The sequence below is a fragment of the Lepidochelys olivacea genome, assembly GCF_965140295.1.
Source record: "Lepidochelys olivacea isolate rLepOli2 genome assembly, chromosome: 1".
Taxonomy (NCBI): Eukaryota; Metazoa; Chordata; order Testudines; family Cheloniidae; genus Lepidochelys; species Lepidochelys olivacea.
In genome coordinates, this window is record NC_140411.1 from 89954430 (window position 1) to 90531145 (window position 576716).

The window sequence follows — 576716 nt, forward strand, 5'->3', positions numbered from 1 at the left end:
CTCATTTCCTTTTCCCCACACTAAGTAGAAGCCTCATTGTGTGTGCTTTATGGGAACCAGGTTCTATAGCTACGTAGGAGATGGAGCTAAGGGTTATAGGGAGCAGGGTCAGAGATAAGAGGGAGTTAAAGGACAATGTTTGATGTTTGGAGTACCATATTCCCTCTTCCTAACCCTGTGGGAATATCCCCGTAAGAGCTCACTGAATAGCTAAACATTATTAACTGCTGCACATACCCAAACTCCAATACCTCCAATTCCTCTCTTCAACCTAAGGAGGCAAAATCCCTTCGGGCAGGGTTTGGACTTCCAGGGAGGTGTTCATTTATGGAACAAAGTAAGGGAAATGAGGAGGATGAAAAGTCAAGCCCAAGGAAGACAGAAGTTGGATTTATGTTTAAATGTTCAGTTTGGGAATTTGTTAGGGGATGCTGGGAGGGTTAGGGTTGTTAGGGGCTAGGAGAGCCCTGAATGTAGGATTAATCTAGAGACATTGTGGGGGAGAAGGTCTGAGAGAAGCTATGGTAGAAAGCAGCAAGGAATTGAACTGAGCAGACATTGGCTGCAAGTTCTAGGAACCCCGATCTGGAACCCAGTGTAGTGGGAGGGCCTGGGTTTTCCTACCAGCCACAGGTATAGTGGCATGAGGTAGATCATTGATCCAGGGAGGGGAAAAAAAATAAAAAAGGAAGAGGATGGCACCAAAATACACTGACACCTTCTTTGCTGAAGGATGGTCTTCCCTCCTAAACTGGAATATAGAGGTACAGAAGACTAAGTCACTGGAGTTGCTGCTCTAGGTCCAGGAGGCAGACAAACAGACAAAGCAGATACAGGCAGTCCTGCTACAGATCTAGAAGAACCAGCAGAGGCAGTGGGAGGCACAGATGCATATGCAGGAGCAACTGGGAAGGCTGGGAGAACAGAAACAGTATTTTCTTTGGATCCTGAAAAAAGAAATCATCAGAGGTCACGGGGACGAGGTAAGAAAAAGGTATTCAGGAGCCATGAGGCCAGAGGTGCAGTCAATGGTATGCTATGTCTGTGGGCAAGAGGTGCACTTAAGGAGGGTTTGCCTTTATATGAGCCAAACAAGTTAGCCCAGGAGAGCAGAGCAAAAGAAAAACTGCAGAGGCATGGCCTACTGCCAAGACTGGGTCAAAAGGTGATTTATTTTTGGCTCAGAGAAGCTGGCCATATAAAAAGGCACGGCCCTCTTAGGAGACTTCAGGTCTGCAAAAAGAGGTATCTTCCTAAAGATGCAGAAAGAAAAGAGTGAGTGCCCTGTGGCATGAATACCTATGAAGCAGACAAAGTGGAGGTGGTGGAGATGAAAGAAGGCCTTCCAACCACCCAGATGCTTAGCTGCTTGGCAGAGGGCTGAAAGGAACTAGAGAGAAGGATGAGTCTCACTAAGACAAACAGATTGGTGGAGGGATGAATACTGAGGCTAAACAGGCAATGGTGGGTACTCATCCCTGATGTAAAGTGTGATGAGAAAGGAAGTGGGAGAAGCTAGTAGCTTTGGAACAGGCCTTGCAAGCAGCTTTCCGGACTAACAGTTACTGTGGGAGAAATACTGGGACACCTCAGATGTGAAGGGCCAACTGCTCATTATTGTGAGTGAGCATCAGAAGGAGTGTGACATCCTGTGGCCCCGCTCTAGGAACTCCAAGTCAGTTAGCATCTGTACTCACATGGTCTACAGTCATGAGGGGGAGGGTATGTAATTGGGTATGTACCCCATACAGGTCCTGAATGAGTCAATATGGGCCTGAGAAGCCTGGACAGTGGATCAGGCTTAACTGAAAATGCAGCCCAGATGTGAAGGGGCTGAGTGAGGACTATAAACAGAGGAAGTGAGAGCAGAATGGTGCTGCAGGTAGAAAGTTAGGAGCTCTTGGACTGAAGAGAGAGGAGTAATCCCTGGAATCCTAGCCTGAGTAGAGCTGTCTGACCAGCAGACAGGGAAGGCATAGAGTAGCCTTTGTGGTGGAACAGTCTCTGGTGGTACATCCTGAAAGAAAAGCAGCATTTGGACTTCCAGGAAGAGAAGTTTGGGAGGTGTTTAGTTAAGAAACAAAGTGAAAGAAACTAGAGGGGTATAAGCCCTGAGTATGACAGAAGTTGAGTTTATATTTATATGTTTAGTTTGGGAGTTTGTTAGGGAATCCCAAGGAAGAGCCCTGAGTGTCCCAGCCCTGAGAGACTGGTTAACCTAGAGAATGGAAGCAACCTTTTTGTTGGCAATAATTTATTTTCACAATTAAATACCTACTATTAAGGGGTAGATTGTCTTGCATAACATGCCTCTGGAACAGGAATAAGAAGCAGTAAGAGGTTGTGGGGAAGAAGGCCTGAGAAAGGCTATACTAGGAAGGAGTCCGGGAGGCAGCAGCAAGGAGTTGAACTGAGCAGACATGGCTCCTGGCTACAGTGTAGTGGAATGCAGTGTAGTGGAAGTGCTCAGATTCCCCTACCACCCATAGATATAGTGGTGTAGGGTGGGAGAAGGTGACAAGGATAATGGAGAGTCTTGAGAAGAGGGAGAGATCATTAAGGGACCAAGAGTCAAAGCCAAAGACCTGATACAAGGTCTTGGACTATGGCTTGTTGGATTCTGTTCCCTTGGAAGAGGTGGACTTAAATCATGGCCTGGCCGGAAGGCCGAGTCACATAAAGAGGTAAACCACCAGAGGACCGGGGTGCTAGATGAGGAGGGACCTCCTTCTCCACACCCAGATACAATGAGGCATTTTAGTGGTGAGTTGACCATTTCACAGTTTGCTGGCCCTTATATGGGTGTCTCATATATATATATATATATAGTACAATCTGGAATGCTGAAATTTTCTTTGATTATTTAAAAAAGTCATTATCAAGACTTATTCAACATCTTCCACAAAATTCATATATGTGGTTTCTGTGTGTTTGTAACATATAATAAACAATCCATATATCAGTCAATGAGTAAAACTTCATTTGTGCAAATTAAGAATTCCGTATTTTGTATCTAATTGCTATAAGCACCCATGCTTAAAAAAGAAGAAACCTCTTAACTGGAAATAATTTACTATCAAAATTAAATACCTACTGTTAAGGGCTAGATTGTCTTGCACAATGTGCCTCTGGTCCAGGAATAAGCAGAAGTAAGAACATACCTTATAGTCCTACATGGGATGGAATAATTGGACCATGGGTCCAGGCACATCAAAGTGAGTGCTACTCACTCTCCCTGTGGAGTGAATGGATAGGGAGAGACAGGGAATGGGTTGAGACTTGGCTCCAGGCCCACTCCTTGTTACCAGCTAAGCTAACATTAGGGTGTTGTATAGGCCAGAAGCAAATTACCACCCCATAGAGTGCACAAAAAGCTGGGGAAGGAATTGTGATTCAGAGGATTTTCTCTGAGTCATAATACCACCCAAGCTTCTCCTGGGATAGTGCACTTTATACACCACTGCTTTCTCAGGCCTGTAACTACAGTTACAGTTTAGCCCTAATTACTAACTTAGTCAAGAAAATTTGACAAATCTGAAACATAGGAAAGCACCTTCTTTCAAAATATATTTTTGAGCGTTACTTTACTCTGCATAGTAAATATAACTATTTTTTTTAATTATTTGAAAGAGACAGGGATTACCTCAATACAGTGAGAAATTCAATAAGAAAACGTTCCCCATCTGACGTACATCTGATATCATGATTTCAAGATCCTTGGGTGGTTGAATGTCCCACCCCACCATCAACAATAATGTTCATTCAATAATGATTATAAAGAGGAATTAGTCTATCCATTTAGTGGACCACACCATAAGTCCATTGCATTTAACTGAACAAATCAGCTGCTCCAGTTCAGAAGCACACAGCTGAATTAGCATGAAGTTTGAATTACCTCAACCCAATAGAAGATGATCTCTTAAATCATGGTTAATGACCCTTGGTGACAATGCAAGAAAGAATAGTTTATCTCTCACAGCATTACTTACTTGGTCTGTGGTTAATACAAAGATACAATATGTGCTAATCATTCTTTAACCCTAACAAATATCAACCACTCCATTATTTTGACCAAATAAAACCACAGAAACTTTCTTTATTTGCTAACACAAATGATTCAGTGGAAAGATAGATTTAAAAATAGACAGGAATCGATATGATCAAGAGAATTTGTTTACAGTAGCTGTTCTCATCTCACACTGAAAGCATATAACTTGGATGGGGTAACCTTTCTTGGAGAAATCCAGAAGGGTTACACCAACCATTAGGGAATAAGGTGCCATGAACCAACTGTATCTAGGAGAAGGGAAACTCTTATTTCAAACTGGGGCACACAGGGTTTGCTTTACCTCTATAGGCATCTGTCTGTCTAGGAGAAGGAAAACTCTGATTTCAAATACAAGCAGTCCAAGCTTGTTAGCCATGGAAGGCCAGGACACTAGAGTGGAACTGCAGATACTTGTTCCTAGCAGGCCAACAGGCTATGACATGGTATTCCCATGAGCTGAATAGGGTCGATTGGCCTAACAAGTTATTATATCTTAAACTTATTTGCTATAGAAACAGTACAGTAAGCTACACTTTTTGACCCAGGCCTATCAAGGCTAGCAAATAGAAATTGTCATGGATTTTGGATAATGGCTAAACACACATTGTGAGCTGGAATGTTAGAACTCTATTAGCTCCAGGCCAGACTGAGCTTGTAACAGAGACGTTAAGGAAGTTACAAATTTCCCTTGCTGCCATAAACGAGACACATCGTCTAGGTACAGGAAAGTCACAGTTGGAATTTATATTTTCTTTTATTCTGGACATTCAGGTGAAGAAAAGAAGCATAGGGATAGGGTTACTATAGCAGTCGACAACTGAACAATTATGTCAATAAACAGCTGGAAACCTGTGTCTGAGCAGACTGCCTACAGTAACTACATAACTGCCTACATAACTGTGATCTGCTGTTATGCACCCACAAAAGCAACAAAAAAGAAGGATGGATTTTATCAACAGTAGGATAACGTGGATGAGATTCTTGATCATGATATGATTTTGATCGTGCAAGATATGAATGCAGAGGTTGGTAGAGAATATGGTATGAAAATTAATAGTGTTGGACCACACAACTTTGTGATGGCAGACAATAATGCAGAAAGTTTAAGAATTTGCTGTGAAAGGTGCAATCTGATTGTCTGTATTTGGTTCCTCACAAAGACCTGCACAATGTTATATGGAACTCACCAGATGGTCAAACCAGAAAAACAGATTGACCACTTTATTATAAATTTAAGGCATAGAAGGTCACTGTTAATGTTAGAGTCTACAGTAGTGGAAATTGTGGCAGAATTAATAATGGGAAAGATTAAGCTGAAGTCAAAGAAAAGGATGGGTGCAGCTAGAGCCTGATTTAATCTTGATAAGTTAAAGAAGAGCTCTGTGATGGAGGTGATGCGTGGAGGGCATTTCAGGCCATTAATTTACAATGATGAAGAAATCTCTCTACAGACCATATGGGAGATATTAAAGAAAGCAATATAAAATACAGTGGAGGAAGTTATTGGAAGGTGTAAGAAAACAAGGAAAAATTGGACAAGCAACAAACAAGATCATTAGCGGAAAATAGTAAACAAGCCAAGACTGCTGGGAAAACGGAAGTGTTGTGAAAAGTGTAAAGTGTAAAAGCATTGTGAAAAGTGTTGTAGAAATCACAAAAATTGGACAAGCAAAAGTTCTGGAAAGAAGCAGCTCAACAGCTTGAGGAGGCATCAAGAAAACAATATATGGAAACAATACATAAAAAAAGATTAAGTTGTATGGAAACACAACCAGGCCAACAATGCACGTGTTAAGAAAGGCTTCTGCTGAACTGAAAACAAATGCTGCAAGAGTTGAAAGAGCATTTTGACAAAGTGCTAACCCCTATAGTTCAACCAGATGCAAGCATTCTAGATGTACTAGGTGATCAGGGCAGCTTGCAAGGCAGAATGGATATCAGCATTGAACCACCATCAGAAGAAGAAATTGAGCAATGAAGTAGTTAAAAAATTGAAAAGTTGCAGGAATAGGTATAGATATAATTAGTGAGCTGCTAAAAGCTGGTAGGACAAGTGCTATCAAAACATTAGGAAAAATATATAAGAAGGTATAGGAGCAAGAGGATGTATCAGATGACCGGCTAAAGGAAATAGTTTTACCAGTTTTCAGGAAAGGAGATCCTGCCAGTCTGAATAATTATAGAAAAGTGACGCTGGCAAACCATCTGCCAGCTCTTGCCAAGGCTTTAATCTTCTGACAAATTCATTGCTGGAAACCAGTCTATTTCACTTGTGCTTTAGTATGGTTAAAATGGGTATTGAACTTATAAAAATGTGTTTAGTGTTTGGACTTTATGAAAGGTTTTTAAGTTGATGCATGTATTATACTCACGTATAATATCTTTATCACATGCTATATGATAATATTTAATTTTTTTCTCTATAACTGTAAAAATGTTTACTTGGGAACTGTGAACCTATAAGGAGGAAAGTCTCCTGCCCATCAAGAAGGGCTAGCAAAACTAAATGGGCCATTACGGGTCATTGAAATACAAAGGCTTTGTTAATTGCCCCTTCATACACATGAAAAGGCTACTTGCCAAAGGGCTTATTTTGTCAGCTTGAATCTGGAAGGAAATAAAGATAATTAACTAGACATTTTTTCATCTCTTTTGCTGTTCGGACTCTCACAGGCCAGAGCTACAACACAGAAGGAAAGATCGCCTATATCAAACTAGATTAGTCCTGTCATAAATATAGAGGAAAGAGTAGCATAAAATCCCTCCTTGACAGCTGAAATAAATTGCCTTACCTGTAAGGGGTTAAAAAGTTCAAATAACCTAGTTGGCACCTGACCAGAAGGACCAATGAGGAAAGAAGATACTTTCAAATCTGGGGGGGAAGGTTTTGTTTGTTGTTCTCTTTGTTTGTTCCCTCTCCGGTTGGAGAGAGAAGCCAAACAGGTATAACATCTCCTGAAAATATACCTGGAATAATCCATCTAAAATCACAAAAAAATATAAGTAGGGCAAGGAAATGTTTTAGGTTATCTTTTGTTTTAGCTTGTGAATTTGTCCTATGCTACAGAGGTAGTTTTATTCCTGTTTTTGGAACTGTGAAGATGAGCCTAGAGGGGGATCATCTGTCTTTTAAATCTTTTTATTATTCTGTAAAGATACCTTCCATTCTGATTTTGCAGGTGTGATTCTTTTACTTTTTATTTATAATAATGTTCTTCTTTTAAGAACTTGATTAATTTTCAGTGTCCTTTAGACAAAGGGTCTGGTCTGTGCTCACATTGCTAAGACAATTGGTTGCTATATTATTCTCAAGCCTTCCCAGGAAAGGGGGCGAAGCGGCTTAGGGGGATATTTTGGGTCGATAGGGATTCCAAGTGACCCTTCCCTGAATGTTTGTGTAAATCACTTGGTTGTGGCAGCAATACTGTCCAGGAAAAGGAATGGGATTTGTGCCTTGGGGAAGTTTTAACCTGGGGGGAAGGGATAGCTCAGTGGTTTGAGCACTGGCCTGCTAACTCCAGGCTTGTGAGTTCTATCCTTAAGGGGGCCATTTAGGGATCTGGGGTAAAAATTGGGGATTGGTCCTGCTTTGAGTTGAGGGTTGGACTAGATGACCTCCTGAGGTCCCTTCCAACCCTGATATTTTATGATTCTATGAAACTAAGATGGTAGAATATAAACTTAGGAGGTCTTTCATGCAGGTACCCACAACTGTACCCCAGAGTTTGGGAGGGGTGGAACCCTGACAAGCCCTAAAAGACATTCAGAACTGACAGATTACCACAAGTTTGTCCTTTTTTGGAACCATAAATTATAACTCATTTGTGTATACAATTTGCATGCTTTTACCTCTAAATAACTCTTTCATTTCTTTTTCTTAGTTAATAAATCCTTAGTTATTTTGCTATAGGATTGGATGCAAGTGTCTGGTGTGAGATCTAAGGTACCAATTAGGGTACATGACTGGCCCCTTTGGAGCAGGAGCAACCTAAATTTTAGTGTAATTTTTTATGTAAGTAACCAACTATCATTAAGTGCAGCTTGCCTGGGTGGAAAGTTAGACCAGAATGACCAAGGGGCCTCTCTGTGAATCCATGGTAAGACTATTTTAGTTCTTCAGGAGTTCACACCTGTTATTGGGTTGATGAAATCTAATTATAGACCATATAACCAGTTTGGGTCTCTTACTGCTTCTTGACAGTCCACCCTGAAGATGGCTCTCACAGTCATGAACCATTCCAGTCACTATGGCAAGAGGCATAAGCTGATCAGGAAAATTCATGATGAAACTAAGAGTATGTCTACATTGCAATAAAAAAAAATCCCTACAGTACTGAGTCTCAGAGACTGGGTCAGTTGACTTGGGCTTGTGGGGCTCAGGCTGTAGGGCTCATAACCCAAGCCATGTGACCCCCAATTTGATGACCCAGACCACCAGTGGCCATACTGCAGGTCTTTTATTGCAATGTAGCTATAACCTAATTCTCAACAGATTAAGACCAGTTTTAGAGGAAGTAGTAGGTAAGTGTGGCACTCTGTACCTCAAAGCAGCACTCCGGATCTTCATATTCACCACTGTCATATAATTATGATATGTTTTGTACAAAGTGTGCATTGTGAGGCATCTTTTTAGAAGTTTTGATCTGTTGAACATTAATATCCTGTTGGATTGTAATGTTATCATTGTATGTGAAGTTATAATGTTTTGCTATGTGTGTGTTACTGAAATATGAGGTTTGGAACCCCCACAACCAGCCTTTCAGGTACAACAATGGCATAGCCAGATCTACCGATTGCTCATTAAAGAGAATCCACTTTCCCATCAGCCATGCCAGAAGACTTCTCAGAGAGAGCCATAAATAATGGAAAATGCTTGACCAATGGGGGTGGACCTCCATGTCAGAAGCATACATCTTTCCAGCAAGCTGGAAGAAACTACAAAAGAGGAGACGGGGCCTCACTCCCCCCACAACACAAAACCTGGAAGAAACATCTGGAGGACAAAGACTATGAACTGGGGAGGGTGGTCCAAGGCTGGAAGGCAGCTCCAGCCTGTGTATTAAGGAACTATAACATCTGTCAGAGTACTTGTGGCACATTAGAGACTAACAAATTTATTTGAGCATAAGCTTTCGTGAGCTACAGCTCACTTCATCAGATGCTGTCATAAATATAAAAGGAAGGGTAACCATCTTTCTGTATACAGTGCTATAAAATCCCTCCTGGCCAGAGGTAAAACCCTTTCACCTGTAAAGGGTAAAGAAGCTAAGATAACCTCACTGGCACCTGCCCAAAATTACCAATGAGAAGACAAGGTACTTTCAAATCTGGAGGAGTGGGAAACAAAGGGTTTGTCTGTCTGTGTGATGCTTTTGCTAAGAATAGATCAGGAATGCAGCCTCACAATCCCTATTAGTTCATAAGCAATCCAGCTAGAAATGCATTAGATTTCCTTTTGTTTAATGTCTGGTAAAATAAGCTGTGCTGAATGGAATGTTTTTGAGTCTTTTTGTAACTTAAGGTTTTGCTTAGAGGGATTCTCTACGTTTTCAATCTGATTTCCCTGTAAGGTATTTACCATCCTGATTTTACAGAGGTGAGTCTTTTACCTTTTCTTTAATTAAAATTCTTCTTTTAAGAACCTGATTGATTTTTCATTGTTCTTAAGATCCAAGGGTTTGGGTCTGTGTTCACCTGTACAAATTGGTGAGGATTTTTATCAAGCCTTCCCCAAGAAAGGGGGTGTAGGGCTTGGGGGCATATTTTGGGGGAAGACATCTCCAAGTGGGCTCTTTCCCTGTTCTTTGTTAACACGCTTGGTGGCGGCAGCATAGGGTTCAAGGACAAGGCCAAAGTTTGTACCTTGGGGAAGTTTTTAACCTAAGCTGGTAAGAATAGGCTTAGCGGGTCTTTCATGCAGGTCCCCACATCTGTACCCTAGAGTTCAGAGTGGGGAAGAAACCTTGACAGATGCATGCAGTGGAAAATACAGTGGGGAGATTTTATATACACAGAGAACATGAAACAATGGGTGTTACCATACACAATGTAACAAGAGTGATCAGGTAAGGTGAGCTATTACCAGCAGGAGAGAAAAAAAAAAACCTTTTGCAGTGATCATCAAGGTGGGCCATTTCCAGCAGTTGACAAGAACATGTGAGGAACAGTCGTGGGGTGGGTTTCAACTTCATGAAAAAACTCGTACAGATACAGACGACATCATTTCCTTTCCAAATGCAAACAGATGGACATCATACCAAAATGACTAAAGGTAAAAAATCCATTACGATCTACATACCACACAGAATACGCTGACAGATTGTGCCACACGCTCTCAAAGAAACTGCAGAATCACCTGATCAACATGGTATACAGCAAACAGGGAAAGATTAAGAATGAACTCTCAAAACTGGATACTCTCATAAAAAAAACAACCTTCCACACAAAATTCCTTGTGGCTGGACTTTACAAAAATTAGACAAGCCATTTACAACACACACTTTGCTTCTCTACAAAAGAAAGGACACTAAACTATCTAAGCTACTACATGCCACAAAGGGCCACAACAGTGGTTCCCTTAACGCACCCAGCAATATTGTTAATCTATCCAGCTATACTCCTAGCTCAGCAGAAGAATCTGTCCTATCTCGGGGCCTCTTCTTCTGCCCCTCCACCCCCACGAACATGATACAGTTCTGTGGTGACCTAGAATCCTATTTTTGATGTCTCCGACTCAAGCAATATTTCTAACAAACCTCTGAACAACATACTAACCCACAGAGACCTTCATACCAACTCTACAAAAGGAAGGATTCTGGATAGACTCCTCCTGAAGGTCGAAACAACAGACTGGACTTTGACATAGAGTGCTTCTGCCGACGTGCACGGGCTGAAATTGTGGAAAAGCAACATCACTTGCCCCATAACCTCAGCCATGCAGAACACAATGCCATCCACAACCTCAGAAACGACTCTGACATCATAATCAAAAAGGCTGACAAAGGAGGTGCTGTCGTCATCATGAATAGGTTGGACTATGAACAAGAGGCTGCTCGGCAGCTCTCCAACACCACTTTGTACAAGCCATTACCCTCTGATCCCACTGAGGGTTATCAAAAGAAACTACACCATACGCTCAAGCACAAGAAACAAATCCGCTCAGACACACCCCTGGAACTCCAACCAGGAGTATTCTATCTGCTACCCAAGATCCATAAACCTGGAAATCCTGGACTCCCCATCATCTCAGGCATTGGTACCCTGACAGCAGGATTGTCTGGCTATGTAGACTCCCTCCTCAGGCCCTACACTACCAGCACTCCCAGCTATATTCGAGACACCACTGACTTCCTGAGGAAACTACAATCCATCGGTGGTCTTTCTGAAAACACCATCCTAGCCACTATGGATGTAGAAGCCCTCTATACCAACATTCCACACAAAGATGGACTACAAGCCATCAGGAACAGTATCCTCGATAATGTCACGGCAAACCTGGTGGCTGAACTTTGACTTTGTCCTCACCCATAACTATTTCACATTTGGGACAATGTATACCCTCAAATCAGCGGCACTGCTATGCGTACCCACATGGCCCCACAGTATGCCAACATTTTTATGGCTGATTTAAAACAAAGCTTCCTCAACTCTCATCCCCTAATGCCCCTACTCTACTTGCACTACATTGATGACATCTTCGTCATCTGGACCCATGGAAAAGAAGCCCTTGAGGAATTCCACCAGGATTTCAACAATTTCCATCCCACCATCAACCTCAGCCTGGACCAGTCCACACAAGAGATCCACTTCCTGGACTCTATGGTGCTAATAAGCGATGGTCATATAAACACCACCCTATACCGGAAACCTACTGACCGCTATACTTACCTATGTTCCTCCAGCTTTCATCCAGACCACACCACACTATCCATTGTCTACAGCCAAGCTCTACGATACAACTGCATTTTCTCCAACCCCTCAGACAGAGACAAACACCTACAAGATCTCTATCAAGCATTCTTACAACTACAATACCCACCTGCGGAAGTGAAGAAACAGATTGACAGAGCCAGAAGAGTACCCAGAAGTTACCTACTACAGGACAGGCCCAACAAAGAAAATAATGTCACTAGCCATCACCTTCAGCCCCCAACTAAAACCTCTCCAACGCATCATCAAGGATCTACAACCTATCCTGTGGGATGACCCATCATTCTCACATATTTTGGGAGACAGGCCATTCCCTGCTTACAGACAGCACCCGAACCTGAAACAAATACTCACCAGCAACCACACACCACACAACAAAAACACTAACCCAGGAACCTATCCTTGCAACAAAGCCCATTGGCAACATGGTGTCCACATATCTATTCAGGGGACACCACCATAGGGCCTTATCACATCAGCTACACTATCAGAGGCTCGTTCTCCTGCACATCTACCAATGGGATATATGCCATCATGTGCCAGCAATGCCCCTCTGCCATGTACATTGGTCAAACTGGACAGTCTCTATGTAAAAGAATAAATGGACACAAATCAGACGTCAAGAATTATAACATTCAAAAACCAGTCAGAGAACACTTCAGTCTTTCTGGTCACTTGATTACAGATTTAACAGTCACAATATTACAACAAAAAAACTTCAAAAACAGACTCCAATGAGAGACTGCTGAATTGGAATTAGTTTTCAATTAACTAATTCCAATTGACACCATTAACTTGGGCTTGAATAAAGACTGGGAGTGGATGTGTCATTACACAAAGTAAAACTATTTCCCCATGTTTATTTCCATCCCCCCACACTGTTCCTCAGACATTCTTGTCAACAGCTGGAAATAGCCCATCTTGATTATCACTACAAAAGGTTGTTTTTTTCTCTCCTGCTGGTAATAGCTCACCTTACCTGATCACTCTTGTTACATTGTGTATGGTAACACCCATTGTTTCATTTTCTCTGTGTATATAAAATCTTCCCACTGTATTGTCTGCTGCATGCATCTGATGAAGTGAGCTGTTTCTCACGAAAGCTTATGCTCACATAAATTTGTTAGTCTCTAAGGTGCCACAAGTACTCCTTTTCTTTTTGTGGATACAGACTAACATGCTGCTACTCTGAAATCTGTCAGGGTCAGACACTACTTGATTCAAATTCTGTTTAGTTTATAGGACTCAGACTATGCATTTATTTTTGTTTCTTAGGTAACCAACTTTGATCTCTATTGTTACTTATAATCACTTAAAATCTATCTTTCTGTAGTTAATAAATCTGTTTTATATTTTACCTAAAACAGTTTGTTTTGGTTGAAGTGCTTGGTAAATCTCAACTCAGTTTACAAAGACTAGTGTGTGTCCTCTCTACATTGAGAGTGGGGTGAACTGGGTAATAAATGTACATTGGTCAGGCTTTTGACCAGAGCAAAACAGTACAGTTCTGGGGTGTCTGGCTGGGGTAATTTGGGGGAACGGACTGGAGCCTCTCTATTCATGAGTGGCTGGGAGAAGCTTTAATGTAACTCACTTGTGTGTGTCCCAGCTTGTGAATGTCTGTGTAAGTGCTGTACTGCTAGAGGTTTGTGGCTTAGCAACAGCATCACAGTGTGAGAGGCAACCCAGGTTGGTGGGTAAGGGTTGCTCAGCAGTCCCACAGTCCAGGTTGCACCCCAGGGACCCCATCACAGCAAGGAACTGTGAGGCTAAAGACCAGGCCAAATATACACTCTGACAGTTGATGGGGAAAAAAGTGAGAATGGATACTAAGTTTCTGTTTCAGTTTTCTTCATTAAGGTATTCGTTTGTTTGGAGAGGAAAGTATTATGGAAAGGAATAAAATCATATGCTGTTTCAGATAAGATAACTGCAATTATGAAAGTTATGTATGAAGACTCCTGTAGTGCTGTAACAATTGGAGAAAAATTAAACAAGTGGTTCAAATCAAAGTTTGGTGTAAGATAAAGAGGCATGGAATCACTTTTGATTTTCATCAAGTTCTTAAATTGGGCATTAAAAATGGTAGACAAGTTGGAGGACACAACACTGGATGATCTGGAATTAAGCTCTTTAGCTTATGCAGATGATAACATGCAACTTGACAGAGACATTTGAATTAATTATGATACTCTTCTCTATCTTGGAATATTGGTGTAGTCGACTTTGCCTTACAATAAGTGCCAAGAAGATGTAATAGCATGTCTTGGAAAAGGGACAGTAGATGCTGTTGGAATGCTGCAGTGAAGTCATAGAACAACGTATACCTAGGAAACCTGATCAGTACCAGTGATTCCATCAAGTATGGACGCTTTAGCTGCAAGTGCTGCACAGAAGTTGATGAAATTATGGATGGATAACATTATGGTTAATACCAATTTATCAAACCAGTGTACTAACAATAATACACTATGGTCTAAAAGCAGCTGCATTAAATGAAACAGACATCACAAAGCTTTAGGAAGTAGGGATAAGAATTCTTCAGAAGATGACAGGCATAAAGTGGAATGATTTTAAGGCAGATGAAGAAGTTAGGAGAGTATGATATGGTATTAGGCTATGGGATTAACTGTAATAAAATATTATGATTGTGGGAACACTGTGAGAAGACAAGCAGATGCTAGAATGACAAAGAAAATAATAGCAAAGACAAGAGGGTGGGACACTATATGCAGGGAGAAGATCAGGCTGGGTTTAATAGAAGAACAAGACACGGGTAATGGACGGCAACACTATGGATGCTTTGGCATTAGAAGTAATAATTCTCAAACTGTGGTGCATGGATCACCGTAGTCCTTTGAACCCTTTCTTATGGCCCGCAGAATGAAATGTTTTCTGAGGTGTTGGCTGAGACATTGTAAGTGAGATATCTTCTCTCAGAAGTTTTCTTCAGATATGGAGTATTCATTTTGCTGATTATGTCTTAACCTGAATGTGTGCAATACCATACAACATAATGTTGAATCTTTTCAGAGATGTATACAGTGCAAACAGACATTTGTAAAATTTTGGCAGGAGTGGAAAATATTATTTAATCATCCTGACATCTTCGGGAATGTCATAAATATAAAGGGAAGGGTAAACCCCTTTGAAATCCCTCCTGGCCAGGGGAAAGCTCCTCTCACCTGTAAAGGGTTAAGAAGCTCAAGGTAACCTCGCTGGCACCTGACCAAAATGACCAATAAGGAGACAAGATACTTTCAAAAGCTGGGAGGAGGGAGAGAAACAAAGGTTTTTGTGGGTCTGTCTGTAGTCGTCTTGGCCGGGGACAGAACAGGAATGGAGTCTTAGAACTTTTAGTAAGTAATCTAGCTAGGTATGTGTTAGATTATGATTTCTTTAAATGGCTGAGAAAAGAATTGTGCTGAATAGAATAACTATTTCTGTCTGTGTATCTTTTTTGTAACTTAAGGTTTTGCCTAGAGGGGTTCTCTATGTTTTTGAATCTAATTACCCTGTAAGATATATACCATCCTGATTTTACAGGGGGGATTTCTTTATTTCTATTTACTTCTATTTTTTATTAAAAGTCTTCTTGTAAAACACTGAATGCTTTTTCATTGTTCTCAGATCCAAGGGTTTGGGTTTGTGGTCACCTATGCAAATTGGTGAGGCTTTTTATCCAACATTTCCCAGGAAAGGGGGGGTGCAAGTGTTGGGAGGATTGTTCATTGTTCTTAAGATCCAAGGGTCTGGGTCTGTAGTCACCTAGACAAATTGGTGAGGCTTTTTACCAAACCTTGTCCAGGAAGTGGGGTGCAAGGTTTTGGGAAGTATTTTGGGGGGAAGGACGCGTCCAAACAGCTCTTCCCCAGTAACCAGTATTAGTTTGGTGGTGGTAGCGGCCTGTCCAAGGTGTAATATTTTGTACCTTGGGGAAGTTTTGACCTAAGCTGGTAAAGATAAGCTTAGGAGGTTTTTCATGCAGGTCCCCACATCTGTACCCTAGAGTTCAGAGTGGGGGAGGAACCTTGACATGGTGGCACAGTGGTGGGATTAACCTGAAATCATTTTGAGATCCAGTTGAGATTTTTTGAACTAGAAATACAGATTTTAAAAAGGAATTTTTAGGAAGTCCAGAAGGCAGCTTTGAAACTGAAAGCAGCTTGGTTTCTCTCTGCTTTGTGGCCAAGCAGAGACAAAAGGGGATTATCTTGTGAATTGCAGGTTTTCTTGCCTGGAGGCAGGGTACTTAACTCCTGCAGGGAAATTCACAGTCTTCCAACCCAGAGGTTTTTTTTTTTCTTTTCTTCCTAAAAGTAAATAGGGGGTGTGTGCTCTACCCATTTGCCTGGAGACAAAAGTGGCAGGGTTTTTTTAGGATTTTGATTTTTTTTTTTTTGTTTTACAAGGAGCACAGGTTTGAAAAGAAATTTTTTTTCTTCTTTGGGCTGGGTAAGCAGGTTTCCAAGTAGTTGGAGGGTTTTTGCTTTAATTTGGGCCCAGAGCAGAGACAAGGGAATTGTCTTTTTCTGTAGGCTGACAATCACTATCAGAGAATAGGTATTCTATTCCAGCACAGCAAAATTTTACAGCCAAGTTTTGTTTGTTTATTTCTAAACCTCGGGTGTAAAGTTAGTTAAAAACAGAGAGGTTAGAATGGCCAAATCCTCAGCTCGACTACAGCTGGAATTAGCCAAATTTCAGGCTGAGGAAAAACAAAGGGAACATGAAAGACAGATAGAACTCATGCAGCTGAAGAAGGAACAAGAAAGGGAGGCAGAACAACACCAAGAGGCTGCCCACAAGAGGGAAATGGAGGCAAGGAAGCATGTGGAGGAGGAGAGGGAAAAAGAGAGGAAGCATGTGGAGGAGGAGAAGGAAAAAGAGAGGAAGCATGTGGAGGAGATGGAGAGGATAAAGGCCCAGCAGAATATACCAACAAACCCTAGCAATCCTTCTCCAGGTACCACTTCCCATCCCAGAAAGTTCCCCACCTACAAGGCAGGTGATGATACTGAGGCCTTCTTAGAAAACTTCGAAAGGGCCTGCCTTGGGTACAACATCTCTACTGACCAATACATGGTAGAGCTGAGGCCGCAGCTCAGTGGACCCTTAGCTGAGGTGGCAGCTGAAATGCCTAAAGAACACATGAACAAGTATGAACTGTTTAAATCCAAGGCGAGAGTCAGAATGGGGATAACACCCGAGCAGTCTCGTCGGAGGTTCAGAGCCCTAAGGTGGAAACCAGACATGTCATTTACCCGACATGCCTACCACATTGTAAAACATTGGGATGCCTGGATATCAGGAGCAAGTGTTGAATCTCCAGTAAATTTGCCCTTCCTAATGCAAATGGAACAATTCTTAGAGGGTGTTCCTGAGGAAATAGAAAGATACATCCTAGATGGGAAACCCAAAACTGTAATTGAGGCAGGAGAGATTGGAGCCAGATGGGTGGAGGTGGCAGAGAAGAAGAAAACTGGTCGCAGTTGGAGCGGAGACCAGAAGGGACCACCCCAGACCACACCCTATTACCGGGGGCCGCCCAAAGCCCCACCTACCTCCCAAAGAACCCTCCAGACCCCTTATCGTCCCACCACCCCGTTCTCCAGCAACCCTCCTCGCCCCAGTGACCCGTCAGCTGGACGATGTTTTAAGTGTAACGAGCTGGGGCATGTAAAGGCCAACTGCCCCAAGAACCCCAACAGATTACAGTTCATTGCACCGGAATCACACCAGAGGTCCACAGGCCCAGATACCTCCCAGATACCCTTGGAGCGGAGGGAAACTGTGAGTGTGGGTGGGAAGAAGGTCACCGCGTGGAGGGACACCGGAGCACAAGTGTCAGCTATCCATGCTTCCTTAGTGGACCCCAATTTAATCAACCCAGAGATCCAAGTGACGATTCAACCCTTCAAGTCCAACTCTTTCAATTTGCCTACAGCCAAGTTGCCTGTCCAGTACAAGGGCTGGTCAGGAATGTGGACTTTTGCAGTCTATGATGATTATCCCATCCCCATGCTGTTGGGGGAAGACTTGGCCAATCATGTGAAGCAGGCCAAGAGGGTGGGAATGGTCACCCGCAACCAGGCTAAACAAGCCGTGAGGCCTAGCTCTGTTCCGGAAACTTCTATCAGGACCCAGTCAGAGGTGATGGACCTGGACCCCAGGCCAATGTCTGCAACAGCAGTAGTGGATCCAGTCCCAGAGACCCAGACGGAACCAGTCCCAGAACCGGAACCAGCCAAACAACCAACACCAGACCCCGTGTCAGCACTGAATCCAGTACTTGCAACCTCAACACCAGAGGGCCCCACCGAACCTGAACTGGCAGCAGCCGATAACCCTACACAAGAGGCTCAGCCGGAGCCTGAATCCCAACATAGTACACCAGCGGAGAGCGGTTCACAGTCAACAGAAACAGCTCCATCCCCTATATCGCTTCCAGAGGGACCAAGCCTAGGTCCACAATCCCATGAGGAACTGATGTCTCCAGCATCAAGGGAACAGTTCCAGACCGAACAGGAAGCAGATGAAAGCCTCCAGAGAGCTTGGACGGCGGCACGGAGCAACCCACCGCCTCTCAGCTCTTCTAATCGATCCAGGTTTGTTGTAGAAAGAGGACTTTTATACAAGGAAACTCTTTCTGGGGGACACCAGGAAGACTGGCATCCTCAGAGACAGTTGGTAGTTCCAACTAAATACCGGGCCAAGCTCTTGAGCTTAGCCCATGATCACCCTAGTGGCCATGCTGGGGTGAACAGGACCAAAGACCGTTTGGGGGGGTCATTCCACTGGGAGGGAATGGGCAAGGATGTTTCTACCTATGTCCAGTCTTGTGAGGTGTGCCAAAGAGTGGGAAAACCCCAAGACCAGGTCAAAGCTCCTCTCCAGCCACTCCCCATCATTGAAGTTCCATTTCAGCGAGTAGCTGTGGATATTCTGGGTCCTTTTCCGAAAAAGACACCCAGAGGAAAGCAGTACATACTGACTTTCATGGATTTTGCCACCCGATGGCCGGAAGCAGTAGCTCTAAGCAACACCAGGGCTAAAAGTGTGTGCCAGGCACTAGCAGACATTTTTGCCAGGGTAGGTTGGCCCTCCGACATCCTCACAGATGCAGGGACTAATTTCCTGGCAGGAACTATGAAAAACCTTTGGGAAGCTCATGGGGTAAATCACTTGGTTGCCACTCCTTACCATCATCAAACAAATGGCATGGTGGAGAAGTTTAATGGAACTTTGGGGGCCATGATACGTAAATTCGTAAATGAGCACTCCAATGATTGGGACCTAGTATTGCAGCAGTTGCTCTTTGCCTACAGAGCTGTACCACATCCCAGTTTAGGGTTTTCTCCATTTGAACTTGTATATGGCCGTGAGGTTAAGGGGCCATTGCAGTTGGTGAAGCAGCAATGGGAGGGATTTACACCTTCTCCAGGAACTAACATTCTGGACTTTGTAACCAACCTACAAAACACCCTCCGAACCTCTTTAGCCCTTGCTAGAGAAAACTTACAGGATGCTCAAAAAGAGCAAAAAGCCTGGTATGATAAACATGCCAGAGAGCGTTCCTTCAAAGTAGGAGACCAGGTCATGGTCTTAAAGGCGCTCCAGGCCCATAAAATGGAAGCATCGTGGGAAGGGCCATTCGTGGTCCAGGAGTGCCTGGGAGCTGTTAATTATCTCATAGCATTCCCCACCTCCAACCGAAAGCCTAAGGTGTATCATATTAATTCTCTAAAGCCCTTTTATTCCAGAGAATTAAAGGTTTGTCAGTTTACAGCCCAGGGAGGAGACGACGCTGAGTGGCCTGAAGGTGTCTACTACGAAGGGAAATGTGCTGGTGGTGTGGAAGAGGTGAACCTCTCCATGACCCTTGGGCGTATGCAGCGACAGCAGATCCAGGAGCTGTGCACTAGCTACGCGCCAACGTTCTCAGCCACCCCAGGACTGACTGAACGGGCATACCACTCCATTGACACAGGTAATGCTCACCCAATTAGGGTCCAACCTTACCGGGTGTCTCCTCAAGCTAAAACTGCTATAGAACGGGAGATCCAGGATATGTTACAGATAGGTGTAATCCGCCCCTCTGAAAGTGCATGGGCATCTCCAGTGGTTCTAGTTCCCAAACCACATGGGGAAATACGTTTTTGCGTGGACTACCGTAAGCTAAATGCTGTAACTCGCCCAGACAACTATCCCATGCCACGCACAGATGAACTATTAGAGAAACTGGGAAGGGCCCAGTTCATCTCTACCTTGGACTTAACCAAGGGGTACTGGCAGGTACCGCTAGATGAATCTGCCAAGGAAAGGTCAGCCTTCATCACACATCTCGGGCTATATGAATTTAATGTACTCCCTTTCGGGCTGCGAAATGCACCCGCCACTTTCCAAAGACTTGTAGATGGTCTCCTAGCGGGATTAGGAGAATATGCAGTCGCCTACCTTGACGATGTGGCCATATTTTCGGATTCCTGGGCAGACCACCTGGAACATCTACAAAAAGTCCTTGAGCGCATAAGGGAGGCAGGACTAACTGTTAAGGCTAAGAAGTGTCAAATAGGCCTAAACAGAGTGACTTACCTTGGACACCAGGTGGGTCAAGGAACTATCAGCCCCCTACAGGCCAAAGTGGATGCTATCCAAAAGTGGCCTGTCCCAAAGTCAAAGAAACAGGTTCAATCCTTCTTAGGCTTGGCCGGTTATTACAGACGATTTGTACCGCACTACAGCCAAATCGCTGCCCCACTGACAGACCTAACCAAAAAGAAACAGCCAAATGCTGTTCAGTGGACCGGAAAGTGTCAGAAGGCCTTTAACAAGCTTAAAGCGACACTCATGTCTGACCCTGTACTAAGGGCCCCAGACTTTGACAAACCGTTCCTAGTAACCACAGATGCATCCGAGCGTGGTGTGGGAGCAGTTTTAATGCAGAAAGGACCTGATCAAGAATTCCACCCTGTAGTGTTTCTCAGCAAAAAACTGTCTGAGAGGGAAAGCAACTGGTCAGTCACTGAAAAAGAATGTTATGCCATTGTCTACGCTCTGGAAAAGCTACGCCCATATGTTTGGGGACGGCGTTTCCACCTGCAAACCGACCATGCTGCACTAAAGTGGCTTCACACCGTCAAAGAAACTAACAAAAAACTTCTTCGGTGGAGTTTAGCTCTCCAAGATTTTGATTTCGACATCCAACACATCTCAGGAGCTTCTAACAAAGTGGCTGATGCACTCTCCCGTGAAAGTTTCCCAGAATCAACTGGTTAAAATCGTCCTTGAGATGTGGAAAATATTGTTAGTCTTTATGTACTTGGTAGTATATTTAGAGATGCATGTGTCTTATTAACTCTGTTTTCCTAGAGCTCCAGGAAGAAATCCCAGCCAGTGTTTCACCCTAGCTGAGATTTGGGGGGCGTGTCATAAATATAAAGGGAAGGGTAAACCCCTTTGAAATCCCTCCTGGCCAGGGGAAAGCTCCTCTCACCTGTAAAGGGTTAAGAAGCTCAAGGTAACCTCGCTGGCACCTGACCAAAATGACCAATAAGGAGACAAGATACTTTCAAAAGCTGGGAGGAGGGAGAGAAACAAAGGTTTTTGTGGGTCTGTCTGTAGTCGTCTTGGCCGGGGACAGAACAGGAATGGAGTCTTAGAACTTTTAGTAAGTAATCTAGCTAGGTATGTGTTAGATTATGATTTCTTTAAATGGCTGAGAAAAGAATTGTGCTGAATAGAATAACTATTTCTGTCTGTGTATCTTTTTTGTAACTTAAGGTTTTGCCTAGAGGGGTTCTCTATGTTTTTGAATCTAATTACCCTGTAAGATATATACCATCCTGATTTTACAGGGGGGATTTCTTTATTTCTATTTACTTCTATTTTTTATTAAAAGTCTTCTTGTAAAACACTGAATGCTTTTTCATTGTTCTCAGATCCAAGGGTTTGGGTTTGTGGTCACCTATGCAAATTGGTGAGGCTTTTTATCCAACATTTCCCAGGAAAGGGGGGGTGCAAGTGTTGGGAGGATTGTTCATTGTTCTTAAGATCCAAGGGTCTGGGTCTGTAGTCACCTAGACAAATTGGTGAGGCTTTTTACCAAACCTTGTCCAGGAAGTGGGGTGCAAGGTTTTGGGAAGTATTTTGGGGGGAAGGACGCGTCCAAACAGCTCTTCCCCAGTAACCAGTATTAGTTTGGTGGTGGTAGCGGCCTGTCCAAGGTGTAATATTTTGTACCTTGGGGAAGTTTTGACCTAAGCTGGTAAAGATAAGCTTAGGAGGTTTTTCATGCAGGTCCCCACATCTGTACCCTAGAGTTCAGAGTGGGGGAGGAACCTTGACATGGTGGCACAGTGGTGGGATTAACCTGAAATCATTTTGAGATCCAGTTGAGATTTTTTGAACTAGAAATACAGATTTTAAAAAGGAATTTTTAGGAAGTCCAGAAGGCAGCTTTGAAACTGAAAGCAGCTTGGTTTCTCTCTGCTTTGTGGCCAAGCAGAGACAAAAGGGGATTATCTTGTGAATTGCAGGTTTTCTTGCCTGGAGGCAGGGTACTTAACTCCTGCAGGGAAATTCACAGTCTTCCAACCCAGAGGTTTTTTTTTTTCTTTTCTTCCTAAAAGTAAATAGGGGGTGTGTGCTCTACCCATTTGCCTGGAGACAAAAGTGGCAGGGTTTTTTTAGGATTTTGATTTTTTTTTTTTTGTTTTACAAGGAGCACAGGTTTGAAAAGAAATTTTTTTTCTTCTTTGGGCTGGGTAAGCAGGTTTCCAAGTAGTTGGAGGGTTTTTGCTTTAATTTGGGCCCAGAGCAGAGACAAGGGAATTGTCTTTTTCTGTAGGCTGACAATCACTATCAGAGAATAGGTATTCTATTCCAGCACAGCAAAATTTTACAGCCAAGTTTTGTTTGTTTATTTCTAAACCTCGGGTGTAAAGTTAGTTAAAAACAGAGAGGTTAGAATGGCCAAATCCTCAGCTCGACTACAGCTGGAATTAGCCAAATTTCAGGCTGAGGAAAAACAAAGGGAACATGAAAGACAGATAGAACTCATGCAGCTGAAGAAGGAACAAGAAAGGGAGGCAGAACAACACCAAGAGGCTGCCCACAAGAGGGAAATGGAGGCAAGGAAGCATGTGGAGGAGGAGAGGGAAAAAGAGAGGAAGCATGTGGAGGAGGAGAAGGAAAAAGAGAGGAAGCATGTGGAGGAGATGGAGAGGATAAAGGCCCAGCAGAATATACCAACAAACCCTAGCAATCCTTCTCCAGGTACCACTTCCCATCCCAGAAAGTTCCCCACCTACAAGGCAGGTGATGATACTGAGGCCTTCTTAGAAAACTTCGAAAGGGCCTGCCTTGGGTACAACATCTCTACTGACCAATACATGGTAGAGCTGAGGCCGCAGCTCAGTGGACCCTTAGCTGAGGTGGCAGCTGAAATGCCTAAAGAACACATGAACAAGTATGAACTGTTTAAATCCAAGGCGAGAGTCAGAATGGGGATAACACCCGAGCAGTCTCGTCGGAGGTTCAGAGCCCTAAGGTGGAAACCAGACATGTCATTTACCCGACATGCCTACCACATTGTAAAACATTGGGATGCCTGGATATCAGGAGCAAGTGTTGAATCTCCAGTAAATTTGCCCTTCCTAATGCAAATGGAACAATTCTTAGAGGGTGTTCCTGAGGAAATAGAAAGATACATCCTAGATGGGAAACCCAAAACTGTAATTGAGGCAGGAGAGATTGGAGCCAGATGGGTGGAGGTGGCAGAGAAGAAGAAAACTGGTCGCAGTTGGAGCGGAGACCAGAAGGGACCACCCCAGACCACACCCTATTACCGGGGGCCGCCCAAAGCCCCACCTACCTCCCAAAGAACCCTCCAGACCCCTTATCGTCCCACCACCCCGTTCTCCAGCAACCCTCCTCGCCCCAGTGACCCGTCAGCTGGACGATGTTTTAAGTGTAACGAGCTGGGGCATGTAAAGGCCAACTGCCCCAAGAACCCCAACAGATTACAGTTCATTGCACCGGAATCACACCAGAGGTCCACAGGCCCAGATACCTCCCAGATACCCTTGGAGCGGAGGGAAACTGTGAGTGTGGGTGGGAAGAAGGTCACCGCGTGGAGGGACACCGGAGCACAAGTGTCAGCTATCCATGCTTCCTTAGTGGACCCCAATTTAATCAACCCAGAGATCCAAGTGACGATTCAACCCTTCAAGTCCAACTCTTTCAATTTGCCTACAGCCAAGTTGCCTGTCCAGTACAAGGGCTGGTCAGGAATGTGGACTTTTGCAGTCTATGATGATTATCCCATCCCCATGCTGTTGGGGGAAGACTTGGCCAATCATGTGAAGCAGGCCAAGAGGGTGGGAATGGTCACCCGCAACCAGGCTAAACAAGCCGTGAGGCCTAGCTCTGTTCCGGAAACTTCTATCAGGACCCAGTCAGAGGTGATGGACCTGGACCCCAGGCCAATGTCTGCAACAGCAGTAGTGGATCCAGTCCCAGAGACCCAGACGGAACCAGTCCCAGAACCGGAACCAGCCAAACAACCAACACCAGACCCCGTGTCAGCACTGAATCCAGTACTTGCAACCTCAACACCAGAGGGCCCCACCGAACCTGAACTGGCAGCAGCCGATAACCCTACACAAGAGGCTCAGCCGGAGCCTGAATCCCAACATAGTACACCAGCGGAGAGCGGTTCACAGTCAACAGAAACAGCTCCATCCCCTATATCGCTTCCAGAGGGACCAAGCCTAGGTCCACAATCCCATGAGGAACTGATGTCTCCAGCATCAAGGGAACAGTTCCAGACCGAACAGGAAGCAGATGAAAGCCTCCAGAGAGCTTGGACGGCGGCACGGAGCAACCCACCGCCTCTCAGCTCTTCTAATCGATCCAGGTTTGTTGTAGAAAGAGGACTTTTATACAAGGAAACTCTTTCTGGGGGACACCAGGAAGACTGGCATCCTCAGAGACAGTTGGTAGTTCCAACTAAATACCGGGCCAAGCTCTTGAGCTTAGCCCATGATCACCCTAGTGGCCATGCTGGGGTGAACAGGACCAAAGACCGTTTGGGGGGGTCATTCCACTGGGAGGGAATGGGCAAGGATGTTTCTACCTATGTCCAGTCTTGTGAGGTGTGCCAAAGAGTGGGAAAACCCCAAGACCAGGTCAAAGCTCCTCTCCAGCCACTCCCCATCATTGAAGTTCCATTTCAGCGAGTAGCTGTGGATATTCTGGGTCCTTTTCCGAAAAAGACACCCAGAGGAAAGCAGTACATACTGACTTTCATGGATTTTGCCACCCGATGGCCGGAAGCAGTAGCTCTAAGCAACACCAGGGCTAAAAGTGTGTGCCAGGCACTAGCAGACATTTTTGCCAGGGTAGGTTGGCCCTCCGACATCCTCACAGATGCAGGGACTAATTTCCTGGCAGGAACTATGAAAAACCTTTGGGAAGCTCATGGGGTAAATCACTTGGTTGCCACTCCTTACCATCATCAAACAAATGGCATGGTGGAGAAGTTTAATGGAACTTTGGGGGCCATGATACGTAAATTCGTAAATGAGCACTCCAATGATTGGGACCTAGTATTGCAGCAGTTGCTCTTTGCCTACAGAGCTGTACCACATCCCAGTTTAGGGTTTTCTCCATTTGAACTTGTATATGGCCGTGAGGTTAAGGGGCCATTGCAGTTGGTGAAGCAGCAATGGGAGGGATTTACACCTTCTCCAGGAACTAACATTCTGGACTTTGTAACCAACCTACAAAACACCCTCCGAACCTCTTTAGCCCTTGCTAGAGAAAACTTACAGGATGCTCAAAAAGAGCAAAAAGCCTGGTATGATAAACATGCCAGAGAGCGTTCCTTCAAAGTAGGAGACCAGGTCATGGTCTTAAAGGCGCTCCAGGCCCATAAAATGGAAGCATCGTGGGAAGGGCCATTCGTGGTCCAGGAGTGCCTGGGAGCTGTTAATTATCTCATAGCATTCCCCACCTCCAACCGAAAGCCTAAGGTGTATCATATTAATTCTCTAAAGCCCTTTTATTCCAGAGAATTAAAGGTTTGTCAGTTTACAGCCCAGGGAGGAGACGACGCTGAGTGGCCTGAAGGTGTCTACTACGAAGGGAAATGTGCTGGTGGTGTGGAAGAGGTGAACCTCTCCATGACCCTTGGGCGTATGCAGCGACAGCAGATCCAGGAGCTGTGCACTAGCTACGCGCCAACGTTCTCAGCCACCCCAGGACTGACTGAACGGGCATACCACTCCATTGACACAGGTAATGCTCACCCAATTAGGGTCCAACCTTACCGGGTGTCTCCTCAAGCTAAAACTGCTATAGAACGGGAGATCCAGGATATGTTACAGATAGGTGTAATCCGCCCCTCTGAAAGTGCATGGGCATCTCCAGTGGTTCTAGTTCCCAAACCACATGGGGAAATACGTTTTTGCGTGGACTACCGTAAGCTAAATGCTGTAACTCGCCCAGACAACTATCCCATGCCACGCACAGATGAACTATTAGAGAAACTGGGAAGGGCCCAGTTCATCTCTACCTTGGACTTAACCAAGGGGTACTGGCAGGTACCGCTAGATGAATCTGCCAAGGAAAGGTCAGCCTTCATCACACATCTCGGGCTATATGAATTTAATGTACTCCCTTTCGGGCTGCGAAATGCACCCGCCACTTTCCAAAGACTTGTAGATGGTCTCCTAGCGGGATTAGGAGAATATGCAGTCGCCTACCTTGACGATGTGGCCATATTTTCGGATTCCTGGGCAGACCACCTGGAACATCTACAAAAAGTCCTTGAGCGCATAAGGGAGGCAGGACTAACTGTTAAGGCTAAGAAGTGTCAAATAGGCCTAAACAGAGTGACTTACCTTGGACACCAGGTGGGTCAAGGAACTATCAGCCCCCTACAGGCCAAAGTGGATGCTATCCAAAAGTGGCCTGTCCCAAAGTCAAAGAAACAGGTTCAATCCTTCTTAGGCTTGGCCGGTTATTACAGACGATTTGTACCGCACTACAGCCAAATCGCTGCCCCACTGACAGACCTAACCAAAAAGAAACAGCCAAATGCTGTTCAGTGGACCGGAAAGTGTCAGAAGGCCTTTAACAAGCTTAAAGCGACACTCATGTCTGACCCTGTACTAAGGGCCCCAGACTTTGACAAACCGTTCCTAGTAACCACAGATGCATCCGAGCGTGGTGTGGGAGCAGTTTTAATGCAGAAAGGACCTGATCAAGAATTCCACCCTGTAGTGTTTCTCAGCAAAAAACTGTCTGAGAGGGAAAGCAACTGGTCAGTCACTGAAAAAGAATGTTATGCCATTGTCTACGCTCTGGAAAAGCTACGCCCATATGTTTGGGGACGGCGTTTCCACCTGCAAACCGACCATGCTGCACTAAAGTGGCTTCACACCGTCAAAGAAACTAACAAAAAACTTCTTCGGTGGAGTTTAGCTCTCCAAGATTTTGATTTCGACATCCAACACATCTCAGGAGCTTCTAACAAAGTGGCTGATGCACTCTCCCGTGAAAGTTTCCCAGAATCAACTGGTTAAAATCGTCCTTGAGATGTGGAAAATATTGTTAGTCTTTATGTACTTGGTAGTATATTTAGAGATGCATGTGTCTTATTAACTCTGTTTTCCTAGAGCTCCAGGAAGAAATCCCAGCCAGTGTTTCACCCTAGCTGAGATTTGGGGGGCGTGTCATAAATATAAAGGGAAGGGTAAACCCCTTTGAAATCCCTCCTGGCCAGGGGAAAGCTCCTCTCACCTGTAAAGGGTTAAGAAGCTCAAGGTAACCTCGCTGGCACCTGACCAAAATGACCAATAAGGAGACAAGATACTTTCAAAAGCTGGGAGGAGGGAGAGAAACAAAGGTTTTTGTGGGTCTGTCTGTAGTCGTCTTGGCCGGGGACAGAACAGGAATGGAGTCTTAGAACTTTTAGTAAGTAATCTAGCTAGGTATGTGTTAGATTATGATTTCTTTAAATGGCTGAGAAAAGAATTGTGCTGAATAGAATAACTATTTCTGTCTGTGTATCTTTTTTGTAACTTAAGGTTTTGCCTAGAGGGGTTCTCTATGTTTTTGAATCTAATTACCCTGTAAGATATATACCATCCTGATTTTACAGGGGGGATTTCTTTATTTCTATTTACTTCTATTTTTTATTAAAAGTCTTCTTGTAAAACACTGAATGCTTTTTCATTGTTCTCAGATCCAAGGGTTTGGGTTTGTGGTCACCTATGCAAATTGGTGAGGCTTTTTATCCAACATTTCCCAGGAAAGGGGGGGTGCAAGTGTTGGGAGGATTGTTCATTGTTCTTAAGATCCAAGGGTCTGGGTCTGTAGTCACCTAGGCAAATTGGTGAGGCTTTTTACCAAACCTTGTCCAGGAAGTGGGGTGCAAGGTTTTGGGAAGTATTTTGGGGGGAAGGACGCGTCCAAACAGCTCTTCCCCAGTAACCTGTATTAGTTTGGTGGTGGTAGCGGCCTGTCCAAGGTGTAATATTTTGTACCTTGGGGAAGTTTTGACCTAAGCTGGTAAAGATAAGCTTAGGAGGTTTTTCATGCAGGTCCCCACATCTGTACCCTAGAGTTCAGAGTGGGGGAGGAACCTTGACAGGGAATATCACATCAGTATAGTATAAGCATCTAAGGTTTGATACTAACTAGTCATTGTGGTCTTAGATAGAGGACGGTAGCTCACTCAGTATCATCCATGAACTGTTGGTGTTGATATATTTAGAAAGCATTACATAGTTTGTCAACTCTGTGGGCCCCAGGAGCTCCATTTAATACATTTCTAATCTCTATATCCTGTCCAAGGAAAGTGAGTTATCCTCCAGCTCCACTGCTTCTTTCACCATCCCAGAATAACTGATGTAGTCTGGTTGTGACAGAAATATCAAATATAAAGGGGGGAAACAAGATCTTCTTTTACATGTCATCTGCTCCTACTCTACAAGTCAGACAGCTAGTGTTGGAATTATATTAATTCAGGCTCTCTAAAAGTGGCCAATTGAATTTCTGATATTTATTATCTTTTTTTAAAGCAGGAAATACTTTATTATGCTAGTTCAGTTATCGAAAACTCCCTCACAAAAAGGCTTTGGGGTGTGTGTATATATGTTCATATAATTTATATTTTTCCAATGATCAAAATACTTGTTACCCAATACCTACCATATTTCTCCTTTGAGGTTGCTAGAACTTCTGAATTAAATTAATTGAGCTTTAGCTACTATGCAGCCCAAACTTTCTCCCCTAAAATAATAAAGCAAAAGCCTATTGGTTGATAACGTTTAAAATACAAAAAGAAGTAAATGAGGAAGGCCAAGGGCCTGATCATACTGGCAAAATGACCATTGATTTCAATGGAAATAGAATCACCTCTCTTGAGCATGGACATATACATTCTTTTTATTGTCATTTATCTTCCAGGGTTAAAACAAATATGTTTTTTCTAAAATATATAGCCCATTACACTAGAGCTGCTATTTAATTTTGCACATGGCCAGAATAACCTTGAACTTTGATTGTCTGATGGACATCAAGTATTTATTTTTTTGTTCAGTTAATAACAAACATCATGTATTTTTTCCATCCCTGAGTAGGATGGGCCAGGCGACTACTGCTGTATTACAGTTTGAAAGATATATGTTAACCATTCCGTTTCACATGCTCTTTTCTCCCCCTTTGAAGTTAACAGCCTTATGCCATTTTTTCATTCTAACTGAATGTGACTTTTTTTTTATAGCTTGTGTTTATTGTCACTTTCTTTTTTAATTGTAGGATCAGCAACTGTTCAAATGGTTTTAGATGAATACACTTATATATTATTTAGACAGGTAGTAAATACATTATGGTAAATAAGCATGTATGGTTGAATTTTAGCATTACACAGCAGAGCAAAATAAAGCAATATGGCTTTTTCAAATCTAGACATATATGTAATGTATGTAGATGGCTATGTCTCTGACTCTGTTGGCTTTGTTTTTTTCTATATATTCATCTGTTTGTCATTCATTTGCAGAGTGACACTGATAAAGGTTTATGTGATTCTAAGGGCCAAACTGAGCTGACATTGAAGTCAATAGAAAGACTCCCATTGATTTCAGTGGAAATTGGATCTGTCCCTAAGTAGCGAATAGAATGTATATTCATCATGATTTAAAAAAAAAAAAACAATAAGCATTTCATTAATTAACAAATTATGAACCCACTTCTTTGCTGATAAGAAAAAAATTATTTTACTATCAGTCCAAAATTTTTTTAAATCATGTATATGTTTACTTGATTGGAAAATGTGCCTATAATTACACCTTTCCTTGTATAAAAAGCCCAATCTGCTGCACATGGATGACTTTTAAAATAATCATGTTATTGTTTAAGGCCCTAGTATTGTAAAGACTTATGCAGGTAATGAACTTTAGGCATCATGAGTAGAAGCACAGGAGCCAGCTAACAGCTGAAAACAGAGCAGTTTGAGTGGAGATCTGTTAGAAGAGAAAGGATGCAAGGGGGAGTGAGTGAGTTCTTGGGAGTGTGCTTGTTTGCTTGTTGGTTTGTTTTCAATTTGCAAAGCATGGTAGTGGGAAGTGTGTTGTGAGAGAAGCGGAGCCTTTGATCATAGCTGAACCTTAAGGGGCAGGGCTTCTCAGGCAGCAGGCCTATAAAGTGAGGCAGCCGGGTGATGAGCCAATGACCTTGGAATCAACAAAGAGAACTGAAAACTAGGGAGTTTGAGTGGGAGTTTGTAAGGGGAGTTTGCGGGAGAGTGTGGTTTTTGTTTTGTTTTTTTCTTGATAGGATGTTATGAGGAAAGGCTATGGCAGCTACAGAGGCAGCAGTGGTAGTGACCCAAAGACTGTAAGAGACAATGACAATGAATGGATGTGGAACCTGCAGGATGTAATTCTTCTGAAGGGAGATACTTGAAAGGTGCTTCATTTGTACGAAGTGCCACCTAATGGAAGGAGATTCAAGGTTTGAAGATGGAGCTACAAACTCTAGTTGAGTTTCGAAGGAAATTTGAACAGATGTTGGGGAAAGAAAAGTGACTGAAGGTAAACTCAAAACTTGCAGGTACATGCTGGACAAGAGAACTGTGAGGGTAGACTGGTGGATGAAGAAAGTTACCTGTGGAAGCATGTGACTAAGAGAACAGGGAAGAGGAAAAGACCAGCTAGTGAAGGAGAAACAGATCTGTGGAACAGGTATGCTGAGTGGGAAATAAAGGGGAGAGTCAGGCTGTAACAAGAAATGAGAAGGTAAGAAAAAAGAGAAGAGTGGCTAGTCCCACAAGAAGAGGGGAAGAGGCAACGGAGCTAGCCAGAGTTCAGAGCTCCAGGAGGATAGACGATAATTCAAGAAAATTGCAACTGAGAACAGAAGACAAGAAGACTTGTAGCCAGAAAGAAGACTAGAAAGGTGAAGGCCTGAGAATCTCCCCAATACCAGGAAAAGGCCAGTCTGCATCACTGGGGACTCCATATTAAGAGTAATAGACAACCCTGTCACCAGACCTGACCCAGAGAACAGAAAAGTGTATTGTCTGCCAGGAGCTAAGATATAGGAAGAGGATCTGAGGCTGAAGAGGATCCTAATGGGAATAAGAAATAATCCATTTACTGTCCTTCACATGGTGACAAATAAAACTGCTAGATTCTCACTGAGTTACATGAAGGAAAACTATGCCAGGTTGAGGAAGATGCTTAAACAAATGGGCAGGTGATCTTCAGTGGGATTCTACCTATCCTTAGAGGAGGAGAGTGAAGGTGACACAAGATTACAATTACCAACACATTGTTCAGGCAAAGGTGTTATAAGGAGTGATTTTGGATGTTCATCCAGTGGAATGCATTCATGGACAAATGACTGTTCTCATAGGATGGACTCCATCTGAGTAGGGAGGGTAATTGACTTCTGGGATGGAAGTAGTCACAAGTGATGAAAAGTTTTAAACTAGCAAAATTTTCTTTGCCTTCCTCTGCAGCATGGGACGTGGATCACTTGCTCTTTTGAACTGTCTAAATGCTGGATTCTATGTAATTTGAAGTCTTTAAATCAAGGTTTGAGGACTTAAGTAACTCACTCAGAAGTTATGGCCCTATTGAAGGAGTGGGTGGATGAGGTTCTGTGGTCTTCAGTGTTAAGGAAGTCAGATTATATCATCATAATGTCATTAAAATCTGAGTCTGAGTAATGTTACTACAGAGAATTCTTTCCTGGGTATCTGGCTGGTGATTCTTGCCCATACGCTCAGGGTTCAGCTGATCGCCATATTTGGGGTCGGGAAGGAATTTTCCTCCAGGGCAGATTGGAAGAGGCCCTGGAGGTTTTTCGCCTTCCTCTGTAGCATGGGGCATGGGTCACTTGCTGGAGGATTCTCTGCTCCTTGAAGTCTTTAAACCACGATTTGAGGACTTCAATAGCTCAGACATAAGTGAGAGATTTATCGCAGGAGTGGGTAGGTGAGATTCTGTAGCCTGCATTGTGCAGGAGGTCAGACTAGATGATCATAATGGTCTCTTCTGATCTTAATATTTATGAATCTATGAATCTATGTTAAATGGTTTCTCACCATGTATAAAATCAAGCATGTGCTTAATACTTTCTAGGATGAGGGTGTATGAGTCTGGTACCCTGTACTGTATGGAAGTTTGGAGTATGCAGGAAGAGGTCCAAACTTTGCTTTCCTTTTAGATCTATAGTTTATACCATCTTATATCAATAGCACATTAAAATCCAAAACTCACTGTCAATCATATGTAGGTCTGATTCAATTCCCACTGAAATCAAAGGGAGTCCTTCCACAGCCTTTAATGGGTCCTAGATCCAGTTGTATTGCACTTAAAAATAATAAAGCCACCTTGCCCCCCTTATCCCCAAAAATAAAACAAATCAAATGCTTACATTAATGAGCACAGTCACGAGTAATCCTGTTTATTTTGCTATTATAAGTAAGAGTTCACCATTGTGAGTAAGGTCATATAATCTAAACCTATATTAGATAAGAGTCCCAATCCTGCATACACCATGATAGCAAAATTTTCTTTAATTGAATGTGAGTTACATGTGACTATCTGATGAAGTGGGTATTCACCCACAAAAGCTTATGCTCCAATATGCCTGTTAGTCTATAAGGTGCCACAGGACTCTTTGCCGCTTTTACAGATCCAGATTAACACAGCTACCCCTCTGATAAAGACTGTAAAGTCATTTAAATGCTCAAGTTTTCCCCTTGATACTAATTTACATTAATCTAAAACTGAATTAGACTTGCACCTCAAGGGAATAATAGGGTTTAATATGTTGGTACATAATGTTCTTAAGGATGTTAAGCAATATGCAACATACAAAATTTTCTTTCTGCATCTTATGTAATATAATGGGAGGAGAGACCTCTTACGGATATCCCAGGAAGGAATACACCTTATTATAGATCAGTGAGATAACATGTACCAATGGTGTGATGGCTTATTTACACCCCCAGCACCCACCACCAAAAAACCAACCAAACAAAAAAACCTGATTTTCTTTGTGTGCTTGTTACACAAGCATCATAGTAAAAATCTTCTCATGACCTTCACAGACTCCACTGCACCTATAGCTGAGTTTTATTTTCTCAGGGTAGATAGCACCCAAAACATAAGTGGTCATACCAAGAAATGAGATACATTTTGAGACTGAAAATATCCAATTGCACTCTAAAATATTTATTTATTTGGTTGGATATTTTCTAAAGTCTGGTAAAGCTTTTTCTCCCTGAAAACATTTTGAAAGTGTATGTGGACACCTCACACAGACTTTATGCCCTTTAAAAGATCTATTTATTTTTTTAAAAAAAGCTTTTTAAAACTTGCATGAATTTAAAAATGTGCATGTATTGTTTTGTGTGAAGATGAAACTACAGTGCATGCAGAAAATGACAGCTCTACATTCATAGTTCAACATCACCCTCTGCTGGTAGAATGTCTGAACTGAAGAGTCAGCAAAATATATGTATTTATTGAAATTACACACTGGGTTCTGACATTAAAATGTCCGCAAGTCATTTTGTATTAGTTGATGGCTGTATTTTACAAATTTTTTTTTTACTTTGTCATACACCAATGTGTTACATTCTTCTCTTACTGGCAGGTAGAGAAATAATAGTTTTGAACATTATTTTTCTGCTGTCAAACTAAAATTTCCTGTCATATAAACTCATCTTATTTCTAAGCGACCTTTTTATTGCAAGATTTAGTACAGAGATAACTATACTTTGGAGAGTCAGAAGATAATGATGTGCTGATGTGTCGTTAATGATGTGCTGTAATATATTAATAGATATCTCAGAAATTATTTAGTTTTTTACCTTTGTACGGATAAATCCTTTATAGGAAGAGGGTATTAGGAGAAATGTTCTGTCCGAGAAAAAGAGAGGCAATTAGGAATTTACTGTTCACCTTTAAAGAAAAAAAGAAGGGAAAGAAATATTTTTTGGTGCTCTTGGGTATTTAAAAACACTTATTCTAGAACAGGGATCGGCAACCTTTGGCATGCAGATTGTCAGGGAAATCCTCTGGTGGGTCGGGATGGTTTGTTTACCTGCAGCGTCTGCAGATTCAGCCGATCACAGCTTCCCATTGGCCTGGAAAGGCGAACCATGGCCAGTGGGAGCTGCGATCGGCCAAACCTGTGGACGCTGCAGGTAAACAAACTGTCCTGGCCCTCCAGCTGATTTCCCTCGTAGTCTGCGTGCCAAAGGTTACTGATCCTTGCTTTAGAATCATAAAATATTAGGGTTGGAAGAGACCTCAGGAGGTCATCTAGTCCAATCTGCTGTTCAAAGCAGGACCAAAACCATCTAAATCATCCCAGCCAGGGCTTTGTCAAGCCGGACCTTAAAAACCTCTAAGGATGAAGATTCCACCATCTTCCTAGGTAACCCATTCCAGTCCTTCACCACCCTCCTAGTGAAATAGTGTTTCCTAATATCCAACCTAGGCCTCTCCCACCGCAACTTGAGACCATTACTCCTTGTTCTGTCATCTACCACCTCTGAGAACAGCCTAGCTCCATTCTCTTTGGAATCCCCCTTCAGGTAGTTGAAGGCTGCTATCAAATCCCGCTTCACTCTTCTCTTCTGCAGACTAAATAACCCCAGTTCCCTCAGCCTCTCCTCATAAGTCATGTGCCTAAGCCCCCTAATCACTTTAGTTGCCCTCCGCTGAACTCTCTCCAATTTGTCCACATCCCTTCTGTCCTGGGGGGACCAAAACTAGACGCAAAACTCCAGGTGTGGCCTCACCAGTGCCAAATAGAGGGGAATAATCACTCCCCTCGATCTGCTGGCAATGCTCCTACTAATATAGCCCAATATGCCATTGGCCTTCTTGGCAACAAGGGCACAATGATGACTCCTAACCAGCTTCTCATCCACTGTAATCCCCAGGTCCTTTTCTGCAGAACTGCTCCTTGGTTGGTCAGTCAGTCCCCAGCCTGTAGTGGTGCATGGGATTCTTCTGTCCTAAATGCAGGACTCTGCACTTGTCCTTGTTGAGCCTCATTAGATTTCTTTTGGCCCAATCCTCCAATTTGCCTAGGTCACTCTGGACCTATCCCTGCCCTCCAGCATATCTACCTCTCCCCACAGCTTAGTGTCATCTGCAAACTTGCTGAGGGTCAAATTCATCCCATCATCCAGATCATTAATAAAGATGTTGAACAAAACCGGCCCCAGGACCCACCCCTGGGGCATTCTGCTTGATACCGGCTGCCAACTAGACATTGAGCCATTGATCACTACCCATTGAGTACGGCAATCTAGCCAGCTTTCTGTCCACCTTATAGTCCATTCATCCAATCCATACTTTTTTAACTTGCAGGCAAGAATACTGTGGGAAACCATACCACAAGCTTTGCTAAAGTCAAAATATATCATGTCCACTGCTTTCCCCCTATCTACAGAGCCAGTTATCTCATCATAGAAGGCAATCAGGTTGGTCTGGCATCACTTGCCCTTGGTGAATCAAAGTTGACTGTTCCTGATCACCTTCCTCTTCTCCAAGTGCTTCAAAATGGATTCCTTGAGGACCTGCTCCATGATTTTGCTGGGGACTGAAGTGAGACTGACCGGTCTATAGTTCCCGGGTTCTCTTTCTTCCCTTTTTAAAATATGGGCACTATATTTGTCTTTTTCCAATCATCCGGGACCTCCCCAGATCGCCATGACTTTTCAAAGATTATGGCCAATGGCTTTGCAATCAGATTAGCCAAATCCCTCAGCACCCTTGGATGCATTAGATCTGAACCTATGGACTTGTGCATGTACCGCTTTTCTAAATAGTCCTTAACCTGTTCTTTCACCACTGAGGGTTCCTCCCCATACTGTGTTGCCCAGTGTAGCAGTCTGGGAGCTGTCCTTGTCCTTGAAGACTGAGGCAAAAAAAGCATTGAGTACTTCTGCTTTTTCCACATCATCTGTCACTATGTTTCCTCCCTCCATTCAGTAAGGGTCCCTCCCTTTCCCTGACATTCTTCTTGTTGCTAACATACCTGTAGAAACCCTTCTTGTTACCCTTCACATCCCTTGCTAGCTGCAACTCCAACTGTGCTTTGGCCTTCCTGATTACAACCCTGCATGCTCTAGCAATATTTTTATACTCCTCCCTAGTCATATCTCCAAATTTCCACTTCTTGTAAGCTTCCTTTTTGAGTTTAAACTCACCAAAGATTTCACTGTTAAGCCAAGCTGGTTGCCTGCCATATTTGCCATTCTTTCTGCACATCGGGATGTTTTGTTCCTGCGCCCTCAATAAGGCTTCTTTAAAATACAGTCAGCTCTCCTGGACTCCTTGCCCCCTCATATTAGCCTCCCAGGGGATCCTGCTCACCATTTCCCTAAGGGAGTCTAAGTTGCTTTTCTGAAGTCCAGGGTTTGTATTTTGCTACTCTTCTTTCTTCCCTTTGTCAGGATCCTGATAAAAGGCATAAAGTCTGTGTAAAGTGTTCTCATACGCTTCTGTGCATTTATACCAGGCCTAGAACCATGGGACCCTAAAATTGACTGTGGCTTTTGACAATATTGCAACATAAATCACAGTAATAATAAAAATTAATTACTTCAGTTATAATAACGTGAGTGACATCAGAGTAAGAGAGTGAAAACTCTGATGCCACTGAAGACCATAACAAAAGAGGTTCAGTAAGGATTATTTGAAATTTGTTTCTGTTAGCATCCTTACTTCAATGATTCCAAAAAAATAATAATTGTGGGAAAGAGAAAATTAAAAATAGATGACCTTTGGTGTGAAAACAAGGCTGACTGTATTTTCATGCCTCTGCAGCTTTTGACATCAGCTAACTGACAAGTCCTCAGCTGAATTGTAGCTTTATATTCACTCCAGGGACAGGTGTTATCCTCTCTGTGCCTCTCAATAAAAAAATCTTATTTCAGAAAATGAATAACAGATTATATTCAGTATCCTCTACAAGTGAATGTCTAATATAGTGTGGAATTGCTGATATATTGGCTCCATTGAAACCAATGTGAGTTTTTCATTCACTTCAGTTGGACCAGGATTTCACCCATGATGTACATATTGATAGTGTGTTTTAATCTCTGTGTCATATCTGAGTTTTGGGATTCTAATTCTGAGTCATAAATATTTAGATTTTTCTCAGAATGACAGTAATCTGATTAAGTAACAGGGTGTCAATGTTTGCCTACCACAGTGTTTCCCAAACTTGGGATGCCACTTATTCAGGGAAAGCCCCTGGCGGGCCAGGCCAGTTTGTTTACCTGCCACGTCCGCAGGTTCAGCCGATTGCGGCTCCCACTGGCCGCAGTTCGCCGCTCCAGGCCAATGGGGGCTGTGGGAAGTGGCAGCCAGTACATCCCTTGGCCTGCTCCGCTTCCCACAGCCCCCATTGGCCTGGAGCGGGGAACCATGGCCAGTGGGAGCCGCGATCGGCCAAATCTCTGGATGTGGCAGGTAAACAAACCGGCGTGGCCCGCCAGGGGCTTTCCCTGAACAAGCAGCGTCCCAGGTTTGGGAAACACTGGCCTACCAGATCCCACCCTGTTGCCAGGTGGCTTTTTTTTTTCTTTTAGATATGTTTAGATTTAAATGAGAATTTTAAAAGCCATCTTTTATGCAAAGGTGACCTAAGAATTAATTGCATGTACAACCCAGCAGCAGAAAACACTATATATGATAATGATCCATCCAGCCAAACATATCATAGCAATAAAACAGCCCCTTCAGTCCCTCGCTCCCCATCTCACTACCCACTAGGACATACTCTTAATCTTCTCCACAAATCCTGTCAAAAGAATGACTTTTGCAGTTAACCCTGAGAGGAAATCAAATTTGGTCTATTTTAGACTGAGTAGTTGTCTACACTGATGTTGTAAATCGATCTAAGTTAACGCTAGTTCCATTATATAAATTACGTAACTGAAATTGATGTAACTTAGGTCGACTTACAATAGTGTCTACACTGCACTATGCCGATGGGAGATGCTCTCCTGTTGACATAGCTTCTGCCTCTCAGGGAGGTGGAGCACACTCCCATTGCCTTAGCTTGCCCTCACAGGACCTGCTAAATCATCGCCGCTGCATTGATTGCAGCACTGCCGATTTAGCCTGTAGTGTATACATGGCCTGAGAGACCAAGTTCCAGGGTCCTGGGTGTCTCACAGAAACAAGGTCCTTCCCTTAAGCCTGCAGGGAAAGTGTTTTGCTGAGTCACTCCAGAAGCAGAGTATTGGGAAGATAGCCATAGCCTCAAGCAGAGTGTGCTTTGGTTTGGACAGCCAGGTGCCAAAGGAAGGAATCCTAGGAGCTGTCATTGATATTTAAAATGTAATGTCACATGATTACGTTTTAAGTCAATGATCCTTGCACATCTCATTGTGAAGTACCAGCATTAAAATCTACTTTTTTTTGTTTGAGGGGAAGGTTTGTACTTTTGGGTTTCCCATTATTCCTTGTTATACCGCTATATAAATCCCTATGTTATTCCTTCTTGTGAAGAGCACATCCAGGGTGATTCTGTAGCTCCTGTGCACTCTAGAGAAGTTCTCCAGGTCTGGGGATGTGACCATATGAGGTGTGTAGTCAGGAGGTTAACATATTGTGATTCCATAAGGACTTATTCAACATAGGAGGGAAAGATAGGCTTAAAATATATTCCTTCACACCTCCCCACAGTGCATACACAGATAACCAGCAGTGGCTTTCTGTGGGGGTGACATGCTGATGAAGCTCTTGTTGGGGTTAAGGATTCCATCTTCCATCTTCTCTATGCTTCACTAAAGCTCTTTTATTCAAATTTGCTCATTTTGCAGGATCAGCCTGTTGAGCTAATGTAGAGTTTGAATTCTTGGTGGTTGATATAACCTAAACCTTGGTTAAGACCCCACACAAATTATTTATAGATTTCATTATGTTCTTAATAGAAAAATGTGAAATAAATTGTGTTAGTGAAATATATACATTAAATAATGTTAGATTAATAAATATTTATTATAAGAACATTGAAAGGAATATTTGCTTTTGTATGTGTGTGCTGGTACAGTATTTTAGATGGTAGCTGAAACAGCTTCAGTGTTGTGCAAACCATGAAACCTGGTTTGTGTGTCTTATTTGTAAAAACCTTGGTCTGTGTAAATAGTGGGGTGAAGCAGAGTCTCATAAGGGAATTGTTAACTTCTGGTGCTCTCCCCCTTCTAAGACAAGCTAACAAGGTAAAAAACCCAGGCCACAAAAACAGACAGTCAGATTAAAACAAATGGATGAAGCCAGGGGGGCTGGCAACAAATAATAGATGACAGAAGTAAGTTTTAGCAGGATAAGCAGAAATGTATTAGTTTAGTGTTTGTTGTATAAGTTAGGTTAGTTAGTTTAGGTTAGATTTATGCAAGAAAATGTTTTAATTAGATAGGTACGTAGATGAAATAACTGGGTAAACTAAGTTTCCACAAAGTTATGGAACCGGGGAAAAAAAGAGTTGATTGACAATAAGAAAGTGGAAAAGACAGGGGAAGAACATAGCAGAGATCTGAGAAGAGTTGTCCTGTCCCCAGGAGAGGTAACTTCATCAATTATCTTTCTTGCCTTATCTGTTTTTATATGTTTCTGTAATTCATCGGTGATAATACCATATTCTTAAAACATGAAAATAAAGACTAAAAGAAACGGTTTATGCCTAAATTGAAGTGGATCTTGTTTTTCACCCAACATTCTTCTAAGGAGACAATAATGAATGGAAGCTCAGAAAGATAGTATTTACCAAAGAGACCTCAACACCAGATACAATATCATCATTTACTTCTGAGTGGCTGTGAACTCTTACATGTAAGTTTTGACATGATGTGGAATGTTGGCAGGTGACATAATATAATATGTCAGAGCATACATGATGAAATATGACATTGGATATACAGCTAAGATTTATAGCCCTTCAAATGTGTTTATCCTTCAGAGAAGTGTTCCCATTCCAGTAACATTGTCACTGAAAGATACATATTTCCTGTTATGCTTGTGAATCATCAGTAATTGTACCATTTCCAAATCTGCTCCTGTTCCTTAGGTTTTAAGTGGGTTGTTGTTGGTTTGGTTTTTTTGTTTTTGTTTTGTTTTTGTTTTTTGTTTTTGTTTTTGGGTTTTTTTTGTTTTTTTGGGGTTTTTTTTGGTTAAATTGTCATTCTCTGATGCTAGTTTTCCAATTTCCCTTAATAAACAAATGTAGTATACTACAGTAAAAAGCTGAATAGAGTTGCAATAGAACTATCTTAAATTCCAGCACTTTATGATAGGATTTTTTAAGGGTCTTTCCACATTCTCTATGTTGGGTTGATTATATTCATGCTAATACACTAATTATACTCTTTCACCTCTAAACCGTACATACACTGTACTGTTTATGTGCTTCTTACCTTTGGTGCATGTTAACCAAGTTAACCAGACATTTGGAATTATCTTGCTGTGTTTTACATATCCCACATTATTTATAATAGTCTAAACTTTGCTTATTTTAGCTAGAATTCTATGGCAGTTGTTCTCAACCAGGGGTTTGCGCACTCCTGGCGGTATGCAGAGGTCATCCAGAGGGTATATCAACTCATCTAGAAGTTTGCCTATTTTTACAATGGGCTACATTAGAAGCACTAGCAAAGTCGGTACAAACTAAAATTTCAGACAGACAATTTGTATATACTGCTCTATAAACTATACACTGAAATGTAAGTACAATATTTATATTCCAATTGATTTATTTGATAATTGTATGGTAAAAATGAGAAAGTAAGCAATTTCTCAGAAATAGTGTGCTGTGACACTTTTGTATTTTTATATCTGATTTTGTAAGCAAATAGTTTTTAAATGAGTTATAACTTGGGGGTACGCAAGACAAATCAGACTCCTGAAAGGGGTACAATAGTCTGGAAAGGTTGAGAGCCAGTGTTCTATGGTATTCTACAGTATCATGCTATTCTGAATTGAGGATATTTTCCTACATCCTACTGAATACATGCTCCTCCACCAAGCTAGAGTGTGTAAGAATGAGAATCCTTTCTGCAGTCTTGGCTACATTATTGAATAACTTTGAGCCATCAGATCAAGTTAATTGGAAGAGGCATAACCAGATGCTGTCCACCCTGGTAAATCCATTTTCCTTCTGAGCTTTTTTCCACACTTCTTTAGGGATTTGGTCTTCCCTAAACAAACTCTCAAGGACTTAGTGAAAACACATATACAAAGTCTCAATACGGGAACATCCTAATTTTGCTGCATTCTAAAAGTCAACAAATCTGGAATACACAACCAGTTGACTTTTTATGGGGAAGTTTTTGAGAGCATATTAGTTGTATTACTATAGTAAGGTATTGAGCCTCACCCAACAATTCATCCACTTTGTGCATTGTTTATGCATCAGACTTGGAAATGGCATTGATTTTTCTAAAATAAATACAAAGCTGGGTGGTGTGATCCAGCTTGAATACCAAGATATTAGGATTCCTGTGATCACTATGCAATTCCTCTATATATCCCAAGCATCCCGAGATTTGGAGTTCCTGCTGTACCATTTGATGCATTTTCCTTGGCATAGGACAAGGCATTTCTCTAACTAGGTGCCCCAGCTCTGGATATGATGGTAAGCTGAGTAAATTTTGTTTTGGCAAAACTGAAAACACTATTGAGAAAAGAGGCCACCAGGTGCTGCACCTGGGCTTTTTGCTCTGAAGAGAGATTCTCCTCAATCTATATGGAGCATGGGGATTTCTCACAGAGTTCCTCGAGCCTTTTGCAGAATTTAAGGACACATTGTACCACAGTTTCTGTTCTGGGACCCGGTTCCCCCTATGTCTCTTGCATTAGGTATAAAATTCCTCAGGGGTTCCCCCACCTCATGCAAGATGGGTAAATAACTGGGGAACCTCACACACCAAAAGTAGGTGGGAGCAGCTGGTCCCAATAGCAAGGGCCTGTGGCAACACATTTTTGTATTACTTGGTTTCAAAGATTAATGAAACTCTCCACCAGACAATCTGTCTGGAGAGGATATGCAATGGCGCAAATAGTCCGGATACCTAGCAGTCTTCACAGATCTTTCATCACCTATGATGTTAAGCTGGTCACCTGGTTTGTTCAGATCTACTGTGGAATCCCTTCCTCGTTAAAAACCTTAATCAATTCTGTAGCAGTGACTTCAGAATTTATTGATCTTAGAAAAGACTCTGGGTACTTTATGGCATAATCTATAACTAGAACAGGGAATGGGAGTAAGGAAGATGGAATCATGTTTGGCTAAGGGTAGGAATGGGATCAGGGACACAGGTGTAAGGCTCTGTGGTGTCAGAGCTGGGAAGGAGGATACTAAGGAAGGAAACTGGAATCATGCTTGCTGGAAGTTCACCCCAATAAACATCGAATTGTTTGCACCTTTGGACTTCGGGTATTGTTGCTCTCTGTTCATGCGAGAAGGACCAGGGAAGTAAGTGGGTGAAGGAATAAGCCCCTAACATCTTGGTGCCGTGACTCAGATGCATCACATTGGATAGGTGAGTGGCAGCCTGTAAGTCCCCCTCCCCAACAGTCCGCGCAGCTGCTTGTAGGGGGTATCGCGAACTCTCATGATGGTAGTTGCGGGTTCTGGCAAGCCAGGGTAAAGGATTTTTTGGATAAATGGATAAGGGAGGACCAGGGCCCATACCAGGTACAGGGGTCAACCTGGGATAAGATTAAAAAGGAAATGGAGGAAGTGTTAGGGGACCCAGAGGTATGGGGGGTGGCTGAGGAGCCCACCCTCCTTGGTATATGGGTAGGGGAAGAAGGTCCCTGCCCATGGGGACTGAATGCCTCCCAGGGAAAAGAGGCACTTCAGTCTGCTTGAGAGGTTTGAAGTAAGGGCAGCATTATGGGAAGCTGCCAGTAATCTTTCAAGTTTGGTGTTGCTTCAGCAAGGGCTGCTGAAGGGTTGTAAATTAGTTAGGGGTAGTGAAAGATGATTTGGCACAAAAGGGTTTAAGGTCAAAAGCAGAATTAACAGACCACCTTTAGAGACTGGATCTGAGACTTGGTCCTGGGGGAGTAGAGGAAAAAAAAAAGTTTCAAAGTGCAACCTGCCTTTCCACACTCTTTTGTTTTTCTGAAGTTTTAATGGAGGGTACTTTGGATACTTATGTGAGATGTCAAGAAGGAAGTTTTTGTTTAATGATAAAACCCAGTTATATAAATGTAACTGTATGTGCAACTCTGTGCAGTCACATTGGATGGAAGCTTGGTCATTAAATTTTCCAAGGGGGTCAGGTAGAGTGGCTACTATCACCACTACGCTTCTGTCCCCAGAAGCCTTTATAGCTATTCTGAGGGAAAATGGGCCCTTTTCCCACAGAAATGGTCTGTAAGGGACTGCTGCAGGCAGCAGGTAGAGAGAGAATCTGAGCAAAATTATTTGACTATTGGGTAATGTAATCAAAATCACTAAAGGATGGAAGAGGTTTCTTTTGGAACTTAACTTGGCTGCCCCTAGTTGTGTCTAGTTGTACAAGATGGAAGTGTAATCGGGGTACAGTTGTGTACAAAAGAGTAATCACAGTGCAAGGGATGTTAGGCAAAACAGAATTTTGTGTGTGTGTGCACAGGTAAAAGAAAAGGAAAAGGGGAGGAATGATGGGAACACTGAGCCTTGGGATGGCTCTGGGGGATTAGATTGTTGCTTTGGTGGGTGTGCATGAAAACTCTGTAGGCATGGGGGAGGCAGTTATACCTTGTGTAAAATTAATTTGCCTAATATGATGTTATGGAGGTTAAACTATATGGAAGGAATTTGCATTTTCCCAGGACATGTGCAGTGTATATTGGAAAAGGAGTAAAAGAAATGCAAATAAAACATGGTACTTCATTAAAATCCTAATAGGGCTCCAAAAGGAGCCACAATAGGTTGTGCTTTCTTTTTCAGATCGCTGTGTTTTGGAGCAGGAGATGAAAGTGGAAAGTAATCAGAACTCTGGTGGAAGTAAAATGCTTCCCTTTTAAGACAGTGTCTGAGCTGCTAACAGCTTTGGATCCAGAAGCAAGCTAGTAATCCTCTGTGTAAATGCAAATTACCTAGCTGATGGGCACAAAGGAGCTGCAAATAACAAATACATCTGGTCAGCAAACAAGCTACTAGAAGACTCAGATTATGGCCCTTCAGGAAAGGGAGGTGAAAAAAACAAGTCAAGCCTGAAAATAAGGGGGACAGGTTAACCTTAAGGGGTGTGGGTGTGGGTGGGGGTGGGCATGTGGGTGTGTGAGATGGGAACAGGGAATGGGGGTAAGAAAATTGGAATCATGTTTTGCTAAAGGGGGAGATGGGAACAGGGAATGGGGGTAAGAAAATTGGAATAATGTTTTGCTAAAGGGGGAAATGGGAACAGGGAATGGGAGTAAGGAAGATGGAATCATGTTTGGCTAAGGGTAGGAATGGGATCAGGGACACAGGTGTAAGGCTCTGTGGTGTCAGAGCTGGGAAGGAGGATACTAAGGAAGGAAACTGGAATCATGCTTGCTGGAAGTTCACCCCAATAAACATCGAATTGTTTGCACCTTTGGACTTCGGGTATTGTTGCTCTCTGTTCATGCGAGAAGGACCAGGGAAGTAAGTGGGTGAAGGAATAAGCCCCTAACACCAAGTCCATCCCTATCTACTCAAAGGTGGTGCCCATCAATGTGAGATGGACTAAAGGAGCCTTTGAAAATTCCTTGGAAGGAACTAGCTGGCATTCTGGGCATGAGGCACAGAAGTACAATCTTTATACACTCCTGGTCAGTAGAAACAGGCCAGGATTTAGGCATGGGTCTTCTCTTTGTGCACATGTCCCACAAACTGAATTAGTCAACCACACAACTTCATGATGATTTGGCCACCGAATTAGGAACTGCATCCAGACCTCTCCCATCTGTTTTTTTCTAGGCAGTAAAGCCACTACATATGGAATTCAAATTTTGTATATTGACTGGCCTGTTGAGGGTCCCCTACTTCCCCATTCACTACAGCCACTAATCATATTCTCGCCTCAGGATTTTGTCTCCCTGTTGTTTCTTTGATAAAGCTGGAGAACCTCATCAAAATACCCACATCTTGTAGAGGGGCTGCTGCTGACTCCTTGTTGAGATAGAAGACTGAGGGGGAATCCCATTGTCTGGAATCTCCTTCTCCTCGGTCCATTTCCTCTCCTACACATACAAGACCCTTTGGGTTCAACACCCCCCTTGCCCAGGATATCTTGGATCTGAATACAAGGAATTCTGCAGGTCCTTAATACTTTTCAATATGTCCCCAAAATGCCCTTACCTGAGGGTGTGCAAGGGTGAAGGCTAGTCCCACTACTGGGATGCAGTGTGCTCTCCAACTGTCAGCTGGAGCTGCCTATGGCTTAATGTCCTCATGCATGCACTCCAAATGAATTGGGAGGGGTGTGACATCTACTAAATTGTCTCTGACTAGGTTTGGCCACACCCTTCTACCTCAGTCCCATTTATTGTGATGAGGACAGTCAGCTTGAGGATGGTGGGAGGCTCTTCCTGCTTGCTTGGTTTTCTGCCAGACAGGCCTACCCATAGCGGACTCCTGCAAAGAAAGCCAGATATACCAAATCTTCTGTAGTAGCTGTTGTTGAGTGGCTAGCTCCAGAACCAGCTGCTGCCTGCTCCACCAGTCCATTTAACATGTATTTGAGGTCTATGATGGTGGGAGACTGCTAACTCCCCACTTCTCTGCCTGAGGTTGACTGGTGTCCTGATTTGTCTCCTTCTTCAAGGACTAGATCAATTTCCTGCATTCTCCACCATGTGTAAACCATGTCTAGCCATGGCATAGCAAGCTCTACTCCTTTAGCACCTCCTGCTGAAAGTCGCTCCAGCCCTGTGATGGTTTGCTTCTTTTTGCTACTCAGCCCCCCAGCCACGTCACTTTTAGTCCTCCCCCTTAAGATAAACCTGAGTCTAACATGTCACTCGTCTGGCACTGTCACATTGGTCATTCAGCCCCACTTTCGGCTTTCGGGACTGCCAGACTTTGGCTCCACAGTCATCGTGCCCCCTCCTTATGTGGGCTGGTAGGGGAACACAGCCCAGGACTCTGTATGGAATGTCTATGAGGTCTGTTTGTTCAGGCTCTTTGCTGTATCCCCACACAGCTTTCTACCATGGTGTGCAGATAAGCCTTTCTCACAGTCTTTTCCCTGGCTGACTCTTCTGTGGGACCCAAAACAAAAGAAGTTCAAACTTGTAGAGGAACAAAAGAAACAGAAAAAGATTCTGCACCAGGCCTATCTGACCCAAGGATGCTCTGACACTTAGGCATCTCTAGTTAAGCTCTAGTCCCAGCTGATCCTTCCTTCCTAGAAACTTCAAGGCAGACGCTAATTAGGCTCTAGTCCCACCTGGTCAGACCTTCCCTCCTTTGCAACTTCCAGGCAGCCTCTGGCCCCCATTCAGGACCTCCTTTCTAAGGCTAGCTCGAGAGTTCTAGTCCTTCTCCCAGTTAGCCCCTACTGATCTGGGCTTTTCCTCTTTTATTTCCTCCCTTTTCCTGCTGCAGCTGTACTGGGGTGAGCCTGATTGCATCCACAGGCTCTCCTTAACCCCAGGAGGCCTTGTGTGATACACACCATCGCAATCAACATGTTGTTCTCTCTCTGCAAATGGCATGGTCCACTGCCCTTAATCCACCAATACAACAATTGTCAAAAATACAGTCACCGATCACTTGTCAAATGTACTCTTTTTTTCATGTAGAAATTAAAGGGCAAGGATGGTTGCTCTATAGAAATGTGTTAAAGTTTTTAAAAAATAGAAAGCCATCTGAAGGAATATGGGTGATCATGAGGTACTGGAACTACTTTCTGAGGCATTTCAAATGCCTATTTTGCCATTGCCTAGAAGGAACTACCTCTTTACAGGGCAATATTGAAGAAGTGCCCTTTCCTTTGCTAATTCATGGCTTCTACAGTTGACATGGATTGGTTTCACTGTGTATCACAAAAGACACACATTTCTTGAAGAATTTTCCTCTGAGGTGTGGTGGTGTTGAGCCAGTAGTGCATGTGTGTAAGCAATTTTCTGCATCAAACCCAGTGATTCGGTCATTCCCTGTGGTAGCTGTTAGGATATAGATATTCAGGCCTGTCTGTAAAGGCCTGTACTCTAAGAATTTAGGTGTATTCTTATCACTTGGCTAGTTATAGAGGTGTAAAAGAAATAATCAAAATCACTGTCTGCCAGTGTAAGGTCCTTCTCTTACTGTGACAGTCTGAGGCCCTATGCTTAGGCTAAAATCTTTGGCTAAGCAGCAGAGGCAGCCATAAGCTGCGAAGCGACCCGTCACCTCTTCACATTCCAAAGCAGTCACATTGAAAGAAGGTGCTATGGGGCTGTTAGGAATACGATCCTGTCCTGATAGTGCCTATCACCTCCAGAGAAAGGGAAGTGCCTAGAAAATGTAAAAGGAAACTTAGTTTGATAGCATCCTGTCTGGCAAGAACTCACTTATCAATAGTTGGGATGTGAAATCCTCATTTCTGTGTTTGTTCTCTCACTGTAGTCCCCATTTCCCTATTGTTTGTCTGTATAATCGCTGTCTGGTTCTGTGATTGTTCCTGTCTGCTGAAAAATTAATTTTGCTGGGTGTAAACTAATTAAGGTGGTGGGATATAATTGGTTAAATAATCATGTTACAATATGTTAAGATTGGTTAGTTAAATTTCAGTAAAATGATTGGTTAAGGTATAGCTAAGCAGAACTCAAGTTTTACTATATAGTTTGCAGTCAATCAGGAAGTGTGTGTGTGGGGGTGGGAAATGGGGACAGGGAATGGGGGTGGGGAAATTTGAATCATGTTTTGCTAAAGGGGGAAATGGGAACAGGGAATGGGGGTGGGGGTGGGGAAATTGGAATCATGTTTGGCTAAGGGTAGGAATGGAAACAGGGACACAGGTGTAAGGCTCTGTGGTGTCAGAGCTGGGAAGGGGGGCACTAAGGAAGGAAACTGGAATCATGCTTGCTGGAAGTTCACCCCAATAAACATTGAATTGTTTGCACCTTTGGACTTTGGGTATTGTTGCTCTCTGTTCATGCGAGAAGGACCAGGGAAGTAAGTGGGTGAAGGAATAAGCCCCTAACAGTAGCCATGCAAAAAACATTCTCAAAGACAAGAACTATCCCTCCCATAAAGAGACATGCCTCACTCTTTTCCAGAACCCTTCTTGTAAATGAACTGAAGCAACACATTGGCTTTAGCAATATTTCCAAGAAAACCCAAGCGTTCTTCCATGGCATATGATCAGAAGCAATAGATCTAGAAGATAATTCATGTTAAAAAGAGAGGAAATGTTATTTGGCATGAAAACATAAGGTCAGATCACCACCCTTAACTAAAGAGGTAACTAGTTACTGATGGAGAGTGGGGTGCGGTGGGGTGGGGAAAGTGGCAGAGCTTTGGGGGCAGCCATCCTTTATTTCTGAATGAGTTAGGAAACAACTGTGTACAAATGGTCCATTCTACATTGGAATGCCCAGTTTATTTCAGTTTGTTTGAAATGAAATACTATATTTCATTACTGAACTTTGAAATTCTGAATGGAGTTTAGTTCTGATATGAGACTCTTTATTTCAAAATGTTAAACATGTGTAGCACGCTTTATTTAGTTTTATCTTTGAAAAGCCTTGGGGATTCTGTTTTGTTTCTACTTATTCAGTTATTCCACTTAAATAGAACATAGAAACAAGCAGCAAACACAGCACTTTGGGTTTTACAGTCAATGAAAAATTTATCAATATATAAGATATTTAGATTAAATATATCTTAGCTCAGATTTTGTTTAGCCAAACACTTTTATGCTTTAACACCTCAAGAAACTAACCAAATTCACCATAAACAAAATCTGTGTACTTTTCCATTTTATACCTTCTTTCTCTAAGACTAAATATTTAAGAACCAAAGCCATGATTAATTTGATGTCCTAGGTACCTGCATCAAAGAGATGTAAAGCCTTACAAAGTTGTCATGAAAATTTACCAGCCCAGGTGCAGAATTTACTCACACAGCCTGTTGCATAGTGATGAGGATAATGCAAAAAACCCCAACCTGATGATATTTTACTCATCCGTCAATAAAAAAATTAAAAATGACATGCAAGTAGAATTTTGCAGAATCTTCATTGCCCACTCACACACCACAGAAAAAGCAAAACTAAGAATATGTTCACCGTGGCTTTCTTTTTTATGGCATATTTAATATAAATTGTATCCTAAATGTTTTGGAGAATTATAACTAGTGAAGAGATAAAGAAGTTTAGTGCCATAAAACAGGAATTTAAAGGAAGACTGTGTTAGATGGAGAGGAGATGCTACAGAGAAGCCTTTTATATCAAGAATGAGGCGATTGAGTGGAGGAATATAGAATAGAGCTGAGAGTATTCCTCAGGAGGGCCCTTTCCATCCTCTTTAAGGTACCGTTAAGCAAACAGAGTTGCATAAAGAGACCTGAGTACAACACTAAGAGATGCAGGAGCTAGATCCTCAACTTTGCATTGCATCATAGAAGTCAATGTAGCAAAACCAAATTGCACCAGCCGATAATCTGGCTCCTAAAATGTACTGCTAATAGCCTATTTTGTTAAAAAAAAAAACCATCATTGGCTTCAGCAAATAACCTCCCTCAGCTAGGAGGGTCTACAGAGGTTTTTCATCCTTACTGCATAATGATAGGCATATTCCAGATACAAGGGTTGGAATAGGGTGACCATATGTCTTGTTTTGGCCGGAACAGTCCCTTTTTAAAGCCCTGTGCTGGCCGGCCTGACTTTTTTTTTACAAAAGTGGGCATTTGTCCCGTTTGCTCTTTCCAACTTTGGGTGCGGTGAGGAGGAACATGCAGGGGAGGCAAGCAGAGATGACAGCCCCACACAGTGGGGGAGACAGGGTTCTGGTGACCAGCAATAGCCTCACACGGGGGGGGGAGGGGGGGGCGCACGCTTGGGTGAGCAGCTTGGGCCAGCCCCATGGGTTTTGGGGAGGAAGTGGGCTCAGGCGAGCAGCTGGGGATGTCCCATTTTGCCTTTGGGAAATATAGTCACTCTAGTTTGGGATCAATGTATCATTTTTATACCTTTGCTGTTTTCCTTACAATAATCTGTGACTCCATATAGGCTTGCTTATATACCTTTTCTTCTTGTTCATGAATGGACTGCACCTGTGTGTTGGACATGGAGCTGTTCTGTAATAATTTATTAATACTGTATGTTGACCTGGTTACTGGGATGCTTAATGTATAGATTTAATATATTAATGGTCTGTAAGGAAAAAGCAGGAAAGAAACAAGGTCTCCAGAAAAGCCACCACATTGAAAACACTCCAAGGAGTCTGGCTTGACCACCTTCTGAGTCCACAAAACTGTTTTTTGATAACAGGGCCAAAAGATCAGGAACTGACAGGAACAAATGAACTATGGTCGGGTAAAACAAGACTCTCTTTCCAGAAGGCAAGCAGTCATTGGGGAGTGGTTTGATGAAAGCAGACTAACAGCCACCTGTTGGGTTGTGTGAAAAAGCCAGACCTCATGTTATGACTTTAGGTAACATAGACATATGTGTTGATTGTGTGTTGTTTTAAAACCTATTTTGTCTAATGCTTTGTTCTACTGCAAAAAATTAAACAACTTTTTTTTTAAGGAAGCTGTCTGGTCACTATATTCACAGGAAAAACCACAGGCGCTGAACCTAGTCAGATATATTGGATAAGCACAGTTGATACACAAGGTATTGTAGCCCAGGACCCAGTCTGAGAATGGGAGAATCACCAGATTCCACCCTATGACAGGTAATGGCATATAAGGTAAAAGCCTGATACCTGATGGAGTGCACTCAGAGACGTGAAGCTGTGACAGCTACTATTAAGGACAACTAATTGAAGATAAGCCGGTCTTCAATGTCTAACTTGTTGAAGTATTGCAATTCATATTAAGATAGAGGAGGGCAATATTACCACTTGCCTAAAAGTGGCAGCTCATCTAGATTTATGGTTTGTTTTATTTTTGTTTCTTCTTTTCTTTTCTTTATTACCTTTTAGTGAGTTTGCATGGCAAACAGCTTTGCAATTTCTCCACTCTCTATTTATTGACCCAAAGAGGAAAAAAGTGAGAGATATTATTGGGATGATAAATTGTCTGTAAATTATGGAAACTTTGTATAAGTGGAGAGTCATGAATTTAGTATAAGATATGGATTGTCACAACATTTTTCATTGTACTCCATTCCTAACCATACTTTAAATAGAAAGCATTGATTTCTGTAAGGTTGCAAGGAATGCTTCTGATGCCTTTATAATATTTTCCTATTGAAATAATGTGAATTACCAATACACACAGTTTTTTTCAACCAGATAAAGATGCATATAATTTTGATGGTTCGCTTTCCAGCTGAAATTGCCAGCTAAATTTCACTCAGAAGTCAAATCTTAGCCGTGCCTTTGGGAGGGCCCTATGGTAGCTGAACAAATGGAGTAAAGTGGAATGTTATGAATGGGGCGCATGTATGCTGAATGGTGCAAAACTTGGTTTGATGGAGACTCCTAGGCAGTGATGGGAGAAGATCTGTGATAAGTCAGAGAACAGTATAGAAGTAGAGGTTTTGCTGCTTCATGGATCTCTGGGCCTTCATACCCAGCGACAATGAGTGAACATGCTAGGACCACAGAGGATACACTAGCCAAAATTAGGGAACATTGTTAACAATTTTGTCCCTAAACATATATTTTTGTATATATCCCTATAGATGCGGCTTCTGTTTTAAAGCCCACAGCATTAATTCCTTGATGAAATTTGTGTATGTTTTACATTCAACATTTAAGAAGGAACAATTCCTTTAAATAGGATCTTTCTTGAGAAGTTTGCTTCTCACTCAGCACTAGTGTTTGAAAAAACACATTAGAACACATTGTTTCAAATTTTCTGGTTGATGTCCTGTGGCACTATGTGTCATTTCATGTCAGGCTGCCAAGCTTAAAAAAAAAAAAATAGCTGGTAGTTTTGAGTTCATTGTCCCATCACAACAAATATATGTTGACTATATTTGGGATGAGTGAAGCTGTGCATTAAACAGATGATGTGGGGATGTCATTCAATTAGTCAAAGAAATGCTGATATAAGGTTTGAACAACTAACCTCAAAAACATTAGCTTGAAACAGCCTCAGAAATTATTTATTTGTTGTTGTTGTTTCACTTAATTAAGAATAAATGATACAGCCATCTGGTACTATATTGAAACTGGCCTCTAAATATATGCCACCATTAAAGGCAAAGAGGTGCTCAGGTGCAGGGTTGTGCCCATGCAGAGCTCATTTCACGGCCACAGATGTGAGGTGCTGCTCAGGAGCAGTGGGGTATGCATGCCAAAAAAATAATTGAGTGCATTTTCTTTTGGTGCTATTGGGGAGTTTGAAAATGGGGCCCAGATAAATGATTCATACAGGCATAGGTGCGGAAATGTATATCTAGCTCAAGAACTGAATTTATCATATGAACTGTGATATCTCAGCTAAATATGTGAGACTTAAAGGTTGCTGGTATTTTTTAACATTAAGATTAAAAACTTGTGCAAAACTTCTGGGGCTTATCTGCAAAAATCTAATGGCTATGAAAATCGGCATGGAACTATGCATAAATAGTTGCATGCTAGTGTGATGAAGTGGGACTGCTCTTAATGTTTTCTCTGAATAGTGTGGATGTGCCTCAGTTTCCCCTATGCAGTTCTTAAGTATCTAGGTGGTGGGATAAGGGTGTATGATCATTGCAGAGCCCTAGAGGGCAGGTGTGTGCAGGGGTCTGAACACAGAGAATGGCCAACACCCTATTTCCTGGCAACTGATGGCGGGGCCCTTCCCCCCCTGCAAGGTGAGAGCTAAAGGGGTTGGGGAACAAAGGAATCAGATGACCTCCTGGCCCAGGAAAGGGACAAAGCCCAGAGGAGGAGGGGCTGGGGAGAGTTTCAGTTTCGGGCTGGGTGGTCGAACGCAGGGAACCCCAAGGCTGGGGTCTAAGCTCCCTACCTCACAGAAGGACTTGCCTGAGGTGTCCTGGTTGTACCCATAAGCTCTGTTTTAGATTGTGTTGCTATTGGCCAATAAACCTTCCATTTTACTGGCTGGCTGAGAGTCACGGTGAATCCCAGGAAGAGGGGTGCAGGGTCTGGACTCCCCCACACTTCGTGACAGCTAGCACTGCAAATATCACAAATTTACTATTGTACTGTAAAGTTTACAGCCCTTCTTTTAAATTATTGTCCTGTAGACATTTTAAAGAAATCACTGACTACAAAAAGGAATGATCAAAATACACTCTTTTTCTTAAGCAGAAGAGCACCACCCTAACAGTCCATCATACAAGAAGCTTCAACAATTACAACAACAAGAAAAATGTTACCAGTGGTTTGTCTTTGGAGGTAGTCCAGTCTAATACTTCCTGCACATAACTAGAAGCCAGGAAACCTGGATTTTAGCACTGATGTTGCGGACCATATGGCCTTGGAAAAGTTATTTAAACATATTGTGCTTCAGTTTCCACGTCTTAAACTTACTCCAAGTGTCTATAGATCCATGGAGGTCCTTGGCTGCTTTCACAGTTCCACCCTCTTCACCCCCACCCCCAATCTTTCAGTAAAGAACAAATTGTTGTTACTAATAGTAATTCACATTAAGAGATCTTAAATCTTGCTCAGTATTATCCCTCCATCTTCTCTCTGATCAGCCAGAAGGTTGGGCACCATAAGGATGTCCTTCCAATAAATGTTTAGCTGGTCTGTCTTGTTAACTACGTGCCCTGCCCTCTGAAGTCACTGGGATTTCACTACATTTACATCAAAAAAATTGGTATAATAATATTTACACACCTTTGCAAAGTACTCTAATATATTTGTATAAAAAAGAATGTGTAAGTGCATATATAAATATCAAGTCTCAGTATGGATAAGTTCTGTTATTAGGTTCTGTAATGAGTTCTAAGGGGAAAAAAGACTACTCTTGAATCCATTGTATTATGTTCACAAAATATAATAATCTGAAGAGATGAAAACATAAAATTCATAGATTTGCTGAACACCAGAAAATGCTACCAGATCATTTATGATATTATAGCTAATAATTTCTTCTTCTTCTTCCCCCATCTTTTAAAATTACTGTTTAGTGCTAGTTTTTTTTTCTTTTCTCCATCTTTTCCATAGGTAAATTGTACATGTCAGCAGCCATTTGTAATTTTTATAAAATAAAGTCATTGAGAATAACTCCAATACACACTCCTTGATTAATGTTACATTAACAGAAACCTATCTACATTAGAATCTGAATCTGTGTTTCTTCTTGTTTGGATTTTATCTAACTCGGGGTCTTGTTACTTGTCATCAGTCCAGCATCATTAACTTGTAACAAACAAACAGTTTTTTTTAAAGAATTAGGCAATAGTATATTTTAAAAGACGTCACCTTCTGCCCTCTAGTGGTATGAATTTAACATATATCCACTTTCAGTCACTCCTTTAAAAAAAAACTTCTTGGTTCTAATTCATTGTATTACAGGCATTTTAGAAAAGTGAACTGTATAGAATCAGTTCAGAAATTAGTTCTTCACCAGGATCTGTTTGGTTTCCAGCCTGCAAAACCAAAATGGAGAAGTACTTTGACAATGGCCTGACTTAAGTGTTTTTCTTTTATTATGTCAGGGGTAGGCAACCTTCGGCATTCTGTCCATCAGGGTAATCTGCTGGAGGGCCACGAGATATTTTTGTTTACACTGACCATGTGCAGACTGGCCCCCCGCACAGATCCCAGTGGCCATGGTTTGCTGTTCCCGGCCAATGGGAGTTGCGAGAAGCAGTGGCCAGCATGTCCCTGTGTAAAATTCCAAGCACATGACAGAAGATATAAACGACCCCTGAAAAATCTCCATGTTGCCTCTTTCCTGCTCTGATTCTTTGGACTGTGGATTTACAGCTAAAAGGAGCATAGTGGACTATGGACTGAGAACCTTCCAATCTTTTGGAAGTTAAGACAGTTTTTACAAGCCAGCAGCCATAACATCATTGCTACAAACCTGATATAGGAACATAGGCATTATTGTACATATATGATCCATTAATCATTTTAACTCTCTTCTGCTTTTCTTTATTAAAACTTTAGATTTTAGTTACTAAAGGACTGGCAACAGCATGATTATGATGAGTGGTTATTGAAAACCAATTTAATCAAACAAAGGGTTCTTCTGATCTCAAGCATTCGGCCACACAGCCAGGTCTATATATAACACAGATCTTACCTAATAAAGTCTAGTGTCTGGGTGGTGAAATAAGGCTGGAAGTCTAAGGAGACTGCATTTCTGACTTCTTGTTAACCAGTGTGGTGAGACAGAAGTTTATTTTTGTTACTGACTTGGTATATCTCATGAGAGAATAACCAACAATGTGGGGTGAGTCTGCCTTATTTCTCAGCAGGTTATCCTGAATTTGAAATTCTTAACTGTGACCTACTGAGGCACGGTGACATGAGGTAGAGGTGTGGTTTCCTTGCTCATGTACACATACTCATGCTAGCTCTAGCATGCTAGCATTGAGCTAGTATTAGTATAAATAGCAGTGTAACCAAGGTAGCAACTGTGGAGGCATGGTTATATCATGCTGAGTGCAAACCTGCCTGAAATCAGTGGGTATGTACTCCGCAAGGCTCAGATGCGCTTTGATTGCCCCTACCTGGGATACCACAGCTACACTATTTATACTTGTGCTAGGTCCATGAGAACTAGCCACCAATATAGCCACACAAGCAGGGGAATCACATGCCTAGTTCACAATGTAGATGTAGTGTTAGAGGTCCTACAGCTGCTGGATCTGAATCTGACTTTCCTCAGAGAATGAGCCCATAGATACAGCACTAGTGGACGTAACAAATGGCCATGAGAAATAGAGGGACATCTGACCAAGGAACAGAAATAGGAAGATGTGGTAACAGACACCCACTACGTATGTAATTATCTGGTTGAGACAATTAAAGAAATAAATGTTAGGAAATTACAATCTACTAATCAGTATTGCGGAACTGGTAAAATTCAGTGTGGGGGATTTGTTTATTTGTTTGCCTTCCTCTAAAGAATCTGGCAAGTATAATACTTCATAAATGTTATTGAAAATGTGATCCAAGATAATTTGGTCTAACCCCACCAGATGGCATTGTTGAGGGGCTTAATTAAATTCTGGAATCATAAGATCTTGTTAAATTATGGTAACAATTAAAAAGGGAGAGAGGGAGAGACAGAGAGAAGATTCATTGCTGTTGTGAAATACTAAAGCCAATCAATAATCTTATTACAATATAGAAGACATTAAAAATGACTTTTTAGTTTATTTGAAAGCTACATTATAGCTTCTTAAACTTCACACACTGTCCACAAAATATTTCCACCCATACTTTGATACCTAATATTTATTGCAACACAAAATAAAACAAAGAACCATTTATAAACAATTTGCATTACAATATGCAGATTTTGGACATTTAGATGGCAGCTGTTCTAAACATGGAAGAAGGATGTCCAGAAGAAATTTGGCACCATACAGTTTAGAAGCTTGGAGATGTAGGAAAGTGTGAAGGTTAAAAGAGACTACTTAATTTTCTCAATCTACTTCAAAATATGCGGGACTGATTATAATATTTTATATTATAATTTTTGTTGTGGTAGCAAATTTTATTGTTAAATATGAATTCCAACTTCCATTTGAACCACTCTTTACCATAAATTACTCAAATTATTTTCAGGCTGACATTTTCCATATTGGGTTGTCATGAATCTGTCCTTGGCAGAGTGCCCCCTTCAGGAGCTACATGAGGAGTGCAAGCATGCAGGGCTAATTGCCCTGCCCCACCCCACCAGCATGTCAGTCTAGCGGCGCTGGCATGCAATCCTTTGGCTGAGGTCTTCTGGCTGTTTCTTCCCCGCTCAGGGTCTCAAAGCACTCCCTAATCAGCAAACAAGGTTAAATAAAAGTAAGAAGGAATAGAAAGAAAACCCAGTAGGCATCTTCAGGGAAGATATTGGCCCCCCCCTTACTTCAGAGGGCCTTGGAAGTATCACATTCCACCTCAGAGTCCGCTGGATCTCCAGTATACGTCTCAGACTCTTTTCCCGTCTTAGCCCAGGGGATCTATGTTGTCCTCCTTTCTGCAAGGGCAGAAACCTGTCAGACCTCTCTTCAGGTGCTGGAGAGTTCAATAGCCTGTTCCCTTCCCATGGTTGAGCCCATCTGAGTGGTGTTCCCTCCTTTTATCTCCTCATCTAGTCCTGGAATGATTTGCAGGTGCAGAGAGCCAAAGCATCTCTTTAACCCTCTTCCAGGCTGGTGTGAGGTTAGTAGACCCCATCAAATGGGTCTCAGCCCAAAGTACATTTTTCTGGAAAGCCTGAGCAAAAATGACCAACTTGTTTGTAATTAGTTGAGCATGAATTGTTCCCATATATTCTGTGTAGAAATTTTCTGTTTAAGTAATTCAGATGCAGATCAGGATAGAAACTTCAAAATTAATTGGGCCAAATGTTAAAAAAAAATTCATATTCAGTTTTGATTTGGGCTTCTTTGAAAATTCTCCTTGAAAACTGGAGGGAAGGAGGGGTAGTAAAGGGATACAGAATGCCAATATCATAGTATTGTATAAACACAAAGGAGATCATAGTGATTGCAACAGATGCAGAGGAATTTCTCTCCTTAGTGTTGCTGACAAGGCATTCACATGGATCTTTCTCAAAAGACTTCAAGTTGTTGCTAAACATGTATATTTAGAGAGTTTGTGTGACTTCCATGCCAATTGATCTGCTATCTACATTTTCGTTGAAGTAGGCAACTGGTGAAGAAGCTGGGAGTGGATGAAGGGATGGATCACTTAATGACTGCCTGGTCTGTTCATTCCCTCTGAAGCATGTGACACTGGCCACTGTCAGACAGGATACTGGGCTAGATGGACCATTGGTCTGACCCAGTATTAGCATTCTTATGTTCTTAACTGCAAGAAGAGCATGAAAAAACAAGTAAAACCTCTTGACATTTCAGGGCTGCCATTTGGTAGGGATGGCAACTTTAACCAGGATTCCCAGGGCTATTTTCTACTGCGTCAGTAGTCCACAGTCACTTAAAAACTAGTCCAAAAGTAGCCCAATCTATTTCATTTTTTTAAAATTAACAGTATGGTCTATACATTTAAAAAGAATCACTGTCTAGAGCAGGGATTGGCAACCTTTGGCACACCAGGTTGCCGATCCCTGCCAAGGTAAGCACCTGGCAGGCCGGGCCAATTTGTTTACCTGCCAAGTCCGCAGGTTCGACCGATCGCAGCTCCCTAGAAAGGTGCATCCCCACTCTGTGGAGATTTGATAAAATCCAGGCATTCACAGAGGAATTTGTGTGTCTGTGTCACATCCTCTGGACCTGACCCAAAGCCCATTGTTGGCAAAGAAAAGACTCCCACAGACAAGTGGAACTAAATGGTAGAATAAATGGCCACAATGCCATTCCTTACAGAATTAGAGAGTTGGAAAAACATGGAAAGTTTTAAGTGTACTTTAAAAAATATTTGTGATGGTGGCAGCTCATGCTTGTTTCTTCACAGCAGGAAAAGATTACAGGTTTTTTGTTGTGCAACACTGCCTTTGCAGCCTGGCTGTGCTTTACTAAGTGTACACAATGAAAAAAAAAACAATTCTACAACTTTTAATTCATTTCACTTTCAATATCCTAGTGCTCCAATGTTTGGGTTTCAAACAGTGACAAGAATCTTGGGCTAAGAACAATTTTTAGTCAGATACGTAACCTTTTTTGAAGTCTATGATTTTATAACTTAGTTTTTTAAAAAAAAATAAATTATAGATGATGGAATTAGGGGTGCTGGGGGTGCAGCACCCTCTGGCTTGAAGTGGTTTCCATCAGATACAGGGCCAGCACAGTGGCTGCATGATCTCTAGATTATTCTTGGGCATGATGTTTTTTGAGATCTTTCTAAATCATCATGAAATCAATTTTCAAATTATGTGTTTAACTTGATCTTTCACCATTAACATAAATGAGCTAATGCTAAGATACAGGCATTAAGATGATCATTTAAAAGTTTGTCAAGGGGAAGTAGTATTAGAGACAAAGTATGTGCATTAATTAACAAATGAAGGTGGGATGTTAATAAATGATGGGTGTTAGCAGCGTGGATCTATAATAAATGCTGGGTTACAAATTGTTCAGATTGGTTTCGGTTTATGTGACCTGAAGGGTTTATACAAATAGTTAGGGTAAATATGAAGGATTATGTTGGAAGGATTTGAGAGAGTCAACATCACTTCAATGAAATTCACTGATGGTACTCAATTTTGTGAGACTCTGCCACCCTCAGAAATATTAAAGAGTAAGTAAACAGGAGCCAAGATTACTTACCAGCTGGAAGAGGAGATACAGCAGAATTAAATGAAATAAATATCTTAAATGAATCTACATGTTCCATAGAATCTCTATGGATAGTAATTCCATGCTCTAATATGAATACAACAGTAGGGATCTATTATTGACCACCCTGACTAGGACAGTGATAGTGATGATGAAATGCTAAGGGAGATTAGCGAGGCTATCAAAATAAAAAACGCAATAACAGTGGGGGATTTCAATTATCCCCATACTGACTGGGTGCATGTCACCTCAGGACAAAATGCGGAGATAAAATTTCTCAATACTTTAAATGACACCTTCTTGGAGCAGCTGGTAGAGGAACCCTCAAGGGGAGAGGCAACTCTTGAGCTAGTCCTGAGTGGAGCGCAGGATCTGGTCCAAGAGGTAACTATAACAGGACCGCTTGGAAATAGTGACCATAATATAATAACAGTTAACATTCCTGTGGTGGGAAGAACACCTCAACAGCCCAACACTGTGGCATTTAATTTCAGAAAGGGGAACTATGCAATGAGGAGGTTAGTTAAACAGAAATTAAAAGGTACAGTGGCTAGAGTGAAATCCCTACAAGCTGCATGGGCACTTTTCAAAGACACCATAATAGAGGCTCAACTTAAATGTATACCGCAAATTAAAAAACACAGTAAAAGAACTAAAAAAGAGCCACTGTGGCTTAACAACCATGTAAAAGAAGCAGTGAGAGATAAAAAAGGCATCTTTTAAAAAGTGGAAGTCAAATCCTAGTGAGGTGAATAGAAAGGAGCCTAAACACTGCCAAATTAAATGTAAAAATGTAATAAGAAAAGCCAAAAAGGAGTTTGAAGAACAGCTAGCCAAAAACTCAAAAGGTAATAATAAAATGTGTTTTAAGTACATCAGATGAAGGAAGCCTGCTAAACAACCAGTGGGGCCCCTGGAAGCTCAAGATACAAAAGGAGCACTTAAAGACGATAAAGTCATTGCAGAGAAACTAAATTAATTAATTTGCTTCAGTCTTTACAGCTGAGGATGTTAGGGAGATTTCCAAACCTGAGCCCAAATCTGAGGAATTGTCACAGACTGAAGGGTCACTAGAGGAGGTTTTGAAATTAATTGAGAGACTTAACCGTAACAAGTCACTGGGACCAGATGGCATTCACCCAAGAGTTCTGAAAGAACTCAAATGTGAAACTGCGGAACTATTAACTACAGTTTGTATCCTCTCCTTTAAATCAGCTACTATACCCAATGACTGGAAGATAGCTAATGTAATGCCAATATTTAAGAAGGGCACTAGATGTGATCCCGGCAATTACAGACAGGTTAGTCTAAGGTCAGTACTGGGCAAATTAGTTGAAACAATAGTAAAAAATAAAATGGTCAGACACATAGAAGAACATAAATTGTTACGCAAAAGTCAACATGGTTTCTGTGAAGGGATATAATGTCTTACTAATCTATTAGAGTTCTTTAAGGGGGTCAACAAACATGTGGACAAGGGGGATCCAGTGGACATGGAACTAGTGTGTGTCATAAATATAAAGGGAAGGGTAAACCCCTTTGAAATCCCTCGTGGCCAGGGGAAAGCTCCTCTCACCTGTAAAGGGTTAAGAAGCTAAAGGTAGCTCCTCTCACCTGTAAAGGGTTAAGAAGCTAAAGGTAACCTCGCTGGCACTTGACCAAAATGACCAATGAGGAGACAAGTTACTTTCAAAAGCTGGGAGGAGGGAGAGAAACAAAGGGTCTGTGTGTCTGTCTATAGTCTGTCTTGGCCGGGGATAGACCAGGAATGGAGTCTTAGAACTTTTAGTAAGTAATCTAGCTAGGTACGTGTTAGATTATGATTTCTTTAAATGGCTGAGAAAAGAACTGTGCTGAATAGAATAAGTATTTCTGTCTGTGTATCTTTTTTGTAACTTAAGGTTTTGCCTAGAGGGGTTCTCTATGTTTTGAATCTAATTACCCTGTAAGGTATCTACCATCCTGATTTTACAGGGGGGATTTCTTTATTTCTATTTACTTCTATTTTTATTAAAAGTCTTCTTGTAAGAAAACTGAATGCTTTTTCATTGTTCTCAGATCCAAGGGTTTGGGTCTGTGGTCACCTATGCAAATTAGTGAGGCTTTTTATCCAACATTTCCCAGGAAAGGGGGGGTACAAGTGTTGGGAGGATTGTTCATTGTTCTTAAGATCCAAGGGTCTGGGTCTGTAGTCACCTAGGCAAATTGGTGAGGCTTTTTACCAAACCTTGTCCAGGAAGTGGGGTGCAAGGTTTTGGGAAGTATTGTGGGGGGAAAGACGTGTCCAAACAGCTCTTCCCCAGTAACCAGTATTAGTTTTGTGGTGGTAGCGGCCAATCCAAGGACAAAGGGTGGAATATTTTGTACCTTGGGGAAGTTTTGACCTAAGCTGGTAAAGATAAGCTTAGGAGGTTTTTCATGCAGGTCCCCACATCTGTACCCTAGAGTTCAGAGTGGGGGAGGAACCTTGACAGTGTGCGTGATGTTTTTCCCACCAGGTCAATCGGAATTTTGAGAGGAACCATGGGTCACCCCCAGAATGTGGGGCCAACGTATCACATGGGTCATGGATTGGAAGGGTGTAAGCAATTGGAAACAGAGAAGGGGGGCTTCTGATTGTTTCGTATAGGATCTTGCACCTTGACATATGAGGGACCTGTTGAGTTTAGGGTGGTAAATCCATTGACCAGTGATCATATTAAACCATGGCATTCTCTCGCTAGGTGGTGGGTACAGCCGGAGGTCCCACCCTGCCGTGGTCAGTCCCGGAAGGCCTCCTACGAGTGACCTATGGATGGGAAACAGAAAAGCAATATTTTAATGCTCCCCACTTCCTTACCGGAGTCCATTGATGGAGGCTGGTGTTCCTATAGCTTTAAGCTGGCTCCTGCGGACACACTTGTCATGGGGGCCCTACCCACGACAGGACTCCCTGCCAACTTTCCACTTTCACGCAGGATCCTTTGAATCCCACCAAGGTGGTTGTCCCTGCTCGCCGTCCCGCAATGGAGGGAGGCAGCATCAAGGATACTGCTGCTCCTGTGTTAATTAAAATTGAGAGGATGGGGGTTTCCGCACTCTACAAGGGTCAACACAATTATGGGGACCCACCCCACCTCTGAGAGGATCCCAGGGCCTCCCTAGGATCGGTCCCCAAGGGCAGATCAGCATGCTGGGTGCTGTCCTGTTCCTTGTGTCACCTCGGTTCAGTCTCTGGAAAGGTGATTCCCAATTCCATGCACCTGAGGGCCAGGGCTTCCATGCTTTTCTTATCCCATCTGTTTATGTCCTCACCAAATTTCAACAGTGCTCTCCACAGGGAGGCTCTGAGCTGGGAAGGGCTGCCCCTTTGGTGGGCCCATTTTGTGAGTCTTCACCTACCACTGACATATTTGCCACAGAAGCCATGCTTCTGTGGCAGTCTGCCCCCTTTTGTCGAGTTTATATAATGCTAAATACTTCTCATAATTATTCTCTAGGGCCAGGATCATGTCCCCTCCCGAGATCACCCTGGGACTCCAGGGATCTGTGCCTAAATTCTGGAGCCATGCCAAAAAGGGTGAAGGGCAGCTGACCGTGCTACACTCACGTTTTTCTGTTTTTTCCTTCTCACTCTTGCCCTTTCCGAACATCGGCATGGTGCCCCCTTTTCCCCTAGTGCCGAGGGTGTGTCCTACCCAGGGTGTGTTGAACTACCTACTGTGGTACTCAAGGGGACAAGAGGGGAAATGCCCGACACTATCTGGGACTCCTAGCCTACCTGGAGGATAGTTGGGTCCCGAGAACACGAAGCCTGTTCATCAGATGCTGCGCAAGTTGAATTTAACCCTTTGTTGCCCACATTCTCCACCATTTAATGTTACCTGTCCTTGGGACTAGCCAAGGAATGAGCCCAGACAAAGGGTGAACTTGAGCAGCACTGAGGTTTTCTTGGCGTGAGTTGAGTTTGTCTAATAGGGCTATACTCACACAAACATCACATTCATGCTGGGCGGCTGTAGGTGCGGGCATACATTGATTTCAATTTTTCAGGTTGCTGAGGCTGCCCAGAGATCATCCGCGAGGTGATGAGAGTCCCCAAAGTCCCTGCGGATCTGCGGGAGGGCTCTATTGCTGCCGGTCCGGTCTCGAGTTTAGCATGCTGTTGCATTTCCTTGTTGGTACCCCTGACCTGGCCGCCCATCTTGAGATTTATACTTTCACCAAGATAATAGCATGGTTCCATAAAAGGCAATATTTGCCTCTTAGTGTGCATAAAGGCCAATGGGAAAAAATCTCACTCTTTCCTTACATTAATTGTTTACATATTGATAAGCATGAATACAATTGATTATATAGAGCAATGCAGATTTAAGCAAGCATCTAACATCACTGAGGATTTTCTGCTGCTTCTGGCTTTGTAATGGTGTAACAGGAAACTGTGCAGACTGCACTCAAAAGAGCAAATGGAGGGGGCCACGTCTGGCTAAATGGCCTAGTATGTGTTAAGCACAAGTGGAGTTAAATCTAGGATGTTAATTCCAAGATAATATAATGTTGGGACACTTGCTTTCAATTTCCCCTATAGATTGGCATAGAATTTGCTTATTTAATTATTTATTGTGTCTTACTCATAGTGAATTCTTAAGTCGGGAAAGACAGAGCACAATGTATTACTATGCCATGAAACATGAATTATTGAGTTATGCTCCTGTCTTCCCAGCCTCTCCATGTAAGTAGACCAATAAAGAAGAAAGAGAGAAGATGTAAACTCACAGGTAATGCATTCAAACAGCAATATAAATTTAGTCTGAACTTCTTAAACACTTACAGCAAGAGTGATCTCTCAGATTATATTAATCAGCTCGTCAAGTAGCATCCAATTTTTTTTATTTTCATTGTAGTCATGAACCACACAAAATACTTTCTAGAGCTGTCAGGAGGAAAACAATTATCTTTTTTTTCCTCCTAACTTGACTGGTTACATTCAATGCCCAGTCTTTTTAAAGTCAAAGCCTGCCTCTTTACTCTCCCATTTCACACCTCTTGAGGGGCTCCATAAGTGTAGAGGAAGGTGGTGCACAAGAAGATTTAAGTGATTTGCAAAACAACGTGTAATATCTATTCATATGGGAGAATAAGAGCCCAAGCCAGAATGGAGGTGGGATACTGCAGTGTCAGATCTGTCAGTGTGAAGGGACAGCTGCCATTTTCAGAGACCTGCTCTTGCAGACCAGGATTGGTGCTAATGGACGTCAAAAAGGTCACTACTGTCTTCTCAAGGTCCATTTTATCTACAAGGAATAAGCCAAAGTATTATGCCTAAGTTATGTCTCAACTGGTGATAGCTTATTTTGCTTACTTTGGGTGTTACCATGATAAAGTGAAGGATTCATACAGGATTCATGCACTTGGCAACATTCAGGGCACACCCTGAGTGTTGTGTAGGAGCAGTGCACACACGGCTCCTCTCAAGGGCATGAACCTTGGAAACTCGCCCAGAGGACATGAACTGTGGGAAGCCTCCCAGGACTGGGCTCAAGGCCCGAGAGCAAGGAATGCGGTAGATAGAAATTGGTAAATAAGAATATTAAACAAAGCCAGTGTATTCCTTTTATCTGTTGGAGTATGTAATGCGCAGGAGGAGGGGGAGAATAAAAGAGAGGGTGGAAAGCTGACAAGGCAGACCAGCCTGACTGCATGCTTAAAGCCTTGTTCTGTCTTGTATTTGGACCGCAACAACTGGCGCCCAAACGTGGGGACCTCAGCACTCACCTCGGCCGGCAAGGGTTTCAGACGCGTCACTCAACCGCTTCGCGGATAACGGTGAGTATTTTTCGTTGTGGTAAGTATGGGAAGCTCCTTCTCTGCTTTGCAAGTGCAACATCGCAATGAGCTGCAGTATTTGCTGCGTAAGGCTCAGCATGACTGCCCCGCTCGAGAACTCACTCTCCTGCTACAGGAGGTGAATGCCCAATGCCCTTGGTACCCTGATGCCGGGACCCTTAAGCTAGCGGACTGGGAGAGGTTGGGCCAGACATTGCACAAAGAGCCTCGGGCGCCCGTGCAGGCTTCACATGCCTGGCACCTCTGCCGCGACGTGATACAGTGTGTCGCCTCGGAAAGGCCCTCCCTCGCGCCAATAGAGATGCTGGTGATCTCGCCACTCCCGTCCGCTCCTGCAGCCATCCCCCCTCCTGGCGATGTGACACAGCGTGTCGCCTTGGAAAGACCCTCTCCTGCGCCAATAGAGGGGCTGCCGATCTCGCCACCCCCGTCCGCTCCTGCAGCCATCCCTCCCCCTGCTTCGCCCCCAGTGCCTCAATTACTGCCGCCTCCTTTGTCTTCCCCTCTGGAGCCGATGAGTGGTCACCGTCCTCCCGTGGGACCCCATGCTCCGGGATCCCCCGGGGGGTCATCCGCGTCTGCTCAGGGGCTTTCGCTGGTGCAACAAATGGTTCACGCAGCGAAGACTCGCCCAGATCTTACAGCAGAGGAATTAGCTGATCTGGTCTCAGTTTGCCCAGTGACCTGGCAGGATGATGGCCAGGGCAACCAGCTTGCAAACTGGGTCAGTTTGCCTTACTCGGTGATCAGAGAGGTAAAGAAAGCGATTTGCGAGTTCGGCCTCACTAGCACATATGTACGTGGTCTCCTTGAAGGGCTAGGTACTGTGTACACCCTGGTCCCTGAAGATTGGAAGGCGCTGTTGCGCATGATGCTGACACCCAGTCAGTATGTTATTTGGCTTAGTGAGTATCGGCAGATGGCGGAACGCCAAGCCCAGGTATATATAGCGCAAGGTGTCACTTATGAGCAGTTAGCAGGGGAGGGCCCATTTGCTACCATTCAGATGCAGTCTCAACTCCAGCAGGCTGTCTTCCCCATTATTTCTGCCTGCGCCCAGCATGCTTTCCAGAAGGTCCTGGATTCAGGCAAGCCTACCAAAAGCTTTGCCAGTATCCATCAGGGTGCATCAGAGTCCTTTATGGATTCTACCAACAGATTGCAGGAGTCTATCCTCCGAGAGGTGGATAACCCTGCGGCAGCTCAGGAGATTCTGTTAAAAATGGCGGTTGAAAATGCGAACGAGGATTGCTGCCGTGCTCTCCAGGCGGCACAAGCCGCTGGCCTTCTAGAGCTGTTGGACATGCTGCAGGCATGCCAAAACATCGGCACACAAGCACATAAAGCTGGGGTTTTGGCCGCCGCCCTGCGGAAAAGCGGAAAGGAGGGGAAGCGTTGTTATCGCTGTGGTAAGGAGGGTCACTTTCAGCGGGAGTGCCGCTCACCGACGGTGCCCGCCCGCCCCTCAAATAAGTGCCCCAAATGTCGGAAGGGCTATCACTGGGTTAATCAGTGTCGTAGCGGATCAGGAAACCGCACGACGGGTCCCCCCTGAACCCAGGGCCAAATGGGGGTGTTCCCCACTCAGAAAACTGTTCCTCTGCCTTAAAATCCATCGACTCCATGAGGGCGGTGACTGCTGGAAGTGCAGGGCTTGATTTGATTATGCAGGAAGACGCTGATTTTCAGTTGCCGGGGGAGGTTTGCGCCATACCTACACAGGTGATGGGACCTCTCCCTGCTGGATTTGTGGGTCTGGTTCTCCCTCGCTCACACGCTGGGAAACAGGTTTTTTTTTGTCATCCCAGGGGTCATTGACGCCGATTACACCGGTGTTATTAAGGTTCAGGTGTAGACACATCTTCCGCAGTCGCTCCCGTGTGGACGGTCAATTGCACAATTGATTTTAGTCCCCTATCAGGTACCAGCTGCAGAGGATTGAGCACGGGGCGGAGGCGGCTTTGATCGACGCTGTCTCAGTCGCCGCCTCACGACACATCCTCTCAATTTGTTGCTCTAACAATGTCGCTCCGCCCCTCGAAACCTCAGTTAACACTTCTTTTAAATAATTTTCCTTTTACAGGGCTGGTGGACACTGGAGCTGATGTTACAGTGATTCGTGATCAGGACTGGCCGGTCAGTTGGCCAACAGTTCCTTTTAAATAGTTGTGGGGGATCGGGGGTAGCAAACCCGGGCGCCAAAGTTTGTCTTGGGTCACGGTCTCTAAACCAGGAGGCCGTGCCCTTGCTACGATCCGCCCTTTTGTGTTCCCTGTCCACCTCAATATTTGGGGCCGTGACTTACTTGTAAAGCTGGACACCATCCTTGATACTAATATATAATGGCCCAAAACCCTCCCCCACCCACCTTGCCCTCTGCATTACCATTGGTATGGCAATCCTTCGAGCCCGTATGGATTGACCAGTGGTCCCTCCCCCTAGAAAAGATGAAAGCACTTCATTCACTTGTACAACAACATTTGCATGCACAGCGCTTGGAGAGCTTCACTAGTCCTTGGAACTAGCTGCTGTTATTTTGGCCTTTCAATTTTTTGCTGATTGTTCCTTTAATTTGATTGTGGACACGCATTATGTTTATCAGGTAATCGATCATTTAGCCCTGGCCCTCATTACCCCTCAGATTGATGCGGACCTCCTCCGCCTGTTTTTGTCCTTACAGTATCTCCTTGCCACTCTTAATTTCCCTTATTTTGTTGCTTATATTCGCAGTCATACCCCTCTGCCTGGGCTACTCACTGAGGGCAATGCGCGCGCTGATCGTGCGTTACGTGGTCAGATAAATTCCCTTTTTTCTGACCTCATCGAAAGCCTTTCCTTTTTTCACCAGTCTGCCTCTGTTTTGGCCCGACAGTTTCACATTCCTGCTGATCATGCATGTTCTATTGTTCGTTCCTGCCCCCACTGTGCCGCTGCTGCCCCTACCTTTTCTTATGCCGTTAACCCCAGAGGTACCGCAGCAAATCAGCTGTGGCAAATGGATGTCACTCACATGCCACAATTCCGCCCCTATTTGTTTTTACATGTTTTCATTGATACCTTTTTGGGATTCCTCTGGGCGACCCCACAGCATGGGGAAGCCACTCCCAAAGTTGTTCACCATTTGCTAGCCTGTTTTGATGTTATGGGTCGCCCGAGCCAGATAAAAACGGATAATGCCCCAGCCTATTGCTCCACAGCCCTCTCCACCTTTTGTGCCCAATGGGACGTCCGTCTCAAACACGGGATCCCTTATAATTCCACAGGCCAAGCTATTGTTGAACATGCAAATCACACGCTAAAAACCTTGCTTGACAAACAATTAAAACAAGGGGAGCTGCGTCTCCAAACCTTAGGAGACATTCAGCAACAATTGCATGTCCTTTTGTTTACTTTAAATAATTTAACACTGAATACAGATCAGCAGACCCCCACGGATTGGCATTTTCATAAGTCCGAGTTATTGGAAAGACCGCGTGTCTATTACCGTCAGCTGCCCGATCCGCAACGGTTGGGCCCAGTACCTTTAATTACTTGGGGTCGGGGATATGCTGCTGTGTCTCTCCCTGCAGGACAGTTGTGGGTTCTGGCCCGGTGTGTGCGACCGGCACTGAAACAGCATGGTGTGGCACCAGGGGCTGTCGAACCCCATACTGGAGTTTCAGCTGACCTTGCCTCCCGGGTCGACAATGGCGGGATGGAGACGGAGGAGACGTAGCATCCCAAGCCAGCCCGTGACATGGGGAGCAGTGAAAGCATTGGTCGCTGCGGCTCAACGAAGACTGGCAGCAAACCAACAGCCAGAGACTCCTGAGACTCTGTTTGTGGCCATTCTCGCCCAAATCACTGCTAATTCTGTATTGATTGTGTGCCCTATGTGCCTGCTATTTCCTGTAGGGGTTGACTCGGGAGCGCCTCCTCCGTTATGGGCCCGAATGACATATAACCTATGGGAAAGATTGGCTTCAATAGCAAATGTTACCCACTTTTCTTTATCTGATTTTGTAGCAGCTGAAGAATTGTTAGGTACGTGCCTTATTCCAGTATGTCATCACCCTGAGGAAATAGGGAATGAGACGATGCTCGCTGCTTACGCGAACCTCTCTTCCCAGTACGCTAGCATGGCTAATTGGGGCCCGGCCAACTACACTTTACCTTCTTGGGCTTATTTTTTGCTGTTGCTGTGTGCAATGTATTTCCTTTTTGTTAAGGCTTTGTCAAGACCCGCCCTGGCAGGCTCCACGAGTTATGACCTTGTCTGTCCTGGAGTTAATGGCTTGCAAAAGCAAATTGATGGCTACTATGAGATGGCCGAGCACAAATAAACAAAAAAGGAGGGGATGAAGGATTCATGCAGGGTTCATGCACTTGGCAACATTCAGGGCACACCCTGAGTGTTGTGTAGGAGCAGTGCACACACGGCTCCTCTCAAGGGCATGGACCTTGGAAACTCGCCCAGAGGACATGAACCTTGGGAAGCCTCCCAGGACTGGGCTCAAGGCCCGAGAGGAAGGAATGTGGTAGACAGAAATTGGTAAATAAGAATATTAAACAAAGCCAGTGTATTCCTTTTATCTGTTGGAGTATGTAATGCGCAGGAGGAGGGGGAGAATAAAAGAGAGGGTGGAAAGCTGACAAGGCAGACCAGCCTGCTTGCTTGCTTAAAGCCTTGTTCTGTCTTGTATTTGGACCGCAAGAATAAAGAATGATAATAATAATGTTAAGGAAGCAGTTTCCAATTTGGGCTACTATTCTAGTGGAATATTTCAAGAGGACATAAACACATTCATAAAACGTATTGATTTGCTAATGGCAAACTTTTTTAGCTTATTCATAAATATTTTGAACAATTCTAAATTATTTAAAATGATGACAATTCAGTAAATCAAGATTTGTCATGCTGTACATTACTGGATAATAATTGTATGACTTGGATACTGGTGTTAGGATATGCAATATAATTATTTTGAAAAGAACTGCATGGCATCCTGTAGTTCTTGCAAATAGAGTTTGTAAATACAAATGTAAGTAGTGCACAGGAGAATTACAAAAAAATGTGCAAATATTACTTCATACTGGAAATCTGTGTTTTCTATACAATAAGATAAAATACTCCTCCCAGTGATACTGTTGTCAAAATCATTCACTTGAAAGGACAAAGATAGTGGATTTTGTTGGTTTTTTGTCTTAGAAAAAAGGTTATGTTGTGAAAATGAATGTCTGAACTTTCACTATATTCACATTAGATGCAATAGACAGAATTATTCTTTCCAATATGCATCACAGATCTATTTATCCAAAGGGTGGAGCTATCCTACTAAGTCACTGTGGATTGCAGTCTTGATTGCAAAGAATTTTGAACTGGTAAACTATGTGTTATGGCAGTGGTTCCCAAACTTGTTCCGCCACTTGTGCAGGGAAAGTCCCTGGCAGGTCGGCCCAGTTTGTTTACCTGCTGCCTCCTCAGGATCGGCTGATCGTGGCTCCCACCGGCCGTAGTTCGCTGCTCCAGGCCAATGGGAGCCGCTGGAAGTGGCAGCCAGTACGTCCCTCGGACCGCGCCACTTCCAGCAGCTCCCATTGGCCTGGAGCAACGAACCGCGGCCAGTGGGAGCCGCGATTGGCTGAACCTGTGGACGCGGCAGGTAAACAAACCAGCCCGGCCCACAAGGGGCTTTCTCTGCTCAAGCGGCGGAACGAGTTTGGGAACCACTGTGCTATGGAATCAATCCAGCTCCCATTGAAATCAATGGGAAGACTTTCACTAATTTTACTGGGAGCTGTATCAGGCCACATATCCCCAAAACAGTAAGGCTTTTCACTTAGAGGATGTTTTTAGACACCAAGTTTCTTGTCTGTCAGTCACCACCCGGACTGCTGTATTTTTATCATATTTTGGTTGTGAATTTAATGGCAGCTGTAATAGCTTGTTATATCACAGTTAGGGTAATGGCAACTGGCCCATGTGAGCCTTCTGTCACAACTTGGACCAAACCAAATACAAAACTGAGCTTTGAAAACACAGTTCATTTTATTTTGCTTCTGTGAATTTTTTGTGTTACTAGATTTCCGGGCTTTGTCCAAAACTGGACAACAGGAGGGACGTTTTCATAGTATATCTAAACACAGTGACATCAGTAAACTTACAGTATAAAAGAAATGTCTCCTGTGAGACCTACACCCTAAGGCTCCTATTCAGAACAGTGTTTAAACTCATTCTTACTTCTCAGTGACGTCTATGAGACTTAAACACATGCTAAAGGTAGCCATACATGTTGATGCTTTCTTGAATAGGGATGGATTTAAGCAGATGATTAAATGCTTTTCTGAATCAGGGCCTAATTTCCTTTCAAAAATTCCTTTCAAAAAGATTCTAATAAATTCAGTAAAAAATTGGATTATTTAAAGTAAAACATCTGGAGGTTTGTCTGTCAGTAGGTTAAAAGGGCACCCTACACTAAGCAGAAATAGAGAATAGAGATATTTATGCGGTATGTCAATGTCATTTCTTTCAGTAGCAAAGTTCGTTTTTTGCTCTCAACAATTCCCATTCAAGTAGCATACTGAATTCTATATAGAGTGTTTATTATGAAAATGATTAATTTGTTGCATGCTAACAATGTGCTCATGAACACAAAGACAGAAATCTAGATAACTATTTGACCAGCCTACTTAAACAAAAGGCCAGCAAGATTAATGAATAAGTGCATTAAGAATCACTTTCCGGTTGTCTGACCTATCAATTCAGTTACACTTTTAAAGACAAATATACTTTTATTGTGTTTTCTTCATAGGAGGTAGCATGTGTATTTCTGTAACTTCCAATACCAGATGCTTCATATTATACTTGACTCTCTTTAGATAGTTTATTTTAATTTAAATAGTGAATCTGAGTTTATATAGCTTGTGTCCCTCCCCTTCCCACATACACAGACACTCCATATAAGATTTTTGTTGTGTCGGGTATATATAATAAAAATACCCTTGTGATTCTTATAAGTATCCACTTCCCCACATGGAAAGTTTGGTCAGATACCTCCACGGCAGCATTATTCAGTTACCCTGGACACTGATCTCCTTGGATCAAGGAATCTGTGTGTGGAGAAAGCCTTATGATTGATCCTTCTGTAGGAAGATTGGGGGCATGGCCAACGTCACGGGGGACGTACTCAATGTGGTGACACATATGGCTGCATCAATAACAATAGGATCATGCTGGCAATGTTGGAGGAATATAGGTACAAAGGTCTGACATCAGGATGGGTTCCACCCAAATATTCAGCTGGTGGGCTCCCCATAGAGTTTCAGCACCAAGTGGATGGCTATTGGTGGGCTTCCTTAATAAAAAACCTGGCTAGAGGTTACCAGTTAACCACACTAAAGGGGATTCTATTATGACTTAGAGGTAAGGGCACTACCATTAACTCTCCTTGGAGAGGAACTTGCTGTAGAGCTGACCAGAGGAGGAAAGCTCGGTTTCACAAATAATTTTGAGATTTTGCAGTGTGGCTCAGTTTCAAATTGGATAAAAAACTTAAAATTGCAACATTCTCCACAAAATTAAATTCAGAGTTTTTAGGGAGGTCATTAAAAACATTTTATTTCAACAATTTATTTTTAATTTTGTATTATATTATACAATTTGTTTTACATGATACAAGATTCAAAATGAAAAGTAATTTTAAAACAAAGTTGAAATGTTTCATTCTGAAAATGTGTACCTGAGGATGTTTTGATGTTGTTGGAACTTTTTTCCATTTTAAAAAATGAAATTCTAGAAAAATTGACTGGATTCCTTGCAGCATTTCAATTTCAAATGAATTGCACATTCCAGTGGAATATGGTTCCATCAAAGATTATCTGACAGCTAGCTTGCTGCCCGGATAAGGGAGCACTAAATAAATGAAACTGAAGAAACCTTCTCCAGCTTTGCTTGCTGCATTCATGTATCTGCTTCAGGGATTTATAGTGTGCTCCTCACTATGGTGCTCGTATCTTGCTTGCTTTAAATGATAAATGTTCTGATTCCTTTCTTCCCTCTCACCACGTTGACTGGACTTTTAAAAAGTAATGATTATGGTAGGAAATTTTCAAAGAAACAAGCTTTGCATTTTGCTCTGAGAATAGTTAGGGTAAGTGGCCATTGTTGTGTGAATGAGTTCTGCAGCCTTGGGTCAGTGGCTGAGAAAGTTCTGCTCCTGCACTGACAAGTCTCATTCATTGTGGTTGACCTATCCATTGTTCCTGCAGGTCATGGCCACAGACAGAAAGGCAAGTTATAAAAATACATAATGCATTTGTGTTATTCACATTAACTTAATGGTATGTGTTATAAGTGTTGCCAGGCTTCTATCTGAATAAGCAGAAGACCCATTATGGGACCTTACAAATGCTCTCTTTACAATAAGAAACTCACTGTCACACCATATATATTTTCAAAAGAGCAGCTTTATGCAGGGAGTGATATTTGCTCTTTAAATGAGGGACTGATTGTGTTCCTTAGATCTGCACAATGACAACTTTCTTTGCACATATTTTCCCCTTTTGTGCAGGAGGAGGGCTCAAGAAAGAAATTTCCAAACCTCTGAGGATCCACAAGGGAAAATGCTAAGGACCAAGCTTTATCTTTACTGCCATTCTACCTACAAGTTGTCTATCTTGTCCACAATTTAGGTGTACTCTTTGATTCCTTGCTTTCTACCATCTGCAGGTGGCTAGGAGACTCTGTCCCATCCTAGTGGATGATGACCTGGGCTCAGTTATTCACTCATTTGTCATCTCTTGTCTGAACTACAGCAATGCAATATTGCTGGACATGAAGCCTTCAGCTTGGAGGAAACTCCAGCCTGTACAGGACAGTGCAGCACACCTCCTCCACAACACAGGCAAGCACATCACAACTGTCTTCCACCCTCTTCCCATAGACCACACCTCTTCCCACAGACCACACCTCACAATCCATTTTCTACACCCAAGCTCTACGATACAACCACATTTGCTCCAACCCCTCAGACAGAGACAAACATCTACAAAATCTCTATCAAACGTTCAAGAACATCCAAGTGTTCTTACAACTACAATACCCACCTGCTGAAGTGAAGAAACAGATTGACAGAGCCAGAAGAGTACCCAGAAGTCACCTACTACAGGACAGGCCCAACAAAGAAAGCAACAGAATGCCACTAGCCATCACCTTCAGCCCCCAACTAAAACCTCTCCAGCGCATCATTAAGGATCTACAACCTATCCTGAAGGACAACCCATCACTCTCACAGATCTTGGGAGACAGGCCAGTCCTTGCCTACAGACAGCCCCCCCAGTCTAAAGCAAATATTCGCCAGCAACCACACACCACACAAGAAAAACACTAACCCAGGAACCTATCCTTGTAACAAAGCCCGTTGCCAACTATGTCCACATATTTATGCAGGGGACACCATCATAGGGCCTAATCACATCAGCCACATGATCAGAGGCTCATTCACCTACACATCTACCAATGTGATATATGCCATCATGTGCCAGCAATGCGCCTTTGCCATGTACATTGGCCAAACTGGACAGTCTCTACGTAAAAGAATAAATGGACACAAATCAGACGTCAAGAATTATAACATTCAAAAACCAGTCGGAGAACACTTCAATCTCTCTGGTCACTTGATTACATACCTAAAAGTCACAATATTACAACAAAAAAAAACTTCAAAACCAGACTCCAATGAGAGACTGCTGAATTGGAATTAATTTGCAAACTGGATACAATTAACTTAGGCTTGAATAAAGACTGGGAGTTGATGGGTTATGACACAAAGTAAAACTATTTCCCCATGTTTATTTCCTCCCCCTTCTGTTCCTCCAACATTCTTGACAACTACTGGAAATGGCCCATCTTGATTATCACTACAAAAGGTTTTTTTTTCTCTCCTGCTGGTAATAGCTCACTGTAACTGATCATTCTCATTATAGTATGTATGGTAACACCCTTTGTTTCATGTTCTCTGTGTATATAAAATTGTCCTACTGTATTTTCCACTTCATGCATCTGATGAAGTGGGCTGTAGCCCACAAAAGCTTATGCTCAAATAAATTTGTTAGTGTCTAAGGTGCCACAAGTACTTCTGTTCTTTTTGTGGATACAGACTAACATGGCTGCTACTCTGAAACCTGTCTTTATGAAGTAAGGCATTCACAATCATTTTAATATCCTCTGCTGTTTTCTATTCTCTCTTTATGCTTGTCATTTGTGTCTAACACTGTGACACCTAACTTTTGCCTTAGCTTTCCTGAGCCAAATCAATAGTGTAGTTCTGACCAAAGGAGTCTTTGACACTATCAAGGGATGTGTAAGTGTCTGAACATCACCACGGAGGTGATGGATCTGAATCTGAATTGCTTTCCTTTTACATGCCTTGTCTATGAAGTTCAGAGGAGTGAGCAGTTTCCTCATTTAGAAATCAGAATTTCAAGCACATATAAATCTAAAGAGTGGCTTGAAAAAAATTATATCAATGGTAGACATTAAAATCATAGGCTTTGTAACAATTCCTGTGTGTTTTTTGGGCTGTAATCTAGCCTCTTTTCAAGGGCATATGCATGGGGGGTGGGTAATCTGACTATGGGCTGCAAGACATTTTGTTGACATCGACCGTCTGCAGGCATGGCCCACCGCAACTCCCAGTGGCTACGGTTTGGGTCTTGTACTGCCTCTTCTGCCTACAGCCCCACCCACACTCCACCCTTGCTCCATCCCAGGCCCTGCTCCCACCCATCGCTGACTCACCACTAACCTCTTCACACCCCCAACCCCGAGATTCCCCCCTCTGCTCACCTCCTCCCCTGCCCGCCTGCTGCTCGCCCACCTGCTGCTCACCTCCTCACCCCCGCAGCCACCAGACCCTTTCCCTGCCCACCACAAGACCCCCCACAACCACTTGCTATGCAGCTGGCTCACCACTTCCCTCCTCACCCTGCTGCTGCCCTCCCACCATGACACCCTCTCCCCTTTTCACCTTAAAGCACTAACAGCACCACTGCTCTAGGTGCACTAGGACATTTGTTTAGTCCCTTTCAAAGAAAGTTGTATACTCTAGCCCCATCTCATATGGTGAGGTAGTTGGCATTTTTTTTTTCTGAGACCAAAATTAAAATATAAAACTGCTGCACCAGCCAAGGCACCAGTGAGAGAGATTGTTTATTTTCACTTTCCATACTTCTTAGGCTACCTTTATCTTGCAGCAAGTGGTGACTGCTTCAACAGTGCTTGTAGGAATGTTGGATTTAGTATAAGAGAGCTTTGTAATTGACTAGCTCTTTTTAAATATAGGAATATGCCTCCTCTTACACAGGATAGCTTGTGGGGAGGAGTATAACACTCCATGATATAGGACTTATAGTGCCTACTACATTCTTCCCTCCAGAGGGGACATTAGTGACCCCAAATGTGATGTGATGATGTCATAAATATAAAGGGAAGGGTAAACCCCTTTAAAATCCCTCCTGGCCAGAGGAAAAATCCTCTCACCTGTAAAGGGTTAAGAAGCTAAAGGTAACCTCGCTGGCACCTGACCAAAATGACCAATGAGGAGACAAGATACTTTCAAAAGCTGGGAGGAGGGAGAGAAACAAAGGGTCTGCGTCTGTCTGTATGCTGCTTTAGCTGGAGATAGACCAGGAATGGAGTCTTAGAACTTTAGTAAGTAATCTAGCTAGGTATGTGTTAGATTATGATTTCTTTAAATGGCTGAGAAAAGAATTGTGCTGAATAGAATGACTATTCCTGTCTGTGTGTCTTTTTTTGTAACTTAAGGTTTTGCCTAGAGGGATTCTCTATGATTTGAATCTAACTACCCTGTAAGGTATCTACCATCCTGATTTTACAGAGGGGATTTCTTTACTTCTATTAAAAGTCTTCTTGTAAGAAAACTGAATGCTTTTTCATTGTTCTCAGATCCAGGGGTTTGGGGCTGTGGTCACCTATGCAAATTGGTGAGGATTTTTACCAAACCTTTGCCAGGAAGTGGGGTGCAAGGGTTGGGAGGATTTTGGGGGGAAAGACGTGTCCAAACTACATTTCCCAGTAAACCCAGTTAGAGTTTGGTGGTGGCAGTGGAGATCCAGGGACAAAGGATAAAATTAATTTGTACCTTGGGGAAGTTTTAACCTAAGCTGGTGAAAGTAAGCTTAGGAGGTTTTCATGCAGGTCCCCACATCTATACCCTAGAGTTCAGAGTCGGGGAGGAATCTTGACAGATGAGCCTACCAACCCTATTGTCTTTAATGAAATCATAGAACCATCCTTCAGATCAGGCCCATCCCTAGGGAAGATGAGCTCCTCCATGTTACTTGCTACTATGGCTGTCAATTAATTGCTGTTAACTCAAGCGATTAACTCAAAACAAATTAACTGAATTAAAAAAATAAATCATGATTAATCACAGTTTTAATCGCACTATTATACAATAATAGTATGCCAATTTAAATTTATTATAAATATTACTGGATTTTTTTCTACATTTTCAAACACCGATTTTAATTACAACACAATACAAAGTGACAGTCCCCACTTTATATTATTATTTTTATAATATTTTTACAGTGCAAAGATTTGTAATCAAAAGAAATAGTACTTTTAAATTCATCTCATAGAAGTACTGTCGTGTAATCTCTTTATCATGAAAGTGCATCTTACAAATGTAGATTTTTTTTGTTACATAACTGTACTCAAAAACAAAACAATGTAAAACTTTAGAGCCTGCAAGTCTACTCAGTCCTACTTCTTGTTCAGCCAATCACTAAGACAAACAAGTTTGTTTACATTTATGGGAGATAATGCTGCCCACTTCTTATTTACAATGTCACCTGAAAGTGAGCACAGGCGTTCGCATGGCACTTTTGTAGCCGGCGTTGCAACGTATTTACATGCCAGATATATTAAACATTCATGTAATCATTTGACAGCTGTACTTGCTACACATCTTCTCCTCATTCCAGAGCAGTACCCATAGAAGCTGTGCTATCGCTGGTTGCCCCTACTGCGTCTTAGACCTCATTCAAATCCAGAGGGAAGCTTGAGCCATACAGTAACTATAGCTGCCTGATCCCTCCTTCTGTAGATTTCAGCAGCACTCCTTGCCCCCAGCCCAATGGAGCCCCAACAACACAATTTTGTCATTTGTTGTCTGCAGGCTCTGAGAAGTAAAGGGTTATGCTGTGTTGGCTCTGCTCATTTTCACTCTGATTCTTGCTTTGCAACTTACCACAGAGAGCATCATAAGGCCCATAGATATAAATTCTCTATTCCATGCTACATTGATCTGTGCAAGATCCAACAAGAAAACAAAGGGAACATTGACTCATATCAGACTGGAAGTGGCATTTACATATTTTTGAGTGCTCAGACTGAAAAAAAAACTTTATAGAATGCTTATAGGATGCTTCATGTATTAAACCTACCTATATATCTGTATCCCATGTTATAAGGTAATATTTAAATGTTTGCTCTGCAACTATACAAATGTTTGCTAAGACTGTTAACCCCCGACCTAGTTAGGGAAGAAGAGTGTGAAATGTTAGTTTACCACAAGAGGTGTTATCTCCTTCCCAACAAAAGAGGGTCTACAGACATCAAACATCCCATTGTGGGAAAAAAGACTTTGTTGATTGCTTCCCCCACATTCCTCAAGATGGTACTTGCACAAGTCTTTGTTCCCTCACAGCTTGAACACTGGGAGAAGGGAATAAAAATACCTGTTAAAGAGAAATAGTTATCTTTATGCAGTCTAGGCTCTCAGGAACAAAGAGTTCTAACCATAAGCAAGAGATCCACAAGCTGCTTGGCTTGGGTTAGCTCTAAAGGGCATAAATGCTTATTTATTATAGAAGCTTCTGTTACCTTTTGAATTTAAGTTTATACCTCATTTGTGTATATGTATGTTTACCTGCTTAAACGCTGTGAATAACTCTCTCCTTTCTTTTTCCTAGTTCCTTTAATTAGTTTTGTTGTCTTTGGTTTGAGATCTGAGTGAAACTGACCTGGTGTAAGTGACTGGTCCTTTGGGACTTTCAGTAACCTGAATATTGTTGGGATTTTAAGGGACCATCTATCATAGAGGCAGGCTTGCGGGGATGGCAAGATAGATCAGCGTACAGAAGAAGACTGTCTGTGGCTCTTATTAAGGCTGTTATAGTGCCTGAGGAGTTCACACTTGTTATTTGGTGGGTGAAATCTACATATAGAACAGAAAACCAGTTTGGAATTTCATGCCCTGTTTCTTGACAGTCTGCCGTGAGTTTGGCACTCACAGTTGTGGGCCACTCTGGACAGCATGACAACCTAGTTCCCATTTTCAAAAATGCCTTGGGCCATCATCCTGCAAACACATACACACTTGCTTAACTTTGCTATTCTGAGTTATCACTTTGATGTCAATGGACTACTCACAGAAATAAAGTCAAGCATGTGCATAAGTATTTGCAGGTTCAGGACCTTATGCACCTTAGATCCTAAATCCCCAAAATTGGTCCACTGTCTGTATAACTATAATTCAGAATGAAATAACACATTAAATACATATGAATTGATAACATTGCAAGGCACAGATGTCGTCTTTTTTGCACAACTAGAGAAAAATAAAGGAAGTCTAAGCATTAAAGGAAGATTTGGGTTTATTTAGTGGAAAGAGGGTCAGCTGATCCATTCATCTCTAAATCCACTTTGTTTCTCAAGATATATGTGGGCTTCATTGCTCGTAAGTAACGAATGAAAATTTTAGTAGTCACATCAGCTGACACATTTATTGTACCCTGTAGTCTTTTATACATTGCATCTTGCAGACACACCACAAATGATCAATTTTTAATGTGAACAAGATAGCTTGCATACAGGTATTAATATGGGGCTATAAAAAAGGCAAGTTGCAATTAGATGTGATTACAAATAAGCAAGGCACCAGGGAGACATTTACAATGTTATGGTGCTGCTTTTCCATTTAAGAAGCTGTGAAGAAGCACCAAAAATAGCCTGAAAGCCAGAAAAAGTGAAAATAGCATGTGTAATTTTAAAACTTATAAAAGGAGTTTAGAGTTGTGGTTCTCAACCAGGGGTACATGTATCCCTGGGGCCTGGGAATATTCAGAGGTCTTCCAGGGGCTACATCAACTCATCTAGATATTTGCCTAGTTTTACAACAGTCTACGTGAAAAGCACTAGTGAAGTCAGTACAAACTAAAATTTCATACAGACAATGACTTGTTTATACTGCTCTATATACTATACACCAGTGGTTCTCAAAGCTGGTCCGCCGTTTGTTCAGGAAAAGCCCCTGGCGCGCTGGACCAGTTTGTTTACCTGCTACATCTGCAGGTTCGGCTGATCGCGGATCCCACTGGCCGCTGTTTGCCGCTCCAGGCCAATGGGGGCTGTGGGAAGGGTGGCCAGCACATCCCTTGGCCCACGCTGCTTCCTGCAGCCCCCATTGGTCTGGAGAGGCGAACCGCTGCCAGTGAGAGCCATGATCGGCTGAACTTGCGGACATGGCAGGTAAACAAACTGGTCCGGCGTGCTAGGGGCTTTCCTTGAACAAGCGGCGGACGGGCTTTGAGAACCACCGCTATACACTGTATGTAAGTACAATATTTGTATTCCAATTGGTTTATTTTATAATTATATGGTAAAATGAGAACACAAGCAATTTTTCAGTAATAGTGTGCTGTGACATTTGTATTTTTTATGTCTGATTTTGTAAGCAAGTAGTTTTTAAGTGAGGTGAAACTTGGGGGTATGCAAGACAAATTAGAATCCTGCAAGGGGTACAATAGTCTGGAAAGGATAAGAACCACTGGTTTATAGGATGCAAGTCAGAGATTCATTGAAATGCTTTAACCAGCTACTTCAAGATATGCATAAAATTCCATTTGTGGCTCTTGTGGAAAAAGAGTATTTTCTAGTGAAATTTGTGAAAGTGTAAGAGCTTCATAGTCCCAGAAGTGGGACTAAATGTGACTTAGCTGGAGAGCTGTGTCACCAAAGTAACCTGGAAAGCATTGGAGGATGGGCATAGCTGTGGAAGACAAGTGGGAATTGAGTGAAAGAGGCTGCAGTGTGTCATTGTGTTTTGAGGGGGCACTCCGGGGCATTGAGTTGTATAACAATGTTATAAGAATAAGAGCCCAAAGATTTGAAACTGATGAATAAATACAAATGTGAACAAAATACTTGAAAATTAGTTTCTTTAACTTACCTTCTAGTATGTAAGTTCAGGGTATTGGGTCAAATTCAGACCCGGCCGGGGTCACCATCTCTTCGAGAAGTATCTGTGAGAGGTGTTGTACTGGGCAGAAGTTTCTATGAGAATTTCCTCTTGCAGTTGTCCAGGGGTTTTCCCCATAACTTCATCGACTCTATGGGGTGTGCGGTAAGACAAGACTATCCAGCGACTCATGGTCCACCTTCTATCCACAGCTGCCAACACTGTGGCTTCACAGGAACCATGTTATTAGGGCTTCCAATAGCTGTTGCCCTGTTAATTACCCTTTACTGAGGAATGGGTTTGTCTTCCTCAGGCTGCTTTAACATTCTGTCATCCATTTTTTGTGAGGCTTGGGAAGGAACAATATTCATCCCCCAACCTTCCTTTCCCTAGCATACCACTACCCCGGCAATGGTTTCTGATCCCATGGATGATCTGACCCTTGTTGCACTACTCCACTGAACTCATTACAGTTCTAGTCATGTTCTTCCAGTCCTCAGTAGCTTTAACAGTACATGAACTTTGCCCTGTTTTATCAGCTACACCTATGTTGTACACAGTTCTAGGCTTATTGCTATTTTGTCTGGGCCCTGTCCATGAGAGGAGGGGGCTTGCAGCAAGACTGTGGCAGCAAACATGAGGTATAAGAGATTCTATAAACAAAATAAATAGCTACTTGAGAAATGACAGAAAACACCCCACATTCCTACAATTAATAGACATGGCAAAAGACCCGCATGGAATATTCTCAGGGGCAATTTGTCAAACTACAATTATAGGCAAATAGACATGTCAGGACTGGGGTCACTATCTCCTTAAAAATCTCTAAGGGTATGTCTACACTACAAAATTAGGTTGAATTTATAGAAGTCGTTTTTTTAGAAATAGTTTTTATATAGTTGATTGTGTGTGTCCCCACACAAAATACTCCAAGCACATTAAGTGCATTAAGTCGGCGGAGTGCTTCCACAGTACTGAAGCTAGCGTCAACTTCCAGAGCATTGCACTGCGGGTAGCTATCTCTCAGTTCCCGCAGTCTCTGCCACCAATTGGAATTCTAGATTGAGATCCCAATGCCTAATGGGGCAAAAACATTGTTGAGGGTGGTTTTGGGTACATGTCGTCAGGCCCTCCCTTTCTCCCTCTGTGAAAGCAACAGCTGACAATCATTTTGGTGAGGTCTATCAGGGGCACATTGAAAAGTTTAATGGAGAGTCAGTGCTGCCTAGAATACCAGGGGGAGGGATAGCTCAGTGGGTTGAGCATTGGCCTGCTAAACCCAGGGTTTTGAGTTCAATCCTTGAGGGGGCCATTCTGTATAACAGATGTTTTTGTTTCTCCTTGATGTAAAGCCACCCCCTTTGTTGATTTTAATTCCCTGTGAGCCAACTCTGTAAGCCATGTCGTCAGTCACCCCTCCCTCCATCAGAGCAATGGCAGATAATTGTTCCACACCTTTATTCCGTGCAGATGCCATACCACGGCAAGCATGGAGCCCGCTCAGATCACTTTGGCAATTAGGAGCACATTAAACACCACACGCATTATCCAGCACCGGAACCTGCCAAAGCGAAACCGGGAGAGTAGGCGATGTCAGCACGGTGACGAGAGTGATGAGGACATGGACAAAGACTTCTCTCAAAGCACGTGCCCTGGCAATGTGGGCATCATGATGCTAATGGGGCAGGTTCATGCCATGGAATGCCGATTCTGGGCCTGGGAAACCAGCACAGACTGGTGGGACCGCATAGTGTTGCAGGTCTGGGATGATTCCCAGTGGCTGCAAAACTTTCACATGCGTAAGGGCACTTGCATGGAACTTTGTGACTTGCTTTCCCCTGCCCTGAAGCACCAGAATACCAAGATGAGAGCAGCCCTCACGGTTGAGAAGCGAGTGGCAATAGCCCTGTGGAAACTTGCCACTCCAGACAGCTACCTGTCAGTCGGGAATCAATTTGGAGTGGGAAAATCTACTTTGGAGCTGCTGTGATCCAAGTAGCCAACACGATCACTGACCTGCTGCTATCAAGGGTAGTAACTGTGGGAAATGTGCAGGTCACAGTGGATGGCTTTGCTGCAATGGGTTTCCCTAACTGTGGTGGGGTGACAGATGGAATGCATTTCCCTATCTTGGGATCGGACCACCAAGGCAGCCAGTACATAAACTGAAAGGGGTACTTTTCAATGGTGCTGCAAGCACTGGTGGATCACAAGGGACGTGGAGGAGGGAAGCACTGGGTGGGGTGGTGGAGAAGTGAAGGACAAGGCCACAGAGCACTTTAAAACTTTAAAACTTATTGAATGCCAGCCTTCTGTTGCTTGGACAATCCTCTGGTGTGGAGTGGCTGGGTGGCCGGAGGCCCTCCCACCGCATTCTTGGGCATCTGGGTGAGGAGGCTATGGAACTTGGGGAGGAAGGTGGTTGATTACACAGAGGCTGTAGCGGCGGTCTGTGTTCCAGCTGCCTTTCCTGCAGCTCAACCATATGCTGGAGCATATTAGTTTGATCCTCCAGCAGCCTCATCATTAAATCCTGCCTCCTCTCATCACGCTGCCGCCACCTATCATCTTCGGCCTGCCACTTACTCTCTTCAGCCCGCCACCTCTCCTCGCGTTCATTTTGTGCTTTCCTGCACTCTGACATTGTCTGCCTCCACGCATTCGTCTGTGCTCTGTCAGCGTGGGAGGACAGCATGAGGTCAGAGAACATTTCATTGTGAGTGCGTTTTTTTCACCTTCTAATCTTTGCTAGCCTCTGGGAAGGAGAATATCCTATAATCCTTGAAACACATGCAGCTGGTGGAGGAAAAAAAAAAGGACAGTGGTCTTTAAAAAGACACATTTTATAGAACAATGGGTATACTCTTTCACGGTAAACCTTGCTGTTAACATTATATACATAGCTCATGGGCTTTCGTTACAAGGTTGCATTTTGCCTCCCCCCACCGCGTGGCTAACCCCTCCCCCCTTCCCCCCACCATGTGGCTAACAGCGGGGAACATTTCTGTTCAGCCACAGGCAAACAGCCCAGCAGGAATGGCCACCTCTGAATGTCCGCTTACTAAAACCACCCTATTTCAACCAGGCGACCATGAATGATATCACTTTCCTGAGGATAATACAGAGAGATAAAGAATGGATGTTGTTTGAACACCAGCAAACATATGCTGCAATGCTTTGTTCTGCAACGATTCCAGACTACGTGCTACTGGCCTGGCATGGTAAAGTGTCCTACCATGGTGGACGGAATAAGACTGCCCTCCCCAGAAACCTTTTGCAAAGGCTTTGGGAATACATCCAGGAGAGCTTTATGGAGATGTCCCTGGAGGATTTCGGCTCCATCCCCAGACACGTTAACAGACTTTTCCAGTAGCTGTACTGGCCCCGAATGCCAGGGCAAATGAATCATTAAACACACTTGCTTTTAAACCATGGATATTATTTACAAAGGTACACTCACTGGAGGTCCCTTTTCTGCCTGGCGGGTCTGGGAGGCAGCCTTGGGTGGATCTGGGGGGCACTGGGTCAGGTCCAGGGTGATAAACAGTTCCTGGCTGTCGGGAAAACCGGTTTCTCCGCTTGCTTGCTGTGAGCTATCTACAACCTACTCCTCATCATCTTCCTCATCCCCAAAACCTGCTTCCATGTTGCCTCCATCTCCATTGATGGAGTCAAAGCACATGGTTGGAGTAGTGGTAGCTGAACCCCCTAGAATGGCATGCAGTTCATCATAGAAGCGGCATGTTTGGGGCTCTGACCCGGAGCAGCCGTTTGCCTCTCTGGTTTTCTGGTAGGCTTGCCTCAGCTCCTTAAGTTTCACGCATCACTGCTTCAGGTCCCTGTTATGGCCTCTGTCCTTCATGCCCTGGGAGATTTTGACAAATGTTCTGGCATTTTGAAAACTGGAACAGAGTTCTGATAGCATGGATTCCTCTCCCCATACAGCAATCAGATCCCGTACCTGCCGTTCGGTCCATGCTGGAGCACTTTTGCGATTCTGGGACTCCATCATGATCACCTCTGCTGATGAGCTCTGCATGGTCACCTCTGCTGATGAGCTCTGCACTCCCCTGCAGCTTGCCACGCTTACCAAACAGGAAATGAGATTCAAAAGTTTGCGGGTCTTTTCCTGTCTATCTGGCCAGTACATCTGAGTTGAGAGTGCTCTCCAGAGCGGTCACAATGGAGCACTCTGGGATAGCTCCTGGAGGCCAACATCATCGATTTGCATCCACACTACTGCAAATTCAACCCGGCAAGGCCAATTTCAGCACTAATCCCCTTGTCGGGGGTGGAGTAAAGAAATCGATTTTAAGAGCCCTTTAAGTCCAAAAAAAGGGCTTTGTCATGTGGACGGGTGCAGAGTTAAATGTATTTAATTATGCTAAATTTGACCTCAACTCCCAGTGTAGACCAGGGCTAAGTGCATCAAACTTTAGTATCTAGGATTTTGAAAGAATCGCAGTTTGTCTTAAAAAAGGAATTCAAGGGATCATTCTGGCTGAGCTCTAAAGGCATACCTTTCTAAAAACCTCTAAGGGCATTAGGATAAATATTATCAACATGTCTCAATACCGAAAAGTGTCTTAAGGGGCACCAATCTAGTTCAGGTCCAAGGATGTCTCATTGTAGGATTTCCCTATGACATCAGAGGAAAGGGTATCTCTGCACATCACAGCAATTTTTTCTTAATTACTGCAGAGATATTACCAGGTGAATTGCCTCAGGGTACAAAAGGCCTTTAGGTCACACATCTTTGTTGTTTTATTCCCTTGACTACATCAAGCAGGTGATTTGTAGAAAATCAGTGAAATGTCAGGAAAGTGAGAGTTCAGTAGATGCAGAGCTTGATCTTCAAACATGTGCATTAAATTTGGTTCTTAAGTTTTGTATTTGGGAGCATATATGTGAACTTGAGATGTGATACCCAGTGTAGGCATCTAGGCTGAAAAATTAGGTCTCCTCTGGCCCCAATTTGTCACTGTCTTCAGCAGCTTTATGTGAGTTACATTAGCTAAAAGGGGCAGTACAGCAGGCATTAGTTCCTTGTGGTGAATACTTTTGGCAAAAGTGGGGTTCTTTGCTAACTCTGTGCACTCCCCATACCAGCCTGTGGTACAAGGGGAGTGTTGAGGGCATTCCAAGGTGGAGCAGAGCCGGCCAGGGGAGGCATGACCCTGTCAAACCTGGTATGAGGGAGTCACAAGCCACCTCCCCTCAGTCCTTGCCATGGTGCTGGTGCAGGGATGATTTTCTTTGTCAAATTTGTGGAGATGTACTGATTTCTAATTGTTCCTGCATTGCAGACCAGGTTTTAATTCAGTTGAGGTCAGAGAACAGCAGAGTAATGCATGATGAGCTCTTTTAATTTTTCAAATTTAAATGTTTCATTTCATGTTCAACAGCAATGAAAAAGAGGAAAGGAGAAGCCAGTATAAATGATATATAAACCTGCCATTGGTTTGAAGACATTGGTTTGAAGCTTGGAACTTCACACATCAGTAAGTATAATACCATACCTAAACTTAGAGATAAATAAACCATATTGATCTTACAAGTCAAGGAAAAAAGATAAGATCCTTAGTGACTGTTTGGAGGGGGTGTGGGCTTTTATTTATTTCGTTTATTTCAATTAATGTCAGCATGCACCTAAAATGAGCCTATAATCTTAGGCTCTGGAGTTCTGATCCAGAACCTGTGGAAGTCCATAGGAGACTTCCCTTTGACTTCAATGAGCCTTGCATAAGTTCCTACTGCCAACATTTAAAAATTCAATGAACAAAAATCAGGTCAGAATTTAGCCTAAAAATAAACAACCACACTAAAGATCAAGCTGACAACACTCCTCCCTAATCACAAGCAACCCCCTCTATCATGACCCTCGCTCTCAGCCTTGTAGTATACATTGAAAGTGCGTGTTTCAGAACAGGCAGGGGAGGAGATCTCAATGTTGAAGGCCTCTCGGGGTATGTCTACACGGCTATTAGATACCCATGGCTGGCCAGTGCTAACTGACTTCATCTTGCAGAGCTTGGGTTAAGTAACTGTTTAATAGTCATTTAGATGTTCTGGCTTGGGCTACAGACCAAGATTCGGGACCCTCCCGCCTTGCAATGTACTAGAGCCCAAGCTCCAGCCTGAGCCTGAATGTCTACATCACAATTAAACAGTCCTGCAGCCCAAGTCCCCTGAGTCAGAGTCAGGTGGCATGGGCCTTCCTCAGGTTTTTAATGCAGTGTAGACATACCTGTTAGGAGTGTTAGTTATGATAATAAGTATCAAGGGGTAGCCATGCTAGTCTGTACCCACAAAAACAATGAGTCCAGTGGAACCTTAAAGACTAACAGATTTATTTGAGCATAAGCTTTTCAGAGGCATCTGAAGAAGTGGGTTTTTTACCCACAAAAGCTTATGCTCAGATAAATCTGTTAGTTATGATAATGTAGTATTCAGGCCTGTATATTTGCCTGAGATAGAATTTTGGGTCTTGTTTGCCCATTTGACTTTTGATATTTTTATACTCTTACTAATATGTGTGAACAAAGGACAAAGACACTGTGTGTTACATCTGCTCACAAGCAGATGGGGTGAAAAGAGATAAGAGATAGAGCTAAAGTGTTGCTGGGTAGAGTGGGAATTTAATATATGAGTGTAAACTTGAAGGACAGTCCTTCCTCAACTCCTCTCCTGAGTTAGATAACAACCAGTTGGGAGGGGCAAAGGGGATGGGGAAGGTATAAGAAACATTAAAAGCCAAAGAAATGCCTGTCCCTGACCAAAGCACAACCTCACTCCTTACCCCTTCTATGGGACACAAAAGAGGTGGCACTGAAGCCCCCAGACCCAGCACCCTACAAAATGGAACATGACCATAAATTGTAACGGGTGGGACCAAGGGCGTGCACTGCAGGTATAATTATGTCTGCTAAGAAGGAGGAAGGAAAACAGGGACACAGGAAAGCTCTGCGGCATACAGAGCAATGGAGAGGCTTGCTTGATTAACCCCAATAAACATTGCATTGTCTGCACTTTGGACTATGGTCTGCTTTCTGTCTGCATGACACGAACCAAGGGAGGGGTGAAGGGAAAAGCCCTAACAATACTCTGACACATAACTTTCTGATGGTAGTTAAATAGCCAGGGGCTTCCTACCTGAATGACTGCCTCTCCTGCTATGCCTTACAGTTAAGATGTGAAGAGGTTCTCAGGCTGGATTCCCCCAGATATAAATGCAACAGGGATGCTGGCAAGGCATTTTCTTAGAGGGCCCCTTTCATTTGCAATGGACTCCAGGATCCAAAATAGCTCAAATCTGCTGGCTTTCTGGGCACATTTATTTAGGAGGCAAAGTGAGAAGCTTGGTTTGTTCATTGGTTATTTAGTGTTATTGTATTATGTCAAGCTACAGGATCACTGTGTCTTTTTGGAGTCACTGTATTTTTAAAGGTTTCAGAGTAGCAGCTGTGTTAGTCTGTATTCGCAAAAAGAAAAGGAGTACTTGTGGCACCTTAGAGACTAACAAATTTATTTGAGCATAAGCTTTTGTGAGCTACAGCTCACTTCATCGGATGCATTCAGTATTTTTAAATGTTTTGGGGAGTTATCTAAAATGCTCATATAGTCCTTTGGTTATTCTATAAATGTAAATAAACAGCTTGCTCTCTTGAAAGGGCTCTGGCTTCACTATGCCCACTGATATTAGTAGGAGCAGTAGGCCATGAGATGTGGTCCGTCAGGTAGGTAGGTCCGAAGCCATTTAGACGTGTATAGGGAAAAAAAACAATGCATTAAATTACAACTGGAAACAAACAAGTGAGTAATGCAGACCCCAGATTCATTGCTTAATAGGGAAGTTGGCAGGAGAGGGTAAGGACCAGTTGAAGCCTTGACTCCATGTCTCACTGACAGCTGAGCTGGAATGGAAGGGGAGGTAATCTACACCACTTCCGGGCTACTCCCTCTAAAGGAAACCCTGGCATCATGTTTTCAGTCACAATATAGTTCTTGGTTTGCTCTTGGGGTATATTGCAAAGCCACAGTCTAGCCACTGGCTGGCTGCTAGAAACATGATTTTATCCTACTTGAATAAAAGGCCTGATTTTGATCTAATGAACACTAGTTTTATATGGTGGGTAACTCAATTGATTTCCAAGGAGCTACTCCTGATTGATAATGATGTGAAGTCATAATGAAGTCTAAGATGTGTTCTTCAACAAAGCAGCACCTTGAGCTTAAATCTTCTGATGTCTTAAAAGCTAAGTTATCCACAAGTAAAAATTATGTTTTGTTCTTTCTTTGTGTTTGCACTGAACAGGTTCGATCAGAGGGTGGCAATTCCAGCTGCCAGATTTATCTGTAAGAGAAGTGTGTGATTCCATATAATGCAACTTGCATCCGATAATAAAATAATAATGTTGTTGTTTCAAGACAGAATATGAATTTGGATGCATAACATAAATTTTTAGCCTTTATTTTCATTTTTGGTGAAGAGAGGTAATTTTTTTTTTGTGGCTGAATGTTGCTTCTGTTGCGTTTCTCTTCTCACAAAGGACCTCCATCTTATCATCATGTTACATGCAGTAAAGTATGTTTTAATAACCTAATAATTTTACAGGTATTCACAAACTATACACTTACCTAGGTTTTTACAGGGCCACCCATCCCTGTGGAATCTGAGTGCTCGTGTGTGTGACATATGTGACAGACATTGTCTTCGTGTACTACATGTTTGCTTTTCTGCTCTGTGTGATGCTGAGGTTACATAGAGCAGTGGTTCACAACTGGGGTACGCATACCTCTGGGGGTACGCAGTGATCTTCTGGGGGTACATCAGCTCATCTAGATGTTTGCCTAGTTTTAAAACAGGCTACATAAAAACACTAACAAAGTCAGTACAAACTAACATGTAGTACAGACAATGACTTGTTTATACTGCTCTATACTATACATTGAAATATAAGTACAATATTTGTATTCCATTTGATTTATTTTATAATTATCTGGGGGAAATGAGCAAGTAAGTTATTTTGGATTATTATTGTGCTGTGACACTTTTGTATTTTTATGCCTGATTTTGTAAGCAAGTAGTTTTTAAGCGAGGTGTAACTGGGGGGTATGCAAGACAAATCAGATTCCTGAAAGGGGTAAAATAGTCTAGAAAGACTGAAAGCCACTGACATAGAGAAATGGTATGTATCCGTTACTGATCTAGATGTTGGCTAGAATAATTTCAGTGAACAGAACCTCTCCAGGAAGCTTACTTTACAGTTTTTCTTTTAAAGGTCCCAATACTGCTGATACACAAGCTACTTTTTATTTAGTGCCTGTAAAACCAAAGGAGACACAAGGGAGTGCTTGCATTGGATCAAAACCATGAATATTTCAATACTACAAAGAATCTTCCTCAGCATATTGCACTCTATAAAGCAAGCAGCTATTTAAACAGCATTAAGCAAAATTCCTCAACAGAAAAAAAAAAAGCAGCACATGGGGAAGGGTTGCTGGTGAGCCAAGTCATTAGGATTTCTTTCTTCAAGCATTGGCACACTGGCACTGCATTATATGAGGACTGGAATAAAACTGAGTTACATCTGGATACTCTGGGTACAAAAGGATTTAACAATAATATAAGATGCCCTGTGGTAAATTCTTTTTGACTATGACTCTTATGCACATGCACATACATGGCAAGGATTATTGGCAGAGCATAACAGAATAGCAAACACCAGAGAAGCAGCAGGCTGCCTAGTGCAATGGAATAACATTTTCAGAGAGGGAAGACAGAAAAAGCAAGCCTCTAGCCAAACTGGCTTGCAATAGAATTTTGTTGGGCTCTCATAAATTAACTAAGTTCAGGCTTACTATCAGTATTGTGTGATGTTCTTTTAGGGCATCCGTTACTGTGGCATGTGAGGCCTGATCAGTACCTGAAAAACAGACTTCCAAGGAAAATCCAGATACTGCAGGAAGTAGTAGTGCTGACTCTGTATTTGCATTCTTCCCTCTGAGGTAACATTAAGCCAGAGTCCCAGAATGGTGTAAGGGAGCATTTTGGTGCAAGTACCATAATTCAGAGGAGACATTTTAGCAAGATTTTAACAACCTGTTATCAATAAAGATTATTGATGTGGCATTTCTTTGCAAGCCACATGTTATGTCCTTGTTATAATAATATTTTCCAACTGTAGTACTTGCATTATGTCTACCTAAATTCCCCTTGTGCTATACATTTTCTTGGAGACACAGTTCTTCACCTTCCCTCTTTTCAAAAACAACACAGTATTGTGTAATATTGGACTGATAGTACCGGATAGATCAGAGATTATAGGTTAATATCCAAGCCTCCTACCTTTGCCAGAGATTAATATTTGATCACCTTTGACAATGGATAACTCAGTCAGTTTCTGATCTTTAGACATTTCCTTTATCAAATGACTGTTTCTCTTCAGGAAAGTTTGACAATATATAGGAAAGACACTTACCAAATATAGCTCCGTAGTGGCTTCACATGGAGTTTTGACTTAGTAGGAACCGAACATAGTATTTAGCCCACAGTTGTTAATTGAATGAGACCTTTTTTCTCTTATTGATCCAACATAAAATCATAACCTAAATCTAAGTCGTGTTTTTTTTTTGATGGGGTGGGTGAACCCTATAATAACCAGGGAGGGTTAGTCATAGAATCATAGAATTATAGAACAATAGGGTTAGAAGGTCATCTACTCTAATCTGCTGCCAAGGTACAGGATTTGTTCTATCTAAATCATCCAAGACAGATGGCTATCCAGCCTCCCTCGGAAATCCTCGAGTGAAGGAATGTCCACAGCATCCCTAGGCAGTCTATGCAATTGTCCTACTGTTAATACAGTTAGGAAGTTTTTCCTGAGATGTCATCTAAATCTTCTGTGCTGTAGTTTGAACCCATTACCTCTTGCCCTGCCTCTGTGGCAAGAGAGCAACTTTTCTCCATCTTTTTTATGGCAGCCTTTCAAGTATTTGAAGACTGCTATTATATCCTCCCCCCTCCCTTAATCTCCTCTTTTCAAAAAAAACCCCAAAACCCAACAGTTCCTTTAGCTTTTGATCGTACGGCTTGTATTCAATCCCTTTGACCTCTTTGTTACTTGTCTCTGGATTCTTTCCAGAGTCTCATCCTACTTTCTATACAGTGGTGACAAAAATTGGACACAATCCAGCTGAGGTCTAACCAGCTCTGAGTAAAGCAGTTCTATCACCTCCTGTGATTTTCATTCTATGCCTCTGTTAATGCAACTAAATTTACATTTGCTTTGTTTGTAATAGCATTGCATTGCTGACTCATGTTGAGATTGTGATCCACCACAATTCCCAGATCATTCTCAGCACTGCTGTTGCCAAGCCAGTTATCCCCCATTCTGTATTTATGCATTTGGTTTTTCTTCCCAAAGTGTAGCACTTTACATTTGTCTTTGTTGAATTTCATTTTGTTGGCTATAGCCCAGTTCTCCAATTTATCAAGATCCCTTTGAATCTTAGCTCTATCCTCAAAGTGTTGGCAATCCTCCCTAGTTTTGTGGCATCTGCAAATCTGAACAGTCTGATCTCTATTCCTATATCCAAGTCATTAATAAAGATCTTAAACAACACTGGGCACAGAACAGATCCCCATGGAACTCCACTTGAGACCTCCCTCCAATCTGACTGTAGCAAGGTCTCAGTTCATCCGCAGAGCCACTGGGGGGCAGTGAGGAGCTACTGCCTCACCGAAAGGCCTTGGTCACACCTCTCCATTGATGGGGAATTAGCAGAGGGAGATATGCCATCATAATTGATGCAACCCAGGAGTACCAGCCAGAGTTTGTGACACACCCCTCAAACCCGGGAGCGCCAGCAAGAGGCTGTGGCATGCCCCTCAGGCAGGGGAGTGCCAGCAAGGCTCAGAGCTCTTTATCGGGGTTCTGACACCTAAGGTGGGGTGACAGGGGTAGGGGAATGCAGGTCCATCTGACTGCACTGCATTCCAGCCCAAGGCCCTGACAGTGGTGAGAGGAGAGGGTCCTGCCACTGGGTCAGTGGGGAATCTGTCCGCAACACTATGACCAAATACTGACTTACGGCACTGTCCAGTTCTGCCCCTGGGCTACTTCCTACCCGGTCTCTCGATGGGTCCCTCTGGTTCCTCCAACTCGTCGGGATATTCAGCCACCAGCTCACTCTGGCTTGGGGCACTGCCTGGCTCCTTCAGTCCCTTGGGGTACTCTGCGGTTGGCAGTCCTGGTAGCCTGAGTCCTTTCTCAAGGTCAGATGGCTATCCAGCATCCCCTGGTTCAGCAGCAGGGTCTGCAGGGAACAGCCAGCAGTCTGTGTTTGTCTCCCTCCCTGGTGCTGCCCTGACTGGGCTAAGGGCCCTGCCTTTTGTACTTCCTGTTTCACCCCTCCCCTTCCAGGGGTTGGAGTAAGCTTGGCCTGGCTCCGCCCTCTCAGGCTGAGAGAGTGGCTTTTTACCCTCTGGTTTGGAGGGAGACCACCCTGTCTCCCTCTACTGACATCCTTCCATTAATCATTACTTTTTTTTGAGCTTGTTTAACCAATTATGTGTCCACTTAAAAGGTAGTTCTGCTGAGCAAGCATTTTTCCAGCTTACTTAACAGTATGTCATGTGGGATTGTGTCAAAAGCCTTGCTGAAGTCCATGCATATTATGTTCACCGCATTCCCATATCCACTGAACTAGTTACCCTGTCAAAGAGGAAAATCAAGCTGGTTTGTCATGATTTGTTCTTAGTAAATCCATACTGGCTGCTAGGGATTATCTCTTAATCCTCCAAGTATTTGCAAATTGAATGTTTTATACATTTCTCTAGTAGCTTCCCAGGTATCGAGTTCAGGGTATCTGGTCTATAGTTCCCTGGCTCTTCCTTTTATCCCTTTTTAAAGATGGCAACTATATTAGTCCTTCTCCAGTCTTCTGGGACATCTCCTGTCACCCATGAGTTTGCAAATATTATTGCCAGTGGCTCTGAGATTTTGTCAGTTAATTCCCTCAGCATCCAAGGATGAATAGCATCAGGCCCCACTGATGGTCAAATTGGTGAGAAGATCTCTGACGTGTTCTTTACTTATCCTGATCTGCCTCCCTTCCCCTTTATTGTCTATGGAAACTATGCTGGTCATCCAGTCACGTTATTTTTTGTGAGAAGAATGAAGCAAAGTAGAACTTGAACAGCTCTGCTTTCCTATCATCTTCCATTACCATGCCACCTTCTCCATTGAGCAGTGGACCCACACTGTCCCTGATATTTCTTTTTTGCCTGACATATTTGAAGAACCCCTTCTTGTGGTCTCTAACATTCCTTTGCAGCTGTAACTCATTCTTGGCCTTGGCTTTCCTAATTTTGTCTCCTGCTATTCCCACGTATACTTCCTCGGTGATGAGCCCTTCCTCCCATTTCCTGTATGAAAACCCTTTGGTTTTTAGATAGCTGAAGAGCTCCTTGTGCAAGCACAATATTTGTGGAGTAAGAACACACAACAAACACATACCCCAATCTCTGTACAGAACCTTCATGGCTCTTTAGTTCAGGTGCACAGGGGTAAGCAGATACTGAGCATCCACTACTTCTTTCCTTCTGAGTAGATAGGTTAGGAATGGTCAAAGCCTTTGTGTGTGGATAGTAGTTGTTTGTGGTGGATGTGGACCAGCCTTAAATTAGTAACAACTGAAAGCAACAAAGGAAGTGATGTGGAAATAGTATGTCTCCAAGTCAAGCTTCTTTCTCTGTGCTGCTCCTTGAACAAGGTAACTAGGTTCCATCCCTTTACACCAGGCTAAAATAAAAGCTAAAATGTAAGTAATATAATTTTTAAAAAATTAGATAAATAGTTAGGCCTAAGTTGAGAGTTTACTTTGACCCTGAAAGGTGATGGTGCATACCTGTGCCACATCAGGATGAGTAACGTGGTGAAGTTTACTTTTCCCCACCATCCTGGCCCATCTCCATTGTGTTGGTGGTTGGAGGTTGTGTAGTTACAATTCTGTAACTGTGTTGGAGGTTGTGTAGTTACAATTCTGTTCTTTTCCTGCCATTCTCCTTCCTCTCTCTATCCATTGCTTAGTGTTGTGTAGTATCAGGCATGCTCAACTGTCTCTCCCCCATGCCCATATTCAAGATCCAGAACTTCCCTACATGGCAATGTAGGATAATGGTGGAGAGAACTTCATGCATTTCCCTGCATAACCATGTAAGATCAGGAGTAAAATTTTCAAAAGTGCCTATGTGGCTTAGGAGCCTACATTCCACTGATTTTCAGTTAGACTTCGGCTCCTGAGATTTTAAAAGTTTTTAAAGCACTCAGCGTTGCAACACTTAACTGATCTCCTTTTCAAAAGTACCTAAATCTCTTTGTAAGATGAGCTTTAGGATTCTAAACCTGTTAGGCATTGCAATGCTGAGCACAGTAACACCAAAATGCTTAAATCACTTTTGAAAGGGTTGTTCTAAGTCGAAATCTGTACCTTGAAGTTCAGGAAGCTGACATACATATTGGAAAATAGTGTCTGGGTTCAGTAGTAACCAACCAACGAAATCAATAATTAACAGCACGGAGCTGATTTTCTGTAATGCAGATTTGTTTAAAGATCAGTGTTTGTAGCATTGGCCTGGATATCAAGTTTATAATAAAGACAGTAGGGGATTTTTGGCAGTATCTTGAATTTCATACGCTAGGAATGCTTTGCATCATTATCATATATATTATATTCTGTGATGATATGTTGAAACAAAGAACCAGTTTAGAGGGTTGATCAGCACAATTATGAATACTGATTGACAAAAATACAAGCAAGTAAAGGGCACCTGGGAAGATACTGCTAGGATAAAATGTTTAAAGCATCTTTATTTTCTCAAGATCAGTTATTTTAAAAGGCAAACTGTTCCAGAGAGAGTGGGAAGCTTTGAAAAGGAAACAGAGTTCCACACTTGAATTACAACTAAAAGTGTTACTCAAAGACCTACAGCAACAGAAAAAGAGAATGCAACTGACCCACCTCTCTGTCACTCTATTATTACACTGGTGTAGATATGCTCCAGGTTTTCATCCCCACATTTTGACTCCACATTTTGAGAGGGTGCCAGGGGAAGGATGATTAATCTCTAAATCATAAACCTTTCCTGAGGCTGTTCCTAGAGCTGAGCAGTTACATGCCAGGGACAACCCTCCTGTGCCTCTGTCAAAGCTTCTCTCCAGCCCAGAATTTGATTTAGATACTGTAGTACTAAGATCTGAGTTATTTTTTTTTCTGCTGAGGTATTTATCCTCAACTAATGTTAATACCTATTCTAACATGTATAAAATGAAATGTTTACAATAATCTACACATAGACAGAACCATAGTATTGAATAAGGGGATCTAAATCTGGTCTCACTTGCAACCATCCAATCTCATACCTGTCAGGGTAGATTTTCGCTCAAGTAATGTAGTATAATATACACAAGGATTCTCTGCGGTAAGATGCTCACATTGTTGAAAAATGAATTTAAATACTTAAAGTGGGCTCCTTTAAAAAGTTCCTCCACTCTGAGATGTTCTATATTCCCCATTTTAAAGAAAGGGAATAACTTTTGAACTACTCAGATCTTTTTAACTTGTGGAACTATTTAAGTTTGCCCAAAGTAGTAGCTTTCTTTTGAATACTGGTGTTCACAGAAGCAGTACGGTTCAGTAGTTAAAGAATAGGGGTAGGAATCAGGAGACCTGGATTCTAGACCTAGCTTTACAACTGACTGAGTCTTATTCGGCAAGTTATTTGAACCCTCTATGCCTCAGTTTCCTGATCTGTAAAACAGGAATAATAATACCCATCTCTTTGACTTGGCGGTCTTTGAATGAAAAGAGCTGTAGAAATATGAAGTATTATTAAATGTCTATCTTTATCCCCACCTAGTCCCTTGTTACCCAGTGTTTCTCAGAACCCATAGCAGGGGTAACTTAACTGTTTGTTTCTCTCTGGGTGGTATTAGGAATAAATCAATGGGAACACAGTGCTTCCATCTGATAAATGATTGATACAAGGAAGCCTGTTCTTATCTAAATCTACTATTTATTAGATATTAAGCAGGCACACACATACTCAATAGGTTTAGGACATACCATATATAGTTACCCACACTATGAGATGGTTTTGAGTGATCACCAGCTGGGCTTCAAGGGTCCCTCTTTCTGTCCAGCTGATGGGGAGTTTAGATGTCAGCTCCTTGCTTGAAGAAATGCTCCCTCGGACTGCTCCGAAGTATTTACTTTTATCTAATCTTTAATAGCTATCTAGCAAAGCACAGAACCTACAGTAACTCCTAGTGAGTCAGCATAACAACCTCTACTAGGTCATCAATTCTCCTAATTTCAGCAAACTACTCATTATCTCAAAACATATCTAGTATTTTTAGCTATAACAACAATATGTCGGGGCACCTAAAACCAAGGTTGCTGTTCACTCACTCTGTTCCAAACTTTCTGTTCCATCCTCCCATTCTAATTAACAAACTTCAAGAATGGAGTTGTCTGAACTTGCCTCACAAAGGCCTAAGATTTTCCTATCTATGTGATGTTTGATTTTCAACTGGCAGTGGCTGAACATACAAAATGGCTGACTGCAGTACTGTCAAGTTCTGGGTACATGAAGGAATGTAAAATTCTGGGGTAACACCTTAAATCCATTGCATACCATGGTGTCACAGTCTTGCCAGTCAAAAAACAGCTGTTCATATGGCAGCTGGAGAGGGCGAAGAAAGGAGTGAAGAATGAGAGGAGAGCAGCACTGATCATGCCAATAATTTTATTTCTCTGGAAGCAGCTCCCTATAACAAATAATAGATACAGTATTTATTTAGTTTATACTCAGCACACAAAGTAACAATAACTGATACATTATTTGCATTGAGCTAGGATTTTTATTCATGATTCTGATTCCTAACAAAGATGTTGTGTTGTTGGTATGAATAAAAAGATCACTGTTACTGGTTTATAATCTAATTTGTATGTTCACTCATCAGTATGTCAGAAAAAATGTATTTATAAATTAATGTTGATTTCAGAGTTATTTTCTGTTCTTCTTTTGCTCAGAATACCCACAGCACAGGGACTAAATCAATCCTGGATTTGTTTGGTTGTGTGATTGTGTGTGTTTTGTTTTGTTTTTGTTTTTTGCTTGCTGCCTATATTGGTTTAGAACCAATTTATTATGGGATGTCTCAAGTTCTTTTCTGAATCTCATCTGTAATGCTTTTATACAGTAGCTATTTAATCTTCTCCATGGAGAGGACAGAATAACCTTATTCTTTATTTTTCCTAATAAAACTTCCTATGGTGAAGAATTTCAATTAGGTAAAAGACAGAATCCACATCCTTGAAATACAAAGAAATAGAAAATGCCCACAGTATCCAGCATATAACTTCTTATGTTTTTAATTAGAAATATAAAATCAGTTTCCCCTTAGATTACAAATACCCATGCTTGCCACATTATTTGATTAAAATGATTATATAATATATTGCACAGGAGAGCATTTACTTTTACCGAATAATAAATGCAGAGGTAACACTAAAAAGAGACATATTTATAATAATGCGGCTAAACAAAAAAAAATGTCCCAAGGTCCATTCTTGCTATAGAATGAACTTTATTCTCAGAAGCTAACTGGTTACAATTGTGTATGATTTTGCTGTTAAAGTGATAAATAATGTTGGTGGTTGCATTAGACTCCTTTCTGAGGGAGGGAAAGAGTCTGATTTTGGGGGAACCCAAACCCACACATGACAGAAGAACACAAAATGACTTTTAAGAGGGTGACTACACTAGTATTTTTTTTTAAATAACAAACACCCAGCCATTTGTTATCGATTCACAGTGAGCATTGGTACAGTGGTAGCATTAGACAGGCAGTGCTCCAAGGAATTCCGGCATTTTAAGCATTGTGTCATTCTCCCTTACTCACAGCAGGTTTAGGATGGAAATACTTATGTATCCTTAGCTATCACTGTCATTCTGTACTCCAGATTGTCTGGGTTAAATCTCCAGCTGGTTTAAATTAGCATGACTCTGTTGATGTTATTAGAACTATGATGGGTTACGCCAGCTGAAATATGCCTCGGAGAGAAAGTGTAACCATGCAATCTGCCCTCCGTAAAAGGGAGTGCATAGCTGTACTGCCCAAGAAGCAGAGGAAGGCTGGCACAGTGGGAAGAACAGAGTCAAAGCTCCACCCTCTCTTTACCCCTGTCTGCCTTTTCCTTGGCCAATTGGAGGGGTAGAAGACAGTGGCACCAATTCAGATATTTGTGCCATTTGTGTATGGGGGATTCTGGTTCTCCCCTGCCCTCAGCAAAGACCATGTTCCAGTCCTTACTCGCACCTAGATCTTCCTTGGCCAGGGAGTCTTCCTTCTCTCTTACCGACACAGTGCATGAGTTGGTGCTGCCAGGATTCCTCAGTGCCCTTCCATGCACAAACAAACTCCTTGTGTGCCTTGATTGCAACATCATTAGGCCCGGTCACCCCTCCATTCAGACAGAGAGGCAGTTGGGTCAAGGTTCAGTGGTGTTGCAATCTTGTGTGCCTGGTCACAACACTACTCAATAAAATTTGGTCCAGCTACCATCCTCCTATCTGTACAAAGGAGCATCCGGTTCAGATTTCAGTGGTATTGTGACCATGCAGCCAGATCAATGCTCTGGATCTCTCTGGCAGCAGCTGTACTGATTTAATACAGGACCACTGCTTAAAAGTAGTCAGGCCATGCCCACCTCTGCACCCCACCCCACCTCCGGCTCTGCCATCTACGGAAGCTGGAGCAAGTGCAAAAACTTTGGAGAGGGTGTTCTCCCCCCACAACTGGCACACTGGTAGCAATGCCCACAAAGGTTGCTTTCCTTCCCATCCTATAACATACAATAGAGAGAGCCCATAGATAGGAATGTAGGCCATGCACCCCTTCACTCCACTCTACAGGCACATTGGTCAAATGACAATGATGCCTTTACAAATCTGACCTAATAGAAAACTTCCTGTGTAATTTTTCATTAAAATAATTGCAATTGTATGTCTATACTGAAAAACGTGTTCCGTTGCCCCTTCTTAGGTCTATATAGCTAATAGGTCACAGGACAATCTCAATCCAAGTAATATCCCTAAACTCATTTTCTATATTTCCTTTCCATTGCACCACCAGCATCCACCTACTTATAACTTTTTAATTTCAAGCATCACTTTCAGGAACAACATTTGGCAGAGTCCCACCATGCAACAACCCTTGTTTTCCTGAGCTGTCTCTCAGGATGTAATTGTAGTCTCTCCTTAGCCTGTCTCTCCTCTGACATCATTCTTACCATAAGCTTGCCAGTAGCAAGCATGGGGATTTATAAATTGCATATGGGCAATATGCAGCTACAAGTCCCTGCCTAGCCAGCCAATACATCTACTAAACATGAACCAGTGACTCAATCATACCTCCAAATCTTCCTGCCATTCCAGCTCATTTTGATACTGCCACTTCCCTACCCAACCTTCCTGCCATTTTAGGAGTGTTTCCAAAATGGTGATCCCCGAATTGGTGCAATTTTTTATGTGTCAACTAAATGAATTGAAACAAAAATACAGGTTTTGTTTCAAATTGAAGATTTTCCATTTCATAAGGTTCAAATTGTAAATGTTCATTTAGTTTACATTCAAATGACTGATAATGTTCTACCTTGGGGTGTTCCTTCCTTTTCCCCTTCCTGCCCCCAGTTTTTGATTAAAAAAAAAACCTGACATATTATTTTGTACATTCTAATTCAGTCTTTGCCCGTTCTTTGATTTTTGTAAGATATTTTCCTAACTGAATGTACTCCAGTTATGGCAGTTCTTGTAATGTGGTTATCTGTCCAGCATAAGAACTGACCTAAAATTGTCAACTCACTTTACCTAGCATAAACCACTATTACAAACTATCAGATGGTAATAACACTTGTGAGCCAATCAATTTTGGGAGCTGTCCCACTGACTTTTGCAGGGATCACCTGCATTAGAAAGTTGAGTAGAATTTGATCCTTGATCATTTCTTCCCTGGTTACTATTTCAAATGTCAATGTGCGAACAAAAGTCTCCATCTCTGTTAATATCTTGACTCATCCAGTGTCCCTTCATAGGTGTCTCAAAAAGTTTTTTTAAGCGGGGTGGGGGGAAGAGGGAAGATAAAGGTTGCCTAAATGGTCAGACCTATCATCTTCTGCACATATTTCCTCTATCTTTTGTGACAGAGGGGTTTGTACGCTCCTCTGTCCATAATTCATAGTTCATGACAAACAAGCAAACAACAACAACAACCCACAAACAAAATCCCACTGCCTACTTCGGGGATTTTAACAAGAAGCCTGACTAAACCTAGATACAACCAAATAGCCTGGCCTTTGTGAGTAAGGTCATTGACCCTTTAGACATCAGCTATCAATCATTCCTAAAGAGTCATACGCTCCTCCCCGTCATATCTATTTTAGCTTTTGAAAAGTGTAAATGTAGGTATGTTAAGCAAACAGTTTTGTTTGTTTTAGCTCCATATTCTTTTTGCTTTAATAGGTCTTGTTGATGATTAGATTACCATTGTACAGATAACTTCATTCAGACATCCCACAAGGAAAGGAAAACCTTATAACTTGTAAGGAGAAGGGTAAAGAGTTTCTGGAATCCACACCCCTACTCTATCTTAGTCATGAATCTAGATGAAGATTTCCTATCCCAGTGAATTATGTATCCATTAGGTTACAGCAGGTGAACACAAGGGGAGAAATCAAATGACCAATGAGAAAAGAAGTTATGGAGGTGATATGGGTCTCACCTTCCTATACTGCTTACATTTTATTACTACAGATACTTGTTAAAATATGTTGGTAGCTCTAAGCAACAGGGCATAGACTATATTGTATTCTATTTGTTTCATTTAGGTCTTCATAGCACACTGATAGTGTATGCATTAAACTTATGGGGATCTAAAATAGAACTACAGACTGGTTAGGTACTTTGAATTGGATTGCCAGGTTTACAACAAGTGAGGTAGACATGGAAGAAATCAAAAGGGTGGTATTTCATAAAACCTCCAGAAGATTCTGAAAAACTCTAGTATCAATTTTGCAAAACATTTTAGTTGCATACAAGCAGAAACCTCATTGACTTCTGCCCAGGTGCAGGGATCATGCATCTCATCGTAGGATTTTGGCTTAAGAAGCTGAACCAAAGCCTACTGAAGACACTGGAAATATCCACATTGAGTGAGACTGTATGCTGCACCTCTTAGAGGCACTGGTCAGAACTCCAACCCCCAGAAAATGGGACTAGGACGGCTTTCAGCCATGCTTGCGTCCTCTCATTTCTGGGTTGCTCCAGTAACTGGAGCTTCCTCCAGCATGATTTCAGCATCCAGAAGTGCTGCCTACATTCCAGAAGCACAACCGCAAATATTCACAGCACAGTATGCTGCAGCTCTGACACATCCCTCGTACCCCCAGCATACGCTCCAGCAGTGTTTTCCAGTTCCTGCAGTGAAGGCTGCTACAGCCTTTTACCTGAGATATAGGAACCAAAGTGGGACTGAAAATCCACCGAATTCAGTGGATTTTGGATCAGGCCATAAGTGAAATGCAATCCTTTATTGCTTCCTCCCACCCCAATGATTTCACTGAGAACATGTATCTATGAAATGCAAGCTCTGGAATCTCGTTTGAACCAAAATGGAATTAATGTAATTTGGCAAAACATTAAAAAAAATAACAAAAATGCGCAACGCACATATATATATATATATATATAGGAAAGAACAAATGAATTATGGAAGTTTCTCAATTTCAGATAATTTAGTATAAATATTTATGCTGTGGTACACTAATGATCTTTAGATAAATAGTCTTTATGTTCTTCATAATGATAAAGGAGCTGGTCTCTTGCCTTTGTTATTTATCTCTCTACATGTGTGGACTCTTAGTACTTTTCGCCATTTGAAATTTTTCAAAATCAATTAAGTATACCAAAGCACACTGATAATTAGATTTATGAAACAGTTAAAAGGATGTACTAAGATTCAATCAGGAGATATTTATCCCTGGACACAAATTGAGGAAATGTGGAACAGAGTAGCAAGTGGAAAGCGTTATTTCCTTAGTTGTTGTAAAGAAACAATGACATTTAACATTACAAGAAACTGACCTGGTGGAAAAGACAATTAATTAGAGTTACACTGTTAATGTGCTTTTTAAACCAGAATAGCAACATGTTTGTTCATGTATTTCAGAGGGATCATATGAATGTGCCCTTCTTCATTAAAATATTCTTTATCCCTAAATTAAGGGGTAATAGCCGTCAACATAACTAAATCCAGATTTTCCCAAGCTCAAGTATTCTGGGAACTCTAAGAGTCCCTTCTTACCCCACTACTAAACTACTTGATTGTTTCCAGCTGTTCATTTCAATAGAAGGTCTTCCCCTTCCAGATCCTATTTAATAAGTTTGCACCAATCTGCATATTTTTTTCCTTTTAATACTAATTAGGTAAAATAAAACTTATGACACAACCAGCAAGGGGGAAATTTTCAAAGTCAAAAAGGGAAGTTGGTTGCCCACCACCCCTTGACTTTTAATAGGCATCAGACTCCTCACCCCCTTTTTGCCTTTGAAGATCTGCCCCTTGGTCTCCAAATCACCTCAAAGAAGACCTAGGCCTTACTCTATTCTACAGGGAAAAGTCGATCTAAGCTACACAATTTGAGTTATGTGAATAGTGTAACTCAAGTCAATGTAGCTTAGATCTACTTACTGCGGGGTCCACACTATGCAATGTTGACAGGAGATGCTCTCCTGTTGACTCCCCCTACTCTTCTCAAGCAGGTGGAGTACAGGAATCAATGGAAGAGCAATCTGCAGTCTATTTAGTGGGTCTTAGACCCGCTAAATTGACCACTGATGCATTAATCACTGAGCATCAATCCTCCAGTAAGTGCAGACAAGCCCCTAGTAAAGTCAATATGAGTTGTTCCATATAGTGTCAATGGGGTTTGGATCAGGCCCAACAAAGTAAAAAGAAAATAGGAGTTTAAGAATTGTCAACTGACATAAAATAAATGCAAAACATACCCAGAAAGATTTAGTGAACTTGAAAATTCCTCAGATTTTTTAACTAAGAATACCACTGCCTCATGAGTATGAAATGGATAACATTGAGCCCAGGGAGACAGAGAGGTGAACGACGGGGAAAATCACCCAAAGCCAAAATGAGAATGGAAATAAGGAGCCACTCCAGAGTTAAAAGGAGCCCATTTCTGGATGTCAGATGATGAAGAATCACTACTGACATTGGAGTGGGATCTAGGACAGTGGTTCCCAAACTTGTTCCACCGCTCATGCAGGGGAAGCCCCTGGTGGGCCAGGCCAGTTTGTTTACCTGCCGCGTCCACAGGTTCGGCTGATTGTGGGTCCCAGTGGCCGCAGTTCGCTGCTCCAGGCCAATGGGAGTGCTGGAAGTAGCGCGGGCCAAGGGACATACTGGCTACGGCTTCCAGCAGCTCCCATTGGCCTGGAGCAGTAAACCACAGCCACTGGGAGCTGCGATCGGCCGATCCTGTGGACCCGGCAGGTAAACAAACTGGCCAGGCCTGCCAGGGGCTTTCCCTGCACAAGCTGTGGAACAAGTCTGGGAACCACTGATCTAGGAGAATTATATTGTTAAAATAATAATGAAGCAATTTATGGCAGACAATTCGATGCTGCACAAAGAAAATCATTGGCTGCACCTAAGGTTGTCAATTTTGTTTGGATGTATTCCCGGAGGTTTAATCACATGACATAATAGTTAATTAAATAGTAATCTTTAATTCCTGTAGAGGCCAGGACAATTCTGGGGGCTTGGCAACCCTTGCTGCACCAGCCTTTGTGTGTATGCTGGTTATGAAACAGGCTAGAGAAAAATATTCATTCTATAAGGTATTTAGATCCAGATTCTGCCATCCTTAGTCATAGTCAGTAATCCCATTTATTTATATCAGACTACTCGTAGAGTAAGGGTGGCAGAATTGGGCATATCAACATCTTTCTTAATAAGGAAAATATTCTGAGACATGTCTCAGATAAGGACTTTCATGCATATCAAAAACAGTTACACTATTTAATTTATTGTTACAGTAATAAGCAAACTTAAAATGTTTGACAATTCTGTTTGAATATTTATCTGAATTTCTCCAAACAGTTTTGGATAAACATTAGTCTGCAAATCTCATAGGACTAAGTTATTTTATAAGATTTCCAATATTTTCATATTTAGTCTAGAAATATCATGTGAAGAACCTTAGAGGGCAGCATGTCTCCAGGAAAAAAGTGTTTAAAATAAGAATTCTCAATAAAAATAAGTTTATCCCTGTGAGTTTCTCTCTGTATATACGCATATCTATTTTGCTATACATTTATTGAATTATGTTCTGCAATGGAATTAAACTTTATTCATTCTGTGTTGATTACTTCAATATCTGAAAGTGTTTTAAAACAGTGAATTAAGAATGTTACATTTCTTCATTAATAACCTATGATTGTTAATTTGAAGTAATAGGTCTTCTGAAACATCCACTCACCAGCTGATAAATACAAATTTAAACCTATCATGCTGCTGTACTAAATTCAGTCTAGTTTTGTGATGAGTAGGGGTATTTCATAAAAAGCAATCAAACTATCAGCAAAAGAAAATTAAAGTTTTTTTTCATGCATCATATAATTACTATTAATTGCTTTTTATTGTTTAAAAATAATTTGGTTTGGTTACAACATTTAAGCAAAAGAATGGGAACTGAGTCTAAAGATAGACAATTTTTTAATCCTTCTACAGGCCAACTTCCTTTTGAAGTAAGCAGGAATTTTGCACAAATAAGGATTTAGGACCACAGAATGTGGTTTTGTGTACCTGACAAGAGGTACCATTATTGCACCTGAATCCAAAAGCTTCATTGATATAACAAGATCTGATGTTTGTGGCAGCACTAATGCAATATTCATGTTTGGAATCAAATTAGCTTTTAAATCTAAATGTGGAACAATGGAGAGGAATATACACACTGTATTTCAAGCTAAGATGAAAAAAGAAAGAAATCATATAAACTATGTGACTCAATTGTAATTATATTATATTCACCTATTTTCATTTTTAAACCTTCTCTCCAGATTTAGAAAACTTTTCAGTTTTTCCTCTTCTTGAAGTTGCCATGGAAAATAAAGGAGAAGCTGAATTCTGCGTTGTGGGTCTTGAAAATGTCCTCTTACTAATTTTATTGAGAAATACTTTATTTCAGAAATATACCAGTGAACATAGAAATCTGTATTTATATAATATAGAATTTAGACAGTTAAATAGTTTCTTTCCAGACAAATTGTCCTAAATGTTTAAGCCAATATTGTTTAAATGATTATACACCTTGAGTAACAAGTCTCTATGGAAATTTAGCAGCCTGAATCTAATCTTATGGGTATTAAATGGTGTTGGATATTTTATCCTTTGTTAATATCTGAGCTTTAACTTTCAAGGAAAATAACCATTTTTGTTTGTTTACAGATCTTGTGAAGTCTCTACAATGTGCACACTTTTTCTTTCTTTCTCCCAGAGGAATAAGGACAATAACCTAAAATTTGGAGGCTTCTTTATTGTGTGGGTACATCCTCATCTCTAGGGGACCGCCTTATGCGCAGACATGATGCTGAAGGGGGCTTTGCCTTTTGCACTGCCATCCCTAGAAGTGCCCACTTCTAGCTGGCATCTTTTGTCAACTCCCTCCCTGGGTCTTCTGTGACTTGGCACTCTGGCTAAGTCCCATAACAGTTCACCCTCCTTCTCTGGTAACTAAAGGTCCAACTTAAAATTCACAGACAATGTCCAAACGTATAGTTCTTCTGCCCCTCTCAAACTCAACTGAAACCATCTGCTGCCTGACCCCTGCAGAAGCTGTCTTGCATTGCTTCTTCACTAGCAGGATTCCCATACTGCTTCCCTTTGCCAGGAATTTCAGAAGTTTCCCTCTGGGGATCTCCCTGCTCCTAGTAGGCTCCATATCAAGGCTCCCCCATAGGAGCCTTCTCTGCTCCCTGTGGGTATTTTTCTCATATTTCAGGGCTAACTCAGAGCTTTCCCACTCCCAAGCCTACTCTGCTCTTCTCCCTGTGGGTGACTCAGCCTGACTTCCTCAGGCTCTTCCCTGACAGACACACCTCTTGTTCTTCTCTCCAGGGCCTTCCCTCCTATATTGAATTCTCAGATCCATTCTCCCTGCTTCACCACCACAGCTAGGGTCACTAATTAGCATTTATGTTGCCAGCTCATCTGTGATGCTGAGGGATTGCTGCTAAATCATGGTCAAGACTGAGTCCAGCTTGCCTTAAAGGGCAGCCAGCCTGTGACAGAGGCATTGTAATGTGTTGTGGGTAGTAGGGAGTTTATATGCATTCTGATTGCATAGTCAAAGAGAAGCCCTTGTTCTTTAACCATTCATTCCACAGTATAACCATCCAGATCTCTAAGAAATTTCCAAAATCTCTGAGCACTGGCAAATTTTTGAAGTCAATCAGACTGTTCAATGAACAAGAGGGTATAATGGTGAAGAAGACAGAATATGATACATTGCAGTTTTTAAAAAAAACAAAGATATATGGGGGGAGGTTACAAAATCTGATCTCGTGGATTATATTGTCATTGCATTTCTTCCTCTCGCTATATATATTTCCTTGACAGTCACAGTAGTCTTTCATTTACTCCTTCTAGCAAAAGCACTAAAATAAGGATATGGGTGTCTGGGACATACTGGAACTTGTGCAACTGCATCTTGTTCCAATCTTTAACTTGTTAGAATTGTCATATCTTTGGAGAGCTCCAAAGCTGAGTTTCTCCCACTGTGCATCTATCATTTCTTCCCTGTGTTATCCTCTGTTCTCTGAGGCACAGAAGTAGATTCATCTGCCAGCAATTAGCAACAAAGTATTACAAGTATAAGTCATACATGTGAGTTGCTGACACAGTTCTTTCCAACTTTGCATTCAGCTACACAAAAAGGTGTATAATAAACTAGTTAGATGAAATATAATGTTACAAACCTCTTATCTCTTTGAAAGCTACAGTATCCTTGGCCTTGGCTGCTTCCCCAATTTTTATTGAAACATTACAACAAAGTAGATAAAGAGTTTAGGCTATCAACACATCATTTTCAGTGATTTATAGGTGTGTGTGTGTGTGCGGGGGTGGCTTGGCTGAAAAGTTTACATTTGTGTTATTGAAACTGCCATCATAATACTTAGATACAACAGAGGTAACCTTCAGGTATATCTGAGTAAGATCTTTTATAACTATAGAAAGAAAACCATTTCTAATACGGTTGGATGAGTTCCATTGCTTGCAATATAATCTCCGTTGGGAAAGAGAAAGGTACATAAAAAGGACCTCTTATTTATGCCCTTTATTCTTGTCTGCACAAACAATTTATAGCCTGTCCTGTTGCTACTAAATTGTGTTCCTTATCTTCAATTGCTTATCTTGTCATTAACTTTGGAGGAGACTAATGTGTTGGATGATCAACATTCCTATGCTTATTTCTGCAAAACTGCTACAGTTTGATTGGATCCTAATAACCATCTAACCCAAAAGAGTTAAAATCAGTGAACAATGCACCAACATTAATCTTTCTTGTTAGCAATATGTTTAATATTTGGTAACATTTTCCCCATCATGATGGTGGAAATCTAAAACAGAGTTTTCTTGTTGGAAATCTATCTTGTTATATCTGTCTGTGTTTTGTCTACACCCCACAGGTCAACATAGAAAACTTTTCATGTGTCAAGTTTTTAGGGGTTTTCCCCCACTTTTGGACCATCAGTGATATTCCTATATTCTGTAGGTTTAATCTTTTTTTTTCTTTTATAAACAAGAGATTTCCCACATATTTTGTAAAATCAGCTGCAACCAATCTGTACCCAAGAATTACACAATGTTTTTCTTAAGCATTGCAATCTCTTTAACTCTGAAACTAGCATACGGCAGTAATTGTATATATAAAATACTATGTTACTTGACTCTATTCCAGGGCAAAAGCACCCACACTCCCAGTAAGATACACTGAAAAGAATAATTTCAAATAAACAAATTAGTTTAGCATAAGCATTGTGTACACATGAGGCTACATTTTCCCTTAAGGTATGGGTATGTAATTCTTGTTAAAGTCAGTGGGAGTTCTCTATTAATAGCCAAAGGCAGAAACTGGCCTGTACTAAATTAGTGCTGCCAAGAAAACGGATGCACGAGTAAATTGATAATGTCCTTTCTCAGTTAAAAAAATGAAGTTTTAAGATCTCCCTTTCCATTTAATTTTTCACAGGATTACTGAACACTTTTTTTTAGCAGAAAAAGAAGAAATGGGATATGAGCCTTCATGCTACACAGCAACTTGTAGTGTTAATGGGGAGCGAGGGGGAATAACGTATTTCTCTCAGCAGAGAAATATTTTCCCATGTCACAAGATGTTCATTTCACAACTTTTCTTCTTTTCCTTTATTTTTTCTATCTAAAATACCTAGTCAGTGATCTCTCCTTGACTGTTTCCTTCCTATCTGTGATAGTCTGTACCCTTATGATCATCATTTTACAATACTATGATAGATTTTGCACAAAGTATGCCTTGTAAGGTATCATTTAAAAACTCATATTTTGCTGAGCATTATTGTCCTACAAAAATGTGTGTGACCACATTGTATGTAAAGTTATAAGATTCTACTGTTTGACATCGCTGATACATGACCCAGGTTTAGAAACCAGTTCCTTAGAAATAAAAGGCAAACTAACACCTCAGACAGGTGTCAATGTAAATGGACTATCTCCTGTTTAAGTGAATAAACTAGTCTAAAACCTTTATAGTAGTCTAATCTAAAGTAGAAAATTACTTAAATGTGTCAAATAGCAGGCATGTTTTCACACAAAAACCACCAAGTTTATGTTTAACTATTTCCATGCCCAGATGCATATGAAAGGAGTTAGTCAGAATTCTGTCAGTATTAAAACTAGCAATAGGGGGCAGCATTTTTCATCACCAGATGCAAAGGTGGAGTATTAATGGGCTCTCCTATTTCCGGAATCTCCTCTGTCATCTCAACACATCTCCCTAATGCTGAGGACAAGACAGCCTCCTCTGGGGCCACACTGACAGCTTGGGAAACACAGTAGCTTTCAGCTATAGATGTGACAGTGGCAGACCAGTGCCAGCTCATATCAAGGCCCCCTAGGCCTCACTGAACACTGACAAGTGTATAACTGGAAGCCAGTCTGGCTCACCTGTGTGTTACTTTAGTTAAAATAGATGTTAAGTTTATAAGAATATATTTACGTGGCTCTGGGAAGAAGGATAAAGAATGCAAGTAGTGTTCTCATCCATCCTCCCCATGGAAGGAAAAGGCCTGGGTAGAGACCGTCTAATCGTGGAAGTCAACGATTGGCTTTGCATGTGGTATCGGAGAGAAGGCTTTGGATTCTTTGACCATGGGATGGTGTTCCAAGAAGGAGGTGTGCTAGGCAGAGACGGGCTCCACCTAACGAGGAGAGGGAAGAGCATTTTCTCAAGCAGGCTGGCTAACCTAGTGAGGAGGGCTTTAAATTAAGTTCACTGGGGGAAGGAGACCAAAGCCCTGAGGTAAGTGGGGAAGTGGGATACTGGGAGGAAGCACAAGCAGGAGCGTGCAAGAGGGCAGAGGTCCTGCCTCCTACTGAGAAAGAGGGACGATCAGCGAGTTATCTCAAGTGCCTGTACACAAATGCAAGAAGCCTGGGAAACAAACAGGGAGAACTGGAAGTCCTGGCACAGTCAAGGAATTATGATGTGATTGGAATAACAGAGACTTGGTGGGATAACTCACATGACTGGCGTACTGTTACGGATGGATATAAACTGTTCAGGAAGGACAGGCAGGGCAGAAAAGGTGGGGGAGTTGCACTGTATGTAAGGGAGCAGTATGACTGCTCAGAGCTCAAGTATGAAACTGCAGAAAAACCTGAGAGTCTCTGGATTAAGTTTAGAAGTGTGAGCAACAAGGGTGATGTCATGGAGGGAGTCTGCTATAGACCACAGGACCAGGGGGTTGAGGTGGATGAGGCTTTCTTCAGGCAATTCACGGAAGTTACTAGATCGCAGACCCTGGTTCTCATGGGAGACTTCAATCACCCTGATATCTGCTGGGAGAGCAATACAGCGGTGCATAGACAAACCAGGAAGTTTTTGGAAAGTGTAGGGGACATTTTCCTGGTGCAAGTGCTGGAGGAACCAACTAGGGGCAGAGCTCTTCTTGACCTGCTGCTCACAAACCAGGAAGAATTAGTAGGGGAAACTAAAGTGGATGGGAACCTGGGAGGCAGTGACCATGAGATGGTCGAGTTCAGGATCCTGACACAGGGAAGAAAGGAGAGCAGCAGAATACGGACCCTGGACTTCAGAAAAGCAGACTTTGACTCCCTCAGGGAACTGATGGGAAGGATCCTCTGGGAGAATAACATGAGGGGGAAAGGAGTCCAGGAGAGCTGGCTGTATTTTAAAGAATCCTTATTGAGGTTACAGGGACAAACAATCCTGATGTGTAGAAAGAATAGTAAAAATGGCAGGCGACCAGCTTGGCTTAACAGTGAAATCCTTGCTGATCTTGAACACAAAAAAGAAGCTTCTAAGAAGTGGAAGATTGGAAAAATGACCAGGGAAGAGTATAAAAATATTGCTCGGGCATGCAGGAGTGAAATCAGGAAGGCCAAATCACACCTGGAGTTGCAGCTAGCAAGAGATGTTAAGAGTAAGAAGAAGGGTTTCTTCAAGTATGTTAGGAACAAGAAGAAAGTCAAGGAAAGTGTGGGCCCCTTACTGAATGAGAAAGGCAACCTAGTGACAGAGGATGTGGAAAAAGCTAATGTACTCAATGCTTTTTTTGCCTCTGTCTTCACAAACAAGGTCAGCTCCCAGACTACTGCACTGGGCAGCACAGCATGGGGAGGAGGTGACCAGTCTTCTGTGGAGAAAGAAGTGGTTTGGGACTATTTAGAAAAGCTGGACAAGCACAAGTCCACGGGGCTGGATGTGCTGCATCCGAGAGTGCTAAAGGAGTTGGCGGATGTGATTGCAGAGCCATTGGCCATTATCTTTGAAAACTCATGGTGATCCGGGGAAGTCCTGGACGACTGGAAAAAGGCTAATGTAGTGCCCATCTTTAAAAAAGGGAAGAAGGAGGATCCTGGGAACTACAGGCCAGTCAGCCTCACCTCAGTCCCTGGAAAAATCATGGAGCAGGTCCTCAAGGAATCAATTCTGAAGCACTTAGAGGAGAGGAAAGTGATCAGGAACAGTCAGCATGGATTCACTAAGGGCAAGTCATGCCTGACTAATCTGATTGCCTTCTATGACGAGATAACTGGCTCTGTGGATGAGAGGAAAGCGGTGGACGTGTTGTTCCTTGACTTTAGCAAAGCTTTTGACACGGTCTCCCACAGTATTCTTCCCAGCAAGTTAAAGAAGTATGGGCTGGATGAATGGACTATAAGGTGGATAGAAAGTTGACTAGATTGTCGGGCTCAACGGGTAGTGATCAATGTCTCCATGTCTAGTTGGCAGCCGGTATCAAGTGGAGTGCCCCAAGGGTCAGTCCTCGGGCCGGTTTTGTTCAATATCTTCATTAATGATCTGGAGGATGGTGTGGATTGCACCCTCAGCAAGTTTGCAGATGACACTAAACTGGGAGGAGAGGTAGATACTCTGGAGGGTAGGGATAGGATACAGAGGGCCCTAGACAAATTAGAGGATTGGGCCAAAAGAATCATAGAATCATAGAATCATAGAATATCAGGGTTGGAAGGGACCCCAGAAGGTCATCTAGTCCAACCCCCTGCTTGAAGCAGGACCAATTCCCAGTTAAATCATCCCAGCCAGGGCTTTGTCAAGCCTGACCTTAAAAACCTCTAAGGAAGGAGATTCTACCACCTCCCTAGGTAACGCATTCCAGTGTTTCACCACCCTCTTAGTGAAAAAGTTTTTCCTAATATCCAATCTAAACCTCCCCCACTGCAACTTGAAACCATTACTCCTCGTTCTGTCATCTGCTACCATTGAGAACAGTCTAGAGCCATCCTCTTTGGAACCCCCTTTCAGGTAGTTGAAAGCAGCTATCAAATCCCCCCTCATTCTTCTCTTCTGCAGGCTAAACAATCCCAGCTCCCTCAGCCTCTCCTCATAACTCATGTGTTCCAGACCCCGAATCATTTTTGTTGCCCTTCGCTGGACTCTCTCCAATTTATCCACATCCTTCTTGAAGTGTGGGGCCCAAAACTGGACACAGTACTCCAGATGAGGCCTCACCAATGTCGAATAGAGGGGAACGATCACGTCCCTCGATCTGCTCGCTATGCCCCTACTTATACATCCCAAAATGCCATTGGCCTTCTTGGCAACAAGAGCACACTGCTGACTCGGAAAAGAAATCTGATGAGGTTCAACAAGGACAAGTGCAGAGTCCTGCACTTAGGACGGAAGAACCCCATGCACCGCTACAGACTAGGGACCAAATGGCTTGGCAGCAGTTCTGGAGAAAAGGACCTAGGGGTTACAGTGGACGAGAAGCCATTCCCCTGTACACTCCCCGCACACAGGAAGAATTGATGGGCACAAACACTAGTCCCATCAGTTTGAATTCTGGGACAGGAATAAAAATCCCTGATCAGAAAGAACTGTATCACTATGCTGTTTGGAATTTAGAGAGGCCAATATTTCTAAGCATAAGAAAGAAATCCCCAAGCTTCTTGGCTTGGCTTATATCTAGAGGACATAGAAAGTTTGCATAAAGCAGAAGTTTCTGTTACCTTTTGGAATCTAAGACTGCAACTCATTTGTGTGTGTATCTTTACATGCTTTAACATGCTTCCTGCAGCTCCCATTGGCCAGGAAAGTCAAACCGCGGCCACTGGGAGGTGCGGGCAGCTCTGCCAGCAGACAGTCAATTTAAAAACTGTCTCATGGCCCGCCAGTAGATTACCCTGACTGGCCGCAAGTTGTCCCCCACTGGTTTAGATTGATCTTCAGCTTACCACTGAGACATCATGAGAAGGTGTGTGTATAACACAAAGATGAGGAAACACTGGCTGGTTTTTTTACACCAAAATTGACTGGAATGATAGATTAGCCTCTAGCAATGCCTTTGGCCTTTGCTGTTCATTTAATTGTTGCCCTTTTAGAAGATGCTGACATGTCAGAAAATTTACCTAAATTAGCCTTCTTTGTTATTAGAACTCCTAGCAATCTAGTATAAATGCTAATACCTGGCTTTCCAAAATCCTTCCTAATGCCTTCCAGAAAAAGAGCTGATATATATACTGAGAAAATATTTAATCAAGACAGCCCCTTAGCACTCAGGGTTAGATAGATTTTTCCAAAGTACAATTCATTCATTGTCTGTACCACTACCTTTTTTCTCTGCTCCAGCATGTAGTATTTGGAACTCCAAGACATCTACTTCCTGCAAGTGCAGAAACAGAAAATATCTAACTTCTGTATGGAGTCTTTTCCCCATCTCTCTCTGAGCATCGGACAAATTAGATATCACCCAGACAGCTTCACTCTCCTGGATCAATATCTTGTGAATTACATTCCTTTTAAATGGAATAATCTATGGCTCAGCTTCTTTTTATTAGTATGCCTCTGTTCTTTGGAATTCCCAGAATTCTGATCTGTTGGCCAAATTTAAGTCAGTCCACGCTTTTACCAAGTTTTTTGTTTTAAATGAAATTTTATATAGAAGTATATCAAATAGTGCAATATTAAGAGAAGCACAGATGTCAAATAACAACATAAATTTAGCATAATAATAAGGAAGTTACCGGTTATGTTTTGTGACACAAGGAAACAGAGTTATAATTCACATTTTATTATCATCTGCAGCACCAATGCACCATTACAAAGTATAAACTAGCTAGTAGCTAACCCTTATTCAGCCATGCATGGATTAGGGAATAAGAAAATTCCCCTGTCTTGTTCAAATATTTTTCCCTGGGAGCAACATGGTGGAAAGGGGGCATGGAGAAGAAGAGAGTAGGCAGAGCCTCTTTATTTCTATATACCAGTCAACAGAAGTGACTATCCTTGCCAGGCTGGGGGGAAGGGAAGGTGTCATAAATATAAAGGGAAGGGTAAACCCCTTTGAAATCCCTCCTGGCCAGGGGAAAGCTCCTCTCACCTGTAAAGGGTTAAGAAGCTAAAGGGAACCTCGCTGGCACCTGACCAAAATGACCAATGAGGAGACAAGATACTTTCAAAAGCTGGGAGGAGAGAGAGAAATAAAGGGTCTGTGTCTGTATGCTGGTTTCTGCCAGGGATAGACCAGGAATGGAGCCTTAGAACTTTTAGTAAGTAATCTAGCTAGGTATGTGTTAGATTATGATTTCTTTAAATGGCTGAGAAAAGAATTGTGCTGAATAGAATAACTATTTCTGTCTGTGTATCTTTTTTGTAACTTAAGGTTTTGCCTAGAGGGGTTCTCTATGTTTTTTAATCTAATTACCCTGTAAGATATCTACCATCCTGATTTTACAGGGGGATTTCTTTATTTCTATTTACTTCTATTTTTTATTAAAAGTCTTCTTGTAAAACACTGAATGCTTTTTCATTGTTCTCAGATCCAAGGGTTTGGGTCTGTGGTCACCTATGCAAATTGGTGAGGCTTTTTATCCAACATTTCCCAGGAAAGGGGGGGTGCAAGTGTTGGGAGGATTGTTCATTGTTCTTAAGATCCAAGGGTTTGGGTCTGTGGTCACCTATGCAAATTGGTGAGGATTTTTACCAAACCTTGTCCAGGAAGTGGGGTGCAAGGTTTTGGGAAGTATTTTGGGGGGAAGGACGCGTCCAAACAGCTCTTCCCCAGTAACCAGTATTAGTTTGGTGGTAGTAGCGGCCAGTCCAAGGATAACGGGTGTAATGTTTTGTACCTTGGGGAAGTTTTGACCTAAGCTGGTAAAGATAAGCTTAGGAGGTTTTTCATGCAGGTCCCCACATCTGTACCCTAGAGTTCAGAGTGGGGGAGGAACCTTGACAGAAGGGAAGTACACAACACCCTTCAAAGGGCTCTAGTAAGTCACTATCCTTTCACAAGAATGTGGGGGCATTGCATAAGTACAGACTTTATCATAACACGTATACAAAGGGAGCACAGAGTTGCCTGAACTCTGCCCCATCCATATTTTAATGGAAGCATACATACATGTAGTTATTGATGCTTATCTGTTTTTTTAATCTCTTTAGCATATTGTTTGTCTACACAGCTAAACACCCAAAAACATTGGCTTTGTGCAGTACTATCTATGGGTGTGTGGCTTGCAGGAAGGGAACAGCATTTCTCAAGATCAATCCTGGCACTTGCAAAGAGCTGTACGCAACCCTCCTGTAACTTCTCTTTCTGCCCAGTAAACTGAATAACAGTTGATTGAAGCTTCACATCCTATTACACAGTGGTTTCGAGTCACTAGATCTGTGTAATCATGGATCCAGTAGCTCTTTGCTTGCTCTTCTCTCCAAACCCACACTTATCTTGTCTACTGGGGACCAGCCTGCATACCACTCTCAGAAATCCCCTATGTGCCTTCCACTCTGCTCACACACCTAGCACAGTCCCACTGTGTAGTGGGCCATGTATACCAGAGTCACATTTTATACTGTCTTTTCATTGTAGACAGTCAGGGTTTAAACAGTCCTGAGCCATATATAAGATTGGGATCCTTGCATATCTTCCATTGTAGTGTGGTATGTTTGCTCATTTTTAATTATTATGAACCTTAGCTTTTAAGCCACTGTTTCAACCCTTCCCACGATTTTCCCATTACACTCCTTGCAGTCTTTTTCCCGTGCTCCTCTCAAAGATGGGATGCAGAACGCTGCCTCCAGTTGTCACATGGGGGTCACTTGCTGCAGGGACAACCACAGCCCACAGCCTCTTTGGCTTTGAGGCTGTGAAATGCTTTTCAGCACAGTCCCACAGCCAGCTGTAGCTACATTTATTCTGGCTACTTTCCCTGATAAATTTGGTACCATGTCAGTAGCTGGCAGATGATGTTGTGAGCTAAAAAGTCTGCAAATACTGTTGACAGCCTGGGCAAACTCTAATCTCTCTCTTCTTTTTTTTATTCAACTTTTAGTTGCATTGCAGCCATAGGCCAAGGTTCTGCTAAGTAATCCACACTAGTGGACCTGGATGCCTACTCATTGCCACATTAAAGTCAATGGTACTCTGTACAGGTGCAGGGGTCTCCATATAGTCATGTCTTGGCAGGACTTGGACCTTAGTTTTCAGTTTCATGGTAATTAAAGTTGAAAAAGAGAATTAATATAACCCTTTGACTTCACTCTTCACACCCCCATGCAGTGCTTTACTAAACCAGCCACCTTAGGGGTAGTAACTTTTCCATGGGGGTCTCTGGCCAATAGTGATTTTTTTGTCAACTTTGTGCAAAATTCCTTGAAGGTATAGGACATGGGTGTTCCATTTTGTAAAGAAAAAAAATTCTAAGGACACATTTCCATATTCTTACAGCAAAAATGACTGATATTGGAATCTGGAAAGGTGGTAAAGTGAGATTTTTAAAGGCATGTAGGCACTTTACGGCAGATAAGCACCTAGGGGTGGGCTTCAAAAGGTCCTGGGCACGTATATCCCACTGGTTTCATGAGTATCAGAATAGTAATGCTGCACACTTGATAGTTAGTAGAAAGTGAACATGAAGTAGTCACAAACATGTTCATTCCATTTTTTTTTCAAGCTTGAATCAATATTCACTGATATTTTCCCCACTATTCTCTCAGCTCTACTCATACATGCTCTGAAAGTCCAGCTGTATGTAACTCCAGCCATCTAAACACATTTGCAATTTTCCCACAAATTCTAACTTACATACACTTCAAAGTGTTGCAGATGAAATCTGATGAGGTTCAACAAGGACAAGTGCAGAGTCCTGCACTTAGGACGGAAGAATCCAATGCACCGCTACAGACTAGGGACTGAACAGCTCAGCAGCAGTTCTGCAGAAAAGGACCTTGGGGTTATAGTGGACGAAAAGCTGGATATGAGTCAACAGTGTGCCTTGTTGCCAAGAAGGCCAATGGCATTTTGGAATGTTTATGTATGGGCATTGCCAGCAGATCGAGGGATGTGATCGTTCCCCTCTATTCGACATTGGTGAGGCCTCATCTGGAGTACTGTGTCCAGTTTTTGGCCCCACACTACAAGAGGGATGTGGAAAAATTGGAAAGAGTCCAGCGGAGGGCAACAAAAATGATTAGGGGACTGGAACACATGACTTATGAGGAGAGGCTGAGGGAACTGGGATTGTTTAGTCTGCGGAAGAGAAGAATGAGGGGGGATTTGATAGCTGCTTTCAACTACCTGAAAGGGGGTTCCAAAGAGGATGGATCTAGACTGTTCTCAGTGGGAGCTGATAACAGAACAAGGAGTAATGGTCTCAAGTTGCAGTGGGGGAGGTTTAGGTTGGATATTAGGAAAAATATTAGTTGGGGTTTGGTCCTGCTTTGAGCAGGGGGTTGGACTAGATGACCTCCTGAGGTCCCTTCCAACCCTGATATTCTATGATTCTATGATTCCATGAGCTGGACTGACACTTGCAATCCATCCAAGTTAGAGGGGAGCATATAGCTGTGATGCACCTGGACTGGGACAGGGGTTAAATCATGATTCTCACATGATTCCTGCTTCTCCATTTTTCCATGAAGGAATCAAGCTGCACCAGCCATTTTCATGGCATATCTTATTTCTTCCTCTGTGCTAGCTCAGCTCTGCTGTTCAGTGTTGGGAGAGGCAGATACTTGTCACCAACTTGTTCAGGGTGTTGCTGTCCACTCACATAGGCTATGGCAATATGGGTAGCCTGTACAGGGGAATAACTCAGCTCCTTATGTCCCTTTATTTCCTCGAGAGCGTATGAAGTTAAGGTCATGACTGAGCACTCTGTTATTCACACTGTTTGGGGTACTGTATAAATGATAGTGAGCTCAACTGGCAGTGATAGTCAAATGTCTGGACAAACACTTATGTTCAAAAACTGCATGATTGTGCTTGTGAACTTGTTGAAAAATGCTTTCACACAATACATATTGACATTTTAATGCCCCCAAAATGCCAAATTTGAGGACATAAATTATTCAGAACTATGAGAAATTCCAGATTCCCGCCCTCCCCATAGATTTTCAGCAAAAAATGGGGAAAGCTGTGTTAATTTTGTGAAAACTTGCCCTTTAGTTGTTTCCTATCTCTTACTCAGAAAAAAAAAAAAGAGCTTTCCCCCCTTCCCCCAAAAAATCATTTTGCTTTGTGGTGACCTCAGGTCCAATCTTAGCCTCTGATGGTGTAACAATTACCATATTTAGCAAGGTTTCAGAGTAACAGCCATGTTAGTCTGTATTCACAAAAAAGAAAAGGAGTACTTGTGGCACCTTAGAGACTAACCAATTTATTTGAGCATGAGCTTGAATGCTCACTTCAAGCTCATGCTCAAATAAATTGGTTAGTCTCTAAGGTGCCACAAGTACTCCTTTTCTTTTTGCATATTTAGCAAGATATCAACAGTGAAGAATAAATCTCTCTGAATCTAATGAAGTTTGGTTCATCCAGGTTTGCTTGAAAAGTCTGTAAATCTCTTCAGACCTTTCTGTGAACCAAGAGCATATTAAATTTAAAAACAAAAGTTACACACATTAGTACTAGTTGTGCCTGCAAGCCTGAGCTTAAGTTTCTTGTTATTGTCATTGTGTTGTCATTATTTTGCATTGGATAAATACCACAGCAAGTGTTTCTTGTCTATTATGCTTTTATCCTTCAGGTGTAGTCAGATTTTCAAAAGAAACACCAAAATTCTTCTCCATTTTCAATGCATAATCTCTTTCTTTATGCTTTGCCTTCAGTTCATGTGATGTTGTTCTTTTCTACCAAAAGGGTTTTCACGTGTAGCTAATTTAATCTAGGCGGAAAACAGCATGATCTGTTTCTTGGTGGGCATTTTATTCAGCTGTATAATGGCATCTAATAGGTGTAAAGTAAATCCATTCATGATGTATGAAATTTTAGAATTATTCAAACAGTGAATTTTAATCCTTATTATGTATTCTCAGGTGCTGTGTTGTTATTTCTGAATATTCAGAAAAAAAAGTTGTGCTTTTATTATAAATTATTTTTATACTTCAATACTTGTTATTAGTTACGGCATTTATAGTGCAGCCTACGGCATTTCTGTTGTCTTCTGTGATATAGTGTCAACTGGCACTCACAGAAAGAAACATCCAGAGTGCATTAAAGGTTAGTGCTACTGAATACTACTTTCACAGTAGCAGCCGTGTTAGTCTGTATACGCAAAAAGAAAAGGAGGACTTGTAGCACTTTAGAGACTAACAAATTTATTTGAGCATAAGCTTTCGTGACCTACAGCTCACTTCATCGGATGCATTCAGTGGAAAATACAGTGGAGAGATTTTATATACGCAGAGAACGTGAAACAATGGGTGTTACCATACAGACCGTGTAAGCAAAGTCAGGATGAGCTCCACCCTGACATCTGGTGGTGAGGTGTGGCAAGTTGTGGAAAAGAACTTCAGGGGCCGATCTCATTTGCATAGGCACACCCACCCCGCCTAGAATGAGGCCATAGCTGCCCAAATGGTCACTTTGGCTGCTGTGGGATCCCCAGTGTCCCTGTTATTGGGGCAGGAAGAATAAATTGTTATTACCCTGATTATGGGAATCAAGGACAGTGGAACTGTACTTGGCCTTTTGTTATGATGGAGGGACTCGCCATCAACTAAGTAGCACTTGCTAGGCAAGGGACATGGGTTCCAAAACTCTGTGAATTGAGAGAGGCTGGGGACAGGTATTAATACTTGGTGGTATGGGCCCCCCTGGTGAGGGCCTTACATGCTAATTGCACTTCCTCCTCTCTCCACTGTGGAATATCAGAGCTAATTTTGATTCCATTAGGAGTCTAGTTACAGGCTGTTGAGCTGCATTCACTTTGGGCTAATGGTGCACCAGCACTGAGGCTCCAATACTACAAGCTGAAATCACAAAAGAGCTAAACTTACTAAGAGCTGAAATCACTGAGTGTTGTGTTAAGTAGTGGGGGAGCCTGAAGATATATGGTGGAGCAGTTTGCGGGATGCGGAGTGGCTGGGGGAGCAGAGCAGTTTGTTGGATGCCTAGAGCAGTCCATGGGGTGGCTGGCAGAGTGGAGCCCCATGGAGAGGTGGGGCCATCAGCTTTGGACAGATTCTTCTGCTGGGCTAAGAGTATAGCTGGATAGATTAAAAATATTGCTGGGTGGGTTAAGGGAACCACTGTTGTGGCCCCTTGTGGCATGTAGTAGTACAGATAGTTTAGTGTCCTTTTTCTTTTGTAGAGAAGCAAAGTGTGTGTTGTACATGCCTCCACCTTTCATCCAGACCACACCACACGATCCATTGTCTACAGCCAAGCTCTACGATACAGGATAATCCGCTGGCAGGTTGTGAGACACTTTGTTTACAAACAGCCACTAGGAGCTGCAGACAGCTATGCCTGCAGATGGTCAGTGTAAACAAACTGTCTCATGGCCTGTCAGTGGATTACCCTAACAGGCTGCAGATTTCCCACCTCTGCTCTAAATACTAGAACACCAAAATACCACCTACAGCTGGGTAATAGCCATATACATATATTATATGCATCTGTATCCTGTTTCTCACTGCACTGATAGCAAGGCACAGTAATTTAATTCCAAATTAGCAAAAACTGGAAGGAAAATGATTTTGTTTGACCATCCTGTAGAGAAGCACATTTGTGGTTAGGTGTTTATTTTCATTACATCAAACTACTTTATGTGTGCTAAAAGTTTGAAATGTCAGTGTTGAATTTGTGTCTGTTTTACTTCCACTACTCACTGCCGTCAGACAAGACTGACACCTCCAAAATACAAAATGTAATGAAGATGTTGAAAAATCCAGAAAGAAATCTTTGAGTGCCTAGGCCAACCTCTGTAAAACATGCAGCTTGCACAATACTCAGATACCACTATGATGGGTGACATAAGGGAAAAAAACAAACAGGTAGATCTTATTTTAAAACCTAGATTCACATTCAATAACTTGTTTCAAATGGTATTGAGTGGTCTTTCCTAATTTGAAAACAAACTATCTGCCAGACAACTCTGATGTTAGCTGTATTCTCATATACATGCTCTTTAAAAATATAGTAGTATACATAAATGAGTTCTGAACTCGCCTATCTCAATGTAGCTTTCATTCATCAAATTATATAGCAGTCTGGAACTTACAAGCTTTTTATAGGGGTTTTTGGGTGTGTTTTAAAATCTAGGTTTATTCCAAAAGTTAACTAGAACACACTTGTACGGATACCAATATATTTCTTAATCAGAAAGAATATAACTATGTTTTTGATGTTATGTAGATGAAGAAAAAGACCATCACAAGCTGCAGTTGTAAAAGAATTTCACCTATTGATATATTAAAAAAAACAAAAAAAAACTGAATTCTTTGTGGATTCAGTGGTGTCACCCTATCTCAAATCCACTGTAAGCTTTCAAAATAGGGTTTATATGGTGGTGGTGGGTGGTGGTGGATGTAGGTGGGTCACTGGCCCAATGTATAGGGGGAAATTTCTCTCAACCTGAATAAGGGTGGCAGAATCTTGATGTGTATTTGCAGGAAATTCAAATAATTTTTACTTTGTTAATTTATTTTTTTAAAAAAACCCCGATTCTACTCATAAATATGTCTCTGAGATTCCCTGGGAAATAGTGTTGTGGAGGAATGTTCCTTATTCATGCTAGGATTTCATCCTAATATCTTATTATTAATTGTGGACATGAGTACATCCATAAAGTGTTATGATTACATCTGGTCAAAAATCGGAATTTGCATCTCATATTTTGTTTCAACCTTTTAGTTCAAAACAAAAGGTTTCAAAAATAATCATTTTACATAGAACAGCTGTGGGGCCTCATGGGAGTTGTAGTTTGGGTGCCTCGTGCCCCCATTCTTCTCTATAATCCAAGCCCCAAAACTAGACTACATCCTCCATGATGCACCACAGCTATTTGACTCTGATGATGCATAGCAATGATTCAACCAGAGGTGAAACTATGGTGCACCATAGGATGTGTAGTTTACCCAAGGAGTTCAGCTGTTAAAGGAAAATGGGGGCATGAGGCACCACAGCAGCACAGGAAGACAGATTAATGTTGAACTGAATCAACACATTTCAATGTAGGTCTAGAAATCAAAATATTTTGATTCAGTACAACCTGACCCACAATAAAGTGTTCTCTTTAGATTTTTGCAGTGGGAAACTAAAATAAATAAAATCATTAAAACTGAACTTTCCCCACAGAAAAAATAGATTTTCTGGAAACTGCATTTTCCATTGAAAAAACAAGTTGATGGAAAATTCCCAGCCAGCTCAATGGTATGCCTACACTGGAGCTATCCAGTTTGGGTAGACATACTGTGATGGTCTGTACCCTATATGCACCCCTTTTTCAAGACTGTTATAAATTTTGTAAAACTATGTCTTGTAAAGTATCATTTGAAAACTCATGATTTACTGATCATTATTGTCCAGGTTAAATATGTCTGGCAACACGGTATGTAAAGTTAGAAGATTCTACTCTACAATGTTACTAAGACATCGTCTAAATCTGGGGAAACAGCCCCAAACCAGTTCGTCAGAGACAAAAGGCAAACTGATGCCTCAACCAAGTGATAAAATCAGATGGACTATCACCTGGTTAAGAGGCCATTCTTTGGCAGGAAAAAGAGTGTGAGTGAGAAATGTACATCTTGGCAAAGAAGTAGCTGGAGTTTCCCACATCCCTAGACATTCTGTCTCCTGAACCCCAGTTGGAGATGATTCTCAGAGAAGAGAAAAACAACAAAAAATGAGGAACAGAGGCCTCAAATCATCTCTCCCTTCATTTCTACTCACAGCATCAACCACACCTGAAGGACAAGGAAATTAATACTGAACTGGAGGAGGGATACTGGCTGAAAGGATTTCAGGCAGCAAGACAGCTAAAGCATGTTGTGCCAAAAACATTTGCTTTGAATTCACTTATCTTGTTAAGGCAGATTTTAGATGTGTTCTACCTTTTATTTACTTTGAAACCAATTCTGCCTTTTATCCCTCATTACCTGTAATCACTTAAAATCTATAGTTAATAAACTTGTTTTATTGTTATATCTAAACCAGTGTGTATTTGAGAAACTCCATTGGAGATAAAAAGGTTTGTGCATATCATTTTCTACTAATGAAATGACAGACTTTATATGAGTTTGTGTTCTCCAGAAGTGTGCTGGGCATTAGAAGATGCACATTTCTGGAGGGAAGTCTGGAACGGGGAATTTGCTGGTGTTGCTCTGTAATGTAATACATGGGTGGGTGCTGGCTGGTTATATGACTCATATAGTATAGCTGGGGGTAATTTACATGCTGGAGGCTGTGAGAGCAGATCAGGTGCAGTAGCTCTCACAGTGAAGCTATGTAAAAGGCACCCCAGGTTGGAGAATTGAGGGGAGACCATTATCCATCAGTCCAGATTGTACCCTGGCGAATGTCACACATACCTATGCTAGCTATGATTGATCTAGTGTGCTAAAAACAGCAACTAGCTGTGTCTGTAAAGGCGGCAGGACAGCTAGCCCAGAATACAATGCCATCTGAAACCCTGGGTACATACTCAGGGTAGCTAGCCCATCCCAATCCCTGTGCAGCAATGGCTACACTGCTATTTTTACTTCACTAGCTCAGTCAGAGCTGGTGTGGGTATATCTACTGGAGCTGAAAATTGCCACCTTCAGCTCCAATGTAGACATACTGTTAAGAGTTAGATACTGTACAGAAATAATCATAGCTATATGGATAGTAGTCTGTCTGTGCACCACTTTTTGCCTAGCTAATATAACAGTGGGTTCTCCATATATTTGCATCCTTACACCATTAGACAACCTCATTGTTTAAAAAAAAAATAAAAAAAAATGAGACAGCATTTAAACAGTGCAACTATGTCTCTGTTACTTTGGTCAATTACTGTAGAACACAGTGCTCGCCGTAACAGGAAAAAAAATGGTCATGTTGCTCTGACGGATAAGAGGTGTATTAATAAAACATGACTACTCCAAAGGCTACACTACAAAGCTGGGTTATGTATTCAGGCTATCGCCTATCATCTATTTTATCTCCAGACCATATATAATTGTTTCTGCTGATTTTTAGGGCCCTTATTTGGGCCAGATTTTCTGTTCTGGTCCATCTCCTTTCCATTGTTCTGTCCCTGTTTATGTGGAGTTCCCAGCAGGTATAGAACTATCAGACTTTACTCTGTGCCTTCCTCTCCTGCAGTTTCCAACCCAGAGGGAATATCTTGTACTGGGGAGATATTACATCCTAAGAAATCCAAATGTATGATTGGGCCCTAAATGTATTTCTTTTTCTTGGAAGTGACTATACAGCAAAGACTTCATTTTATCAACCCCTATAATTACTATTCATATGGTCTACTATTTCTTTGATGCAGGGAATCAGAAAGGAAATGTGGGGCTGGGGGGAATACTATCTATATTTAAATATATACACAAAGTAAGAGTCAAAATTCACAGCATTTTATTTAGCTACCTTCCCCTCTCCTCCCACACCATGCTGCTTACTTCTCACCCTTCCAACCCATCCCTAAACATCATACCATCAGGTATGCAATATTTTTTTGCTGTCGCTGCTAGGTGAAAGGTAGTATATTTAATAAAATTATAAGCAATGAGAAGTTTGACTGAGATTAGGTCCTCAAGTCGTACACACAAAATACCATGCACTTGGCAGATTTTTGTTAATAAGTGTTTTGGGGCTAAATTGCGTTTTCTGTTGTAGGATGCCCTCCATTTTTCCCCTGCAAAATCTACAAAATAATGCTAATATATTCATCTTTCATGGTATTGAATATTTGTTTGCTCTGTTCTTATCTAATTTCATAAATATCATAAATATTAAGTATAATGAAGGTAAGAATGTGTATGTTTTGTTAATAGCAAAATTAAAAAAAATAATTTTCTGCAGATCATGAAAACAAGCAAAATGAAATAGTGTTATCTGAATGTTAATATGAGGAACATAATGGCTTTCTCACTACGGGAGAGACTGCAAAGCCTAGTCACTATGACAAGAAGCTCATTTACAAATACGACAAACCTCGTAATGATACTATGATGAAGACAGGATGTCCTTAAATCAACAAATTGATATTTAATAACAGTATGTATATTCTCACAAAAGAACCACATGCAAACAATAAAAACATGATAGTAAACATAAAAATAGGAAGTTAACAGGCATGGAAAAGAAATGGCAAATTAAAATATTTATGACTCATAAATCATCAGCACTTTTACATAGTGCAAAACATTTTAATAAAAATAAGAAGTGTGTCAGGGATATCAAAGAAATGCCCCATTAAATCAATACTAATCCAACAAGATGGGTTATTCAAAGTAAAAACCTATTTAATGCAACATTAATTTAACCACTCAGAAACTAAGAAATTAAAAATGTTAGAGTCCCTACAGAAAAGTTAGTGTACCTACACTGCACATATTGAAGCATACATTCAAAAACATATGTATAACAGCACATGTAATACAATATGCCATACCAAACAAGACAGTCTACAGTATGCATGCACAAGGATGCTGAATTACTTGGAATATTAGAATATACTTCACTTGTTTGAAAAATCACCAGTGCAAAGTCTGTTAAAGCTGAGATTTTACATGTACTGTGACAAGATGTCCATGTGGTGGGTCCTGCACTTTTCTTGCCAGCGGGGCAGAGGCAGGGGCACTAAGACACCTCCCCTTGCTCCTGCTCTTGGGCACCAAGGGCCCCGCTAGTGGCCAAGGAAGGTGATAGAGGAGGGAAGCAGGGGATGGGTCTGGGCTTGCTCCTCACTCTGAGTCCCAGCCCCTCTCAATCCCTGCAGGATTTATACCCTCGTCCCCCTTAGGTGGGGTTACCCTCAGTCCTTAGACACTAGGGAGAGAAAGTGTCTCTATCCTGCTGGGGCAGGGTCTCCCTTACTTCAGTTTGCTGGTCTTCCTGCTCTCACAAAACCCCTCCAAGATCCAGTCCTCTCTCCTTCCTCCTCCCTCTCTGACTGCCTGAAGTAGTGGTTTTATTAGGTTCCTGACAAGGCCTTAATTGACAACAGGTGATCCAATTAACCTGTAGCAATCCTCCCTAGTCTACAGGGAACCATACCTTAATTAGCCAAGGGCTTATATATTTCCCCTCTACCACTCCTCCCTGGCCCCCGTTTTGGCCTCTGTAATGCCCCGGGATCTGACCATCTGCCTGACTGCGACTGGTAATCCAGCTGATGCCGCTGTGCCCAGTGAGGAGATGGCTGATGCCGAACAGTCAGGCTCTGAGCCCACGGGAGCCCTACCCTATGTGAGGCTCATCCTCTGCCTCTTGGCGGAGGATGGCACCCCCCCTCACGGAGCCAGTGGAGATGTGCGAGAGGGCCAGGGCCTTCTCTGGCCTTTTCTCCTCGAATCTGACCAACGCTGAAGCCTGCTGAGTGCTTTGGGATGGACTCCTGATGGTCAGCATGGGCGACCAGGACTGGCTGAAGCTGCCTCTCACTCTGGCTGAGTTCTCGGAAGCCCTCCATCTCATGCCCACCAACAAATCTCCGGGAATGGATGGGCTGACCGTGGAGCTCTACCGTGCGTTCTGGGACATCCTTGGACCAAACCTAGTCACGCCTGGGCCGAGTCCTTGCAGAGCATGGTCCTCCCTGTTTCGTGCAGGCGAGCCGTGCTCGCCTTATTGCCGAAGAAGGGGGACATCTGTGACTTATGAAATTGGCGTCACGTCTTGCTCCTCAGCATGGACTACAAAGTTGTAGCAAAAGCCATCTCGTTGCGTCTAGAGTCCGTGCTGGCGGATGTGGTCCACCCAGACCATATCTACACCATCCCAGGCCTCAACATCTTTGACAACCTGTATCTGGTCCGGGACCTCTTGGAGCTCGGGTGTAGGGATGGTCTGTCATTCGCCCTGGATCAGGAGAAGGCGTTAGACAGGGGGGACCACAGGTGTCTCCTGAGCACTCTGCGAGCATTTGGCTTTGGACCCCAGTTTGTGGGTTTTCTCCAGGTGCTGTACGCCTCCGCAGAGTGTCTAGTCAGATTCAACTGGACCCTGACTGAACAGGTCAGCTTCAGGCAAGGAGTATGGCAGAGGTGCCCCCTCTCAGGCCAGCTGTATGCCTCTGGCAATTGAGCCCTTCCTCTGTCTCCTCCGTCGGAGGATGATGGGGTTGGTGCTTCGTGATCTGGAGGTGCGGATGGTCCTGGCAGCATACGCCGACGATGTGCTCCTCATGGTCCGGGATCTGGATGATCTGGTGCAGGTGGAGGCCTGTCAAGCTGTTTATTCAGCAGCCTTCTCTGCCCAGGTCAATTGGGTCAAGAGCTCTGGCCTGATGGGCAAGGCCAGGGGGCGGGTGAGCTCCCTCCCACCCGTGCTTCAGGCCATGTGGTGGAGCACAGGTCCGCTGCTCTATCTTGGCATTTATATTTCTGCCACTCATCTGTCCCTACTGGAGAACTTGCATGGTTTAGAGGGCAGGGTGAGTGGGTAGTTGCGGGGCTGGAAGGGACTGCTCTGGTGCCTCTCCCTCCCGGGGAGAGCACTAGTGCTTAACCAACTGGTCCTGTCCATGCTCTGGCACCGACTCAACACCCTGTGCCCGCCCACAGTGTTCCTGGCCAATCTCCAGAGGCTGGTCCTGGAGTTTTTTTGGCCAGGACTGTACTGGGTCTCTGCAGGGGTTCTCCATCTCCCCCTGGAGGAGGGAGGACAGGGCCTGACGGGTATGCACACGCAGGTCCATGTCTTCTGCCTCCAGGCCCTGCAGAGTCTCCTTTATAGTGCGGGTGGCTCGGCATGAAGCATATTGTTGCACGCCTTCCTCCGCTGCGTGCGAGTGCTCCAAAATGACCGGCAGCTCTTTTTTCTCCATCCGAGAGGTCTTCCACAAGGCCTCTCTGACCTGCTGGTCTTCTACCAGGACCTCCTCCAGGCCTGGAGGCTGGTTTCAGCAACCAGGTCTTTTGTGGCCACTGAGGGGGTAGATCTGCTCATGGAGCCCCTGCTACACAATCCCCATCTTCGTGTGCACGTGGTGGAGTTCCTCTTGGTGTGCCGGAGGCTGGTGCCCTGGCGGGAGTCACTAAGATTGGAGACTTCCTGGACTACAACCTGAGGAGTTGGGTGGATCCCCAGGCACTGGGTCAGCACATGGGGCTCTCCAACCTTAAACCCCACCCCCCTGTGTACTCCAGGAGGTGGAGGCAGCCCTGCCTCCTGCGGCTCGTTTTTGTCTTGAGCAGGTCTTGCAAGAGGGTGCCCCCCGCCCGCCCCTCACTCCAGGCCCTCTGGATCTTTCCATCAGCCCCCTACCCTGTGAGTCTACTCCCCCCCCCCCAGCTTCGTGTACCTCGAGCAGGCTGCGTACAATGCAGCCGGTTCATTTCCAAACCGTGCCAAGGGACCACCTATATGCACTCATGCTGTACACGCTTCACTACCGCACCCTCATGTCCCACCCTGATACCAAGTGGCAGGACATTTTACCAGCAGTGGAGGGTGGGGAACCCCAGTGGGCCAGTTTATATTCCATCTTAGTCCCGTGACCTGCTGGGGATATCAGCTGGTGGCTCCTTCATGGAGCCGTGAGCGCGGGTGTGTACTTGGCGTGGTTTACCTCTGTCCCCGAAGCCTATCCCTTTTGTGGCGTGAAGGAGACCCTGGCACATGCGTATCTTCAGTGCGCCAGGCTGCAGCCCCTTTTCTGGCTCCTCCGGAACCTCTTATTGAGGTTCTGGCTTCACTTTTCCCTGCACTTGTTTATTTATGCACACCCGATTCGAGGCCCCACAAAGTCGTGGGACCACCTTGTCAACCTCCTCCTAGCCATGGGCAAGGTGGCCATTTGTAACACCAAGGAAAGGAAGTTGGCAGAGACAGGGCCTGCGACTGTGGGGCTGTTTTTTGTTCCTTTATCTGTTCACGCAGAGTTCCTCTAGGCTGCCTCCGCTGGATGTCTTTGAGGAGCAGTGGGTGCTGTCAGGGGTTGTCTGCTCTGTGTCCCCTTCTGGTTCCCTAGTTTTGGCCCTTTGACCCCCCACACCTGTCCATGTTTTTACATTTGTTGTCCCCCGAATTCGGTTGAGTTCTGGGTTTAGTAGCCCCTCCCTAGGCTGGGGGTGGGGCTTTCAGCAGTGGGCAAGCTAGTGATCGCCCACTTCCTGGTGCCCAAAAGGACCACTCCTCCATGGCCATCCTGTATCAGAGTACAAATTTACAATATTTTTTCTTTATGGTAAATAAACAGTGACATATGTCAGGTCATTAGCTTCAAATGACGAACAGCTATGGCCACATTTTCAAAGTTAGGCACATGCAACTTTGTGCATACATTTTTCTGTGTCTAACACATACACAGATATATCTGATAGGATTATGAACATACAGCTATTTGTGCGCACACCTGTCCATTTTGCATGCATATGGCACATTAGATAGCTAAACCTGATTAACATGTACACACAGAGATGCATAAGTGTATATGTGCAATTCTGTTAATTTACCTTTGAACATCTGGCCCTTAGTGTAGCCTATGGTATAACTTGACCTGATAAAGATATTAAATTATATTTACATTGATGTTGGGGGTGGGGGGTTAATGAGTTAAAGTAGTTTGTTTGAGCACCTTTTCTCCTACTCCAGTCAAAGCCTAAACACACAGGCTACCATATCTGAAGGCATGTCCCTCTTAGCCTAGACTGCCCCTTAAACTACACAACCAGCTAACACCCTGAAATGTTTTAGCATGCATCAATGAGAATTAAGAGGTCTTTTCATTCATATTAAACTAACTGGATTAAACCAACACACTTGAAAAACACACCCTTATTGCCCATCAAGACACCCTCCTCCTAGAGCCCAGGAGATTGTCACTGAAATTAGTTCTGGCAGAACGTGAATAGCCAGATCACTAGTGTAGGGTAGCGTCTACTACCGATGAATTCAGTTATTATCAGTATATTGGTCTCTTAAAGGTATGTACCAGTTATCCCTGAGTTGACAGGGGAAAAAAAAATCACTGTTCCTTAGGATGGACCACAGCTATCTGCTTTTTCTGCAGAGATAATCAGGAGTGGAGTAGAGACAGATGTAAAGAAGAACCAATTCCGCTTTATATAAGTGTTTAAAAGGGTGCAGGAAGGGAGGATGGTTAATTGGGAAATGGTGTTTCTAGGAATACTTAGTGTGGTTGGTGAGTAGTTGCCCAGAAGTTTCTTTTTTTCAATCTCAGTCTTAAGAAAGAACATTGCTTAGAAGGAACACTTTAAAAAAAGTTATGGGATTGTGTGGAATGTTGCAGGGGGTTGAGACTAAGAAGCAGCCTAGAGCTTTGTGACTGTTTTTTTTTGTTTTTTTGTTTTTTTTCCTTCTGGGTGTTGTGTGGTAGTCTGAAAAGACTGAGTAGCCTGGAAGATGAAGCCTTTTTTCTTCCTTGTGGATTTGATTGAGGTAAGCTACATTCTATTTCACTGTGGGGGCAGTTGGGGTGGGGGGGAAGGTTTGCTTTTTTTTCTGCTTTTCTTTAAAGGGGAAATGCCTGTATTTTAAGCTACTTGTATTGTATTGCAGTGACAATTCAAATGATCTACTGAGTGTTAGCTAGCTTTCTCCTGTGTGTTGACTGGTGTTAGCTACTGCCATATTCCATAAACCTCCCAGGTGCAGAAGGTGTTCTGAGGCTCAGATACAAGATTAGGAAACAGTGGGTATAAACACTTTCAACAAGGCCACTTATTACAGGCAACCGCCTAGAAAAGGTGTATTAGTGATGTTTTCTGTCCTCCAAACAGAACATAATCCCATCTGAATGCAGAAGGTAAGTCAGCTGATTCAGTTTCTATGTTTTAAGGATAGGTTGGTACAGTGATCTGGTCCACTGGGTCATGATTAGGAGGTCACAGCCTACTGAGGAAAACTTTTGTGGAACTTTCTAGCTTTAGAACCCCAATCAAGTCATCTTGAATCAAGCTCAACACCGTAATCCTGGCCCCGGGTTTCCTGGCCAACCTCCGGACATCAATTCTGGAGTTCTTTTGGTCAGGACTGCACTGGGTCTCTGCGGGGGTTCTCCATCTACCCTTGGAGGATGGAGGGCAGGGCCTGAAGTGTCTGCACATTCAGGTCCATGTCTTCCACCTCCAGGCCCTGCAGAGGCTTCTTTATGGTGCAGGTAGTCCAGGGTGGAGCATACTGGCACACGCCTTCCTGTGCCGCTTCCAAGGGCTCCGATACGACCTTTATCTCCTGAGGTCCCTTCCAACCCTGATATTCTATGATCCAAGAGGTCTTCCGCGAGACCTCTCAGGGCTGCCAGTCTTCTACCAGGACCTCCTCCAGACCTGGAAACTGCTTTCAACTACCAGGTCCATGGCGGCCACCGAGGGGGCAGATCTCCTCACGGAGCCCCTGCTACACAACCCCCAGTTCCACGTGCAGGTGGTGGAGTCCCCCTCAGTGCACCAGAGGTTGGTCCTGGCAGAAGTCACAAGAGTTGGAGACCTCCTGGACTACAACTGGGGAGACTGGCTGGATCCCCTGATGCTCACTCAGTGCATGGGGCTCTCCAGACCTTGTACTTCCCGGCATGTACTTCAGGAGATGAGGGCCACTTTGCCGTCCGCTGCTCAGGTTTACCTCGACCGGGTCCTGCACAAGGGCGCACCCCGCCCACCCTCCACCCCAGGCCTGCTGGACCTTTTCATCGGGCCCCTACCCTGTGGGCCCAACAGACCCCCTGCCTCTTCACCGTGAGCCGCCTGCACAAGCTGCAGCTGGTCTGCTTCCAGACCGCGCCAAGGAAACATCTATACACACTTGTGCTTCACATCCTCACCCTCGCGCCCCACCCGATACAAAATGGCAGGACCTCCTGCCACCTCTGGAGGGTGAGGAGCCCCGGTGGGACAGCCTATACTCCACCTTGGTCCCGAGGCCCACCAGGGATATCAGTTGGCAGCTTCTTCATGGAGCTGTGAGCACGGGCGTGTACTTGGCGTGGTTCACCCCTATCCCAGACACCTGCCTCTTTTGCGGCGTGAGGGAAACCCTGACACACATATACTTGGAGTGTGCCAGGCTACAGCCCCTATTCAGACTCCTCACAAATATTTTGTTACACTTTTGGTTGCACTTTTCCCCTCACCTTCTTATTTATGCACTCCCTATCCATGGCCTCACAAAGTCATGGGACCTCCTGATCAGCCTCCTCCTGGCCCAAGCTAAAGTGGCCATCTATAAAACCGGAGTGAGGAGGTTGGCCAATGGAGTCTCCTATGACTGTGGGGGCTACTTCCGATCCTCCGTTCACCGTATCCAGGCAGAGTTCCTCTGGGCGGCATCCACTGACTCCCTTGATGCCTTTGAGGAGCAATGGGCACTGTCCAGGCTTCTCTGCTCAGTGTCCCCATCCGGTTCCCTTCATTTGACCCTTTGACCACACTCCTGTCCCTGTTATTTCATTAGTTGTCCCCCCATATTTATTTGGTGTCCAGGTCCTCTGAATCCCTCTCTTAGGCTGAGGGGGGAATCCCATTAGGAATAACAAGGCTGTGTGAAGAGGCAGTGTGAGGACTGCAGCATCCCCTTCACAATATGTGTAGGTTCATTTTAAAACTGTTAGGTTTATGTCCTTTACATTCCACAGTTGTTAATTCTGAGCTCCTCCACAAAGCTGCTTTAAACAACAACTGTCTTTCTTGTCCTATTTTAGGACCCTCAACCTACACTGCCTGCTGGTCTTCAGGAACTCCATCGTGGCCCAATGTGCCTTCCAGAACCATTCCAAAAGGACAGGTTCCTGTTAAGAACTCATGGACGATGCTCTTAAGAGGAAAGGAGGACTTGTGGCACCTTAGAGACTAACCCATTTATTTGAGATGCAGTGAGCTGTAGCTCACGAAAGCTCATGCTCAAATAAATGGGTGAGTCTCTAAGGTGCCACAAGTCCTCCTGTTCTTTTTGCGGATACAGGCTAACACGGCTGCTACTCTGAAAACAGCTCTTAAGAGGGCAGACCAGCAAGTGCAGTACTAGGAGAAGAGGGAGAAGAAGACAAGAAAAACAGAATGCTGACAGGCAGTATGCGGGAGGAGTGGGTTTCAGCGAGGGAGCAGGCACTTGGACCATGAACAGCAGCTAAGGGGGAAGGACAGAGCCCACCAGAGAACTGTTCCATTAACTCCTATTAATAATGTCTGCAGGACTACCAGTCCTTGCTGCCTCTCCCACACCTCAGCATGATGTCCCTGCAACATACCCTAGCTCAGGAGCAGATTACACAACTCCATGTTGGGGTAAGGCCATGCATTCAGGACCATGCATTCATGAGGAGATGGGCAGGGCAACTAAACCCTGTGCAGCCTTCCTTCTTCTTGCCCTTTCTGGTGGAAACCTCCCTCCTTCCCAACCAAGTGAGGGCTAAACATGTAAAGAAAGGAAAGGAAGACTTGAGTCCAGGGGACATGCAGTGAGAGGGGGATTGTGTTGGGTATGAATTATTTCCTGCCCTGTATTTTTGGTTTTGTAATGGCAGCTGGCCTGCACAACAGTGAGTTGTTTAGTGTTTTCAGACCTGCTTACAAATAAAGCACTTTGTTTTCAATAAAGTATATGATGGGATGCACTGATAGCAATAAAATTAGGATTTCAGTTAATAAAGGTAAAAACATGCTAAGGAGTATTTAAGCATTACAAAGTGAACAGTATTCCTCTATTCCTCCCCACCCCCCAACACAAATTTATTTTTAATCATATCATTGATTTACAGTACATTGCAATCAAGAACACACCACTCCCAAGCACTGTCTTCTTGCCATAAATGCCACTTCCCACCAAGTACCATTCCCTCTTCCATTGGTCCCATACAAAGCATCCCTTACTTGTGCTGCATGGGTGCAACTGTCTCCAGCAGTGGCTGTTTCACTTTCTGGCTGAGGGAACCAATCTAGCATTCCCCATGCTGTCATTCGGGCGGTCACCTGTGGCTTTAGAAAGGTTGCAAAAAGCACAGCAAGCCACAGTAATGCAGATAGCATTAATTACGCTGGCATCCAAACTGCTTTTTAAACACCTCCAAGGGGATTTTAATCTGCTCAAAGCACATTCAATGATCATTCTACACCTGCTTAGAGTGTAATTAAACTTTTTTCGGCCAGGGCCCCTGAAATCATGGTACGACTTCATAAGTCAAGGCAAAAAATGGTATGTGGGGTCCCCTAGAATAACACTGGGGACAATAACACCCTTTATGTCAATACTATTGATGGGAATTGAGTCCATGAATGTAGACTCCAGAGCGGTGAAAAACTGTGGTATTGTGGACTCTTCCTGTGCCGTCCACATTGCCATTCATAAATCTGCCTCCGTGGTCCATTAGTACCTACATGTGCTCCTTAAGGAGGGAAAACTATGGGCACATGAGTTCCATCAATAGCACCAGAGTTAGGAAACTCCATTCTTTCAAAGTCAGCAATTAGCTCTGGAATATATTTAATGGCTGCCACATTGGGTTAAAATACACAACTAATTGCCTCAGTTATCTCTGCCACCACTTTATCCACAGTAAACTTTTCAACCCCAAACTAGTTGGCAATGGACTTGTAGCAGTCTGGTATAGCCAGCTTCCAGACCATTGTAGCAACATACTTCAGGACTAGCAAAGATGACCTCATGTGTCTCTTTATGCTAGAGAGTGTGGGACAGCTGCTTATGAAACTCCAGAAAAGTTACTTTCTTCATGTGAAAGTTCTAGACCCACGGCTGGTCATCTCAGGTCTTCATGAAAATGTGGTCCCACCAGTCTGTGTATGTGGCCATGTGCCAGAAACAGCAGTCTATATCAGGGGGCATCAGCAATTATGCTAATTATACATACTGAGCAGCATCTTTCAGTGGGAGTGAGCAATACCAGGGAACTCCTCTCCTTCCTCCTGCAGCTCCATCTGGAAATCAGTCAGGTACCTTCATTGGGACAGAAAAACATCCACCCATTCCTAGAAATATTGTGTCTCACCAAAGGGTTCAGCACTGGGAAATTTTCTATTATTATATTGGAAACAAAGAGCAAGATGGAGTCAGCGTGGTCTCTGGGGTGTACTTGGGTACTGAAGTCATCTTTGCCAAAACTGGGGATGTAGATGGTGCCAGGGATGAGGGGTATTGGTGCCCTGAGAGGCCTCTGAAACAAGGAAAGCACCTACCTCTTCACCAGTACTGAGGTAATTGTTGATCGTGGTCCCAGCCCTAAAGCTACAGAAATAGAGGGGCCTGGAACAATCAATGGTGACAATAGTATGCCTGCCTCCTGGGTTAGTGGGGAGCCAGGCATGGACCGGAAGAATAAGTCTGTTGCCACCACATAAGCTTGTGGGGTCATCTGTATGAAAAATGGCAGAAATACGGGCACTGGTTTTGATGGATGATGAGTCAATGGTATAGTACTGGGATTCTCACACCTCAGTACCAGGGAGAAAGGGTTGACAGCCCAGATCTGCCCTGGGTACCCATGTCTTATGGACATCAGAAGACTGTCCTTGATGGACAGGACAACAAACTTCTTGTCTGAAAGTCCCTGATGCATTTTATGGGTCCTCTTTCAAGGTACCCCAGGAGACATGGATAACCTCTTCCACTTCTCGAAGAAGAATCAGAGTCCAGGGGTTTATCTACTACCACTATTGAGGAGGAATATGTCTGAGGTGAGCCAGTGTCCCTGGCTGAAAAGAGACCCAGTGCTGCTGCAGGCCTTATAGCCTGTTCTAACTGGTGCTGCTTCAGATAAATGCATGCCAAAAATGCACATGCTTCTACATAAGGATATAAAGATTTAAGGAAATATGACTTAAACATTAACAGAATGCCATATAGTGGCCACCCTGAATAGTGGTTCTAAACATTCACAGCTAACACCACATGCCTAACTTTAGTCTTTGCATGAATCTCAAAAGGACAGTAGTGGTGGTGTATGCGACAGCTAGTTTTAACAAGAAATGTTAATCTTAAAATAGATTTATAAGATTCTAAATAGGAAACAATTAAATAGATGAGATTTACTTAAGATTGTATTACCTATTTTATATACAAGGATGGTAGCATTACAATTAAATAGAAACTCTTTAAAAAGGGTGGGGGCAGGGGAACGCTTTGACAAGATGAGCAAGATGGTGTCAAATTTACAGCACTCTGAACTGTGTAGAAATAAATCATGCTGTGTGGACACATACCAATCACATTTTATAGATTTATCACATACTATCTTACAATTTTGGCAAACTAATTCAATTTCTCAGTACTATGCACCTTATTTACAAAAGCAGATAACACAAAATCAATGCATAAAAGAAGTCTGACGCTGCATAAAATGTTTTTCCTTGATATAATTAATAAACTATGCTGCTCCCATCCAGCGGAAAGGGTTTCAGTCAGGGATCTTCCTTAATTTTATCTATGGTATTTCACAGCATGCATTAATTATTATATACAAAATTTTATATGTGTTCCTCTATATTGATATTTAGAGTTTCTTCCAAGTTTTGGACAAAGTCCTGAGATTGACATGGGAAGCATGACTCATTTTGTTCCTTAAAAATATATAAATAGACCATGAGAAACAGAGAGATTTCTAGAAGTACTCCAGATAAAGAATAGGGAAAGCAATTGGAATTGGAGCTTTGGCTTAGACCCAACTCCAGTTGTGGATTAAAGCTTCTTGGATGTGGCTTTCCTTTAACAATTTACACCACTGGAAAACAGATGTGAGAGAAAAATCTGGCCCCATATCTCTGTAATGGGCAGAATCAAAGTCCAAGATTCACACATTCCTTTGGAGAATGAGTCTGAGCTATGTTAATTTTTGGGGACATTCAGACTTCATTTTTTCTAAAGCTGTGAATATAGAGCTAAAACTGGATATAGAATTTAAATCCAAAGTTTGGTTTGTATATAACTCACTCCATGGGGAACATAGAAAGCCAGGGAACAGTAAGAATATGAGAGGCTAGAATGCCTGTGGATGAGTCAAAAGTCCACACCCATGAAAAAAACATTGTTTTCTCAATAACTGGGCTCAAACTAAATGATGAATTAGCTTGTTGCTACACGTTGAGATCTGGCATAGGTCTAAGAGTACTTCATGGAAGTTGGCAATTACAGGAGATAATAGTATGTTGTAATACTTTCGTACTTCCATGTAAGCAATTTTAAGTGCAAATGGATCCTGGCTCTGTACAAGATACAGAAGACCTGGTCCCTGTCCTAAGTGGATTATTAACTAATTGTTGCTATGTGATACCCTTACACACTGAGTAGTACTTTTATAACATAAACTGTCCCATTGACTTCATTGGGGTTATTTGTGATTAAAGGTACTATTCAGGGTGAGTAAGGGAATCATAATCTGCTCCTAGCAGAGGAAAAACAATAAAACACACCAGAATAAAATTCCATATTGGAACACCTCCTCCTCCTTTTAATACCATGGGTGAATGTCATGTTCACACCCTTACCAAACACTACAAATGTTTCAGGGTTATTTATATTTCCTCTTTAAAAATCTTATAGGTAAGATGTTTAGTGCATTATTTACTCAGTGAATTGCCTCTCAGTTTGAGAATTGTCCATGAACAGATCCTGTTCTTGTTCATTTTTCAAAATGATTTGCCGAGTACTTTTTTTTCAAATAGTTTGCAGTTTTCATGCATTTAATATATGAAATCTGAGCTGTTTTGATTGAAAGCATCAGTTACAATAGGTTTATGCCCTGGCTAAATCAGTGCAACTCTTTGAGTCATTTTTGGATGCAAATACTTGCAGTTTCCAATCTGAATTCTTATTTCTGTCAAAATCTTGTGATAGTCTTTCTGGGAGACTTACTGCCCGTAAACTAATGCACTGAGATTAGCAGAAAGCAAGCATAAACTGCCCAAAAATCTAAAGAAATTTACTTTAAAATTAGAGTCAATATGTGCCTTTCTTTGGCAGTATTTGTCCTTTCTGTATTCGTTATTTCTAGGAAGCTCAACACTCTATCACACAACCACAACACTAGATCCATTGATAACTGATGCCTTCCGGTTGGAAAGCAAGGTGTTGGCTTCCCTTAACAAGCAGTCATTATTTCATTACTCCAGAAGCTAGCACTGGATGCTAATAATCTCAGAAATTATCACTTTCTTTAGTCTATCCTTTTAATGGGATTGAGAATTTTGGGTGAGACATTTAGATGTTTTATAGAGGCACTGGATTTTATTGATCCAATTTAATGTGGCCTCAGTCCTGGAGTTACCCTTGAGATTGCACTGGTCCCTGGGGTGGTTGCTCCGTGCCCATAATTAACTATGAGGATTCTTTAATTTACCAGTAGTATCTAACTGGGGTAAGGTAGATGGCAAAACTTCAGTATGGTTCTTTTCTCAGTGAGGTCCCAGAAGGTAGGCTAGATCAACTTTTATTCTGCTGCAAAGAAACTATTTGTGTGGAGAACCACAAAGATTTACTCTGTCACTGCATGCGTTTTAGATGATCAGCAGAAATCTCTCGTTTCAGAGATCTAAACCCATCAGGATGCATACTGGCTGGTTGCTGCTGGAAGTTTGAGAAAGCCATATGGGATTACACCTTAACGAGCTCTCATAACATATTGTGAGCTTTAGGAAGCTCAGATATTTCTGGCTTTATTTGAATCCTGAACAATGTAAGCCTTCACTTCCTTCTGAGGACTGAATTGAATTGTGATGGCTCCTTTTCGTCCCTTGCCCATCATACCAACCTTGCAAGACAGTAACAATGAAAATAAGGTCCTGACTTGCTTACGGCTGTAAAAATATGGACTAGGATTTCAAAATGTATTAGCCACCACTGTATTCACTTGTGCAACAAAGTCATACATTTGAAGAAAATGTGTTTGGTCTTCTATGATGCCACTCATTACTTGAACTGTCCTTAAACGCTCATTTTATACACTGCCAACTGCTTCTGACAAAGATCGCAAGTAGGTTTACTCTCAACATGGCCGTAAGATTCATTTCCTTCAATTATATTAACTTTGTAACATTCATGCTAGTTTGAATATGACAGTTGCTCACAGATTGTCCATGATAGTGTCGGGGAAGCAAGCACAACTTTCAGGCTGTCGTACCTTTCCCAATTGTGTGCTCATCATGCTAAGAAAAACTCTTGCTGGGGAATGGGACATTACATTCTCTCTCTTAGGCCACTATTTTGCTATGCAGAGCATTAGTCTGTATCATACTTACAGTGCATCTCAATGTGAGCATCAATATTGGCTTGGAAAGAGATACATTTTTGAAAAAGCTATTGTAGATAGTCTATTTAAAAACAAACCTGAGGAAACACATTTGTTTTGCCTGAAGCAAAACCAAGCAATATAATACAGTAAATCAGCTAGGTAATATAGCAAATCTGGATTCACAGTAGCAGAGTTACAGTCTCTTACAAACCCAAATTTCACTTTTTTGTACTAATTATACTTTATCCAAAGGTTTCAAAAACTTTTATGAACACTTAGGCTCACACTTCCACTGAAAGTTGAGTAATTTATTACATCTGTATCTTACTAACTAAGGCAGAGCAGTTAAATGACTTCACCAAGTAGATATAATGATTCAGTTCCAGCATTCATAAGATCCCCATTAGCATAAGTTAGCCATTTAGGGCCTTATCCAAAAGTTATTGGGTAATAGTTCATAGACAATGTAACAGATTTTAAGGCCTATCCTGGAGGGTAGGTGTGATGCAGAGCCACTGAGGGTTAAACAACCAGAAGGCTGAGTACCCAACATCAACCTTTAAGGTTGACATATTAGAAATGTATTGAAATGGTAAACATGGCCATTCTTTGTAGATTGTTAGCAAAGACATGTTGAATAGACTAGAGTTCTTGAAATATAAGCCTATATTGTTAGAGAAGCAGAAGTAGATACTAATTGTATTTGTCTGTTAAACTTCTAACAAGATATAGGTAAACACAATGTGATCTAATTCGTTTGTAGATCATAAACTTCTGTTTGTGTCTACAAGGGATATTAACTTCTGATTAAACTGGAGGTGTAGTAATATTATTATCTTCATTTCTATTTCCAATTTGTGACTCCACATTGTAAAACTACCTGTGAACTGCTTGAATGGTTAATAGCCTTATGCAGACAAAGGCAACTAGTTACTGGTGGGTGCTTAGGACATAGGGATTTACTTCAAAGCAAACATATGCATTACCTATTCTTCATCCAAGAAATGGCTGCCAAGAGGATCATCAGATGAACTTCTGCTCTAAAGGGACCTTGGGGCATGACCGTTACAATCTCAGATCTGCTTAAACTTTATCAGGGGAAGTTCAAGTCAAAAGACTGAAGTCTCCAGGTCTATTCTGGATCAGCCCTGCAATTATTATGGAAGAATTTGAACAAACTCTGCTCATGGCCTGACTATTGGACTAGGACTTTTTAAATGAATTCCAAAAGGATTTCTACAGATCAACAGCTCCACCATCTCTGCTATGAAACTGACTTGAGAACTTTACTCATATATGTTTGCATAATGATCTTTAATCATAGCAACTGTTTTTTTAAAAAAATAAATCTTAGATAAATTAATAAGAATTGGTGTAAACATGTATTTGAGTAAGATCTGACATGTTCACTGGCTTGGTGGGTAAAGTGTATGATTTCTTGGGATTGATAGAACTTGATATGTAGTGAATGAGGTTTTAAATAACACTCAGTATACAGAATTGGCTGTCTGGGTGGGAGCCAAAGGCTGGATTGCTTAAAGGGAACTGTATTCTTGCTTCTTGATAACCAGTAAGGTATTGCAAAAACTGTTTTTTACTAGATTTACCAAGCCAATTATAGAATAAACCACCAATCTGGGGGATTGTATGACCTATTGTTTGAAGTTTGCCTTGATTAAACATTCTCAGTGTAGCCTCTCCAGTGACAATGGTCACATTAGGTCATGCTGTTTAGTCCATAAATGTGGGCAGCCAACAGGAATGTGTGTGATCTCTTGAGTACAGTGATTTGTCTCTGCTAGCATCCCTAGATTACAAGTTATCCCAAAATGGGTAGTGTGTATGGGATCATGGCCCTGCTACAGAACAAGGAACAGGAGGAATTATTATGCCACCTGACAAGTGCTCCTGTTGTTGCTGTGCATTGTCCTTTATGCTTTACCATTGTAACCCACTGCCAGGTAGAGCCAACAGCAACAAGGGCCGGATTCAGTATCTAGGGGTTTCTTTCAAAAATAAAACACAAAACCAGTTTGAGCACCCCACTCAGTGACCTGGGACAATTACACACCACCCCCGGGGTGCCTCTAAGGGTATGTCTACATTACCCGCTGGATCAGCGGGCAGTGATTGATCCAGTGGGGATTGATTTATCGCGTCTAGTCTAGATGCAATAAATCAATCCCCAAGCGCTCTCCTGTTGAATCCTGTACTCCCACTGCATGAGAGGCACAGGTGGAGTCGATGGGAGAGTGGCAGCAGTCAACTCACTGCGGTGAAAACACTAAAGTAGGTTGATCTAAGTACGTCAACTTCAGCTACGTTATTCACGTAGCTGAAGTTGAGTAACTTAGATTGATCCCCCCCCCAGTGTAGACCGGGGCCAAGAGGCAATACTTCCCCTCTCACAAGCACAGAGTCTGAGTGTAGCAAAAATTTTAATAAGGAGGGAACTAACTCAACATTAATTTGGGAAAACAAAAACTAGGGTTCATAAACATAAACCATGAGCAAAAGACCCACCCCTTAGTAATTTGGGCAGTGTCCTTTTCCCTTCAGGGTCTTAAGTCCAGCAACCCCAAAGTCCCTTCTCTGTACCTGACTCACAGTTGGTGTCCTTGGCCAGGGCAGCCAGAGAGTTCAGAGGTTCATCCACAGAGTTCACCTTCTACCCTGTGTGGAAGGCAGAGGCGGGGTAAGGAGGCACCTTACACACTGCACTGCTCAGGCACTCGCTCATCGCCCCAACAGCCAATTGCCACGCCTCTGCGGAGCTCTGCTCTGGCCCTCTCCACCAGCTTCTCTGCCAGCCACCTTGCTTGCCACACCTCTCCACCAGCTGCCCACTCACCACAATGTCTTCAAAGTCCCACACACACACACACTTAACACAACTTTCAGTGATTTCAGCTTTTAGTGTTGGAACCTCACCGCTGGTGCACACTAGACAGTCTCTTGCAATAGAGACATCCCAAAGTAGGTCTAATACTTAAACCTAGTTATCAGTGATTTCAGCTCTGGAACATGTAACAAAACTTTCATTTGAGTCTAAATTAGCTCTTTTTTATACTATTGAGAGAGGAAGGATCAAATGGTGGACAAGGGATCAGTACCCCCTCTCTCCACTCATTGAGCTTTGGAGCCCATATCCCCTGCCTAACAAGTGCTGTTCAGTTGAGGGTGAGTCCCTCCATTAGGGTATGCCAGGTACAGTTCTGCTGCCCTCGGGTCACACAACAAGGGTAACAATGCTTTATTACTCCTGCCCCAATAACAAGGAGACTGGGGATCCAACATCAGACACAAGTGATCATTTGGGCAAGCAATCCCATCATGCTGAGCACCTAAGCATGGTGGGTGTATCCATGCAAAGCAGATCAGCTTCTGAAGTCTTTTTTTCCACAGCTCACCACTAGGTGTCAGGGGAGACATTTAGACTCTGCTTACACCATGGAAAAAGCTACAATAGAGTCCTAGGTTACCCTATTTTTCAATCAGCCCCAAGGAATTATGCTCTCCTGAGTCTTCAAGGTTCATTTTATAACCCAAAGCTTCTAGGAAATGTCTGAGGATCTAACACAAGTGTTTTGCAGGCCTTTCTACTGTAAACTACATAACTCTCTTCAGTCATGGACAAGATTTAGATAGCTTCTCAAGACCAGATATTCAGAATATGTTCTCCAGGTTTGTATCTGAAAAATGATGGGAGCAAATACTTGCAGATGTAATCTTGCACTCATAATGCCCTATGGACACAGTTTAGCACATACTGCTTATGCCTTACTACACTGGAAAGTGCCTTGCTACACTGGAAAATCAGGTATTTACTGTCAAAGTGAACTGAATCCCATGCATAGAAGCAAATAAGAAAGGCTTGGTTAAATTGAATATTGTTCTTCAACCTTGTCAAGGTTCCTTCCCCACTCTGAACGCTAGGGTACAGATGTGGGGACCTGCATAAAAAACCTCTTAAGCTTATCTTTACCAGCTTAGGTCAAAACTTCCCCAAGGTACAAAATATTCCACCCTTTGTCCTTCGATTGGCCGCTACCACCACCAAACTAATACTGGTTACTGGGGAAGAGCTGTTTGGGCACGTCTTTCCCCCCAAAATACTTCCCAAAACCTTGCACCCCACTTCCTGGACAAGGTTTGGTAAAAAGCCTCACCAATTTGTCTAGGTGACTACAGACCCAGACCCTTGGATCTTAAGAACAATGAACAATCCTCCCAACACTTTCACCCCCCCTTTCCTGGGAAATGTTGGATAAAAAGCCTCACCAATTTGCATAGGTGACCACAGACCCAAACCCTTGGATCTGAGAACAATGAAAAAGCATTCAGTTTTCTTACAAGAAGACTTTTTTAATAGAAATAGAAGTAAATAGAAGTAAAAAAATCACCTCTGTAAAATCAGGATGGTAGATACCTTACAGGGTAATTAGATTCAAAACATAGAGAATCCCTCTAGGCAAAAACTTAAGTTACAAAAAAGATACACAGACAGAAATAGTTATTCTATTCAGCACAATTCTTTTCTCAACCATTTAAAGAAATCATAATCTAACACGTACCTAGCTAGGTTACTTACTAAAAGTTCTAAGACTCCATTCCTGGTCTATCCCTGTGTAGCCAGACAGCCAGCCCCCGCCCCCCCCCCCTCAGACCAGCATTGCTGGAAACACAGGAGGAAGCAGGAACAGGGCACTTAACATATATTCCAGCACAGCCTTTGAAGCTGTGAAAGCACAGGTGTGCTGCTACAATGTGCCTCTGGGAACAGATACAAGGATTAAGTTCACAGCAGGCAGAGGCCCTGTGACAGACATGGCTCTTAGCCCCTACTAAATAGCGTGATGCACACACACCAACATCCTAGGTGGGAAAATATTTACCCTGATAAAAGAAATGTCCAGTAGTCGAAACTTATTGTTTCTCTCCCTTGCAAGTGTAAACTACTCTTGCAAAAGCTGGCGTCACCCCGACAGACCAGCCTCAATTTGGCATAAGAAAGGAGAAAGAGAATAAAGGAGTACAGAGGTATAAGTAGGGGACCTACAGCACCATGATTTTTGAGTGCTTTCACTATCTATCTGCTGGTCAGATAAGTGACAGCCTCCCAAGGCTTCTGCAGCTAAGAGGGTCCCTACGCCTTGTCCCTTATTCATCTTTCCGCGGAATTGAGTGACCGATCCTGGCTTGGCACCGCTGGAATCGAGAGATGCAAGGAGGGTAAGAAGCACCCACACCTGATCTCCTATCTTTAGTGTACACATATTTTGAAATAGAGCTCTATACTTTGTTTTCTTTCTTTGGGATTGTGGCTTCAGTTTTGTAACTTGTTTGTGTGTGTAACATCTCTACATTTAAATAAGTAGGCACTAGCAATTTTGTAACCACATGATTAGAATCTAGCTTAATAAATTTTTGGTAACCATTTATGCATAAGCCTGACTTGTTTTCTCTGGTTTACTGTAAAGCAGCCAACACAATTAAAGAACCTCAGCCGTTTTGGCTCTAAAGCCTGGCCATTAGGTGAGAGTACTAAGAGCCTAGCGTTGAGTTGTGCCGCCTCCACGGGGCAAACTCTTGGGGCACCTGTCAGTCAATCCTGGCTGCCCGCTGCGAAGGAGCTCTGAGCTCTAGCAGTTAAAGTCACGGGTGTGGAGAGGCTCTTAGTGCTGCCATTGGGGCACCTGTCAGTCAGTATTGACTGCCCGCTGCGAAGGAGCTCTGAGCTCTAGCAGTTAAAGTCACGGGTGGTTAGGACCTTGGGGCATCCGTCAGCCTAGCCCGGGCTGCCCGCCGCGAAGGGACAGTGCGTCCTAGCGGTTAAAGTCACGGATGGTATAAACGGGCATAGCTGGCACCTCACCAAACATCCTTGGCCGTCGGCTAACACCCTGGCAGAAACCAGCATACAGACACAGACCCTTTGTTTCTCTCCCTCCTCCCAGCTTTTGAAAGTATCTTGTCTCCTCATTAGTCATTTTGGTCAGGTGCCAGCAAGGTTACCTTTAGCTTCTTAACCCTTTCCAGGTGAGAGGAGCTTTCCCCTGGCCAGGAGGGATTTCAAAGGGGTTTACCCTTCCCTTTATATTTATGACAAACCTCTAGGATATATCAAGCTGTCTTCTAAACAGCACCACCTGACTGAATCATAACTTAAAGAAAATAAAGAATATAAGTAAAGGCAACCAAGGAACACATGTTGGAACAAACTTCAGTAAATAAGCTTATTCTTCATCAGTAATGGAAGAGTCTGGCTATGAGTTTCATCAGCACCGCCAAAGAATCATGAAACAAGCTGCAGATTTCTGATACCTTCCAAAATGTCCTTGGTTAGTCTCAATGATATAGGATCCTAGAAATGTTAAATCTATCTTTGACTGACAGCTCACTCTACTGGTTCTTCCTATCTAAATTTAAACTCGAGACAGATCTCCAAGATCAAAGACTGGTAGGGAGCTAATAAAATTTCTTTTGTAACGTAACATCTGATTTTAATCTTTCACTATTTTATCTGTTTAACCTTTCCAACATGTGGAAAGTGAGGCTCTATTTTTCTTTGTAGAGAAGGTATAGTCATGTGAATCTATCATTCCATTAACAACTGTGCTGCACAGCTTCCCAGAGCTTGAGCAGGTCGTATTCTGTCGCTCAATAGAATTAAGAATTAATCATTTTACTTCAGGATTCTTTGGTGGTCTGGAGTGTTCTCTTTGTTTCTTTGTTTGGTTGGGGATAATATGGAGGAGTCCTATGCTGGAGACTGTCAACATTAAATAGCTCAACAGGCTTTAGTTTCCATCTGAAGTGCTTATAAGCAATTGACTGATATGAAATTTCAGGCAATCAATTTAGTTTATTAACCACTATTTTGCAAAATGGAAAGTGAAAGTATACCACACGAAATCACACAGAGCAGTAGCTAACTACGAGCAAATATGTCTGTAAATTATGTTCATATAAATCTGCAGCTATCTCATTTTCTCAGGTCCCTTCCTTGGCTGGGCAATAGATAACAGGTTCTTTGTTCTGAGCAGGTTTAAGAAATGATAATCATGCTTGTAAGCTGTCACTTAAAAAAAATGCCTAGACAGCAAATGGCTTTTCCCTTGGACAGTAGGGGTGGGATATGACTTCCCTGATATTTGGCCAGAGCCTAAATACTACTTTGAGGGGCACCTTAGACATGATCTTGGGTGGTGTCAGAAATGTCCAATTTCTGAAGAGAATGATTAACTACAAGCTTCCAGAAGCCTTCGGTATTTCTAGTCTTGAAGGGTATGTCTACACTGAAGCTCCAGGTGTACTTTTGAGCTCAGGTAGACATACCCACGCTAGCTCTGACTGAACTTGCATGCTAAAAAATGAAGAGTAGCGAAGGTTGCATGAGCAGTGGGAGGGGCTAGCCATCAGAGTACATACCTAGGGTCTCAGATGAGATTGTATTCGGGAAGCTAACTCCTTCACTGCTCGTGCCAGTGCAGCTATGCTTCTATTTTTAGTGTGCTACCTCCATCAGAGCTAGTGTGGGTATGTCTATCCAAGCTGGAAATTACAACTCTGCTTCCAGCATACACATGCTGAAAGAGTGGCCATGTAAAGCAATAGGCAATAGATCAGCCTCAGGGAATAAAAATCCCTTTCCTCAAGGCTGGCTTTATTAACTCAAAAAAGATTCCAAAATGGGATCAAAGTAACAGAACAGTTGATCACAGCCAACAGATGCCTTTCCAATTTTCAGGAAGCGGGGATGGGTAAAGGACATACCCTTTGCTTAAGGAGCCTCCCTTGCAACATCTTCCCCTTTCTTTTATAGCCCCACCTGACTCCAGGTGACAGGTTTCCATTCATGAATTGCATGCACAGATAGGTACTTTCCTGCAGCCTGGACTTATGTCTCTAGAGAGGGGTGGGGTTTAGGGCACACCTCAGGATCTCCTCTTGGCTAGCTTTGGTGGATCCTCACCTAACATGCAGGCTTTTGTGGATTTCATTCCTGACCCTATTTGTTATATGGGGAGTCTAGGTATCTGGCTCAGCTTTATGGATTGTAGTGTTGTTCCTGTGATTCTTTAGGTGCCTTTCATGCTATGATGCTCAGGGTTGCAACCTCTAAGTCCCTTTGTGGATCCCACCCAAAGTTACTTTACCCCTTTACACAAAACCATTAACTGTGCATCCAGCAAGCCATTCTAGTCAATGAGCAGGAGGATGGAGTCAGGGTTCTTCTCACTCCCTGCCCCCTTCCTTCTACTTACTCATATCTGGAAGCATTGGGACACTACCCTCTTCTGTCCCCACTATGGCCAGAATTGTAATCTATTATTACCTCTGCTATCCAGTCTAATCCTGAACCTTTGGTCATCTAGGTATCTCACTGGTTTTATATTAAGCATGTAGAATATTATTATTTTCCTAGTGTGTGCACCATTATCATTACAGATATTTAGTGATTAATTTTAATTAATTAATTGAGCTTAATTTTATTTCTTGAGGGATTGAGTTAGATGCCTAGATGTGAGCCTTGCTCCACACAAGATGTAGGGTAGAGGAGGCACGACCTCCCACCTTATAGGCCAGTGGCAAGAGCACTTACCTGAGAGATGAGAAACCCAAATTTGATTTCTCTGCCCCCACCCTCACCAGAGGGAGAGGAAGGATTTCAACAGGGGTTGCCTACCTCCCAGAATTCCTCTGAGTCTCAATGGGTTCTCTGCTTTGCTCCTGGGGCACTGCTCCATGTACCATGCAGATTGTAAAATTGTGAGTGTAGTTGTTACAGGTTATATGAAGAAATGACTACAGTCCACTTGTAATGGCTTTCCCCCTGTAGCCAAAAGACCCATACATTCAAAAGATTTGTCACTCTTGAGTCTAGCCAATCTGCTTTTCACAAAGACCACTTGTTTTGTGTGTCAGATCAAAAAGAGTGCTACTTCAGAACTGGCATCTGGAGCTCTACCAATTATTTTGCAGACAGCATTGAAAGGTGAGGAATGCCAGGATGATACTGCCACTACAGTGCAACCCTGTTTATCTTTAGTTAAGCACCAGTAATCACAGCTGCTTTATTTCCTTTCTGACTCCTTTTCCTTTTCAAGTACCTCCTTATAAGTTATCAGCCGACAAAGTTGTTTTTTTTAAATTAACATTTTCTTCTTTGCATATTTCTCCACTACTCTAAGTACCACATAGTTCAAAAGAGTCTAAATCAAACCCAGATCTATAATGCATGCAAATCAAAGATTATTGCCCCATATTTTAAAAACAAAACACGAAGTCTAGAAAAGAATGTTTCAGTAGTACAACTGAGTTAAACATTTCTCTTTAAATACAAGAGTTATTCTAACGTCATAAAAAAGAGTATTTTAATTAAGACTATTGTGTGCAAATATAAATGGCCAGTTACTAAACTGGTGTTAATAGATGTACTTCCACTGAAGTCAATGAAGCTATGCTTACGTACTCCCATTGGGTGTCTGGCCCAATAAGTATAAAGTTTGATTGTTCTGTATTGTCATGGCAATATCTGATCAAGCTCGGTGTTAAACTGATAATAGGAGAACTCTTTTTCTAACTGGGTTTCAAGTCACTACCCTGACATTTACTCTTGATTTTGGATAGGTATTTCACAGGGAACTTACTTGCTACCCACCTCAATGCTTGCCAAAATAAGTAGCTTTCTTGCAAAACAAAATACTCTCTTACCAAAATCTTACTAATTGAATGCTAGCAAATATAAATGGCTGTACACAGATTCTTTTCTTTTGACTGGAGAGAGCCTTGAGAATTAGAATTCATTGCTTGTCCCATGTCTCAGATGAATATTCAGGAAAAAGGTAAATCACAAGATTTCACTAAAAGTGTTCAGAACTTTACTTCTATTAATAATACTGCTATTGCCATTCACATTCTAGGAGCTGTAACATAGGGAATTTTAAAAACTGACATCCTTAATAGACAAGTATTATTAGCAATACCTGGAAAAAATAAAAATCTAAATGTACCTTTCAGCTTAGTATGAGCTGACAGTTCAACAGTTTGAAATATTAGCTAAGTGTCATACAGAGAGCTATCTAGTGTATTCTCATTAAAATAAGAAGCAGAACAACCAGCACTTGATCTGAAAAATTGAAATGTCAGGGAAATCATAATCTCTGGTAACAAAACCTTATCATATCCAAAGTAATAGAATTAGAAATGTGTGATTAATATATCTTCTACCTAAGGCTATGTGCATATCCCCTCCTTTTACCCATTGACCTGCTGTCCAATATCACATACAAAACCAATACTTTTGGACTGAGTTTTAGGCACCATTATTTAACATTAAACTCCTTCAAAATTTAATGGCATTAACCTTGAGAGTAAGCAGGGAGGCAGAGAATTAAAACAGTGACAGACTGATCTCTTCCAGTACAAGATTTTGTGTGACAAGCACACTGGATATAACTGCAATATTAATGAACCATGAACAACTATTATTACATTGCAGTCGTGCCTGGAGGCTCCATTTAGGAGACGGGTAATCATTGGGGTAGGTCCTCAACGTACAGACAAAAATATGGTCCCTTGCCTTAAATAGCTTCCAGCAGATTTATTTATTAGTTATTTGTGAGGCATTACTGCACACCTTTTGTTGCCTCAGACTATTTATTTGGTTATATTTTTTTAAATTGTGGCTATACAATGTTCGGGATGCAGGATGCATATCAACTTATTGCAATAAAACATGGCTACAATGTAAGATTGATGTTTAATGGTTTGAAGCCTTGCCAGTTATCTTCAAATCCTTCCACAATTAAAACTACCCCACTGTGATACTCTGTACCTTGGAGGAACACCCTACACTGCTATGTTCATCCTTATAATATGATTGCATGGTATCCAATGCAAAGTTTCTCATGTAGGGTGTCTTTAGAAGGCTAATGATGCACTAAGCATTGTTATAGTAATATTATAATAATTGTTGTTATAGTAATGTTATAGGTTGTAATTTCATGTATATAGTTATGAGGCTGAAAATGTGTCCTCATGGTTTAAAACAAGCCCAGGCAAAAACTCTCCAAGAGGCAGTTCACACCTCATCAGGGCATGTGTCATAAATATAAAGGGAAGGGTAAACCCCTTTGAAATCCCTCCTGGCCAGGGGAAAGCTCCTCTCACCTGTAAAGGGTTAAGAAGCTAAAGGTAACCTTGCTGGCACCTGACCAAAATGACCAATGAGGAGACAAGATACTTTCAAAAGCTGGGAGGAGGGAGAGAAACAAAGGGTCTGTGTCTGTCTGTAGTTTTCTTTGCCGGGGACAGACCAGGAATGGAGTCTTAGAACTTTTAGTAAGTAATCTAGCTAGGTATGTGTTAGATTATGATTTCTTTAAATGGCTGAGAAAAGAATTGTGCTGAATAGAATAACTATTTCTGTCTGTGTATCTTTTTTGTAACTTAAGGTTTTGCCTAGAGGGGTTCTCTATGTTTTTGAATCTAATTACCCTGTAAGATATCTACCATCCTGATTTTACAGGGGGATTTCTTTATTTCTATTTACTTCTATTTTTTATTAAAAGTCTTCTTGTAAAACACTGAATGCTTTTTCATTGTTCTCAGATCCAAGGGTTTGGGTCTGTGGTCACCTATGCAAATTGGTGAGGAGAGGATTTTTACCAAACCTTGTCCAGGAAGTGGGGTGCAAGGTTTTGGGAAGTATTTTGGGGGAAGGACGCGTCCAAACAGCTCTTCCCCAGTAACCAGTATTAGTTTGGTGGTGGTAGTGGCCAGTCCAAGGAGAACAGATGGAATATTTTGTACCTTGGGGAAGTTTTGACCTAAGCTGGTAAAGATAAGCTTAGGAGGTTTTTCATGCAGGTCCCCACATCTGTACCCTAGAGTTCAGAGTGGGGGAGGAACCTTGACAGCATGTATGGGACAAACCCAGCCCAGCCTCATAGGAACAAAGGACACTGACCTAGGCACCAAAAAAAGGATCTGTTGGACTCTCGAGTGAGTCACCCCCGTTCCTCTGGTCATTTTGGGACTACAATGAGGTAATGCTCATATCATACATATAAAGGGAAGGGTAACAACCTTCACGTATGCAGTAACATAAAATCCCTCCTGGTGAGAGGTACACAATCACTTACCTGTAAGGGGATAATCAGTTCAATTAACCTAGTAGGCACCTGACCAGAAGAACCAATGGGGAAAGAAGATACTTTCAAATCTGGGCAGAGGAAGATTTTGTTTGTGCTCTCTTTGTTTGTTCCCTCTCAGGACAGAGAGAGAGAGACAAAGCAGGTAAACCAGCTCCTGAAAAGATATCTGAAATGAAACATGTAAAGTTACAGAAAGTGTAAGTAAAGGCAAGGAAATGCATTAGATTATCTTTTGTTTTAGCTTGTGAATTTTCCCTATGCTAAGAGGTAGTTTTATTCCTGTTTTTTTGTAACTGTGAAGTTAAGTACAGAGGGGAGTCCTCTGTGTTTTACATCTTTTATTACCCTGTAAAGTTACCTTTCATCCTGATTTTGCGGGTGTGGTTCTTTTTCTTTTTTTCTTTATAATAAAGTTCTTCTTTTAAGAGCCTGATTGATTTTTCGTGTCCTAAAAAAATTAAAAGGTTTGGTCTGTGCTCACTTTGTTAACCTATTGGTTAGTATATTATTCTCAAGCCTACCCAGGAAAGGGGGTAAAGGGGCTTGTGAAGCAGAAGGGAGGGGGGAGTGTTGAACTGGGAATGTGGCAGGGGAGTTTCACTGGGGATGGGATATCTGAAAGCCTGTAACCTGAGTCAGGAGGGGGATGGGGAGGTAACACCTCTGCCCAGGAACCTGGACAAAGGCTGCAGGAGAGAGCCTGCTGCGGGGGGGAGGGTTGGTTTCAGTTGGCTGCTGGGTGGTGGAATGCAGGGAACCCCAGTGCTGGGGTATAACTCCCTGCCCCCCAGAAGGACTTGACTGAGGGGTCCTGGTTGTACCCACAAGCTCTGTTTTAGACTGTGTTCCTATTGTCCAATAAACCTTCCATTTTATTGGCTGGCTGAGAGTCACAGTGAATCCCAGGAAGAGGGGTGCAGGCCCCAGACTCCCCCACACTCTGTGACAGGGCTTTGGGGGATATTTTGGGTAAATAGGAACTCCAAGTCGTCCTTTTCCTGAATCTTTGTCTAAATCACTTGGTGGTTGCAGCAATACCATCCAAGGACAAGAAAAGGATTTGTGTCTTGGGGAAGTTTTTAACCTAAGCTGGTAAAAATAAGCTGAAGGGGTCTTTCATGCGGGTCCCCACATCTGTACCACAGAGTTCAGAGTGGGGAAGGAATCCTGATAGTTCACCTGACTCTGGGGGGGCGGGTGGGTGGACAAAGCCAAGAGGGAAGAAAGAACATGATAAAAGGGAGAGATGTTTGCCATGTTCGCTCTCTCTCTTCCACCTCCATCTCCAGACATCACCACCAAGTGACTGAGGAGCTGATCAAAGGGGAGAGCCTGGCTGAAGATCAAACCGCCAGCCTGTGGTGAGAAGCATTTAAGTTTGTAAGGGCATTGAAAGTGTTAAGATCAACTTAGAATGCCTTTTGCTTTTATTTCATTTGACCAAATCTAACTTGTTGTGATTTGACTTATAATCACTTAAAATCAACCTGTTGTAATTAATAAATTTGTTTGTTTATTCTACCTGAAGCAATGTGTTTGGTTTGAAGTGTATCAGAGACTCCACTTGGGATAACAAGCCTGGTGCATATCAATTTCTTTATTAAACTGACAAGCTCATATAAGCTTGCAGCAACTAGTGAGCATAACTGGACACTGCAAGACAGAGGTTCCTGGGGTTGTGTCTGGGACCAGAGATATTGGTTAGTGTCATTTGGTTACACAATACAAGACAGATGTTGTGTGTAAACAGCCCAGGAGTGGGACGGGGGGCGGGGGGGGGTCTCACAGCAGAGCAGGGTAAGGCTGGCTCCCAGAGCCAGACCTAGCAGATCACCGGTCCAGATAACACCAGGGGAAAGTCACACCCACAACCCACTGTCTGGTGTGATCATCATGGAGCCTTATTCGATCCCCACTGAGGTCAGTAGGATGCTCATTTACTTCAGTAAGAGTTCTGCCCAGAGCAATCTGCCATCTGACAGTGGCTAGGAAGGTGGTGAGCTGGGCTGCTATTGACTGAGATACAGCTACTAACCAGAGTCAGTACTCAAAGTACTTGATATTATTATTTCATCCTCTGTTCCCTCTGCCCACTTGTTAATCAGGCATATCTGTTTTTCCTTTCTTCTCCCACTGGTAAAACCGGAGATTAGAATTGAAGGAATCTGGTGGCTTGCAAATGGTACATATATAACTCATACACCTTCTGGGTGTGGTGTTCTGTCCCATCTCGTGGCTCTGAGACCACTGAGAAAGAGAGAGAGAAAGAGAGAGTGTTAAATGAGTCTGCACTACAGCCTTAGCTAACAGGCAGTTGGCTTTTAGCTCATGTGGTAGAGGCTCATGCACTAAGCTCCAGAGGTACCAGGTTCAATTCTGACAATGACGATGACCGCGGTCTGTTGGTGTCACACATACAGTAGTCACATTAGATTATTTCAAAATAAATACTAAAAAGGCCTATTCTAAGCCTACTATAGCTAAACAATATATTTAGGGGATGCATGGAGATTAGGGTTGACATTGTTAAAGCAAAGTTCTACTATAATACAAATGTAGAGAATGAATATTAATAAACTCTAAAGAGAATTATATTATGCTTTCATACATATATTGCTAAATATTAGAATGCATGAATGGAACCAAAACCAGCCCCATGTCTGTGAAACATTTCAATAACCTGCTCAGAGTTTTAATGATAAGAAATGCACACACACAAACTTGAGTTTTGGAAAGGGCAATGTGTAGGGTTTAGGTAGAAGCCACCTATTATTTATTTTGGTCTGACTTCTTTCCTCTGGAGAGAAATTCTGTCCAGTGGGAAATTCTGATATTTAAATATTTGTTTTAGTCTAAGTCAGGATGAAAAGCAGAACTAACACATCATTAAGGTTTTGAATCACTGACTAATCATTACTGACAGCTCTCAGTTTAATATGTTCTAAAGGGGGCATTTATTTCCACTGCTGCATCATGCTCACTTACAATTACTGCTCTCTTGCACTGTCTTTTAGCTTTCAAATACTTCATCTGTGATGTGGTAATAAATGCAACCCTCTAAAAGCATTATAAGCCAGCAGTGACACTGGGGAATGGGTCTGAAATGAAAATTCACGTAGATAAATAAATGAACAATATAATTGAAATTGGTGGGAGGTTAATGTACTTCACATGAAGCAGGCACATGCTATATGCTTCAGAAAACATTGGTGGGCGCAAAAGGGAGCAGCTGCTGGGTGATAGTTGTAATGAGAAGTGTTGCAATGGCAAGAAGATTTAATTGCTCTCCTAGGGTTTGAGACTGCCAGATCCAGGAGCTGTTCAGCATCTTGAAAGATAGATCCTTTAGTTGGGTTTGATTAGTGGCACTTCAGGAGCCTCTCTAGATAAATGCAAAGTATTCTGTTAGTGGAGGGAGAAGTTGCTGTTTGTAATATACTTGCTGCTATTGCTTGATTGCTGTGGGGCTATTGCTGCAAGAATTTCAACCCCTCTTTGTGCTTTATATGACCCCTCTATCTAAGTAAAATTAAAGGTAATTTCTTGGAGATCATCTTGGTCCTGTTCCGTTTTAATTTGTCATCATTAGCCATTTCATCTTTGATTGTAGACCGCTACAAAGAGTGCCCAATCAAGACTATAATGGGTCTCTTAAGAGTCACACTATTATTAGTAACCTGTAGTTACTACTGTCATCTTAAGGGGGAAAGAAACCTTGAACTTATGCGCACTCTGGAATGCTTATATAACCCTGACAGCAAAACATATTTTCTCTAAAAGTATATTAGTGTTATCAAGAAATACATCTAGCTTCCTAGCAATACAAAATCATTACAACATATTTCAGAATTACAAAATGTTTCATCGGTACTTTGGAATAATGAGTGGGGAAGAGGGTAAATAGAACTCATTGGTAAGGTTTAGATATTTTTGGGGGGTAAGCTTTTCTGTTCTGCAAGAATCTCCAGTCATCTTGGTTTTGGAGGGAAGAGGGCTGAGTGATGATTCTGGAATGAGGAGGGAGGGACAATGTTTTGCAATGCCTCTCTTCTGTGGTGTTTGAGTCCACAATCAAGTTATCTAGTGGGGTGACATTTGTCTGCCTCAGAAAACTGAATTCTCATAGGGAACAATGTTTCCCCCAACTCACATCCCTCTCTTGCACCACCTCACATCAAACACAGACTAGACGCATTTAAAAATAGAAACATGTAATATATCATAACAGTTCAACACTTCTACCCTATAAAAATGACAGATTTCCAGTAGTAATATACACTCCCTTTCATAAAGCTAGGGACAATCTAACATGCACTGCTGTGGCTCCCCTCTCCTGCTCTGCATAACTGCCTATTTTGAGCATGGTGTGGTGGAACAGGAGCTTCGCACTACGCTTCTTTCTTCCCTGTTTCTGCCCCCTCTCTCCCAACAGGGCAGGGAGTGCATAGAGAAGAGAAGGAAATGGGAGAAAAAATAGCTCCACCCCAGCTGACCAGGGAGAGATATTTTCCAGATTTAAAAATAAAATTTCCCCCCCGCCCCATTTGGTAAAGTGAACATAGGGGAACTTCTGAGAGGAAAACTTTAGTCATAAGTTTCCCACTGAAGATGTGACTATTTTATTTCACAGGACAAAACTAAAGGATTTATTCCTTGTGGATACACAGTAGTCCATGCCTGCTATAGTGGATCTTGTCAGTCTGATGTACAATTTCAGGATTTCCATCCCAGTATTTTGAGTTGTTGGACAGGGATAGTCTTTAAGGAAGCTAAAACTCAGTATAAGAGGTAGAATTCCTCATGTCTTTAGACCTTATTGGTGAATAGTAGAGTCTGTGTTTTACACATTACTGCATTAGTTCTTTGTTAAAATATATAAAAGGTTCATTTGTTTCAAAGTGATTAGGAGTAAGCTGTTAACCCCCCCCCCAAAAAAAAAACAAAACAAAACAGAGGAAGCATTTGGAACTTCTAACAGAATCCAACTATGCATGTATTGATGGGCTTCTCACAGGCCTATTCTGAGCAAGATATAGATTTAACAATAGTCCTGAATTGGCCAGCACCATACATTTTGCCTTTTATCTGAAAAACTTCTTTGCATTTCTTCAAATGACTTTTTTTTCCTATAGGAATCCCACCACTACCACTTCCAACCCCTGCTTCAGCTCTTTAGGCTGCCCATTCTGAGGATTTGTCACAAATAAAAAAATCTACCAATTTTAGTAACTTCACATAAGGAAAGTTCACAATATGGGAAAAGGAAATATATCCACCAGAGACACCACATCACACCTAGGAGCACAAGCTGCTCCTCGTTCCATTTGGACAAACATGTGAAATGGAATCGTGCCTGCCTTTTGTAATGCTTACTATTAAAGGGAGATATGGCCTTTTGCCAAAGCCCACTCAAGCCAATGGAAATCTCTTCATTGCCTTAGATGAACATTGGAACAGATACCTAGGATGACTTGTAGGTAAGGTAAGAGCAAGCAAGATCAGATTTCATAATGAATTCAGGGGAGGTAGTTTGAATAGTGAGCCCTAAAGGCGACAACATAGGGAATGTTTTAGAATTTTTCTCTCAAGCCTTCAACTAGGAACAAAGCTATATTTTGTTTTAACCCTAAATGTAGTTCTAACCTGACTATGGACCCTTTCCTATTCTAGTGGGATCAACAAGTTTCACTATTGACATCAATAGGAGCAGGCCCATTATCTGAATTGGATCCAATCCCTACATTGGATCTTCACACAATGAAAACAATGTGCATAGACTCAAGTGAAACCTACCTGACAAACTTGCCACAGGATGTTCCCTCTGTTCTATTGTATGGAAAGCCAGGGATAACTCTATGTTAAGATTAGATTCACTTTTCAAAATAGAGCTAAATAAAAATTGATTTCCATGTTCATATTTTCTCAGTGTTTCCAGATCAAATAGTCTTGGTTCACAAGTAATAAGTAGAGATGGTCAAAAGTTTCCCTACTGAGCAGCTTTTCATTGAAGAATACTGATTTGAAAATAGTAGAAGTTTTTGTGGCACTATCAATTTAGTCAAAATTTGATGAAAAATTATAGAAACAGAAAATGTCAAAACATTTAACTTAAACTTTTCTGTATAATATACATTTAAAATAAAATATTTTGACCTTGTCAAAATGAAGCACTTCTGTAAAGTTGTTTTGATGTATCTTTTTTTAAAATTTTCATTCCATGGGAAATTTTAATTTTTTAACTTTTTTTTCCGATTTGGGATGAAAGGAAATTTCTAAAAGAAAGAATTTCCCATGGAACAGAAATTCCAAGTTTTTACCAGCTCTAATAAGAATTTTCTTCTAATTGTTAGTCCTGAAAACTCTACCTGGAACTTGAGAGTTAAGCTTTCCACTGCCACTAGAATTGTTATTGAATAAAAACTAGCAATGATACCAGGGTGTTCAGCTCCCTTAAATTCTATTTTCTTGAATTCAAGTAAATAGACCTTGAAGTCCCTCCGTATGTCCCATGGTTAGCCCATCTATGTTGGTATTGGAGGTGAAGGGGTATGAATCATTGAAAAAGAAGGGGAAGTGGTAACATTTCTCTTCCACAAAATTGCAATCCAGTGTTGGAATTTTAGACTCATTTTGAAAATATAATGAAGACTATACCATAAAATGTATATGATAATGGGTCTACTCTTTATGTGATGTGTATACTTCACCATTATGGATAATGAAAGTCACTTATGTGCATGCTAGGTAGAACAGACGGAGAGTTTTAGCTGTAACACTATGTGTTCCACAGAAATCACAAGAACAAAGACAAAAGTATGTGGAATACATAATATCAATAGACAATATGAAGAATTATTAATTTCCTATTTGAAAATATATGTAAATGTAAACAAATACTAAAAAAGATGCCTATCCATATACTACCCTTGACATAAATTTATGCATTTCAAATTTAAGATATTTTTAAACTCACCACAAAAATTCCTTCCCCCTGAAAATAGTTCCCTGCCCCTTCAATTTTCCTGCATTTTGATCACCTGGGGGAAGAAAGATGAGCAATGACTCAAATGGAGGCATGCCCATTTATACCAGACAAGGATGCATAGTCATACTGAGGCCTGGTCTAAACTGGGTTGCGGGGGTGTGTGTGTAGGGGACGATCTAATTTATGCAACTTCAGCTACATGAATAAAGTAGCTGAAGTTGATGTAATTAGATCTACTCACTGCGGTGTCTTCACTGTGGTGAGTCGACCGCTGATGCTCCCACATCGACTCCGCCTGCACCTCTCGTTCCAGTGGAGTACCAGAGTCGACGAGAGAGCGCTCGGCAGTCAATTTATCGCATCTAGCCAGATGAAATAAATCGACCCTCGCTGGACTAATTGCTGCCAATCAATTCTGCTGGTAATGTAGACAAGATATTAGACTCCAATTTACAGAAGTCGGAATTCTGTCACTTCACTCCAAGAGATTATCATTGGAATAAGGTCCTCTCAAGGTGAATAAATTTGACAGAATCTGGCCCAAGAACATAAAGTTTAGGAGATCAGTGTAGTGATACAGGTATTAAAATGTTTGTATCTGTCTCATTCAAATTAATAATATTGACATAACATTAATTTTAAATCAGATTGAATGTGAATTATCTGTTAAGCCATAGAATCATAGAATATGAGGGTTGGCAGGGACCTCAGGAGGTCATCTAGTCCAGCCCCCTGCTCAAAGCAGGACCAAAGTCATGTTCTAAAAGAAGAGAAAGTGGTTGAAGCATCTAGCATTTCTCCTGTACTAGTAACTTTAGATTCAGGCAGTAGCTCATTTTTTATTATTCCTTTTGACAACTTGAATAATAAAATGTTACTTTTGACCTTTTCCATAAACAATGACAAAGAGAGAGGAGTATGGGCTATTTAGCTTTTCTTTTCAGTTGGTCCATCTCAGTGATTTTAGTTGGTCAAAAATGTAAAACAATTCATGTTCTTAGATTTTGTAGTAATATATAAAAGAATAGCAATCACTTTGGGGAAAGTAAGAACAAGTTAGTCATGTTTAATGAATGTTATGAAGAAATAAATCTTGTGGATGGTGACATTTCTTTGCTTTCTCTGGCCATTTTTATATTTTACAGAGTTTAATACCCATAGAAAACTATCCGTTTCAGCTATTCAGTAGTAATTTTCAAACTAACAACTTCTGCTGCACAGTATCAAATTGCAGTGGGAGAATATTACGTCTGAATAGACTAAAGTGCTATAGAGAATTTCATTATTCTCTACCTACAAGCAATGCCTTTGCTTTAGATACAGAACATAATTTCCCATGCTATTTACACAGCATGGGATGAAAACATTTCTGGGATGAATAGAGATTGTTAGAATATTTATTTAGTAACATAACAAAGTGTGTAGCATATATTATCCATTAAAAACAACTTCCTGTCCACTATGGACAGAAAACTTATAATTTAAACCTTGAATGTTGTTTTCTCTTAGACAAATCCACTATGACCAATTTCATGTTTGCTGCAAAACTGGATGGTCAGTTCAGGTTGGTCCAGTTTGCAGACTCCTGTATGTCAAAATTAAGGGCAGCAAACATTCCAAGAAATAACTCCAGTAGCACAGATTACTCCCCCACTATGCACAGTGCAGAAAACAGTGAGTCATCATTGCTTTTCCACCAAATCTAGAAGGTTAGTCTTAGCTTCTTTGACGGTAAGAGTCAAGCCCAACCTTTGACATCTGTTTTCCTTACATCTGGGCTACTTGTGGCTATAGTTAAGTGCTTCCAATGCTCTTAATTTTATTGTAAATCTCACAATCTTTGATGTTTAATTTAAAGCCCCAGCGCCCGGGCTCAAGTAGTTAAGTGCAAATCACAGGGTTATTTTTGTTTGTTTTTAAAATTCCTAGCTCATGGTTGTGGGAGAAAGTTTGAGAACTCAAACCCAGTGAGGCTTGAAGCTCCAATCCAAAACAAAAAATGAAAACCACAGATGGCAACTAATACACTTTTAAAAAATACATTTATTTTATTTGGGTTTTTTATTTTGTTGGGGTTTTTAATTTTTGTTTTATTTTATTTAGGCCTGACTCATAGTTTCTAAGTGCTTGAGCCTGGCAATGCTGCTACATGTCCCCTTGTAGGCTTTACTTGAGCACTGGAGTAGGAGCAAAGGAATACGTTTGTGTAGCATCTGCATACTCCTTCCCCACCTCTTCTGTACACAATAGCAACTTCTAGCAATGGGACAGGGAGTCGAGGGGGGAAGGAGCGTGTATGGGGGGGGGGGTGTAGGACCAGTAGCAGATGCTCTTTTCTGTATGCACACAGAAAGAAGGAAGCAGGAAGAGGGTGAAATACCTCAAAGGTATATCTAAGGGTATCTTACACTGCAGCTTGGAGCATTCTTCCCAGTGCAGGTAGACAGACATGCACTAATTCCACTCAAGCAAATATGCTAAAAATAGCAGCATCTTTGGGTAGCACAGTCAAAGGCTTGAACTAGCCACCTGAGTACATACCTGGGGGTCCAGGCGGGTTTGTCCTTAGCTGGCTAGATAGCCTGAGCTGCTGCCTACAATACCCCACCCACATTGCTACTCATAGGGCTTGTCTACACTGGTAATTTACAGCGCTGCAACTTCTCGCTCAGGGGTATGAAAAACACACACCCCTGAGTGCAACAAGTTTCAGTGCTGTAAAGCGCTAGCGTAAACAGTGCGCCAGGGCTGGGAGCCATGCTCCCAGAGCTAGTAGCTACACCTCTCGCGGAGGTGGGTTTTTTAGAGCATTGTGGGAGAGCTCTCTCCCAGCCTCTGCCGTGGCTACACAAGCCACATTAAAGCACTGCCGCGGCAGTGCTACATTGGCAATGCTAAAGACTAGCCCTTAGTGTACTCAGACAGAGCTAGTATGTTTCTGCCTACTTGAGGTGGGAAACACACTCCAGGCTGCAGTGGAACTGTACCAGCGTAAATGTACTCACAATGTTTCTTCACCTCGACGGCACAGTTTATGTACCACACCTCTTGCTCAAGGCTATGCCTAAAAGGTATAATCTAGCATTCTCTGTCAAGGGATGTGATTTAATTAGGTTGCAATTTTATTAATTTAAATTAACCTGGGAATTAACCAGCAATAACTGACAGTGCAGGTCAAAATTCCTTCCTTAATCATTTCCACCCGGTGGAGGGCTACCATCAGCCACCATCCTTTCAGCAATGGTTCCCAGCATTTTGCTGGGACCCAACTGCTCTCTCCTTTGAACAAGGGTTAAGGACCTGTGTAATGGTGGTTGTCTTCTCACTGAACCAGACATTAGGCATCCCAATCCCATTCCCCACTTTCTTTGGGTGATGCCTTCCGCTGAATCCACTTCCAATTCAAGTTCATCTGGGAATGAGTATCTGTAGTGGACATCTGCCACCAGCAGTTAGGTTGGTTGCCTCCCACGCTTCAAGCCAGGCTCCCAGGTGGGTGACAATTTCTTCCTTAACACCCAAAAATATATCTGTGCCCCACTTGGAGAGATGTACCATATAGTCCATGAATAACTAAGTTATCATACATGATTTTTGTGGTGGGCAGTTACTGATCCTTCCCATTCCCGATGATTCACACATCTTCTGGCCTAGTTCACCTATAGAGGTCTGGCAGCTCCCTACCAAATGCTCCATTGAAACATTTCAGACCAATTTACCTTGGAAAAAGGTCCTAAGCCTGCTCTAACTGTATGGTTTCATGATTGTCAATCCCCTAACAAATTGACATTTATTTTTCAGCCAGGTGTAAAATAAGTAGTCCAGAGGGATGCTTCCTGGCTGCCAAAGAGTATAAGGTAGTCCCTGAACATAGTTCTCTTTTCATGCCAACTCTATTGTCCCTTTAGTAAAATTCAGAGTAACTTCGCCACCGAGGCACATCTGTGGACCTCCAGAGAAACTGGCAATCCATCTGTGGCCCTGATGCCCAGAGAGCGAAACTTCGGCTCTCATGACCTGTTCCCTTGATCCCCATGATGGTCCTTTCCATGCCAACTCAACGTTGCCTCTCCACTGAGGCCCACCACTAAGCTGCCAGTGGAAGTTGGCCACCTGCCTATCAGCCAGAAGCACAATATTATGTCTGCACTTATAGTTCTCCATTTTATAGGGACAGTCCTGATATTCAGGGGTTTGTCTTATAGGCAGCTATTACCCCTCACCCCTTTTTCACACTTGCTGTCTGGTCACCCTACATTATGACACAGTGACAAGATCTTGAAGGAAGAGTTAATTACCCTCACCAACAGGGACATCCATGCCCTTGTATGCACTTGGATGATACCAAAGAATACATGATCCATTAGACTCACATCCCCAGCATAGCTTAAAACAGAACAACTCCAGTCACCCCCCACCCCCCAAAATGGGATCCCAGTTCAGCAGAGGAACCCCAATGGTACACATATTTGACATTGCCAAAGTACTTTCTATATCTTCCTTTGCTGAATCCCTTATTAGCCCTGATGGAGCTCATTTATCCAATGGCCATGACATCACCCCTGTCTTCCAGTAGATTTGAGTAAATTCCTCCACACCCCTAATGTACACCTGAATGTGCAAGGTGCCAATTACTCTGCACTTAAACAAAACTGGTCCTAGAATCAAGGCTGAAGAAGTTGAGCTCATTCAGGTGCAGCTAGTCTTTGGCTCCCAGCACCAACTCTCACATTCTGCCTACCTCATACTTTGGGTGACCCAAAGAGTTGTCAGTTACCAACATTCTGTATATTCAGTAATCCTCTTTCTATTAAAAAGCCACACCAAAAAGATCCTCCTAAACACTGTGAATAAGCCTAACGTAACAAGCTTGTAGACTCATGAAATGAAAGAAATCCAAAATTATTTACGATAAATATTTACATGCTCAGAGATTTTAGGGCTGGGAAAGGACTACTTAATCCATCCCATGTTTCACTGCAGGATCATGTTCCTAATCCTACTGAATCCCAGTTAATTCTGTTTAGTTTTGCTTTGAGTACTTCAAAAATCTGCTTCTGCAGTCTTCCTAAATGCAAAGGTCCCACTGAAGTCAGGCATTGTCTAAAGACAACAATCTGTCTTCCTAGTGAGCACAAATATTTGTAATAAAAAATAAATATAAAGTGAGCCCTGTACACTTTGTATTGTGTTGTAATTGAAATCAATATATTTGAAAATGTAGAAAAGCGTCCAAAAATATTCAATAAATTTCAGTTGGTATTCTATTGTTTAACAGTGCAATTAAAACTGTGATTAATCTTGATTTTTTTTTTAGTTAATTATGTGAGTTAACTGCGATTAATCAACAGCCCTAATATATGTTACACATACAACCACACACACTAAAATGGCAAGGATATTGGTAATACCTCTTTGTGCAAAGATAAGTTATAACCTTCACCATCCTATGCATAGTAACTGCTTAAACATTCCATTATGTCAGTTGTGATTCTTTAAACCAAAACAATTTCATATTCATGTGCAATTTATTTTCTGCTATGGAGCCTTATTCCCTACTGACCTGCACTTTTGTCAGTCATTTAAACCTGTGAAAAATTGGGTGTAATGCTACTTTTTATGATTTGGTAGCATTTTACAGCCATTTTGCATAGGTGTTAAATGATTACACAAAATGCCGGGCAGTGGAGAATCCATCTTCTACTTTCTGCTGGCATTATGAAGCATTCAACTACAGACTTATAACAGGTATCTTATAACTAAGATAGATATAGAATTGCATAAGTACTCTTCCTAACTTGAGATTTGACATTAATTATGGAGCTGACTTTCCCCTAAAATATCATGTCATTTTTCAAAGATGTTAAAAACTGCATTTAGAACTAATTTATTCAGTAAAATTCAGAGTAAATTTATTGATTTCAATGAAACTACTAGTCTAACTCATAGTGAAATTAGGTCTTTTCCTGGACAATTTTAAGAATTTTCAAGTCTGGGAGCCTTATCTTAATTTTATAGTGTGCCCATTCTGGATCCCTACAAATCTAGTGTCATTGGATGACCCAGTAAGATGTCTGTTATGCTTTCCTAAGCCTGGAATAACATTTACATACAAGATGTACAGCTCTTGTAGTTTTAAAGTTTTAATTTTTTTCAAACACTAACATCCACTGCCCTAGAAAGATTAGCCAGGTAATTCATTATAGTTGAAGCTAAAACACTTTGAAAAGTATGTTTTCCTCTGACAAGTTGCCAGAACTTCTCAAGGGTTGGCCAGCAATTACATTTCTCAAGTGTGCTTGAATGTTTAAAATAGTCCATAAATTTATACATTGGATCCATTAGTACAAAAGTCTGACATATATATGTGTTAAAATGTTCTATTACAAGTGGACAGAAATGGTGTTTCTGAAACTGGTTTTCCTTTACACACACCAAAACAGACATGAGGCAAATAAGCTGTAAAGCAAGCTATGCTATGTCCTTGGAAATTGCAGAAACAAATATCTCTGAAGTCTAGATGTAATATCTATGGGATGATGATGCATGTCTACGGAATGTGATACAACTGCTTCTTTTAACAAGAACTGCAAAGAACATTTGCAGTGTAGTGGCTTTAGTGGCTCCTCTCTGTCAGCCTCAGAGGGAGCCCACTCCACCTCACTATGCCACCTAGTGGCTGATAGCAGGGAATGTGCCAATGAGGAGTCTAGGGCCATGGCCCATTGGGGCAGGGCAGGGCAATTAGCAGTCCTCAGGCTAGCTCTCAGGATGGGGTAGACAGAGTCAGGTTCAAGCCCCCTGGGTGGGACAGAACACCACCAGTCTATGGCCCAGCTCTCTGTCTGGGTCAGACAGCAGACAAGCACATGCCATTCAGCCTGAAGTAGGTAGGCTGCCACCCCAGGAGTGGGGCTGACAGCAGGGGGTATGCGGACGTGAGTCCACTGTACTCCACCAGGTCACTTCCCAGGGCCCTAACCAGCTGGGATCCTGCTGAAACACACTCACCAGGTTTCAGCAACACAACCAGACTAATATTTTGTTTTCTTGGATTACTTCCTACCCCAACCTATCCATAGGGCTCCATTGTTCACAGCTCCTCAGCCTCCTCAGGGTACTCAGCAGCTGGGAGTACTAGCAGTTCCCCTCCTTTGGGGTCCTCCTCCAGGGGCAGAGGTTGGCACAGGTTGACCCCTCGTTCAGGACCAGCAGCAAGTTGGGGGCATCCAGCTTCTTCCCTGGCTCTCACTCAACTGAGCTGGAGGCCCCACCTCTTATGTTTCCTGTTACGTCCCTCTGCTTCCTGCGTGAGGGGCAGGCCTGTCCTAGCTCCACCCACCAGCAGGCAGGGAGTGCTTCCTTCCCGTCAGTCTTGGAGGGAGGCCACTCCACCATGCTACATGAAGTATTAACATAGGATAATTGAACTTAATTCCTGAATAATTTTTTTTTCCAGTCCCTCATAAAAATTTCAAGCTTCAATTCATGGGAGAAAATTTGTCCAAAAAGTGAAAGTAGTAGTGAACATATTACATTGATATTTCCTCACTGTGCAACTCAGACAGTTTCCAAAGGTTCATTTGATTTAGTGCAGTATAGTGTTCTCTGAAAACAAAAATCAGAAATACGCTTTAGGTGTTCTGGAGATCACTTGAGGCCAAATTCGGATACCCTTTTTTTCAAGTTGAATACTACCTTACTACAAACATAGTTCCACTGAAATAGATGGTATTACCTGAGATGTAAGGTACTCAGTGATGGTAAAAGATGGCAGAATGGGCACTTTAAGAACTGCAAGAAGGATTAATATTTTGATCATTTCTTGTTAATTGGTAAGTGCTGTTCAAGTCTCCTGTTTAACTATTATTTTAATTTTGGATAGTGAAATTTCTTAACTTTACACATTTCCATCACAGATGGTAACACAAAAGAAATAAGCTTTTAAGATGTTTAAGTTTATAAGTAAAATTGAAATAAAAACACTGTTTCTCTCAACAGATAATTTCAACTAACAACCACTTTAGATATCTATTTTCCCCATTTTTTGATAGACTAAGCCTCTTTTGATTATAGAGCCTTAACAAACATACATAAGGATTAGCAAGTCAGCAGGAAAACAAGTGTGCTCATGTCAAGGTTTCCTTCCCCACTCTGAACTCTGGGGTACAGATGTGGGAACCTGCATGAAAGACCCCCTAAGCTTATTTCTACCAGCTTAGGTTAAAGCTTCCCCAAATACACAAAATTCCTCGTATCTGGGCTTCAGTGTGCTGCCACCACAGACTAAAACCCACTTCATTGATGACATCGTCATCACCTGGACCCATGGGAAGGAGGCCCTTGATGAATTCCACCAGTATTTCTACAATTTCCACCCCACCATCAACCTCAGCCTGGACCACTCCACACAAGAGATTCACTTCCTGGACACTACAGTGCAAATAAGCAATGGTCACAAACACCACCCTATACTGGAAACCTACTGACTGCTATGCTTACTTACATGCCTCCAGCTTTCATCCAGATACAATCACACAATCCATTGTCTACAGCCAAGCTCTAAGGTACAACTGCATTTGCTCTAATCCCTCAGACAGAGACAAACACCTACAAGATCTCTATCAAGCATTCTTAAAACTACAATACCCACCTGGAGAAGTGAAGAAACAGATTGACAGAGCCAGAAGGGTACCCAGAAGTCACCTACTACAGGACAGACCCAACAAATAAAGTAACAAAAACCACTAGCCATCACCTACTGCCCCCATCTAAAACCTCTCCAGCACATTGTCAAGGAACTACAAGCTATACTGAAGGATGATCCCACACTCTCACAGACCTTGCCAGTCCTCGCTTACAGGCAGCCCCCAAACCTGAAGCAAATACTCACCAGCAACCACACACGACACAACAAAAACACTAACCCAGGAACCAATCCCTGGAACAAACCACACTGCCAACTCTGTCTGCATATCTGTTCAAGGGACACCATCACAGGACCTAACCACATCAGACACACCATCAGGGGCTTGTTTACCTGCACATCTATGAATGTGATATATGTTATCATGTGCTAGCAATGCTCCTCTGCCATATACATTGGCCAAACCGGACAGTCTCTACGCAAAAGAATAAATGGACACAAATCAGACATCAAGAATTGTAAAACTCAAAAAACAGTAGGAGAGCGCTTCAATCCCCCTGGACACTCAGTAGCAGACTTAAAAGTAGCGATTCTTAAAAAAAAAAAAAAAACACCTTGAAAAACAGACTTCAATGAGAAACTGCAGAACTGGAATTAATTTGCAAACTGGACACCATCAAATTAGGCCTGAATAAAGACTGGGAGTGGATGGGTCACTTCAAAAAGTAATTTTCCCTCTGTTGATACTCACACCTTGTCAACTGTTCAGAATGGGCGATGTCCACCTTGATTATGTTTTGATTATATTGGCCTTGTTAGCACTGACCTCCCACTTGGTAAGGCAACTCCCATCTTTTCATGTGTTGTAATATATATACACTGCTTTGTATTTTTCACTCCATGCATCTGATGAAGTGTGTTTTAGCCCATGAAAGCTTATGTCCAAATAAATTTGTTAGTCTATAAGGTTCCACAAGGACTCACCGTTGTTTTTGCTGAAACAGACTAACACGGCTACCGCTCTGAAACCTGTCAATTCCTATTTTTCAGTTCACATGGAGCCACACACATTTCAGATCCAAAAGAAAGCAAAAACTTAAAATGCCAAGTTTTACCTGGTTTACATTACTCTAAATTACACATTTGGACCACTGAAGTTACCTGCATAGAGGATACTTAGGGCCTATTTCTTTGCTTTCTCCCATTTTTGTTTTTGAAAGTTATTTATTTTTAATGTATAAAAAGAATCAGATACACTGGTTAGGGAACAGAGCTAGGAATCAGGAGCAGAAGGTTCTTTTCCCATCTGCCACCGTCTTAGAACATAAGAACAGCCATACTGGGTTAGACCAAAAGTCCATCTAGCCCAGTATCCTGTCTTCCGACTGAGGCCAATGCCAGAGGGAATGAACAGAACAGGTCATCATTAAGACAGGTTTCAGAGTAACAGCCGTGTTAGTCTGTATTCGCAAAAAGAAAAGGAGTACTTGTGGCACCTTAGAGACCAACCAATTTATTTGAGCATGAGCTTTCGTGAGCTTATAAGCTATTACCAGCAGGACAGTGGGGTGGGAGGAGGTATTGTTTCATATTCTCTGTGTATATATAAAGTCTGCTGCAGTTTCCACGGTATGCATCCGATGAAGTGAGCTGTAGCTCACGAAAGCTCATGCTCAAATAAATTGGTTAGTCTCTAAGGTGCCATAGGTCATCATTAAGTGATCCATTCCCATTTCCAAATTCTGGCAAACAGAAGCTAGGAACACCATCCATGCCCATCCTGGCTAATAGTCATTGAAGGACTTTGGGTGAGTTACAGATGTTTTTACTGGGTAAAATAAAAGTTACTTAAATCAGTGCATGAAAGCTAGGAGTAGTATGGTAAGACTAAGTAGATCTGATCATACTGATGACTCTCTGCATAATTGGTATCAAGGACAAAGTTTTGCTTTTGTCTACAAGACTAGAAATACAACATAAAACTCAGAAGTTCCCTTGTGTATGGGTTTTTGTTTTTTTAAAGAACTAGTATCCAGGTTGGCAAAAGGATTCTTTACATCCAGCATTAGTAAGTTAATAAAGACAATTTACTGTCCATTTGAATACCATATTAAAATGAAGTTTGAATTATATGGGTAGAAAGTTTAAAAGGTGTAGGGAAACCACCTCCAATAAGGAATATTTCTAATTTTTGTCACAAACAGTTCAGTGAAAAGTTACAGAAAGCTGTAGTTTCTTATCTTAATCATTCTGAATCAACTAATGGTGACTAATAGTGAGCCATATATTGACTCTTAGCCTTTCCAAGCTAATAATGCACTCTAGATATTAACACAGCCTGTCATATATATAAAGGGAAGGGTAACCACCTTTCTGTATACAGAACTATAAAATCCCTCCTGGCCAGAGGCAAAACCCTTTCACCTGTAAAGGGTTAAGAAGCTGAAATAACCTTGCTGGCACCTGATCAAAATGACCAATAAGGATCAAGATACTTTCAGAGCTGGAGGGGGGGAGAAACAAAGGTTCTGTGTGATGTTTTTGCAGGGAACAGAAAAGGATTGGAGTCTTAGAACTTAGTAAGTAATCTAGCTAGATATGTGTTAGATTCTGTTTTGTTTAAATGGCTGATAAAATAAGCTGTGCTGAATGGAATGTATATTCCTGTTTTTGTGTCTTTTTGTAATTTAAGGTTTTGCCTAGAGGGATTCTCTGTTTTTAATCTGATTACCCATCCTGATTTTACAGAGGTGATTCTTTTACTTTTTCTTTCACTAAAATTCTTCTTTTAAGATCCTGATTGCTTTTTCATTGTTCTTAAGATCCAAGGGTTTGGGTCTGTGTTCACCTATGCAAATTGGTGAAGATTTTTATCAAAATCCAGGAAAGGGGGTGTAAGGCTTGGGGGGATGACGTCTCCAAGTGGTCTCTTTCCCTGTTCTTTGTTTAACACGCTTGGTGGTGGCAGCATAGGGTTCAAGGACAAAGCAAAGTTTGTTCCATGGGGAAGTTTTTAACCTAAGCTGGTAAGAATAAGCTTAGCGGGTCTTTCATGCAGGTCCCCACATCTGTACCCTAGAGTTCAGAGTGGGGAAGGAACCTTGACACAGCCTGCAATAACTTTCATACTTTTAATATTCTGCATTATGTGATCTCATTCTCTTGGTAGAGTCCAAGGGATTACATATCATTCAGGTTAACACCTTTTTAGCGGGTAATAAAATTCTATTGATCTATTGTACTTTATGGAATTTATTATTTCTGAAGGTTGCAAGAGCACACATAACTGCATTTATTTTTAAAGAGGCTATACCAGATGACCTCCCTTCATTCAAATCTGACCAAAAATTAAATCAAAATCACAGTTACTTACAGTAACTAGAGGTTCTTCAAGATGTGTGATCACTATCTATATTCCATAAGTGTATATGCATGTACGTCATGCACCCAAGGCTGGAAATTTTCCACAGCAGTTTCCATTTACCCACACTTCTGCGGTAGCTCCCCTCAGGCTCCTGACCAATGGCATAAAGGCAGTATAGGTCAATGCCTCTCCAGTTCCTTCCCTTACCACAATCCAACTGGATTCAAAACAGAGGGGATGTAGGGCAGGTAATAGAATACAGATAGGGACCACACATCTTGAAGAACCTCTATTTATGGTAAGTAACCTCCATTTCTTCTTTGAGTGATGGTCCCTATGTGTATTCCACACGTACATGACTGGCAAGCAGTGTTCAGATTGGAGGAAGGTGTCAGCAGAGACGCTTGTAGTACTGCAATTCTTACAGCTGCTTCTGCAGTTGCTGTTTGGACGAGAGCATAGTGCAGGGGTTGGCAACCTTCAGGACCTGGCCTATTAGAGTAATCCGCAGGCATGGCCCCCTGCAGTTCCTAGTGGCCGTGGTTCTCTGTTCCCGGATAATGGGAGCTGCGGGAGGCGGCAGCCAGCATGTCCCTGGGAACTGCCGGGGGCCATGTCTGCAGATGGTCAACATCAGCAAAACGTCTCCAGCCCACCAGCGGCTTACCCTGATGGGCCGCGTGCCAAAGGTTGCCAACCCCTGGTGTAGTGTGTCACAAATGTATGAAAAGAGCTCCAAGTTGCTGCTGTGTAAATGTCCTTCAGCAGAATGTCCAATAGGGGTCATGTGAGGCAGCTTATGCTTACATGGTGTGAGCTGTAGTACCCCAGGAAAGGGATTTTTTGCTATTTTGTAGCATTCTAAGTTGCATCCCGAAACCCACTTAGAAATCCTCTGGGCTTGCCTTCAAGATCTTTCTGCTATTGCAATAAAGAGTCTCAGATTTTCTAATGGGTTTGGTTCTTTGCAGGTAGAATGCCAGAGTGTGCCTAATGTCAAGGGAGTGGTGTCTTGTCTTTGGAAGAAGCATGGGGTTTCAGGAAAAATACAGGTAAGGAACTCCATCTTGGGGATAAATTTAAGGTGTAATCTAAGGGAAATCTTCTCTTCATGAATCACTGTAAAGGGATGGTTAGCCATAATGGCTCCTCCTTCTGGTCAAAATGATGGACATTAAGAACACCACCTTCATGGACAGGTTGGTTGTGGCACAAATTGTCATAGATTTGGAGGGCAGACTTCTGAGTATTGAGAGGACAAGGTTAGGGTCTCATTGAGTCATAGGTTTAAAGACTGGTGGGGAGGTCCTGATCAAGCCCCTCATTAATCATACAGTCTCTGGGTGAGTAAAGACAGAACATCCTTCTACTGGGGTAAATAAGGCACTAATCACTGCTAGGCATATCCACAGCAAACGAAGTGCTAGACCTGTAGGTTGAAGAAAAGGAGATAGTTTAGATACTGTGAGCACTCCAGCTAGCTAGCAAATGTGGGTGGAGGCTGTAATGATGCTGGCTTTGGTGGAACACTTCTGATAGTGTCAATTAAGGAAAAATTGCTCAGCGCAGGGCAGTTACAGCCCAAGGCTGGGGTTCCTTTGCACACCAAGGCAAACCAAACCAGCCAAACAGAGAAGATTTTGTTTTTTCCCCACTGGCTAACCATAAGCCACACAAGCAATTCCCTTAGATGCTCCAGTTTCCCAGTATCACCACCAGTGTTATGAGGATGAATTGGTTATGAAAACCAATACCCCAGTAAAAGAAAAAAGGTTCTCCCAATCCCAAAGGATCAAGCCCCAGACCCAGGTCAATATGCACATCAGATCTTACCCACAAATCACGCTGTTGCCAAACCTTTAGAATCTAAAATCTAAAGATTTATTCATAAAAAGGAAAAAAATATAGATGAGAGCTAGAATTGGTTAAACGGAATCAATTACATACAGTAATGGCAAAGTTCTTGGTTCAGGCTTGTAGCAATGATGGAATAAACTGCAGGTTCAAATCAAGTCTCTGGTGTACATCCACAGCTGGGATGGGTCATGCAGTCCTTTGTTCAGACCTTCAGTTTGTATTGAAGTCCCTCCAGAGGCAAGAAGCAGGACTGAAGACAAGATGGAGGAGATGCAGAAGCCTTTTACTGTGGAAAATCCCAGCAGGAAGATCGAGTCTGGAGTCATATGGGCAACTCATATGTCTATGCATGACTCAGTTCTTTACAGGTGTCAGCCATTGCTCACATGCTATCTTGAACATTCCCAGGAAGACTTCTCATGTGGATTGGAGTCTTCCAAGGTCCATTGTCAGTTAAGTGTTTCTTGATTGGGAACTTAATTTGCACATTCCTTTCTCAAGAAGCTGACCAAATGCTTTACTGATGTTATTTAGAATTAAACACATTAGCTACAAGTACATAACCGATATTCATAACTTCAACTACACAAATGAGTCACACATACAGATAGCATAATCATAATCAGCAAATCATAACCTTTTCATAGACACCTCACATGACAACATTTGTACAATGTTTGCTGCAAATATATAACTGGTTGCAGTTTATGTCAATAACTTCACAGACGCATACCCAGGTTTAAAGGCATCTCCCCTTAGCTAGGTAGCAGGATCTACTTTGGTTAAACATTTCCTAAATGGGGGCAGAGCATGAGCATTCTATTTACAATGCACATCCAAACCACCAGGCCTTGAGGTGGAGAGCACCCAGATTTCCTCCCCATCCTAGGTCAGGAGATCCATGGGTGGCTCCTGATAGGTGGGTGTATACACACCTGTTAGAAGCTTCATAAATCAGAATGGTCCGGGACAGCAGGGTGCTAAGGAGAAGGATGGTGGCTCTGTTGGAATAGATCTTCCCTACAACGTGTGATGGCTCATGCTTACTTTGTCTGCCAAGGAGCTGTGAATATCCTGAAGATACATGGCCTGTATCTTGATGTGGTTTCTGGTGTATCAGTTCCAAAGTCTGTCTGCTTCCAGGCAGAGGAAAATGAGATCTCGCTTCTCCCTTTTGTTCATATACACCACTATGATGATATTATGTGTACATGGTGTGAGAGTACAAGGGGAAGGAAGGCCTTGTACCTGACATGAACTGCGCTCAGTCCCAGTAAATTTATATGGAGCCTGCCCTCCTGTGGGTTCCAGAGCAATGTGGTAGTCCAGATGGGCATCCCAGCTCATAAAGGGAGGTGTCTGTCAAAAAGTAGATCTTGGTATGGTATGAAAGAAGTCACCACCATGACTTTGTTTGTGTTCAGCCACGAAGTGAGGGATGTGAGAATTCTGGAGGGAGTAGTTACTTTGGAGTCAATGTGGTCTCTGTTTGGCTAGTAAGGCAAGTGGAGCCAGGCTTGCAGATGGTGCAAGAGGAGTCTGGTGAAACGATGCCACATAGAAACATGCATCCATGTGGCCCAACAGTGACCATGATTCATTGTTTGTGGGAAATCAGGTTACCCATCACATGAAATCTGTCTGTGGAGAGAAATGCTGTCACAGAGGCTGAGTCCAATCATGTGCTAATAACATTTATTGTCCTTGTGGGTGACAAAATGGACTTTTTTTGTTTATAAAAATGCCTAGAGTAGCAAGAAGTTGCTAGAAACATCAAGTCACTGGAATGACTTCCTGACAAGATTGGCCTACTAGGAGCCAGTCTTCCAGGATGGGAAACCTTATGACCTTGGCTTACTCATCAGGGCTTTCATGAATACCCTGGATGCTGTAGAAAGTCCAAAGGAGAGGACCCAAAACTGGTAGTGTTCCTCTCTCACCATGAAATGCAAGAACTTCTTGGGGGATGGGTAAATGTCCAAGTGGAAATATCCTTCATATCAAGAGCTGTGACCAACATCCCTTCCTGAGGGACGTGGGTTATAGATGCCAACATAGTCATCTTGAATTTCAGCTTTTGTATAAAGATGTAGAGTTGCTGAAGGGCCAGGACGGGTCTCCACCTTAAGTCTTTTTTTGAGGATTAGATGTTATGGAGAGTAGAACCCTCTCATTTGGTATTGAGGCAGGCTGCACTCTATCATACCACTGCATAAAAGGGATTCTGCCTCCTGATGAAGAATTAGTTGGTGTGTGGTCCCCAAAAGGGGATCAGGAAGCAGGTTTGTGAGAAGGGAAGAAGAGTCCTTTATTGAGTGCAGGGACTTGTCCTTTTTATTAACAAGGTTGGACTCATTGAAGGGGAAGTCCTGGATGGAGCTTTAGACCTCTCTACAAAACACTGTTGATTGTAGACACAAGTCCAACCACATGACAAGTCCCACAGCCAAAGTCCTGGGCACTGTATCTGCAGCATCTGGGACAACCTGGAGGGCCACCTTTGCTACTAACTTCCTTTCATCTAGAAGGGACTGGAACTGGGTTCTGTCCTCTATGGGAAGTTCACCTTTAAAGTCTGCAAGATTGGTATAATTGTTAAAATCATATTTCACTAGTAACACTGAGAAGTTAGCTACACAAAATTGCAGACCTGCAGAGGAAACCTCTCTGTTAAAGTGACCAAGCTCTTTCTGTGGCCACCTATACCACCAATGAGTTGGAGGCAGGAAAAGAAAACAAAAAGTCAGCTTCTTTGGCTCTCTTCACCTTTTTTGGTGTAGGGACATAAGTTGCTGGTGTGGGCCATAGTGCTCTGATTGGCTGTAATATAGCCAAGTTAGTTGTATGGGCTTCCTTCCTAAGTCCATATACTTGCAAAACAGTCCAGGAGCCAGTACTGAGAATCCTGAACCTCCTTTAATGGGATCCGTAGATCATTTGCGAACTCTTGTAACAGCTCCTGGTATTGATGGTGGCCATCCAGTGGAGAAGGCAAAAAGAATGACATCTTCCACTCATCATCCGGGCTGATGAAGGAGCAGTCTCTATCAGAACAATTGGTACCAGCGGAAACAGTTTTGTCTCTTTCTCCTCGTACACCGAGAGAACCAGGTGGCAAGAAGGTAAAGAGCAGGAGAACTCATGAGAGGGGTCTGGATGCGTGCCTAATAAGGCCAGAAGGAGGGATCCATCAGTCACAGTGGTCCCCAAGGGAAAGGATACCAGCAGTTCTGGAGCAGCGGGGAGGGGGTCACACCTGGAGGGATACCTGTCTGTCGAGGCTCCTGTACCTTCACGGAGATACTGTGTGACTATCTCTACAGACTCAGGTCGGTTGGTAGCAGGGGTGTAATCATTACTGGAGGGTTCCTGCGTGGTAGTTGGAGAGGAAATTGATCTTGAGAAATTGGCAAAGATTCCTTCTCTGGAAGAAGGACATCCCTCAGGAGGGCAGGGCTGGAACGGAGTGGAGACTGTGGGTAAGGGACAACTAAGTCACTATATGGCCCAGGATCCAGGTTGTTCCATCAGACATGCCTGAAGGGTCCTGCTCATCTATTGCAGCTGAGCAGTCTTTAGATGAACAAGATTGTACCAACAGTGAGTCTGGACCCACACTCGAAGATGGAACCAATGAGCATCTGTCCTTCCATTTTGTTATGCAGCTGCCTTTGGAACCAGAGATCCCTCTTTTCACGTGTCTTGCCCTCCATCCTGGTGGTCTTCAGCAGAGACAATTCAATGGATTCTGGACATAATGTCTCACCTGACGTGGTCTGGCTTGGTGAAGGAATGCATTTCTTGTGGACATCTGGGAATCTGTCCTTGAACCCATGGCCTCTATTACTCTCATGAGGAGCCTTGGGAGAAAGAGTCCTTTGGCTTAGGGGTTAATGGTTCCACTCTAAAAATATGTGCTTGGAGGGCACTGCTGGTCAGTGGAGACCAACATATGGGAAGTCTCCCAGGCCCAGATAAAAGTGGGGCCTCATAATCTTCTTTATCAGAAACTTTCTAAGTTGGAGCTCCCGGGCCCCTTGAGTCCTGGGTGGAGAGGATCAACAGATATGGCACTTTGCAGAGATATGCTTCACCAGACAGTACAGTCATTCTTTCCAAAGTGAATTTATTGGTTATGGACCAGTAGTATTCAGGGATGGCCAGCTTCCAGAGGGCGAAAGCAACTGGCTTCTCCATGGATATGGGGCACTATACGCTGGTTTGCTGCTGCTGCAGCTCTGGGGCTAGTTCGGCATATATCCTCATAAACATTTCCATCCTGAAATTCTCTTGCCACTGCTGGTCACCCACAGTATTCAGAACGATCCTATGCCACCAATCCATACTGATTTTCTGAGGCCAGAAATGGCACTGCATGGTAAGATGCTGCTCCAGCAACAGCTCTGTAGTAGCAATTGCTTGGTGTCCTCCTCCTCTTCCTCATCCCAGTCCCACTTATGATGCCACTGAAGCACTTGCTGCTGGAGGAGCTGCTGCTACCACATCATCAGCTTCGCAATGCAGCAGGCAAAGTCCAAAACCAAACCAGCAGCTTCGATAGCTGAAATACAACCCAGGCATCTTCTACGTGTTTGTGGTTTCCAGCATAGCTGTGTGGAGCATTGTTGGGTCCATGCTGACTAACAGAAATTCAGAAATGGTGCTAGCCTGTCCAGAAAGGAAGAATGGGATAGAGACAGGAGAAAAATATATTAGATAAATAAATATATTCAAACCTGTCTGTCTTCCATTTTGCATACCAGACTGAATGGCAAGAAAAATCCCAGAATGCACTTTTTTCAGCATTAAAGCAAAGACCATAGGATACCTTCCAAGAATACACATGCTTAGTACCTGGCAAGCTATAGCTGTGTGGGGTGGGAATCATGTGACTTGAAAGAGGATATGGTTGTCCTATGTGCATACTCTCAGTGAGGCCTTGCTATTACAGGAAACCTCATCATGTAATCCCATTAATTTACTTAAAGGGGTTGAAATCATGTTAATGTATGAGAATTACAGATGTGGAGCCTTTGTTGTTTAAGTTTTTGTCCATCCTGTTTATGGAGAAACCCTGCATACTTGAACCTTAGAGGTTTAGACATGAGATGGCAAATAAAAACATGCAGTTAACTATTTTTAAAACCTCATTATTGTGTGTGACATAACTCATGATTTTTGAATAGTTGGAGATGGCAAAATTGATACCAAAAGTTGCTGGTAACACATTTTGCCCATGACTTTGCAGTCATTGTGCTTTCTGTTCTTACTTGTATTCTAGATAAAACAAAAACATCCTTTTTGATTTTTTTAAAGACACTTTGCCTTCACTGATGATAAATGTAACAAAACACTATTGTAATAAACTGATTTTGCTTGGAGTACCAGCATGCTATTTCAGGAGATTATTGGCTCAGGGGAGGAGACATGAAACAAGATTTATTTGGGGCAGGAGGTGAGGGGAGGAAACATGCACATGGGTCATAAACAAGAAACAACAGTCTATAAATAGGGACTTCTGTAGATAGGAATCAAAACTAACCCATGAGTTGACTCCCTGGCTTCTATCTTGCTTGTAATGTGTTGTAGGTGGGGCTGGTAGCACCTACAAATAAGGTTGATTGATACTTCCACTTATAAGACCATGTTTTCAGTTACTTATAACTTTGAAAAGTTTTAATTGTTTGGGCCAAAATTTTCCATGTTAGTGGTTTGCTTCAGTCTGAATTTGTTCTGAAAAATATTAGCCAAAATGGGTCAGCTATTTCTGAGAATTAGCTAGGGAAAAAAATGTTTTGCCCATGTTTAGAGCTGTTCTTTGAAATGCTCTAGCAGTCCTATGCCTTCCAAAAGTGACTTAAAATTTGCAGAGGAAGGGATGGATTTTGGGTCATGGATATGCTTTTTTGCCATCACTACGCAAATCAGCCCAAGTTTGGCCAATTTATAAAGCTTTGAAGAAAAATTGCAGTTTGTGCATGCTCAGTAGAGACTTGCTAGAGTTTAACACACAAAATCTCTAAATATTCCACCCTCATTGAGCATGCTTGAGCTTCTCACAGTTCCTGGTGCTGCTCAGATTGCACATGCGCCAACTCCACAGAGCAAATGAGTATATGAGAGCCCTAGACTACAAGTTTTTACTGCTACAGGGCAGAGTGGAGCAGTCCACTGACACTCCTCCTGTGCTCTCAGTGGACCTCAAACTGGCACCCAAGCAGCGTGGAAGAGGAAGCCAACTAATCTGAATACAGTGGGGACAAGCCAGACTAGGATGGTGGGGAACAAAAGTAGTAGATTGAGACAGAGCCTGGTAAGCCTGGGACTGGAGGAGGGAGAAAAACTGGAAGTTGGAGGACAGGGAAAGAGTGGGAGCTGATGAGTAAACTACCCCTAGGATATTGGCATATAACAGGAGCAAAATGTGTTCACTTATCAGCTGAGAAATTAATAGCTGAAGATATCACAAACCTTATATTATCCACATAAAAACCTTTATGGCAGATAAATTCATATTCCACCACCACAACATTAATTCTGGAGGTAAGGGCACTATATATATATAATTTACAGTATTCAAATGATTTCTTAAGGGGTATGATTGAAATGAGAAATGCCATCTGTATACATGTAAACAGTTGAATTTAATAACTGACAGTAAGGTACTTAAACTTTCTGTTTGAGAATATTAACTTTATCGGTGATTTTTAAAAGTTTGTCTTCATTCTATGTTAGAATAATATACATGTGGGCTTGCATCCTCAACTTGTTTATACATACATCTTATTTTGTAGAAGGATTGTGTTTATGAATGATAATATTTGGGATCAGAGTTAAGGTTTGATAACTACAAAATATATATATATCATATATAGTCAGTATAACACTTATGTCTTTAATTATTCACTTTGTTATTTTGATCTTCTTGAGTTTTATAAATGAGGTGATGGACAAGTACTTTGTAGCCAGTTATTCGCATTTATGAAGGGGGTGTTTCTTGTTTGTTTGTTTTGAATTTCCTGTGTGTGGAGGAAGGGAGGGAGAATCTTGTGTGGATAAATAGAAAGTGATTTTTAAAAAAATCTTAAGTAGTGTGAATAGATCACTAGTTCATGACATTTAAAGGTCTAGGTGGTGCTGACCAAATGTATACGACTCCTGTGGAGCTCTGCTTCATTCAGAGTGTACCAGATAAGACACACATTCCCCATGTAGATACATTAAATAACACATAGTAGTTGCACTCCCAGTGTTGCAAATAAATACCAATTCATAGCAAAAGAGACAAGAACTAAAAACCAGGTTACCCTTCTTGGCACTACACTAATCCCGAAAAACTCAGTACCACCCCATGTAAGTAACAACCCCTCTATGTCTTTGTTACCCATTGATGAGTGTGGCTAATATTGCCTTCCACTTGCAAAGTATTGACAAAAGTATAGTTAACCTAATATTATATTTGGCCTTACTAAGTACAAACATTTGAAGAAATATGTAAGAAAAGCATTTCATAGCTAATGAAAGTGTCTCCCATCTCAGCCAAAAACCTATCTTTGATAACTCTGCAAGTCTGTTCACAATCTGGAAAATTGAGCTGTGCACATTGGGCTTGATCCAATGGCTTCTGAAGTTAGGGTTCTGAAGTTAGACCTAGTGTAAAAAATGGCATTCAATATTATAGTGTCATGTGATTTCATTTGGTATAGAGGGACTCAAACACTGGACTCTTTGCAAATACTTAATGTAATCAAGATTTATAGCATGTGTCCCAAGGATCTGATCCAACACTTGACTTTAGTGGGGTTTAGATGAGGCCCCAGCTGTCAGTGCAATAACCCCAAAAAGAGAAACTATGGAAGTCTGAGGATTTCACTTCTCACCTCACTTTGGAATTACAATGGGGATCAAAATCAGCTTTATAGTAAATATAAATACAACCTTACTATAGAAGGACTACCACCTCCCTCTCTGTAATAAGTATAATTTAATTTATAATTCATAAGAATATAAATCCAATAATAAACTGCACACTCCACCAGAGCCAGGACTACAACCCCCTGATCTTACCGCTCCAAAACTGCAGACATCTCCCACTAAAGTTAAAACAAGGCCTCTGTTAATGGTGAAATACAGAAGGACCTTTATGTTCTGTCTAAGATGCAACCAGCCAATAAAGAAACATGTTGATTTTCAGGTAGTGGCCAGTCTTATTTCCACAGAAGTGAATGGAAAAAAACCCTAACAAACCTCCAGTTGACATCAGTGGGAGTATAATTGGGCCCACAAGTCCCCCTGCAGCAGTGGCAATAGGATGAGATGCCAGATTATGAAAAAAAAAAAAAAGATTGTAATGGAGGAGTTATTTAAAAGTACCTTTACATAATCTTCCAGGAGATTTAATTCAATGGAAGAACTAAAGGGTCCTAACCGGTCATTTTTTCCTGCCACAAGGAAACATTAGATGAAAGGCAATTTCCAATCAGGAATCCTTAAAGACCTATCATTCAGAACCAACTTGATGGATTTTTTTTCATACTTTGACTCAGCCTGGAAACTGCCATTTACCATGAAGAAGAGCATTTCTTCAATTTCCCAATCCAAATTGATAGGGAGCTAAATTGGAGCTCTATAACGGAAGTTGGTTGCAACCCTACCTAAAGAAAAGTGGCTGGTTCTTTTAAGTCATAAATATGAGCCTGCTGGAATAGAATGTTGTTCCTTCATCTGTCTTTCTCACAAATTGCAGAACTCAACCTGCAGCTGAAATAAGAGTGCAACTAACACATATGTCTTAACTATCACTTTAAATACAAGATTCTGGAAATCAGTGAGGTGGTCCAGATTTAGCTGAGGTTCACAATCTACTTCTTGGATTATTAAGGATGTGAAACTGTCTCTTAATTATAGATTTACAAATTATTCAGACAAAATATGACCTTTTTGGTAATTGCTAAGTAAGACTAGTTGGCTGAGGTGTTTTCCTCCTTTACTCATTAGATAGATTTTAAAAGTTGGTTGACTTCTGGTTAATAATTCAAGTGAAAAACCACTATTACGGTACCTGATGTATTATGTTTTGTTGAACCAAGACATAAGACCAATGCAATTCTTAGAGGACTTTTTTAAATGTGTGCCCGCACACACACCTTCACATCCCAGGGCTAGAATTAACAAAAAACATATTTCCAAGTGCTGTTGATCTATCCCATGATCTATCCCACAAACAGTGATTACCACTCTCCAGGAATGACAAAACAAGAAAAAAAGAAATTTGACCCTCGGATGCAAAATCCTGGATCTTAAAAATAGTGCTCTGATTTTATTTTAGAGGAGAGAGATTATTACTCAAATGCATTATGTATTTGCATCTTGCTGGGTGGCAGGCATTATGTCAAGAACAGAGAATGAGATTGGCAGCAACTAGTGCCTGGGCCCTAGAATATCAGGTTTGCATCAAACAAATAGGAAAATTAAATTCCCAGCAAGAGAGGTCTTACAGGGAAGGAAAGGAAGCTAGCCTGGTTCCTGAAAGTTTGTGTTTTACATTTCATTTAGACCACATGACCGAGGAAATGAGAAGAATTTGTTTAGTTAGTTTGTAAAGCATTTTTCCTGCTTAAAACACAAAGAAAAACCTTCACCATCTGCCCAAATGAAGGTTTCTCTGAACAGAGAATATAAAGCAACACAGGAGAGTCCCCACTGGTGGCAGTTGTTCATGGATATACTGGAAATATTTAAACCACTTAACCAGAGAATCAAAGTCCATGTAATTCCGCCCTGAGTTCTCTGATGTGCCACATGTGTGCACTCACTGCTATACCGTCTGCTCATACCAGCCCCTGCAGACCCAGCCAGCTCTGGTGACCAGTACATAGGATATCAGGACCATGCATACACCTCCTCACCACCTTCAGAGTTTCTTGGATTCTAGGGAGTGCATGAAGGGAAAAAAATCATTTCTCTAGGGAGTTCAAGGACTGTCTTTGACCTCTGCTTCTGCACAGAGGTACAAGAGGAAAAGGCCCCTTGTAATCTCACCACCCTCAATTCTGTTCACCTGTGGAAGAACTTGGCGGAATGAGGCCCTAGGTAAATATAATCACCATCATTGTAATAGTGACATAATGAAAGCCAAACACAAGGAATGGATTAGGAATGTCCTCTTAAAGAATTCTTTGTGGGCTATACAATAATGAGTCTAGGTTTCAGGACTTTTGAGATCTACTTCAAGCATATATCAATTATTTGTAGGCGTCCGACTGGCAGAGTTACTGTCTCAACCATTGTTTTTTCCCATATTGCTGGGGTTATGCAGTAACACTCCTTTTGTTAGCACACTTACAGCCTAATACAAGTGTCTTTTTTTTCCTTTATGTAATAATAGTTGAAAGGATGAAAGCTTTCTATGATAAGAAGGGAGGCAAGCATGCCATTCAAACAAATTATTTTAGATGAGAAGCACCAGGGCTCCTGACCCTATTGTGAGGAGCACAAATGTTGAGGTAGAGACTCAGCAGACCTAAGATGCACGAACACCAAAAGCTGAATCCTCCACTACCAGAGCTAAAGCAGTAGTTGATCCAGCTATGATTAAGTAGCAAATTTTTATCTTCTATGTAGGCCAGCCATTCAAAGGAGACAGGACCACAGATTTAGCCAGTATCATCATAGAATTTACATGCACTAGAAGGATTTATCTGCAAACGGAGAAGTACATGTTAGCTAAGCTCTTGTCTCAGTTCCATGCCTATCTTACAGAATGTGAAATAGTGAAGTGTTCTCCTCACGATGTCCTAAGATCTTCATGAGTTACAATAGAGAAGCTCCTCTCTTATCTAAATAGGTCCTCAGCCTGGGAGCTGCAATAATTCACCTAAATTTGGAGGGGAAAAGTATATTATTTTGCATCAACTGAGGAGCAGTACGTGATCAAGTAATAAGAGACTTTCATAATTCTCATTTACAAGGGGTAGAATTAAGGTTGCATGCTCAGTCTTAACCCACACACTTCAGCACACCATGCAGGTGCCTACATTTTCAAAGTCGCTGCTCAGCTGCCAATTAATCTTAAAGGAAACTAAGTTCCCTCAGCACTTAATTTCATGCCAGTCATTACAAAACTGCTACCTAAGTGCTTATGCTGCCCCACAGCTAATGGGCAGCTCAGAGCCCTAGCTCATGCCAAGCCCAGGAGGCCCTGAAGTGGGATTCTCAAACTATGCTGGAGAAAACTTCTCACCCACAGAATCTAATACCATAAGTGTACTCAGAGGCCCTGTGGAGAACTAGGAAACTTCTGATTAATTTTTCTAGAGAAAAAAAAGTGAGACTCAATTCCCCCCACTCAACTTTTATTGCTACCCAGCAAGAGTGAAGGGGTTAACTTTTCTTGAAAGCAGACAAGCACTGCAGTTACACAGAAGGAGTCCTTAACCATGAATCAACTACCAGAAATGAACACCACTGGTGTAATTATTGCAAAATACTCAACAGGCAAACAAGTCTAGGGGTTCAAGATGGCCAGCAGACAGAGAAGCATGAATCATATAAAGCGTGCAGCCTATTATGGGATCTTAATGTGTTAGCACCCCTTACAGAAGGGCCAGGAGCTAGACTAGCTTTAGTCACCACGTTCAAGTCTGTCTTTTAGAAGTCTTTGATATGTGGGTAAGCCCAGTCCTGTGGCTAAGCCCTCAATACTCAGTCTGATTCAGGGTGTTTGGGAATCAAAAGTTCCTTAGATGTAATAGAGTTAGACAGCCCTAAGTCTTCTCAGTTTAGACCCTTCTTCTCTAAAGTCTTTGGCTAGAGTAGGTAAGGGAACCCAAGTCTACCCTCCCTCCACTGGATTCTAGCTTAAGGCCCTTGTTTGGAATTGAGAAGGATGGGTTCTAGATATTCCTATCTGCTCCCTGAAGTCTCTCTTCTCTTCTCTTCTGAGGTTTCCCCACTCTCCTAGCCTTCTTCCCCCTCTTTAAAATGTCTGCTAGCATGATCATTGCCATAATTCCTTTGACAGTTACTTTTCTCCTCAGCAGATCCTTCTCTCCGGGCATTAGCCTTTTATCAAGCCCAGGTGCATCCCTGCCTAATTAATTGCATCCTGGTTCATCAGTGAGTTAACTACTTCCAGGTGGACCTGACTTGCCTCATTCCCCCCTTGTGGAGACTATCAGGGGTATTTTGGGCCCCTGATCCCTTCAGAGAGCTAGCTATCCTCAGACAGGCAGCCTGATACAGATGGAATTTCACACTCAGTCCAAAACCTGACGTGAGACTTTATCTGAAAGGGACAGACCCTTCTGGAAGTGTATGAAAGAATTTGAAAATTACCAGAGTCTCCATGCAGAGGATGGGTAATCCCTGATAAAACATGCATGATAAAAAGTTGTTTATTGCTTTCAGTAGATATTTTCTCCATAATGCTTTTGTTCTAAATAAATACTTTGCTTATGGCCACTGGTTAACCCTGTCATTGTCCCTGAGAGAGAATAGAACTGCAGATGCTGACCTAAAGTCAGGTTTTCTGAGATAAGCACAGTGAATTCCAAGGAGACTGCAGCCCTAAAACTGGTCTGGAGAGAGAGAGAGAGGAACATGGGAACCTACCCTGAGAGAGGTGATAACTAAACGTCTGTGACTGAAGAGGGTTCCCTTGAGGAGGTCTCAAATGAGGAACAGGTGCAGTTAACCCTAGAACTGTTACCAACATATCAGAAGAGCCAAAGGTAGGTGTCCAATAGGAGGAGGGGCAGCACAGCATCTAAACAAGAGTCATGGGGGCATAGTTAAATGTAGGATGAGCATGATAGACGTATTAAGCCTGAGCAAGACACAGACTGTTTTAGCTGCTAGGCATGGGCTACTTCAGCACCTGACCTGACTTAAATGCCAAATTCCAGGATAGGGTTTCTAGCTGAGGATCATGAGCAGAGGCAGGAGCCTATTTCTGGCTCATCAGCTATTTAGATGCCTAAACAGTTGTTCTCTACCCTACCTCCTCTCTGCTCTTTAGCATTTTACACATGGCTAGCTTAAGGCTCCCCACTCTGATAGCTCGCTTCTGAAAATGCTTCTCTTAGGTACTTAAGGCACCTACCTCAGGGCTGAGAATTGCACAGAGCAACACCTAAATACCTTTAAGGGTCTGGGCTTCCTTACTATATACCGGGTTGGGCACCCTTGAAACTCTCTTCAGACAGGGCCAAACTTATTTGCATTGGGTAGTGCCTTACTCTGTGAGTCATCTATTTGGTTTCAATGGATTTACTCAGAGATTAAAATACTACTTGATTAAGGATAGCAGAATCTTACTGTAGATTTGTGTATAGCATTCTATGTTCCATTCTGAACAGTCTAAATCAAGAAATACATTATTTTAAAAATAATCTGCATCATCTTTTGTTGAGTACCTTTAAATATCAGTGCAGCAGTTCATATGTACTCATCAGACTGCATGCAGACTATGTTCCTGCTGCTTTATTTAGGTTTGGACAAGATTCCTGGACTAGAAACAAATATCAGTGCTAAAACCCTCAGTGTGTGTAAATCATTACATTATTTAAGGTATAAAGCAAAAACGTACTACCAAATACAAGTTCAGCATAATTAACCCTTGTGTCAGTAGAATATGAAAAGAATATGAAGAGTAAATGTGCTTTAAAAATAAAACAATGCTTTGAATACAACCAGGTCAACAGTATTTGAAGTTCATTACTGTCTAACAGTTCTTGAGTTGTCTAAGTGATCTGAGATACTGCCTCAATTTAGTTCCTAATGACAAATGTCAATATCATAGAAACCAGCATGGCAACTCATGCTGATATCCTTTGTGTTAATATTGGTAGCGAGCCCCTTGGCTGAGTAGGTATTAAGACAAAACCATATATTCCAGTGGTAGTTAGTGTAAGTTATGGAGTGAGGGGGAATCTTGAAGATTCATTTCAGGGTATGTATTATACCTGTTCTGTGGCTATACAGCATGTTTTTGTCTTCCATGCTGTCCCCTGGCACCTTCCATAAGTGCAAACAGATTAATTCTTATTTAAGATATGCAAATACACACATCTCTGAATTCACAGAGAGCTGTATCTGATGAATTTGTCCCTATTTTTAAAAGAAATTTGTGTGAATTCTTCCTACTTAGACCCCTACATCAAGTTCTACAAGCTGAAAAACAATAACGTTTCAAGGTACAGATATTTACATCAAACCTCCTATATTTATTTGAATTTTATTTGACCAAACTATTGCAATTTAAATATTTGTATAAAATTTCAGTCCTTGGTGTCACATCAAAGAAGTTCTGTTAAACATCTCTTAGTGATCTAATGGTATGTAACTTTTCATAAGAACAATAGTTAAAGAGGGATGATCCTGTGTCCTGGGGGGGTGGGCAGGGGAAGTCAAGTGCTGCCTCCAGATGGGGTGGGAGGTGGGAAGGACTTTGCAGACTAAGCCCTCCCTGTACTTGTCTCACCCTCATCCTACACCACTGGTTCCTGTCTCACAGGGCTGGCTGGCCTCAACTCCAATGTTCTGAGTTTACACTGGGCTGGGAGCAAGGAGAAGCGGGGGGAGAAGCAGGTTGCAATGCTGGAAGGGTTGGGGAGTCAAGCCCAGCCCAGGCAGCCCCATGGGAAAGGAGCTGCTTCAACCACGACCGGCTTATTTTAGGACAAAACAGGACATTCCTGCAAAACACAGGACTGTTGGGAGGTCTGACTTCTGCTTTTTCACCCATAAAAATCATAGAAATGTAGGACTGGAAGGGACCTTGATTGGTCATCTAATCCAGTCCCCTGCACAGAGGCAGGACTAATTATTATCTAAACCATCCCTGACAGGTATTTCTCTAATCTGATCTTCACAACCTCCCTAGGTAACTTGTTGCAATGATTAACTACTCTTACAGTTAGGAAGTTTTTTCCAAATGTCTAACATAAATCTCCCTGCCTGCAATTTAAACCCACTGCTTCTTGTCCCGTCCTCAGTGGTTAAGGAGAGCAATTGTCACCCTCCTCTTTGTAACAACCTTTTATGTACTTGAGGACTAATCAGGTCCCGTCCCCTCCTCTCCCTTCCCTGCCCCAACCCCCACCCCAGTCTTCTCTTATCTAGACTAAACAAACCCATTTTTTTCAATCTTTCTTCATAGGCCATGTTTTCTAGACTTTTTAATCATTTTGTTCTCCAATTTGTCCACATCTTTCCTGAAGTGTGGTGCCCAGAACTGGACATTGAGGCCTTATCAATGCTGACTAGAGCGGAAGAATTACTTATCTTGTCTTGCTTACACCACTCCTGTTCATACATCCCAGAATAATGTTTCTTTTTTTGTAACAGTTTTACATTGTTCACACATTTAGTTTGTGATCCACTATAACCTCCCAGATCCTTTTCTTCAGTACTCCTTTCTAGGCAGTCATTTCCCATTTTGTATTTCTGATTATTACTTCCTTAGCGTAGTACTTTGCATTTTTCCTTATTGAATTTCATCCTATTTATTTCAGACCATTTCTCCAATTTGTCAAGATCATTTTGAATTCTAATCTATCCTCCAAAGCGCTTGCAACCCCTCCCAGCCTGGTATTATCCACACACTTTATAATTGTACTCTTTATGCTATTATACAAATAATTTATGAAGATATTGAATAAAACTGGATCCAGGACAGATCCTGGTGGAACCCCACTCAATATGCCCTTTCAGCTTGATTGTGAACCATTAATAACTACTGAGTATAATTTTCCAACCAGTTGTGAATACACATTATAGGAGGTTCAACTAGTTCATTTGAGACATTCATTGGAGACAGAATCAGAAGCATTGCTAAAGTTGAGATATATCACATTATTTGCTCCATTATCTTTCTGGGTATCAAAGTTAAGCTGAGATCTAATGGTATCATATTGATCTGGGTGATAAATTTGTTACCCAATTGCCCACATCTCAATGGAACACTGACAAATGCATAGCTGGAATATTTTTTGTGTTTAATATTGCTAAAATAGGTATTAGATTTATAAGAATGTGTTTAGACTTTATTGAATGCTGGTGAGTGGCTGAACACATTAACCTCACTTATAACATCTTTACCCCATATTGTAACATAATATTTGTGCTGCATTGTGAACCTTTGACTGTGGAACTCACTAGACATAAGAAAGATATTAACTAGTGTGAAGTACTGATTTTCCACAAAAGGTGTTTCATCCTGTCCCACAAAATAAGTCCATCAACACCAGATAGACTATTGTTGGATGTTAAATGGGGCAGAGGACTTTGTAGTTCTACCCTCCTCCTTCTGCCTAAAAGATGAGTCATGCAAGTGGATTCCTTCCATCAGGTGAGTTTGTAGCTCGGAGCACATGATAGGAGGGGGATCAAAACTCCCCCCAGAAGGAAATGATTATCTCTGAGCTGCTTGGACTCTGGGGTGCAAGGTTTTCTAGGCATAAGAAAGATTCCCAGTTGCTTAGCCTGAGTTAGTCCTAAAGGACATATAGATCTTTCTTATTATTGAAGCTTCTATTACCTTTTGAAACTTAAGATTGTATCTTATTTGTACATATGTTTACTTCCTTTAACCTTGTAAATAACTCTGTGGTTTCCTTTTCCTATTTACTAAATCTTTATATAATTTATTTTAGGACTGCTAAAAGTGCTGTGAGATCTAAGATGCAATTGACATAGCATAAGTGCCTGGTCCTTTGGGACTGGGAGTAACCTGAATATTGCTGTGATTCTTGGTGTAAGGGACTATCAGTCACAAAGTTATGCACACCTGGGTGGCAAGTGAGACCGGAGTACCTAAGGGGACTGTCTGTAACTCCATGTTTAGGCTGTTATATTGCCAGAGAATTTTATATTTGGTAACTGGTTGATGAAATCTTAGCATAGAATAGGGTTACCATGAGGGTTCCCTCTAATTTTTCCCATCCATGTGTGGAATGAATTTTGTTATGTGCACCAATATGGAGGTGATGTGTGACACATCACGTTCATATCAGTGCACATAACAAAATGTATGTGGTGGGGGTGGGGCTGAGGGGTTCAGAGTGTGGGAGGGGGCTCAGGGCTGGGGCAGAGGGTTGGGGTGGGGAGGGAGTGCTCTGGTTGGGGGTGCGGGCTCTGGAGTGGTGCTGGAGATGAGGAATTTGGGGTGAAGGAGGGTGCTCTGGGGCTATGGTGGAGAGATAGGACTCCCCCAGCTCTCTCTCTCCCTGCAGCAGCCACGGGGCTGCAGCTGCAGGATAGGTGCCCTTCCCTTGGGCCCCGCAGGTCCGGACTGAGACTAGGTTCAGGGAGCAGGGGCCCCAGCCATGTCAGGTCCAGGCCGGGCCACCCTCACCATGGCTCGGGCAGGGCCACTGTGACTGGGGCCAGGCTGCCCGGGTTCAGGTCCAGGCATGGGCCCGGGCTGGGCTGTGCCATAGCGCCCCGGCTGAGCAGGCCGGGGTAAGGGCATCCTGGCTGCGACACGTCTGGGCTGTAACATAGTTGGGGCTAGGAAGCCACCCTGGCCGTGGCAGTTTGAGGACCGGGCTAGGTTGGGGCCGGGGGAGGGGCGCCCCTCCCCCAGCCATGATCCCTGTACAGCTTACAGGGAACTTAGGTTGCCACCTATCAGGGTTTTACCCTAACAACCTGTTTTTTGGCTTTTGTGTCTGGGTGCCTTGCCAGGTGCACAGTTTTCAACTGGAACATCCAATTGCTAGTGTCCAATCAGACGTGTTGACTGGACACCAAAAGTTCAGTTACTGCGAGGCGGAGGGGGTTGAGGGTGCTGGGTCATTAACGCACACCAGCCCCTTCTTAGCCAGAGCTGCCTCCCACCTGCAGGCATCCTCCTCATCAGGCTGAAGCAGCTTCTGTCCCAGCCCCAGAGCAGAGGGAGCCCAGCTGGGGAAGGAGGGAGATGGAGACGATACGGCAAGCAACGGGGGGAGGGAGAAAAGTGAGTGATGGGATGGGGCCCTGGGATGAGAGATGGAGCAGGGTGGGGACTTGGGGGGAAGAGGCGGGGCAGGGGTTGGTCCTCACAGGTCAAGTTACCAACAATTAGAAAGGTGGCAACCCAAGTATAGAACTCCCACCAATTTGGGTTTTGTGCCTTGGCTCTTAACAATCTGCTCTGATGTGAGTACTCATGGGCTTGAGTCACTGCAGGAAGCATTACAATGGCAATAGGTCAGAAAACAGAAGTGCACTAAATCTACTAAAGCTCTTTTCCTCTGCTCAGGAGGGATTCAGGTTGCCAGAATGGGGGTGGTGACATGGCAGGTGGAAGTCAGTTGAGGAATAGCGGGTCACAGATTCAGGGTGTTTGGGTGGCCCTGAAAGAAGCACGGTGGTTGAAGGCAGATGGAGTGCTGGGTGATACATCTTAGTAATTGACAATGTTCACAGTGCTTGCCTAAGACTAGTACACCTGGTGTCCAGCCAGGCATTGGTGTCACACTAGATGCCCCACAAGGGGTTGGCGATTGCACCAGCTTGCTTGGAATACTTCCTGCCTCTTCCCTTCCTATGGCATTCCACCAGTTATATCAACTCATTATCTAGCTATAGTCAATTGCAGACTCCTTAGGGGCAAATATCTTACCTTATTTTCTACTTGTAATGTGTCACACCTATAATACAACAAATCAGACAAATTATGGTTTATAGGATACAAACCTAACAATGAGGTCCAAGTCATGTAAGTGTAGTCCATCTATGAATGAACACACTGACAAAAGTAGCACATCATGTCCCCATGAGTATATTCAAGAGCTTGAATTGATCAATTGAGGCCTTTATGTTGTCATTAATTTAACCATGCTGGGCTGCAATTTTCCAGCTTTCTAATTTCAAATTGTTATGTAATTTCCTCTACAGTCATTGCAAGGCTATCCTAATGACACTTGTGCTATTTATGGCTGTGATCTTTTAAAAGGATGGTTGTTTAATTTGCAGTATCAGGACCCAAATCAATAACACAGAGACATAAGTATAGATAAGTATATACCAAAGTCAATATTTCACCAGCTGATCTATCACGTTGGCTTAGTGGCACACATTTCAAATACTTATTGCCTTGTCATGAATAACAATTGATCAATGTATAATATATTAAACTATAAAGAAGAAATACTTAAATGAAAATTGAAGCATGAAGTCCCACTTACTGCATCTCTATTATTTTCTTTGTTTTGCTTTGCTCTTTGGAACAGCCTGGTGAAGTCAGAGCTGGAAACTCAAAAGACCTGTGTTAGAGCCAACTTTAGTCACTGGGAATCTTTCCATTGACTTCAGTGAGCTTTGGATCTGTCCCTATATTCCCTGAATCCATAACATCTCTATCATGGGGATAATAATTATCCATTTTTTGATCTACTTTCTTCCCTTAGAATAAAGTCACTATATCAGTGGTGGGCAGCCTACCGCTTTCCGCAGCTCCCATTGGCAGGGAACAGCAAACCATGGCCACTGGGAGCTGCATGGGGCCATGCCTGCGGATGGTCAATGTTAGCAAAATGTCTTGTGGCCTACAATCAGATTACCCTGATGGGCTGCAGGTTGCCCACCACTGCACTATATAGTGTAAATTGGTGGTATTGTATGTTTTTCTTTGTCCTCCAGCTACTGTTTTCCTGTTTCTCAGCTGGAACAGCTATTTTTTTAACTCTTATTTTCATTACTGCTCTCACTATGACATATATTTCTCATATACTCTTCCTCTCTTGCCAATGCCTGACATTCTGTCAGCATTACATAAAATTTTCTGCTCTCCAATTTCAGTAATGGTCCTGTAATATATAGTCCATCTGTGAACACTAATCTGGAATGGCAGATAGTTCTATTGAAAATGCCTGTAGTTTACTACTTGCTGGAACTGCTTCTGTTCTATTTATGAGTTCAGTACTTTCTGTACTTGTATGAATTTGCTAAAAATAGGTAATTGTTCTTTTATTTTATAATTATTTTGGTTTGCAATGCCCCCTATTCACTTCTATCTGCTTGTCAATATATTGAACAATGGGCTCTTTGTTTTCAGAAGTTAACCAAAAAACCTAAAAACGCTCCATTTAGAATGAAGTAAACTGCCTGTATCCCCCAATAGTCATATTCAGTGTCTGGTTTATTTTCTAGTGAAATCTCCTGTTTTCCAAGTATAAAATTGATTACAGTTTTCCCATATTGTGATATGTAAGTTGGCATAATATGAGGTATTCTTTTCAATTCACTGAAATTATATACGATTAAAACTTAATGTATTATTTCATATTACCTACTGCACCTCTAATCGAGGTAAATAGACAATTCTGAAAATTAAAAAGTGAGATCTTAATGGAGAGGATCCTAAATCTTGACAATATAGGTCTCTTTGCAAACTACGTTGTGCTTTATTTGCTTGTGTTTTTAGCACAATTTATTGTAGGGGTTTGTGACATCGTATGGCCCTTCACTTCTGTCTTCCTCCACAAATGGCTCTGACACCTCTGGTTTGTAACTACTGCTATGTACTTCATGTCAGCCACCATACTTACACTTCTGTACAGCAATTCTATTTGCAGTGTCCCTTTTGCCAGAGAGATGAGATATCTCCACAGAGAGGCTGAGGCCCTAACCCTGTTCAAGCTTCCTTCCTGTGCTCTATTTCTACTCCTGCATTTAAGGTTCTAATTAGCTCCTTAGCTCTCCCCAACCCAGGCTGATCTAGTTATTAACCACTATTTCCCTCAATCAGGCCCTCTCTGCAGGCAATAATTGGATTTACAGTGACCAGAGTGCTGGTTCACCTGTTGATTCTCAGCACTCTGTCACAGAGTTCTAAGATGTATTGTAAGAATTTAAGATATATTTTTATAGAAGAACTAAGTCATATCACTTCCTATACAATATTTTATCTACTGTGGAACTTGTGTGTGCTATAAAAAGAAAAGCACACATCACTTCCCATTGAGTAAAACATTATGAAGAAAAGTATGTTTGTGTGTGTGTGTGTGTGTGTGGTATTTACATATCAGTATTATAAGCATACCACTATGAAAAGCACACATAAAAAATCACAATGAGATTCTCACTCTCTGGAGTGGTTTGACCATGAGTGCCAAACTCAGGGCAGACTATCAAAAAGCAGGATAGAGAACCCCAAACGGGTTTCATGTTCTATATTTAGAACAAATGTGAACTTCTGAAGCACTATAACTATCTTATAATGGAGCCACAGACAGTCCGATAGACTAGAATGCCCAATCTTTTCATCCAGGCAAGCTGGATGTAGTAACAGTTGTTGCTGTACACCAAAGATCACAAACGATTCAGGTTCCCTCCCGGCCCAAGAGACCAGTCACTTACCCCAGTTCAATGTGTTCCTCAGATCTCACATCAAAGACAATACTTGTAGCCAATGCCTATAGTAAGCTAAGGATTTATTAACTAGGAACACAATGAGTTATTTACAGGCTAAAGAAGGCAAACAAATACACAAATGAGTAGCCTATAGTTCCAAAAGGTAACAGAGTTATAGCACTCCATCAGCAATGTATGCCTTTCAGGGCTAACCCAGGTTGACCCTGGGGATCTCTGCTTCTGTTTCATAGCTCCAGCTCTGTCAGAGCCCAAAGAGCAAAAGAGACACGAACAATTTTCTTGTCAGCTTTCTTTATTTCCTCCTTACAGAATTCAAGCTGATGGGATCTGTCTTTTTGCACATAGCCTCTGCATGGATGTGCAGGGGCAATTAAAGTCTTTTCACTATTACAATAATCCATTTAGTTTTGAAAGGCCTTCTTGATGGGCAGGAGACAATCCCTCCTGATGGGTTCACTCTTCCAGAACAAACATTTTTTATAGTTATAAAGCAAAACTTAAATATTACCTAATAGCAGGTGAAAAAGAAATTGTTAGATTAATGCATGCAGCAATTTAAAAACATTTAATAAAGGCTAAATACTAAAAACATTGTTATGGGTCCAATACCGCTTAGTTGGTGTGCCCATGCCACAGAGACTTTCACCAACATGTTGTTAGTAGGAATTAAAAAAAAAATCCCTACAAGTTTGGAAGGGATGGAAATCTGCATGTTTCAGGTCATAAACTAGTCTGAGCCTGAGGGAAACAGGAAGAAACTTAACCTGTAAGTAGGTTATAACATAATTGACTATTGCAGTGTTTAAATGTTCCTCTGAAGCATCTGCTACTAACAGCTGCTGGAGACAGAACTTTACTGCATAGGGATTGTCGTACCATGTTAGACGAGTGGTCTGCCTCCCTCTGTTATTAGGGAATTTGATGCTGAAGTGTATTATAAGTTTCTGTCTCCCACTCCCCCATTCCTTTGAATAGTTACATCCTGCACAAGTTCAAAGCCACACGTCATGTAATTGCTGTAAACAAATGCCAGGAAAATGTTTATACCACTTCCCATCCTCTCATGTTTTGTATATGCAACATGAACTATAGAAAGTATTTTAGGGATGCTTTAGAAAGTTGTTAAATAATTTATTGGGACTGGCTTTCTCCATTCCTCTCACAATAAACACAGCTGCCATAGTTACCACGGCCCTGATCTTGCTACCATTGAAGTCAATAGCAAAACTCCAAGTATTTTTAGTGATGCAGGATTGGGGTCTTTTGTGCCCAGCTAAAGAGGGAGCCGTAAAAACCTGCAAAGATAGGCTGGAATAAATTTCCTAGACCTAAAAATGTCAACTTTAAAGTTAGTTATCTTACAGCATTGCACAGTGTGTGGTTTCTGTCCTGTTGGGAAAGGCCCTCTTTTGGATGGTATAAAGCTTCTGTTCATAGATGCTAGGCTTCAAAGTTGACATTTTTACATATGGACAAACTATCAGTGACTCAGGACTTGTAAGTTAGTAACAAACAGAACAGTGAGTTACCAAGAGCCTCCTGCACAAGGCTGAACGCATTCAGTTCCCCTGGGTTGAGTGAGAATTCTGATGTTCAGCACCTGGGTGGCCATAACATGCTTCTTGCGTAAGAAATAAAAATGCTAAATATAGTTTTAAGTAAACAGTGCAGGAATGAACTCATACTTCATTCCATACTTTGTTCTACTTATATCTGGCAATTTAAATTCTGTAAATCTAGTCCTCTTTTGACATTTTTTGAACTGGACAGTCACTGAAACAGAGATCCTCACCCCCAGGATTGTGTCAAATATTTCCTTTTGCTGTGCCCATCCAGAATTTAACATTTCTGTAGTTTACACTGGATTAATATAAGTTAATGGCAAAATAATTGCAAAATTGCTTCAATGCTAATTAAGGGTTCCTTTTTGTCTGTGAGGCACTGGTCCACACTGAAGTTGGTGTGGTGCTCTACTTCACATCATGGAGAGCGCTGGGAGGCATTCTACTTCACGAAACTTCCTACCCCCACAGAACAAGTGTGCCTGCTGCTATTTCCATCCATTACTCACTCCTGCACATGAGACCTGCTCTGAGGGCCAGTGCAAAAGAAGCCAGGGCCAGGGCCTTTTGGAGTAATTGTACCTAATGGAGGGATCAGTCCTTGTGATCCCAAGAGTACAGGGAGGACAGGTCTGGTGGTCCCTATAGCAGGACATGCAAAGAAAGGAGGTTCCTTGAGAACACTTCTGCCCTGTTTGCACACCTACAAAAGGACTTGTCAGATTCTGACTCCAAAACTTAACTACAGTTTAAGAAGGTAAGAAATTAAGCTGTCACCTTGTGTCAATTTGGGGGAACTATGTACAACTCATGAATTCTGTTTGATATTGTGAACTCTATGTATCTACAACAAATTATAAACTCCATAATGATTTCAAGACTTGTCTGTGCCTCCCCTGCTGTCTTTTACCCCCTCTTGGACTGAAATTCCAAGCGGTGGTGCCAAAAGACTAGCAATGGACAGCTGGTAAACCTTGACAGTCTTCTATTCAAATTGAAGCACTCTTTGATAAAGAGCTGGCTCCTAGATCTAGTTGAATAACTGATTTTTTTTTTGTTCAGTGGTAGTTAAAAAAAAACCAGTTCAATTTGAACTGAATCTGTATTATTACCAAATTTTCAGGGAATTGAAAAAGTCCATTTGGGTTTCTACTAGCATGGGAATTCGATCCTGGATCTCCCACATCCCCGGGGAAGCACCCTAGACAATGTGCTAAAGTGACAGCACCAGCAGCCCCCCCACACACACACACACTACTGTTAGGGGGCTTATTCCTTCACCCGCTTACTTCCCTGGACTTCTCGTATGAACCGAGAGCAACAATACCCAAAGTCCAAAGGTTCAAAAAATTCAGTGTTTATTGGGGTGAACTTCCAGCATGCATGATTCCAGTTTCCTTCGTTAGTGTCCCCCTTCCCAGCTCTGACACCACAGAGCCTTACCTGTGTCCCTGTTCCCATTTCACCCACCCTTAGCAAAACATGATTCCAATTTCCCCACCCCCATTCCCTGTTCCCATTCCCCCCCCCACACTTCCTGATTGACTGCAGACTATACAGTAAAACTTGAGTTCTACTTAGCTATACCTAATGCAGCCTGGTGAATATCCAACACAGGAAGCTTGACCAGAGTTGTGACACTCATTCTTGATTATCACTATTTAATACTTATATTGTGATGGTATCCACAGTCCTCAACCAGATTGAGGAAATAGATCTGGACTGTAGTCTCTGTTCCAATGGGCAGAATGAAAAGTGCGCGTCTTTTGCATCAAAGAGAAAGTATGTGTCTTCATTTGATGACCATTCTGCAAATGCTTCACATGCAATATCTTTGCTATTATAGCCCATATTGTGTGGTGGCTATTGAAACCACTGAAATATCACCAGGTGATAGGGGAGAAGGCCAATCTGTATTCAGTGGTTTATACTTAACTACAGTTAATTTGCCAATTCTTATTGAGATGGTAAGGTTCTGAAGTTATTCCTGGCATCTATCACCTCACAATCCTTAATTCCCTACTTGATGTATGTGGAGAGGCCATATTTCAGATAATGGAGAGAAGAAACGAGACTGTAGCTAGCAATACAGCAGTGTGGTTCTTATGTCATCTTTGATAGAAGTTTCCTATAGGGCAATGACATCAACCATATTACCTCTCATAAAGTGATCTAGGTAGGCACTTTTAGATCAGGACATACCTTCAACATTCAATTGGCAAATCTGTAGAACTAGGCCTATGCTTCTCAAAGTGGTTCTGGAAGGAGTCATTTTATTCAGGTTAATTATTTCCATTGTTTTTCATTCTAGCACTTCATTGAGCAATGTTTGGATGCCGATTTGATGACCGGGAAGACCGCAAGAAGGTTATCACATGCCCCTCAACCTGGTTGAGGACTGTAATCACTATCACAACATAAGTATTAAATAGTGATAATGAAGAGTAAGCGTCACAGCCCTGGTCAAGATTCCAGTGCTGGATATTCACCAGGCTGATGCGGTAAGATCTACAAGCTGGAAACATGTGTCCAAAGACAAGTTTGGAATCCCTCAGGATCCCTCCAGAACCACTCTCAGCAATTTCCCACAGTCAACATCTGCCAGTGATAATTCACATTGGGACTGAACTCCCAGTAATCATGTCATCTTCCAAACCATGATGGAACTTTTGAAAAGCAAACTGGCCAGGATTCACTATGACAATATTAGCCATCATTGATGTGATCCCACCAAAGCCCAATTTTTTTGATTATTCAGGTGGAACAACTTAAAGAAAAAAAGTAAAAAAGGATACATCCCTTGATGGAAACCAGACACAGAAAAGCTATTAAAAGTATACCAAACTTTTGGTGACCCAAAGAGCACAAAGTCCCTAATAGAGTCACTGAATGTAATGCTCTGTCAAAAATGTATCAAGACAATTGAAGCTTTGGACTTTACTCGGTCTATCTGTAAAGCTTAGCTATTTTTGCATCAGCTAGGGGCTGCAAATCCAGTGAAACATCAAAACCATGATGCCTCAGCTGATGCAATTTCAAGAATGCTTCTTATGAATCAAAAGTTCCAGAGGACAAGTCTATTAAGTGCAATCAGGTCACTACCTGTCTCGTCTCCCCCATCATTGCCTTTCACTGTTGAAGAGGTAAACAAGGCTGCCTCACTTACAAAAGCTGGGAAAGCAACAGCACCTGAAGGCATCTTTCCAGAATTTTTTAAAAAAACAACACCACCACCACACTTGGAATCCAAGGACAGACATGGCTGAAAGCACTGTTCTCCAATAGACATGCCAGAGCTTACTCCAAATATCTGGCATGGGACACTGGTCATTCTCCTTGCCGAGCCCAGGTAGCCAGCCATCACACTAGTCCATATTACTCCTCTGTATGATATACAAACTCAGAGAGAATTTGCTGACTAGGATCATGCCATTTGTAGAAACAATGTTACCAAATGAACAAATGGGTTTCTGACCAGACCACAGCTACAATGAACAAGTATTAGCTTTACCAACACACATTAAGGTGGGATTCCAATAAAAACTCAAAAATGGGGCTCCTTTCATAGACTTATCTGCCTCTTATTACACTGTATGTGGAATAGCATTCTTCTGAAAGCCATGGACTGCTGTGATAAAATTCTCTGGAGAAGTTCTGGCCTGTCATAGGTGTCATGGTTTTCCTTGGTGAAAAGGTCAGTAGGACACATATTAACAATAGCCTACCACAGAGACCAGTCCTAGCACTCATCCTATTTACTATTTACGCCAGTGATCGTCCTCAAACATCACAAAAGAAATTTGCCTACGCTGAAGACATTGCGCTGAAAGTACAGATATAGAATTTATTTACCTACTAGCTGTTCTGGCACCAGTGCTGTTCAGCACATTCATAAGTGATCGGGGGAGGGGTGGAGGGGGAAAAGTATTAAAAGTGAGTAGCAAAGTTTGCAAATTATACAAAATTATTCAAGATAGTTAAGTCCAAAGCCAACTGCAAAAAGTTACAAAGGGATCTCACAAAACTGGACGACTGTGCAACAAAACGGCAGATGGAATTCTTATGTAATTTAGACCCCAACGTTTTGTATGGATAGTTGGGATTATGTTTTCCAATGTGCTTTACTTTGCATTTATCAACATTGAATTTCATCTGCCATTTTGTTGCCCAGTCACTCAGTTTTGAGAGATCCTTTTGTAGCTCTTCACAGTCTGCCTGGGTCTTAACTTCTTGAGCAATTTTGTATCATCTGCAAATTTTGCCACCTCACTGTTTACCCCCTTTTCCAGGTAATTTATGAATATATTGAATAGGACTGGGCCTGTTTCTCTTCAATGTCCTTTTCATTCCCTAAGTGATGTCTGTCTGAACCACATGCTCCGCTGCACCTGTTGGCTTTCCCCCACCCCTTAGTTTAAAATCTGCTCTATGATCTTTTTAATTTTAAGTGCCAGCAATTTGGTTCCATTTTGATTTAGGTGAAGCCCATCCTTCCTGTATAGGCTCCCCCTTTCCTAAAAGTTTCCCCAGTTCCTAATAAATCTAAACCCCTCCTCCCTACACCATCTCATCCACTTATTGAGACCCTGCAGTTCTGCCTGTCTAACTGGCCATGTGCGTGAAACTAGAAGCATGTAAGAAAATGCTACCATGGAGGTACCATGACGACTGGCTCCTCCCCATTACTACATATAAGTCTGTCTAGATGTCTTGAGAGATCCACAACCTTTGCACCAGTCCGCCAAGTCACCATGTATTTCTCCCTATCTTCACAAATCCAACTATCTATGTTTCTGATGATCAAATAGCCCATTACTAATACCTGTTTCTTCCTAATAACCAGAATCCCCTCCCCTGGAGAGGTATCCTTAGTGTGAGAGGACATGACAACATCATCTGGAAGGAGGGTCCCAACTACGGGATTGTTTCCATCTGCTGCAGTTGGATGTTTTCCTTCCCTGAGGCGTTCAACCTACTCAACAGCACAGAGGCTGTCAGACCAGGGGTGGGACCATTCTACTTTGTCCCAGAAAGTCTCATTATGTACCTCTCTGTCTCCCTTAGTTCCTCCAGTTCAGTCACTCTGGTCTCCAAAGCCCGTACATGGTCTCTGAGGGCCAGAAGCTTCTTGCACCAAATGCACACACCTGCCCATAGGGAAGTTCATCGTACATGCTGCATTGGGTGCAATAAACTGTGTAGCTCCTACTCTGTTGCTTCTGCTTGCATTCTTTTTTTTACTTCAGCAGCTCGTTCCTTTGTTGTTGTTTTGTTTTTATCAGGGGATGGTTTTGACTTTAAATTTAAAGAATGTTAAGTATGCCTAGCCCCCCTTCATACTCCCCTTTTAAACTCCCTCGCAAAACTCCCCTGTTAGCTGCTGCTGTTCACTAGCTCCTCTGGTCACTTAGAAGCAGGATTTTTAAATCCCTGGTTTCCTGAGTAGCCCCACCCCCTGGTTAAGGGTTGATGGGTGCTAAAGGCTTAGGGATCAAAGCCTCATTAAGAAGCTCTCAGTCTTGCCTAGCAGGCCGCTAGGCTCAGCACATGGTCCCCCAAACAAATAGACCACACAGTATATTTCAGTCAAGCAGCAAGCACACTACAAACACAAACACACACACAACAGACAACAAACTTAGCCAAGGGTCATGTAATTGCTCCTCCTTCACCTGAAGAACTCCCTCGCAAAACTCCTCTGTTAGCTGCTCCTGTTTGCTAGCTCCAATTAACTTACCACTCAAGAAAGTTCTTGGAGTCATTGTGGATAACTCTCTGAAAACTTCTGCTCCTGGTACAGTGGCAAGAAAGCTTACAGAATGTTAGGGACTGTTATAAAAGGGATCAATAAACAGACAGAAAATATTATCTTGCTAATATGTAAATAGATGGTACCCGCATAAATTGAATATGCTTGCAGTTCTGGTTGCCCCATCTCAAAAAAGGGTATATTAGAACTGTAAAAAAATGTAAAAAGAAGCCAATAAAAAAAAAAATTAGAGGTATGGAACAGCTTCATACTGTTCATACTCATAAGAGTGGAGATTAAAAAAAACTTAGACTGTTCAGCTTAGAAAAGTGGACTGGGGGAGGGGGAATGGTGTGGAGAAAGTAAATAAAGAAGTGTGATTTACCCGTTCACATAACACAAGAATCAGGGGTCACAACAAATAAATTAATACGCAGTAGGTTTAAAAGAAGCATAAGGATGTCATCTTCATACAATGCACAGTCAACCTGTGGAACTCATTGTCAGATGATGTTGTGAAGGCCAAAAGTATAACTGGGTTCAGAACTGGGTTCACACAGGGTCCATCAATTGGTATTAGTAAGATTAAGATTTTTTCATAATTATTTTTAGTAAAAGTCAAAGACTATTAGCCAATATGGTCAGGGATGCAACCCCATCATCTGAGTGTTCCAAAGCATCTGACTGCCAGAAGCTGGGACTGGATGATAAGGGATGGAGCTCTCAAGAATTGTCCTGTTCTGTTCATTCTCTTTCAAGCATCTGCACTAGCCACTGTTCGAAGACAGGATACTGGGCTAGATGGACCATTGATCTGACCCAGCATGGCTATTCTTATGTTCTTATTATAGAACAAATCCTAACCAAAGACCTAAAAACCATGGAAGAATATTTCTCACACTGGTAACAAAAAGCAAAGCCTACCAAGACTGTTGTGTTGGCATATCATTTAAATAATTGAAAAGTTAGGGTAAAACTGTGTGTGGATTTCTGAAGCCAACAGATAAGGCACAGGCCCTACCCAAAAAATCTTGGTGTGACTTTAGATCAAAGCCTCAAGAACATTCCTCCCCCCACCCCTACCCAGAGGTTGATGGTGAGCAAGGTGGAAGGATGCCAAAATCCTGAACAAATATCTCATCAAGGATCCAACTGTAGAACGCAGTGTCTTTTTCCTCCTGTGGCAAATGGTCCATTTTGATTTACATCACATGGCAGATGCACCTACCTCCTTCATAAATGGGGACTGACAGTCCTATTTGTGACTGTGGAAATGAACTTGAAGCTATGGAATATCTTGTCAACCAATGTTCCAAATGATCATATCCTGGTGGTATCTCTGCAATCCACTCTGCAACACTGAAATAAATTAATTGTATTGCTAGCTTATACTTGAATATATATGGTTGCTGTTTTAATGACACACAAAAGAAAAAAAAAAGAACCAGGTTGAGGTCCCATTGTCTCAGGCACAGTGCAAATACCTAGATCCCAATTCAACAAGGTACCTAAGTATGTGCCTGATGCTAAGTAGTTCCATTGAGAGGTAAGAATATTTTTTTAAGGATGTTTTACCACAGACTAGCTGTGGGTACAATTTTTGTACTAGCCAGTAGCTGTAATCCCCATTTTCCACCTGCTTAGATATTATCAGATGATTTTTTTTTCTTTCCCTACTGGGGAGGTGAGTTTAAGGGATGATCATGAAGGAAAGGAAAGTGTACATTTTATAGATTTCTGACTGAAATATTTTCCCAGGAGCAGAATGGGAGAGGGCAAATGTGCTTGTGGAAGAGGCAGACAAGTGGGCAATGTATGCATACATTACTTGCAAAATGAAGGGACGTGCTGACCTTACGATAAGCTGATAGGACAAATTGGGCAGGTTGAGTTAAATGGGCTTTTGAAGATTAGTACAGGAAGGTTTGGTTTGACGTAATGTGATGAAAGAGGTGACTCCAGTTAGGGGACTTATGAGGAGGATGATGTGGTCATTGTATTCAGCCAGGATTTTAGCAAGAGAATTTTAAATGGAGAGAGGTAAAGTTTCAGGCATGAAGGCTAGTGAGAAGGAGATTGCAGGCATGAGATAACCAGAGCTTAGATGAGTTTTTTGGCTGTGTGGGCATCCAAGAAATGTTGCATCTTTGAGATCTTATGCAGGAAGAAGGAGCAATACTTAGATACTATATGGATCTGTGGGTCAAAAGAGGGCTGTTCAGATGATGCTGACAGTAGAGTTTCAACTGTCAGGAAGGGTGATCTTTGGGGGACGAGATCTTTGGGGGAAACGGGTCAGCTTTATATGTGTCAGCCAGAATCTGATCGTGTCTTAATCAGCCATTTGGGAATCTCCTTTCATAAAGTTTCGATCAAGTTTAGTAATTCTACTCTGTGCCATTATTTAATTCTGAAGACACTTTTTACTATTGTGATGGGTTACCCCCCCTCCAAGCTCCGGGGTGCCACCTGATGTACTGGGGTCCCACTGAGCCTGCCCATTCCACCAGCCTGGACTCCCTCACTCCGTCCTGCAGTACCAGGCCCTCAAGCCTCCTCTAGCACACACTCAGGTAGGGCCACATCCAGCAGCAAAAGGACACAGACACTGAGATCAGCTCTGTGTAGGAAGACTCAGCTCAGAGATTGCCCACTACTCAAGTGCACACACCCTCTGGAGTGTAAACCCAAAATTATCTTGTTTTACACTGCACAGAAATCTATATAGCCTAAACTCATGAAATCCACCACCTCCCTCAATGTGGAGGAAGATATGCACAGTTTCCCTCCTCCCCAGTTATGAATTACATATACTTGTTTTAGAATAAATAAAAAACATGTTTATTAACTACAAAAGGTAAATTTTAAGTGATTACAAGGGATAGCAAACATATTAAAGCAGATTACTGAGCAAATAAAACAAACACACAAACTAGGCTTGATATGCTAAAGAAATTGGCTATGAATAGTAATTTCTCACCTTAAATGTTGTTTTTAGGCAGGTTGCAGAATTTCTTGAGGTCAAACTGCTTTGCTTAGATGTTTCTAGCTGTCATCCTGGGTGGGGATTCAGTGACGATTGAACCAAGATTAACTCACTCCCCAGCCTTAAATAGGATTTCCATATGGTGGGAATCCTTTGTTTCCCAGTTTGACCCCCACCCCCTCTAAGTAGAAAAACACTAGAAGTCCAAGATGGTGTCCAGTACCAGGTGACATGATCACCTGGCCCTGCAGAGTCAAAACAGCATCCCAGGAAACTTCTCAGGAAAGAGGGAGATTAGCATCTTCAAAGTCCTATTATTCTCTGTAATGGCCCACCCAGGCTGATTGCATTCTCTCTGATGGGTGTTCTGTCTGATAGGTGCAAACACAGTTGGAATTGTTACATAGTTCATAGCCCTAATTTTAGATACAAAAATGATACATGCATACAAATAGGATAATCATATTCAGAAGATCATAACCTTTCCATTGATATCTAATATGACGCATCTTGCATAAAATACGCCTTAATTATGCAATATTCATATTATAACAATATTTCTAAGAAGAATATGGGGTGTAGCATCACAGCTATAAATTAGAGATTTGGTTTCAAACAAAAGGAATTGGCCTTCTCTAAATTAAGGCATTTAATGTAGAAGGAGACACTTCAGACTTATTAAATTCTATAACAAGACTAACACAAATACCTTAACATCTCATGGATTTGAAGGAAACCTTTTGTATGTGAGTCTTTTTCACCATGTATAAAATGTACTTTCATGCTCCCTTTGATTATAATGCTGGTTTTTTACATAGTCCTGGCTCTCTAAAACTGGTCTTGTCTGGCAGGGGTTTTCCTCTCTTGCAGGCTGAATTCCGCTGGATAATATGTATCTCCCATAAAAAAGACTCTTCCTTCCTGAAGGCCTGGAGGAGCTTTTAAAAAAACAAGACCAGATTACTTTTTTTCTTATTGTGAGGCTGCTGACCTGTCTCCCCCAGTTCAGAAAGGATTAACACCACACTAAGTGTATTTTCAGACCCTTCCTTCAGAACACAGTTCATTCTTAGAACACAAAGAAACATTCCAATATAAATTGCAAATACAAATCCGGTCTTATTCTCCTGACACCAGTCTTTCACAGGGGCCCAGATCCTTTCCCCTTCCATCTCTCTCCCTCTGCAACTAACAAAATCATCTAAAGCACAGGAATCAGTGGTGATGGGGGACTTCAACTACTCAGTCAGCTATTGGGAAAATAGCACAGAAGGGCACAGATTATCCAACAAATTCTTGGAATGTATTGGAGACACTATCTTATTTCAGAAGGTGGAGAAGGCTACCAGGAGGGAGGCTGTTCTAGATTTGATTTTGACAAATAAGGGGTAACTGGTTTAGAATTTGAAAGTGGGATGGGTCTTAGGTGAAAGTGATCATGAAATGGTAGAGTTCATGATTCTAAGTAATGGTAAGAGGGAAACCTGCACAATAAAGATAATGGATTTCAAGAAGGCAGACTTTAGCCAACTGAGGGAGTTGGTAGGTACATTCCCATGGGAAGCAAGTCAAAAGGGAAAAACAATTCCAGAGAGCTGGCAGTTTTTCAGAGAAACATTGTTAATGGCACAAGAGTAAACTATCTCAGTGCATAGGAAAGATAGGAAGTATGGCAAGAGATCACCCTGGCTTAACCAGCAGATCTCAATGATCTGAAACTCAGAAAAGAGTCTTACAAAAACTGGAAAATAGGTCAAATTACAAAAGATGAATATAAACAAATAACACAAATATGTAGGGGAAAGGCCAAGACACAAAATGAGATTAAACTAGCAAGAGACATAAAGAGTAACAAGAAAACATTCTAGAAATACATTAGAAGCAAGAGGTAGACCAAGGGCAGGGTAGACCCATTATCAATGAGGTGGGAAAAAAACATAACATAAAATGTGGAACTGGTAGAAGGGCAAAATGACTTTTTTATTTTGGTTTTCACCAAAAAAGGTTAGTAGCAATTGGACATCTAACATCGTGAATGCCAGTGAAAATGAGGTAGGTTCAGAGGCTAAAATAGGCAAAGAACAAGTTAAAAATGTCTTAGACAAGTTAGATGTCTTCAAGTCACCAGGACCTGATGAAATACATCCTAGAACACTCAAGGAGCTCACTGAAGAGATATATGAGACATTAGCAATTATCTTTGGAATCTCTCACATCTTCCATATTTTCAAAGGACAGGAAAAGGACAAATATAGTGCTCATCTATAAAAAAGGGAAATAAGGACAACCTGGAGAATTACAGACCAGTCAGCTTAACTCCAGTACTCAGAAAGATAATGGAACAAATAATTAAACAATTAGCAAATACCTAAAAGATAATAAGGTGATAAGTGACAGCATGGGTTTCTCAAGAACAAATCATGTCAAACCAACCTAATGGCTTGTTACCCTGTCAAAGAAAGCTATCAGCTTGGCTTGACATGATTTGTTCTTGACAAAGCCATGCTGACTTTTACTAATCACTTTATTATCTTCTAGGTATTTGCAAATTGATTGCTTAATTATTTACTCCATTATCTTTCTGGTACGGAAGTTAAGCTGACTGGTCTGTAATTCTCCGGGTTGTTCTTATTTCCTTTTTTATAGATGGGCACTATATTTGCCTTTTTCCAGTCTTCTGGAATGTCTCCCATCTTCCATGACTTTTCAAAGATAATTGCTAATGGCTCAGATATCTCCTCAGTCACCTCCTTGAGTATTCTAAGATGCATTTCATCAGGCCCTGGTGATTTAAAGATATCTAACTTATGTAAAAAGAAAAGGAGTACTTGTGGCACCTTAGAGACTCACCAATTTATTTGAGCATGAGCTTTCGTGAGCTCACGAAAGCTCATGCTCAAATAAATTGGTGAGTCTCTAAGGTGCCACACGTTTTCTTTTTGCGAATACAGACTAACACGGCTGTTACTCTGAAACCTAACTTATGTAAGTATTTTTGACTTGTTCTTTCCCTATTTTAGACTCTGATCCTACCACATTTTCACTGACATTCACTATGTCAGCCATCCAATTGCCACCAACCTTCTTGGTGAAAACTGAAAGTAGTAGTGGCTCTACAATAAACCCCTCCAGGCATCCAGCATATGGGGAAACTGCAGGAGAAAGAGAGCTTGGCCATACTGCCTTCATGCTCCAGACCCTGGAGCTTGTCAGGGTCGGCAGCTGCCCTGGACCCTGGAGCTTGTAGAGGCGGGCAGCTGCCCCAGACCCGGACAAGCTCAAGGTGCTGTCCAGCTGCCCCGAACCCGGACAATTGCCGCATGGCTGCTATGGACCCCAGAGCTTATGGGACGGGTAACTGCCTGCTCTTGACCCCGCGGAGCCTGCAGAAGTCCCAACCCCAGACTCCCACAACACATGGCAGGCCAACAGCCCTGATGCTGACCCCGACACGCTGGGCAGCCTGGACACCTCCGCGCCAGGTAACCAGGAACCTGGCGGACCACAGCATGTGGGCCGGCCTTTAGCACACAGCTGAGCTCAGCCATAGCTGTGTGCTAATTCGGATGCATGTGGTCCGCAGGCCATAGGTTGAGAACTGCTGGTCTCGAGCAAAGGACCAGGAGGAACAAATCACACTCTTTAAATACTTTCAAGGTAATATAAATTATTCATTGTTTCTGAACAATGGAATAAGAACTAAAGAACTAAAGCTCAGAAACAAAAAGTTTATGCCAGACATTGGCTTTTATTGTTAAGATCTTCCACATTAGGCTGTAGAACAAACTTGCCAGTGAGATACATGGCTGCAGCCGATCAGAGCAGATAGTAACTCTGCAGCACATCCTTGATTATTCAAAGCTCTTGGGACCTAGGAAAAACACTGGGGACTGGGGATATACTCCTCATACATAGTGCGTCCCATTGCTTATAATGTACCCCATCTGTCCTATATGGCCATTGGTTGGGGTGGATTAGCTGACTTTTCCCCTAACAGAAGGAAATGAGATATGGTCAGATTTTTAAAGGTATTTAGGTGTCTATAGATGCAGATAGACAGGATTTCAAGACATTCATCTACATCTTCAGGTGCCTAAATACCGTTAAAACTTCAATGTTTTTTTTTTTAATGATTAAAAATACTTTCAGGGACAGATATAGGTTTAATAGATAAAAGTAATGTAAAAGTAATGTATCAATTTGCAAACTTAGTTACTAAACTAAGTATTTCATGGTAATGAAAGCTCAACTGATTATAAAATCAGAATTTTCATTTACCTCCCTCATATACATATATTCATACGCTACTGAAAAAAACATCTCCTTTCCGACTGAAATTTCTTATATTTGGTTTCACTCCAGAATAATATTATTATTATTTATTTTAGAAGGAACAAACAAATTCTTCTCTGATGGGTCTGAGTTATGGAACTGTATGAAAAACAGTTTTCAGTTTTCCCACACCAGAGGAATATATTATCTCTACAAAAGCAAACCGAGTGGGCTCTTACAAACTCTGTTATTTAAGCCAGGTAAGCAGTTAAACTAGGAGAATCCTATAATTACTGTGCCCAGTAGTTCAGGATCGTTCCAATGGTTCTCATGATTTTCCACAGGAAAATTAAAAATACAAAAATGCATGTTACTGTAGCTTTAAAGTTACAGATTTAGGCCTTGATTCAGCATAATGTGCATGTAAGCGGACTTCTTGCCCTCATGTACAGAGCCTGATGATTTCAATGAGGCTCTACATGAGTGCAGGGGACTGCTTGCTCCATCTTGTTATAAGACTAGGTTCTTAACTCTCAAATGTCAGGGGAAATGAAAAAGTTAAACTTTTCATAGTAACTTCAGTTTGGCACATTTTAAATCCTACATGTTCTTTTATCTATTCCTTTACTTCTTTTAAAATATGTTTATTAATGCTTCTATAGCTAAACATATGTACTGTTACCCTTTTTTACAGAAGCAGTTAACCAAAAAATATGGGGTGTTGCAGGTTGAACTAGTTAGGAGGAGTCTTTGAGGATGGAGTCAAGTATCTTTGATGCCATCTTATTTACAAAGAATGTACAAAGACCTGTTTCCCTGAACACTGCAGGAATCAGACAATGGGAGGTAGTTTTTTGCTCAAAGTTCCAAGTTTCTTTCAGCCAGCACTCTACACACAAGTGCTTTCTCAGACTTTCTCAGAGCCATGTTCCCAGTGCTTTTCCAGGCTTGGTCCTTGGCTTTCTGCTTCTTCTCCGTATCCTGCTGTCCTCTTTTTCCCCCCACTCCTTTTTTCACTACCTCCTCCCCCACTCAAAACAATAATCAGCCAAGCCCCCTCTGCTTCAAATTCCTGAGTGGCATCACATATGCTTTTGCTCTGAGTGGTGACATGTGCCTGTGTTTTGGGTTGAGGCACCCATTGTTTTAGCTACATGGTTCCATTCAGGAGCTTAATGGCATCTTACAACTATCGTAAATGAAACACAGTGGTTCAATCCCCTCCTCCCCACTCAGTTTTAATTATACTTAGCACAACCTATTAAAATATTCCTAATGAGCAACAATGGTGCATAACCATTACTATAAAATCCTGAACATTCTAATTTCTTGACTTCACAGTGTTTGGTAACAATGTTACCTAAAAGTACATATTTGCATTTTAGTTCCTCATTAAAGTAGATCAATCGCTTTGGTTTGTTTCAGAATATAGTGACATCACAACATATGGCTGAACTTGTCCAGTAAAAACAAACAAATACTCCTTCCCAAAGTGAATCTTCAGTATGAACCATATGTGTTTTATTTTTAGAATGGTTACTTACAATATATTTTAGTGGACATATTGTATAACAGCTTTACTGAGAGATTAATTTAAATCATTATTATACTATGACAGCAGTTGAAGAAATGAAAAGCTTTGTATAGTTATAGCTCTTTATATTTCTGTCCTACATTCATTCTGCCTTGAGATGAGTCAATTAAACAAGCTTTTTGCTTGTTTTTTTCTTTCAAGAAAGGCCCACACCTACATTAAAATATTCTGTCTTTAGCAACTATATAATACACACATCTAACATTACATTAAGTTGATTATTTTCACAAATATTTTCTGGGTACTTCTCTTGGATTCAGCAGCAAATTGATTAAGGAAAATGAGGCTTTCAGTCTCTGATGACAGAAATGCAAAACTTTGTGAGTTTCATCCATAAAAGTGGCCAGATGATATAGTTTCACCTGATTCTGCAAATTCTTACCAATTTCAGTAACTTTGCTCATGTGAACAGTGCTGCTGAACTCATTGATAGTACTCATGTGAGTAAAGCTACTTACATGCATAAGTGGTTGCAGGATTGGGACCTAAAAGTATCCATATGGCATAGATAACTTGATTTCATAGTAAGTTTACATTCATACCATTTCTGCTTATAAATGGTCATAAATGTAATTCTTTATAGTTGGTCCAATAAAATTTATTACCTCACTCACTTTGTCTCTCTAGTCTTTATAGACTACCATTTCAGCTACAAAAAAAGTATGGAAATGTAGATTAAATTTAAAAGTGCATCATGGAATGTGGACCTTTCTAATGGAGATGGGGAAAATATTGTCATATTATGGACTCACAAGTTGCCACTAAAAAGTCAGCAGTTGCTATGAGTCACAACATAATGGTAATTAAGAATACAAGATCTGCAGTAACCACTGACTAATGTCTTTTTAATGGCATCTCCTGTAAATCAATGAATTATTGATCTGGTGTTTTAATAAATCAATACAGTTGGCATTTCAGCTCTCCGTATTATACAGTGGGAATATGAAGAGTGGAGGCATAGTTTATTGGCCTGAGCACAAGATTGAGAGTTAGGAGCTAATTCTAATCCCACTCATAAAAGATTCTCTCTGTGACATTAGGAAATTCACTTAACATATCTGCATAATTTTTCCTTTTTATTAAATGCTGGCGATAAATACCCTATTACTTACCTCCTAGTGATGTGTTCCGTGAATTATTTGGAGCCCAAATGAGGAACTATTGCTAAGAAACATTGATAAGCACTTACTGAAGTAAGTAGTCCTATCAACTTCAATGGGACTATTTTTGTCAGTAAGTGTTCCATACTGGCATTGTGAAGGCCTCATCCTGCACTCATGGAAGTCAATAACAAAGCTCCTTTGCTTTGAGTGTGTGCAGGATCTAGCCTTTGTTTAATATCTGTGAAGTACTTTTAAGATGACTTGTCAAGTATTGTTGCTAAAACTCTTCCTAAAAAGGTGCAGCTAATAATTGCTTGGGATGTTTCAATACGATATAAAGGAGAATAAAAGAATCCACTCGATACTAGCTGAACTGGAAAATTGCTCCATGGGTAATGCATGCACATGTCTTTTGATTTAAAGGGAATGACATCTGAATTAAAGTGGAACAAAGCAATTACAGGCATGCAATTCCGAATTGAATTACCCTTATATTTAACCTATTCCCAGATCATTCTACAGTTCCATTATCGGCAGTGAATCAATCCGGAAAACCATGCAAAAGCATCGTTATCTTGAGATACGGAATATCTGGTTAAAGACAAATTCTTCTTTGTGCTAATCTAATGCCTCAATACTGATAAGGATGGTTTTAAAACCTAGATAGATTGGACTAGATAAAATATAGATTTTTTATTAATATCTCAGTGTTAAAAATTCAGCTCACAATATCACCTAAAAAGTACAGTGATTAATGGAACTACCAAATATGTAGGAGGCAGAAAAGTAACTATGCAAACACCCCCCTACAAACAAATTGTGAGTAGCTCTTAACTTGTTAATAATACATATATCCCTAGGTAGTGTGAGTACCTCTGAGATTAGGGACTATAACATCGTGATCTGCTGATTTAGCAGCAAATAATAAATAACTTTAAAAAATAAAAGAATCCACTCGTAAAATTTCCTCAGAGTCTCAGTCTTGGGGAGGTTTGAGGGCAAAGCATGTTGTAAAGCAGCTTGCATAACAAAATGGTTTAATATAATCTCTCTTGCTTGACACACATTTTTACATTGGGTTATGCAACTAATTTTCTAGTCAGTAATATTGGCAATTAGGTATTTTGGATTCTTTCTCTGGGAGAGGAGCATGGTTCATAGTGGTCAGAAATAGGAGAAGCCAAACTGGATTAATTACTTTAAGAAGCAGTATGATGCAATGGTTAAGACAGGAGTCTGAAATGTTAGCAACTTGGTTTCAGGGTCTGGTGTGACCTTGAGTAAGTTCTCTGGTAATTTATTTTTAAAAATGGGGGAGAGTATACAGTAGTGCTGCCCTAACTGTCTTCCAGGCTGGGGTTCATGGCAAAAGTCTATAATAAAAGTAGTAAATTGAATTTAAACAGCATTTGCAAGAGATGAGATGTGAACTCTCAGCTACCACTTTTCCAGCTTAGGGACCATTCCCCTAGGCTACTGAGGCTAGGCTAGGCTAGGCTACCATTCCCCTAGGCTATGATAAAGGTATCTGTCTTGATGTTACCCTACCTCAGATGTAAGTGATAGTGTTCACACTGTGATAGGGTTCTTATCAAATTATGGGGTAGGGAGGTTTTCAGCTTTTCCCTTACAGCTACAAAGTTATGAAATACTCTACAGACATACACTTGCAATATATAATATATAATTTATTGTCTAAGAATTGTCACATGAGGAGCAACACTGTTCAAAGAACAAGTCCCAGAGCATGTTAGATTTCTTGCTTTACAGCTCCTCTTAAAACTGACAGGTTTCAGAGTAACAGCTGTGTTAGTCTGTATTCGCAAAAAGAAAAGGAGTACTTGTGGCACCTTAGAGACTAACCAATTTATTTGAGCATGAGCTGGAGCTCACGAAAGCTCATGTTCAAATAAATTGGTTAGTCTCTAAGGTGCCACAAGTACTCCTTTTCTTTTTTCTTAAAACTGAATTCACTAACACAACCTAAACTATGGTTTAACAGTAGTTCCCTGCTCTCTGGCCTGCCTGACATCCACATGGCCCTAGCTCCAGTTTATATAAAGATAACCTTCCTGTCAACCTGACCATGTTGTAACTCCTCCTCCATTGCAACAAGCTCAAGCTTCCTCTTTGTCTTCGAGATCCTGCCTATCTCTGCCCTGCCCTAGGCATGCCTCCTTTATTTCTGCATTTTCCTCATTCCTGCTGCTCTGTTAAGAATGCCTTATTGCCCTGTCTACCTGCTCCTCCTGTTAATGTGTTTGAATTGTCTTACATGCTGCTTCCTAGTTGTGCAACACCCTGCCACTCCTGATCTGTTAGATCCTTCCTAAAGACTCACTTCCAAAATGATGCCTAAAAGTAGCAGACTGGCTAATTCTGGCTAGATTGTGGCTTTTTGGAGATAATACGGACACCCATCCATTTGTTTGTTATTCATATATGACCTACCTTGTTCTCTTCATTTACATGCTATGCCCCTTCACCATTTGGCTGCCTCTTTTTTTATTATTATTAGACTGAGCTCTTTGGGGCAGGGACATCTATGTTTGACAAACCAATTCCATACTGTACGCTCTACCAAATAAACTTGTAATTATTATAATACAGATATTACATGGGGAATAATCTCCGCTTCTGATTTTTTTCATGTTGCTAGATTCTACAGTACTGGCTTCTGAGGGAGGTTGAAAAGATTATATACATTGTGTGTATAGGCAGATTTACTATACTACTATTATATAAATAAATATGTGTATAAAAAGTAAATGTATAATAGTGTCTGTCTCATATACATGTGTATGATTAAGAAAAAAATATTAACATAATATCATCTGTGTTAGTGGCTTTTGGGGATCAATGGGATTTTTCAGCTGCCACTGAACTGAATATTAAAGCAAATAGCAAAGCACAACAGTGGTTACACAGCATTGTCCGTATTCCCTGTGAACACTAAGCAGGGATATTTCATTTTTATACATTATTCACAACTAGCAGCAGCGATCCCACAAAGTCAGTGCTCATCTTTAATGCAAAGAAAAGAAGAGAAACTTTTTTTCCTGTTAAATTTAAGCAGAGTAGACACAGATTATACTGCACAACATCACAAGCTGTACTGATAGCAAGAAGTCCAATATCCTTAACTCAAAGTACAAAATAAAATATAAAACTGTTGTCTGAAAGATGTGTCCAAGAGTACATCAGTCATGGCTACATTAAATGTTACAAGCAAAACACAAGCTGCAGTGACACACAGAGAAGGGAAAAATATGTAATTTGCTATTTAGGAATGTTGGTTAATAAAGGGGAGTACAGGTGGACTGCTTTCAGGTGATTCTTGTAAAAGTAGGTATTTCACAAATGGTGACTCTTACCTTACCTGACAAAATACAATATAATCTATTCTTACATATCACATTTCCTTCAAACAAACAAACCACCTCTCTGAATGGTGGGTAGTTGATTACACTTCTCATATCATTCATACCAGAAGTGAATGTAAATACAGTGGGTGGCATCCACAGTCACAGTTTATTATAATTCATTTGTAATCTGTCATTGGAGGTGTCAAGGTTCCTCCCCCACTCTGAACTCTAGGGTACAGATGTGGGGACCTGCATGAAAAACCTCCTAAGCTTATCTTTACCAGCTTAGGTCAAAACTTCCCCAAGGTACAAAATATTACCCCAGTTATCCTTAGACTGGCCGCTACCACCACCAAACTAATACTGGTTACTGGGGAAGAGCTGTTTGGACGCGTCCTTCCCCCCAAAATACTTCCCAAAACCTTGCACCCCACTTCCTGGACAAGGTTTGGTAAAAAGCCTCACCAATTTGCCTAGGTGACTACAGACCCAGACCCTTGGATCTTAAGAACAATGAACAATCCTCCCAACACTTGCACCCCCCCTTTCCTGGGAAATGTTGGATAAAAAGCCTCACCTATTTGCATAGGTGACCACAAACCCAAACCCTTGGATCTGAGAACAATGAAAAAGCATTCAGTGTTTTACAAGAAGACTTTTAATAAAATATAGAAGTAAATAGAAATAAAGAAATCCCCCCTGAAAAATCAGGATGGTATATATCTTACAGGGTAATTAGATTCAAAAACATAGAGAACCCCTCTAGGCAAAACCTTAAGTTACAAAAAAGATACACAGACAGAAATAGTTATTCTATTCAGCACAATTCTTTTCTCAGCCATTTAAAGAAATCATAATCTAACACATACCTAGCTAGATTACTTACTAAAAGTTCTAAGACCCCATTCCTGTTCTGTCCCTGGCAAGCGCAGCATACAGACAGACACAGACCCTTTGTTTCTCTCCCTCCTCCCAGCTTTTGAAAGTATCTTGTCTCCTCATTGGTCATTTTGGTCAGGTGCCAGCGAGGTTCCCTTTAGCTTCTTAACCCTTTACAGGTGAGAGGAGCTTTCCCCTGGCCAGGAGGGATTTCAAAGGGGTTTACCCTTCCCTTTATATTTATGACACGCCCCCCAAATCTCAGCTAGGGTGAAACACTGGCTGGGATTTCTTCCTGGAGCTCTAGGAAAACAGAGTTAATAAGACACATGCATCTCTAAATATACTACCAAGTACATAAAGACTAACAATATTTTCCACATCTCAAGGACGATTTTAACCAGTTGATTCTGGGAAACTTTCACGGGAGAGTGCATCAGCCACTTTGTTAGAAGCTCCTGAGATGTGTTGGATGTCGAAATCAAAATCTTGGAGAGCTAAACTCCACCGAAGAAGTTTTTTGTTAGTTTCTTTGACAGTGTGAAGCCACTTTAGTGCAGCATGGTCGGTTTGCAGGTGGAAACGCCGTCCCCAAACATATGGGCATAGCTTTTCCAGAGCGTAGACAATGGCATAACATTCTTTTTCAGTGACTGACCAGTTGCTTTCCCTCTCAGACAGTTTTTTGCTGAGAAACACTACAGGGTGGAATTCTTGATCAGGTCCTTTCTGCATTAAAACTGCTCCCACACCACGCTCGGATGCATCTGTGGTTACTAGGAACGGTTTGTCAAAGTCTGGGGCCCTTAGTACAGGGTCAGACATGAGTGTCGCTTTAAGCTTGTTAAAGGCCTTCTGACGCTTTCCGGTCCACTGAACAGCATTTGGCTGTTTCTTTTTGGTTAGGTCTGTCAGTGGGGCAGCGATTTGGCTGTAGTGCGGTACAAATCGTCTGTAATAACCGGCCAAGCCTAAGAAGGATTGAACCTGTTTCTTTGACTTTGGGACAGGCCACTTTTGGATAGCATCCACTTTGGCCTGTAGGGGGCTGATAGTTCCTTGACCCACCTGGTGTCCAAGGTAAGTCACTCTGTTTAGGCCTATTTGACACTTCTTAGCCTTAACAGTTAGTCCTGCCTCCCTTATGCGCTCAAGGACTTTTTGTAGATGTTCCAGGTGGTCTGCCCAGGAATCCGAAAATATGGCCACATCGTCAAGGTAGGCGACTGCATATTCTCCTAATCCCGCTAGGAGACCATCTACAAGTCTTTGGAAAGTGGCGGGTGCATTTCGCAGCCCGAAAGGGAGTACATTAAATTCATATAGCCCGAGATGTGTGATGAAGGCTGACCTTTCCTTGGCAGATTCATCTAGCGGTACCTGCCAGTACCCCTTGGTTAAGTCCAAGGTAGAGATGAACTGGGCCCGTCCCAGTTTCTCTAATACTTCATCTGTGCGTGGCATGGGATAGTTGTCTGGGCGAGTTACAGCATTTAGCTTACGGTAGTCCACGCAAAAACGTATTTCCCCATCTGGTTTGGGAACTAGAACCACTGGAGATGCCCATGCACTTTCAGAGGGGCGGATTACACCCATCTGTAACATATCCTGGATCTCCCGTTCTATAGCAGTTTTAGCTTGAGGAGACACCCGGTAAGGTTGGACCCTAATTGGGTGAGCATTACCTGTGTCAATGGAGTGGTATGCCCGTTCAGTCAGTCCTGGGGTGGCTGAGAACGTTGGCGCGTAGCTAGTGCACAGCTCCTGGATCTGCTGTCGCTGCATACTCCCAAGGGTCATGGAGAGGTTCACCTCTTCCACACCACCAGCACATTTCCCTTCGTAGTAGACACCTTCAGGCCACTCAGCGTCGTCTCCTCCCTGGGCTGTAAACTGACAAACCTTTAATTCTCTGGAATAAAAGGGCTTTAGAGAATTAATATGATACACCTTAGGCTTTCGGTTGGAGGTGGGGAATGCTATGAGATAATTAACAGCTCCCAGACGCTCCTGGACCACGAATGGCCCTTCCCACGATGCTTCCATTTTATGGGCCTGGAGCGCCTTTAAGACCATGACCTGGTCTCCTACTTTGAAGGAACGCTCTCTGGCATGTTTATCATACCAGGCTTTTTGCTCTTTTTGAGCATCCTGTAAGTTTTCTCTAGCAAGGGCTAAAGAGGTTCGGAGGGTGTTTTGTAGGTTGGTTACAAAGTCCAGAATGTTAGTTCCTGGAGAAGGTGTAACTCCCTCCCATTGCTGCTTCACCAACTGCAATGGCCCCTTAACCTCACAGCCATATACAAGTTCAAATGGGGAAAACCCTAAACTGGGATGTGGTACAGCTCTGTAGGCAAAGAGCAACTGCTGCAATACTAGGTCCCAATCATTGGAGTGCTCATTTACGAATTTACGTATCATGGCCCCCAAAGTTCCATTAAACTTCTCCACCATGCCATTTGTTTGATGATGGTAAGGAGTGGCAACCAAGTGATTTACCCCATGAGCTTCCCAAAGGTTTTTCATAGTTCCTGCCAGGAAATTAGTCCCTGCATCTGTGAGGATGTCGGAGGGCCAACCTACCCTGGCAAAAATGTCTGCTAGTGCCTGGCACACACTTTTAGCCCTGGTGTTGCTTAGAGCTACTGCTTCCGGCCATCGGGTGGCAAAATCCATGAAAGTCAGTATGTACTGCTTTCCTCTGGGTGTCTTTTTCGGAAAAGGACCCAGAATATCCACAGCTACTCGCTGAAATGGAACTTCAATGATGGGGAGTGGCTGGAGAGGAGCTTTGACCTGGTCTTGGGGTTTTCCCACTCTTTGGCACACCTCACAAGACTGGACATAGGTAGAAACATCCTTGCCCATTCCCTCCCAGTGGAATGACCCCCCCAAACGGTCTTCGGTCCTGTTCACCCCAGCATGGCCACTAGGGTGATCATGGGCTAAGCTCAAGAGCTTGGCCCGGTATTTAGTTGGAACTACCAACTGTCTCTGAGGATGCCAGTCTTCCTGGTGTCCCCCAGAAAGAGTTTCCTTGTATAAAAGTCCTCTTTCTACAACAAACCTGGATCGATTAGAAGAGCTGAGAGGCGGTGGGTTGCTCCGTGCCGCCGTCCACGCTCTCTGGAGGCTTTCATCTGCTTCCTGTTCGGTCTGGAACTGTTCCCTTGATGCTGGAGACATCAGTTCCTCATTGGATTGGGGACATAGGCTTGGTCCCTCTGGAAGCGATATAGGGGATGGAGCTGTTTCTGTTGACTGTGAACCGCTCTCCGCTGGTGCACTATGTTGGGATTCAGGCTCCGGCTGAGCCTCTTGTGTAGGGTTATCGGCTGCTGCCAGTTCAGGTTCAGTGGGGCCCTCTGGTGTTGAGGTTGCAAGTACTGGATTCAGTGCTGGCACGGGGTCTGGTGTTGGTTGTTTGGCTGGTTCCGGTTCTGGGACTGGTTCCGTCTGGGTCTCCGGGACTGGATCCACTACTACTGTTGCAGACATTGGCCTGGGGTCCAGGTCCATCACCTCTGACTGGGTCCTGATAGAAGTTTCCGGAACAGAGCTAGGCCTCACGGCTTGTTTAGCCTGGTTGCGGGTGACCATTCCCACCCTCTTGGCCTGCTTCACATGATTGGCCAAGTCTTCCCCCAACAGCATGGGGATGGGATAATCATCATAGACTGCAAAAGTCCACATTCCTGACCAGCCCTTGTACTGGACAGGCAACTTGGCTGTAGGCAAATTGAAAGAGTTGGACTTGAAGGGTTGAATCGTCACTTGGATCTCTGGGTTGATTAAATTGGGGTCCACTAAGGAAGCATGGATAGCTGACACTTGTGCTCCGGTGTCCCTCCACGCGGTGACCTTCTTCCCACCCACACTCACAGTTTCCCTCCGCTCCAAGGGTATCTGGGAGGTATCTGGGCCTGTGGACCTCTGGTGTGATTCCGGTGCAATGAACTGTAATCTGTTGGGGTTCTTGGGGCAGTTGGCCTTTACATGCCCCAGCTCGTTACACTTAAAACATCGTCCAGCTGACGGGTCACTGGGGCGAGGAGGGTTGCTGGAGAACGGGGTGGTGGGACGATAAGGGGTCTGGAGGGTTCTTTGGGAGGTAGGTGGGGCTTTGGGCGGCCCCCGGTAATAGGGTGTGGTCTGGGGTGGTCCCTTCTGGTCTCCGCTCCAACTGCGACCAGTTTTCTTCTTCTCTGCCACCTCCACCCATCTGGCTCCAATCTCTCCTGCCTCAATTACAGTTTTGGGTTTCCCATCTAGGATGTATCTTTCTATTTCCTCAGGAACACCCTCTAAGAATTGTTCCATTTGCATTAGGAAGGGCAAATTTACTGGAGATTCAACACTTGCTCCTGATATCCAGGCATCCCAATGTTTTACAATGTGGTAGGCATGTCGGGTAAATGACATGTCTGGTTTCCACCTTAGGGCTCTGAACCTCCGACGAGACTGCTCGGGTGTTATCCCCATTCTGACTCTCGCCTTGGATTTAAACAGTTCATACTTGTTCATGTGTTCTTTAGGCATTTCAGCTGCCACCTCAGCTAAGGGTCCACTGAGCTGCGGCCTCAGCTCTACCATGTATTGGTCAGTAGAGATGTTGTACCCAAGGCAGGCCCTTTCGAAGTTTTCTAAGAAGGCCTCAGTATCATCACCTGCCTTGTAGGTGGGGAACTTTCTGGGATGGGAAGTGGTACCTGGAGAAGGATTGCTAGGGTTTGTTGGTATATTCTGCTGGGCCTTTATCCTCTCCATCTCCTCCACATGCTTCCTCTCTTTTTCCTTCTCCTCCTCCACATGCTTCCTCTCTTCTTCCTTCTCCTCCTTCTTCAGCCGCATGAGTTCTATCTGTCTTTCATGTTCCCTTTGTTTTTCCTCAGCCTGAAATTTGGCTAATTCCAGCTGTAGTCGAGCTGAGGATTTGGCCATTCTAACCTCTCTGTTTTTAACTAACTTTACACCCGAGGTTTAGAAATAAACAAACAAAACTTGGCTGTAAAATTTTGCTGTGCTGGAATAGAATACCTATTCTCTGATAGTGATTGTCAGCCTACAGAAAAAGACAATTCCCTTGTCTCTGCTCTGGGCCCAAATTAAAGCAAAAAACCTCCAACTACTTGGAAACCTGCTTACCCAGCCCAAAGAAGAAAAAAAATTTCTTTTCAAACCTGTGCTCCTTGTAAAACAAAAAAAAAAAAATCAAAATCCTAAAAAAAACCCTGCCACTTTTGTCTCCAGGCAAATGGGTAGAGCACACACCCCCTATTTACTTTTAGGAAGAAAAGAAAAAAAAAAAAAACCTCTGGGTTGGAAGACTGTGAATTTCCCTGCAGGAGTTAAGTACCCTGCCTCCAGGCAAAAAAAACCTGCAATTCACAAGATAATCCCCTTTTGTCTCTGCTTGGCCACAAAGCAGAGAGAAACCAAGCTGCTTTCAGTTTCAAAGCTGCCTTCTGGACTTCCTAAAAATTCCTTTTTAAAATCTGTATTTCTAGTTCAAAAAATCTCAACTGGATCTCAAAATGATTTCAGGTTAATCCCACCACTGTGCCACCATGTCAAGGTTCCTCCCCCACTCTGAACTCTAGGGTACAGATGTGGGGACCTGCATGAAAAACCTCCTAAGCTTATCTTTACCAGCTTAGGTCAAAACTTCCCCAAGGTACAAAATATTACCCCCGTTATCCTTAGACTGGCCGCTACCACCACCAAACTAATACTGGTTACTGGGGAAGAGCTGTTTGGACGCGTCCTTCCCCCCAAAATACTTCCCAAAACCTTGTACCCCACTTCCTGGACAAGGTTTGGTAAAAAGCCTCACCAATTTGCCTAGGTGACTACAGACCCAGACCCTTGGATCTTAAGAACAATGAACAATCCTCCCAACACTTGCAACCCCCCTTTCCTGGGAAATGTTGGATAAAAAGCCTCACCTATTTGCATAGGTGACCACAAACCCAAACCCTTGGATCTGAGAACAATGAAAAAGCATTCAGTGTTTTACAAGAAGACTTTTAATAAAATATAGAAGTAAATAGAAATAAAGAAATCCACCCTGAAAAATCAGGATGGTATATATCTTACAGGGTAATTAGATTCAAAAACATAGAGAACCCCTCTAGGCAAAACCTTAAGTTACAAAAAAGATACACAGACAGAAATAGTTATTCTATTCAGCACAATTCTTTTCTCAGCCATTTAAAGAAATCATAATCTAACACATACCTAGCTAGATTACTTACTAAAAGTTCTAAGACTCCATTCCTGTTCTGTCCCTGGCAAGCGCAGCATACAAACAGATACAGACCCTTTGTTTCTCTCCCTCCTCCCAGCTTTTGAAAGTATCTTGTCTCATCATTGGTCATTTTGGTCAGGTGCCAGCGAGGTTACCTTTAGCTTCTTAACCCTTTACAGGTGAGAGGAGCTTTCCCCTGGCCAGGAGGGATTTCAAAGGGGTTTACCCTTCCCTTTATATTTATGACAGGAGGTTTTTAAGAACAGATTAGATAAACACTTGTCAGAGGTAATCAAGATACTACTTAGTCCTGTTTCACTACAGGGGACTGGACAAGATGGCCTATTGATGTCCTTTCCAGTCCTATATTTATATGAGTCTTGGATTTCTATATGGTATAGTATTATATGGAAGTGGGATTTTCTCATCCAATCAGAGTGCATGGTAAAACCCCATATGGGGCAATGGGGGAAAGGACTAGACAGGGGTTGATATCTGACCCCAGGAGGAATATTCGTTAGGTTTGAGTCCACTTTCCACAAATTGTCATAGTTAAGAGATTGTGAGATTAAGGCTGGACCTTACTAAAGCCCCAGTCCTACAAGATTTAGGCCTGATGTACACTGGGTTGTTTCTCAATGGTGTAGCTACACTGAAGTAGCTGCACCACTCCAAGACTGTAGTGCAGATATGCTGCAGCACTGTAAACCAATTTGAGGCACATGCCCTTCTATTTAAAACTTTCAAATTGGAGTAAGCTATGTCACTGCAATTAAATGTTGATACTATGCATCTTCAATAGAATATTCTACTGGTAGCGTTACACCCATGCAAAAAAATCCCAGTGTAGACTAATCCCAATATAGCTTTGGGAATTCTCATGTGCGTAACGTTAAGCAGATATTTAAGCCTTTGCAGGATCAGAGCCTAAAAGTGCTGCACAATACATAACCCTTACCTAAGAGTGTTGTTTAGTGAAGGGCAGGAGTCAGGGCTCTTGAGTTCTATTTCCAGCCATGCTTCTGTATTACCCTGCAAGTCATTTGTGTTTTTCAGCTCACTTATATGTAATATTTTCCACATCAGCATATTATGGTGGTGAATGTTTCAGAAACACATTCTGAGATTTTCCAATGAAAAGTGCTGTATAGATCCTAAATATTAAATAGAAAGCATTTAAAATATGGCTGTCAATCAATCACAGTTAACTCAGGAGATTAACTCAAAAAATTAATCACAATTAAAAAAATTAATCATGATTAATTGGAGTTTTAATCACACTGTTAAAAATGGAATATCAATTGCAATTTATTAAATAATTTTGGATGTTTTTCTACATTTTCAAATATATTGATTTAAATTACAACACAGAATACAAAGTGTACAGTGCTCACTTTATATTATTATTTTTATTACAAATGTTTGCACTGTAAAAATGAAAAAAATATTTTTTTCAATTTTACAATACAAGTACTGTAGTGCAATCTCTTTATCATGAAAATTGAACTTACAGATGTAGATTTTGTTTGTTACATAACTGCACTCAAAAACAAAACAATGTAAAACTTTAGAGCCTACAAGTCCATACAGTCCGACTTCTTGTTCAGCCTATTGCTAAGACAAACAAGTTCTGCCATATATTTCATGTTATAGTAGTCTTAGATAATGACCCAGCACATGTTGTTCATTTTAAGAACACTTTCACTGCAGATCTGACAAAATTCAAAGAAGGTACCAATGTGAAATTTCTAAAGATAGCTACAGCACTTGGACCCAAGGTTTAAGAATCTGAAGTGTCTTCCAAGATTTGAAAGGGACAAGGTGTGGAGCATGTTTTCAAAAGTCTTAAAAAAACAACACTCTGATGTGGAAACTACAGAACCCGAACCACCAAAAAAGAAAATCAACCTTCTGCTGGTACCATGTGACTGAGATGATGAAAATGAACATGTCAGTCCACACTGCTTTGGATCATTATCAAGCAGAACCTGTCATCAGCATGCACGCATGGTGGAATGGTGGTCGAAGCATGATGGGACATATGTATCTTTAGCGCATCTAGTATGTAAATATCTTGCGATGCCAGCTACAAAAGTTCCATGCAAATGCCTGTTCTCACTTTCAGGTGACATTGTAGACAAGAAGGATACAGCATTATCTCCTGCAAATGTAAACAAACTTGTTTGTCTGAAGGTTTCAGAGTAGTAGCCGAGTTAGTCTGTATTCACAAAAAGAAAAGGAGTACTTGTGGCACCTTAGAGACTAACCAATTTATTTGAGCATAAGCTTTTGTGAGATACAGTTCACTTCATCGGATGCATTCAGTGGAGTCCACTGAATGCATCCGATGAAGTGAGCTGTAGCTCACGAAAGCTTGTTTGTCCGAGCGATTGGATGAATAAGAGGTAGGACTGAATGGACTTGAGGCTCTAAAGTTTTACATTGGTTTATTTTTGAGTGCAGCTATTTTTGTACATAATTCTACATTTGTAAGTTCAATTTTTGTGATAAAGAGATTGCATTACAGTACTTGTAGTAGGTGAATTGAAAAATATTTCTTTTGTTTTTTACAGTGCAAATATTTGTTAAAAACATATAAAGTAACCATTGTACACTGTGTATTCTGTGTTGTAACTGAAACCAATATTTGAAAATGTAAAAAACATCCAAAACATTTAAATAAATGGTATTCTATTATTGTTTAACACCACGATTAATTGTGATTAATTTTAATCATGCAATTAATCACAATTGTTTACATCTCTTGACAGCCCTAATTTTAAATACTCATAACTCTCCTCCCTTCCACAAAATATATAATTTAAATTTTACACTGAGTTCCCAACGAATACATCATTTTCTTGCTTCCCTGCATTATATAAAACATATATAATTGTTTTGTAGAAACTATTTTGGTTTCAAGAGCTACACATATCCTTCAAAGCACCCAAAAGAGTCATTCCGAACATTCATAAGATCTTGACAGGCATTTCCATAATTAAATCTTTATTTACTAATGGCTAATTGAATCACCACCATGCAACCACCTCAACAAGTTCAGCTGAGTTTGAGGGGAGGAAATATCACTACTATCCTGTAATCAAATTAGAATGTACAAAATACTTAAAGAGCTCACATATTGGATTGCTTTTGTTAGCTAGAGTGTTGTATTGATAGTTGGAAGGGGATCTGGTGTAATAAAAATTAAAAAAAAATATCCTGACTAGAGCAATGTTTGTTTATGTGAGGCAGTTTTCCAGGGACAATTTAGTATATGCAATTACAGCCTCTGAGAAGTATTTGGCTGGTAAAGAAGTATAGGGTCTCCAAAGTCAAGATTTTTCTCCTCTTGCATTTAGAATAAATACTTCCTTGCAAATGTGGACATTCCCTTTGGCAGTGTAAGCTATTCTTATTAGATAGTCAAAACACACACTGCATTTTGAAATGTTAAGAAACTTGAGACACTGCCTTCTGCAACTGGTTGAAATACTGATTTAGCAGTCTGGTTCATCTGTACAGATTATTAAAAGACAGTTGTGAGACCAATGATATATTCTACAGTTTAAGCCCCTATAAATTATGTCACTTAGTGGTGGGAATAAGCTACTCCCCCTGAGCGATGTTTAGTTACACCAACCTAAGTGCCAGTGGATAGTGCTATATTGGCAGGAGAACTTCTCCCACCAACATAGCTATCGCCACGCATGGGGATTGGAGTAATTAAGTCCACGGGAGAACTCTCTCCCATCAGCTTAGAGCATCTGTATTAGCAGTGCTGCAGAGGCGCAGTTGCATCAGTGTAAGCTCTGTATTATAGCCATAGCCTAAGATTCTGTTCCAACACAAATTCACTTCTGTATTTGTCTTAGCTGTGAAAGGATCTCTTATATTATTTGTTTGTTTCCGGTGGTGTCTCCAGCTGAGTTCAGAGCTCCATTGTGCTAAGTACTGTACAAAGTAAGAGACACTCCTTGCCTGAAAGAGCTTACCGTCTAAATAGACAAGACAGAGTAGACAAGACAGAGGGGAGGGGAAATGGATTTAACCTACCAGTGGATTAAACAAGGTTAGGGGCTGCAAAAGCCAGGCTAGTTCCATAATATTTTGTTGGTTTGTTTCTTTGTGGGTGTGTTTTATTTGGAACTGATTCACTAAACAGAGAAGAAAAAGGACCGGAAAGTGGACACTGGAGTGAGAGGGTGAGGGGACAGGGAAAGAATGAGAGCAGGGGAAAAGAGGAACATAGAGGCAAGACAGAGTGAGGCTGAAGTGAAGAGATTGTGAGGGAAATGGTGGGAAGAAGTTGAAGCAAACAACCACTAGAGTAAAAATCAGTTAAAAAAGCCAAAACAAAAAAACCAAAAACAAAAATAGTCAATCAATCTCAAATCGTTTCACTAGTGTCTAAAGGTTCCTGCTGCAGCTGCTTGTCTCTGCTCCTGCTGGCTGTGTGTGTGTGTATGTTTTATATCTACATGAAATATATTTGTGCTTATAGTCTATACATCCTAGTATTTTAAATGGCCAGTCTCCAGAGACTGATTATTAAATAAAATAAAATAAAAATACATAAATTAAATAGAATGGGTGACACTATAGCAGGGGTTCCCAAACTTGGTTCACGGCTTGTTCAGGGTAAGCCCCTGGCAGGCCACAAGATGCTTTGTTTACCTGACCACCACTTCCCGCAGTTCCCATTGGCTAGGAACAGTGAACTGCAGCCACTGGGAGCTGCGAGCGGCCAGACATACGGACACTCAGGTAAACAAAGCATCTCGCGGCCCTCCAGGGGCTTACCCTGAACAAGCCACAAATCAAGTTTGGGAACCCCTGCACTATAGGGTTTCTTGCAAATTCCTCTTGCAAATTCTTGCAAATACTTGCAAATTCCTAGTCCTGGACACTGTTGTGCTGGAATGGATCAGGGCATAAAGTCCAGTAACTCCTACATTCATGTAAGGGTTATCCACATCTGTTCTGTATTGTCTGCAATTTGGGGCTGAACATCTGAGAATCACCTTTGTTATACTAATGGGAATTCTGATGCATCCTGCTTCTGTGTGGACCAGAAATTGTGAAAACAGTCTCTTTACACTCTCTGTTTCTTTCTTGCAAACACATACACTGGCTAAACAAATCAATTGCCTTTTCTACTTTGGGCACAATGAGAAACTAGAAGTTCACCAGTAAGTGTGACATTAAACAATAATAATTCCAGGAGCTAGTTAACTGAACTTTGCTCAAACTCAAACGTTTGGCTTACATTTTAGGCAGAATTTCAGTTCCTTAATACTTTGTCTGAGCAAGTTCACCCAGCTTATATTACTGTCAAAGTCATCACACCTGACAAAGGAGACACACCTATGTTTTGATGAAGTATTGTGGACCATATAACTAACATCAAGGTTGAATATTACTGCCCCTTTTTTTACCTGAGAAGCTAGTCAAAGTTCTGGGTTCTGGGTATGTTCCAGTTGGAAATGGAAATTGGTGATGGTATCTGATTTTTTTTCATTCAATCTTGTCTGCTTACAAGAATGTACAAAACCTTGCATCTCTGAACACAGGAGGTACAAAAACCAGGAAGATAGCTTCTTTGCTTACGACCCAGGCTGCTTTCACCCAGCATCCCTAGGACCCAAACCTTCCTCTAGCCTCCTTACAGGCTCCTCTTGGCCTTTTTTTCTCTTTCTCCATCTATCTCTGGTTTCATGTTCTGCCCGTGCACAAATGTGCAGAGACACACAAACTTAGCAAAATCACCTCCACCCATATACTCTAAAGCTCTTGCGTGGGTTCACATACCCATTTGTCTTATGTAGGGACTTGTGATTAACTTATCCTTAATGTCATGTTAATTGAAGAATGTGTTCATACCCATCAATCCCAATGAGGTTTTAACTCAAAGAAATAACTGTAAAATGTGACTGCAGACAATATAACCAGTGATCATATGTCATTGTGCCTCAGTGGGTCACAGCTGAGGATGCCAAATTCAGGACAGATTGCTGAGAAATAGGGCAGATCATCCCAAACTGGTGGTTATTCTATCATTAGAGTTTAACAAACCACTAACATAAATGAGCTTCTGTATCAACATATTGGTTAACAAGAAGCCAGAAACACAGTGCCCTTAGACATTCCAGCTATAGGCTCACCACCCAGACACTTGACTTTTTGATGAGTGGTTACTGAAAACTAATTTAACCAGGGCCCTTCTAATCCCAAGGGATCAGCCACTTAGCCAGGTCAATATGCAACTCAGATTTTACCCAATAATCACTCTGATGCCAATCCTATAGTAATTAAAAACTAAAGGTTTAATAAAAGAAGAGTTATCAATGGTTAACAGATCATATACATACATGTGATTTTTCAGTGTTCATAGATCAGGATCATCACAGTGATGAAATAACATGCTAACTTGCAAAAGCCTCTCTGGAGTCACCCAAACAGCCTGGAGGTCATCAGTCCTTGTTTAGAGCTTCCTTGTTACAAATCCAGTCCAGAGAAATGAAGCAGGAAATGAAGACAAAATGGAACAATCTCTGCAATGTGCATGGAAATTTACTATCCCAAACAAAGCCCGCAGATCCTGTTTGTGAAAAGTTACTGGCCCAAGATCGAGTCCAGGGTCACATGAACATATCACATGTCCTTACATGGCTTCCTGACTCATGGGGGTGGCCATTGGCCTCTTGGCATCTGAGGCATTCACAGGAAGAACTACTGGGAGGGATGAAGTTTCTTCTATGGACCGTTGTTAGAGTGAAGTATCCTTAATGTGCCATCAACACATAGCTGTCTAGACTTGATGTATGTGTAAGATACCAGTACATCGCCAATATTTATAACTTCAGATACAAAGATGATGCATGCATATAAACAGAATAATCATACTTCACAATTCATAACTTTTCCATTGACACCATACAGACATACTTTGTACAAGATTTGCTGCAATTGTATAACAGTAGTAACTTCAATTATATACATGGTCATATTCAATCATACTGCATCACATCATAGAACATATATGCCATAACAGTTGCAGTCCAGAATATAATAATATGATAATGTGACTAGCACCAAGTCTGATATAATTATTAGACACTTGGTGAAATATGATTCACTTATGAAGAAATCATTTAGTATGTCTATTTATTTGGTTTATCTAAACAGGATCCCAAAGTGAGGCCCGGAATAGTGTGGTATTCTAGATCAGTTCCTTTAATGGGAATCGGTTTGGTAATCAACCTTTTTCATAATTGGTGCACTGCAGCATCATATACACCATTATTACTCAATGACATCCAATTCTCCAGTTCAAGTTAAAGTGTATTTTCATTATCACCAGACAGCAAAAGCTTTTATTTCAGTTATTAGCCTCCATTTAATACAGACTTACATTTTCTTTATACACATAGGATATCTAAGTAAATTATTGCACTTCTAACCCCTGACACATTTGATAGGTGTGTCTTCAACTTAGGTCAATGCAACTTAGGCCGAGTCTATAATTAAAATATAGGTCAACGTAGCTACTGCACTCAGGGGTGTGAAAAATTCACTTTCCTTGAGTGCCATAGCTAGTTCAACTTAACCCCTGTTGTAGACATAGCTGGATCAATAGAAGAATGATTTCCTAGTTAGCTACCATAGCATGGGAGGGTAGAGTTACTTCAGCAGTGTAAAATACCCTTCCATTGCTGTAGTCTTCATCTACACTTTGGGGTTATAGCAGAATAGCTATGGTGCCATAGTTATGCTGCTAAAGAGCCTGTAGCATAGACATGGCCTCACACTGGATCATATGTAACTTGCGAATCACTGCCTAGAGAATGAAAGACTTCTGTTTAATCTAGGCATGATGCTGTCCAGTTAAAATAAAAAAATGATTGAATAGGGGGACTGAGTGGCTCAGGTGATAAGTTAAACTCAGGTGATAAGTTTTAAGATGGCCTAGCTGAGTGACCAAAAGTTACCCATCATTAGTAAAGGATATTTAGTGTAACGCATTAATAAGTTCAGTACAGTTCCTAGTGGCCATTAAACCTCACCCATTGTTAATAACCTATTAGCATTCTTATTGGTAGTCTCAATAGAGAGGACATAGGTTATATTAGGGAAGAATTAACTATACCTTATGTCATAAACATACAGCTAAGAGTAGCCTAGAATTCCTCCTTACCTGTAAGGGGTTAAAAAGGTCAAATAGCCTCGTTGGCACCTGACCAACAGGACCAATGGGGAAAGAAGATACTTTCAAATCTTGGGAGGGGGAAAGGTTTTGTTTGTGCTCTTTGTTTTGTGTGGGGGTTCTCTCTTGGGACTGAGAGGGGCCAGACAGAAATCCATTTTCTCCAACCCATCCCAATCCAAGTCTCCATTATTGCAACCAGTATAGGTAAGCCAGGCAAGGCGGATTAGTCTATCTTTTGTTTTATGTGAATTTTCCCTGTGTTAAGAGGGAGGTTTATTCCTGTTTTCTGTAACTTTAAGGTTTTGCCCAGAGGCGGATCCTCTGTGTTTTGAATCTGAATACCCTGTAAAGTATTTTCCATCTTGATTTTAGAGAGATGATTTTTACCTTTTTTTTTAAATAAAATACTTCTTTTAAGAATCTGAGTGATTTTTCCATTGTTCCAAGACCCAGGGGTTTGGGTCTTTGATCCTAGGGAGGTGGTAGAATCTCCTTCCTTAGAGGTTTTTAAGGTCAGGCTTGATAAAGCCCTGGCTGGGATGATTTAACTGGGAATTGGTCCTGCTTCGAGCAGGGGGTTGGACTAGATGACCTTCTGGGGTCCCTTCCAACCCTGATATTCTATGATTCTATGATCATTTTGTAACCAATTGGTTAGGATATTATTCTCAAGCCTCCACAGGAAAGGGGGTGTAAGGGCTTGGGGGGATTGCTGGGAGAAGAAGAACTCCAAGTGGTCCTTTTCCCTGGTTCTTTGTTCAATCACTTGGTGGTGGCAGCGTTACTTAAACCCAAGGTACCCAAGGGTGAATTTGTGCCTGGGGAGTTTTTAACCAAAGCCGGTAGAAATAAGCTTAGGGGGTATTTCATGCGGGTCCCCACATCTGTACCCTAGAGTTCATAGTGGGGAGGGAACCCTGACACCTTATTCCTAGAAGAGGAGGCTACAGTATGGGAAAGCCTGCACTGTCTTTCCCTGGTCTTCTGTGATATAATGAAGGCTTTGTTCTCCAGGGTTGTCAGACTGGCACTTTTTATGAGGGCTAAAAACAAATCAGTTATAAATAAATAAATAAAAGTAGGGGAAATTAGTTGCATTTGGTTTTCTCAAAGATTCATGTTTAGTTTCTAATTAAAATATATACTTGCAAATCTGATAATTCATAACATGTAACAGCCAATGATACCTACCATTTTACTGCTATATTTCATGACTTAATGATACTCTGCACTTCTATAGCACTTTCATTCCATGCATCTCTGAGTCCATAGTCAAGAAGAACAAGAAGGTGTGTGTGTTAAAAACTCTGTGTTTGTCAGAGAGATAGAGAGAAGAGACCATAACATGAAAGGCTGCAACAGTGGAATATGCATGAAGAGGTTGGGGAGGAGATGGATGGAATCCCACATGTGTTGCTCTGAATGGGGACCTGTAAAATTAGGGTTAGTCCTAGCAACATGTCACTCCTTGAGAGGTTAGTTCTTCCATATGATAAAATTCTATTTCCTATACTTTCATGGTACAGAAAAAATATCCCTTGGTATAAGTTTTGATGTCAGCATCCAACAACTTCTATTGAAATTAGACGAAGGTTTCTAACCATCAGAGGAGTGAAGTTCTGGAATACCCTTCCAAGGGAAACAGTGGGGGGCAAAAGAGATATTTTGCTTCAAGACTAAGCTTGATAAGATTATGGAAGTGATGATATGATGGGATAGCCTAATTTTGGCAATTAATTGATCTTCACCTATTAGCAGTAGATATGCCCAATGGCCTGTGACGGGATGTTAGATGCAGTGGGATCTGAGTTACTACAGAGAATTCTTTCCTGGGTGTCTGGCTGGTGAGTCTTGCCCACATGCTCAGGGTTCAGCTGATAGCCATATTTGGGGTCAGAAAGGAATTTTCCTCCAGGGCAGATTGGCAGAGGCCCTGGGGGGGTTTTGCCTTTCTCTGCAGCGTGGGACACGGGTCATTTGCTGGAGGATTCTCTGCACCTTGAAGTCTTTAAACCACGATTTGAGGACTTCAGTAGCTCAGACACAGGTTAGGCGTTTGCTACAGGAGTGGGTGGGTGAGATTCTGTGGCCTGCATTGTGCAGGAGATCAGACTACACAATTATAATGGTCCCTTATGACCTTAAAGTCTATGATTCTATGATTCTATTACCTATGACCAAACTGTGCTACTGAAAATTAAATTTGCTGGAATCCCCAGCAATCTATGATAGTGACAGTAAATGTCTGGAAGCAGAACAGAAGCCTGCAAATCATAACATTAGACCAAATCATCCAGCACGTCACAGCTGTCTACAATACATGCAGAATACAAGGCTGGAAAACGTAAAATTGTTAACCTTAACAAGTGCTCTAAATCTACCACTATATCTGGAATCAGGGCTTTTTGCTGAAAATGTCATCCCAGCCTACAAATGGTAAATTAGTGATCACAGATATAAAAATTAGTTTTCGTAATTGAAGAGGAGAATCAAAAAATAATTTTTCCATAATGAAACATATTGACAATTAGAACCAGTTCTCTGCCACTTGTACATTTTGGGCCAGATTATGTCTAGAACTGTGAAGATTTCCAAAGTGGTGCAAAGGATACAAAAACACCCCCCCACACACACACACACACTCATCCCTCTGAATCCCTGCCAAAATCAGTGTCAAATCTTGTGTTTCCAAAACATAACACACAGGGTGCTCAAGTCCTGACATTGGAGCTTTGAACAGTATTGAAGGAAAGTGAAGCTGGGCCAGCAGGGAGAAGTAAATATGGTTAATTATGAAGTGGTTAAAGATTCTCAGTCAAAAGACTGTCCTGAGGAGCTCCTACTGTCTACAAGCCATAATAGGATCATATTGTTCCTTTAAGTCTCTAGGGGTGCAACTCACAAGAGATATTCAGTCTATTGTTAGGGCTGTCCCCGGGGAGGTGGGGGTCCCTGCTTCAATGAATATATAATTATTTATGCAAAGTGGATCAGCTTCAACAGGACAGACTGAGTTCCACTCCCCAAATATCCCAATGTTTAGGGCACTGAGATGGGTGATGTAAATTCAAGTCTCTGTTCTGCATGGATCTGAGAAAGAAATTGAATCTGGATCTCTTACATGCTGAGTGAGTGCTCTAAGTCCCCAACTAAAGGGTAAGAAGCTTCTTCTTCTCTAGCAATTGTATGTAGTTTTAGATGCACATTGAGAATGACTACTGGATTGGATCCTGCAGCAAGATAGGCATAGGAAGGCCTAGTTTCTGAATTCTTCTGAGGCTTATGACAGGTTTCAGACTCACAGCCCTGTTAGTCTGTATTCGCAAAAAGAAAAGGAGTACTTGTGGCACCTTAGAGACTAACCAATTTATCTGAGCATAAGCTTTCGTGAGCTACAGCTCACTTCATCGGATGCATACTATGAAGCGAGCTGTAGCTCACGAAAGCTTATGCTCAAATAAATTGGTTAGTCTCTAAGGTGCCACAAGTACTCCTTTTCTTTTGCTGAGGCTTATGTGTGACATAGGCTGTCAAGGTTCCTCCTCCACTCTGAACTCTAGGGTACAGATGTGGGGACCTGCATGAAAAACCTCCTAAGCTTATCTTTACCAGCTTAGGTCAAAACTTCCCCAAGGTACAAAATATTCCACCTGTTGTCCTTGAATTGGCAGCTACCACCACCAAACTAATACTGGTTACTGGGGAAGAGCTGTTTGGACGCGTCTTTCCCCCCAAAATACTTCCCAAAACCTTGCACCCCACTTCCTGGACAAGGTTTGGTAAAAAACCTCACCAATTTGCCTAGGTGACTACAGACCCAGACCCTTGGATCTTAAGAACAATGAACAATCCTCCCAACACTTGCACCCCCCCTTTCCTGGGAAATGTTGGATAAAAAGCCTCACCAATTTGCATAGGTGACCACAGACCCAAACCCTTGGATCTGAGAACAGTGAACAAGCATTCAGTTTCTTACAAGAAGACTTTTAATAAAAATAGAAGTAAATAGAAATAAAGAAATCCCCCCTGTAAAATCAGGATGGTAGATATCTTACAGGGTAATTAGATTCAAAAACATAGAGAACCCCTCTAGGCAAAACCTTAAGTTACAAAAAAGATACACAGACAGAAATAGTTATTCTATTCAGCACAATTCTTTTCTCAGCCATTTAAAGAAATCATAATCTAACACATACCTAGCTAGATTACTTACTAAAAGTTCTAAGACTCCATTCCTGGTCTATCCCCGGCAGAAAACCAGCATATAGACAGACACACAGACCCTTTGTTTCTCTCCCTCCTCCCAGCTTTTGAAAGTATCTTGTCTCCTCATTGGTCATTTTGGTCAGGTGCCAGCGAGGTTACCTTTAGTTTCTTAACCCTTTACAGGTGAGAGGAGCTTTCCCCTGGCCAGGAGGGATTTCAAAGGGGTTTACCCTTCCCTTTATATTTATGACATAGGCATTGAGCTGCTGGGCAGCGTGAGCATTTGGCTGTCTGTGTACATGCCCAGCTGCTCATTTCTAGATATCTCAGGGACTTTAACAGTGGAAAGTTAGGCACCTGGAAACTAAAGGGTTAGGCAACAGTTGAAGGGAGGTTATGTGAATGAAGGTGGCACCTAAATGTTGGACTTAAGCACCTAAAGTGGCCATTAGCCACTGAAGTCCCCTTCAAAATTCTACCCTAGCTTCATTTCCAAGGGAGTGGAGAGTTAACGGAAATATGCTGGAGAGTGGGTACAACATGGGTGTCCTGTTGATGTGCTGAGTTGGCGCATCCCCACTGGCACTCTGCCATCAGGGTTCCCAAGAAGCTGCTTTCTTTTCTCTCTCTTTTCCCAACCTATTCTTTAGTGGAATCTGTGCTACTTGGAGACTACAGCATATTAATTGGTTAATAATTTGTAGAAGTCTTATCTAAATGCCAAGCCATGTAATGTTACAGTGCTTTACTTAATGTGAGGTCAAAGTAAAAATAATCTATCTTTGTAATTATTAGGTCACTATTTTTCTCTCCTGTAGCAGTAAAGGTATGTCAGTGTTAATTGGAGAGCACTTTTCAATTAATAAGACACAGTAGCCAATGAGTCGATAATACATACTTTACCTATTGTGGGTCAGGAGGTCAAAGGATAAATACCATTCAATACACTACCAATGAATTATTATCTATAATTCATATCCTGCCATATCATATTGCAATTACATTTTTTCATTAAAATGCACTGATTCTATAAGTATAGTTGTTTCTATCTTGTATGAGAAATAGTTGAAGGCAGACACAAACAGCTTAATATCAAGATATAAAATTATAAAGACTTTTTTTTCCTGAAATTCCTTTTTTTTGGGGGGGGGGCAGGGAGAGTATATAATGCTAACACACTTTTTGTTTGTTTGTTAAATAAATTCAACTTTAAGGAGTGCCTGAATGTCTCTCTCTCTAGCTTCTCCATCCCATCCAAGGTGAAAATGAAGACATGATTCCCTTATGTGGGAGTAAATCAAATACTTAGAAGCACAAGGATTTAGATTTGTGCCCACTCTTCATTCTGCTGGAGCAGAACTGCAGGCAGAAATCTTTGAGGTACAACTTACACTCACAGAAAGGAAGAACAAGACTTGGTCCTTCTGCAAATTCATGCTAACATAGTCTGGGGTGTCCTAGAGCAAATAACTGCAGTCATGTGATTCCTATAGTGCATCATATAACTCAATCACAGGGAAGACTATGTTGCATCATAGTAGGTGCAGTCTGGCTAAATAATCCTGCTCTTAAGAAAGAATGGGGGCAAATGGTGAGTTGCACTCACCTCTTTGAGCATCTCCATGTGTCCAGGCATGGTGCTACCATGGTCTTCAGCTCCTAGCACCACTTGTAGGCTATTTTCCTGCCTCTGCAGGTATTCTGTGGCTCAGTCAGACAGTCTAAAACCCTTTCCAGGGTACAACAAACTCAAAATGGAAGAAATTCCTTGTTCTTCAGGGCCAAATATAAGCAAAATAATTTATCATCCTTCCAGGCTAAGTTCCCTCTTCAGGACTGCATGATCAGGGTTTCCTCTGACTCCTTCAATTCATTCTGGTCAGCAATGGGCACTGGCCTAGCATTTTTCCTTTGTCTCAAGATTAGAGAGTGTCTTTCCTCAGTCCTCTTTTTTCATATAGGAACTGCTAACAGCAGACAGCTCATTTTATTTTGCCCTTCAGGGCCTTGATTGGCTGTTGCTAGTCCCCAGACTTCACTGGTTTCCAAAATGACTGCTCCCAGGATGCCTGTGTCGGCAATCTGAGAGATTAATATTCACTGCACTTTTCTTCTCAGAGAACTGTTTTCTGAGGCAGGGTTCAGCGGGGCCTTGGGTAGAGGCCATGAAGGCCTGGTACCCCTTGTTACAGGGATGAGGCTCTTGAGTTACCATTCCCATGAGGCAATGCAGTAACAGAGGGAGCAGTCTAATGCTGAGCTTACTTGAAATAAAACATTTAAAGTCAGTTCAACAAATCAACATATTATTTCCATTTTTCCAATGGAAAGTCAAAACATTTTGGTCAAATTTACAGAAATCATATTGTCAATCAAAATAATTTTGACTGAAAATTCCCTTGCCAGCTCTACTTCTGAGTTTGGTTTGTCTTCGAGCAGCTGGCCCAATATTAATGACAGTTAACAGAGGTTCTCCTTTATGTTAAATGGCACAGATCTGCGCTATCAGAATAAGAAGTTGTGCCCTGCTTCTTATGCTGCATGTGTGCAAATTAGCTAACACAGGAGTATGTTTCAGAGTAGCAGCCATGTTAGTCTGTATCTGCAAAAAGACAAGGAGTACTTGTGGCACTGTAGAGAGTAACAAATTTATTTGAGCATAAGCTTTCGTGAGCTACAGCTCACTTCATCGGATGCATGCATGTGGAAAATACAGTGGGGAGATTTTATATAGACAGAGAACATGAAACAATGGGTGTTACCATACACTCTGTAATGAGAGAGATCAGGTAAGGTGAGCTATTATCAGCAGGAGGGGAGGGAACAAAACACAAACTTTTGTAGTGATAATCAAGGTGGGCCATTTCCAGCAGTTGACAAGAACATGTGAGGAACGGGGGCCGGGGGGGACGACGGACAAACAACATGGGGAAATAGTTTTACTTTGTGCAATAACACATCCACTTCCAGTCTTTATTCAAGCCTAAGTTAATTGTATCCAATTTGCAAATTAATTCCAATTCAGCAGTCTCTCCTTGGAGTCTGTTTTTGAAGTTTTTTTTCTTGAAGAATTGCCACTCCAACGAGAGACTGCTGAATTGCAATTAACTTGCAAACTGGACACCATTAACTTAGGCTTGAATAAAGACTAGGAGTGGATGTGGCATTACACAAAGTAAAATTATTTCCCCGTGTTGTCCCTGCACCCCTCCACCCCTTCTGATCCTCACACGTTCTTGTCAACTGCTGGAAATGGCCCACCTTGATTATCACTACAAAAGGTTCCTCCCCCGCCCCCGCTGGTAATAGCTCACCTTACCTCATCACTCTCATTACAGTGTGTATGGTAATACTCATTGTTTCATGTTCTCTATGTATATAAAATCTCCCCACTGTATTTTCCACTGCATGCATCTCATGAAGTGAGCTGTAGCTCACGAAAGCTTATGCTCAAATAAATGTGTTACTCTCTAAGGTGCCACAAGTACTCCTTTGCTTTTTACTGGAGCATGTGTGTGTATGTATGTAAAAAATTGAATACTACCTTTGTTAGAGATAACAACTGGAAGAACAACAGCTAGTAAGAGTTTACCCCTAACCATCTGCAAAGCCTTATTTTACTCCAGGAAGATCTAACTAATACTAAAGAGTTAAGGGATAATGTGACCCTTTGTCATGTTTAATACATTAGAGTGGGTATGGGCCCGGTCCAAACACAATGAATTCAATAGGCATCTTGTTATTAACTTAAATGGGGGATTGAATCAGGCTATATTTAAAATATTTCATTTTGGTGACAGATACCACCACACTTTATTGTGTCCGAGTCTAATATGGGTAATGAATCCCAAAAAGATAAGTGGCCCTATCCAATACCAACTGAAGTGAATAGAAAGATTGTCTTTGACATTAATGGGTGATGGATTAGGCGTATGGTGAATTAATGTTGCTGTTTTGAATTCTTAGCCTATTTGTTATTACAGTAATCCTCAATTTTTGCATGAAAAGCTATACAGTGAGATTCAAAGTTGTGTTCACTTGTTTTTTTGTTTTTGTTTTTAACAAAACTAACAGTACATCTTGCTATATTATATATTGAATCTTTTTTCATCAATTGGATGGGGCTGGTCCTAGCACATTGCTCAGATACCCCTGGAAATATCTACTAATGAAGCCCATGACTGGAATAGCAATATTGTTTCAGTTCAAGATTGAAGTGCAGTGGAAGAGGGTTTATGGAGTCATCTGATTTGTCCAAGCTTGTACTAACTGAACTTGGTTCTATTATACACGGTTAGTCTTTGCTTCCTTTTAACATTGCTTGCCCAGAATCAATTTTAAATGAAAAGAGTTAAAACCAACCAAACAAAAAATTCTCCAGATATATAAGAAAACAGATATCTTAAAAACATGAGGATGATTTTAATGCTGTCATTTCTGGTTCCCCAAAACTTGCTATTTTCCTCTGCTGTTGATACCACTACAGATTCTCAGATGGTGTAACAAAGGGCATGTTTTGGGGACAGCATGTCCAGTTCTGGAGTGAGGACTTCATATTGTTTAATAGGAATACGCTAATCAATTTAAAAGCATCATTATCTAGCTCTTTATGGATATCTTTGGAACAATACTGGCTCTGAGATGGGGATTTGTGAGTAGCAGAAGTGAAGAGGGAGGAATAGAGAAATGATCATGGCTCTGCTTGGTGTGTGAGGGCTTCTGTCCTCTACTTAGGGACTTAAACAAAAAAGCAGAAGACAAACAAATGTTAGAAACTTATGTGATTGTGTGAGCATGGGGATTTTTGGCATGACACCAGTGTACTGAAATCTGTTTATCTCGGCAATGCACAGAGATGAACTGGGAAGTACTCTCTCTTTGCGTTTTCTCAAGACATAAGTTGATGTACAGGAAAAGATACATGGAAAGTAAGTGATCATGACAGTATTTGCCACACCAAAGACAGAGGAGATGTATCAATTTCCAGTATAACTCCATTCAAATAAGTAAAGTTACACCAGGGATAGACTTCACCCAACATCAGGAGGGACTAGGTCACACAGGGTATCTTGCTCCAGGAAATAAATGTTTTCTACTTCTATGGTTTATTGTAAAAACTTCTAAGTGAAATATGCATAACATGAATATTTATGTAGTATCTATGGGCACTCTTTTATATGTAACTTAGCTATTGAGTGGATATTTCCAATTTAAAAGAAAAATGTTCCTGAAAATTCTCACAGTTCAATTTAAAAGCAGATATGAAAGAAGCAGAAACTCAGGAGTTTGACTTGGAATTTTTGAAGTAAGAAAAACTAGTAGTAGCTAGAAAGCAAGAAGAGAATCTCAGAGAGACCCTGGAACCAAAATTAAAAAATAAATCCTCCCAAGGCCATGATCATGCTGCCTGACCCAAATTCTGCTTTTACTGATTGTGGGCTCCATTCAACTGCACTTGAAAACAATTGGAATATTACCATTGAACTCCGTGGGAGTTGGATCAAACCCTGTATGTACTTCTAGTTACTCTAGTTCACAGGCTGAGAATACTGGTCGCTATACAAATACATCTCAAACTTTGTGATAAGTTGTTTCTGAATTTCACACTGAAAGTTAAAAGAAGAGGAAAAAAAGAAAAGAGACGCAAAGCACAGATGTACACACAGAGATCAGAAAGGAGGCTCAGATGACTTACCTTAAACTAGTTCTTTACTAACACAGCAATAACACATGAAAATAAAGTTGTTCCATTTTAAAAAAAATACAATAAGAGAGTTAAATTTTCTCAGTTCAGCACTCAATGTCAGAATTAAGCTTGCATGTGTAGGTAGTATGATGCACTCTTCAGTTACACAATCACATACTATTTCTCTAATACTATAAAATACAACATCTGTAATCTTTAATGCAGATGTAGCCCCTCCCTCATGTGTGGCTCAAGACTCCTCCTGGGTCCTCTTTACTGTTTGGAGTGGCTTCTACCCTCTTCTCAAATGGGTTGGGTCCTGGGTTCCCTTTTTTTTTTTTTTTTTGTGATGGTGCCTGCATCCATGTTGATTCCTCACTGTGCCTGAAAAGGGACCAGTATGTATGTACTTCTGATTACTCTAGGTCACAGGCTGAGACTACTGGGAAAATGAATGAGACCCATGGAAAGGGTCTGCTGGCAAGGACAATGAAGAGGCCAGTACACACAAGAAATAAAACACATCAACATAAACCCCAGCAAAGAACTGACATACCCAAAATTAACAACAGCACAAAGGGGACTTTACTGGGTGCAGGAACATAGGATCTGGGGAAGGAAAGTATTAGGGTTAACTACTAAATGCTAACAAACAAACATCTCACCTCCCAACACTCACAACCCCCATCTCCCTCCCTGACATCTTCCCAGTTATATGGTACCCTGAGAATGTGTCCTGCAATGTGTGCTGCTGCTCTTTGAAGGTTAGCAAGCTTGACCAGAAATTGGTCCTCTTACTGTGTCTTTGCTCCTGAGCAGGGCAGGGTCCTTTGCTGGCTTCTTGGTCTGAAGTACTCTAGAAGTCTTGGCTCGCTCTCAGCAGCCAGCACTGGGGGTCTTTGCAGGGCTGGAACTGTCTTACTCATGCATAATATCCCACAGAAGTTGAAAGACTCACTTCGTGGTGAGGAGAAGCTAAGTAGAGACCCCCTGAGCTGTTCTGCTTCTCTCTCAAGCCCCAGTGTCTAGACTCAAACTTGAAACCAAAACTAAACCTAGTCTCAAACTTTGTCTGAGTCAGGCTGTCTTCTCCCAGTGGGGGCTAAGCAGACCTGGCTCAGCAAACTTCTTGTCCATATCACCCAATGCAAACACCTCCATACTGGTCTCAGCAGGAGTTTTAGTCCATTCTGTCTATACCCCTGACTGTAAGCATTCTAGGCAATGTTATTCGATAGCCATTATTGTTGTAATCCATGTAGGACCCCCTACCACTTGATGCTCATTCCAGAGTTGCAGGAGCTCCAGGTAGGGGGTTGCATGTATTGCACAATACAATAGTGTTAAAATGCTGCTACCATTGTTCAAAAGAAACTAGTGCTCCTGCTGAAAATTATTTTCAATCAAAAGAAAACTGCTCTTCCCAGAACATTCAACATTTTCCTGAATAGGATTAATGTTCCTATTTAACTTTCTACCCTTAGTTGCTTTGGCAATCACTGTTTCTGAAATGAATTAAATTGTAATAATTTTATAAGAGAAGTGTATTCTTTTATCATTCCTCATACTTGAAAGTGGCTCAAACATTTTTTTCAAACTTTACCAGAGAAATAATCTGCAGGACCAGACCAGGAAAACTTCAGCCTAATGAATGAGTGTTTCAGAAACTTTTATGTATCTCTTGACTAATTATCAGCTAAGGCTGAATTCTGCCACGTTTATGGCAGGTCTACACTTAAAATGCTGTAGTTGGCGCTGCTGTAACACTTCAGTGAAGATGCTACTACACTGATGGCAAAGCTTCTCCCAGTAAATCTGCCTCCATAAGAGGCAATAGCTATGTTGACAGGAAAAGCCCTCCTGTTGACATAGTGCTGTCTACACTGGGGGTTAGATCAGTATAACTGTGTCACTCAGGGAGGTGGTATTTTCACACACCTGAGTGATGCAGTTATATACCAATGTAAGTTTATAGTGTAGATCTGGCCATAGTTGTATTGAGTTGTGCCTTATTCTGCAAGGAGCCCCACTGACGTGAGTGGGTATATCGTCCTTTTACCTCTGACTCTAGATAAAGGATGGTTGCTGGACTAGAGAAACCCATGGACGGAAATGTGACTGAGAATTATTACTGTTAACTGTTTGATCTCAGCCAACAAACAGGGTATGTCTACCCTGCTACTGAAAGTGTGTTTCCCATCATGGGTAGACAGACACCTGCTTCTTCTGCATAAGCTAGCATATTAAAAATAGAGTGTAAGTGGGATAGCACACGTGAAGCCAGAGTACAAACTCTCCCAGGCCCTGGGTGTCCTGCCCCAGTGCTACTCTTAGCTACACTGCTATTTTTAGTGTGCTATCTCAAGCAGAGCTAGCATGTGTCTATACATGCTGGGAAGCGCATTCACTTGCAGGTTATGCATACCCTGGGAGAGCAGAACCTAGGTTCCACCCATTTCTCATCGCTATTCATCCATTCCATGTCGACTATCACAGAGAGTGGGGAAAGAGTGGGAAATTCGCAAGTGCACATCCTCTGCTCTCCTACCTCGCTTGCAACTGAGATGCAGGCATACTGAACAGAGGAATGCTGGGATACCTTACTCTCCCTTAAAACTTCTATGTGGCTGCATTGGGTTGGCTACATTGTGACACTATGGGACTACATACAAAATCAGGTTCTATTCTGCGTAAGGGTGGCAGAATTGGGCTTTCAGGAAGTACTCCAAGGGAGGTAACAAAGTCATTAGACAGTGAAAATCCTTCCAAAAGGTTGCCATGTGTTAAGAACAGTAAAACCCTTGAATGTAAGCTGTTCTGATAATATTTTTTTTCTGAAGACCCCAGTTTTCTGTAGAGCTGGTTGGGAATTATTCAGCTAAATATATTTTTCATAAGAAAATGCCAATTCATTGAAACCTAAACTTTTCAGAAGAATGGATCAGTTTAGACATTGTCAAAATGAAACACTCTGGTTTTCCAGTTAAAAACTGTTTTGAAATTTAAGCTACCTATAGTTTAAAAAAATAAACTGTTAAAATCTTTTGATTGAGCAGAACTGAGTTTTTGTCTGGTAGTGGTGGTGGGGGTTCAGCTTGTGAAAATTTTCAAGATTTTGAGTCATCACAATTCATGACTGGACATTTTTTCTGATAACTCAAATTTCAAAGGGATAGGCAAACTGTTTGTTGTCCAACTCTAGTATTCATTTACAGTGAATGTTGATAACTGAACCATAAGAAGGACTGTGACTAGAAAACTGCCTCTATCTATTGAAACCAGGCTGAATAGATAACTTGTACTGCTTTTTATGTAAGTCAGCTTTTTATGTAAGTCTCCTGTCCTATTTAGCATTTAACAGATTAGTTACAGCAGGGGATACGATTATCCTTTAATAAGAGCAACAGAGAACTTCAGGAAGTATGGTTATCATGAGATAGTCACTGTGGATTTACATGGTACTAGTTATAGCTGGATGTTTCCAATCCTCGAAGGTATTATGATTTCAAAATTACCACACTCCCTGATGTTATCTTATCAGTAAGAAGTATGTTTAGATTTGCATCTACAAATGAATGAATAGCAGCTGTGACAGGCGGACTCCTCAGAAAGAGACATGTGCAGTACAAATTACACAGCTACATTAGTTAAGCAATGTGTGTAGTCTCGTGTTGTGATCCCCTCAGACATCATTGAACATATACAGTTGGGTTAGGTCAGCATTTCAGATTGCTAATCTTCAAAAAGCCATCCATTTTCTGTCAAAAATAGTTATCCAATCAGCCCTGTAAATAGTTATTTTCCCTGAGTCTGTATTGACTCAGTTCTGTATCACAGTGCTAACGGAGGTGATTTCTTAAGGATGATAGGTTCTGAATGATTGTGGTCATTAAAGATCCCATGACAGTCTTAAGAAAAGCAGGTGGTATTCTGGTCAAAATCCAGTTTAAGTAATTGGATTGACTCTGCAGATTTAAAATCCTCTTGCAATTTCAACTGGAAAAGGTACTGTGCACTAGATTATGTTCCAGGGGTCAAAGGAATTCTCAGTGCATCTATCAACAGTTCCCATATAGAAGCGGCTCCTTCCTCTGTTCTTCATTCCTTCCAGATTCTATACAAAGAAATCAGGTAGCATCAAAAGAAGGTGGAATCATGCTGCTCACAACTTTTACATTTCCAAAAACTGCTAAGTCAGCATCTGAAGGAGCCACATCCATCTCCACTTTTTAATATCTTGAAAAGAAAAAAAAAAGTACCCCGCTGATTTATGTGGGATTCTCCTCCACCCCCCTCATTTTGCAAACAGTGACTTTCCTCCCCTGTGCCTTAGATGGAGCAGAAAACATGACTGTGTATGTACAACAGTTTCAAAATACAGCACTGCACTTTGCCACATAATACGGGTGACCGGGGGTTCAGGGTGGCCATGCTGAGATTGCTCAAGTAGGGCAAACTGCAAAGAATGGGGCAGACAATCCACAATTATTCTAATACTTGGATTCACCAAGCTAGCAACAAAACAGCTTATATAATATCTTATTGGTTACCCAGAAGCCAGAAATACAGTTCCCTTAAAGCAACCCAGCCTTTCGGCTTCCACCCAGATAGCCAAGTCAAATATAATGAGGATTACTGAAAATCTTGTTCATCATATAAGAAGTTCTACCAATCCCAAAGGATTGGACACATTACCCGCCAGGTCAATGAATATTTCAGATCTTACCCAAATACATCCTCATAGCCAATTCTTATTAACTAAACTAAAATGTATTAAAAAGAAAAGAAGGAGAGTATTGGTTTAAAGTTCCTTATACATAAAGACATGAATAGAGTTCTTAGGTCAGTTTCATAGATGGTGAGCTTTAGAGTTGCAAAAAGTTCTTTCAGAATTAGTCCATAGGTTCAGTCCAATTTCCAATATCATGGTGATCCAGATTTGAAATGAAAGGTGTTGTCAGACTCCACCGGTGTGGTGCTCTGCTCTATCCAATGTTGACAACAGTCGGCTGCAAGCATGTATTCCCTCTGTGTGCTGCCCGGGTCTGTGCAGGTAGCTGATGCAGCAGACCCCAAGAGAATCCCCACTGACCACAGACTCTGATAAGGTAGGAAGGCACCCGGCCAGGTTTTATTGCCAAACAAAGAACAGTCTCTAGCTCCCTGGAATAGATGTCTACAGTTCTGCTGGTACATATGTGCTCCCTGAAAATGGACCGGCTTAGTCAGTGGTGGGATTTAACACTGCCCCCTAGGCCAGAGAAAGACATCCCCTCAGGGATACATTCTTATACACAGGTACTTATCGAGTTACAACACCTCTGCGTGTTGGAGTGCTGCTTCTCTCCTGGTACATGTTGGTTTGAACCAACAAGTCTATCCATCATATTATCCTTTTGACCCTGTCTTTTAGGATGGAGGGACCCTGTTCCTCATTATTTCTGTGGAATGTGTTTGTACCGGACTGTTCTGGTGCCATCCTGGTCCATGTTTATCGTATTAGTGCTTGATGCCTTTTAGATATGTGTATACATCCAATTAACAGCCTTCTTCTTGCCAACTTTTGTGAGCAGGGTCTGCCTCTGGCTCACAGCTTAACTTTGCTTTATGTTAGCAAAGTCTTGACCATTCCTTTGGTTCAGGCCTCAGGCCTCAAACCAGGCCTCTGATACCAAGGGTTTATGTTTCAGGGCCTCATCTTACTACAAAAGGATCAGGTCCCAAGAGATTTTTATAAAGATTACTGTCAGGCTATGATAGCCTCTTGACAGCATGCAGTCATTTGGTGAACAGTAGTGTCTTTGAAGTAACCTCAAATTTCTTAAACATCACTGGTAATTAGCTACATGGATTAACATAAAGCAATTGCCTATCTCCCACCATTTGCAAGTGATTTACCACAAACTTCGAAGAGAAATTAAGACAGTGATATCACTACATTTTCAGTTCATTTAAATATTAACATCTCTTGATCTCTGAGTTAGCAGAATACAGAGATAGATGGGAACAGTTTGGTTACATTGTTAACCTCAAAAACAAACATTATCTACTAATATGTCTCTAAAGGTTGAATCTGGGTTGTGCAGCCTTTTTTGGCACTGTGTCACAACATGTGTCCACAAGCATCACAGAGTAGTTAGCTGCGGAGCATAAGTGCTTTCCATTTTCTAGAAAAACAATGTCGTCTTTTTTCATTTTTACTTTGCACACTAGTTCACCCAGTTCTACACAGCCACCATGTGCAACTTACTGGGGCTTGTGCTTGCCCTGGGACACCATATACAGCTGTCCTAATACTGTACTAAACTGTAATACAGTAACTCTTCAGACTTGGCTATATATCCATGGCGATTCCTTGTACGCGCAGTTTGTAACATGTTTTGTGATCCTTTGGAATGTAATCTGCCATCTAATAGTAAAATGCTATTATTGTTTGTTATTCATTAATAGTATAATCTTAAGTAAAAAGGCTAGATTGTAGTATTTAATCATAGCTCAAAGAGCTCCACTGCCCAAACAGAGCACTGGGAAGTGTTTTTCTACAGAGAGGCAGAATATTCCCTGATACCTCATGGTGCATAGGTTGGTGGTTGGAAAAGAGTAATCTCTGATATCCCTTTCCGAGATGGAGTATACTATCTTTCTTTGATACACCCACACTCATGTGACTGGGCAACTTCATTGGCCAGCGCACAGATGGAGGAAATGCATGTCTACTTATTCCCTCCCTCCAAGATCTGACCCTCTAATAGTACTAAAAAATGAAAATAAAATAAACAGAAGAGAAAACTATTTTCCCTACTATTTTCTTACACATGCAAAATAAAACATGTTAGGAGTGAAAATAACACTGTATTTGCAGTAATCACCAAAATAAACAATACAGAAGTAGAGAAAAAGAACTGAGTATTTATAAGGAAATATGCACCTTGGCATTACATTTCTCGTGTAGAAAATATTTCCATATTTCCTTACTACAAACAAATTTAAATGATAAGCTCTTGTTTCCCTTTGGAATTCTAAATGTAATCTGCCTCAGGGGACATGGACTTGTTGCCTGTGCATTGTGCTGGTTGGAAAACAAATGGAGACTTTGAGAACTGTAATTTTTACTTTTACACAACATGTGTAAAGAAACAGACAGTAATGCATAGGTTGAGAATCAGGATGTGGCAACTGCTGGGAATGATATTATTGTTCCTAAAAACTGACTATAACTATAGTTTCCAGAAGTCTCCAGGTAGCGGTCTTCAAATGGTCTCCACTTCTTGTTCTCCTCATAAGAAAGCTATGGTCTGAAAAAAAAATTCAGGCCTTGCCACTTTAATTATTTCTTAACAAATGTAATTATGTATTCAGGTGCATATAATTACACCAAAAATTGAAGCATCTATCTGCAGATTCCATGTAACTACATGCAAGTACTGACAGGCAGTTAGAAAACTCCATTCCCAATTGCAGAAATAAATAGTGTAATAAAATCCAATTCAAGATGTAAGTACATAGATCAATTAGGAATTACACTGAAATAAGAGCTCTCTTTAAAATAGAATGTAGACATGTTGAACTTTGTAGGATTTTGTAGTAAATACATGCATTAAAATAATTTAATATCAGAATAATTTCAATCTGACTGCCATTTAGTTAATTTAGTAAATCAGGCAGTGTGTTAAGCTTTTGGGCATATGAATTAGTGACCCTTGCTAGTATCCCATTCAAACTGTACTGGAACTATAATGCAATTATATTCTAAACTGTATCCAACTGTAAATAACTATATTCGAGGGTGCATATAAAACATTGTCATTCAGGACCAATGTAACGTCATAAAACTCTGGGTAGGAGGGATAAAAGGGAAAAAAATAAACTTTTTAAAAAGAACAAAAGAACAATGGGAGATATTTTCTAAGGCACAAATATTAGTCAGGCATTTAACTTCAAATGTCATTGAAAGTCAGTGGGAGTTAGACACCTAAATGCATTTGTGCCTTGGAAATCTCCCCCAGTGTTGTGTTTCTAAAAGAAAACACACTATTCTACCCCCTCACCAAAATCACTCTCTTTTATTGATTTTTTGTTTTATTTTTCCCCACAAAACTTGCAATTTCAACCTTGGATTAAGAAAAATCAAGCTTGGTCCTACAGATAAAGGTATTTTGCTGTGTTAGAAAAGGTTAGAGTCTGTAATAAATGTCAGAATCATAACCACTGTAATAAATGTCCTTGCACTTCCCAACACACATACCAAACAAGTGTGAGGAAGTAGGAAAGTCAAATTTCAGTTTGGTGTTCTGTTATTTAGTGTACTGCTATCTTATAAGTTACTGCACAATGTTTGGGGGGGAGGGAAAGGAAACACTAATTAAGTACTACAAGATAATGTAAAAATATATGAAGCTGTAGACCTAATTTATCATATCAGCCATCCAGATTACTTACAAGATAAACAGAGCAAATGGTAACCATCTAACATTACAAAACAGCTCAGGTCTCAGCTATGCAGATGAGAAGATTTCATGAATCTTATTTTAAAGGCAGCACAATTAATAGGAAAGTCTTGCTTTGTTAAGGCAGAGCAGTTGAAAACTCATTGGTCTAAAAAGCTACAGGATTTTCTGTAACTGGGTAATGTTGCATTTAGCTAATGTTACACAATACGTAGAGGTTAACCACTGTGTAATGTTTGAGTATTCACTTTGTACTATTTATCCTTTCACATCACCTCAGGATAAAACTCCAGCAAAGCAAGGAATCTCAAACAATCACCAAAGAGCAATATGCTACCGTATCAAAGAAATTAGGTCAGTGATCTCTGGTGAGTAAAAATGTGTTTCAGCTTCATAAATGCAGGATCTGATGTATTTTATATTTCCATTAACTATGTCTGGTTATATGTCTGCCTGTATCACAAAAGAATGGAACAAACTTGATGTATGTGTTTGTTTAATGTAAATGTTCTGTTGAAGTGTATTTTAAATCCATTAACTTTCAGTAGTGCCCTCCTCGTCACCCCTTGCTGTACCCACCATTGGCTGCTTACCAGCCAGGATTTGTGGGCAGAAAGCTCCAAGGACACCTGCTTCCCTTGAAGCCAGCAGCACTAGTGACTGACTTCTGCCTGAGGGATTTCACTCCCTTCACTCTTTCAACTCAGCATCATACCCACAGCAGCCAATGACAGATACTGCCTTATGCTCTAGGATACAATGTGGCCGGCTGGACTGAACTAACAAGATTGAAAAAAATCCCAGTTTTTTGCCTCCCCCCCCTCCAGATTTCTTCAGAATGGGTTTAATTCCCCATCAAAGGTTCCTTTGGGTATGTCTACACTATGGAATAAGGTCGAATTTATAGAAGTTGTTTTTTTAGAAATCAGTTTTATATATTCGAGTGTGTGTGTCCCCACAGAAAATGCTCTAAGTGCATTAAGTGCATTAACTCGGCGGAGCGCTTCCACAGTACCGAGGCTAGCGTTGATTTCCGGAGCGTTGCACTGTGGGTAGCTATCCCACAGTTCCCGCAGTCTCCGCTGCCCATTGGAATTCTGGGTTGAGATCCCAATGCCTGATGGGGCTAAAACATTGTCGCGGGTGGTTCTGGGTATGTATCGTCAGGCCCCCGTTCCCTCCCTCCCTCCGTGAAAGCAAGGGCAGACAATCATTTCGCGCCTTTTTTCCTGAGTTACCTGTGCAGACGCCATACCACGGCAAGCATGGAGCCCGCTCAGGTAACCGTCACCCTATGTCTCCTGGGTGCTGGCAGACGCGGTACGGCTTTGCTGCACAGTAGCAGCAACCCATTGCCTTCTGGCAGCAGACGGTGCAATACGACTGGTAGTCGTCCTCGTCGTGTCCGAGGTGCTCCTGGCCACGTCGGCTGGGAGCGCCTGGGCAGACATGGGTGCAGGGACTAAATTTGGAGTGACTTGACCAGGTCATTCTCTTTAGTCCTGCAGTCAGTCCTATTGAACCGTCTTATGGTGAGCGTGCAGGCGATACGAACTGCTAGCAGTCGTATTGTACCATCTTCTGCCAGGCAGGCAAGAGATGAGGATTGCTAGCAGTTGTATTGTACCATCTTCTGCCAGGCAGGCAAGAGATGAGGATGGCTAGCAGTCATACTGTACCATCTTCTGCCGAGCAGCCATGAGATGTGGATGGCATGCAGTCCTTCTGCACCGTCTGCTGCCAGCCAAAGATGTAAAAGATAGATGGAGTGGGTCAAAACAAGAAATAGACCAGATTTGTTTTGTACTCATTTGCCTCTTCCCCTGTCTAGGGGACTCATTCCTCTAGGTCACACTGCAGTCACTCACAAAGAAGGTGCAGCGAGGTAAATCTAGCCATGTATCAATCAGAGGCCAGGCTAACCTCCTTGTTCCAATAAGAACGATAACTTAGGTGCACCATTTCTTATTGGAACCCTCCGTGAAGTCCTGCCTGAAATACTCCTTGATGTACAGGCACCCCCTTTGTTGATTTTAGCTCCCTGAAGCCAACCCTGTAAGCCGTGTCGTCAGTCGCCCCTCCCTCCGTCAGAGCAATGGCAGACAATCGTTCCGCGCCTTTTTTCTGTGCGGACGCCATACCAAGGCAAGCATGGAGGCCGCTCAGCTCACTTTGGCAATTAGGAGCACATTAAACACCACACACATTATCCAGCAGTATATGCAGCACCAGAACCTGGCAAAGCGATACCGGGCGAGGAGGCGACGTCAGCGCGGTCACGTGAGTGATCAGGACATGGACACAGATTTCTCTGAAAGCATGGGCCCTGCCAATGCATGCATCATGGTGCTAATGGGGCAGGTTCATGCTGTGGAACGCCGATTCTGGGCTCGGGAAACAAGCACAGACTGGTGGGACCACACAGTGTTGCAGGTCTGGGACGATTCCCAGTGGCTGCGAAACTTTCGCATGCATAAGGGCACTTTCATGGAACTTTGTGACTTGCTTTCCCCTGCCCTGAGGCGCATGAATACCAAGATGAGAGCAGCCCTCACAGTTGAGAAGTGAGTGGCGATAGCCCTGTGGAAGCTTGCAACGCCAGACAGCTACTGGTCAGTTGGGAATCAATTTGGAGTGGGCAAATCTACTGTGGGGGCTGCTGTGATGCAAGTAGCCCACGCAATCAAAGATCTGCTGATATCAAGGGTAGTGACCCTGGGAAATGTGCAGGCCATAGTGGATGGCTTTGCTGCAATGGGATTCCCTAACTGTGGTGGGGCTATAGACGGAACCCATATCCCTATCGTGGCACCGGAGCACCAAGCCGCCGAGTACATAAACCGCAAGGGGTACTTTTCGATAGTGCTGCAAGCTCTGGTGGATCACAAGGGACATTTCACCAACATCAACGTGGGATGGCCGGGAAAGGTGCATGATGCTCGCATCTTCAGGAACTCTGGTCTGTTTCAAAAGCTGCAGGAAGGGACTTTATTCCCAGACCAAAAAATAACTGTTGGGGATGTTGAAATGCCTATATGTATCCTTGGGGACCCAGCCTACCCCTTAATGCCATGGCTCATGAAGCCGTACACAGGCAGCCTGGACAGTAGTCAGGAGCTGTTCAACTACAGGCTGAGCAAGTGCAGAATGGTGGTAGAATGTGCATTTGGACATTTAAAGGCGCGCTGGCGCAGTTTACTGACTCGCTTAGACCTCAGCGAAACCAGTATTCCCACTGTTATTACTGCTTGCTGTGTGCTCCACAATATCTGTGAGAGTAAGGGGGAGACGTTTATGGCGGGGTGGGAGGTTGAGGCAAATCGCCTGGCTGCTGGTTACGCGCAGCCAGACACCAGGGCGGTTAGAAGAGCACAGGAGGGCGCGGTACGCATCAGAGAAGCTTTGAAAACCAGTTTCATGACTGGCCAGGCTACGGTGTGAAAGTTCTGTTTGTTTCTCCTTGATGAAACCCCCCGCCCTTTGGTTCACTCTACTTCCCTGTAAGCTAACCACCCGCCCCTCCTCCCTTCAATCACCGCTTGCAGAGGCAATAAAGTCATTGTTGCTTCACATTCATGCATTCTTTATTCATTCATCACACAAATAGGGGGATGACTACCAAGGTAGCCCAGGAGGGGTGGTGGAGGAGGGAAGGAAAATGCCACACAGCACTTTAAGCACAGCACTTTAAAAGTTTACAACTTTAACATTTATTGAATGACAGCCTTCTTTTTTTTGGGCAATCCTCTGTGGTGGAGTGGCTGGTTGGCCGGAGGCCCCCCCCCCCCCACGTTCTTGGGCGTCTGGGTGTGGAGGCTATGGAACTTGGGGAGGAGGGAGGTTGGTTACAGAGGGGCTGCAGTGGCAGTCTGTGCTCCAGCTGCCTTTGCTGCAGCTCAACCATACACTGGAGCATACTGGTTTGGTCCGCCAGCAGCCTCAGCATTGAATCCTGCCTCCTCTCATCACGCTGCCGCCACATTTGAGCTTCAGCCCTGTCTTCAGCCCGCCACTTACTCTCTTCAGCCCGCCACTTACTCTCTTCAGCCCACCACCTCTCCTCCCGGTCATTTTGTGCTTTCCTGCACTCTGACATTATTTGCCTCCATGCATTTGTCTGTGCTCTGTCAGTGTGGGAGGACAGCATGAGCTCGGAGAACATTTCATCGCGAGTGCATTTTTTTTCTTTCTAAGCTTCACTAGCCTCTGGGAAGGAGAAGATCCTGTGATCATTGAAACACATGCAACTGGTGGAGAAAAAAAAAGGGACAGCGGTATTTAAAAAGACACATTTTATAAAACAGTGGCTACACTCTTTCAGGGTAAACCTTGCTGTTAACATTACATACATAGCACATGTGCTTTCGTTACAAGGTCGCATTTTGCCTCCTCCCACCGCGTGACTACTCCCTCAACCTTCCCCCCACCCTGTGGCTAACAGCGGGGAACATTTCTGTTTAGCCACAGGTAAACAGCCCAGCAGGAATGGGCTCCTCTGAGTGTCCCCTGAAGAAAAGCACTCTATTTCAACCAGGTGACCATGAATTAGATCTCACTCTCCTGAGGATAACACAGAGAGATAAAGAACGGATGTTGTTTGAATGCCAGCAAACATACACTGCAATGCTTTGTTCTACAATGATTCCCGAGTACGTGTTACTGGCCTGGAGTGGTAAAGTGTCCTACCATGAAGGACGCAATAAGGCTGCCCTCCCCAGAAACCTTTTGCAAAGGCTTTAGGACTACATCTAGGAGAACCGCAAATGCCAGGGCAAAGTAATCCTTTCACATGCTTGCTTTTAAACCATGTATAGTATTTTAAAAGGTACACTCACCAGAGGTCCCTTCTCCGCCTGCTGGGTCCAGGAGGCAGCCTTGGGTGGGTTTGGGGGGTACTGGCTCCAAGTCTAGGGTGAGAAACAGTTCCTGGCTGTCGGGAAAACCGGTTTCTCCGCTTGCTTGCTGTGAGCTATCTACAACCTCCTCCTCATCATCATCTTCTTCGTCCCCAAAACCTGCTTCCGTATTGCCTCCATCTCCATTGAAGGAGTCAAACAACACGGCTGGGGTAGTGGTGGCTGAACCCCCTAAAATGGCATGCAGCTCATCATAGAAGCGGCATGTTTGGGGCTCTGACCCAGAGCGGCTGTTCGCCTCTCTGGTTTTCTGGTAGGCTTCCCTCAGCTCCTTCAGTTTCACGTGGCACTGCTTCGGGTCCCTGTTATGGCCTCTGTCCTTCATGCCCTGGGAGATTTTCACAAAGGTTTTGGCATTTCGAAAACTGGAACGGAGTTCTGATAGCACGGATTCCTCTCCCCATACAGCAATCAGATCCCGTACCTCCCGTTTGGTCCATGCTGGAGCTCTTTTGCAATTCTGGGACTCCATCATGGTCACCTGTGCTGATGAGCTCTGCATGGTCACCTGCAGCTTGCCACGCTGGCCAAACAGGAAATGAGATTCAAAAGTTTGCGGTTCTTTTCCTGTCTACCTGGCCAGTGCATCTGAGTTGAGAGTGCTGTCCAGAGCGGTCATAATGGAGCACTCTGGGATAGCTCCCGGAGGCCAATACCATCAAATTGTGTCCACAGTACCCCAAATTTGAGCCGGCAACGTCGATTTAAGCGCTAATCCACTTGTCAGGGGTGGAGTAAGGAAATCGATTTAAAGAGCCCTTTAAGTCGAAATAAAGGGCTTCATTGTGTGGACGGGTGCAGGTTTACATCGATTTAACGCTGCTAAATTCGACCTAAAGTCCTAGTGTAGACCAGGGCTTTGTGTTCCAAAGCAGCTGCAGAAAAGCAGGGTGACACCCTGGCTCAACTTTGTAGGCCAGTGGTTCTCATTTTTTTTTTTCGCAGACCACTTGAAAATTGCTGAGGGTCTCAGCAGAACACTTAATGATCTTTCCAAATGTTATTTGTACTGTTAGCTAAACTATTGTAAAGCGCTTTGGATAAAAGTGCTATATTTTAAAAAAATTAATAATAATTAACTTTTTTTGTTCTACAAATAAAAGCACACAACTCATTTCAATATCAGTAGTCTTACATTTCTAATGCGATCGATGAGCCCCCTCTCCCGCACTGCAGCAGCTCCCGAGCTGGGGCTGGGAAGAAGGTGTGTGTGGGGGTCTCTGGACTTTCCCCAGCTCTGGAGCTGGGGAAAGTCACCTCTTTCTCTGGCCACTGCAGCCCTGCACGTCCCAAGTTCTCCCCACCGCCTCTAACATCCCACTGCCCACTCCCACCTACCCCCTATTCCCGCTAAGGCCACCACTTCACCTTATATGTGCGTTTTCTCCAGGGTCCATGCACCTAATTAGCAGAGCCATGCCTGTGTAGCTCTTTTAATTAGGTGGGTGGCCCTTCATTCTCTCATGTGCAGCCGCCCAGGCACTCACCTTAGAGGGAACTATCCACAGACCACCTGAATGGAGCTTGTGGACCACAGACCACAGTTTGAGAACCTCTGTTGTAGTAGGTGATATAGTTCTAGGTAAGCTGCTTTGATCTGGGGGTTTCCTAGGTAAAAAGCAAAGGGGGGGGGGGTTGAACCAGGATTAGGGAACAGCATCTTTAAGCTGTAAAATTCCAGGAGAGACAGAGGCCCAAGACAGCTGCTTCTTGGTAAATTGGACCTTTAGCTGAGATTTCTGCCGCAGGAAATTTCCCATGTGCAGTTTAACCACTTCCAAAGAGAGAGGACTTGCATACATTTTGTAAATAAGCAGAATCAGTAGGAGAATACACAGGTTCCATGTTACTGTATTCTCCTCCAATGGGAAACTGACCTGCAAAACCATCAGATCTACTACCACTCAGGAAAAGGACCCCAATATTATAGCTATTCCATATTCTCTATGTAGTTCCATTACATAGGGTTACCATACATCCCTGTTTTCCCAGACATGACCCCCCCCCTTTTTTTTTTTGGTCCTCTGATCGCTGTCTGGATGGATTTCTGAAATCTGAACATGTCTGATATTGAGCTGAGCAGCTATAGTGTGGCCACTGCTGTATCCTCCTTCCCCCTGAGATCCCTGTCCCTACCGCAGTGTCCTCTGTTTGGGAACTTCAAATAGGGTAACACTACCATTATATCCACTTCTCCATATTACACATAATGATCTGACAATTTTAAAAATAATTTGTTACATTGTACAAACACTCCTCCCCCAGGTGAAAAACAACAATAACAACAACCCCATGACCACTACCTCTTTATATAAAGAAAGAATAAAAAGTATTAGAAGTACACTGTGGGCCAGATTTTCAATTAATTAATTAAAAAAGCAAACACAACAGCTCCCATTGCTCTCAATTTGAAAATGATTTACAAAAGAATTCAGCTCCCATTTAGGCATCTAAATGAAGTGGCCAGAAATTTAAAAGTGCTCAACTGTCCTTTTTCCCAGTGAGAAGAGCTGGGTGCCATCACTTTTTAAAATTTGGGTCTCATTTGTGGGAAAGGAAAATTTTTGAAAGTCTACCCTTCTATAAATGCCCAAGATACCTTACAAAATTAGTCCATTTAAATCTTTTACATGCTGTAAGCAACTGAACAAAAAAGAAAAAAAAAAGCTCAGAGCCATATTATGGCCCTAGCCCTGTCTGATTGCATAGGTTCAGAAAGAAGTAAATCCCCTTCCCATTCTCCTGTGTGGCTTCTTGGCTATAGGTGTGCATTGTGGGGACAATAGGGTCTGCACACCTTGTATGTCCCAACCCACACAGAGCTGTGTTGGAGCAGTGTAGGAATGGGTGGAGCTGTTTCTTTGCTGGACCACCCCACACTCTCCATGTGCCTGTACTGAGGTAGAAGCAGAGAGGGAACTATACTTCTGTCACAAATATTTTCCTTGGCTCTTCCTGGAGAAAAAAAAATATTTATGTAATGCCATTTCTGTAGGATCAGATAGGGGCACAATCTAGCCCTAAGTTTACATTTTTATCTCTACTAGATCTAAGCTAACATCACAGAACCAATGACAACCTAAAATATCTATTATCAATTTTAGCTACCTACTGCTAGTTGCAGCATTGAAATCTTAGGAATAAAAAGACTGAATCAACTCTATTGTTCATACACTTCAATTAGGCAAGGGTTTGACATAGAATAATTTTGAGCCAGATCTCAAGTGTGGGAGTTGTGGGTGGAGAAGGGGAAGACTCCGCAAAACACCTTTTGCGGAGTTTCTTGAAGCTTGTTCCTATAATAGAAGGAAGGTTTGGACCCTAAGGAATAAGCAGAGGATGTTCAGCCCTCACAGCATGCAGATCTCAGGGAATCTGCTGAAGGCCAGGGTCATTCATGTTTTCATTTTACCCTGGCTGCCTGAAACAGGGCTCCACTGTCAAGAACTACCCCCATCCAACACTGCTGTGGGACTTTCCCACTCAAGGCAGGTTCCAGAGCAGAGGTGCAGCTCTGCAGCAAAGTTAGTGTAGTCTCTAAATCTTCCATGAATTTCCAGGGGGGTTGCTGCAGAGATAATGCACATTCTTCCACTTACCATCCCCCACCTCTCCTCATTCATGTTTCCCTGGCTTCATGGAAGTTTTTCTAGGGGACACAGTGCCAGTAAGGAGAAGACCAGCATAGGGAGTTGAGTCTCCTCCAGTTGCTGATCACTAGGGCATGACCATAGGGTTTACCAATTTTGGTTGTATGTATTCCTGGAGATTTCATCACATGACTTAATCTTTAATTAAAGATTAATCTTTAATTCCTGGTCAATTTAATTCCTGGTCAAGACTCCAGGTCAATCCTGGATGGTTGGTAACCCCAACCCTTATTATTGCTAAAGCAGCCACACACATAAACCCAGTAGGAAGGTTCTTTCTTATATTAAATAGTAACAAATAGGTGAAACCTTGACTAAAATATTTTAAAATGTACAGCTTTGATTAAGGTGACATGTTTAGGAGTGTTGATATTTTGCATCTATCATCTTGTCTTCTCGGTGGGGTATGATTTCTAAAGCATGTTGTGCACTAAATGGTCTGTGTAGATCTGCTGGTGCACACTAAAGATTCCCTACTGCATTTTAATGTAGTTAAACAGCACTATGTTAAAGTGCACCAACAGATTCTACATGAAACAATTAATGCACAACACATTAGTGCATTTTAGAAATCACACCCCCATAGAGCACATCACCCCACAATGTAGACAAGCCCTATAGCTGTGCTTTAGATCCCTTGCCAAATTTCTGTAGTCAGTCTAATTCCTAGTCCTCTCTTCTAACCTCTGTGGAATCAGAAATGGTCAACCATCTGAAAAGTGGCTGGTTGACTTGGCAGTCCAAGGGAAGACAGTGATCTCCACCTCCTACAGGCCTACACCGCAAAGGTTTGATCACTTGCTGCCCTACAGTGCACTCGTGGGAGCCCCTGTGAGAAAGGCAGTAACAGAGTAGAAATGCTTTCTAGCACAGGCTCAATGAGGAGTGTTGAATATTATGATATACCGTACATACATAGCACCATGGTGGTATGGCAAACCTATTGGTTTAGTTTATTTCATCACCTTGTGACATGTCACAACCACCTATAAAGGACATTGAGGATACTCAAACCTTTTTATTGCAAGAGGAGTTAATTGGAAAATCTTCATCAAAATTAATTTCTTTCCTATTTGCAAACAGCTCTTGTTATAAGTAGAAAAGGTTGAGGATTGATAGGATTATCAAAGACACCTAAGAAACTCAGGCAAACAAGTTGCATTGTGCAATGGGACATGTGCTCCTATGTCACATATGCCCTGATCCTCAAAAGGTATTTAGAAGCCCAACTCCCTTTGAAATCAGTGGAGTTATGTCCCTTATTCTGTGGAGGAGCTGGGCCTTAGTGCTTTCAAAAATCCCACCTGAATCAATATGTAACCTTCAGTTCGGGATTTTTTTTTTAAATAGTGCTAAAAAATTGTTACATGCTGCACTTACGTTAGCAGATTGAAGTTAGACAATTATTTCAATCAGGAGGAAATCGAGCCTTCTTTAAATGCAGGTGAAATTAGCACATACAACATTAGCACATGAAGTTTTGCACCCACAAAATTTTGCTCACAATTATGCACTTTTAATTCTAATGTAATTCTATTGATTTCAATAATGTCCACCATCTTTACACACGTGTAACTGGGAAGAATTTGTCCAAGGTATGATATATGTATCTAATATATAGTGACAATAATGGTTATTGCTTTTCTGCACACCACTTTTCCAGTAAGGCAACTGTTCCCATGGGTATATTCCTGGCTGAAAGCTATTTGTCAGGAGAAATTAGATGGGTTTCTCAACCTGATTGTTTCCAGCAATCAATTACTAATTATTAATTTGTATTAATGACAATAATTGTTTCGTTTTATGAGCTAAAATGATTCTTTAACTAGAAGACTCTCCACGAGGGGCTGTGTACTAAGACTACCTAAATTCTCCCGTTATCTAACAGTAAGTTAGAATCAAACCTATATCTGAACATAGAAAGCCAATGCTTTGATACATTGTGTGGAATACATAAATACAACTTTCAGTGAAGAGATGCTTTTGAGTTTTTGCATTATGAATATTTATAACATATTTTCTCACTTTACTGCTGGTTTTAGTTGTGTTAATTTGACCCAGTTTGGGGAAAATAAGCCTTCTGCTTTATGTACCATTATCAATCACACTCAGCATTGTTTAAAGAACAGAATTTGCATTCTTATATTAGGATGAACCATGCTAACCAGGGGCCTGTTGATGATGCTTCAACTGAAGTCAGTGGAGGTTTCCCCCCACACCCCACCATCACATTGGGATCATTACAAAGCTTCTGATTTTTGACATTGACCCAAATCTTGATGTTCGTATTCTGAAGACTAGGCAAAGCTGTCAATATTTCTATATACAGTGTAGTTGTAGCAATATTGGTCCCAGGATATTACAGAGACAAGGTGGGTGGGGTGATATCTTTTATTGGACCAACTTCTGTTGGTGAAAGAGGAACAAGTTTTCAAGCCACAATGAGCTCTAGTACCTTTCCCAGACCTGAAGAAGAGTTCTGTATGGCTCAAAAGCTTCTCTCTCTCCACTGGTGCAAGCAAAATCCATGTCTAACCGGTGGGGGGGGGCACAAGCTAAGGGGGGGCACTGACATTGTCACATGACCCTCATGTGACTCCTCACCGCGCCGCCCCCAGCTCGGGGCCCCCACGCTCTTCCCATCCCCGCCCCATATCCATCTCATATTACCTGGGGTGGGGAGTGGGGCTCTGTCCTCCTCCTGCTGCGCCAGAGACAGGGCTGTGAGGGTGAGGCTGGGGCCCAGCAGTACAGCTTCCCAATGGGGAAAGGAGCAGAACTCATAGCCACACCCCCTGCCCTTCCAGACATGGAGCTGTGTCTCCATCCTTCCTCGTGCTACAGCAGCAGCCCCGCTGGAGACAGCTGGAGGAGCTGCCGGTGTTCTGCTCCTTTCCCCGCTGCCCCTCCTCAGTGGAGCTGCTGCTGCGTCTTTCCAGTATGCCGTACCGGCTATAAATAGTTTGCTGGTACCATGTACTGGACCGTACCGACCTACTTGCGCTGCTGTCTCTCTCACCAACAGACGCTGGTCCTCTAAAAGACATTAATATTGGTGGGAATTTTGCCTGAGGAGGTACTAAGGACTGTTGGAGGGGGGCCATTATTTCTAAACAAACACACAATGCCTAGCGCACTCATACACAAACAAAACGGGTGCCCCTGAGAAAATGACAAAAATATCTTCCTGGGACATTATACACTCAACTCCCAGTGAGGAGCTCTTTGGGACACAGATAAGTGGAAAGCTGTGGGAGATGGAATTATTCAGCACCTCTGTAAATCAAGTAATTTCTATTTAGGTGTGGCACGGGGTTTGCTCACTGCAGGTGGCACCTCCTTCAGGCCATCCTGGGGATTAGCTCTACCAGGCATTGAACCCTCCTCTGGTATTGTCTGCACTCATTCTGTCTTGCCCTGTAGCCCTTCTCACTCCAGGAACTGCAGCCTCCTCTTCATGACTTGGTCAGGTCACCATACATGTTCTCCTTCTGGGGGTAATGTAACAAGTCTTTCCCAGACAAACCATCCCAAGCAGTCTACTCTGTCCTCTGCCTGGCCTGGCCACATCCCCAGTGGCTGGTAGGGGAACCCAGGCTCACCATCCACTACAGGTTCCAATTTACAGGCCCTCGTGTCAGCAGCCAAGGCCTGCACTGTCCTATATTGTTGCTTTCCCCTGAGCCTTCTCCGACCTTCCTGGCTCCACCCCGGGTTCACCAGCCTCCCAACTCTCTCCTCTCAGAAAGTGACTGCAGCCTACTTCCCTGTAGCCCCAGATACCCCTCCTTTCTCCCTAGGAGTAACATAAAACTCCTTCCCTTCAGTCCCTTCTGTTGCCAGCTGCCTTGCCTTTTCCTGCCCAGCTGAGCCTCTTCTAATTAAATCCTTGCTCCCTGTCTGATGCTCCAGATACAGCCTAAGCAGTTTATTGGCCCTCTTAAACCTTCCAGCCTTGTGTGGGGTAGATACATCATTACAAGGTATCTAAAGATGGATTTAGTAGCCCACTTTTAGACAATCAGTTTTGAAAAACGTTGGAAATAAAATAATGTAAAACCAATACAAATGCCTTTTAAAAATTAGAATGTGTATGTGGTCTGTTAAATATTCTATACCCTAACATAATATAGGGCCTATGGCACATACAATAAACAATAGCCTATTTTGTAGTATGTCATGTATTTAAATAAAGTGATTAAATTGGTATACATACAATCTGTGTGTATATAAAATGTGTATTATATGTGTATATATAACATTATATATGTGTGTATCTATATATTTGTGTATTTATATTTAATATCTTAAAATATTGTCATGATACACAATGCTCATATAGATAATGGGCCCTATATGAACGTTATGTTTTAGAGTACTTTATAGCAATATATAAAATATTCTAAAAAGTGAGCACACTTGGTAACTCTTCTGTGGTTATTTTTCTTTTTTCCCCCAACAATGGTCAAAGGTTCATTGCTAGAGAATATCACTTCCAACAAGAAACTGAGAGTGCCAATACTAACATTTCAGATGTAATCCGTTTGGGACCCCAGTCATTTTAGTAGAGCTTGATATTAACATAGAAATAAGTGGTTTTCTAGTATATGAAACCATTACACCTGAAATCATTCAGCTAGCAGTAGCATCGTATTATTGCCTGGGGAAGCCACTGATAAATTTAAGGAGTTCTGTAGCAGAGATAAGGAGGACTTGTGGCATCTTAGAGACTAGGTGCCACAAGTCCTCCTTTTCTTTTTGCGAATACAGACTAACACGGCTGCTCCTCTGAAACCTGTAGCAGAGATGTGCACCCAAGGTAGAAAAATGTGCTTTCTCTCAGTTCTAGTTTTGGAATACTTGCTTCGGAGTGGGGGAGAGACTAGAAAGCCAGATTGCAGTTTTTAATTTGTTAGCCATTAATGAACTTTCTTCTACTCAATTTACTGTGTTTATTAATAATTCACAAAATTGGTCAAGTCTTTAAAACTTTACATACAGCTTTCTGATAGGCTTACCCTGGGTCTTTGAGTACTTAATACTGTAAATAGCATAAGAAATTGCAGTACTCTAGTAATATAACAGTAAAATCTGACGAATCCTAAAAATGCATGTTCATTTTGCACTGTTTTTGCTGTTTGTGACTGACACTGTGACAATGAAAATGAATTCCTTGGGGGTTAATGTCAAGGGAAAAAAAGTGGAAAAACATATGATTTTATACTTCCTCAAGCTAATGGCACACCAGATTTAAAGAACTAATAATCAGATCTCTAAGATGATACACTTACAGAAAACTAAACAGCATTTCTTGTATTGTGTCCAGAATCTCAACTGTCATGAATTTCAAAAGAAGTCCAGCAGAGGGAGATGTTGACTCTCAAATAAAGATAGTATTTTCCTCTCCAGTTAAATGCATTATTTTCAAATGAGCAGAATAAGGCTAAAAACTCCCCTTTGGTTGTTAAATATGCAAAAAATTGGGATATTAAGTCAATTATTTTTTTAAAAAAAAAACCCACAATGGGATGCTATATTTCAGCTTCTGTTTCTTTTTTCATATGCTTCCACTTACCAGAAATTGTGTTGTGTTTATATGGATTTGTAGAATATTCCTAATGATATATCCATCTATAAATTGAAAGACTTGTTCTCAACAATCACTTTTTTATTTTAAAGAAACATTACATTATATTGAATTGTCATAAATAATTCAGAAAAAGAAGAAATGTTCATTAAATATTTGTATTCTGTATTTGGGGAAAAGCCAGATGATGTAATCACATCATATGATGATGATTAAATACTTTCCATGCCAACAGTAATCAGGAGAATGTTAAACAGCAGCTACGAAAGTAGGATATTTTTAAGTGAGCAGGTGCAGATAACTTGCTTTAAAAGAATGGATGAAGAGCTCTCTGGACTCCTAATGTTGATTATCAATAAGCCCTGGAACACCGGGGAAGTTCCAGGGGACTGGAAGAAAGCGAACGTAGCACCGATATTTTAAAAAGCATAAAAACATAAACACTCAACCTGGGGAAAATAGCAAGTGAAGAGGGGCTTAAAATTAATTATGCTAAATCAAATATCCTTGAAATGCAGACATAGGGTGACCAGATAGCAAGTGTGAAACATTGGGAGAGGGGGTGGGGGGCAATAGTGTTGTATCAACTAGGCAAGGTACTAACAAGCTTCAACATGACTTTATTTTCAAAGTGGAAACCTCTTTACCAAGCTCCTTCTGCACTCTCTGTAGCTCTCTCCCCGCCTCTCAACTCCTCCCCACTCCTTCCTGTTTCCTGTCCTTTCAGACTCCCAACAGCCAGTGCTCCCAATTCTGATAATTACAAGCAACATCTAAATACCACAAATGGGTGCCTATATAAGAAAAATCTCCAAATATTGTGACTGTCCCTATAAAATCAGGACATCTGGTCACCCTAAGTTGACATCAAGCATTCAGATCACATTACAAGGCAAAACTATCAAGAAATTAGAGAGCTCATCTACCTGGACAACTCAGTATTAGCCAACAGAGACTTCAAGAAGGAAATGACATCAGGGACAGGAAATTTACTAAACTCAACAACATATGGAAATCAAAGATATACAGAACCAGAACGAAACTGAGAATTTTCAGCTCAAAGGTAATATCAGTGCTAACATACAGCTGTGAGACCTGGAGATCTACTAAGATATTCAAGATAAAACTAGACGCCTTCAGAAATAAGTGTCTTTGAAACATACTGGGCATTGGTTGGAAAGACTTCATCACCAACAAAGATTTGAGAAATCATCAACCAGCAGCTCATTTTCACCAGAATCGGAAGGAAGCCCTGAATTTATTTGGGGCATGTACTCTGGATGCCAACATACAGACTACCACATGAAACCGTCAAGTGGAAATAACTGGTATGAGGAAATGAGGAAGCCCAAGAGAAACCATAAGAAGAACCCTTAAAAGGAAGGGCGGAATAGTTGATCTCAATACCATAGAGCAAATGGTAGCAGCAGCAAAATGACAGAAAGGAATGTGGAAGATACACATTTCCACCCTGCATACCATTATTTGTGTGGGAAGTATGTTAAAAAAAAAAAAAAACATGGGATAACCACAGGTAATTATACAGTTGTCAGCTTGATACCAATCTTGGGGAAAATAACTGATATATGAATTAATTAAGAATTTAATCAATGGCAATATATTTAATGTCAATCCACATGGATTTAGGGAAAACAGATCTTGTCAAATTAACTTGATATCCTTTTTTGATGAGAGTACAAGTTTGGTTGTAAAAGGTATTTATGAAATATATTTAGACTACCGTAGGGCATTTGACTCAGGAACATAAGATATAGGAATGGCTGCCCTTGCCACTCCTCCAGGGACCTCCCCCAAAGCTCCCACTGGATGCGGTTCCCCCACTCCCAGCTAATGGGAGCTGTGGGGGGAAGTGCCTGGAGCCAAGGGCAACGCACAAAGCCCTCTGCACACACACCCCCAGAGCCCCAGGGACATGGTACCGGTAGCTTCTGAGAGCAGAGCGGGGCCTGCGGCAGCATGGGGGGCAATCCCGCGGGCCGGATCCAAAGCCCTGAGGGGCTGGATCTGGCCCACAGGCTGCAGTTTGCCCACCCCTGAATTAACCATTGGAACAATTTACTAAGGGCTGTGGCGAATTCTCCATCAGTGGACATTTTTTAATCAAGATTGGATGATTTTCCAAAAGAGGTGATGTAGTTCAAACAGGAATTAATTTAGGGAAGTTCTGTAGTCTTTGTTATGTAAGAGGTTAGACTTGATAACCACAATGTTCCATTTCAGCCTTGTAATATACAAATCTATTAAAATATTTAAAAAATAAGCAAATAAACACCCACACACAATCTTTATTAACTACCCTTTGAAATATTGGCGCTATAGTAGTCTGGGATATTTTATGAATATTGAATAAACACAGAACATATATTTGACTTTATAATTATGAGAATCTTTCTTGCCTTTTGGTTTCATTATATTTTCACAATAAAGAATTTGCGGGATAAAATTCTCCCCAGATCAAAGGGCCAGCCAAAAAGCTATCACTTTGACCCCACTTATGTCCTAATTTGAGAATGAAATTGTGAGTCAAGTAGTGCTCATATCTTGGATTGGCCCTTTACATGGAGGGAGAGTGCAGGATGGGGGAGCAGTGGTGGTGGTTTCAACCTAGATAATAAAATATGCTTAATCATGCTTTTAAGTGTATTGTGACCTTCCAGCCATTAAGAATAGTAAAACTCAATGAGATGATGTTTCTTATTGCCATACGCTGCATAATACTTTGGAGGGCAATAAAAATATGTGAAACCGTAGTACTGATTACCTAAGTACCAACAGATGATTAATTTTTCTGAATATCGGAACTGTCCTTAAAAAATCAGGCCGTCTGGTCTTCCTAGTTTGAACTCATTGCCTCTTCTCCTGCCCTCTGTGGCAAGAAAGAACAACTTTTCCCCATCTTTTTATGGCAGTGTAGAGGAGTTTGGCTGGGGCTCGTCACTCTCTGGGATGGTGGGGAACCACACTGCCTCACTACTTCTTTTCAGTTGTGACTGGGAATTAGCCTGGCCGCAGGGGTTTTGCGCTGCAGCAGCAGTAGACGCAAAACATAACAGTTATTCACACCCAGTCGGCAGGCAGCAGTGAGTCACAGGCTTAGGTCCTCAGACAGGAGCTGAGCAACTGTTATATAATGAGCAGGCCCTGGCCCTGGGTCAGGGCGGGGAAGCAAAGACTCAATGGCTCAGGCCCTCAGGCAGGGGCTGAGCAAACAGGTAAACAGCAAGTCCAGCCTCCTGGCTCCGAAGGGCCTGGGAGAGGGGGAGACTGCCACCAACATATTGGGTGGCGGGGGGTGGGATGGGGGGGAAGCAGGCCCACGCACTCCACTGCATCCCAGCCCAGGGCCCTAGCAGCGGCAGAAGGCCTGCTTCTGTGTCAGTGGGGATCCTGGCCGCAACACACTGACATAGTCTCTGGGAGCTCTGCAGCCGGACTAGGGTCGGCTGCCCCTGGGCTACTTCCTAACTCCCCCTCTAGAGGTACCTGGGTCTGGACAGTGTCCTCCAAGGGGTCAAGCACCATGGGCTCCTCAGGGTAACTTGCGAGGGGCAGGCTTGACAGCTCCTCTGAGCTCTGGGTGGCATCAGGCATCAGCCAGTTCGGCCATTCTTCGGGTCAGCCACTGCTTGCCAGGGCCTCTCAACCGGGAGCTAGGCCACAGGGGTCTGCCTCTCTGGCAGCTGTTCTTCTAGTGAGCCCTGGGGTGGGGCGTTTACACTTCCTGTCCTGTGCCTTGACCTCTGGGGGGCGGGTGCAGGATTAATTGTCTCCACCCCTTTGGTGTCTGGAGAGGCTTGTCCCCCTCTGGGAGCGGCAGGGAACCACACCACCTCACTACAGGCAGCCTTTCAATAATTTGAAGACTGCTATCCCACCTTATTCTCCTCTTTTCTAAACTAAACATACCCCCCAAAAAAGAAAAGGAGTACTCATGGCACCTTAAAGACTAACACATTTATTTGAGCATAAGCTTTCGTGAGCTACAGCTCACTTCATCGGATGTATGCAGTGGAAAATACAGTAGTGGGATTTTATATACACAGAGAACATGAAACAATGGGTGTTACCATACACACTGTAACGAGAGTGATTTCCTTGAAGGTCAGGGTAACTGGTTTGGTGGATAGGGGGAATGAGGTGGACATCATATACTTGGAGTTCAGCAAGGCTTTTGACACAGTACCACATGACGTTCTGATAAGTAAGTTGGAGAAATGAAGGCTTGCGGGAACTACCATTAAGTGGATACAGAACTGGTCAAACAACTGCAATGTGTGTATGGTAACACCCATTGTTTCATGTTCTCTGTGTATATAAAATCCCCCTACTGTATTTTCCACTGCATGCATCTGATGCAGTGAGCTGTAGCTCACGAAAGCTTATGCTCAAACAAATTTGTTAGTCTCTAAGGTGCCACAAGTACTCCTTTTCTTTTTATGGATACAGACTAACACGGCTGCTACTCTGAAAACAAAACATACCCAGTTTCTTCAGCCTTTGATCATCTTTGTCACTTGCCTTGGATCCTTTCCAGTTTCTCCACATCTGGTGTTAAACAACAGAGGACACAGAACAGTCCCAAAGGAACTCCACTTGATACCTCCCTCCCATCTGACATCACTCCATTAAGAGTTACTCTTTGTTTGCAGTTGTTTGACCAGTTCTGTATCCACTTAATGGTAGTTCCCCCAAGCCTGCATTTCTCCAACTTACTTATCAGAACGTCATGTGGTACTGTGTCAAAAGCCTTGCTGAAGTCCAAGTATATGATGTCCACCTCATTCCCCCTATCCACCAAAAGAGTTACCCTGACCTTCAAGGAAATCAATCTGGCTTGGCATGATTTGTTCTTAGTAAATCCATGCTGCTAGTGAGTAGGCATTGCAGATGACACTAAACTGGGAGGAGTGGTAGATGCATTCAAAGGTAGGCATAGGATACAGAGGGACCTAGACAAATTAGAGGATTGGGCCAAAAGAAATCTGATGAGTTTCAAAAAGGAAAAGTGCAGAGTCCTGAACTTAGAATGGAAGAATCCCATGCACTGCTACAGACTAGAGACCAAGTGGCTAGGCAGCACTTCTGCAGAAAAGGACCTAGGGGTTACAGTGGATGAGAAGCTGGATATGAATCAACAGTGTGCCCTTGTTGCCAAGAAGGCTAACAGCATATTGATCTGTATAAGTAGGAGCATTGCCAGCAGATCAAAGGATGTGATTCAGCATTGGTGACGCCTCATCTGGAGTACTGTGTCCAATTTTGGGCCCCACACTACAAGAAGGATGTGGCAAAATTGGAAAGAGTCCAGAAGAGGGCAACAAAATTATTAGGGGGCTGGAGCAATGACTTAGAGAGGCTGAGGGAACTGTGATTATTTAGTCTGCAGAAGAGAAGAATGAGAGGGATTTGATAGCTGCTTTCAACTACCTGAAAGGGGGTTCCAAAGAGGATGGATCTAGACTCTTCTCAATGGTACCAGATGACAGAACTAGGAGTAATGGTCTCAAGTTGCAGTGGAGGAGGTTTAGGTTGGATATTAGGAAAAACTTTTTTCACGAGGAGGGTGGTGAAGCACTGGAATGGGTTACCTAGGGAGGTGGCGGATTCTCATTCCTTAGAGGTTTTTATGGTCAGGCTTGACAAAGCCCTGGCTGGGATGATTTAGTTGGGGATTGGTCCTGCTTTGAACAGGGGGTTGGACTAGATGACCTCCTGAGGTCCCTTCCAACCTTGATATTCTATGATTCTATGATTCAAAAATTGAATTTTTTATAAGGAGATGTAGGCCAGCCAAGGTGCTCAGTCCACAGGGAGGCATGAGGCATGTGAACTACATTCCCATGAGGTACTGCAATGAATCAAAACATTTAGATTTGAGTCAGGAATGTTGAAACATTTTGTTTGGATTGAAAATTTTGAAACAAAGCATTTAGATATTTCTTAATTGAATCTTTGGACCCTTTTAGTCTCCAGATATGTTGATATTCCAACTGTTCATCCCGATTCAGAATATTGGAATTCCACATGGGATATAAATTCCAACTTTTGCTGAGCTCCAGAGGAGCTACATTGCCAGGCTGTGATAGCAGGGAGGGGTCTTGAAAAATAAAAAGTTTTCTCCTTCTAGAAGGCAACAAACATTTTATGCTGCATAGAGTCCTCAGAAAAAATTCTAAACAGTACAAACAGATAATTAGAAATTAATCTAACCCTACTAATCTGCTTGTATGATGCACCTAGACCATTGTTCCCACATGTAGCACATATTGGCTGTTCAACAAATTGTGCAGGTTGAAAGTACCTTCCTGGCTGGTGGAACCACTCTGGCATTCATCCAGAAAGATGAGAGCAGCCCAGCTGGCAGAAAGTTTTTTTTCTCTGATATCCCCACAGTTACCAAACAGTAATCATAAGGAGCTTCCTAATTCCATTGTCAGGAGACTCCTTCTAGAACAGCTCCTCTTCCATTGAAGTTAAATAAGTAGAGGAATTCGTCTCCCTCAGATGGTTCCTAGTATCCTGGGATCTGTCCTTCCCCTTTGTAGGTGTGCACAGGAGTTATTCCTGCGCTAGAGGCGCTAAGAACTCCTACAGTAGGTCTACACACCCTGTGGCAGCCCGTAACAGTGAGCATCCCAGCCCAGGCTGACAGACTAAGGCTTGTGGGACTCATGATAAACATAGCTATGTAGATAGTGCTTTTAAGTTGTGGCTCAGGCTGGAGCTCAAGCTGCAGGTAAACAAACCGTCCCGGCCCGCCAGTAGATTTTCCTAGCAGGCTGCATGCCAAAGGTTGCCGATCCCTGCACTCCAGGCTATGTAGCTCCTACTGGGTGAGAGAAAATCCAGGGAGTGGAGTAGTAAAAGGCAGGAAGCATATTGTCATGAGATAGATACTGACAGGTGTTCTAAAACTTAACAGTATGACAAGTTGATGGGGAGAAGGAATTTTAGTGTTATGTCACAGCAGGTCTCCTTTTCTCCATATCTGGTTATCATGCTGTGGAACCAGTACCCTTAATCTTTCAGTTTTCGTCCTGCTTGGATATTTTCTGCTGGTTCAAGTCAGCTGTTTGTGTATTTACAGAAAAGAAACTGGTAATGACAACCTCAACTGACATTATAATCACTTGTTATTTTGGTTCTTCATTCTGTCCCACCACATCTTCTCTTCATTAGTCAACCACAACAAAGTATTACTTTCCTTGCAGTGTGTATGATAACACCGATTTTTTCATGTTCTGTGTGTATATAAATCTCATCACTGTATTTTCCACTGAATGCATCCGATGAAGTGAGCTGTAGCTCACGAAAGCTTATGCTCAAATAAATTGGTTAGTCTCTAAGGTGCCACAAGTACTCCTTTTCTTTTTGTGAATACAGACTAACACGACTGCTACTCTGAAACAAAGTATTACTAAGAGCAGTTTATGAGTACACAGAAATGAGCCTTCTCTGAGTTTTCTTCAACATCCCTGAATTATTACATTCATTCCTAATCTTGCAAAAAAGTAAGATTTTATTTACAGGCATTCATATCATTTGATCCCTGTAATTTAACTTATCCTGCAATGTTTTAACAGAAAAATTAAATACTAAATCTAACTATTTTTTTCCTCTTCTTCAATTTGCGCTAGAGTCAAAAGGATGTAGGCACCTAACTGCCACGTTAGGTGCCTAAATCACAAAATTAGACCTTATTAGATTTCACAAAGCTACCGCTCAGCTGCTCCCAAATCCTGTAGGTAACTAAACTCATTCAGGGCCTAAACTTCTGCAGTAAAGTTGCCTAGACACCTATGTTTCTGCCTGTGCACACAGCAGCCCCGCAGAAGGCATCCGGACACATAAGCCCCAGAGTGATGTACAAATTAGGGGAAGATAGGGGTTCTTCTTCCTAAACTGCCCACTGGACCTGATCTGCTAAAGTGCATTCAAACTGGGCCCCACAAGATATCAGATAGAAAACCAGGGAAAGAGGAGGGGATGAGGACCACCCTCATAACTTCTAGCCCATTGGTAATGGTACTCACCTAGGATGTATTCCCTCTTTGTCTGAAGGGAAGAAAGGATTTGATCATGGATTGCCACCTCTCAGCACAGTGTCCTAACCACTGATCTAGAGATATGGTGCACCCTCTGTCTCTCTTGTTGAAGCTGTTCCACTGTGGATAAATATCTAAAGTCACTGGGCCAGAAAGAGAAAGCAAGAGAGAGATCAAGTATGAGTATGACTTTGTAGCCTAGTGGTTAGAGCACTCATGTGGGAGACCCAGGGTCCAGTCCCCCTGCTCCAGTGACTTTTCAAAATATTCATTTATGGGTGACAGCTTCAACAGAGGAGGCTCAGGGAGCCCCCACATGAGAATGTCCTATAGCCCAGTGACTACAGCACTCACCTGACAAGTGTTAGATCCCTATTCAAATCTCTTTGCCACTTCAGGTGGAGTGGGGACTTGAACCAAGGGTCTCCTACATCCCAGGTGAATACCCTAACCACTGGGCTAAAAGTTATAAGAGAACTTGCCCCTATCCCTGGCTTCTTACAAAAACAGTGTAGTTGCATAGCACCAGGAGAGGGTTTGTAGCTGAGAATCCCAAGCAGAAAGAAGTGCCCTCCTGCAGCCCAAACTTAGGAGCTGAACTCCCCGAGAGGAGCAAGGCTGAGAATACATCCCTCCCCTTGGCATTTCCAATCGGCTAGCTTAGGTGAGGAGCCACCCAGTGTGCTGTCTTCTGTGAATTCCATTCTAAGGTGGCCTTCTCTCACCATTCATTGTGTAGGAGCCTAGGTGCAGAACCCAAGCTTTGTGAATCCCAGTGACTTACTAGGCACTCAAAAGTTAGCCATGGCAACACTCAGCATCACCATGCTAAATTACTTTGTGAATCTGCCTTTTTGTGTCGTGCTCTTTTCTTTCCACCCTGGGTGCTTTCATCTACTGCTTCCTGGCAATATGTGCTTCCATTCACCAGCAGTGGCTGTGCCCCAGGGCCACTACGAGCTTCCTCACAATGGTACGTTGTCAACACTAGCAGAGCCATTGCCACTAGAAGTCAAGAAAACAGGACTGTAGTGATAGGCTCCTTCCTTGCTGGAGTAACTCTCAGCATACAGAGTTTTGAAGGTTGTCTTAGGAAGTTTGACTCCTGAACCAGTGTCAATTTTCTTACAGACAGTCATTCAAAAACCAAAGCAGCATTAGTATTCCTATTTCAGATCATGATTTCTCTATGTATAACACTGCAGAAGGAAGCTTAATCTCCTGCTGAAGCCAGTATAAAACAGGAAAAAGTGCCCTTGTCTAACAAGTTGTCTCTGAATCTGAAACTTTTTCTAATATGCTGATTTGTTTCCCCGAAGTCTTGGAACCATCCCCTCCCCCTCGTGTATCTTTCTTTTCCTGAGTTATTTGCATCCCAAAGCAATGCCACTGCCTTGCATAGTGAAACCTGGGCATATTTGAAGTGTTGTAATTTCCAAGCTTGACCTGATTTCTGCAACTTGGGTGTGCAAAGTAATTGCAGTAAAAAGAACACAGCAACTCACCAATGTACGTTGACATACTTTTGTACTTTTAATAGCCAGGACATCTGCTCAGCTGTATCCTGTACTTAGCTTTTCTTGACCATGTGCAGATATATACCATTCACTCAAAAATTAGTCAGCTGTTCATTAATACTCAAGAGTCTCACAGCAAGCTGTTCATTAATTTGCTAACCAACTATTATATTTCTTAGTTGCTCAACCCAGTTGTTGATACAGATTAGAATGTCATAGAACTCAGTGGGAAAAGAAAGAACCATACATTCTTATACAGTATGGAATTACCTGGATTGTGACTACCATCTTCATCTTTCCCGCTACTTCCTTGTTTACTTTTACCTTTTTAAAAATTAAAGCATCTTCTAAACATCTTCACTAATGGATTTTTCAGTTTAATTCAGGGATGATTATCAAAATCAGAAGGGCCATCAAGAAACATTGTAATACAAAGGATTGGTTAATGGCCCTATCACACCCTGGAAGTGCTATATACAAGGAAGGTCATCCTATAGATTTGGAAGTTGACTGAAAGAAAAGAAACAAAGTCACAGGAAAATTTTGCATCTCTGTCTTAGCTGTTTGAACTCTGACAGGGCCAGAGACTCTGAACTGAGAGAGATCCGCGTGGTTTTCCCCCTGGGTCCACCCTAAAAGATACTTTGAATTGACAGACCATTACAACTCTATCATTCTTAGAATTTAGATGATAACTCATTTGTGTGTGTGCATCTATATTTGGTTTCTTTAACAGTACATAACTCTCTCATTTCTCTTTCCTAGTTAATAAAGCTTTAAATAGTTTCTTAAAGGATTGGTTTCAGGTGTTGTCTTTGGTGCAAGATCTCCGGTACCAACTGATGTGAGGTAAAGTATCAGGGGGTAGCTGTGTTAGTCTGTATCCACAAAAACAAGGAGTCCAGTAGCACCTTAAAGAATAACAGATTTATTTGGGCATAAGCTTTCATGGGGGGAAAAAAAAAACACTTCTTCAGATGCATGGAGTGAAAATTACATTTCCTCAAGCTAGTAAAAAATGTGAACTCCTGGATCACTATATCAGTCTTACCATGGAGTTACAGACAGTCCCCTTAGACTCTCCAGCCTATCCTGCCACCCAGACAAACTGAACTTCATGATAAACAGGTACTGAAACACCACATCAGGTTGCTCTGAGTCCCAAGGACCAACCACTACCCCAGATCAATTAGTACTCCAGATCTTACACCAACAACAATTTGGCAGCCAGTTCTATAGTAAACTAACTAAAGATTTATTAGCTAAGAAAAAAAAAGAATGAGAGTTATTAAGAGGTTAAAGCAGGTAAAATATAATAACAGATAAAACACAGTTTGTAATTCCAAATGGTGGCAGTGACGTAATAAACTGCCAGTTTCCCAAAAGTGTTTCAGGGTTATCTAGAATAACTCTGGAGATCTTGATCTTCTCATTCAGTTATTCTGCCCTGTTAGAATCCAAACAGTCCAGTGATAATGGATCTTTCTTTGAATTCATATTTATAGTATCTTCACACAGAAAGCAAGCTGATGGTTTTGTGGGCTTTTCCTTTGATGATGGTGTGTGAGGAATGCACTTAGGCTTTTCACCTCCCATCATATAATGGCCACTTGCTTGAAATTAGCATTTTCCCTTAAACTCTTCAAGTCCTTCATTAGCATTTGCCAAGATTTCTTTGATGGGTAATTTAGTTACAAGTGTATTTACTATGTAAATGTTTGCTCTTACATTATGACAGGTACAGATAAGCAAAAGAAATACAAGTAACATTCCACTAGTTTCATGAAGTTTAAACATTTGAAGGCACACTTATACATCTAACAATTACTTTGATCCATATAAGTGAATAGACCTAACTACATTCTAACACAACCTACTCAGCCAGCATCACAGTCCCCTTCCCAGGATCTCTCATGAGATCTAGGGGTCCCCTCACTTTTCAGACAAATAGGAGATCAAATGGGGAGAACCCAGTGGTTCTTGATGTACTTCCCTAAAAGCAAACATCAAATATAGTAATAATTCATCCCAATCTTGAACTGTCTTATCTGCATACATTCCCAGCATAGATTTTAGGGTCCCATTGAATCTTTCCACCAAAATTTGTTTCTGGGTTATATGAGATAGCTTTTAGTTGTTTCACCCCACATAACTTTCATAGCTCCCCAAGTAGCTGAGACATGAAATTTGACCCACGGTCAGATAAAATCTCTTTAGGGAAACCTACTCTTCTAAAGACAGTGAGAAGTGCTCTTGCTACAGCTTCTGCCTCAATGTTAGACAGAGCTACTGCTTCAGGGTGTTTAGTGGCAAAATCCACCACCACTAAGATATATTTTTCCCTCTACAAGTAGGACATGGCATAGGGCCCACGGTGTCCATTGCTACCCTCAGACATTGTATTACAGGCCAGTGGAGTAGAGGAACTTTCCAGGGTCCTGTGGGTCTTTTTTCTTTTTTGACATAATTCACAAGGACTGCAATAATTCCTCACATCATTCTATGTTCCTGGCCTGCAGAAAATTTTCTTTATCCTGTCATAGGTTTGTTGTGCTCCCAAGTGACCAGCAGAAAGACAATCATGCACTAACAACATTAATTCCCCACAGTGCTGGGTGGGCACAACTAATTGCTTATAGTGTTGCCCATTACTCCCCTGCACAGAAACCTCACATCTTCTTCAAAACTTCCCCCCATTTTTCCTTCCCACCACCATCCCCCTGGAAATACTTTCTTATGCTGTCTAGAGTGGGGTCAATCCTTTGTTCAACAGCAAACTGGCAGTTGACATTTGAGATAGCGTCTTCAGTCCCAGAGGTCATCCCTTCCTCTGGCTCCAAAGGCATACTGCTTTTCTCTGCCATGCAGGAGCCAGCCTCAGCCCCTGCCACACCTGGAAACACACATTTTCCTTCTACTGCAGAGGAGTTAGACAGACTTTCATTTTCTCTCTCATCCGTTTCTTGGACTTTACCACTTCCCTCTGGGATGCCAGCACAATATTCTCTTTTGCTATGGGTTACCATATTAATAGCCTTAGCCATATGCAAAATATCATTCCCAACAAGCATTTCAACTGGGATACTACCCAGCACCCCTTCTGTCACGACACCTTCTAAACCTTCCCATTCTACATGCACCTTAGCTTAAGATTACAGGAATTTATGTCCCCCATTGCCAGAAGCTCACCTTTTGGTCAGGTAGCATGTCAGTCTTTTAGACCATGCTTCCCTTGACCACAGAAATCTGGGTTCTGGTGTCTCTCCACACTATGTTTTCCTTGTTATTTACTCTGGCAACCTTAATAAATTCCATATCTATCCCCTCAGGGTCAGTCCTCACAAAATTCATTGTATAACCTGGGGGTGTCTCTGGAGCTCCTGTGTTAAGGACAGCTGTATTAATATGGGTTGGATGGGGCTTAGTTTCTTTTAGCTTAGGGCATTTATTTCTTAGGTGATCAGTGGAGTTACACTGGAAACACCTTTTTAGACCCTCCTCCTTCACAGGAAGTTTGTGATGGGGATTCTCAGGAGGGGAATGATTCTGAGGGGGTGAGTGCTTGGGCTCTCAACCACTCTCCTTCTTCCTGGGGGTAAAACGAGATCCCCCATTTACACTGGGTTTGTGACCCTCCTTTTGTGACTTGCAATCAATGGATATCTGCACTTGCGTAAAGTCATCTTCCAGAGTGGCCATTTCTAAAACAGATGTTGAAGACTTATGCCACAGGCTATTCCTTACATCTTTAGTGCATATGCTTAAGAAATGTTCTTGAGCAATGAGATCAAACAACAGGTCACACTTCTCAGCCCCCATCCCTTTTACCCACTTCCTCATTAGGTCCTACATCTTATAGGCATATTCACTATGACTCATGCAAGCACATTTCTTGATATTTCTAAATTTTAACATATACACGTCAGGAGTCATTTAAAATCTTCGTAAAACAGCTTTCTTAAATTCTGAATAAATCAAAGCTTCCTGAATTGGCATTTAATTAAATAAATTCAAAGCTTCACCAGACAGTTTTGCAATCAGTGTGTGGACTTTCATGACCTCAGGAATCTTATGAACCTCACATAGCTTTTCAAAAGTGGTAAGGTATTCTTCAGTGCAGTCTGATTCCTTGTATGCAGGGCACAACTTGTCTAAGCTGAGGGTTCCTTGAGTGGAGAGAGAGGTTGGCGACTCTGGCATCTGTCTATGTTTTTCTCTCATGTCCCAGTTATGTTTCCTCTCCTTCTCCTTTTCTTGGGCTTTTTTCTCTCGCAGCTCCATGACTCATGTATACATAGCTGTTTCTCTCTCTTATTTCTGCTTCTCAGCTTCTGCAGCTTGTTGGAGGTTGGCTGATTCTTTCTCCTTCCAGTCCATGGCTCACTTGTAGGCAGCTATTTCTCTCTCCTCTTTTAGCTTCTCATCTTCAGGGCTCTCTAATGGGCATCTTCCTGCTCCTTAATCCTTATCTCCATTTGCCACTTTTGGTGCTTTGTTCTCTATCAATGTCTTCTTTCTCCAGTCTGGGCAATTGTAGCTTTGCAGTTGTCTCACTATTGCTCATTTTTATGTGTTACTGTTTTTTTTTTCACTTTACCCAAAATAAGCAAACAAAAAAACAACAAACTGTAACCTTTCTCTGACTGTTTGCAGCCACCACACCTGAGACTCACTTAAAAATTGCTATACCAGTGCTTAAAGTGTAAACCTCATTTAAAATAAGCTGCCACTGTGACATACCCAGGGTAAAGTCTAGACTAATGAGTAGCTGTGTCAACACTGCCCTCTTACCTGGGGTGTACTTTACACTGCTTTGCTGCTGAAGCCTTCAGTCACAATGTCTCACAAACAGCCTTTAGAATGCAAGTCACTCCCAGCTTAGTGTGTGTGTGTGTGCTGCAGCCAGCCAGCCACACTTTGTTTACATTACAGAATGACTCCCCCACACACACACTCCTAGATTTCCCCCCAGAAATGTATGTCCTGTATTCCCAGATCTCTCCTAGACAAAACAAGCTGATATAAAGTATTTTATTTTATTAATAGCAATGACATGCAAACATCTTTATTATCTCGAATGGAGTTTCCCATACATACAATTCAAACACACTGGATTAGATAAAACAATGAAATGTGTATTAGCTGTAAAGACATAGGTTTTAAGTGACTACAGGTAATGAGTTGTAAAAGTTGGAAATGGTTCAAGAAAAATAGAGATAAAACACAACTAATGCATAACTTAACAAACTGTGTCAAATTCAAAGCAAAGTTTTCCCCACCACCTCTTGTCCCCGACAGACTCTCCTGGTTTGTGGCCCAGTACAATTATTAACAAAGAAAGAGAGGGAGAAAGAGGGGTACTTTGGGCCCCTTTTTATAGTGCCAGTAGCCCGCTTGGAAAAAATCTCCAGATGAGATTCAGGAGACAAAGAGTCTACAGCAAGGGATCTTCCCTGCTGCTCCTCCTCACCTGGTGGAGCTTCTTTTGTTTCCCTTTGTGCCAGATGGCCAGAAAGAATTAAGCATCCTGCAGGGTAAATGGCCCAAATTCAGCCTTTAGTGACAAATTGGTAGATAATGTTTGTGGTTTTGTATGTTTACATATATATTGTTAGAGGTTAACAATGTAATCAAAGGTTTCAGAGTAACAGCCGTGTTAGTCTGTATTCGCAAAAATAAAAGGAGTACTTGTGGCACCTTAGAGACTAACCAATTTATTTGAGCATGAGCTTTCGTGAGGTGCCACAAGTACTCCTTTTCTTTTTAATGTAATCAAACAGTTCCTGTCTTTGCTGTATTCAGCTAAATCAGAGATCAAAAGGACATCTTAACATTTAAATAAACTGAAAATATAGTGATATCACTGTGTTGCTCTCTCTTTGAATGTATAGGAAATCACCTGCAAATGGTGGAAAACAGGCAATTGCCTTATGTTAATCTATGTAGCTAATTACTGGTGATGCTTAGGAAATAGGTCTACTTCAAAGTCTCGATGATTGCCTATTGTTCGCCTAACAACTCTGAGCTGTCAAGAGAAGGCCTGGAACAGTATATATATATATATTTAAAAAAGCCTGTTGGGTCCTGATCCTTTTTATCTCAGATCTGCTTGATGCTTTATGAAGGGGAAGCTTGAGTCATAAGACTGAGATCTCCAGTCCCACCTGGATCACCCTGGATATGAACACTGGACTATAACCTATGGACTAATCCTGAAAGAAGTCTTTGCAACTACAAAGAACACCATCTCTACTATGAAACGGATCTGTCAAAACTATACTCATGTCTGTATGTATACTGATACTGTATGTATAACAATACTCTCTTTCTTTTCTTTTTGAATAACTTTTAGTTTAGTTAATAAGAATTGACTGTAAGCTTGTATTTGGGTAAGAGCTGAAATATTCATTAACTTGGGAGGTAATGTGTCCAATCCTTTGGGATGGGTAGAACGTTCTTATATTATTAATAAGATTTTCAGTAACCTTCATCATATTTGACTTGAGTGTCTGGATGGAAGCCCAAGGCTGAGTTGCTAAAGAGAACTGTGTTTTGGCTAAATCTGGGTAACCAGTAAGGTATTGTAGAAGCTGTTTATGCTGGCTTGCTAAATCTAAGAATTGGAATACCCACCAACTTTGGGGATTGCCTGCCCCATTCTTTGCAGTTTGCCCTAATTGAGTAATCTCACTGTGGCTCTTGTGGGACTTATGTCACAACCTTCCTGCTTGATTACTCTATGTATTGCTTAAATGCAAATTAAGCAGAGCACACAATCCTTTCTTTGAGACAGCTCTGTTTGCCAACCTCAGTTTGGAATATGTTTCAAGATCATCATATTGTGGTATCTTATAAAATGTTGCCACACATATTTTATAAGGACAGTATTAATCAGCAAAATATGAGTTTTCAGATGATACCTTACACAACATATTTTGTACAAAGATTATTACAACAGAGTGTAGGGAGTAGACACAGGGGTACATTATGTCAAGAGCTGGTCTGGTTTGCCAGCGCCACAGTAAGAAGCAAACTGACAGCCATTGGCATACCTACCCTGCCCCTTAGCCACTGGGCTTTGACATTCACTAGCACCAATCTCTCTGCTACTGATATTAGAGGTATAGTAAATTAATGGTTTGTAATAACATACAATATTAATTAAATAATCCAGTTTGTCATATGGAAGATGGTATAGACTAGAGACATCCTGATCTTCTTTGAGAAAGTGTTACAGAACTTTAGGCCTACCCCTGGCTCTTTTGAGCGTACAGCTGGGCTCCACTAGTTGCAATTGTCATGCTCTCTAACATGGTCAGAGTATCCAAGAGTATCTTCTTGTAGAATGAAGCCTCTATACTTCAGGGACTCAAATTGAGACCCCAGATATGAAGTTTATATCACAACTTTCTTTATTAGTTACATAGCAAGATGGAAGACATCGAAGACTCTAAGCATGAGATCCTGACTATGCCTGCATCATGTGAGAGTTCCCTGATGATAAATGACCTTTGGTGATTACAGATGACTAATTTTAAAGAGCCAGTACCATAATATACTACAAGTATCAGAGGGATAGCCGTGTCAATTATTGGGAATGGACCACATCCATCCTGATTGAATTGGCCCTGTCAACACTGGTTCTCCACTTGTGAGATAACTCCCTTCTCTTTATGTGTCAGTAGATTTATGCCTGCATCTGTAATTTTCACTCCATGCATCTGAAGAAGTGGGTGTTTTACCCACAAAAGCTTATGCCCAAATAAATCTATTAGTCTTTACTGTGCCACTGGACTCCTCGTTGTTTTTTTTTACTATATACTACAGTAATGTACTGTGTGACTGACTGTAGCTGCTTTGTGTGTCCTCTGTACCTCAAGTAGCAGTCTGTAACCTCCATATTCACCACTGCAATATGATTATGATATGTTTTGTACAAAGCATGCCTTATGCGGTATCATTTGAAGAGTCTTGATCCATTGAACATTAATATCCAGTTGGATTGTGTGAACTATCATTGTATGTGAAGTTACAAAGTATCACTATATGTGTTACTGAAATATCACAGTATGAGAGACAATCCAGGTTGGTGGGTTTGGAGAGCTGAGTAGCCCTACAATCCAGGTTGCACCCCAGGGACCCTGTCACACTATGACAAATTCTGAAAGAAGTAAAAGAATTCCCAGAGATAGCATGAGGCTATCCCATTAAGAGCTTTGTAAGCATCGCAGGATCTGCAACAGGATCTAGAATGGAATAGAGATCCACTGCACTGATATCAAATGCTCTTGTAGGTTTCTCCAGCTGAGGAGATGAGTAAGCACATTATGCATCAACTTGTTTCCTCCACAAAAGCCCAGCTTACTAGCCACAGAAGAAAGAAAAGTTATTTTGATGAGCTGCTAGTAAAGTGTCCAGGAACAATAACATCCCACCATATCTCCTGGCTTCACACTAGCTTAACTGCTGATAGATAAATGATCTTGACTGATGGGGAGGTGCTGTAGCTCACAAATTCCTCTAAGTGTTTCTTCTGATTAGCATCATTTCCGTTTTTTCATAAATTCAGCTTTATGGCAGTTTTTCATTCAGGCTCTAATTTCCTCTGCACAGTGAGATGCTGTCTGTTCTGGATGCAAAGAAGGTTATGTGTCATCAGAGTACTGCTGACATTGTAGCCTGTGTCATAGCATGATCTTCCCTGAAGGTCAATACATATTTTTTTAATAAAAATGGTGATGGGTTTGTGACCTGTAGGGTTCCACTTATCACAGCTCTTGCGAGAGGAGGAGGAGCTGCTTATCATGACCCTTTGGGACCTGTTGGAAAGTAATGAACACAGTCAGTCTAGCTCACTTTCATTAACTGCTGCCAGCACATATATATGGGTCAGCAATACCACCTAAACAGCAGGTTAACAGCAGCTGGTTGTGTAGCATCAGCATCCTGTCGCTTCACCTGTGGCCATTGTTCTGAGTTCATCCATCAGTGTTACAAGTGACACGATCTGGCCTAAGGCCTGACTGCGTGGGAGTCCAGGACATTGACAGACATCAGGTGATGCTGGAGACAGTTCCCTACCATCTTCTTAATAATTTTGTGCAGAAAGCAGGGGCATGAGACCAGACAGTAATTGGTGTGGCTGTTGGTATCTAGTTTTTTTTTTTTTTTGGTAAGAGTTTTCAAGCTGGTTGTTAACCAAAGCATTCCCTGCAGGCTTTGATTAGCTAGCAGAAGCATATGTCTAGATTCCAAATGATAGCACAGACTTCTTTCAGCAGCTTTAGTACATCTATTCTGAAGGACAGAACCCATTTTGTCAAAGAGGATAGTTGGTACACTGCTGTGTGCTTCAGCACATTTTTCTTGGCACTCCAGTCTTCTGCCTTCATGTTTCAGTTGCTGAGGTCATCGGAGAACTATGGTGATCTGTGCAGGTGATGTGATGATAAAGGACTTTGGGCCAGAGTGTCAATTGCTGTAGACAGTTGGTGATCATCATATTTTAACAAGTGTTGGATCTCTTGATGCTAGGGGAAGATATGCCCTGATAGGGAGTTTTGGAAACTTAGAGCCCAAAAGCTTCTGGTTTGTGGTTGCTCTGTATTTGGCTGTGTTTCTACTCAGGAAGGACTGAAGGCTCTGAAGGATGTGCTGGTCAGACAAGATAAGGGGCATGAAAGTTGTACCCAGTGTCCACCCTTCCATTCGGGTTCACTTCTAATGTGTAACTTGCTGAATGAGTGAGACCTGGTGAGTCTTAAAGTTGCTTTTATGGAGATGTAGATCTTCACAGCTGCCTACTAATCCATACAATCATGGGGGGCAGGTGAAGCTTCGCTTGGGTGAAGCTAGCCTCTGCCTCATCTCTTTTGACCAAGGCCCTGCCTCTGATGGTCAATGCCCTGCCCACTTACTGTTGTCACCCCGCCATGGCCCTGGCCAGGACTGTGGCACCACCTCATGGCCCCACCCCATTAATCCCCTTCCCCTGTGGCCCCACCCCCATTCTGCCCACAGACAGGCCCCATTCTGCCACTTTCCCTGAGGCCTCACCCCTGCTCGCTCCTTTCCATGCCCTTTCCCGCACTGTGCCCCTGAGACCAGAAAAGCTCTGTGACCCCACCGCGGAGAGCTTCTCCAGCCCCAGGGCTGTGGCAGTGGAAGATTTTTCCAGGAGGCCCAAAATGGCCAGGACCCCTAGGCATGGGACCTGTGGACCCATGCAGTAATCCAACACTGTTCCCACCCATGCCACCCATGCATATAATCACCATCTCCAGTTCCATCAGGTACTAATTCTACTTCATGCTGCAGAGTCAGGCACAGTTCACTTGTGAATTCTATTAATGCATCCGATGAAGTGAGCTGTAGCTCACGAAAGCTTATGTTCAAATAAATTGGTTAGTCTCTAAGGTGCCACAAGTACTCCTTTTCTTTTTGTGAATACAGACTAACACGGCTGTTACTCTGAAACCTATTAAGACATTGCCTTCCATACTAGGATTTTTACATCCAAACACTTCAGCTATGAGTGCCATAGAGATGTTGTCATAAATATAAAGGGAAGGGTAAACCCCTTTGAAATCCCTCCTGGCCAGGGGAAAGCTCCTCTCACCTGGAAAGGGTTAAGAAGCTAAAGGTAACCTCGCTGGCACCTGACCAAAATGACCAATGAGGAGACAAGATACTTTCAAAAGCTGGGAGGAGGGAGAGAAACAAAGGGTCTGTGTGTCTGTCTGTATGTTGTTTCTGCCGGGGATAGACCAGGAATGGAGTCTTAGAACTTTTAGTAAGTAATCTATCTAGGTATGTGTTAGATTATGATTTCTTTAAATGGCTGAGAAAAGAATTGTGCGGAATAGAATAACTATTTTTGTCTGTGTATCTTTTTTGTAACTTAAGGTTTTGCCTAGAGGGGTTCTCTATGTTTTGAATCTAATTACCCTGTAAGGTATCTACCATCCTGATTTTACAGGGGGGATTTCTTTATTTCTATTTACTTCTATTTTTTATTAAAAGTCTTCTTGTAAGAAAACTGAATGCTTTTTCATTGTTCTCAGATCCAAGGGTTTGGGTCTGTGGTCACCTATGCAAATTGGTGAGGCTTTTTATCCAACATTTCCCAGGAAAGGGGGGGTGCAAGTGTTGGGAGGATTGTTCATTGTTCTTAAGATCCAAGGGTCTGGGTCTGTAGTCACCTAGGCAAATTGGTGAGGCTTTTTACCAAACCTTGTCCAGGAAGTGGGGTGCAAGGTTTTGGGAAGTATTTTGGCGGGAAAGACGCGTCCAAACAGCTCTTCCCCAGTAACCAGTATTAGTTTGGTGGTGGTAGCGGCCAATCCAAGGACAACGGGTGGAATATTTTGTACCTTGGGGAAGTTTTGACCTAAGCTGGTAAAGATAAGCTTAGGAGGTTTTTCATGCAGGTCCCCACATCTGTACCCTAGAGTTCAGAGTGGGGGAGGAACCTTGAGAGATGTGTAGCGGGGAAGTTACCCCACTCCTGAGAGAAAAGACTAGGATGATTGGGGAAGCAGCCACAGTTGGGGCCATGCCCCAATCAGGCCACACCTGGCCCTATAAAAGGGTTGTGAGTCAGGAGCTGAAAAGTCTCTCTCTAGCAGTGGAGAGAGAAGGCCCTAGCTGCCTGGGAGCAGGGTACTAGAGGTAGAGTAGTGCTGGGGAAAGGCAAGAGGAGCTGAGGAGCTGCAGCCTGGCAGCTCCCCAGGCTGCAGGCCTTGTGCAAGGCCCAAAGAGAGGTACTGGGCTGCAGGGAAAGGCAGCAGGTCCAAACCCCGCTTGCCAGTGATGAGTGGTTTACAGACTGCAGTCTTTCCTAGTGAGCAGGGGCTAGATGATGACTGGCGGTAGCCACTGAGGCAAGGTGGGAATAGAGGGTTGGGGGTTCCCCTGGGAGGGGAGACCCAGATTGTGGGTTAATGCTGGGTGCAGAACCCCGAGGTAAAGGGGCACCGGGGTCCGGGAGGGACACGGGGCCAGCGGCAGGCAAGGCATCGGCCAGGAGGATGCGCTCCATATGCTGGAGAGCTAATTCCCAAGACGACCAGTAGGAGGCGCCACACCAGTGAGTCATCACTTCGCTACAAGATGCTTATAGTTAGGCATACCTTTGTTTATTTATCTGTTCCTGGCAAAGAACAAAACTTCTCACACATAACAAAAGTTAACACTGTTTTCATTGTGTCTTGCCTTTGGTTCGGCACAGTTTTTTTGTTTTTTTGCACGCTCCATATCATACAATATGTAGAAGAATCCAAGATTAAAATATTTCTTGATTCACAGTGAAAATGGATTATAATCAGTCACATCTGGCCCAGCCATATTTTCAGAATGTGGCTGAACTATCTACCAACTGCCTAGAAAAATGTAAATGTATAAGTGCACCTTGTTTTTTACAGAATGTGACAATATGATTTCTTTCAAATGACAGTTGCTACCACTGAGTTATCGTTACCATATTCAGTTGCCCCATTAGTGTTCCTTCTCAGCCGCAAGCCAGTCATACTGCATCGACCTGTGCAGTTTAGTAGTCTTCTGAAGACGTTGTCCAAACAATGAAATTTTAGTTGTTTTCTGAGTTGTTTCCTTTGATATCTGCGAACATGATCGTTCCTTATAATTCTGCTCAGAGCAGTACCTTTCACATGCAAATTAAACTGTCATTTTGTAACAGTTAGTCTTTTTCAAAATTATTATTCCCTCAGTGGGCAGAGGCAGCATGACGGTGACATATGTGTTCTCTAGGGGAAGGGATGGAACATTTGAATGCATGACAAATCTCTGCTTCAGGAAAATAAATGCATCCTTATGACTAAAGTGAAACTAAGTGAATTTCATTTTTATCTCAGTTTCTAGGGGTGCCTTGAAGTGCATTCATGAACACACTATAAAGAGACAGTGTTAATCCTTTGGCAATAGAAGCCATATTTCTAACTAACTCCCTTTCACTCTGAGTAGCCCACTCTAGGAAATTCTACCCCTAGCTCCAAGTGAGAAAGACAGACAGCGTAGAATGTGTGCATACAGTCTAGGCTGTAGTCCGTCTGAGTTGTGTGGTTGTGAGTGTTTGGGGTCACTTTTAAAGTGTAACTTAAGAACACCTGAGCCTTGCCCTGAGAAGCTAATCAAATGCCATTAAAATTGGATAAAAGCTGGACAATGTGTTTGTCTGTAATAGACAGGTTTTGAGCTGCAAGGGACAGCAGCTTTTGTAAGGTGCTGAAACAGAACTCCTGAATTTTGAACTTTAACATTTTTCTTAGAAGCTTCATTCTTTGTTTAATAACATGTAAGTATTTGGGGTTCAGACCTTTATATCTTGTACAGCCAAAACTCTGAGAGTACTGGTTGCTCAGAAAAGTAGGATTGAGCCCTTTCAGTTGCTGGTCCAAAGCATATCACTGTCGTGAATAGGCTGGATCCCCCCTCATGAACGTAATGATATAATTCTTGTGGACTGTTTGTAGGGCCCCTGTTCACTTCTACCATTCACCCTTTTGCACACAAAAGTAATAAGTGAAACTCATTAGCCACACAGAAGTTAATCTGACACAGAGCATTGTCAAATGTGAAAACAAAGCAATGTGTGGGGAAAACAATATTTTGCCGCTACTCTTCATTTTTAATCCTTTGATGTTTACTTTTTAAAATTGAAAGTCTATTTTGTTTGGACCAAAATGTGATTTTTTTTTTTTACCTTTTTTAGCTGACTTTCTCCCTGTAAGAAATCCATGCTCAGTGATTCTCAGTACACAACACCTACACAGTCACACTGTCTCCTTGTTATATTAGTTGGCAAAGATGCTGCCAGTTTCACTGACATGCAAATATAGAGAGCCAGAGGTCTGGAATTATGTGGGTTTTTTTAGTTAAAAATTCAGACACTTAGGCAGTGCCAGAATACTAAGGAGGTTTAAAATGGATACAACTGAAGTGACTAGTAACATCTTTCAGAGTAGCAGCCATGTTAGTCTGTATCTGCAAAAAGAAAGAGGAGTACTTGTGGCACCTTAGAGACTAACCAATTTATTTGAGCATAAGCTTTCATGAGAAAAAAAATCTCCCCACTGTATTTTCCACTGCATGCATCCGATGAAGGGAGCTGTAACTCACGAAAGCTTATTCTCAAATAGATTTGTTAATCTCTAAGGTCCCACAAGTACTCCTTTTCTAGTAACATCTTGTAAAACAGCCATCCAGCAGGAGGCTATATTTGTGAATCCTCCGTTAATACTAACCCTCATGAGAACAGTTGCTTCAAATGCCTGCAGTGCAATCACCAAAGGGAAATATTGTAAATCCATGGATTATTTGGGTTCAGTACATTCCATATCTTTCAAATACATTCTGAGCAAAGACATAGTGCGGAGGTCACATTTCAGATTGAAACACTATGTGAAGCCAAAGTCCCATAATTCCCATTAATAGGAGTTGTGTGACGGGATCTCCACAGACTGCAATAAAAATGTTCAACTGCTGAATGAGTCGAGATATACTTTGACTGGTGCTAAGGCTCAGTTGTTAAGCTCACTGCTTCTTACAGACTGCTTTGTGACTAAAAGGAGGTGAAGATTGCCACAGCCTCTTTTTTTAAAGGCAGTGGAAGCAGGAATGGCTTGTAGCAGAACTAGAGAAAGAAAATGACCTTTTGGATGTATATTAAGCATCACATCTACTATATCTGGTCCATACTGCTTTTCTCTGATCATTCCAGAACATCTAATAGTTTATGTCAAATTGTATGTAAAGGCCTTGATTCACTCCTGTACCTGAGGTCCACTCAGTGCAGAAAAGGTGGGCTGTGAGGGAACTCGCTACATCTCCCCGATTCTGTGTACTAGTCTGAGCAGGCCTGTTCTTGCTGTAACTCATGCTGCCAGGGCAACCCTGGCTTTGCTATAATGACAGAGGTGTATGCTGGCTGAGAATCAGTAAAGAGGAACTCTGTCCCACCCACTACCCTTTTTAACATACCCATAACATGTTTCCTCTCTCATCACCTCTGATATGTTCCCTACACTAGCGTAATGGGATTGGCTGGAACAGGAGCCAGCTCTGGTGCCTTTACATGAGTTGAGAGTTCCCCACATTGGGAGAACTTTCTGCTAATGAATTATGGACAGAAGCTGACTGCTTCACACAGCCTGAGCTGAACTAAGGAGTAGGCTCAGGATGAAAAATCTGGCCACTATTCCCCATAATTCATTATGATGCTAATTGTATATCTGCATGCTAGTTAAAATTAAGATTGTAAGCTCTTTGAGGCAGACAGTCTTTTATTGCATATATGTGCAGGTCCTAGTACAATGGGTCCTTAACTGGTAGCTTGAGTGGGACCCCAATCCACCAGAATATAAACATGATTATAGATAATATTTGTTCTTTGTAGTTTTGTAAAAGTAAGTTAGTGTCATTTGCTCATTTTTATATGGTCCCTTAGTGAATAGCATTTTTTTATTTTCATGCTCAAGCTTGACAATCTGACAATCAAATGATATTGTGTGCAGTTTCCTCTGATTCTAAGGCTATTCCTGCATCTATCAGACTCTACCTTCTAGGCTTCCTCTACTCTTTTGTAAAGTGTTTATTAATATTATCATGTAATGTAGGTGCCTGTCGCTTCAAGTGAATCTTAGAACTGCTCTGGTGTTTTTCAAAAGGCTGAATGTAATAGCTGTCAGACAAGCATTCCTCCTGTCACCCTCCACCCCTCTTAATATTTCTTCCTTATGCTTATCATTTTTGAGTTTCTGCTACTGTACCTTGAAAGGCTCTTAAGATGTATGGATAACATTATGAGCAGGAGGAGGCTATGATGGAAGAAATAATGACTTTCTGAAAACATTACCTTTCCCCTTCTCCCTGATTTATTCTCACTATTTTCAGTTTAGCAAATTGTAAGCTTCAGTGAGTCCTTTCCTTATCTCCAGTCTATTAGCATCTCCAGGTTTTTTTAGTTCAACCCCCATATGCTTGCATTAGCTGAATGGATGAAGAATTGTTTTGTAGTCAAGTGCATGCATCTGTAACTGGAGCTGCAGCCACTGATAAAGGCTGAAGTTAGTAATGTAGCTACCCTCTTTATTACAGTAAAATGAATGGGCCTAATCAAAGTGAAAACAATTAAACATACCTTCAACAAGAAAAGCTCTGTACAGGAGCAACAGACAGTGACAGAAAGCTAGTGAAGAACAAAGACAAGTTGTTAAACGAAAGTTTCACTAAATTGTATTTCTTGATGATACAAAGCTGTGTTTGCGTATTTATAAAAAGACAGTGAACAAAATACTTCTCTAATAAAAAAAGGAGGTACATCTCAGACATTATGGGACAGATCCCCAAGTACTAACTCAGTGTGCTTGGATAAGGCATATCCTCTGTGGCTCAGTCAGAGGGGAAAATGCATCATCCGCACTGATGATTGGGTTATGCATGAACTTTTCATTTCAGCTTCCCCAAAAGTGCAGTTTTCCTCAGGAGCACTTTGGACAATAGTGCATTCTTTCTAATTTCCTGATGTGAATAACCGTTGCCATCATTCTGTCAAACCAATTACATATACTCAAACAATAGCAATCTGGTATGTTCTTTTCCACCCATCTGTCTTGTCCTGTCATTCATCAACTTCTTTTCCTCCTTTAATGTGCTTGAGAAGGGATTCTCCAAGTAGCCCTAAAAAAATTAGGTAATTTTACTAAATTGACTAGATTTATTCCCAATTACTTTGTATCAGTAAGAGCTGCCTCAAAGGCATTTGAAGAAACAAATAAGCAAACAAACAACACAAACAAAAAAAAACAACAACAACCACTTACCTAAGCTTAATATGACTTTTTCCAAAATGTGAAGAATAAAAGATTCATTTCCTTCTGCTCCTGCAGGGATCTACAGATTACATCTGCCACTCAGCAAAAGTAATATAGAAAACAGCTGGACTATCCCTGCAGGAACTACATAAAGTAAATTAAATAAATAAATGAGGTTCTATTACTTCTGTTTCTACTATGGTATCATCTAGAGCACTCAGCTTAACTCAGAACTTCCTTATACTAAGCACTCTACAAACCCAGATTGCCTCTGCTCTAAAGAGCTTACAATGCACAGGCAAGTCTACACACAAGTTTTACCACTTTAATTACACAAAGACAGCACTTCCCCTTTCCATATTCAGATTCAATGGGTTTTCATCTGCTCTGTCTGTGGAGACGGATGAGATGATCTGAATTAAAACTATTGTAATCCTTAGGGAAAAGTAATACAACTAAGTCTGTCAATTAATCACAGCTAACTCACGCTATTAACTCAAAACAATTAACTGAATAATCACACTGTTAAACAATAGAATACCAATTGAAATTTATTAAATATTTTGGATGTTTTTCCACATTTTCAAATACATTGATTTCTATTACAATACAAAGTGTACAGTGCTCACTTTATATTATTATTTTTATTACAAATATTTGCACTGTAAAAATGATAAAAGAAATAGTATTTTTCAATTCACCTCATACAGGTACTGGAGTGCAATCTCTTTATCGTGAAAGTGCAATTTACAAATGTAGATTTTTTTTTTTGTTACATAACTGTAGTCAGAAACAAAATAATGTAAAACTTTAGAGCCTACAAGTCTCCTAAGAACTCCTTCTTGTCCAGCCAATTGCTAAGGCTATGTCTACACTATGAAATTAGGTCGAATTTATAGAAGTCAATTTTTTAGAAATCCATTTTATACAGTCGATTGTGTGTGTCCCCACTTAAGACCATTAAGTCAGCAGAATGCATCCACAGTACCAAGGCTAGCATCGACTTCCAGAGCATTGCACTCTGGGTAGCTATCCCACAATTCCCACAGTCTCCACCGCCCATTGGAATTCTGGGTTGAGATCCCAGTGCCTGATGGGGCAAAAAACATTGTTGTGTTTTTGGGTTCTGGGTACATGTCGTCAGCCCCCCTCCCCATGAAAGCAACGGCAGACAATCATTTCATGCCTTTTTTTCCTGGATTACCCGTGCAGATGCCATATCATGGCAAGCATGGAGCCCGCTCAGCTCACCATCACCGTACGTCTCCTGGGTGCTGGCAGACACGGGACTGCATTGCTACACAGCAGCAGCTCATTGCCTTGTGGCAGCAGATGGTGCATTATGATTGGTAGCCATCCTCGTTGTTTCCTGGGTGCTCTTGGCCTGCCTCGGTGAGGTCGGTCAGGGCACCTTGGACATGGGTGCTCCTGGCAGACCTTGGTGAGGTCTGTCAGGGGCGCCTGGACATAAATGGGAGCGACTCAGGTCATTCTCTTCTTTAAGTTTTGTCTAATGGAGATTCAGTCCTGTCTGGAATATTGGCAGAGGGATAGCTCAGTGGTTTGAGCATTGGCCTGCTAAACCCAGGGCTGTGAGCTCAATCCTTGAGGGGGCCATTCTGCCTCAGGCTGCTCTCCCAGCAGCACCGCACGCACCCAGGAGATGATGACAGCTAGGAGTCATACTGCACTGTCTGTTGGCGAGCTCCCTGACAATGGCGAGCAGTCATACTGCACTGTCTGCTGCTAGCCTACCCCTTGCTCTCTCCTCTGTGAAAGCAATGGCCAACAATCGTTTCATGCCTTTTTCCGTGCGGGCGCCACATTGCTGTCAGCATCGTCATCCACCCACCACTTCCGCTGCCACTCTGCTCTCCTGCTCATGCCATACCACGGCAAGCATGGAGCCTGCTCAGATCACCACAGCAGTTGTGACCATTCTAAACACCATGTGCATTATCCAGCAGTATATGCAGAACCAGAACCTGCAAAACAGGTTAGTAGGTGACGGCAGTGCGGAGAGGAGAGTGATGAGGACATGGACAAAGACTTCTCTCAATTTGGCCATCCTGATGGCAATGGGGAAGGCTCATACAGTGGAATGCCAATTCGGGCCCAGGAAACAAGCACAGACTGGTGGGACCACATAGTGTTCCAGGTCTGGGACAATTCCCAATGGCTGTAAAACTTTCGCATGCATAAGGGCACTTTCTTGGAACTTTGTGACTTGCTTTCCCCTGCCCTGAAGTGCAAGAATACCAATATGAGAGCAACCCTCACAGTTCACAAGCGAGTGGTGATAGACCTCTGGAAGTTTGCAACCCCAGACAGCTATCGGTCAGTCGGGAATCAATTTGGAGTGGGCAAATCTACTGTGGGGCTGCTGTGATCCAAGTAGCCAACACGATCACTGACCTGCTGCTATCAAGGGTAGTAACTCTGGGAAATGTGCAGGTCACAGTGGATGGCTTTGCTGCAATGGTTTCCCTAACTGTGGTGGGGTGATAGATGGAACGCATTTCCCTATCTTGGGACCGGACCACCAAGGCAGCCAGTACATAAACTGAACGGGGTACTTTTCAATGGTGCTGCAAGCACTGGTGGATCACAAGGGACGTTTCACCAACATCAACGTGGGATGGCTGGGAAAGGTACATGACGCTCGCATCTTTAGGAACTCTGTTCTGTGGGAACGGCTGCAGCAAGGGACTTTCTTCCCAGACCAGAAAATAACTGTTGGGGATGTTGAAATGCCTATAGTTATCCTTGGGGACCCAGCCTGCCCCTTAATGCCCTGCCTCATGAAGCCGTACACAGGCAGCCTGGACAGTAGTAAGGATCAGTTCAACTATAGGCTGAGCAAGTGCAGAAATGTGGTAGAATGTGCATTTGGACGTTTAAAAGCATGCTGGCACAGTTTACTGACTCGGTTAGACCTCAGTGAAACCAATATTCCCACTTTTATTACTGCTTGCTGTGTACTCCACAATATCTGTGAGAGTAAGGGGGAGACGTTCATGGTGCGGTGGGAGGTTGAGACAAATCTTCTGGCCGCTGATTATGTGCAGCCAGGGCAGTTAGAAAAGCACAGCAGCATGCATTGCACATCAAAGAAGCTTTGAAAACCAGTTTTATGACTGGCCAGGCTATAGTGTGAAAGTTCTGTTTGTTTCTCCTTGATGAAAACCCACCCCCTTGGTTCATTCTACTTCCATGTAAGCCAACTGTCCTCCCCTCCCCCCTTCAATCACCGCTTGCAGAGGCAATAAAGTCATTGTTTCAAATTCATGCATTCTTTATTAATTCATCACACAACTCGGGGGATAACTGCCAACATAGTCCGGGAGGGGTCAGGGAGGAGGAAAGCACCGGGTGGGGTGGTAGAGGAGGGGAGAACGGAAGGACAAGGCCACACTGCACTTCATAACTTATTAAATGTCAGCTTTCTGTTGCTTGGGCAGTCCTTTGGGGTGGAGTGGTTTGGTGCCCGGAGGCCCACCCCACCATGTTCTTAGGCATCTGGGAGAGGACGCTATGGAACTTGGGGAGGAGGGCGGTTGGTTACACAGGGGCTGCAGCGGCAGTCTGTGCTCCTGCGGCCTTTCCTGCAGCTCAAACTTACACCGGAGCACATCAGTTTGATCTTCCAGTAGCCTCAGCATTGTATCCTGCCTCCTCTCATCACTATGATGCCACCTGTCCTCTCGCTCATCCCTCTTGTCCTCTCACTCGTCCCTCCTGTCCTCTCGCTCATTTTATGTTTTCCTGGACTCTGACATTGTCTCCCTCCACGAATTGTGCTGGGCTCTTTCAGCGTGGGAGGCCTGCATGAGCTCAGAAAACATTTAATCACAAGTGCATTTTTTTCAGCTTCTAATCTTTTATAGCCTCTGGGATGGAGATGATTATTATCTAAGGGAGATTAGTCTTTAAAAGACACATTTTAGAGAACAATGGGTAGACTCTTTCACGGTGAACCTAGCTGTTAACATTGCATAGCACGTGTGCTTTCTTTACAAGCTAGCATTTTGCCTCTTATATCGAGGACCTGCCGGAATGGTGTGAGAGATCACACAGGCAGGGCAGGCGGGCAACAGAGTTCGGCTTGCAGGCAGATATGGTAAGCCACGGTCTTTTGGCTTCTTTAACCTTCATAACATGTGGGAATGGTTTCAAACAGCAGCGCCTCATTTCACATACCAAGCACCCGTTGGGTTGGCCCTTTAAAATGGGTTGGCCATTTAAAAGTAGGGGCTGCGGTTTTCAGGTTAACGTGCAACACAAACCCAATTTACCCCCCCCCCACCTGCCACACACACACACAATTCTCTGGGATGATTGCTTCATCCCTTCCCCCAACCACGTGGCTAACAGCGGGGATGATTTCTGTTCAGCCACAGGCAAACAGCCCAGCAGGAATGGCCACCTCTGAATGTCCCCTTAATAAAATTCCCCTATTTCAACCAGGTGACCATGAATGATATCACTCTCCTGAGGATAACACAGAGAGATAAAGAATGGATGTTGCTTGAATGCCACAAACACCAGGACTATACACTGCCATGCTTTGTTATGCAATGATTCCAGATTATGTGCTGTTGGCCTGCAGTGGTAAAGTGTCCTACCATGGAGGACGGAATAAGGCTGCCCTCCCCAGAAACCTTTGCAAAGGCTTTGGGAGTACCTCCAGGAGAGCTTCATTAAGATGTCCCTGGAGGATATCCGCTCCATCCCCATACATTTTAACAGACTTTTCCAATAGCTGCACTGGCCGTGAATGTATCACAAGTCTTCAGGGCAAATTAATCATTAAACACACTTTCTTTTAAACCATGTATTATATTTACAAAGGTACACTCACCAGAGGTCCCTTCTCTGCCTTCTAGGTCCGGGAGCCCACCTTTGGTGGGTTGGGAGGGTATTACATCCAGGGTGAAAAACGCTTCCTGTCTGTCGGGGAAAATGGTTTCTCCTCTTGCTTGCTGTGCTTCAACCTCATCATCATCTTCCTCATCCCCAAAATCTGCATCCCTGTTGCTTGAGAGTCCACTGATGGGGCACCCCCTAGAATGGCATGCAGCTTATCATAGAAGTGGTATGTCTGGGGCTCTGACCCGGAGCGGCCATTTGTCTCTCCGCTTCTTTGGTAGGCTTGCCTGAGCTCCTTAATTTTCACATGGCACTGCTGCAGGTCCTTGTTATAGCCTCTGTCCTTCATGCCCTTGGAGATTTTTTCAAATATTTTGGCATTTCATCTTTTCGAACAGAATTCTGATAGCATGAATTCGACTCCCCATACAGCGATCAGATCCTGTACCTCCCGTTCAGGCCATGCTGGAGCTCTTTTGCGATTCTGGGACTGCATGGTCACCTGTGCTGATCAGCTCGCCATGCTGGCCAAACAGGAAATGCAATTCAGAAGTTTGCGGGGCTTTTCCTGTCTACCTGGCCAGTGCATCTGTTAAGAGTGCTGTCCAGAGCGGTCACAATGGAGCACTCTGGGATAGCTCCCAGAGGCCAATACCATCAAATTGGGTCCACACTACCCCAAATTGGACCCAGCAAGGTCGATTTCAGTGCTAATCCACTCATCGGGGATCAGTACAGAAACCGGTTTTAAGAGCCCTTGGAGTCAGAAAAAATGGCTTCGTAATGTGGACGGGTGCAGGGCTAAACCAATCTAACACTGCTAAATCCGACCTAAACTCGTAGTGTAGACCAGGGCTAAGACAAACAAGTTTGTTTACATTTACGGGAGATACTGCTGCCTGCTTCTTATTTACAATGCCAGCTGAAAGTGAGAACAGGTGTTTGCATGTCACTTTTGTAGCCGGCGTTATAAGGTATTTACGTGCCAGATATGTTAAACATCCACCATTCCAGAGGACATGCTTCCATGCTGATGATGCTCATTAAAAAAATAATGCATTAAATTTGTGACTGAACTCCTTGGGGGAGAACTGTATGTCTCCTGTTCTGTTTTACTCACATTCTGCAATATATTTCATGTTATAGCTGTCTCAGATGATGACCCAGAACACGTTCATTTTAAGAACACTTTCACAGCAGATTTGACAAAACGCAAAGAAGATACCAATTTAAGATTTCTAAGGCTAGATACAGCACTTGGCCCAAGGTTTAAGAATCTGAAGTGCCTTCCAAAATCTGAGAGGGACGAGGTGTGGAGAATGCTTTCCGATGTCTTAAAAGAGCAGCGCTCCGATGCAGAAACTACAGAACCCGAATCACCAAAAAAGAAAATCAACCTTCCGCTGGTGACATCTGACTCAGATGATGAAAATGAATGTGAGTCAGTCTGCTCTGCTTTCGATCATTATCTAGCAGAACCCATCATCAGTATGGACGCATGTCCTCTGGAATGGTGGCTGAAGCATGAAGGGGCATATGAATCTTTAGCGCATCTAGCACATAAATATCTTGCGATGCCGGTTACATCAGTTCCATGCGAACACCTATTCTCACTTTCAGCTGACACTGTAAACAAGACGTGGGCAGCATTATCTCCTGCAAATTGTTATCAAACTTGTTTGCCTGACTGATTGGCTTAAGTAGGACTGAGTGGACTTGTAGTTTGTAAAGTTTTACATTGTTTTGTTTTTTGAATGCAGTTACTTTTTGTACATAATTCTACATTTGTAAGTTCAATTTTCACTATAAAGAGATTGCACTACAGTACTTGTATTAGATGAATTGAAATATGCTATTTCTTTTTTTTTTTATAGTGCAAATATTTGTAATAAAAATAAATATAAGGTGAGCACTGTACGCTGTTTAAATAAATAGTATTCTATTATTGTTTAACAGTGCAATTAATCACCATTAATTTTTTTTAATCACATGACAGCCCTAAATACAACCCTTTCAATATTGTACATATTCTACAATTTCCACTTCAGATTGTATTTTTAAATAAGTAGGGCCCTGCTGTCATTTAAAAATTAGGATTTACCAATTCCCTTTCTATTTAAAAATTGTTCAGTTTTTCCTCTCATCCAGGTCAATAGCTGTCAATTATCTCAAATTGACATTTAAAACAAAAATCTCTGTGACCATTCACTGTAATTTTTTTTATAATAGGATAAGTTATAAGAGCTGTAATTTCCCCATTTTACCAATAATTTGCCACCTCTACTGGTTCTGACATGTAAGAATTCTGGTAATTAATTGTTAAGTATCAGAAAAGCAAATAATTAATCCATTATGATGCGTAACTACACGAATCATACCCCCATAAACTGCAAGACTTCATGGTAGAAGTATTTTAGCACTTGCCAACACTTAATTGAGACTTACTTTTGTCCCATCCTAGTCTGTTTTAAATAAAATAGTCTTTCTTTTAATATTAGCTTAGTCATATCTTTCTTTTTCTTCAAAATTGTTCTTACTTTAGGAAATTGGATACTTTTGTCTTCCTGAAAACACAGATGGATATACACTCACACAGGAGTCTGAGAGAGAGAGAAAGGGAAAGAGACATGGCATTGCTCTATAAGCTAATGTGCAGAACTAAGCTCCATGTTTTTGGATGAGGCTGCATTTCTGGACTATAAATTAACATTTGTGTCTAATGATACTATGTGGAAAGCCAATACAACTTTTAATTAATTATGCTACTATCATGCCAAAACATTACTTTATTCTAAGGAGAACATTACATTTGAAGAATAGTGATTGCCCATACATTGCATCCATTACATTTCCTTCTGCTTGGGCTTAATTCATTAACATTTGCAGCAATTCTTATAAAGTATTTTTCATAATCCTTATTAATAAGCAGTCACAGTACACACTGATGTTTCTCTCCTTGTGATGGATCTGAAGATGTACTTTATACTGTCACATAGTTGGCTTAAGATGAAATTCATAAAAGAAAGTTTCCTGAAAGTTAAGACAAGAGGGCTTTTAAAGATAATTTAATACTTTCACAACCTGATTGGCAGAAACAAATACTTACAGTCTCTGAGTGTTACCTATTACCATGGCCATGTAATCACTTCAATTCTGTGGCAACAGAATCAACTTCAGAATGTACCATTTATCACAGAGGCTTCAGAAGTCGTGCTACAGTCACAAAGGTTGGAACTGATCTACACTATGTGTTAGCTAAATCAGGTTTCAGGAGACCGTGAAAACTGCTTCAGATCACAACTCATTCTATACGGTAGTCTGAGTCAAAGTGGTCAGTGTCCTTGTCTGTCCTAATCTTTATGGCTGCTGCAGCAATACAAAAGGATGGCAGTGCCATAAGGTTCCCTCTCCAGAGCTAGCATCTTAAAAGAGCTGCTTCTTTTTGTTTTTGATTTCTTTATTATACATGTAGCTCTTCTCTTGTTGTTATTATTGTTGCTGCTTTTTGACTCAAAAAAAAAAAAATCCAGGACTCTGGGATGATCCACTTAGGAGGAGAAATTGACAATAGTCAGGTATTTCTTTGGTACAATCTTGTCTATTTACAAAGAATGTAAAAGTCCTGAATCTCTGAACACAGAAGGAATCAAATAACAGGAAACAGGCAGCTTCTTTTTGCTCACAGCACCATTCAGACACAGGCACAACACATAACAAGAACTGATGTCAAAGTGGAAAGAAAGTTTGTGTGTGTAGGGGTGGATTAATTCTAATTGTTTCAGATTGAATTTCTGCCTGTGTTTCTATTTGATACCTTCTTTTTTTTTTAACAAATATGAATTTAAACATTTAATTCTTCTACCTAGTAGTCTATATTATTTTCCCAAGTACTTTCCTGGTTTTCAAGAATCTTCACTTTTCCAAGTAGATGATCCCTACTTTCCTTCCATGATCTTTTGTGTGTTTTGCCTGTGTATGTTTATACCATTTCCCCATTGGGTTTTTTTCCATATATGCAGGAGTTTTCTTCCTAATGCAGTTCAGACTGTCTTTTCTTTCTTTCCCCTGACTGACTTTGCTCACAACCAGCATATGAGCTGCAAATTGCTGCCATTGTCATTTCTCATTCCAGGAATGAGCAGACAAAGGAGCACATTTTGCAGCTCATGTGCTTGAAATGGGAGGTGACAATGGTAGTTTTTTTTTTTTTTTTTGCATAAACACTGGTAATGTTTTTTTTTTTTTTTTTTTTTTTTTGCTGCACGGCAAATCAAGTAAATTTGTGTTTCATATCTTCACAGACCAGGTATTTGAAAGGAGAAAATGTGATATCTGTTGATTGTGTGGTGCATTTGGACAGCAGATTTATATTATTAAAATCATATATTCTGGCATGATTTTGCAGTCACTTAACATTGCTGAAGAATTTTGACATGGCTGCAGAATCAAGGGTTATTGTACCTCCAAATATGTGGGACCCAAATTACCCCTAGTGATCTAAAAGATTCTCAGCATGTGTTTGAGCTAACTTGAGAAAATTTCATTAGAGCTCTTCTCATAAAAATGTTATTCATATAGCAGCTCATTTCCTTTTTTCGTAATCACTAGTTGAAGAATTTGTACAGAGCCATGACTCTTTGCAGAAGTCTCAACTGTTGCTCTTCAGAATTTGGAATATTGTTCTGTAGCATTGCAGGGGCTGTCAGCTTCCTCTGTACTTAATTGCTGAACCACTTGCATGCTTTCATTATCCAAACAGCACAGATTCCCAGACTCATGCTTTCTGTCCTACAAAAGCAGTATGGCTTAGCTAAAAGTAAGTTGTTTTAGCAAAATGCATAGATTATTCCAGTGGTTCCCAAACTTGTTCCGCCGCTTGTGCAGGGACAGCCCCTGGCGGCTGGGCCAGTTTGTTTACCTGTCGCTTCCGCAGGTTTGGCCAATCGCGGCTCCCAGTGGCCGTGGTTCGCTGCTCCAAGCCAATGGGAGCTGCTGGAAGCGGTGCAGCCGAGGGACATACTGGCCGCCACTTCTAGCTGCTCCCATTGGCCTGGAGCAGTGAACTGCGGCCCCTGGGAGCTGCGATTGGCCTAACCTTCGGACACAGCAGGTAAACAAACTGGCCCAGCCGCCAAGGGCTGTCCCTGCACAAGCGGCGGAACAAGTTTGGAAAACAAAGGATTATTCTATACCATCTCATACAGGAAGAGAAAACACTATTTCATTATTAAATACTTATTTATTTTTAACATTTTATAGTGGCCACAAGTGTGCTATGGACTTCCTAGAAAACATACAGAAGATAGTACTCTGACCCAATGAATAGTGTTGATGTAATGTACAATAGATTATGCTTAATAGCAACCTGGATATTAACAAGTTCCTGTTAATACAAATATTTTGGCAGGAACCAGTCCCATTCCATTGACTTTAATGTTAATGGGATTTGGATTCTGGCAATGACATGACACTTATTAAGAATTTTTTTTGGAAGAAAAGCCCCAGCTATAGGCAGGTTTGCAAGGCTGCAGACAGGAAAGGAAGTGCTGGGGTGTTTTTTCCTTGGAAGCAGCCCTGAAAACTTGCGTGAGGTTGGTGTTCAGTGTGTTTCTAGCACTTCTTTCTGGGGCTGCAGCCCCACAAATCTACCTGTGCACAGGGACCACATAGGACCGGAGGCTGCGGGCAGGGCAGCAGTGGGGAAAGGGCAGCAACATGAATGCTGGAACTGTGTGGTAACAGTGTTGCCATTTCTCATGATATTTTCATGAGTATCATGATAATTATTGGTTTCCTTAAACCACCAGCTCCTGGAGTCAAATGGATATGTGATTATTTCAGTCTTCATTCTTAAAGAAAAAGTAAGTTTCTAACTTTTGTAGCTGTGGAGAAAGCTTCAAAATGTGACCCCAGTGAACCCTAAAGACTCAAAAAGCAGAAGGCAAATGAAAAGAACACCAAATCTTTTATTGTTATATAATTTCTTGATTTTAAGTTTTGGGGTTGGCAGTACTGGGTGCCTTTCCTTGCACAATCTGGGCTGTGCCCTGCTGGGGAAGGGAAGCACAGCCACATGCTGAGGTCTGAAGTGAGCGCAGAGAGAGGTATTATGCAGATCTGTGAGCCCCCAGCAGCCCCACTTCCCATAGCAAGCCCCAGCATTTTGGCTGCATCCCACCTCCCTGCTGCTCCCCTGTTTACAGGCAGGTTTGTAAGGCTGCAACCAGGGAAGAAACATTCCAGATCTTCCTTCCCTTGCTCACAACCCTGCCCTCCATTTATTGGCAACTGCCAGATAATGGCAGCTTTTTGCTGGCAATCGAGGGGTGGTCACAGGCAGAATCTGCTGTACTTAGACTTGTATAAAGCATTTGACTTGGTGCTGCATGACATTTTGATTAAAAACCAGGAAGGTATAAAATTGACATGGCACACATTACATGGACTAAAAGCTGGATAATGTATAACTCTCAAAATATGATTGTAAATGGAGTAACCATCAAATAGGTATCAGAGTAATGTTTTCAGTGGGATCAGATGAGAGGAGTTCTGCCATGCCTGTAGTTAATCCACCTCCCTGAGAGGCAGATGTTAGGTTGATGGAAGAATTCTTCCATCCACCTAGTGCTGTCCATAGCTATGACAATGTAACTTTTCAGTGTAGATCAGCCCCAGTCTGAAACTGTGGCCAAAAGGACTAATGCAATCCTTGGATGTATAAACAGGGTCATCTAGAGGTTATTTTACTTCTGTATTTGCAGTTGGTGTTACCTCTTGTCATAAATATAAAGGGAAGGGTAAACCCCTTTGAAATCCCTCCTGGCCAGGGGAAAGCTCCTCTCACCTGTAAAGGGTTAAGAATCTAAAGGTAACCTCGCTGGCACCTGACCAAAATGACCAATGAGGAGACAAGATACTTTCAAAAGCTGGGAGGAGGGAGAGAAACAAAGGGTTTGTGTGTCTGTCTGTAGTCGTCTTGGCCGGGGACAGAACAGGAATGGAGTCTTAGAACTTTTAGTAAGTAATCTAGCTAGGTATGTGTTAGATTATGATTTCTTTAAATGGCTGAGAAAAGAATTGTGCTGAATAGAATAACTATTTCTGTCTGTGTATCTTTTTTGTAACTTAAGGTTTTGCCTAGAGGGGTTCTCTATGTTTTTGAATCTAATTACCCTGTAAGATATATACCATCCTGATTTTACAGGGGGGATTTCTTTATTTCTATTTACTTCTATTTTTTATTAAAAGTCTTCTTGTAAAACACTGAATGCTTTTTTCATTGTTCTCAGATCCAAGGGTTTGGGTCTGTGGTCACCTATGCAAATTGGTGAGGCTTTTTATCCAACATTTCCCAGGAAAGGGGGAGTGCAAGTGTTGGGAGGATTGTTCATTGTTCTTAAGATCCAAGGGTCTGGGTCTGTAGTCACCTAGGCAAATTGGTGAGGCTTTTTACCAAACCTTGTCCAGGAAGTGGGGTGCAAGGTTTTGGGAAGTATTTTGGGGGGAAGGACGCGTCCAAACAGCTCTTCCCCAGTAACCAGTATTAGTTTGGTGGTGGTAGCGGCCATTCCAAGGATAACGGGGGTAATATTTTGTACCTTGGGGAAGTTTTAACCTAAGCTGGTAAGGATAAGCTTAGGAGGTTTTTCATGCAGGTCCCCACATCTGTACCCTAGAGTTCAGAGTGGGGGAGGAACCTTGACACCTCTTCTGGAATATTGTGTCCTAATTCTGATGTCTACAATTCAAAAGCATGCTCATAAATGGGAGAGGGTTCAGAGAGGAGGCATGAAAATTATTATAGGATTAGACAACATGCCTTAGTGACAGATCCAAGGAGTTCAATCTATTAACCTTATCTTTGTTTAAAATAAAGTGGTGATTTCAGTATAATCTATAAGTACCTACTGTAACTGTGCCTCAGTGGGTCACAACTGAGGATGCCAAATTCAGGACAAACTGCTGAGAAATAGGGAAGATACACCCCAAGACTGGTGGCTAAGACCCATAGGATATACCAAATCAGCAACAAAAGTAAACCTCTATTTCACCACACTGGCTAACAAGAAGTCATAAAAGCAGTTTCCTTGGGCATCCCAGTCCTTGTATTACCACCGAAAACACTGGATTTAAAGGTGAGTGGTTCTTTATAACCAGTCTCATGAAATAAAAGGTTCTTCTTATCCCAAAGGTCCAGCCACACACCCAGGTCAATATATAACTTAGATCTGACCCAAAAAACCACTGATGCCAATCCTTTAGTATCTAAATATTTATTCATAAAAAGAAAGAGAGGTGAGAGTTAAAACTGGTTTAAGGAATCAGATACATATAGTAATTGCAAAGTTCTTGGTTTAGGCTTGTAGCAGTGATGGAATAAACTGCTGGCTTAAGTCAAGTCTTTGTCTGCTTCCAAATCATTGGAAGGTCCTCAGTCCATTGGTTAGGATCCTCCCATTAGTATAGTCCAGAGGCTGGAGCAGGATAGAGGCAAAATGGAGGTGTTTCCAGGGCCTTTTATATCTTCTGCCATGTGGAGGGAATCCCGTTGTTCTTACTGTGGAAAAGGACAGTAATATGATGGTGGTTGGAATCACATGGACAAGTCACATATCCATGCATTTCACCTAGTCACAGCAGGAAATTCCATTAAATGTAGATAGGGTCTCCCATGGTCCATTGTCAGTCAAATGTTCTTTTGAGGGGGCACTCAGTTTGAATAGTCCCTCCAAGATGTGCTAGCTATCTACCTTGTGGGCATTACTCCAGGAGCAAGTATTTGAAATCCAGGTATACAGCCAATACTCATAACTTCAAATGCAAAAATGGTACATGCATGCAAATAGCAGAATTATATTCAGCGAGTCATAACCTTTTCACAGACATCTCCCCTGACAACCTTTGCACAAGATTTGTTGCAAATATGTAACAGTGGTTGCAACAATGATCAAGATGGTTATATTTTAATCAGATAACGTCACAACTACATTGGGAAAAATATATTATAGTGGACTCTTCAATGTGGCAGAGAAATGGCACAATTCAATGGCTGGAAGTTATGCTAGACAAATTCAGACTGGAAATAAGTTATACACTTTGAACAGTGAGAATAATTAACCCTTGGAACAATTTATCAAGGATCATGGTGGATTGTCCAACACAGACAATTTTTAAATTGAGATTAGATTTTTTTTTTCTAAAAGATATTCTCTGGGAATTATTTTGGGGAAATTCTATGGACTGTTTTAAGGAGGAGGTCAGACTAGATTATCACAATGGTCCCTTCTGGCCTTGGAAATCTATGAAAGGTATAGGCTGACATACCCTTACTCACATTGGCCCTAATTAGGCTCTAATTTAAGGCACGCTTAAAAACATTAGCTAATGACTTTTAACTAGCAATTTTTCATAAAATAGTGTACACAGGGTTTAACACCTTTAAAAACATGTTAGCTGGTCAAAGTCAACCCCAAACAGGGGGGTCTAGGAAGGTCCATCAGTCAACATAGCAAAGATGAAGGAGTTAGCGGGTGGCTCACATCAAAGGCAGAGAGACAGCATGGCAGGTGGGAGATGGTGAGGATAAGGATGGGGTGGTGGAAGCACATGTTGGATTGTATTCATTTTGTCTTTGATGAAATTGTCAAGGTACTGGGAGCTCCTGGAGCATGGAAACCAGAGCGGTAGGTTTGTCATCATTGTAGAAAATACAGTGTGTTCCCCACTTCACCTGACCAATGAGGAGGGGAGGCAGGATCATGGCTATGTCTTCATACCACCCTTCCAGGCCACCTTTCACAAAGCTAGCACCCATAAGGTGCTTCTGATGCTTTCCTTAATGGTACTCTGGATAGCCTCTGTGTAAGGTCTCCAAGAAGGAAACCCACATGCATCCTTCCTTCTTTGAATTAGGATCTGGCTAGAATCTGGCCTTGCATGACTTGTTTTGCCTCACAGAACAATATATCAAATTTGCTAACGAAGCTGACATCCTTTGTCAACTGCTTTCAGATCTATTGATGAAAAGTGCTATATAAGAGCTAGGTATCACCAGTATTACCTTTTTCACACTATTTTCCCCCTTTCTTATGGCTTCCTGAATGTTCCAGGCCTATTTTATTTGTGGCACACTTCTGTCCTAACACAGGGTTCAGATTCTCTCTCTCTCTCTCTCAATTCATCAGTTTGGTATCTGAGCACTTATTTATATAACACATTGTTGCATCTGTAACTTCTGTCTGTACCACAAAGCTTCTATATGTTTATTTTTTTTTGGAAAAAGAATTGTCAATTGTCTGGGATCTGCCCAATAGTTTCAGTGTATTTGTAGTGGGAACAATCATTCCTACCTCACTCTCTTATGTTTTGTTAAAGTGAGCTAAGATTCTGACAGCAACCTTTTTCAGTTATATCCATTCCATAAGCCACAAACAAATCTATCTCACAAAAAGAGTCCTATAAAGTATCTATTAAATCACAGTATTCTGTGAACTTCCGTATCTCTGCTATGTAAGTGCTGCTGCTCTCTCCTTTCTAGGAAATCTAGGAGATGCTTATGAAATCTGAGTCTGCCATTTCCAAAGGCTTCAAACCTAAGTGGTTTTACAAAGTGTCTTCAAATTTAAATGTCTTATCAGTAGGTTTCTCTGGTTCTATTATTTCTTGGAGTAATTGTCTATTTCCACCCACTATTAAGCTAAGCAGGGTGAGCACTTTCTTCTATTCAGGTGCTTCGTTAGCAATAAACTGTAGATCTAGTCCTTCAATTTAGGTAATGCAAGTTTTTCAGCATGCATTGAAATGTTCTGTGCATTCTGTAAGAGACTTCTCTCACTGTAGTGACTTATTTACTTTGTAGGGTTTTTCTTCCTTCCTTTTATTTCACCAAATGCTAGCTATTTTTATCTGTGTAGCTAGTAAAGATTCATTGTCCTCATCACTAGAACAAATCAAAAACTTTTGAATGTTTCTTTTTCAAAGAAACTGTTGGAAAAAATGAATGTTAACAGAATAAAAATGAAAAAAAAATCTAAAACTCTCCCCCACAATTTTAATCAACTCCATTAATCTGTTTTTAGTGAAATACGCTGGAGAGTCATCAAAGATTTCTCCAACCTTCTCATTTAATATTGCATCATAGATATGCTAGTAAGACAATCTAGCATATCTATTAATTCATTAACTTTTGAAGTGGTATACATAGAGTTGGTAGAAAAATTATGGGAGAGAATGTGAAAGGTCAACCAGCAATTGCAGAGAATGAGCAAAAGAGACCACTGCAAAACCAAGACAGATTCAGTATTTTAATACCTATGTAGCTCCACTGGACAACTATTAAAGAACTGTGATGCATAACGAAAAGTTAACTGGAGAAAGTGCAGTTAGCGCACCTGGGGAGTGGGCCAGGCCCAGCTGTGGGAAGAAGCCCAGATGAGAAGAAGATTGCAAGAAGAGATGGAAAGAACCCCACGGTCTCTCTCTAGTTGCTGGAGAGTAGAGGAAAGGCCTGGAGAGAGGCAAAAGTAGAGTAAGCACAGAAATAGGCTGTGGAAAGGTGCCTGAAGGAAGGCCAAGGCAGGAAGAAGTCCAGGGATGCAGAGAGGAACCCAGAAAATAAAGGGGGCCTGTGTTGCCCTACAAGCCATTGAGAAAGGTGTTTTAGAAACTCCCTGACACAAAAGAGAGAAGGACTTTGAGTTTGGAACCAGGTCTCCAGGGAGAAAACCCTGCAAGGCATCTCTCTACACAAGAGAAGGAAAAATCTGCAAAGCCCACAAAGAAGTGAAGAGTCTGTAGAGGCTGGGTAGGGATGAAGAGTTATGTTCGAATTTAGTTTATTGGACTCTTTGTTTACCTCAGAAGTGACCTGGCTGGAGGGTGAGTCACAAAACAAGGCAGATCACTGAAGGACTGGAGCTTCTGTTGGCAGGAGGCACAAGAAGAGTTGAACTTGCTACACCAGTGACTCTCCTCTTCTATGAACATTCTGCCCAGTTTCTATCTCAACTCATAAAAGAGTTAGAAACACTAACTTTTAGACCAGTCAAACCTCAACCTAGTTGTTGGATGCTATTGTGTAGAGATGTATGCAGTGTTGTTGGAGCCCTGTCAGTTTCAGGATATTAGAGAGACAAGTGGCTGAGGTAATATCTTTTACTGGACCAATTTCTGTTGGTGAGAGAGATGAGCTTTCAAACTCTTCTTCAGGACTGGGAAACTTACCCAGAGTGTCACAGCTAAATACAAAATGAAACAGATTGTTTAGCATTAAGTCATTAACACATATTCAAGAGACCATTCAAAGTGACATGGTATGAATCAGTGGTTCTCAAACTAGGGCCGCCGCTTGTTCAGGGAAAGCCCCTTGCGGTCCGGGCTGGTTTATTTACCTGCTGCGTCTGCAGGTTCAGCTGATTGTGGCTCCCACTGGCCGCAGTTCGCTGCTCCGGGCCAACGGGGATTGCAGGAAGGGTGGCCAGCACATCCCTCGGCCTGTGCCGCTTCCCGCAGCCCCCATTGGCCTGGAGCGGCGAACCGTGAGACGTGGCCAATGAGAGCCTATATCGGCCAAACCTGGGGACGTGGCAGGTAAATAAACTGGCCCGGCCCACCAGGGGCTTTCCCTGAACAAGCAGCGGCCCTAGTTTGAGAACCACATCAGTCACCAGTGATTTCAGACAGCTAAATGGAAACAGATTTTTTTTTTTAACAATGTTGGACCTTGTCCTCTGGGGGTTCAGGTTCTGATCTAATTTACATTGTGTAAATCTAAAAGATCTCAATTGAAGTCAGTGGCATTCTTTCAGATTTACATCAGCATAACTGAATTCAGAATCTGGCATTGAGCCTAAGCAAAAGTATGGAACGGGGACAGTCTTTTTTTTTTTTTTTTTCTGTGTTTGCTTCTAGGTCCTACAATAGTACAAATAATATATAATGATTACAAAAAAAGTTTATTATATAGAGCAAGATTAATCATATCTATTATTTTGTCAATTTATTACCTGATCCAACACCCAATAAAGCTAGGAGGAAAAGTCCTATTAATTTCTATGGCAGCTGAATCAAGCCCTGGTCCTCGACTTTACTCAAGCAAAGTTTCCAATGAAGTAAATAGGAGTTTTGCCAGAGAACTGACTGCAAGACTGAAACATTATTTACACAGAATGTCTTTAGCAGAACTGTATATACTTGTCACTTGCACCAAACTGTTTTTAAGACCTGTACAAACTGACACAATGTCAATACTTTTCCAATGTAGATTAGAAAGACAGACCAACAGCCAGGACTACATACGAGAATGCAATACTGACTACAAAAATACAGGTGTTTCTATCAGCAAATCATTACCAAATGGTGGTATGTTCCTGTTTAGTTACAAATGCCGTGAGAATGGCAATGCTTAAAATTCTCAGAGGCTGCATTTGCTGCATTCTGAAGCATGAAATGTTTGTATCTTGGGAATATGATTTGTTTGGGTTTAATTCTCTATTTAGCCTTTTTAAAATAGGAAATGGTTCCCTTTAGTTCAATCTTAATTAGTACTGTTTGTTAGAAAGGGAATATTTATGGGTATTTGAGCATGATGATTGTATTCCATCTTTTTGCATCATATAATGGCTACATGCTTTTTTAGAAAGCTGTTAACATGCGTATTTTAGAAGATATTATAGCCTCCTACAGATCCTATCTCAACAAAATCTAGCTTAGTGACAGACTGAAAGGAAAACCAATAGCTGACACAAGACTGGATTAAGAAAGAAAAGCTCCTAGGGTTGGAAGTCCTCAGAATGAGGACTGTTCTAATAAAAATGGGAAGAACCATTTGCAAGATCTGTGCAAATCTACTAACAAAGACAAAAAGAGAAAACACTTATGCCATTCTGTTTCTTCTATTGCTATCTGAAAGTGTATTTAGCATGAAATAAAGCAAAAAAACTTTAAGCTAATTTTCTTTAAAAGCATCTTAAGATGTTTTATTTTCTGCTGAAAGAGAAGAGAACCTTGAGGTGACTTTTCCTAAATGCAATGAGTTTCTGAGGTCTAGAACATGCTATAAAAGGCTAATTCCTTTCTCAGTTCAGTTTTGTTCCCTCATTTTCCAGAAGATAAAGCAGTGTATAACGATTGTTCCTTTCTGGGTCAGGAAAAGTTAAATTTGTCTTTACACAAACTGGCTGATGATAGCAATACATGATGTGCAACAATCCGGCTCATTAATTTCTTAGGAACAATCTTTTTCATCCATAATCTTATTTATCAGTCTGTAACTACTGTATTTTAGAGTGCTGATTACTGTAATGTCTAGGTCCTGATTTATATTTATCTTAAAAGGGAGAGGAATACAACAATCAACAATGGACACTGTTTGCACCTCTGAAGGTGGTCAGATTAAAAATGCCCTGTCTCAACTCCCAGTGTACTCCCTCTGGACTTTTTTAGTTTCCAACACATGTGCTGACTTTGTCATTTCCCTGGTGTTCTCAAGGGAAATGTCCCACCCCATCCCGCCTCTTCCTGCCCCTGCCCCACCTCTTCCTGACCTGTTATGCCCCCTCCCCACAGCACATCCTGCCCTCGCTCTGCCCCCTCCTCCAGCGCTTCCTGCATACTGCTGAACAGCTGATTGTGGGAGGGTGGGGGAGGAGCTGATCGGTGGGGCCACCAGTGGGAGCTGAGCACCCGGTATTTACCCATAGAGTTGGCACCTATAGTTTCCAAGCCCTGGATAAGCAGATGGTGAAGCATAAGCTGAGCTAATTTGGTCCACAGTTATCAAGGGCTTTATCTCTTAAGTTGCAACCCTCTGGGGTATGGACCATATATTGTTATATCTGCATAGAATGCCTTGCTCAGTGAGGCCCAAATCCCTGACTGGGGTCTCTAAGAGCTTCCCCAATACAAAAAACATTACGACTGTCGTTGTTCCTTCCCCACTCTGAACTCTAGGGTACAGATGTGGGGACGTGCATGAAAGATCCCCTAAGCTTATTCTTAACAGCTTAGGTTAAAAACTTCCCCAAGGTACAAACTTTGCCTTGTCCTTGAACAGCATGCTGCCACCACCAAGCAATTTAAACAAAGAACAGGGAAAGAGACCACTTGGAGATGTCTTCCCCAAAAATATCCCCCCAAGCCCTACACCCCCTTTCCTGGGGAAGGCTTGATATAATATCCTCACCAATTGGTACAGGTGAACATAGACCCAAACCCTTGGATCTTAAGAACAATAAAAATCAATCAGGTTCTTAAAAGAAAAATTTTATTTAAAGAAAAGGTAAAAGAATCACCTCTGTAAAATCAGGATGGTAAATACTTTACAGGGTAATCAGATTCAAAACATAGAAAATCCCTTTATACAAAACCTCAAGTTACAAAAAGACACAAAAACAGGAATACACATTCCGTCCAGCACAGCGAATTTTACAAGCCATTAAACAAAAGAAAATCTAACGCATTTTCTAGCTAGATTACTTACTAACTTTACAGAAGTTAGAAGGCTTGCATCCTTGATCTGTTCCTAGCAAAGGTATCACATAGACAGACAAACCCCACCACCCAGATTTGAAAGAATCTTGTTCCTTCATTGGTCATTTTGGGTCAGGTGCCAGCGAGGTTACCTTAGCTTCTTAACCCTTTACAGGTGAAAGGATTTTGCCTCTGGCCAGGAGGGATTTTATAGCACTGTATACAGAAAGGTGGTTCCCTTCCCTTTATATTTATGACAACCACTAATATTGTAAGAGGGGGCCCTTTTAAGGTTTCAAAGAGGGGAGTGGGAGAATGATACTTCTAACTGCATTTTGGCTGGGCTGAAGGAGATCAGCAGGAGTTTTAGGGAGGGCAGAGAGGAGGAGATTGCAGCATGTGAAGTGGGAAATGACCAGAGCAGGCATGTGTGAGAAACTGGGAGTTATCCTATCTGTATTATTTTTATGAAAAATAAGGGTGACTTGGCTTCCCCATTTAGTTTTATATTGCTGTCTGCCTGAATGCACAGAATTGAATCAGAGGACTCTGCAAGGGGGTCATTAAAGAAGTGAGCAAGAAAGGACTACATATCTGCAAAGGAGTTAAAATAACAACAGCTGGCTGCTCTACCCTAAGACGTTTTACCCTTATAGAGGCTAGCCTGAAGAAAAGAGAGATTGTTTGTATGTTTTTGGTGAGCTGCCAGAGGCAGCATAGGGTGTATACGTGATAAAGCTGACAGGTTGGGAAGACTCAGAGACAGCATGCTGCAAGCAGTGCAGGATGTTTCTCTGAACTCAGAGATGGGGAACAAGCCAGGCCTGCTATAGCTAGAGAGGTTAAGCTTAGGTAATGAAATGTGTGTGGGGGACTCTTTTGTTCTATATCTTGGCCCAGTCTGCTTTGTATATTTGGGTGAAAAAAAATGTTTCATAGAATCATAGGGTTAAAAGGGAATGCAAGAGTCATCTAATATAACTCCCTGCCCAGATGCAGGATTTGTTGTGTCTAAACCATCCAGCACAGATCATGTTGAAGTTATTTTTGAGTCACTTTAATCAGTTACTGTTGCAGGTTCCTGAAAGGAAACTCCTGCAGTGTCCAAACCCCAGTTGGACCTGCTGAAATAATCATGATTGTTACCCAGGGAGCTGTAACCCAGCTGCTGATCTAAGAGTGAGCATTCCTCCCCAGGAGAGAAGGCCTGAAACCTGACACCTGTAATGGTTAGGTCCTTGAGGCTCTGAGAAGGGACAGAGGTGCAGTTAGCCTGGGAACAGTGATACATGGACAAATGTTTTAGCTATCAGGGCAAAAATAAAAGGTTGTATTTTTTTTAAATTTTGTCAAGACAGGGACAAGGACAAGGACTTGGTGTTCACCTGAGTGTGTGAGCAGAAGAAAAGAACAAATACATATACTTCTGAAATATTGTAAATACATATCTTTTTAAACTCTCCTTTTGTCTGGTATTAGGGCATGGGCTCTGGGTCCTCTGTCTTGTGACTATTTCTCACCCTAATGAAGTATTGGCTATAGACCTACCCTGGGCCACATAAAGTAACTGGGCTAGCTAGAAAGAGATCACTTTCTCCATTATTGCACAACATAGTGCTCACTGATGTTGCACTTGAAGAACCTCTGCAAGTGAATGAAGCTTGCACCCCCACATCTGTGGCAAGAGTTGCACTTGAGCAATGAGTCACTCCAGGGAAGAGAGAGATGGCAGCAGCACATTTTGTTCTGTGCCAGGGGAGGGAAGCTTTAAATGCTAATTGGGGCTTTATCTGCTAAGATCCCTACACATGTAGGCTTCCCAAGACTTGTCACTAGCTAATGATGCAAAATAAAAGGTGCCTAGTTTAGAGTTAAAATAATCCTCTTTAAACAGGACTACATTAATATGATCTAGATACCTTTTAGTTCATCCCCATGGCATTTACATAGGGAGTTAAATCACAGCATTCTAGAGCGATGCTGCAGGTCACACCTCAATAATCTGAACTGCAGGGCTGTGTAAACCCTGTAAAATGCCTTTTTGTGCATTAGCTATACTTTGGAAGAATACTAAGCTAAATCACCTGAAGACACTTAGGGCTTGTCTACACTACTGCTTAAGTCAATGTAACTTACATAGCTTACAAAATCACCCCCTCTGACCAACATAGGTTACATTGACTTAAACCGTTATCTATACCATTCTACGATGGCAGGAGACACTCTCCTGCCAACATAGCTTCCACCTCTTGTTGAGATGGAGTAATTACATCCGTGGGAGAGAGCTCTTCAGTCAACATAGCACATCTTCCAGATGCTGCAGTAGTGAGGACAAGCCCTTAATGTGCACTAAGAGGGTCCACTCAGGAAGTTAGTATGGAGTAGCTAGTGTGCTTTAAAACTCACACCTACATTAGTACACATGTAGAGAAGCCCTTATTTCTCATAACAGTATTTATTTGCTTAGGAAATTGTTGCTAAATATGGCTCACTTGTACACCGCTATCACAACATGGGGTAGAAAAAAAGACAAGAGAAACAATTATCTCAAAACAGGCAGAGAAACATAGAGGACTTAGTGTGGTGGAACCTGTCCCTTCTTCTTTAGTGCAAAGTCTCACAATGTCTGCATGCCTTGCTGAGTCATATGATGTATCCCTGACTCTTTCAATGGGTTCATTGTACAGCTGATGTCCCTTGATGGGTCACCAAGCAGGCCAGACAGTGCTGATGCCAATCTGTCAGAGGATGTCATCCAGATGCACAACAGAAGTTTGAAATACAGATATATCCTATATCTATAACTCATAATACAAGGTGATACAAACATATAAACAAATTATAAAACTTTTGCAGATACTTCACACAGCATATATGGTAGAACTCACTCCCATTTTACAATATTGGTATTCATAATATCCCCAGATTCCATACAGTGTCACACCACCACAGTACAGTAAATGTGAACATGAGTGGCGAGTGGAGCCCCCCTTTGGGGACACTAGCCCCCAGCTCTGCCCCTTTCACCGGTGCCCCCCCTGCCCCCGTGGCCAGACCCCCGAGACCGCCCCCCCAGCCAGAGCCCTGAGACCCCCTGCCCTCCCTCGGCTGGAGGAACCCCAAGATCCCACTTCCCCTGCAGCCAGAGGAGCCCCGGGCCAGCTGGAGCCGCACAGCAGAAAAGCTCTTGTTTCTTCTCATCTGGGAGAAGAACCTGAGCATTTGATATTCTGGGGTCCAGGGAGATTACTGATGAACCCAGGAAGCTGAATAGCCAGTACTGCCTCCTCAGCCACCCCAGAACCTGCATGGAGCATAATAATAAACACAAACTTCCCCCATCAAACCCAAGACCAGCATCTGGCTTAGCCTATCCTGACATATTATACCCGCCACCCTTGAGTGTGAAGTATAAATGTAAGGAAGGGACTGGAACTGTAGAATACTTTCACCTTTCACACCTCACTGCAGTATTATCAATCTCAAGAGATCAAAAATCACGAGTTCAACCACCAAAAAATCATGACTTGGCCCCCCAAATAAGCCTAGCCAATTATGCTTTTTAGTCTATCTTTTGGCTTTTTGACTTCCCTCTACTTCTCTGCCTGTGTGTGTGTGCGTGTGCGTGTGCGTGTGTTAGAGAAAGAGAGAATTTGAGGTTAAAAACTCAACCTTTAAATGCATGCAAAAATACACACCTCTCCCTGGCTCCTCAGATAGTCAATCAATTTACCCTCTCCTTATCCCTAATATAGAAAATGAATGGCAGTTCCACTATTACTGTCTTGACTCTTTTCTCCTAGTTTTATAGTTTCTTTCCTTTGATAAAAAAAAGGGTTGGATGATAAGTAGTTTGAGGAACAGTGACCTAATTAATACATCATGATTCACAATCACACATGTAACATATTACTTTTTAGGGTTGGGGAATTACATATATAATATTAAAGAACTTCGTATTAACTTCTGCTTTGTGACATTAGTTGAATAGGGTACAAAGGAACTGGCTTAAATGGCAGAACCTCAGAACACAGCATTAGAGCTAGAAGCAGAGGCAGCAGCAAAACGAAAGGGGGGCAGAGGTAATGGTGAGCAGCAGCAAAGGTGGCACAAATGGCAAGCAGAGACAAAGATAACAGTGACAGCAGTGATGGCAACAGAAGGGGCAGCATTGATTGACCCACTCCCCCCAGGGTGCAAATTGGACCCACTTGAACACACTATAAATGATGACTTCAGACAGCAAACTGAGTGGAGTGTAGCAAAGGGAAAGGGGTGTGGTGTGTTAAAGCAACATTTGTCTGTCATACTTTCATGCTTCAAGATGGGAAAGTGAGACAAAGGACACTGGCCTGCATACTATGGGACTTATGTTATGGCTTCCAGGCTTCTGAATCTTTGTTGCAGATTTACCAAATTAATGCGGAGCTCCCTTTCCTTTTAATAAAGAATGTTCTTTTGTTATACACAGATTCAATGCATGCAAATGGGGAAGTATTGTCTCTTACAGATGTCCAGGGGGTCGCTTTTCGTTCACTCAGAAATCTGGGTGGGGGCTCAAACCAGCTCTATTTTGTAACATTAAGAGGAATGTCTAGATATTGAGCTCAACCTTTGTTACTGCAAACATCATCTGACAGAGGGGTTTTATATATAAAGATAAGATAACAAATATAGGAGTTGTCATACTACAGCAGATCAATGGCCCATTTAGTCTTATACCTTATCTCTGACATTGGTCAATGTTGGATGCTTCAGAAGAAGGCATAAAAACTCATAATCTACCTAGCTGTGTAATATAACACCATGGAAGGAAATTGCTTGTGGATCACAGCTGGTGATCAGCTTAGGCCCTAAAGCATGAAGATTGATAGGCCTTGTAATTTTATCCTAGTCGGTATAACTGCAGATGTTATTTGTTATTTGTAACCACAGTTATTTATACTTTCAGCAGCAAGGCTAGAGAATTTGAGTGAGAATCTTAAACACTTTGTCCTATACACTCTATTTAGAGCTATTATTAAAATCTTGTCCATATTTTAATCACTTCTTTGTTTTACAAATTATAAATCAAAATGGGGGCAGGGGGTAGCATAGCAACAGCATTTGTCTGAGTGAGGTATTCAACATATTTTCTGACAGATTATTTTGCCAGGGTATTGACCTGCTATACCACAAGGCATGCAAAATAATTTCTGTGCCTATCTAGCTCTTTCCTCTTCCATCAGCTTTTCAGTTTCTTAAATATTGCACTGCAAATTTAAGATCATACATTGATATGATAGGGAACAATAAATAGCAATAGCCTGAATTTTTTGCATTAGGAATACGGGTAACAAAATGATATCCCCATCTTTCTTCTGCGCGATTGTTGCAAATGCTAAAATATGCCCAGTTACTAAGGATATGTCTACATTGGAAACACTGCAGCAACACAGCTGTGCTGCTGTACTGTATACACTTAATACAGTGACAGAAGGGATTCTTCCATCGCTACAGTACATTCACTTCTCCAAGAGGCAGCAGCTAGGTCAACGGAATAATTCTTCCATTGACTTAGTGGTGTCTAAATCAAGGTTTAGGTCAAATTATTTACAATCACACAGGCTGTGACATTTTTCACAACTGTGAAGGATGTAATTAAACTGACCTAACTTTGCAGTTTACATCCAAGGTTCCTGTTGGGGTACAGCCCAGCTCAGTCACTTGCATCCCATTGTTCTTTTGCCAATTCTTGGGAGCTCCCACTACAGGGGGAGCCAGTTGCCACACTAGGAGGGTCTCTGGGCCTTTTCACTCACTCGCTAGCATACCTCCCCCTTTTGGGGGTAAGGGAAGAGGGGACCTTGACTCTTAGCCACCACTACCACCAAGTACATTGGTGGGCAGCCCCCCTAGGCTAGTGCTCCAGCATTTACACCATGGGGTTAAATATGACAATCCCATCTAGTAAGGAGATATCCACAAGATGCTCACTGTTACTTTTTTGGATTTGCAGTCTAAATCAGCAAATTCCTGCACTAGGTACCTGGCACAAGGAGGTGCAAACATCAGGTTGGTTGCCTCCACCCCACCCTTCATGAGCTATCTAGAAGTTAAGCAAGCCTGATACCAAGATAATCCAGGAACAAATTGACACCTATATCAGAGAGGTGTACTCTGTCCTCCCGATAAAATCAGCCCAGAGTGTAGCTGAACAACAGAGCCACCTCAGGACTACAGACCTGCCAATACTTGCCATTTGGCCTTTCTCCAGGTCCTATCCACCTTTTTTGTGGGTTTATTGCAGTCTGCGAAAGGCTGCAGGCTAGTATCTCCAACCATACCATCTCCCCACTGGGAAAAATGTCCATCAGCAGTCCAATATCCCACTTGGCCTTTCATATCCGTTGGACCTGGTGTCATGTTTCTTGGTTGTTCACCCAGAGGTGGATAACAATGATGTCTAGAGTGTTCCATGGGGCACTAGCCCATGCAAAACAGGCATGAGCTAGTCCCAGCACATGCCCTGTCTGCTGTGCCAAGAAAAAAGTTACATCCAGCCAGAGGCCAACTGCAAACACCTTGTTGAATTACATGCTCTTGTAAGCCTACTGTACAAAGAACAGGAGTACTTGTGGCACCTTAGAGACTAACAACTTTATTACAGCATAAGCTTTCATGGGCTACAGCCCATTTCATCGGATGCATAGAATGGTACACAAAGTTGTGCCAACAAATCCATATCCCCAGCCATAGGCTTGCTCCAATACATTCTATATGATAGACATGGACAAGGAAGCACACATGGTTAAAACCTGTGGTGCTTATGGCCCACCACCTGCATCTGCCTCTCTTCAAACAGCCACACGTAGGACTTATAGGCCTTGCATCACCCAAGCCCTAAAGCCTAGACTTCTGATTTTCCCCCCACACTCCGCCCCCGAGCCCAACTGTGTAGCTACTGTTATGGTCCGTATACAGAACAAATGGGAGCCATACTTTCATGGTGGAAAGCCCAAGAATGGTAGCCTCATCGTATACACTCCCACAAACTAGCATTTGATTTGCAGGAACAGGGGATCCTCCCAGGGAGGCCCGCAGTGCCCATACAGGACACAAGTCTCTCTCACCAGAGCAGCAACAATTTCACCCACCTCAATTTGTTCATTTTTTGATCTGTGGTCCTTCACCTGTAGAGAGTCACCTTTCAATTGCATGTCCTGTTGTTCGAAAGCCTGCCCTGAAAAGTCTTCCTTGGCTAAAGGAAATAACTCACTGACCCAGAAGGCCCCCCAAAAGCCAATGGAAATGATGCCTTGAAGAGTACAGTCTCACACCCGAATGTTAGACATGAGGAAGAACCTCAACTAATTGTCTAGGGGCCTGCAAGGTCACTGTATTCCTGACGTTGCTCCATGTTCCAGCAGCCTAGGTCCAATCCTCTGACATCTGGCAGATCATGGATCCCTGATAGAGACCAGATGACCCCCATATCTGCAATAAAAGGCCACCCCAGATAACTTGTTAGCTATAGCAAGACCGTGAATCACCAAATTTGGAGTTCTAGTATAGGTCAGACCCTACGTAGACCTTCAGCCTCCCTGAAACTTCTCAAACATTGTTGTGTGAGTGCTCCACTGGCCGCAGATACTCTTTTTAAGCAACCAAGATGGCATAGCACTGCCAGCATCTGTTCTGGCACTTCCTTGGCTTCTGGTGCTAATGCTCTGAATCTGTTGACCTTCAACTGAGAGAACATCAACTATATTAAGCCCATACACATGTTGGCAGTAAAATAAATATTGCATGCACATTTCTATTTGGAAGTGTTAATTGTTAAACATCTCTAGATAAAAGAGAGTGCTCTGAGAGCCTTATTTGCATTAAGAATTCTATGCAGGTGGAATCACTCCTTCCCCTCCTTGTGAAGAGCTGCTGTGCCCTGTGCTAGGAAGGGACATCTCTCTTCCACATGGCAGGGGGAGAGACATGAGTTAGAATAAGCCCTGATGTCCTGCTCTTAACTCAACTCTTGATGGAATTATTTAAGTGCATTCCAGTTCCTGTCAGGGTGGGCAGAGGAGACAGAAAAACCTCTGTTCATAGCACAATGTGCACTTATCACAGAGTGTGGACCATGTGGGGCAAGTAGGATTCCATCTCAGAGGTATCTCTGCTCATCTCAGCACCTGATCTGCTCTCTGCATGCACGCTTTAGGGCACACAAGGAGAGATATGGAAGAAATTCCAAAGATGAGCCATTTCTTCTTTTCAGGAATCTGGTAATGAATGTTCAGTTCATCCAGTGAGAGACTGGTGCACTTACACTGTAGCCAGTCTGTGGGTCCATGAAAGACCCAGCTGACTGTAAAAATTCTTCACTGGCATTGGCTGGTGTGCTTGAGCAGGACTGATATGAAGGACAGAGGTGTACCCACTGAAAGACATTTGAAGGATAGTCTGATAATCCAGACAATGGCTAGAGAGAGGGGTTAAACTCCCACCTACACCAATGCCTTTCCGCCCCAGTCAGGACATGGATCTCAGGGGAGCTGCCTTCGGATTCTCCCATTTAACAGACCAGACTGCAACCCTGCAAAGCTGAAGACTGCATTAAGTTTGGGGACATGGTTCAGTCTCATGAGGTCTGAGAGACAGAGGTACATCAGGGGTTGCCACATTTATCCATATCCCCAGCATTGCAGAGATTCTAAGCGAGGGTTCATTCGCGGGGAATATTTCTGTTGAGACATTACATAGCCAAAATAAACTAGCAGCCAGATCAGTTCTGCACAGTCTCACGTACAAACCCCTTCCTGCATCTCCTACCACTGTTTGCCCAACTTATGGTGTGACAGACCCAGATCAGTGGGGTACAGGAGGCTGGTCGAAGGCAAATATACTGGCCACTGGATAAACAGTTTTCTGTTCCCTGAGTGACCAGAGCAGGGGCTGCCCTAAAGCAATCAGGAACTTGCTAGAACCATTAAGACAGACAAGCTAATCATAGAATATCAGGGTTGGAAGGGACCTCAGGAGGTCACCTAGTCCAACCCCCTGCTCAAAGCAGGACCAATCCCCAATTTTTGCCCCAGATCCCTAAATGGCCCCTTCAAGGACTGAACTCACAACCCTGGGTTTAGCAGGCCAATGCTCAAACCACTGAGCTATCCCTCCCAACAAGACACCTGGAACCAATTACGAACTTTTTAGAATCAATTATGGCAGGCAGGCTAATCTGGATACCTGGTTTAAAAAGGACTTCCCAGTGGTTAGTAGGGGAGTGCGCAAGGAGAAGGGAGTGAGAAGGTGTGCTGCTGGAGGACTGAAGAGTTCAAGTGTGATCAGGCTTCAGGAGGAAGATCCTGCAGTAAGGATAAAGAAGGTGCTCGGGGAAGGCCATGGGGAAGTAGCCCAGGGAGTTGTAGCTGTCATGCAGCTGATACCGGGAACATTGTAGACAGCTGCTATCCACAGGGCCTGTTGGATAACTTATTCCTTCACTCTCCCACTTCCCTGGTCCTTCTCACATCAACAGAGAGCAACAATACCCAAAGTCTGAAGGTACAAACAATTCAATGTTTATTGGGGTGAACTTCCAGCAAGTTAAATCTAAGTTCCTTTTTCCTTATTTTCAAATCCCATCTTACTTCCTGTTTGCCCCTCATTTATATAGTAATATTCTTAGCTATACCTTAACCAATCATTCTACTAAAATTTACCTAACCAATCCTAACATACTGTAACATGATTAGCTAACCAATTATATCCCACTGCCTTAATTAGTTTACACCCTCCAAAATTAATTATACAGCAGACAGAAACAATCACAGAACCAGACAGAGACCATGCAAATAAACAACAGCAGAGGGGGAACTATGATGACAAAAAAATACAGAAGTGAGGATTTCACAACTACATCTATAAAGACATGAGTGTTTCCCAGCTGTGTCTATTGATAAGTGAGTTCTTACCAGACAGAAAACTATCAAACTAAATTTCCTTTTACATCTTCTAGGCTCTTCCCTTTCTCTGGAGGTGATAGATCAGATCACCTTCCTAACAGCCCCAGATTGCCTTGTTTGGAATGTGAGGATGTGACCGTTTGCTTCCGAGTTTATGGCTGCCCCTCCTATTCAGCCAAAGGCATTGGCCTAAGGACAGGGCCTCAGACTGTCACAGTGAGAGAAGGCCCTTACACAGATTCTTTCTTTTATACCTGTATAACTAGCTAAATGATAAACATATACCTACATTCTTAAAGTATGGTCCTTTACAGGCAGGCCTGAATATCTATATCCTAACAAGGCCCTGGGCTGGAACCTGGTATAGAGGGTGGGCCTGGGTTCCCCTCATCTCCCCAACTCCTGATTGGACACAGGAGGAGTTGACCTGGTCTGTGAAAAACACCAGAAGGGAAGGACTAAATTTGAAAGGGATCTGATCTGTCCCCGACCCACTAGGTGGGACACAGAGACTGCGGGGATTGATCTCTGTTTCCTCCATGCTGGCCAGTGATGAGGTTAACAGAGTGGACAGCAGGTTTGAGCCACTAAGAAAAGTGGCCAAACTGAAGGCTGCCATGAATCTCTGAGGCAAGCAAATCCGCCAATAAGCGTAGGACCCACCAAGGCAGAGGGGGAACTTTGTCACAATGGATAGCACAGGTTTTTACTGTTGTTGCCCTGGATTTGAGGGGTGTGTGTAACTCAGAATATCATTAAGCTAACTGCAATCATATTATTTGCACTCAGCCACTATTTATTTATTAATTAAATAGAACACCACATAGTTAAGGGTTATTTTGAAGACAGGTTTTCAGAAGCAAGATCAAAACTAGCTACAGTTTCTGCTAATCAGAATGGGAGGAGGGGAAAGACAAGTCAACAACTGAGACTGAAAGAAGATAAGTGGATGGAAGACCTTGAAACTGAGCACCTCTGTTATTAGACATTTATTGAAAGTTAGGAAAAATGATGATTTTGTAGGGGTCATTATGACCTATGTGTTTTGCAGAAGTTAGTTATAAAAGATTAGATAATATAGAGTAATTTGGAGCAGTCCTCTAAATCCATTTGAAAGACATTTTTCCTGACACCTTTTCTCCCTGGCAGTAGAAACTGGCCACTGCGAACTGGCTCTTAATTACTCGATATAATTCCTGATGTTTGGTAAATATTTGGGATGTTCTAAAACTATTCCTTATGTTTGTGTGTGCCTAAATCTAAAACTGCAGTGTTAGACAAGAACACTCTTATTTGCATTTAATCCTTGATCAAACAGAATTGCTGTTTTCCTATTGATTTATTCCTGACACTGCCTGGAGTGAAATAGTTAAGTTAACCCTGTTGGGGGTTCTAAAAAACCCAGTTAACACAAGCACCTTTCTCTAATTTTCTATTCACTCCCCCATTGTTTTGGCTTCCCTTGGGAGGTGCAGGGCTCAGCAAGGTGTGGAAGTACTAATTTGCCTTCCATTTTCAGTATTGTAATATGCAATATAAGCTACCTCCCCCATCTTGTACTGTAAATTAAAAGGCTGAATTCTATAGGTGCTGACTTTGATTTTCCCCAGGGGGAGCTTCAACCCCAAGGCCCCACTCTGCCCCATCTCCTGAGGCCCCACCCTCCCTCCACCTCTTCCTGCCCCTGCTCCACCCTCTCCCTGAGGACCCTGCTCGCCACTGGCTGCTCTCCACTCTCCCCCAAGTCCCATCCCCCAGCTGCCAAACAGCTGATTGGTGCCCCCCCCGCCCCCGGATCAGCTGATAGGGCAGGGCCCTGCAGAATACTTGATTGGTGGGGCCCCACTGAACAGCTGTGGCTGGTTGATGCTGAGTACCCACTATTTTTTTTCCATGGGTGCTCAAGCCCCAGAGCACCCATGGAGTCAGCACCTATGGTGCATTCTCATGGACAAAGACTCCAAGGAGAGGAGCAGAGATAAAGAGGAGACATGTCCATTACTGTTTTGGGTGTGGGTGGTCTAAAAAGTTTTTATAATCTCTACCCTATAAAAGTGTGGTAGGGACAGTGAGATTTATGGGCACTGACAGCTAAATTCACCAGAAGTCAGTGGAAAGTTATGAACACAGAATACTTAGCAATGGAACTAGGACTCTTTGGGATGGGACAGAAATGATACAGTCTCTGCAGTCTAAGGTTGTAACTATATTAAATGAATTTGCCCTAAGGCAACTATATAAACATGCAAACCCCTAACCCCCGGCACACTGAGCCCCACAGAGGAGGGGAGACATCCCTTACCTAGGCCCATGACTGGCCCCTGAGCATCTCTGCATGTGGCACAACAAAGGAGAATAACTTTCTGGTAAAGATAGTCAGTCATAGTCACATTGGCTTGCACAGCTGCTGGCCTACCTGCAGCAGGAGAAAGAGCCCAGGGAGGCTTCCCAGCTGCAGCCCCATCTGTGTGGGCAGAGGATAGGGTTTCCAATACTCCAGGATGGTCCTGAAGTCTCCAGGAATTAAAGGCTAATCTTTATTTAAAGATTATGTCCTATCATGAAACCTTCAGGAATATGTCCAACCAAAATTGACAAAATTAGCAGAGGAGGATGGTGGGTTGACTGCTGGAAACCAGCAAACAGGAAATGGCTCTGAGCACATGGCTCTTATCATGGCTCCAAACCTTGTGCTGAATCCTATGAGACCTTATGGCTACAAATTACAGGCCAAATCTTGCAAGACCTAAGCGTACTGTGACAGTCTATTCCTCAGGGGAGCACCATGTAAACCCCATATTCTTCATTTATATATAATTATGATATTTCATATGTGAGGTATAAGGGGAAAGGTTATGATCTGCTTAAAGCTATGGTTCTATCTAAATATGTCTGGTTTCAGAGTAACAGCCGTGTTAGTCTGTATTCGCAAAAAGAAAAGGAGTACATGTGGCACCTTAGAGACTAACCAATTTATTTGAGCATGAGCTTTCATGAACTACAGCTCACTTGCATCCGATGAAGTGAGCTGTAGCTCACGAAAGCTCATGCTCAAATAAATTGGTTAGTCTCTAAGGTGCCACAAGTACTCCTTTTCTTTTTGCTAAATATGTATATCATTAGTGCATATGAAATTATGAGATCGTTGTATAGTTTTCATTAAAATATGCTGTTAGTTGGGGAATCACCCAAATATTAGATCCCCAGAAACAAGAACAAGGGTGGATGTTGAACAATAATTAACAGCCATTGTCCAGCAAGGGAGTTACATTTCCATGGCTCACTTGCACAAGGCTACACCAGGGGAATTGCTCAGCCTTGCCTAGTGACTCAGCAATGCCCACCAGACATTCTCCAAGCACATGGAATAAGGGTATATAACACAGGGGCTCCATCTTGGCCTTTTCTCCTCCCCCGACCTACACTGCAAGCAACAAGAACACTCAGAAGACTGACGACTCCAACAGAGGACACTGGCTCAGGTTTCAAGGGTGAAACCTGTGTATTATGAACTGTAATATCCAGTGGGGTGAGAAAACTGCTTGATCTAAATACTGCCTAGAGTCTTACGGTTTTAAGATTTAGATTGTGTGCTTGTTTTGTGTGTTTGTTTGATAACTACTCTGACTTTTTGCCTATCACTTATAATCACTTAAAATCTATCTTTCGTAATCAAGAGGGCTTATTCCTTCACCCACTTACTTCCCTGGTCCTTCTCACATGAACAGAGAGCAACAATACCCAAAGTCCAAAGGTGCAAACAATTCGATGTTTATTGGGGTGAACTTCCAGCAAGCATGATTCCAGTTTCCTTCCTTAGTATCCTCCTTCCCAGCTCTGACACCACAGAGCCTTACACCTGTGACCCTGTTCCCATTCCTACCCTTAGCCAAACATGATTCCAACTTCCTTACCCCCATTCCCTGTTCCCATCTCCCCCTTTAGAAAAACATGATTCCAATTTTCTTACCCCCATTCCCTGTTCCCATCTCACACACCCACATGCCCACCCCCACCCACACCCAGTCACTTCCTCATTGACTACAGATTATATAGTAAAACTTGAGTTCTGCTTAGCTATACCTTAACCAATCATTTTCCTGAAATTTCACTAACCAATCCTAACATATTGTAACATGATTATGTAACCAATTATATCCCACCACCTTAATTAGTTTACACCCAGCAAAATTAATTATACAGCAGACAGGAACAATCACAGAACCAGACAGAGATTATACAGACAAACAATAGCAAAGTGGGAACTATAATGACAAGACAATACAGAAGTGAGGATTTCACATCCCAGCTATTGATAAGTGAGTTCTTGCCAGACAGGATGCTATCAAACTAAGTTTCCCTTTACATTTTCTAGGCACTTCCCTTTCTCTGGAGGTGATAGGAACTATCAGGACAGGATTGTATTCCTAACAGCCGAATAGCACCTTATTTCAGTGTGACTAGTTTGGAATGTGAGGATGTGGTTGTTTGCTTCCCAGCTTATGGCTGCCTCTGCTGCTTAGCCAAAGGCCTTAGCCTAAGAACAGGGCCTCAATCTGTCACAGTAAGAGAAGGCCCTTACACCGGCAGACAGTGATTTCTTTCTTTTATACCTCTAGAACTAGCCAAGCGATAAGAATACACCTAAATTCTTAAAGTACAGGCCTTTGCAGACAGGCCTGAATATCTATATCCTAACATTCTTTACCGGTGAATTTACCTGTAGTGCTTATAAAATGTGCTCAAGTCAAAAAACACTGGTTCATATCCACTTTCCATTGATGAAGTGGTGAAGCAATTAATAAACTCACATTGCCCAGGAAAGGGTCTTGAGCAGTGTAATATGGTATATTCCTAGGGTGCAAGACTGGGAGCTGGGGGGATTGGGCTGGTGCCTTTCTCTGCATGATTCATGAGTGGCTCTGGGAGCATTCATGCAATCTAGCTGGGTATTGCCCCCCTCATACTGTTATGCTGAGTGGTAACAGCACCTGGAGGGGTTTGCTGCTTGTCATCAGTAAGGCATTGTGAGAGACAACCCAGAACAGTGAGTAAAGGGGGCACAGCAGTCCCACAGTCCCAGGTTGCACCTCAGGAATCCTGTCACACCTACCCAGAAGTCCTGTGGGGGCTGGAAATCTCCTGGGACCCAGTCCATCCTGTACTTTTGCCATCTCTCATTGTGGGAGCCACCAAAACATACCTCTTGTTAGGCTCAGGGCCCTCTTACATCTGGTTTTCTTCAGTTTTCAATCACAACCCTAAGTTGTTTAGCAAAATGTATTTGTTTATGTTTTTCCAGAGTCAATATTTCATATTGATATGTAACCCTTCTGCAAGGTGGAGTCAGCAGCAACAAGGGCTGGGTGCAGTATCTAGGGGTTCTTTTTCAACAATACAACACAAAACTGGTTCAAGTGACCTGGGACAATTACACACCACCTGCTGGGTGCCTCTAAGAGACAATACCTCCTCTCTCACAAGCACAGAGTCTGAGTGTAACAAAAACTTTTAATAAAAGGAGTGAATTAATTTAGCATTAATTTGGGAAAACACTGCAACTAGGATTCATAAACACAAACCATGAGCAAAAGACCCACCTGCAAGTAATTTGGGCAGTGTCCTTTTTCTCTCAGGATCTTAAGTCCAGCAACCCAAAAGTCCCTTTAACGTGCCTGTCCCTTCTCTGTACCCAACTCACAGTTGCTGTCCTCAGCCAGTGCAGCCCCAGAGTTCAGAGGTTCATCTTCAGAGTTCACCTCTCACCCTGTGTGGAAGGCTGGACGGCGGGGTAAGGAGGCACCTTAGATGCTGCACTACTCAGGCAGTTGATCGTTGCTCCAACGGCCGATTGCCACGACTCTGCGGAGCTCTGCTCTGGCCCTCTCCACCAGCTTCTCTGCTGGCCATACCTCTCCACCAGCCATCCTGCTGGCCACACCTCTCCTCCAGCATCTCTGCTAGCTGCTTGCCATGCCTCTCCACCAGCCACCCTGGTAGCCACTTGCCAAGATGTCTTCAGCCCCTCCCCCACACACTTAACACAGCTGTCAGTGATTTCAGCTGTTTGTGGGGCAGCCTTTTGCAATAGAAACACTGTCCCAAAGTAGGTCTAATACTTAGACCTAGGCATCAGTGATTTCAGCTCTGCAGCAGGTAACAAGACTCTCAATTTGGTCAAATGAGCTCATTTATTATATCATGAAGAGAGGAAGGGTTAAACAGTGTCTAGGACCTACAACACCAGGTACAAGTCCCTGTCTCCACCCTCTCTACACACATTGAGCTTTGGAACCCATGTCCCCTGCCTAACAAGTGTGGTTCAGTTGAGGGTGAGTCCCTCCACTGGGGTATGCCAGGTACAGTTGTGCTGCCCTCGGTTCACACAACAAGGATAAAAACACTTTATTACTCTTGCCCCAATAACAAGGAGACTGGGGATCCAACACCAGCCACAAGTGATCATTTGGGAAAACAATCCCATCATGCTGAGCACCTAGGCAGGGTGGGTGTATCCATGAAAACAAGATCAGCTTCTGAGGTCTTTTTCCACAGCTCATCCAGACTCTATTTACATCATTTGCGACTATCTGCTCATTTTATTAGTTTCACCTGGATTCTGGAGTAGTGTCAGTGATTGTTTCATATCAGTTCTCTGAAAATAAGGTCAGAGCAGAGCTGGCAAGGAATTTTTCCATGAAACATTTTTTTTCTTCATCAAATGCTGATTTGTCAAAAACAAAGCTATTGACAGGAATGGGCCCGTTTTGACAATTTTTCTATTTTGAATTGTAAAGAGTTTCAAAATTGTCAGCTTCCCATTTCAACATTTTCTCAATGATGAGTTCAATTTTTTGGTTCAGAACAACTTTTTTTTTCCAAAATTTAGGTTAATTTATGTTTTTTGGGTAAATAAAAATGGTCAAAACTAAAAAGAAACACTTTGATATTATCCAAATGAACGGTTTGATTTTATATTTATATAGAAGGATGGGGAAGTTATTTTCTGAGCAGCTCTAGTCAGGAGTCTGGTGGTCAAAATTGCATGTCAATTACCCACATTTTTGGACAAGAGCTGACCAGTCAATACCGGTATGGAAAGGAAATATATACAAAACTCCACTTTGAGTCCTTACCCATTTGATTGCACATATTCAGTGAATACCCTGATTTTATATGCTGTTCCTGGTTATCTACAGAGAGCAAAAGGGACATTAGATCATGATGAAATGTGTTTTCACAGAATACTAACCACTTTGAGTACTACTGACCTTGAAAGAAATCAACTGAAAGCTCATCGTTTTCTCATATAAAGGGCAAAGCTGTTGCTAAGATTATCTATTTATGGCAGGACACCATTTGTATACTCCCTGCAGCCATGCAGGAACCTATTCATTATTTTTTAATCATAAACTTAATGGATAAAGTAAATAAGAGTAAGAGGGAAGCTCAGGAATTCTAGGTGATGTTGACATGATATGGTGAAGTGCCGTAGCATCATCTTTCAGGAGGAGATATGGCAGGAGAAACAGAACAGGGATAAAGAATAAATGTATCTGAAAGGATTCCATGCCTTCAAGCAGGCCCATAGCCAGCCAAAGAAAAGCATTAGGCTGAAATCCTGGCCCCACTGAAGTCAATGGCAAAACTCCTATTGACTTCCATGGGACCTGGTTTATACCTTGTGTGCACACGTCTGTATCTATATAGAGTGTGGAGTTGTTTAGGGGAACATATCTTGTGCTCATAACCATCTTTTCCATTATGGAGAGTCAGGATGGTAGAAGAAACTGGCAAAGCCATTCTGTTTTTCTTGATAATTACATATATTTGAATGTACTTTAACCTGAGATTAAAAATCATGTTTTAATTAAATGAAATAACTTAAATATAGAGTAGACCCCAGTGTGAATCATATCCATGTTCCCTCGACTCATGGATGCCTCACAATTTCCATGTGCTTTTTGTAGTTGTTGACTCTGCTGCTTTGGGTACCCAGTTGCCATTTAGAAGGTTATGGCAGGGATTTATTTCCTGAAACTTATGAGAACACAAATTCAGAAATCTCTTTTGCTGAGATTTACTTGTCCTAGTAGATAGCCTGCAGTGCTTTGTTTTTTTTTTTCATAAATTTACTTTTAAAGACCCTGCAATCTTTCTACTCTATCAAAATAATTATTTCAATTTTGCTTTCAATCTCACAATCCAACTCTCACATTCTTTGCTATCAAATGTTTCATTTAGTGTAGAGTTTGCATTTATTACTACTGTTCCTTTAAAACAAAAAAGGCAGGCTGTCATTTCCTCAAGCGGAAGGATAAGATTACTGATCAGTACATAGCCCGTAAAATATCCCACCAGTTTCTGATTTGTCCCCTGGCCCAGCATTTCTTCTTTAACAATCTGGATAATTGTGTATGTGCAAGGAGACTGGCTCATAGGTGGTCAGGCCTAGTGGTCAGAGTCCAAATTCCAAAGCCTAAGATCAAGACAAAGTCAGAGCCAGGGGTCAGAGCTGAAGGTCAAAACCAAAGTCAGAGTCTGAATGCCAGAGCCACAGATCAAGACAGAGTTGGAGCCAGGAATCAGAGTCTAGTGTCAGAGCTGAGTAATCTGGAGCCAGAGATGGGGTTGCCAATTTTGCATTGGACATATTCCTGGAGGGTTGGACATATTTCTGGAGTTTCATCACATGATATAATCTTTAATTAAAGATTAATCTTAATTTCTGGAGAATCCAGGACAATCCTGGCGGGTTGGAAACCCTAGATCAGATTAGACAAGAGCAGGGATGGTTCCAAGGCAGGAGCAGGGCTGGAATGAGGCAGAAGCAGGGATAGAATGAGGCTGGACACAGGGCAGGAACAGGACTTGGAGTGATGCAGGCATAAGGATGCTGATAACACAGAGACATGTGCATTGAACAACCACTGATACTCTGCAGTTGCTAGGCTTAATAGCAAGCCACCTGTCAGCCTTATCCAATCAGTTGATTCTTCTGTGTCCCAGCTGTATTCCTTGGCTGTCTGATGACTGAGCAGGCACAACTGCAGGCCCTCATTCCAACAATATGAGAAGAAACTGGCATATACCCATAACTTTCCATTATTTCAAATAGGTGGAAGCGAGGAATGTAGGATAATAAGTGCCTTCCATAGGTTGGAAGGTATAGCACTTACACTCTTAAATGAGGACTGAATTATCTTGGCACTGTTTGGCAAATGTCTACTATGAGAGTGAAATTATATGTCAAAGAGCTTTTGCTACCTCTGGTTACGTTTATAAGAAAACCAAAGACTAAGACTGACTATGAACATTTAAAAACTAGGTTTCAGAGTAACAGCCGTGTTAGTTTGTATTCGCAAAAAGAAAAGGAGTACTTGTGGCACCTTAGAGACTAACCAATTTATTTGAGCATAAGCTTTCGTAAGCTACAGCTCACTTCATCGGATGCATACTGTGGAAAGTGTAGAATATCTTTTTATACACACAAAGCATGAAAAAATACCTCCCCCACCCCACTCTCCTGCTGGTAATAGCTTATCTAAAGTGATCACTCTCCTTACAATGTGTATGATAATCAAGGTGGGCCTTTTCCAGCACAAATCCAGGGTTTAACAAGAACATCTGAGGAGGCGGAGGGAGGGTGTTAGGAAAAAACAAGGGGAAATATGTCACCTTGCATAATGACTTAGCCACTCCCAGTCTCTATTCAAACCTAAGTTAATTGTATTCAATTTGCAAATGAATTCCAATTTCTCTCCAGCAAGAAACTGTTGAATTGGAATTCATTAGAAAAGAGACTGCCACCCATTCCCTTTTCTTTGGGCTGTTTAAAGAAAGTGCAAGTAGGAGACTCAAGAAATCTTACTCATTCTGTGCCTGAGGCTCAGACGGCTTCTCTACCAATTTTGCCCATTGGAATGTGTGTTGCGCATATTGCAGAACAGTATACTTAATCATATTATGGAAACAAATGAATTAATAAACAATGTAAAACAAAAGTCTGACTTGGCATTAGAAATGTTCACAGCCTACCATCATCCAGACATTTCACAGCTAGACATTAAAACCAAAACATCTTACTCAGTGTGAGTGGCAATTAGTGGAGCAATATATTTGTTTTTTATTTATTACTAAATGACTTGTGCAATGTAAACTTTCTTTTAAAAAGACAAAAAGAAAGCAAAAAAAAGTACTATACAGTGTTATGCAGGGTTTCAGAATCAAAAGCAGTAGTAACTTTACTTTTTCTCTCCAGGCGGTATCAGGAATAAATCAATGGGTACACAGCTTCTCCATCTGATATATGATTGATACAAATCAGGGTGTTTTTACCTAAAACTACTTTTTATTACTCTCAAGTGCACACACACACACATCTATATTATTGGAATAGGGTCAGAGCATTTCAAGACATAATTAGCATAGTCTGAAATATTTTCAAATAAGTGACAGCAGATCGTCGATGGTCAATTGCCTTCCCACTAGGGAGTTTGGGGTGTCAGCTCCTTGCCCAAAGAAAAGCTTTTTCGGACTGCTCCAAAGTGTATCCTTTTGCCTAATCTTTTATAGCTACCTTAAACAAAGCACATAACTCATAGTGACTCCTAGTGGGTCACCAATACTCCTAATATCAGCACACTACTCGTTATCTCTTATTATTCTAGTATATCTACTCATTATCTCTTATTATTCTAGTATTTCTAGTCATAACAACAATAAAACTTGTATATCAGGGCATTTAACCAAGGTTGATTTGTCCAAACATTCCTTCCATTCCCATGGAACATTAAATCCCTGTCTAATCCTCCCATTCTGATTAGCAAACTGCAAACAGGCAGTTGCATGGCCTTGCCTCTGAGGGCCTAAGATTATTCCTAGCTATGTGGTATTTGGTTTTTAGTCAGCCGTGGACAGTATTGCAGTACTGTCAAGTCCTGAGGTTACATGCTGGAAAGGTAAATTTGGAGGTTACACAAGCACACGCTGCTTTGAAGAATGTTTGTGTTTTCAAACTGTGAGGTCTTTGGAGGTGAGACTGTCATTTATTATGTGTTTGTACATTGCCCAGTACTATGGGGACCAAAATGGTTGAATAATAATAAAAGACACATGGAAATAAAGTGGAGTCCATCTCCTTGAATGACATATTGCATTTCTTCCAAAACTAGCTCTAAACCTGAACAGAAAAGATTTTGGCTCTGCAAACACTTATACACTTGCTTAACTTTGATTTTAATGGAACTATTCATACAGGTAATGGAAGTAGTTACATGCATAAAACTGACCCTGTGCAGAAGTACCCTGCAAGGGCCTGCACAGGTTGTGACTTCTGTCTGACAAGTAAGCTCCATCACTTGGTAATCCTACCCTATATGTAAGTATGTAGGGAGGAAGTGAAAAAGGTGTGTAGTTGGAGAAGTCTTGGATTTGCCCTCTAGTCACTAGCAAGAGTAGTAGTTTGGCAAACAGGAGTAGGGGGCAATAAGCTGGTTCATGAAAAGAGATTAAATTACTTATTCCACCCACAAAGCAAGGTAGAAGCAGAGGAGGAATTGTGACTCTAAATCACAAATAATTTCCTGGTCTGCTCTGCAGAGAAGAGCTATGCACTGCTCCTTACTCAGGGTAGATCATAAAGTCAAGCCTATGGGGGAATAGCTCTGACTTTTTCATTCATTAATATGTTTCATTCATTATAGTGTTCCAGCACTATAACTAAATAGACTTCAATGGAGTTATTCCTGAGTTAAACGAATGAAGTGATAAGGAGAGCAGAACCAGGCCCAATAGCTCCAGAGCTGAAGTAACAACCCCAATTATAAATTAGTTCATATATGTTTTCTAACACTTTTAGGTCTCTGATGTACCTCTGTAGTCTCATTATAGTGACCAGTGTGACCTTTCCAGTTTTAAAAATTCAAATTATTGCTGCTCTGCTATGGCAGTTTTTCTGCATTTAAAAACAAAAACTTCTTTGCCAGAAGTTGTACTGCTACTGTGCACACATGCACACACACACACATAAAGAAACATATTTAGATTGTTTCTTAAGAGTGTTTGCATACATGCTTCTTTATTTTCAGTTTAAAATTTATTGCACCATGCAAGTGGTGTGCAAAACTCCTTCAAGAAGCATTAGCAGACATCAAATGTTTTAATGAGCAATTGGAAAACCTTTACAGGTTATTTACCAGGAAAATAGAAAAGAAATGTTGTTTAATTAGTGCATCAAGCCTTCCTAAATTGGTTGAATGAATACTATGAGAACATTTTCTCTTCAAAGTTGAAAAACTTCATTTGGTCACAAAATAACTTACAGGCTTGATCATTTAAAGGAGAAAGGCTTTTGGTGAGCTGATGATGTAACAACAATAAACAAAGAATTTAATCACTAAACAGAGTTCTGAGGTTTTGTTCTTGGGCCAGTTGCCCTGTTGATTGGCTTTATTATTATGGAGTCTAAAGTGTCACTGAAAAAGCTCAAATACTCTTCAGATATGTTTTATGGCACACAGAATCTCAGAAATCTCCCAAAATATTACACAGAATCATGCTGCCCATCTATATCTGTATTATAACAGGAGCTGTAATGAGGGCCAGTGTTTAAGGTTACATAATAGCTTCCATTCTAATCCATTATTCTCAGTTACAAATAATCTGAAACTTTGACCATCTGTGCTAAAATTTTCTAAACTTGGTCTCTGACAAAAATATGTTCTTTTCTGTTTTAGACAATAATAATCCATGTTGTGAGTCTGAGGAGATTTAAAAAAAACCTCTTTGTTCACTATACAAAAATCTTGTGGCTGTTTGTGACTAGCTCTAGTGTAAAATGTTTGTGACTAGCTCTAGTGCAGTCAGTATAGTGAAATTTGGCAGTGTAAGGGAGTTCATTAGGGAGATGTGTATTTGAATGTTCTGGTGGAATCTGATTTTGATTTGACTTAATTATGAATATGGGATTCCGAAAATGAGCAGTATTTTTTAAATGATAGCTGTGGATGTTACAAGTTTAAGCAAACATTGACAGCACTACTTTCTGCGTGGCTAGCTTACCTACATTTGGAAAATTGTGCAAGGTGTGCAGTGAATGAGAAAAGGGCTTATCTGGATTTTAGTGAAACAAAGTGTTAAATTGTAGTCTCTCGGATATCCCTTGCATTTGGGAGTATTTACTAAATTATACCAAATTGTCCAACAACCTGTTTTATTGTTATGCCCAACATGAAACTGAATTACATGCATTCAAATAAATCAATATGGGTCATATACAGCACCTCTGGAAGAGTGCATTCTGCAGTCTCCTAAATTAATGTGTTGTTGCACCAGTTGACCTAAATGGTCAGTCAGATTTCAAGGTCCTGGGAATGTTCCTGTTGGAAGTAGAAATTGATGGAATCTGATATTTTTCTATGATTCATTTTTGTTTATTTGCAAAGAATGTACAAAGTCTATGCCTCTGCATACAGACAGAACCAAGAATAAAAGGAAAAGTTTCTAAGCTGGTAGCTGCAAGTCTCTGGAGAAGACGGATCCAAAAGTTTGCTCTTTAGCTTTTTCCAGAGTCAAACTGTCCTCAGAGGCTTTCTTGCTTTTTTCCCCTTTGCCCTTCTCTGTTCTTGTCCATGTCCTCAGTTTTTGTGTGTTCTCTCACACATCCACATTCACCTATCCAAAATAATACCCAACCCCAAAGCTCCTTGATGGGTTCACACACACACGTTTTTTCTTAAGTGATGTTCATGTTTACAGTTATGTTAATCAAAGAGTGAGTTCACGCATACCAACTTCAATGGGATTTTAATCCAACCTATAACAATGTTTCACCCAGCTCATAATAGTATTTTAGTTTTAACTTGCTCCCTTCCTTCCAGGGACATGCTCTCACACAATTCAGTTGCAGTCACTCACTGAATTCCATTTTGATGTACTGTGCAGTCTTATTAGGTTTCACATGCACCAGCTGAAATGCAACCTTTTTGGCAACCACAATTGCCTGCAAATACTTTGCCTTCCTCCTTATTCGCTGCACATTTTTTGGAATATAAATGTCAAAATTATTATTCAGTAAAAAGATATGTACCACTGATATGGCAGCATTGCCACTGCAGTGAGATTTGTATTCAGAAAATAAAGGGTAGTTCTTCAGGTGTTATGTAGATTACCTATCTAAAGTCATCATTCCTCAGCACCTTTATTGAGATGTCATGGACAGATCAACTTATAAGTAGGCACACTTGCTTAAATTAACATGAATGTATATGACTGAGACACCAACTTACATTTGTACACTGAAGTCCATAGGTGCTGACTTTTGGTTTTGCCAGAGGGTGCCCTATTCTGGCTCCACCCCCTCCCCTGAGGTACTGCCCCTCTTTCTCCTAAGCCCCACCCCCATTCCACCTCTTTCTGCCCGCACTTCACCGCCTCCCCCTAGGTCCCTTCCCCTGAGCTGAGAAGCTGCCTGCTCGCCCACCTCTCCCCTGCCCCAGCCCCAGTCCCAGCCCCATGCTGCCAGCCAATCTTGGAGAGCTATACTTTGTCTTGTTTGTATCTTCATGAGGGCCAAAATACAAAGTGTGATCCTACAACATGTTATTAATGGACATTTGTATTTTTTATTGGTATATAATTTAATTACTTAGTATGGTATGAAATATTCTGAACAGTACTAAATAAATACTAAAAAGCAGTGTTTTAAAGAAGCTCAAAGATCATGCACTGTGACAGTTTGGGGAACATGTCTGTGTCCAAATATGAATTCCTCTGTTTTATAGCATTTACTTGTAACCTTCAGCGTGGATTTAACTTCCATTTTTGTCGCAGAAAACAGGCTATGTCTGGAAACTGAATCATGGCCATCAACAAGTCATCAAAATTGATTAGCTCTACCCTTAAGTTAGAGGCAGATATCTTTACTTCTAACAACATCATTGCCAGCAATCCCATACAGGGTTGCAGAATGGAAATCCCAGCAGAAGGACAGGACCAGGGCCAATCAGACAGGGGCAGGGGAGACGAGGTCCATTTGGCCTGGGCCTCAAGCTCAAAGGGAGCCTCAAATTTAGACAGTTGTTAATTTTTTGGCATTTGATAAATTTTGCAACTTGTTTTTAAGCGCAACACTATCGGACCAAAATGTGACACACTTTCTCAGCTTAGAGCTGAAAATTTAAGCAAATAAGAGATGTGATTTGGTAAAGGAGATTTAGTCTTTTTTTTTTTGTTAACCGATATAGATTTTGTCATATTAAAAAATTTAAAAAAAGTTCATAAATATTAATAAAAATATATCAGTTCTGATGGCACAAGATTAGACCGTGATGAACATGTCCTCTCAGATCAGCTGATTATATAAACAAACCACTACTAGTGGCTGGTGCTGGTGCATGTTGAAAAGTACAGAATTGTTACATTTTAGTGTTTTTATAGTTTTATATCCAGTGGACTAAGGAATTATTTATGTGTGAGAATTCCTCATTATTATCTTCATATGGTAGCTAAAAGAGGTGACTGGTTAGTTGGTTGGTTGGGCCCTAACTTGGTAGCTTGTGTGACAGGTTCAGTCACAGAGACCTGTTGGGACTGTCACCTGATGTGCTGAAAGTATCTCTGAGCCCGTTTTCCCTGTCAGCGTGGGACTCCAGAACACTTGTTGAGCCAGACACGCTAGTCTGCTGCAACACAGACCCATGTCTGGTCCATACCCCCCAAAACTGCAGACTTTAACCAAAAACTGATCAGCAAGTCACCTATTTCCAGCACCCAGACACCCAATTCTCAATGGGATCCAAACCCCAAATAAATCTGTTTTACTCTGTATAAAGCTTATACAGGGTAAACTCATAAATTGTCTGCCCTCTATAACACTGTTAGAGAGATATGCACAGCTGTTTGCTCCCCCAGGTATTACACTAACTCTCGGTTAATAAAATCGAATAAAAGGAATAAATAAAAGGAAACTATTTTTAAAATGTTTTAGAGAGGGGTATTTTTTTTTAATTACATGGAGCTTAAAGAAGCATCTTTCTCATAGTCACTACACTTCTTTAATGTCAATTGCAGTAACAACTGTATTCAAATTCTTGGCTGTACTGTAATGTTCATTTGTATTATGAAGGCATTTTATAATATTCAACTGAATGCAAATAGCTATAATGACTTTGTTGTTTGTTGCTTTACGTACATTTTAATGTGCTTTTTAAACTTTATTCCATACTTGCTTACTAATATGTGGTATATCTATAAACAGAAAGTCCACTCTTAAGTTTAGGGTAAAGTGTAAATGTAAGGAAAATACATTTTATAATCTAATAATGTTATGCTTCAAGAAGAATTTATACAGCAAATGCATAATCTGGAAAATGAATTTTGCCCAAAGGCTCTTTTAAAGCAGTTACAATTTCCTTCTATTTTATTGCTTGAACAGCTGGAAATGAGTTGGTTATTAGAAGAGCATGACCCCACTGGCTATTCTTTGTGCCATTCTTTCATTTTGCTGAATTAGGATCTCTTAACTAATAATCAATTAGACATTAGGTAATATAAAGGCATAGCTATAGTACGCACAAGTGCTGAGTAAGGGAAGAAATGTTGCTGATAATTAGTACATAACTCTTTCTCAAGAAATATAAAGTCAAAACATTCACTCAAAACATTAAGTTACATACTTTATCAGATTTTAAAGTGATAAAATGGGATTTATTATTTGAAAAGTAAAATTCAACTCCAGATTAATAGCACATTAAAAATGTGTGTGTAATTAGAATGATAGGTTGCTTTTGTTGTTTTTTGATGTTTGTTTGTTTTGTTTCCGCAAAATGAGAAAATGCATAAAACAGTGGACACTGGAGCTGTCTGGAAACTGGAATTTCTATTTCATGGAAAATTCCACAATTTTACAAATTGTTTTCATTCAGAATAACATCGAATTTTAAATATTCCTGCAAAACAAATTTTCAATTTTGTTTTGTTTAGGGTCAATCAGGATGTTTCATTTGGGGGGAAAAACTGAGCCATTTTGTTTTGCTGTACCTTTTTTTAATAATATGAAATAAACATTTTGAAAGTAATTTTGAAACAAAAAATCAAAATGCGCTATTTAAAACTGTCAAACAGAATTGTTAACATTAACAGAATGCTTCCTTTTGATTTTTCATTTCAAAATGAAATTTTGTTGAAATCAACACTTTCCTGCAGAAAGTTTGGATTTCAGTAAAACGGCATTGTCCAATGGAAAAACATTTTGTTAGAAAAATATTGACTGTCTGTAGCAGATAAAAAGGGCTTGGCTACACTTACATTTTATAGTGCTCTAACTTGCTGGCTCAGGGGCGTGAAAAATCACCCTTCTGAGCGCAGCAAGTGAGAGCGGTTTAAACGCTAGTGTGGACAGACTCCCAGCATTGGGAGGCTCCCATGACAGTGCTTTGAAGTTTCCAGTATAGCCATGCCCTAAGAAAGTAGAGATTCCATCTGTAACCTTTCCACCTTGTGTTGTTGGAGGCAAGAAAGGAATGATTCACTATCTAGGGGTTCCTCTTTACATTGTAAAACAAAATATCTTGAGCCCACCCAAAAGATGGGAAATTTAAATACCTCTCATGGGAACCTTTAACAGGCAACATTTTCCCTTCATGGATACTGAGTTTACATATAACTCATGGATATTGAGTTAACATATAACATAAGAAAAGTGTTATTAAGGGAAAAGGAGACATGGCACCAATTTGGGAAAACACTGCAGCAATAACACAACAGCCTTCAAAAAATAAGTAAAACACCCACCCACACAGTATCTTTTGGCAGTATCCTGCACCTCATTTTCCCCACCTGCTGGGGTGAGCATCCAATCAATAAGTGTGTCTTTAACATGAAAGCCCCTTTTCTCTGCTGCACCTCACTCACAGGTTGTTGCGACAGAGTAGCAAAATGCCAAAGTTTCGGGATGCAATCAGTCACATTCACCTCCAGCCCCACATCTTCCGTGAGGATGCCTTGCTGCCTCTCCGCCGCCATCTCTCTCTCTCTCTCTTTTTTTTTTTGTCTGCTGCTACCACTTTTCCTCATCTAATGACCTTCACCAAGGGAAGGTCATGCCTGACTAATCTAATCGCCTTTTATGATGAGATTACTGGTTCTGTGGATGAAGGGAAAGCAGTGGATGTATTGTTTCTTGACTTTAGCAAAGCTTTTGACACGGTCTCCCATAGTATTCTTGTCAGCAAGTTAAGGAAGTATGGGCTGGATGAATGCACTATAAGGTGGGTAGAAAGATGGCTAAATTGTCGGGCTCAACGGGTAGTGATCAATGGCTCCATGTCTAGTTGGCAGCCGGTATCAAGTGGAGTGCCCCAAGGGTCGGTCCTGGGGCCGGTTTTATTCAATATCTTCATAAATGATCTGGAGGATGGTGTGGATTGCACTCTCAGCAAATTTGCGGATGATACTAAACTGGGAGGAGTGGTAGATACGCTGGAGGGGAGGGATAGGATACAGAAGGACCTAGACCAATTGGAAGATTGGGCCAAAAGGAATCTGATGAGGTTCAATAAGGATAAGTGCAGGGTACTGCACTTAGGACGGAAGAACCCAATGCACAGCTACAGACTAGGGACCGAATGGCTAGGCAGCAGTTCTGCGGAAAAGGACCTAGGGATGATAGTGGACGAGAAGCTGGATATGAGTCAACAGTGTGCCCTTGTTGCCAAGAAGGCCAATGGCATTTTGGGATGTATAAGTAGGGGCATAGCGAGCAGATCGAGGGACGTGATCGTTCCCCTCTATTCGACATTGGTGAGGCCTCATCTGGAGTACTGTGTCCAGTTTTGGGCCCCACACTTCAGGAAGGATGTGGATAAATTGGAGAGAGTCCAGCGAAGGGCAACAAAAATGATTAGGGGACTGGAACACATGAGTTATGAGGAGAGGCTGAGGGAGCTGGGATTGTTTAGCCTGCAGAAGAGAAGAATGAGGGGGGATTTGATAGCTGCTTTCAACTACCTGAAAGGGGGTTCCAAAGAGGATGGCTCTAGACTGTTCTCAATGGTAGCAGATGACAGAACGAGGAGTAATGGTCTCAAGTTGCAGTGGGGGAGGTTTAGATTGGATATTAGGAAAAACTTTTTCACTAAGAGGGTGGTGAAACACTGGAATGCGTTACCTAGGGAGGTGGTAGAATCTCCTTCCTTAGAGGTTTTTAAGGTCAGGCTTGACAAAGCCCTGGCTGGGATGATTTAACTGGGAATTGGTCCTGCTTTGAGCAGGGGGTTGGACTAGATGACCTTCTGGGGTCCCTTCCAACCCTGATATTCTATGATTCTATGATTCTATGATTCTAATCCAGTCACAAGAAGCCACAACCACCTAGCCCAGCTATGAGTGATTACAGCTCTTAGGTTTCTGTGTCTGGAGTGCCTTGTTGTTGCTGAATCTCCTGTATTGTCTCTCACTGCCATGCTGTTATCAGTCACAATGCCAAGCCTGGGTCCTGGGGCTCTGATGTCTAGCCCAGTGGTTTCAGGTCTATTGGTTACTGGGTAAGAGGAGAAGGGTGCTCAGTTGAGTCTATTCACATCTGCTATTACACTCTGAGGCCCCAGCAACGAATGGTATGGAAGAGGATTCAAATGGCATTTAGGATCCTTAATCAGATTCCTCACCATTTCACCTCACAATTCAGTGATTCAAGACTGAGGTCTTGGTTTGGGGGACCCCTCGCTCAGGGCACGTTCAGTACAGTTCTTATGCCCTTTAGTCATACAATAAGGATAATAACAATTGATTACTACTACATCATAATTTTAACCAAAATGGCCAAAAATGTTAATACCAGCATGGGAAGTGTCACTTACACAAATGAGGTCTGCTCATTTTGTGTCTTCCTCTGATTCACTAATAAATGGAGCAGAAAGCTCCTTCTTTCTACAGCCCTAGCTACAAGCTTAAACATCCATATTTTTATCCAGATAAAAGGCATGTGCCTGATTCTGATCTCACTCACATTAGGGTTAATCAGGACTAATTAGACTCAAATCCATGGAGTTACTAGTGGGCAAACCAGTATAAGGAAAAATCAGAGTCTGGTCTTAAATTAATATTAGCAGAGAAATGTTTAAACTTGGACTGCTGCAGGGAACTTGAGCACTCAGTTTTGGACGCTTTGGAAATTGGAGAAAAGTTCAAAGGTGAGCATGAGTGGTGCTGGAATTTTGAACTGTGTTTTATATTGTATCTCAACAAGCTTCTTCTGAGTGTATGCACAACGTGCCTCAGTTGGCACGAGACCAGGATTAATCACCAAATTTGGTCTGCTGGTTGAATCATTAGCTTCCCTGGCCTAGCCCGAGTACTGATAGGGAGTGTGATGCGAACACTGATCTACCCCCCTCGCCCCTCCCAGCATGCTGAATGATGACACACACCACTTTCTCTTGAGTGATGGACTCTACTGCATGAATCTTTGGCTATGGCCAAGGAGCACAGAGCAGAGTTTGTGGGGGGGGTGTGTGTGTAAATATGGATGTAGGATTGTAGGACCCTATCTTTTAGGCATCTAAGATTGTGAATTGTGGCACTGGTGAGCAGAGAAGTGAGAAGGTCCCCTGCAGGCACTCCTGGACTCTGAAAAAGACTTTAGAAGAAGATGTTTGTTGTCCATGTGCTGCTTGGAGGATGGTGGAGATATGGCTTTCTTCCACTGCCATGCCCATGGGTCATATGATGGACCTCTGAGCTGCCTCATCCTCCCAGCAATAGTCCGATTTCAACAAGTTCACCGAAGAGGCAATAGAGAATAGACACCACTAAACATTTCTTTTAGTAGACTCTTCACATTTTTTCTGTAGGTGAACACGTGGTGACTGAATCTTTATTGGCTATATGGCAACAGAATATATTAAATAAATATAGATGTATTATTGATATTAAATAGACACAGATTATGCTGTCAGTATTCCACCCTCTGACTGGGACAATTTTTGAAATGCTGGATTACTTCTAAAAGAAAAATCACAGAAACCAAGGGGAAAAAAACCTGGAAAATTAAAGGTGCAATAGGTTCTGGTGAGCACAGTAACAAATGCACTTTTCTATTGATTATACAAAAATTTGGGGCTTTGGGATCTAGGATGCTGCTCCATGTACTGCTCATACCATTAAATGTCTGAATATCATCAGTAACATAGCACCAACATTTAACTGAGCTCCAAATTCCTTTATTTGAGAAAAGCACAATCATTGGACCCTTTGGCCTTTGCGCCAGGTCTAGCCTGTCAAGTGTAAACTTCTCATTCTTCCTTTTGCCTTTCTAGGGCATATATAAAGTCTTTGGAGTTGCATGGGTTGCAAGTCAGTACAGCCTTCCAACCCCTGGGCTAGACCTACTCTGACATGTATAAACTTACATAAAGTAACTGTATCTTAGATTTTAAAACAGGGTACAAATTAACCTCTTTGAACCATTTTCTACTTAGTGCACACACACATTTCCTAAAAGGAACATTTCTGCAGGTAATCCAAGGTAAGGGGAATGTAAATTTGCTACTCACTTTCAGAAGATCCATTGTATAAATATGTGATGTGACTGATTTCTTGCATCTTCAGGGATCCCAGGTAAGGGCTAGCCAAAAGCTTACTTGGTACTGTAGTGTAAATGGAAATGAGAAGAAATAGAACTGTTAATATAGATTTCAGCCCTCTTAAAGGTATTGTCTGCTTCTAGGCAAGATCATTTTGCTAATTATCTGTGTTCCTTTGTTGTCAGTGGTCTCATTGTGAACTCTATGTGGATCTTCTCCAGTCCCCAAACTCAATATCTGTTATCACAATGCCTAATATCCCTGTGCAGGAAAGCACAGTCTTAAGGATAAGTGGAGAGGGAGGGAAATCAGGAACCCCCTGTTCTATTCCTGCCATGCCACAGTTTCCATGGGGGGTGTCATAAATATAAAGGGAAGGGTAAACCCCTTAGAAATCCCTCCTGGCCAGGGGAAAGCTCCTCTCACCTGTAAAGGGTTAAGAAGCTAAAGGTAACCTCGCTGGCACCTGACCAAAATGACCAATGAGGAGACAAGATACTTTCAAAAGCTGGGAGGAGGGAGAGAAACAAAGGGTCTGTGTCTGTCTGTATGCTGGTTTCTGCCAGGGATAGACCAGGAATGGAGCCTTAGAACTTTTAGTAAGTAATCTAGCTAGGTATGTGTTAGATTATGATTTCTTTAAATGGCTGAGAAAAGAATTGTGCTGAATAGAATAACTATTTCTGTCTGTGTATCTTTTTTGTAACTTAAGGTTTTGCCTAGAGGGGTTCTCTATGTTTTTGAGTCTAATTACCCTGTAAGATATCTACCATCCTGATTTTACAGGGGGGATTTCTTTATTTCTATTTACTTCTATTTTTTATTAAAAGTCTTCTTGTAAAAAACTGAATGCTTTTTCATTGTTCTCAGATCCAAGGGTTTGGGTCTGTGGTCACCTATGCAAATTGGTGAGGCTTTTTACCAAACCTTGTCCAGGAAGTGTGGTGCAAGGTTTTGGGAAGTATTTTGGGGGGAAGGACGTGTCCAAACAGCTCTTCCCCAGTAACCAGTATTAGTTTGGTGGTGGTAGCGGCCAGTCCAAGGATAACGGGTGTAATATTTTGTACCTTGGGGAAGTTTTGACCTAAGCTGGTAAAGATAAGCTTAGGAGGTTTTTCATGCAGGTCCCCACATCTGTACCCTAGAGTTCAGAGTGGGGGAGGAACCTTGACAGGGGGCTTTAGGAAAGTCACCCAGTTTCCCAATTTGTAAAACGAGAGTGCTAATATTTACTTCATAGGAAGATTTTTTCTATACTTCCCCTCCCCAATGTTTTGTTTCAGTCCCTGACAAAACTAGCAGCTTGAGTTACTTGCTACACTCCAGTACAAAAATGTAGTTAGATGAGAATAAGATCCCAGTGTTTTCCAATCTGCTGTTTAGCATGCTTGTAAAAGTATCAAGTATCCCTCTCATTGGCATGATTAATGCTCCCTCATCATCTCAGTACTGTGGGATGCTTTGAGGCTGTTGATGATATAGAGTGAGCACAACAGAAAAAATGACAGCAAGTTTGTGAGTTGGAGGGGTTTGTTCACTCATATATGCCAGAGGCATGAAGTGTAGCTCCAATTTAATTGTTCCTGTGATGCACAGAATATAATCATTTTATTGTAATTTTCTCAATTGGCAATTATTGTATTATTGCACAATAATAAAATAAAAATCTTCAACAGACAATGATAAATATAGCATTACACATATAAGTAAAACACCTACACATAAATATAATATGGCTATGGGTTGTTCAATTTGTAATCTGTATTTCTCTAGATGCCCTTAAGCCACTAGAGCCAAATGGAACCTTCCCTGCAGATAGCATCTGGGCAGTGTTCCTAAATGGCATGTTGTCACACATGACATGCTCTCCTGTGACTTGAGTCTCCCTCTGGCTCAGCAGCAGTTATCACTCCTATTGCTGTTGACATAATAATCATTTAGCCAAGCACTGTGTTATTTCTTCACTGCAACCCATTTTTAGTTATTACTTTACTGAGATTCTATGCAGATTGTCTCTTTAATCATAATAAAAATATCTTCTTATGTGAAAATATTTATTTTCAGATGTCTTTGCTAGCAATGCCAGGACTGAGTACTTTCAGGAAAGGCTGATGATAGAATAAGTTCCCTACATTTTTTTTTTATTTATAGGGACATAACTTGCATCATATCAGTGTTTGTCATTAACTGAAATAGTTCTTCCCCAGCACTGAGGTGGGTCACAGCTGAGATTGCCAAAAGCAGGACAGACTGTCAGAAAAAGGGCAGACACATAAACCCATGATATATATTCTATAATTAGATTTAACCAAACCTGCAACAACTGTGTACTCCTGTATTGCTAACACTAGCTTAATATGGAGCCACAAAAAGTCTCCCTCAGGTACTCCAGCCGCTATTACCACCCAGACAAACTGGACTTCTGTGTTAAATAATAATTAGAACCAGAAATCACATTTACTAGGTTCTTCCAGTTCCAAAGAACCAGCCACTCACCCAGGTCAGAATATACTTCAGATCTTACCCAAAAATCACATTGAAGCCAATCCTTAGTAAACTAACTATAGATTTATTAATAAAAAGAGAAGGGGAGAATTATTAAAATACAGCTGATTTCAGAGTCTGTAGATCAGGGTAATAACAGTGATGTTAAATCTGGTAGCTTTCAGTAAGCCTCTCTGGGCCAACCAAAACACTGGGGTCCTCAGTCCACTGTCCAAAGCTCCCCTGGTTAGAAATCACAGTCCACAGATGGGGGTCAGGAATGAGGAAGCAAGATAATGTCACCATCTCCAATTTATAGCTTCAGTCCGCGAGCCTGGAAAAGTACTGGCTGAAATATGGAGCCATGCATTACATATTCTTCGTGCCTTGCTGAGTCATGAATCCATTGTCCACATCCTCTCTGAGGCATCCTCAAGAGGGGCCCACTAGAAGAGATGATTCTCCTTAATGGCCCATCAACACATGGCTGATTAGTCTTGATGTAAATCTGTCTTGTGTGTGTTATTCAAGAACCCCACATGTTTAGTAAGAAGCATATAGTAAAAATTCATACATTCATACCCACATTCATACCTTCATACACACATTTCATTGAGATAGCATTGTTCCGTAGATTACAAGTTTTCTAATGATACCTTACAAGGCATACTTTGTACATGATTTATTGCAATTGTGTAACAGTGTGACAATATTAGTGTAGGTGGTCACCTTCCCTTTTATACAGTATCACACTGTACACTCATCTCATTCTCTAAAATCTGCAAACCCACATCATAGCAGGATATCAGGATTATCAGGGTTATTAACACCTAATGTTGTAATGTGGTACTGCTATCGGTCATTTACCAGCTTGTACATGTTTGGTCTCTTCTCCATCCTGATATATTTGAAGTCTGTGAGAATATAAGTTTCCTAAGGGAAACTTTTGTTGGCAGCTCTTGGAGATAGCTGGGAAACACTCTAAAATTATTATAGTTCTGAATTTAACATGAATGGAATTTAAAAACAGGGCAGTGACATATTTGCATAGTATACATAAGAGCAAAGAGAGCCTGTGCATCAAACAAGAGTAAGACATTATTACAAAGGGACAGAGTCTGATCTGACCATCTTTAATTTTAATGAAATCTGCTAACTCTAAAACCTGCCTGAAATTATATTTAACGCACAATGAAACTGGTCAACAATGTGGCTCTTTTAATGGCTATCATAAAGATGGACAAATGCTGACATTAATTTTTCCTCAGTGCACGATTAGAATCATTCAATTACTAACATGCAATGAGACTGTATCAGAGAATGCTGACTGTATGTGAGTAGGAGAGGAAAATGAGACAAAAATCTGTCAACAGTAGTGGGGTGAAATAAATGATGCTACTTTATGATTTAGAAAGATGTAATCTGATTAAAACTGTACTTGAGTTTACCAGCTCTGACTGGTCACAAATGAAAGAAAAAAGGTTTGGATCTCAGGTGAGTAATTAAATGGCTCTTCTTCATTCCAAAAATGTGCTATAGCTGTTAAAAAAAAAAAAATCCATGCAAGTAGCACATCCAATTGCCCCGAAAGGCAAAGAGAGAGACATTTTGAACCTGACATAGTAAAATAAGTCCCCCTAGGTTAACATGAAAATTAGAATAAATGAAAAGGTCATTGTAAAAACTGCAGAAACCCTACAGAGGAGTGGAAAAAAGAGATAGTGACAAATACTTCATTTAGCTGCAATTGTGATTTAAGTACTGGGTATATGCTGCAATTCCTTAGCAGAAATTATTTGGACAGTTCAGTAGCTGACTATTTCAACCATAGTACACAATCAATTTATCTTGTCTAGGTCCTCTGCTACTTAGCAAGATATAAAGTTGAAATGTGAAGGGGAACACACATTCTGTATGATTTTTGTCCACTGTTATTGTGTCAATGGACATCCTAATTCTGGTATAATTAGTTTCATTCACCAAATTTAATACTGTGTGCCGGTGTGTGTGTATACCAGATTACTCTTGAAATGTGTTTATACCTGAAAATATAGGACTGTAATTATGAGTCTACCTAACTCTAGTTTATCTACCTGAAGATTCTAGTTACAAACCCCTAATAAAATCCTATTTGGGTAACAGGTAAAAAAATAATAATGCAATACCGTAATTGAATTTTAAAACTGTCTGCACAATTTTATGACTAATAATGATACATGTAGTTATACTGAATATGCTAAAGTAGAAGTAAACAAATGTCCTGTTTCAGGTTGTTAGCTGATCACCACAGGGATCAACAGCGTATGCCTGGCCCTTCCACTATATGCACAAAACAGCTCAATTTTCAAAGTGTCTTATGGGAAGCTGTCACCTTCTGTACGTAAGAGTGACATGCTTGATGGAGAGTTAGTCTTAACTGGTACTGTAGGGAAAATTCTATGTTTGTAACAATTCTGGTTAACATAATTATAAGGGTCTGACTTAACCTTAAAAAAAGCAAGGAAGTAGGCCAATCTGTTTCTACAGTGTTCCATTGCACTTAAGAATACTGGGTGACTTTATACCAGGGCAGCATATGTGCTACAATAGCAGGTTATAATGCAGTAAATTAGGTCCCAATTTCACAAACACTGAACCTGCTTACCTTTAAGCACATGAGTAATTTCATTGACTAATGTGAAAAGAGAAGGAGTACTTGTGGCACCTTAAAGACAAACAAATTTATTTGAGCATAAGCTTTCGTGAGCTACAGCTTACTTCATCGGATGCATCGGATGCTGTAGCTCACAAAAGCTTACGCTCAAATAAATTTGTTTGTCTCTAAGGTGCCACAAGTCCTCCTTTTCTTTTTGTGGATACAGACTAACGGCTGCTATGCTGAAAATTGACTAAGGTGTAAGTGTTTGCAGCGTTAGAGCCTGAGGCCCTGATTCATTACTGTGATTATTATTTGTAATACCAAAGCACCTAGGAGCCCCAGTCACGGACCAGGACCCCAAAGTATAAACACAGAATAAAAAGACAGTCTCTGTATCTATCTGTTGTCTCTTGTCTTATATTTATGTTGTAAGCTCTTTGGGGTAAACAGATGGGAGAGCACAAGGAAACAATGAGACAATACTCAGCATGGCAGGCAGTGGTCTGAGCCCACCAGCACTCTAACCATTGTAGAAGGGTTTCCATGGACGTCAGTGGGCTTGGGATGCGTCTTTTTGTCAGAAAACACTGATTTATCAAAACTAAAACTTTTCATTAAAACCTACCAGTTTTGAAGGTTTCTCAAGCACCACATGAAATCCCTGTGGACAGAGACCCACATCCCTCTGCAAGTAGAGAACTTCTTAGCATATGTGCAACATGCCGCAAGTGGTACATGACCAGGATTCATCATCGAATTTGGTCCACTGGTTGTATCATTAGCTTCCACTGGTCGGGCCGGATACTGATGGAGAGTGTGACATGAATGCTGATCCATGCCCCCGCAGTAGGGCACTCACCTGGGATGTAGAAGCAGGGAGTCTGAAACAGGCAGAGGAGGGACTTACAGCTCAGTAAGCGCCTCAGTCACTGGGCTATCCTAAGTTCTGTTGCTTATGTGTCTGGGGTTTTACTGTGAAAATTTTTAAAAGGTCTCAGCTTTGATGTGGAACAAAACCAAATTTAAAAACCTTAACATATGTTTTGTGAAAATAATACTTGTTTCGGGTCAGACCTAGCTATGAAATATGGAAAAATATCATTTTTTTGTAAATTATAAAAAGGTAACTCATTTGAATATAACTGTGAATAAAGCAGCCATATTTTTTAAGATATATTTAGTGAGTATAAAGTTTCAGTCTGAAGCATTATGTGATTTGAAATAAGCAAATTATAAATGCCTATAAAGATAAAAGGTAACAATTGTAAAATAACGGACAGTCCTTTATCCATAGCAGCATTACTTGACATTTCTAAATAAACTATCTTCAAACAATCTTTTCTTTTTTAGAATGACACTATTGATGAAAAATTGTCTTAGCTCTGAAAATAATGCACCCAGGTCACTGTTTATTTACTCCAGCTATCTCCTCTATTCCAACAACAAGCACCTAACATGAAAGTATATATTGTCTTCTTTTGTTTCCACTTGTTTTATCCTACACTGGGGAATTTTTCTCTAAAATGAATACTTCCTCTTTTATATTACTTTATTTATAATGTGGTCAGTATACACTAACCAACAACTCAATGCTGTTCAGGGGAAGTATTGTACACCTTTGGTGTGTAATGGTGTGCAAATTGTCTTCATTAGACCAGAAAGTGTAATATCCTACATAAATATGCTTCTTGGAGGGAACTTATTATAACTATGGTTATTAAATAGAAATGATCACGCCATAATTACACATTTCAGCCAATATTTTCCAAAGTGTCCACTAAATTTGGGTGCTTCCATTTTTGGATGCCTAACTCCAGAAACTTGTAAATGCCTCAAGTTGTGCCTTGAAAGATCAGTGGACTTTTTAGGAAATGTGGACGTTATGATTACTGACAAACTCTCCCTTTGCAGCAGAGTTTCAATGGTATTTTATTGTTAGCATTCATTACAGCATTCATTTATATTGACTGTGTTCCACTTACACTCACTGATCATAATGTATTTTAACTTATTAAATATGTTGCAAAAACAATATCCAATAAAACTAAGAAATTGTGATATTTACTTTGACTACTGAACAAACATTAAAGTAATTTTGAACTTCATATACAAATATTTCAGTACCAGATTTGAGCCTGATTTTGTCCCCATTGAAGTCTGTGGCAAACTTTCCATTGGGGTTAAGATGAGGTCCATTTTCTTTTTTAAAAATGACAATTTAAATATGTCTACATATTAGATTATTCTTAAAGGACTCAAATAACTAATGAAACATGTTGTGAGTCATATTCATTCGTAGGGCAAAGTGCAGTCCTCATTCAGAACTTTCTCTAATATTTATATATTACACTTTTCACCCATTGGTCTCAAAATGCTTTAAAAAGGCAGGCACAAATTATTATCCTCATTTTAATTGCTGGGGAAACTGAGGCACAGAGAGACCTAAGAAATCTGTGAAAGGTAACACAGGAAGTCAGTGGCAGAGCTAGCAGCAAAATCAAAGTCTCTTGATTCCTACTCCAGTGCCCAGTCTACTGGTTCCTGCTGCCTGTCATATTTTACATGCAAAATAGTACCAAATAACATTTCTGTTATGAAAACTCCTGCAGGCAGTCAGGGAGTGTGGTCAATCTGCCAGTTTCTGTCAGGTTTCCAGGAGACTGCCTCAGCTGCAGGCTGTCCTCTGACACTTTGCAACCTTAACAACAGCCTTTTAACATTTTTTGTTGTTTGTTTGTGTGTGATTAATATATAGGGGTCCTGTCTTGCAATCCCTTATTCACACAAATATCCTTCACTCATGTAAGTTGCTCCACAGACTTCAGTGGAATATGTTGTATGACTAATGTCTGTCAGGATCAGTCTAGGCTGAACTGAGCACTTTGAAAGTGCAAAAATGAATTAGGCATTCAATTGTCTTTGAAAGTCACTGGAAATTGAGTACCTAACTCTCTTAGTCCTCTTTGAAGAGCAACCCAGACTACTTAAACAGCTCAGTTCTGTAGCCTTTTCTCAGGCAAGTAATTCCACTGAAGTCAATGTACTTAATCCAGTGAGGAGTAATGAGTGACATAGGTCAACATTATAGAAATTAGCCCTAAGTGAACTATTAAATTACTCTTGGTGTTTAAAATCTACAAAGAACTGTAGAAACATTAATGAATTCATCCTCACAACACCCAAGTGAAAAAATTACAGTAGAATGATATTATTAAAAAAGCCCGGAACACCTCAGTTCCCAAAGAAGCTGATGGCAATGGAAGGTTCTCAGAATCTTGCAGGATTAGGTGAAAAGCTCTTCTCATGTGTATTGGATACTAGTTTTTTATATGTCATCTTGTGAGAGAATATAGTCCTTTGGTAGTAGCTATGTAAAATATTCTCAGGTCAGCTTTCAGCAAAGGGAAAATAAAAACAGGCATAACTCTCAACAGTAACAGACCTTATGCATCTACTGTAATTTATCAACACAAGATTTGTAATGTAGTCCATTTTCAAAAAAAAGTTATCAATAAAAGAGTATACTTGTTATACTTCTGTTAAAATAGTTTACAATACACCATGTTCCTTTCAGAATGATTCCTCCCTGAAAAGCTGTACCAAAAAAAGCACTAAATTTTACTACATTTTTCCAGGAATTATTAATACAACCTCTTTCTGCCCAGAGAAATTTGAAACAAAGAAATATGATAGCTTGGGATAAGCATCAACCTTTATATGAAAAAAAAAATCTCTGTAATATATAAAAAAGGTACATCCACAATAATATTTCTTTAACATTTGCCCAATAAGACATGATGATACAGTCCAGTAAGAGACTCTGTAAGCCCTTTCAAAACACTAAAGAGGTAACCATTCCTGGTTATAAGGTAATTTAAGTTATGCACTTCCCATATATCTCTAGGAATACTCTGTATGAATTACTATTAGGGTAAATCTGGAGATTTATAAAGAAGCAGTGCAATTGAATTAATGACAGCATGAGGGCAACACAAGATCATGGATATATAGTCAGCTCATCACATGAACTGCTATCTGAAAGCAGCTTGTAAACTTATGTTCATATATTCATATAAAACAGCTTTTAGTGTTCATCTCTCTATTACATAATGGCTGCCATAGAGACCATTAGAACACCTATTCTGGAAAAAGAAAACTATTGCTGATACATTGCTCATACAGTAATGTATTTGCACTCTAATTTATTAACACATAAATGGAAGCCTGCACACAGCTTTATTCATTGCAACCACCCCAATTCTTTGTAGCATATTTAGGATCATTTTGTATGTATGCCAGTTACTTCAAACTACAAGTTTCTTTTCAAAAGGACTTTAATTCCTTAAGTAGTGTACATTTACCATTACCCAAAAGCTCTTAGTTAAAGCATTGTTCTCATCAAATATCAATAACCGACCCACTGGCAACTTGAACATAATGTATAGCTCTGTCATGAAAAAGGAATAGAAATGCAATTGGTTTGCTTTGCTTTGAAAACAGTTGGCTTCAGTTTCTTTCCAAAAAATATCCCAACACTTCCTGCACATTTTGAGGTTATGAATGGGGAAAGACTGATGATAAAGAAGTAGCAAGGTTAAAAGGTTTAAACTTTTAACTCCCAACTCCCATTATCTTGTCACCTGACTGGACCTGATATGGTGACACAGGGGCACCATCTTCCTTGAGAACAACCTAGGTTCAACCCTACTGTAACAATGTTAGATGGTGCCCTCATGTTTACCTCAAAAGTTAAAAGGTTGTGGCAACCCTCTTGTGAAGGTCAAGCTATTGCTTCATTGCCACTGACAGTAATGGGAGATGGCTGTCATTTTGGATAAGGGCAAAATGTCACAAGACTGAAGACAAAAAAAATCAGAAATTAATGAGAACCCTTTAAAAAAGTTGTGAGACTCATGATAAAATAGTGGCAGTTGGCCACTCTTCTGCTCCCTCACATATTATACAATCATAGGGTTAAAAGGGGATGCAAGCGTCATCTAGTCTAACCCCCTGTCATGATTCGGGATTTGTTCTAGCTAAACTATCCAAGACAGAGTGCTATCCAGCCTCCTTTTGAAAACTTCCAGTGAAGGAACTTCCACAACCTTCATAGGCAGTCTATTCCATTGTCCTACAGTTCTAAGAGTTAGGAAGTTTTTCCTGAGATTTAATCTAATTCTGCTATGCTGTAGTTTGAATCCATTGTCTCTTGTCCTGCCTTCTGTAGCAAGAGAGAACAACTTTCTCCATCTTTTTTATGGCAGCCTTTCAAGAATTTGAAAACTGCTATCATGTCCCCCATTAACTTCTTATTTTCCAAACTAAACATACCCAGTTTCTTCAGCCTTTGCTCGTATGGCTTGCTTTCTATCCCTTTGACCATCTTTGTTGCTTGCCTCTGGATCCTTTCCAGTTTCTCTACATCCTTTCTATGCATTGGTGATCAAAATTGGACACAGTATTCCAGCTGAAGCCTAGCCAGCGCTGAGTAGAGCAGTACTATCACTTACCATGACTTGCATGCTATGCCTCTCTTAATGCAACCCAAAATTGCATTTGCTTTTTTTGAAATAGGATCACATTGTTGACTCATGCTGAGGTTGTGATCCATCACAAACCCCAGCTCCTTCTTAGCAGCACTGCTGCCAAGCCAGTTATTCTCCATTCTGAATTTGTTTTTTCTTCCCTAAGCATAGCACCTACCATTTGTCTTTGTTGAGTTTCATTTTGTTGTCTATAGCCCAGTTCTCCAATTTATCAAAATCCCTCTGAATCTTAGCTCTATCCTCCAAAGTGTCTGCAACCCTCTCTAACTTTGTGTCATCATCAAATTTGACCAATATGCTTTCTATACCTACATCCAGGTCATTAATAAAGATGTTAAATAACACGGAACCCAAAACTGATCCCTGTGGAGCTCCACTTGAGACCTCCTTCCAATTTGATATCATTCCATTAATAGTTACTCTTTGTTTGTTATTGTTTAACCAATTATGAATCTACTTAATGGTAGTTCTGCCAACCCAGCATTTCTCCAGCTTACTTATCAGAATGTCATGTGCGACTGTGTCAAAAAACAGGTATATTATGTCTACCACACTCCTCCTATCCACCAAAGCAGCTGTCAAAGAAAAGCCTTATATCCCCATCACATACTATCAGTTTCTTTTTCCCTTATATGCTACCCACATCTCCAAACAAGCTGACATTGTTTCATTTTTTACCCCAACTTTAATTAATGGCATTGCTGTGGTCTGATCCTTAGGTCACTTGCTCCCAGTCTGTTCAACCCTTCAGATCTGCAATAGACAACAGGACTCCATGAAAAATCTTTGGCCCGCTTCCTGTACACTTCACAAATAAAGACAAATGCAGGGTATGTCTAAATTGCATCTAGGACCATACTTCCCAACATGGGCAGACATGCACTAACTGTGCTTGAGCTAGCAAGCTAGAAATAGTAGGGTGGCCACAGCAGCATAGCAGAGCCTCCCAAGTACAAGCTACCCCACCCCCTGGATCCATACTGAGGTGGCTAGCCCATGCCATTGCTCTTGGTGCTGCAGACACACTGCTATTTTAGCATGCTAGCTGGAGATGAGCTAGGGCATGTCTATTTACCCTTGGGAGGAAGCATGTTCCCAGCTGAATTGGAGACATACCCACTAGGTGCTTTAGCACTATTAGGGGCATCCCTAAAAATATAGGACTTCACTAGGAGTTAGGGTGAACAGCATCAATCAGTAAGTCCTCAGGAACTCATGAGTTTGATACCTATACATAGGAGTCACTTGGTCCACCACTGAAGTGGAGCTTCCTCTGGGAAGAAACATAGAAGCTATTTAATAAAGCACTCCAAGCTATGCCCTTCTCAGAGATCTGAGGATCACCTAATTTTTCCTTATCTCCATACTCTGGATTTCACATTATAGCTATCATCTTTTGCAGCAAGGACTATATATCTAGATAACTTTTATAGACCCCATTACCCATAGTACCTGTGTGCTTCAGAATCTTTGAAGTATTTATCTTCACAACACCCCTATAAAGTAGGGAAGTACCGTTCTTCTCATTTTTACAGATAAGGAATGGAGGCACAGACAGATTAAGTGATTTGCATTTCAAAACACAAGAAATATATAGTGGAGCAGGGAATGGAACCCAGGTCTCTGAAATCACAGGTTAGTTCCCTAACCGTTGGCCCTGCTTTCCTCTAACTACTCTGCATTAAACAGTCTGCTAATTAAGTGATGTTGTAAAAGAATATTCTGTTCCTGAGTGATACAAGACACTCTCCTTCCTACTATGGGTTGAATAGCTACTTCTTTATTGCTTCTAGCCTCAAAGGAACCAGGGAGAATAGAAGGGAGTTGGGAAATAAATATGTGGTTCTATTTTTATAACACAGAATCAGCTTTCACATAAGACTTAGTAGAATTTTCTAATGACATATATTTTGCAGATACTCACAAAATCAAGAGAAAGACTTTTTCTACCTGACACTATCAGCATAGTTAAGAAACCCAACACATTCATGAAAATGTAGCAGCATGATTCTAGCACAGAACACAGCCAGGAAGATTGCATTTCAAACATTTATCCCCACTGAGACTGCAAAATTAGACAGTGCACCATTTAGCTGGAACACTTTGCTCTGTTATTGTGGAGCACCGGCAGGGATAGTAGATTGCACAACGACCCAGGAAAAGAACTGTTTCTTCTATGGGGGACACATGCATGCAGATACATTCAATATTTTGTGACTTTGTCTAGCCTGTCAGTAGCTTTCATATAATTGAACTAAAATAGAGATTTGTATTTTGTAGCTTATGGATATATTAATATATTTTTGACTTATATTTAATTTAAAACTCAAAAGAAGAAGCTATCACTACTTCAGGACCCCCAAGATATACTTTCCTTGAACAATGATAAGTCCTGAAAAAGGGTTAATAGATACTGTAGATATATGATCAACTGCCATCATGAGTGAAACAGGGAATTTTCCTTTCTTTAAGGAAAGCACATTTTTTACACTTTGCTTCTCTCCACCTCATCAATTATTCATTTTCAAATCTCTTTTGAAAACATGTATTTTCTTTGTTGTCTATAACATTTAATTACTCTCTCTTCTTTTGCTGTTATGGTTTTATTTTTATTTTAGTTTTTATTTTTAACTTTGGACTGTGAGTCAAAGCTAAGGTCCTGATATTACCTTGTTACAGATGAATCCATAGCCATAAACAGCCGGTGTACTGAAAGGGAAATAACCCCAGACCTTGAAGTGACTGTGGAATGCGTAAATGGGTGCTTGAATATCGGATAAGAGAGAGGAAAGTAGAACGACTGAGTGAAAATGGAGTGAATGAAGGGAGACAGAAAGATATTAGATATAAGATCTTTGGGGCATTTTAAGCACTAGATCATCTAATCCTTCTCAGAACAGGCATACACAACATGATACTTGAAATATTGCAGTCATCAACCTTGTTTACATGGACACTTTCACCATTGCTACATTACCTGTGCTCTAGAGGATAAGAGAGACTTGAATAGCAATTTATGTATATTCCATTAGCATCTAGACACCTTCACCAAGATTGAAGCCCTATCATGCTTCATTGCAGAAACACTTAGTAAAAGACAGTACTTGCTCTAAAGAGCTGAAAATCTAAATAGAGAAGATACATAAAGGGTGAATTAGAGGTAGAGATTCTTGCCCAAAGTCACACAACAGGTTAGGGGCATAGTCAGGAACAGAACTCAGATCGCCTGACTCACTTTCAATTAAACCAAACTGCTCTCTTATTTTTAATATAATATTTTAATATAATAAATATGAGGTAGCTGTATTTGAAAAAGGTAGTGATGATATCTCATGTTTTACATGAAAAAATAATTCATGTTAAGTTGCATATGAACACTGTCATGTGAACTGAAAATGATGGGGAGATCATAAGTAAAAGGAAGTAAAAAATGACAAAGTCATTAAATTGATAGGGTATGTTTAGGGAGTACCAAACATGAGGTTTAGTCCAGGTGAGGTCTACCCGTTTCAGATTTTCATTAGTCCTTGGCAGGCTGAAGTAAACAACACATTAACGAATGCACAGATAATATTAATTAGGAACAGTTTGAACACCAGTAAGGACAGAAAAGAAAGTAGAAAAGGGACAAGAGACATTAGAAATTTGGGCAGGGAATAAAAAAAATATATTCAGCTTTGGAAAATGAAAGCTAGTATGCACTGTGGAGCAAAGTGCAGTATGAAATACAGATATGTAATGTGATTGACACTTCTGGAAAGGATTAATATCCATAGGTTGTAGGGGTGAAATTGTACAGCAAATTAGACATGGCAATGACAGACGTGACAGAGACCACTGCCTATCATGTTGATCAATATTGTTTCATTATTTATTTATTCTCCATCATCTGTCTATATCAATTTGTTGCTTCTTAAACTTAGTTTGTAAGCTCCCTGTGGCAGGGACTGTCTTTTTGTTCTGTGTTTGTACAATGTACAATGCCTAGCACAAGGGGTCCATGACTAGGCATTATAGTAATGCAAATAATAAATAATAACTGTGGGATGTGATATAGAACATAGGAACATACCAGATCTGTGGTCTACATAATCTAGTATACTATCTCTGGCAGTGGCTTGTTCAAGATGCTTCAAACTAAGGTGCAAGGAAACCTGTAATGGACAGATATGTAAACAGCGTGCTGATAGGGGAAGTTTATTCTAACCCCAGGGACTTCACAATTGTGTTCTGATCTGAAGCAGATGGTTTATATCACCTATACATTTTTATGGTATGTAATAGCAGTCAAAAAAATCCAATGACATTTTGGGCGGAATTTATAAAGTCTCTATATTTGATTTTGATCTGACTTAGATTGTTTTTAAACCTGTGCTACTCTACTGAGCCTGTCCTGAATTTACTGGGGTGTGAGTGAGATCAGAATCACGTCCTTCATGACATGAGACAGAGATGGAATAGTTCCTCTCTTTTTGCTTCATTTTGACTGAAAATGGAATATTTTGTTCATTTCCTGGGCTCCGCATGACCAGAAAGTTATTGATAGAGGAAAGGAAGTTTAGAGAAGAACAAGAGAAATTATTAGGGGTCTTAAAAGACCCCTAATAAAGACCTGATCTACAATGAAAAATTAAAAAAGGTCTAAATCTGAATGGCTTTGCTAAGGTAGGACATAGTTTGGCTTAATTTATTTATAGTAATTTCTATACAACGCATCACTGTAGTATCTGAGCGCCAAAGAGGGAGAATTATTTAACATAATAAAAGGGATAATTGGAGTAATGGGATGAAATCAAGAAAGAAAAAATGCATATCAGGGACAACTTTATGTCATTTAGCTCTATTAGGTTGTGGAAAAATTACCTAAAGGAAGTACAGGAGACCCTAGTGCTTTGTAATTTTTTTAATATAGGATGGATTAAAACATGAATAAATGTACAACACTGAATAATCTTGCATTTGCTGGGTGATGGATTAGAGCCATAAAAGGATTTTTCAATCTGCAGATTCTGTGGGTCAGGCTCTGCTACTCTTACTCAAATAGGACATTTTATGCAGCAACATAGTACTCAACTGGAATGTGAATGACAGAATTAAGTCATAATAAAGAGTGGGACTTGTTACTTAGAAAAAGGAACAGGACAGACACTGCAATACAGAGCAGTGAACTCTTTTTCCCCAAGGATAATCACACACACACACACATATCTCAAAATATCTTTCATGTGGTAAAAGGAATAATGAAGAGTGGTATCTGGTGGATCCAGACCTTTGCTACTATTGAACTTTGGCAGTTTTTTGTGAAAATGTTGGCTGTTAAGTATCCTAGGAGTAGTTGTTAAAGAAGCTTTTTCATGCTATGGAATGCTTGAACTGGATTTTTCAGAAGTGTACTCCTTAAGGACTATTACAGATAATTTATGGTGTGTAGCAATTTTTCTCAAGACAGAGCTGGAGTTAAAAGCAGGAAGCTTTTTTAAGTTTAGGAGGATATTTCAAATCCAATCACCAAATGCTATTTCTCTGGTTAATTGGAAGAGAATGGGTCAGCTTTGGAAGCACCAGGAATTCTGAGGAATCTTTAAATACCTTTTAAGCTACAAAAGCCAAAATATTTTATACTGGTAATAAATAAAATGAAAAAAAAATCTATGCTGTAAGTGAGTCATCTTTCTCCAAATGATACACAGATGTGGAAGCCTAAACAGGTTGACAGTATTTCTTACATACATGTGCAATATAATAATTTTCGCCTTTTTATATTCATGGTGTCAATGTGAGGGCTTTGGCTTCTTTGATCATGGGATGTTGTTCTGGGGAGACAGACTGCTGATAATCATAAAATCATACAAATGTAGGACTCAAAGAGACCTTGAGAGGTCTTCAAGTTCAGCCCCCTGAGCTGAGGAAGGACCAAGTAAACCTAGACCATTCCTGACAGGTGTTTGTCCAACTTGTTAAAAACCTGCAATGATGGGGATGCCACAACCTCCCATGGAAACCTACTCCAGAGCTTAACTACCCTTATAGTTAGAATGTTTTTATTAGTATCTAACCTAAATCTCCCTTAAGCACCTTACTTATTGTCCTACCTTCACTGGACATAAAGAACAATTGATCACTGTCTTCTTGATAACAACCCTTAACATATTTGAAGGCTAACATCAGGTCCCTACTCAGTCTTCTTTTCTGAAGCCTAAACGTGTCCAATTTTTGTATTTTTTTCCAAATAGATCAGGTTTTCTAAATCAGTGGTTCTCAAAATTTTGTACTAGTGACCCCTTTCACATAGCAAGCCTCTGAGTGTAACCCCCCCATATAAATTAAAACCACTTTAAAATATATTTAACACTGTTATAAATGCTGGAGGCATAGCGGGGTTTGCGGTGGAGGCTGACAGCTTGCGACCCCCCATGTAATAGCATTGTGACCCCCTGAGGGGTCCCGGCCCCCAGTTTGAGAACCCCTGTTCTAAACCTTTTATCATTTTTGTTGCTCTCGTCTGGACTTCCTCCAGTTTATCCACATCTTTCTTAAAGAGTGGTGCACAGAACTGGACACAGTACTCCAGCTGACATCTCACCAGTGCAGAGTACAGTGGGACCTCCTGTGTCTTATATATGACACTTCTATTAATACACCCCCAAATGATATTAGACTTTGTTTGCATCTTCATCATGTTGTTGACTCATATTCAATTTGAGATCCACTGTAACGCCCAGATCCTTTTCAGCAGTACTACCGCCTAGCCACTTATTCCCCATTTTGTAGTTGTGCATTTTATTTTTCCTTCCTAAGTGTAATACTTTGCACTTGGCTAAGTGGTAATACCACAGAAAAGTCTTAAGAAAAGAAGACTGAAAGGAGACCTGATAACAGTATTCAGATATGTTAAGGGCTGTTGTAAAGAAAACTGTGATCCACTGAAGAAGCAATTGGTTTAATCTGTGGCAAGAAAGATTTAGGTTAGATATTGGGTAAAAACTTTCTAATGAAAAGGGTAGTTCACCTGTCAGGGATAATGTAGTTTGACTTGGTCCTGCCTCAGTTGACTGGGCTGAATTTGACAACCTTTTTATGATTCTATAAATTGATCAAAGTTCTAAAATAGTCTTTCATCATTAAATTATGTACAATGGCTACAAAAAAAATCTGTTATCTTAGTGGAGCAAATGGCTGTTTTAAGGACTATATATGTGAACACATACATAGAAGATATAACTTAGATTCTTTACTATTACTTTATTATATATTACACCAATACTTAAAGTATTTAATGGTGTGGGCATAAATAATAATGAGAGTTCTTTTTATTAACTGATATAAAAGACATTCTCGTTGCAGTCCTTTTTTCAAACATACTACTCTTAATAGGGAGTCACTTCAACAGTTGAAGGAAATGACTGACAGATGGCATTGTTTCATTCTTTTATAAACACAGTTGGAATGAAGCTTGAAGGTGAAAAGGAGTTTTTGTCTGTAAAAGAATGAGGAGTGTGAAAAGGAGTCTGCACAGCCTCTAACCATTCGGAAGAGTGTTAACTCAAGCTCCACAAGTTTTGTCCTTTTCTTAAAAACGTGACTGTTTACAGACAAGAAAATAAATAGATTACCAACACTGCCACATTTCAAATGAGAATGACAGTACATTGTGCATGTCAAGAAAGGTCAGTTCAAGATTCCATAAAGACTTGCTGTGATTAACGGAGCAAGAGGCTCATACTACACAATTTTAAAAAAGTTCATTTTGGGAAAAAAAAATCCCACAATATCTCAAAACATAAAGCCATAAAATAACATCTAGTTAAGTATATTAAAGTATAATTTTGAAGCTGAGCACAGCTGAAGCAATGAGACTGTTTATCAGTGTTTCAGTAATAAATATTTAGCACAATTGGCTGCCGTTGATGTACATGTGGATGTGGATGCCCTTGGAGGTTAATAGGACCTAAAAGTTTCCAGAAAACTCCAAGGGAGAATGCTGTTCTGCTGGCAGACCATTCTACTGATGGGACTGTTGAAGTTCAGAATATTTTTTCCCATAACCATTAATTCAGTAATCCTCAAATGGGCTTTCAATCTACCATGCTGTTATGAGCCCCAAGAATTTACCATATGACCTGTGATGGATGAAGTGAGAAGAGTGTCAGGATTTTGTAGAATATTGTTGGCCAAAGAAGTCTTGTCTGAGTCTGACTAAATTCAGCAAATAGTATTTTAAGTTGTATTTCTTATTACGGTACAGAAGATGAAGAAATATTTCTTTGCCTCCACCCTAGACTCAGCGTGGTCTTGCACACTGAACTGGTAAAGGTGGAGAACCAGGTTACTGAAAGCTACCTCATCTCACCTACAGAGTGGAGATTTTCCTTAAAGTGAATATTTTGTGTCATTTTGTGGATAAAATTCCAGAGATCCAGATTGTGCTGTGTGCTTATTTGACGCCAGAGAAATATCTTGAGCAGACAACTGCTAAATCTTCTCCACTTTGGTTTTAGCTGGTGTCATTCCATGAGATTATGGAGGAGCTCTAAGCTGGTTGTAGCCTGTGTGTTGGACCCATGTCCCTCCCAATCGCTGAAAACCAGCAGAAAAGTATTGAGCACATTATTGGTTGAGTCCTGAGAGTTCAGGTGCCTGATTGCATTATGGAAGTTGTTGCAAAGGATCTGCTCCAGAAACCTTGAAAATCTTGCTAACTACTGATCTCTGTCCAAGTTTCCCTTTTTGGGGAGGTGGGGTGGGGTGGGGAATAGAAAGGATTATGGCCATATAGTTTCTGGAATCCTCAGATTTCCTTGACATTAGTTAGAAAGGTTTCAGGCTTGCATAATCCCATGCAAAACAACAGATAGGGACAGAATGTCAAGCACATCCAGTGTCCCATGAAGATACAGTTATGTGGGGACACTCCTTGTGTCACTAATTCCCCCATTGTCCTATTATTAAAACTGTGTGTTTCATTTATGAAATTGAAAAGTAGGCAGTGGTCAGTGTATGTTCCACACATGTCCCCTCTCACCCACTTCCTGGGGTCCAGGCTCTTCCCAGCCAGTAGGTATTAAGCCAGGGTGGAAGAGAGGAGCTGTGTGGGTGGATAGATGGAAGAGAGGGAATTCAGGTGCCCCATGTGATTATTATTTGGAATTCCTAGCAAAAAAAAAAAAAAAAAACAGATGAAATTCCTTATGCAGCATTCCCAAGTGGGGATAATGCATTTAAAAACATAAGAACATGAGAACAGCTGTACTGGGTCAGACCAAAGGTCCATCTATCCCAGCATCTTGTCTTCAGACAGTGGCCAATGTCAGGTGCCCCAGAGGGAATGAACAGAACAGTTAATCATCAAGTGATCCATTCCTTGCCACCCATTCCCAGCTTCTGGCAAACAGAAGCTATAGACACCATCACTGCTCATCCTGGTTAATAGCCATTGATGGACCTATCCTCCATGAATTGATATAGTTATTTTTAACCCTGTTATAGTCTTGGCCGTCACAACATCCTCTGGCAAGGAGTTCCACGGGTTGACCATGCGTTGTGTGAAAAAAATACTTCCTCTTGTTTGTTTTAAACCTACTGCATATTAACAGCTAACAGCTAATTTAGATCCTATCATTTTATATGTATAGTTGGGATTATATTTTCCAATGTACATTACTTTGCATTTATCAACATTGAATTTCATCTGCCATTTTGTTGCCCAGTCACCTAGTTTTGAGAGATCCTTTTTTAGCTCTTCTGCCTGGGATTTAACTATCTTGAGCAGCATTGTATCATCTGCAAATTTTACCACCGCACTGTTTACTTCTTTTGCCAGATCATTTATGAATATGTTGAATAGGACTGGGCCCCATACAGACCCCTGGGGAACACTACTATTTACCTCTCTCCATTCTGAAAACTGTCCATTTATTCCTATACTTTGTTTTACGTTTAAACTTAAGTCTGAATCTCCTGAGTTTCTAGTGCTTGTTTTTTGTTTTCTTTTTAATTTGGTTGTTTGTTTTTATCTAAAGTTTTTAATTAATTATTAATTATTATTATTATGTATTATTTATTTTGTGTTACCATAGTACCTAACAGCTCCAGTCAAGAACTTGGACCACTTTGTTCTAGGTTCTGTACAAACAAAGAACAAAAAGGCAGCCCCTGCCCCCAAATTTCTTACACCTCTAAAGCCCCCCACCCCACTGCAGTATCTGAGTGTCTGGCTGTCTCCTCACAACATTCCTGTGAGGTAAGGAGGTCCGTGATTTACAGTTTGGTAACTGAATCACAGAGAGACTAAGGGACAGATTTTAAAGGTGTTTAGGTGCCTAAAGATGCAGATAATGATCTAGTGGATTTTTCAGAAAGTTTGGACACCTAAATGCCTTTAAAAATCTGGCCCAAAATAACTAGTCCAAGATCACAGAGGAAGACTGTTTCAGAGGAGAGAATTTAACCTGGATTTTCCAAGGCCTAGGCTAGTATCCTAACTACTACCCTATCCTTCCAGCCAATCTCTGCTTTCGTTAACTCCATCCCTCTACCTTATATTCAGATAATGACAAGGTCCCTGTAATGTTTTTTTTACACTAAATTACTCATGTACTCTCAACCTTAACTTCCTCGTAATGCAAGTTTGTCATGGAATTTTATTTTTTTTAAATGTCATAGATGGACACTAAACTCAAAGAGAATGTTAGTATACAATATTAGTTACAATTTGAAGATATGCAGTGTCAACCTTAAATTGTTTTCTAAATTTTAGCTTTTTAGGCCAGATCCACCAGGATGCTCTTGATGCCTGACACTGCTCTAGAGAAGTGTTTCTCAACTTTTCCAGACTACTCTACCTCTGAAGCCCAAGCCACGGCACCCAGGCTGAAGCATGTAACTTAGCTTTGTGCGGCCTCCTGTTGCATGGGGCCCCGGGCAATTGCCCTGGTTCCCACCTCTTAACACTGGCCATGCACCTGTGACTCCCTTTAGTCTATCCTGCAACCCCCCCTGGGAATCACGACTTCCTAGTTGAGAAACACTGATCTAGATGAGTTGACATACACCCTGGAAGACCTGTGCATACCCCCAAGGGTACGTGTACCCCTGGTTGGGAACCACTGCTCTAGAGCATTGCAAAGCAGCCGGAGTATGTTGACCATTCAAATTGGGTTAACAGCAGTTTTGCATTGCCAAAGCGGAACAAAGCAATTGAATCTATGCCCTAGTTTCCTCCTACCTCTTGCAATCCAAATTACTGTATACACAGCTCCCCCAAGTTTCCTTCTACCTCATGATCCCTACATTTCCCTGCTCACATGCACCCCAGTTTTCCTCTCCTGCTTGCCCTCCAAAATCCCTTTCACACAAATCCCCAAGTTTGCTTCCTTTATACACACTTCAGTTTTCCCCTCTCTGCCTCCCCACAATTAAATGGATCTGGTGCGATGGGTAGATTTGGAAAAGACATATTTAGAATTAAGGGTAAACTTTTGCCATTTTAAAAAACTGAATTTATCTCTCAGCAGAGACTGAAGAATAAAAAAACTTCCCAGGAGAATTGCCCTATTTTGAAATAAACACTGCCTCCCACTCTTTCCAGTGGGAGTAAAGCCAAGAATGAAGAAGCCATCAGGGAAGATGTTCTTTTAAGTTGTTACATTCTTCAGATGTATCCTATGTACAAGATTTTAGTGAGATTTAAAGTTTGAACAGTCTGCATTATTCCATTATTAAGTTCATTTGGGACAAAAATCGTAATAGAAAAGGTCTGTCACTGTGTGTTAAAGCGTATGCTGTATTTTTCATACATAACAAAGAGGTTGAATCTCTGCTTTCAACCCAACTCAGCCTGGAGCCACAACTGGTACATCCATAATATCCATTTATTTTGTCTTCTCATTTACACATATATATAATACATTAGAAATATTTTTTTCTTTTTTTCTTTGTAAAAATGCTGTACAAATGCAATATTTCCTCCCTTTTGTTCATACTTAATCTTTTAGCATAATGTAGATGTTTCAGCTCTTTATATTTGTCTCACAGGTCTGTGTTGATATTAAACAGTTGGTGTGGTTCTCTATAAATTTAATGCTATCTCAGCAAAGGAGCATGGACCAGAAGTCTATCTTGAGGTCCCTTGCAGTCTAATAATTCTATAATTTACAGTTTCTTAACTCCCTCAATGTCAGTGGAATCTGGCCTGATTTTTACACTGATGTTAGGTCATTCAGAATCAGGGCCTGTATATTTTCCACATAAGATTATATCTTATTTTGAAAGGAAATTAAATAGAAATGTGATGGTATTAAAACCTTTTATTTCATAATTAAGGTAGGTATTTAAAATAAAATGAAATATCAGCAACAATAGTGTTTTATTAATTTGTGACACTGAATTAGACCTCTTCATGCTAAGAATTCCTCTACATACTCATACTAAATCATGTTTGCACATTTAGCCCAGATTTTGGTAAGGAAAGCAGAAAGTCTTTAATACAAAATAATTGGTTTCAAACTGCTGCCAGTGTCACTTTGATAGCACAATTTGTTATTGCCTCAGTTTTAAAGGAATAAAATAAAACAATCTTGTAATGGCAAATATCTAAGATCTTCTGTAAGCAGATATTTAAATAATGAATCTTACTGCATCTCCAGCAACAAAAATGAATCCTTTGATTGTTGCAAAGATAGTGTTAGTGGAACCCTCTGATTTTTCACTGAAATATGTCTCACAATGGTAATATCAGAATCAAAATACAATTGCAAAGAAAGTTTACAGCTGAAATGTTCACAACCCATATCTAATAGTCTGTCTTGGGAATAATTACTAGTAATGGGTATCCAAGGGAAATAATTGTCTGCTGCTGTGAATTAGGAGTGCCACAGGTGGTGTTAATCACTTGGAATGTATTGGAGTAGAACAGCAGCCAGAGCAGAAGCCTGCTTAAGTTTGATTTGTGTGACTATTGTTTCTGGACGCTTCAGACATAAATTGACTTCATGGTAGTGATAATGTGCATTCAAGTTGTTATAATGAAAAATAGAAATCTAACTTTAGCTCTTCAATGCACAAGAGGAGTTGCGGGGGAGGAACTTGTTCTGTAATGCATTTTATAGTCAACAGAAACCAATCAGAAGGTCAATAGCATGTTTATAGGTTGTGTGTGTTGATTGGTGTATTTCGGAAAAAAAAATCACCTATTAGATATTCTAGAACTTTGAATCTGTAAATATTTCTATGTGTAACATTTCAGCTGTAAACTTTCTTTGCAATTGTATATATATATATATCTCCAGAGTAGCAATTAAGCTTTCCCCAAATACCATTCTGAGTTATCACATTAATACCATGAATTTGACAGCACATCAGCAGCAGTTTACATCAATATGATGCATGCCTCAGAAACTGAGATGTCTAGAATTTACTTTAAAATAAAATTAAAAAATTAAACATAGTGATACTTGGATTTCATTGTAACAAATTTAAACCCACAGAAATAAACTCAGGAGAGCAAACTAGCTTGTGAATGGGATCAAATCCTTTTGAAGATGTAGATTAATTCAAATCTTCCCTAAATTGAATTATTCTACTCTTTGCAAGAGTATGTACATTCTAGACAGACTCAAACTCTAAACCAGCTACTCTTTAAAGAAAAAAAAATGTTAAAACACCTTAGCGTTCTTTTCTAGCAGATAGGAAACCAAAGTCTGATTTAGGAGCCTTCTGTCTGTTATTACTTCTGATATCTTCCAAAGTAATTTTGCAAGCCCTCTGTGCATAGAACTCCCATTTACTTCATTGTGAATTTTCCATGGGGATGCTTGGAAGGATAAGACTGAGAAACTCTGTGGTAAATTAGTTCAAAACTCCAGTAGAGAGATTTGTAGCTTTAAAAGAAAGATAAAGAGGGCTAAAGGTCAAAAATCAAGTCTCAAGTGAAGTAAGATTTAAGGGGTTTTTGTATTTGCCATCTTGTGACTTGCTAAAATATATCTTCAAATTATAGGCTACACAATCCAACCCAAAGGAGTTTTTATATTTATTATTACTATTATTTACTAAATGCTTTGCACTGAATTAATTAAAGCGGCACAGGAAACCTGTGAAGAGGGAAGGTATTACAATTTCCATTTTACAGATAAGTTAGTTGAAGAAGCACAGATTTTAAAGGTCTTGGCCAAGGTCAGACAGACATCTGATGGACAGCAGGGAAAAGAACCCATGTCTCCTGATTTTGCAGTCCTGCGCATTAGCCATTAGAATCTGGGCCATCCCTTATTAAACTTCTTTCTGATTTCTAGATGTAGGATAACCAGGTAGAACAAAAAATGAAGAAAAATGCAAAACTGTTCTGACAGGATAAAGAAAACTATGGAAGTAGTGAGCAATAGCACAGGGCCTATAGCAGAGAAAACTGAGAAGACCTTTGTCTGAGGGGTGTGAGGGTATATCTACCTGGCAGCTGAGAGGTGTAAATCCCAGTTTAGGTAGACATATGTGTGTTAGTTCTGCTCGATCTAGTGTCTAAAATAACAGTGTGGGCAGGGCAACAAAGATGTGGCGCAGGCCAGCCACCTAAGTACATACATAGGGGGTTGGGTGGGATTGTACTCTGGGGGCTAGCTCAAGTCGTCACCTATGCAGCCATACCCATACTGCTGTTTTTAGAGTTAGTGTGTGTACATCTATCCAATCTGGGAATCATACCTCCTAGCTGCTGTGTAAGTGTTCCCTGAGTGGCTGGGAAGCAAGCACTGGATCCTAAAATAGCATCAGTCCTCATCCTTATCGGTGGACAAACTCAATATTATAAATGAGTTTTCTCTGAGGATGGACACATTATAAAGGAGCATATCAGATCTATTTTTATATTGTCTCCAATGTGATTGGATCCATGCACAAGATGGAAAAAAAAACAATCAAGTTTCTGAGGATGCAGAAAGTCAAAACTGAAGAGAAACTCTGTATCATCTACATTACTGAGGTAATGGAATGATTGAAGCACTATAGAATTCTTTGTGTAATGGCTCTCAATACTCGCACAACTGGAATGTAAAACAAATGAATAAAGGCCTCACAAAAACACCATAATACGCCTATACATTTTCAGATAATGTTCCAGTTGTGGCTAGAAACAATCATAGAATCATAGAATATCAGGGTTGGAAGGGACCTCAGGAGGTCATCTAGTCCAACCCCCTGCTCAAAGCAGGACTGATCCCTGACTAAATCATCCCAGCCAGGGCTTTGTCAAGCCTAACCTTAAAAACTTCTAGGGAAGGAGATTCCACCACCTCCCTAGGTAACGCATTCCAGTGTTTCACCACCCTCGTCGTGAAAAAGTTTTTCCTAATATCCAACCTAAATCTCCCCCACTGCAACTTGAGACCATTACTCCTTGTTCTGTCAAGAAAATCAGTACTAAGATTCTCACTTTTATAATGTCCAAGATTTCTTGATACATCTACAAAAATAGAATGAAAAGCATTCATGATGGTAAATAATCAACAGGCATACAGGTGTGGTGGGTACAGTGCTATTGCTGACAACCACATCTCAACAAGACAAAAACTTAGCAGTGTCACATGAAATCTTACTGTGGAATGATGCCTTCATTGCTCAGCGGTGTCTGTCTATATCATGATCCTCTGTGTAAGGGTGAAAAGAGCCCAGAGAAGCTTGCTTTTAAGTATCTTCATTTGTCTTCTTTTCTTTTCTAAGTTGTGATAAGGATATAGCCTGGAAGAAAGCAAATGTGCTGTCTTGTAAATCTAGCATCCCTTCTTCAAAGCCACCAGGCAACATTTTTGAAAGAGCCGAAGTGACTTAGGGGCCTATGACTATTTTCAAAAGTTGTAGGCACTTAGCTTGAGATTCTTAGAGATACTTAGACACATTAGGCACTTAGGATTTTAGGTGCTTAAATCCACCATTTAGAAGCCACTGAAACTTTCAAAGCTGATGCTCTGCTGCCACTTAACCGCATAGATGCCTAAATTTCTACCTGGTAACATTTGCAAAACAGCCTTCATGTTGACACTGTCCCACAGCTAATGAGCTGCTTGAAGCCCTAGCTGAAACCAAAGACCTGGAGGCCCCAAATTGGGATTCTTAAACTAGACAGGGCAACTCCTATCTCACCAGAAGGGCCCAATCCTCTAGGTATCCTCAAAGCAGGCTTAAAAACTGATAATTGCAAGATCGCACAGCAGGAAAGCTTAACTCAAGGGTTCATGGCTGAGGATCCTGATAGAGGGAGGCCTATCTCTGGCCTGTCACTTAGGCACGCTAGGTCAGCCACTTCAATGCCTGAGCTCCTTTCCTGCTCCTCTCCTCAGCATTTCACTCTTAGCTAGCTTAGATGTCTCCCTGATAAGATGGCTAGTGTCTGAAGATCCCTTCCTTAGGTGTCTACGGATACATTTACACATATGGTGACATGCAGAGTACAGACACTGTAGGCCAGCTAGCATGGATAAATATCAGTGTGGACACTGAAACATGGGTTGAGCAAATAGAGTGCCCTGCACACGTGAATACCCTGTGTATATACCCTATATGGCTCTCTGCTTGCCCAAGCATTCCCTCCCATGTTTACCTTGCTATTTTTAGCAGTGCAGTTTATTGCTACTCCCCTCTTGCCAAAGCCTCTCCCCGCTGCAGTGAACATCTCCAGTAGTGGGAAAAGGCTGCAGTAAGCAGAGGCAGAGGGAAAAGGTTCCGTCAGCTTTCTGCTGCTTACCTCATGCTAGAGCCTTTCCCTGCTGCCTTGCTGCTGCTGGAGCCTTTCACTGCAGCATGTAGCTACCCACTTTAGTGACAAGTAGGGACTCAGACTGCCTTTCACTATGTTGTATACCTACGCTTGTAGTGCCTATACTTTACACACTGCCATATGTGTGGACATGCATAACTCTCCCCATGAATTGCATGGGGAGCTGGGTGACTAGGTTGAGGCTGAAAATTCCACTAGGAAGGTGAGAGATACTGTTGTTTTATTTGTTTCTTCTTTGGAGATGTCATGTAGACTCTGAGGGAATGCAAGGTGGTTCATGAGTCCTTTAGCATGTGGAAGGTCTGGTTAGTCTTTGAGCTGAACAATTTGGCTCCTTCGAAAGGCAAGTCCTCCATCAATATTTGGGCTTCTCTGGGGAATCTCATTCCCTGAAGCCATGATGTCCTACACATTACAACTATTTCCACTGATCTGGCATTGACAGCCATACCCGACACATCAAGAAATGCTTGGAGACTTGTCCTGGCTACATGCTGGTTCTCATTAGCTAATTGTGTAAAGTCCTCAGGAGTGTTGTTGGGCAGGTTGTCCACAAAGGCAAGCAGTCTTTCATGCATGTGGAAGTCAAATCTGTCTAACTTGGCCTGGTAATTGGCCACATGGAACTGTAGGCTCATTAAGGAGTAGGCTTCCCAGCCAAATACATATAGTCTTTTTGGCTCTTTCCTTTGATGTAGACCTGAAGTGTTTTCCGTTTTCATTTACAGCAATCACAAAGGAGGATGGGAAATGATGTGTGTAAAAGAATTCTGCACCCTTAGGAAGCACATGATATTTTTTGTCTCTCTTGTGGCATGCAGATTGTCCTGATGCAGGCATCTACCACAAAGTTTTGACCAACACCAGATAGCTTTGTTAATAGGCAAGACTATCTTCCCTACTGAGGAGGCTTGAAGTACGTTCAAGTAGTTCCATGACATTTATGCAACCCCTAAGTTTGTTAGAAAACAGTGTTACAAGTCCATGCCCATGTACCAACACATACATTATGGCCATCAGGTGTGTGGGAACTGGGGTTTCTTAGGGCAGTATAGCAATCTCTGCTACAGTGACAGTGCCTTGCCCTGATTGGCTTGGTTCAAGTGCCAAGAGAGTTAGTGCCAGAGTCTTTCCTGAGTTTCCAGATTTCAGTGCCAGGTGCTTTGGTGCTAAATCCTTGGAAATGGCCAGGGGCTGACCTTCAGCAAGAACTATTCTGGGCCACGAAGCCTCAGACAATGTTCAGTGCAGTAGAGATCTTTTCCTTTTACAGGAAGCTCTGGCAGATGATCTACCCCAGGACTGGGACTGGGAGAAAGCCAACAGGTGCGGAGAAGCAAGTAGTTCGGACAGAGATATCCCTTAGGGGAGGATTTATTAATGGAGATTCTCTATGTCCTCATAAGGAGGAGAGGATGGATGATGATAAAATAGAGGTAGGATCTGATGAGAAGCAGTCAAATGAAAAAAAAGTCCCATTCAGTTACATCATGTAATGGCAGACAGCTAAACATTGACAAGTTTTTAAAGTACTTATATACCAATGCTAGAAGTCTAAATAATAAGGTGGTTGAACTAGAGCGCCTCCTATTAAATGAGGATATTGACATAATACGTATCACAGAAACTTGGTGGAATGAGCATAATCAATAGGACACAGTAATACCATGGTATAAAATATATCAGGAGGACAGAACAGGTCGTGCTGGTGTGGGAGTGGCACTATATGTGAAAGAAATTGTATAATCAAATGAAGTAATAATCTTAAATGAACCAAACAGTACCATAAAATCTCTAGGGATAGTAATTCCATGCTCTAATAAGAAGAATATAGCAGCAGGGATATATTACTGACCACCTGACCAGGATGGTGATAGTGACTGTGAAATGCTCAGAGAGATTAGAGAGGTTATTAAAATAAAAAATACTCAATAATAATGGGGGATTTCAACTATCCCCATATTGACTGAGTACATGTAACCTCAGGACAGGATGCAGGGATAATGTTTCTTGACAACTTCAATGACTGCTTCTTGGAGCAGCTAGTCCTGGAACCCACAAGAGGAGAGGAAATTCTTGATTTAGTCCTAAGTGGAGCACAGGATCTGGTCCAAGAGGTGAATATAGCTGGAGCGCTTGGCAATAGTGATCATAGTATAATTAAATTTAACATCCCTGTGGTGGGAAAAACACCACAGCAGCCAAACACTGTAGCATTTAATTTCAGAAAGGGGGACAACACAAAAATGAGGAAGTTAGTGAAACAGAAATTAAAAGGTACAACGCAAAAAGTGAAATCCCTGCAAACTGCATGGAAACGTTTTAAAGATACCATAATAGAGGCTCAACTTAAATGTATACCCCAAATTTTCAAAAATCCAAGAGTTCATGCAAAAGTGCATGTGTAACTGTGTGTCTATTTTGTACATGTAATTATGGCAACTGTGCATGGGTTTCTATGCACAAATGGCCAATAAGGTGTCTGACTATTTGCGTAGTTAAATCTCCAACTTGTGCATGCCATTGTATTAATGATGCAGACAAAATAAGCACAAACTTGTCCAGGTGGCCAAGATATTAAGATGGGTGTGATTAAACAATATCAAAAGCCAAGGAAGATAAGGATGGATAGAGCCGGGGCCCTGAGATTTGGCTAGGAAAAGTTATTAGAGATCTTGATGGATTGAGTGAAGAAACCGTTATTGGAGGGGATCCAGATGGTGTTGGAGGAGAGTAACTGGAAGCAACAATTGTAAACTTGACATTCACTATGGCTAAGGTATGAAGGAGGTGAAGGGAGGTGAGGGTATTGGAGAAGCAAGTGGCATCAAGGGACCTTTTCTGAGAATCAGGTTAGGGGACTAAAGCACAAATATATTTAGAAGGGAAGAAGCCAAAGGACAGGCAGATGGAATGCCTAATGAGTGTTAGGAGAAGCTGGGAGAGAATAGGGGTCACTGAGGCAAGTGGAGGGTTCAGAACAGAAGAGTGGGGAGGAAACTTAATAGAAGATCCAGTGGAGAGGGATTTTGAAGGAGAAGGGGGACAATCATGAATTGTGGGGGAAATCATAGCACATCTTATTGATTTTCTCTGAAAACAATACATTTCCAATATTTAGGTTGTCTGGGTAACATCTTGATTGTCAGGGTAACACTACATTCTCATCATGCAGTCATATCCCATATAGATTGTATTGCTAATTCTTTTTCTAACATAGCTCAAGTCACTACCATGACACTAAATTTTCCATATAATACTTAGAAAGAAATGTCCTTCAGTTCAATACTATAGTCAGTTGTATGTTTCCACTGATGATATACCGAGATAATGCATATTAGCATTTTTCCATTGTAAATTCAATCAAATGCAACAAGTCGTGGTAGATTAGCATATCAATCCATTTATATTGACTTTGGTGGTGATCTGGTCTACTGCTTCCATTATGATTAAAATGCAACAGGTGATGGAAGCAAATGCATCTCTCTACAGTTGAGTGTGTGTCCCTCTGACTCCAGTTAGTTTGGTAAGAGGGGAAAGGTATGTATTTATAATAAAGAGACCAGTTTTGAAACTTTGCCATACAATTTATAAATCTCTTGTAATGGGGTGTTGTATCATTTTGTCTTGAATCCACAAAGTATAACTACAGAGCAGAGATATTGTCTGAAAGTTACTTTATTTTCCATATTTTATTACAGCCCAGCATATCCCACCACTTTTAAAAAAGTTTAAATAATTTATTCTACCAGATTATCTTTCCATTATTAATCTTTCAGTTATATAGTACTCAAAATGTGCTAGATTCCTCACCAAAGGAGTCAGAGTCCCTATCTTGAGAAATTTAAAATACAAAACAAAATAGACAAATAATGAGGAATGGAAGGGCACAAAGCATGTGACTAAATGAGCAGTGATGTTCAGCATATATCTAGTAGATCCATAGTTTTTGTTTGATCAGTCTATCTCCCCATCACTTATGTCTGAACTGTTGTGTTGTCTGAAACAAGGTTAGACCCCAAGGACAAGTCAGATGACAACTGGTGCATTTTCAGATCAAAGGAAGCTTTGGATAAGTGACGTTGGGGTAACTGTGGTTGTACCATAAATGTCAAAAACATAAAAGACTGTGAAATGCTATTAAATAAGAAGACCACGATGAAAGAGCGATAGCACCAATTTTCCTCACTCTTTATCCGTGTGCTTAGTTTTTACTTCTCTGCATAACTGTTCTTTCCCAAGCTACTTGGTGAAATTAGCTATTAAAATGTAAGACATGATTATTAATAAACAAAAGGCAGGCCCAGGTTTGATTTAGGCGTGTCCCAACACACCTTTTGATTGATGGCAGTGCCACATTTTTTCTTTAGCACTTTTGTGTTGGTGGTAAACTACTTGCAGTGTGGGGCCTTTCATTTTAATTATTCATGCAGTGGCTACACAGAGCTAACGTTCTTAGGACTGATAGCAACTGAAAAACAAAATAATGCCACAGAGGCTACACCCTAACTAAACAAGGTATTGTAGCAACTAAAAATGTATGCACTCACCTATCAAAACTTGTCAACCTGACCATTAAAGTATTTAGTTGTTTGTCATTGAAAACAGAAAATATTCCCTAGCCTATCTCTAACACAAACAAACATAAAGCACAATTAAGAAACACCTTTATCATTTGTTGTTTCTAAATAACTTTATAGTCAAGGGGGGGGTGTGGGGTTGTGAGAGAGAGAGGGAATATCCACTGGTATAAAAAATCAGAACACAAGATCCCCAGCTCGCAGAAATAATTGTATCTCTAATTGACTTCAACAGAGCTGCATGAGTTGATATGAGCTCAGGATCTGGCTCTGCATCTTTAAGCATTCAGTAAAATTCATATCTCATTTGTTATTGTTTGAAAAGGAAAACTAACAGTGCATTTTTGTGTGCACATATTTTACAGCAAAAAATAACACAATTTCTCTGCCAAAATGGTTGGTTAATTTCTGATTTAAGAATGATTAATATTTTCTGGCTCGGTCTTTTCCTGTGACTATGTATATAGGTATGTATGTCAAACATTAGGAGTCCAGGATAGGTACTTTTTTGTGCATTTATAAATCTAAATAAATCAAATAGTTTGAGGAAGATCCTTTAGCAACTTACTACAAAACATGAATGGTCCTCTTGACCGCCAGTAAAATGCAGTTAGCATTATAAGTGACTGACATTTGAGGAAACAAAAACTATCCCTACATCTCCTATATTTACCCTAGAAGCAGTTAAAGCTGAGAAGAGCCAAGAGAAGCATGAGTCATTTGTGTGGCTTGAGGTGGGGAGTATAGGAGAGTCATGGAGCAAGGGTTTGGGCAAACAGAAATCCAAAGTTCTATGAGGTTGTTCTCTGTGTAGCCCAACCCCCAGAACTTTTGCAGGCCACTCACCTTCCCAGATTCAGAAGGGGTAATGCAGCAGAGAGGCTTGTGACTGTCCTTCCCTTGTATGCCTTTTAAAGGGGAAAAAGGAGGATTTGATAATTAATTGTGGGAATCAAGGATGAAAGATGCTATGAAAATTAAATTATTGCTCATAGCTTTGTTCTGAAACTCAAAAATACCTGTCTGTGAAAACAAAAAGAAGAAGTCATGAGACAATTGGTCTGAGAAATGCATTCAGTATTTTTTAAATCTTTGTATGAATTTGTGTCATCTGGAAAACTTTAAGCCTGAATGGTGAGTATGGCTAATATTCAGGGCTTTACAAAGATTCTTGTATTTTCAAGCAAGCTTCTTTGTGCTTTTTCCCATGATGCCCCTCACACATGGGGAAACTCCCTGGATACATTCATAAAACATCCCCTGTTCATAAAGCCTATCATGTTTACTAGTATTGTCTCATTATTCTCTTGTTTTCCCCTTTCTGTTTATCTACCTATTGTCTTCTGTCCTAAACTTAGGTGGTAAGTTCTTTGGGGCAGGAATCATCTTTTTGTTCTGTGTTTGTACAGCACCTAGCACAATGGAGGCCTGGTCAATGACTGGGGTTCCTAGATGCTATCACAATACAAATAATTATGTTATTAAAATATGGCAATAGGGTGCTGGGCCTTGAAGCTGCCATACTCTTGGGTAGATTCAAGGGCACATTCAGGCAGATACTTTTGCCGCATTAGGGATAATCTTTGTGAACTGAAACCATTAGCAACTTACTACAAAACGTGCCCCAAAATTCTGTGCTTAACCAAAAACCTGCTATGTGGTATACTTCCATAGCAGCCACAAAAAATGGTCCCTCTGGTGGGATATACGTCATCATCAGTGATCCCCACCCTAGAGAGTAAGGTTGTTCAAGGACAGCTCTGTGTCCAGGTGTCCCCACCACATCGGCAAAGCCTTCACAAGCTAGATGCACAGCTTAAAAAGGGAAACAGACAGGTCAGAGAGAGGCAGGCAGTGGAAGGAAGCAGATGGCTGTTCTGGCCAAGAGCTCATTGCCTAAGACCTGAAAATGCAGACTTGTGCACAATGGTGAGGCAGGTGCCTGAATTTGCAGATCAAAGACTAGACTGAAGATTCTGTGATTTACTCTGTGAAGTTAAAGGACACTGGGGTAGGAAGTGGTTGGGGTGTGTGTGTCTGCTTATTGTGCCAAGATGCAGCCATTGGGGCCTGGCCTAGAGCCTGGTGGAGAAGGTGGGCCCACTCTCCACTGCTTACTCTGAGAGGACATTACTACACAGGAGCCTTCACCTTGGGTGAGAATCCTGCTGGAAAAGACCTCGACTGTTCCAGGGCCAAGACCATAAAGCCCCTGTGCTAAAGGGGAGGACTAGAAACAGCTGGAGAGGAAGTGCTGACAGATAGGACTATGTTTCCAATGGGGAGATGACCTGACAACCCCTGCCGGACACTGTTGGCAGTTGTTCACCTTCTACAGTCCCAGACAAAAGATCTCCAAAAGATCTGTAAACTCCAAAATTGGGGATGTGTTAATTATTTAAACATTACAGGACTTAGGGCAAGACCAAAATACCATGCTACATATGTTACCCCAGGAAAACAGCATAATTTTATGACAGAAAATGGATAAATTTCTCCTGATCTCAATAACATCAGTCTGCTGTCCACACAAACATGCATTCCAATGTCACAAAATATAAATGATTCACTGGATGTCCAGGACAGGGCTGGATGCAAACAGTGTTTGGGGACAAGACAGGTAGCTTTCTCCTCAGACTGTAAAATGTTCAAAAAGGGGGTTGCACATTTCCAGAAATGATAGCTTCCTATTCCAAATTCTGCTATGTATGTGGCAGTGCTCCCATCTTCCCAAGAACAGTGCCTTATTCTCCACTTCTTCCCTCTTTTGCTGTCCTTTCATAGTGCACTCAAATCAAAATAGTAACATTTTGCATGGGCATTAATGATGTCTGAAGGGTCAATGTAATAGAGAATCAGACCTATTGTATCTACAGAATCTCCAATTACTACTAACATTTTCTTTGCACACCATGTATGAACTTATATTGCTCATTCTTGCAATAGCTGTTTGCAGCTTTTAATACTTTTAGCCCTTTTTTACAAGAACAGTGGAGGCAGTACATATTGCCCATAGTGCTTAAATGGCACTAGTTGATGGAATTCTATTCCTCTGAATTTTTTTCTTCTGATTTTAATAAGGGTTACAGCATGATGGTTCTCATTTGCTTCATAAAATAATCTTTCCCTGTCTTTTCTTTCCTTGCGGATAGGATACAGTGCAGAATGTTGAAATGAATCTAGCTGGCATTTGTTGCCTGTGCAGGGGTAGCAGATTGTTTTCTCTGAAGAAATGTGGCTGGCATGAGACAAGTTTTAGAGAAGCAACAACTGGAAACTATTTTCTAGGCAATTTATACCATGAGGCCATATCACACCATCTATTTTAAAGCAATAGCACCTATTGATTTCTCTAAGAAGCTTAGCTTAAAAATCAATGGCATGATATGGCCTGTGGATTCCATAGGCATGTGAATCACGAAGAAGTCATACATAGAGGTGTAAGTGGTCATAAACTACAGGGCAAAAAGATTGTTTGAAGGGGAGTTTATCAGAGAATTGACTCACTATTTAGCTCAGAGGAAGAAGGGTATGTGAAGAATTCGTAACATATGCAGCAACCTATGTGAAATAGCAACATAATTGTGGAAAATCAAGAAAAGAGAAGGCCAAGGGCTTGTGCTCAATCTTGTGTGGGTCGCTTTTCCTTTTCCCAAGCAAAATCCCAAGCAACATCACAATCTTTTCACTCACTTCAACTTTCTTGAGTGCAAGGTAGAGTGCCATCTCATTGCCTATAAAACTGATGATACTTAAACTGTGGACTAGAGTCGGATGTGCTGTTGAGCTGTACCCAGCTGTCTGCCATCTTCCTGTCTCTGACTCAATGTTCCAAGTGTAACTGGTCAGTTACATGCATTTATGGCAGCTTTGTGCGACCACAGTGAATTGGAAACTCTGACACTCAGTTGGTAAGTTGTTGTAAAAATGTCTTTTTTTTTTTTTTTTTTTTTTTTTGCTATTCCTCAATTCTACACATAACTAAGTATCCTACCCACCACCCCTTTGGATTTTCATCAAAAGTCAAAATGAGTGAGGCAATGGCTTTTTAAAAAAACAAACAACTAATGGATGTAATAAATGCAAATGAAAGCAGTTCTAGCCAACCATAAACATTGTACAGATATATGAAGCCAATCAAAAGCAAGTAATATAAGTTAATTTATTTAGGCCCCATGACACTTTTGGAAAGGAGCATTTTCTATTCTGTAAGTAAATGCTTTAAGAACCTGATGCAGAGGAACAGCAGAGTATCAATTGTTTTGCTTCCGCATCTCCAGAATATTTTGCAATTAGTACTTTAAAATTAAAAAGTGAGAAGATGCTTTGGTATTATCTCCTTTATTTATAATTCATTTCATTTTCTGCTTGCCTGAAGCATAATTAATTTGATAGGCATCTTTTAATTCTCAAGTAGCTTTTAGGAAAACCAGTTTTCTGCTGCTCTAAACAATGTACTATTTATTAACTTACGTGTGTTCCCATTTTACACAGTGTTAATACACTATGGGCCAGATTTGGTTCTTGGATGAGATACTGGAGAAAATGAGATCAGAATTTTGCTTTATGACCCATATTGACACTTTTTCACATTCAAAGACATAGAACAAGAGGAGCGACTATAAGTGATGCGTGGCCTGTGGGCTAGAATTCCATTACATGATGGTCTGTTGGGGTAGGAGCTGTTGGCAGAGCAGAAAGCAACATCTTATTGAAAGCACAGGAATATTAATCCCAAATCCTGTGGATATCAACTGTGTCCCACAATCTGCCGGCAGCAAAGGAAACATGGCTACCGTTACATCCCCTGCCGTCCTTGTAGTTGCCAACCCAATGCAATCTACTCACCCATGCATGCTCAATAAAATGGGGTGGAAGAGTGCTTCCTGCATGACCCCAGGGCTTGTAACAACTGACCCCTACAGACACCAGAGGTGGAGAAGGCTGCAGTCTTGGCCCACCGGAGCAGAGACCCCCAGCCAGGACGGTGAGGAGTAGGATAAGCCCCTGTCTTCAGGGGAGGACACCGCATTGCTGAATGGCTCAGTCCCTGGGCAGGAGTCATTCAGCAGCAGAATGGTCTCCTGCATGGCTAGGAACAGAGTCCTCTTCCTTGCAACCTGGGCCAATGGTCTCTGCTCTTCCCTGACAGGACTGCAGCCTTCTCCACACCTTGTGTCTGCAAAGTTCAGGTGTTACTGGCCTCACAACCATGCAGGGAGCCCTGTACAGTTCCACAATCATGGCCCCATTCATTCACTCACCATCAAGAAATGTGGGAGGCATCCCTGGGCAGGAACTGTTTAGCAGCACCACAAGACCAGGGACTCGTACTCCTCCTTGCACTCTTGGCTAGGGAGGCTTTGCTCTGCAGTGCAAGGACTGCAGTCTTCCCTGCAGCTAGTGCCCTGGTGTCTTGGTCCCCTCAGCCATGCAGGGAGCCCAGTGTATCCCCACTGTGAGTTCTGGGAAAACCCTGCAGCCCTGCTGTCAGCATTGACTTATCCCTTATCACAATTCTACTACCCTTCCTCCCCCTTAATTTCCAGAAACAGTAACAATAAAAATGGTTAAAAATTGAGAAAAAAACCCTTAAAATAAACATCAATATTAAAGTTGCAATTAAAAAGAAAATGAAAATCAAATTCAGCCAAGCTTGAATATAGACAAGGGGGCTGGGGCTAGGGGTAGGGGAAAGGGTTACAAATACAAGGGGAGTGAAAAATGTGATGGCAGCAAACAACATGGTATGCCATGATTCTTCTTCTTCCCCCCTCCCCCCACTTTTTTTTCATAAGGAAGGGATTGGCTAAATAGAAAAACAAAGGGACATTGGATGTTGGAAGGAGAGGACAGAAGGGAAAATGAGAGAAAGGGCGACAGGTGGAATGAGACTGAGTTGAAAAGGCTATGAGGGTGTTGGAGCAAATCGCCAATCAGCGGGGTGAGAATATCCAGCAGTGTCAAAACTGCAGACACTCTCTCCCATCCCCAGTTGAGTTAACACATACCACTTATATGCAATATGTGAGAATACTACCCCATAGAGACCTATTCCTTCCTTAATTGGCTTTATGTAGGTTTCCTGCAATTTTAGTTCCCTTGTCATGATGCAGCACACTAGAGTAGATACCCTTATGTTTCTGCAGCTGTTATTTATAATTTTAGTCAAGCAGAAAAAAAAGATCACTCCTAAAATCATAAATTATGTTCTGTAATTTCCATGCCATTGTGAGATATATTTTTATTTATTTGTCTTTTTCGCTGTGTCCTGCTTCTGGACATTTTTGGTTCCTTATCTTGCGTCTTCAGCCGGTTTCCTTAATTTAATGGTTATTAATTTGGTTCCTTAATCCGGCTTGGTCTGGTTGAAGGACCTTCTATTTATGAGTCTTCAACTGCATGTTTTAACTCCAAATAGCTTTTTTCTTAAAAGCACTATTTTAGTGTTTGCAGTCAAAGTTCCTCAAGCTGTCATCTCATCAGATTTCATAAATTAGGCAAGAGCAAGCCAGGTCACTATTTGGAAGGGATTTTTACGGATGTATCAAGGAGGGGTATTTGATTTGGTCCTCTCTGAATCAGTATTGAACTGCTTATTACATAATAAAGGATTAGGTGTTCTGGAAATGCTTGCTTTCAGATGAGACAAAAGAGGTCATGAAAGAAGCTGTGTGAAATCTTTGCAACAACACATGAAGTCACGAGATTTCTTCTCAAACTTGTAGTGTGGCCCAAAAGTCACCTGAAGTATTATAAAGCAGCCCTAAATTCTGAGCTTCCACCACTTTTAAATGACTGCTCCTGAGAAGCTGCAAAACTCTATAAATGTTTTGTAATTTAGAAAAACATTTCAAATCAAACCTGAAACCGTAGTGCTCATTTGTGAATTAAGCCAAATTCCAGTCTGCCAGTGCATTAAAACTTCGTCATTTAAAATTCTATTTCATTCACACTATTCATTTTCCCAGTGTACCTTAAAAGGATACTATGAAGACTAAAAGACCCAAAATATATATTATAGGCATTACATTTTCGTGACACAATTTTACAAGACCTTGGAGAATCATCTAATTCTCATCAAACAAAGTCAAAAAATATAAAAATGTAGGATATTCTGATTCCAGACTCCCAAGTAGCAACTAGGGACTTAGTTGGTTTTAGGGCACTGGTTCTCAACTGGAGGTCCATGGCCCCTGAGGGCTGCAAATAGGTTTCATGGGGTCTTCCAAAATAAACCAGGCATCAGCCCTGCGTGGTGAGGCTTAGGCTCAGACGTCAGCCCTGGGCACTGTGTCTCAGGCTTCAGCCCCGGTGGCAGGGCTTAGGCTGCAGCTCTGGGCAGTAGGGATCAGGGAGTGAGCACCACCTCCACCCCCGACTCACCTCAGTGGACCACCCAACCTGTGGTCAGTGTTAATGTCTTTGTGCCCGCGCTGGCTCCACCCACAAAGATCGTCACACAAACCGGCAGCCACACCTTAGTTTCTGCCCTGGGCCCTAACTAGTCTAATGCCAGCCCTCATGTTGCATAGCATGTTCTCCATTTATGTAAGGTGTAAAGGAGCTATTTCAGCAAGAGGAACACAAGTTTCATGGCACAGGGAAAATAATTGTAAACACAAACAATAGATATCAGATATGGATACATTTTTAATTTGATGATGAGCTTCAAAACAACAAAACCCACAGAGTAATGATATTAAACTTCCTTCAACAAGCTGAAGAACACTGAGGAGGTGGTATGAGTAAGATACATAAAGCCATTATTAACCTCGCAAAATTTAGGAAATACAAAGACAGTTACTTGAATTTCTGTTTTATTTGTTCTGGAAGAGGAGATAGACCTCAACCACTGTGTATAATTTGTGCACAAGTACTGTCCAATGACTGTTTGAAAGCCTCCAAATTACAGAGACATTTAATTACAAAACATGAAATCCATAAGGACAAGCAATGTTCATTTTTTGAGAGAAAGGACAAGGAACTGCTTGGTACTAAAGTAGTCGTGAAATCCACAACTACTGAGGAGAAAAAGCTGGTAAGGTCATCCTACGTAGTGCCAGAGAAAACTGCTAAAGCCAAAAAAAATGCATACAGTTGCTGAGACTTTAATAATGCCATATGCTATTGAAATTGCAAAGGAAATGTTTGGAGAGGAGAAGGCCAAGGTACGGGAAAAATACCATTGTCAAATGATGGGTCACTTCTATGTCAGAAGATATAGTTTCACAGGATATTGATTGGCTGTGTGACAATGATTTTGCTATGCAACTAGATGAATCCAGAGACATTTTGAAAATATCCCATGTACTTGCCTATGTGAGGTATGTGGAATAAGGAAATAAAGGAAGACTTTGCTTTGCAAAGACCTCAAGACAACATCAAAGTCAGATGATGTTTTAAAACTGTTAGATCAGAGATTCTCAAACTTGGGCGGGTGGGGGGGACGGGACCCTAATATGCATATTCAGACCTGTGCGACTGGAAAGAGGTGGCTGCTGGCTGGCCACCCAGCTCTGAAGGCAGCGCTGCTGCCAGCAACAGAGGAGAAGTAAGGGTGGCAATACCAAGCCATGGCACCCTTACTTCTCCAGACTCCACTGCTGCTGGTGGTGGCACACTGTCTTCTGAGCTGAGCAGCCATCCAGCAGTCCCCACTCTCTGCTCTGCTTCGGAGCTGGGTGGCCGGAGATCAGTGGCTATTTGGCTGGGTGCCCAAGGTGGGGGCGTAAACTACTAAAGACACAAAGAAGGGGGGTGCGAACAAATAAGTCTGAGAACCACTGTTAGATGATTTTATGATTTCAGCAGAAATCACCTGGACTAATTGCATCAGGGTCTGCACTGTTGGAGCCGCAGTATTCTGGTGTTGTGCAAAAAGTAAAAGTTATTGCACCTTGAGTTATTTGGACACACTGCTTTTTACACCGAGAGGTGCTTGCTGTGAAATATATTGAACACAGTGGTAACAGTCGTTAATTTTATTAAATGCAGAGCAGCACTCTCTAGGTATTTTGCTGCACTTTGTGAGGAAGTGGGTAAAGAGCATCATTCCTTGCTCATGCTTACCCGTATATTTAATCTCAAGGAATAGTTATATACATACTTAGCCAATAAGAAACCCACACTTGAAGTGCTTAAAGATGATGTGTGACTGGCAAAACTGGGTTACCTCACAGACATAATCAGTGAAATGAATAAGCTGAATAAAACTATGCAGGGTGGGAGCACTAATTTTGTTACCCAGCATGAAAGAGTTGCAGCATTAAAAAGAAAACTACAATACCAGAAAGTTGTTGTCTGTGGGGGCACTACTGATATGTTTGAGCTCTTACATTCTTTCATTCAGGAACGAAACATTGACTTTGACATAATTAAACCTCAGCTAGCAGCACATCTGTCTGGTCTGCTTAAGTGAGAACACTGAAGCTAAACTTCCATCCGCTGTCCCATTGAAACTGTTAGAAGCACTCATTGACATTTCATCAGACAGCTCCCTTAGAACCAGGTTTAATGAAATGCCACTGGAGACATTTTGGTGTGAGTGTTCTGATGAATACATCACTGCTTCTTCTGCAATGCTGTATCCCCTACTTATGTGAAGCCAAATTTTCAGCCATGACATCCATGAAAACAAAGTACCAAACCAGGATGAACATTGACCCTGATACGGGTGTGTGCTTGCCAACGATACCCCAATGTCTTGACCGAATTGTTGATCAGCACTGGCAACACGTTTCCCACTGTTGTTAAACAAAATAATATTCAGATATTTTTGTACCTATACCATTCTTTTCTTTTTTATAATATATATGCATGTGTGCTTAACTGTACGACTATCACTTTAAAACAGCTTTTAGTCTACTGGATATGCAGAAAAACAGTTGTGGCACAGGTGAGCTGTGGAGTTTTTATAGCATGTTGGAAGGGGAGGGGAGCGCAAAACGTTGAAAACCCCCTGCTTTAGGGCATGATGCAACTCCCATTAAATTCAATGGTAAGACTTCCATAGACCAGAGGTGGGCAAACTACGGCCCATGGGTCTCAACCGGCCCGCAGGACCGTTTTGCCCAGCCCCTGAGCTCCTGGCCCCTGGAGGCTAGCCCCCAACCTCTCCCCCACTGTTCCCCTTCCTGTGTAGCCTCAGCTCATTGCACCACCAGCGCAATGCTCTGGGCAGGGGGGCTGTGAGCTCCTGGGGCAGTGCAGCTGCAGAGCCTGGCCTGACCCAATGCTCTGAGGGGCACAGCAGGGCGGCTATAGCACCGCCAGCCACTGGTGCTCCAGGCAGTGTGGTAAGGGGCAGGGAGCGGGGGGAAGGGCGTGGTTTGAATAGAGGGCAGGGGAGTTTGGGGTGGTGGTCAGGGGCCTGGGGTGTGGATAGGGGTCAGGGCGGTCAGAGGGCGGGAAAGAGGGGGTTGAATGGGGGCAGGGGTCCCGGGGGGGAGTCAGAAAGGAGAGGAGGGGTTGGATGGGGCAGCAGGGGGCAGTTAGGTGCAGGGGTTCCGAGGGCAGTCAGGGGACAGGGAGAAGGGGTGGTTGGATGGGGCAGGGGTCCCCAGGGGGCAGTCAGGAATAAGAGGAGGGGTTGGATGGGGTGGTGGGGGGCAGTCGGGATGGGGGGTCTGGGGGCGTTCAGGGGACAGGGAGCAGGGGGTGCTGGATGGGGCAGGAGTCCTGGGGGCTGTCAGGGGGTGAGAAGTAGGGGGGGTCGGATAGGGGTTGGGGGCCGGGCCATGCCTGGCTGTTTGGGGAGGCACAGCCTCCCATAACTGGCCCTCCATACAATTTTGGAAATCCAATGTGGCCCTCAGGCCAAAACGTTTGCCCGCCCCTGCCATAGACCCTTTATGAACATGCACTCTGTTATTCTATGATGTGCTCTGCAGTACTTCTCAGTTCCATACTTGTGAGCAAGCAGGGTATTGACAGCTAGAAGACTTGATCTTGGAGAGCAAGCGACTCCTAAATTTCAGTATCCTGCCTGTCATCATTTATAGAGCAGTCAGGAAGAGCTTCTGCCCATAAGCCATAGCACAACAGTATCTCTTTAAGTGGCTCTCTATTTTTAATGCTACTTCTTACACTTTGTGTGTGTGTGTGTTATGGTGGGCCAATTGTATTATTTCCAATTCAATTTCTGATTTCTTTTTAGAAATCTGTTTCTATTCTAGGAAAACTGTTTAGTGTTGTATCATAAAGTTTGGTATAGAAGCCAGAAAGTCCTGCATCTTCTAATTTAGATTCAGCCTTGAAAATGTCATTTAACTTCTCTGAACCTCAGTTTTCCAATCTTTAAATATGGAAGAAAATACCCATACTAAACAGGGGTGGGGTAAGAATTAATTAGCGAATGTTTGCACTGTACTTTGAAAATGAAAAGCATAGGCAAATATCATTATATTGTGTCAGATCATTTCTTTTAATATAATTTGTTTCAGTTAATGACAGTTTAATATTCCTGTTTCCATTTTCATTAGTAATATCTGCAAAGGCTGATAGAAATTTGTATTGTAATAAAATGGTAAGCTTTTTCAGACAGATACATTGTCTATTGCACCTAGAATGCCACTGAAGCTATGTATATATAAATATAATTTTCAATTTTTCTGTGGACACTGGTTATGAAGTTCAGGACTTATTAAATCCTGCTTTCCAATGTAATGGGTTAATTGACATAACCATAATTTGAGTTAAAATCATTTAAAAACATCAGAAGACTTGTGATAGGGAAAAACTCAAATTGCTACTGGTCTTTATGAAGAAATAGAAATCTTGGACTGTGTGATTCTGGTTAATGGTTCTGGATTTAATGAACAGATTGAATAAACCATCAGACAATTAATAGAGTAATCAATAGCACAGTTCAGCCTTGAAAGAAAAATAGATTTGTTAGCCTTTGCAGTACAGCATATATTCAGTCAATGTTATAGCCAACTCACACTTCCAAGAAAACTATAAAGATGTACAGCTTCCTAAATATGAATGAATATAAATTGCAGCTACATAGTATAATATGTAAATTGATACTTAACGATATTTTACTATCTAGATATCAAGTTATAGCATGGAGATCTTTAAGAATTCAGGAGAGAATTTAGTTGTCTCAAAAATACTGTAGCTGTAAGATACGATATAAACAGCAAGATAAACGTCTATCGGTAAATAATACTAAGTAGGAATCTCTGATGATCGATAAGTAAATTTGGACTCAAAGATTTAAGCAATCATTTCTAATGATTATCTCCCTGCAAGTCCCTCTCCCAAACAGCCATTGACACTGCTACAATGTTTTGGGAGACTTCAGCCAAGGGCTTGGTCTTCCATTCTTTTTTCAAAGGATTACTGGGGACACTGTCAATTTGCAGCTGCTTTTATCTTGTTTCTGGTGATAAGTATCTGAATATTAAGCTTAGGTTAGTGACAGATGGTTAACAATTGACAAGATATGGTAGAGGATAGATGATTAGTGGATTCCTTGCACTCTTTCCTCAGGTCAGGTTTCATCATTATTCACTGTGGTATGCAGAACAGCATCTGCACTCCTCCAGGCTGTTTTGGGACGTCTACCTTCCCTCTCTGGTTACCAATGTATATACAGTATTGAGTTCTAGCTTCTTCGGGAATCAGCCAACAAACTCCTTCTCTATTATTTATAACTTCCCTTTAACTCAGGAGCTCCTCTCCAATAAGTTTGCTATATCCCTCTGTCACTGAAATAGTAGAATATCAGTTTCTAGGGTTCCCTAGACGGAAACTATAGAAAATCCTTAATGATCTCTATAAATCACAGGTGTAAACTCATTAGTTGCAACTGCAGGAATCTTAGCACTAGCTGAGCCTTTATGGTGCAGAGACAGGACTTAAGGGTCATGTTTTCCGAGCAACCTCCCCCTTTCATTATCATCATCATCACCAGCCCTGATGATGGCTGAAGTTCTGGATAGTATGAGCTGTTTATGTGGATTGGAGACTGACTGTTGCATGAAAAAGGAGGCAATTGAGTAGGGACACCTTCTCAGCTCTGGACAGTACTGACATCAGATGTGTTGAACATCTGGATTCAGTCCCACTGATACCTACAGTATTGGTAAGAATAGGCAACCATGCAACTTTACATGATATCTTCTTCAATAGCCTCTGTGATACTCACATCAGCTCCTTTCCTATGAAGTGCAGCTGCTAAGAACATCTGCTTTTCCTATCATTCTCTCAGTTATCCCCTTCTTTTAATCCTTCCACTAGCTTTTCTGCTGAACCACATCAAATTGATTCTTTTCTTCACCTTTAAGACCTTCAACTGTTCTGCCCATCCCTGCTTATCAGCTAGGTTTACCGGATGTCCCAATTTTATAAGCACAATCCCAATATTAGGGGCTTTGTCTTATATAGGTGCCTATTAGCCCTCTACCCCTTGTCCTGATTTTTCATACTTACTATCTGGTCACCCTATTACCAGCTTATGGGTTACTGTGTCACCCTCACATTCTGTTAACAGTACTAGCCTTGGTCAACTACTTAATCCGTTTCTCCTGCAAGAATCTTCACACTTCCTTCCACACTGCCACTTGAATAGAAAATGTGCTGTCTAAACTATTCCTCTATGGTCACTGCCATCTCTTCCTTCAAATCCTTTCTTGAGACTCATTTCAACTGTGATGTCTGCAGGAAATTTATTAATGGCAATGTAGAGGGCTAATAGAGATTAGATAAATCTCAGCAATTACTATATACATATGCATTGTTGTTATTATTACCTTTGTCCTCTTTCTCTCTGTTGTTTGATATACTTTCTTGTTACATGTTGTCTTAAATTAGATAGCAACTGCTACAGGTCATGGACCATGTTGTCTTTTCCATTTAGTCACTGCTAGCACAATGGCTTCTCACTGGTTTCCTAGGCACAAAGACTGCATAAACAAAAACTATAAGTATCCAATGAATTTCTTTCTAAGAGTGTATGATTCACCATTGATTGTATTTTGGAGTCATAAGCACTCATTTTTATTCAGAGTCTTTTAGCTCTTGACTTTTAATTTTACCTTTCCACTTTATCCTCTAGGAAGTCTAGGGTCACAATATCACAAATGCCAAAGCATATAGGCTATTTTGATTTCTTCTCTGCATAACTGTGACAATTAGAACTTATCCAAAATCCATTGACATTGATAAGAGACTTTTCATTGTTTTTTTCAATAGGCCTTGGTTCTGGACCTAAAATCTGGCTAAAATTCTTCATGAAATTGCTGTGAGGAAAAATATATATGTAGCACTGTGACATTCATGAATGTTTTTGAAGTATGAGGTACATTTCAACAAACTGAAACCTATTCTACAAACTAGTAATTGTTTTTTGTATTTTACCATCTCTTTTTTTATCTGCTGTGAAATTTCTATTAATTTTTGCAGTTATCTGTGTTTAAATGTAATTCTGTTGCAAGGCAAACCACACTGTTTAGGAATTTAAACTAAGGCCTTAAAGACAAAGGGAAAGCTGTTACAGAAGACAGAACTGAAACAAAAGTGAATGCGCGTGCCGTACTTACAGAACAGCAGACACTATGATAAATGACCATTTATTATATCTTCAAACACTTTGCTACACCAGCACGTACTAATCATCACTGTACTATTTTCATCATCATAGAAGTGAGCCAAATAAAACTGCAGAAGGACATTCTGACCTTAAGCATGTTTATGTAAACTAATTTTTTTGACCCACATGGCAAGTCAACGTTTGGGGCCCTAGGGATTTTCCAGTTGGGAGTAGAAACTGATGGAGTCTGGTGTTGATACAGTCTTGTTTATTTACAAGGAATATAGAAAATCCTGCTTTCTGAATGCATGAGGAACCAAGAACAAATGGAGCAGTTTCTCAGTTTACAGACCCAAGCCTCTTAAATAGCTTAAATATCCAACAGACCTAAAACTCTCTAGCTTTTCCCAGGGTCAAACTGTGTTCACCAGCTACTGGTTTTCTTTCTTTTTCCCTCTGCCTCTCTCTCTGTTTTTGTCTTTCCTCAGTTTCTGTGTGTACTCTACACACTCCCACTCCCACTCCTCAGCAAAAAAGCCCCCTCTGCCCACAAAGTCCAAACTCCATGAAAATTCACAAACTCCTTTTCTCTTGGGAGCGGGCTTCTGAATAACTCATCCTCTGAGATATGTTAATTGAAAGGTGCATTCACAATCCATCTCAAAGACGTTTGTGATTCATGCAGTGACCGATACCACTCATCATAACAATACAGTAATGAGGAGACTGGCATACTTTCCAAAGTGATTGAGTTCATGTGGTCATGCTCACCTCAATCACTTTGGCAAGTATGCCTCAAATGAGGTTGCTGTATTATACAAAAGCTCAGATCTGTGTAATCTGAAGACAATATTATGACTAGAAAAGGGGCAAGAGAGTGCCAGATTTTGTGTGTCCCCTGTATCAGCTAGTGCTTGTCAAGAATAAGAAAGCTAAGCAGCCCATAAGGAATTCTGTTCCAATGATTGCTTCAGAGAAGGGCCCAATAAATCAACCTATCGAGGGTACACTTTTAAACTGGCCTAGTCTACAGTTCAAATGACCATTAGCCCAATTGTCTCCAAGGGAGCCTATGATGTAATTCCAATTCACTGCAGAGAGGCCACAGGCACCGACTTTCCAAAGTGGTACACACACACACCCACTCCACCCCTTCCCCCATGGCTCCACCTTCGCCCCCACCTCTTCCTGCCCCTACTTCACCCCCACCCCGCCTCTTCCCCCTAGTTCTGCCACCTCCCCCGGGTGTGCCACATCCTTGCTTCTTCCTCCCTCCTGCCCCAGCATCCTGCATGCTGTGAAACAGCTGATTGTGGTGGGTTGGGAGGGAAGGGGTGGCACTGATAGGTGGAGCCCAATGTCGGGGAGGGAGAGGTACTGATGGGGGGCTGCCAGTGGGTGCTCAGCACCCACCATTTTTTCCCTGTGGGTGCTCCAGCCCCGGAGCATCCATGGAGTCGGTGACTATGAGTGAGGCCACATCCTACACTACACAATAAGAGATGGGCAATATGCAGAGAATCTAGAAATCCAGAGACTGAGGGGGACCTGCAAAATAGGATGGACAGCAGGCAAGCCTGCAAAATCTGGCACTGCCTTGCCCCTCCTGCTTGTCCTCATATAGTCATAAAACTGTCTATGGATTACACAGATCTGAGCATTTGTATAATAGATCAACCTCACTTCCGGTCACAGTTGTAATCTGGTAGCCTAAGGATTCTCACTTAGGGGATGTCTACACTGTAATTAAACACCCATGGCTCGCCTGTGTCAACTGACTCAGGATCATGGGGCTCAGGTTATGGGTCTGTTTAATTGTGATGTAGACATTGAGGCTCAGGTTGGAGTCCAGGCTCTGGGAGGGGAGGGTCTAATCCTTGGGCAACATGGTGGCAGAGTGAGCATTATGGGACCTTTGTGCTTTACAGAGAAAGATTAAAGAAGCTCTGTCTAAAAAGTATAAAAGGAGAAGATTAAAATAAGATTTGGTCAGTTTATAAGTATCTCCAAAGAAGGAGGATTTCTGATAGCAAAGGGCTTTTTAGTCTAGTAGAGAAAGACATAATGAGTTCCATTGGGTAGAAGCTAAAATACAATATCAGACTAGAAATAAGGCACACTTTTTTTTTAAACACACAGGGAGGGCAATTAACTATTGGAACAAATTAGACTAGAGATGGTGTGATTTGCCATCAGCTGAAGCCTGTCAACTAAATCTACCAGCTTCTAAAATATATATACTATCTTAACTAGATGTTATGATCTTAATGTCAAAATCACTTGGTAAAACGCAGAACTGTTCAATAAATATTACTGTTCTGTATCTGGGAGAAAAACAGATGATGTAGTCATATCCTATGATGATAACACTCCATTCCACTAGTATCAGGGGAAGATGTTAAACAATAGCTACTACATTTTTAAATCAGCAAGTCCAGATAGTTTTAAAAGTCATGGTTGTGTAGCTCACTGGACCATTAATGTCGATTTTCAGTAACTCTTGGGACACTTCGGAAGTTCCACCTGATGGAGGAAAACTAATGTGCCAATAATTAGAAAGGATAAATGGGATGGCTCAGGTAATTGTAGGCCTGTCAGCCTGACATTGATGCCAGGCAAGATACTGGGGTTGCTGATATAGGACTTGATTAATAAACAATCAGAGGAATATTGCCAATCAATATGGGTTTATGGAACACAGACCCAGTCAGACTAACATTTTTTATGAGATGACAAGTTTGGTTGATAGAGGTAATGATGTTAAAGTAATATACTTAGACTTCTGAAAGGTACCTACCTTGACTAGGTACCGCACAGCATCTTGATTAAAAAGGTAGAATGATATCAAATTAACATGGCACACATTAAATAGATTAGAAGCTAGCCGCTAACTGATAGGTCTCAACATTTCACTGTAAACAGGAAATCATCACCCAAATGATTTGTTTCTAGTGGGGTCCTTCAGGCATCTGTTTTTGGCCATATGCCATTTAACACTTATCAATGAGGTGGAAGAAAATATAAAATCATTATCGATAAAGTTTGCAGATGACACATACATTGGAGGAGTGATAAATAATAAAGAGGAAAGATTACTAATACGGAGTAGGTTTATTGGATAAGCTGACTGCAAGCAAATAATATGCATTTTAATATGGCTAAATGTATACATTTAGAAACAAAAAAATGTAGCCATGCTTACAGGATGGGGGGCTCTATACTGGGAAGCAGTGACTCTGAAAAAGATTTGGGGTCATGGTACATAATCAGCTGAACATGAGCTCACAGCGTGACACTGTGGCTACAAAGGCTAATACAATTGTTGGCTACATAAACAGGGTCATCTCAAGCAAGAATAGAGATGTGATAGATTCTCCATGGCTGGCAATTTTTAAATCAGAATTGTATGTTTTTTTTCCCTAAAAGACATGCTTTAGGAATTATTTTGGGGAAGTTCTATAACCTGTGTTATTGCCACAGTTGCCACTGGGATCTTATTCAGTTACCCGTGGGAGGGCAGTTGGTCCATGATATAATCTCTCTATAATCTCAGAACACATGCTAGCAATTTATGCAGTTTGCTAGAAGCTGAATCGCATGTGACCCTTTGCTTTTCTTTAATCATAACTGATCAATAGCGTTCTCAATGTATTTTACTATTTGCTACTTTATTATTAATATTAATAGTGGCAATTGCTTATGTACCATTCAGGTTATTATAATGTACTAACACAACTGATTACACTGCAGTAGCTCTTGGTTCATAGCCAAAGCTATCAAATAAAGTTCCCCATTCTATCCCTTATATTCCAGGGGCTACAACCCACAACAGTCTGTTTTGGGAAACGCTTATTTTTTTCATACCAATTAAATGTAACCATTGCAGTTGCAAAAGCACATTAATGTTAATGGGAACAAAGCATCCAGAAATATTCCATTATTTATCATATATATGTGAAACATGCAATCTTGCTTTGGGAATATCAAGGAATTACTTATACAGACTGCTGAAACTACAGTAATACCTTCGTATTGACGTATATGCTTTAGTTTCTCAGAAGACTGCAGTAATGTCTGAAGTGAAGTGTTTAATTGGATACAACATTCATCAAGCTATAAGCCCATTTATTAAATTTTAAAGGGTTTCTTTTAGAGAATCTGCTAACTGTAGTACACATACCGTTTCCAGTACAACTCCTCCACATCAATTCTTTTGCATGAAAAATATGTTTCATTTCCTGGTGCATTAAAAAAACCCTCCAAAACATAGCCTGCAGGACATGGCTGCTAACCAAGCAAAAGATTTAACAGCAAGCACACAATTCATTTAAAGTCTCTCTAGTTTTAAAGTAAATCCATAAATGCACCCTAATGTTTGTCTCTCTCTATGGGACATTTGTCAACATCTCCAATACACCACAGAATTTGGCACTCATAATTGCTATTTCTACTCAACAGTCTCAAGACTGGACTAGCTGATGTTAATAATCCCACCTTTATTTAATAACTGAATTTAAACACATTTAAAAAAAAACCCACCCTATAACAGCTCGTGTTTGCACAAAAGAGATTCTTGACAAATTAAAAAGAATTTTTTTTCCTGGCTCCAATAAAAGGTATATTTCATGGGACTACAATTCAGGCTAGTTGAGGGAGGAAGATTAATTAGTTTGTGTGATTACTAGACAAAAATCAAAGGGTGAGGTCCTGGATTGCAGACTAACTGCACATAGTGCAAGTCAAGGAAATACAAAGTGGGTGCAAAGGAGGTGTAAAGCTTACCTTTGCATTTCTCTCATCCTGGGGCTGTTGTATGACCATTTCCCTGAACTTGCAGGCTCTTCTAATTTTAGCTGACTTCAAACGGTTCCAAAGGGCATAACTGCCACAGATAATTGGCAGAGTGGCATACTGGGTATCAACTTTGCTCTAGCCACATCCCCTTTCCTTTTATGTCGGCAGCATTCTGAATGGGGGATGTTAGGACCCCTGTGAAAACTCATTGGCACTGGAGGATCACACTCATAGTGAGGTTATCCTCCTTAAACCAGGTCAGTGGCCAGATTGAGCCAACAGTGCAGGATCCAATGAGACATAATATATGTCCACACTGGAGCTGGAGGTGTCATTTCTCAAGTAGACATACCCATGCTAACTGTCATAATAGAATGATAGAATAATAGAAGGTTAGGTTTGGAAGAGACCTCCGGAGGTCATCTAGTGAAGTCCAACCCCTGCTCAAAGCAGGACCAACACCAACTAAATCATCCTAGCCAGGGTTTTGTTGAAGCTCATTCGATTTCTTCTGGCCCAATCCTCCCGTTTGTCTAGCTAGCATGCTAAAAACAGCAGTTTAACCACAGCTGCATGGGCAGTAGGACCCACTACTGCCCCAGCTCTGTACCAGTGGCTTCAGAGGGTATATTGTACTCAGGGCAGCTGGCCTCGCCGGCCGCCCCTGCAGTTGCAACTAACTCAATCAGAGTTAACACAGATATGTCTACCCCAGCTGGAATGACACCTCCAGTTCCAGCGTAGACATACCCTTAACTCGCCTGTGAAGAGAAGAGAGTTAGAAGGGCGTAATAGGCACAAGCCATTTCTGAAGAACAGCAGAAGCACATGCAAAGTCATTCCAGGATAGTCCTTATTCTCCCCTACATTCTTGAATGTTTTGGACTATTGCAATAGAATTTTGTATTGTGGGGTTTTTTTTTGTTTGTTTGTTTTTTGAGGGTGAGTGGGGGCAGGTAAGAGAGGATAAAGGGGTTTCCCATAGGGTTGAAGGAATTAAATGCAATCAATGAAACACAATTTTAGTAGCAAATCCTATATAATTCCCTAGGGTCCTGATGTCATCTCTCACTGAAGTTAGGGCTAGTGCTTTTGTACATAGGCTAATCCCACCACTGGCCAAGGAAACTCTTAGATTTGGAATTGTTGATTTTGAAGGAATTCTTTTGTTGGGAATCTATTCTTTTTCATCCTGTGCCCCTCCCCCCTTCCCTGGCTAACATTGCAGAGGATTCAGCCCACAGGCGACAGTAATCCTGAGTGGTTCTAGAGGTTCTGCAACCAGTATGTGCCGTTCTCCCCACCCCTACAGTCACCCTTTTGGGCTTATCTGTGGTGAGAGAGCATGCACAAGTTACCACACTGTCAGTACTAACTCTCACTGGGATTTTCTGAGCGGGAGTTTAGGAGGGAACAGTAATAATTATATTTTGCACCTAGAGCTATACATGTACAAAATGATTTACAAGAATTAACGAATTCTCTCAGCATCATTGTGGATAGATTTGCAGGTAAACATAATGTGTTTTATTCCATTGTATAGACAGGGACACTGAGGGAAAGAGAAGTTAAATGACTTGCCACAGACTACTCAGCATGTCAGTGGCATATCAGGGACTGTATGCCAAGGGACTGATTTTCATAGGCATGTATAGGCATGCTTTCTTAAATCCAGGTCATGCAGGGTGGTCTGCAACTGAGTCTGAGTGAGGGTTTGTACCCCATTCTGGTAGTGTACATGATGTAGAGAATCAATGGAGCTATTGATTTACACCAGTGGAGGATCTAGCCCAATAAGTATATTTGAATATCTACTTCCTTCCTTTCTCTAATCACGTCCATATTTGTAAATATTTTTGATGTTTTCATGTATACGTACATACAGTGGCAGCTTCAGTGAAAGTCCTGTCTCCCAGTGTAGCTGAAAGCACATCTTCCTCCCCACCACCCATCCCCACCACTACTGTATCTTCCAACTATCATCTTCCCCCTCCAAAGTGTGGAGAAGGACCTCACAGAACATTCAAAAAGGGATCATGTCACATAGCTGTTACTCACCACTTTTGCAGTCCCCCATTCATCCCCTAGGTTCTGCTACTCACTGATTGTGGAAGCGGAGGGTAGCTTTGGAGAGGAGAAGAAAAAAAAAAGTTAGTGACATAGCTCTGGTCAAAAGGCAAGTATTTCCTCTGTGTATGGCAGCACAGTAGAAACTGCCATCATTTGAGTGATGTGGACATGACCACATCTGATGCCAAAGTCAGGCATCTTAAAAGAACCCTTATCTGTCAGCAACATCAGGGCTAGCAGTAATGGCACAGCTAACAGTGTAGAAAAGCTATGGATAAAATTGAAAAATTAATTTTGAGAGATGATGTGTCATATGCAGAGCTTCCCAGTAAGTGTTTATTTGAACAAATTCCAATTCCAATGGGAATACCTCAGAGAAGGTTATTTAGCTCCTCAGGCATCCTTACAACCTCCATCCAGATCTTCCTTACTGCAATTTCAAGCACCGTATACTACATTAACCTTATACTCCCCTGATTCTTTTTATTAGATTAAAAAAGATAATTTCTTGCTCTTTCTAACCTTTTAAACTGTCATATTCTCTTCTCATATGTTTGGATCAGCAATTATTCTCATATATGCCTTGGATAACTCACTGAATCTTTTCTTCACTTCTTCCTCCCCAAGCACATTCTGTCTTTCTTTTTTTCAGTGGCACATGATACTTTTAATCGCCCCAGGATAAAATGGCAGTTTTTTACTTTTGCTTTCTTGAAAACTATGCATATGAGAGCTCACATTCACCAGCTGCCTCTGTGTTTATGCTTTTAAAATAATTGTTCCAGATAATCTTTAAGACCACACCAAATATGTTTTTAACAAATTGATTTGCTCAAAGTCCCACACAGATTTCTGCTTGTATCTAGCAGATGACAAATAACGTCATCATCACCATCGATATACAAATTGGAATATATTTTCCAAATGTTATAAATGCTTTATTTTGAAAATTACATATTCCACATATTGAGCACAATTCAGGAAAGCACTTACACATGTGATTGACTTGAAATCCCATTAACTTCAATAGCACTTAAACCCTTGCTTAAAGATAAGCACATGCTTAAGTGCCCTTCATGTATAGGCATGCTTTCTTAAATCCAGGCCATGCAGGGTGGTCTGCAACCAAGTCTGAGTGAGGGTTTGTACCCCATTCTGGTAGTGTACATGATGTAGAGAATCAATGGAGCTATTGATTTACACCAGTGGAGGATCTAGCCCAATAAGTATATTTGAATATCTACTTCCTTCCTTTCTCTAATCACGTCCATATTTGTAAATATTTTTGATGTTTTCATGTATACGTACATACAGTGGCAGCAATCTTTACTTTAAAGTAACTTATAATTATGTTCCAAATCAGCCCCATTGTTCTAGAGTTTGAATGAGCCCATAGTAAGATATAGTTCCTGCCCTGAGAAGCTCATAGTCCAAGAAAAAAAAAAGTGCAATGACAATGTTACAGTTAAATATATCTTATTTAAAATATATTTAACTGGATTTTAATATCTCTATATGTGATCTTATTGACATGAACTGTGACTTTATAGATCATTGTTGCAATGAAGGTAGGTCCTATAGTTGCACCAAGTCTTGTACAAAGGAGGTCAGGTAAGTAGCCTATGGAAAGGTTGTAATTTGCTATTTATGATTATGCTGTCTGTATGTGTGTATCATTTTTGTATTTGAAGTTATGAATATTGGCCATGTACTTGTATCTCAGTGTGTTTGATTCTAAGTAGCATCAGTGAAGCATTTGGAAACCTGAGAGAGGACTATTCTGACTAAGTGCCCAATCAAGAAACACTTAGTTGACAATGGACTTTGGGAGATGTTCAAACTAACAAGTAAACAATAGCATGGGCCTGTGAAAAGCTGAATCATTCATGGATGTGTGACTTGCCCCGGTGGTTACAAACTCCATCTTGTTGCTGTGATTTTGCACAGAAGAACAAAGGGGTTTCTGCCCACAAGAGAGAGAATATAAAAGACCCTGGAAGCCTCTCCATTTTGTCTTCATCTTGCTCAAGAGATGGCCTCCCCACCCCAAAGAGATGCCTGAAAGAAACTGGAACAAAGGACTGTAACTACGAGGTGTAAGTGATTGCTGGACTCAGGCCATAAACCACAATGTTGGTCTGAAAAGGATTGGGCCCAGACTAGAAAGGAGTATAGTCTGTGAAAGAAGCTTATTGGAACATCTCTGAGGGTGAGATTTACCTTTATTCAATTTCCGACTGTATTAGTCTTCGACTTGTGTGATTTGTTTTATTTTGCTTGATAACTTACTTTGTTCTGTCTGTTACTACTTGGAACCACTTAAATCCTACCTTTATACTTAATAAAATCACTTTTGCTTATTAATTAACCCAGAGTAAGTAACTAATACCAGGGGGAGCAAAGAGCTGTGCATATCTCGCTATTGGTGTTATAGAGGGAAGATAATTTATGAGTTTACCCTGTATAAGCTTTATACAGAGTAAAACAGATTCATTTGGGGTTTAGGCTCCCAAAAAGACTGAATACTGGGTGCTGGGAAAGTCCCTGTTAAGTGAGAAGCCCCTGGGTTAAGTGAATCTTAGTTTCTGTGAACTGCAGGGGTGCGTGGCCCAACCTCTTGGTCTGTGCTGTAGCCGACTGGCGCGTCTAGCTTAGCAAGATGGGAGTGTAGGGAAGCCATCTATGGCAGGGGGGTTGTTCTCAGTGGTATCCCAGCACACTCCCAGTCTTGAGGGAGTTTTGGTGACCAAACCTGTCACAATATAAATTAATATCAATTATCCCTGACTGTCCCTCAACCCAAATATTTTCTTTGTTAATATCTATAAGGATCTTCAAGCAAACCAGTCCTGGGACTCAAACAGTTACATCACAGAACTTCTATAAAATTGTTTCATTAATATTAACCCCCTATTGGCTCATTTGTATAGTAAGTTCTTGATGGTGAAGGACTAGATACACAAGGGGATTTTAGGCACCTACCTGCTATTTTAGGCACCTAAATCCAACATTTAGGAGTAATTCAGATCCTCAAAACCTCTGCTCACCTCCCATCTAACTCTGTAGGCCCCTAGATTCCCTCTCCTTAAAAGTTTCTGCCAGCAAAGAACCTGTGTTGATAGGTGTGTGCACAGCTAAGTTCTGACACTTGTGCCAATCTCCTCAGCACCTGAGTCCCAAGAGGATCTTGAAAAAAGGCATCCCCCTGCCTATCTCACCTATATGACCAGATCCAGTAGCTGTTTTCAGTCTACCCAATGGATCAGGCCCACACAAACAGAAAGAAGAAGAGATGATGCCTTTCCCCCATCTCAATAGTTAGAGCAGTGACTGGCAATGATTCAGGTTCAAATCCCCACTGGGCTGTAGGGTTAATCTCTCTCTGCCCCAATGAATATTTAATTATTTATAGTATAGAAAATGCAACAGCTTAAACAGGAGAGATAATACCATCCCATAATACCACAAGCCTGGTGGTTAGGGCACTCACCTGGAATGTGGGGGGTTTGAGGTCAACTCCTTCCTCCAATCTAGGCATAGCGGGAACTTGAAAGCAGGTCTCCCACATCCATGGTGGATGCCCTAACAATTGGGCTACTGTCTATAGCGTGTGTGTGGGGAGGATTCTCTGTTCTATCCCAGGAAAGAGATGTCCTGGCTCAGGTGCCTCATTCCAGGAGGTTTATAATGGTTAATCCTGAGTGGAGAGAGGCACCTACATCTGGCCTGGAGTTAAGGGGTGGAGAGGGGCCCTCTCTCTGCACTTCCTACTTTCAAGTTTACGTGGCTCCCCACTCAACTTGCTATCTTCTTTGAATCCCTTTCTTAGGTGCCTAATTCTCCCCATTCAATGCATGGGTAGCCTGGGCACCTAACTTGGGGCTGTGAATTCCTCTGGGCAGTAGGGTATGTAGGAGTTAGATATTGCAATGTTGAGCCTTGCAATGTCTAAATCCCCTCCATGGATCTTGTGCAACATTACTTCTCCTTTTTATGACAGAGACATGCATAACTGTGCTTGATGAAACAGAGTTACAGAACATGCTATAGACCAATATCTTTGTTCTTTAAATAAGGACATTAAAAAGAATTAGCTAATGTTCTTCCAAGGAGTATTGAAAACACACCACAGAAGAATCCTGAATGTGCCTGGATAAATAACATACAGGAAATTAGTACTATGAACCTCCCCCTTCTCTTTTAGTATTTTGACGGGATATCTTTCACTGCATCCCTTTAATGAGTATCCTGATTTGGTATCAGTCACTGTCCACATGTCTACATCAAGGTAAAGCAGTGGAAAAATCAGGCCCATTATGTTTTGTTAAGCATGTTATGGAAAATAATTTGATATTATTCTTTTAAAGATTTTTTTTTAAACTCCATGACATTATTAGTACTCTGAACTTCTTTCTACAAGAAATGAAGTGTACAGAGAACGTTAAATCCCCACTGTCTTGTTTTTTAAAGAGTGGTCTTGATTTTTTTTATGCTGTATGATTTCTTCTATAATTAGAACTTTAGAAAAGCTATTTAATATGTAGTTTTCTCTTCGGATGTCATGAAAACCAAACTGTTCTAATGTGTAAACAAGAGACTGAAATAAACTGTATGTCTATGCAGCTATATCTGACAAGGTTTCATTGCAGTAAGACTCTAAATGTTATCTTCTGCTGAATATATTATTTTAAGAAAAATTTCTTCTGGATAGAACTGACAATGTTATTAACTCATTAAAGGCTTTTTATTAATATATAACTTTATGAATAGTACTTCCTTTTAAAATGGTAATATTTTCAGATAAGTTTTTAAAATACATTTAATAACTAGTAATTAATAAAATTTGCTTCATTTCCTAGTTATAAAATGCTATACAATTACATTTAAAAAGTACTTTAGTACTTCACATAAATTTAATCTTGAAAATGAATAATTCCATCAAAAACAATATTAGGGAACATTAAGGTTTTTCATTTAAGCTCTTACAACATAGGAAATGCTGACATTAAGACTACTCTTGCAAGCTTAAGTCTGACTCCTTGTACACATGATTCCCAAAAGTCTTTACTTGCATGATGATCACATACTATTTCTCAGTTTAAACAGTATACCATCATATTACATACAATGCCCTCCCCCCAAAATACAATAAAATAAAAATGTCTGTAAAGTCAAGCACTCAACAATTAGGAAATGTCATAATTAGGGTTTCCTGGACAATCGTAACATAGCCCCCTAGTGCATATATATTATGGTAATTGATATTAATTACATGATCACATACTATTTGTTACCACAGGATCCCTGCCTCATTCAGTTCACTAGATAGATGGTGCCCAGAGGATGAATTATGGTTTGTACTGAATTAACACATTAATGTGGTCAGTAGTACGGTTGTCTCATTTGGGTCCTGATCCATCAAAACACTTATGCGCATGTTTAACTTAAAGCACCGAGTAGTCCCAGGAAGTCATTGGGAATGCTCATATGCTAAAAATTTAGCACATGCATGAGTGCTTTGCTGGATCAGTTGTTGCAGAATTTGGAAGTATACTGAATAAGGCAGGTCTAACTCTGCTCTCCCAGTGATGTCAATGGTAAAGGTCCCACTGACTTCACTAGAACCAGAGTTAGGCTAAGGTTGAGTGTTATTGAAAATCCCACTCTTTAATAGACATGAAACTATCTAGCTGTATGCACAGCTATTCTGTGTAATTATGTTTCCTTCACTGTATCTTTCCTCCTCTCTTTTTCATCCTCATTGTTTGTTACACCCACTTGTTGCATTTCATCTTAAATTAGATTGTATGTTCATCAGGGCAGGGACTGCTGTTTACTGCTTTTTCATACAGTAGATAGTACTATGGGGCCCCAATCCTTATGATCTGGATCCTCTGAGCACAAGTGTAATACAAATAATGAGATGTCTTAATAATAACTTGTCCCCTAATTTCCAACAACCCCCCACAAACAAAAGCAAATCTTCTGGTTTTGTTATATGTGTTAATGTAGTCTGATAAAGTTCGTAAATGTTTTCATGAAGTTTTTGAGCTAAATTTTATTTGTGTCAAAATCATGTAACATTTTATCCCCTACCACTTCTGTGCTTTTCCAAGCACTCAGTTCAGCTGCCTCAGCCAAGTGTTAGACAGAGAATTTGCTCCTAAATGGATACATTCTGAAAATTTGTACATTTCTGATTTGTGATAATATTAATGTTAGTGGCACCGTATATTAATCAAGCGCATAAAGCCTATTAGTATTAATTGGCATAATGTGGCTAATGTTCCACAAATCAGCCTTTGGATATTCATATGCAGTTACTAGGAATCAACAGCAATTAACTGTACCATTAAATCAGAAAGAAATAACACTGGACCTCAAATGTTGCTGTAAATCATCCGGCAAAGAAGAATTGTGGTGTTGTTGGTTTTTTTAATGTTTTTTTCCCTCTTCCTTGGCCTGCTGTTTCACTCTTTTGCACCATGTGCTATCATTTATACCAAGAAAGGAAGTGAAAAGTGGGTGTAAAAATGGTACTAAAGCAGAAAATACTTAGTGTGCACAGGAGGAAATGAGTATGCAAAGTGCAAGGAAGTGTGGAATCAAGCCCTCTGTATTTAATTGAGCTTTTAGAAATAAGTAAGAAGTCATTCATTACATACACATTAAGAAGTTAAACCTTTCCTTGTAACTAAAAATGACTAATATAATTTTAAAGCACTGTGTTTCTCTCTTAAACCAACAGTCATTAAAATGCCTCATTATTCTGAAAGAGCAAATTATGTGTTCGGGGGTGGGGAGGGGTTAGTAAAAAAAAATAGAAATATGGTAAATACCAAAAAACTCATTCCTTACTTGATAAATTAAGTAACAAACTGTGCTTTTATAGATACAATGAAATTTGGATGCAAGGTAAAGATTTAGTGTGTGTATTCTGGGTGATGTTCATGGCTTGTGATAGACAGGAGGTCAGACTAGGGTCATGTCTACACTACAAAATTATGTCAATGTAATTTACATCAGCATACAGCCATCACAGTTATTAAATCACTTGGGTGGGTGCACACGTGGCTCCTTATGTTGGTGGTATGTATCCTCACTGGGAACACTTGTATCAGTTGTATTGTCAGTATGGGGCATTGTGGGATGGCTCCTAAAGGCCAGTAACAGTCAATGTAAGCAACACGGTGTCTACACTGACACTGCGTTGACCTTATGACATTGACCACGACTCTATGCTGCGCAGGGAAGTGGTATTACTAAATCAGCATAAAGAGGCAATTACATCGGCAGGAGCCAAATTTAAGTGAAGACACTTTCACAGCTCGGTTGAAACAAGGCAGGCTATGTTGACCTAACCATCTAGTGTAGATCAGGCCTAGATGATCTGGTGGTCCCTTCTGCTTTTAAACTCTGACTCTAAGACAACTTAGAAATATGAGCCCATGGTGCTGTATGTATAGGAAGAAGTGGCCATAGTTACAAAATTTATTATGGACATGAGAAACATCTTTTTTTTTTTCCCTTAATTTAAGGGACTGATCATATATGGGCCTCAGTCTTTCAAGGGAGGGATGGAGGGATAGCTCAGTGGTTTGAGCATTGGCTTGCTAAACCCAGGGTTGTGAGTTCAGTCCTTGAGGGGGCCATTTAGGGATCTGGGGTAAAAATTGGGGACTGGTCCTCCTTTAAGCAGGGGGGTTGGACTTGATGACCTCCTGAGGTCCCTTCTAATCCTGACATTTAATGATTCTATGACTCTTAATCACACTGATTAAACCACATAGAGATAACAGCAATTTTCGAGAAACTATTGTGCTGCATGTGGCTCTGGAGCCACAGGTTCACTTCACTTAATCCACTCAGAAGTTTTCTGTTTAGGCAAATGCACGGCTTGGAAAACCCATAATCTATGTGTGTCCAGCAAGTGATTTGAATTGTAAACTATTTCATGGAGTCCCAAAAATATTTACCTGTGTTCTTATATAACTCCCATCCTTACACTATGTGGGCATATGCATACAGACAAGGACTTAATTATTTTAATTGAGCTTCTTGCATATATGGTAGTATTTGTTATGAGTAAGGGTAGCAGAATCTGGCCTACCATCTTTAGTTTTCCCATCTGAGACCTGTAATCAAATGCTTTAGCTAAAAATAAAAGAAACAAAATTCCCTTTAAACGAGAAAGGCTAAAAAGAAAATAGGACTCATTGGAGTTTGACAGCAGTGACCAATAATCAATAGCTTAAGTAAAGGCGATTTTCAATTTTGGGACCATATCACCATTCTTATCCTAGCATTGGTCCAGCTGGTTGCTCATAAATTCCCAAAGCGGAAATTAATCTGAGTTAATCTTCAGTTGTAAGGTGATATTTAGATTGTTTTTTAGAGCAACTGACTAAGAAACATTGGTTCTGTAAACACTTCTGTGAAGCTCAGGAAATAAGTTTCTATATACTGGCCTCCCCTATATCAATACATTCTATTCATCAAAATAACATGTATTGTCTCATGGTACATCTCTTTCCATTGCTACATAGCTTGGAACACCATACTTTGGCTTCCCTGATCTCCCACAGTTCCTCATTGTTCCCATGTTTTTGTCTGGAAGGGTTCTGCCTGAAGGAGAGTAGTTGTGGTGGTAGAGTTCAGTCTGATACATCTCAGTGATATGTGCTCCACATCAAACTTCATTAGATTTGGCATACCTCCTTAGAAAGGTATCTAATCCCCATTCTACAAGAGTTGCAAGGGGAAGAGTGGATCACGCTGAGTATGAACGAGTACATTGTTTTTCACTGCTTTTATAATACTCAGGTTGCACTGGGCACTCACATAGTCCTCTGATAGAAGCACATACAGTCCAAATTAGTATCTACAAAGTGCTTCATAGTCATTGATTGGTTCTCACTGCATTCCTCTGTGATCGTAAGCATTATCCATATTTCAGATATGGAGAAAATGAACCCCAGGACAAATTCAGTCATAGCATTTGTAGGCACGACTTCCATTGACTTATGGGGGATTGTTCCTGCTTATGTCACTGCTGAAGTTGTTCCACAAAAAGACTAAGTGATTTTCCCTTGGTGAATCAACAAGACAAAAAGAAAAGGAGTACTCGTGGCATCTTAGAGACTAACAAGTTTATTTGAACTCAAATAAATTTTAGTCTCTAAGGTGCCACAAGTACTCCTTTTCTTTTTGCGAATACAGACTAACACGGCTGTTAGTCTGAAAGCTGTCATTCAACAAGACAAAGGTTATTTAGGAACCAAAGTATCATTTCTTTTCACTGTAACATACGATCTATCTCGTGATTTAGACACCCAGAGCCAGATTTACAAAACGTATTTAAGCACCTAAAGGGGGATTTTCAAAAGTGTATGCATACACAACTCCAATGGGAGTTAAAGTTGAGGTGCCTAAATACCTTTAAAAATCTGACTTTTAGGCACTTTTGAAAACTTTACACAGCATCAATGATTAGAACTCTTTGGAACTCAGTTCTCGATCCCATTCTTAATCTACTTGACAGCATTGTCTCTTATGTGCATTGATTTTTCCAGAAAATACAGGAACATATTCTAATATGGTCGATGTTATAATTTCAAATATGGTTATGTAAATAAGTGCCATACAAGGCTAAATTTTAAACAAAGCCATATGTATCCTTTTCTTTTGACCTTCAAGCCAAGATTCCTTAGATGTCTGCATGTGTCCTGATGTGTCTATTGGAGTGAAAGGGGGAGAAAGAACATTATCCCACATTGTGCTATGGTTTTGGTCGTATGCTCATGTTAATCACTTTATACCGAACATAGGTAGAGTTTTTGATGTAAAGCATGTGTATACCTCACATTAGAACTGAGTCATCAAGATAATAACCAGCTAGCTCACAGCTATCTCTGAACAGACAGTGTTGGTATTGGCAAAAGTTTTGCGAAGTCCCACTGACAGTGTGATATGTTTGGGCATGCTGGAGAGATTTTAAAGGAATAGCCCTAAGAGAAAGGAAAGACTGACATATTAGAACAGTAATAAAATAAAACTTTATTTCAGAATAAATATAAAAGATCCAAGATGTGGATTTATGTGATGCTTGTCCTTGGAACTTATTAAAAAGGAACTTATTGTTAATGATGTCAACAGTGATTCAAAACAGCCACAAGGAAGCTAAAACATTCTAAAAAACTTCTAACATCTCAGTACTGTGCCTACAGTAACAGTCACTAATGTAGAGCCTGTTCCTGCAAGATTGAGGTTCTCCTGCAAAGTGCAGTTGAGAGCTCTCAATTCCCACTGAAGTTACAGGACTAAGCCCACAATTCCTTGGATCTCGCTAATTATATATGGTCTTTTGCATACATGTGGTACCTGCATTGGAAATAAAGTCATTCATAAAATTACTTGCTCGTAAGGGAATTAAGAAAAAAGAAAAGTTAAGTTGACCAGAAACAGCAGGAGCATCATGACACCAGGCAAAGACGATTTAGCGATGCAGAGCTTGGTTTTTCAGCAAAATGATCTGTATCTTTTAAATATGTATGAAGTTTTAAGCAGACAATTTTCTATAATTTATCTGCCTACTGCATGCTATCATTACATCTTCCTGGATAAAGAGATCAGCATGAATTATGGAGATTCTTGATTATGTTATCAAGCACTCTTGTACCTGATAATACTGCTTGATTCTTTGCTCTTTGGAAGTAATGCCATGCAGAATTTTCCCAACCAAACTTGTAATTTGTTAAAGGAATAAATACAAATGCTGCTTTATAAAATAAAAATGCTTATTCTAATTAAAAAACTATGGTTGCCATATGTTGAAAATCAAGAATATTTCATTGCACTTACTACAAATCACTTTCATAAAGTTAAAGTTACTAGTATGTAACACTTCGGACCATAATCAAGATACTTATAATGGTCTAAACATTCAAAAGCCATTAGTCATTTTTACTGCTATCAACAAACACTATTGTACACCATTTCAATTGCATATAGAACATTTAACCTGTACCTCTGTAATAGCTTGCAGAAGCAAACTTTGTTTCTGAAGCTATGCTGTTTGGAACAAAATTGCTTCAAACACACTTGTCTACGCACACAGTGAAAAGACAGCACAAAGGATTGGAATGACTGTTAAATTACAGTATTTGCATGTCTAATGGTTATCAGATTTTGTCTTGAGGAGAAATAAACCAAATAACAAAAAAACTCTAGCTGTTTCTACCAAATCTCTTGCAATGGTGCTAAAATTATAAAGGCATTTGCTGCCCATTTCCACATTTCCTTCAACTGTTGGTTGTCAAAGCCAATTCTTTAGTATACTGGGTTACAATCATGTTGCTAACTGATAGTTCACTGAAAATGCATATATATTGTAAAATGGTCTTTTCTTTTTATTTTTATGTTGGCATAGTGTGCTGTTCAGAATGATAATATATTTGCCTCGGTTGTATTCTAAAGCAATTAATTCCTTATTTTTTTGCAGCTGACATTGTCTTTGAAGTAGCGATATATCTTAGCAGCACATAAGAGTGTCCTGCTGGGGGAAAAAGTAAGTTTTTTGACATTTTAGACCACCCTAGAACGTCTTCAGACTTCTTTCTAAAAGACACTTTGATTTCAGAGTCCTACAAAAGCTTTATTGACCAAAGAAAGGTTTGTGGGTCTCAGATCCCAGTTTTTCCAATTCCTTCCTTCAGACACATTTATTTTCTGACTTCCACAATACATGAGATAATAATAGCCAATAATATATATGAATAATAAAAATCTTGTAATTGAACCACATTAAACTGACATGCCAGACTGAGTATCCATCATCTCTTATTGCTGTAACCTTCATACTCCATCTCCCAACTATCTTCCCACTGTAAGTTATTCCCCTTTTTACAGTATTTTGTTTAGCATTAGACTAAGCTGTCTGAGATGGGACCATGCCTTTATGTTTTGCAAAGCATCAAATATTTTTTGTTATTTTGGGGGACATCGTGGCTGAGTATATTTAATTCTATATTCTTCATTTTATAATTGTTTAGAGAAGAGAAACAGACTACACAGATCTGTATTTTATATTTGTTTCCATATAGAGGAGATATGAAGAGGAATTCTATACTAATTTGTTGTTTATCATTATGAGCTCACTGTAGCCAACAAGTGGAAACAGCCCAACAAAAACAGCTGAAGTAGTATTAAATAATCATCATCTTAATTTCTAGTGATGAACAGGTAAGCTTCTTTAAAGTGTTATGGTCAGGAAAGTGTCTGTGATGGGTTAATATCAGGGCTGTACAAAAACTCTACATTTCATGTCAAAATGTGAATCTAAAACTACAGGCTGTATTCACATAGTGGCTTAACCATTGCAAGTTCACTTCAACCTCTGTCCCTTCACTTTCCCTTCCCCTTACTTTCCACTAACCTCCTATCCCTCTCAACAGCTGCCACTTTATCTCACTTTAGGCTCTAGAATGACCCTCATCCTTGGAATCTTCAGGACTGTACAGGGGCCTTGGCGGCCAACAGCCTCTACTTCTCTCCAGTTCCTGGTATGTCAGGGCCAAGTAACCCCTTCTCACAGGAAGTTAGGGGGTCTTGCCAGGTAGCTGATCCTCCCGTTATGTATTGATGGATTACAAGAACTATACTGGATATAGCTGACAGTCCTGGCTGATGCTAACCAACTCTTTCTTGTCACAGTTGTTACTCATTTCACATGACAAAAAGCTGTGGATCTCAGACTGCCTGGGGGTTTGAACAAATAACTCAATTTCTTTAGTTTTATAAGGGTTGTCAAGGTTCCTTCCCCACTTTGAAGTCTAGGGTACAGATGTGGGGACCTGCATGAAAGACCCTCTAAGCTTATTCTTACCAGTTTAGATTAAAAACTTCCCCAGGGTACAGACTTTGCCTTGTCCTTGAACCCTATGCTGCCACCACCAAGAGTGTTAAACAAAGAACAGGGAAAGAGACCACTTGGAGACGTCTTACCCCCTCAAAATATCCCCCCAAGCCTTACACCCCCTTTCCTGGGGAAGGCTTAATAAAAATCCTCAATCTGCATAGGTGAACACAGACCAAACCCTTGGATCTTAAGAACAATGAAAAAGCAGTCAGGACCTTAAAAGGAGAATTTTAATCAAAGAAAAAGTAAAAGAATCACCTCTGTAAAATCAGGATGGTAAATACCTTACAGGGTAATCAGATTCAAAACAGAGAATCCCTCTAGGCAAAACCTTAAGTTACAAAAAGACACAAAAACAGGAATATACATTTCATTCAGCACAACCTACTTTACCAGGCATTTAACAAACAGAAATCTAATGCATTTCTAGCTAGATTTACTAACTTTTTACAGGAGTTCTGAAGAGCATTCCTGATCTGTTCCTGGCAAAAGCATCACTCAGACAGAGCCTTTGTTCCCCCCCAGCTTGGAAAGTAACTTGTCTCCTCATTGGTCATTTTGGTTAGGTGCCAGCAAGGTCATCTTAGCTTCTTAACCCTTTACAGGTGAAAGGGTTTTGCCTCTGGCCAGGAGGGGTTTTATAGTTCTGTATATAGAAAGGTGGTTACCCTTCCCTTTATATTTATGACAAGGACCACACTGAATTCCCATTGAAATCAATTAGTCTTTCTATTGACTTCAATTCAGAGTTGGTTCAAGTGCTATATATAGTGGTATAGTTGGTATTTACTTCTTTATTTTGATAGTAGATTTGTAAAAATACCCATCTATGTTAGGTTGTAAGTACTTTTGCCCTGCCATCAAAATAAAATCATGAACAAAAAATTTAAACCAGCAATAATTCTGCTCCTGAAAACCAGAAAATAACCAGAAAGAGAATACAAATCCAATAAACCAAATGATGTATAAGTTTCACTTGGTATTTGACATTTAATGCTTCTCTTCATAAGTGTATGTATTGTGAATAAGAGTAGAATAGAGTAGCCTAAGTCCAAGTCAACTAATTTCTCTATCAAGAAGGAAATAACACATTCCTAGTGCTTCGGACTTATTAATTATCCTTTATTTCTATTGAGGCAGTGTCTCAGGAACCTAATGAGGGATCAGGGACTCATTGTGGCAGACTCTGTACAAACAATATAAAGATAATGTCTGCTCCAGAGGCCTCATACTCTAAAATAAAGCTTTCAGAAGCTATGAACATACTCCCAACCAAAATAATCATTTAAGCTGTTTATAAGGCATATACCTTCATTTCCAGTATTCATGTTATGTATATATTGCCTTTAGTTTATCTACATCCTGAAAAATGAGTATGAACAGTCTAAGCATCTTTGGTGAGTCTGATGGCATTTTAATAGACAGGAACCTTTTTATTCATACTGTTATTTATCTAACTGCTTTTGCACTGAAAGCTTACATGAGACATAGTCGGCATAAACATATCTGGTGGTTTCAGTATTAAGCAGGGCTTAAAGATGCCCAACAGGCATTAATTGCAAAATCTATTTGAAATAAATTGCCCAGATAGTGTTTGTACTTTGATTATAGGTGTGTGTATATATCTGAATTTTAATAAATTAGAAATGGTTGCTAAAAGATGCATAATGAAAAATCATCAATCTGGGAAGTGTACAATGAAAAAAGGTCAATAAAATTAATGCCCTTTCATAAAGGAAACCATTTAAGAACTTTGAGGGTACAAACAGTCTGTTCATGTAAACAGAATTAATCCAGTGAAAGACTAAATAAAGTTGTGATGGGGTTGGGATTCACCACCGCTGTGCCTCCCACTGGCACATCTGGGAATTAGCTCTGTCCATTGCAGAGCACCCTCTCCCAGTAGTGTCCCATCCGTCTCTTGCCATCTGTCGGCAAAGTGGGGGACCCAGACCTGCTGTCTACTCTGGGTCCCAACCCAGGGACCCTTTGGCAGCAGCCTTCCTGCCTGCCCTTCTTCTCTCCCCTTCTCTGTTTCTCTCCCTGAGCTGTTTCCCCTTCGGCCCCTTTGCACCGGCTAGGCACTTTTTTCAGGGCCCGCAGCCTGGCAGGTACCAGGCTGAAGTTCCCTTCTGCTCCCGCTGCCTGCCCAGTACTGCACTGTCCCTGGTGCTAGTCTCCTCATGCAGGAGACAGACCTTCATGCTCTGAAGGCCTAGAAAAGACTGCCTGCCTCTAGCCTGGGTAGCCTTTATTTAGGGCCTAGCCTGGCCCTGATTGGCTGCCTCTTGCTCAGCCCTGATTGATTCCCTGCAGTTCCTCTCTGATTGGCTGCCTGTCTGTGCAGCCACTCTGGCCTGCTGTAGCCCAATCTGGCCTGGGGGTGGGGCACCATCCCTCCACAAAAGTGTTTGGAAACTAATGGTAGAAAGTTTCATTAGTATAAATTTGGATACTTCTAAAAGCTTCTAAGTAAAGAGATTAGACAGCTTCAGGAACTACAGCAAGCTATAAAAATGAATTCCAATTAAATGTTTTCAAAATAGGGATAAAGGACAAGACCCTCAGCTACCATAAATCAATATATCCGTTTATGCCAACAGAGTTACACTGCTTTATATCAGCTGAGAATGTCACCTACCAGGTGTTGAGATTGTGCCAAATTGGTTTGGCCATACTGAATGAATGGTGAGAACATGGCTTGATATGACTGACCTGGGAGCAGAATCCTTCTCTTAGCATCAGGCAGATGCCAGAGGTGAAACTGACTGCCTCCATGCTGCGTGTATGATCAATACCGATCTTTGAGTCAGCAAATATGTCCACTTGAAAGCAAACAACATATATAGAACATTCTGAGTGGAGTATGGGGTGACCAGGCATCTCGTCACTGCTGAAGGACATCACAGAGGGGGCTGAAGTGAATGATTGATAAGGGAGTGAATGTGGGATAATGTTCAGTTGGTACCACTCTGCAGTCTCCTCCTAAAGTATTAAATAGGTAAAAATTAGTAGCCACATGCCCATTGGGCATGCTTTTAAGACATGTGACTCCTTTGAGGAAAAAGAGTATAAAAATCAAGCAAATTAAATTACTGTTGGGGAATTCCTTAATTGACACTTGAAGACATGGCTAGACAGAGCAGCCAAAACTCTACTCCATGGGTTCGAGTAGGACTGTGAGCCAGAGGGGTTTCCAAGCAGCCAAGGCCTTGCCTCAATGGAATCCGAGGCAGACCAGAGGGCTGAGGAGACCAGACCTGGAGAGAAGAAGTCGTTCATAGAATTTGGTAACCACCTTCTCTATTTGCCAAACAGGAACTGTGTGAGGCTAGCACAGGGCCTCTTTGTCTTGTTTGTGAAAGAGAGGCTCACTAAGAGGAATGTATAGCTTTTAATGTATCATAGAATCATAGAATATCAAGGTTGGAAGGGACCTCAGGAGGTCATCTAGTCCAACCCCCTGCTCAAAGCAGGACCAATCCCCAATTAAATTGTATCATTCTTTAATGTCTAACATAGGAGTTATGTGCTTAATGTAACCCTTTACTGTTTGTGTAATTCCTTCTCAAATAAACTGCAGTGTATGCAAGTTAATTACTGTGGACCTTTTTCACTGGTGTGACTAATCTGCTCCACTGGGAGCCATTAAATATCCTGCCAACACCAGGTGCAAATAGTGAGGTAATATCTGCCCTGTGGTTTTCCCTCTCCCTTTGAATGCATCACTCAGAAAATTCTGACTCAGACAGAACTCAGAAGGGGATCTAAAATTCTAAAGGAATTAAAAGAAGGCATAATGAAATCTAGGTCAGAGGAGAGGGACATTTAGGGCTCTGTGATCATTATATATAATGATCATTATATATAATGATCACAGAGCCCTAATTGTCCCTCTCCTCTGACCTAGATTTATATTATATATATATATGAAAACCTAGGCATGTAGACTGAGTGAGGGTATGTCAACACTAGCAACTACATGTGTCCAGGAGGCATGGTGGAAAGGTCCCAGTTGGAGATGGGAACACAGCTCTAGAAAACTTACAGTTGGTTACCTAAGGAACAGTTACTGAGAGCATTCTTTTCTCCCTTGGAAGTTTACATACTTTCAATGCTTCTCCCAACCCCCTAATCTTCCCTTTCCCATACAAATCAGAGCCATGTGGAAGAGAGATGAAGGGGAGGGAGGGTGCCTCTTGGGATAGGTAACTGAATGCAGTTGTAGAATACTTACAGTTGGTTGTCTAAGGAAAAGTTAGTTCCTGTGGTCTTGTCTCCCTTGGAAGATTACAAAGTCTGTACAGTCACTGTTACTGGTGTGTGCCCTCTCCCTGCACCAAGTCACGCTGCACAAGACAAGGGGAACAGGGGTGGGAGAAGGTTCCAGTCTCCCATTCAGAAGAAAACAGTGCACTGGCCCTTTCTAGTTGTCTGAGGCAGAGGGTTGCAGTGTTAAGATCAATCTTCAAGAAAGCTAATAAAGCTTTGCTGTGTCTCTTTCTTTGCCTGTCCATTTCACCATTGTTATTCAGTTACCATTTTTGGTAAAGCCTTTGGAGTGAGTGGGTGGGTGGGGAAGAGATCTCCTTTTGCATAAAATCTCTATATCCTAGCTCATAATATTATCATAATACTTGGCCTCTTTATCATGTAAGCATATTTCAGCACATTTCTGTTTCAGCAGGCACTCCAGCTGATTCTTCAGATTCACGAGCAGTGAAAATAGGCTTACGGCTGACCAAACCCCTACATTCAGCAATATGTGGATGGGTGATCATTAGATAAATATCTCTCTCTGGCATAGATTGCTGGATGTCCTGCACAGGATGGAAAAGCCTCTTCTCTTTTTCCATTCTGATACTTTGAAAACCTCTGTATTCTCCAAATGTTGGCCAGCCTTAAAGGAAAAAAAAAACAAAACTAGTAAATTGTCCTTGAAGGAATTACCCCCTGTCAAGGTTCCTCCCCCACTCTGAACTCTAGGGTACAGATGTGGGGACCTGCATGAAAAACCTCCTAAGCTTATCCTTACCAGCTTAGGTTAAAACTTCCCCAAGGTACAAAATATTACCCCCGTTATCCTTGGAATGGCCGCTACCACCACCAAACTAATACTGGTTACTGGGGAAGAGCTGTTTGGACGCGTCCTTCCCCCCAAAATACTTCCCAAAACCTTGCACCCCACTTCCTGGACAAGGTTTGGTAAAAAGCCTCACCAATTTGCCTAGGTGACTACAGACCCAGACCCTTGGATCTTAAGAACAATGAACAATCCTCCCAACACTTGCACTCCCCCTTTCCTGGGAATGTTGGATAAAAAGCCTCACCAATTTGCATAGGTGACCACAGACCCAAACCCTTGGATCTGAGAACAATGAAAAAGCATTCAGTGTTTTACAAGAAGACTTTTAATAAAAAATAGAAGTAAATAGAAATAAAGAAATCCCCCCTGTAAAATCAGGATGGTATATCTCTTACAGGGTAATTAGATTCAAAAACATAGAGAACCCCTCTAGGCAAAACCTTAAGTTACAAAAAAGATACACAGACAGAAATAGTTATTCTATTCAGCACAATTCTTTTCTCAGCCATTTAAAGAAATCATAATCTAACACATACCTAGCTAGATTACGTACTAAAAGTTCTAAGACTCCATTCCTGTTCTGTCCCCGGCCAAGACGACAAGACAGACACACAAACCCCTTGTTTCTCTCCCTCCTCCCAGCTTTTGAAAGTATCTTGTCTCCTCATTGGTCATTTTGGTCAGGTGCCAGCGAGGTTACCTTTAGCTTCTTAACCCTTTACAGGTGAGAGGAGCTTTCCCCTGGCCAGGAGGGATTTCAAAGGGGTTTACCCTTCCCTTTATATTTATGACACGCCCCCCAAATCTCAGCTAGGGTGAAACACTGGCTGGGATTTCTTCCTGGAGCTCTAGGAAAACAGAGTTAATAAGACACATGCATCTCTAAATATTCTACCAAGTACATAAAGACTAACAATATTTTCCACATCTCAAGGACGATTTTAACCAGTTGATTCTGGGAAACTTTCACGGGAGAGTGCATCAGCCACTTTGTTAGAAGCTCCTGAGATGTGTTGGATGTCGAAATCAAAATCTTGGAGAGCTAAACTCCACCGAAGAAGTTTTTTGTTAGTTTCTTTGACGGTGTGAAGCCACTTTAGTGCAGCATGGTCGGTTTGCAGGTGGAAACGCCGTCCCCAAACATATGGGCGTAGCTTTTCCAGAGCGTAGACAATGGCATAACATTCTTTTTCAGTGACTGACCAGTTGCTTTCCCTCTCAGACAGTTTTTTGCTGAGAAACACTACAGGGTGGAATTCTTGATCAGGTCCTTTCTGCATTAAAACTGCTCCCACACCACGCTCGGATGCATCTGTGGTTACTAGGAACGGTTTGTCAAAGTCTGGGGCCCTTAGTACAGGGTCAGACATGAGTGTCGCTTTAAGCTTGTTAAAGGCCTTCTGACACTTTCCGGTCCACTGAACAGCATTTGGCTGTTTCTTTTTGGTTAGGTCTGTCAGTGGGGCAGTGATTTGGCTGTAGTGCGGTACAAATCGTCTGTAATAACCGGCCAAGCCTAAGAAGGATTGAACCTGTTTCTTTGACTTTGGGACAGGCCACTTTTGGATAGCATCCACTTTGGCCTGTAGGGGGCTGATAGTTCCTTGACCCACCTGGTGTCCAAGGTAAGTCACTCTGTTTAGGCCTATTTGACACTTCTTAGCCTTAACAGTTAGTCCTGCCTCCCTTATGCGCTCAAGGACTTTTTGTAGATGTTCCAGGTGGTCTGCCCAGGAATCCGAAAATATGGCCACATCGTCAAGGTAGGCGACTGCATATTCTCCTAATCCCGCTAGGAGACCATCTACAAGTCTTTGGAAAGTGGCGGGTGCATTTCGCAGCCCGAAAGGGAGTACATTAAATTCATACAGCCCGAGATGTGTGATGAAGGCTGACCTTTCCTTGGCAGATTCATCTAGCGGTACCTGCCAGTACCCCTTGGTTAAGTCCAAGGTAGAGATGAACTGGGCCCGTCCCAGTTTCTCTAATAGTTCATCTGTGCGTGGCATGGGATAGTTGTCTGGGCGAGTTACAGCATTTAGCTTACGGTAGTCCACGCAAAAACGTATTTCCCCATCTGGTTTGGGAACTAGAACCACTGGAGATGCCCATGCACTTTCAGAGGGGCGGATTACACCCATCTGTAACATATCCTGGATCTCCCGTTCTATAGCAGTTTTAGCTTGAGGAGACACCCGGTAAGGTTGGACCCTAATTGGGTGAGCATTACCTGTGTCAATGGAGTGGTATGCCCGTTCAGTCAGTCCTGGGGTGGCTGAGAACGTTGGCGCGTAGCTAGTGCACAGCTCCTGGATCTGCTGTCGCTGCATACGCCCAAGGGTCATGGAGAGGTTCACCTCTTCCACACCACCAGCACATTTCCCTTCGTAGTAGACACCTTCAGGCCACTCAGCGTCGTCTCCTCCCTGGGCTGTAAACTGACAAACCTTTAATTCTCTGGAATAAAAGGGCTTTAGAGAATTAATATGATACACCTTAGGCTTTCGGTTGGAGGTGGGGAATGCTATGAGATAATTAACAGCTCCCAGGCGCTCCTGGACCACGAATGGCCCTTCCCACGATGCTTCCATTTTATGGGCCTGGAGCGCCTTTAAGACCATGACCTGGTCTCCTACTTTGAAGGAACGCTCTCTGGCATGTTTATCATACCAGGCTTTTTGCTCCTTTTGAGCATCCTGTAAGTTTTCTCTAGCAAGGGCTAAAGAGGTTCGGAGGGTGTTTTGTAGGTTGGTTACAAAGTCCAGAATGTTAGTTCCTGGAGAAGGTGTAAATCCCTCCCATTGCTGCTTCACCAACTGCAATGGCCCCTTAACCTCACGGCCATATACAAGTTCAAATGGGGAAAACCCTAAACTGGGATGTGGTACAGCTCTGTAGGCAAAGAGCAACTGCTGCAATACTAGGTCCCAATCATTGGAGTGCTCATTTACGAATTTACGTATCATGGCCCCCAAAGTTCCATTAAACTTCTCCACCATGCCATTTGTTTGATGATGGTAAGGAGTGGCAACCAAGTGATTTACCCCATGAGCTTCCCAAAGGTTTTTCATAGTTCCTGCCAGGAAATTAGTCCCTGCATCTGTGAGGATGTCGGAGGGCCAACCTACCCTGGCAAAAATGTCTGCTAGTGCCTGGCACACACTTTTAGCCCTGGTGTTGCTTAGAGCTACTGCTTCCGGCCATCGGGTGGCAAAATCCATGAAAGTCAGTATGTACTGCTTTCCTCTGGGTGTCTTTTTCGGAAAAGGACCCAGAATATCCACAGCTACTCGCTGAAATGGAACTTCAATGATGGGGAGTGGCTGGAGAGGAGCTTTGACCTGGTCTTGGGGTTTTCCCACTCTTTGGCACACCTCACAAGACTGGACATAGGTAGAAACATCCTTGCCCATTCCCTCCCAGTGGAATGACCCCCCCAAACGGTCTTTGGTCCTGTTCACCCCAGCATGGCCACTAGGGTGATCATGGGCTAAGCTCAAGAGCTTGGCCCGGTATTTAGTTGGAACTACCAACTGTCTCTGAGGATGCCAGTCTTCCTGGTGTCCCCCAGAAAGAGTTTCCTTGTATAAAAGTCCTCTTTCTACAACAAACCTGGATCGATTAGAAGAGCTGAGAGGCGGTGGGTTGCTCCGTGCCGCCGTCCAAGCTCTCTGGAGGCTTTCATCTGCTTCCTGTTCGGTCTGGAACTGTTCCCTTGATGCTGGAGACATCAGTTCCTCATTGGATTGGGGACATAGGCTTGGTCCCTCTGGAAGCGATATAGGGGATGGAGCTGTTTCTGTTGACTGTGAACCGCTCTCCGCTGGTGCACTATGTTGGGATTCAGGCTCCGGCTGAGCCTCTTGTGTAGGGTTATCGGCTGCTGCCAGTTCAGGTTCGGTGGGGCTCTCTGGTGTTGAGGTTGCAAGTACTGGATTCAGTGCTGACACGGGGTCTGGTGTTGGTTGTTCGGCTGGTTCTGGTTCTGGGACTGGTTCCATCTGGGTCTCTGGGACTGGATCCACTACTGCTGTTGCAGACATTGGCCTGGGGTCCAGGTCCATCACCTCTGACTGGGTCCTGATAGAAGTTTCCGGAACAGAGCTAGGCCTCACGGCTTGTTTAGCCTGGCTGCGGGTGACCGTTCCCACCCTCTTGGCCTGCTTCACGTGATTGGCCAAGTCTTCCCCCAACAGCATGGGGATGGGATAATCATCATAGACTGCAAAAGTCCACATTCCTGACCAGCCCTTGTACTGGACAGGCAACTTGGCTGTAGGCAAATTGAAAGAGTTGGACTTGAAGGGTTGAATCGTCACTTGGATCTCTGGGTTGATTAAATTGGGGTCCACTAAGGAAGCATGGATAGCTGACACTTGTGCTCCGGTGTCCCTCCACGCGGTGACCTTCTTCCCGCCCACACTCACAGTTTCCCTCCGCTCCAAGGGTATCTGGGAGGTATCTGGGCCTGTGGACCTCTGGTGTGATTCCGGTGCAATGAACTGTAATCTGTTGGGGTTCTTGGGGCAGTTGGCCTTTACATGTCCCAGCTCGTTACATTTAAAACATCGTCCAGCTGACGGGTCACCGGGGCGAGGTGGGTTGCTGGAGAACGGGGTGGTGGGACGATAAGGGGTCTGGAGGGTTCTTTGGGAGGTAGGTGGGGCTTTGGGCGGCCCCCGGTAATAGGGTGTGGTCTGGGGTGGTCCCTTCTGGTCTCCGCTCCAACTGCGACCAGTTTTCTTCTTCTCTGCCACCCCCACCCATCTGGCTCCAATCTCTCCTGCCTCGATTACAGTTTTGGGTTTCCCATCTAGGATGTATCTTTCTATTTCCTCAGGAACACCCTCTAAGAATTGTTCCATTTGCATTAGGAAGGGCAAATTTACTGGAGATTCAACACTTGCTCCTGATATCCAGGCATCCCAATGTTTCACAATGTGGTAGGCATGTCGGGTAAATGACATGTCTGGTTTCCACCTTAGGGCTCGGAACCTCCGACGAGACCGCTCGGGTGTTATCCCCATTCTGACTCTCGCCTTGGATTTAAACAGTTCATACTTGTTCATATGTTCTTTAGGCATTTCAGCTGCCACCTCAGCTAAGGGTCCACTGAGCTGCGGCCTCAGCTCTACCATGTATTGGTCAGTAGAGATGTTGTACCCAAGGCAGGCCCTTTCGAAGTTTTCTAAGAAGGCCTCAGTATCATCACCTGCCTTGTAGGTGGGGAACTTTCTGGGATGGGAAGTGGTACCTGGAGAAGGATTGCTAGGGTTTGTTGGTATATTCTGCTGGTCCTTTATCCTCTCCATCTCCTCCACATGCTTCCTTGCCTCCATTTCCCTCTTGTGGGCAGCCTCCTGTACCTCCTTCTCCAGCCGCATGAGTTCTATCTGTCTTTCATGTTCCCTTTGTTTTTCCTCAGCCTGAAATTTGGCTAATTCCAGCTGTAGTCGAGCTGAGGATTTGGCCATTCTAACCTCTCTGTTTTTAACTAACTTTACACCCGAGGTTTAGAAATAAACAAACAAAACTTGGCTGTAAACTTTTGCTGTGCTGGAATAGAGTACCTATTCTCTGATAGTGATTGTCAGCCTACAGAAAAAGACAATTCCCTTGTCTCTGCTCTGGGCCCAAATTAAAGCAAAAAACCTCCAACTACTTGGAAAACTGCTTACCCAGCCCAAAGAAAAAAAAAATTTCTTTTCAAACCTGTGCTCCTTGTAAAACAAAAAAAAAAAAAAAAATCAAAATCCTAAAAAAAAAACCCTGCCACTTTTGTCTCCAGGCAAATGGGTAGAGCACACACCCCCTATTTACTTTTAGGAAGAAAAGAAAAAAAAAAAAACCTCTGGGTTGGAAGACTGTGAATTTCCCTGCAGGAGTTAAGTACCCTGCCTCCAGGCAAGAAAACCTGCAATTCACAAGATAATCCCCTTTTGTCTCTGCTTGGCCACAAAGCAGAGAGAAACCAAGCTGCTTTCAGTTTCAAAGCTGCCTTCTGGACTTCCTAAAAATTCCTTTTTAAAATCTGTATTTCTAGTTCAAAAAATCTCAACTGGATCTCAAAATGATTTCAGGTTAATCCCACCACTGTGCCACCATGTCAAGGTTCCTCCCCCACTCTGAACTCTAGGGTACAGATGTGGGGACCTGCATGAAAAACCTCCTAAGCTTATCCTTACCAGCTTAGGTTAAAACTTCCCCAAGGTACAAAATATTACCCCCGTTATCCTTGGAATGGCCGCTACCACCACCAAACTAATACTGGTTACTGGGGAAGAGCTGTTTGGACGCGTCCTTCCCCCCAAAATACTTCCCAAAACCTTGCACCCCACTTCCTGGACAAGGTTTGGTAAAAAGCCTCACCAATTTGCCTAGGTGACTACAGACCCAGACCCTTGGATCTTAAGAACAATGAACAATCCTCCCAACACTTGCACTCCCCCTTTCCTGGGAATGTTGGATAAAAAGCCTCACCAATTTGCATAGGTGACCACAGACCCAAACCCTTGGATCTGAGAACAATGAAAAAGCATTCAGTGTTTTACAAGAAGACTTTTAATAAAAAATAGAAGTAAATAGAAATAAAGAAATCCCCCCTGTAAAATCAGGATGGTATATCTCTTACAGGGTAATTAGATTCAAAAACATAGAGAACCCCTCTAGGCAAAACCTTAAGTTACAAAAAAGATACACAGACAGAAATAGTTATTCTATTCAGCACAATTCTTTTCTCAGCCATTTAAAGAAATCATAATCTAACACATACCTAGCTAGATTACGTACTAAAAGTTCTAAGACTCCATTCCTGTTCTGTCCCCGGCCAAGACGACAAGACAGACACACAAACCCCTTGTTTCTCTCCCTCCTCCCAGCTTTTGAAAGTATCTTGTCTCCTCATTGGTCATTTTGGTCAGGTGCCAGCGAGGTTACCTTTAGCTTCTTAACCCTTTACAGGTGAGAGGAGCTTTCCCCTGGCCAGGAGGGATTTCAAAGGGGTTTACCCTTCCCTTTATATTTATGACACCCCCACTCCAATGAGACAGTATGAACATTTTAAATTGTTAAAAACACTAGTATTGTTTTCTTACTTATCCTTCTTCATGGGCTGCAATTTTTTTCTAAGAACCAAGAATAGTGAGGTAGTTACATTCCTGGAATGCTGAAAAGTAACTAAATTGTGGTCTTCTATTGTTATATGTGGGAGGATTTCTCAGCTTTTTTCAAAGACCAAAATTATACTTCTATCCTTCTCTTTTTGTTGGCAGGATCTTCATCTCCCAAGACAGAAACCATGTTACTAGGATGGCAGGAGCAGCATCCAGAGAAGTCAAGGGAGGTGGAGGAGGACCTGTTCAGAGGGGTGGACAGGATAAACCTGTCCATCCCTGTCCAGGAGAAGTGGAATTCCTCAGTGCACGGGAGAAGCAACACTTATGAACCCATTGCTAAAGGTGGTGACTATGCACAGGGAACGGGAGCATTCCATAATGGAGGGTGCCAAGGCTGATTCAAAGAATCATAAAATATCAGGGTTGGAAGGGACCTCCAGGAGGTCATCTAGTCTAACCCCCTGCTCAAAGTAGGACCAATCCCCAATTTTTGCCCCAGATCCCTAAATGCCCCCCTAAAAGATTGAACTCACAACCCTGGATTTAGCAGGCCAATGCTCAAACCACTGAGCTATCCCTCCCTCCCCGGGCACTTTGAGTGCAGAAGGTGGGGGCCCACAAGGATTCTAAAAATTAATAGTGGCCACTCCAGGCTTGTATTAAATGTCCAAGGATACGGTTTTCACTGACCTTGGATGGGTAGATGTTGTCACCACCCAAGTGCAAAATATCCCCCTTTGAGAACCCAGGAAGTACCCTCCAGCCCCTTCACCACCCCCACCCCATCCCCCAAGGACAAGCTGAGAAAGAAAACAAAGAAAATCAGTAGTTGCCACCAGCTAATTAAACAACATGTGTACAATACTTTTAGGACACAAAAATCCAATCCTGTTCTTAAAAACGGTAAATTTTATTAAAAACAAAAAGAAAGAAAATACATCTAAAAACCCACACTATTGCTAGATTTTAAAAAGAACCACTTATAAGGATTAAGCATCAAAATAACTGTCTTGAGGTCCAGCTTAAAGGTTACAAGCAAAACAAAAGCACCTGGGGTTAGCACAGAGGAGTCCAAAAGCCTTACAGAAATAAAAGAGATAAACCTAAATGCATCTTCCTAGACATTTCCTGAACTACTTACATGTCTGGGGTTTCAAATGAGTAGTTTTGAAGTATGATTTGATGACTTTTCATACCTGGCACAAGCTTCTTACAGCATTGCTGCTTTGTGTCTCCTCTCTGGAGAGAACAACCACAGACAGACAGAAAAGGGAGGTCTTCTTTCAATTTTCTAAAGTTATAGCCTTCCCATTGACTCTTTTGGCTGGGTGCCCACTCACTTCCTTTTTCCTAAGCATTCAGTCAGACTTTTTAACCCTTTCAGGTAAATCATGTAGAGAACAGCTACTAAAAGGGATTTTGTAGCTAACTGGCTGGCTGAGTGTCTATAAAAGGGAGCTACTCATAAGAACATAAGAATGGCCATACCAGGTCAGACCAAAGGTCCATCCTCCCCATTATCCTGTCTACCGATAGGATCCAATGCCAGGTGCCCCAGAGAGAGTGAACCTAAAAGGTAATGATCAAGTGATCTCTTTCCTGCCATCCATCTCCACCCTCTGACAAACAAAGGCTAGGGACATCATTCCTTACCCATCTGGCTAATAGCCATTAATGGACTTAACCTCCATGAATTTATCTAGTTCTCTTTAAAAACCTGTTAAAGTCCTAGCCTTCACAACCTCCTCAGGCAAGGAGTTCCACAGGTTGACTGTGCACTGTGTGAAGAACTTCCTTTTATTTGTTTTAAACCTGCTGCCCACTAATTTCTTTTGGTGGCCCCTAGTTCTTATATTATGGGAACAAGTAAATAACTTTTCCTTATTCACTTTCTCCACACCACTCATGATTTTATATACCTCTATCATATCCCCCCCTTAGTCTCCTCTTTTCCAAGCTGAAAAATCCTAGCCTCTTTAATCTCTCCTCATGTGGGACCCGTTCCAAACCCCTACTCATTTTAGTTGCCCTTCTCTGAACCTTTTCTAATGCCAGTACATCTTTTTTGAGATGAAGAGACCACATCTATATGCAATATTCAGGATGTGGGCATACCATGGATTTATATAACAGCAATAAGATATTATCCATCTTATTCTCTATACCTTTTTTAATAATTCCTAACATCCTGTTTGCTTTTTTGACTGCCGCTGAACACATCTTCAGAGAACTATCTACGTTGACTCCAAGATCTCTTTCCTGATTAGTTGTAGCTAAATTAGCCCCCATCGTATTGTATGTATAGTTGGGGTTATTTTTTCCAATGTGCATTACTTTACATTTATCCACATTAAATTTAATTTGCCATTTTGTTGCCCAATCACTTAGTTTTGTCAGATCTTTTTGAAGTTCTTCACAGTCTGCTTTTGTCTTAACTATCTTGAGCAGTTTAGTATCCTCTGCAAACTTTGCCACCTCACTGTTTACCCCTTTCTCCAGATCATTTATGAAAAAGTTGAATAGGATTGGTCCTAGGACTGTCCCTTGGGGAACACCACTAGTTACCCCTCCCCATTCTGAAAATTACCATTTTACCATAATAACTTACCATTTATTCCTACCCTTTGTTCCCTGTCTTTTAACCAGTTCTCAATACATGAAAAGATCTTCCCTCTTATCCCGTGACAACTTAATTTATGTAAGAGCCTTTGACGACCTTGTCAAAGACTTTCTGGAAATTTAAGTACATTATGTCCACTTGATTTCCCCTTGTCCACATGTTTGTTGACCCCTTCAAAAAACTCTAATAGATTAGTAACACATGATTTCCTTTACAGAAACCATGTTCACTTTTGTGCAACAATTTATGTTCTTTTATGTGTCTGACAATTTTATTCTTAAATATTGTTTCAACTAATTTACCCGGCACTGACATTAGACTTACCGTTCTCTAATTGCTGGGATCACCTCTAGAGCCCTTTTTAAATATTGGCGTTACATTAGCTATCTTACAGTCATTAGGTACAGAAGCTGATTTAAAGGACAGTTTACAACCATAGTTAATAGTTCTGCAAGTTCACATTTGAGTTCTTTCAGAACTCTTGGGTGAATGCCATCTGGTCTCGGTGACTTGTTATTGTTAAGTTTATCAATTAATTCCAAAACCTCCTCTAGTGACACTTCAGTTTCTGACAATTCCTCAGATTTGTCACCTACAAATGATGGCTCAGGTTTGGGAATCTCCCTAACATCCTCTTTCATTTATCACAGAGGGACTAATCGAACTGGTGGCTGAAAGAGCGCAGCATCTGCGTGCTGCCAAGGTCCACAGCCAGGGCTTTTGCTGCCTCTGCCTCCTCCAGCTGCGCCCCAGGTGCTGTTCAGTCTGTGGATCCTTTTGCAATTACTCTACCCTTGACTACCCATGAGAAGAACACCGAGCCTGCAGGAGTCCTGGAATAGCACCATGTACTAGGCCCTGAAACCTCTCACTGGAGACGGTCCAAGTTTTCACTGAGTCTACGTCTACACTTGCAAGTGTACACAGTTACTTGCCCATGTACTGCTAGAGTGTGTATCCTGTATCCTCGCCAAGTGTCCACGTATTTTGTAGTGGACACAGGTATATGCTGGGCACAGGCTTATACCCTCATCCATACTGCTCTTTTTTGGTAAACAGTGGTAGCACAACCATTTCAGGGGTGGCATCCCAGAGACCTCTGCATCTCAGGAGACACTCTACAAATCACCTTGCTTCATGTTTCCAGAACTGTATGTCGCCTTCATGCATGTGACAATAGCAGTTTCCCATAATCTTTCCCTTCAGTCAAATTGCATTGGAGACATTGAGCAAGTCTATAATGATATAGTTCTGCTCCAGCTACTACTCACAAAATACAGTACCAGCTACTGGATGGCATCAGTCCAGAGAGATTTCAAACAGTGAAGATGGCTGACCCAAAGGGGGAATGAAAGTATACCTGGGTCCCATGGAACAGGTGTTGAATGCCAGGATTGCAACAGTATGCCCATGACTGGAAGTCCACTTCAGGTCATAGACCAGCACAGTGTGGTGGGACCACATCGTCTTGGAAATCTGGGATGATGACCAGTGGCTGTAGAACTTTAGAATGAGGAAGCAGAACTCCAGTAAGTTGTGAGAGGAGTTTATGTCAAGGTTCCTCCCCCACTCTGAACGCTAGGGTACAGATGTGGGGACCTGCATGAAAACCTCCTAAGCTTATCTTTACCAGCTTAGGTCAAAACTTCCCCAAGGTACAAAATATTCCACCCTTTGTCCTTGGATTGGTCGCTACCACCACCAAACAAATACTGGTTACTGGGGAAAAGCTGTTTGGAAACATCTTTTCCCCCTAAATACTTCCCAAAACCTTGCACCCCACTTCCTGGACAAGGTTTGGTAAAAAGCCTCACCAATTTGCCTAGGTGACTACAGACCCAGACCCTTGGATCTTAAGAACAATGAACAATCCTCCCAACACTTGCACCCCCCTTTCCTGGGAAATGTTGGATAAAAAGCCTCACCAATTTGCATAGGTGACCACAGACCCAAACCCTTGGATCTGAGAACAATGAAAAAGCATTCAGTTTTCTTACAAGAAGACTTTTTTAATAGAAATAGAAGTAAATAGAAGTAAAAAAATCACCTCTGTAAAATCAGGATGGTAGATACCTTACAGGGTAATTAGATTCAAAACATAGAGAATCCCTCAAGGCAAAAACTTAAGTTACAAAAAAGATACACAGACAGAAATAGTTATTCTATTCAGCACAATTCTTTTGTCAGCCATTTAAAGAAATCATAATCTATCACGTACCTAGCTAGATTACTTAGTAAAAGTTCTAAGACTCCATTCCTGGTCTATCCCCGGCAAAGGCAGCATAAAGACAGACCCACAGACCCTTTGTTTCTCTCCTTCCTCCCAGCTTTTGAAAGTATCTTGTCTCCTCATTGGTCATTTTGGTCAGGTGCCAGCGAGGTTACCTTTAGCTTCTTAACCCTTTACAGGTAAGAGGAGTTTTCCTCTGGCCAGGAGGGATTTTAAAGGGGTTTACCCTTCCCTTTATATTTATGACAGCTTGCATCAACCATCCAGCACCAGACCACTCAATTTCGGAAACCCATACCAGTGCAGAAGCGATCACACTTTGCAAGCTCGCAACATCTGACAGCTATTGATGGGTTGGGACTGTTGGTTGTACACGTCTACCAGGCTATCAATACTGTGATCTACCCACAGGTAGTTGTCATTATCCAATTTCCTGCAATTATAGTGGGATTTCAGAGGATGGGTTTTCCAAAGTGTGGTGGGGCTGCAGATGGAACACGCATCCCTATATTTTGCCCAACAAAAGCGGCCAGTGAATATGTGAATGGAAAAAAAAATCACTCATTCTACAAGGCTTAGTGGACCACAGATGTAGGTTCATGAACATGAATGTTGGAAACATGGGAAAGGTCCATGACACCAGAGTGTTCAAGAGATCGAGGTTGTACCACAGGGGGCAGGAATAGATCTTATTTCCCAGAAACTATGTGGTTATGTAAAGTGGTTTTATGACAACATTTATTTTGGGGGACCCTGCATACCTGCCTCTTAATTGGCTTATTAAGCCATACCTTAACATACCACAACTCGAGAAAAAGGGAATGAGTAGCAGCAGAATTATGGTGGAGTGTCCCTTTGGGTGGCTGAAAGCCCACTGACAATTCCTGTCTGGACACCAATGTGGCCATCATGGTTCAGATTATCATGACTTGCTGTGCCTTGTACAGTGTATGTGAGGCTAAAGAAGTATACTTCCACAGTGAATGAGCACAGGATAGCTCTGTTTTTCAAAGCCATACAGATCCCACCCATGTGCACACAGCTCCTGGTTCTTGACTGGAGAGGGAAATTCGTGATGCTGAATGTTCATACATTGAAGAACAGCCGGAGGACAGAAGGTGACTTGGGACTGCGCTATAGGATACTATTGTGATGCAACTGTGCTGCTGGAAAAGCTCAATAAAGCATTGACACATAGTTCTGTTGTGAGATACCCAGTGGATTTCAGTCCCCTGCAGCCAACATTAATATGCTAACTGAAAGCAGAAAATAGGGATGGGCCCTCAAGGTTAACACCCTTGGCTGAGGTTTATTTCTAGGGCAAGTGATAATGCATTGTGAATGCCACCATTGACCAATGTTTTGTCATGTTAACTGAATTGGTTTGGGTTGATTTATGGGGAGCACTTAAGTTCATTAAAGTACTTTTTAAAAGTTCTATAAGGTTTTGGAAGGGACTTAACACATTCTTTCTTCATGATGTTTTCTAATACTGGTGCTCATAGTGCTTATCAGGTTCTATGCATGAGTACTCCCATCATTGCCAGTGGTAGCAGTTGGGCCATGGCGGAGGACAAGTGGTAGTAAAACCACCGTTTCATGTCAGATACCTTTATTGTAAGTTTAGTGGTTTTATTTGCCTGTATTGTCACTTACATTATTAACAGAGGAATTCTAGTACAATGTTCTTGTTTTTCATTGTGGTCTTTTAGTTAGCAACTGTTATTTCACAGATTTGTTCATGTCAGCAACCCCACTTTATTTAAAAAAAAATAGCAAATTCATGGCTGGGGCAAGGGTTTGGGGAGGCATAGCATTGTTTGCATTTCCATGGCATGAGACTTTTAAAGAAATTACAGTCATGTGCTGTGGATCCTGGTTCCTCATCCTAAACCTCTGGGAATTATCACATTGATCATAGTCAGAAAACAATGTGCACACCCAAGTGAAGGGTAAAGGGTACACTAGCTTTTATTTACAAGCATACATTGAAAATAATTAAACAGTTTGTTACAAGGTGGGGGAGGGAACGGCTACAGAATATTTTGGGGTGGGAGGAACAAATGTGGATGTGTCCTGCATGAGGTCTGGAGACAAAACACCTGCTAGGCAGGGAGTGGATCAGGCTTAGCATTACCCTCCTGAAAGCTCTGGTGGATTCCCGGACAGGGGTTTCGGATGACTAAGGAGGATGTGGTGCAAGGTGGTTAGCATGCTTCTCCCCATCAGGTAGGAGCTGGGATTCACTGCCTCAGCAGCAGCCTGGGAGGTCAGGTAAAGGAAAAGGAGGTGTTGCCTATTCCTGAACAAAAGTAGAGGACATGGCAGCAGGCAGACCCCCAAACTGTTCTGTCACTTGTTGGGCTAGGTATTGCATGAGTGTGTGATCCCATTCCTTCTGTGCATGCTCCCATTTCCTGTGGGCATGCCCCCATTCCCTGTGTTGCCTCTCCATTAGCAGGAATTTCTCATCCTGCCCAAGAATCCAATCCTCCCTTGCCTTAAGAAAGTCCATCTGCTCCTGACTCCTTCTACCTACGCCAACAGTCAGTCCTCCTGAGTCCTTCAGTGTCTTCCTTTGCTACCTCTGCAGTGCTGCACCTGCCTTCCTGTCAGAACAAGTTCCCTGTTGGCACTGGAATGTCCTAGCAAGTCAAATACAAGGCTAACATTATGTTTCATTTCTCCTTTGAAGGATCCTAAGAAATCTCTCCATGTAATCAGAAAGAATGACGAGTACTTGTGGCACCTTAGAGACTAACAAATTTATTTGAGCATAAGCTTTCATGGGCTAAAGCCTACTTCATCAGATGCATGTAGTGGAAAATACAGTAGGAAGATAGATATAGATATATATACACAGAGAACATGAAAAAATGGGAGTTGCCATACCAGCTCTAACAAGACCAATTGATTAAGGTGGGCTATTATCAGCAGGAGGGAAAACAAACAAACAAAACAACTTTTGTAGTGATAATCAGGATGGCCCATTTCAAACAGGTGACAAGAAGGTGTGAGTAACAGTAGGGGGAACATTAGCATGGGAAAATAGTTTTTAGTTAGTGTAATGAGTCATTCACTCCCAGTCTTTATTCAAGCCCAAATTAATGGTGTCCAGTTTGCAGATTAATTCCAGTTCTGCTGTTTCTCGTTGGAGTCTGTTTTTGAAGTTTTTTTGTTGAATAATTGCTACTTTTAGGTGTGTAACTGAGTGTCTAGGGAGGATGAAGTGTTCTCCAACTGGTTTATGAATGTTATAATTCTTGACGTCTGATTTGTGTCCATTTATTCTTTTGCATAGAGACTGTCTGGTTTGGCCAATATACATGCCAGAGAGGCATTGCTGGCACATGATGGCATATATCGCATTGATGGATGTGCAGGTGAACGAGCCTTTGATAGTGTGGCTGATGTGATAAGGTCCTATGATGGTGTCTCTTGAATAGTTAGGAGGACAGAGTTGGCAATTGGCTTTGTTGCAAGGATAGGTTCCTGGATTAGTGTTTTTGTTGTGTGGTTGCTGGTCAGTATTTGCTCCAGGTTGGGAGGCTGCCTGTGAGGACTGGCCTGTCTCCCAAGATCTGTGAGAGTGAGGGATCGTCCTTCAGGATAGGTTGTAGATCCTTGATGATGCGCTGGAGAGGTTTTAGTTGGGGGCTGAAGGTGACGGCTAGTGGCATTCTGTTACTTTCTTTGTTGGGCCTGTCCTGTAGTAGGTGACTTCTGGGTACTCTTCTGGCTCTGTCAATCTGTTTCTTCACTTTCGCAGGTGAGTATTGTAGTTGTAAGAATGCTTGATAGAGATCTTGTAGGTGTTTGTCTCTGAGGGGTTGGAGCAAGTATGGCTGTATCTTAGAGCTTGGCTGTAGACAATGGATTGTGTGGTGTGGTCTGGATGAAAGGTGGAGGCATGTAGATAAGTATAGCGGTCAGTAGGTTTCCAGTATAGGGTGGTGTTTATGTGGCCATCGTTTATTAGCACTGTAGTGTCCAGGAAGTGGATCTCTTGCGTGGACTAGTCCAGGCTGAGGTTGATGGTGGGATGGAAATTGTTGAAATCATGGTGGAATTCCTCAAGGGCTTCTTTTCCATGGGTCCAGATGATGAAGATGTCATCAATGTAGAGCAAGTAGAGTAGGGGCATTAGGGGACGAGAGCTGAGGAAGCATTGTTCTAAGTCAGCCATAAAAATGTTGGCATACTGTGGGGCCATGCGGGTACCCATAGCAGTGCTGCTGACTTGATGGTATACATTGTCCCCAAAAGTGAAATAGTTGTGGGTGAGGACAAAGTCACAAAGTTCAGCCACCAGGTTTACTGTGACATTATCGCGGTACTATTTTTTCCAACATGCATTACTTTGCATTTGTCAACACTGAATTTTGTTGCCCAGTCATCCAGTTTTTTGAGATCCCATTATAACTCTTCACTTTCAGTTTTGCACTTAACTATCTTGAATGATTGTGTATCATCTGCAAACTTTGCCACTTCACTGATTGCTCCCTTTTCCAGATCATTAATGCATATGTTGAGCACTTTAGTATCTGATAGAACCCGATAGAACACCAGTACATATCCTTGGAGGATGCCACTGTTTACCTCTCCATTGTGAAAACTGATCATTTACTCTACCCTTTGTTTTATATCTTTCAGCCGGTAACTGAACCAGGGGAGAACCTTCCCTATTATCCCAGCACTACTTAGTCCTTCATCCAAGAGCCTTGGATGAATGATCTTGTTAAAGAATTTTTGAAAATCCAAGTACACCATATTGACTGGATCATCCTTATCCACATGCTTGTTAAAACCTGGAAAGAATTCTAACAGATTGGTGAGGCATGACTTCCTTTTACAATAGCCGTGTTGATTCTTCCCATATGTCTGACAATTCTATTCTTTATTAGTTTCTACCAATTTCCCTGATATTGAAGTTAGGCTCATGAGACTGTAATTGCCAATATCACCTCTGGAGCCATTTTTAAAAAAATCAGTGTTACATTCTCTACCTTCCAGTCACCTGATACAGAGGCTTGTTTCAGTGAGAAGTTACATACTACAGTTAGTTCTGCAACTTCATATATGAGTTCCTTCAGAACTCTTGGGTGAATACCATCTAATTCTAGTGACTTATTGTTTAATTTATCAATTTGTTCTAAAACTTGTTCTATTAACACATCTGTGTGGGATAATACTTCAGGTTTGTTGTCCAAAATGGATAGTTATGATGTGGGTATCTCCCCTACATCCTTTGCTGTGAAGACCAATGCAAAAAAATCATTTAGCTTTTCTGCAAGGTCCTGGCCTTTCTTGAGTGCTCCTTTAACACCTTGGTTGCTTAGCAGCTCTACTGACTGTTTGGCAGGCTTCCTTCTTCTAATGCACTTTAAAATATATATATATATATATATATGAGAGAAAATATATTTATATGAGAGAAAAGTTACTCAAGACATAAAACCTTTCTTGGCCTGCCTTATTATATTTATCCTTCAAGAGTTTGGGCCCCTTTATACTATCCTTCCTAGGATTTGCCTTCCAAATTTGGAGGAAGTGTTTTTTCCTGTGTCTCTTCTGTTTAGCCAGGGTGGCATTCTTTAGGTCCTCTTATTGTCTTCTCTGATTTGGGGTACACATTTAGTTTGAGGCTCTATCATGGAGTTTTAAATAGTCCCCTTGCTGTTTTCAGGCATTTAATCTTTATGATAGCTCCTTTTAATTACCATGTAATAGGCATTCTCATTCTTGTGTATTTCCCCTTTTTAAAGTAAAATGTTACTGTGATGGATTTTATTATTATTTTTTTTGTATGTTTCCTCCTAAAAGAATGTGAAATTTACTTACATTCTTATCAATATTATCCAGTGGTTCAGCAATAGTTATCTCTTGGATCCAAATCTGTGCTCAATTTAGGACTAAATCAAGATTTTCCCTTCCCCTTATGGGTTCCAGGACTAGCTACTTCAAGAGGCACTTACTTATGGTGTTTAGAAATTTTATGTCTGCATCATGCCCTGAGAATAGTTGAACTCACCCACTATTATTTGCTTTCTGCTTTTGAAGCCTCTCTAAACTCCTTTAGGAATACTCAATCACTGTCACCATGCTGGTCAGTATATACTCTTTTTATTCAAGCATGGATTTTCTATTCATAGATTTTGCATGGTACAGTTTGTCTCTTGAAAGATTTTACCTTGTTAGACTCTATTCTTTGTTTAACATATAATGCCACTCCCCCACCAGTGCAACCAACTCTGTCAGTCCTATATATTTTATACCCTGGTTTTATGGTGTCCCATTGATTATCTTTATTCCACCAAGTTTCTGTGATACCTATTATATCAATATTCTCTGTAATGCCAGGCACTCTAATTCACCCATCTTAATATTTTGGACTTCTTCAATTTGTATATAAGCACTTGTACATTTTGTCAATATGCAGTTGCTTACCTCCATGTGTTATGGTTAAATTGACTATTTCATTTGACTATTTATCACCTGTACTTTGCCAACTTCATTCCTATCCTCTTTACTAAGATATAGTTTCCCACTTAGCAATTTCATACCTAAGGTTTGTCTCTGCTCAAACTGTGTGCTCTTTCACACCTGTTGGCTTTTCCCCAGCCCTTAATTTAAAAAAATCTTCTACAACCTTTTTAATTTTATGTGTCAGAAGTCTGGTTCCACTTTAGTGCAGATGGAAGCCATCTCTCCTGTATAGGCCACTCCTTTCCCAAAAGCAACCCCAGTTCCTAGTAAACATAAAACTCTGCTCTCTATTTCATCACCTCATCCACATATTGACACCTTGTAGTTCTGCCAGTCTTAGTGGCTCTGCCAGAAGAACTGGAGGATTTCAGAGAATTGTACCATTCCTGGACTTTATTCTCTTATCTAAGAGCCTAAACCTCTGTCCTACCTTTCTCTATGTCACTGGTACCTACTTGTACCATGACCACCAGCTCTTCCTCAGCACTTCCCATAAGTTTGTTTGGATGTCTCGTGAGATTAACAACCTTTGCACCCAGCAGGCAATTCATCATGTGGTTCTCCAGGTAATGACACACACAGCAATCTGTATTTCTAATAATTGAATACCCCATGACTATTGCCTGTCTCTTCCTATTAACTGGGGTTCCCTCCCCAACAGGTGAGTGCAAGAGGATATCATGACATCAGCTGGAAGATGGGTCCCAACTATGGGATCTTTCCTCTCTGCTCCAGCTTGATGATCTCCTGTTTTTAGACTTTCAGCCACCTTAACATCACAGATGCTGCCAAACAGAAATGGGACTGCTCTGCTATGTCCCTGAAAGTCTCATCTATGTACCTCTGTCTCTCTTTGCTCTTCCAGTTCAGTCATCCTGGCCTCAAGAGCCTATACTTTGTCTGACGACAGCAAGTTGCTTGCACCAAATCCACACATATGCCACCTGCCCGTGAGGCAGGTCATTATATATGTTGCTGTCAGGACAATAAACTGAGCAACCCCCCTCCTCATGCTGCTAGTCTGCAGCTTGCCCTTTTACTCCTTTTCCCCCCATAACCTCAGTTTAGAGTATTTTGTTAGGTGTATTGGGATTTGGTTATTCTGTAAATTACTTTTCTTGGGGAATTGATACTTTTCTACTTGTTATATCCCTCAGACACCGCTACCTGCAACTCTCATTGCAGCCAAACTCTCATTACCTTGGCAACTGCGGTCAGCTGTGCTCTCTCACTCTGTAATGGGTTCTCTCTGCTTGAGACAATACCATGGCTATACCAACATTCACAATAATCTGTCCAGTGTGACATGAATGAGTTGTCAGTGACCCTCAAGGCCAGACATCTTTGATGTGTCAGAAAATGCTGTCCAAATTCCTTCCAGCACCAAACTCAGATACACAGGTCCCACAATAGGGAGCAAGAGCTAAACCAATTAATCAACTCGTTTCTCCATTTCTTCAACCCAGTTTTTCAGAGAATAAAAGTGAGAGGAGACATAATCCAGAACTACCATCAGCAAATGTGTGAATATGTGGGACAGTACCAGCAACACAAACCAAAGTGATTCCTAGAGTGTCTCTCTGTGATGCACAAACCCATGGAATACTACACCTGAAAGGTAGCACTAATGTCACAATACAAATGTGGCAGTGTGGATGAGGGCATACATGTGTACACAGCATCATACCTGTGTCCAGCTCAGCATAGGTGCACTCTAGAGTGTGGGCATGGGGAACATGCATGAGCATGAACATGATCCAGTATTTGGGTATGTGCACCACTGTAGATATAGGTTTCAGAGTAACAGCCGTGTTAGTCTGTATTCACAAAAAGAAAAGGAGTACTTGTGGAACCTTAGAGACTAACAAATTTAGTTTAGCGTAAGCTTTCGTGAGCTACAGCTCACTTCATCGGATGCATACTGTGGAAACTGCAGAAGACATTATATACACAGAGACCATGAAACAATACCTCCTCCCACCCCACTCTCCTGCTGGTAATAGATTATCTAAAGTGATCACTCTCCTTACAATGTGTATGATAATCAAGTTGGGCCATTTCCAGCACAAATCCAGGTTTTCTCACCCTCCACCCCCCGCCCCCCCGGCACAAACTCACTCTCCTGCTGGTAATAGCCCATCCAAAGTGACCACTTTCCCTACAATGTGTATTATAATCAAGGTGGGCCATTTCCAGCACAAATCCAGGTTTTCTCACCCCCCAACCCCCCGCCTTTTTTCCAAAAAACACACACACAAACTCACTCTCCTGCTGGTAACAGCTTATCCAAAGTGACCACTGTCCTTACAATGTGTATGAAAATCAAGGTTGGTCATTTCCAGCACAAATCCAGGTTTTCTCACCCCACCCCACAAACTCACTCTCTTGCTGGCAATAGCTCATCCAAACTGACCACTCTCCTGACAATGTGTATGATAATCAAGGTGGGCCATTTCCAGCATAAATACAAGTTTAACCAGAATGTCGGGGGGCGAGGGGGAAACAAGGGGAAATAGGCTACCTTGCATAATGACTTAGCCACTCCCAGTCTCTATTTAAGCCTAAATAATAGTATCCAATTTGCAAATGAATTCCAATTCAGCAGTTTCTCACTGGAGTCTGGATTTGAAGTTTTTTTGTTTTAAGATAGCGACCTTCATGTCTGTAATTGCGTGACCAGAGAGATGGAAGTGTTCTCCGACTGGTTTATGAATGTTATAATTCTTGACATCGGATTTGTGTCCATTTATTCTTTTACGTATGTGTTGGTGTAGAGGGCTTCTACATCCATAGTGGCCAGGATGGTGTTATCAGGAAGATCACCGATGGATTGTAGTTTCCTCAGGAAGTCAGTGGTGTCTCGAAGGAGGGAGTCTACATAGCCAGACAATCCTGCTGTCAGGGTGCCAATGCCTGAGATGATGGGGCGCCCAGGATTTCCAGGTTTATGGATCTCAGTTAGTAGATAGAATATCCCAGGTCGGGATTCCAGGGGTGTGTCTGTGCGGATTTGATCTTGTGCTTTTTCAGGAAGTTTCTTGAGCAAATGCCGTAGTTGCTTTTGGTAACTCTCAGTGGAATCATAGGGTAATGGCTTGTAGAAAGTGGTGTTGGAGAGCTGCTGAGCAGCCTCTTGTTCATATTCCGACCTATACACCAACATTCCACACAAAGATGGACTACAAACCGTCAAGAACACTATCCCTGATAATGTCACGGCTAACCTGGTGGCTGAACTTTGTGACTTTGTCCTTACCCATAACTATTTTACATTTGGGGACAATGTATACCTTCAGATCAGCGGCACTGCTATGGGTACGCTCATGGCCCCACAGTATGCCAACATTTTTATGGCTGATTTAGAACGATGCTTCTTCAGCTCTCATCCCCTAACGCCCCTACTCTACTTGCACTATATTGATGACATCTTCATCATCTGGACCCATGGAAAAGAAGCACTTGAGGAATTCCACCATGATTTCAACAATTTCCATCCCACCATCAACCTCAGCCTGGTCCAGTCCACACAAGAGATCCACTTCCTGGACACTACAGTGCTAATAAACAATGGTCACATAAACACCACCCTATACCAGAAACCTACTGACCGCTATTCCTACCTACATGCCTCCAGCTTTCACCCTGACCACACCACACGATCCATCGTCTACAGCCAAGCTCTGCAATACAACCGCATTTGCTCCAACCCCTCAGACAGAGACAAACACCTACAAGATCTCCATCAAGCATTCTTACAACTACAATACCCACCTGCGGAAGTGAAGAAACAGATTGATAGAGCCAGAAGAGTTCCCAGAAGTCACCTACTACATGACAGGCCTAACAAAGAAAATAACAGAACGCCACTAGCCGTCACCTTCAGCCCCCAACTAAAACCCCTCCAACGCATTATTAAGGATCTACAGCCTATCCTGAAGGATGACCCAACACTCTCACAAATCTTGGGAGACAGGCCAGTACTTGCCTACAGACAGCCCCCCAACCTGAAGCAAATACTCACCAACAACCACATACCACACAACAGAACCACTAACTCAGGAACCGATCCTTGCAACAAAGCTCGTTGCCAACTGTGCCCACATATCTATTCAGGGGACACCATCACAGGGCCTAATAACATCAGCCACACTATCAGAGGCTCGTTCACCTGCACAGCCACCAATGTGATATATGCCATCATGTGCCAGCAATGCCCATCTGCCATGTACATTGGTCAGACTGGACAGTCTCTACGTAAAAGAATAAATGGACACAAATCAGATGTCAAGAATTATAACATTCATAAACCAGTCGGAGAACACTTCAATCGCTCTGGTCACGCAATTACAGACATGAAGGTTGCTATCTTAAAACAAAAAAACTACAAATCCAGACTCCAGTGAGAAACTGCTGAATTGGAATTCATTTGCAAATTGGATACTATTAATTTAGGCTTAAACAGAGACTGGGAGTGGCTAAGTCATTATGCAAGGTAGCCTATTTCCCCTTGTTTCCCCCCCCCCCCCCGACGTTCTGGTTAAACTTGTATTTATGCTGGAAATGGCCAACCTTGATTATCATGCACATTGTAGGGAGAGTGGTCACTTTGGATAAGCTATTACCAGCAGGAGAGTGAGTTTGTGTGTGTGGTTTTTGGAAAAAAGGCGGGGGGTTGGGGGGTGAGAAAACCTGGATTTGTGCTGGAAATGGCCCACCTTGATTATCATACACATTGTAGGGAAAGTGGTCACTTTGGATGAACTATTACCAGCAGGAGAGTGAGTTTGTGTGTGTATGGGGGTGGAGGGTGAGAAAACCTGGATTTGTGCTGGAAATGGCCCATTTTGATTATCATGCACATTGTAAGGAGAGTGATCACTTTAGGTAATCTATTACCAGCAGGAGAGCGGGGTGTGAGGAGGTATTGTTTCATGGTCTCTGTGTATATAATGTCTTCTGAAGTTTCCACAGTAGGCATCCGATGAAGTGAGCTGTAGCTCACAAAAGCTTATGCTCAAATAAATTTGTTAGTCTCTAAGGTGCCACAAGTACTCCTTTTCTTTTTACTGTAGATATAGCCTAAGAGGAAAGCCATTTTCACTGACTCATAGGGTGAAATCCTGGACCCAATCAAAATAATGGCAAAACTCCCAGATTTTACCGATGGATGTTAACACCTGAAGGGACCATGATCTTCTGTTCCTATCTCCTATATGACACATTCCACTGAAGTTTACACAGTTATTCCTGCATGCAGCCCAACAACTTTTATTGCACTAGAGCACATTTTTAGAGAGATATATAATCTTCACATAAAACCACCAAGCGTTGGAGAATTTTTCACTTCCTTTGGTTATCTGTTCCAATGGTTAATGCTTTCATCCCTAAGAAAAATTCGACACAAATTTCAGTTTGAACTTTGCTGACTTCTACTTCTAGCTATTGGATCTTGTTACACCTTTGTCTTCTAGATTAAAGACTTCTCTAATCTCTGATGGTCTTCTTTCTGGATAGGTAATCACAGACTGTGATTAAGTTGCCTGCTAAACTTCTCTTTGCTAATTAAATAGGTTGGACTGCTTTATTCTCCCATGGTAAGGCATGTTTTCCAGACCGCAAATCATTCACCTATGTCTTCTCTGAGCCATCTCCAATTTTTCAACATTCTGTTCAAAGTGTGAACTCTGAACTAACACAGTATTTCTGTAGGAGTCTCATCAATGTTCTTTACAGAAATAATGTCAACTATTGCACATTGGGAGTTTGTTTCATTATCCACAATGAAACATGCCACTAAGTCCTCTTCAGAGCCATGCTTTCCAGTGTCACTTTATTTTACCCTGTAAATAGAGCCTACATTGTTTGTTGCTAATGTGTGACCTTGCCTTGTGTATTAATGTGCATGTGTTTGACTCCACCCAGTTTGCCAACCATTCCAGTACACTCAATATAACTGACCTGTTCTACTTTTTATTTAATAAAGCTGGTCAGAAAAAAGGTTCTACCTTCCCCATGGAAGATTTCAGGTCTTTCATTATAAATGGGATCCATAGTGGGAGTGCTTTGCCAGCAGTATAGCAGTATCGATATACTGGCAGTCATGAAGTCTTTTTTCTTTTTTGGCCCCACTGCTCTCTTTGGAAGGCTGTTCCAGAACTATACTCGTTTGATGGTTAGAAACCTCCATCTATATTGAAGCCTAAACTGGTTGATGGCCAGTTTATATCCATTTTTTCTTGTGTCCAGGTATTTATCCCTCTGATGTATTTATAAAGAGCAATCATATCTCCCCTCAGCCTTCTTTTGCGTAGGCTAAACAAGCCAAGCTCTTTGAGTCTCCTCTCACAAGCTAGGTTTTCCATTCCTCTAATCATCCTCGTAGCCCTTCTCTGGTACCTGTTTCAGTTCAAATTAATCTTTCTTAAACATGGGAGACCAGAACTGCATACAGTATTCCAGATGAGGTCTCACCAGTGCTTTGTAGAACGGTACTAACACTTACCTAACTCTACTGGAAATACCTCGCCTGACGCATCCTTGAATTGCATTAGCCTTTTTCATGGCCACATCACATTGACAGTTCACTGTCATTCTGTGATCAACCAATACACCAAAGTCTTTCTCCTCCTCTATCTCCTCCAACTGATAAGTCTCCACATTATAGCAAACATTTTTGTTGTTAGTCCCTAAGTGCATGACCTTGCACTTTGCACTATTAAGTTTCATCCTATTTCTATTACTTCAGTTTTCAAGGTCATCCAGATCTTCTTGTATGATATTCTGGTCCTCCTCTGTATTCGCAATACCTCCCAAATTTGTGTCATCCACAAATTTTATTAGTACACTCCCACTTTATATGCCAAGGTTATGAATGAAAATGGTAAATAAGATTGGTCCCAAGACCAATCCCTGAGGGACTCCACGAGTAACCTTCCTCTAGCCTTACAGATCACCTTTCAATATGACCCACTGTAGTCTCCTCTTTAACCAACTCCTTATCCACATTTCAATTTTCATAGGAATCGCCAGATTCTCCAATTTCCCATGTGGAACTATATCAAATGCCTTACTGAAATCCAGCAGGATTAGGCTGACTCCATTTCTTTTCTCTAAAAAATCAGTTACCTTCTCAAAGAAGGAGATCAGGTTGGTCTGGTATGATTTACCTTTTGTGTAACCATGTTGTATTTGTTTCCAATTATCACGTTCCTCTATGTCCTTAATTACTTTCTCTTTCAAAATTTGTTCCAAGACCTTGAATACAATTGAGTACAAAGTAACAGGCCTGTAGTTTCCTAGATCGCTTTTTTTTTTTGCTTCCTTAAAAATAGGTGTAACCCCTTAGGGTTTGGAGAGCATGGCCACTTTAAATCTTTTTCCTAGTGGGGAGGGGGAGCAGTGAGAGAAAGGAAAGAAACTTGGGGGTGTGGCTCTGGAGCCCCGGGGAGAGAAGGGCTGCAGTCAGGAGGCACTGGACAAAAAATGAAGGAGAGAGAACCTGCCTGAAGCCTGGAAAGGACAGGGCAGCTGATCGGGGACACCCCAGGACAGGAGCCAGGAGGAGCACTTTGCCAGGAAGGAATCGCCAGAGAAGAACAGGCTGGAGCTGGACCCAGTATTACTGCTGCCCAGAGCTGCATGGGGTTGTGAGTACTGGGGCTTGTGACTCTGCATTGGGATTAAGGAGGGAGGCTGTAGCTAGTTAAGTGGGGAGGTGGTCACTCTGTGTGGCTTTGAAGAGAGTGGCAGAAGAGGTCACCGGAGGAGTTTGTTGGGGAAAGTTCACTGGTGCCGAAGATGACCAGGAGTACCCAAGACTCACCATTGAACTGGAACTCTGCTCAGGACTCCTGAACTCTGTGTGCAGACACACTGCTCAGTGTCTGCCCTTTCAGACTGTGGTACCACTGGGCCTGTGGGGCCTTGGTTTGGATGCAACCCCGTTCTACTGCTTCCCCTATACTTCCCCTTGTTGTTTTTCTCCTCTTGTCCCTCTGTAAATAAATATCTCCCTTTGTTATATCCATTGTACTTGTCCTGTGGGTGTGTGTGTTCACTCTGAGGGGTTTGGAACAGGTGCCCGTGGGATGGAGGGAAATTTTCCTGCTGCATTCCTGCGCGCACCGTCTCTTGGCCAGAGCTGTCTGCAGAGCAGACTCCATCTTGGCCACGAGGGCACTAAACTTACATAGGTACAATATTAGCAATTCTCCAGTCAGAGGGTATATCCCCTGAGTTTATAGATTCATTAAAGATCCATGCTACTGGGCTTGCAATTTCATGTGCCAGTTCCTTGAATATTGATAACACCTCATCATACTCCCAACCAACAAAGCTATGATGGAAAAAGTTTGTGATATAGTCCTGTCCTAAGCAATCAGCAATGCCATTAGAGAATAAATTCACAACACATTCACATTTAACAATTTATCAGAACTCCATCAGCAGTAAAGATTTTTGCTTGAGTATCATAACGAATCATTGGTGAGAAATTTTTCCTTGATTTGGCACTGAAGTCCCAATTAAATGTTGCTGGATCTGCCCCCGCTTCTAAATGGAAATTATAGAATCTGAATCACTTATTTGCCATTTTCATAATATATGTATTTATTCAATTAGAAAAAAATATCATTTTCATTAATCAGTAATGAATTCAGTTTCTCTTTGCATTGCTTATTTCCCTAATCATTTGACCTCTAATACCCAAGCACTCTCCATTATTTTGATTTCTTCCTTTATCTGCTATTTGTCTCATTTTTAGTCCAAGGAGTGAAAATGGACAGGAAATCCTAATCTGTGATAAATCCAGATAAACTGCATCTCTTTTTTTTAGTTTTAGAAGACTAGTTCAATGTGCAGCTACCAGAATGCAGCAAAATATGCATATAGACAGGTTTTCAGAGGGAATACAGTGTAGGAAAAATAAACTCTAAAAGATTATGACAATATAATAGAAAAAAACCCACTAGAATAACCCACTTACTCCAACTTGTTTTCATTTATTATAATATAATAACATAGGAAAGAAGGTTTCAAAATTGTATCAAAATGTAAACTTTTTTCATATAGGATTTTTTTTTCCATTTCTTTCTTCTTTGAAAATTTCTTCAATTACTGATTTAGGCCAACAACTTTCAGAAGTGACCCGTGATTTGGGTGATCAAATTTTTGGGGTCCAACTTGAGACACCTTAGAGGAGCCCTGTTTTCAGTAAGTTTTGAAAACCCACAGTATGAGATCCAGGCCCCCTGTAAGTTGTCTCAGCTTGGATGCCCAAAAATGAGGCACCTGAAATCACTGACTGCATTTGAAATTCTTGTTCCTAAGCTTTGAAGTTTTGAATATGTATCTCTATTTAAAAGAAAACAAATAAACAATAAAAAAAAGCCAACAACTTTTTTTATCTAGCTAACAAAAGAGAGAGAATAATGAAAAAGTGGCTAGAGCACAGCTAGGAATTTGTCAATTTCTAACCTGCCCACATATCTGACACTATATGTGGCCTTGAGCAAAGTATTTAGGGTGAAATGTCTAATCTACAGTCTGGCCCTCATTTGACATAGCAGAGTCATATCACCCCAGAGATCTGAAATGGACTGAAGTTAGTGGGACAATTTAATCAGTAAAAGTACTTACTGTAAAGATACTTGCAGATACATACTGTAAAAATATTGTCAAGTGACTATGCAGGATCATGTCCTTACTGTGACCTTTAATGATTGGCAACTGGGACCCATTCGATTGCTGTGAAGAGCAGAAAAGGAATTAAGAAATATGGTTTAATAAACTCAACATTATAAATTGGTCTTCTCAGCCAACATGGCTCTCTCCACCCCCAAATTATCACTTGGGGAAAAGACATCAGACATTAGAAGATATCCAAAATACAGGTCAGAGTTTAGTAACAGTTCACTAGTTCAGTCAATCCAGTAAAGAGTCAAACTGGTAGACTAGATTGAGGAAAATGAGAGGTTTCAAAAATGTATCCAAAATCCGGACAAAATACTCAGATCCTCAAGAGCAAGTTTAGCATAACTTCCAGCAGCACCACAGGAAACACATTTTCTGTAACTATGAGCCTTTTCCACAGCCTTATCTCATCACACAGCTTCTTTTCCATCATCCAAACTAGTTTGTGATCTCTGTGTATACTCAAGGCTGTCAGCTCTTAAACTCAACCAAACTTAGACTTACAGTCTCATAGGAATACAACAATCAGATTACAAGTCGTGCAAACAGTCATTGCCCTGAAGCTTAAAAGATCCAGACTAAAAGACAACCATATAGATGCAGCATTACTGGGAAATACAGAGGTGACACTAATGACTAGGTTTATTATTGTTCATTTATTCCTTATTGTCTCACTTCTTGTGGCGACAGACTGACAGTCAGTGAAGCTCAAAATTTATTGTTTTTTGTCTTTTCTTGTAAGTGCTAGCTCAGTCCTGTAAGCCTTTTGTGGTCTAACTTCCATTTGCGTTAATGTAATTTGTATCCAGTTATATAGTTAGTTTGCATAAACTTGTCATAGGGATTTGGGAATGATGGATATGGAAACAACATGAACTTTTTAAATATACGGTGTGATCCTGATTGGTTCTGAGCAGCTGCATCTTCAGTCTCATTTAAGGGATCTCCACCCTTCTCAAAAATCACAGTTTAGGGCATGAGCCAAAATCTATTGAAGTAAAGAGGAGTCGTTCCATCAACTTCAGTGGGTTTTGTGTCAAGGCATTAAAGAAAACCCTCAAAATCCCAAATGTACTCAAAATCCTGAATTCTGTTTCAGGCATTCAAGGTACAATATATAATTTGTGTTACAGGATAGCTTGTTAAGCTCTAATATGTATGGGCAGATAATGCAGTATGTTGAGATGGTGCATAGCTAATTTTTAGAGACACACTCATTGTAAGATGAACCAGTATCCATCCACCGTATGTGAAATAGGCAGAGGAAAATGTCCCCAGAGGGGGAAAAGAAAAACAAACTTTCATCTCACTTGATATGAAAAATTAGCTGTGGCACTTTCTTTTTAACTAACAGACTCTTTCCAAGTGAAATCTTGTACCTCAAGAGTGACAGTTCATAAAGAAGCCTACAAGGCCATTTTTATATCATCCAAACTAAAAATACAGTAGCCTGTACTTCAGCAAGTTTCTGAAATAAAAGTTTAATGGCAAATGAACAAAGTTATGACACAGCACCTCCACAATATAATCTCTAGTTTTGCAGGTATGAAAATACTTATCACCCATTTCTTCTGTTAAAGACTAGTGAAATACACTTCCAGCTTAAAAATCATCTGTGTTTCCTCTGATTTCTAGAAGCAGCACAGAGCTCACTGGCGAAAAGCATTTCAAGTTTCTCAAGACTCAGAGTTTTCAAGTTTACTTAAGTGAGAAAAAAGCAAAAAAGGTTTGCAGAAGCAGCAAATGCAAATCATATTTTTAATCCAGTGTCATTTTATTTTCCATAAACTGATGGCACACAGATCTTTTTTTTTAGTTCTTGGACCATTAAGCTCTGACTGCTGCACTATATATTAGGAAGCAGGTATTGTATATGTCGAAATCTGGATGCTCAGGATCTTTCTGAGAGGAGCACTGCAGCAACAGGAAATGTGCAATGACTGATGACTGGACCAAGATCATATAAAATTATAGATTGCTTTTAGCAGGTGCTGAATCTTGAAATGAATCTGTTTTATTGCTTGGTATTAAATGTCATATTATGTGACAAGTAACTTTTATTGTCCGTTTCTCAACATATAAAGTTGTTTTGTACAGTACTTTCATGAGAAATCACATCAGAAAACATGATTTCTTTTAAGCTAATAAGGCAAAATCAGAGATATTCAGCCACTTATGTGTCTTTTTATAAAATAATGCAAGCAATTTAAATCAACATGATCCATATTGTGTATGTATATCTAATTAAATCTATCTATCTATCTGTCTTTGTGGTACTGCTGTCTTGCATTCCTGGTATAGGAACTACAGATTCATTAAAGTCAGAGTGGGGTTCAACACAAGGAAAAAGCTCCAGCCATGTGTAGACAATTGTAGCACTGAGAACTTATTCATTGCTACTTACATTACACTTGGTCCTTTGCCTATTTCACTGTGCACATAACTGGTATACAGTCATTCATTTTGCCTCAACAATGACTTCCCAATAATTTTGGTAACATTCCTCCAATTTGGAGAAATTTTCTTCTTTCCCAATTTAAAGTTACCACAAGCCTGGTAACTAATATCAGATAAGAAAATAAATTCTTTATTTCTCAGAGTGAGGCTATTTCCACTAGGAAGCCCCCAAAAGTTTACCAACAGATCATTTGGTGATCAAGGTCCAAAAGTGGGGAAAACTGGGACATGAACTGCACCCTAATACTCATTAATAATTGGAAATGTCAACCATATATGCATCCTCTTTCCCCACAATTTCTCCGACATCTATATCTACCAAATGTGTCCATATAGTTTAAAAATGTGTTGGCATGAAATAGCGTTGAGATCACAATCTTTAAGAAATTTCTCTTATCGTACTACAAATTAAGTCTGTCATCTTTTTTTTAAAAAAAATCAAATGCAATTCCTCCAGTATAATTACTCTTCCTAGATCCTTTTCTCATTGTATCCTCAGTGCAGGTTAAAGGCGCAGCGACTAATTGTAAATTGTTTGTTTTTTTACCTCTTTGGTAGTATGTTGCGGGACAGGGTTAACTCTCCGGGGCACAAGAAATCTATCACAGCTGTTTGCCCTAATTATGGGCTAATTTTGCCTTAGCAGCTAGCTCTGTCTATGGGCAGCCCTGTTTTATAATGTTAATATGAACCCCAAACTATCGGTCATTTCTTGTTCATCTGATTTCTTGCAAGCATATTTGAAGTGGTTGTGGAGACAAGAGAGAGTTTTACTGTTTTGTATTTGAATTCCCATATTTCCTACAGCATATGAGACTACAGAGGCCCAAATCCATAAAAGTAGTTAGGCACCTAAACCACAGAGTTAGGCCCAGATTCCTAAATCCCTCCTAAGTCCCAGGGCAATCTGTGAACCAGGAGAAGATAGCAGTTCCTCAGCCTATCTCATCTGTAGGGCCTAATCAGATAGGTGCATTGAGATACTGTCTAGTGGATCAAAATTTGGTACCAGCAACACCTGCCTTGTAGTCTATGGTTAGCACGCTAACCTGGGAGGTGGCAGAGCTGGGTTCAATTCTCCTGTTTAAATCCCAACTCTCAAGGAAGTTCTCTAACCTATCAGATGTTCTAATTTGGGGCTCCGTCAAGCTCTCTTCAGGAAGCTGGTCCACAGTGTATAAATAACTAAAGACTCTTTGGAGCATGGAGAGTATATGCTGGGTCTCCAGACTCCAATGTGGGTGTCCTAAACAGCAGGCTATCAAGTCATTTCCATGCTCTGTTTGTGGATCTGGGTCACAGTCTCTTTCCAAGGCTTTTTTTCTCCCTGCGTTCCCTCTTGTAGATCTCTAGTTTTCTCTAAAACAGTGGTTCCCAAACTTGTTCTGCCGCTTGGGCAGGGAAAGCCTCTGGCGGGCTGGGCGATTTGTTTCCTTGCCATGTCCGCAAGTTCAGCCAGTCGCGGCTCCCAGTGGCCGCGGTTCGCTGCTACAGGCCAATGGGAGTGGCAGGGGCTTTCCCTGCACAAGCCGCGGAAGAAGTTTGGGAAGCACTGCTCTGAAAACATAGTTATGTATTTTTGGCTTATTTCCTTGTTCAGAAGATCAAAATAAGTATTATTTATTTTGACAAGTCATAATAAACCCTAGACCCCATTTCCCAAGAAGGACCCCCTGTCACTGTCAACAGAGGATGTGAAGGAAACAGCTTTCAGGGAAACTTTAATAGTCAGCATAAGCAGATACTGGTAAGGCATCATGCCATGTAAATTATATGTTCCTGTTCAGTGAGCACTAACAGAAGCTAAGTCTTTGTTGTTGGATAAAATGTAGTATAAACAAATAAAAGGAAGACATGTCAAAGCATTTAAAGAGGACATTCCCATTTCAATGTTTTTGTTTCTTTAAAGCCTATTTTCCCTGCACTTTTCATTTGAATTCTTATTTCTGGTATTCATGAACCGATGATGATATTCCCTTGTCACTTTTGTAATCATTACCTATATTTGCTGGATAATCAAGCATTTCCTCTTTCATAACCTACCTGCTCTTTCTGCTTGATCTTACAGAATACTGAAAAGGCTACATCTGCTCTAACTTACACAGGTGGAACTCTCACATATCCTTAGGAATTTTACCTGCATAAATGAAGGCAGAATTTAGTCCACTGTCAGCATTCAGCCATTTTCCAATTGTTTTGATTGTAACAGTTGTGAAGTTGTAAACCCCAAACTATGGGCCCTACTGTCCTTGAAACAGGAAACTCCCAGGGAATGGAAACTCCACAAATTACAGTTTCTTTATCATTTTTGCCATTGGATAGAGGGGAGGTTTGCCCCGTTACAAAAGAAATAATGGGTTAATTCTCCAAACCCAAGGGAGCCCCTGAAATTCACACTGTCTTTCATGTGGGCTCTTGGTCCCTGTGGTTCCAGCAGGAATCATGCTGTCCATGAATTGTCCTCTAACTCCCAGGCTGCTGGCTCCAAAATCTCCCTCATAGGGAGAGTCCACTCTGTGGTGGAGTCTATGGCAAAGGAGTCTCATTTGTTTGGGGGGGAGTGGGATGATGCAAAAGAGATAAAGAACAAGCCATATCTCCAATCTTTTGCTGGCCCAACCCTTCTGTACATATGGAAGCCAAAATCCCACAGGACACCCATAGAGGAGCTTCTTTGGAGTTGGTGGAATTGAGTGAAAAGAATGCCACTTCACCCTTCCTGATCTTCCCACTGACATCTGACTGGATTTCATCCACTTTGGCTCTTCAGAAGAAGAGGATAATAGGGCCCGTATCTGATATGCAGGCTAAAAAAGCTGGCTGTAGTGGGAAAAACCAAATTTTCAAACACGTATACAGACCTGAAGTCTTAGTATTTTTCCTGTCCCAAAGCGGCACTCCTGCCCTGCAAGCTGAGCTCCACTGAATAACATTTGTTTGCATGGGAAAGTCACTAACTTCCTGTGAGAAAGAAGAAATTTTAGGACTGAGCCAGATCCTCAACTGGTGTAAATCACACAGTCAACAGACTAAAGTCACCAGAGTTATGTCAATTTACAACAGCCAAGGATCTGGCCGTTCATGACTGTATCTGCAGTAATAGAAAAAAAATATACAACAACAATTGGCAAGACAATTTGTAACAGAACAGCCTTCTGGGATTAACATTTTAATGGAACTATCTCACTTTACCTTTGGCATAGAAATAATATTGCAACAATAGATGTGAATCTAGCAGAATATTGTTGACATAATCTCAACCATTAACACATAGCATAACATTTTTTTAAAAAACAGAGGCTAAAGTTTAATGGTTCTGTCTAGGTGCCTTCATATTTTAAAAAAATGATACATAACTACAGAGTAAGAGAATAGAGCAACTGGTCCAAAATGTTCATAACTAACAACAATACTTAGCTCATCTTACTCTGAGATGTTACTGTTAATTTACCCCTTACAAGCACATACAAACCCTTTTCTGACCTTTTCTCAAACCAATTTTCACTTAGAGAAGTTTATGAAATATTGTACAGTTTAAAATAATCATATCACTCGCAATGGAAAAGTCCTACTAAATCAGCTAGTTTATCTCCTTGGTAATGCAGAGTTGCTGACTACTGATTATGTACTACTGTTTTGTCCAGTCTAATTTTAAATTCTAAAGGTGATGGCGCTTCTGTCAGTTTCCATTGGAAGACCATGCCACAGACTTATCTATCCCCCGTCATGAAGCTGTCCTGCTACTCCTCCTAAAGAAGTTACTATTCAGTTTCAGCCTATTACACCTAGTTATATCTCTCATTACTTTGCTAATAGATCACTCGCTTTCCTTGGTGTTCACACTCTTCAAATATTTGATGATGTCCTTTATTAGTTGTCACTCATCCAAAATGAACATATTTGGTTCTTTTAATATTTCCTAATAAAGCATTTTCTCTAGCCTCCAAATTATCTGGTCTTCTATTCTTTTCAAATATTCATTCAAATCTGAACTTTTATCTTCCTGATAACATGGTGCCCAGAACTGAACACAATATTGCAAGTATGTCTATACTGCAATCAGAAATGTGATTAACAGCCCAGTCTGGCGTGCCTGCACTAGATTTACTCTAGCTATGAAGACTAAAAATAGCAGCAAAAACATGGTGACATGGGCTATATGAGCATGCTGGGGACCCTGGATATATACTCACATTGTGAGCCCAAGCCAAAGCCCATTCCACTGCATCTTCACTGCTATTTTTATCCATGCAAGTTAGATTAAAGCTAGCATGGGAATGCCAACCTGTGGTGCAATCACACCCCAAGCTGCAGTGTAGACAAGCCATAAAGAGACACTGTTCCTTCCTCGTCCCATAGCATAATAATTCCAGATACATAGCCCCAAACTGTAATGGCTTCTTCTTTGCTACAGTTTCACAGAGCAAACTCATGTATGATTTGCTCCCCACTTCCCCCAGTCTCTTTGATAGATAGATAGATAGATAGATAGATAGATAGATAGATAGATAGATGCTGTAATCTGGAGGTAAATATAAAAGCACTGCTGATAAAAGATACAGATGTCACAAAGATTGGAGGAATAGTAAATAATGATGAAGACAGGGCAATCAGTCATACAGAGCAATTGGGATTACCTGGAAATCTGGGCCTAATCAAATTAAACTCATTTTAATTCAAAGTTATATATCTAGGAACAAGGAATGTAGGCCATACCTTTAGAATGGGAGGCTATATCCAGGAAAGTAATGATTCCAAAAAGGGCTGAGGGTTCACAGTGGACAGACAACTGAACCGGAGCTCTGAGTGTGATGCTGAGGTGGAAAAGAGCTAATGAGTTCCTTAGATGTATAAAACAGGGGAGTAGAATAGGAATGGGTGGATTAGCTCTGTGCATGACATTGATGTGACCAGCGTTGGAATACTGCATCTAGTTTGTCCACATTTTAAAAAAGGATGCTGACAAATTGGAGAGGGTGCAGAAAGAGCTAGAAAAGTGATTCAAGGGCTGGAGAAAATGCCCCACAGTGGGAGAATTAAATAACTCTATTTGTTTAGCATATCAAAAAGAAGATTGAGAGGCAACTGGATTATTGTATATAAGTACCTTCATGAAGGGCTAGCCTTAGGGGGTGATGGGCTAGGTGACTGGTGTGGACAAAGTCAATAAGAAAGTGGTCAAGAAAGAATTAGATTAGATCATGGAGGATAGGTTCATCAATGGCTATTAGTCAAGATGGTCAGGGATATAACCCTTGCTCTGGGTGTCCCTAGACCTCTGAATGCCAGAAGTTAGGAATGGATGACAGGGGATGGATTACTCAATAATTGTCCCATTCTGTTAATTCCCTCTGAAGCATCTGGCACCAGCCAGTATCAAAAGACAGGAAATACTGGGCTAGATGGACCATTGGTCTGACAGAGTATGGTCATTCTTATGCCTCAGGAAGGATTATGTCACCCAGGAACCAGGTCTTTCACAGTGTGTGAGCTAGTGGGTGGTCACCACGTGGTGCCCAGCTGGATGTATGACAACTTCCAAGACAGTACTCTCAACCTTTCCACTGTACCCCTTTCAGGAGTCTGATTTGTCTTGCGTACCCCAATTTTTACCTCATTCAAGAAGTACTTGCTTTCAAAATCAGACATAAAAATACAAAAGTATGACAGCACACTATTACTGAAAAATTACGTACTTTCTCATTTTACCATATAATTATAAAATAAATCAATTGGAATATAAATATTGTACTTACATTTCAGTGTATAGTATATAGTGCAGTATAAACAAGTCATTGTCTGTATGAAATTTTAGTTTGTACAGACTTTGCTAATGTTTTTTTCTGTAGCCTGTTGTAAAACTAGGCAAATTCCTCGACATATCCCTCTGGAAGATTTCTGCATACCCTCAGAGGTATATGAAAGACCATTTCTATTACACTGTAGTGTCAATACAGGATAGAAACTCAGAGCTTGGTGTCATATTTTAATGCATGATCTCTTGACCCAGCTGAAGAGGACCAGCAACGTGAGCGAGGCTGACACTTTGCCTTATTTATTAATGTATCCCATGATAGTTATTTAATATGTAAAAATCTAGTTTTGTGATTGTGTACAGTGTTAAAAAAGTCCATACAAACCTAAACACTGTGCCTTCTCTATGTCAGTAGCACACTTGGTAGCATAAAGATTGTAGAAGTATTTTAGGCAGCAGTCTTACTTGAAGATGTCTGATGATCCAGACGTAGCTAGCAGCTTTTTTAGAATAAGAAAACATGACTCTTTAGGTAATGTCTCAGGTGAGAATTTACATTTATTATTGAGATGGTTTCAAAATAATGCTCCAGGTGCTGGCATAAAACAGGGTTCTCCTTACTGCAGCTGTAGTAAACCATTCTCCCCCTGCTGAGTGTAGGGGAACAGTCAATCAAAGTTGAGTTTTCTGACATTTGCACAGCAAATTGGAATCTCACTCTGATTGTAAATATGCATTCTGGGGGTTCATCTTCCAGAACAAACCTGAGGGATTCACCATGATTAGAGTGTTCATACTGTTAGTAATTGCATAACTTTGCATGTGCTAGACCCAACATTCTTATGTAATGTAGAGTCAGTTTCTGAACGAAATCATTGAATAATAACAACAGTCATTGCGTATGTGATTTTTTGTTGTTCTTTGAGAGCGACCAGGCAAGTTCAAAGCTAGACTACATACTTGCTGCGGAGGTTCTCATAAGAAGAAAGAAAAAATGAGAAGCATGAGTGAATGACCTTTTTGTCCATGACACTTTTGAATCAGAATTCTCCAAACTGTAGGTTTTTAACATCAAGAATTAAATTTTACTAAAATTGCATTTTTGAAAGTAATAATTACATCTAGCTCTGATATAATGCTTTTCATCAGTAGATCTCAAACAGACCCCGATCCGCGGTGGGGAGGATTGAACCCCGGACCTCAGTGCAGGAGCCTCTACCCCATAAGCTAAAAGCCAGCTTCTTTTTAGCTCAGGTTGTAAGCAGATTCATTTTTATCTTTCTTTCTCTCTCTCTCTTTCATATCTCAGTGCTACTAGATGGGACAGAATACCACACCCAGGAGGTATGTGGGTTATATACTTCCCCTAGCTGAGGAAGCACAACTGGAGCTTCCGAGACTTCCCAGTTGAAATCCTGGACGAGCCCCCGCTTGTAAGTTTGACAGATACCGCTTGCTGGCAGGCGGGATCAAACCAGGGGTCCTCTGGAGTTTAGTGCATGAGCCCCTACCACATGAGCTAAAAACCAACTACCTGGTAGCTAAGGCTTTAGAGCAGACTCATTAATTGCTCTCTAAGTGGCCTCGGTGCTACTAGATGGGACAGAACACCACACCCAGGAGGTGTGTGGATTACACAAGCTTGTTTGGTGGCCTGGTTTTCCAATATCCCCAGCTACTGAGAATTGTTTTAAGGGTTGTTTCTGATTCTCATATGCTGACTGGCTGACATTTGGCCTAGCCTTTTTTTATTTTTGGTCTGGCTGGTGGTGTGTTTTTAAGTTGCTAGGTGGAATAAGGGTAATGTTTTGACCATGGGACCAGCTTAAATTCAACAAAATGTACCGGCAAGAGAAAAAAAATTGAAAAATCCGCTCTGCAGAGAAACAGGTCAAGGTGACTGGACCAAACATGCACAGTTGAAGAGTAATGAGTGGGACCAGAAAAGGAATGTAACATGAATATAGCTTAGACATCAAAAATATTCCAAATTAAAGTTCATGCATGCATATTATATGAATTACATAGGATAGTTAATATTCATGATACTCAATGGGATTGGAAGATAACTAATGGCTATGTAATGTGGATGTTTAGTAAAAAGTGGTAGTCAGAGTATCATAGGAGAAATCCATTGTTCAAGACCTGTCCATTTACCTCAATCTTTTTTCTGTATGTCTGTCATTTCTTAATTTAATAGTAATTCTAACCACAATGAACTATTTTTATTAAAATAAAAGTTTCAGTTAATAAACTTGAGTGTCTCAGACTTGTGTGTCTGGCATTCTCATCCAAGTTATTCTTACAAACACTGAAGTTTTTTATATCATTGTTGTACTGTATCAAACTTTTGCAAAGATAAGCTAATCCCATTTTTCTCTTGCTTTCCATCTCATTCACATACACAGTGCCAAATAGCTGACCATATATCAAAGTGTAGTATGGACAGTAGACAAGGAGATATAATTGACTTTCCCTTTTTGTTGTTTAATTTATTAGCAATTGTCACCCTAAATTACTGAATTTATGAAAAATGTAAATCTATTTATTTTAATTGGGTTACTCTTGTACCTTACTGCTCTGTAAGGGAGAGCAGACTCAGACCCCAAAGTATAGTAGAAATTAAAGATGTGGGAAATAGCTATTTAATCAAATTCACATAGAAAACAGAGAAAATACAAGCTTTGAATCTTTGTAGTGTTTGTTTAGAAAAGAAAAAAAATATTTAATAAAGCTTTTGGCCAAAAGTTTGAACAGTGTGAAGTGATTTTGGGTGCCTCAACTTCCAGGTGTCCAATTTCAAACATCTTAATGGAACTTGTTAAATGTGTACACACACACACACACACACACACACTTATTCAATTTTAAGTGGAAATTTACCTTTACCTTTTTAAATGATGGCTTGATATCTTTTTTTTAATCTTACAGAGCAATTACCACAAACTGTCTGGGATTAAAGTTATATTTCAACTTAATGTGTGGGGATTGATATGAATAATTAGCATCTGCATATACATAGAACTCCTCCTGCCATTCCAAAGAGGAGTATGATAGAGCCCTACACATCTCAGTTACCTTTATCTGTCATTTCCATCTACCATTCAGCAAGCATTTATAATTTATTTTTCCCTTTTCATAAATCAGAACAGCATACCTGGAGTAGTTAATAGGACTTGATTGTCATCCTGAATCCTTAAATGTGACCAGTCTCCTTACTTAGCTGCTGTCTGTACAGGTTTGACTGCACCAGCACCATATTTAAAATAGCTGCATCTTCATTCACTTGGAACAGATGGAAAAAACCTTTTCGATGAACAGATTTCACTATGTTGGAGTTTTGCAAGGTTATAGACCTTGGTTCCTATTATTTTAATGAGGCACAAGAAAGAATTTACAAATGAGAAGTGTACAACAGCTGTCAGACAGGTTTGGACAGGATGACTTTCTGATTCTGACAGCTGCTGTGCAACTCTCATATATAAATTCTCCCCAATGCTTTATCAGAGTGATAGGAACCAAGGTCTATAACCTTGTAAGTTTCCAACGTAGTAAAATCCATTAATCAAAAAGGTTTTTCCATCTGCTCCAAGTAAAAGAAGACATTTTAAATATGTCTATAGTGTAAGAAAATCTGCACTGACAGTAGGCAGGACAGGAGATGGTTCATTTATACAATTTGTGAACATATTTACAGAGCCTGGATGAAACTTTGATGTTCAGTGTTTACTTCAAGTTCTCAATGTCATTCTATGAAACATCATATCTTTATGGCCGATGATATAAGGAAATTATATGGTTATTTGATCTGTGTCAGGCTCTCTAAGCCAAAGACTTCTAATAGTGCTGTTTTTTTCATCCATATTGTGAAATTTCCTCCTTTTCCTGTCCCTTTTCTTAGCTGATGTCAGGTGGACTCTAGAAATCCTGAGTCTGGCTCCCCAAAATTCATTTTTAGTGGCCTTACAGGCGGTTAGTTAAGATATTTTAAGTGATGATTCAGCAATTGCAGCAAGTATTGAACATGAGTATTTTCAAATCTAGGTTATCTTATCAGTCAAAAACTTCATAACAATTGTGTGCACTGTGAAAAAAAAAACTATGGAGATTTCAAGGTAGGACAATGGAGGAACCTAGAGTTAGATCCAGTAAGGTGTGGTGGAATCCTTGGCAGATGTAAATTTGGTGATGCCATTCCACTCCTTCCTGACCCTCAGCATAGATGGCATGTTAAGAGTGTGTTGGGGGAGAAAGGAGAGGCTGGAGCATGCTGTACTTTGGTTATCTCCAACCAGCTAAACGGATCCTAGACTTAGTTTAGAGCAGTCCTGAGGCTGCTACAGATTAGGCTGATAACAAAACAGGCTTTGTCTGCCCCATATACTTCTCTAACACATCCCACAGCCAAATTAAGCACAAACTGGCTTTTTTTTTAAATCCAGTACATGTTGTGGGGTATGGTTAGGATTTACCATTAATTGCCTCTCCAATTTTAATCAGTATGAGAAGGACTAGGCCCTGCAGCTGTAAACCCTAAGCATCTGAGCTGGGATTTGGCTCACTGAGATTAAAGAGAAAGGGGCAGATCCTCAGATGGAATAAATTGGCATACCTCTATTGACTTAACTGGAGCTATGACAATTTGCTCCAGCTGAGAAGCTTTGTCATATTTTTTTGATGGCATAAGTAGTGGGACTGTAGGGGTCTTTAAATCTGGCAGAAATTCAGTGACAGTTCTGCTTTGTACTTACTATAAGCATATTCAGGTGTATCTTAGCACATTGTATTTTCTAGGCTGTAAAGATTAAAGATAATGTTTCAGTTTTGAGTCTAAATTTATTTTCCTTCGTTGATTCAAATTCTGAATATTGTTTTAATATATTTTTTCTGTGGTGTAATAATTCAAAAGTAGCACAGACAGTTGACACTATCCAATAGTTTTCAAGCTATTCTTCAGGCTTGGCTTTAAAATACAGAGCTATTTTTCATGGTTTCCAACAGTTATTGCAAGAGAGGTGACAAAAGGAAAAAAAGAGATAATAGCCTTTAGCAGTGCATGCAGCAATATTATCAATCTTGGTTTGTTTATAGAGAGACTTTATAGTTCACGGCTACAAATTCTATAAATGAAATTTGTCACGCTCCACATTTCACTGGTGTTACATGGGGCATTGCTAGCTGACTAACTCTTTAGTAGTGTGATACTGTCCTAACTTCAACCTCTCAAACAAGTATCACTGTTTGGATGAAATGAATTTAAAAGTCTCTGTTCAATACATAAACAACAGTCATACATGTGACACAATTTCAGTGCCTTTTCACTGACAAAATTACAACTCGGGATTCTGGCCGAACGACCTGTGCAATTCAATTCTATTTGGGTCAGACATGGTGTAAGACAGCATTGAATTGGGCCCCTCAGGGTAAAAAGAAATTTCATGAGAAAACAAAAATTAAAAATAAAAAGGTCACTATCTAAGGTCCCAATCCTACAATGAGCACCAAGAAGTCCCAGGGATCCACCTTGGTGGAGCTCATTGTAGGACCACAGTCAAAAATCTTAGTACAGACAAATATGTATTGGACAACAATGGGACTTCATAAATATTGTTTACTTGACTATTTCCTGAACAACCACTGCATACCACAAGTAGCAATGTTGCACCTCCTTCAGCTATTAAATATAAATACCTTTTAAATACAACATTTTAAAGTTAGACAATATCAAAAGAGAAAAGAATTAAAATTTTCAAGATCCTGTAAGTGACATAGGAGTCTAAGTCCCATTTTCCAAAGTGACGTAGGCTAGCTCCATAAAGATATTTAAGTGTCTAAGAGCCTCATTAGGCACCTAAGTCCATCATTTAGGCACCACAGATGTTTTCAAAATCATCACTCAGTGCTGCCTAACCCCATAGGTGCTTAAGTCACCTAGCCACATGTGTTTCTATATGTAGACTTGTGAAAAGGTGCCTAATCATTGATGTGATCGCTAATGAGCTACTCGGCTCCCTTGCTGAAGTTGAAACCCTAGTGACTCTGAAGCAGGATTCTCAAATTGAGCACAATCCCAGCCTATCTGCCAGCTGAGTCTGATCCCATCAGCATGCTCACAGCATGCCTGTGAGCTTGGGCCCCACACAAAAGGTAGCTGGAGGCAGGTAAGTCAAGAACTTTTTCAGTGTCCATGTGGTCCCAGTCATGTTCAAATCCCTATTCTGCCTGACTGAGAGCAAGGCCTGAACCCAGTTCTCCTACATCCCAGGTGAGTACTATGACCTCCAGGCTGGTGGTTATAATGGAGTTGTTCTCTCTGTTTTATTTTTCTATAGGAAAGGTCTGGCTTTCACCTGCTAGGGCATAGGCTGACCTGGCTTAGGCACCTAACTCCAGGAGAAGGTTCAAGACTGAGAATCTAGAATGTGGATAGGTGCCTCTCTCCAGCCTGCCAATCAGGTGTCTAGAGGACCAGATCAATGGGAGGTAGGAGCCTAAATACATTTGAGGCATCCCTTTCCTCTTTATTTCACTCCTGGCTAGCTTAGGCAGCTCTCTGCTCAGCTTCCTAGCTTCTGAGGCTCCCTTTTATTATATGGGGAACCTGGGCACCTAATTGGTTGGCAGAGTGCCTAGGGTTTAGGAGCTGGTTAGGCAAGCACATCTCAGGGATTGTCTAGATAATACTTAGACCTGCCATGAGTGCAGGGGACTGCACTAGATGACCTCTTGAGGTCCCTTCCAGTCGTATGATTCTATGATCATAAGATTAAGTGCCTTTGTAGATTTAGTCCTTAGCTGCTTAAGAGTGTAATAAGACTTTTCCAAAAGTGACTTATTCACTTTAGAGCATAAGCCTCAATGAGTTCCCAAGTGACCAAGGGCCAGATTTTTAATGGTATTTAGGCACCTAAAAATGTAGACAGGTGCTTTTTTCAGAGACTGGAGCATGAGATATTCATACCTAGGAGTTAGAGCAGGGACCAGAGCCAAGGGTCAAAGCCAAAGTCAGAAATCTGAGTTTAGGGTCAGAGAGAGGTTACCAGAGCGGACAAGGAAGGAACAAGACTGGGAACAAGCAGGCGTAAGAGCTACAGTAGCCACAGACAAATGCTTTGAGCAGCTACAACTTTGCTGCTGCTGTGCTTAAAAGTCAGTCTACTGCTTCTTCCCACCAGTCAGGCAGTCTAGCCAGTCAGGAAGCTTACTACAGGCCAGCTGTCCTCATTACATTAACTGGAGACTAGCTATGCTGCAGGTCCTGATTGCTAACGATTTTGAAAATCTCACTAGACACCTATTTTGCATCTTCAGGTGCCTAAATATCTTTGAAAATTCCTTAGTCACTTTTGAAAATGTTACTCAAGAAATAGAAAATGTTAGCATAGGGCAAATCAATTCAATAAAAGTATTTTTAAATTTGGTAAAGAAATCATCTAACAAATCTATCTGGCTAATTGCTATGCTAAAACACGCAGCTAATGGCACATGTTGACATTATACACTGTTCTGAGGTTTTGCCCAACAATACACTTAGAACCTTACAACTCCTATTAGTACTTCATATAGGCCCTGAATCAGAAAACCACTTATGAATATTCTTAGCTTTAAGCAAATGCTTAACTTGCAGTGGCATCAATTAAAGTTAAGCACATGCCTGAGTGCTTTGCTTAATTAGGGCCACAGAGCTTGATTTTGTACATTTCTAAACACTCTTATGAGATGTGGAGTGCTCACCTACAAGACCCTTTGAAATCAACAGGACGTAACAGCATTCAGCATGTTGAAGAACTGAGCCTGAAGAGTTGTAGTTTGGCTGTCTAAAGGTATATTGTACTGACTTCCTGATAAATGAGTCCTTAGTCAATGTTTTAAAAAAAATAGAAGTAGAAAGAAATATACTTGAACAACCATGTTCTTTCTTAACATACACATCTTAGATGCTTTTATAACTGAAGTGAGAAAACTGCATTACATGGCTGTCATTTAAATTATGTGAAAGAGTTTTCTTAAGCTCATGAAACTGTGCATTTTGAAGACATTTATAGCTGTTTGAGTGGATGCACATTTTTAGGAGTGTGAAATGTATTAAAAATAATTTTAACCTGGTCTCAAATCCAAGTTTCCCTTTCTAAGTGGAAAACAATGAGCCCATGTTAAACTTAATAGCAGATATGAACAAGAAACTATCCAGATGAAAACTTCCACTGTATTTGGCTAATCATGGGACAGAAACAAGCCCTTACATCATCCTGCCATTTATATAGACTCTCCTCTGAAATGTGGGTCCCATATACAATTAAATGATCATAGAGTTATATATAATAAAAAAGTTAAAATATCCTCATAAATCCTTTCCACAAAGCTATTCCAGGCAAGAACATTTTCTTCAAGGATGTTCATTAAAAGAAATCTAATTCAGACAAATAGACCCATAACAAAGAAATCTTTAGGGACACAAGTGTGTAAATACCGTATTACTTTTCATTATCTTTCAGGATTATAGGACTAGTACTAATGTATATCTATTGTGAGATGGAACTACAAAACATTACACATAGTACCAGCAAAAATCGACACCAGGGACAGCCGTTTCCCAAACTTTCATTTATGTGTGTGGAAAAATGAATTTCAGGCTTCTAGCCAAGGTTTGTTTAATTAAGAAATATATACATTTGGACCCCAAGCCTATAACTAGCTCTGTTCAGGCAGACCTCTGCCACTGTGCAATGCCAGTTCCTGGATTGGGGCCTTACAGACAAAATTCATTTTGGGTGGAAGCAGAAATAGTTTATCAGGTTTAAATCATCCCGCGAGAGAACAAAATCATGTGACCAGAACTTGAATAGCAAATTCTAATAATCTAATGAATTATCACTTCAAAAATCTATACATCTCTGAGATCTAATATCTATATTTCATATATGTACTCTTTGCAAAGTCTGTAGCTCAAATATGTTTATAAAGCTAATCCACATAATTTTGAATATTGAACACATTTGTAAAAATTACCATTTTTGGATAACTTGCATAGTTTAGAAAGGATGCATTTGTTGAATGTATTATTTACATCAGGTAGTTTGAGCAACTCTTACAGTCAACATGGCTGTTTGTGCTGTATTATACCATTGTATCTAGTAATAGAAACCAGGACAAACAGAACAGAACCATATGAAGAACAGGATGAAGGCTTTCATAACCAGAAAGGCTGGACACTTTTATTTTGACAAAATTAATGCTTAGATTCTGCAGAACAGGACAAAATTTTTGGAATTTCATACCCTGGATTTCTACATCACCCTACACAGCATAAATAAACAGAAGATTCAGGAAAAAAATGAAAATCAGCAATAGAACATAATACCATTTGTTCACCCTATGAGCTGTCAACAATCATGTATAATTTAACTTTGCAACTGATAACAATTTAACCTTGTTTTCCTTTGTATGGGGAGTTGAGTTGTTGAAGTTTCCCTAATGAGATTACAGTTAGCCCTAACAGTAACTTGCAAGCTTTCCATTTTTCCCCAGCACACAATGAAAATTTTAAGAGCACACAAAAGGTTTGTTTAAATTATGAACAATGATTTGCATCATTGTCATATGGAGCAAGGTAGTTACTCCTGGAAATTATTGTAAAAATATGTATAATTAACAAATTCCTTTCATCATGCTGCTGCATGACAAACCATTTTATATATCGGAAGACAAGAATATTAAGACAAAATATTTTATACAACTCTCAAAACATAGGAGTCAATAGAGTCCTTTGGCCAATAACTATGCTTTTAGAGAGAGCCCCCATTTTCATAATACTTGCACTCAGTTGTACAATGCTGTCCTGGGAAATTCCTGGGTGGAATTCTTCTTGATGTCAAGTGATCTTAAGCCATGAAAGCATTAAATGTATGTGAGTGTGTGCATGTTTCCAAAAATCAGTGTCATTTCTGTAATGCACAAATAAAAAGAAACAAACTCCACTGGAAATATAAACACTGAAGTTCTGTGTGCTGAATTCTGAAGACATTGTGTTATAAAATAGACAACTGCTTTGGAAGCATTTTTTGCATCCCATCTCAAATTTTACAATAATAAGTAAATTCATGGATTTTTCTAATATTTCACAGTTCAACCTGATAGTCACAAGAATGGACAGCTTTCTATCTGCTTTGCAATCTTTTCTTCATGAGAAAGTATTTGTGCACTGATGTGTGTTCCATTTGCAAACTTTGGAATGTGGGATTTGTAAAAAAATATTCAAAATATTAGATTAAGAGACAGCAACATTCTGTGAAGTGTGTTCTTTTGACACTAAGGCGGATACAGATACATAGAAGAACAATGTGACAATATTTAGCATGACAAATGGAACAGAAATGGTAAAATAATATTCATTAAGTCAAAAAACACCATGAACCGATGTTCACAAAGGCATCAAAATTAATTCTGAAACTTCATTTTTGATTGGCCTTGTGGTGGCAGGGCCCAATACTAACAAAGATCAGTATTGTGAAAGGTATTTGAACATACGGGCAGTGCCGATTCCTAAATGCTTAGGTCTGTTCTTTACTTATTTTTTAAAATGCAGACTATTCTTCTCATGACCTTTGAAGCTTTTGTGGTTTACAGGCAAAATCTATTTAGCAAGATACTATGGCACATTGAAGCAAATGTAATTTTCAATATTCCAGACACCACTATGTTCTACTGAGATAGAGACACTGTTTTAAACTCTGCTTGCCTCTCTCTGTAAGTGAATTTTGGGATAGCAAGTCATTCAGTGGCTCTCTTTTTTTTCTTTAGCTTAATGTAATACCACAGCGGAAAGAGCGGGGTTGAAAAGAAGTCTGTTGCCTTCATTAGGTTTCTGTGTAGGCTTGACTTAGATTTTTGTAATCATTGCTCAGACAGATGGGAGTTCCCATTCTGCTCTGGAGACTGGAAAGAGCTTGCTTCAGTATTACAAAACTTTTTGCTGCAAGGTACAGTGCACATTATCAGTAGAACGGACCTACTAGAGATTAATATGACTAATGGAAATTTAACAAGTTTGTGTTAAGCAGGTCAAAAAGTGAAGAGACATCATCAGAGCAAATTATGGCCCACTGCTTCTCTGACCAGTATAATTTAGCAGCTGGAAACCAAGGAGAAGAGCCAGACTATGTGACTAATTAGTTCTCTGCAGATGGCCAGCAAGTGCTTAACATGCCACTGGTGGTCTATGAACCACAGTGCTGGACTGACTGACCTTGTAGACGTAGTCCTCTGTTAATCAGCAGAATGGTAAAAAAGTAGAATCTGGATCCTGGACTCCAAACAGAAATTCCACAGACAGACACCAGACAGAAGTAAAAGGGAATTTCAAAATCCCAGGATCACTCAGCTTTACCCCCAACTATGCTGGCACACACAATTTAGCTAGCCTACCTACTTAATTCTTATCCAGTTAATCTATTCTGATTGAACCAATTTACAATTAAGATAACAAGAAATGATTAGTTTACAATTAGCTGAGTTTAAGATCTCCTAATCAGCGTGACAAATATGGTTCTATTCCAGGAAGTTTTTCTTTTTAATAATCCTGGTCAAAAATGTTCAAAGTATAACATTTTATTTAAATAAATAAATAAACATAACTTTTTGAGGTTGTCATGTGCTTCCATGAAAAACACCACAGTCCCCCAAAAATTCACAAGAAAGTCAAATGCCATGACATGACAATCAGTCAAAAATCACATTACTATTTATACATTTTCCACCAGTTCTGTCCAATCTTCAACAGATGTTTTATATCTGAATTAATTAATCTACTTACCTAGTCTCTATTAAATTTATTTTTTTATGTATATAGTTTGGTAGCAAAGCCTGGATTACAGACGAGACTCTTATAACAGAAGTTTATTTTTTATGTGAAGAATCTCATGTTTTTTCTTTTGCTTTTACAGAAGATTAGATCTTATATCACTTTGGTATTCAATCATTTTAGCATCCTTTATTCCTCTTTTCTTTCCTCATTCCAGTATTTCAAAGGTGGTACAATCTGTTCTGTTGAGGTGCACGCTGCAAATATTCCTACTGAATTAAAATACTGTAAAAATAGAGACAAGTACTGCTGAAGTTGTGAAATCAATTTAACTAAGAATCTGGTTAATGTGTATAGATGTTTATTGCATATCCTGACAGACCTTTCTGAAATTACCTGATTTCTAGCTTAATTACTTTGCTCCCAAAACTGTATCATTCTTTTTCATAACTTTCTTCCCTTTTTTAATTACTGTAAATGGGCAACAAACTGAAACATTTCTTCTCACTTCCAGTTCTAAATGGTACAACCCCGGGGGGAAAAAATCTCTTTCTAGTCAGGTAACTAGACTTAATTATTAGTTATGTTTTCAAAATTATGGCATGATCAATGATTTCCCTTTTTTGAGCTAGTGTGATTTCCTAGTGTTTAAATATGGAAATAATAATTTCCAAGTCTTAGGCAGCAGCAGGCTTTACTTTTTTCATCTTCAATTTTCCCTAAAATAAATAAATAATGACATTCTCAAGTAGTTATATATGCAGTGACATGCAACTTCCGTACACAAATTCTAAGCCAGGTAAGAATTGTTGCCTTGCAGACATAAGATGTAAAGTGACAGGATTTAATATTTATTTTATGAAGACATGTCCATTCAGTGACTGCAAAAGATTTTTTCTAGTACCAAGATATATATAGATAGATAGATATACATACACACATGCGAGAAATTGTTATAGTCAACATGCATTATTTATTCAATCATAAAATGTAGAAAAACCTTAAAACTCCATACCTTTATCACTTTATTTGTATCTTATTCATTCAAAGAAGCACAACTCAGCCCCTCATTTATTATACTTTGCTATGTTCCGGTGAATATTTTTAGAAAGTAACCTATAAGTAATTTCCTAGTATAGTATTAAGTGATTAAGGAGCCTGAGTTGAACAATGCAGAAATGAAAGTATAATTGAAACACAAAATACACAACTGTTGTAAATCCAGCCTAACGCTGGAGGTCTCAACATTTCAGCGTAAGTCAGGAGAAGGTAGAATCTGGACTTTTGTCCTCTTCTTTCCTGTCTCCAGCAAATGTTTGCTCTCTTCAGTTAAGAACAAAACCATCCCCAAGCTGCTTGCTTAAGAACGTTGGGGGATTTAAATTCAAGTCAACGGAGTAAATCAGGGATTCCCAACTGAAGGCCACAGCGTTCGGCAATAAATGCACAGCTCCTCTCTTCTTTAGTACAGATATGTGGCTCCGAAACAAAATCAGATCTCAGCATACCATATTCCATCTTGATTGAAGCAGCCAAGCTAGGACCGTAAACTGTATGAGCTACATCTCCATACTACTAAAAGTTAGAGGCAGCTGTAAATGGCTCAGAGGAAGTAAAGGAAGGCCCCCAATCGTGCAATTAAATGTACATCTATAGCATGCTGCACTTGCACATATCCCCTTAAAGTCAATGGAGTTCTGCAATGGCACGGCAATCCACCCAGACATTATCGATTGCAGGATTGATGCCTTAGTATTTAGAAGGTTGAGCTAAGTCTGAGAAGTATTCTAATTTCCTTCTTTGTCAGTGTTACTGGCCTAGTGGATAGGAGAAAGCAGTAGATGTGATATAGCTTGATTTTAGTAAATCTTTTGTCCCACATGACATTCTCAGAAGCAAAGTAGGGAAATGTGGTCTACATTAAATTACGCTGAGGTGGATGCACAACTGGTTGGAAAAATGTACTCAAAGAGTAGTAATTAATGGTTCACTGTCAAACCGGGAGAACATATCAAGTGGGGTCCCACAGGGGTCTGTCTTGAGTCTGGTATTATTACATTTTTACTAATAAGTTGGATAAAGGAGTGGAGCCTGCTGCTGCCTAAGTCTCAGAAATTATTATTTCCATATGTAAACACTAGGAAATCACACTAGCTCAAAAAAGGGAAATCATTGGTCATGCCATAATTTTGAAAACTTATAAAATTTGCAGATGACATTCAGTAGCAATGGGTTGAAACCCCTTTGGAAAACAGGATTCAAATTTAAAATGATCTCAAATTGATTAATTGGACTGAAATCAACAGTGGGCATTTAATGAAGACAAGTATAACACTTAGGAAGAAAAAACTCAAATGTAAGTTGGGGAATAACTAGGTAGGCAATGGTACCACAGAAAAGGATCTGGGGATTATAGTGGATCACAAATTGAAGGTGAGTTAACAGTGTGATGATGCTGCAAAAAAGGCAAGTGTCAGTCTGGGATAAATTAACAGTAGTGGGACATGAGAGGTAATTGTTCAGTGCTCCTTAGCACAGATGAAACCTTTGCTGGAGTAGTATGTCCAGTTTTGGCTGCCACACTTTAAGAAATTGGACAAATTGGAGAGAGTACGGAGTAGAGCAACAAAAATTATGAAAGGTTTGGAAAACAATGAGGAAAGATTGAAAAAAAGTGGGCATGTGCAGTGTAGAGAAGAGAAGGTTGAGAGATTTAACAACAGTCTTCAAATATGGAAAATGCTATTGTAAAGAGAATAGTGATTAATTGCGTACCTTATCCACCAAGGATAGGAGGAGAAGTCATTGACTTAACTTGCAGAGTGGGAGATTTAAGGTTGATATTAGGAAAAACTCTGTAACTATAAAGATAAGTTAAGCACTGGAACAGGTTACCTAGGGAGGCTGTGGAATTCCTGTTACTGCAGGGTATTAAAAACAGGTTATACAAACACCTATTAGGGTATATTTAATCCTGCTTGAGCACAGGGGAATGGACTAAATGACCTATCAAGGTCACTTCTAGCCCTAATTTCTATGATTATAAGTAGGAATGATATTTAGTAACTGTTACTAAAGCAGATAACAGGCACTTTATTTCCCAAGTATCTCTCTAATAGAAAAAAAATCAATGGCTGGTCTAAATAAATAGAGCATGAATTCCCTCTGGTAAAACAATAAACATACTTTTTGAATGACAAGAATAAACATTTAAAAAGCCTCAAACAGAAATAACAGAACACAAACTGTACAGTTCTTACCTCTCTGATTTTCACATTTTATGTTCAGTGCCAAAGGGAAGTCAAGGCAAGGTTTCCTGAGTAACTTAAAATCAAATCTTTGGAAGTTTGTGTCTCCAATTTATAGCTGAGTAAACACTGCAAAAAGCGTTCACAAATGTTTGTTCAAGTAAAACCCGTGAATTCTCTTTAAGAGTTTTGTAAATATTTTAATTAGCTTTAATTGAACATGCATTTAACTGAAATTTTCCCCACAAGAACATTTATAGAAAGGGTAAGCATCACAAATGATCTTCTGAATAAGCATTTGTGTTCCAATGCTCCTTCCAATATGTGGGGAATAATTCACAAAAGTTTGTGCGCCCATCTCAAACTTTTTGCCATTGTGGGAGTAAGCCAGTCAGAGTATAACCAGCAACATGTACATAAAGAGATCAATCATGTAGCATGAATAATAAATTACAAATAGTAAATACTCAAAACAAATAATCATTCGTTCAATAATTAATTTTGAATACATTCTTACAACTCTAAGTCCAGTAATTGATAAAACAATTGATAAAATGTAGAAAAACATTCAAAATATTTAATACATTTCAATTGTTTAACAGCATGATTAAAACTGCAAATATCACAATTTTTTTAAAATCAGGATTCATTTTTTGAGTTAATGGCATAAATTAACTGTGATTAATCGACAGCCCTAGTTAAAATGTTAACATCCCAAAATATTCCAATATAAAAGTTTGCACATTTGTTAAAGTGCACTTGACACACAAATGTACCTTCGAATGGTTTAAAAAAAAAATTGAAATAATGACCGGTAATAAAAAGAAAGTAAAACACTATGGAAATGGCAACAAATGCCACACTTGATGATGGTACATACCCCCAAAATAAATTAATTTGAAAAAAAAGAAAAGAACAATGAACGAGCACAGACAAAAGGGAAAAAAGTAGGAAAGAAAGAACAAAGTTCTGAAGACGGAACACACAAATAAATTGAAGAGAGGTACAATGGTGGGTGAAGACTGAATGAATGTGAAGGTGTGGATAAAAATTGAAAAAACAAATAAAAATGGTTCTTTTTCATTAAAGTCCCTGTTGAAAAATTCAAATAATGGAAAATTTTGAAAAAAAAAATCCTTTTCAGTTTTGTAAAACAAACAAGAACAGTTTTTTCAAACAATATTTTGTGGCAATGTTTTAGACGTCTGCTTTTCAGATAAAAACAAAAATGTAAGCTTCAGCTGGAGCCAGTCATTCAGTGCAGATAATGCACTACTAGTCAAGGTGCTCATGGACCATCACATTCTTCACTATATTGAGTTTCTAAATGGATTTTTAAAGGACAAATCTCTGAGGCTTAAATTAATACCAAACACGAAAGAATCCATTACAATAAGATCTTCCAATGAAAAAAGGTTGTTGTCAGATATATCTGTCAGTCAGAAGACTGCAGAGAAAAAGGCAAATTAACTTAGTATGTGAGCACCCCATACAATATGATCGAAACGATTAGAGTTATTTCACTCTGATAAACAAAACCACTTGACTGATCTATACTATTCTAAAAATACAAATTTCCACAATACCAGGAGGCTGGCTATATGAGATGAATATGCAGAAAAAAATATCACAAAAATAAGTGTACAGTAAATAGTTTATTAAAAATAATTAGAGGTAGCATCTAGGGGTCAGATCTTCAAACACTAAATAATAGTCCTCTAGTGCTATCTGAAATCAGCCCCTTTAGTTCTGAAAATATTCACAAATCATTTTTATGATTCAGCCAGCACGTCTAGCTGAAAAATCTAGAAATGGTCACTATAAACACACAATTAAGTTTATATTGCTATAAGACATTAGCATATGGTGTAGTTTCATCACTGGTTGTTTTCCAGTCAACAGTGGATACGATTAGACAAGTTCTTCCAGTGTTATGCTACCTGGATGATTTAATAATGACTAGAAAACATATAAATAGCATTTACAAACACAAAAAAACAAGCAAACAAAACCCAGGAACCTGTCTTCAAATGTTTTCCTGAGTATGGGATCAAAATTAAAAAGTGAAAGTATTTTCTTATTTCTTATTTTAAAAAATGAACTCTATTAAATATCTTGATCCCTGTAAATTCTGTAAAATTTCACCTACTACCAACCTGGGAAATGGTTGACAAAATATTAAACCAATATTAGTACCCATTGATATCTTGATATTATGGGCTTGATTCAAGCAGGAGCCTACCTGACTCTGGTGTTAAGGATTTAGAGTCCAGATTTTTAAAGATATTTAGGCATTGCAGCACTCAACTTTGCAACACCTCACTGATTTAGGAGTCTAAATTTCATTTTCAAAAGGGACTTAGGCTCTTGAGTGACTGTCAATGGGATTCAGGCTCCTAAGTGTCTAAATATCTTATGAAAATGAGCTTTAGGCTCCTAAATCAGTCAGTTGTTGCAATAATGAGCTTGGCAATGCCTACATACCTTTACAAATTTGGATCTAGGGCTTCTTTAGTTTACATTTTACTTTCTGTGGCCCCCTCTGTCTACCCCCTCAACATGTACCTTATTTGTTCCCTACACTAATGGGTGGGGAGGCAGGGCTGGCATAGAGCCTAAAGGTATGCTCTGTGCCCTCCAGGAAAGCTACCTACACTGAGGGCCATTTCCATCCTCCTAATGACCTCTCTATGATGTCAATGCAGCATAAAATGACCTTAGCATAGCTTCATCTCTCTGGTAAGTCCACTGCAGTTAATATAATTAGCCACATGAGTGAGGCTTACAGGATTTGGTCCCTAACACAGACTACTGTTGGGATTGATGATCTTTTGTCCAAAGCAATGAACTGAATACCAGAAGAATTGACTTCTAATCCAGATTTTTCCATGGATTTTCTGTAGGACTTTGGGTAAATCACTTACCCAAAGTCCCAGCCTTCAGTTTCCTGATCTGTAAAATAGAAATGATCATACTTAACCACTCAGACAAAGATTTTGATATTCAGTTTATGAATGTTTATGAAGTGCTTTTCAGTTCTATGGTTGAAAAGCACTGTGTACAGCATGTGCAAAGTATCAGTATCTTGAATTTGTATCTCAGAACAGTAAATCTTTGCAGGTTAATAGTATTCAACATCTTTTATCTGCCCCCTACCATCTAGTTTCCAATGAGGAAGTGGAACTCTGTGTAACACTTTGAAAAGTGGTATGTTTCAGAGTAACAGCCGTGTTACTCTGTATTCGCAAAAAGAAAAGGAGTACTTGTGGCACCTTAGAGACTAACCAATTTATTTGAGCATGAGCTTTCGTGAGCTACAGCTCACTTCATCGGATGCATACCGTGGAAACTGCGGCAGACTTTATATATACACAGAGAATATGAAACAATACCTCCTCCCACCCCACTGGCCTGTTGGTAATAGCTTATCTAAAGTGATCATCAGGTTGGGCCATTTCCAGCACAAATCCAGGTTTTCTCACCCTCCACCCCCCCACACAAATTCACTCTCCTGCTGGTATGAAAATTGCCAAAGGAGATAAAACAGCTTTAAATCAGAAAATAGTTTTTTTCTTGCTATCTTATCAAACATCATCACACAGTTCTACAAAATGAATGCTTGCAGCTGCACTTTTAGTGAGAAGGCATTTACGTTCCAGTCTGGAAGCTCTAACAATTGAGGTGGGTGACTATTTTGAAATTGTAAGTGTCTTGAGAAGACAGCAATGTATATAGAAATTAGAGACCTAGTACTAGTTTGTGACTAAAGGGATGAAAAAGAAACCTGGATTCAAGTTATAATCCTAAAAAATTGAGACCAGTGACATTCAGATAATGGGATTGTCTTCGGCATAAGTCCCATTAGCCAGACAAAAGATGTATCATGTCTTCATAGGTATAATCAGAACGTAACAGAGAAAGGAGGATGTGCAGAACTCAAATTGCTTAATGAATCGGTTTTCTTCTGACCACCACCCACTAGCTGAGAATATTTTGGCAATGAGTCCTGAAACAGATTCTGGATCCCAGCCAGTGAATCAGTAGCTCTCCCCTAAACCATAGCTGAAGACCAGAAGCCTGAAGCAATAGGAGCAGGTCAGAAGACCAGGAACGCGAGCCAGTGAGCCAGGATTGGAAGGGAAGGAGCAGATCAACACCTGCATTCAGTCTGTTGGGCTCCACAAAGGAGAGACAGACACACCAGGAGCAGGAATTAAAAGGGAGCCTGACCCTTGTACTCTGGTGGGAGAGGGAGAGGCATAGGCAGTAATAAGCACCACCCCTGCATAGAAAGAAGTGTAAGGCTGACAAGCAAGAGATTGGCAGCATAAATATACAAAACAATTATACATAAGGCCTTTTGAATTTGACTAAGAAAAGTTAGGTCAGGAAAGGCTTTTCACTGGAAAACTGGGCATGGCCCCAAAGATTGTCTTTGGGAGGGTGGTCTGCCATTATTGCTTCCCCTGGAGGAATAGCTCAACACAGGACTGTTTAATTTCCCCTGGACTGGCTTAATTTGCAATACTTGTGTTTAACCCTATTCTTTGCTGTGCAACTGAACATCCAACAGTGACATACTTACCATCAGCCAGATAAATGTTCTCCCATTAATTTTTTTTTTTACAGAAGTAATTTCTCAGAGATGAAGCTATTGTGTTGCCTTCACTTACACTGAATAGTACCTTAATCTAGAAGCAGCCCATTGAAATCAATGGAACTGCTCTTGGATTAAGGTACTAGTCAACATCAGCAATGACAGTTAAATCTGCTTCAAAATATCATGCAGGTTCTGGGTTGATGTATTTTTAAAAATCTCTTCCTATTTTTAATGGTAGAATTTGTTTAACTTATTACAATAAACATAGCAAAATACCCAATGGTATTTATTTGTAAATTCTGAAGGATTTAGAGTCATTGCATGTGTGTGTGTTTCCTGTGACAGTCTCCAAAATGTTTGACACTCAGGACAATTTTTTGCTAGTGTACAACCTAGAAGTTTTGTCCAGCATAAAGTGAACTATGCAACTGCCATGTGCTATAGAGATAAAATACCAATATTGTTAAAGATCTTCCTCCTGTTTCTCAACATAGACCAAAGGAATTAATTTCTACTGACACAGGAAACAAGTACAGAATAAAAGCACTGGGATTCCAGCTACAGCCCTGGATCATTTTCTGTGGCTAACTACAATATACGGTTTACTCTTTTTAAGACAGTGCAACTCCCATTTTAGGCACCTCAGTGAACTTTCCGTATTTTCAAAAGTGTGGCATACCCAACAGCTCCCATTGAGCTGGGAGCTCTTGTGAAAATCTGACCATCAATGATTTAGGCCCCAGAGTCCAGGAAACTTCTTCATGTGCATTCAAACCTGCTTGCAGGATTGGGCTCTTATTCTATATTTCATAGATGGGGTCTGGTTATGGGGTAGTTTTCAGGGTGTCTACAAGTTACCCTTGTTAACATTTCATGTTAGTTTCTACAAGCACAGTTGTTCCGTTGTTTTTTTACCTCTTGGCACTTAGTAGTCTGAGGTTGCTCCTGATTCACATGCTGCCTGCCTGCGCCACTGTGCTCCACAGTATGAAATTGTCAAGGAGTGATGCAAGCCTGACAGTAACAGCAAGTAAATAGCGCAGCACAAACATTGTTAAGAATCTTTCTTCTGTTTTCAAAGAATATATTTGCTGAAAAGTCTGCTTAATTTTGAAAACTTTTAGAGAGTTAAGTATTAGTTGAATGAGCAGCCTGAGTCCCATAAACAGACACAGGCTTCTAGAGTTTTTAAACTTGCTTCTGTTGAAATTAATGGGAATTTTGTGACTGATTTTAGTGGGGACTGGGTTGGTCCCTTATTTAGGAATTTGTTTGTGATGAATTCTCATATGCAACATATGAATCCATCACAGAGCTGGCACAGATCTTCTACTAGAGTTAAATGGTATTTCCAATCATAAAACCTGTCAGACCTCTCCAAAGAATTCAATAATACCCTAAAGGATACTGGCTTGGAGTTTAATGTAGTTGAAGTGAGACACTGTGACAATTTGAGAAATCTGTCTGAAAAACCTATGAATTCTGGTTGATAGCATGAAGTTGTTATGAAATTTCTGTATCTTTGAATGCCCCTATGTCTCTATTTGTCCACTATTGCTGGTAAGGCTGTAGCACATACATACCCGACTAGGGACAATGGCTGTTCTTAGATTGGTCAACAGATATGCTAATGAGCTTGGTAAGAGCTTGGATAAGCAAATTCTTCCAGCTTGTCTATAAGGGGACTGGGTTTTAGAGAGTAGTAATTCCCCTAGCAGGACAAAGACAGCGGTGACATAACAGGAGATGTGGAGTAGGGAATTCTTGGTGCCAACTGCTAGAAGGCACATGGGGTGCATAGGATTTTACAGGAATCCCTAGGGTCAGATATATGCACAATAATTCACCAAACGGTGGTATGTGAAGTCTCTGCAGAGAATGCAGAGCCCACTGGTCATCGTAATCATTGCAAAATGCATGTGTATATATAATATTTAAGGAACTATGTATCTATACTAAAATTATGTTCTTAAGGTCTTAAAGTTAAGGCCTATCACCAGAGCTACTGCAACTGCTCTGCTGTTTGTACTCACGCTAGCTTGATGAGATCTAGCACTAGTATGTGTGCACAAGCAAGGGTATTACAACCCCAGCTCATAGTGTAGATGTATCTTAGTTAGATATGCCGTGCCTCTGCACACATTCAGAGGACAGGGAGGGGCAATTCAGCTAGAAGGTCCCAGAAATGTCCAGAAATAGCATGTGGCAGTTAACCTGACATGCTTAGTATGGTGATGTTCTGAAGAGGTATATATGATGTTGTCATTGGGGCAACCCACCAGGCAGACCATATCCTAGTTGCCCTCCGAGAGCTGAGCCAGTCAAACAAGTGAGGCAGGAAAAGGTAATAAATACGGGAGTTAAAGACGGTCCTGCAGACCCAGCAGCTGACTGATATAGGACCATGATACATGTCTGCAGTGAGAGGTAGGTCCCAACCCCTGTACCAATTTGGATACAGGTGAATACTATTCCAGCTTTACTTAGGAGGGAAGCCCTCCATTAGGATATTGTATGGTGGTGTGTTCTATGGACCTAGAAGGATTGCTGGGAGGGAAGCATTGTCCCTCTTAGAGACTTCAGAGTCTATGGAACTTACATTTAGCTGTCACCTAACTCCTCTAAATGAGGATCCTGTATCATTTAAAGAGAGCAAATGTGGCAGCCATTTTGGAGGTGAGGGTTTGTGAATTTTTCCCTTTCTTAGTTGGGCTTATGGGAAGAAGATGGTGGCCTACAGTGTGAAAGCTTTATAGACATCCAAGAAATGGATATTTTATATGCTGATGCCAATATCTTTAACACTTTGAAAACAGGCTACAGACTTCTGTCCACCAGCTACTGAGAGGAACAGCTGGAAAGCTACTAGCTGTACAGACCCCCAGACTGTTTTGTTTGCTGACAGGGCTCAAAAGTGTTTGAAAGGACTGAGATGCTGCCATTTCTCAAGTTCTGAAGAGTCCAGATGACACACATGGCACACTAAGGTCATACAATAAAGACTGAGAAATCACCTCTGAGAGAAGATTGGAGGGCAATATGGTTTGATGTGTGCTACAGTATAGAAAATGTTATGTTGAAAGCTTGCATTTGAATATTTGTAACAGAAGCTGAAAGATTGTATAAGGAGTACAAGTAGCTTTAATATCTAATAACGTTTGTTTGAAAGTTGTACACTGCATTTGTAATATTATTTACAATGCTTTCTACTATTTGCAATGTGTTTTGTGCGCATAAGATGTTTGTCTTACTCAGAAAGTGCCTGGTACACTCTCTTTGAGAATTGATGGGAAATTATTAACATCCATTTACCAGGGTTTTATGTACTATAGCCCAGAGGTTTAACTCTGTGTAATGCTTTCTGAAAAGACTGAACTCTGACCTGTGCTTTTGCAAAGAGTTAAGATGATGTGCAGGAAGAAGGGGAGAGTAATAATTATACAGAATATTGCATGAGTATTCCCAGTCCCTGTTCCAATCACGTGCACAGGCATCTAAGAGGAAAGGTATCTTACTAGAGAGAGAACTATTATTATGCTAGGTACAGAGGACTTCAACTAAGTTAGATATGTACACAGTTTCTAAGCCCTAGAGGTGGAGAAGGGGAGTTCATAAAGCAAATACAAAGATTATCATACCGCTCAAGACTCCTGTTCTCTGTTACCAAGGTAGCATAAAAATATAAGAATGGCCATACTGGGTCAGACCAGTGGTCCATCTAACCCAGTATTCTGTCTTCCAGCTGTGGCCAGAGCCAAGCGCTTCAGAGGGAATGAACAGAACAGGTTAAATATGAAGCGATCCATCCTCTGTTGTCCAGTCTTAGCTTCTGTCAGTCAGAGGCTTAGGGACACCAAGAATATGGGGCTGCATCCCTGTCCATTTTGGGCAATAGCCATTGATGGACCTATCCTCAATTATCTTTATCTAATTCTTTTTTGAATGCAGTTATACTTTTGGACTTCACAACATCCCTTGACAATGTGGTTCACAGGTTGACTGTATGGTGTGTGAAGTAGTATTTCCCTATATATGTTTTGAACCCACTGCTGATTAATTTCATTGGGAGTCGTCTTGTTCATGTGTTATATGAAGGGGTAAATAACATTTCTTTATTCACCTTCTTCACAATACTCATGATTTTATTTACCTCTATCATATCCCTCCTTAGTTATCTCTTTTCTAAAATGAACTACTGCACGTTGAGCAGATGTTTTCAGAGAACTATGCACAATGACTTCAAGATCTCTTTTTTGAGTGGTAACAGCGAATTTAGACCCCCACCATTTTCCATGTATAGTTGGGATTCCGTTTTCCAGTGTACATTACTTTGCATTTTGTCAACACTGAATTTCATCTTCCATTTTGTTGCCTCGTCACCCAGTTTAATGAGATCCCTTTGTAACTCTTTGCAGTCAGCTTTGGATTTAACTATGTTGAGTAATTTAGTATTATCTACTGACTTTTCTACTTCTGTATTTGCAACTTTTTCCAGATCATTTATGAATGTGTTCAACAGTACAATTCAAGGTACAGATCGTAGGGGGACCCCACTATTTACCTCTCTCCACTGTGAAAACTGTTGATTTATTCCTACTCTGTTTTCTATCTTGTAACCAGTTACTTATCCAGAAGAATATCTTCCCTCTTACCCCAAGATTGCTTACTTTGCTTAAGAGCTTTTGGCGAGGGACCTTGTCAAAGGCTTTCTGAAAGTCCAAATATACTATATGCGCTGGATCGCCTTGTCTGCATGCTTGTTGACACGCTCAAAGAATTCTAATAGATTAGTGAGACGTGATTTACCTTTACCCTTTACAAAAGCCATGCTGACTCTTCTCCAACGTAGCTTCTCATGTCAATCGCTCTTTTGGCAAAACAAGCTTTATTCCTCACTTATCACAGGCCAAGGCTGACTCAGGTCCTACTTTCTTCACTGGGTTTGTTGGGGACCTCATTGTCATGGTCCACATTCCAGCCATGTCAGCGGCCCCTTTATGTCTGCAATAAAACAGCCATGGTACTGAATCTCAGAGCCCAAGATAATTTACTCTGCAATTATTAGCTCTGCACCCTGAGCCACAGTTGACATTTCAGCTTGGGCTCTCAGACTTCATGTCCTCATCTCCCCCCTGCCCCTCCACCAACAACTGTGCTTTCAGAGACTGGGCTTCAGCCCAAGTCCAAACATCAACACTGAAATTTTTAGCCCCATAACCAAAGCCTGGCTTACCCAAGTCAGCTGACCTAAACTCTGAGACTATGGCGTGGGTCTTTTATTGCAGTGTAGATGTGCAAACGTTAGTTTGCAATAACTTTTGTTTTGACTTTATGGATTAAAGGAGAATTAAAGTGGCCATGCTACATTCAGAAAAGGAAAGAATCAGAGAGAACTAGGTGTAGGAGGGAAGCAGTCCTAGATTCTATGGTGCAAAGTCATGAGAATATATGGGAGGAAAATGTATAGTAAGTTTTATTCTCTAATGTCCCCCACCTTTTTTTTTTTTATTCCACATCTAATAAAAGCATGTGGGAAACCCTGTTGGGCAAGTTTCAGTTTTGTGGGATTAAAAAATGGGTATTTTGGATCCCAGTTGTAAATACGCCCAGAGTTCAGGGGCATAAGCTAAATGGTTCTGGTTTGGATTCATATCACATTAAAAGGTATGGGAGTGGTTTTGATTGTGCAAAATCTTAGCATGTCAAGTTTTTCTTTTAGAAAACAGGGATGATTGAGATCACAATATCATTTAACCAACCTCCACCAAATTTGGTGGGGGAGGGGGAAGGGATGGTTCCTTAATGGACAGTGCTAGTGTTCTCATAGGCTGTAATATTTTGACCCCCTAGAGAGAGTGTTGGAATATAGTTTAAAGCAAACACTATGTAAAAAAGCTTCATTTAATTATTATGAAAAGTGAACTGAGCAATATGTCTACATGTTTTATATGAGCCTGCAGGGACTTGTTCATCAGAGTTCAAACTGTGGGTAACCCGCTTTGTTGAGCTTTATTGTACAAACACACACACACAGTTTATTGGAAAAACCATTTATGCAGGTTTTGTCTCAGGAACAGAATAGCTCTAATTACAAGACAGAACAACATGGCTATTAATTGAACTCTTATAAATAGCTGATCTCAAATAACTGATTGATATAAATTGTTAAAGTCCATAAAAAAAGAAATAATCTGCCTCTCGTTTCATTAATCTCAGACATGTTAATTTGCTTATTTTATGGAACTCATGTACATGGGAGTAGTACTCTTTGACATCACTTTTCATGAAGGCCACATATTCATTATTTCATTCACTATGATAAACTCACTCCAATTACTAATTGGAAGAACAGGGCTGGTTTTAAGGACTTGAAAAGTCCTCAGAAAACCTTTAGTTTATGATGACTCACTTACATCATAGCTCACAGCACCTCCTGACCAAAAAAAGCCTGTTCTGGTAGGACAAGCTCCATGTTGCCTCTGTTGCTCTGCCAGGAATTCCTGTTCCACCACCACCCCTTCATGGTCTCCTTACCCCTTCTGAAGAGAGAATAAAATGAAAAATGTACTAAATCCCCATTGACACTCAGCCCTGCTTGCAAAAGCCCATATATGTCAGCATTCCTTTGAAGTTTCCAGGTCCTGAATCACAGCACTCCCATCCAACCCCTTCTTCCCCTTCCCCTGCACACATGCAGGGAGTCCATCCTCAGGAGCACATAGCTAGAGAAGTGGGCAAGAGAACCAACCCTGAAAAAAAAAGTGTGTTCCCCTATATTCTGTCCATAAGGCAGTAGAAGAAAACAATAATAAATGACATGGATCTAGAGAGACCTAGGGGAAGAAGGAATGGTAGGGGAAAGAGATAGGGAGAGTAAGAGGAGGGAAACAAATTTTATGGGTGGATCAGAACAGAAATACATGGAGATAGTGATGAGTCTAGAGGAATAGAGGTAATCTGAGGATGTGGGGACAATACTTGTTAGAAGGCAATGAGATGAGGGAGAGAATGAGGAGGAACACAAAGGAAAAGGACATAGAAATGAGAGAGAAAAAAACAATAGACATAAAGGAGAAAAATAGAATGGAAATAAGGGGGAAAATGGAAACAAAAGGAGAATAATAAAGGGAAAGGAAAACAAAGACTCTTAGTTTGAACATTGGTATATTTTATTTATTTTTTTTATTTATTCAGTTTGCCTTTCTCGGTAATCAATATGAAAATGATCACATCATTGTGATAAAGCTGAATTACATTCTGATGATTCCCACTATGAAGATATAAAACTAGGGCTGTCAATTAATCACAGTTAACTCACGTGATTAACTCAAAAAAAATTAATCGCAATTAATCACAGTTTTAATCACACTGTTAAACAACAGAATACCAATTGAAATTTATTAAAGATTCTTGGATGTTTTTCTACATTTTCAAATATATTGATTTCTATTACAACAGAGAATACAAAGCGTGCATGGCTCACTTTATATTGTTGGGTTTTATTACAAATATTTACAAATATTTGCACTGTAAAAATGATAAACAAAAGAAATTGTATTTTTCAATTCACCTCATACAAGGACTGTAGCACAGTCTGTTTATCATGAAAGTGAAACTTACAATTGTCACTTTGTTACATAACTGCACTCAAAAACAAAACAATGCAAAACTTCAGACCCTACAGTCCACTCAGTCCTACTTCTTATTCAGCCAATCGCTAAGACAAACACGTTTTTTTTTACATTTATGGAAGATAATGCCCCCACTTCTTATTTGCAATGTCACCAGAAAGTGAGAACAGGTGTTTGCATGGGACTTTTGTAGCCGGGATTGAAAGGTATTTAATGTGCCAGATATGCTAAACACTTCATGCTTCAGCCACCATTTCAGAGTATATGCTTCCATGCTGATGAGGCTCTTTAAAAAAATTGTGTTAATTAGATTTGTGACTGAACTCCTTGGGTGAGAATTGTATGTCTCCAATGCTTTTTTACCTGCATTCTGCCATATATTTCATGTTACAGCAGTCTTGGATGATGACTCAGCACACGTTGTTCATTTTAGGAACACTTTCGCTGCAGATTTGACAAAATGCAAAGAAAGTACAAATGTGAGATTTCTAAAGATACCTATAGTACTCAGACCCAAGATTTAAGAATCTGAAGTACCTTCCAAAATCTGAGAGAGATGAGATGTTTAGCATGCTTTCAGAAGTCTTAAAAGAGAAACAGTCTGATGCAGAAACTACAGAACCCGAACCACCAAAAAAGAAAATCAACTTTCTGCTGGTGGCATCTGACTCAGAGGATGAAAATGAACATGAGTCGGTCACTGCTTTGGGTTATTATCTAGCAGAACCTGTCATCAGCATGGACGCATGTCCTCTGGAATAGGGGTTGAAGCATGAAGGGACATATGACTCTTTATCAGATCTGGCATGAAAATATCTTGCAACAGTGCCATGTGAATGCCTGTTCTCATTTTTAGGGGATATTGTGAACAAGAAGCCGGTAGCATTATCTCCTGCAAATGTAAACAAACTTGTTTGTCTGAGTGATTGACTGAACAAGAACTAGGACTGAGTGGACTTTAAAGTTTTACATTGTTTAATTTTTGAATGCAGTTTTTTTTTTACATAATTCTGTTGGGAACACTGGGGCATGGCCACTAGGTAACTCGAGGGGAGGGAAGACCACAAGTGTCGATGAAGCCCCCTTGCACTAGGCCCCGGTGTCCTTGCCCCCCGCCCTCCTGCCTGGAGGCACTCGCAGCAGCTCTGCGTGCTAGGCCCAAGTGTCCTTGCCCCCCCCCGCCTGGAGGCACACACAGCAGTTATGCTGAGAATCTGCAACAGTATGTTGCAGAGTCAGACTGCCTGAAACTAAGCAAGGCCAAACAGGGGAGATATGGAAGAACAATGCTGAATAAAGCAGCTTTATGTATAGTTTAACAAATGATACAGAGAATCAGGGAACTAGCTGGGAACTGGATTGGCTGGCTATATGGATACTTGGAGCAGCTTGCTATTGGATAAGTATGCTGGGAAAAAGGATGTATAAAAGCCTGTGTAACTTCCTGCTCTGTTGTGCAGGATTTGAGATTTTATTCTCCCTGTACCTTTTTGCAGCTGCAAATAAACTTTTCTGCTTCTCCACCCCGTTGTGATTATTGGGTGTAGCACACCGGGAAACGAACCACTCAAGCTGTTGTTCAGCCTCTCGGCACTGGGTGCCGGCAACAATTCTACATTTGTAAGTTCAACTTTAATGATAAAGAGATTGCACTACAGTCCTTGTATGAGGTGAACTGAAAAATACTTTTTTTTTTTTAGTGAAAATATTTGTAATCAGATATAAATATAAAGTGAGCACTATACACTTTGTATTCTGTGTTGTAATTGAAATCAATATATTTGAAAATGTAGAAAATATCCAAAATATTTAAATAATTGGTATTCTATTATTAACTGTGTGATTAATCATGATTAATTTTTGTAATCATGCGATGAATCACAATCAATGTTTTAAGCACTTGACAGCCCTAAACAAAATATTTGACTTATGAGGACATCATGGTACTCTGTAGGGCGGGATAGTGTTGCTACATGCACTGCTGTATGACAGTGGAGATTGTTAGATACACTTCCATAGTTAGAGATGCTACAAGTACTATTAGGTTTAAGCATTAGACATTGGTAGGGTCCCTAGTTTCTATTGCTAATAGCATTAGCTAATAGCATTGGATACTACTTCCAGCCTTTGATGTCTATCACTGGTAGCACTTCCAGTATAAGAGGCTGCAGTGCTTTGAGCATGAGATGCTAGAAATATTACTAGTATTTAAAGCTAGAAAGGAATGGGTGAAAGACAGTACTGCTTGGGGAGTATAGCAAGGAAAAGGCAGAGAGCAGATCAAAGATAAAAGAGATGGAAGAGACAATTTATTCCTCCAAAGACAGCAGGTTATGAAAGTCATCAGAAGGAAGCATTGTTTTCAGAAAAAAACAGACAGACAACAGAAGTGACATGAACAATGAGGAAGGCTGAATCAACTTATTTTAGGTAAGAAAAAAAAATTGGAACAGCATTATCTTGCATTGATGTACTTTTATGCTTCAAAGATGCCAACATTGTGATGTAGTTTGGGTGGCATCCAAGACCTCTGAAGGCCCAGAAACAGAAGGATCAACATAGCATGAGAATCTGCCACAGCACCTGGGGTCCTAGTAAATTTTATTAGGTGTGCTTTGTTAGATATGCTAGTTTCATTTATCATAGTAAAGAGGAGAAATAAAGTTTTAAATCATGAATTCATGAAGAAGAACATGGATAAGGACCATGTTTCAAGAATACACAGGGCACTATCTCCTTTGACAGATGTCTCTTTTTTTATATAATTATAACAATGAAAAAAAAAACATGGGAGAATATGAAGTGTATATATCTTATTGTATCAATCCCTCCTCCTCCCCACCACCCCAACCCCCTCCCAGCTTCTTAGGTAACATGACTTTTTAGATTGAGGCAGGAACCTGTGATTGTATAGCACAAGGGCACCCCAATCCTGACTGGGGTGCAACTGGAATTAAATAAATGATAATGATAAAGTGATAAATGATAAACTACACCATCTGCTCACGAAACTCCCTGAAAAAGCACAAGAACAAATCAGCACGGACACACCCCTAGAACCAGGGGTATTCTATCTGCTACCCAAGATCCATAAACCTGGAAATCCTGGACGCCTCATAATCTCAGGCATTGGCACCCTGACAGCAGGATTGTCTGGCTATGTAGACTCCCTCCTCAGGCCCTACACAACCAGCACTCCCAGCTATCTTCGAGACACCACTGACTTCCTGAGGAAACTACAATCCATTGGTGATCTTCCTGAAAACACCATTCTAGCCACTATAGATGTAGAAGCCCTTTACACCAATATTCCACACAAAGATGGACTACAAGCCGTCAGGAACAGTATCCCCAATAATGCCACGGCAAACCTGGTTGCTGAACTTTGACTTTGTCCTCACCCATTACTATTTCACATTTGGGGACAATGTATACCTTCAAATCAGCGGCACTGCTATGGGCCCAATGTGCCAACATTTTTATGGCTGACTTAAAACAAGGCTTCCTCAGCTCTCGTCCCCGAATGCCCCTACCCTACTTGCGCTATATTGATGACATCTTCATCATCTGGACCCATGGAAAAGAACCCCTTGAGGAATTCCACCATGATTTCAACAATTTCCATCCCACCATCAACCTCAGCCTGGAGCAGTCCACACAGGAGATCCACTTCCTGGACACTACAGTGCTCATAAGCGATGGTCACAAACACCACCCTATACTGGAAATCTACTGACCGCTATGCCTACCTACATGCCATCAGCTTTCATCCAGACCACACCACACGATCCATTGTCTACAGCCAAGCTCTACGATACAACCGCATTTGCTCCAACCCCTCAGACAGAGACAAACACCTTCATGATCTCTATCAAGTGTTATTACAACTACAATACCCACCTGCTGAAGTGAAGAAACAGATTGACAGAGCCAGAAGAGTACCCAGAAGTTACCTACTACAGGACAGGCCCAACAAAGAAAATAACAGAACACCACTAGCCATCACCTTCAGGTCCCAACTAAAACCTCTCCAGTGCATCATCAAGGATCTACAACCTATCCTGAAGGACGATCCCTCACTCTCACAGATCTTGGGAGACAGGCCAGTCTTTGCTTACAGACAGCCCCCCAACCTCAAGCAAATACTCACCAGCAACCACACACCACATAACAAAAACACTAACCCAGGAACCTATCCTTGCAACAAAGCCCATTGTCAACTGTGTCCACATATCTATTCAGGGGACACCATCACAGGGCCTAATCACATCAGCCACACTATCAGAGGCTCATTCACCTGAACATCTACCAATGTGATATACGCCATTATGTGCCAGCAATGCCCCTCTGCCATGTACATTGGTCAAACTGGACAGTCTCTACGTAAAAGAATAAATGGACACAACTCAGATGTCAAGAATTATAACATTCAAAAACCAGTTGGAGAACACTTCAATCTCTTTGGTCACTTGATTACAGACCTAAAAGTGGCAATTTGTCAACAAAAAAAACCTTCAAAAATGACTCCAACGAGAGACTGATGAATTGGAATTAATTTGCAAACTGGACACCATTAATTTAGGCTTGAAGAAAGACTGGGAGTGGATGGATGTGTCATTACACAAAGTAAAACTATTACCCCTTGTTTATTTCCCCCCCTACTGTTCCTCAAAGGTTCTTGTCAACTGCTGGAAATGGCCCACCTTAATTATCACTACAAAAGGTCACCACCCAGCCCCCTGCTCTACTGCTGGTAATAGCTCACCTTTCCTGATCACTCTTGTTACAGTCTGTATGATAACACACATTGTTTCATGTTCTCTGTGTATATAAAATCTCCCCACTGTATTTTCCGCTGTATGCAGCCGATGAAGTGAGCTGTAGGTCACAAAAGCTTATGCTCAAATAAATGTGTTAGTCTCTAAGGTGCCACAAGTACTCCTTTTCTTTTTGCAGATACAGACTAACAGCTGCTACTCTGAAACCAATGATAAAGACTGTGGACTGAAATGCTGAAGGGGATATAGAGAACTGAGGGCATTGCTGAGTTGAATTATGCGTGACTCAGAGGTAATCCTGCCCCCATGAAAATGGCTGCCCCATGCAAGCATGCCTGCTCCACCACCTTTTCAAAAGAATGTGGCATACTCCTCTCCTCTGCTTTCAGGCATGTGGTGTTTCAAGTGTGGTAGAAAAGAGTAGGAACTATTCTTTCCTTTGAGATTGTGGTCAGCTCTTACAGAGGGATTAAAAGGGGGAGCTCCTTTTGCCCTCACCACACTTTGCCCAGCAACATGGGTGCTGATCAGAAAAAGACATGATTCAGCACATCTCTTGAGGAATCTTCACCACTGGAGGTCCTATAGAGCCTTTTCAATAGAATATGCTGAAACAGGCAAGTGGTATCTCCCTTGACATTCATCTTTCCTCACCCAATGCATACCTGTGTCCAGGGGGTGAAGCATGTGCATGCACAACTTACACAACCTATTGCTATGTGGTTAAGATGACTCCAAGTTTGAAAATTGGGCCCTCCAGCTCTTTATTGTCAACAAGAGTCACTGACAGTGGCCTAAATTGCCTATACTGGGATATCTTGCAAAATTTGATTTATAAGAGGGCCACTGTCAGGGCTTGCAAGCCACAACTTCATTGCATTCAATGGGCTTATTTTTGTATTTAAAATTAAGCAAGTGGTTAAGAGTGCTTTGTGCACTGGAGTACTTTGAAGGATGGAGCCCTTATTGCATTAAGGATACATTAATGCACATGGGAGAGATCAAGAGAAGCTGTAAAAGGGAAGATAAAGGTATTTACTCTTTGAAATTGCTACTATTGTCTGGTCCCAAGAATCCTGTCAGCATACTATAATCACAATAAAAATAGACAAAGATCTTTAACATATTTTGGAAAAACATTTCTCCTTTTAAAAGCTCAGCTCATATAGCTAACATTACTTCACTGACTGCAACAGTCATTTGCAATTTTTTTTAAATTAAAATTTAGGTTTTCGGTCAAATCTTTCATGAGCAATGTCTGCTTTCCACACAAAAAATCAACATTTTTGTCAAAAACCAAACATCCTCCCGAAAGACAGGGACTCCCATGATGTACGGCAGCAGATCATCAAGACAGTATAGTGTGGTGCATCACAGGCGATGTAGTCCAGCTTGGGAGTCCCGCCTAGAGAAAAATGGGGGCAGAAGGCACTTGAACTATAGCTCCCATGAGGCACAGTGGCAGCATTTCTAAATTGAAATTTTGGTTCTCAGCTGTACATTTTCCATTTTGTGGTGATTTTTAAAAATATTTTCCTTATTTTTTCCTGGGGGGTGGGGGGAGGAAGAAGGACAAGCAAACAAACAAACCCCATTAAATGACTGGTTTCAGAGTAACAGCCGTGTTAGTCTGTATTCGCAAAAAGAAAAGGAGTACTTGTGGCACCTTAGAGACTAACCAATTTATTTGAGTATAAGCTTTCGTGAGCTACAGCATCCGATGAAGTGAGCTGTAGCTCACGAAAGCTTATGCTCAAATAAATTGGTTTTGTCTCTAAGGTGCCACAAGTCCTCCTGTTCTTTCATTAAATGACCAGCTCCTGTTTAAATAATTTGGGACAACTTTTTAAAGAGAAGGGAGCTATATCTTGGTTTAAGCAATCATGAGATTTAAATAAATTCTCTTTTTGAAGGGGATTCTTGCTTTTGTTGGTAATTCTACCTTCCTTTGGTATTATCACATATCTGCCCCAGCCAAATCTTCAAAGAAGCAGTCATGCTGTCTAAAATTTATTTCAATGGTCTGGTTGAACTCTGCTAACATAAATGGTTTACAGGTTGCGCCTGCTTTGATTCTCTTCCATACATACACCTGGAAAATTAGTTTCATCTAATAGTTTGCTTATTAGGCAACAAACTCTGTGACTGATTAGTGAACATTTTTATATTATCTCTTAGGATCTACCAGTATTTACACTTTCTGACTATTTCATGTTTTCTCTGCTAAGAGTGGATTCATTAGACTCATGACAAAACTACTTCATTTGTTAAAAAAATACTATTCAAAGTATTAGTGAAATGCCAAATACAATTAATTATATGTCTATGCTTTTTTATTAATAATAAATTCAGAATCTGTAGTATAAAAGGCTACAAACACAAACTTGAAGTTTTATGTAGGTGCATATCAAATATGTATCAGTAAATGTATTCTGTGAACTCTATGATGTATTTTAATCACAGAAGAATATTGGGGTTTAAGGTTTTATTGTTTTGGCAAGCTTTTAAAAAAATAATGAAGGAAATATAGCAAATTCCTAACAATGTCCTGCTGGATAAATGTTTATGATGCTGTACCTTGTATCATCTCAAATTTTGACTCCTCTTAAATTTAAGATTGCCTTATGCCTAAAGCTGATCAGTACCACCAAAGTTATCCTCCTTGTTTTAAACCCCGCTGCCACACTCTTATTCCTCATTCCTTATAACGCATACTTGCGAATCAAAGAACAATGTAAATTACTTGTATTTGGTGAATACCAAAACCTGGGACAGTAGTGGAAATTCAAGTAGAACATTTTTTTTACTGTTGGCCCTACTAGTTCCACTGGACAACTGGGTTTTGGAACTGACTAGTTGATCAGATGGTTTGCTATTTCTTGCAGCTATTGGTCCTCCAACAGAAACCCACAAAGGCCAGTTAAAGAAACGAAGTGTGGTCAGTGGAAATTACCACTAGGAGCTTCGTTCGCTGTAGTCTTGTGTTAGAGAAAAAAAACACACCCAAACCTCTAAACAATTATGACAGTAATCTACACAGACGTCATGAAAAAATACACATTTAATAAACCTTTACAAGTCAGTTTAAACTAAATAGGGGCCACAAATGCTATTACAAACATGTCACAATTGTTTGGTGCATACTAGGGTAGAGTTAAGGGTATGTGGGTGCCTTAACTGTGTATTTCTTAACTTAACGTGTTTATATTACTTTAAACTTAATCATAAGATTACAAGGATGTTGTATATATCCATTAGAAACCCAGGAAATTTAACATTTTTACCTTTTAAATGACTAATATGTACTCAACTTTAACTTCACTTTAACATATTTTTAACTTAGAGAATTGATTTGGAGAAGATTACAACAGGAAACACCAACAAAAAATAGCCCAGTTCTGCTCCTAGTGAAATCAAGAGGAGTTACAACTTGTCCCCCTGGAAGTCAATGAGAGTTTTGTCACTGTCTTTAAAGGGGCCTTAATTTGATCCTGGAAGTTTTCTATTGACTTCAGTGGAGTCAGGACGAGTCTGGACAGGCCACCCAGGAAAATGAAGTTCTTTTTTCAGCCACAGTGCAAGGTACAAACTAGGCTGAGATAGTGCAAGCTTCCCCACACTTGCCTGTGACATGAACCTTACCCATTACTTGCAGGAACCACTTATACAGGTAAGAGGTAAATTTCATTTCTAAGCCAATTCCATTTTTGGTCTTTCTGCCAAGACTGACAACATGAATTTCCAATTAATGCCAAAGTAGGATGATGATAAATAAAGACAACAAGAATCAATGCACAGATATTGACTGGAAAGAAAAGAGCTGAAGTTAGTAGGTTAGTTAGGTCCAATCTCAGCATCACATTTAAGGTTATGTTTACATGCTTTGCTGAAGAAGGACGGATTTAAGCATGTGCTTAAGGTTAAGCATATGATGAAGTTCTTTCTGAATTAGAGCCATATTGATTAGAAATGAGACCATGCCATTAAAATAAAATCTGATGGTGAGTTGTGTTAATAGGGAATCTTCTGTAAAACTGGTAGGACTCAGGGGCCTATTTTCAATGTGGAGCCTCACATTTTAAAAAATGACAGGCAGCCCAGAACAAATGCAGAGGAGAACAACAAAAATGGTAAATTTGAGCTGTGAGAAAATGCTAAGGGTTGAGATACATGCAGAGGAATTGCTTGTTATTCTAGAACAGATACAGAATTTATCTAATAACAAACTTCAGTATACACAGAAGGTTTGTCTGTGCATGTGCTTTTTTGTTTGTCTGTTTTGTACAAAAAGATGTATCCCCAACCATCCCTTTTTTTGACATAACCCTTTTTTCTGGAATGAACAGCATAACTACTAAAGTCGGATGAAAAGCACACTTTTTTCAGAACAGTATGATAATTTTCTGCATAGACAGAGCTGAACTGTTATGTCATGCAAGGCATATTCAACTCCAAGTTATATTGCATATGTGCAATAACAAAGATATGATACATTCATTTCCTTCCCCCACCTCTCCACTTCATTTTTGGATGCAAATGTAGGGTCAGATTGTGGACTGTGATGCACATCAGTGCAAGGGAATATGAAGGTACAAGGTAAATCCTTATTCCGTTGTTCCCACTACCTGTATAAAGGGTAGCATTGTGTGAGGAGTAGCAAGCTCTGCAGAGCTGCTATGTCCTGTAAGTGGGCAGCAGAGAGCATGAAGGGCTGGGGAGTGGGCAGAGCTTGAGTTCTACTTCTTTACCCTTTAACACACTGGATAATATAGTTATTTCAGCACATCAGGGAGATAACACTGCCATAAGTACAAAACTGACACAATCCTACTCCCTCCCTCCCTGGAGCACGAGGTATACTATGACTTTGAGTGTCACAATCTCCCACTTGGACTGCCCCATGCGATGGGCAGATCATAAACTCATGATCTTGTCCTTAAATGGTTTTTACTTTACCAACAAGCAACTACTAACCACTTGGAACACAATAATCAACGATATGTACACATAGCTCTTTTAACCATGTCAATAGTGTATTTATAAACAGTCCCTCAGCACTGAAGGAAGCTCTGTATTGAAAAATCTTGATAGTATAAGCTATATTGGTTATATTTGCAAACTCCAAAAAAATCAGCTCTAGCTCTGGGTGTAGATTACACGTTGGGAGGGAAAGAACACCACACCCGGTTATTTAATTTAGGTTACATAGCCTCTCTCTGTTATTGTTGCCAGAAGCTCTGGAGATACAGCAGGCTTACTTGGAAAGCCATACATATTTAAAGTGCCCAATCCTACCAGTTTCAGCTGGCACAACACTGATTAATCACTGCATATTTTCCTTCTCCCAGGGTACTTATGAAGTCTTCCTTTGGTCTTTTTCAAAACCGAATCTCTTAGAGATACTGAATACAAACTAAGTAAAAATACTCAGACCATATAGCAAAATAAAAGATGAATACCTGCTGAATAAATAACCTGAATAAAGCAGGTTAATCATTGAACAGTTTCAACTCCCGGTATGACAAAGTAGAAAATACATAAAGCTCCAATTCTGATATTTATCTTTTATAATCCTTCAAACATTATGGGGTGTATATGTTCAGTGCTGTGCTGGGGGGGAATTTGGTGCCTTATTCCTATCTTAGTTAAGAAGAGCTGAATGACTAATTCCCCAAACTCTACACTGAAAATGTTTCAAGCTTTGGAGGCAAGCAAGGGGCTCTCAATGAGAGGCAAAAGTCTGTGTCCAAGAGTACATTTCTTTTCTCCTAACAATACATTTTTTTATTTGTTTCCAAACTTTTCCATCCATTTTATATTCTCTCATTTATAAGCTCTCTTTGCTGCTTGATTTCTGTCTTCTTCACTGAAGAAACTCATAAAACACTGAAGGTGATGGTCTTCATCCTCAGTAAAGAACAGTGCAGTTCTTTGAATGGATCTACATTTCTTGCCTGTACACTGGTCTAATTATAGCAGTGATGGATGAATTAGCTTTCAGACAGGCAATGGAAACCCATTTGATGTAAATGGGGAGCACTCAATACTCCCAACAAGATGACCAGCACTTCTCATGATTACCCTCTAAAAGCAAGCTACTTTATAGCAATAAATACATTATGTAAATTGTATGTGAGATTATTCTAAAACAACGTATGTTTATGTACCCCATTTACAGAAGTTATTTTTATGCAATACTTTCAGTTTCACCCAGAAAACGATGTGGCAAAATAAGTTGAAAGGGAAACTGAGAAAGCCAACGGTATACTCTTCTTGTGAACTTTCTGTTGTCCCATTATAGGTACTGAATAGGAGGACTGCTCTAGCTGTTATTGCATTTAACCTTTTGCCTCTGGGGGCCCATCTGCCAAAGTCAACTTTTCCATTGCAGGCACATCAAAAAGATGTGAACACACTACTTTACTAAAATTCTATAACTCATGCCACTCATTTGGCAACTTCCAGCTGCTACATATTTAAAGCAACCTTGGAATTATGTATATTGCACTGGAGAGTGAGAATGAAATGAAAATCAGCAAGGATGAGAAAGTAATTAATAATATAACCAGTTATTCTTTTCTTTTCACAGTCTTAGAATTGCATTTCTGTTTTTAAAATAAGCCTGTACATTTATTTTAATAATTTATGAAATAATGGAGATCTTGTATTTGTGGAATCATGAAGCCCCAAGTCAGAAGCTACAGAGGAGTGTTAGTGCAGAGTTTTAGAAGATCTAGGCTAAGGCTAAATTTTCACAATTAATTATACCTTCCATTCCCAACTTCCAAGCTTCTTTAATAAAAGACAGCTGTTGCTCACTTTTTGATATGCCTAAGATAAATTGATTTCCTCAAAAAAACCCACCCATTCTCCTCCCAGAATTCACCCATAGCAGGTCATATAAACATTGCTAGAGCATAGCTTCTAAAAGTTGGCCCCAGGCTCGTAGTCAAGCTTTTTTATTTGAAAACCCACAAATAAAGTATGATCAAATATGGATTCCAAGACGTATTATACATGCATTTCCCATTCATGTGACCGTACAATATTATTGCCTTACAGGTTGTATGTTTTCTTTTTTGCAGGTAATATCCTCTTAAGTCAGTGAAACTTTGAGATAATGTTAACTGAACAGGATTTGTCCAATTATCCACAAAAATGAAGGTGTATCTAACTCTAGTAAATTAAATTTACCAGATGATGATCAACAGATACTGCCTGTCACTGAATATTCAGAGCATCTGAGCACTGTATACTTATTATAATGTTAATATTTCATAGTTCCTGTTTGCCTAGATATGATTAAAGTCTTGGGCTAATTTTGCAATCAAATTATACTTTATACTCATTAAATTAGGGAGATAACAAGGCACAGAATTATGATAAAAATAATTTGTCAATCTCTAATTGTATTTAGTGTGCTTGTATGTGTGAGAATGGTAGATTTGCCAAATATGCATTTTGGAAGCCAACAAAACCATCTGCAAATTTAGTTCAAATCTGGCAAATAATTTTGGCTGAAAAAACCCTAGAAATATTTTTGGAAATGATAAAATGCTGAAAATTGACATTAAAAATGTTATTTAAATGAGGGTCAAAATGTTCTATTTCACCTGAATCAATTTTTATTTCCAACTGTGATGAGAAATCTGGAGAAAAAAATATTTTGGTTTGAAACCAACTAGATAATTTTTCGGAGTTTTTGGTTCAGCCACTCAACCTGGTGGGTGGGAGGCAGTTATTCACTGAGCTTTGGCCACAACTTGAGAAAGTACTTATTAAATGTGGTTTTCCCATTCCCAAATGCTTCTTTAATATTCTATTCTGGATAAGAATGGAGGACAAAACAAATAATGGAATTAATCCTATAATTAGTTTTAGCTTTAATTATAGAGTAGTATCTGATAAAATTTAAGATAAATTTCAGATATTGTCATAGAAGATTAGGGTTGGAGGAGACCTCAGGAAGTCATCTAGTCGAACCCTCTGCAGAAAGCAGGACCAACCCCAACTAAATCATCCTAGCCAGGGCTTTGTCAAGCCAGGCCTTAAAAACCTCTAAGGAAGGAGATTCCACCACCTCCCTAGGTAATCTATTCCAGTCCTTCGCCACCCTTCTAGTGAAATATTTTTTCCTACTATCCAACCTAGACCTCCCCCACTGCAACTTTAGATCATCGCTCCTTGTTCTGTCATCTGCCACCGCTGGGAAAGCCTAGCTCCATCCTCTTCGGAACTCCCCCCTCAGATAGTTGAAGGCTGCTATCAAATCCCACCCCACCTCATTCTTCTCTTCTGCAGACTAAACAAGCCTAGTTCCCTCAGCCTCTCCTCATTATTAATGTGCCCCAAACCCCTCATAATTTTCATTGCCCTCCGCTGGACTTCCTCCAATTTGTCCACATCCTTTCTGCAGTGGGGGTCCCAAAACTGGACGCAGTACTCCAGATGTGGCCTCACCAGTGTCAAATAGAGAGGAATAATAATTTCCCTCAATCTGATGGCAATGTTCCTACTAATGTAGCCCAATATGCCATTAGCCTTCTTTGCAACAAGGGCACATCGTTGACCCATATCCAGCTGCTCGTACACTGTAATCTTCAGGTCCTTTTGTGCAGAACTGTCGCTTAGCCAGTCAGTCCCCATCCTGCAGTGCATGAAATTCTTCCATCTTAAGTGCAGGACTTTGCACTTGTTCTTGTTAAACCTCATCAGATTTCTTTTGGTCCAATCCTGCAATTTGTCTAGTTAACTCTGGACCCTATCCCTACACTCCAGCATATCTACCTCTCCCCCCAGCCTAGTGTCATCTGCGAACTTGCTGAGGGTGCAATCCATCCCATCATCCCGATCATTAATGAACATGTTGAACAAAACCGGCCCCAGGACCGAACCCTGGGGCACTCCTATCATAAATATAAAGGGAAGGGTAACAGTACTATAAAATCCCTCCTGACCAGGGGCACAAAATCCTTTTATCTGTAAAGGGTTAAGAAGCTCAGGTAACCTGGCTGGCACCTGACCAAAAAGACCAGTAAGGGGACAAGATACTTTCAAATCTGGGGGAAGGGGGAAGGCTTTTGTTTTTCTGTTCTGGGGCTATCTGTTCTGTGTGCTTTCCGGAGAGACATCAAGAAAGCAAGCAATCCAACTCCATTAGAATTAGTAAGTACTAGCAAGGAAATGTATTAGTTTACTTTTGTTTTGGCTTGTGATTTTCTCTGTGCTGAGAGGAAGGTGTATTCCTGGTTTTCTTCTGTAACTCTAAAGTTTTTGCCCAGAGGGAAATCCTCTGTGTTTTAAATCTGATTGCCCTGTGAAATTAGCTTCCCTTCTAAATTTACAGAAGTGCTTCTTTTACCTTTTTTTCTTTCTAATAAAGTTTTGTTTCTTTTAAGAGCCTGATTGATTTCTCTATTGTCCTAAGACCCAGGGGTTTGGGTCTATGGTCACTTTGTAACCAATTGGTTAGGATATTATCCTCAAGCCTCCACAGGAAAGGGGGTGTAAGGGCTTGGGGGGATATATTGGGGGAATAGGAACTCCAAGTGGTCTTTTCCCTGATTCTTTATTACATCACTTGGTGGTGTCAGCGTACCCTCCAAGAGCAAAGAGTCTGTGCTTTGGGAAAGTTTTAACCTAAGCTAGTCGAAATAAGCTTAGGGGGTCTTTCATGTGGGTCCCCACATCTGTATCCTAGAGTTCAGAGTGGGGAGGGAACCCTGACAACTCCACTTGATACTGACTGCCAACTAGACATCGAGCCATTGATCACTACCCGTTGAGCCCGACACTCTAGCCAGCTTCCTTTCCACCTTATAGTCCATTCATCCAATCCATACTTATTTAACTTGCTGGCAAGAATACTGTGGGAGACTGTATCAAAAGCTTTGCTAAAGTCAAGATATATCATGTCCACCGCTTTCCCCATATTCAGAGCCAGTTATCTCATCATGGAAGGCAATCAGGTTGGTCAGGCATGACTTGCCCTTGGTGAATCCATGTTGACTGTTCCTGATCACCTTCCTCTCCAAGTGCTTCAAAATGGATTCCTTGAGGATCTACTCCATGATTTTTCAAGGGACTCATGTGAGGCTGACTGGTCCATAGTTTCCTTCTTCCCCTTTTTTTTAAAGATGGGGCACTATATTTGCCTTTTTCCAATCGTCCAGGACCTCCCCCAACCACCACAAGTTTTCAAAGATAATGGCCAATGACTCTGCAATCACATCAGCCAATTCCCTCAGCATCCTCAGATGCATTTCATCTGGCCACATGGATTTGTTCAAGTCCAGCTTTTCTAAACAGTCCTTAACCTGTTCTTTCACTATTTTCACCTCCTCCCCATACTGTGCTGCCAAGTGCAGCAGTCTAGGAGCTGACGTTGTCTGTGAGGGCTAACCCAGAAAACAAAAACAAAAAAAACAAACAAGCATTGAGTACTTCAGCTTTTTCCACATCATCTGTCACTGGGTTGCCTCTCCCATTCAGTAAGGATCCCACACTTTCCCTGACCTCCTTGTTGCTAACATACCTGTAGAAACCTTCTTGTTACCGTTCATATGCCTTGCTAGCTATAACTTCAATTGTGCTTTGGCCTTCCTGATTACATCCCTGCATACTCAAGTAATATATTATACTCCTCCCTAGTCATCTGTCCAAGTTTCTACCTCTTGTAAGCTTCCTTTTTGTGTTTAAGCTCACTGAAGATTTCTCTGTTAAGCCAAACTGGTTGCCTGCCATACTTGCTATTCTTTCTGCACATTGGGATGGTTTGTTCCTGTGCCTTCAATAAGGAGTCTTTGAAATACAGCCAGCTTCTCCTGGACTCCTTTCTCCCTCATATTAGCCTCCCAGGGTATCCTGCTCATCTGTTCCACGAGAAAGTCAAAGTCTTCCTTTCTGAAGTCTGTGGTCCTTATTCTGGTGTTCTTTTTTCTTCAGGATCCTGGGGGGGGGGGGAACTCTACCAACTGATGAAAGAAAAGGAGTACTTGTGGCACCTTACAGACTAACAAATTTATTTGAGCACAAGCTTTCATGAGCTACAGCTCGCTTCATCGGATGCATTCAGTGGAAAATACAGTGGGGAGATTTATATACACAGAGAACATGAAACAATGGGTGTTACCAAACACACTGTAAGGAGAGTGATCACTTAAGGTGAGCTATTACCAGCAGGAGAGCGGGGGGGTGGAGGGGGAACCTTTTGTAATGATAATCAAGGTTGGCCATTTCCAGCAGTTGACAAGAACGTCTGAGGAACAGTGGGGGGTGGAGGGGGGAATAAACATGGGGAAATAGTTTTACTTTGTGTAATGACCCATCCACTCCAAGTCTCTAGTCAAGCCTAAGTTAATTGTATCCAGTTTGCAAATTAATTCCAATTCAGCAGTCTCTCATTGGAGTCTGTTTTTGAAGGTGTTTTTTTTTTTTTTTTTTTTGAAGAATTGCCACTTTTAGGTCTGTAATCAAGTGACCAAAGAGATTGAAGTGTTTCCCAACTGGTTTTTGAATGTTATAATTCTTGACGTCTGATTTGTGTCCATTTATTCTTTTACGTAGAGACTGTCCAGTTTGGCCAATGTACATGGCAGAGGGGCATTGCTGGCACATGATGGCATATATCACATTGTTACACTTGTTTGTGTCTTCATTTCCTTCTTCAGTCAGATAAAAGAAGAGTTTACCAATGAATTTACTTATTGAACTTTGCCTTCAAAAGGAAGTTAAGATGAGCACCCTCTTTTTTGAATATATGTAGTGGTGTAATCTGCAGGAATATACTAGGATTAATCTAATAAATCTTATTTTCCCCCAGTGAGAATTGATACATGAATTATTTTTTAATGGAGTGAACTATATATTCTCTCTACATTATCCCCACAAGAATTATCTTGATAGTATGTCTGAGGAGAGGAAGTGGGAACACAGCACCCCCTACCTACTACATGCTGCCTCCTAGACACCAAGATTCAAGGTCTAGGTAGCCTACACAGACTTATAATGTGTTATATCATCCTCTTACTCCTTTACATAGGCAATTATTTTTGGAAATCTGAAAACAAAAAAATAAAATAAGAGTGTGAAATGGTTGAGTAATTATATACTATTTAAATACATACCATCTGGTATATCGAATGCCATTCCTCCCATATCTAATTACACCTAATGGACACATTAGATAGTCCGAATTTTCAGAATAATAGGCAAAGGGTCTGATCCATGACTGCTTACTCAGGCAAAATTTAAATTAAAATAGTAGTGGAGCCAACTCAGTTTTAAAAAAAATATTTCCCATGATTTAAAAACAAATACCATTACAACTTCTGCATTTACTTAGTATTTAAATTGTTTTGAACTGTAGATCTTGCTGGTGGAAGGTTTTTTTTTTTTTGTTTTTTAATGTCTCACTTTTCCCCCCATACCATTTACAAAGCAGTTGTGTTAAATTGGAAAATAAGACTCAGTCCACACATTACTTGTAATTAGCATTAAGCACATCACTGAAATTTATGATGAGTGCTCAGAAATGTTAGCTGTTTTTTGCTATTAGAGCTTATATACTATTAAATTATTTGCCAGGTCCCAAGTGAGCTAGACATCCAGCTTCCATTACTAAGGGATTTGCGTGCCTAACTTCCTTTGAAGATCCCAACCTATATTTTATCTGACAACATGGAGTTAGCAACAGAATGTCTGATAGTGCTAGTAAACAATAACCCTCAAAATACCCCAGCTTAATTTAGTGCCCAAACCTGTAGTCCTAAATCAGAGAAAATTCCCATTTAAATTAATGCAGTATTGCAAGATTAATGTCTGTATTACAAAGATGAGAAAACCACAGAAGGGTTTGTCCAGGATTTGTGAAGTATGGCTTAACTAACACTAACCTTTTCATCAGCTGAAATTAAAACAGAGTTATGGTAGTTGTGTTTATTTGCATTGGGATTTGGCTGTGCTGACTTGAAGTCTGATATAGCACAGTTAAATCTGTTGGTATTTCAAAAAATATATTGATCAAGTATAAATTTATCAAGTTACTGATCATATATAACATACATTTACCATCACAGTGTTTGATTATCAGAAACGAATACATAAAAGTTCTCTGTTCAGCTGCCCTCCATTTGCAAAACTAATTTGTTTTAATGGGAGTTTTTTTTCTGAGTAGGATTATAGTCCCAGTATCTGTAAGATTTTATAGACCATCATGCAATTGTAATCAGTACAAAAAAGTCACACTAGTAGTGAATGTCTTCCTGGATTTTTTCAGACATCACCAGCAGATTAAAGTGGACATTACTGATTGAACCTTTAATTTAAAAATGTATTCACTCTAAACTACTCAATCTTCATTTTTCCTACATAAACTAGGGGACATGACATTGATTTTTCTGGTCTGTAAGGCTTTAATCATTTGGAGGAGTTCTGCCACACCAACCAGTGCAAAATCCCCCTTGAAAATACAGATGTTCAATAAATATCAGAACGTGAGCTATAGTAGGCTTCCCTAGCAAGATTTCTTGAACAGTTAATGAGCACTAATTGTTCTTTTTTATAGTTACAATTTATTTTAAGAGTGAAAGTAAAGCATTTCATATAGCAGTGGAAGAAAATAACCAATTGTGCTGTAACAGAAGTCAGACTGTTGATACCCTTACTCATACTGGCTCTGACCTTTGTTGTGACTTGTGACTGACTCTGGTCTTTGGCTTGACTCCCAGCCACAACCATGACTTTAATGTGGCTCTGACCATTAGGTCATATCACCCTGTTACAGGCTCTGATATCTATTTAGGGGAAGTAAGATAGCCAAAACTAGTTGGAAGCTACAATTACAAACGATTAAATTTAGAACAGATGGATTTAAAAGAGCATGTTTGTAATAACTTTTAAAAGAAAAACTTTAATTTTTCCAATTTTGTATCGTTAATCATTTCTATATGTAAAAATACTAGAGCTAATTATATTGGAAGTAAGCAATATTTATTTATGCAATTGGAATGAAAACACTTTTAAAGTCTGTAGGAAGGTTCTCAAAGTACTTCCATCTCTCAGAATTTTGAGCTGGTTTACCAGCAAATGGTGCATTACAATGGGACCTTTGTAAAAGTAAGTATTTATTATATTCAGTTTACAGATAAGAACACTGTCACTTGAGGAACCTCTGTGACATGCCTGAGACTATACAGGAAATCAGAGGTGAGAACAGAACTTGTTGCTAAATATTGATTTAACATTCTAAAGCCTCTCACCACTGTGGTTATGAGTCCATGCTCAGATTTACATACACAATTCATTTTCTGGGATTAACTTGTTCCCATAAAATAGGAGGCAGGTTTCAACCCCTCTGAAAATGAATCCCTTAATGCACCAACAAAAGCAAACAAAACAGAATTTGAGTTTATTTCAAAGTTGTGCAAAACAGTTACACTTTTGAAATATATAGAACAAAGATTCTTTCCACAACACACCTTTTGTAGTTTAATTAACACTGAGTGTCTTTGTGGAAATGCATTTTCAGGAGTGATCTGAAAGAAAAGAGAAGGTGATCTATCGATGAACGTGGAGACAATGAGTATAAGGGGCAGAATGAAAGAAGGAGCAGAGACCAGTATGAGAAAATTAATTAACACATCCTCAGGTAACATAAATCAGTTTCTTTCCACTGAAATCAATGAAGCTATGTTGACTAACAACAGCTAAGGATTTGGACCTATGTAAGTGGCAAATATTTTTACCTACAAGGACAACTAGAAGATGATGACTTGATATTTTATAATTTTTTAGAAGAGTGTGATTTTTGACATCAGAATAAAAATGAAGAGACCTCTTTTGTCATGAAAACTGGAACTTTAGCCTAGAAACAGCATTAAATGCCCAGGTTCAAAACTGATAATATATTCTGCTTACTTTACTTGGAGTGACCTTTACCTTTGACTTGGATGCAGGATCAGAACCAATTTCCCTTGTTTCTGTTGCCATATTATTTTTTACATTATGTCTTAAAGTGCTGTATAGTGTTGTTTTGTGCCATTATACATTTGCTATGTTGTTCTAAATAGCTGACTGCATTTCACTGATGGACCTGGACAATAGGTTCTATATCACTTTGTGAAAGATGCAGTTGTGCTTTGTAGGAACTTCCCTGTGCCGGGAACAGCATGGAGCTGCAGTACCTGAGGAAAGAACTGGGAGAAATCACACCCCAATGGACCCAAAGGCACAACTTGGCCTTTTGTCTGTAAATCACATTGGAATTGTTCAGGGTGAAAGAGCAACAGAAGTGTCAATGTAGGAAAAGAACAAATTACATATTTCTCTGCTTTCATTGTACAGTGTTTGACCAGATCCTCAGCTAGCATATCTCCATTGACTTCACTGCTATTTTATATTTGTGTAAGAAAAAGGTTAGACCCAAGTATGGTTGATATTTGATAGAGCAAACAAGGTCAGTTTTTAAGGCAAATCTGACACTCTGTGCACACCAGGGGCTCCTCTGGTCCTGCCCCCCCAACTGGAAGGGTAATGGCAGAATGTCACCTCTCCTCCCAGGTATTTAGATTCAATTACTGGTGTCAAGATTCCTCCCCCACTCTGAACTCTAGGGTACAGATGTGGGGTCCTGCATAAAAAACCTCCTAAGCTTATCTTTACCAGCTTAGGTCAAAACTTCCCCAAGGTACAAAATATTCCACCCTTTGTCCTTGGATTGGCTGCTACCACCACCAAACAAATACTGGTTACTGGGGAAGAGCTGTTTGGAAACGTCTTTCCCCCCACAATACTTCCCAAAACCTTGCACCCCACTTCCTGGACAAGGTTTGGTAAAAAGCCTCACCAATTTGCCTAGGTGACTACAGACCCAGATCCTTGGATCTTAAGAACAATGAACAATCCTCCCAACACTTGCACCCCCCCTTTCCTGGGAAATGTTGGATAAAAAGCCTCACCAATTTGCATAGGTGACTACAGACCCAAACCCTTGGATCTGAGAACAATGAAAAAGCATTCAGTTTTCTTACAAGAAGACTTTTAATAGAAATAGAAGTAAATAGAAGTAAAGAAATTCCCTCTGTAAAATCAGGATGGTAGATACCTTACAGGGTAATTATATTCAAAACATAGAGAACCCCTCTAGGCAAAACCTTAAGTTACAAAAAAAATACACAGACAGAAATAGTTATTCTATTCAGCACAATTCTTTTCTCAGCCATTTAAAGAAATCATAATCTAATGCATACCTAGCTAGATTACTTACTAAAAGTTCTAAGACTCCATTCCTGTTCTGTCCCCAGCAAAGCAGCATACCAACAGACAGAGACCCTTTGTTTCTCTCCCTCCTCCCAGCTTTTGAAAGTATCTTGTCTCCTCATTGGTCATTTTGGTCAGGTGCCAGCGAGGTTACCTTTAGCTTCTTAACCCTTTACAGGTGAGAGGAGTTTTCCCCTGGCCAGGAGGGATTTCAAAGGGGTTTACCCTTCCCTTTATTTTTATGACAACTAGGGTTCCCTCTTGCCTGAGAGAAGCAGAAGTATCACGGGGAAAACCCATCAATACCTGGACTTTCAGAAAGCCTTTGACAAGGTCATTCACCAAAGATTATTAAGCAAAATAATCAGTCATGGGATAAGTGGGTGATATTTTGAGCTACTCTTTGTTTCCTAGCACAACATTGAAAAACACTGCTTTGCCACCATTAACTGAAAATAGGGGGAACAGTGAAATAAAATGTAATTAAATTGGTAAGAAATAGGGTGGCAGCAGTAGAGCCTAACATTAAGATGCATAAATTAACAAATAAGTATTTATTAAAGAAAATGTGATGGTTTATCATTTTAAAGGTTGGTAATTTTAAGTGTGCGATCAATGTTGGCATACAGCCAAGGACAGTGAGACCGTAGTTCTAAGCAGTTCAATCAAAGATTAGTGTGTTGCTAAGAAGGATGTGCACTGAGGTTAGGTAAAGGTCAGTCCAAAACTGCAGGGAGCAGTCAGTTAGGCATAATCAGTCCAAAAACATGTAAGGCTCACCATATATTTGCAGTTATGATTGGTCTATAAGTATGGATCAATCAGAGAGGCTCTGAAGGTCATTGGCTTATTTTTTTAAATCCTAGCATTAGCAAATCCTCCCATCAGAACAGGCCAAAAACTGTATCTAAGGCAGGCAAAAGTTAGTTGGCTAGGAACAGGAGAAGAAGGAGAAGATGATCAGAGAAACCTGAAAGACCAAAGAATAGCAAGGAAGACGACCTGAAGGAAGAAGCAACTGCAGGGTGGCAGGAGCAGCAGCGTTGCTAGAACAGAGGAGAAGGACCATGACTGAACAGAGGGAAAGAGAAGCCTGCAGAGAGTAAGAATGACAGAAGTAGGGTTAATGAATGTGTATGCTTGTGATAATAAAGTTGGATGTCTGTGTGTGTATATATTTGTTACTATTTATAAAGTTTAGAGTTTGATTGCTCTCAGTGTTCTGCATATATCTCTTAAACCATTCCAAGTGTATAGCATTACAGTATTGCATATTTTAAACGTGTATACCTCTGCAAAGGGATTTATGTTTATGTTTTAATTTAGGTTTTGATTAATTGTATTAGGAAAGATTAGTTACACTAAATGAAGAAAACACTTGGTTTTGGAAAAGTATGGCCTGGGTGTCAATCCTTTGAGTATCCATGTCCTCACAGGGGTGAACAGATCTAGTCTGTTCTGGGGAGTTTCCTGAAGGGCATAGGGAGATCCTTGGTAAATCCTGGCAATTTCATGAAGGTGGACCCCCTCCTTTCACCTTGCAGGAACAGATTAATAAATTAACATCTGGGGAACCTGGAAATAAGCAACACAAGGGCTACAATGTGACCCTGAGTCTTTTCTTGGGGTGACAAGGGAAGGTCCTCACCTGGATCAATAATTGGATAATAAAAGATATGAAACAAAGGGTAGGAATAAATGATCAGTTTTCACAAGAAAGAGGACAGGGTCTTCCAAGGATCTATACTGAAACCTGGGCTGTTCAACATATACATAAATGATCTAGAAAAGGGGTAAATAGTGAAGTGACAAAATTTATGCATAATACAAAATTACTCAAGCTAGTTAAGTCCAAAGTTGACTGCAAAGAATTACATAGGGATCTCACAAAACTGGGTGGCTGGGCAACAAAATGACAGACAAAGTTCAATGCTGATAAATACAAAATAATGTGCATTGGAAAATATAATCCAAATTATATATACAAATGATGGGATCTAAATTAGGTGTTACCCCTTTATCCCCCAGGTATTTACAAATGGAATGTGTTATATATTTCTCTAGTAGCTTCCCAGGTATCAAAGTCAAGCTGACTGATCTTAGTTCTATGTTAGCCCTTCTCCAGTCTTCTGGGACCTCTGTCAACCATGAGTTTGCAAATATTAATGCAGTGGCTCCAAGATATCTTTAGCTAGTTCTTTCAGTCCAATTGGCTTGAATTCATTCAAATTAGTCAGGCAATTTCCTAACATTTTTTTTACTTATCTTGATCTGAATCCCTTCCTATATTCTCTGTGGTAACTTTGCTGGTCATCCAGTCGCATGTTATTTTTTGTGAGAAAACTGAAGCGAAGTAGGCACTGAGCAGATTTGCTTTCCTATAATCTTCTGTTACCAGCTCACATTCTTCACTGAGCGGTGGACCCACACCATCCTGATAATTCTTTTTTATCTGACACAGGAGTAAAAGATGAGATGTAGCAGAGATATACACTAGACTTCCTTGATGCATCATGATCTCCCTGCTACCTCCAGTGCGTACACAGGGATGTACAGCTCTAACCCACAACAGGACTGCACCTGATGGTAGGGGACCACACCGAGTCTTGCTGGGTAGGGTTATTGGCCTACTTTGGCCTACCCAGGAGAGACTGGAATTATTTTAGGGAAGTCTTGAAACAGTGGATTGGAAATCCCCCATGGGGATTAGTTTGAGCCTCTGTGATTGTGTTTTTAAAAAAAAATCTCTGCAATTTGCAGACATTTCAGTCTTGTGACTGTTCCTTTTAATTTCCATTTAACTAGCTCTCATTTTTGTGAAGTTCCCCTCTCTGAAGTTAAATGCTATTGTGGTGGGTTACTTTGATATACCCTCCCACCCCAAACACACACATGTATGTTAAATTTAATTACATTACAAAACTATTAACAAGCAGTTCAGTCTACCTTATTTCCAGTCAGAATTTGTCCAGTAAATTTGAACTTCAAGGCATTGGTTTGTGTTATACATTTCACTGCTAGATTCTGAGAAAGTTAAGGGTGACTTGATTACTGTCTGAGTCTACATGGGGAATACTTAATAATGGGCTCTTCAGCCTTAGAATATCAGGGTTGGAGGAGACCTCAGGAGGTCATCTACTCTAACCCCTAAAAGAAGAGTGTGTAACCAAAAGCCTACTCTTTTGAGCCAGCAACCTAAGGATTCCCAGGGGTCCTTATAGGCCTCTGCTCTACCAGCTGAGTTATCGAAGGAATAAGATAGCTGATGAATCTAGCAGTGAAATGTATAACACAAACCAATGCCTTGAAGTTCAAATTTGCTGGACAAATTCAGACTGGAAATAAGGTAAATTTTAGCTAAGAGTAATTAACCACTAGGATGATGGTAGAGTCTCCACTCAATTTTTTACTCAAGACTGCATGTTTTACTAAAAAATATGCTCTAGGAATTATTTTAGGCTAGTTTTTTGGTTGTGTTAGACAGGCGGTCAGACTAAATGATCACAAAGATCCCCTTTGGCCTTTCGGATCTATGAGTCTAGCTCTGAAAGCAAGCATTAGTTTATATTACACTTTGAACTTAGGAACAGAAAACAGACAACCAAGCTGTTAGTGAATTTGTGGCATTTTCCATTTTGAATTGGAAATAAAAATAATGATGGTTATTAACCTAACTATTCACTTGTTGTTTGCAAGTGCTAACATCCTCAGAACCGCCAGATACACTGTGCAGAGCCAGGGCGAGCAAACATATTTGCACCCCCTAGAGGCAATGTATGAGGGGCACATGGGTCACATGCTCCCCAGATTTCTGTCTTCCATTTAACAGTTTGAAAATCGTCACTTCCTGTCAAGAGTTGGCACATCAGAAGCTGGTAGGAGCAGCCTGGCCTACTCGTGGGAGTGTCAGGCTATGAGCACCAGGGCAGCAGCAAGCTTGTAGGGGGGCCTGCTCTGGGAGCACCTCAGGAGCATCTCATGGCAGCTGGGCTTTGTGGGTAGGGACTGAGTCCATGGGGTGTCACTGGTCAGCACTGGGCTCCTTTGGGGGAAAAGGCAAGAGCTCTCCAGGGGCACAGCTTGGAGCTGTGACACCAGCCCTGCCTGGGGAGTGACCCACTGTGTAAAGGTGGCCCAGCTCAGGGAACAGGGCAGGGAGGGCTGTCATAAGCATAGGTGAGGCATGCTGCACCTTTCAGCAGGAGAAGAAAGTGCTATTGGTCAGCACATTCTCCTAGTACCCCAGACATTCCACCTAACAATGCAGATAGCAAGGGACCCAAATGGCTCCCACAAGCTTCCAATCCACTGGCTTTTGGCAGGTTTCAAACTTGTGGGATGTGCCCACCTAGGGAGAGTTCCCCACAATTTGAAAACCTCTGCTGCATAGATGGCAGAAATCTGAAGTGTCCATGACTAATGTCCATGACAAGGCTAATGTAGTGCCAATCTTTAAAAAAGGGAAGAAGGAGGATCCTGGGAACTACAGGCCAGTCAGCCTCACCTCAGTCCCTGGAAAAATCATGGAGCAGGTCCTCAAAGAATCAATCCTGAAGCACTTGCATGAGAGGAAAGTGATCAGGAACAGCCAGCATGGATTCACCAAGGGAAGGTCATGCCTGGCTAATCTAATTGCCTTTTATGATGACGTTCCCCTCTATTCGACATTGGTGAGGCCTCATCTGGAGTACTGTGTCCAGTTTTGGGCCCCACACTACAAGAAGGATGTGGATAAATTGGAGAGAGTCCAGCGAAGGGCAACAAAAATGATTAGGGGTCTAGAACACATGATTTATGAGGAGAGGCTGAGGGAGCTGGGATTGTTTAGCCTGCAGAAGAGAAGAATGAGGGGGGATTTGATAGCTGCTTTCAACTACCTGAAAGGGGGTTCCAAAGAGGATGGCTCTAGACTGTTCTCAATGGTAGCAGATGACAGAACAAGGAGTAATGGTCTCAAATTGCAGTGGGGGAGGTTTAGATTGGATATTAGGAAAAACTTTTTCACTAAGAGGGTGGTGAAACACTGGAATGCGTTACCTAGGGAGGTGGTAGAATCTCCTTCCTTAGAGGTTTTTAAGGTCAGGCTTGACAAAGCCCTGGCTGGGATGATTTAGCTGGGAATTGGTCCTGCTTCGAGCAGGGGGTTGGACTAGATGACCTTCTGGGGTCCCTTCCAACCCTGATATTCTATGACTCTATGACCCCACATGCTCTCCTCCCACATATTGCCCCATTTTTCCACCTGTATGGATTTGAAACCTGGGTGGCTGCCCCTGGTTACAGCCCTGATCTTGGGGCATGAAACAATTTAAGTTGGTTGTGGAGAGAGAAAGAAAAGAAACAAAACAAGGTACCATGACAAAAAAAAGAGAATAATTATAGTGAAAATAAATTCTTATGAATGTCTGACCACACGTGAACTTAAATTCCTTTTTCATGCACCACAGTCAGGTGAAGATTTAAGTTCCATGAGTCTTCAAGAAATGCAAAATGTTGGAAAATGTCAAGGCCTTTTAAAAGGTTTTAAGAAATATTACTGTTTAATAAACTTCTCTTTTTTCTATTTTTTCTCCTCCAAGCAAAAGAAGCATGGTTGTGATTTTAAAAAGTCACTATGGAAAAATGTCCTTCTCATTCAGCATATCTGCTTCCTATATTTCTTTGACTCACATCTACTTCCTATGTATCTCAGTTGCATGTTCTTACTTTATTGACCAATCCCAAGTCATTACTATTGTTAGCAGAACCAATACATAAAAATGGACTGGGTTCTGTTCTGTATTGATTAAAAAAATCCATTACATTCTAGAATCTTTTCCCTCTCCTAAACTGATGATGTAAGGCAGAATCAACACAACTTGTTTTCAAAACCCCAAATGACTTTACAGAACTGATCTATAGAGAAACTAAATTTGGAACCACCAATTTTTATAGTCACTTCATTAGTATAACTACACTAAGTTGTTTAGTATCTGTCCTTTCTCCAACAAAAATAAGCAGATTTTGAATCACAAAATAAATATAGCATCCCACCATACTGGTACCTGTATTTTAGCCAATATATAAAGCCCACTTATTCATTTTGTCAACAAAATATGCTACAGCAAATTTGTAAACCCTATAAATCTTATTTGACACGTGGTTGGCATTAAATGATAATGATAGATAAATAGATGTTTCCTTATGTGTTGATCTGGGAAGAAAAAATATTTAATTCTACTAATATTTTAACAAAAATAATTCTCCAGTGTAATAAGCATTTTCTGTAAAGGCATTCTATGAAGTTTATCAGAGACAGATTTTTCCTTAAAATCAAATTTTCAGTAGTTCAGGAATAAATATTCCTGTAACTCAGGTGTGACTGATTCTCTAAGTGTGCCACCTGGAACTGGGGTTCCACTGAGCCCCCTGACTCATCAGCATGGGTTTCCACTCACAGTGTGCTGCTGTGACAAACTGTAGACCACTCCCAGTCCTACATTTTCACCAGAATTTGCACAGCAGAGACACACCTAGTTGCATGCAGGCTGACCAGCCACTGCATGAAGCAACAATAGAGAGGCTACAGCCAAGATAACTCCTACCTCCCCAGATATGCACACCGCCCCCCCCGCTGGAGTATAAACCCAAAATTATACTGTCTTGCACTGCACAGGTATCTGTACAATGTAAGCTCATAAAGAGTTTGCCCCTTCCTCAATGTGGAGAGGAATATGCACCAAGCATGTGTTAACCAAGCTGAGATTTTCCCCATACACTTCAGTTAAAGGCTTACTGGTTTAGATAAAGCAAAAAACAAGTTTATTAACTACAAAAGATAGATTTTAGGTGATTAAAAGTGATAGCAAACAGATGAAAGCAGGTTACTTAGTAAATAAACAAAACCACAATCTAAGCCTAAAATACTAGAAATATTGGATATGAATTAGCAATTTCTCATCCTGTCTGAGGATACAAGCAGTCCACCAGGTTTCCATACACAGGCTAGAAATCCCTTTAGCCTAGGACCAGCACTTCCCCCAGTTCAGTCTTTGTTTCTCAGATGTTTTCAGGAATGTCTTTGTGCAGGGAGTGAAGCCCCTCAATGTTGTCACACCCCACCTTATATAACTGTACCATATGGTGGGAACACTTTGTTCCAAAAATAGTTCCCAGCCCAGTTCATGGAAAACTACCAGTACCCAAAATGGAGATCAGGGACATGTGGTCTGATCACATGCCCTTGCATGGCCTGCTGAGTCATAGCAGCCATTACTGATAGGCTATCTGGAGTGTTCTCAGGAAGGCTTGGTGGGGGATAAGCTTCTTCTAAGAACTATTGTTTCCCTGAATGGCTGATTATCTTGAATAGGCCCTTCACAACCAGCTGTCTAGACTGGAAGCATTTTGCCTAGTGGGTGTCACCCAGGTATAACCACATTTGAAATACAGATACATAGTCAATATTCATAACTTCAGATCCAAAAAAAGAACACATGCATACAAATAGGATAATCCTATTCAGCAAGTCATAATTTTTCCAATGACACTTTACATGACCCATCTTGTACAAAAACCACCATAATTATGCCATAATCATAACATATATAATAATATCACTATGACAAATAGCATGTAGTGTCACATCAGGATCTATTCACCATATGCCACACACTTATAACTTTCTCTCACTTAACTTTCTACAATCTACAGTTTCTTCTTCTCAATATGATTGTGTAATTGTTTATTAGACATATAGGATGGGGTATTCAAAAGGGCCTTAGTGACTTTGGAGCACAAGTCATAAATGAAAGCCAGGCTCTTTTGAAAGTCCCACCCGTAAAGTCCTCATCTCCTTTTTATATTGTACTCCCTCCTCCAGCACCATTTTCACAATCACTGTCTCCGACTCAAATTTTTACTGGTAATTCTTTAAGGTATCAAGTTTTTTGGATCTCTCATTTAATTCCTAGCTGAACATGAGGAAGCTTGCTGCTGATTTACATAGGGAACTCACATCACGTTCATTTGCTAATGTAGTACCACCTGGGCAGTTTTGAGGGACTTTTAATTAGGCCCCCGGTGAGGCTGATGGAGAGGCATGCATCATTTCTACACTGATTGAGGCCAGTTTGTGGGGGACACTTACCAATGTATGGTGATACTGAGGCTTTAAAAATATCTGCCTTTGCTTGTTTGGAATTAAATGACCTTAAGAGTTCTTAAGGTATTCTTAGTATTTGTTGCCACATATTGCCACCTCTTCACACAAAACAAAAACAAAACCTGATTGAATTTACATATCTTGAGCTTTTGGTTTTCTAAAGATCACATATATTAGCCCCAGTTGATAAAAGCTCAACTCTCATTAGCATAATATTAAATTAGAAGAGAATGAGAGTTATAACACAACAATTACATCCAGATTTCAGAGATACTTAATAGTTTCTTTAATATGACTGCAGCAGGCATTTCTTTCTGCAAGATGGATTCTGTCTCTGTATTGACAAAGAAACCTGATCAGTTTCTTAATGAAGAAACTTGATTTTTTTTTATTACAACTTTTCACAGTGTTGAACAGACTGTGACTATTGGTAAGGATAGAATAGCTAGAATTTGAGGGTCAGTCAAATTTGATTTGTGTCCAATCTCTGAAGTTTGGATTGTTGACCAGCAATGTATTCTTATTGGCAGAAACCACATTTTATTCTTTTTTATGGAGGGCAGTACTAGAGATTGGTTCTAATGGTTTGGATAAAATAAGAATAAGCACATTCATATCATTATTATTTATGTATTTGTACTACATTAGTGCTCAGAATACCCAACTGGCATCAAGGATCCTTTGTTCTAGGCATTGCACAAACTTCTAGTAAGAGACTGTGCTTGCCAAAATTAGTTTATAAGCAAATTTAAGCAAACCACAACAAGTCAGTGTAACATACAGAGGGATCATAAGAGTAACATCAATAGGAATACATGGTTATGTAGACTTGCTACGTGCACAGGCCCCAATTCAGGAAAACATTTAAGCATATGCTTGACTTAAAGCATGTGCTTAAGTCCTACTGATTGTATGATTAAGTGCTTTTCTGAATTGAAGCTATAATGCAAAGGTGTGAGAAGTCAATTGTATCTTTAGATATATACATAATCCTTAATAAGTGATAATCATTTAAGCCTCAAATTACTATGTAGACTATTTCTGAGTCTCAGGAAAAATTTTGGTTATTTTTTCCCTTTAGTTTGTCCCCTCCTGTTTTCACTTGGGGGCAGCTGTGGAAGGAGAAAAATCAATTCTGAACTACTGAAATCCTGAAGCAATAGAAATTAAATCAAGTCAGTTTTTGATCGTGTGCAATTATTTTTGATCACTATCAGCCTAAACTGGATTTGGATTAATGAATGGCTTCATATTGTATTACCAATCTTCTGAGCCATAAAACCACATTTTAAACATTGGAAGCAAATTAATACAAGAACTAATAGGCCATTTATCCCATCCACCTACCACTTCAGAAATTTTCCCTGCAGTCTGTTTGCAAGTATTATTGTCCAATTTAATTTTAAACATCTCTGTTAAGTTCCCTGTATTTAGATTTTTCAATCCAATAATAAAAATTATTTACAATTTGGGTTATATATGTGTCCTGTCACTTGGAATATATGTAGTAGGATTTCTACTTCTTTGAAATGTTCTTAAGGATTTTTTATTAAAAGTTTTAAAATGGGCAAATAAAAATCCCTTTACCAAGTGATATCTTAAAGAACAAAGTTGAAACTGGTTTTCAATTCAAACATTTTTACTTAGATTCACAGAATTTAAGGCCAGAAGGGACCACCAGATGATCTAGTCAGACTTCCTGTATATCACAGGCCACCACCACCACTCAGCATCTGCACACCAAATCCAGCAACTGAAATTAGACCAAAGAATTACAGCCCACAGGAAACTAGAAATAGGGAGAGAATAGGTAGGTCCGATATGCACCAGCGCTTGAGGCCCCTACAATGGCAGGGAAATGATTAAGTGAGATACACCCAGATAATCCCGGCAAGTGACCTGTGTCCACATTGCAGAGAAAGGCAAAAAATCCCCATTGTCACTGCCAATCTGACATGGAGGAAAATGCTTTACCAACCCTACATATAGGGATCAGTTAGACCCTGAGCATGTGAGAAATTACCAGCCAGCCAAGAACCTGAGACAGAGTATACTCAGTGTCGCCTCAGAGCCCTGGCCCTTCCCATCCAATGTATCATCTCCAGCCATGGCCAGCCCTGATACTTCCCAAAGAGTGTATGACTGTTCTTCATTTTTGTTAAAGCCTAAGGCGAAAGAGTCATGTATAATGTGGCAAGATGACCAATGTTAGTATGGTTTCTGAGTAGCAGCCATGTTAGTCTGTATTCGCAAAAAGAAAAGGAGTACTTGTGGCACCTTAGACACTAACAAATTTATCTGAGCAGAAGCTTTCGTGAGCTACAGCTCACTTCATCGGATTCATTCAGTGGAAAATACAGTGGGGAGATTTATATACATAGAGAACATGAAACAATGGGTGTTACCATACACACTGTAATGAGAGTGATCACTTAAGGTGAGCTATTACCAGCAGGAGAGCAGGGGGGGAAAAGCCTTTTGTAGTGATAATCAAGGTGGGCCATTTCCAGCAGTTGACAAGAATGTCTGAGGAACAGTGTGTGTGTGTGTGTGTGGGGGGGGGGTAAATAAACAAGTTAGTATGGTGGGTCCTGGGCTTTTCTTGGTAGGGTGGTTAAGACACCACCACTTGCCCCTGCACTTGGGCTGCTAAGATCCCCACTAGTGGCCAATGAAGGTGGTTGAGGAAGGAAGCAGAGGAGGGGCCTGGGTTTGCTCCTCACTCTGAGCCCAAGCCCCAGCCCCTCTCAACCCCTGCAGGTTCTTACCCTCTTCCCCCTTGGGTGGGGAACCTTTGGTCCTTAGATGCTGGGGAAGGAAGTCTCCCTCATGTCAGTTCTCTGGTCTTTCAAATCTTACAACACACCTCAAAGGTCCGGTCTACTCCCTTGAGTGCCTGAAGCAGGGGGGTTTATTAGGTTCCTGACAGGGCTTAATTGACTACAGGTGCTCCAATTAACCTGTAGCAACCCTCCCTACTCTACAGGGAACCATGGCTTAATTAGCCTAGGGCTCATATATTTCCACTCTACCACTGCTCCCTGCTACTTGTATAATAATTAGCTTCCCTAGGTGTCTCTTGGATTTTGATAATTGTGCTAGCATTGCTGGCATATTAGCAGCAAATATGTAAGACATTATCCCCTTCTTGAAAAAAGGTTACTTTGACTATCAGGGCCCAATTGTGCTAGGAAAGAAAATATTTCCTATCAAAGCATTAGTGATGGAAGAAATATATGCTAATATTGCTTACAGTAAAATATTGTATTTATAACATCTTATAACATACGCCACAGACATACTAACACCCTCAGAGATCTATAGACCCTCCCCTGAGTTGCCCAGTATGCAGGGGGACTGCATAGAATGCACCTTGAAGGTTGGCTCATGAAAGCATACAAGTGAAGAGAAGCCAGAGGTCTGCTTTATCCCCAGCTCCTACTGCATTTGGGGCACCGTTTGCCCCAAGTGGAACATTAAGGAAGTAGTTTCTGCTTTCCCCTTAGACTAGCACTGAAACAGGCCTACCTCCTAAAGCTTGAGGAGCCTTCATGAGCATTCCCATATTTGCATAGAGGCCTGTCACAATATGGTCCGGCATGATTAAGAAACATCTGTGCAGGGATTACACAAATATATACACTGCAATTGGCTGACAGTCATTCTTAGACAAAATAAAGTATAGGAATATTCATACTGCATATTTATTGAGCATAAGCAAACAGCAAATATGCTAACCAGATATCTACAATCAGTACAGTTTTTTGCATAAGTGAAATGGGGGAGTCTAAACATGCAGCTGTAACCATGCCGCATTCTTTCCTCTTCTGACTAGCTGAAAATGAATTCTGAGTATAATCAACAGAGATATTTAGCACATATATAGGTTTTTCAGCGATAGTTTGCAAAGCATGTTAGAAAATGTCTAGGTATCATCTTTATTTTACAGATGAGCAAACTGAGGCACATCCATCCAAAGTGATTTGCCCAATGTCACACAGCAAGTCAATGTTAGCCCCAGGCTTCTAATTACCATGCCACTGTCTTATCCATTGGTCCACACTGCTTTCTATACATTAATAATTAATAATTCAGAATGCCAGTGTTGGTCAGATTGCCTTAAATTCACATATATAATGGAAAATATGTTCAAAATTGTACTCCTAATTGACACACACAAATCAGATATTTGCAAGTGTGCAGAGCTATATTTTCATTTGTGCATGCAAATGCTTACTTTGTGTATACAACTGTGGTAGTTTGTGCAAATTAAGAAAGCAACTACCCATATGTGTTTGACACACAGTTCTGAAAGTCAGTTTTAGTCATGGCTAAGATAGCAAGAGTAATTTGAATTTCAACATCAAGTAATCCCTAGTTGCGAAGCATGTAGTATATATCATATATTTTATAAAAAAATAGAGGTAATGGATTTCTTAAAATTAGTTGTTCTAAATCTAACTGAAGACTTTATATTGCACATTATTTCCAAGTAGAGTTTAATAAAAAAAATAAACTTTACAAAAGGTAAAAGTTATAAAGCATTTGTGCCAACCTCCGCTCTTACTATTTTCCAGTAGAACTGGGTAAGACTAGTCAAATCATTGCAAAAATAATTATTTGTTCACATCATTCTTCAGAATGATTGTTTTAATGATTCTTAACATTGCCTGTAAAAACTATGTATATAACTGAACTGGTCGGAGTTAACTGTCACAGCAAAATGTTTTATACTACTTTTTATTTCACTTTGACACAGATCTGTTAAAAGCTGTAACAGCAATGCTAATCAATGCATGCAAGCTAGCAACCACCAAACACATAATTTACTAAGATATAGACAGGAAATGGTGGATTCAGTGTTAATATGTGGCTGCACCAATCTGGATTGCAGTCCGTTTAATTTAGGCAGAAGCTGAGTATATAATTTATCAAGATTGAAAGTGTTACTGTAATTCATTGCCGTGATTGCAGGGAAAGAGCAACAGCGCTGACATACAGCCATATCTCAGAATGATGTAACCCAGTTATTTGGCTTCTGCAGCACTACAATACTCAACTGTTGTCTTTTAATGTACCCTTGATTTCTTTTCGGAAAGGATTGAGCTATGCTACTGCAATGTTAAAGTCACTATTAGCTAGGAATTATAAGAATTTATAAAATATAGATTTGTTTGTCTACTTCAAAGTATGAAATAGGGACACTTCCTTGCATATGTATTTATTGTCCCCCAGGCTCCTTATTCTACTGTAAAATTAGAATTAAAATATTGCTATATTATGGAGATTAGCAGCCACGGTCTCATACTTTCTGAGTATTCAATGCAGAGCCAAAGAGTCTCTTGCACTTGGTTAATCAATAAACAGTCACAAACACACATTCAGTACAACACAGAGGAAAGGATGAAAATACCTTTGTACAAAGTCTTCGCACTTAACTACAGTATCAGGCAGAGTTTAGTAAACGGGAGCTTTACCTCCTCTTCCAGGCTTGTGTTAACAGCACTTCCCCACAGCAACTCTTCTTTCCTGACTAGTATGGTGAGAGTTCCCAATTGTGCTAATAGAATGAGTACTCCAGGAGGTGTAGAGATCACATTTCCTAAACACTGTAGGCGTATAGGAGGCCATGCCTGCAGATGGTCAATGTCAGCAAAATGTCTCACAGCCTGCAATCAGATTACCCTGATGGGCCGCAAGTTGCCCACCACTGATCTAGATAGAGTCTTTGCTTTCCTAGGACATGCTTTCTTTTGGGGAGTGGAAAAAAAGAAACCCAGGATAGACCACTCCCAGGATTCAGTTACACAAAGTAGAACAGTAGACTGTTTGCTACTTCACTGCAGTCCATAGTTCTGTTCATAATAAAGGGCTTATCTATCTTATACCTACAAATATTACTTATGAGAGATTTATATTTTAGATAACACAGAATGATGGGGAAACAATGGGGGAGTTAAAACTGCAACTAAAAACCCAGTCCTGTGATTATTAAAAGGCACTCACAGTACAGCCCAGAATTTTATTGTAACTCTAGAGAACAAAGTCTGTGTATGCTTATTAAGGGAGATAGAGTTTATGCTAGAAGGGGCAGTATCTACATGCCAAGCAGAAGACCAAAGAGAAACACAAATAAAAAGCCTAGACAACACATGAGCATATGACTGTGAATGCAATAGCTAAACCACAAAGGGAAACATTCACAGAAATTAAATTGGCAAAAGACAGATACATAGAAAGTTTGAAATAATATCAGTGATGTGGCAACCATCATGAGTATAGGAAATACCTAACATTTGGACAAATATGAAGAAACTTTAATAAACCCAAGTATTATGCTAAAATGTGCAGAGAAAGCCTGAAAGTGCATGTATTAAATGCAGACAGATACCTCAAGGGAAGAGGAAAAGATGTTCTTAAGCACAGGAATGGAGTAGGCTGAAAACTCAAAAGATTCAGGAACTAAAATATGCACATAAGATAAATACTGGGGCACAAGTGAATGTAATAATAAAGGATACAATTTGTCACTGACCTCTGTGACTTCTTCAGCTTCAGCCCCTGTCACCCCTCCCTACAGTGGGTTTCAGATTGTCAGTCCTCCCATCTCCCCACAGTGGATAGGCTGTGGGCTTCCCTGAATTTTTGTTTATTGACTGTGACTTTTACTAAAAATAACCGTGATAAAATCTTAACCTTATTAATCAAAAGTGACTGTGAAAGACTATAGTGCAGATACAATGCCACTGATGGGAGTGTGTGCAGTGACACTTAAATACAAAGGGAAAATGATAAAACCAGAATATATGGTCACACACACAGGCAAGAAACCAGACTTGAGTCTACATAGGTGTTATATGCTTGGTCTCATTCAGAGGATGTGCACCATACAGAGACTGAAAGACAACATAAAACCAGATATAAAAGCATTCATAGCAACATATGAAGATGTAGTCACAGGAAATGGGTACCCTCCCAGTTACGTACAAGATATGGTTAAGAGAAGATGTAGAACTTGTGGTACATGCCACACACAATGTTTTACAAGGCTTAAGAAATAGGCTAGAAGAAAAGCTGCAAATATGATAGTAAATGGCATCGTTCAGAGAATAGAAGCACCGATAGATTGAGTTCATTCCTTAGGAATGAGGACTACATCTGTGTGTGGACCCTAAAGAGCTGAACAAAAACATAAAAAAGAGAACACTTCCATTTGCCACAAGAAGGGAATTATTATTGATTCACAGGAACCAAATTCTTCAGATAATTAGATGAATTGGCAACATTTTGGTGATCCTCATGGACAGTGAGATCTCCAAGATCTGCATTTCCAACTTGGGCTGTCAAGTGATTAAACAAATTAATTGCAATTAATCCAACAATTAATCACACTGTTAAACAGAATACCATTTATTTAAAAATATTTGGATGTTTTTCTACATATTCAAATATATTAATTTCAATTACAACACAGAACACTAAGCGTACAGTGCTCAATTTATTTTTGATTACAAATATTTGCATTATAAAAATAGTATTTTCAATCAGTATTTTTCAATACAAGTACTGTAGTACAATCTCTTTATCATGAAAGTTGAACTTACAAATGTGGAATTATGGACAAAAAATAACTGCATTCAACTTTAGAACCTACAAGTCCACTCAGTCCTACTTGTTCGGCCAATCGCACAGACAAACACGTTTGTTTACATTTGCAGGTGATAATGCCTCCCGCTTCTTATTTACAATGTCACCTGAAAGTGAGAATGGTCGGTTCACATGGCACTTTCGTAGCCAATGTCACAAGATATTTACATGCCAGACATGCTAAAGATTCATATGCCTCTTCAGGCTTCGACCATCATTCCAGAGGACATGCATCTGTGCTGATGATAGGTTCTGCTCGATAATGATCCAAAGCAGTATGGACTAACACATTTTCATTTTCATCCTCTCAGTCAGATGCCACGAGCAGAAGGTTGATTTTCTTTTTTGGTGGTTCGGGTTCTGTAGTTTCAATATTGGAATGTGTCTCTTTTAAAGACTTCTGAAAGCATGCTTAACACCTCGTCCTCCTCAGATTTTGGAAGGCACTTCAGAGTCTTAAACCTTGGGTCAATTGCTGCATCTATCTTTAGAAATCTCACATTGGTACCTTCTTTGCGTTTTGTCAAATCTGCAGTGAAAGTGTTCTTTAAACATCATCCGAGACTGTTATAACATGAAATATATGGCAGAAGTAGGTAAAACAGAGCATGAGACATACATTTCTCCCCCCAAGGAGTACAGTCACATATCTAATTAACAATTTTTTTTTAAACAAGCACCATCAGCATGGAAGCATGTCCTCTGAAATGGTGGCCAAAGCACAAAGGGGCATACAAACTTTTAGCATATTTGGCATGTAAATACCTTGTGCCATGCAAATGCCTATTCTCACTTTCAGGTGACATTGTAAATAAGAAGCAGGCATCATCATCTCCCATAAATGTAAAAAATCTTGTTTGTCTTAACGATCGGCTGAACAAGAAGTAGGACTGAGGGGACTTGTAGGCTCTAAAATTTTACATTGCATTCAAAAATAAAACAATTATGTAAAAAAACAAAAAACCCTACATTTATACATTCCACTTTCAAGATAAAGAGATTGTACACAAGATAAAGTACTTGTATAAGATGAACTGACAAGTGAAATATACTATTTCTTTTATCATTTTTGAATAAAAATTATAATATAAAGTGAGAACTGTACACTTTGTAGTATGTTGTAATTGAAATCAATATATTTGAAAATGTAGAAAAACATCCAAAAATATTTAATAAATTTCAATTGGTATTCTTTTGTTTAACAGTGTAATTAAAACTGTGATTAATCATGATTAATTTTTAAAATCATGATTAATATTTGAGTTAATCATGTGAGTTAACTGCGATTAATTGAGAGCCCTACTTCCAACTCAACATTTGGCAGATACTGCTTCTGATAGGAAAAAAACCCAGAAAGCGACCCTATAATCATGTAAAGCTACGCTGCTGTCTTTTTTCTATGCTTATCTGTCCTTTCTACTTTGTTTATGGATAGAAAGAATGCGAACTGTGTGTAACCTGCACTCCCTGCTTTTGGGGAGAGAATTCCTTATACAGATAAGCCTCCATGCTCTTACCTACCCCAGAACTTCAAACAGACTGGGTTAACCGGTTCGAACTGGAAGAGATATCACAATGTATGTTGAACCAAGCTATAAAAGCTCATCCCTGTTCTTTGTTCGGGGCTTCACCATTTTCCTCTGAAAAGGAATTGGTGAGCCCTTCAGCTGTCGTATTTGCTAGCAATAAAGTGCCTCACTTTATCAAAGAGCCAAGACTCTGTGTTTTGTTTGGCTAATACAGAAGTCCAGGGAAGGCTACCCTCCTAACCCTAGACGGGAGGGGAACCCTTTTTCCCTAACACTTCCAAAGACTGCCTCTTAGAATATGTTTAGATCTATAAAGAAAAGGAGTACTTGTGGCACCTTAGAGACTAACCAATTTATTTGAGCATAAGCTTTCGAAGTGAGCTGTAGCTCATGAAATCTTATGCTCAAATAAATTGGTTAGTCTCTAAGGTGCCACAAGTACTCCTTTTCTTTTTGCGAATACAGACTAACACGGCTGTTACTCTGAAACCTTTAGATCTATAGTTATTTAATGATACAATGAGCCAGATGCTAGAGAAGCTAGCAGGTGTGAAAGTGTTCACTGATGACATAATAATTTCGGGACACACTGCTGTTCAACATCAGGGAAAACTGAGGAGAGTATTGGAAATTGCAGGATCTAATAATCTTACAATGAATAAGGCCAAGTGTCAATTTCAAATAGTAGAAATTGCATACTTGGTTGAGAGACTGACCTCAAAGAGAATCTTGCACAATAAATCATAGATTCAGGCAATACTGAACATGCTGAGACCAGAAGATAAAAGGAAATTCAAAGGCTACAAGACATACTGAATTATGTCAGCAAGATCATATCTAACTGTACTGCTTGAGCAACTCACCTGAAACATCTCCACCAGGGCACTGAATGGGCATAGAAGCCAAAGCATGAAAGAGAGTTCAGTGATTTAAAGCACATTCTGACATCAGCTGCTGTGCTGCAATTTTTTGAGCCACTGAAAGACATCAAATTCTCCACAGATGACTTGAGCAGAGCAGGGAGCAGTACTATTACAGGATTGTGGAAATGAGTGGTTTGCAATCCCATATGCATCTAGAGCTATGACAGCCACAGAAAAAATGTACGCGCAAAGTGAAAAAGAAACACTAGGTGTTTGGATGTACAAAATTTCATGACTTTCTCAAGAGTTGTAACTTCAAAGAAGAAACTGATCACAAATCACTGATTGCAATACACAAAAAGATGAATGGTGAAGCACCACCCAGGATACAGAGACTACTTCTGAAAACACAAAAGTATGATGTGACCCTGCAGTTCCAACCTGGATACCACTTTGTAATGACAGAAACACTTTCAAGAGCTTATGCTCTGTGTGTCAGTACACAGCCTGTTGATCTGAAACATGTAGTAAACATACATGTGAACATGATAGAAGTATCATATGTTGTATCTCCAGGAATGTGGGAGAGAAAAACAGCTAAAGATGAAATGCTGCAAGCAGTAGTACCAGCTATAAGTGATAGAGGGGAAAAAATCTGTGCTTTCCATCTGCCTATTCCCACTATAAAAATGAGCTTTCATTGATTTCAGGAATGCTCTTGAAAGGGACACAGATTGTGATTCTCATAGTGATGAGAAGCAAAATATTGAAATGAATACATAAAAGGTCACCTGGGACTGATCAAATCCAAAAAGGAGAGCTAGCTAAGTTTTATTCTAGCCACAGATATAGTGAAATCAAAGAAAGGATGAGCAGGCATAGAACATGTCAGAAGTACAGAGATTCTCAGCAGAAAGAACCAATGATATTGCACAGACAATTTGTGATTCTGTAGGACACAGTCAAAATTCACATGCTCAGCCTGGGAAGATATGAGCACTTGATTATAATGGGACTACTTTACTAATTTCCTAGAAGTAGTCACACTTGAAGATACTAAAGCTCCAACAGTTGTCAAATACATTATTTGCATGTCACGAAATTCTAACTGACAATGGATCACAGTTCAAGAACAATTCCTGGACTAGTCCCAGATGTCCTTATGCCAATGGATCAGCTGAATAGAGAGTATATAGAGAGAGGAATTTGCTCAAATAGGCAATGGATACAAAAGAAGGTCCATATTTGAGATCTACCCCATACAAATAATTACCAGATAAGGGACCAAAAAAAAAAAAAAGGATAACGAAAGAGTCTGTGATAGTGAGGGAAAGACTGGGAAAGTACAATCAGACAAATACTACAATATAGGAAAAAAGACCTCTCACACAATTAAAAACAAACAAACAAGGACTTTGTGAGAATTTGGCAATAAGGGTATTAGCCAGTCAAAGGTACTGTGATCAAAGTGGTCATCTTGCTCTCACTCTCTGATCACAGATGAAGATACCTGACAACTTGCCTGTGAGAAGTAAAGTGGGAACAGACATACAAGTTGAAAACAATTCAAAAATGACCCTGTTATTAACTAGAAGATTGAAAAGTCTGTTACACACAAGGATGTCCCTAAAGAGGATTTACAATACAGCAGTTCGGGAAGATTGCTGAAATGTTCTAAGAGAACACTGTAAAGAGTTAAGTCAGTTATTGCATTTGCTATATTTTGTTGGTTTAATTTAATAGTGTTTTAGTTCACTCAGGAAATTTAGAAATGGTTTTTAAAAAAGGAAGATGTGCTATAGAATAAGTCCTCCAGAAGTGTAGAGATGCCACACTTTCTCTATACTCTTCATGGAGACTTTGATTTCCTGTGATGTGCTTCCTACTGGGGAGCAGAAACAAAGAAGCACAGGGCAGTTGCAGGCTGCAGTTACATAGACCAATGATCCTCAACCAGGGGGTACACAGAGGTTTTCCAGGGGATACATTAACTCATCTATATATGTAGCCTGTTGTAAAACTTGGCAAATAAAAAAGCACTAGCAAAGTCAATACAAATTTATATTCCAATTGATTTATTTTACAATTCTATGGTACAAATGAGAAAATAAGCAATTTTTCAGTAATAGTGTGCTGTGATACTTTTGTAGTTTTTGGTCTGATTTTATAAGCAAGTAGTTTTTAAGTGAGGTGAAACTTGTGGGCAGGGGTACAGAATAAAAATCAGACTCCTGAAAGGGGTACAGCAGTCTGAAAAGGTTGAGAGCCACTGACATAGACTATTAAGAAGTTTTGTTACCTTATTACTGAATGTAGTCCTGTTTATAAGAAAGGTTGATCTTTACACTGGTCTGTTCATCTGTAAAATAATACACTGATCAATTTCAATCTACTTTAAGAGCAGGTTAAAAAAAAGTATACACAGTGAATGCCTGTGATGGGGTATTCACCCCCCCACAAGGCAGAGCAGGTAAATTAGTATAATTTACCTGAAAGGCTGCACCTGAGGAACAACCAGGGACTGAAAGGCTGATTGCAGATGGAGCCCCAGGTGGGCCTGGTAGAAGACCAGGAAGTTGGTAACAGAAGGGGGCTTCAGAGGAAGTAATCTGCAATCACTCCCTGAGAGTATGCAGGTGTGTTTAGGGCTACAGTTATTATGTAGTAGCCTACAGTTATTCCTTGGGAAGAGGGAGTTTGGGCTAATAAACCCAGAGACAGGGAGCCAGAACATGTAGGAAGGAATCCAGGGAAAGAGCAACAGGGCCTGAGAGAATGCAGACCACTGTTACTACACATAGGGTCCCTGACTGGAACCTAGAGTAGAGGGTTGGCCCCAGTTCCTCTACCAGCTACTGGAGGAGTGGCATAGTCACAGCAGTGAAGGGAAGACTGTTATTTTGTATGGAGTGTCTTTAATACCCTTGATGGGGAAAACTAGTGATCTGCCTGGAAGGTCAAGTTGTAAAGAGAGAGCACTCTGAATTGCAGGGAGAGAGGCTACAGGGTGCATGAATGAGGGGCAGAAAAGGGTGTAGCACCTGGAAGGAGCTAATCCCTAGAGCAACCAGGAGAAGGCTCCCTAGCAGTGAGTGGACCCCATGACAGTGCCCCTCACAGCTTGCTGGCCAGTCCAAGCGGCAATAATAGATAAATTTGTCTCTCACATCAAGAGCCTAGATTGCTCCTTTGACTCCTTCAGTGGCTTGGAGGGCAAATAAATGTATTTCTGAGCAAGATTTGCTCTACTGCTTGGGGTTCTCACTGGGACCTCCCAGCACTGTCTTCCTAGACATGTTTGTCATGCTACTTTCTTCTCTCAGTGGCTTCTATCTTTGACCAGTCTGTACCTCAGTTACCCAGTCAGACATAGTCAACCAAGATGCATGATGCCTCATGGTCTGATCCATCTTTATGGCCCTACCCATTGGTTCGGAGGGTGAGATAACAGAGCACTTACCCATCCCAGCACCACCTGAGCTTACACCTTTCATCTGGTTTTGGCCTCCACCCTGCTTGTTCCCAGGTCTGAGAGGCACCCTGATACCACCTATCATTAGTGAGAGGAAGCCTTGTCCGTGACCAGTGGAGCTGGGGAGATATCAGTCTCAGACAACACAAACATTCCCCTCAACCTATCTAGGTTCTGCTGTCCCTCTGCAGGTTAGTAACAGGCATGCTCAAACCCTGAGTCCTCTGAGCATCCCCCTGGAGTGCCCAAATCCTGTTCCACTGGACACTCATAGTATTCTCATATTCACTGCTCCTAAAGCAACAATTCACCCCAGCTTACCTGTTACATCTCAGATCACTTTACATACAGCACTTACAAAATTTAAGGTGAAAATAAGTAAAAAAAAATATTTAACAAAGTATAGAGATTCAAGTGATAGCAAGTAGAAATATTGGAAACAAATGGTTACAACTAGCTACTGTCATGTCTTATAACACAAAAACTCACTCAGAATCCTTCCAGGGTATTACAGGCTGGGTTGACCTGTGATCTTCCGTTCATGAGAGAAGTCACACTGTCGGCTTGCCTCCTCAGTGGAAAAGATCCAGGTTGTGTCTCTGTACCCCCAGTTATTCCCTCCTCCACAAATCCATTGTCTTACTCATAAACAGGATGCTCCCCTGCTGGTTGTTTTTTCCCCTGTGTGCCTCTTTCTTGTCAATTTCACAATCTCTTGATTAGCATTTGCCTCAGTCCATAGATAGGCCTCCACTGTGAAGTGGACAATACACACACATGACCACCCAGAGACAGACCTGCTACCTGCCAGGAACATGTTCATCAACCTCTGTTGACCTGTCTTAAGTCACGTACTTTAAGAAAATAATTTTCAATATAGATACATAATTTCTTAAACATTATCTGTTCACACACTTCACAATGATTATGATGACCAGTGGGCTATTAGCTTTTGGTAGAGACCTCACACACTAAACTTTGGTAAACTTAATACGCATATATCTCATCCAGGGGAATGATGTAAAACTCTATACACCACTTGTGTCCTCGGCCAGTGCCACCAAGAGGTTTCTAAGTCACACTGCTGTATTTTTACTGGATCCAGAAGACCCTGATCCTCTGTTTGCAATTTTCTCATTAACATTGATCCAGAATGTAGAATTCACCCAAGTCTGCTCTTGGATGCAACAATGAACCTCTTCAGCATAGCTCTTTTTTGAAGCTCTTGGCCCAAACATAGCACTGCTGTATCTACTGTGGTGTTCATATTAGAGAGGCATTTAAACCAAGAGACAATCAGCATAAATTGACCACTACATTTAAAAAAAAAAAGAGTGTTTCCATCATAATGTAGATAGAATAAAATGTGAAATAGACACATTTTTTTTCTTTTCTTTTAATGTCCAAGAAAGACAACATTAAAATAAAATGAAAGGGATAATTCTTGGTTTTATTTGAAGCTCTTGATTTGTTTTGAGATGATGGAAAGCAAAAGGAGATAGAGACAGAAGTTTAGAACAATTAAAATTGAAAGATACAAATTCAAATAAATTGATTTATTTTATTGCAACATTTCCTGTAGCGTTTCTGTCTCTGGTTTACAATATACTCATCATGCTCTATGTTAGAGGTCCCTCAGTTTTCTGGTGAAGTGTAAACTTGAAGTTCTAAGCAGTTGTGGACATTAAAAGTGGCACTGGAATTTTACAACTTTAAGAGTATTACCAAATTCTCTGACCAAATTCCAGTTCAGGTAATTCTATTCTGGGTGTCTAAATTAGAGTTCTTATGTGCTGTAAAACAACTGCAGTGTTTTATCCCCGAGCATGTCAGGGGTGAATTAATTATCATTGTTTATATATGCTGTATGTATTTGGGGGACCAAAATTCTGCTTAGTGTGCTCTCATGCATAATTCCAGTTTGCATAGCGTTTTGGAATAATTTAGGATGTCCCATGTGCTTTGTCTTTTTAAACATTTTCTTTATTTTAAACAGTTTAAAATATGAACCATGGAGGACTTTGTATCACCAATAAAGTGAATCAGTCCCAGAGGTTCAGCTAACATGTTAAATGTGTCCTATGCTCACTGTTCTACTTCTGCATGGAATAGTGGGTCAAATTCAAAGTTTTGGGGGAAGATTTTCAAAGGCACAAATGATGGTTTGGTATCCAACTCATTCAATGACTTTCAAAGGGTGCCCATGCCTTTCAAAGTTTTCACCTCAGTCCTCATTTTCAAGGCACTTAATGTTATCGGCTAAGGATACCTAAAAGATCACCTAAAGGTATTTAGGACAAGGACACTCTAGCACAGTGGAGCTGTACAAAAGAAGGTATTTGTGTGTTTGTGTTTCATTAAGTTCAAGGTTGTTTTGTAAGTGGTCAAAAAGGTTGGAAGAAAGAACAATTTCTTGTCACTGGGTTTATTTTAGGCACAGAGACTGTATGAACTCTTAGCATAACTTCGCCCTCATGAAAGGTGCACTACTTCCCAATAAGACCATAATCTCTGAAAATGCTCTTCACCAAAGTGATTGCAACCAGGATAACAACATTTAAAGATAGCAAATTTAAGAACACTTCTCCCAAAGGACCAAAAGGCAACTTAGGACATTTAATACAAGAATTAGGTTCCATGATGGAGTGCTCATTGGTGTAAACTTGAGAAGTGGGGCAGCTCAAAGAAATCTTCTATCTGAATGAGAGGAAGTATCTGAATCTGGAAAATGTGCCTGCCCGATTCTGTAGTGGTCTAGAGCTACCTACCACTTGGATTTTAGAGTATGATGTTTTAGGCTGACATTAAGAATTTCCTGTAAGAATACCAAAATAAATATGCGTTGTCTTCATTTAGACTTCATCCATTCATGATCATGGTTTAGCACTATGTCTCACCTATAGATTGGGCCCATAAAGATGCCCTGTTTGTGGAATACTTGTTCAAGGCTGAGGGCATGATGTAAATACATCTGAATAACCTATTTAACTTACTCTGGGTTAACAGAAAAAGGCATTCATACGTTTGGTCATGTGAGAAAATGTGTGATTGTAGCAATGGCTTGTTAATTTCTTCTTCTGGAAAAAGACTTCAGTACCTCAGCTGCTGGATACTGGATGCAAGCAGGTCCAATCAGGGGAAGAAGGGAAATTCTCCATTTGAAGATCTTGGGCTGTTCACTCCATTCTCACGGATCCATCTTTAGCTTGCTTAACTAGCTGTTATGATATTTGTTACCTTTTTCTCTGTAGTGCCTGAGAATACAAAAGATTATTTTCCTACCTCTCTTTCTTTCTTCTTTCTTATTTTGCCAGGAACATGGAAAATGAGATGTCCACAGCAGGGTGGAGGATACGTTATCTTCTTTCTTGTTGACAAAAGTTGCTGTGAAAGTGTTGTCAGACATCACTGGTACATCTTGGGTGACCGGGACTCATAGCTTTGACCTTGATCCAATCAATACTGTATTGGAGGTCTGTTGTTCCATTAATATTGGATGAAATCGTTCCCTGAATGATCTTCCCTGATCTTGAAGCTGGCATCAATTTTCTTCACCAAACCTTTGATTCTGACATACTCCGAGTACCCCGAGTACTTTTGGAGAGCACCTATATGCAAGCAGGGGTAAAATGCAATGTAATGGATCTGTAAAATTCCCATTAGAAGAAAGTAAATTTGGGGGTAAGTTAAGATAGATTCTCGAATAGGAAAATATATCTATATCTAAAAGGACTGTGGACTTTCTCCACACAGAAGAATATACCTCCAAAAGCAACACAGAAGAAAGGAAAAGAGGCACAGAGAACCTTTGATTATTGCATTTTTATCAAACAAGGTCTTAGAAAAAGCATCTCTCTCTGTCTTTACTAGGAATAAAGAAGACAGGTATGTTTTTCTCCATATCACTGAATTTGTCATATTTCCTTGACATATATTTAATGAGTTATTTTTCAGAATAACAAGGTTTTATGCTAGAGTATAAACTCAGTAATATTCATCTTGTTAATCTTCATGCACTATAATTTCCATCCACAATTTGGTAATCTCTTCCCCTTCTCATTTAAGATTTAAGAGAAGAATATATTAAGGTCTCATTATTAAGACTACATTACTTGGGCAAAATATTTTACCGGGCATTTATGTCCGTACTATGAAACAAAACACCTTGTTATACCCTATATTGTTCGATTATTAGTTTTCAAAATAAAATAAGCAATTCACAAAGACTATCCCAATAATTAACTCAAATGAGTGGTGTTCTGCCCTATGTCCAGCCACTCCGCTATTCACAGTTCTTTTTACAGCACTTAGTTTTAGCTCTGCACTCAACATATACTTAATTTACTATTTTTAGCAGCTACTATGATTTTAAAAGAGATGGTCTTTCGATGTCTTCATTTATTGAATATTTCCAATGTAGTTCTGCTCCTTTACTATAAAAGAAGCTATAGAAATAGAGAAGGTGCACTGCAGGGCACTCTAAATGATACACAGACTAAAGTTCTCAATTATTTAAAAAGGTTAGAGAAACTTAGTTCATGATCTTTATGAGAAAAAGATTAAGGGGGAGAGCTCACCAAGGTATATAATGTCTAAGGGGAACATTGTGAATACATAATGAAAGACTAAACTGGTGTGGAATGCCTGAACAAGAGTGCATCAATATAAGGAAAAGAAAGTCCAGCCACTAAAGCATCTGAGGCCGATTTGCCTATGGTAGCTAATGTATAAAATCAGCTGCTTTATTAATTATAGTGAACCATATATGAAACTAGTGGTGGGCAACCTGTGGCCTGCAGTCCACAAGCAGCCCATCAGGGTAATCCGCTGGCAGGCCGCCAGACAGTTTGTTTACATTTGCACAGCCGCCTGCAGTGCCCAGTGGCTGTGGTTCGCCATTCCCAGGGCAAGTGGACTGGACATTGAAGCACTCCAGAAGGGGGAACTAAACTCTTTTAGTGGCCCAACTGAAGAGCTGGGTCCAGAAAGGCCCTGAGAGGGTGAAGACATTGCCTCCAGGGAAGGAGCCTTGGGGCACCGCACTAGTCCGGATTAGGGACAAAGTGAGAGATATGTTACAGAGTTCACTGAGAGAGGCCCTTGTTGGACTTGTACCCCAAAAGGGGTTTGCTTTTCTTTTATGTCACAGACAGACTGTATATGACTTGGCCGGAGGACCACGTCAGTGAAGACCCACCCAAATAGGTGGAGAGAGAGTGCAGGCACACACAATTGGTAAGAGGGCACTCGCGAGAGTTTAGTGCAACACTGTCACTGTGTGTATGTGTGTGAGAGAGAGAGAGATCCATTTGACATTTGTCTTTGAGATTAGTATTGAAATATCTTTTATGATCCTCATGTTGGCTTATATATCCTACCCCAGAAACCCAGGTAGTGAGCATTTCCATAGGAGAAGGCAATCTGGGCCAGTGTTAATATTGAAATCAACATATGTAAGAAAAGTTACAACTTGTGGTTGATTAGCCATTTATAATATTTAATATAACCATATAATACCATGATAATGGGTAAGATATAAGTACTTATATAGAATTGAACATTGTAGATCTCAAAAGCTTTCTCTGTGCTCTGGTCAACATTTGAATGAGAGACATCCCTGGGAAAACTCAGGAGGCTATAGGAAATGCCCTACAAAGAGATTAATGGAGGAACTGTGTTACTGGAGGTGCTTTTTTTTTTTTTTTTTGGTGGAGACTTTAAACCTAGGTTCTTGCCACTTGTGATCTTTAAAAGTCTGTGATTTAAAAGTCAGATTCCAGAGTGGATAATTTTACACTGAAACTGATTTAAAGAAGATCAGATACCACATCTTTTACATCTGGTCCTAAATTGCTACATCTTCCCCAGACACAGTGGCACTACAGTCATGGTTGAAAAAATTCCCAAGATACTTTGTAATCACTTGGGATGAAAGGTACTATATAGATAGAGAGATAGTTAGAACACTTAGATTCCGCTGGCTTGGGACTATCTCTGTAAGCAGTAGAATCTTTCAAAGTGTAACATAGGGAATTCTATTACAATTTTTCAAACTGGTGGAGCATTTTAAGGATACCTACTATTCCACCCCTCCCCCCATATTACCTGGATGAAGATATGAAAACATGACTCCACATATAAGCATTGTAGAAAAGGAATTAAATATTCTAAGGGAAAACAATTCTTGTCCTGACTCAGTCCAGGATCTTCCCTAGATCCCACTGGCATAGACCAAGGAAAAGGGATCCTGGTAGCAAATGTCCACCTCTTCCTTCAGGTGGCCTGCAGCTAGCCCATTGATCCCAGGAAGTGTCTGTATGGGTGGCCGTCTAGGCAGCTCTCACCTGCAGGACTCCTCTCCTTGGCAGAATCCTTGGTGGTAGACAGGTAACGGTGCTGCTATCTGCTTTCTCTCTGATGATTATCATATGGAGCTCAGCAGGCCAGGCTGATTCACTAAGATACAGTTTGCAGCTCCCTGACCCATAAAGAGTCAATCTTGCACAGTGTGGCACAACTGAAATGTGGAATCAAACCCCATGGACTCCTAATTTCCCATCATTCCAAGAATTCCTGTGCTTATAATTGACACTTCTGAATTCATGATTAGGTTGCTATATTCCATTTTCTTTCCCTTATAGAAATGCAAAGCAAAAGTAAGGCTTATATTGTAGTTTTGAAAATAACAGTTATTGAAAATCTTTTGTAGGTGAATTAGTATAGCAACCACGGGTAGCAAAGAGTGATGTAAGACCAGAAATAGGAGATGTGATTAATAAAAAATTGTGTAGGAAACAGAATATTTGGCATTGATCAACTCATAAATAATAACTATGAATGATGTTCCATGTTTTAAAGAATGCCAGGGTTTGTATACTGAAAAGTCATGGGCGGTGATCAAGACGTTGCATCCTCTGACTGGAAGCATTAGCAAAATCAGTGAAATATAATTAACACCGCCCCATAGTGTACACTGCCAAATTGGGTAGGGTAGAAATGACACAAAACAGCAGACTGCCAATATGCTACTGAAAGAAAATATCTGAATTTAAAAAAAAAACTTGGTTTATCAGAAATTATATGAATAGTCCAGCAATGAAAAATTGTGAATATATTCGGAGTAAGAATCATTGCCAGGTTCCCTTTATATCACATATGGCACATATCCAAGCAGTTGGTCCCATTTGAAATATCATTCCCTCTTGCTCACATTAACTGATACACATAGAGGTGTGGACTTAGTTAAACCCCATCCTGTTTCGAGGTGTGAAGCATGGCCAACATTGCAGTCAAGAAGTGCCGACAGCTGTATTACAACCTCTGTATGGGGGAGGAGAGTAGGGGAAGGGGCTTCATGTATCCTCTCCCCCTCACCTCACACGCCCATGGAGAGGAAGCTCTAATATGGCCCTTAATTTAGAAGCAACTATCCAGTGAAGGAAAACAATTTCCTTTAGTAGATGCAGATATCACAATAGCCTTCTGGGAAAAAGCAGTGTCTAAACCAATCAGCAGTGGTTCTGATTTTAGGCAACATAAGGGAAGTTTTAGCAGTTACATTAATTTTGCATGACACTTCCCCAAAAATCAATATTCATGTGAACAATGGGATATAATTTGTGCACTGTAAGTGTACTAGTGTTTGATTTACAAAACCATTAAGATTACTGTTGATCCTAGTAGATCTAATAGATGTCTATAAAGCTTTAGAGAGAAAGGACTGAAAAAAAATTGACTTAGATGATGGATAAGGAATTAACTGTTCTGAAACATTTTGTCTAAAGTCCCAAATGAATTTTTTGCAGGTAATTAGCAGGTTTTGTTTCTTCCAAGCAGCTCCAGGCTTAAGCAGCTCAGGAGGAGGAAGATGTTTTACATACTAATGCTTTATGCTATTTTGGTAGTAACTGCTCTCTTGTATTTGAAGTTTCACTGTCCTTACCCACATGTGAAAGTGTCCCAAAAAAGCTTCAAGCAACTGTGAAGGCAATATGGATGTCTGTATTTATCACACCCTACATTTATATGAGCAACATATTTACAAACATACACTATGTCTCAAAGCTAACACCAAATTGCCCATTAGTCATGTGAAAAATCCTTTTGTCATCAAATCCTATTACTTGGACGAAGCCTTTAGAGAGAAGATAATGAGTTCAATTGAGACCTTGTTAAACTGAGGTCAGAGACGAGCTTAATTGAGGGATTAGATGGAAGAAGAAAAGTCTGGAGAAGAGAAGAATTGTGAGCCATTGGCATAAAAATAGTTGTAGTCATGTAGGTGGATGTAATCGCCCAGAAATAGCATGTAAGAGAAGAAGAGGAATGGGCCAAGGATGAAGAGACCCTCATTGGGACAGATAGAAGGTAAGAAGGGGGTCCCTGAAGAGAAGCTGTATAAGCAACCAGAGTGGTACATGGAGAGTAGGAGAAGACAACATCTGAAAAACACAGGTACAATGTGATTTTGTGACAGAAGTGTCAAACTGTTGAAAGGATGGAATGAAGACCCAGAGATTTGGCAACAATTTTTTCTAGAGATTGTGGGGAAAGAAGTAGCTAGATTAAAGGAGATGCAGGAAGGAGTTGGAGGAGAAGACCAGGAGGCAATGGCTGCAGATGGTATACTCCATAACTTTACAAGTGAAGAGAAGACTCCATTCACAAGTTTCTTCTCAGGGTCTTCCGTCATTCTAAGTACCTGGAAGTTCTTTCCCATCCAGCAGTCGCATGACCCTCATAATTAGCAACATAAGGATGGCCATACTGGGTCAGACCAAAGGTCCATCTAGCCCAGCAGTATCCTCTCTTCTTAAATGGGCAATGCCAAGTATCCCAGAGGGAATGAACAGAACAGGTAATCATCAAATGATCCATCCCCTGTTGCCCATTCCCAGCTTCCGTCAAACACAGTTTGGGACACCATCCCTACCTATCCTGGCTAATAGCCATTGATGGAGCTATCCTCCATGAATTTATCTAGTTCTTTTTTGAACCCTGTTATAGTCTTGGCTTTCACAAAATCCTCTGGCAAAGAGTTCCACTGGTTGATTGTGCATTGTGTGAGGAAATACTTCCTTTTGCTTGTTTTAAATCTGCTGCCTATTAATTTCATTTGGTGACCCTTAGTTCTTCTGTTATGAGAAGGAGTAAATAATACTTCCTTATTTACTTTCTCTACATCAGTCATAATTTTATAGACATTTATCATATTCCCTTAGTCATCTTTTTTCCAAACTGAAAAGTCCCAGTCTTATTAATCTCTCTTCATATGGCAGCCGTTCAATATCCGTAATTATTTTTGTTGCCCTTTTCTGAACCTTTTCCAATTCCAATATATCTTTTTTGAGATGGGGCAACCACATCTACATGCTGTATTCAAGATGTGGGCATACCGTGGATTTATATAGAGGCAATATGATATTTTTTGTCTTATTATCTATCCCTTTCTTAATGATTCCCATCATTCTATTAGCTCTTTTGACTGCTGCTGCACATTGAGTAAATATATTCAAAGAACTATCCACAAAGACTCCAAGATCTCTTTCTTAAGTGGTAACAGGTAATTTAGATCCCATCATTTTATATGTATAGTTGGGATTATGTTTTCCAAGGTGCATTACTTTGCATTTATCAACATTGAATTTCATCTGCCATTTAGTTGCCCAGTCACCCAGTTTTCTGAGATCTCTTTGTAGCACTTTGTAATCTGCTTTGGACTTAACTATCTTGAGTAGTTTTGTATCATTCACAAATTTTGACACCTCACTGTTTACCCCCTTTTCCAGATCATTTATGAATATGTTGAACAGCACTGGTCCCAGTACAGACCCTGAAGGACACCACAATTTACCTCTCGTTTTTCTGAAAACTGACCATTTATTCCTACCCTTTGTTTCCAATTACAAGTCTGTGAAAGGACCTTCCCTTTTATCCCTTGGCACCTTACTTTGTTTAAAAGCCTTTGGTGAGGGACCTTGTCAAAGACTTTCTGAAACTCTAAGTACACAATATCCACTGGATCCCCCAGACCTATCTTTAAAGTGCCAGAACTTGGAACAGAGATGTTTTGGCCCAGGACTACCCTTTAAATTGTACTGAAAAATAAAGTCTATGTATGCTGAGCCATGCATTTCCAGATATATGGGCAGGCTTTCCACCACTGGGCCTCGATATACAATGGTCAGGTTGTGAGTTATCAGTGGACATAATTGGCAACCATTAATTTCAATGTAATATTTTTTCATCTTATTCCTATGCCCATATTTTTGCACTAAAAGGGTTAGTCAGACCCCAGCTGTCTGGTAAACATCTTGCTGCTGGCTCCTAACAAAAAGCATCTGGCCATTACAGACAACGCCCAGCCATTATTTTTGACATGCTTTATTTTATTTCATTGAATAAAAATGGCTTGCTGGTTCAGTTTGAATGACACAGCAGTAATGGAGGGTTATAAGGTAGCTATTTGTACATAAGTGAAAAGTATTTCTGTCTGCATATGGAATCTGTTGAATTTAACACTTGTTGATACTTTTATCCAGAGTCACATAGCTGCCTAAATTATTAAGGTCAACATTTGCAAAAGCTTGAGCTGGGCAAACTTCTATTTGGGCAGCCACGTAAGGGAGCGTCCCAGCAGGAAATGGCCATCCTGGAGAGAATCAAGGGTGGTAGATTAGCACATCCAAAGTGGGTTGGGCTCTTCCCTCCACCCTCACAAACACCAAGATTGTATACAAAACAAGGGAATATTTATTGGAGAAAGGGAGCACAATCATAAACGTGTGAAAACACAACATAATATATAATGCAAATAAAGAATAAAATACCCTGCATCACCACTCCAATAACTTTGTCAGCAGTCCACCTAACTCCCTTCCCAGATGCCAGCAAGAATATCTGACAGATGACCACGCCACCTCACCCATCCACCAAGCCCCATTCATGGTTTGGATCAGTGAGTAGCAGCAGTCCAATGTCACTTTGTAGGTCTGCCTCCAGTCCTAAGTAAGCTTATTGCTGGCTCTACCTGGAAGCTTTTCCAGCATAGTGATTCATTTTTAGGTGCAGAGCCTCACTAGAGTCCATTCAGCTGTTCTCTGCATTTTCTCTTGTAGTAGAATCCTCTATATTCTGTCTCACAGTAAAGTCCTCGTCTTGCCTTGTTTCTTACAGTAAAGTTCCCAAGAGAGGGAGCAAAGAGCATTTAGGATCCATAAACAGCATCCTGCATAACTCAAAAACAATGTTCCCCTCTATGGGAATCCCTACTGCCCCAAATCCAAGTTTATATATAGTTATGGTGACCTCCCAAGTGTCAATAAAGGAAGTGTGGATAGGTAGGTTATGCAAATGAAACTCTCTATGACAGCATTTTTCTCTTTTCACCAATAGAGGAAGTAAAGCACTTGTTCCCCTCTGGAGCTTCTGGTGATAGGGTTTACAGTTGCATGGCAAAACGAAAGTTCAGAACCTCTAAATGACAGCAAGATATGATCTCTATGCCACCAAATTAGTGAGGCCAGAGGCATGACTAAATAAGTAGCTGCAAATTATGCTGGAAAAGCTTGTAATTAGCTTCTCCACAGACTGTGCATGCTTTAAATAGAGAGAGTATGGCATAAGAGCTTCCGTCACAGAAATGTAGGGCTTGAGGGGACCTTGAGAAGTCATCAACTTCATCCCCTGCCACTGAGGCAGAACCAAGTTAATCTAGATCATCCCTGACAGTTGTTTTTCCAAGATGTTTTTTAAAAGCTACAATTATGGGGATTCCATAACCTCAGTTCTAGAGTTTAACTACCCTTTTAGTTAGAAAGTTTATCCTAATATATAACCTAAATCTCCCTTAGTGCAGATTAAGCTCATTATTTTTTGTGCTACCATTAGTGGACTTGGAGGACAATTGATCATCATCCTCTTTATAAAAGCCCTTAACATATTTGATGATTTATCAGATCCTTTTCCAATTTTCTTTTCTCAGGACTAAGCATTTAACCTTTCCTCACAGGTCAGGTTTTCTAAACCTTTCATCATATTTGTTGTTCTCGTATGGACTCTAATTTTTCCAGATATTTCCTAAAGTGTTGCACTTAGAACTGGACAAGGAATGCATCTGATGAAGTGAGCTGTAGCTCACAAAAGCTTATGCTCGAATAAATTTGTTAGTCTCTAAAGTGCCATAAGTCCTCCTTTTCTTTGTACTCCAGCTGTGGCTTCTTCATTGCTGAATATCATGGTACAATTGCCTCCCAAGTCTTACAAATGACACTCCTGTTAATACACCTCAAAATGATATTAACCTTTTTTGCAACTGCATCACATGGTGGACTCATATTCAATTTGTGATCCACTGTAACTCCCAGATACTTTTCAGCAATACAGACACCTAGTCTGTTATTCCCCATTTTGTAGTTGTGTATTTGATTTTTCCTTCCTAAGTGAAATACTTTTCACTTATCTTTATTGAATTTCACCTTATTGATTTCAGACCAATTCATTAACTTTTCAAGGTCATTTTGCATTTGAATCCTGTCATACAAAGTGCTTGCAAACCCTCCCATTTACAAGTTGTGTAAGCATACTCTCCACTCCATTATCCAAGTCATTAATGAAAATATTGACTAGTACCAGACCTAGGACTTACCCTTGTGGGACCCTATTTGATATGTCTTCCCACTTTGACTGTGAACAATTGAAAAATACACTGAGTACTGTCTTTCAAGTAGTTACACACTGTTCTAATAATAATTTAGTTCAGACTATATTTTCATAGTTTGCTCATGAGACTGTCATGTGAACTATTCAAAAACCTCACTAAGATCAAGATATATCATATTTACTGTTTCCCCACAATCCATTAGGCTAGTAACCCCATCAAAGAAGGAAAATTTGATGGTTTGGCATGATCCATGCTTGAGAAATCCATGCTGGCTATTCCTTATAACACTATTATCCTCTAGGTGCTTACAAATTGATTTTTTCTTTCCATGTATTGTAATAAGGGTGACTGGTGTATAATTCCTGATGTCCTATTTGTTCCTTTTTAAAAAGATAGTGTGATGGGTTAGATCACAGAAACCCCCTTGGGGCTGCCAACTGATGTGCCAAGACTACTTCTCTTCCTGCTTTCCTGTCCTGGCAGCTTGGGACTTCAGTGCCCTGCCTGGTTTGAGCCATACCCACTAGCCTCCTGCAAACCTCGACCCAAGTCTGAATCATGTCCCCTAACAGCTGTAGGTATAATTGAAAGCAGCTTAAGAAGTGTTCCTGTCTTTAACACTCAGATGCTCAACTCCCAATGGGGTCCAAATGCCAAATAAAATCACTTTGCCTTGTATAAAGCTTATACAAGGTAAACTCTTAAATTGTTCACCCTCTATAACACTGATAGAGAGCTATGCACAGCTGTTTGCCTCCCAGATATTAATACATACTCTGGGTTAATTAATAAGTAAAATGTGATTTTATTAAATATAGAAAGTAGGATTCAAGTGGTTCCAAGTAGTAACAGACAGAACAAAGTGAATTACCATGCAAAATAAAATAGAACATTCAAGTCTATGTCTAATAGAGTAAGAAAACTGAATACAGATAAAACCTCACCCTCAGAGGAGTTCCAGTAAGTTTCCTTTTACAGACTAGTCTCTTTCTAGTCTGGGTCCAGCAATCACTCACACCTTCTGTAGTTACTGTCCTTTGTTCCAGTTTCTTTCAGGTATTTTTGGGGGTGGAGAGACACTCTCTTTAGCCAGCTGAAGACAAAATGGAGGGGTTTAAATAGACTCTCTCTTGTGGGTGGATACCCCTCCCTCCCCCTGTGTAGAATTCCAGCTACAAGATGGAGTTTTGGAGTCACATGAGCAAGTCACATGTCCATGCATGACTCAGAACTTACAGGTAGCAGCCACAGTTCATATGCTCCCTTGAACATCTTCATGTAGACTTCTTATGTGGATTGGAGCCTCCCAAGATCCATTGTCCGTTAAGTGCTTCTTGATTGGGCACTCAACTTGCAAATTCTTTTCTAAAGAAGCTGACCAAATGCCTTACTAAGGTTACTTAAAGTCAAACAAGTATACAGTCAATATTCATAACTTCGAATACAACAATGACACATGCATACAAAGAGGATGAATATATTCAGTAGATCATAACCTTTACGTAGATGTGTTACATGGCATATGTAGCATAAAACATATTCCAGTTATGCCATATATACATTCATAAGCATATTTCCATAAAGTCTTTTGGGGTGCACCATCACAGATAGATACTGTGGGACCTGATCTATCCTCCATGAGTTCTCAGAACTGTTAGCAATTATATTAAAAATTGCTTCGGTTAGTCCTCAAGTAGCCTTGAATGAATTTCTTCAGTTCCTGCCAAATTGAACATATCTAACTTATCTAAATATTCTTTAACCTGTGACAGACAGAACAGCTTTTCTGAGAATAGTTAGGAGAAGCATAGAGAAAAAAGTAGAGAGGGAGGAGTAGCTTTGGTGCAGGGACTGGTGGAGTGGAAGATGCAAAAAGTGCATATGTATCATGGTATATATTAAGAATTGACATTAGACAGTTTGTAGCATCTATTTAGCTTCAGTGCCATGATGAACAAAGCAGATCACATAAGTTTCCTATGGACAGAAAGACAAAGCTGGACATAATATAGAAATTTTATGCCATGGCTAGCATCCCAATGTTCATCCCAATGCATTACAGATGGCATAAACAGCTTCTGAGAAGCCACAGGTAAGATTATAGTGCCTATAGAAATAAAGTTCCAGATCCTAACCCTCTTCTGTCCCATCTGCTTTTACTGTTCTATCACAGGGAAGCTGGTGTAACTGGCTAGCTGGAGGATTCTGTGCCACCACAGCTGGTGCAAACAGAGCATCAGGGAGAAGAGGGCCATTAACAACCAGCTCAGCTTAGATCAGTCCTCAAACGTTGCATCACAGAACAGGCTGGCTCTTGGCCAGACTCAGTATTCATAACTGTGCAGAAGGCAGGCACAAAAACTAGACATCACTTAAGTTATACTTAAGACCTCAAAATAGGGCTTAAGTGATGTATAGGCCCATGTTAGCCTTCTGCTTGTAGTGAATTTCATCCATAGCACATTCTATATTGAGTAGACTCGATTTCTTGCGGATACATGAACCAGTAACTATTTAATGCTAAATATGTTCAGAGAGATGTCAATTCACTGTGCATAGGCTGTTGGGTGGTGTGATGGGGCAAGGTCCCACTCCTGTCTTCTTTGTCTACACAGACTATTCAGAGATATTTCATTGTTTAAAGACCTCTATGTGGTATATTTACATTGCTTTTTCCACCACCTTTATTGAGCCATACTCCACATTGTTTACAGCCTCCATTACTTCCCAGCCCTCTGTGAAGGAGAAGGGAGAAAGCACTGGGATGTTGAAAGGCCAGGTGCCAGCTTATGCTAAGGTACCCATGTTTCAGCTGAACACTAACACATGCATAGCTGGAATCGGTCTGGTTTATCTCTGTGTTAGTATTGGTAAAACAGGTATTAGAGTTAATAAAAATTTGCTTAGTGTGTAGGCTTTATTGAATGCTTATAAATTGCTGCATGCACTAATCTCAGTTATAACAGCTGTATCCCATATTGCAAGATAATATTTGAGCATTTGCATTGTAAGCCTTTGTAACCATGTAAATCAGGAAAGAAGCAATAACTAGTATGAAATACTAGTCTCCAACAGGAGGTGTTATCTCCTGCCTGACAAAGAAAGCCCATCGACATCAGATAAACTATTGCAGGATGTTAAAGAGGACAAAAGGCATTGGTTGTTCTGCTCTCATGCAAGTGGATTACTCCTGTCAGAGGATTTTGCAGTTCAGAGCGCCAAGGGTTTTAATTTCCCCTAACAAGAAAGAACTGGATCTCTATGCTCTATGTCTAGTAAATCTGGCCATCCAGATTTGAGTCAGAGACCCTCAGTAATTAGCCCAGGTTAACTCTAAAGGCTATATAGAGCTTGCTTATTATAGATGCTTCTATTGCCTTTTGAAACTTAAGATGGTAACTCATGTTTGTACCTATGTTTTCCTGCTTTAACCTTGTATATAACATTTCTATTTCTTTTTTTCCTATTTAATAAATTGTTATATATAAATTTATTATAGGATTGGCCACGTGCTGTCTTTGGTGTGACATCTAAGGTGCAGCTGACCCAGGGTAAATGACTGGTGTTTTGGGACTAGTGTTAACCTGAATACTGAGGTGATTCTTGGTGTAATGGACCATCTATCACAAAAATATGCTCTCCCTGGGTGGCAAGACAGATCAGAATATCCAAGGGGTACTCTCTGATTCCATTCCCACGATGATCTAGTACCTGAGGAGTTTATACTTGAAAATTGGTTGGTGAAATATAAGTGTACCATTCTCAAACAATTTGTGGTTTTTGCCCTCGTCCTAACAGTCCATCCTGAGGCTGATACTCATGCTTTTGAGTCACTGCAGCCAGCTTTACACTGAGGTCTCTCTACCCAGAAATCTTTTTTGGTTCTGGCTCTGCTAGCCTGCCTCTTTCCCGCTAGGACTTCCTTCCAGTGCCAGCTTCTACTCTCTACATGACTGGGGTAATTAGCTATTTAGAATGAACTGGGGAAGATTAATCTGCTAAATTTAATACAGTAAACCTTTATATAACATGCGTATATACAGCACATTGACATAACATGTTTTTCCTGTAGTGACCCATTTTTATATTGCGTGCACTATTTTTATATAGCGTGCACACACGTGACGTGTGTCTGTCCACTCAGGTCGGGTGAGAGAACCATCAAAATGGCTCCCTCCTCAATCCAGCTGTACTTGTGGCCTTTGTGTTGTTGACACTGCATTGTACCAAGCTTTTGGACATTATATCATGACCATCTTCATCATTTGCATTCATCATGCCACCTAAGAGGAGTAGCAGTCCTAAAGAACGTGAGGGGAAGAGAATGAGAAGTGAGAAGAAATGGGAAACAATGAGTTTAGCTAAGAAAATAGAGATATTGGACGAACTCTGTGTTGGTGCCCAAGTCAATGCAGTTGGTCGGGAATATGATGTGAATGAAGCTATGATTTGCACCATTAGGAAATGTGAAGATAGCATTAGAGTATGTTATGGCTGCAGGTAATGCTAGTCTTCTCATCAAGAGGATGATGAGGCAGGATGTTCAGCAAAACAGAACAGAGACTTTGTTGTACACATGGATTGAAGATCAGACTCAGAAACAGGCACATTCATTCGTGAGAAGGCACAGAAATCGTAAGCAGCCATGTGTGAGAAGGAAGGTAAACCATCCACAGGAATGTCATTTATCAGTGTCTGGTTTGATAATTTAGGAAGCACTTTATCCTTCGTAATGTGAAGTTTACAGAGGAATCTGCATCAGCTGACCACCAAGCAGCAGAACTCTTCCCTGCGGAGCTAGCAAAAAATATTGAGGACAATGATTACAAGCCCAAGAAGGCTTTTCATGATGATGAAGCAGGTTTGTTAGTGGAGATGCATGAGACCACTGACCATGAAAGTAAAGACAAAGACAAAGAGCAAAAGGAACAGAAATTCTTAGCAGTATATTTAAGGGAAAATTTACAAATCATAGAAAAAGTCATAAGTAATTTGATGGAGAAAGATCCAAATATGCACGGGGGGCCTAACATGCAAATGCGGTATTGAGGCATCAATATTGCCCTATCATGAGCTGTAGAAGTCATTGTTGAGTCAGGCAAAGCAGAGGCTTATCACTGACCACATCAGGCCCTCTACACACCAGTCAACAGATGGCATCAACTTCAGTATTCCGGTCACCAGCCAAGCAGGAACCAGAAAATACCACTACTACTACATCCCCACCACAGTAACTACATTCCCTAGCCATCACCTAGATCAGCGGTTCTCAAACTAGGGCCACCACTTGTTCAGGGAAAGCCCCTGACGGGCCAGGCCAGTTTGTTTACCTGCCATGTCTGCAGGTTCAGCCGATTGCGGCTCCCACTGGCCGCAGTTCACCGGTCCAGACCAATGGGGCTGCGGGAAGTGGCGCAGGTCGAGGGATGTGCTGGCCGCCCTTCCTGCAGCCCTGAATCTAGAGCACCAAATTCTGAAATGAAATGAGCCACCATGACTGTAGCTGGCCAACCCATTAATCTGAACCATGCCAGAAGAGAAACAGCATTCTCTTGCATAGTTCTAGATTTAGCAGATATTTGGCAGGTGGCCTTTGAGATGCTGAACAGGAAATCACATATGGACACAGTACATTTAATATAGTTGTGCCCAAGGCAATCTCTCTTATTAGTCCTTCTATTTCATGGTATGCCTGGGACAAGAGAATGATGCCCAATGCCGTATAATTGCCAATGGTGCTAATTCCACAGTGGAAAGAAATCTAATCAGCCTACTTATTTTACTTCAGGCAGTTCTCTGGCCTGGTGGGAGGGGAGGGAAGTGTGCCATCAGTGGTCTGGATGGCAAATTCTGTAGCTTTGTTTGGTAAAGGTGTTTATTGCAAATGTTATAATTTAGGATCATACTGAAAAATAAACCCTTATGCCCTGTATATTCCGTTTTTGCACTATTACAGCACATAATGGAAACAGCTGCATTAATGATGCCTAGAGAAGAAAGAACACTGTGTCATTCATTCCTCCCATATAATAAATTATTTATTCTTAAAAAGAGGTTCTACAAATAGGGGATTAATAAAAATACATTCACAGTGTACAGTGGTTAATCAATAAGTTGAAATGGAATAGAACTCTAAGAGGTCCTGAGCCAATGTCCAACAAAGTCAGTGGAAAGGCTCCCACTGACTTCAGTGGACTTTGGATAACACCAAGAGAATGTGTGGAAATTGGAGAAAAATAGTTGCCAAGAATTCAGAGCAGAGATATGGAAAAAAGATAGTGAACAAATGTGGCTGAAGGGAGGGAAAATGCTGTCAATAGAAAAAGTGATTGGCAGCTCAGAGAAGAAAGCGATAGGGAGATGTGCAAGGAGAGTATGTATGCATCTTCTTGTACTGAGTCAGACATTGGACCTGGAGGCAGAGAAAAAGGGATTGGACCAAAGGGATTGGCAGAGAGAGAACTCTGAGGAACATTTCTTCAATGTTGGTGGTGTGATCTGGGCATGCCACACTCCCACTTCTCACGTTACAGATAGAAAACTAGAAAAACTCGTCAAAAATATGTGGCAATGGAAGTATATTCCTACAAGTTATTTGCTAATTGGCACCCTTCGGGAGAGAGAAAAATTAGAACCAAATATCCCTGATTGGCCCACAGTTTCTCCAAGGCAAATATGTGAATTAGTTTAACTAAGAAGATATTTTACTAGATATCTCAAACTACTAAAATGTTTCCCAAATTTCCAAGGTATATTTAACCCCAACTGCTGTGTAGTCTTCCTTTCTGCTCCAGGTACCTTATTCTTTTCCTTAACCAAAGAGGCACATACTTATTTTTTTTTCTAAAGGTTGCATTCTTTAAAATAGTGGTTCTTAATCTATTTACCATTGTGGGCTACACATGTGTTATGTATCTTATAGTGTGGATGAGGCTCACATAACATATAGAGAGCTGCATGTGCAGCCCACAATGGTAAATAGATTAAGATTCTACCTCCGTGGCCCTGAGGGTGTCACATGGGCTGCAGCTTTGAGCTGACTGGGCCGCAAACAGCCTGCAGGTTAAGAACCACTGCTTTAAAGCAAATGTGCCATAAACTGCACTAACCTAGTACAAACATGTTAGATAAAGTAAGGTTCAAGTAACAGAATCCAATTTGAGGTCACGGATAATTGTCTACCATGAACTTTTCAAAACTGTTCATTTCCACAGATGAAACACAGCAGTCTTTACCCAGGGCAAATAATAAAAAGTGATAGAGATCATGTAGTCTAGCTTAACTCCAACAGTATGCTACTCAGTCACCCCTGAAAAATTCCATCCATACTAATTCTGTGGTGTAGAAAGACCTTTCCCTCATATCTGCTGTTGTAACCCATTGGTCAGTGAGCACTGTGTGCTTGATCCAATGCCTCACAATTACAGCACTTGTTTTTTTTAGCTTAAGATGTAGAGACTCATGCTTTTACGGAGGTCCCCACTTCAATTTCCAGTGGCAGCTGTCACAGTTTCAGGATAATTTCACTTTTGACCTCCTGGTCTGCTGAAGGTGTATCCTCTCAGGCCTCTCACTATCACTTCTCTCTGGGCAGGGACCCACAGCTGTTCCTTGTTCAGACCAGGGAATTACACTGCAGCTGCCTGCAGTTGCATTGTGATTATCTCAAGCAGGTCTGACAAACATCCAGCCCCTGTGCTTTGCTTTCTCTCCAAGGACCATGAGCAGGGAACACCAGAAGTCCATAACACAGTATATTTAAGGACAAGAGCATATAGAAAAAAAACAGAGTATAAATGCAGACTAAACATAGCACAGGTCACCTATCAATTGTATGGGGATTCTGGCAGGTTCATGTCCTTCAAACCCTTCTGCATGGTATCACCACTCCTTAGACAAGAGAGCATAATCATTAATTTAATCAAAATGAAGGCCTCTCTGTCAGGTTAAACTCATCCTTTTAAACGAAAAGGCCTATCTTTATCTCATTAGCCTATTGACTCCAGTCTGAATAGTACATGAAAACCAACCTCAGGGTACACAACAGCTCAGTATGCCAACCCCCCCCCCCCCCCTTCTTTCACAAACAGACCGGTCTGAGACCTCCTTGCTTGTAAACACTTCTGTGTAGTTCATTTACAGTGTTTAAATCCCTCCACTAATACATGGCAGTTTCTCCTCACATTTACTCACTGAGCTCAACTTTCTAATACCACTTCCGAAAGCTAGGTAAGGTGTCCCTACTCAACAGAGTCACTTGATCAAACTCAACTCCCCACAAGCATGCCTTCCTGTAGCCTTCTGTACAGCTTCCCTGTTAACGAGCTAATTGACTCACTAACTCTCATCTGGCCTGGTAATAAGGTACCTATCCAAACCGGTAATCTGTCCAATCAGGCCTTCTCCAAGGGAATGTAGTTAGCACTAACAGTGAACAGAGCACTAGCTCAAGTGCTAGCCCTCAGCACTGTTTACAGTCCCAGGTATAGCATAATGACTCCCTTGACTTTTAGTTCCTGGGGGAGCTTTGGTCTCCCTCCCATATGGAGCATAATACAATCCCTAGCTCACAATAATACATATAGCAATAATATGTACCTAGCGGATCTTAAACATAAAAAAGAAGCTTACAAGAAGTGGAAGGTTGGACATATGACCAGGGAAGAGTATAAAAATATTGCTCGGGCATGTAGGAATGTTATCAGGAGGGCCAAATCGCACCTGGAGCTGCAGCTAGCCAGAGATGTCAAGAGTAACAAGAAGGGTTTCTTCAGGTATGTTGGCAACAAGAAGAAAGCCAAGGAATGTGTGGGCCCCTTACTGAATGAGGGAGGCAACCTAGTGACAGAGGATGTGGAAAAAGCTAATGTACTCAATGCTTTTTTTGCCTCTGTTTTCACTAACAAGGTCAGCTCCCAGACTGCTGCGCTGGGCATCACAAAATGCGGAAGAGATGGCCAGCCCTCTGTGGAGATAGAGGCGGTTAGGGACTGTCATAAATATAAAGGGAAGGGTAAACCCCTTTGAAATCCCTCCTGGCCAGGGGAAAGCTCCTCTCACCTGTAAAGGGTTAAGAAGCTAAAGGTAACCTTGCTGGCACCTGACCAAAATGACCAATGAGGAGACAAGATACTTTCAAAAGCTGGGAGGAGGGAGAGAAACAAAGGGTCTGTGTCTGTCTGTAGTCGTCTTGGCCGGGGACAGAACAGGAATGGAGTCTTAGAACTTTTAGTAAGTAATCTAGCTAGGTATGTGTTAGATTATGATTTCTTTAAATGGCTGAGAAAAGAATTGTGCTGAATAGAATAACTATTTCTGTCTGTGTATCTTTTTTGTAACTTAAGGTTTTGCCTAGAGGGGTTCTCTATGTTTTTGAATCTAATTACCCTGTAAGATATATACCATCCTGATTTTACAGGGGGGATTTCTTTATTTCTATTTACTTCTATTTTTTATTAAAAGTCTTCTTGTAAAACACTGAATGCTTTTTCATTGTTCTCAGATCCAAGGGTTTGGGTTTGTGGTCACCTATGCAAATTGGTGAGGCTTTTTATCCAACATTTCCCAGGAAAGGGGGGGGGGTGCAAGTGTTGGGAGGATTGTTCATTGTTCTTAAGATCCAAGGGTCTGGGTCTGTAGTCACCTAGACAAATTGGTGAGGCTTTTTACCAAACCTTGTCCAGGAAGTGGGGTGCAAGGTTTTGGGAAGTATTTTGGGGGGAAGGACGCGTCCAAACAGCTCTTCCCCAGTAACCAGTATTAGTTTGGTGGTGGTAGCGGCCTGTCCAAGGTGTAATATTTTGTACCTTGGGGAAGTTTTGACCTAAGCTGGTAAAGATAAGCTTAGGAGGTTTTTCATGCAGGTCCCCACATCTGTACCCTAGAGTTCAGAGTGGGGGAGGAACCTTGACAGGGACTATTTAGAAAAGCTGGACGTGCACAAGTCCATGGGGCCGGACGAGTTGCATCCGAGAGTGCTGAAGGAATTGGCGGCTGTGATTGCAGAGCCAATGGCCATTATCTTTGAAAACTCGTGGCGAACCGGGGAAGTCCCGGATGACTGGAAAAAGACTAATGTAGTGCCAATCTTTAAAAAAGGGAAGAAGGAAGATCCTGGGAACTACAGGCCAGTCAGCCTCACCTCAGTCCCTGGAAAAATCATGGAGCAGGTCCTCAAAGAATCAATCCTGAAGCACTTGCATGAGAGGAAAGTGATCAGGAACAGCCAGCATGGATTCACCAAGGGAAGGTCATGCCTGACTAATCTAATCGCCTTTTATGATGAGATTACTGGTTCTGTGGATGAAGGGAAAGCAGTGGATGTATTGTTTCTTGACTTTAGCAAAGCTTTTGACACGGTCTCCCATAGTATTCTTGTCAGCAAGTTAAGGAAGTATGGGCTGGATGAATGCACTATAAGGTGGGTAGAAAGATGGCTAAATTGTCGGGCTCAACGGGTAGTGATCAATGGCTCCATGTCTAGTTGGCAGCCGGTATCAAGTGGAGTGCCCCAAGGGTCGGTCCTGGGGCCGGTTTTATTCAATATCTTCATAAATGATCTGGAGGATGGTGTGGATTGCACTCTCAGCAAATTTGCGGATGATACTAAACTGGGAGGAGTGGTAGATACGCTGGAGGGGAGGGATAGGATACAGAAGGACCTAGACCAATTGGAAGATTGGGCCAAAAGGAATCTGATGAGGTTCAATAAGGATAAGTGCAGGGTCCTGCACTTAGGACGGAAGAACCCAATGCACAGCTACAGACTAGGGACCGAATGGCTAGGCAGCAGTTCTGCAGAAAAGGACCTAGGGGTGACAGTGGACGAGAAGCTGGATATGAGTCAGCAGTGTGCCCTTGTTGCCAAGAAGGCCAATGGCATTTTGGGATGTATAAGTAGGGGCATAGCGAGCAGATCGAGGGATGTGATCGTTCCCCTCTATTCGACATTGGTGAGGCCTCATCTGGAGTACTGTGTCCAGTTTTGGGCCCCACACTTCAAGAAGGATGTGGATAAATTGGAGAGAGTCCAGCGAAGGGCAACAAAAATGATTAGGGGACTGGAACACATGACTTCTGAGGAGAGGCTGAGGGAGCTGGGATTGTTTAGCCTGCAAAAGAGAAGAATGAGGGGGGATTTGATAGCTGCTTTCAACTACCTGAAAGGGGGTTCCAAAGAGGATGGCTCTAGACTGTTCTCAGTGGTAGCAGATGACAGAACGAGGAGTAATGGTCTCAAGTTGCAGTGGGGGAGGTTTAGATTGGATATTAGGAAAAACTTTTTCACTAAGAGGGTGGTGAAACACTGGAATGCGTTACCTAGGGAGGTGGTAGAATCTCCTTCCTTAGAGGTTTTTAAGGTCAGGCTTGACAAAGCCCTGGCTGGGATGATTTAACTGGGAATTGGTCCTGCTTTGAGCAGGGGGTTGGACTAGATGACCTTCTGGGGTCCCTTCCAACCCTGATATTCTATGATTCTATGATTCTAATACATTTAACACAATAGTCCACAGAGATACTGCATTTGGTTGCAATATCTGCCATAGGGGCCATCATGTGAGTGGGTGCATCTCCAGAATTCAAAGTGCTCTGGGCCTCAGATGCTCAAGATGAGCTTCCTGTGTCCAGAGGGAGTATGTGACCTATTGCCCAGTGTTTAGTCTCCAGTCCCCTATCCCCCCATGGTCAATCCACTGAGGATGTAAGTTTGTTACAGTTGTTAGACTCAAGCTGGCTCTTTTAGTTGAAGTTGTAATGCCTCGTGCTTTCAGTTGTGAAGGACTCTGGTTCTATCCCTGCTGTCATTCAGGACAGCAGCTGTCACCCACCTTTAATTGGTATTACTTCCAAACCACATTCACATTTAACACAGTGGATTCTATAATTAGACATTTTTATTGACATAAAAAAGATCTACTTTCTAAGAACAGCTTTGTGTATTTCTCTTTCCTTTTTGCACTCTGCTCTCCTCTATGTTCTGGACTTGCTAAAATTCCACCCTTTCATCATTTGAAGTACAAAAATCAACAGGCCTCCATGCCTAATAACTGCAATATACCCATCACAAACACCATATTTGAATTTACATATTTTAACTACACATCTTAAAATTGTGTTAAAGAAGAGAAACCGTGAAGCTCATTTCTTTTATTAAACTGGAGTACACATGGTGCTTTCATTTCTGCTCAATATTTAAGTTGCTATTTTAGCTAATAAAATGTACCCTCTTTTCTTTTTGTTTGGTTTTTGGTAAGATATGTATTTTTAAATGTTCATGTTTCCCATGAGGCATTATTAATCATTTCTGTCAGAAGTGACAGTTTATACTTGTGGCAATGGTACCCCACACCATTTCATAAGTCACTGAGACAGTTTTCACTATTCTGCAGGGCAAAAGCTTTTGATCTGAAAAGAATATTTTTTCCTCTTTCCACACAGTTCAGCACACTCTACTGAAAGTCAATTTAAAAAAAAATCTGTCCAAAAACTGCATAGATTATTAACTGGTAAATAGTACCAACAGTGGCTTTTGGGGCTGTATTTGGGAATTTACAGAATATGTTAATACCAGCGTTAGTAGGAATGAAAATTTATTTCCCCTAATGACCATCTCTGAAGTGTACATTATGCTTTTCATTAATTTCTTCAATAGGTTTGTATAAATCTGTCTGTAGCTCATTATTGTGATTTAACGTATTGGTGTGGAAATACATAGCAGAATTGCAGCAGAGAATTTTTCTCTCTCTCTCGTTTGTTATTTAATTTTATTTATTTAATTTATTTATTTATGGCTACTACGCTTTCACATTAAGAACAACAACAAAGTTAATTTAGTACAAATATGTTTTTTGGGTTCCTCTTTGTAGGGAGGGAGAGGAATAAAACAATAAAATGTTCATATAGCATATTCTGAAAGTATGCCATGCAAATAATATTTGCAGTGTACAAAAACAGAAAAACAATAACAAACAAACATACTCACAATAAGCTCCCGAGTAGTTTTACGAATACTACTTACACCTATTTGGCAGGATCCTTAGTTGGCGTAAAGTGCCATAGCTCAACTGAGCTACAAAGATTTACACAAGTTGAGAATCTGACCCATTATCTTTGCCTCAGTACCATGTATTTTCCAGTCTAGTAGTATTAAAATGCAATCTTTATGTAGTCACCTTAATTTTCATTCTCCATGGCATATTCTTAAGTTTACTTTCTCCCTTACTGGTGCTTCTTGAAAAGGCTACATTCCAATTCTATTCTGAGTAAATGTAATATGAGAATATCCTTTTGTATTAATAAATACTGTATGCCCACTGAAGCAGGGGCACAATCAGAATCTTCCTAAGTAGATGGCCCATGGGCTACTGATTGGGGTGGAAGGGTCTATTTGCGGCTGAGCATATGATGGTGGAGAGGGGCAAAGTTTCATATCCACCTGAAATTCTCATTCAGAGATAAATGTTGTGCCCACTCTTTATGAGGCAACAATTGGGTTGCCCCTATACAGGGTCTGGGGGCGGGCAATGGCACAGAGGGGGCACATTCAACTCCAAGGGCACAGAGGGAATCTTCCCCCCTTGCACAGAGGTATAGGGGGCTTCCCTGTCTAAGCATCCTCATCTCCTCCCACATCTCCCAGCTTGTTGTGCCCCCCTCCCCCAGGGGTTCCCTTGTTGGAACAGTGGCCTGTATTGCTTCAGCAGCTCTGAGAGGCAGACTCAGCTGCCCTTGAAGCCACAGAGGAAGTTCAGTAGCCCAGCCCTGCTCAGCAGCTAAATACTGGGGCAGGGCATCTATGGGAAGGGCCTGCATACAATGCCTGCACAACAGAGCTCATCAGTCACAGAGATGGACTGTGGCTGTAGGGATTGTTCTCTATAGCTCCCTTTGCGATATGGTGCAATGGGGTTCAAACCTCTGCTCCAAATGCTGTGAATCCCCAGTTGCTGGTTCAGTCCTGGGGGGCAGGCAAGCTGGATCTGGGTCATGTATTTTAGACCCTTGTAACCCTCTCCTTGGAGACACTGGGACCATGAATTTCTAGAAGCATCTATGGCTCTGGCTGCCTCTACACTTGTGCTCAGCTGAGCATGGAGCTGGAGGCCAGATGTATGCACGGAATACAGAGACAGCCGGTAGGTATATTCCCCTCTCTCCCTGACTTCCTCACCTTGTTGTCCCTCTGTACTGAATTCACTGGCTGTTTTGCCCAAGTAAAGACAGCAGGATGAGGTCCTACATCTGGATTTCATGCAACTTTTTCCATAAGCACAGTCTGATGTTCCTAGTTAAGATGCTTCATTTCAAATATTTTAAGTGCTGGCTCCTTCATTTGAGCCTCATATCAATGCCCAAAAAGGCTATTATCCTGCTTCTGAGAGTACATAGTACCTGATCCTTCAAAGGAAGATGTAAACCCACCATAATATGGTGGTGGGGGAAGCTTCTTCCTACTGCAGACAGACAGTAGTCAGATTCATTTCATGTCAACAGAAGAAAGAAAACATACATGCTAGGCACTGGAGACTACAGACACAAAGCGGATTTCCAGTAAAACTCTGGATTAAGTTTAGAAGTGTGTACAACAAGAGTGATGTAGTGGTGGGAGTCTGCTATAGACCACCGGACCAGGGGGATGAGGTAGATGAGGCTTTCTTCCAGCAGCTCACGGAAGCTACTAGATCGCATGACCTGATTCTCATGGATGACTTTAATTTTCCTGATATCTGCTGGGAGAGCAATACAGCGGTGCATAGACAATCCAGGAAGTTTTTGGAAAGCGTAGGGAACAATTTCCTGGCGCAAGTGCTAGAGGAGCCAACTAGGGGGGGCGCTTTTCTTGACCTGCTGCTCACAAACCGGGTAGAATTAGTGGGGGAAGCAAAAGTGGATGGGAATCTGGGAGGCAGTGACCATGAGTTGGTTGAGTTCAGGATCCTGACGCAGGGAAGAAAGGTAAGCAGCAGGATACGGACCCTGGACTTCAGGAAAGCAGACTTCGACTCCCTCAGGGAACAGATGGCCAGTATCCCCTGGGGGACTAACTTGAAGGGGAAAGGAGTCCAGGAGAGCTGGCTGTATTTCAAGGAATCCCTGTTGAGGTTACAGGAACAAACCATCCCGATGAGTCGAAAGAATAGTAAATATGGCAGGCGACCAGCTTGGCTTAATGGTGAAATCCTAGCGGATCTTAAACATAAAAAATAAGCTTACAAGAAGTGGAAGGTTGGACATATGACCAGGGAAGAGTATAAAAATATTGCTCAGGCATGTAGGAATGATATCAGGAGGGCCAAATAGCACCTGGAGCTGCAGCTAGCCAGAGATGTCAAGAGTAACAAGAAGGGTTTCTTCAGGTATGTTGGCAAAAAGAAGAAAGCCAAGGAAAGTGTGGGCCCCTTACTGAATGAGGGAGGCAACCTAGTGACAGAGGATGTGGAAAAAGCTAATGTACTCAATGCTTTTTTTGCCTCTGTTTTCACTAACAAGGTCAGCTCCCAGACTGCTGCGCTGGGCATCACAAAATGGGGAAGAGATGGCCAGCCCTCTGTGGAGATAGAGGTGGTTAGGGACTATTTAGAAAAGCTGGACGTGCACAAGTCCATGGGGCCGGACAAGTTGCATCCGAGAGTGCTGAAGGAATTGGCGGCTGTGATTGCAGAGCCATTGGCCATTATCTTTGAAAACTTGTGGCGAACCGGGGAAGTCCCGGATGACTGGAAAAAGGCTAATGTAGTGCCAATCTTTAAAAAAGGGAAGAAGGAGGATCCTGGGAACTACAGGCCAGTCAGCCTCACCTCAGTCCCTGGAAAAATCATGGAGCATGAATACCCAAAGAATCAATCCTGAAGCACTTGCATGAGAGGAAAGTGATCAGGAACAGCCAGCATGAATTCACCAAGGGAAGGTCATGCTTGACTAATCTAATCGCCTTTTATGATGAGATTACTGGTTCTGTGGATGAAGGGAAAGCAGTGGATGTATTGTTTCTTGACTTTAGCAAAGCTTTTGACACGGTCTCCCACAGTATTCTTGTCAGCAAGTTAAGGAAGTATGGGCTGGATGAATGCACTGTAAGGTGGGTAGAAAGCTGGCTAGATTGTCGGGCTCAACGGGTAGTGATCAATGGCTCCATGTCTAGTTGGCAGCCGGTATCAAGTGGAGTGCCCCAAGGGTCGGTCCTGGGGCCGGTTTTGTTCAACATCTTCATAAATGATCTGGAGGATGGTGTGGATTGCACTCTCAGCAAATTTGCGGATGATACTAAACTGGGAGGAGTGGTAGATACGCTGGAGGGGAGGGATAGGATACAGAAGGAGCTAGACAAATTGGAGGATTGGGCCAAAAGAAATCTGATGAGGTTCAATAAGGATAAGTGCAGGGTCCTGCACTTAGGACGGAAGAACCCAATGCACAGCTACAGACTAGGGACCGAATGACTAGGCAGCAGTTCTGCGGAAAAGGCCCTGGGGTGACAGTGGACGAGAAGCTGGATATGAGTCAGCAGTGTGCCCTTGTTGCCAAGAAGGCCAATGGCATTTTGGGATGTATAAGTAGGGGCATAGTGAGCAGATCGAGGGACGTGATCGTTCCCCTCTATTCGACATTGGTGAGGCCTCATCTGGAGTACTGTGTCCAGTTTTGGGCCCCACACTACAAGAAGGATGTGGATAAATTGGAGAGAGTCCAGCGAAGGGCAACAAAAATGATTAGGGGTCTGGAACACATGACTTCTGAGGAGAGGCTGAGGGAGCTGGGATTGTTTAGCCTGCAGAAGAGAAGAATGAGGGGGGATTTGATAGCTGCTTTCAACTACCTGAAAGGGGGTTCCAAAGAGGATGGCCCTAGACTCTTCTCAATGGTAGCAGATGACAGAACGAGGAGTAATGGTTTCAAGTTGCAGTGGGGGAGGTTTAGATTGGATATTAGGAAAAACTTTTTCACTAAGAGGGTGGTGAAACACTGGAATGCGTTACCTAGGGAGGTGGTAGAATCTCCTTCCTTAGAGGTTTTTAAGATCAGGCTTGACAAAGCCCTGGCTGGGATGATTTAACTGGGAATTGGTCCTGCTTCGAGCAGGGGGTTGGACTAGATGACCTTCTGGGGTCCCTTCCAACCCTGATATTCTATGATTCTATGATTCTATGAAATGATCAAACAAACAAACAACAATCTAAGCCAAAACAAACAATAGCTCAACCTTAACATAATTCCTGCTAAGAGGCCAAATTGTCTGATCTACTACAGATACTTTGTGCTGCTCTGGTAGTATAAAATACACATAAAGCTGTCTTAATCTGTCTCTGGTCTAGGTCATATAGAGCTTTCAGGCTCCAGCATAGGTGGCATGCAGGAGGTATTAATGGAGAAAATGAGGGGCATGGTCAAAGAACCACTGCTCCTGGGACGGCTGGCTGGTGGAATGGCCCTCTGGGGCATGTGCAGTAAAACACAGTTTACAGCACCCCTGAGGCAGTTCTGAGTTTTGGGTCAGCTAGACTGGCTCCTGGAATACCCAATGGCCAGAGGGATGCAAAGGTGGAATAGAGCCAATTTTGACCTCCACCTCCAGCATCTCTTAGGGTTTCCAGGCATCTGGTTTTCGACCAGAATGCCCAGTCAGAAAGGGACACCGGTGGCTCTGATCAGCACTGCTGACCAGGCTGTTAATAGTCCGGTTGTCTGCCCCCAGCAGGGCATTCGGGGCACCTGCCCAGCCCCGCACGACTCCCAAGAAACTGCTGGCATCTCCCTCTAGCTCCTAGGCCTAGGGATGGCCACGGGGGCTCTGTGCGCTGCGCTGCCCCGCCCCGAGTGGAGCTGTGGGGGTGCCTCCTGCAGGCAGGGGCAGTGTGTGGAGTCCCCTTGCCGTGCCTCCACCCAGGAGCCCGAGAGAGATGATGGCATCTTCTGGGAGCTGCCTGAGGTAAGCACCTCTTGGAGCCCACACCCTGAACCCCTGCTCTTGCCACACCCCCTGCCTCACCCCCTGCCCCAGCCCTGAGCCCCCCCCGCCACCCAAACTCCTTCCCGGAGCCTGCACCACAGACACCCCCTCCTGCATTTCAACCCTCTGTCCCAGCCCTGAGTGCCCTCCCACACTCAAACTCCCTCCTGGTGCCTGCACACCAAACCCCTTCCCGCACCCCAAGCTCCTCATCCCTAGCCTCACTCCAGGGCCCATACCCCCAGCCAGAGCCTGAATCCCCTCTTAAACCCCAGCCTCCTGCCCCAGCCCAGTGAAAATGAGCAAATGAGTGAGGGTGGGGGAGAGCAAGTGACAGAGAGGGGAGTGATGGAGTGAGTTGGGGGTTGGGGCCTCGAGCAAGGGTGGAGCTTCTGGGAAGGTGTGGGGTAGGGACAGGGCAAGAGTGTTCAGTTTTCTGCAAATAGAAAGTTGGCAACCCTAGCATCTCCATTGATTGTAGCTGAGCCAGATCCCAAACCTGGAGTAAGGTATTTAATATTTGTCCAGTTAATTAATGAATAAATGATTAAAAAAAGACCAAAGGGTAAAAACAAACAAACAAAAAACCCACAATGGAAACTCAGAAAAATATTATATGGATGTAAAGTTCCCCATTATTCACAAAGACCCAGATGGTGAACCCCTTACTCATAATGATGAGCAGTTATTCACACAAGTACTCCCAACAACATATAATGCAGTGCAACTACTTGTGTGAGAAACTGATAACAGGTTCATAATCTGACCAATTATAAAGGCCAGAAAGCGAGCATATGAATTTATGTAAACCTCATTTTGTTGCTTAGGAAAATTATGCCATTTATGCGCAAAGATGAGTTTAGTGATGAATGCCATTCTCAGGAATGCTTATGTATAAAACTAATATTCTGTGGTTCACATTTTGAATGACCCATTAGCTCTCTGTAAAAGTACAGTGTGTTCTACAAATTTAAGATGCCTACAACTGTGTACTCTCAAGCTCATTGGAACAGGTCATTGATCCAAAAATAAACTTGACAGCAAATTCTCAGAGTAGAAGCTGGGAAGCTGGCCAGGACCCTCTCGTGTCAGAGTTAAGACTGTTTGGGTAACGTCAATTGATTTCTGTTCTTTTCAATTTTATTTTATTTTTTAGGTTATATTAACTCAAAGGTTCCATGGATTCATATGTTTGTTTGTTTGTTTTAAATACTTCAGTCTTTTCCTGCTATTGGTTTCCTTATTAAGTTATTGACATATTTTAACTGCAGTATAACAAAACATTTTATATGGGAAAGTCCTTAGGATTTTGACTAGTTGTGAAGCAAAGATACTGGTACCCCTGCCATATGGAAGTATTTATTTCTCCAAAAAGTATGTACATTAAATTACATTCTAGATTAAAGCTGTTTTATTAGCATATATTACACCAACACTTTTTCAAAACTATGTCTTCAATTTTCTTAAATTTTTTCATCCTGAACACTTCTGTCTAGAAGCTCCTCAGGAGTGCCTGATGGGCCTAGAGGTTGAAGTGCTTAGAACAGTGGTTCTCAGACTAGGGCTGCCGCTTGTTCAGGGGAAGCCCCTGTCAGGTGGGGCCGGTTTGTTTACCTGCCGCGTCTGCAGGTTCAGCCGATCGTGGCTCCCACTGGCCGTGGTTCGACGCTCCTGGCCAAAGTGGCTGCAGGAAATAACGTAGGCTGAGGGATGTGCTGTCCACCCTTCCTGCAGCCCCCATTGTCCTGGAGCGGCAAATCGCAGCCAGTAGGAGACGTGATTGGCCGAACCTGTGGATGCAGCAGGTAAACAAACCGGCCTGGCCTGCCAGGGTCTTTTCCTGAACAAGCGGCAGCCCTAGTTTGAGAACCACTGGCTTAGAACACATGCATCAAGATTTTTTGAGGTTCAAAAATCTGTAGGAACTAACTTCAAATTTAGGAATCACTCTGTTCAATCATACTCTAAAGATGCTACTTCTCATAGATGAGAGATAAATAAAATACATTTGTGTTTCTATCTCAAACCATTTGTGAGGTATGTTTTTCCAAAAAAGATTCATAGATTTATAGATTCCAAGCCCAGTTGTGAACACTGTGATCATCTAGTCTAACCTCCTGTATAACACAGGCCACATATCTTCCCCAGAATAATTGAACCAGTGCATATCTTTTAGAACAAATATCCAGTCTTGATTTAAAAACTGCCAGTGATGGAGAATCCACCAGGACCCATGGTAAATTGTTCCAATGATTTAATTACCCACAGTTAAAAATGTGCACCTTATTTTTCCAGCTTCAACTTTCAGTCACTGGATCATGCTATACATTTCTCTGCTAGAGCCCATAATCAAATATTTGTTCACCATTTAGAAGATACAAAAAATACACCATCTTAAGCACCATTGCTTTTCTTCTTGTATGCTGAGATATCCCTCAAGCTTATAGGCTCCAAGTAAAGTGGCCCTCAGCCATTTAAGCCTCTGAAAGTCAAAAGCAACTCTTAGATTCCACCTAGAAGCATTATAAATTGGGGGCAGAAACAATCCATGCAGTCATTGGCAACAGGGCAATTCCACATGCCCAGAAGCTTCCACCAGTTGAGACAATTATCCACAGCTGACAATTCTGTCTTTCTTTCCCAAATTTGTGATTGTGTTAACTACTTTGTAAACCAAAATAGTTTATTCTGCTCCAGAGCATCAGAGTGACTTCCCCCAACAAAATAAACCTGCAACGTTTTATGTCAGTTTATATCTCTGAAACTTGGATAATAATCCATTATGTTCCAGAGTGGGTGGGATCTTTGGACCTACTTACTCAAGGAAAGAAAATGTTCAGGTCAGTTGAGAAGTGTTCCTATTTTTTAATTGTGCTAAATATTCACAGAGCTATTACAATGGGATTTTCACAGCAATGCATCTCCAGGTGTGAAACAGGATCATTTTTTAAATATGGACATCCAATACAGGGTAAACTATATAAACTTTATCTTCCCTTACTGAGATGCTACAGCCTGGAGAAGACTTCTGCTAAAAAATGACATTGACTAAAGTTGGGATGACCAGTTTGTATGATTTGGTGTATGCATCTACTGAAAGACATGTTACTAACTTACAGAGTTCCACAAAGGAGACATAGGACTTCTCTGGCCACATGAGATTTCTAGTGAGTGCTCTTAAAGAATCAAATCTGATTTTTTTCACAGAGGAATAGAGCCTCAAGAATGCCCATTTACCAATAGGCAGGCAGTACAGACATAGCATCTCTGTTACAGGACATATAAACTGCATTATCATTGGAAGGGATAAAGGAGTTGCTTTGGGTGGGATTTACCTTTGGGTGGGATCCACCGCACCTGCAAATCATGCCAGGATTGGGGCTGGGCTCTCACAGATGCCAGCCTCACAGCTAATCACTTGAAATGTAAAAAGGGAACCACAAAGTCACCTATTGGGCTACACTGTGGGAGGGGGATGTCTGCGGCCACTACTCCACAAGGTCCAAGTGTTGACAGACTGTCCAGTGTCCACAACAAAGAAACAAATCCAGAGCTTCTTGGGTCTAGCAGGATACTATCTGAGATTTCTACCAATATTTCCCACCACTGCAGCTTCCCCACACAGACCTCATAAAGAATAGATGCCCAAGGAAGGTCCAGTGGTCAGAAGCCTGTGATAAAGCCTTCAAAGACATTGCAGGAGTGTCTCTGTCAAGAGCTGGTCCTTTTCAATCCAGACTATTCAAAAGGATTTATCCTGTAAACCATGCCCCAGATGTGGGACTCGGGCAGTCCTTTTGCAGGAAGCTATTTACCTGAGAAAAGGTATACTCTGTCATAGAGAAGGAAATGCTGACAGTCAAATGGGCCATGGACTCACTACAGTATTACTTTCTGGGAAACCCCTTTTCTTTGGTCAGGGACCACACTGTGCTCAGATGTCTGCATACTGTAAAAGACACAAACTAGTGGATAATGTGCTGGTATCTGTCATGGCCGCCTTACAGTTTCCAGGTGCTTTACAGGGCTGGCAAAAAAAACCCACACCAGAATGCTGATTACTTTTCATTAGAAAGTGGGGTGTCCAATCCCAATGACAACAAAGTCCTACCACAGTCCTAAGTGGGAGAATATGTGATAGGGGATATAAACCCCATACTAGCATGGAAGTGATTAAGAAGCTGCTTTGGGCTAGAGTGGCTCAGCCCCACCGCACCTGCCCTTCTCCAGCCCTGGAGAGAGGACTGACATCTTGCAGAGTCCGTGTCCTCGCAGAAGGAGGGTGCAGAACCCCTGGGTTGAAGGGGAAAAGAACTGAGACTTGCCGAGACTCCCAAAGACAAGGATGAGGTCTCACAGTCAAGCTGCAGCAGGCCCTTCAGTCATGGGGTCCTAGGCTTCAGACAGGAGACCCTCCAGAGCGTGATACAAAATAAATCTGAGGGAGACCCCAGGACAGACCAGCAGAGGATCCAAAGCAGGGGTAGGAAGTAGGTCAGGGAGCAGACACAGGGGTGCCCATCTCCTAGGCCGCACAATTTGGACTCTCACCACTGGATGGCACAGGCTGGAGTGTTGCCACTAGGGGGTTCTGCTGGTGCTGGACCCCAAACCCCTTTGACAGGGTGGAGCAATTGGACTCGCATCCATGCACTTCCCACATAGCCTAAAAGGGGTGCTCTACAGCAGACTGATTTGGAATAATCTTTCTGTGCATTGTGGAGCTATGTTCTGTTTGGTTCGTCTACAGGAGCTCAGAGTACCAGGGCTATGGTCACTTGATCCATAACTAAATGGTACCTTCTCCCAATGGAGGAGAATGCAGCCTGAAGACATTATGGGCCATAAGATAGCCTTGAAGGGTGGAGATGAGGTGACAATTTCTGCCCTCAATCCCTTATGGAGAAGGCTTTGTATGAGAAGTGAAGATTCGGCATTTGTCTGTCTGCAAATGGAATTTACAGTTTAGCCTCTTTGGAGTAAAATGCAGTTACAAAAGTGAAAACTGTTCTTGGTTCATAGCAAAATAAAGGGAAACAGAGCCAGGGAAAAGTGATTTCCACTATGTCTTTATAAGCATTGTGTACAGGCTAGATTTGCCAGTTTTGCCTTGTGTTTAAAAGTTTCAAACAGCTGTATTCAAAATGAATCCTACTGCATAAATGGAAATAAATGAACAAAATAGGGTCACCTTGTGGTGGTGTTAGTTGTCTTAGACTGTGATAATCTTTGTGAGAATGGCTTTCTTTTTTTGTCTTTATTACTAACATTTGGTCTCTTTTTTTCTCTTCTCTTCATCTGAGGATTTGAAAAATCTCTTTGTGCATGTTTGTGCTGTGAGCTGACTGTCCTATCAGTAGACAGCTGACTTTAATACCAACATCATATCAATCTGGACATCACAGTTCTAAAGATAAAAGATTAAAAAGCTTTACTAGATGCCTTTTACATCTGTGGACGTCATATACAGCATTTTGATTAAAAACAAAACAGTTTCTGAGCAGTGCTATAGAATGTATAGGAGAGATATGATAAACTTTTCTGTGTCTGCATTGTATTTCATTATCATGGTTAACAGTACTTAGATTTTTGCATGCATAGCACAGTTCAAATGCGAGCTAATTTTTTTTATTATTATTATGCATATATTTATTTTATTATTTGTCCAGGCTTAGTATCTTAAGTCTTCTGGGAACATTAGCAGGTCCAATTCCTCAGCTCAGTACCCACCTGGCTGACATGAATAGTAGGTAGTTCTTGTGAGAAGTGCAGGGAAATTAATACTCTGGAGAATATGGTTGCTGAACAGCAGGAAGTCAGTTTAGTTAATGGAGAGGAGCTGTCACTAATTCTTGCAGATAAAGGCAGTCGGGTAGGTGTGCTGTTGCATTTTGAAATAGCTGAAATGTAGGCACTGTATGCTCCCGTAGGTCAGGATTTCCAAACTGACTTAGAACAGAAGAAAAGAAATCCATGAGGGACAGGAGATGGAGAGATGTCTCCAAATGTTCTTCTCCCCAAGTGGAAACATGCAACCATGCCAGAGATAAGATATTATTGTTTGTAAAACACAATCCCCCTCACCAACACTTCCTGAACCATATTCACATGTGGTCAAAATAGATGCTTAATATTTATCCACAACTATTGTCACTGAACTTAACTGTGTTCAGATCCCTTTTAGCAAAATAGATGACTGCTGTTCCTCCAAAACTACATTCCTCTCCTCTGTATCACAACGGTGAGAGCAATATACTCAACAAGGAAAGTACATCGTTCTTGTAGCAATGCCTTACACGTAACTCCCCCCCCCACACACACACTTTAGGCATATTCATTCGTTTAGGTACAATCTTCCAAATTAAGGTTCAGATCATCACACAACTCATTACATGACCTTGTCTCTGGCTTTTCCTTTTCAAAATCAGAACTCAAAAGAGGACTAGAGAGAGATAAATTTCCATAAAAATCAATGGGTTTGGTAAAGAAACAAACAAAAAAGTTCTTGCCAATTTTGATCATTTGAAGAACAGGGAAATATTAAATTTATTACAAATAGTATCGGATTTCTGGGGAGGACAGGATTTCCTCCCATGGAAAATATCTGTAATACAGGTGAATTTGCCTCTGTAACACTTCAAAGTTACTTTGTGCTCTGGCCTATGTGGTACATTTACCTGCCCTTCTGAGATTAGTTCTTGAACTCAAGCATATTTAAACAAAAGGAAACACAGTACAGCCATATGTATCCACAAAACATTCAGCCAAATTTGGCGGTGGTGGGAGCTATTTTGGCTGATACTGTCAGTGAGGTGCTGTAGTTGTCTGAAGTACGTCGCTAATAGATCATCCATCACAAATGGCAGGTCTACACTTACACCAGTGCAGCGGCGCTTCAGTGAAGGTGCTACTAAGCTCTGTCATTGGGGTAGATAATCCACCTCTGTGAGAGTCAGCAGCTATGTCAATGGGAGAAACTCCCCTTTTCACATAGCACCTTTTATCCTGGAAGTTGGATTGGTATAACTGCGTCGTTCATGTGTGTGGATTTTTCACACCCCTGAATGACTTAGTTATACCAATATAAGTTTCTAGTGTAGACCAGACGAAAGACAAATCTCATTCCCTATGCCACATTGGGGTCCGAAATCCAGTTGGAATATCCAAAAGTCCACTCCAGATTTTTTGGAATAGCTTGGCAACCATCTTCTTGGTTAATACACTTCACAAAGGAAAAGTTCGAGATCAGTTGATAAATACAAAAAAAATTCTCTGAAAGAAGGAATAATCTCAAAAGTTCATAGTCTTTCCTAAGCAAAATCCTGGCAGTAAGAGTCAGAGCCTTCCTGAGCTCATGACAAATACTGTAGCATCATATGTGGAAAGAGAGGCAGTCAAATCCAGCTTGCCATATCCATACAGCAAGTCCTCTGAGGCCAACTGGATCCCTTGCATGACTAAGGCAAGTAGGGTTTGGTCCAGTCTCAGTAAGACTAAATGGCAGTGTGTGTTATTTGGCTGCCACAGGTGCTATAGAGCAAGGGTGGGTGGGGTGAAGAGGAGAAAACTAGGGGTGGGCAATCTGGGTAACAATAGAAACAGGGAGAAAATAACAAGAATGAGGAGGGACAAGAGGTCAGGGAATAAGGGACAAAGGCAAGGCAAAAGGTGAGTCTGTTAGGGGGAAGCTGCAGTGCAGCCAGAGAGGATGATGCATGACTATTATCTTTGGGTGCTAAGGCTAGTGCAGTGATCTGACTCCATTTCCTGTCCCTGACCCTCTACATCCTGGCTGTGACCAAGAGCCTAACTCTATTCCAATGCAGGGTTTCCCCTTCTACTGTGCTTGCCCAGTCTTGTCTTATATGCCCCAAGTGGTAAGACTGCTGCTTCAATCACTTTTGTTGTGTTAGAGAGTGTAGTGTATTGTGGACTGTGTTGGAATTGCAAGCTACCATTTAAGCGAGGAGGGGGGGTTTCTGGTCCTGTTTGCAGGCTAGGATGCTCTGTAGGGAAACATGCCAGATGCCAGCATAGGCAGCCTTCAGATAACAGTCTAGATTAAAGTGGGTATGCTGTGCTTTTCTGTTTTAGGAAGCAGCATGCCTTGTGTCTCTCTCTCTTGTGGTATGGTTCTAAATTCTAAGCAATAAAGTAGTGTTATGTTGCAACCTGCCAGCAAGAGTATTTATGTTTTTTATCTAACTTCTCTGTGTGTATGCTGAGAAGAGAGTGCTCTTTGGGACTAAGTGGAATAAGATGTGCATTTACTGAAGTGCTGTCATCTGGCAAAGCTGCTACAGGACTGCCGTTCAGACCTTTAATTGTTAAATAAATTAAAATTCTGTGAGACACAACTAGTACAATCATTAAAATTGCAGATCAACAGCCTTTTCCAAAATTGCATTTGCAAGGCTGAACTGGCTCCTTTTATCTATTAGTAAAGAGATGCATCTAGCACTAATGATAAACAAATACTTTTGTAAGCAGTGTAGCACAAGATTATCTCAAAGATCAATTTCAGCTGCTAAACATGACATAACAGCCTTATAATGGCAAACGGATTCAGCACATTTTTAAAGAAAAATGTAGTAAACAAAAAGCACAAAATGGATATATAAAGAACACTCTGTACATGTACAATAACAACACACACAATTGCCGTAAGTGACTTGTTTGTAAACATGTATTAGAAAATCATATTCCATTCAGAACTTACTGAATTTCCAAAGCAGTGTCCAAGGTTTGGGCTGTCTTCCCCTCAATGACCTTAATGACTCTACTATTTCACACTAATGATTTCCCTTTACATAGTTAACTCTCTCAATAGCTACTTGGGGTCACTTTAAAATCTGAGACCCTACTTACAGAATAAATTGGAAGAAAAATGCTAATGTGACCGGATTGTGTGCGGCCTCTGCACAAGGCGGAATGTGTCTCCTTCAAAGTGTCCCTGATGCAACAGCTGGCTCTCTCTTTTGAGCGAACCATGACAAAAAGGAGTGATGGGGGGGGGGGGGGGGGAAGTGCCATTGCTTCAATCAGCAGGCACCAGCACACTACTTCTAGCTGTCGATGGAGGAAACCACACACTAAAGTCCCTTAAGGGCATAGCAGTGCGTGCACTCTCTCTGCACATTAAGGAGTTTAGGTAAGCACTGTCCTGGAGCCGCAGCTGAAGTGGCATGACAATCCACCACCCTTAAGGCAGGCTACTACCCAAAAGGCAAATCCTTTATCCTTTCTTCACGGACATCAGTTTGTGGAATATCTCAGTGCAGACAAGGCCAAGTCCCTTTTGACTTTCTCAATTATGATATTATCACATTTTCTAATATTCTTTTTTCACAAGGAAAAACAACCCATTCAAATGTTCTGTGCAAAACTCAGGTTCCTTGCTCCTTTTTGAGAAGAATGAAACATCTCAGAAATCTCAGATTTTCTAATCTGTTAGCTTTCTGTGTCTCTGGCTTACTCTGAGTAGCAAAGATGTGGGAAGGAGGGAAAACAATTGAATTATCTGGTGTTTATGGGCTTAATTTGATAATTTCACTCTCCTCTCATACTCCAACAGAAGGCTTTGAGGAAAAGAGTACTGAAGAGTGCTGATTTGCCGTTGTGATTCATTCTTTGCTCTTCTCTCTAATTCCACTTTCTGATGAAGACTACTCATTTAGCCTTGAACTTATATCATTTTCTTCCCTCGCCAACACACATTCAGTCAAGCTTCCCCTCAGTGCCGCATTAATATCCCCACCTTTCACCCTAGAGAAAGCTGCTCTAGGAAGCGAGTGAATAATTCACTCTCCATACCCATTCAAGTGCCAGTTGTATTTCTGCAATGCAGACTACATGTGCATGATGTGGATGTTTGTCCAGAAATGACTGAACTAACCCTGCCATGCAGGGTTGGGTCAAGTAAATCCAAGGATTCCCAGAAAGCCATCTGATTATCTCAAACCCACACAGAAGACCTAACATTCACGATGTGTCCCTATTCCTGCTCCTTTCATGCCACTTGTTCAGGCTCTCTCAATTATTAGGAGCTGAGTGGGAATAGTTCAATTCCATGTTTGCATAACTGGTGTGTTTATAGAGAAAATAGACTGCGTGGGGAGTCCCGTTACACAAGAGCAGGGAGTGTAACTATTTGGTGAACTGTAACACACTGTGACCGAGAGACTCCGGTTTATTAATTCAAAACTTTATTTGAACCAAAAGCATTTCTTGTGGTTAACAGCTACTATTAAAGCAGTAGATTGTGACAGATAGGTAGAAAAAAGATATGCTCCTGAGGTTTAGGCAGATCATGATGGATTTGTCCCACAATGATCCAGTTACCCCCTTACATTTTAGCCTATATATAGAAATCCACATTATATATTCATTCTGCTTCTACCAATCAACATTAAAGGATCATATATCTTCCAATTAAACACATATACAATATTAACCATTTTGTTGGTTAATTTTCAAGCACACATAAGCCATATATGGTGACAACTTCGTATATTGGCTACTTAGCCTATGGTTGTTTTTCTCTCTACTATACTTTCCTGGTTGCCTCAATTTCTCAGCTTTTGACCTTAATAGCACTTTCTTGTTTATCTCAACTTCCCTGTTGTTGGGTCACCACATTGGGTCGGGACCAACATATAAACACACTGTTATCAGTTATTTAGCAAGCAATTTACACAACTTTTAGCTTAGGTACATTTTGTAATTGTAACAGAAATTTTCCATCTTACAATCTAAACGTTTGTTTAGAAATACTTGTCAAACCGTAAGTCACACTTTGACCTTCTGCAGGCTCAGGCCTGACCATTATTGCTCCTACATAATCCATACATTTTAGCTCCAACAGAACCTGCAATATGCACTAGCCAAGACCACAGTAAAGAAATCCTACAGTAATTCATCAGGACCTCAAATTGTTATTGGCAAAGGAGAGATCTCAGTTAGTACAGCATGGCTCATGCTTCCCATGAAGAAGCACTGGAGTAGAAGCAAGAAACATCACATTTGCATTCCAATCTGACTCCATTGGGGTGGGTGCCCTGCAGCTGTAGTTTTGGCAGCACTTTCCAAACCATCCCTTTCACCAGTACGTTTCACAAATCTACCACACACCCACAGTATGGTGAAGATAATGTGTTCAGAACTGACCTGTGACTGGTTTGAATTAGCATCCTGGAAGTGAAAGTCTTCACATTCTATCACCAGTTGTATAAGTCATCTAGTCTCACTTAGTAAGTGTTCTTTTTCTAACTTGGCTTGAGTCACTCGCAAGACTCAGCCATGTAAGTGGATGTTAATAAATATATGCTAAAATAATTAAGAAAGGAGGAAAGATAATAAAATAAAATGTAACAGTACATGATTATGAAAGTTATGAAAAGTGTTCAGTCCCTTAAATCCAGCTCACCCATCAGCAGTATGATACACAACATAAAATATCACTATTTTATAGTGTAACGGACTCAAACTAGGATTTATCAATTGTTACTATGCTGCGGGAGTGGACTCCTCCCAATCTCTCCTGTTGAAACTGCTCCACTTTGTATGAAATTCTTAAATATTCATTGGACCAAGGAGAAAGTGAAAATGACTCTACTCTGCAACCTGGTGGTTAGCTAGTTCTCCTGAAAGGGGTAAGTCCCTGTTTCAGTAAATACTTAATTATTTATACAAAATGGAGCAGGAGATATTGAAAGAAACCCACCCTGCAACCCAGCAGTTAGGGTGCTCTCCTGAGGTATGGAAGATCTAGTTCCTAATCAGACAAAATAGGGATTTGAACCCATATCTCTCACATCTGAGGTAAGTGAGCTAATGGGTACCAGAGCAGTGACAGTACCACTTCTTTTTTTGGTAGGTAGCATTGCAACCCATATGTCCCCCTTGTGACTCTAGCCCCAAGGCTGAAATCTTTGAGATAGTTTTTTATACAAGTTTATACTGTGGTAACAAAGATATTAGGATGTATGTGAGTCATTTCCCAGGATCATATGAGAAATTGCTAAACTTTTAACGAGGAAAATCTTTGACACTACATTATGATTTATGGAGACAACTGTGATGGGTTGGATCACAGAAACTCATTGGGGGTTGCCAACTGATGTGCCAAGACTACTTTTGCTCCTGCTTTCCTGCCCTGTCAGCTTGGGACTTCAGTGCCATGCCTGGTTTGAGCCAGACCCACTAGCCTGCTGCAAACCCAGCCCCAGGTCTGAACCATGTCTGGCAACAGCTGTAGGCTTAACTGAAAGCAGCCTACAGACATGTTCCTGTCTTTAACACTCAGATGCCCAACTCCCAGTGGGGTCCAAACCACAAATAAATGTGTTTTACCCTGTATAATGCTTATACTGGGTAAATTCATAAATTGTTCGCCCTCTATAACACTGATAGAGAGATATGCACAGCTGTTTGCCCGCCCCCAGGTATTAATACATACTCTGGATTAATAAGTAAAAAGTGAATTTATTAAATACACAAAGTAGGATTCAAGTGGTTCCAAGTAGTAACAGACAGAACAAAGTGAATTACCAAGCACAATATAATAAAACACGCACGTCTAAGTCTAGTACAGTAATAAAAATTGAATACAGGTAAAATCTCACCCTTAGAGATGTTTCAATAAGTTTGTTTCACAGACCGGACACCTTTCTCATCTGGGCACAATCCTTTCCCCGGGTACAGCCCTTGTTGCAGCTCAGGTGGTAGCTCGGGGATTTCTCATGATGGCTGCCCTTCTTGTTCTATTCCATCCCTTATATGGCTTTGGCAGGAATCTTTTGTCTTTCAGGGTCCCCCACAAAATGGAAAAGTACCAGGTTTAAGATGGATTTCAGTACCAAGTGACATGGTCACATTTCCTATGAGACCCCAAGCCTTCATTCCTCCCAGCCTAACTCACAGGAAGGTCTGCCTGCAAACAGAGCCATCCACAGTCAATTACCCTGATTGATGGGAGACATCAAGATTCCAAACTATCATGAATGCATAACTACAGTATAACTGAGGGACTTTTTCATATTTCTAGTTTCAGATACAAGAGTGATACATTTATACAAGTAGGATGACCACACTCAGTAGATTATAAGCTTTGTAATGATACCTTACAAGAGACCTTTTGCATTAAGCATATTTTAGTTATATTATATTCACACTCATCAGCATACTTTGATAAAATCATATAGAGTGCATCACAACAACATTTAGAGTATGTGGACAATTTTGTGTGCAATTGTACAGGGAAGACATTGATAGAAAAGCTAGAGACAATCAATATATTTAAGAGTCTCAGAGGTTAGTACTACAGTTTACAGAGAAGTTTAGTAATAGTTATTTATTCTTAAGGAAATGAAGTTAAATGGGGAGATGATAAAGGGGATCTCTGAAGGGGTAAAATAGATACATAATATGAAACTGATTGGAAGGGCTGGAAGCCAGGAACAAGAGAAAATTGACTGAAGTTAAGAAAGGGTTCATCTTTAGAAAAAGGAATTTATTGAGGCTAATTAATGTGTGACACAGAGTAACAAACACATAAATAGGAAATGTACAGCTAAGATTATATTTCAAAAATAATTAATCATACTTACAAGAAACAAATATACAGTAGAGAATGCCACCACTAGCTAGTTCACCAGACAGTGATGTGCTGCAGGGCCTCCAGTATAAATTGCTATATAATTAGCTTACTCAAAGGTGTAATGAAATTGCCAACATTTATTGCATAAGTATATTTGTGCCCTATAAACAAAATATTTACAAATTAAGTAATTGTTTTATGTTTAGCTTGATGACTTTAATATCTTAATTGCCTTGTAAAAATATACTGCTCTCCATGAAAATTACTGTACTTTGTAAAGGTAAATATCAGTACTCACAACACAGTCACAATCTTTTACAGAGACAGCAGAAATTTCTCCATTGGAATTTCTGGCTATTTCAGGCACATGTTTTGTGGAATCAAGCACCATATAAATGAGAAATGAATGCCACTCATATTTCCAGTGTTGCCAAATCTTACAATTTTATTGCTAGATTCACAATATTTGGTGTATTTCTTAGTCCCACGTACCAGTGTCATGAGATTCTCAGCTTGAATTTAAATAAAAGTAAGTGTCTAACCATCATGGTAGCAGAGAGAAAATCTTGAAAATGTGATCTGCGTATAATCTAAAGTTTCAGAATCTGGAAGACAAAGAAAAAGAACCCCAGATTTTTGTAAAAGAATCACATGATTTTAAGACAATATCATTATTATGTGGGGTGGGGGGGTTGACTCAGAGTTTTGAATTTCTGGGGGTTTCACTTGTTTGTTTGCACTAAAAAAAATGTAATTTATTTGGCATGAAGCCAAGTTCAGAATTAAAGTTTCTTTTTTAATATGTTTTAAAAAGTGATATGGCTTTGCAATGTTTGTTTTCTAATACCAAATTGTGTTTTGATTTAATTCAGTGCTCACAAAAATGAGGCATCAGGACTTTAATGAACCATTCATACAATTCATGTTTTTTTTTCCCTGCTATCAATGTAGTTCTATCCTAAACTATAAGATTTCTGCTGTTCGAGTGCTGGTCAGGAAAGTGCAGTAGTGTTATTTGCATCAGAGGACATTCAGGTCAGAAAATAAAATTGATTGTACATGGTGATCAAAACAAGGACTTTAAATTGTTCTCTTAAAGGTCCACATTTCTCACCTATTTAAATCAATGAGACTACTCTCCAGGATAAACTAAGCAGGAATGGGTCCAAAGTCATATTCACGTCTTTGGAGATGCAAGCCCTATATTTCTCTCAAAAACTTCTTGAATTTCAGCACAGTTCAAGCTTTCCTATGTCACCCTGGAAATGTATCTCAACTATGATCTGGAGGAATAATTGTTATGGCTGAGAAGGTACTAAGGAAGGCCATAGGGATGTCCAGTGTCCATATGACTTATCTTTGGATCTATGGGATGCATTCCACTAATCAGTGTAAATTGTTATGTGATCCTGAGTGAGCACTTATCTATTATGAGTTGGACTAAGATCACCAACTCTTTTAGACTATCCTCAAGGCATTCCGGTCATATTTATTTCCTGAGTGCACAAAGCATATGTAACCCTTCTGCCAGGTGAAGCCAAAAGCAATCAGGGCCAGGTTCAATATCTAGGGGTTCCTTTCCATTGATACAACACAGAACCGGCTCGAGCTCCAACCCAGTAACCTGGGAAATTTACACACCACCCGTGGGTGCCTCCGAGAGGCAATATTTCCCCACTTGCAAGCAAAGAGTCTGAGTGTAGAAAATAAACTTTTAATAATCAGTGTTCATAAACATAAACCATGAGTAAAAGACCCACCCCCAAGTAGGTTGGGCAGTGTCCTGTTCCCTTCAGGTTCTTAAGTCCAGCAAACCAAAAGTCCCTTTCATGTGCCTGACCCTTCTCTGCACCCCACTCACAGTTGCTGTGCTTGGTCAATGGTGACCCAGAGTTCAGAGGTGTGTCTGCAGAGTTCACCTCCCCTCTCCCTCCCCCACTTGGTGAGGTAAAGAGGTACCTTACTCACACCGCTGTTCGGGCACTCACTCGCCGCGCCTCTCCACCAGCCACCCTGCTGGCTGCTCATTGCACTTCCCCGCCGGACCAGCCACTCGTTCACCAGCTGACTGTCAGCCATCTTCTGTTGCCACCTGCCTCTCTGCTGTGACCTCGGCACATCAGTCTGTTAGTAATTTTCTGCTCTTTGCAGGCTGAGCAGAAACACAGCCCTAAGTCAAGTGATTTTAGCTCTCAGTGATTTTTAGCTCTTAGCAGGCAGGGCAGAAACATAATGCTACCACAACTGATTTCAGCTCTGATTGGACATTTAATATAACAAAGAGGCTCCTAATGAAGCCTATTTAGCTCTATTCTTTGAACAGTGGGAGGAACAGGTTAAACCAGTCTAGGGAGAATCCTTGAGTGTATGAAGCCTCCTGGCTGGGGATACCTGTTCCCCCCGCCCCCTTACTTCTACAGAGCTGTGACATTCGAACCCCTGATTTAACGAGGTTCTTTCAACTGAGGATAACAGGTTAAGTACAGTCATTTGGGACAGGTTAAGCACAGTCCTGCTTCCCTGTATTCCTTCAATAATTACAACATTGATAACCATATTTTGCCACCCCTGCATTCAGTACTAAGGTGATTTGTAACCAACACCAGCCAAACTCAATCACTTTTTGCTGAATATGTAAGCAGAGCAGGAGCAAAATGTATTTACATAAACACTCCCAAGTCTTTCTCCCTCCCAGCTAGCTGTCAGGGAAGCAATCATTCAGATCCTGCTTACACATGCATGCCCACTACTACTCTTTTATAGGTATTGAGGATCTCTGCAATGGAGTGTATAAATCCCCCACTTGAACTGAAGGGGTTAAGGATCAACTCTGGGCCCAGGAGACCCCACCTGAAGAGCATGCTTCAGCTGGAGGTGGAGCTTAAAAGGGAATCACACAGTTCAAAAGGGGCCTGCCAGGGGAGGGATCTAGCTGTACCTTAAGCACCCCTGAAGAAGGGTGCTGTAGAAGCCTTTGCGGGGAAGAAAGAGCCTGCCTACTGAGCCTAGAGGGATTGACTGTTCAATTATGCTCTTTTTCTTTACTACTTTGTATCAAGCTGTAAGCCTTTGGTGAGGTAGTGAGTGGTAGGAAGGGGCCCGGGAGGCAGCCTTAAAGCACTCCAGAGTGCTGGATATTGTTGCCTCTTACAGGGTCCTGGGCTGAAGCCTGGTGATGTGGAAGGGCCCATACCCCCTACCAACCATGCTTGTTCTGAAGAGCACAAAAACCCTCACTTCCAGGGATAGGTAAAGACTTTGAAAATTTTGTGGCTGGAACCAGACACCTGCAGGGGTCAAAAGACACACTGAAGGCTGCCCAGCTGTGACAGAATGGGATCCGATAACTTTGTTGAGATTCTGTTATCCTGGAGGGCATGGGTTAAGGCTAATTGGAGACCTGAGCAGAGTAGAGTCAACACACACCAAAAGTCAAATTGCCAAGGTGTGTGACAGTGACCAGTCAGAGATCTTGGAGGCAGGGCAAGTATAAACCTAGTTGCCTAACCACTTGGAGCTGTTGCTGAGGAACATTGCCCATTACAGCCTCAATGGATTTACCCTCTCAACACTATATTATCTCCCCTTTACCTATAAGAAACTGAGGCACAAAGATTAAGAGATTAGCACAAGGTTCCACAGGAAGTCTGTGGCAGAAATATAACTCTCCTGAGTTCCAATCCAGTGTCTCAATCAAAAGATCATCCTTCCTCTTTACAAGCTGCAGCCATATTCTCCTTCAGTAGCTGCTTCAAGAAGAAAGAAGGAATGAAGCTAGGTCCTCCTTCTTTCCTCACACCTCTCTGTCTCTCTCCAGAGCACTGTGAACCCACGGGAGAGCAGGGATGTCACAGATCCTATGCTCCCAGAGGACAAGGTGTTCAGTTCTTCCAAGCTATGACATGGGCTGTAAACTTGAGAAGGAAGGCTCCTAACACTCTTCCCCACTACAGCACTCCGTTGTAAGGACTAGTTATAAGTGATCAATAGTATTTCAGTGCAAATGTTACTGCTATATAAAATAATAAAATATTGGTGTATAGCATATGCTATAGCACCTTATAAACACTTAAGCCCCAATCCTGCACTGTGGTTTATGTAGGTGTCCTTGCACAGCTCAAGAAACCTTATGTAGTAATTATACTTTACTTTTTTCATAATCTAAATTACAGCATTGCAATATTAATGTATTTTATGTGTAATATGCTAAATTTCTTGTGCATTTCATTAATTATTAAAATAGCTTTTATTAAAATACTCATTGATATATTTAATTAGATTATATCCAGTTTTCTTCTCAGGAGTTTGCTTAGTACAAATAAAGAACATGTCCAAGATTAAAAAAAAAATCCTTCTACTTTTGTATGTAGTGATCTCTTAGACAAATTCCTCATTTTATGACTGCTCAGTAAAAGAATGAGTAATTCAAACACAGGTTTGCTTCTCTGCTTCTGTGCTGAAGAGCAATACAGCTGAAAAAGAGCATGATCAGGTGCATGGAAAAACATATTTATAAAGATATAGAAAGGACAAATTGTTTCATTTATAGACGAGATCTATAAGAGGGGAAATGATAGAAGTATACAAAATAATGAACAATATTGATAAGGTGTGTCAGGGACATCTATTCACCCTCTCCTACAAGAACAAGAGGGAATTCAATGGAATTAAAAGGTGGGAAGTGAAAACTGATAACAAGGAAATACTTTTGCACCTGAAATGCATATCTAGACTGTGGAACTCATTGCCACAGGAGGACTTTAAAGTGAAGAGCATGGCAAGATTTGTGGGACTGGATGTTTATATGGTTCACAAGAACATCTAGTTATAGTAAATATTAAAACAAGTTATAGAAGGGATATAAAACTTCGTGCATCAAAACTCTAACTATTACATATTAGGAGGACACTCCCCAGAGTTACAGCTGCCTTGTTCTGAAGCATTTCATGCTGGTCACTCTCAGGGACAGGATACTACACTAAATGGACACAGGTCTGGTCTGGTGTGGAAATTCCTGTTACTAGAACAGGCAGAGTTAGAAGCATTTATGCCACATATGGTGCAATGTATTCATAAATCTTGCAGCTTATTGCATAAATCTGTGTCACATAGTACATGATATAAAACCCGGCAAGATGTTCATTTGACTAGTATTTGAAATAAAGCTTATTAAAATTAAGGTCAGGAAATTCTCCCCCAAGGAAGAGAGTAACATATTATAATGTTGAGGTAGACTGACTTTGACATCATGCAAATGAAGAGGCATTATGTGGATTAAGAACCCACCCCATATTTAATTCCTGTGTGGGTTACTTGGACTCATTCTCACTTTGAAAAAGTGGACAGGGAGTAGGAAAAGTCTTGGGTCTGCCCCAAACATGTCAGCCAGCACAGTTCAGCTAATGCAGGGGTTGTCATAATTTGTTAGTGGTATAGGCCAGCAATTTACTGCAACCCTGGAGCATAGTGGAAGCAGGGAGGAACTGTGTCTGAGGGAAGTGTCTGAGGCATAGCACTCTCTGGGCCTACTTATTCAAGGCTGTGCTTAAGATACAATCTACCCCTTAAGCATTAGAACTTTTGTTCTAATGCTCATTGTTACCATAGATATTTGACTCACTGTCATCAGCTTTCCAGAAGACATTCACAATTTCTGTATAGTTATTGTATGACCATCCAACATCTTGACAGATGAAAGGAAACATGACAAAGTCAGTCAGTCAATGATGCTTGACTATAGTGTGGGAGAAAAGCCCAATGCATGAGCGACAGACCTTTCCACAGTGGCTACAGGTCCACTTGCCAGATGAAGGTTGGAGCACATTTTGCTCCCTGGCTGACTTGCAGGCCTCAGCCTGGGCTCTCTGATGGCTCTCAGCAATGACACCACCAGTGTTGGTCCACCTTTTCTAGATGGAGTGGTTGTGGGCAGGGTTCTCTCAGTTGTCAGTGGGAATGTTGAATTTCCTGAGACCTTGCTTGACCTCATCACTTTATCAGAGCTTTGGCTTTCCTTTGCATTGTGGACAGTTCTTGAGTTGTTTGACAGTCTTGATGCATACTGTAACAGGGTCAGAACCCACCTCTTGCAAGTGCCCCTTCTGGTTGGGTGTGTCAGTTGTCTTTAAACAAGTCCAGCCCTGGTATGGGGCCATATCCCCAGGGCTTCCTCCCTATCTTCCTGTGGCCCTTCCCAGGCTCAGTCCCTACTCAGTCCCTGCAGCCAGTCAGAAGCTCCTTCACTGCTCCCCCGGTCCCTGCCAGCAAACTGGCTTTAGCTTAATCCTAACAGCCAGCCAGGAGCCTCACACTCCCCTGGACCCTACCTCCACATGCAGTCCTTTCTTCTCTAGCTCCAGGCAGCAACCAACTCCTTTCTGTTCTGCACTCCTTTTATATGGCCCTCCTGCCCCGATTGGCCATTTCAGCAGCGCCTTTGATTGGTTGCTTCCGCGCAACCACTCTAGGCTACTCGGAGGATCTCTCCACTGCTCTTTCCTGGGATGGGTATAGCATAACCCTGAGGCTTCCAGCAGGGGTCTTAGTCCACTCCCTCACACATATGCTTCATGTGTCCCAGCCAGCAAAACCAGTGAGCATCCAGTATAATTTGCATAGACTATAGACTAAGTTCTCTCAAGGATCTTATTGTTAGTGATCCATTGGTCCCAAGAGACGCAAATGATTTTTCTAAGACAGTGAAGATGGGAGCTGTTCAATCTCCATTTCTGCTTGGAGTACATGATCCAGCTTTCACAGCCGTAGAACAGGGTACTGATAAACGGACACCTTTGTGTTCAGGGTTAGCAGCTTGTTCTTCCAGACATGTGAGGTAAATTTGCCAAAGGTGATGGAGGCTTTGCTGATTCTCTCATCAAGTTCTCTATCAAGTCTAAGTGAGCTGGTTAGACTTGAGGCATGATAGCAGAAGTCCAGAGCTTGTCCAGATCTTCATTATTGATGTAGATTTTAGGTAGGATGTTAGTGACCTGTTTTATTGATACTGATTACCATGCTTAACTTGATACATGCATCAGAGAACTTATTCATCATGATCTGCAATTTATCAGGTGAGTTAGAGACAAATTCAATGTTAACTGCAAAGAGCAGATCCTAAAGGGTGAGCTGGTGACATGCCTTTTGGTCTGAAATTGTTTGATGTTGAACAAGGTGCCATCAATCCTCAATTCAATTAGTATGTCAGATTAATTGTTTCCAAAAGCATACTTAAGAAGAATAGAGAAGACAATGCCAAAGCTGGTAGGTGCTAAGATGCAGCCTTGTGTCATGCCAGTATCAGTGCTAAACTCGGACAATGATTCATTTTCATACTAGATAGTTGCCTTCATTACCTCAGGAAGCTGCTTAAATAGAGAAAGCACATTTTGTGGACAGCCAGTTTTCAACAGAAACTTGTATATGCCATTCCTGTTAACTGTGTTGAAGGCCTTTTATAGGTCAATGAATGCTGCATAGGGAGATGCCTCTTGTTCCCAGATTTTTTTTGCAATAAACATATTGTGAAGGACATGTCAGTTAAGCATGCAGTACATTGTGATTGTTTCTGTTACAGATTGGGATGAGGTCAAGCTGATGCCAGTGTCCTCAGCAGGAGTGCCTCCATGTAACCTTGCTGCTGCTTCTGCCAGCAAAATAGGTATTTGAGACTATCAGCTCACAAGAGGCACACTTTTCAAGGACACACTGGCCATTTTCATTGAAGCTATCTGTGCCATGTTGGCCAATGATGTGTCACCAATGCTCCAAATTCTTACTCATATGGGCACTGAAATCACCGAGAACAGCAAGACTTTTCCTTACAGGGACAATCTTGATGATTTGTTCCAGTTGAGAATAGAACCCATCTTATTGCTGTTTGAAGTAGTCAAGTGTTGGCCCATAGATGGACAGAGGAGTCAGAGTTCCCAAATTAGTATTTCACATCCAGCTGCATGATCCTCTGATTGATAAATACCAGAGAGCTACATGCATTCAGGACAGACTTCTTGATGGAAAATCTGACGCCGTATATCTTTGGTTCATTTTCAGGTTTCCTAGACCAGCAGAAGTGGTAGTTTAATTCATCTAGTGATCCAGTTTCCAAAAGTCTCATCTCACTGAGGGCTGCCAAGCTAATAACAGTATGTGAACATTCTAAGAAACAATGATTAGTTTACAGCAGAAAAGAAGAAGTTGGAAGGGAGATTTTTAGCCCTCCTTTTCTAAGGCCAGGGTGCTGGAACAATGTTTATAGTGGGGGTACTGAGAGCCATTTAACCAAACTGTAAACCCTATCTATAATGGAAACCACGTGAAGCCAGGGAGTGTGACAGCATGCCCAACACCTAAGTTCCCTCTAAGCTGTGCAGCCGCACAGCACGCTATCAACGGCCACACATATTTGAGGTAGAAGCGAAACTCAAACAGCTTAATGAGACTAAATCAGGGGGGGGGGCAGATAATCTTCATCCAAGAATATTAAAGGAATTGGCACATGAAATTGCAAGCCCATTAGCAAGAATTTTAATGAATCTGTAAACTCAGGGGTTGTACCGTATGATTGGAGAATTGCTAACATAGTTCCTATTTTTAAGAAAGGGAAAAAAGTGATCCGGGTAATTATAGGGCTGTTAGTTTGACGTCTGTAGTATGCAAGGTCTTGGAAAAAATTTTGAAGGAGAAAGTAGTTAAGGACATTGAAGTCAATGGTAAATGGGACAAAATACAACATGGTTTTACAAAAGGTAGATCATGCCAAACCAACCTGATCTCCTTCTTTGAGAAAGTAACAGATTTTTTAGACAAAGGAAACTCAGTGGATCTAATTTACCTAGATTTTAGTAAGGCATTTGATGCTGTGCCACATGGGGAATTATTAGTTAAATTGGATAAGATGAGGATCAATAGGAAAATTGAAAGGTGGATAAGGAATTGGTTAAAGGGGAGACTACAACGGGTCCTACTGAAAGGTGAACTGTCAGGCTGGAGGGAGGTTACCAGTGAAGTTCCTCAAGGATCGGTTTTGGGACCAATCTTATTTAATCTTTTTATTACTGACCTTGGCACAAAAAGTGGGAGTGTGCTAATAAAGTTTGCGGATGATACAAAGCTGGGAGGTATTGACAATTTAGAGAAAGACAGGGATACCCTACACGAGGATCTGGATGACCTTGTAAACTGGAGTAATAGTAATAGGATAAAATTTAATAGTGAGAAGTGTAAGGTCATGCATTTAGGGATTAATAACAAGAATTTTAGTTATAAACTAGGGACGCATCAATTAGAAGTAACGGAGGAGGAAAAGGACCTTGGAGTATTGGTTGATCATAGGATGACTATGAGCCGCCAATGTGATATGGCTGTGAAAAAAGTTAATGTGGTCTTGGGATGCATCAGGAGAGGTATTTCCAGTAGGGATAAGGAGGTTTTAGTACCATTATAAAAGGCACTGGTGAGACCTCACCTGGAATACTGTGTGCAGTTCTGGTCTCCCATGTTTAAGAAGGATGAATTCAAACTGGAACAGGTACAGAGAAGGGCTACTAGGATGATCCGAGGAATGGAAAACTTGTCTTATGGAAGGAGACTCAGGGAGCTTGGCTTGTTTAGCCTAACTAAAAGAAGGTTGAGGGGAGATATGATTGCTCTCTATAAGTATATCAGAGGGATAAATACCGGAGAGGGAGAGGAATTATTTAAGCTCAGTACCAATGTGGACACAAGAACAAATGAGTATAAACTGGCCACTAGGAAATTTAGACTAGAAATTAGACGAAGGTTTTTAACCATCAGAGGAGTGAAATTTTGGAATAGCCTTCCAAGGGAAGCAGTGGGGGCAAAAGATCTATCTGGCTTTAAGATTAAACTCAATAAGTTTATGGAGGAGATGGTATGATGGGATAACATGGTTTTGGTAATTAAATATTCATGGTAAATAGGCCCAATGGCCTGTGATGGGCTGAGATCCGAGTTACCCAGGAAAGAATTTTCTGTAGTATCTGGCTGATGAATCTTGACCATATGCTCAGGGTTTAGCTGATCACCATATTTGGGGTCGGGAAGGAATTTTCTTCCAGGGCAGATTGGAAGAGGCCCTGGAGGTTTTTCGCCTTCCTCTGTAGCATGGGGCACGGGACACTTGCTGGAGGATTCTCTGCTTCCTGACGTCTTTAAACTACAATTTGAGGACTTCAATAGCACAGATATAGGTATAAGGGGTTTTTTTGTAGGAGTGGTGGGTGAAATTCTGTGGCCTGCGTTGTGCAGGAGGTCAGACTAGATGATCATAATGGTCCCTTCTGACCTAAATATCTATGAATCTATGAATCGCCTCTATATTGGTGCACATAACAAAATTCATTCTGCATATGGATATAAAAAATTGTAGGGAACATTGCCCAGCACCCCTCGTTCCAGTACCTTCCCCAAATTGGGGCACTTTCCACAAGGACAAGTGATCACCAAGCACAGATCTTTGATGGGTACATCTAGGCAAAGCAAAGAAGGAAGGTTTTGCCAGAGGCCTTCTACCTTCTCTCGAAGGAGGGAATGTAGAACTCCAATGGCAAGATGAAGGTCAAGACAATTAGTATAGGCCTGCTGCAGTGTCTAGCTGGAACACCAGTCTGAGTTCAAGAAAGCACTCACCTTATCACATCTGCAACTACGCCTTTTCTAGTTGGGTGTGGTCACAATAGGGTGAGTACATTTTCCAAAAGGATTCTGGCTAATCTGCTTTCCTGGGGACATTTCCTTCACGAAGGCGTTCCGCTACTTGCTAAGAATATGACAAACCCATTTACAATGTGATGCAGAAATAATCTAGTAACCCATGCTTACCTTACTATCAGACATAGAAGGCTTTCTTTAGTATAGTACATATGTTGGAAGTAGAATGGGCCAAAACCATTCCCAACTTCAAAATCAGAATAGGATTACACCAAAGATTAATTCAACCCAATATATAGAGCTGAAACAGGCTTGAAATAAACGGGCAGACCTTCAACTGGTATAAATTGTCACACTTCCATTGAAGTCAATGGGGCTATGAAAATTTACACCAGCTGAGGATCTGATCCAAAGCCTCAAACTGAAAAAACAGTGGACTTGAATAAAGTTCAGATCCTGATGTGACTTACATGTCTTATCTATGACCAACCCCCTCAGATCTGAATACCTCCCAAAAAGATTTTTTTTTATTTTCAGGGCGAGCTGTGGAAGTGGGATTGAAATCTATGCCTGCATCTGAATTCTTTTTCTATTACTTGGTTACTGAGGAGTTTTGCCTGAGTGAACGCACAGTAGAAGGCTGCAGGATTTTCTTTGGTTTTAAGGTCTTTAGGATAAGAACTGGATATGTCTATCTGTTTGCACTGTGTGTAGGATAAGGCTTCACTGCTGACCAGGACCTCTGGGGACCGCTGTAAAATAAATGAGTGATAAATAACAATAGAACAATGCTTTGTTTTCTATTTGCAGTATCTGTTTCAAAGATGACTCTTCTGTTCTGATTTTTAGGTAAGAATGGGTTACTAGTTTTTTTCATCATCACATTGTAAATGGGTATGTCATTACATGAGCAATTGTGAATGTTTTCTGAAAGCTGTTGAAAATCTGTCCCATAGCTAGCATTACCATGTGTCCTCCAAAGCAGTAGTACAATATAAGGAACTAGAAGAAAAGTTATCATCTCCATTTAAAATTCTATTTGTCAGCTAAAAGCTATACCAGTTTTAAAAACGGTATGTATAAATATTTAAAATAGGGTTTTACTTGAGATGAAGTAAAAGAACAGGACTGGGTTTAAAATGTAAATTAGTGACTCAGACTTTAAGAAAATCCAAAGAAAAATAAAAGTGAGAATGTGAAAGAGGTAATAAAATTATAGAAATAAATGTGACATCTTTAATTTGGGTCTAAAAATAATCAAGTAAAGATGTTATAAAATAAACCGGGTGAGATTAACAGTCACTGAATCAGAGGCAAAAATACCTTATGCATAAATCAACTAGTATCTAAACAATAGAATAGGTCCTCCAAACAGTGGGAAACAGAAGCACTTAAGGC